The sequence below is a fragment of the Cryptomeria japonica genome, chromosome 6, assembly GCF_030272615.1.
Source record: "Cryptomeria japonica chromosome 6, Sugi_1.0, whole genome shotgun sequence".
NCBI classification, from domain to species: Eukaryota; Viridiplantae; Streptophyta; class Pinopsida; order Cupressales; family Cupressaceae; genus Cryptomeria; species Cryptomeria japonica.
The window spans coordinates 461,634,674-462,211,389 of record NC_081410.1 but is presented as its reverse complement, the minus strand read 5'-3'; the positions used below and the strand labels follow the sequence as shown (position 1 = coordinate 462,211,389).

At 37.9% G+C, this 576,716-nt stretch overlaps 1 protein-coding gene across 6 annotated transcripts; it reads left to right on the top strand.

Annotated features, from left to right (window-relative positions):
• The first annotated feature begins 154,681 nt into the window (after positions 1 to 154,681).
• LOC131050980 (protein SUPPRESSOR OF QUENCHING 1, chloroplastic) lies at positions 154,682 to 536,649 on the top strand. 6 transcript variants are annotated; one of them, XM_057985303.2, is made up of 28 exons: positions 154,683 to 155,194; positions 183,584 to 183,684; positions 183,832 to 183,888; positions 184,054 to 184,148; positions 185,858 to 185,957; positions 193,164 to 193,222; positions 217,333 to 217,451; positions 217,956 to 218,079; positions 228,589 to 228,676; positions 228,868 to 228,946; positions 239,408 to 239,468; positions 239,675 to 239,750; positions 259,123 to 259,233; positions 291,067 to 291,162; positions 330,164 to 330,286; positions 369,517 to 369,714; positions 370,033 to 370,137; positions 384,569 to 384,633; positions 454,700 to 454,793; positions 454,942 to 455,099; positions 481,799 to 481,848; positions 481,943 to 482,064; positions 482,247 to 482,354; positions 492,948 to 493,040; positions 493,899 to 493,935; positions 533,716 to 533,963; positions 535,152 to 535,301; positions 535,424 to 536,649. In XM_057985303.2, the coding sequence occupies exons 1-28, from the start codon at positions 154,816 to 154,818 to the stop codon at positions 535,559 to 535,561; spliced, it is 3,234 nt and encodes a 1,077-aa protein (XP_057841286.2). In that variant the 5' UTR covers positions 154,683 to 154,815; the 3' UTR covers positions 535,562 to 536,649. The 6 variants fall into 6 exon arrangements, 4 of the variants coding, with proteins under 4 accessions (XP_059063417.1, XP_059063418.1, XP_057841286.2 ...); XR_009358236.1 differs by lacking the exons at positions 535,152 to 535,301; positions 535,424 to 536,649 and adding an exon at positions 493,150 to 493,211 and having other exon boundaries at positions 154,682 to 155,194; positions 533,716 to 533,816; XM_059207434.1 differs by lacking the exon at positions 330,164 to 330,286 and having other exon boundaries at positions 154,682 to 155,194.
• The last annotated feature ends 40,067 nt before the right edge of the window (positions 536,650 to 576,716 follow it).

Genomic DNA, 576,716 nt, shown 5'->3' with positions numbered 1-576,716 from the left:
CCACATGACACCAAGATTTATACGTGGAAAACTCGATAAAGGGAAAAACCACGGTGTGAATCCTACCCACGGTTAGATAATACTTCTGCAGTAAGTATGTAAATTACAATTGAGGGGCCTGCACTTGTAGGAAGGCCAACAACCTAGAGCGCACTGCTCATCACAAAAGGAGTCAAACTGACTACATAGAAATCCATACTACAATCCAGAGAAGTGTTGAACTGCAAAAGATAGCATCTCCTATGCCTGAGTACAGTTCTGATTAAGCTCAATACCGCAGGACTAAATCCTCTACATAAACCCAATTCGATCTCCAATGATCAACAAAATCCTCTGCCTGAATGATATTACATTATTTGCACATTACATATCCTCGACCATTAACATTACCATAACCATTCCCATTATTGATCTACAATAAGATCTTACATTATATATACAAACCCTCAACTATAAATAATCAGGTCGGCCACCAGACAATAAACCAATTACATAATTACAAAACATGTTGGCCTTAGACCAAACAAATAATATCCAACACATAAGACATCCCGAAAACATATCAAGAAGTCCAATCCACACCCTTCATTAAACTAGTCCATAACCTAGACCAACTAGGACCCAATATAGGTCCACATGCTACAACAATGATCTCCATCTGCCAAGTCTCTAACATGATCACCAACAGTATCCAATAACCATATCGGAATCTGCACCAACACCACTTATGCAATTCATCAAAGATCTTCATCAAAAGTTCTATCGGTGAAACCCTCACCGGAACCAAAAACTAGGCTTCTAAGCAAACAGGATAGCATCCGATCACCAGACCAAAACCAACTGACTAAATATGAACAAGAGTACCATGAACAAGCCAATTCCACAACCAAATAATACCAGAGCCTACCGGACCATGCCGGATCCAAACCAACTAGAAACTACTCAACCTACTGGGACCAGAGGGGTGTTAGTAAAGCATCCAAATAGCTAGTGTTGGAATCAATGACAAAACATCAATGCAACACAATCAATTATACCAAATGACCAACACAGGACCTATATATATTGCTACACTCATTTAGAGCCACATCAATCTTTGATATCTCATCTGCCAGCTTGGCCTTGTCAGATGAAATCAGGTTGTCACAAGTGACTTTCTGAGCTGCATTATACTACTCAATCAACTGGTGGTTTGATACCTGTTGAAGGGTTTTAAACTCTTTGGAAACATGCTCAGTCAAACCTTTCAGTTTACCGGATGGACTACCAATCTGATCTACCTTATATTTAGGTGCAAGCTGCTACAAAACCGGAATGGTCTACTCAATAACATGTTTGTCTTCAGTCCCTTCCTTCCTTAACTTCTGAGATGCAACATACATCAACTCAAAACTACTCAGCTGCTCAATATTATTTTGTGCAAAATCAACTTGACCAGATGAGTCAAGTGCAAACAATGAATGACTATCCAAAATATTTTGTGAAGATTTAGCCTCAATACTTGCACCGGTGGCTTCGCCGCTTGGTGCAGTAATCTTTTCAACCTTAACCTCTTCAATATATACATTTGGTGTTGGAGGTTCAATATCCTCAACCGGCTTATTTTATGTTTCCACATCAACGACCTCTATATCAGAAATGATCTGCGTCGGTGTATCATGCTTATCCTATACAGTATCAATGTTATCTACCGGTATCTCTATATTAGATACAAGTGGTTCTACTGGATGAATATCCTCAGTTAGTTTTTTATCCAAAACTAGTGTATCCATTCCCAATATACCTTTCCCCTTATCATCTACTAGAATATTTGGAGTGTTAGACATTTGAGAGACTTTTGATGACGTAAAGAATCTTGGTTTATCTACAAAGAATTTTACCCAAGCCTCATGTGTCTCCTTAACTATCTCATTCACTCTACCTACCATGAGACTCACATGTTGGTGTTTGCTTTGGAAAATTGATTTATTAGCAAACTCTAAACACTGTTGCATCTCTTCATCAATTATAGCACCACACACAGTTAACAATTCTTGTATCTTTATATGTCTATCTTCTTCAACCATAAATAACCTTCTAGCATCTAGTTTACTATACAAATCTGTCGGTATCTATTTTTCAATCTCTAAAAGTGCCCTCTTATATATATCTAAGTATAACAAAATTGATTCCTCTATCTCCATTTTCTCCTTATCATACATATGTACATAGTAATGTTGTATATTACTCAAAATTCTATCTTTAGTGATTTGATCAATCAACTCTTCAACTGAAAGAGGAGGAATGACTTCAATACTCTTACCAGATTTGAGAGCAATATCTACATCTGATTTCTTCTTCTTGTCGGGAGTAGAAGTAGACTCCTTAACCGGTTTCCTCTTCTCTGTGGGATTCCTCTCCTCCAAGATTTTCTTTGGTGTTGTCAAAGGGGTAACCTTCACTTTCTACTTCTTTACTTCCTCAGCCTTCTTCCTTGGTATCCTGATAAAAGTTTTAGAAATTTGTGAGGGCACAACATCAATGTTAGAACCGGATGTAACAGGGGCAATATAAGTCTATGGTTTCTTCCTCTTTACTACACCCTTGCCAGTTGTAGCTGCCAGTGGAGCCTATACTATTACCAGAGATGACCCTTCAGCTAGTCCAATAATCTACTTTATCTTAGTGGACATCTTCTACATAGCTTCCCCAACCTTCTTAATTTTTCCTTCCCTTTTCTTCTTACTGAATCCAATTCCTGTACTTTTTCTCTGATACCAATTGTTGGAATCCAAGAATATTGAGAGGGGGGGTGAATCAGTGTTTTGTTGGTATAATCAATTTTAACCTTATTAACAATGCAATTCAGTAACCAGTAAACATGAAAGAATATAAAAGAAAATACAAATGAAGCAACCACAAGAGCATACACCATAACACAAAGATTTATACGTGGAAAATCTCAAAGGGGAAAAACCACGATGGGATTGGGGACCCACAATATCTATCCACTGGCTAGAAGAATAAATATTACAATAGGGGCTTGCACATGCAAGAAGGCCAACAGCCTAGAGCGCACTGCTCATCACAAAAGGAACCTCACTGACTACAAACACCACATATGGCGTTACAAACAAAAATCTAAACTATAAGAGTGCATCTGCTATGTTGAATGAGTTATGGTTAAAGCACAATCTGTACCGGTTTACACTATGTCCTTTCTTGCCGGTATCTTGCTTCACTTCCCAAACCTCTAAACCAAAATCCAAGACCGACTATAGAATATTACATTCGCATTCTATCGATCAAGATCACTCACACAATATCACATCACAATATCCTTATCCATCACCAAAATAACCTAACCAGACTGACTTAAATACCCTTCCCAAACATAAACATAAATGCCTTATGTCAACTTACAAAGATATTACAATTTATTTACATGTCGGCCTAAGCAAAAATAAATTCATTAATCTTCAAGACATCGATGCCTTTAATCGTTGTCGTGTAGACCTACCGTATCAATTTCATGTGTTGGCCTCATATACCGGTTCCTAGAATGTCGGTTTCCCTTTCCTGTCAGTGTCGGTTCCTTGAGTGTCAAATGACTAAATGTTGGTTGCAAAAAAATGAGTACCGGTGAGTAGCGGTTAAGTGACCAACTCAAAATGGTGTGTGTTTCCATCAATGACAACACAACTAAGTCGGATGAGTGTCAATTGCCAACATATGTGTGTGTCTATGTACATATACATATATATATGTATAGATGTGACACTGAAAATTTTCCTAAGTCTTCGATGACACTTTTCACTAACCTTTTTTCATCTAAACTGATTAAACAATTTTAATTATTTAATTAGTACTAATTTTCTTCTTCTAATTTCCTATAATTAAATAATTCTTAATTGTTTAATTATTGTTCTTCTAAACTATTAATTAAATAATCTTCATTATTTAATTAATATTCATCACTATCTCTTTCCAATCAATTAATCTTGATGTTAATTGACTAATCCTAGCTATTCCTCTTCGATTGAATAATTCGCTTCATTATTTAATCCCTTTATTCTAAGCTCATTATTCTTCGATGATTAAATAATTCTTTTAATTATTTAATCCCCTTCTCCAAATTGTTCTAATTAAATAAATTTTTAATTTATTTAATTACCATGTGTGGGAAATAAATAAATTTAATTTATTTATTTATGATCCCACTTAGCTCTTCCACTTTTTAATTTTTATTTCAAATTATCTCTTCTAATTTCTAATTTTTATCTCCCTTATCTCTTCAACCTACTAATTTGGTATTTATGAGAAGATAATTAAAGATTTTATTATTTATTCTTGTAATATTTCCCATTTTCTTTTTTCTATCTTCATCCTTCCTTGAATGACAACTTTGCCATGTGCTCAATCAGGTCTGTCCATCTAACCAAAAATCTTTTCAATCTTAGCCATCCAATCAATCCCAATTTTTCTAGAAATTGAACTCTCATTGCTCATTTTCAACAACCACGCTTCGAGTATCTTTATTTGCCTAAATCATTTTTCTACCATCACATCATCTTGCTTTCAATACACTTGCTTTGTAGGCGAGATCCACAACAATTTGAAGGAGAAAGAAGAACAATAGAGGTCAATGAAGGGAACATCTACATATGGTTTGCATTATTTTGAATGTTTTATCTTCATTCCTTTATTGAGTGTATTAGGATTTCATTTCATTGCAATTTAGGTTTGTGTTTGCCTAATATATTGCTTTGATGCTTATTCTAAATTTCCTAATTATAATAGACACATGCACATACACACATGATAAAACATAGTGAGATCATTATCAAGTTGATAGCCCCTTATCTCATCAATTTGGCCATGCAATTTACCCAAGATATCCCAAGCATCTTTAACTATTGTACACTTCTCAATGTGAAAGATGAGATCCTTTGATACAAACTTCCTTAAAGTTCCAAGAGCTATATGTTGGATATTGTTGCTGCTAGGATATGTTATCATTGATGTCAACATATTCCGGTGTTGTGGATGAGTTGTTTGGTGTTTCGGTGATTGCATTGAGCTTCTATGGATGGTTTATCTATTTGGGATGCTAAAATACTTTATTTCTTATTGGTTTCAGTGATCCAGGAGATTTCTTGATCATATTATTTGATCTGGTTTGTAGTTCAGTCTTTCTGTGTAGTTGTTGGCAGAGTTTGGTATTTTCTTTGGTGATCTCCGATATGGTCATATCTTTGGCTGCGGTTTTGGGAGAATATTTTGGATGTTAATGTGTATCTTCAGTTCAAATGGTTCATGATTTGGTGCTCCAAAATTTATCTTTATAGTCTGAATTGTTGTTGTTGAGTGTTCCTGTGAGTCAGTGTGTTGATCGATGAAGATTTGAATAGGTGGTGTTGGTGCATCTATTGTGGATGGTTCTAACGTGCTTGTTGATGTCTCTTGATTGTATCCTATTTGTCTTGGTGATCCACATTAATTCTTGTGTGTGTTCTTGGTGATTTTGCTAATCCGGTGATATTATTCATGTTATATGGTATTCCTAGTGGTGTAGCATGTTACAGTTGATCTTGGCGAGATTTGTGGTGGTGATGCATGTTTGGAGATTTGATTTAGGTCCATGTTATGTCATTTATATCATTATATTGGTTTGGTGGTTCTCATATGTATCTTGTGATGTAATTTTGTAATTGTGAGATGAGGGTTTAGCCGACCTTGTAGTCAAGGTTGATGATTTGTATAAATAGGTGGTTTAGTCATGTAATTTGGGTATGGGTGTTATGTTTGCATTATCAAAGAGTGGTGTATGTGGTGCTTAAGAAAATTTATCCTTCAGTGTGGTGTATTGAGAAGAGATTGTTGTAGAGAAAATAAGTGTGCTTAACCAAAACTGTCATTAGGCATTAGCAAATTCTATCATTGCAGTTCATTCTTTTTGAATTGTAGTCTAAAATCTTGTTGTAAGGTAGTGAACCTTCCCTAAGGGTTGGAGCCTTCTAGATCATCCTATTTTGAGAAGTGAACTCTAGGTAGTGCATTCCCCATTGTAATATTTTCACATACTACTGCAAAGTATCATCTTATTGTGGGTAGGTTCCCACCATGGTTTTCCCTTAACCGGGTTTTCCACATCAAAATATTGGTGTTATGTGTTGTGGTTTCATTGCTCTTATCTTTATTGTTGTTATTGTTAAGATATGAGATTGTGCTTAAATTGTTTTAATCTAGTGAAAATTGATTCACCCTTCTCTCTCAGTTTTCCTTCTTGGTTGTTGCTAACAATTGCTATCAGAGCTAGATCCTCTAAAAGAAGCTTGACTACCTGAGGAATTCTAGGATGGAAACTTATGTGTTCAAGGAGAGTCCTAGATTTTATAGAAGCAATTATACTGTTTGCAAGGACTAGATGGGAGTTTACTTGAAATTCCTTGGAGAAGAGTATTGGAAGATCACAAAGAATGTTTATAATGTTCCTCAAAATGGACCGGTGAGATCAAGGGTGTTGAAAATAACATAAGAGATAAGGAAGCATTGTTGAGTTCCTTGACTGATTTGGATATGACTAATGTGATGGGTTTGCAAACTGCACATGATATTTGGAAGAAGCTAGAGACTTTGTATGAAGGAGATGTGCAAGTTAAAGTTGCTAAGTTGTAGAGCTTGAAAGGGAAGTATGAAGAATTGAAGATGGAAGAAGATGAAAATATATCAGCCTTTATGGGTAAGGTGAATGATCTTGTCATGAATATCAGATGTGTCTGTGGAACCCTTGAAGAAGATGAGATTATTGCTAAGGTGCTGAGAGTATTGCCTCCTACTTATAAACATAAGTTAGCTACTATTGATGATAACCGGAGTGTGACTATAGTGACTAGAGACATGTTGGTTAGAAAGATTACTACATTTGAGCTAAGTGAATTTGGAGAATCACATGGTAAATTTGAAACTGCATTTAGAGCCTCTATATCTGGGAGGAAGAAGTATGATCTAGGAGAAAGTTCTTGTTGGGTATTAAGATTTGAAAGAGAAAAGAGAGAGATGGAAGAGAAAGAAAGAGAATTGGATGATATTGAAGCCCTTATTGCTCAAAGATTACCTAAAGGAGCTGGTAAGTATGATGGAAAGTTACCTTTGAAATGTTTCTCTTGTAATAAGATAGGACATTTTTCTTCTAGGTGTCCTGAGAGGATGTCTAGATATGATAAGCATGATAAATTTGGAAGGCATGATAGATCTATAAAAAAGATAGATATGAGAAACATGATAAGTATGATAAGCCTATAAGCCCTACCAAAAGAACAAAAATTAGAAAAGATGTTATTATGCTATTGATGAAGGTGTAACAGATGAGGAATCAAAAACTAGGAATTCAAAAGACGAATTTGTATTTCTTGTTATCAAGGAAGATGATCCAAAATCAGTGAATCCTACAAGATGCATTATTAAGGAGAAAGCTTTGGCTGCTAAGATTGAAGAGAAAGATGAATGGGTGATTGACAACGGTTGTTCACATCATATGACAAGCGATAAAAGCAAATTTGTGAGTATGGAAAGGTATGATGGTGGAATAGTGAGATTTGGAGATGACAAATCTTGTGTGATTCATGGTAGAGGTTCTATATCTTTCAATGGTAATCATAACACTGATGAGGTCTTAAATGTTGAAGGTTTGAAGCATAATCTTTTGAGTGTTGGATAGATGGTTGACAAGGGATATGATTTGCAATTCAAGAATGGTAAGTGTAAGATCCGAAATGCCTCTGGTATAGAGATTACATCAAGTACTAAAACTAAAGGTAATATCTTTCACTTGAATGTTGGTGAGAAAATTTGTTTGATTTCTCAGATTGATGAAAGTTGGTTGTGGCATATGATAATGTGTCATGTTAATTTTGAATACATGGTAATGATAAGTTCTACTCAAGTTGTTAGAGATTTGTCTAAGATTGTGAAGCCTACTAATTCGGTATGTAATTAATGTCAGATGGGAAAGCAAACAAAAACTTCATTTAAGAGTGATCTAGTTCATACTGACTTATGTGGTCCTACTAGAGTGAGAAGCATGTAGGGAGAGAGATATTTTATGTTGTTGATTGATGATTATTCAAGGATGATATGGGTAACCTTTCTAAGGGAGAAATTAGAAGCATTGGAGATATTCAAAGCCAGAGTGGACACTAAGATAGGATTGAAGCTGAAATGTCTGAGATCTAATAGAGGGGGATAATTTACATCGAGAAAGTTTGATATATTCTATGAGAGGAATGGAATTAGAAAACAGTTATCTGCTCCTAGAACTCCTCAACAGAATGGAGTTGTTGAAAGGAAGAACAAAACTATCTTAGATGCTACAAGGACTATGTTGATTGAAGGAAATGTTACACAGATCTTTTAGAGAGAAGTTGTTAGCACTGTTGTTTACACATTCAACCAGGTGCATATTAAAGGTGATTACAATAAGACTCCTTATGAGCTATGGTTTGGTCATTTCCTAAAGTTAGACATTTCAGAAATTTTGGAAGTAAATTTTATATCAATTTGAGATGAGGATATAGGAAAGTTTGATGCAAGATGTGATGAAGGAATCTTCTTGGGATATTCTACTAAGAGGAAGGCCTACCGGTGCTACAATAATAGATTGAAGAAGATGGTTGAAAGTGAAAATGTGAAGGTGGATGAGTGTCTTGGAAAGCAGATCAGAGCATGCAGATATGATTTTGATGATGATGTTGTTCCTAATCATGTGCAGATAGAGATCTTGAAGCAGACTGTTCTAGTGGAGACAAGTAATCCGGGAATTGTTGCTGCTGGTGAAGAAATGCAAGAACCTGAAAAATCAGAACAATCATAAAATATTGAGGTATGTTAGATTGAATCATTCGTAAAATGAAATTATTGGTGACAAGAATAAAGGTGTAATGACTAGGAGAAGGATTGTTGCTAAAAAGATCTTTTTTATTTCAAATATTGAACCTAAGGATGTTGCAGAAGCATGTAAGGATGAAAATTGGATAAAAGCAATGGAAGAAGAGTTGAATCAGATTTAAAAGAATAACACGTGGGAGCTTGTTCTGAGTCCTAAAGACAATAATGTGATTGGTACTAAATGGGTGTTCTTGAATAAACTGAATGAAGTCGGTGAAGTTGTCAGAAACAAAGCAAGATTGGTATGTAAAGGATGTTCTCAGCTATGGAAGGTATTGACTATGAAGAAAATTTTGCTCATGTAGCTATAATTGAAGCGGTTAGGTTGTTTCTTCAATATATTGCTTATAAGAATTTTAAGGTATATCAAATGGATGTCAAGTCAACCTTTTTTAATTGTGATTTGGAAGGGGAAGTTTGCATTGAGCAATCAAATGGATTTTCTCTATCTGATGAAGGAGATATGGTATGCAAATTGAAGAAAGCATTGTATGGACTGAAACAAGCCCCTAGAGCCTGGTATGCTAGATTGGATAAGTATTTATTGAAGTTGGGATCCTATAAAGGTACTTCTGATAGTAATTTATATTTCAAAATTGAGAAAGATAACATTTTGATTGTTGAAGTCTTTGTTGATGATATCATTTTTGGTGGTGATGATGATTTGAGTATGAAATTTGCCGATGATATGCAAAAGGAATTTGAGATCTATCTATGATAGGTGAGATGAAATTCTTTTTAGGATTGTAGATTACTCAGACTGGTAAAGGTATTTTCATTTCTCAATCTAAGTATGTGAAACAATTGTTGAAGAAGTTTGGATTAGCTAATTCTAAGCTTGTTGGAACTCCTATGGTGACTGGATGTAAGTTGTCTAAGAATGATGAATCTCAGAAAGTTAACCAGACTTTGTATGGATCTATGGTTGGTGGATTGTTGTACTTAACTCAAACTAGACCAGATATTATACATGTTGTTTGTCTTTGTTCTAGATTTCAAGCAGACCCTAAAGAAACTCATGTCACTATTGTGAAGAGGATTTTCAGATACTTGAAGGGAACTATTGACTATGGCCTATGGTATCCGAAGAATGATGATTTCTTGGTGTGTGCTTACACTGATGTTGATTGGTCCGGTGATGATGATGACCAGAAGAGCACTACCGGTGGAGCATAATTTTTGAAAGAAAGAAGTTGATTTCATGGTCTAGTAAGAAACAAGATGTTGTTTCTTTGTCTATTGTTGAAGTTGAATATATTGATGCTGCTAGTAATTGTACTTAGGTAGTCTAGATGAAGAATATGTTGAAGGATATCAGAGTTATTTATGATGAGCCTACTATTATATATTGTGACAATTAAGTGCTATCAATATTTTAAAGAATCTGGTGTTGCATTCTAAAACAAAGCATGTGTCCATAAAGTATCATTTTTTAAGGGATAAAGTTAGTGATGAGGAAGTCAAATTGGAATATGTATCACAAAGGATCAGATTGCATATATTTTCACTAAGCCTTTGCCTGTGGATATATTTATCTATTTGAGAGACAAGTTATGGGTCTCTACCCCTCCTATTGAGAACTAGATGCATGCAGTTGCATCAATCTGGTGGATTTCAGAGCCTTATCTCTTTGTCCGGGTTGATGAGTTGGTGTTGCTACTTAGCCAGAGTAGTCAATGTGTGGTTCAAATTTTCAATTGTGGGTTTATCCTAAGGGGGGATTGTCCTTCTTAGAAGATGAGTCTTCGGAAAGAGAGCATAATTTGTATTGTCTTTGGCATTGCTATCAAAGGGGGAGAGTGTCATGTGAAAAAATGCTTTATTTTTGGAGCTTTGTGTGCATGATATTAGGGGGAGTTTGTTGAATTCGATTCATTCCTTTGCATTAATTGTTTTTCACATTCATATGTTGCCATCAATTCCAAATGGGGAGATCGTTGGACATTGTTTCTGCTAGGATATGTTGTTGTCATTGATGTCAACATATTTCGGTGTTGCAGATGAGATGTTTGGTGTTCTGGTGATTGCATTGAGCTTCTATGGATGGTTTATCTATTTGGGATGATGGAATACTTTTTTTTCTTATTGGTTCTAGTGATCCAGGAGATTACTTGATCATATTATTTGATCTAGTTTGAAGTTCAATCTTTCTATGCAGTGGTTGGCAGAGTTTGGTATTTTCTCTAGGGAGCTCCAGTATGATCATATCTTTGGTTGTAGTTTTGGGAGAATGTTTTGGATGTTAATGTGTATCTTTAGTTTAGATGGTTCATGATTTCATGCTCTGAAAGCTATATTTCTAGTCCAAATTTCTGCTATTGAGTGTTCATGTGAGTCAGTGTGTTGATCGATGAAGATTTGAATAATTGGTAATGCTACTACTTTTAATTCTCATCCTATCCACCCATAATGCGTACCTCAAGACAGCATGCCACCCTCTTGGATTTTTTTTAATAGTTTTCTAACATCTATTAGACTTTTATTGGTGGATTCTGCTAAACCATTACCTTGAGGATAATAATTTGAAGAAAATTTTAAAATAATGCCTAATTTGAATGTTGAATCAACAAATTTTAAAGACGTGAAAGCAGGGCCATTGACACATACCAGGAAATTTGGGACTCTGAAACGTGTGATGATGTTGTCGTCTAGAAATTTGAATAATCACATCCGTAGTGTCATTCCTTAATGCTATTGCTTCTAACCACCTGGTACAATAATCGGTTAATGTTAAAATATACCTATGTCCTGCTGATGATGGAGGATTTATCATTCTGATGAAATCCATACCCCATTGTGCAAAGGGTCGTGCTTCTGTTATTGATTGTAATGGTTGTGCTGAATATTTTTCTTTATCTACATGGATTTGACAAACATGCCAATGTTGTATGTGATGGTAAACATCCTTCAAAATAGTGGTCCAGTAGTATCATGCCCTTAACACTGTGTGGGTTGTAGCCAGATGTCCTCCATGCCTTGTACTGAATTTGTCATGAAATTCATGAAGGATTTTTTCTGATTCTTCTTTACTTACACATCTTAAGTAGACACCTGCATGGTCTCTACGGAACAAGTTACCATTATTTATCATGTAATTATGTGTTTTGACTTTCAACGCTCTACATTGTGATCTGTTCAAATGGTCCGGGTAGCAGCTTGTGATGAGGAGATGCATAAAATCTTCATACCAATCATCTTTATTTTTGTCATTAAGTACATATTGATGACTTATCAGTTTTGGGTTTGTTTCCGCAATTGCTTGCACTAAATCTTGTCCTCTTACCAAATTCATTGGGACAATGTCTATATCTAATTCTTGTATAACAGTAATCCATTTATCCCATCTCTCTCCTATCTCATTTTGCATTAGAAGGTTTTTTACTAATGCATCAGGCACAATTGCAATGACTTTGCTCCTCAGAATGTAATGCCCAAATTTTTGGATTTCTTTTACTAGCGCAAAGGCATGTTTTTCAATATTGATGTATCTCAACTTTGCATCTTTAAATAGACAACTCATAAATGATATAGGCTTTTCCTCTTTCTCCTCGGTTTTCTATGTTAAAATTGTGGTGTAAGTATGCTCAGAAGCGGATGAGTAGATATAGAAGGGTTTGTTGTAATTAGGGATAGACAATACTGGGGCATCTGTCATAGCTTTCTTTAAATTTTCAAAAGCTTCCCGTGCCTCTTTTGTTCATTCTATTTTAGCCTCTTTTTTCAACATTGTGTTCAATGGTTGTACTATCTTTGCAAAACCTGTAATGAGTTTGCGAACAAAATTGATCTTTTCGAAATCCAACTTTAAATCCTTTTTGCTATTTGGGACTTGTAACTTCATCAATGCACTAACTTTGTCTAGATCTATCAAGATCCAAGCCTCAGAGATTATATGTACTAACAACTTTCCTTTTGTCACCCCAAACATACATTTCTTTCGATTTAAAGATATCTCATATTGTTTGCATTTCTTCAGCACTTTCCACAAATATTGTACATGTGTGGACCTATCTTTTGAAAATAGTCAAATCATCCATGTAAATTATTATGCATTTGCCAACCAAATCTTTGAATGCAATATCCATCACCCTTTGAAATATTTCTCTAGTGTTTATCAACCCAAATGGCATCCTTCTATAAGCGAATGTTCCCCATTTTGTGGTAAACGATTTCTTTAACCTGTCCTGTTTATCAACCATAACTTGGTTATATCCTGAAAATCCATCTAGAAAAGACATCATTTGGGACCCATTAACTATTTGTAGCACTTCATCTAAAGACAGTAGTGGGTAATTGTCTTTCTCTAAAGCCCTGTTTAGGTTTCAAAAATCTACGCATAATCTTATATCTCCATTTTTCTTACCAACTAGAACCGGGTTCACAACCCAAGTTGAATGCCTATCAGGAAATATGATTCTTGCAGACAACAATTTATATACTTCCTTTTGGATTAGGGGCTCTATTAAAGCATTCACTGGTCTTTGTTTCTGTCGAAATGGCTTAGCCTCCGGTTTCAAAGGAATCCTATGAGTGATAATTGATGTGTCATATGTCTTCAAATCTTCATACGTCCAGGTGATGGCATGTATATAGTCTTTCAATGCTTGCATTATGTCATCCCTTTCTTTCTTGGTACAAACCTTTCCTATTAAAATATTACATTCTTTTGATGTATCCAGATTATACAGTTGGCATTTGTCTCCTTCTGTTTAGGCAAGCTTTTCTACTTTAGGACTTGATCTATATCAAATAACCTTTCTAATTCAACTATGCCTTTAGGGATATTATTACACTTCAAAATTTGGGCAATTCTTTTGCTTCATCACTCGGCAGATCAACTTCATCGATCACTTATGCTTCAAAAATACCAGAGTTTGTAATAAATTCCCTGATGTGGTGATCATCTTCAAAGACTTGCAGGTTTTGCATGTTATCAGGTATTGATGGAGTTGGAACCAACTCTACTATAAATTTCTTCAATCTGGAAGACTCTAATGGTTCTTGTTGTCACCAAGATTGCACCCGTTATACAAAAGTTGAATGCTCAGCAATCTTGTGAAACATTGGAATATTTCCAGCCCTATGGGTTGCCTATAGTGGAAATCAACCTCCAAAGCGAGTTGGTTCTCTTGGTGAAAGCTCCTAGAAAAATAACTTGACTAAGAAAAAGGATAGAGAAATCTTGTTGGAAAATTAAAACCTACTGCTAATGGGAGGTGATACACCAATGGGATTGATATTAATTGTTGTCCTAAAAAAGTTATCAGCTTCAAAATAACCTAAAGCCTAATTAACACTCACATGAGATCATCAAACCCATGAATACTTTGTGTGGAGTCTTGGAAGTTTTTGGAATTTTGTTGGAAGGAAATATTTTTCACAACATTCAATATTTTGAAAACAAATAGCACAACACGCAACTTGAGCCTACAATGGAATTTCCTTGTTAATCAAAGCATTCATGAGACACAAATAAAGGATTTTGAAAACAATGTCACAATAATTTCATCTAATCATATATATGACAATGAGTGAGACAAGAAATATGAGAAGAACCTGTTGTATTTTATTCATCAACTGATAAAAATCATACTATGCTTGTATAAGATGAGCTACAACCCTTCTCGCTGCTAAGTAATGCAAGAAAAGAAAGAACTAACTCTAAAAAGAGGAGGAGAGAAATCCTTATAGAAGATAAGCTTCAAAGAGTTGAAGAAGAACTGCTGCTACAAAAGTGGTCTCAGCTTTAACTAGAAGTCCTTCCTCTTTTGTTTGCATCTCCAAACTGCCTAAAATATCTTGCTTGGTCGAATTTGAGTTGAAAGTATGCAAAAGAGGAGGTGGAACTACACTGAACTGGTCGTAGGTGACCTCAAATTGCCCCTTAACTGGTGCATAACCTACATGAGGCCTTAACCTGAGCTTAAACTATTGTAAACTTACCCAAAACTCCTTATTTGATGGGGTAGAACTACTGCATGATTGATTGATGCTTTGAAGACCACACATTTTAACCCACAACTGATTCAAGAATTGAAAGCCAACAAATTTAACTGATTGATGATTTCCAAAGGCATGAGGTCGGATTTTAACTTGAATTATGCACAAAAAGGCTCAAAATTGCTTCTATCATGTTGTTTATGAGTGCAAATCCTCTCCCAATTGATAATTTATCTATCTCAAGACTTGAAATGATGTTGTAATGTCATATGTACTGCTGCAAGCTTTTATTTAAATCTTTACATTCAACATTTTTTATGATTATCAAGATCAGAGACTCTCTTCTAGCAGTATTACACATTTGCCATCCTAAAAAGAAATTGACCTCTGAAAATTTATGCAAAAGATAGTCAGGGTTGACTGTACTTTATCTTAGACTTCTATGTTTAATTTAGTTCTAAGATATTTCCACAATCCATCATATAATTATCAAGAGTGCATTTTTGGATTTGATTATGTGTAAGATTTTTGCATCAACGTTTTGGATCACACTCTGTGACCCATCATCAGGATGAAGAGAGTCAAAACATCCTGATGATGGATCACGAGTGTGATCTGAAATGTTGATGCAAAAATATTACACACAATCAAATCTAGAAATGCACTCTTGATTATTATATGTTTAATCTATCATTGATTTTTGTCATTCATTAGGACTGCTCTAATGGTGCTTTGGGCATTCTTGTGACTATTGCTTCTTTGTATTGATTCTTTGCTCTTGTGTGACAATGTGGCATCTAATGATTTAGATTTACTATGAAGATGTTTAACAACACCATTACCCCAGTCACTTCTACTAATCATTTCACTGTCAATTTCATGGGTTGAGTCTTTTGTTGATGGCTATGTAAACTTGTCAGTGTCCTCTTTGCATTCATTGACTGCTAAATCATTGTGATATGAGACTACGAGGTTATAGTTCTTTATTAAAGATTGTCATTGTATTTTACCTGTGTATTGTGCCTTGGACCTGCTACTACACTCTTCATATCTCTGTCTTTAGGGCTTTCCTGGGTTTACAATCTCTCTTACTATACCATCTCAAGCAATGAACACTATTGTTTTCCTTCGAAGTGTTGTCTTTTGTGACTATGTTTGTGCTTATGGCACTGTCCATTGTCCACTAAGGATTGTATCTCCTCACTATCATCTTTTCGCTACCAATACTCTTGACTGTATTCTCTTTTTAGAGATTGCAAGAATGTCTTCATGGTTGTCTTGATTGTTTATGACTGTCAACACCCCTTTACACTGCTATTGTATTCTTGGAAAACTTTTCTTAAACTTTATGGCATATAGCTTGCATGACAATAGAATGCTCTTTCCTCACTACTTTTGAGCTTATGATGACTGTAAAAGAGTTCTCAAAAACTTGATCTCTCTATACATTTACATGGGTTGCATTATCATTGATTTTCACTGCTATTTATGTGTGTTTTTGTAGCTACTATGTCCTTTGAATGTGGACTGCTTTGTCACTTCTCTTTTGAATCTTATTATCACTATCTTATTTATGGTTTTGAGACCTCATTACTCTTTGACTAGTTGATTGGGACTGGTCATGGATTGAGATCCTTGTTGTAGCTTGTGATCTTCATTTTCATACTTGGTAGTGACAGTCTTAAAATACTATTATACATTTGTATTGTGTTGTTCTCTAAGACTACTTGCTTCTTTTGTGATGCTCTTATTGTCCATTTGGAGAAATTGATTATGTGTTGCATTGATGTTAACACTAGTTATTTTGGCTACTTTACCGGCACCCTCCTAGTCCCAGTAGGTTGTTTGGTTTCTAGTTGGATTGGATCCGGCATGATCTGGTATGCTCCGGTATGTTTAGATTATTAAATTGGCTTATTAATGCTACTCAAATTCATGTTCAGTCAGTTGGTTTTGATCTGGTGATCGGATGCTATCCTGTTTGCTAGAAAGCTTGGTTTGTGGTTCTGGTGAGGGTTTCACCTGCAGAGCTTTGATGAAGATCTTTGATGATATGCATTAGTGGTGTTGGTGTGTCTTCTAGTGGAGATTCAGGATGTTGATGGTGATCGTGTTTGAGACTTGGCAGATTGGGATCATTGCTTTAGCGTGTGTGGACCTAAATTGGGTCTCGGTTTATCTAGGTTATGGATTGGCTTAATGTAACATGTGGATTGGACATCTCGATGTGTTTCTGGGATGTCTTATGGGTTGGATATTATTTGTTTCATCTAAGGACAACATGTTTTGTAATTATGTAATTGTATTATTGTTTGGTGGTTGACCTAATTGTTTATCATCGAGGGTTTGTATATATATGTTGTAAGATCTCATTGTAGATCATGATGAAATGGGAATGGGATATGGATGTAATGAGAGAATAATGTAATAATCATTCAGGTAGAGGATTTGGTCAATCATTGGAGATCGAGTTGGGTTTATGTAAGAGGATTTATTCCTCTGGTATTGAGCTTAAACAGAACTGTACTTAGGCATATGAGATGTTATATTTACAGTTCATTCATTTCTCTGGATTGTAGTCTGGATTTCTATGTAGTCAATGAGACACCTTTTGTGATGAGAAGTGCACTCTAGGTTGTTATCCTTCCTACAAGTGCAGGCCCCTTAATTGAAGTTCACATACTTACTGCAGAAGTATTATCTGATTGTGGGTAGGCTTCCCACCGTGGTTTTTCCCTTTACTGGGTTTTCCACGTATAAATCTTGGTGTCATGTGGATGGTATTTATTCTCTGATTGTTGTTTATGCTTAATTGGTTTATCTGCTATTTTGTTATTTGGTTTATGTGTTCCGGTATTAATCTTTTGGGTTTCGGTATTAAAGTTTTAATTGCTTAAGGTTCTGGTAATCTAGTGATAACTTATTCACACACACCCCTCTGAGTTGTCTTCTGGTTATTTGAATTGTCTAACAACTCTAAGTCTCAAACTTGGGACTTCCTTCTTCAAGATTGTTTTTGTGTCCTTTGTATATGTTTTATTGAGTCTAGCAGCATTATTTGTTTTCAATGATGTTGTTGTCAGTAGGTTTGTAACTCTTCACTTATATGAGTGCACACCAGATGAGACTTTTATCTTATATGTCATTGTTATATCTTTTAGCCTTGGTTATCACCATATTAGTATCTTTTGAGAGGTCTTTTGTGATCTAAATGGCTTCTCTTTCTAAGTTTGTGACTGTGTTTTGATATGGTTGAAGTGGCTCTCTAAATGATGATTGTTATTAATTCCTTTTGTCATTTCTTGGCCACATCATTGTCTCTTTTGACTGTCATTATTCTGCCCTTAGGACTACACCTTGAAAGGAAACTCCAAAATATCTAGGATTATATCCTTGGGTGCCCTTTATCAATGACTGAATATTCTTTCCATTCCATCTACTCTTTGATTGAGAATGATACCTCACTTGTTGTCTATACATTTGTCTCGATGATGAAGTCTCTTCTAGGGTTGTTTGACTGTAATTAAGATAGTCATCTTCTCTTGAAGCTTATGTCATTCTTATCTATTGAAGGTTGTTAGTTTCCTCACACTATTTTGCTAGTGTAATGCCAACCTTACCTTTCTGTAACAATACCCTAAAATCCCTTCTTGTCTTTTCTCAAGAAGTTGCTACTCTTAAGCTTTTCAGACTCTATCATGCATGATGAAATCTTGTTGTCACAACTTCATCTTGGACTGTTGTGAATCTTTTAGGCTCCTTATGTGTTGTTCATTGATTCTTTGTTCTTTGTGACTATGAGAATCTCTCAACAAGCTCTTTCATACTGCCATCTTCTTTCTCTCAGGTTTAGGGTCTTTGTAATCAATTGACAGTATCCCTACTGGTTGCACATATTAATGCCTTGAGGTTGCAATGAACAACCCAATATAGTTCTATTGATGATTATGATAGTCATTCTCTGTCTCAATACTCATAATTCTCATTGTTCTAGGCAGCCTAATCACTCAAGAATTTTTCTCTGAAAAGATAAGATGAACAAACAATGATGCATGCAACATGGATGATAGAAAGATAATGAACAAAAAATTGAATCTAACATTAATAATGGTGATTCAAATTCATGAGAGAAGATAAAATAGATGCAAGAAGGTGTTCAAGTCTAAAAAACCCTACCTCTTCCTTCTAAAAACTCATTATTATCTATTACTTCTAACTTTAACTTGTTCTTCTTCATGGGTGGCTATTTCTCAAGGAAAGAATTATTGTTTCCTTATTGATCTACTTTCCTCATGGTTATTTTCTATTAACAACTAAATAGCCACTATTTTTGCATGAGAAACTTCTATTTTCCAAGCATTACCTGCATGGCTAGGGCTCTTTCACTTGATTGCAATCTACTAACTACAATCTTGAGTTAATTGTTATTGAGTTAAGGCTCAATACCAACAACTTTGAGTAAATTAACTCCCTCCAAAAATTTCAAAATGGATTCAACGCTATCTTTGCTTGATTGATTTAAATCACAATATGAAGAGCATAAACAATAGCATTTAAAAAAAAAAAATCCCTTTAAGAGATTTTCCTTTATTTTAATGTGAGGTGTATACTCCTTGAAATTTTAAATCCTTTCATGAAATAAGAGATTAAAAACAAAAAAAATATCTTTTCTCCCTTTGACAATTTAAACAAAGAACTTTTGAGTGTGACTTAATGGAAAGGTTTAAGCCATTTTTTACTAGAAATTGAAAAATAGGCAACTGTTCCAGTGAACTAACCAACGCTGCTAGAGCTTCTAATCTCTTGTTAAACTTTCTTAGGATATGTTCAAGATTACAAGATTCTAAACTCTTTATTAAATCCGATACTCGATGTTGGTATTTAGCAAGCTTCTTGTATCGACAAACGTATTTTTTTCTTATATGTCTAACCACTAACTCTGAATCTCCCATTACTCTTAGTATCTGGACTCCTTTCTTTATGGCTAGTAATAGACCATGTATCAATGCTTCATATTCTGTGATGTTGTGTGTACATTGAAACTGAAGTCTGTAAACGGCCAAAAATGATTTTCCTCTTAGATTGGTCAATTCCACCCCTATTCCTATGCCTTTCTTAGATTTCGATCCATTAAACTTCAATGTCCAGACTTCTTCTTCTCTTAATGTGGGAGATTTTTCAACTTTGGAATCTACTTTACATCTTCCCATCTCAGGATATTCTCTGCAATTCAGACAAGTTTCCTTTTCTTCCGATTTCTTAATTTCCCTACTAATTTTAGACTTATCCATCTTTAGCGGAATCATTCCTTTTGGTGTCACTTTACTTGCCATTTGTTTATTGTCTAACATAGTCAAACATAATATGCATTGAGTTTCAGGATGTGTCTTATTATGAACCCTACACCAATCGCTCAACACTATTGACTCTAATGATTCTTCATGTTGTAAGAAGGTATGAACTTTCTGAGCAACCATTTCTTCAAACATGTTTAATACATCCTTTTCTTCATCAAAGCATTCACTACCCAATTGAACCAACATTTATGTGTACGGTAGACCTTATATAATGGTTTTCATTTCAAAAGCGCATATTTCATCCATATGTGGCTTTATAGCACAAACTCCAGGTTCTACTTCAAGATGAAGCACCTCATTTTCTTGATTGTAATTAGTGACCATTAATTTTACCCAAGGTTCAAACTCTATTCTAATCTGATTTGGGACTCCCTTCCACAATAACCACATATGAGAGAATTTTGTATGTAAATATTCATTTAGCATTCTCAGCTAATCTCTGCTTAGTAGGATCCCATACTGATCAAGTATATCGACTACCTGAATGTCCATGAAACCTTGTATCCTTGGGTTTGATGCCAATTGCATGTGTATATTTGTCAATTCTCCAGTCACGTTCACTTCTATCCGATCCAACCGAGTTACTTTACAGTTTGACCTTGTTGGAGTTAGACTTAATTCTTGACAAATAGCTAGTGGCATGACGTTTGTGGATGCCCCAAAGTCAATTAAACAATTGTGTAAGTTCTTCCCAAATATCCTTAGGGTTAATAAGAATGGCAAAACCTCTTACTTACCTTTGTATATTTCCACATGTGCTTCATCAGTGGTCATAATTTCCTTTTCCTTGACCTAAGGTTCCTTCTCCCAATGATCATTCTTTTATTTCCATACATGCTCTTCCAATCCTTTAAGGAAAGCATTCTTGATAACAAGGGTTCTCAACAAATTTTTCGACGACAGATTTACTTTCACTTTCTTAATTTCCTCTGCTAGGTAATTTATCAATTGTTTGGCACTTGTATCGTTGCCTTTAACTTCATATTTACCCATTTTAGTGACTCCTGGGGTTTTTTAAAATTTATTTTCCTTGGGAGTGATAGGCAGATTATTTGCTTGAGGATCAGAAGGTGTCTAGTAATTATTCAGTGGTACCGAAGTTGCCAAAGGTTCCCTAGGCTTGCTATAAGTTTTAAATCTCAAGTTATAGGTGTTCCCTTTACGATACTGTTGTGTGGCATAAACTTCTTCAGTTTATGACTCAAAGGAATCTTCCCACTGAAAAGGGAATATATATGATTACACTACCAGAGCAGTGGATCCCCCAAAATTTTCAATATGCTCCACTACTAGATTTTCTTGTATCAGATTTGTTGACTACCTAGGGCTTTCTAAAAGTAAGGCAATATCATAGTTGGCTGGGACAATTTCCCTGCATGCATTTTTCTCACTAAATTCTTTTGAATGTTGTAAGTTCATGACTTTGGATTGGAAGATATCAGTTGCTATCTTGAACTGTGGACAATTTTTTTTGCATGTCATGTTGTATTATGAATTTTGCACCAATCAGTCAAGGCGCATTCTATAAATTAATTCTAGCAGGGCGATTATTTTCCCTAGCTGGAGGATTATCTAAAGGCAAGACTATCCCTCCATTATTTGGTCGATAATTCCAAGTGTTAGACAGATTTGATACTGGGAGTAAACTGAGAGGGGGGGGGGGTGAATCAGTTTACTATCAAAAATCAGAACTATTGCATATCAAAAACCTTTGAACTGAAGCACAAAGAAACCAACACAATGAAGGATAAAACACAAACGCATATTACACACAACACCAATATTTTTGACATGGAAAACCCAGTAAAGGGAAAAACCACGATGGTAAACCCTACCCACAATCAGATAATACTTTTGCAGCAGTATGTAAAATAATTACAATGGGGATTGCACTTGCAATCAAGCCAACCGCCTAGAGCTCACTGCTCATCAAAAAAGAGAAGTCTCGCTACCTTACAAAACATTAGACTACAATTCAGAAAGAATGAATTGTGAAAGTAGCATCTCCTAATGCTTGATACAATTCTAGTTAAGCACAGACGTCTGCCCTACAATACCAAAAACCTTCTGTCAATGATATATCACTTGTTCGCACATAAACCTTCCTCTAATAATGCAAACATAACCATCGATCCCAAAAACCATATTGATCTCAAGATTATATGAATAAGTCACCTATAAATACAGATCATCAACCTTATGATAAGGTTGGCTAAACCCAAAACACAAAAACCCATTATTACAAAAATTACATTGCACAATACCACCGGACCAATATTATGATTTACATTACATATCATGGACCTAATTCAAATATCCAAACAATTATATCTGCCAAAAATTTCGTTAAGACCAAAATCCAACACACTTCACCAAGTGGTAGAAACCCTCAGTGAAGTAACAAAAAGTCTAACTGGATCCAAATAGGACCACCATAACAGCACACCAGCCAATGCAAAGCCACCAAATAGTTAGGACACAATCAAGAAGCACCTTCAGCATGATAGAAACCGTTCCCATAAGCCTAACCAAAATCATCTGACCAAATCATCAAATGTCGCTTACCGGTAAAGCTAACCAGTACTAGGAAATACCAACCAAGAGCATAAGTGATAGAAACTGGAGCAACAAATCATGAACCAACAGAATATGGCAAACATATAACCATCCAGAGTAAGCATCCAAAACCGATTCCAGAGATCTGATCATACCAAATCATAATCACAGCAAAAACCAAGATGATCACCAAGGCTAACCAGGATAGGTCCAACCGAGATAGCAGAACCTTATCCAACTGGGATACAATGTTGACATCAAGGACAACACTCAACTAAATCCAGTGTATTGCCAACAATCTCCCCCTTTGGCATTGATGGCAACACTGAATCTAAAAAACATCCAAGTGCCAAGGAATGCCAACAATCACCAAAAGACCGATCTAAAATATATAACTCCCCCTAAGATTAGTAGTTATTCACATGAACACCTTCTCCCCCTTTTAAATCAATGACAAAGGAAGGATACCAAACCAAAACATAATGAACCAAACAACTAACTAGTCCCCCTGAGTAGTAGCATCATCTCATCAACCCGGATCAGAAAAATGTATTTGATAAGCTCACTGGATTGATGCATCCCTGCATCTCTAAGTTTCTTTCGGAGGGTTGGTAACCCCCAACTCATCTCTAAGATATTAAAAAGTATCTTTAGGAAATGGTTTAGTTAGAATATCTGCAATCTGTTCCTTAGTAGGCACATAAACAAATCTGACTTCCTTTGCTTCAACCTTTTCCTTCAAGAAATTATACCTTATAGAAATGTGTTTTGATTTGGAATGAAATACCAGATTCTTTGACATATCAATAGCAGCAATATTACCACAGTGAATAATAATATGCTCATCATAACTTATCCTTATATCTTTCAACATCTATTTCATCCATAAAATCTGAGTACAATTGGTAGCAGCAGCTACATATTATGCTTCAGCAGTAGACAATGAAGTGCATGATTGTTTCTTGCTAAGCCATGAAACCAAATTCTTTCCAAGAAAGAATGCACCGCCAGTAGTGCTCTTCTGGCCATCCACATCTCATGCCCAATCAGAATCTGTATAGGCACATAATCTTAAGTCATCATTCTTTGGATACCATAACCCAAAGTCTGTTGTACCTGCCAAATATCTGAATATCCTCTTGATAGAAATATAATGAGTTCATCTAGGATCTGACTAAAATCTAGAGGCAATACAAACAACATTCATTATATCAAGTCTAGTCTGAGTTAAGTACAACAAATCACCAATCATTGATTTGTATCTACTTGGATTCACTTTAGGAGATTCATCATCCTTTGACAATTTGCAACCGGTTATCATAGGAGTACCGATAGGTTTGGAATTCTCAAGTCCAAATTTCTTAAGCAATTCCTTCACATACTTAGTTTGACAAATGAAAATACCTTTATCAGTAGCTATCCTTCTTCTAGTCATCACACCTTTGCATTTATCTCCAATGATCTAATCCTCAAAATGATTTAGATTCACATACCTAGGAGTCTTTGAATTTTCTTGATTTTCTGACTCTTTATGTTGTTCCTCTATCATTGTTGAGTTTTTTGATGTTACCGGTGTCACTGGCTCACTGTTCTAAACTGATTCTTGCATTACCAATTTAGGTCTGATAAATTCATCTTCTGGTACACAGCCATATGATCTGATTTATTTACTCCCTTGTTCACCCACCTTAACATGTATGCTCTTCATTATCTTATTAAATATTTTGTTATAACATCTATATGCTTTACTCTTAGTAGAATAACCCAAAAATATTCCTTCATCACTTCTAGGATCAAACTTTCCTATTGCATCATCTCTTCTAATGTAACATTTCCAAAAATTCTGAAATATCTGACAGTAGAAGTATGACCAAACCATAATTCATAAGGAATCTTACTGGTATCACCTTTTATGTGTACTCTGTTAAAAGTGTATACAGCGGTATTGACAACTTCTCTCCAATAGATATCAGACAATTTAGCTTCAGTCATCATAGTCCTTGCCGCATTCAATATGGTTATGTTTTTCCTTTCCACCAATCCATTCTGTTGTGGAGTCCTAGGTGCAGAAAGTTATCTTCTGATTTCATTCCTCTCACAAAAGTTGTTGAATTTACCAGATGTAAACTCCACACCTTGATCTAATCTTAAGCTTTTTATCTTCAATCCTATCTCAGTCTCAACCATAGCTTTAAATATTTTGAATTTCTCAAGAGCTTCATATTTTTCCTTTAAAATGCCACCCACGTCATTCCAGAATAATCATCAATAACATAAAGTATCTATCACCTTGAAAGCTTTTAGTCCTTGCCAGTCTACATAGATCAGTATGAATAACATCAATAATTTTATTAGATTTATCATGTATGCTTCTAAAAGAAGTTCTGACTTGCTTACCCATTTGACATTCTCTACATACCGGATTATGAGGTTTGACAATCTTGGGAAAATCTTTGACAGCTTGTGTTGAACTGATCTTCACTATGTAATCAAAATTTACATGACACATCCTCTTATGTCATAACCAGCTTTCATCAATATGAGCAATCAAGCAAGCCTTCTCACCAGAGTTTAAATGAAAGATGTTTCCTTTGGTCTGAGTTCCAGAAGAAATTTCTAATCTAGATCTATTGATGATCTTACATTTTCCATCCTTAAATTGCAAATGAAATCCTCTATCCACCATCTGACCTACACTTCAAAGATTATGCTTCAAGCCTTCAACATATTAAACATTATTAGTATTGTATGCGGAAAAGCGGGATGATAGAACTCGAAATGTGAAAAACGGAGCTCTATGGAGCCTTGCTCACACACCCACAGGACTTCTTGGTGCAAGCTATGGAGTTATTAAGCATAACTCAGCTTCCCAAGGATGGTTCCATGGTTCTCTATCTTACACGGTCCCTCAAACCAATGTTTTTTCTCTCAAATCACTGAGCAAAGTGGTTTAGGGATGACAAATGCAAGAATGAGGGATGCTTTTGTTGATTTAATATGAGATGCATCCTAAGCTATGCATGATTCTATAAATGCAATAAACTAGTTATAAGATGACAAGGTTAGTAAACAAACTATCCTAGCATACTATATTAGTTAATGATTTAAGCTAATGATAAAGAAAGTACTCTAAAATGCATATTAGATTAATTTCTATTTTAAAAGAGGCTAAATGATGAGCATATCTGAAATGAAAGCTTGGATGTATTTGAGCATAAGTATGATACTACAAACTTGGATCCTCCAAAATGGAGGAATGAGAGCTCTATTTATAGCAAAAATAGGGCAATGGATGGTCAGGATTGAAAGAGTTGATCAAGGATTGAGTTTGAAAGTTGGGAATCCATGTTTGCAATTTGCACCAATAAAATGATGACAAATGTCAACATAGGGTTGGGTTGAGAGAAGGGGTTGGAGACATTAAATGCCTGAGAAGACCTCATGGTCATCTAGAGATAAGGGTTAAGCTTAAATTAGGCTTACCCATTGGATTAAGAGTTAATCCAAGGATAAACTCTTGTGCAAATGATTAAGAAATAATCATGGTCAAAGCATTAAAAGCTTGATGAGGCCCTTGGGTTGGATGAAGGTTAAGTTAGGCAAAAAGTCTCTAACCATGTAAGAGGGTTGAATTAACCATTAATGGTTTGGGAGACTTTGGAAAATTAAGTGGTTGAAGACTTGAAGCCTTTAATGGTTTGCAAAGACTTTAAGGGTTTGAGAAGTGACTTCCCTTTGTTTAGGGATGTGACAAAGTTTAGAAGATGGGTTAGGTTAATTTAGAAGTGATTATAAGGGTCTAGAAGAAATTTAGGAATAGATTTTAGAATGCAAGTGGGAGATGTAGGAAAATGCAAGTGGATGGAGGAATAATAGGATTTAATTGAAATAAAATGAATTTACTTCAATTTGGTTGCAATTTGGGGAAATTAAATAAATTAAATTTATTCAATTTAGGATTACTTATTTAATTAAATTTGAATTTAATTAAAAGTTGATAGAAGGGATTTAATTGAATAAAAATGATTTATTCATTAAATGGTAAAAAGAAGTCTAGTGAATTTAATTTAAATAAATTGAGTAATTTACTTAATTTAAACAGAAGAATGTGGGAAATTTAATTAAATAGAGAAATGAACATAAAATATTCATTTAGGAATATGGTCATTTTTATACGTCTACATTTTGCCCCTCTTTGAAGTGACGTGTGTGCACATGTTATTTCAAACAAAATGATGGTTTATCGTGATTTATGATCAAATGAAATTTTTGCTTTTATGATTTGCAAGTCGTGCCTCAGATTTGATTTGATGCATGATGCCCCCTCGGGAGATGAATCAATATTTTGAAAATTTTGATTTTTATTTGGTGATTCATGTTTGGTGTGTATGATTTTGTCTGTGTGAAATGTTTAAATTGATTCATCTCCCGATAATTTACAGATTTTTAGGGTATAAGGGAGACCACGAGCAAATTACATGCCCAGTTCCCTAACCCTAATTTCATTTTCCTCCTATAAAAGGGGAAAAGGGCTTTGATTTGATTCATTTGTGCATTGTTGACTTTGGAGAAAGAGAATTTGGAGAGAAGGCAAAATGCCTATTCCGTATTCCAAGCATCATTTTGAGCGCGTTCGGAGGTACCGGAGACCTGCCACATATGGACCATCAGTAAGTCAACACTTTTGACCTTTTTTTTATTTTTTATTTTATCATTTTTGGTCATTTTTTTATTTTTGAAATTCAGTTTTAGCTGTTTAGCATGTCAAAGTCTCAATTTAGTGCATACGAAGATTTAGGTAGTGCATGAAGCTTGAATTTTAGGGTTGCATCCGAAACAAAATAGTGTAGCGCATAGAAGGTCTAGGTTAGTGCAGGAAGGGAAAATAGCGCATGTCGAACGTAGGGTAGCATGTCGGGTTAACAAGATAGTGCGTGAGTAAGACCTAGCGCATAGGGGTCACAGGGGTTTGCATGGGTAAGGGGTTTTAGCGCGTAGGGTAGACCTAGAGCATAGGGTCAAATAGGTAGCGTCAACGAGGTATAGGTTAGCGCATAAAAAGGTTTTAGCGCATAGGGTAGGTTGGATAGCGCATTGGGGAAAAAGGATAGCGCGTAGAGGTATTCTAGCGCATAGGGTAAATAGAGTAGCGCGTGGGAAAAACAGCTTAGTGCATGGGTAGATTTTAGCACGTAGACAACCTGTTTTAGCGCATCAGGAAAAATTTTGTGCGATGGGGGGAATTGTGAAATTGTTGTGTTTTGTTGTCATGGGTTTTATTGATTTGTCCAATATGAGTGTTGATATAACTTGTTTTTATTTGCGATATTTCAAGTTATGCATAGATATTAATGTGTTGGTTTGATCAAAGTATGATTTGTTTGCGCACTATGTTTCAAGTTCGATGTGTGAAGCCTGATTTGTGTTACAATCTGATATGGGTTGGAAACTTGAGTTGTTTTACAAGCTGATATAGGTGGGAAACTTAAGTTGTTTTACAAGTTTATGTGATTTGGAGACTTGAGTTGTGTTACAAGTTTTGATATGGTTTTTGATAACTTGAGTTGTTTTACAAGCTGATATGAAAGGATAGGATTTTGAACTTGATGTAGATGAGCAAATTGTTTCATGTTGTTGATGTGAGTTTATCTTTGTTTTGATGTGGAAACTGATATTGGACTTGTTTTGCTAGTTGACAGGAGCAATTAGGCGTGGTGCAGTCGCGTGAACGATTTCCTAGGCCTTGGACTCTGATACCACGGTTGACATAGGTCGACCTGGATATTATTGAGAGATGCGGGTTGACTTCCCTATTGGATATGCCTCAGTTTACTCTGAACCAGGGGCTACTTACAGTGCTTGCAGAGAGGTGGCACAGTGACACGAACACCTTCCACTTTGCCACAGGTGAGATGACAGTCACTCTAGAGGACTGTTATAGGATTCTGCGCATACCAGTAGTAGGTGCACTACTACCATATGAGCAATCGGAGGAGGGTGGCATAGAGGCACTTCGCTGTATTTTTCATGATGAGACAGTATGCGGATATGAGATCCTGTGGTAGGAGTTCCTAGACCTGGATTATGCACCGCTTCCATCAGTACTGGCAGGGTTTATCGGTGGATTCCTTTGTCCTGATCGCAGGTCAAAGGGATTCTTTGTGGGATGGGGGCTAGTGTTAGAGGACATGGTTACACAGGGCCGTAGGTTCGCATGGGGATCGGCTATGCTAGCCCATCTATACAGGGACCTACACGAGGTGGTATACTTAGGTTACGGCAGTTTGTCAGCTGGCGTGACACTCTTACAGGTATGGTGCTGGGAGCACATTCCGGCTGCTAGGCCATTAGCAGACAGAGATAGGCCTATTGGACGTGCCTATGCTTATGGATATAGGGGTCTAGTTGTCCAGCGGAAGCTGGGCAAACTAGAGCATTGGAGGAGAGTTTTGGATGACATCGATACGGTCACATGGCGACCGTATACAGGGTGTGAGGTGTGGGCGAAGGACAGGCTAGAGATGCCCTACATGTTTATGACGAGATACCTGATTGGGAGGACCCCATTTGTTATTGAGAGGTTTGTGGTGACCAGAGTTTTGTGACAGTTTGGTCGACAGCATGGTATACCTCAAGGGGCCTGTTTGTATGCACGGCGGAGGCAGGACATACCAGATTGGGGCCCGACCATTGATAGTGTGATGGCGGTGGAGGAGTTTGTCGGTTTGGCGGGCCAGATATGGGATTATGCCCCAAAGATTTTGGATGCGGGCATGACAGATGAGTTCGCGAGATTGTTCATTGCACGAGCAGTGGCGAGGATTTCAGATCTAGAGGAGATGCGGCCGGCATTTGATGATGATGATGATGAGGGAGATGGAGATGATGAGGATGATGGAGATGGTGGAGGAGGACGACGAGGGAGAGGAGATAGAGGGAGGAGGGGAGATAGAGGGAGGAGAGGAGATAGAGGTTTGGAGAGAGCATTCAGATGGGCGGTGATGGATAGGGGGAGAGGCGGATTGGCTATTGGAGCCGGTGGAGAGGGGAGAATGGGGGAGGTTCTAGCTGCAGTGGGGGACTGACAAGGCGATACGGCTAGCGCAGAGGAGGAGGATGGATGTGCTCCCACCTCGAGCACCGAGGACAGGTAGATTTAGAGGGGATGCCCCTGCATAGGTACCACTACGGGTTCGGATCCCCACTCATGTTGAGGATGCACAGATTCGGACCCTGCAGGTGACTGTGCAGCAGCTGCAGGCACAGGTATTGACATATCAGTGGCAGATTGCACAGTTGACCACTGAGTGAGACACGGAGATAGAGCGGAGGGGGCGAGCAGAGGAGCTTGCAGCGAGCGTGCAGAGAGCAGCGGCGGGTGGTCCAATGAGAGACACCTTGAGAGAGCTATCTTTGAGAGCTCAGGAGGCAGAGTATTACCACCAGCACTATGAGGCTATGGTACCCAGGGATCACCAAGTACAGAGCTTTACACAGTCGAGATCCAGTCGATCTTGAGATACTGGGTCACGGTCCGAGAGCCGAGGTGTGACAGGGCCATCGAGACAAGATCCCCCTGGAGATCTAGGGGTGGGGACATCTGGAGCCAAACCATCTCCATCAGGGGATAGCCATACTTGAGAGATGTGGTCTCTGTTGTATTTTAGATCATTGCATTCTTTGTACTGGACACAGAGATGATAGATTTTGTACATTTTGATCATTTTTTGGAGATATATATATATATACGGCATCATTATCTTTGATCATGTGGTGTGTTATATGGATGCATGTGCTTATGTGCTCTTTTCTTTACTTTATGATGATGTAATGCTTAAATATATGATATAATGTATGATGCAGGATGCATGCTTTGATATGTTTGTGAGATGTATTTAAAAAAATGAGATGTATGATAATGATATGCAATTAATTGTTAAATGATATGCAACTAATCGTAAAATGATATGCAACTAATCGTAAAATGATATGCAACTATATTTTTGGTAGCATCCTCATTCTGTATTTGCCATCCGATATAGCCATATGTTGTTTGCTTTCTTTGTAGGTATCATTGTTGAGCATTGATTTGTTTAGGATATGTTGAAAATTTATACAAGCACAATGGTATAATTGAACCATAATGACCTGAGAAAAATTTACATGATATTTGATTTTGCAAGATAGCACAAGCGTCAAGGTATAATTGAACCAGGACGACCTGAGTGCGGATTGCGTAAACAGACAAGATTAAATCATTTGTATGTGTGAAGTGGAATCAGGCCTTCAGTGATATTCGATGTATCACGTCTCAAGGCAAGTATTCACACAGTACAAGTGATCACCTCCCAGATGGAAGACTAAGAAAATATTTGGAAGTTCCCCATGATCTCTAGCTTTGAAGCATTTAGTGAGAAAAGGAAGAGAATCCAATAATTTAAAAAGTTCAAAATGCAAAAATAGTCAAGATTTGTATACGATAATGCAACATTCAGTTCTTCAGAAAATCATCCATCCTTGGTATTTCTGTGATTTTTTGTTTTGTTTTGCGATGAAGCGTAGTTTTGGTTGTTGGATGCCATGCTTCTGAGTTTTGCTTCTAGTTTTGACATCTTGAATGTTCGCAAGTTTTGACGATTTTAATGCCCCTAGCTGAGTGTGCCTCTTGATGTGAATATGTACAGTGATTTCCAAGCCATGGTGGAATGTGTTAAGAGGATATATATGGATAAACCAGGATAGTGACTATGCTAAGTATGTCCTGAATGGATATATGCTAAGTGTCGGGCGATGGCCGATAGTGTTTTTAAGGATATGGATAAAATGGTATGGAGATAGATAAAGGAGCCATTCTTTCACAAGAGCGCCTGTTTACCAGGTTTTCACCATTTGTTTTTATTGTACTTTGTTTTTTGCTTTTTCTGGATTTTTTTTTTCTTGTTTTGGCTTTTTCCGTGCACTAGGCTACTTAAGTGTAGTACTTCTTTAGATGGATGTTGTTAGTTGGTTCGTCGAGCACATCTCCTTCTGAAGTTATTAGCTGATAGGCACCTGGTCCATAGACTGATATGATGACATAGGGACCCAACCAGTTAGGTTCAAATTTCCCTTTCTTTTCTCGATCTTGCTGATTTCTTGGATTTTCTTTGAGGACTAGGTCACCAACTTTGAAGTTGCGAGGGATGACCTTGTGATTGTAGCTCATGCACATGCATTGTTGATGTGCTTTGAGATGAGTGTAAGCATGCTGACGTCTTTCATCTAATAGTTTGAGTTCTTGCAGTCGGTTAACTCGATACTCTTCATCTGGGATCAAACCTTTCAAAGAGACTCTAAGAGATGGGATTTCTACTTCCAGGGGTAAAATGGCTTCTGATCCATATACCAATGAGTATGGTGTTGCTCCTGTAGGTGTGTGGATGCTGGTTCTGTATGCCCAAAGTGCTGGATTAAGTTGGACGTGCCAATCTTTGGCTGCATCATTCACTGTTTTCTTTAGGATTTTTAGTATTGTCTTGTTAGATGCTTCTGCTTGACCATTTCCCTGTGGGTAGTATGGTGTAGAGAACCGATGTTGGATTTTGAATTTTTCACATAGTTATTCTACATCTTGGTTTTTAAAAGGTCATCCATTATCTATGATGATTGAACTTGGAATACCATATCTACAGATCAGATAATTTAGGATAAAAGAGGCAATTTGTTTCCCAGTCACTGTGGTTATGGGAACTGCTTCTATCCATTTGGTAAAGTATTATGTTGCCGTTATAATGAACTTGTGTCCATTTGAAGATGAAAGATGAATTTTGCCAACTAAGTCTAGTCCCCATTGACAAAAGGGCCAGGATGTTGTAAATGGTTGCAGTTCCTGTGCTGGTGCATGTATCAGATTACCATGGATCTGGCATTCAGGACATTTCTTGGTGAAGTGATATGAGTCTTTCTCCATTGTAGGCCAGTAGTATCCCATCCTTAGAATTTTTTTAGCAAGAGTAGTACCACTTGAATGTGTGCCACAAATACCTTCATGAAGCTCATGTAAAGTGAAATCAGAATCATTACGATCAAGGAAATGAAGAAGAGTACCATCTAGACCTTGATGATACAAAGTATCAGCAGTAAGGGTATAACAGGCAGCTTGCCGAATAAAGTTACATTTTTGGTTATGGGATTGGTCAATGGGTAAGATATTGTTCTTGAGGTAGTCGTATATTGGTCCATATAACGGAGAATCTGAACCAGTTAAGGCATAGATAACATGGGATTCAGAATGGTCATAAGCTGGAGAGAACAGTTGCTCTACCAGGAACTCATAATGACTCTATTGCTCTGGAATTTGTAGTAATAAAGCGACAGTAGCCATTGCATCGACTGCCTTGTTGTTCAACCTGGGTATTTGCTCGAAGGTGATGTGCACAAAATATTGTTTGAAGTCATCCACCATTCACTTGTAGGGTAGTAGCTTGTCATCCTTTGTCTGATAGTCATTGTTGATTTGATTGATGACTAGTTGTGAATCTCCATAGACCATTAACTCTGTGATTTTCCATTCGACGGTCATTTTGATGCCTAAAACCAATGCCTCATATTCAGCCACATTATTTGTGCATGGGAACATAAGCCTATATGATCTTGGTATAGTGTGTCCTTCAGGAGTGATGAATAGAATGCCAGCACCTAAACCATGTTATGTGTAGGATCCATCAAAGTATAGAGTCCATTGATTGGTAGAAAGAGCAAGAACGTCCCTGTCTGGAAATTCAATTTCCATAGTTTGTTTTCCTGGTAGCAGTGCTTCAGCCAGCTGATCTGCAATTGCTTGTCCTTTGATGGCTCACCTTTCTGTGTATTGGATATCGAATTCACTGAGAATCATGACCCATTTAGCCAATCTACCTGTAAGAGTTGCCTTGCTGAGTAGATATTTGAGAGGATCAATTTTTGCTACTAGCTTAATTGTGTGTGCTAGCATATAATGTCGGAACTTCTAAGATGCGAAGACCACTGTTAGGCAAGCCTTTTCAATGAATGTATAGTTGAGTTCATAGCCATTCAATGTCCTACTGATATAGTATATGACTCGTTCTTTTCCTTGTTGATCTTCTTGTGCCAATAGTGCCCCCAGCGATATATATGTTGTTGAGATATATAGGATAAGTGGCTTTCCTATGACTGGTGGTACCAGAACTGGTGGATTCATTAGCTACTGTTTGATTTGATAAAAAGATTCTGCACACTTGGTCTCCCATCTGAATGGTACATTTTTGTGTAGTGAATGGTTAAATGGTAGACTTTTATCTACTAGCTGAGCGATGAATCGCCTGATTGATTGAAGTCATCCTTGTAGATATCTGAGTTGATTGATATTCTTTGGTGGTGGCATTTCTATAATGGCTTGTACCTTTGCCGGATCTACTTCGATACCTTTAGCTGAGACTATGTAGCCTAGTAACTTGCCTGATGTAACCCCGAAGACACACTTCTTAGGGTTGAGCCTGACTTGGAATTTCTCCAATCGATCAAAGATCTTTGTTAAGATGCTGAGATTGTTGTCATTGCTCTTTGATAAGTGGCCCCTACATTCTTAAAGCCAAAAGGCATAACATTCCAACAGTACGTTCCCCAAGGATAGGTGAACGTTGTTTTATCTTGATCTTCCGGGGCTATTTTGATTTGATTATACCTTGAGAAACCGTCCATTAGTGAGAGCATTGCATGTCCTGCTGTGAGGTCTACAATTATGTCAATACTGGGTAGAGGAAAGTCATCTTTTGGACAAGCTTTGTTGACATCTCTGAAGTCAGTGCATATTCTGATACTACCATCTGGTTTTGATACTGGAACGAAGTTGGAAATCCATTCTGCATAGTCAATGGGTCGGATGAATCCGACATCTAATAGTTTCTTTAGTTCAGTTTTGACCATGAATGCCACCTGTGGATTCATCTTTCGTAGCTTTTGCTTGACTGGTTTAACTCTTGAAGAGATGGACAAGTGATGCATGATTAAGTGTGGATCCACTCCGAGCATATCGGCATATGACCAAGCAAAGTTAATTTGTTGTTCTTTACAAAAAATTATGAATGTTGATCTTTCTTCCTCTATCAGAGATTCCGCAAGGTGTATGTTTTTGACTGCTTCTGTGGTACCAATGTTGATTGATTGAGTAGGCTCAATCAATATGGGTGATCGCTCATGAAAGTGCTCAGGAAGAGTGTCAAGTCTCCCATCATTAGGTGCCTTAAAAAGGTTTTCACCCTCAGATGCATCCTTTATTTTTACTTTTTTGTGATCTAGAGCTGCCATTGACTGGTTTTTAGCATCAGATCTTTTATTTGGTATATTTTTGCAACTGAGAGACTTGGCACTCCCTGATTGGCAGATATCATTACTTAGTTCACTGGTAGAGCCTATTTCCGGATTTATGGTACATAGGTAATGGATAATAGACTCATCATCTGGGAAAATGGGTATATCATGGTTTTCAGGTTCATCCCAGTCGATGAGATCAAGAAAAACAAGTGGTAAAGAATTGTTAGGTGGATCAAGTTCTGCTACTGTAAGTGTCAGGATAGGGGTTTCATCATGTTTGTTCTTGGTTTTAAAGAAGTCCAGGATTTCATCGAGGTCTTCGATGGTATTATCTTCTGTATAGACTTGTTCATAATGTTTCTGTTCGCTTTCCTTGGCGTCATAGATATTCTGAGGTCCAAATTCAAGAGGTCTATCTTCTGCGTTATTTTTTTCTTGAGAAAGGGATATGGAATTAGTATTGTCAGTGATATCTGTAGTAGCATTTGAGTAGCTACCCCATTCATATTCATTTGAATCAGTCTCAAAGGCATCATCCCAAATTCTATCAGTGCTGTAAACTGGGATGTTGTATGGTGAAAATAAATCTTTGATAATGGATACTATTTTGATAGTTTTTGTTGATTCTATGTCAGATCCTGCTTCTACTTTCTGTATTTGTTCATAGACTGTGCCTCCCCAGGGAGAAATAATGGTATCCGGAGATGATTTTATTGGTTCTTGAAATAGTGGATTTTGAACATGAGCTACTGCTACAGATATGGCCTTCTTGTGGCTTAGAAGTTTTTCCTGATCTAACTTTTATTCTTGATGTTCCTGTGCCTTGTGGATTGTTTCTGCTGATTCAAAGAGTGCTTCCTGCCAGGATTCTTCTTTGTACTTTTTCTTTACTTTCCATTGAGGTATTGTAGTTATGCGGGGCAGCTTTCTTAATAGGAAAGTGAGCTCACAACCCAATCCTATTTTGTCTCTACTGGGCTGTGAAGGAAGATCTATGGGTTCAGTGACTCCTTCTTTGCATTTCCCAATAGGTCCTTTACTGTCATATCCCATTTGTTGCATGATTAAGTATCTTTTTCCATATAGGTGTGTAGGTAGAACAATGTCCAGAGTAGCTGCTCTATTATCTTCTTCCTCATCTTTGTATAACCAGCTAAGAATATCCTTGTCTTCTGATTCATGTGCTAGAGTGCCCAATTGGATGAAGGTATCATCAAATTTGGTGATGGGCTGAGTGACCAAATGTGTTGATGTAGTAGGCAATCCATGAGATCTGGGTGATGTCGGTAATTTGGCCAAACATAGGGGCTCCAAAGAGTACTCTCCCATGCCTTGGTCTTTGATTTGCATTTTCTGCTTGAAATCTCCAGATAATGAGTTGGGCTTTGCTGTTTGTAGATTTGATGTTGAAGATCGCTGCTTTTCTCTATTATGAGGAACCAAACTACCTTGGGCTACCCCCATTGCGTTGCAATGTTGAAATGGATTGTGATCAGCAGATATGGAGATTTCTTGTCCGTCATAAGGAAATTTGACACACTGGTGATACGTAGAGGGTACTGCTTGCATTTCATGTATCCAGGGTCACCCTAACAAAATATTGTAGGTGAGATCTATGTCTAAGACCTAACACATAGTATCCTTTTGCACTGGTCCCACTTGAATAGGTAACATCATGGTTCCTTTAGAGGACCTTTCCTCATCATCATATGCCTTTATGGTAATCTTCTTGTAGGGATCAATAGACTCTTCTGAGAAGTCTAATGCACGGATAAGTTTTAAAGTACATATATTAAGTCCGGCTCCTCCATCTATTAAGACTCTTTTTACTCGATGTTTGCAAACAATGACTTCGATATGGAGAGGAGTGTTATGCAGATGACTCAAGGAAGTATTGTCATGCTCCGAGAAGGTGAGGTTATGAGGTCCGGTCATATGGGCGACCATGGCTTCAAATCTGTCTGTATCCAAATTTTGAGGTACATTGGTTTCCAATAGCGCTTGTTCCAATATGTCTTTGTGCTTCGGTGATAGTTTCAGCAATTCTAGTATAGATATCTGAGCTGGAGTTTTGCGTAGTTGGTTAACCAAGTCATATTGGTTTTTTGGTGTAGTAGCTGTAGGCGCAGTATGTCCTTTTAAGACATATTTCTAAGTTCGGGTTGTTACATTGACAGATTCATGATCACGCTGATCTCGGATGGTGATGACATTTACTTGATGATCCTCAGCTGATATGTGATTTATGGTGTTGTTGTAGATATGGTTGATAAAAGCTCTGCATGTATCATCCGAGGTTGAAGCTCCATCTTTTTTGTAATTTGGAAGACGATTTTTAAAGGCCCTGTGATCACCATTTGTTTTGAGACCATCTACTGTTAAGTCACCTCGATCAATCATGTCTTGCACAATGTGTTTCAATCTCATGCAATCGTTCGTCCGATGTCCCTTGTTACGATGGAAATCATAATAGTGTGAATCATTCCACCATGGTGGTTTGATTTGGGGTTCATAGTTGCTGATTGTAGGCAAGGAGAGAATTTTGTTTGCCAGAAGTTCTCTAAATGCTGATTCTAGCGATTGCCCCAGTGGTGTGAAGATACGCTTTTGGAAATTGTTCGTGTTGTTGCTTGAATTGTTGTTAGGTCCTAGATTCATGTTTTTGCTTTGAGTATCATTGGTCTTGTTTGTGTTGAGTTGTCCTTGATCGGTGTTTGGTGCATATGTGTTAGCATTTGGATTAGCATTTTTAGGATTTTTCATATTTTGAGGATTCGCGGATAATGCAAGCACTGGTTGCTTAGATTTGGGATCATGTGAGTCATTGTTGCCTTCATTTTTGTTTCGAGTCCAAAATCGAGATTTGTCTAGGCTGTTGTTGTTCTAGTTATTGTAGTTTGATGAGTTTGTTCCTTCCTTGAAAAATTTGAGTGTTCCCTTTTTGACACAGGCTTCCTCTACTTGAATGCCATTTTCAATCAATTTAGCGAAAGACGGTATGCATTGAAGTTTTAGCCTGTAACTCATTTCACCATTCAAATTGTCAATGAAGATTTTCATTTTCTCCTTTTCAGGAATATCTCAAGGATATCTGGATACCATACGTCGCCAGCGTTGAAGGAATATCATGAATGTTTCATTGTTCTTTTGTTTGGTGTTGCAAACATCTAGCATGGTTATGGCATGTTGGATGTTATAGGAGTATTGGGTTATGAATTTGTTAACCAATTCATCAAATGATCTGACAGGTGGTGTAATTTTGGATAACCATTCCATTGTTTTCCCTCCTAGGCTTCTTGGGAATAACCTCATCAGATAGGTGTCATCATGAGCAAACTCAAGACTCATGGTACAGAATTCTCTGACATGATCACGGGGATCACTTTTTCCATCATACTTGTCAAATTTAGGCACATCTGAGTTTGGAGGAAAAGGGATCATGTGCAATCTCCTATCGAAAGGATTAGGACAGATTTCATTTAAAGAGTATTGTACCGTTGTCCCTTGTTGTATGTCCTATATTTTCCTTTGTAACATTTGCATTTGTTGAGTAAGGGCAGCCAAAGGTATATTGTCTTGTTGAGGGAAGAGTTCTTCCCTTGTATTAGTTCTCAGTTGAAAAGGTGTGTTAAATGGTATATTTTGCTCTAGAGTTTCTAGCTCGGGTATACGCATTTCTGGTATACGTTGTTCTGGAATGTGCTGCTCAGGTATGTGTTGTTCAAGGTTATGAGTTTCCTCTTCTCTTTGTTGTTCTTGATATGCATATTGTCGAGATCTGGTTCTAAAGATGTTTGTGTCTAAATCTTTGGGAAGTTTAACGCCTTTACTTGTGAGCATGAGTAAATATTTTTCTTTGTCGTTTTCCATAAGCCTTTCTACAAGCTTTTGGAATGAAGGGTTTTCCTGACATTCCTGAAGAAGCGCTTCAGAAATTTCATTCTCTTCTAGGTGTGGAACTTCAAAAGGATTTGACAACCTTCGATTCATACTAGATTCTGCGTGTGCCTCGCTTTGTTGGTTTCTTTGAGAACGAGTAACAGGCATTTTAGTAGAAACTTTCAGTGACGAAGGGGACTAAATCCTCGTTGATATGTTTCTCGAGGTGGGTGGTTCTGGTCGAGATGTGTTATAACTGATACACTCGTTGGGCAAGAATGTCGGATTGATCTTTCCTCTGCGATTTATGATTTGATTAAAAGCAGACTTTTGACAGTAGGCTCTTGTTTTTAAGGGCTCTTTGTCAAATTCATTGGATTTGTTTTGGATATAACATTTGATGTGATGAAGGAATACCCGATGAGATTTGAAGAGTTGATGATTGATATATAAAAACTTATTTCTCTTGATGAACTCAGTAAAACTAGGTTGTTGTTTCTTCAACGTGATGTTATGATAAAGGTTCTTTCTTCTTAAAATATGGGGATTAGTCATGCATGAGTGATCAATGGTTTCCTTTGATTAGTTTGGATTTAGTTGATCTTGTTTGGAAAATTTCAAGTCTTACTCTAACAAAATGAAGGTTTAGATGCCCCTTCACGACAAAGCGTATCAAATGATATGGATAAAAGCCTCCCGATATGAAGACTTGATTTGACAACTTGAAAATTTTAAACAAGTGTTTTTGAGATAAAATCCGTAAGATGGTAAAGGATTCTGTTGATACTGATGATGAGGTTTCCGGATTATGATAAGATAGATATGTTTTATCATGCGATCAGTTTAGGATTTTTACAACTTTTGTTTTGACACAAATTTAGCTCAAGAAATAGTTTTTAACAGTTTATTTTCGCTACTCCGTCTTTGATGAAAAATGATGCTAATAATAAGAGGCTCCTGAAAAAATTTTAAAATTCCCCACTGTTTTGCCCTCTGTCTATATGATTTTGGTCATGCGCTAAAACAGGGACGAAATGCGCTACCAAAATTACTCCACGCGCTAAAATAATGACCACACGCGCTAGGCTGCCCCAAGACATGCGCTAAAGAGTTGACTACTCAAAAATTTGTTTTCTGCCTTTAAAAAGCTACGCGCTAACCTGAATCTATGACGCGCTAACTTGTGAACCTGATGCACTAATATTTTGCTGCTACGTGCTAAGCTGATACTTCCACGCGCTAGATTGTTTCTCTAATACACTAAATGTTTTAACACTGGTTTGATTTTGGGATAAAATGCTACTGTTTGGAACAGACGCGCTAACTTGATGGTTTGATGTGCTAACAAAAGTACCTCACGCGCTAAGAAGTTGCTCTTATGCACTAAACTGCCCTGATTTTTCCTTTGGTTGGATTTTGTAAATTTTGGATTTTTGTTGTGAATTTTTCAGGTTTGATGGATGATTTTTTGAAGTAGTAAATGCAAGCATGACACAAAAAGTACAACCATTTTGCCTAATCTAAAAAGTGTATGTTCTGCGAGGATGTGTTCAAATCCCCAATGTTTTAACAGGTTTGGATATGAATAATACACTTCAGAAAGACTCTTTATTCAAAGGTCATAAATAACATCATAGCCCACTAGTCTTGATACTCCATCAGCTCAAACAGTCGTGTCACCCCCTAGAGGGTGCCCATTTTTTTGCTTTTTGTCAGAAATTAACTCAAAGTGAATCGCTTCACAGTTGAGTAGTTATCTTAGGAGATATATGGTGAGTAATCTTGGGGGCGGATTCTTCCCCACCCTTGCACTATGATGTTATAAATGTCTGGTTACTGACTCGGTTCAAAGCTTCTATTTCTATGGCTCGTAATCAGGCTTCCTATTCGGTCGTTAGTGATAAACTCTCTCAGAAGGCTTCCCAACCTTTAGAACAAAGGCTTTACGTATCTCAAGGATACTGGGGGAAGGCTAATCGCTGCGCGCAACCGTTGAAAATGACTTTCGTCACTTTTCACTTTTGATTATAATGGGTTGGAATACTTGGCATCAAATTCATTCCCCACTCAGGTCGTTCCCCTCACACCAGCCATAAATGGCTTTAAGAGTTGATTTCAACTCCTCGGGAAGGCAGGCCTGCTAAAGAATGTAAATGTTTTTGAAGGAAAGAAATCTTTTTAAGAAAGGTCTGGCTTTTTGATCACTCAGTTAAGGGGAGAGCATATACCTTCCTCTTTCGATTCAAGGCAATCACAAATTCTTTTTAAACCTTCAATTCAGTGATTTTCTAACCTCTACTGGGAGATGTTGCTCCAAGAAAAGCATGGTGTTAATTTTACTTCCTCGAAGCAATGATTATTTAATCTAAGGAAATAACCGCGTCAACAAAGCAAAAGGTTCTATTTGGTCAACAAATAAAAATCGAATAACTTCCCTCTTTAATTGCAACAAATCTTTTTGAGGTGAGGTTCTTTCTTTTGCAAAATTTCAAAAGTGAATCATTTTATGCACCAAAGAATGGTGAGGTTCTTTTTAAGCCCATTGCAAAAAAAATAAAATTTTGTGTTATTTTTTTTAGAGCCCAAAGTGAGAAATTTTCTCCTAGAAAAGCAAGAAAAGATTTGGATTTATTGTTCGTTTTATTTGCCCAAAATAAAAGTGAGTTCAATTTTATTTAAACAAAAAAAGAAAGAAATTTGAACTTTGGCTAACTTAGAAAAGTTAGTAAAAATTTAAACTACTTTAATTCTAGCCTAAATAGAATGGATTCAAAACTTGTAGTCAACTGTCAATAACCTGCAGAAAACCAGTCAATTTGTTAGCAAAAAGGCAAATTTTGTGGACTTCCACAAGTCTAAATTTTAGTTTTTGTTAGAAATTAGTTTTCTCTTTTCCGTCTGTGATGCGCTACAGAACAAACTGTACGCGCTACAATATAACAGAGATGCGCTAAAAGATGGATATGATGCGCTACACTGTTTTCGGGATGCACTACTCTGTGTACCGAAAGCGCTGCTCTATTTTTCTTCCGTGCCGAGACCTACAGGAAAAATTAGTAATCTTATGCGCTGATAAATGGACTTTACGCGCTAGATGATGGACTCCACACGCTGAACAGTAAACCAAATGCGCTAGGCTGTTAACCGAATGCGCTAAATAGTTAACTTAATGCGCTAATTCATTTTTCCTGCGTGCCTGCAAAAGTGGATATATTTCAAAACCAATTAGATATATGGGGTCGAGCCCCACGGTGGGCACCAGAAATGTATGCGGGAAAAGCGGGATGATAGAACTCGAAATGTGAAAAATGGAGCTCTATGGAGCCTTTCTCACACACCCACAGGACTTCTTGGTGCAAGCTATGGAGTTATTAAGCATAACTCAAATTCCCAAGGATGGTTCCATGGTTCTCTATCTTACATGGTCCCTCAAACCAATGTTTTTGCTCTCAGATCACTGAGCAAAGTGGTTTAGGGATGACAAATGCAAGAACGAGGGATGCTTTTGTTGATTTAATATGAGATGCATCCTAAGCTATGCATGATTCTATAAATGTAATAAACTAGTTATAAGATGAAAAGGTTAGTAAACAAACTATCCTAGCATACTATATTAGTTAATGATTTAAGCTAATGATAAAGAAAGTACTCTAAAATGCATATTAGATTAATTTCTATTTTAAAGAGAGGCTAAATGATGAGCATATCTGAAATGAAAGCTTGGATGTATTTGAGCATAAGTATGATACTACAAACTTGGATCCTCCAAAATGGAGGAATGAGACCTCTATTTATAGCTAAAATAGGGCAATGGATGGTCAGGATCGAAAGAGTTGATCAAGGGTTGAGTTTGAAAGTTGAGAATCCATGTTTGCAATTTGCACCAATAAAATGATGACAAATGTCAACATAGGGTTGGGTTGAGAGAAGGGGTTGGAGACATTAAATGCCTGAGAAGACCTCATGGTCATCTAGAGATAAGGGTTAAGCTTAAGTTAGGCTTACCCATTAGATTAAGAGTTAATCCAAGGATAAACTCTTGTGCAAATGATTAAGAAATAATCATGGTCAAAGCATTAAAAGCTTGATGAGACCCTTGGGTTGGATGAAGGTTAAGTTAGGCAAAAAGTCTCTAACCATGTAAGAGGGTTGAATTAACCATTAATGGTTTGGGAGACTTTGGAAAATTAAGTGGTTGAAGACTTGAAGTCTTTAATGGTTATCAAAGACTTTAAGGGTTTGAGAAGTGACTTCCCTTTGTTTAGGGATGTGACAAAGTTTAGAAGATAGGTTAGGTTAATTTAGAAGTGATTAGAAGGGTCTAAAAGAAATTTAGGAATAGATTTTAGAATGCAAGTGGGAGATGTAGGAAAATGCAACTGGATCGAGGAATAATAGGATTTAATTGAAATAAAATGAATTTACTTCAATTTGGTTGCAATTTGGGGAAATTAAATAAATTAAATTTATTCAATTTAGGATAACTTATTTAATTAAATTTGAATTTAATTAAAAGTGGATAGAAGGGATTTAATTGAATAAAAATGATTTATTCATTAAATGGTAAAAAGAAGTCTAGTGAATTTAATTTAAATAAATTGAGTAATTTACTTAATTTAAATAGAAGAATGTGGGAAATTTAATTAAATAGAGAAATGAACATAAAATATTCATTTAGGAATATGGTCATTTTTATACATCTACAAGTATTAGTCTTACCATCCAATGATATTGTTCCTTTGCCTTTGATCCTAAATGCCTTGTTGTCTCCAAATCTGACTAGTCCACCATCAAATTCTTGCAGTGTTAGAAATTTTCTCTTGTCACCGGTCATGTGATGTGAGCATCCATTGTCTATAACCCTTTCATATTTTTCTTCAATTTGAGAAGCTAAAGCCTTCTCCTCAGTATGATTTTCTTTAATGACAGTTTCCGAATAATCATCCTTGATAGCAATAAAGACCCAATCTTTACCTGAGCTTCCATTGTCGGTTCCACTTGCAGGTTCATCATCATCATCATCAGTAATACCAAAATCATCACCAGCATAATAGCATGATTTATCCTTATTCCTTCTAAATCTAGGTATGTTCTGATATTTCGGATTAGGCTTATAACTCTTCACAAATCTTTCATGATTCCTAGTAGCTCTTTCAGGGAATCTAGAAGAAAAATGACAAATCTTATTGCATGAAAAACATTTAAAAGGGATTTTTCCTTCGTACTTACTTCTAGTTGGTCCTTTAGGAATTCTTCTAGCAATCAGGACTTCTAGGTCTTCAAGTTCTCTTTCTTCTCTCTCAATGTCCTCCAAATCTTTAGCGTACATCTCCTTCCAATCTATCTTTTAATTATCGGTGGCATATGCTTTAAATCCAGTTTCAGTAGTATAACTCTAATCTCCAAGTTCCTCAAGTTCAAAAGCAGTCAATTTCCCGAGTAATGTATCTCTGGTAATAGGGGTACTTGACATTGTTTGGAGTTCATTGATTGTAGTAGCCTTAGTCTTGTAAGTTGGAGGTAGAACTCTCAGAACCTTTGACACAATCTCATCTTCCCTAATTGATCCATCATAGCATTTGATTCCCATAACAATCTCATTTACTCTATCCATGAAAGAATTTATCTTCTCATCTTCTTCCATCTTCAAAGTTTCATACCTTACTCAGAACCCTTCAAGTTTTGCAATCTTAACTGTTGGGTTGACTTCATGAAGAGTTTCAAGATTTGTCCAGATTAGCTTTGCATTTTCCAGCTCTATGACATTCAATAACTTTTCATCAAATAAAGCACTTAACAATGCTTCTTTTTCTCTGACATCATTTTCAGCTCTCTTATGTTCATCAACAAGTGACGGTGTCCTAGAATTAGGATCATGAGGTATATAGCCGTTCTCCACTATCTCCCAAACTTCAACTCCAAGACATCTGAGATGAATCTTCATTTGCTCCTTCCATATTTTGTAATTTGTACCATCAAATTTGGGGCTCTCCTTCTGATAGGGATTGAATGTAGAACAAGATGCACTTTCCATCGGATCTCCTCAAGCGGTTAAGCTTCTATAGAGAGGACCTTACTCTGATACCAATTATTAGAAAGATTTTATACTAGGAGTAAACTAAGAGTGGAGGTGAATCAGTTTACTATCAGAAATTAGAACTATTGCATATCAAAAACCTTTGAACTAGAGCACAAAGAAACTAACACAATGAAGGATAAAACATGAAAGCACATAACACACAACACCAATATTTTTTATGTGGAAAAACCGATAAAGAGAAAAACCATGGTGGGAAACCCTACCCACAATCAAATAAAACTTCTGCAGCAGTATGTGAAATAATTACAATGGAGATTTCACTTGCAATTAGTCCAACCACCTAGAGCTCACTGCTCATCAAAAAAGAGAAGTCTCACTGACTTACAAAACATCAGACTACAATTTGGAAAGAATGAACTGTGAAAGTAGCATTTTCTAATGCTTGATACAGCTCCAGTTAAGCACAGATGTCTGCCCTGCAATACCAAAAACCTTATGTCGAATGATATATCACTTGTTCGCACATAAATCTTCCTCTGATAATGCAGACATAACCATTGATCCCAAAAACCATATCAATCTTAATATTACATGAATAAGTCACCTATAAATATAGATCATCAACCTTATGATAAGGTCGGCTAAACCCTAAACCCAAAAACCCATTATTACAAAAATTACATCACATGATACCACCAGGCCAATATTATGATTTACATTACATAGCATGGGCCTAATTCAAATATCCAAATAATTATATCTGTCAGAAATTTTGTTAAGACCAAAATCCAACATGCTTCACCAAATGGTAGAAACTCTCAGTGAAGTAACAGAAAGCCTAACTAAATCCAAATAGGACCACCATAACAACATGCTAGCTAATGCAAAGCCACCAAATAGTTAGTACATGATCAAGAAGAACCTTCAACATGATAGATACCATTCCCATAAGCCAGACCAAAATCGCCTGACCAAATCATCAAATATCACTTATCAGTAAAGCTAACCGGTACCAGGAAATACCAACTGGGAACATAAGTGATTGCAACCGAAGCAGCAAATCAAGAACCAACAAAATGTGGAAAAAAATATAACCATCCAGAATAAGCATCCAAAACCGATTCCAAAGATCTAATCATACTAGATCAGAATCACAACAAAAACCAAGATGATCACCAAGACTAACCGAGATAGGTCCAACCGGGATAGCATAACCATATCCAACTGGGATACAATGTTGACATCAATGACAACACTTAACCAAATCCAGCATATTGCCAACACCAAGGTCTCGAAGGTCGACTCTGATTATACCTTTCTTGTAAATTGAAATTCCCTTGGTCATAACCTCTATTGTTATAATTTTGACTTCTCAAGTAAGACACTTCCGTATTTAATTTCCTTAACATGTCAGAGATCTCCTTAATTTCTTGTTTATTACTGTGATCTTCCTGGTTTTTTACCTTGGGAGTCTATGAGAAGAAATAACCTCCATTATTTGGGGTCACTTCAGTGATTCCTAGTCCAGGATATATTACTATGGCTTTGTTATTATCTGGAACTGCTTGGTTTGGAAAGGTGTTTAGGGGTTTCCCAACTGGCCTTACCTCATGCATAGGTTTTGGTGTTGTACTTCCTATTGGCACTATCATATTATTATAACCGGGCCCTATGATCGGACCATACCCAACATGTCTCATTTCCTTATTCACGTTTATAGATTCAACATACGTTACTAACATGGTTGCAATTACCAGAATTTTCCTCATTACAAACATCGATGTTAAGGGATTCACAGCTGCATAATATACTGACAATGCAGTTGGTTCCGCTAAAGTGTATGGAGCTTCAAGCTTTGAGTAAGCTTTATGAAATCTATCATTGAAACTACTATTTGGTTCATTTGTCTCTTGATAGATTAAGGCGAACTGATGGTATAACATAGCAGGATCTATAGGAGCCTTAAATCTTGGCAAGAATGTAGCTTCTAGAAAATCCCATGTTGTTATTGAACCGGTAGGTAAATTAATGTACCACACGTGAGCATCTTCACTTAGAGTATATGGAAACAACCTACATACAACATCTTCATGTTGAATTTGGGCTCTCCCAAACATGTCTTTGAAAACCTTAAGATGAACTTCCACATCACCATGAATTTAAAACTTTGGACACAATTTGTCGAGATTTTTGGGTAAATCATGATAAACATTGAACTTGATAGGCGAATTAGCATTAAAATATACCATTGGAGGAGGTGGTGGCAGTGGATGCAATGGTGGTTGCAACTAATCTTGCAATTTTCCTCTATTATTATTTACTAAATTTGGTCCTGCTGAACTAGCCCTAGGCCTTCTATTCCTCCTATCAAGTAATTCTTGAAACTAAACACCTGGATCACATGACCTAGACCTAGTGATTCTTCTTTACTCTAGCTTAAACTACTTAGGTTACTTAAGATCTACTACTTCAGGCCCTCCTTCTAGCGCCAGATTTTGTTGATGTGAGTTTTGAGTTCGCTCAACATTCATAAACTCTTGCTCCCAACCGTAAGTTTATGTTCTTGAAAGGTTTACGGGACCTAGACCTCAAGGCTCGAGACATCTTGTAAGACCATGTGGTTCTTCTCAGCAGCACACATCAACTATTTTTATATGAGGGGATTCTAATTACTTCCTTTAAGATAACCTAGTTTTTGCATTCTCTTGAGGATTATTCCCGTTATAGTTCACAATTGTTGGGATATTTTAAAATAAAGACAAACAAAATGAACTTAAATGCTAAAATGAATTATGATATCCTAATCTACTATATCAATAAATGTCTTTCTGAAATAATAAGTAATGATAGAGAAAAATCTTACAAACAACCAGAAATATTCTCTCGATTATTTATAAAACTGTGCAATTCGCAAATGAAACACTGAATTAAACAAAGCTAGGGATATAACACACCAGAAATTCATGCAGAGTTAAATTTTATTTCGTACAAAACAATGAAGTACAATCACATATCATCATCTATAAGTGCTTCAGACTTTATCATCACTATTACTTGCAAAGAACAAACACTACTGAAATAACTATTTCGTAAGAGAAATAAGAAAAGAGGCTCGAACTTGTCAGAGCTCTCACAAGTCTACAAATCTCAAACTGTTTTGAAAATGAACATTATTATACTCTTATAGCAGATTTCTAGCAAAAGGACAAAATATTGATAGCGTAGCATCAATCCTGCTCCTCATCAACGTTTGACATTTCTTTTGGCTTTGTAGCCTCTAGCTGTTTCTCCCAGTACTGTTGAAGGCTTCTCAAAAATTGGGCCATCTCTTTACTTTTAGATTGTTTTACGGTGGACAAATTGTATTTCTAGACTCGGCATTTTACCTGCACTGATTATGTGTTTTGATCTTTGTCGGAAACATTGTCTTCATATTGCCTTGACCAGCTTTGTATTTGTCTTATGTCTCCTAAGACCTGTTAATTGACATCTTTGCCTAACTTTGATACTCTCCTACTCCATTCATCTTCGAATTATTCTAATATTGTATCTTCACCCATTTCAATTAGTCTTCTACTAGTCCTCCCATTAACATTTCAATGAGTTTGGCATTTTGGTGTTGGACCTCTATCACGTCCCTTTTTTCTTCTTGCAACTTCTCTATTCCTTTACGTAAACTATTTATTTGCCAAGTATTGACTATTGTTTTGATTTTCACTTGAGGAAATTGTTCCACAGTCAATATTTTTTGGTCAATGATTTCCTCCACAGTCATTTCCTTCGCCATCTAGAAATATGTCGTTTCTACTTTAACATGTTCCAACAATTCATCGTGCGCCTCTTGAGTTTTATCAATCCTCCTCATCAATTTTCCCCAACTGGTGTATCTATCTATTGCCACTTTTAGCAAATATTTCGCCTATTTTAGTACCTTCTCGGTCCAGTCATCCATCAATTCGGCCTTTTTTCTTAACATATCTACTGCTTCAGCTTCTTCTTGAGATACCAGTACTGGGTGAACTAGGATTTTTTGTGGAGTTTCTCCCCTTTTGGTAATCCCTTTTATAAATTTTACCAACTGATCTATTTTCATTTTCTTCTCTTTTATCTTTCTTTCATCCATCTGCATCCTCTTTTCCATTAGGGTGACTCCTTCTTTGGTGACTCATTGTTTCTGCAATTGACAGTTTCCCCAATTGAATTGTAGTTATTTGGTATTTTTAATTAGTTGGTTCTTCCTCGCCCTCCCTGAGTACAGGCTCTGTGATATGCAATTCTCATTCTCCTTCGAGATTCACCTAGGTAGTGTATTGGGCTTTGACCACTTTTCTCTTCTTCGTACGGGGTGCACTTGATAGTAAGCTGTTGAAATCCACTGGAATCACCTCTATCGGCCCGCTAGGCCTTTTCTATTGTTTTAACCATTCAGGCATGTTCCCTTCTTCTAAATTTACTATGTTGGCCCTTTTTGAAATGGTTTTCTCTTTTTTTGTCTCTTTGCTCATTTTTGAGCCTTTTGAACCCTGATCTCTCCCTTCTCTTTTATCAGAGTTATCTCTTGTTTCCACCCACGTGGATTCTCCTTCATCTTGTCCCTTTCCTTTTTGGTGTTTTTCCCTACTATCAGGAATGTTTAATGATTTGTTTAGCCCCCAGGCTCCATATTCACCTTCCCTGGTGGGATTTCTTTCTACAAGGATAATCGATCTTCTTGAAGTGAGACTTTGAGATCCTTTGGTTTTTTCTTGGTGTGGGGGTGTCATTGCTTTGAGGTCCGAGGCTTCTTGCACTTCTTTATTACCATCTCTCACTTATTTTTCATTTTCTTGCACTGCCCGCATCTCTGCATTCTCTTCCATTGTCTTTTGTTGATTTTCCTTATGGAGTGATGGATTTTCTTCTACTCTTCTTTGCTCCATGGTAGGAGTATCATCTGCTCTATGTTGTATATCCTTTTCCTTTACTATGTCTTCTTCTGATTCTCCTGAGCCTTCTAAGTTTATCACTTGGTCTATCATGCTTTTTCTAGTCGATGCCTCTGCTCCATGCACTGGCTTTTGCGATGATTTCCCTTATTCCATCTTCTTTTGTAATTCTTCTAAGTTTCCCTTTCGATGTTTTTCCAACACCTGATTCAAGTCATCGTACAATCCTGGATCTTCCTCAGGTCCGACCCCAACTAGCCTAACTATGTCACTAAAGGTGTTGTTGATCGATGGAGGGGATGCAAATAGCTGCACGATGGATTGAGAAACATTTATTTGAATTGCCCGCAACGGCTGTTCTTGGAGTGTTTCTTCCCGCCTCTCAACCCTTTCTCCTTGCGTGAGGGTTTGTACTATTTTACTACCCTGATCTTGTGGCTCCTTCCTTTTTCTTCTGGCCATCATATTCAATTTTTCATTTGTGGTGACTACCTTGACACCTCCTTGTTCTATCTCTTATGGTTCCATGGTACCCAGTTCTATGATTTTAGTCATATCTATACTTTTATGAACCAAAAAATTTGTATTTTCCTCAGTATCCTTTCTTTTCCTCTTCCTCCTTATGGTGAGATTTGTTCCTTTCTATACCATGTCTACTTTATATGCCTCTAGCCATTTCCTCATAGCTTCTAGGAGTGGGTGATTCACTTGGTCCATCGAGACCATTTCTGGTTCATTTGGTGCAAGCTCTACCACTGGTCTTTTCTCTACATTATGTGCCATGTAATCCAGCCTCAAGATTTCTTTGTCATCTTCAGTTATCTCTGCGGGTACTTCAATCCCTATTTTGGCTGGCCCCAACTACTTTATTTGTTCTAATGTTAACCTTTGGTAATACTTTCTCTTTCTAACTTTTATTTCATCTTTTCAATCCATCTAGTAATCTTCTATGTCTGAGATATGTTTGACTCTTCTAGCAATGTACCTTTCTATCCTGTGCAAAGGTTCATAATCCTTCCTTATGTACTAGAAGTATTGCATATTCCTGGCCAATAGGTCTTCCTCTACCTTCTTCACATTTTGCAGTGATTCACATCTGAATTCTCCAATCTTCACAGGGAATCTAAACCATAGTTTTCAATGAGAACTCAGGCAATTATCATGAAATTCCACCATTTGTCTATAGAATTCAGGTAACCATGCCCAAAATGAAGGGTACCTTGGAAATTTGAAGGGCCTTCCTAAAAATCCTTGTGCCCACAAGTATGACAATGTGGGAGATTGTATATACCAACCTCTATAACACTGGATCACTTTTCTTACTTCTTTCAACACCCTTTCACTAGGTCTTCCCTCTAATTCCCTGGCAAGCTTCATGATAAAGTAGTCATTAACTTCTTTATAATATAACACTGATTCTTTCTTTTCCAACTGTGGGAAATATACATATACTGGGTTTTGGCCTAGCTCTGTTCATAGAAGTCCTACAGTGTTCAACCCTTGAATGTTTGCTTTTATTGTGCATGCATATACTATGTACGAAGACATGTAAAAGCTTCCTGATATTTCCTCTATGGTATGGTATATGGAGTCACTAATGAATTGGGCCCAATCCTAAGTTACCTTATTTTGCCTCAAACTTTGGATGTAAGTGAACATCCACTCATGAAATGTACCGTTGATTTCCAATCTGGATATCCTACTGAGATAGGTGATCCCAATGTACACATCTGGGTGCATTTCCTTCCTTAATACCAAAGTGGGCAACTTTGCCAATGTTTTTCCTTGTTTCCTAATGTACCACTCTTCATGTATAGATTTCTCGCACGCTGACCTTGACTCCTAAAATTCCTTCTCTGCTTGTGTTCACCTTCTCTTTATCCATGTTGTTGGGGTGTGAATCCCAAGAAATTATTTTATATCTCTAGGCGTTAGGCCTGCATATACTTTGTGATTGTAAATGACTTGTCTTTTGGCTGCATCATAATGTTGGATTCATTGCTTGACTAAATCATGTGTGTTTGTAGCGACTAGAAACCCTGCTACCTGTATTAGACCGCTTTGCCCTGTAATGTTTATTTCCTCTGTGGCAATTGGTTCTCTCATCCTATCGATGAGGTTAGCGAGGTTGCACTCTCCTAGATGGGTATCCAAATAAAACTTGGTATTGGGTATTATTTGGGGAAATTTCCACTCAAATTCCCTCTTTAGCTCGGCTTTCTTGGTACCCATTACCTTGTTTTCCGTTCTCTCTGCTAACGTTCCCTGTTATTGCTACGAATTTTACATTTTAAGCACTTAAGCAATTTAATCTTGATTTTCCCTTTTAATCTTACTATGCTTTCAACTAACAACCTTTCGTACGAATTCATTGAGCTGGGTTAGGGCACTAACCTGCTTCCCTAATAGAATTTCTAGAAGAGTTTGAGTATACTACTCGTTGGGATGCTCTGGGCTTGCTCATGTATCCATGCATGTATTACCTGTAGCTTATGACATTGCAAATTGTACCGTTGCATAATTTATTCCACTACTATCTCTTTCTATTTAAGAATTAGTCATGTCCTATGCTTAATTCAGTGCATGGTAAGATACTGACATGAAAAAGAACCTAATTGGAGGGAAATTCAAAAAAAAACTATATCTAACAGTCACCCTGGCGCTTTTACATTCTTGGGTCAGAGTACCTCCTTTTGAGGATGTTGACATGTGTTTTCCCTTCGAAATTACTTACGCAATCTCTTTATTATTTCATCATCCACCATGACAAACTCTCTGCAATATTCTTCAACACTACCAATGGCCTTTTACGACATTTTATCCTTTTCTCTAATGACACTTCTATCTACTTCTATTACCTTCTTAGCTTGGCTATACCCTTGTGGGGTGATTGTACTTTTTCTCCTTTGGGGTTAGGATAGCACTTGGCAAACCTTTACTTAATACCCGTGTTGGCAATTGACACTCATCTAGTGATCTTTGATGCTTGATTTATGGTTTAGGGTTGTCATTGATGGCAGCTCTTATTGGAGATTCGATCTGGCGATCGTGACTCATCTTATTTGGAAGCTAGAATTAACCGGTATGTTGTTAATCGGTAAAACAAGGTATTTCAGTAATGCTTTGATCCGAAATGATTTCCGATGATTACGGTGTTTTTTGTGATTGTTTTTGTAATCTCGATGAATGGGATGATCCTTAGGAAGTGTGTGATTATAATATTTTGGTCCGGTGCTATGTTTATGTTCAAGATAAACAAGTAGATAGATAATTGTAGAGGATAGTTAGCTTAAATTTCTCAGGCTTATGATCCTACAGCTAACTTAACCGGTAGTATTGAAGGACAAATTTTGAATATCACTGAGCAGATTAGGAATTTTGAGAAGGAGAAGGAGAGGATGATCAGGTAGATAGGTGAACTCTGGAACCTAATTGGTCCTCGATTGGACACTTTAGTGTATCATAAGATGGACTACATTCAAAACATGTCTTAGGAGACTCCTACTAATATTGCGGCTATAGAATTTCATGCTTATGTTTTGAATGGTTTTGTTTCAATTTTGGAGAAGTTACGAGAAGGATGGAACACATATCTTGGGTTCCTTAAGATGGAATATGTAGATATCCTAAAGCATGTATAGATTTGATCATCTAGTGAATGTGTATATATGTACAGGTAATTTTGATGCACACCCTATCTTTAGCATTGTTGTCGAAGGGGGAGAGATGAGGTGAAAAATGTATAGGTTGATTGTATGTATGGAGTGTACAGTCTGGTGTAATGCAGATTTTTGGATTGTTGATCTAAGGAGGAGCCTTAGAATTCTTTTATTCTTTCATCCGGTGTACAGGTTTCACAGGTTTTAACACTTAGACATTTTTCACAAGTGTTGTTAGTAATGCCAAAGGGGGAGATTGTTGGCAATTGACACTCATCCAGTGATCTTCGATGCTTGATTTATGGTTTAGGGTTTTCATTGATGGCAACTCTTCTTGGAGATTCGATCCAGCGGTCGTGATTCATCTTATCTGGAAGCTAGAGTTAACTAGTGTGTTGTTAACTGGTAAAATAGGGTATTTGGGTAATGTTTTGATCTGGAATGATTTTCGATGAATGTGGTGTTTTTGGTGATTATTTTTTGGATCAAAATGAATGGGGAGATCCTTAAGAAGTGTGTAATTATAATCTTTTGTTCTGGTGCTATGTTTATGTTTGATATTGAATCTGACTTGGAGCTACACGTTACACTTCTTGGAGCCGACTTGAAGGAGATTGATTTTATGTTAAGACCGGATATATAAGATTGAATTGGCAATTGATTTTCGGTGTATTAATGGTGTGGTGATCCATTTTGGTACGATTGAGTGCAGTTTCACATGCTCACTTTTCTTCCAGACAATCTGGTAGCTAACTGAGACAGAAACAAAGCATTTAGCAGAGCGAAGACAGTCAGAGATTCAGTGCTTAACCGAAACGCATTCTTGCATAGTCAAATGCTTCTTGAGAGTTCATTTCATTGTATTTTCTCATTGTAGTCAAATTGTAACTCAGTGAGACTTCCCTAAAGGTTGTAGCCTTATGGGCAATTGTAATTGAGCAGTGAGCTCTAGGCAGTGAGCTTGAATGCAAGTGCATTCCCCATCTATGTAATATTTATATACTCTTGGCCATAGTATATGAATATTGTGGGTTCTAACCCCACCGTGGTTTTTCCCTTTCTGGGTTTCCACATAAAAATTTCAGTGTTGTGGATTTGTGGATTCTTTGTTGCATGTTTATGTTCTTTTCTGTTATGCATTGCTAACCGGTGGATAAAGAATAAGTTTGTGGATTTGATTTCCAGTAGATCACTAATTCACCCCCCCTCTTAGTGATCTTTGATTCTAACAATTGGTATCAGATCCTAGTTCCTCTAAGGAAGCTTAATTGCTTGAGGAAGATCTGGGAGATTGATTCAATGAATTCTGGTTTTCAAAGACAACTCAATGTGGCACTTGAGGATCTTGATGCAACTAGAAATAAGGTTTGTACCTTGAAGAAGAACCTGAATGATGCTAATGAATTCATTAGTGAGCTGAAGGATCAAGCAAGTATCTTAGAGAAAAGAGGAAGGAATTAATGGACAAGTTGAAGGAGAAATAAGATCAGATCATGGAATACTAGGACAAAGTTGATGAGGCTGACAACCTTGAGAGAGAGAATGTTGCTTTGAAGAATGAGATGCAATCCATTGTGATGAGACTAACCAAGGAAATTAAGGACCGGAAGAAGAATGAAGAGAATCTGGCACAATCATTGAAGGTAAGAGTTGATTAATGCTTCAGGCTTACCTATGAGAATGATCAGTTGAAGCTTGAGTTGACACAATCAAGGAATAATGGTCAAGAACTTGAAAGACAGATTGCTACCTTAAGGGATGAACTCACTACTGCCAATGAATACAAAGACAAATTCAAAGCTAGTTCAATAAGGCTTGACGAGATGTTGGAAATTCAAAGACATGGAAAGGACATGTGGGTTCTAGGATTTCAGAAAGGTGAATCCTCCAGATCTGGACAAGATAATGCAAAACCTGATCAGAAGAAGAGAAAGAATCCTCCGATAAGACAACCTAATGCTCATAAATTCAATGGTAGACATTTTACTTGCAATAAATTTGGTCATATGGCTAGTCAGTGCAGAAGTATGATGAATAATGGAGTAAACAACACGAACAATGTTCCTACCTTTACTGGTCAGTGTTATATGTAATAATTTTGGACATAAGTCAAATGTGTGTAGAGTAGTAATGACTAACTTTCAAAACAAGAGATGCTATGCTTGTGGAATGTTTGGACATATCTCTAATAAGTGCAAGGCAAGACCAAATCAGATGGACTTCAGACCTATGAAGAATAATGTTGTTTGCAGAGCATGAAACAAAATTGGTCACATTGCAAAGTACTGCAGATTCAAGAATGCTTTTCCATTTGACAAGAAAAAATAAGATGAAAAGGGAAAGGCAAAAGTAGATGAGTTAAGAGATTAGCTTTTGGCCTTAAGGGGAGGCAAATTGATGCAAATCTTGCAGTACCCCTTGATGAGATATGTAGTCGATGGATTACAGATGGTAGGAATTGAGTTTCATTTGATATCTAGGATTCAGATGGCTGATTCTGACATATGATAATCAAACAAGGCATCTGGTTGAATATTTAAGGTGCATTTATTTCAAAGTGAAATTAGGGTTTGCAAAGTTAAAAGGGCAAATACGAGAATCATTCTTCACTTTGTGAATAGTGTTTTTGAGCTGAAGAACAAGGCGATCAAGGTTTTCAGGTGATCAGAGAGCAAAAGTGATCTAACAATCGATCTAGGGCATCCGTCAATTGGTTGAGGTATTTTTCGAAGAGCATTTTCTGAGTTCGATTTTCTGAAAGTCTGAAATGGCATTTTCTGAAAGTCTGAAATGACACAATTACACAAGGAACCCCCCAAATTCACTCAATTAAAGAACCCCCTCCCCCCAAAAATGATGATTTGGCACTTTATACTTAGTGTGTGTAAAATTGGCCACTTGCAAACAAGGGAAAAGTGGGCTTCTGATTTCAACTTACAACTACATCAAATGGGCTATAAGAGACTCAAACCAATGGCACTTTATACTAAGTGTGTGTACAATGGGCCACTTGCAAACAAGGGCAAAGTGGGCTTTTGATTTCAACTTACAACTGCCTCAAATAGGCTATAAGAGACTCAAATCAATAATTCAAGAGATCTAAACTGAGATCCAAGAAAATTACAAGTGCCAAATAGGCCAAAAAAGATCAAATATTGAAATTATAATTTCTACTCAAAATGGTGAAAATATGATAGCACCACGTGAAATTAGACAAAAAATTATGCACTTCAAAAAATAGCACCTGAAAAGGAGGTCGTATGAGCCCGAACGAAGCATGAGAAGTTGTAGAATCGAGGATTAAACAAGTATAGTTGTGAAAAACTAAAAATTCTAAAAAATTATGTCCACCAAAATCAAAAACTAACCACACCACTACGAAGAGTACAAAAAATTAGCCCAAATAAAACAAATTGCATTGAAAAAGGACTCAAAATGACCAAGATATGAGCCTTCAAAGTTGGACTACAAAATCAAAAAGCTCATTGGAGAAGGGTCAAAAAAAATTTCAAAAAATGTGTTGATGCGGTGCTGATGTCACCATTTCACCAAATTTTATTTGGCAGTCATATGGCTTTCATGGCAACCAAATTTTATTTTGTGGTTGTATGGGCATCATGGCAACCAAATTTTATTTGGCGGTCGTATGGAAGTCATGGCAACCAAATTTTATTTGGCAGTCGTATGGATGTCATGGAAAACCTCACCCCCTATGTGGTCCTACGGATGCTAAATGTTAGTTGTAGGGATGATGACATTGACATGCGATTGGTAGACATGTAGTCTGTATGAATAATGGCATGGAACCATATTGATCGTATGATCAAGATAGCATGGCAGATTGATTGTATATGTTGGATGTGCGTACAAATTTGACGTGTGTTGTCACCAATTTCAAATAGCCTGAAATGTGGGACAACCCCTACAAAATTTGTTCATTTCATAGCCCACATCCTCCAAGGTCAGTTGACTTATCTCGTAAGTCGTGTCAGTTTGCATCTTTGTTTTTGTCATTTTTTTGTTTTCATATTTTTTCCTTAATCTTTTTATTTCATCTTTTGACTACACTTCAGGTTTTAAAACCTGAAATGCAGTGTTTCTTGTGTTTTCTTGCATGTCAGGTTTTAAAACATGAAGTGCAGTTTTGGTTTGCAAAGTAATGCAGGTCGAGAAATCTACCTATGTGCAAGTCGGGTTTTAATACCCGACCTGTAGGTCTACCTATGTGCAAGTTGGGTTTTAAAACCCGACCTACAAGTCTTTCTATTGGCAGGTTGGGAAATTTTTCCCGACTTGCAGATCTTCCCTTGTTGTAGGTCAGGTTTTAAAACCCAACCTGCAGGTCATTTTTTGCACATGTACATGTCGGGTTTTAAAACCTAACCTACAACCTAGTTTTTTCCCAACTACATATCAAGTTTTAAAACCCGACCTACAGCCTTGACCTACCCAAGTGCAGATCGAGTTTTAAAACCCGATCCGTCAATTTTTCTGTCTTTTTGTCTAAGGGTAATTTTGATATTTCAGGCATCATTTTGGATCTTTGAAGATGGCAATCTGATGGTGAATGGCGATTTTCCTGATGAAAATATTGCATATTTTGGTAGATGACTGATCTTTCTCCAAGTAAATCCAAAGGGAAGAAAATGAAGAATAAAGTGTCCTCATTGACACCAAGTAGAATTCATGTAGTTGCATCTTTTCTTATTGCAAATTTCCTTGCAGTTGCATTTATTTTATGCAGTAGTTGTAGTCAAGTGGGACTTTGCAGTTGAATTAGTCAACTGAGCCCACATTTTTCTCAACTCCTTTTCCTATAAAAGGAGGAACCTCATTTGTAAATATGGATCTTTTATTATGCTAAACAAGGCTCTGCCAAATTTTTGCCTCAATAAAGACTTTGAGATTTTGATGTAAAGATTGATTCAAGGAAATAAAGATAGCAATCCGCTAGTTTCCAAACTTTGTGTTGGGTCGAAGATTGTGTTTATGATTGAATTGTTCTAATGTCTAGTTCTCATAATCATTTCCTAAATAGTTGAATCTTATTGGTGATATTGTTTATGTGAGTAAGAGAGCTTTATAATTATGATAAGTAGACTTTGTGCTATTTGTATATTTGGGAAATCTTCTGATAATTTAGTGATTACATAGTAAGATTTGTATTGCTATTAGTTGCTCTTTGTTTTTAGGAAAATTAATCACATCTTGGAGACTTTGAGCTACAAGTTGTGATTATAGTTGTAATTGTGGTGATTAAAGTAAGTTGCACTCACATAAGACTTTGAGCTTACATGATTGTTGAGATATAAAAAATCATTGTAAAGAAGTTCTATTAGTTGTTAGTTTTGTTAGTTGTAAGAAATATCATCAAGTGAAGGGAGATACATTAATTATGAAAAAAGAGAATTACATCCCCTAAGCTTACCTCCAAATTTAATTTCAAAGTTGTTGAAATACCCAAATTCTTCTAGGGAACCTGCCCTTGATGAGAGGAAAGGCTTTGTCTTAACATAGGTATGTGTGAAATACATATTTTGTCATTGGTACGCTGGTGACAAAATATCCACCCAACAACATGGCAGGTACAGATGAATGACATTTTGAGCTGACTGTGCATACGAATCTGACAACCATGCCTACTAACTGTGCAGGCCGGCATCACACTTCATACAATGACTAGATTGTACGAATGAGCCCAAAAGGTGACACATGTTTTTGAGGTGGCACTGATTGTGCATTGCGTGTCAATTATGTGGGAAAATCAAATCTTGCCATGTGTCATTATGGTGTCTGCATGTCATTGTAAAAAACAAGCGATGTGGAGTTGATGCAGGTGAGAGAAATGAATGAAGAGTGGTTGTGTGGTAGCTTGAGAGGTGTGATAAATTTATAAGGCATTGAGGGGGAGGGTGAATCAGTGCAAGCAAAAACCACAAAACAAATCTAATCACCACTTTAAATAACTTAAAGCTTAACAAACATAAAAGAAATATCACCACATAAGCTAACACCCACTATATCATGCTGCACATAACACAAATATTTATACGTGGAAACCCAAAAGGGAAAAACCACGATGGGAGTTAATACCCACAAGATTCACTATTTGTAGAATAGAAATCTTTGACCAGTTAAGGTCATACAAATATGCCCGGTTAGGACTAGACCCTGTTAGAAGTCACGCGGTTAAGGGATTTACCTCAGCCCTGTTAAAATATTTGCCCTATTAGGAGAAACCTCTCAAGAGGTTTAGACTCAAGTTAATGAGCTACCCTGTTAGGGGATTTACAATTTCAGGCTTGTTAGGACCTACCTGGTTAGGGGATTTGACTGCTGCAACTGTTAGGAAAACAATAGTAAAGTGATTTGCATGTAGCACCTCTGTGCTTGATAAGATCTACTTCAGTTTCCGTCAACAACACATCAATACAGAGCTTCTCAATTCACCGCACAATCAAACTCTCAATATTTGCTCACGGTCTCATACATCATCTCATAACTCATCACAATTTTTATAAACATCAACTTAGTCGGCCAACAACCTTGGAACAATTTCTTAGGTTCAATGAATCTACTCAAAATTGCACTACATGCTTTACTTATGTCGGCCACAGATATAACAATTAAAAAATAAAACATAATCGTTACTGGTTTATCGATCTTAGTGACTTTGTTCTATCGGTTAGATGCTCTTCATGATTGACTGCTATGTACAACATAACTCACTCATCCTATTGAATCTGTCATTGCGATGTGAAACATAGCTACCTGATACAATCTCCAAGACTCCTGCAAAACCACATCACCTAACTCTTCATTGACCGCTCATACCAGTTGCTTGAATACAACTCTGTTCATGTTTACCGGTTGAAGTCCTATTTGCAGGTTCACTAATAAATTGTCTCCTCTATCGGTTATTCTTTACCGTTTGGCCTAAAAGACTTAGATGACTATCAAAACATAGTTTCCATCAATGACAACATAAAAGTCATCATTCAACCTATTACATCAAAACATCATCATTAATCCAACAATGTGTTGGTCTAAAAAAAGGCATCATTGGCAACAAGGTTGAGCGAATGGCTAGCTAGAATGCCAGTCGGTGTTGGAGAATGCAAAGCCAGCGGGGTGCCGAAACAATAGAGAGGTCATCGGGAAAGTACGATCGACGTCAAGCAGAGTATGTAGGGGCAGCACATTAGGTGGTGTTGAGGAAGACACAGAGGTGGCATAGTACATCTGGAAAATGGTGTAGGGTGAAGTACGATGAGGGCAGGGGTGAACGTACCCCCCTTACAAATATATATATATATTTTTTTTTTTAAATTATAAAAAAACTTTACAATGAACTTTTCCAACAAAAAAACTCTGAATAATTAGAAATAATAGAATTTTTAGAAAATTCATAGAAAAAATTTTGTTAGTAATTTTTTTTTTACAAAATTGTACTGTACAACCCAATAGGTGAATTTTTTCCTCTAATGCCCCAAAATTGATTTTCACCAAAAATAGGCAAATTTATACTCAAATTCATGGAAATGGCCTCACAGACTCAATGGTGAAGTCAAAATTGGTGTAGGATGCTCCCAAATTATGCTACCCTTCAGATCCAAAAATCAAATGCTCTAAGATCTCTCCAAAAGACTACTCAATGAAGCCCCAATGGCTCTAATACAATGTAAGAATTTGTCAAAAATAACCATGATCAAGAGCTCAATGAATAACACAAACAAGAGAGACAATATATTGATAAGAACAAACTGTATTCTCATCAAGATATAAAATATGATCAACTGGATCAACCATACAATGAAGATGAGCCTTCTTATAAAGGCAAGGCCATATGGATATGTGAGTACAGGAACATGACAGGTGGCCCAATGAGAAACAAGGGTAGGTGAGGGCAGGTAGGAGAAATAGTAAAATATTCCACAAGAGGTGGATCACCCATCAAAAGTGGAATGTAACAACAAGATAAGACCACAAAAGGTGGAATTTCTCTTAAAAGTGAGTTCCCTGTGTGCACACTTTCCTAAGTGTCTCATATGAAAACTACTATGAAATGCATTACCCTAAGTCAATTTAAGTAAAGTGCAATTATGAGACATAATTTACACCATATATATATATAAATAATCTATGAAAACATTAACATTATCAAACAAATAGGAAATAAAATCTTTTAATATTCTAATTAAGTCAATTTTTGGCAAATAAATAAATCATAAGGCAAAAATGCATTTCCACTAAGCTATTTTTTGTAGTTTAATCAATCATGATGGATGATCATCCATTAACCAATCGTAGGACATAATGCACAATTAATCTATGATAAGATATATTACACAACATATTCATGTCAAAAATCAATATTTATGCATGATGAGTGCCTCTATGTGTGTGTATGATTCCATCTTGTTAATCATTGTCACGCGACTAGATCACCTCTACCTCAACCATGTTCTCACCTTCAGCTTATTGATGCACTCATTTAAACTCAATTTATGGTCAATACATTAGTACATAAATACATAATCAAAATTGAAAGCACTTGCAACAAAATATTTCATCATCATTTAAATCTCAATTTCATGTGTTTTCTATGATCACATCTAACTACCATTCACACACACATGCACACATTTATTAATGAATCAACAACATATGGAAATTGTTCCCATGGTCTCATCCAAATCTTAGGTATTCTTAATGTTAGGTTTATGCAAGCAAAATTTAGGATGTGACAAAACGTACATGTCACAAACCCCATTAAGGAAAGGAAATGATTATATATCATAAGATAAAATATTGCGAGTTAATTTATTAATAAAATCCTTGTATAAATCTTAAAGTGAGGTCACTAAGAGAATTTATTATTTCACTCAAATCCTTCACCATGAGAAATTTTTTATCATTGTATTCAAATTATTTTTCTTGACCCTCATGTTATACTTTGTGAGATTTATCTTTGTCCCCATCTGAATTATCATTTTTGTTGCTTGGACAAGATAAATTTTTTAGAGTTATTCAATGAGATCTAGCATATTCATGAGAAAGAGATCTAGTAGAAAAAATATCTTACCATTGTAATCATTTTTTTTTTGTTTCTTAAGGATATATAGCGGTGGATTAGTTTTTTTATTCTTCATAATAGTCTAATTTTTTATTTTTTCCTTGACATTTTGGTATTTCTTCAATAAATGTTTATAGATGGTCATCTTTTGCTTGAGTGATTTAGGTTCAATTCTCATCTACAAATCTAACACATTGGTCTATATCATTAGTATGGCCACTTATATTGTGGAAACCTCTTTGAATGGATATTAAAGTGTTAATTTCTTATTGGACCATTGGAGTAAATAATTCATATAAAGATATAATTAGCATAGTGGAAAGGATTTCCCTTTTTGTTGTGGGATCCAATGTGATTTCTCATTATTCTTTTATTTATTTTTTGGTTGGAGATAAAAAAAACATGCGCTCTACAATTTTGAATTTTATACTTCATTGAGGGCTTGTTGCAATGGTAGTGTCGAAGGGGGGTATTACAAGGTTAATCAAAATGAGTTGCTTATGTGTTGTCATTGATGTCAAGATACTTTGGTTGTGATTAGTGACTACTTGGTATAAGTATTATTGAGTTTTTTGTGCAGTTGTGTTGGGTAGTTTGCTCCGCATATCTTCTATGTTGCATATCTATTCTTACGGTTTGAAAATCTTGATAAACTATGTTTGGAGATGTTATATTCTATATTTGGTGCTCTGGAGTTCTATGATGAGGAAGTTGTGTTTACCAGTATGGTTGATAGTGTTTGACAGTGTTTCCATGTGAAACGTATGCTCCCCATTTCTCTGTGTTATAGTTTTTGGCATTGTTGTTTTGGAGTTAGGATGATAATGTCCTTATTGAGTTGGCACGTGTTCTTGGGATCCAGAAGCATGATTTTTCATGTTTGATGGTGTTTACTATAGGTTTTGTTGACCACGAGTATTTATAGTTTACTTTGTTTCTCTAATGATTATGGACTTTTGTATAACATGTTTGATGATTATTTTGGTCATGATTAAGATGTGTTGTGGTCCACTTTACATTATTCTTTGCCACTGGAATTTTTAAAGCTAACCTAATTTGTATTGTGATCAGTTAAGTTGCTTAGCCAACCTTGGGAAATTTTGCATTTGAGAAGATGATATATAGTGATGGTTGGGTATTATAAATGGAGTATGTGTATGTGTATGTGTATGTTTATGTGTATGTGTATGTGTATGTGTATGTGTATGTGTATGTGTATGTGTATGTGTATGTGTATGTGTATGTGTATGTGTATGTGTATGTGTATGTGTATGTGTATGTGAAATGTAATAAAGTTGCATGAAAGAGGATCTATCTTCCTGATAGTTGACAGTTGGTGTTGAGTTTGTGAAAAGTATTGAGTTGTGTTAGCTACTGGAAGCAGTGAGCCAAAGGTATCTACAGATCTTGTGGTTGTAGAAGTGAATTTATGGTGGATTCTTTCTCTTTTATTCTTCTTCATTTTGATAGTAAACCCTCTGATAGTGAGCCTCTTCTCTCTTTCTCTCGGGTAGTGAGCCCTCTAGCAATGAGTCTTTCTTTGTAAAAAATACCTTAACGAGTGTCACCCTAATAGGTGTTCATATATTGAGAATAGTGTCTTTGTGGTTTTTCCCCTAACAGGGTTTTCCACGTAAAATCCAGTGTCTCATTGTACATGGTGTGTTTGATGTTTGATGTTCATTTCTTTTTGTGGATTATGTGTTAAAGTTAAATTGTTGCAAATCTGATTTGGGAAATAGATTTAAGATTGTATAAAACTGATTCACCCCCCTCTCAATTGTCTCATGTGTTAATATTTTCAACAATAGGTATCAAATCTTTGGTTCCTTGGAGAACAGATTAACCACTTAAGAAGATCTTGGTGGTGCACAAATTGACAATAGCTATGTTTGATGGCTTTGACTATGCTTTCTAGAAAGTGAAGATGCAAGGTTACCTAAATTTATCTTGCTGTGAAGTTTGGAAGTCTATTACAAAGATGTTAAACTGCAGACTGGGGTGAACAGTCCAAATGAGATCAAGGATTTTGAGCGCAATGAAAAGGAAAGGTATTATATCTTTAGTACTATTTCTAAGAAAATATTGATAAATTTGTCTCTTTGGGATCTACTTTTGAAGTTTGGGATAAATTAGAAAAGACTTATGAAGGAGATGATATTGTTAAAGAAGATAAGTTGCAGAATGCTAAGATCAAGTATGAATGCATGTGGATGGAAGAAGAAGACAATATAACTAGTTACCTACAGAAGATAGATAATGTTGTAAATGAGATTAGAGGTCTTGGAGGTGACTTACCAAAAGATGAAGTTGTGAAAAATTTACTCAAAACTCTTACTAAACCTTATAGCTCTAGAGATTCTACAATAGAAGAATCACAAAATAAGAATAAGTAAACTAGATGATACTCGTATGGCCCCTTAATTGCTTTTGAGATGAGAGAATTTGGTACTACTAGTGCAAGAACAGATATAGCATTCAAGTCTATTAGATCAGCGAGAGATGAGGAATCTGATGAAGAGAACTTTGATGAGATTGAGGCAAAATTTGTGAGAAGGATAAAGAAAGGAACCAGAAAGTACAAAGGTGAATTTCCCTTTAAATGTTTCATCTATGGAAAGATTGTTCATTGTGCTTCTAGATGTCCTGACAGAATTGCAAATCAAAAGAATAAGGAATTCGAAGGAAAATTCAATAAGAAATCTTATTATGTTAATATCTCTGGTGATGAATCTAATTATGAAGAAGATAGTAAATTTTTGTTCTTTGTTATAAAGGAAGATTCTTGTTCTACTAACTCTACTAAAGTTGTGATTGAAAAACCTTCGAAAGATACTGCTAAAAAAAGGGTATTGTTTTATGTGGTGTTCATGCTAGAAGAGATAAGGATGAATGGGTTATTGATAATGGATGTTCAATTCATATGACTAGTGATAAGAGTAAGTTTGTAAAACTTGAGAATTTTGATGGAGTTGTTAGATTTGCAAATGATTAGACAGCTAGGATAGTTGGAATTGGTTCAATTATCTTTGATGGGATACATAATACTGACAATGTTTTCTATGTTAAAAACCTAAATCATAACCTTTTGAGTGTTGGTCAAATGTGTGGAAATGGATATAATATTGTTTTTTTCAGGATGATGGATGTGAGATCGGAAAAAGGTCTGAAACTCTAATTGCAGTTGGAAAGAGGACAGATGGAAATGTATATCGATTTGCTGGTGGATACTAATTGATGGCATAGATTATTAAGAGTTGGCTATGGCATCAGAGGATGTGTCACATTAATTTTGATAATTTGGTGAGGATCAGTTCAATTCAAGCTATGAGAGATTTACCGAAGATCACAAAGCCTACTAATATTGTTTGCAAGGAATGTCAAGTTGGAAAACAAACAAGGAGAACCTTCATGTTAAATAATAATCTTCTATTGGACCATTGGATTTAGTGCACACTAATCTTTGTGGACCAACCAAAACTAGAAGTCAACAAGGTGACAAGTATTTCATGCTTTTAATTGATGATTACTCTAGAATGGCTTGGGTTACTTTCTTAAGATAAAAATATGAAGCTCTAGAAAAATTTAAGAAATTCAAGGTCATGGTTAAGAATGAGATGGATAGAAGAATTAAATGTTTGAGATCTAATAGAGGTGGATAATTTACTTCTAGTGAATTCAATAACTTTTGTGAGAATCATGGGATAAGAAGATACTTGTCTACTCCTACCACACCTTAGTGAAATGGTGTAGTTGAAAGAATGAACAAAACACTTCAAGAGACTACTAGAACAATGATGAATGAATAGTTTACCAGATATCTACTAGAAAGAAGCAATAGTCACTACAGTATACACTCTTAACAGAGTATTAATTAGAAGGAATCATGCAAAGGCATCTTATGAACTTTGGTACGAAAGGACTCCATTTGTGAAATATTTTAGAGTATTTGGAAGTAAATGCAATATCAGGAGAGATGAAAAAAAAACAAAGGAAATTTTGACACAAGAGTTGATGAACACCCATGATGCTTAAGATGAAATCAAAACAATCTTGTGAAACATTGGAAGATTTCCAGGCCTATGGATTGCCTATGGTGGAAATCAACCTCCAGAGTGAGTTGGTTCTCTCTGATGAAACCTCCTGCAAAATTGACTTGATGGGAAAAGAGATAGGAAGAATGTTTGAATGGAAACCTATCCTAAGAGGTGATGCACCAAATGATTAAGAAACCTAATCAGTTGCACTAACTCACACACATCTCAACAAAAAGAGCTTTGTCTATCACAATGCAACTAAGCATGTAACACATAAATATTTCAAAGAAAAGGGACTGATTTTAGAATTGGTTTGAAGGAAAAGAAGTCATTATCATAACTTCAAACTCCTAAGACTAGTTGAACACAATCTATAATGTGTATTAACCATGCATCTTCTTCCATTAATGTTGTTAAAAAGAGACAAAATCAAAGGATTCAAAGCATGAATCACAGAAACATTATCAAATCAATTGCTCAACACAACACACGAAGTATCAAGAAGGAAAATTGTTATCTTTTATTCAAAATAAAGAAAGAGTTATTGTTACAACTAAAAATGCTTCCATATGAACTACAATGTCTCATGCCCAGTTGAAAAGCCAAGGCAAAGAGAAAGGAACTAGAATAGAATGATAAGAAAAAAAATGACTTATAGAGAAGAAGTTGCAACCTTGACTAAAAGATAGAACTAAGGCTGAAGTATTGCATTATCCTTCAATTGAAAGTCTTCATTCTTGGAAAAATCATCAACTTTGCATGATTGTAGTATTCTGGTCAAAATTGATGAAGAAGGCATGCAAAAAGGGCTTCATGACTGATGCCAACTCCTAGTTTGTGGGCCCAAAGTGTCTCTAAACTGATACTTGTTAGGATAACCGGTGGACAACTGAGAGGGGGGGTGAATCAGTTGTCAACAGATTATATTAATCAAACCACTTTATAACCTTTAACTAGAGAACATAAACATTGAATACCGGAATAGCAGAAACAAATACCGGTAAGCAATAAAACTTAAGAATGAAACAAAGAATCAACACAATGCAACCATAGCATATAACACCATGATTTGTACGTGGAAAACCTGGTAAAGGGAAAATCAACAATGGGAAGCCTACCCACAGTCAGATGATACTTCTGCAGAAAGTATGTGATACAATAAGGGGCCTGCACATGCAAGAAGGTACACTACCTAGAGCGTACTACTCATTACAAAGGAGTCGCACTGACTACAGAGAGGTTATAACCACCTCAAGATAATTGGACAACAATCTAGAAGAATGAACTACCAGAGATAGCATCTACCATGCCTGATTACAGTCCTGATTAAGCTCAATACCAGAGGCCTTTGACCTCTACTTAAACCCAATTCGATCACCTATGATCAACCAAATCTCCTTCACATATGATATTTCATTCCATGACCATGATCTACAATAAGATCTTACATCAATTTATACAAACCCTAAGGCCTAAACCAATTAGGCCAACCACCTAAAAGATATTACAATAAGATCATTACATACATCCATATTACAATGATATGCCATGTTGGCTTAAGATCAAAACAACATTAACCAATCCATAAATCATCCTAGTAATGTGTAGAGAACACGTTAACATGATATCGGTCCATAACCTAGATAGGTATTGGACCTAATCTAGGTCCACCGTGCCAAAGCAATGTCTCCAATTAGTCGAGCCATGATCAAGGATCATCTTCTGCATCCTAAATTCCATCTAGAAGCCGCATCAACACTACTTATGCAGTCTGTCAAAGATTCTCAGTAAAAGCTTTGTCGGTAAAACCTTAAACCCTTACCGGTAACACAAGATCTTCTACTGGTAACCAAAACATGTATGCCGATAACCAACCATAATAGCTAGTGTTGACATCAATGAAAAAACATCAATGCAACACATAATCAATTCCTCCATATTGCCAACAATACTAACCGATGAGAGGGTTGTAACTGATGTAAAATTGATTGTAATTGTGTTGGCATTGTGTTGTCATTGATGTCAACTGGTATAGGATGTTACCGGTATCACTGACATTGATGCCAACTAGTGAACAAGAGGGTGTTGGCATTAGAGGTTGATGTCAACCAATATAGAAGATGGATCAGTATGGGAAAAGAGTTGATGTGTTGTCAATAAGGACACCCAGGTGACCATATTCATGCAAAAGGAAGAACCGGTGTGTACCGGTATGGTAGAGGTGCAGTAAAGTGACCACTCCACTCAATAAAAGAGTTGTTGATTTGGCATTGCATACAACTAGAATGAAGAGACTACATGATGGACATTGATTGTGTTAAAGTGGTGGAATGTTATTTGGATCATATTAACACCGAAGGTGAAGTTTGTGCAGGCCACCAGATTGCTAGTGTAAGGATAACTTGCAGGACTCCCACCGAGTGAAGAAGCTATCATAGGCTAGGTGATAGGTTGATAGAGTATGTTGCCTTTGTGTGCAGGATGACATATGGAAAACCATCGAGACATATGTCATGTTGAAGATGTATCCTCCCCCCAGTAATGTCACACTTGTACTAGAAAAATGATTCCCTGAGATAGACAGGTGATTGAATGCAGAGACCAGAAGTACAAGTGGAAGATGAGGCAGCCTCCAGAGAATGAGATCAGAAATGCACACTGGATAAGCAAGTGAAAACAAGGTGTGCTACCGGGATAGTGAAGGAAGAATGAGGAGTTGAGATGATGTGTTTTCCATCTTCACAGACCAGTTGAGAGGAGAACCGGTTAGATGAAGAAGGATGCTAGTGAGTCTACAGGAACATACATGGTGATACTGGGATGCAGATGAAGGTTGGTGCATAACAGTTGGAGTTTGATGACTTAGTGTCATCAATGAGTCTCACTGGAAAGAAGGAAAGTATGTTATCCACTGACAGACACATCTACTGGAATCCGCATTGGTGATAGTTGACATGTTATGTCAACCGGTGAAACATCAGAGAAGAGACAAGGAAAATAAGGTTCTCACCTGATAAAGAGGAGTGCTGAAAACTAAAGGTTAAGGAGAGTTGTCAGAGTAGCTATATTTCCTGCAAGTGAACATATTCATAGAGGAGTTTCACTGGCAGAGCAGTGAAGTGCAGACATAAGGGTTTCATCGGTATGAAGGAAAGGATATGTTGTCAATCAGGAGAAGATGTACATGATGTTGCTACAAAATGAAAAAATGTATACACCGACCGGATAGAAAAGGTGATGGCATGAAGGTCAGTTGGTAAAGTATGATATATCGACAAGGTTATTATACCAACGGGTTTGGTGATCCGGTAGATGTGCACCGGTAGTGCATAATAGTCGGTGATCTTGTTTGAACTGACACAGATGACTCAACCAAGGTGGATACCAACAGTGATGCCACGTGGAGGTGAAGTGGAAAACTTGCACAGGTCGGTGTAGAGTGACAATGAGGTAGTTGTGATTGGTCAACATTAAATGTTGATTGTGACAATCATGGAGGACTTATAGAGTGTGCAGCTCAATGAAAGATGAACAACAGAGGAAGATCAGGGATCTATTGGTGCCATGATCGATGCCTGACATCCGACTGCAGATTGACCTCGACAAGGAAATAGCTAGATCATAAATGTGTCGACAGATTTTGAGGCTGAAGAATAGGGTTAGAATTGCTATTTTTAGCAAATATGCATTAGATGATGAAAAATGCGTACAGATGCATTCCTCCAATGTAGGTGATCGATCCAAGGTAGATTGGTGGAAGAAACCCTAACCGACTGAAGTTTGAATTGGTTTTTGGCGAGAAAACCTGTTTATATATACGAAAGCCAAAATCAATGAGGTGTGTTGGTTGAATGATGTTGCATGGGAAGACTATGCTTAACAGAGTGTTGGTATACCTTTGTGAGTAATGAAATTAGTCTAAGTCTACTTGGTGAAGATCTTAAATGTATGAGTATTAGAAGGGGAACCGATAAGAGGGTTTAACTGGTAAGGTCAAGGCTACTAGTGAGAAGGCGATAGAGAGTGAATGCAAGTTGAATGAAGAAACAAAGGAATCCAATCAAGAAAGAAGAAATGATAGAGAACCGGCAGTGACAAATAGTTGTGGACAAGATAGAGGTAAACCAGAAGAGAAGAGGCAGTATGCTGAGTGAAGAAGGAACTAGTAAGCAGTAGCAGTGTGAGGAAGAGAGTAGAGAGTTATAGAGGAGATCCAACAAGATAGTGGCTGAGTTGTTGAAGATTCAGTCTAAGTGAGCAGAGAACTAGTAAGGCAGAGAAGACACCTTACCGGCAGGAAGGATTGTGTTGAGAGGTTACAAGGTTCACTTGTAACTAGATTACTACCTTTGTATTTGAATATAATGTATTATGTTTACTGAGTTGTAGCTCGGTGCAGAGGTTGTAGCTCCTTTGGGTTGGTGCCCATCAACTAGTAGGGGTTGGTTCTCCTTTGGGTTGTAGCCCACAAATCGTCAGGGGTTGTAGCTCCTTGGGTTGGTGCCCTAAATATTGTATTTGACTGTGAGGTTGGATTGGAGAAGTAGACTCCAGCAGTATTTCTTACCAAGGTTTTTCCCATCTTGGGTTTCCCTCGTACATACTAGTGTTATGTGTTGTCCTTTGAGTTTTTTTGCATTTGTGTTAGTCTCCCCACTAACCGGTAAGTGCATTAAGTTAGATTTGATAATCAGTATGCTCACATAGGACAGGTTAAGGAAAAAGTTTGAGAACTAGTGATTCACCCCCCTCTCAGTGGTGCATTGTGTCTAACAAACTTCCCCTAAATCCCCTTTTTCAATGCTTGAAATGAATGTTGAACTTGGAATGCATTCTTCTAACTGCTCCTTGGGCTGATTTCAATGATGAACACTGGTTTTGGCTTTGATTGTATTCTACTAAACAAGTTAATTATTTCCTTGAGGCCTTGAAGCCTTCTTTATAATTGGGGTTGTTATTTTATTGATGGCTTGTGGATCTATATAACCATCCTTTCACCTAAATCTCATGCCCCTTCAAATGTTAAAATTCTTTTACTAATTGTAGCATCTTGACTGTTCTTCATACCATTTGATAGTGGTCCCTTTGCTAGATTAGTCAAATGACTGTTTCAAAAGGCCTGGAACTACTTAAAGACAATGAATAAGGCTCCTTGGTCATTGTAACTTCCTCAGTACTATGACATAGGTTCTGCTATGATCATGACTAGGATGCGAATGTGATAGTTAACCTATAAATGACTTTTGGACTATGTACTATATTGATATGCCACTCATGTTATTGACTGTCCATGCATTGTTTAGTCTTTTACTCACTATCAAGACCACTATCTTCATAACTCCTTTTGGTTTACTCTGGACTAAGATCCTCCTTTGAGCTATGAATTGGTCTTTGGTATTGCTCTTTGATATATCTCTACCTGGTATAATATCTCTATATTGGTTGTCCCTATTCAAATAACATTTTGATCACCCTACTATATTTTATCATCATCTTATGACTTCACTTTGCATTGCTTAGCACATTACTCAGTGACTATATATGCTTTCGTAGACTATCACTATTGTCCTTCAAGACAACATTTATTCACTGCTCTTTATTCAATGTAATTAGCTTTTGGTCTATCGAATCTTTCCATGGGTTGTTTGTGAGCAAAGTGTTTAGGCTTTTGGAGAACCCAATACTTGTCTAGATGGCTAAATTGTCTTCTATTCAGGTCTGAAACTATCTTGATGTCTAAGTATGGTGCTTTTACTATTCTTGTTGCTCTTTGTATGGACAACAAAAGATATCACATGGTTGTGGACTGTCATTCTGAAGTATTCAATGTGATCTTTGTTGTCTTTTTGTATGTGTATGACTGTCATTCTCTGTGATATATCCTCATACTCAACACTCAAGGCAAATGTGTTTCCATTATATTGGTTGCAGAAGGTGTATAGCAAAGTCATTTAGGTTTTGATTTATGATTTTATCATTAAATGATACTACTCGGTATATTGTGAATCCTCTTAACTATCTCAAGACAGTCTCTTAGGTCTGATCAAAATAGTAAACTTTTCCCTTTTCCTTACTATTTATGATTCATTGTAAGGTCTTCTGCCCTAGATTGGTTAATACCTTACACTATATTTAACTTTGAACCCTATTTCTTCATCACCAAAATCTTCATTGCAACAAAATACAAAGCTGGAAGATGAAGGGCAAAACAAAAACCAGCTTCAAGAAGCCCTGCAACTCACAAACAATCATACATACCCCAGAAGCTTGATCAGACATATTTCTCATTTATCCTTTACTTGTAGATTGGGCATGTGGCTTTGCAACTTCATGCTTGGCCCAAATCATGGAGAGATATCTGATTGGGCAGCCTCTTGATATGCCAAAATTTGAACTTTCCCTGCTAGCTTGCTCATGTTCAACTGTCTCCTCCACCAAAATATGATCATGATAACCAGACTACTCCCATCTCAAGGGCATGAACTATCATTGAGGTTGGAAGAGAAAGAGTCAATGATAAGTGAGAACATGTGATCCTTAAAATCATGATCAACCTTCACATGTTCTACCTCAACCTCATAGTTCTGAAAATCAGAGATATCAAAAAATTTATCTTCATCAATCATCTCTAATATGTGTTCTTGTTCACTTTGAACAACAATCTCCTACAAGTCATCCTCTTGACTCTCTAAAATTGGAGAGTCCTTACTTGTTTTCACCTAGACTTGCACTTGACATGGCTACAACATGTCCAAATTTGAACAAAATCCTTCCAAATCATCCCAAAATGAATCTTCTTGCAAATTTTCTTCACTTTTAAAGAAAATTGGATTTATTTAGGCGTTGCGGAAACTCTGTTGAATCTCTACAAATATGGGAATGGGGGAAGAACTGATCTCCCATTGTCCCACGATTCTCATGATTTTCTTCCTCTACTGCAGGCTCCTGCAGGGTGTCCATCATTGGTTTGAGTGAATAAATCTCCTCCTCATCCTCAATGAAGGAGGGAAGGTGATCAGAGATGACCAAGACTTCATCCTCACTACATATTTGTTCTAGCGTGGCAATTTGTGGCTACAATTGATCATCATTATGCTCCTCCTATAGCATCTCAAACTCCTCAATGTCATCTTCATCAGCAGTAGTTCGTCTTATACATATGTGGGGAGGATGGGCTCCATCTACCCTCTAAACAATAAGTCCATCTTTACAAAGGTGGATCTCAATAAGACCAAAACCACTGAGGGGCCTGAAAAATAGGCTTCTGCACATCCATAGTTGGCATTCCCATGAAATTTGGGACATTGAAATTAGAGCTCTCCTGAATAGGAGTGTAAGGGTGGATTTTCTCAAGGACAGGCTCCTCAACAAACCTAGGAGATCTCCCCTGTCTAAAGCTTGGGACTTTTAATTTAGGGGACTTGGGGACATAGGCCTCTACTTGCATACGGTGCAACTCCATGGCCACCAACTGCTTGATTTCTTTCCTTCTAGCAAAAGCAAGTCGCTTTGCAAGGAATTTCTCATGCTGTTGTTGAACTTCAAAATCTTGTTGTTGTTATTGTTTATAGAATACCTCCTCTTGTTATTGCTCCCAGAGTTGTTTTATTTCAATAAGTTGTCTTCTATAATCTTGCATCATGTTTGAAATTTAATCCATAGTGGATTCTACAAAAAGGGTCGCCTCACTCTTTTAAGGTTGATTAAGACACAGAGTAGAGGTGGGTGGGTGGTAAGCATTAGGGAAATTTCCACCTGTCATGGGAGAAAAGGTATTTGGATTAAAACTAGGAACAGCCCTAGTTTGTTCATATTGGTAAGATGGGGAGGGATGATTGGCATTTTTTTAAAATGGGGGTGAATAAAAATTACACCCATGGTATGTATGTTGGCATTTTGATGATGTTTTGATTTTCATTGATGGACACACACTTTCTTTATGTTGGACACACTTTCTTGATGTATGATTTATGCTCAACCGGTAATTGTTCCAACCAGTATTGTGTATAGCCTTTAGACTATTGGTATTTTGTAGAAGATGTTTACTGGTCACAGATTGACTGAAGAGCTCAAGCAGTATGGAGACCTCAAGCGGTTCAAGGATCACAAGCGGTACGAAGGACCCAAGCGGTAGTTAACTTTTGATCTAAACACTATGATCTACCAGTCTTCATTTTTGTCAAACCGGTAATCGGTATATTGTATCAACCGGTATTTCTATAATGTGTGATGAGTTATCATCCACCGACACTTCGGCGGTGATTTTGTGTCATGTTACCAAATGTGTCTAGATGCACTGAACCTAAGAACTTGTCATCTAATCCTATTGGACTGACATGAAATCAGATTCCTTTATAAGGACATCATGTCTAGGGTTTCCATGTGATGTATGATGTATGAGAGATATGTGATAGAAGAGGTTATGTGCGATCATTGTAGAGAAGATTAGGTCTGTGTGAAGAGATAGAGTGTGGAGATATTGAAGACTGAAGTAATGTTGAAATGCATTAACAATGAGCTATCAAGGATCTAATTAAGCAAACTGTGCTATTAGCTAGATCACTCACTTGTTGATTACTCACATCTTCGACAGCCTTTGTTAAATCCTCTAACAAGGTAGTTCACAACTATGGATCTGAAATCCTGTAACAAGGTAGTCTTTAACAGGACTTATCTCCTAACAAAGATCTAGATTCCTAACAGGATCTGTTATGGTGAAGAACATTGTATGACCTTAACCGGTCTGACCTTAATTAGTCTGGTTTCTATTCTGCAGATAGTTACTTGTGAGTTTCTGCTCACCGTGGTTTTTCCCATTTGGGTTTCCATGTCAAATATCTTGTGTTATGGTGATTGTGCTCTTGAGGTTGAATGTTTTGTTTTCTATTTGGTTTGCATTTATCTTAACCAGTTTATTAGTAAATATGTTTTACCGGTTATCTGCTAAACTATTTAAGAGTTTGTTTACACTAGTTTTTGGTATACTAATTTAGTCCCCCCCCCTCTTAGTATTCATCAATGTACCTATCATGAAAGCATTCAAAATAAGGAATTTATATCATACAATTGCTTTGCCAAAACTTGTTGAGGTTTGGTGTTTTCAAGAAGCTGCCTCCAAAGGCTGAGACTGAAGAACGCACCAATTCTTCAGTTGGCTTGAGTTCTAGACTACATTAACTAGTAGATTTATTCTATGTAGAGTCACCAGGTTTGTAGGATGTTGCCTCCAAAGGCTGAGTTTGTTGATAGACACACCAACTATTAGCAAAAGATAATAAAGCTTAAACCAAAGTTGGCTCAATCAGTCCCATCAGGCATGCCAAAAACTATGGTATGGTTGGTGGTTTAAAATGGAATGGTCTGGTCAATGAATCTTCCTTGAAGGTCCCATCAGGTGTGCCAAAAACTGTTGTTAGAAAATTGTGCACCCTTGTTGAAAACTCATGCTCAACAACCTTGTGAAACATGGAAACAACCTCCAAGTGTGGTACCTTGCACTGTTGAGGTTGAATCTCTGAAGAAGGTTGGCTTCCTTTCCAATCCAAATGTAGAGTGTTGGACCAACCCAACACTGGTAAAACTAATCTATGATCTAGTAGGGAAAAAGGGGAGAGAGAAGGGTTTCTTGAAAGAAGGGAAAGAGGTTTGAACCTAGACTAAAATGATCTTCCTACCTATAACTACACAAGACATCAATGAAAATCAAATAAGGATATACATAAATTTCTATTCTAATTAGTTTCCTAAAGCATGAGTGAAGGTTAGAATTCTTATGAAAATCAAAAGGAGTTGCACTTAGCTCACAGATGAAGTTCTAAGAAGAATTAATTGTTGGCAATTTGGAGGAATTGATTATGTGTTGCATTGATGTTTTGTCATTGATGGCAACACCAGTTGTTTTGGTTGTTTACCGGTTTCTGGTTAAACTCGATACCGGAGGCCTTAAACCTCTTCCACAAACCCAATTCGATCACCTATGATCAACCAAAACCTCTGCATATGATTACAACGCTATTCGCATACAAATAATCCTACATCCCATACCATACATTAATCCCATGATCTACAAAGAGTTCTTACATCATATTTATACGAACCCGGGACCTAAACAATTAGGTCACCCACCTAGAAGATAATAAAATAAATTCATAACTTAAACCCACAGTATAATGATCAACCAAGTTGCCATGAGACCTAAACAACATAATCCAATCAATAAATCCAACTGGTAACGCATCGGGACCATCAACCCATACGTTACATAAACTGGTCCATAACCTAGTCGAATAACACCGGACCCAAAATAGGTCACCATAAACCAAATGAAACACCATGAATAACTGGAACACGAACATGATAACCATTGGCATCTAGATAAACTTCTAGAAGTTGTACCAATACCACTTATCGGATTCATCAAAAGATCTTCAACAAAGCACTGTCGGTAAAACCCTTACCGGTAACCAAAAGGCTTACTAGAACATATGATAGCATCCAATTCATCAAATCCTGAACCAACTGAATGTGATATACATCAAAACACATGAATAATCAATCCAAACCAATTCCACAAATAGAAGCATACCAGATCAATATCATAATCCAACCACTCTACTGGAACCAAATGGAAACTGATAAACAACCAAAACAGATGATGGTTATCCCCGAACCTTCTGTGAATCAGAATCCCAACCAGTACAATACCTATGACCATCGGTTAGGTGGTTATCAAGTGGCAACTGGTTGGAGAGCAACCTGTTTGATCTATCATGGTAGCAGTCACACTGCTGCAACATGCAGAAGAAAGAATGGAAGTATAAATAATGGACCATGGAGAGCACCTAGAATGGTATGCTATCATTGCAACAAACTGAGACACACTGCAAGAACTTGCAGACTAAGAAAGAACCTATCAGATAATATACCGATCACTCCAGAAGGGAAGATTGATATTGAAACCATTCAAGTGGGAATGAATAAAACATGGAAAAAGAAACTTGAAGAAGTGTCACAGGATGAACCAGTTTCTGCACCTAGTGTGGAAGTCTCTAAACTAGCAAACTGAGCTTCAAAAAATCTTAGGGGGAACATATCGGTGAAATGTTTCAAACCCCCAGTTTATATCAGTAAAGACCTTAACCGGTATATGTTACCTCTTAATCAGCAGAAGATGTGAAGCGGTAAAAGGCAAAATTAAGGTTTGTGCCCTAACGGTGATACATTTATTATGGTAGGTGAGAAGTTGTTTAAAAGGGATTTTCATCATCATTTTCACTTATCTATTTTCGAGCAAAGAATTTTCAAGAGTAGAGCGACAAAGAGCAATTCATCTAGCGATTCAAAGTGAATTCAAAAATCTTGCAGAGGAATCCAGAGATCTTTTTCAATCTATCAATGAAGAACACTAAGCGGTAATCTAGCAACAGAAGTGGTGTATTATGGGAGACATTTGCAAAACCCTAAATTTTGAATTGTGAAGGTATTTCTTGAATTTCTTTCTTATCATGGCTTCTACATCGCACTCTAGTTCTAGTGCACCTATAGATTCAGCTGAATTTCTTCAAAAGAAAGAAAAATAGAATGCCCTATCTATAATACCTGTCGGAGTTATTGTTGAAGAAGATATTTCAGGGTATATTGACTATAAATTGGAAGACCTAGGATCCCTAGTGATTCATTCCTAGCTAGGTCTATTCTGTGGGGATGATAAGAAGATCAAACCTGAATTTAATATCCTTGAGAAGAAGAAACTACACAATGCGGTATATTTTCTGGAAGAGTTCACAGAAGAACATATCCGCATTATCTTGAGTAGAGTACATGGTGATAAAATGTATCTTGAGAGGATGCATGACATTATAGCAAAAGTAGTTCATGTCGTCACCGGTTTCTGTAACATTGGAGAGGTACCAGCTCTAAGCAAGGTCACCAAGACTGAAATGACTAAGCTCACTGGTTCTGTGAGTGACCAACGGGCGATGACCGTCAACACCATCAAAGATGATCTAGTGAAATATGCTTGCATGGTGATTGGATACCGGATATTCTATGCCAGCAGAATGAATTTTGTCCCTACTACTATGGTGAATGCCGCTTACAGAATGATCAAGGAAGACACTTCATTTGACCTTTGTACCTATCTACAGAAGCAATTGTTGTTGAATCTGAAGTCCATCAAATAGGACAATGCTCTAAGGTTCAGGTTTGGACAACTTCTGGTCAGCTTATTCTTCTATTTTCAAGGTTATTTCCTTGGAATAGGTGATGTGCAATGGTCTACTAACCTACCGGTCTCTAGACAAATTAAGGAAAGTCTACAAGTAGTGGGAACTACACATCTTGAGGTTCTAAATAAATATTTCAATGAATTCAAGCGAAAGATGAGCCAGAGGATAAGGATATCTGCTGATATTGTGAAGAAATATGAAGATGACATCTACTTCACAATAATGATTGATGACTGCATAATGGAAGCAGTGGAACCAAGAAAGAAAGCAGTTGAACCAATGGGGTATGAAGTGATGTATGATATGTTGATCGGGTATGCCTCTACCCTGCTTGCCTCACCATTAGATGCGAAGAAAAAGAGAACTAGTGCCTACTTAGAGAGGGTCACACCGGTTGAAGAACCAAAATAGAAGAAGGACAAAGCAGTGCCATCGGTATCTGCACCAGTTACCTCTGTCAATCCTAAAGTGATCAAGCGGTCACCTGCTAAGAAGAAACCTGAGGTTATTCCAGCTAAAGTTTTTGAGAGGAAGTAGAAAACCAAAACCAGCTCACCAGAGTCAGAGGACACTGAACAGGAAATTCAACCAAAGAAGACAAGGCAATCAAGCAAGAAAGTGAAATCTAGCGGTAATGTTCTTGCAACTTTAGCACCAGTGAATATAGATATTTCCTCTTATAAGCCAATGACACATTGTCAAAGGACTACAAAGAATATTAGGAGAAAAGTGCTTGATGATTTAAAAGAGTAATTTGATGATTTTACTGATAGTGAGAAAGAAGAAGTAGAGTAGGAAGTTATCAAATATTTGTGTGTTAATGACCAGTCACTGTCAGAAATTAGATCGGTTACAACAGATTCTTTGTACAATTCTTTGGATAATAAATGGTGCATTGCCATTGAAAAAGAACGGGAAATAAGGGAGAAAGTTTTTGCACAATACTTTCCCAATGCCTCTAATTCAAAATTATTTGAGATAATGGATAAGAACAAAGGCCTCTTCTTCATGAGAAGGAGAAGACTCAACTACTAGAAGGTAAAGCCTCTGAAGTGGAGAAGGATACTCATTTACATGCAAAAGTTGTTGTCATGTTACACCAAGTATCTGAAGCAAATATGAAGGCTGAACAAGAACCAGATCAATCATCAGGCAAACCGGATGAGGCATTTGACAGTGAAGGTGAAAGAGTGATAGAACAACCTAATGATGTAGATGCATTAGATGTTGAGGATATCACTCCTAACAAAGAACATGCAGAGAAAGAGAAATAGGACAAAGAAAAAGCAAAGAAAGAAAAATGGGATAGAGAAAAAGCAGAGAGAGAGAAACAGGACAAGGAAAAGGCTGATAAAGAGAAAGCAAAGAAAGATCAAGCGGAAAAAGCAAGGCAAGAAGAAATCAAGAGAAAAGAGGAAGAGAAAAAGAAAGAGGAAGAGAAAAGGAAAGAAGAAGAGAAGAGAAAAGAAGAGGAGAAGAGAAAAGAAGAGGAGAAGATGAAAGAAGAGGAGAAGAGAAAAGAAGAGGAGAAGAGAAAAGCAGAGGAGAAAAGGAAAGAAGAGGAGAAGAAGAAAGAAGAAGACAAGAGGAAGGAAGAAGAGAAGAAAAAGCAGGAAGAGGAGAAGAAGAAGGAAGAACTAAAGAATAAACAAGAAGAGGAGAAAAGGAAGAAAGAAGAGGATAAGAAAAGAGTAGAAAAGGAGAAGGAAGCAAAGAAAAACAAACAAGCGGAGACTCCTAAGGCAACCGGTGATCAAACCAAACAGGTTGATATCACCAGTCCTATTGATCTTCAATCTACAGATGAGTATGAGCTTCTTCATAGCATAAAACTTGCACAGGAGAGACTAGAAGCATTGCAGAGGAAGAAGGAACAGGATGTCATTCAAACTGTGATTGACGCCCTTACCAGTCTGATTCCCGGTACTAACCTCCCCAGTACTGATTCTTCCCTGTCCAAACTTAAATTTCTTTGTACCATAGTGGAGGATCAGGTACAATGTTTAGAAGATGTTGTTGAAGCCACTGTAAAGAAGAACCATGAAAAGGCACTCAATGCTGCCTTAGTCAAGAAAATGAATGAGCTACGGAGACAACTACTGAAACAGTAGAATGATATCAGTGTTGCAACAGGTGAAGGTAAATTACTGTTGAGTAAAATATGCCAACCCCATCTATTTTGTGATGATGTGCTTAAACAAAAATCTCAACTCCAATCAGAGCTACGGGCTTATATTAGCAATTTCAAGATGCCATATGATTCATTCACTACATATGGGCAATTGGTTCATCACTATCAGCTTTAGACTGCCAAGATGGAATTGGAGATCAGCAACCAGTCTAAAGATTTGTAGGAGCTACAACTACTCCTATTTCCTAGACTGCGAATTCTTCAGAAATGTTTTCTCAACCTGGAGGCTATCATGGCAACTCAAGAAATGAGTACCATTGATGCAATGGAAGAACTGGTATTTCAGATGCAGACTGAAAGTGAGGTTGCTACCTCATTACTTGAGTCATGGACATTGGCCATGAAAACTTTATGCAGGACTTTAAATATGTTTTTGATAAGTTTCATTCCTTATTGTCATAAACATCTACTCTCTTTTTTATATATGCAAAAAGTGGTTATTCTGCATTACTTTGTCATTGTTGGCAAAGGGGGAGTAGTATACAGTAAAATTTTGGTGAATGTTACCATTTCATGTATACTTTCATGTTACCATTTTGGGAGTAGTGTACATTGTAATTTTTGTAAAAAGGGATAGTGTATATGCTTAGGGGGAGTAATTTTGATTATGACAATTTTTGTTGTAAAAACACTTAGATGTCAAAATTTTCCTAAGTGTTGCCATTAATGTCAAAGGGGGAGATTGTTGGCATTGTGATGATGTTTTGATTGTCATTGATGGACACACACTTTCTTTATGTTGGACACACTTTCTAGATGTATGAGTTATGCTCAACCGGTAATTGTTCCAACCGGTATTGTGTATAGTCTTTAGACTATTGGTATTTTGCAGAAGATGTTTACCGGTCACAGATTGGCTGAAGAGCTCAAGCAGTATGGAGACCTCAAGCGGTTCGAGGATCACAAGCAGTACAAAGGACCCAAGCAGTAGTTAACTTTTGATCGGAACACTATGATCTACCAATCTTCATTTTTGTCAAGCCGATAATCGGTATATTGTATCAACCAGTATTACTCTGTGATGAGTTACCAACCGGTATTTCTATAATGTGTGATAGTTATCATCCACCGACACTTTGGCGGTGATTTTGTGTCATGTTACCAAATGTGTCCAGATGCACTGAACCTAGGAATTTGTAATATAATCCTATTGGACCGACATGAAATCAGATTCCTTTATAAGGACATCATGTCTAGGGTTTGCATGCGATGTATGATGTATGAGAGATATGTGATAGAAGAGGTTATGTGCGATCATTGTAGAGAAGATTAGGTCTGTGTGAAGAGATAAAGTGTGGAGATATTGAAGACTGAAGTAATGCTGAAATGCATTAACAATGAGCTATCAAGGATTTAATTAAGCAGACTGTGCTATTAGCTAGATCACTCACTTGATGATTACTCACATCTTTGACAAGTCTGAAACCCTTAACCGGGTAGGCCCAGCAAAGCCTTTGTTAAATCCTCTAACAAGGTGGTTCACAACTGTGGATCTGAAATCCTCTAACAAGGTATTCTTTAACAGGACTTATCTCCTAACAGAGATCTAGATTCCTAACAGGATCTATTCTGGTGAAGAACATTGTATGATCTTAACCGGTTTGACCTTAACCAGTCTGGTTTCTATTCTGCAGATAGTTACTTGTGAGTTTTTGCTCACCGTGGTTTTTCCCATTTGGGTTTCCACGTCAATTATCTTGTGTTATGGTGATTGTGCTCTTGTGGGTGAATTCTTTATTTGCTATTTGGTTTGCATTTATCTTAACCAGTTTATTAGTAAATCTGTTTTACCGGTTATCTACTAAACTATTTAAGAGTTTGTTTACACTAGTTTTTGGTATACTAATTCACCCCCCCCCTCTTAATATTCATCAATGTACCTATCATGAAAGCAATCAAAATAAGGAATTTATATCATACAATTGCTTTGCCAAAACTTGTTGAGGTTTGGTGTTTTAAAGAAGTTGCCTCAAAAGGCTGAGACTGAAGAACGCACCAATTCTTCAGCTCACTTGAGTTCTGGACTACATTAACTAGTAGATTTGTTCTATATAGAGTCACCAGGTTTGTAGGATGTTACCTCCAAAGGCTGAGTTTGTTGATAGACATGCCAACTATTAGCAAAAGATAATAAAGCTTAAACCAAAGTTGGTTCAATTAGTCCCACCAGGCATGCCAAAAACTATGGTATGGTTGGTGGCTTGAAATGAAATGGTCTGGTCAATGAATCTTCCTTGAAGGTCCCACCAGGTGTGCCAAAAACTGTTTTCATAAAATTGTGCACCCTTATTGAACACTCATGCTCAACAACCTTGTGAAACATAGAAACAACCTCCAAGTGTGGGACCTTGCATTGTTGAGGTTGAATCTTCGAAGAAGGTCGGCTTCCTTTCCAATCCAAATGTAGAGTGTTGGACCAACCCAACACTGGTAAAACTAATCTATGATCTGGTAGGGAAAAGGGGGAGAGAGAAGGATTGCTTGAAAGAAGGGAAAGATGTTTGAACCTAGACTAAAATGATCTTCCTACCTATAACTACACAAGACATCAATGAAAATCAACTAAGGATATGCATAAAGTTTTATTCTAATTAGTTTCCTAAAGCATGAGTGAAGGTTAGAATTCTTATGAAAAGAAAAAGGAGTTGCACTTAGCTCACAGATGAAGTTCTAAGAGGAATTAATTGTTGGAAATTTGGAGGAATTGATTATGTGTTGCATTGATGTTTTGTCATTGATGGCAAAACCGGTTGTTTTGGTTGTTTACCGGTTTCTGATTAAACTCGATATTGGAGGCCTTAACCCTCTTCCACAAACCCAATTCGATCACCTATGATTGACCAAAACCTTTGCATATTATTACAACATTATTCGCATACAAATAATCCTACATCCCATACCATACATTAATCCCATGATCTACAAAGAGATCTTACATCATATTTATACGAACCCGAGACCTAAACAATTAGGTCGCCCACCCAGAAGATAATACAATAAATTCATAACTTAAACCCACAATCTAATGATCAACCAAGTTGCCATGAGACCTAAATAAGATAATCCAACCAGTAATGCATCGGGAGCATCAACCCATATGTTACATAAATCGGTCCATAACCTAGTCGAATAACACTAGACCCAAAATAGGTCGCCATAAACCAAATGAAACACCATGAATAACTGGAACATGAATATGATAACCATCTAGATAAACTTCTATAAGTTGCACCAATACCACTTATCAGACTCATCAAAAGATCTTCAACAAAGAACTGTCGGTAAAACCCTTACCAGTAACCAAAAGGCTTACTAGAACATATGATAGAATCTGGATCATCAAATCCTGAACCAACTGAATGTGATATGCATCAGAACACATGAATAACCAATCCAAACCAATTCCACAAACCGAAGCATACCAGATCAATATCATAATCCAACCACTCTACCAGAACCAAACGGAAACTGGTAGACAACCAAAATATCTGGTGTTGCCATCAATGCAACACATAATCAATTCCTCCAAATTGCCAACAATCTCCCCCTTTGGCATTGATGGCAACACTAGATGTGAAACACATCCAAGTGCTAAGAAATGCCAAACAAGTCTCCCCCAAAGGAAGATAGTCAACAATCTTCCCAAGATGATATGAAGTTCTGAACCAAATAACCAGACATAGACAAAACTCCCCCAATGGGATACAACCAATTTGAAATTTTGTTCCTCCTCCTTGTGCCAACAATCTCCCCCTTATACTGATATCTCTGTTAAGCTCTATTTTTCACATAAATATCTCTCCCCCTTTGACATCAATGCTAGAAATCTGACATAAACATCAAAGAAAATTCATAAATCCTCTAAACCACACAGTTGACTACTCCCCCTGAGTAGTAGCACCAACACATCAATCCGGAATGAATAGAACCTATGTAAATGCATACTAGACTGATTGCAATAAGCATCACTCAAGTCTCTATCGGAGGGGTAGAAACTCCCAATCTATCTCTAAAGTACTCAAATGATTCCTCAAACCAATCTGAATTCATTTGCTTCCACCTACTCCTTCAAAAAAATATACTTGATAGATATGTGTTTTGTCTTAAAATGAAATATCGGATTCTTTGATATATCAATAGCAGCAAAGTTATCAAGGTGAATAACTACCAGTTCATTTCAATCTACCCTTATATCCTTCAACATTTGCTTCATCCATAGAACTTGTGTACAGTTAGTAGCAGCAGCAACATACTCAGCTTCAGCAGTAGATAAAGAACTACATGACTACTTCTTGTTGGCATTTTTTATGTTTATGTTGTGATTGTCATTGATGGACACACACTTGCATTGAGATCCTCTTTATATGTATGAGTTAGAGCACAACTGGTATTTGTTCCAACCAGTATGTTGTATTATAGTCTTTACACTATTGATATTTTGCAGAATGTGTTTCCCGGTCTGAAGCGGCATGTTGACTCCAAGTGGTTTGAGGGATTAAAGCGGCATAACACATTTTTACCAATCTTCATTTTTGTCAAACCGGCAACCGACATTTTGTATGAACCAGTAATACTCTGTGATGAGTTACCAACCGGAATTTTGTGATGAGTTACCATCCACCGATTGTTTGATGGTGCCAACACATTAATGGTGCTTTTTGTGTCATGGTACCAAGTATGTCCAGGTTCATTGAACCTAGGAAATTGTAATGTAATCCTATTAGATCGACATGAAATCAAATTCCTTTATAAGGACATCATGTCTAGGGTTTTAGGTTGTTGATGTGGATATAGTGAAAGTTTATGTTGTTGCTAGGGTTTAAGGTGATTGAGGTGTTGGAGAGAATATGAATGTGTAGAAAACTAAAGTAATGTTGGAGTGCATTAGGAACGAGCTACCAAGGATCTAACCAAGCAGTCTATGCAACTAGCTAGATCAAACACTTGTTGATTACTCACATCTTTGACAAGTCTGTAGCCCTTAACCGGGTAGGCCCAAAAGCCTTTTGTAAATCCTCTAACAAGGTGGTTCACATCTGTGGATCTAAAATCCTCTAGCAAGGTAGTCTTTAATCGAACTTATCTCCTAACAGAGATTGAGATTCCTAACAGGATCTGTTCTGGTAAAGAACATTGTAAGACCTTAACTGGTCTGGTTCCTATTCTGCAGATAATTACTTGTGAGTTTCATCTCACCGTGGTTTTTCCCATTTGGGTTTTCACGTCAAAATCTCTTGTGTTATGGTGTTTGTGCTTCTGTGGGTGAATGCATTATTAGTTATTTGGTCTGCATATTTGTTAACCGGTTTGTCTGCTAAATTGTTTTACCGGTTTACTGTCAGTCTTGCAAAGTGTTTAAGTGCAAAGATTTTTGGCATACCAATTCACCCCCCCGTCTTAGTATCCATCAATTGGTATCAGAGTCAACCTTTCTATAAGTTTAACCACTTGGAAAGAGATATGGGGGAATACACTTTGAGGGAACTTGCCCACCGGCTCACTCAGTCTGAGCAAGCCTATGATGATCTTATGGTTAAATACAAGGCATCTCAAGCAAAAAGAAGAGAACATGTAGAAAAGCTGATGGAGCTATCTGAAAATAGTTGTTCAGATGAAGCAGACATGGAAGCCCTAATTGCTGAAGTAAATAAGTTGAATGAATCAAACTCTAACCTGAGAAAGGAGTTGGAAGGACTAACTATCTGGATGTGTCAAGAGCTTGAGAACCGGAGGAAAGCTGAAGATCTGGTGAAAGAAAGAGATCATGAGATCTCCAAGCTGAAATAAGAGATGAGTGCCCTAAATGCTCAACTCCATGCAAGCAAAGTGGAAAAGGAAGACATGCAAGGAGAATTGAACACTACCATCTTTGAGAATGAAAACCTGTTGGAAACAAATGCTGTTATTTCCAAAGAACTCTTTGAGTCAAAGGAAATACTTGCTAAGTTCAACAACAGTACTGTCAAGCTAGAGCAAAAGCTTGAATCTTGCAAACCGGTCAAGAATACCAATGGACTTGGTTATTTCGGTCATGAGGAAGGTGAGACCTCTGGTACAAATACTGGAACATCAAATAAACAACCGACATCAAAGGATAAAGGTAAGAAAAAGTTTAAACCTATTTGCTTTAACTGTCTTAAAGAAGGACATACTGCAAATGTGTGTAGGAGTAAGGCTTACAACAATTTTCCTTATTTCCTAAATGATAAGCCTAGATCCTATAGATTTGATGGTAACTGTTATGCATGCAACAAGTATGGGCATAGAGCATCTAAATGTAGGTCTGTTATGAATAACACTAGAAGATATCCTTAGAGGACCCAAGGAGTTGGTCCTGAACCTTTTGTGAACCGGAATCACAACCAGTTTAATGCCTTCAATCATCAGCCAAGAAGCGGTGGTTATCAAGCGGAAACCGGATGGAGAGAAAATTGTATGATTTGTCATGGTCATGGTCACACTACTACAACATGCAGAAGGAAGAATGGAAACATGAACAATGGACCTTGGAGATCACCTGGATTGGTCTGCTATCACTGCAACAAACTGAATCACATTGCTAGATTTTGTAGATCAAGAAAGAACATATCTGATGATATACCGGTCACTCCAGAAAGAAACATTGATGTTGACACTGTTCAAGCAAACATGAACAAAATTTGGAAGGAGAAACCAACGGTGCTACAAGAGGAACCAGTTTCTACACCTAGTGTGGAAATCACGGAACCGGCAAACTAAGCTTTAGAAAAGCTTAGGGGGAGCAAACGATGAAATGTTTCGAACCCCCGGTTTACATCGATAAAAGACCTTAACCGGTATGTTATACCTGTCGTTTGGCGGAAGATTGGAAATGGTAAAAAGGCAAATTAGGGTTTACGCCTTAATGGAGGAGCATTAATGATGGTAGGTGAGGAATATGTTTAAAAGCATTTTTCAAATCATTTCTCACTATCAGTTTTCAAGCAAAAAAAAGTTTTTAAAAGAGCAAAGCGACGAAAAGGCGATTTGACCAGAGATTTTGAGAAATTGAGAAATCGCGAAGGACATTCAAATCCAAACTGGAAATGGTCAAGTGGAGAACACAAAGCAGTGATTCTGCAACCGACGAAGTGTGAAGTGAAGGAGAATCAGCAAGCCCTAATTTCACGTGTTTCAGAAGGTATTTCTTGAGTTCTTAAGATTTCTATCATGGCTTCCGCATCTCATACTAGTTCTAGTGCATCTGTCGAGTTTGCAAGTTTTATTCAACGGAAGTCCAAGTATAATGCCCTATCACAAGTTCCGGCTGGTGTGATAGTAGAAGAGGGAATTTCTGACTACATAGATTGCAAGATTGAAGACCTAGGGTCTCTAGCTATCCACAGCCAGTTAGGTTTATTTTGTGGAAAAGATTAGAAGATATTTTGGAGAAGAAAAAGCTCCACAATGTTGTTTACTTCCTAGAGGATTTCATAGAGGATCATATAAGGATCATTCTGAGCAAAGTCCATGGTGATAAGATGTACCTAGAGAGAACACATGATATCACGCCGCAGGCAATTCATGAAGTTACTAGATTCTAAAACACAGGGGAAGTGCCAGCCCTGAGGACGATAAGCAAAACGAAAATGTCCAAGCTCACCGATTCAGTGAGCGACTCACGAGGCATGACAGTAAATTCTATCAAGGATGATCCGGTGAAGTATGCATGCATGGTGATTGGATACTGGACATTCTCAGCCAGCAAAATTAACTATGTATCTGATGCAGTAGTAAATGCCTCTTACCGGATGATAAAGGAGGATGCATCATTTGATCTGTGCACCGGTATGTAGAGACAACTCCTATTGAATCTAAAGTCGATCAAACAGGATAATGCACTTAGGTTCAAGTTTGGACAACTATTGGTTGGGTTGTTCTTCTATTTCCAAGGCTACTTTCCAGGAGTAGGAGATGTCCAATGGTCTGGTGACCAACCGGTGACCAAGCAAATAAAGGAAAGCATTGAAGCAATTGGAACCAGCTACCCTGATGTTCTGAATAAGTATTTTGATGAGTTCAAAAGGAAAATGAGCCAAAGAGTGAGGATATCAGGTGACATCATCAAGAAATATGAAGACGATATCTACTTCACCATCCAAGTAGATAAATGCATAATGGAGGTTGTTGAGCCTAGACAGGAAGAAGTGGAGCCAATGGGCTATGAGGTGATGTACGATATGCTGGAAGGGTATGCCTCTACCCTTATTGCCTCACCGCTTGATCCTAAGGCAAAGAGAACCGACACCTACCTAGAGAGGATAGCACCGGTTGAGGAACCACCAGCAATGAAAGAAAAAGAACCGGCAGTAAAGAAGGCAAAGGCAGTTCCCGCAGCATCAACACCAATTACTACTACAATTCCAAAAGTGACCAAGCGGTCACCAGCCAAGAAGAAACTGGAAGCAGCACCAGCTAAAGTGTTCGAGAGAAAGAGGAAGACAAGGAATACTTCTCCAGACTCAGAAGAAACTATGTCTGAGGAAAAACCAAAGAAAACACATCAAGCAAAGAGGAAGACAAAGAATGAACTGGCATCATCTGCACTGGTAAATATAGATATATCTTCCTATAAACCTTTGACACACTGTCAAAGAACAATAAAGAATGTTAGGAGAAAAGTGCTAAATGACTTAATTGAGTGTTTTGATGACTTTAATGATGATGAAAAGGAAGCGGTTGAAAAGGAAATAATTCAGTATTTATGTGTTAATGACCGGTCGCCCTCAGAGATTAAGTCTCAGACACCGGATTCTTTATATATTTCATTAGACAATAGATGGCGCATTGCCATAGAAAAGGAACAGGAAATTAGGGAGAAAGTTTTTGCACAGTACTTTCTCGACCTGTTAAATTCTGAATTGTTTGATGTTATTGACCAAAATAAAGGACTCTTCTTCACTAGAAGAAGAAGACTCTGGCTGTTAGAAGGTAGAGTTGATGATGTCGAAAAAGACACTCATCTGTATATGAGAACCACTATCCAGACTCACAAAGCGTGTCTAGCCAACCAGCAAGCTAAAAAAGAACTGGTTATATCCAAACTGGATGAAGTATTTGATGATGAAGGAAATCCAGTTGTTGAATCGATCGACACCATTGATGTTGATGCTCTGGACGTTGAGGATGTTACTCAGGAAACACCATCTGAGGCAATAGGATAGAAGCAACGGGCTAAACAGGCTGATAAGCAAGCCGAGGACAGACAGGAAGCAGCAAAGGAAGAGGCAGAGTAGAGGAAAAAGGATGAAGAAGAGAAGCGGAAAAGGGATGAAGAAGAGAAGAAGAAGAAAGATGAAGAGGAGAGAAAGAAGAAGGATGAAGAAGAGAAGAAGAAGAAAGATGAAGTGGAGAAGAAGAAGAAGGATGATGAAGAAGAGAAAAAGAAGCAAGAAGATGAAAAAAAAAAGAAGGAAGAAGAAGATAAGGAACAAGAGAAGAAGAAGGAAGCAGAGAAGAAGAAAGTGGAAGAGGACAAGGCAGGATAAGCAGAGAAGAGCACCCAGATGGAGACTTCGAAGGAAACCCGAAGTCAAGACAAACCAGTTGATCTCTCTAGTCCTATCGATCTCCAGTCTGCAAGTGAAACAGAGCTAATGCAGAGCATCAAGGTAGCTCAAGAGTGCCTTGAAATCATTTGACAGAAGAAGGAGCAAGATGTAATTCAAGCAGTTGTGGATACGCTTACCGGTTTGATACCCGGTACAAATCTTCCCAACATTGATTCATCACTAGCTAAACTCAAGATCCTATGCACAGTAGTGGATGATCAGGTGTAGAGCCTTGAAGAGGCAGCAGAGGCTAATGTCAAGAAGGAGCATCAAAAAGCTCTTAATATAGCTCTGGTGAAGAAGTTGAATGAGCTCCAGACTGAACTGAAGCAAGAACAAAAGGATATAAGGGACACTCTAGATGAGGGGAATCTACTACTCAGCAAGATCTTCCAACCCCATATGTTCTATGATGATATGCTAGCTCAAAAGAAAAAACTTGAAACAGACTTGCTGTCCTACTTGAGCACATTCAAGCCGCCTTATAATTCCTTTACAACTTATGGGAAAACTTTTCACCGATTTCACATCCAGTCAGCAAAAATGGAGCAAGAGATCAGCACTCAATCTAGAGATTTGCAGGAGCTACAACTGGTTCTACTCACACGATTGCAAATTCTTCCAAAGTGCTATCTGAACTTGGATGCCTTAACAGTTACATAGGAGATGAGCACAATTGATGCCATGAAAGAACAGGTCTCCTAGATGCAGACAGAGCAAGAAGTAGCCACCTCCCTACTTGAGTCCTGGTCTTTGTCGATGAAACAATTCTTGCAGGACTTTAAATCTATTTTTGACAAGTATCATTCCTTGTTGTCATAAACTTTTATTATTTTTAATATCAAATAAAAACAGGGTTGATCAACTGTACTTTGTCATTGTTGGCAAAGGGGGAGAAGAATTCTATTTGGAGAAGTATCTGGTAATCAAAATTTTGATTATAAGCTCTGAATATCTCAATGTTTATGCTCTATATGCAAAAGTACTATACATTGTATTGTTAAAGGGATAGTGTATATGCTTAGGGGGAGCAATTTTGCTAATGGCATGATTTTGTTGTAAAACACTTAGATGTCAATAATTTATTTTCCTAAGTGTTGACATCAATGCCAAAGGGGGAGATTGTTGGCATTTTTTATGTTTATGTTGTGATTGTCATTGATGGACACACACTTGCATTGAGATCCTCTTTATATGTATGAGTTAGAGCACAACTGGTATTTGTTCCAACTGGTATGTTGTATTATAGTCTTTAGACTATTGATGTTTTGCAGAATGTGTTTCTCGGTCTGAAGCGACATGTTGACTCCAAGTGGTTTGATTGACCACTTTCGCCCTCCTGGATGGCAGGGAGCATCACCCGCACCATGTGTTTTCTACCCCATACAACCAAACTGCTTCCTCAAAATCCCTTGTGAGATGCGGGGAAGCCTGTAGCTCTCTTTGTTTTCTTACCCTACAAGCTACCATTAGGCACATTGAAATTCCCACGGGCTGGCGGTGAACACTTTCGCTTTCCTTACTTTTTTATCCTATGCACGCTTATCGCACTATCGCGTGAAACTGGAAGGTCAGAATAGAGAACAAAAGTGGAAGTATTTATGTTTGATGTGACAAAGTGATAACAAGGAACTATGCCAATTGGTAGTAGGTAAAAAGGGTTCGGTCTCGTCATGGAGAACGGACCCTCCAACCGGTGGAAACTTAAGTGAGTTGATCAGCCAACCTGATCAACTCAAAAATATAACTTGGAGCTTGAAAAGAGTAATAGGGAAAAATAAAATCCTCTCTTTTGTCGCCAACATAGTGTGCATAACACACAAGTTATGCAAAACAAAAGATTTTCTAGATTGGTTATCTTCAGGGGGGGTTGACACAAAAGGGTCAACATTTTGGTGACTCAGAGGGGATGGAAAGCCTACTTGGCATAAGACCAGAAGCTTGAAGAGTATCCATTGGGAATAGAGTCAAGGCATGAGCAAAATTGGATACTTTCTGCACCTGCCATTTGCAAAATATCAAAAAAAATTGTGCTATGTTGAAAGAGAAGATTGTGCTAGTGAACTTATTATAAACAAAAACAACTGAAAACTAAATGTTGGTATTTTGGTATGGTTTTGTCATTGATGTCAACACCTGCTAAATACACCTACTTTGGAGATCCAGTAACACTCATCGACAATCAGTAAACTATTCAAAACAATCACTGGTATATGGTTAACCGGCAGGATATAATGTTCATCGGTACCTACAATGACATGGAAGACACTTGGTAATGTCGAAGACATCATGTGGACACTTTTCCTTGAAGTAATATCATTGGTATATTCTTATTTGCATATTTGCTTTTACCGGCAAATAGGTCCAGGTTATCTAGGGTTACACCAGTAGGTTTATCTTTTCCAGATCAGCATGGCACGCTATGGAGATGATTTATTATTGTTATAAAAGCATTAAGCCGACATGTTCAATCGGTTATTGCATCAGATATTGTATTATTTGTAAAATGTTTTATTGTAATATCTTGTAGAGCCGACCTACTAAAATTAGTCTTAGGGTATGGTATAAATGTAAGATCTTATTTGTAAGATCAAATGTGGAATGCGAAAAATATTTAAGGAAGGATATATGTGAGATCAAGCAGAGATATACATGAAGATATCATTTGAAGGTGAAGTTAGGTTTTTGTAGAAGCATATCAGCATTACACCGGTACTAAATCCAGCATATGAAGATGCTATTTTGTGCAGTACATTCTCATTAGATTTAACCATCCAACTGTAGTCAATGTGACTCACATTTGTGTTTGAGCAGTGAGCTCTAGGTTGTTGGCCTTTCTGCATGTGCAGACCCCTCTTTGTACACTTACTATCTGCAGTAGTATCATCTGATTGTGGGTAAGGTTTCCCACCGTGGTTTTTCCCCTTACAAGGTTTCCACGTACAAATATTTGTGTCATGTGTTGTGGTTGACTTTGTGCTTATGTTTCATGCATTAATTCTTACCGGTACAACATTTCCTGTTAACACTGTTTACCGGCACAATTAATTGTCTTACCGGTATTAAGCAATAAGTTGGTTAATAAGATTTTGGTTTGAATTTATTAGACAACTGATTCACCCCCCCCCCCTCTCAGTTGTCCCCGGGACCTACAATTGGTATCAGAGCCTAGTCCTCTTTTTTTGCAGAAGTTTAACAACTTGAGGAGATCCAATGTCTACTAATTATTTCAGAAAGGGTAGTCCTAAACTTGATGGAACCAACTATGGAATATGGAAAATCAGAATGGAGACACATCTGAATTGCATTGGTAAAGACATCTGGGAAGTTACTAAGAATGGTTATACTGCTGTTGTAGTTGGTCAGCCTGTTCCTATTACTTTAGCTAAAGATGAAGAAAATGATTGCAAAGCAAGAGAAGCACTTTTGAGCGCATTATCAGATCAACAAATCATGGGATTATCAGATAGATCTACTGCAAAAGCTATTTGGGATCATTTGGAAACACTGAATGAAGGGGATTCCATAGTCAAAATTGCAAAACTTGAAAGCTTTCGAGTCAGGTATGAACATCTGAAAATGGAAGAAGATGAAAGAATTTCTGCTTTTATGGAAAGAGTAAATGAAATTGTTTTAGGTATCAAATGTTGTGGAGGAACCTTGAGTGAAGATGAGATTGTTTCAAAAATCTTAAGAGGTTTACCACCGGCATATAAAATGAAGGTTACTGCTATTAATGAGTTGAGAACAATGTCTAATACATCAGTAACTAGGGATACATTGATTGGAAAACTTTCAGCTTTTGAAATTGAGGAATTTGGTCCTGTTGCTACTATAAAAACTGATTTGGCCTTCAAAGCATCAACATCATCTGCTCCATCTTTTGACAAATCAGACTGGAGAGCCTTTTATGCAAAAGAACTTGAAGAAACCAGGAAGGAGAATGAAGAGCTTGAAGAACTTGAAGCACTATTTGCAAGAAAAATGCCAAAAGGTCCAATTGGAAGTAAGTATGAAGGTAAAGCACCCTTTAAATGTTTCAACTGCAATAAGATTGGTCATATGGCTTCAAGATGCCCTGATAGACATGCTAGACTAAGAGAAGAAGCTAAAAGGACATACAAACCTAATCCTGAATATCAGAGATACAAATTTAAGAAAAATAAAGATAAATCTTGTTACATTGCTGATGAAGGTGTGATTGATGATTCTGATGAGGATCCAGCAGACAACGGATGGGTCTTTGTTGCTATAACAGAAGATCAACCGGTACCTATTGCTCCACCAGTAGAACAAGCCCTAGCAGCTAAAGTTGAATCAAAGGATGAATGGATTATTGACTCGGGATGCTCACATCACATGACTGGAGACAAAGGCAAATTCTTGAACTTTCAATAATACAATGGAGGTTTAGTAAGATTCGGAGATGACAAAGCCTATTCAATCAAAGGTAAGGGTTCAATATCTCTTGATGGTAAACATAACACTGACAATGTTTACTATGTTGAAGGATTAAAACATAATCTTTTAAGTGTTGGTCAATTAGTTGAGAAAGGTTTTCAGTTACAATTTAAAAATGGAAAATGCAAAATCATGAATAGAACTGGTTTGGAAATTGCAACCGGTAATCAGACTAGAGGTAATATCTTTCATTTGAATAACAATGAAAAGGCATGCTTAATTGCACATATAGATGAAAGTTGGCTATGGCATAAAAGACTATGTCATGTAAATTTTGATTGCATGGTAAAAATCAGTACTTCTAAGGCAGTTAGAGATCTACCTAAAATTATGAAACCTCATAATACAATTTGCAAGGAATGTCAATTTGGAAAACAAGTTAGAACTAGTTTCAAAAGTATTCCAGAAAAATCCAATAATGCTCTTGATTTAATTCACACTGATTTATGTGGTCTGGCTAGAACTAAAAGCTTACAAGGTGATAGATATTTTATGCTAATTATTGATGATTATTCTAGAATGTGTTGGGTTACTTTTCTCAGGGAAAAATCAGAAGCACTTGGGAAGTTCAAACTACTCAAAGCAATGGTTGAAAATGAAACCGGTAAGAAAATTAAATGTTTAAGATCAGATCAAGGAGGAGAATTCACATCTAGAGATTTTAATACATTCTATGAAGTAAATGGAATCAAAAGACAGTTATCAGCACCTCGGACACCACAACAGAATGGAGTTGTTGAAAGGAAAAATAGAACTATTTTGGATGCAGCAAGAAGTATGTTATCAGAAGCAAATCTACCACATGTGTACTGGAGAGAGGCAGTAAGCACTGTTGTCTATACATTCAACAAAGTTCACATCAAAGGTGAAACCGGTAAAACCCCTCATGAACTATGGTTTGGTAATACTCCTACTCTTAAGTATTTCAGAATTTTTGGAAGTAAATGTTATATTAGAAGAGATGAGTATATTGGCAAGTTTGATCCTAGAAGTGATGAAGGAATATTTCTTGGTTATTCATCTAAGAGTAAAGCTTATAGATGCTTTAATAAAAGATTACAGAAAATTGTTGAGAGTACAAATGTAAAGATTGATGAACAATTCAGAGGAACTTCAAGGTATATAGACTCTGAACCGGTAACAGAAATTATGACAAATGAACCAACAGTAAATCCACCGGTACAGAATGATGATCCAGTTACTCCAGTATCATCAAAGGATACCATAGTAATTGAAGAACAACAACAGACTAAGACACCCCGGTATGTAAGACTGAATCATTCTGAAGATCAGATAATTGGAAGCAAATTTAAAGGAGTCATGACAAGAGGAAGATTGGCAAATGAAGAAGTATGTCTTATTTCTCAAATTGAACCATTATCTATCAATGAGGCATGTGAAGATAAATTTTGGATTAAAGCTATGGAAGAAGAATTAGGACAAATTGAGAAAAATAATACTTGGACATTAGTTCCCTGGCCTGAAAATAAAAATGTAATTGGAACCAAATGGGTATTTAGAAACAAACTCAATGAAGATGGTAAGGTTGTCAGGAATAAAGCAAGACTAGTGTGTAAGGGATATTCTTAGAATGAAGGAGTTGATTACAATGAAACCTTTGCACCGGTAGCCAGAATTGAGGTAGTTAGATTATTCTTGGCCTTTGCAGCTCACAAGGATTACAAAGTTTATCAAATGGATATTAAATGTGCATTTTTGAATGGAGATCTTGAAGAGGAAGTCTATATTGAACAACCTGATGGATTTTCTTTGACAGATAACAATGATATGGTTTGCAGATTAAGAAAAGCTCTGTATGGACTAAAACAAGCTCCAAGAGCCTGGTATGCAAGATTGGATAAGTATCTTTTAAAAATTGGTTTTAATAAAGGAAATGCATATAGCAATTTATATTACAAAGTAACTAATGATGACATTTTGATTATGGAAGTATTTGTTGATGATATAATCTTTGGAGGAGAAGATGGATTATGCAAAGAATTCTCTCTTAAAATGTAACATGAATTTGAAATGTCTATGATTGGAGAAATAAAATTCTTTTTAGGATTGCAGATTTTACAGACTGATAAAGGCATATTTTTGAGTCAATCTAAGTACTTGAAAGAACTACTCAAGAAATTTGGGATGGATAACTCTAAACCGGTAAGCACACCTATGACTACAAATGACAAATTATCTCAAAGGGATGAATCTACACCTGTTAATCCAACTAGATACAAATCTATGATAGGAGGTTTACTGTATTTGACACAAACCAGACCTGATATTATGAATGCAGTATGTATAGTTTCTAGATTTCAAAGTAATCCCAAGGAAAATCATGAATCAGCAGTAAAAAGGATCTTCCGGTACTTACAAGGCACAACAAATCTTGGATTATGGTATCCTAAAGATGAAAATTTTGATCTATATGCATACACAGATGCAAATTGGGCAGGAGATGTGGATGATAGAAAGAGCACCACTGGAGGGGCATTCTTTCTTGGAAAGAGATTAGTTTCTTGTTTAAGTAAGAAACAGAGTTGTACATCTTTATCAACAGTAGAATCAGAATATGTTGCAGCAGCAACAAACTGTACATAGGTACTTTGGCTCAAGCAAATGTTGAAAGACATAAAGGTAAAATGCAAGGAACCTATTACTATATATTGTGATAACACTGCAGCAATTGATATATCTAAGAATCCAGTATTACATTCTAAAACAAAACATGTTTCTATCAAACTGAATTTTCTAAGGGAAAAAGTTGAAGAAAAGGAAATAAAACTGGTTTATGTGAATACTAAAGAACAGCTTGCAGATATTTTTACAAAACCTTTGCCTAAGGAAACTTTTGAGTATCTCAGAGATCAGCTCGGAGTCTTACCTCCACCGGTAGAGACTTAGATAGTTGATGATTGTCATCAACCGGCAGAATTAAATGGACAAATCTTTTATTCCGGTATTTGATGAGGAAGCTACTTCTCAGGGGGAGTAGTTGGTATATTGAATTAGTTGGTATATTGAATTGGTTGGTATTTTGTATGAACTTAACCTTTTTGTGACTTTGACATTTGATGTCAAAGGGGGAGAGATATATGGAAAAACATTAAGGAAAAATATATGGAAAAATGCATTATCTTTTTGAGGAGAGATTGGTATTATAAATAAATCTTTGTATAAACACATATTACTCCCAGGGGAAGAATTCGTTTTTGTACTTGGCATTTCTATTTTGGCACTTTGATGGTTTTTCCATCTTGTGTTGCCATCAATGCCAAAGGGGGAGATTGTTGGTATTTTGGTATGGTTTTGTCATTGATGTCAACACCTGCTAAATACACCTACTTTGGAGATCCAGTAACACTCACCAGCAATCAGTAAACTATTCAAAACAATCACCGATATATGGTTAACTGGCAAGATATAATGTTCACCGGTACCTGCAATGACATGGAAGACACTTGGTAATGTCGAAGACATCATGTGGACACTTTTCCTTGAAGTAATATCATTGGTATATTCTTATTTGCATATTTGCTTTTACCGGCAAATAGGTCCAGGTTATCTAGGGTTACACCGGCAGGTTTATCTTTTCCAGATCAGCATGGCACGCTATGGAGATGATTTATTATTGTTATAAAAGCATTAAGCTAACATGTTCAATCGATTATTGCATCGGATATTGTATTATTTGTAAAATGTTTTATTGTAATATCTTGTAGAGCTGACCTACTAAAATTGGTCTTAGGGTATGGTATAAATGTAAGATCTTATTTGTAAGATCAAATGTGGAATGCGAAAAAGATTTAAGGAAGGATATATGTGAGATCAAGCAAAGATATACACGAAGACATCATTTGAAGGTGAAGTTAGGTTTTTGTAGAAGCATATCAGCATTACACCGGTACTGAATCCAGCATATGAAGATGCTATTTTGTGCAATACATTCTCATTGGATTTAACCATCCAACTGTAGTCAGTGTGACTCCCATTTGTGTTTGAGCAGTGAGCTCTAGACTGTTGGCCTTTTTGCATGTGCAGACCCCTCTTTGTACACTTACCATCTACAGTAGTATCATCTGATTGTGGGTAAGGTTTCCCACCGTGGTTTTTCCTCTTACAGGGTTTCCACGTACAAATATTTGTGTCATGTGTTGTGGTTGACTTTGTGCTTATGTTTCATGCATTAGTTCTTACCGGTACAACATTTCCTGTTAACACTGTTTATCGGCATAATTAACTGTCTTATCGGTACTAAGCAATAAGTTGGTTAATAAGATTTTGGTTTGAATTTATTAGACAACTGATTCACCCCCCCCCCCCTCTCAGTTGTCCCCGGGACCTACACTAAATACAATGTGCCAAAGCACTTGAAGGAAAGAAACCTACACTATCATACTCTAACCAACCAATCTTAAAGTTTTCAAACAAAACCATTCATAGATTAGTTAAAGTAGCTTCCCTACCTAAACAAGGAGGGATTATTTTCATGGCTTTGAAACAAAATAGATAGTTGGAAGATGAAGGGCAAATCAAAAACCAGTTGCAAGAAGCCCTGCAACTCACAAACAAGCATACATACCCCCAAAAACTTGATTAGACATATTATTGATTTGTCCTTCACTTGTAGCTTGGGCATGTGGCTTTGCAACTTCATGCTTGGCCCCAATCGTGGAGAGATACCTAATTGGGTAGTCTCTTGATATGCCAAAATTTGAACCTTCCATGTTGGCTTGCTCAGGTTCAATTGTCTCCTCCACCAAAATCTGATCATGCTACCCAGATTGCTCCTATCCCAAGGGCATGGACTCATCATTGAGGTTAGAATAGAAAGAGTCAATGATATGCGAGAACATGTGATCATTAAAATCATGATCAACCTTCACATGTTCTACCTCAACCTCATAGTTCTAAAAATCAGAGATACCAAAAATTGTATCTTGATCAATCATCTCTTATCTATGTTCTTGTTCACTTTGAACAACAATCTCCAGTAAGTCATCCTCTTGACTCTCTGAAATTTGAGATTCCTCGCTTGTTTGCACCTAGACTTGCACTTGACATGGCTGCGACATGTCCAAATTTGAACAAAAACTTGTTCTTCATCGGTTGATTTCTCTCAATCAAAAGGGTTTTGTCAAAGGAAGGCAAATTATTCTTGTTTCTTTATTCACTCATTAATATATCCACTCAATAGAATACAAAAACAAACCAAAAATGGTATTGAAGTTGGATATTTCAAAGGCTTATGATAGAGTGTCATGGCCTTTTTTGTTTGTTGTGTTATAAAATATGGTCTCAAAGGATGGATAATAAACTTGATCAAAGCCTATGTTACTACTCCTAAACATTCCATTCTTGTTAATGATGTTCCTAGAGGTTTCTTTACATGTGGGATAAATTTAAGACAAGGTGACCCTCTTTCTCTATATTTATTTATTATTATGACAAAAGTTCTTAGGAGAAACTTTCAAAAGAAGCTCAATTTAAGATATCTTAAGGGAGTAAAAGTTGTTTCTTATTTTCCCCCTCATCACTCAACAATTGGTTGACAATACCATTCATTTTTAGGAGGATTTGGTTGTTAAAGAAAGACACTAAAAAACCTATTCTAGAGGAGTATGCAAAAGCTTCTATATAGTATATAAATTATAATAAAAGTATGTTATTATTTTTCAATACAGACAATAATATCAAGGATAAGATTACAATAATTCTTCAATGTCAATCTAATACTCTCTTGGTTGCTTATTTGGGGCTACCATTGACTACTAAAAGTCCTCAAAATTCCTTTAGGAATAGTATAGTGGAAATATTTTTAAAAAAACTGGCAAGATGGAAATGGAAACCTTTTAGTGAAGCAAGAAAATTGTATCTTCTTAAAGCCTCCCTTCAAAATATTCCAAACTACTACCTATTCATTATTTAAAATTATAGCTTTCATTTTCAATTGGAGTGAACAAATTTAGAGAAAAATCATTTGGATAGGGACAAAAGATCGTACTAGAATGGAACTTGTTAAGTGGGAGCAAGTTTGTAAACCTAAGTTATTTGGTGAACTTGGAGTAAGGAGAATCCAAATGTTTAATAAATCCCTTCTTGCCAAGATTGGGTGGAATTCTCTTGAGGATTCTAAATATTGTATTGTTATTCTCAAAGCTAAATATATGGAAAATTTTGAACAAGGCTACCTTTTATCTAATCATGAACTTCCCTAAGGTTCAGTTATGTGGAACAACATTCTAAGAGTCAAGCATCAAATGGAGAATAGGTAATAGTAAGAGAATTAATTTTTTTAAAGATTCTTGGATGGAAGGCCTCTTGCAATCCGTGAATCAATTTAAGTAGATCAAAGATATTTTAATCAAAATCAATGAAATATTTTCTTTATGGGTATATTCAATGGGAGAGGGAACGCCAAAATTGAAAGATTTTTGGGAATAGCTTTAAAGTGGTTGTGTTCTTCGAGATGGAAGGAAACAAATATATTATAACACAATTCAAATTATAAATAAATAAATCGGAGAAGAAAATTTATGCTCTTCTATGGACTCCACTCCCTCTAGGATGCTTCTTACTAAAATATGCCTATTCTGCGATGGAACCTCATAATTCAATTACCAATTTTAAGTGGAAACTTCTATGGAACCCCCATCTAATTCCAAAATTTAACAATTTTAAGTGGAAAACAACTCATTGCAAGATTCTAACAATTGATACAGTAAAGAGGCTTCCAATTTATGAGCAAATGCAACTTATGAGTTTGAAGAAAGTATTGACAACTTGTTTTTTCATTGTGCTTATTCAAGGGAGGTATGGTCAAAGGTTATTCTCCATCTTTCTTATTCTTGGGTTTTTCCTAAATCTCCAAAAGAGTTTGTGATTGGATGGAATAAAAAAATTCTTTTTTCTCATCATATTATAGAGGATTTATGGAAACAAATCCCTCCATTTATTGCTTGGGGATTATGGAAAGAAAAGAATAACATAATTTTTAGAGATTATAAAAGAAGTAGCAAAGAGCTATTCTTGTCTTAAAAATATAACATAAAAGAAAACATAAATGTGAGAAGCTATGGATATTCTAAAGTTAGTATTCCCAATTGAAGTTATTAATCAAGAAAATATGGGGATATTTCATGATCTAAAATAAATAATTTGGCCTAGTTTTTTTTAGGAGCACCAAATGGATGCTACCTAAAGAAGGGTGGGTTAATTTAAAATTCAATGGTTATTAAAAAGGAAATATAGAAGAGGTGGTTTCAAGAGGAATTATTAATGATAATAAAGGACAATTAGTGGAAGGTTATGCAAAGAGTCTCAGGAGGAATACAAACAATGTTGTTCAAGCAACTACAATCTGGTGGGAATAAAGAGAATACAAAATAGAAGCTTTACTCAAATTGAGGTAGATGGAGACTCAAAATTAATTATAAAAATGTTAAAAGGATAAGTTTCATCCCTACATAAAATAAGGGATATAATGGAAGACAAAGCTTCATTCAATCCAAAATACTTCATGTCTAAATTACAAATTTGAAATTGATCACATTTTAAAAAGGTATAAGCCATGTAGGAAGATGGTTTTGAGGGATAATTGGGATGTCTCATTAATGATGGATGATCAATTTGATTTGATAATAAATAAGGGGAATTCAAAAATTATGGTTTTGAATTATTATGATGGTTGGGAATTCAAAAATGATGCTAGAAAAGTTTTTGATGGTTGAAACACCTAAACAATCCCCGGACGGTTGAAATCACGTGCTACTTCTTAAGTCATTGGTGCGGTCTAGTCTGTATTGATGCCTTCACCTCCAAGTGGTCTACTTTCCCTTTATCTCAAGCTTTGTAAACATCAAACTATCACCCACATAGCACTCAAACCCATAATACACTTCACCTTTCTGCTTCTTGTACACCTATAGATATTTACATGCTGGTAGTGGACCTACAATATGTGAGAGAATGACATTGATAGCAAGTAGATTGATGTTAATGGTGGATGATAAAGTCTAGCATGCTCATGCCTCGATAGAAAATCTTTCAAAAAAAGTGACTAAAGTGAAGACAAACCCTAGTCCAATTCCTAGCCCCATCAAAAAAGAGAAAACACGCATTATGCTTACCCACCTCGTTTCTACTAAAATGGGAAAATTCTACGGTGCCTCTGAGATTTCTCGTCCACGGGCTATGAAATTTTTTTGGGAATACATCAAGGAGAACAACCTTCAAGTCATTATTCTCATTCCACATCCTTTGTTATAGAATTTCTTTTCTTTCTGGATTTTTTTGTTTGTATCTACCATTTTGTGTTTTTATTCTAGGGGGTTTTTGTTTTTTTCTTACCCTTTACTTGTTAAGAGGGAATTCGTTGTTGGAAGTTTTATTTTGTATTTTCTTGGTATTTTTTATTAACTTTGAAAAAACTTATTACAATCTTCTCTTGAGGTATATACAATCCAAGATCTCTCAAATGTGTTTGAACCACAATAATGATTCTGATCATTATTGCCTTTTACTGCCACTAGGTGTGTTCTATTGCAAGGATAGGTCAATTTGATGTGATATTGCAAATTCCCTAGTAGACATGTATGCAAAATATGGAAGCATACAAAAGGCACTTGAACTGTAAGATAAAATGCCTCAAAAAAGATGTGGTCTCATGGAATGCCTTACACTAAACAAGAACGAAGGTGAAGTATTCCTTTTTGCTATCTTAGAGAAGACTGTCAATACTTAATGATACAGGCAACCTCTATTGTTGGAAGTTAAATAAATTTGATTTGTTAGGAAAAGGATCAAACACAATAGACTGAAGAAATTGAGAAACACCTATCTGCACCACTTAGAAAAGAAGGAATGTAATGGACAAAGAAATTGGCAAACAGTTGTGTTACATAGTTAATATATATACTCTTGTAGAACTCAACCTTCAAGTGATAGATATGCCACTTTATTTGGGAAAAATTGTAATTGTTCGGAACATTTGCAATTACAATGACAATAAAATGAAAAAAATAACAAGGGAAGAATCTTAAACATCTGACCAACTTACCCAAAATGAATTGTTTTGATTCACTTCATTATGAAAGAAGTATGGTTATTGTCATCCATAGTAGGGTGGTCTACCAATTAATTTTAACCTCATCAAGAACAAAATAACCTATAAGCAAGTATTGATTCTTTCACATAAGGTTTTGTTGGGTGTTATAAACAACTTGGATTCATAATTTCTAAGTTTGGATCAGCCAATTCAAGAAGTAATTTTTTTTTCCAAAATGCCTCTTTTATAATGGTCCCCTCTTAGACAGGATCTTGGAAGGTGTAATATGATACATTTAAAATATTGTCTCTAAATAAAGTTGAGGAAGCTTGGCTGGTGTGTGTATCAGGCACTCCATATATGTGAGTTGTGAGATTTATGCCTAGGATATGCTCTAGGGCCTATGAACGCGGCTATAAATAGTTATGGGAAAGAGGAACACATAATTTTTAAGATATTGTAGAGTCTTGGGCTAAGTTCCTAGCATGCATCATTTCTATTGGTTCAAAACTTCAAATGATTAATGAAATATTATATACTAAACTGAATTTTTTGAGTTTTATAGTCAAATTTTCCTACTACCATTGTGAATCAAATTGTGCAAGGAATTGTTTGGGTTAATTTCCCTTCATTGGGTGCTTTACTTTTGGATGAATCAACTCATTTTCAATTTTTTGTATTCATTTTATGTATCATTTATGTCACTAGCAGATAGGCTATGTTAGGTGTGTTCTTGGGTGGGGAACACAATGGTTTTGTCTAATGTATGGCACTAGAAACTTTCCCAACATCGGTTTACAATTTGTGATCAATTTTATCAGAAACCAAATTATATCTTACTATCGTCATAACTATTGTACCTCCTTCTAGTCCAAGTGCTAGTTTTATGAACATGTGAATATAGTCACAACAAATGCTAAAAATAATTTGAGAAATAATTTTTTTTTAAAGGCAAAGATAGAAGATATCAAATATCCTTGAAGTCCATGTGAGTACTTAGAGAATGATAACTATGAGAAGTGTATTAATTATTTTATAGTCATTATGGATTTCATGAAAGTAGAGTTAAAAGGTGAGAGAGAAGTGTTAAGGAAAAACAACACTGAGTTTTTTTTAAATCCTAAAAATAATACTTTTTTAGTGACTAGTATTGGAAAAGGCAACGAAGCTCTTCTACATAGAGGTAGAATGGGAGGAACAAGGAAAAAGATGAAGCCATCTTCTTGTGAGGCCCCACAAAAAAATATTGAATTTGAAAATGTCGGTCTTACATCCTTTCTTATCTCCATGATTCAAGGATATAATGATCAGTTAACATCAATTTTTTTAACTCTTGGGATAAGGGGAGGTTTTCAATTAGGAGTTTGCAATTTTAAGTCACAACAAAATTAATTGTCTAGGCTATTAGGTTAAGTTACAAGGATTTGAAAGTTTCTAAAAGAATCAATGTAGACTACAAAAAGTTTGTCAAAAACTTTTTTGATGGAGATGAATAAATAGAGTGATTCCAAAATAGATTCATTGGTGAAAATATGTCAGCTCCTTAGGGATTAGTAAGCCTCCATGTAATGAAGTACTTTACTCTTGAGGGTAGGTTTAAAATTGTTCATCGTTATTATTTTCATTGTTAAATCACATTAGCCATGGAAAAATGATAAATTGTTCTTTCTATCTACTATCTTATTTATATAATTACATTGAGGATGGAGCCTTTCCTCCCCTACATAAGTTTTGATAATGGAAATGTACAAATTTAAACTATCAACTATCCCCCAATCCAATCCTGCTAAAAATAGCTCTATGAAAATTAATCTTATAGAAAATAATAGTCTTGACTAAAGTAAAAAACCCTCCACTATAGGAAAGACCATATAGAGAACAAAAATGATAAAAATGAAGGGGTATTTATTATAAAAGAAAAAACCACCTACCCAACTCTCTCAAAGGAGCTTCAAAAAATTACCCCAAAAAAAATCCTCTTCCAAAAATCCTAATTTTACAAAGAGAAAGATATGGATTTTAAAAACTCAAAATCAAAGATAGAAACCATAGACATTTTAGAAGGGGAAGGATATGTATTAAATAGGAAAAAGGTATAAATATATGAGGATCAAAATATACTAGAGGAAGGAAAAGCAAGGATTGCTAAAGTTATCTTTGTTGCTAAACTCCAAGAACCAAAAGGAAAATAAATAATCAAGAGTAAGGTCGCTAAAATAGATGATCTAGAGGAAGTTGTAGATGACACTAAGGAGGGAAAGGAGGACAAAGAAATAAGAAAGGATTTTGATTGTTGTATTAGAAATGAAGAGCAAGTTGATGAGAAGGATGGGAAATACAAAAAATTAGGATGAAGAAGAATGGGCAAAAAAGGAAGAAATATTATGCTAGCAGAGGACCAAAGGCATGTAGAAAACTAGTGGGATAATGAGAACCAAGAAATATGAATAGGAGAGAACACAAATTATGTAAATACCCTCAAGGCTCAAATGGTAGAATTATAGAATCGTGTGGAAGATCTTGGAAAAATTAAAGACTACTTATCAAAAAATTAAAAAGATGGACTAGGCTCTCATAGAATTAATTATAATAACATATGACATTATGCATAAGAATATCATGGGTACATTCTTATGGATCTAAAAGATAAGGAAACATTTGAAGAAATGAAGCAAAAAAATAAAACTTAGAAAGGTGGAGAAAAGGGCAAGCTGAAAAAAAATAACGATGTATGGGAGAAGCCCTTGGGACCCCTAATCAATAGCTCAAACTTAATTAAATTACTTTTGTGTTTGTAGGGTAGCTATTCTCCTTTCTTGTTTATATTATATATGTAATTTTTTGTTATAATAGCTATGGAATGCATGCTAGTTTTGAAAACTTTATGGTCTATGTGCTTCTAAGCTAGTTCATAATTTGATACTATTATAGGAATTGTGTGTCATTTTGATCTTAGTTGAGACTTGTATTTCTCTTTAGCTTTTTTATAGCTCATTTTTTGTTCTAAACTTGGGATTAGGGTCCTTTCCTTTTTTAATATATCAAAAATAATTTTTCAAAGGTATTGATCTTAGAAGTAGAAAAATCCCAATCATTGATCAAGTAGAGTGTGAATATATTATAAAGGATGATCAAATAAATTCTATGGAGGCACGTGATGTAGGAGAACCCCAAGGTGTAAGAATAATCTTCCATCATAAAAAAATAAAAAATTCTTTTACTTATTTATTTGCTTGTAAGTTGTCATTAATACCAAATGAACATTGAATATCTATCCATATTTCACCATAGTTATATATACCATCTTGTGACTAGGATAATATGTTCCACATTCATCCTACAATAAAATGCTCAATTCCTATAATATTTTGTTCAAAAAAAGTATATAATTTATGTTTTGATCTATCACCTAGACTTGACAAGCTTATTCTTAATTCTATTGTTATGGGCTATTGACAATTTTTGGATGTTGAATCGTAAAGGAACACATATCAAGGTACATTCGACATGGAGTTCTTATGGTGTGAATTGAATCAATAATTATCAACCATTCATCTTCACTTCCAATTTATCTAAATGTTTGGTTGAATACACACTTATAAGGCATTAAACTTAGTTCCATCTGATGGCTAACTAAACTCACTCCTATTAGTATAAGTTAACATATAAACACTATGGTATCAATGAATATTGGAAGATAGTGGTTGTATGGTTCAAAGAGGATTTAATATTATCATATCATTCAATTTTTTTAATTTTCATATTTATAATCAAATTATTGAGGCTTGGTATATCAAAATCCAATTTTAATAGATTATGAACCTATTGTGACTATGAATGAATAAATAATATATGATTGTTGCACTATTCCATTAAGTTTATTTTTTTATTCATTTGTTTAGGTACATGGTTGGGTAATCCTTCATTGGACCTATTGGTATGGAAGTTAAGGTTTATAATTCTAAGAGAGGAATTTTCTAATTTTTAACACATCACAAATTTGAGGTATCTGAAAACTATAACTTGTAGATAAATGACTATGTGTAAGGTAGCTATGAGTTGTTTGTAAGTAGATCATTGAAATTGAGGTAGTTAGCATCATATTTATAAAGGGTAAAATTTGAAACTATAGTGTCATAAATTATAGCCATGTATAATTCAAACCTCATGTTTGTCCTCCTACTTTAAAATGTCCTATCTTCATTCTCCCTAGGCCCATTTTTGGCCCCCTTTTACTCTGGATCTAATTTTACCTATGTGAAAAGCTGAGTGGACCCCATCCCAAGGCTATCCCCTTTCATTTGTTGGTTTCTTGTCCTACTTTTGGAGGACAAGGGTATTTTGGTGCCCCTATCTAGACCAAGACACCATATTGTCCTTGTCCTCCTTAAACAAGGCCCATTTCAAATATGAGCGGGCATTTCCCAGGCTCCCCAATCGATTTTAGTCCTTGTGGCTACACTTGACTATTGGAGGTTGGCCTAGTCGGTAATTTACCTCGAGAACCCTATATAAGGACATCCTATCAATCAATTTTAGACCTATAAGACTCCATCCATAGCATTCACGCATTCAACATCAAGCACTCTCAAGCATTCAAGGCACAATTTCATCCCAACATATCTTTCAAGCATCGTGGAGCAAATTCACATCAATCTTCATGCAAGCATGTGTGTCTAATTAGGTCATCATAGTTCATGTGTTTGTCATGTTATTGCATTCAACATTTGTTATCAAATCTAAGGAGCATTGCATCATTAGTCATTGTATCACTATTGAAAATTCAAGGTATATCTTCCAACATTTACTTCAATATTTGCATGTTTTATTTCAATTCAATTCAAGGTTAATTCCTAAATCAACGTTTAACCCAAGGAAAACTCCTATCCATAACCCTTTTTTATCTCTTTCTATGTGCAGGAAATCAATTCAGGATTTGTCGTCAAATATTCTGATAGAATAGATGACAATGAATAGGTTCAACATTTATAGGAGCAAAAAGTAGAGGACCAAGGTGACCTATCACCCTAGTCACGAGAATTTTGCCTGATCTTCTGATAGTGGATCTTGTGTATCTTCCTAATCCAAAAAAGATCGCACTTGCCTATCTAGAAGTTATAGGACCAAGGTGACCTACCACCTCGGTCCTGATAATTTGGCCTAGATTTTCAACTACAAGTTCTAAATCATTTTCCTTGCTCAAATATTTGCTTGTGGCTTTGTGTGAAGTTTGTAGCATCCTGTTATTATTGTTCTACTCCAATCCTCTATTGTACAAATCTAATTGTAGCATCCTTAAATTGCACCCTTGTACAATTTTGACCGCATTTGGGTCCTTACCTTAGCGTTTGCACCCCTAAGCCTGATTAAGACCTAATTCTGCTCATATCACTCAAGTATGACTACATTTTTTACTTTTACATCAACAAGGCACCTTTTCCTAGCCCTAAATTAGGGTAGGACCAAAATGTCACGCCCTGGTCCTAATTAGGACCAAGGCACCATACTTTGGTCCTCCCTAATTGGGCCCTATTTCAAATCCTTTTTGCTATTTCAAACTTGAGCGAGATTCCTAGCTCCGTGTCAGCTTATGTCAAAAAATTAGCAATTTTTTCAATAGGTGTGTATAAAAGGAGACTTTCCCCTCTCATTTGACATAGAAGGCATAAGTAAGCATACATGACATCAAGAATTCAAGCATTCAAGAAATTGAGCAAGTAACCAATTGTCCTTCAAGCCTTGGAGCAACAACAAAGTCAAGATTCAAGCATTAAAGTGGAAATTTACATCCTATTTTGTCAATGACTTCATGAAACCCTAATCCCATGTGGAGACAAACAAAAATTCACATAGATGTATATCATTTGGTTTTCAGTCATTATTCAACATCTCCCTCAAAAAAGAGAATCTTCAATTACAAAAATTCAATTATCTTTTATCTCTATTTCATGCTTAATTCCAAAACCGAGGTTTGACTTAGGCAAGCCCCTATTCGCAACCTATTTTCCTTTCTTTCTATGTACATGAAACAAGTACAGAGTTACGATCTTCAGAATTAAAATTATTAGCAGAGATGAATCAACAACCCCTTTTGGTGTGTGAAAAGTTAGGTGGACCAAAGTGATGGGCATCCTGAACCTAACATTTTGGAGCTTTTTTAGGGATCAAATCTAAATATGCTTATAATCCTCAGATCTAGGTGTGTGTCTCAGTCCTGCATATTTAGCTCACCGGTTCCATGTTTTTATCTTCATTTTCAACACTTTACCCTAATTTTAGCAATTCAACTCACAAAAGAGGGCAAACAAATACACCCCTCAAATCCAATCAATACTTTAAGTCCTTATAGTTACTGGTTTGTCACTAAATCTATTGGATTCAACCCTCTTTTGAATGTAATTGGCCTCTAAGAAAAAATTAGTTGTTTTCATTCTTCTATGGTTTAAACCCTAATTTTTCACTGTTATACTAATTTTGACTCTAAAAAGGGAAAGCCCTCAAACAATAAATTTAATCAATATCTAAGTCCTTTTCTTAATTGAATTATGGCTAGATCTATTGAATTTACCCCCCTTTTAATGTATGGTTGATTTGGTGAGATTAGTGGTTTTATTATCCTAATTGGTGAAACCCTGACTTCCCCACCATTACATTTTGGTGAACTCGATGTATCTTATACTTCCATCTTCTAATTTTCAGATCTAATTTGGAGTGTTCCATAATTAAATTCATTAAATCTGATTGGTTTGCTATTTTACATGTGATTACACTATTTTTTAGTTACATTTACCAAAATCATGTGTTTGACAATGGTTTCTTTCACTTTACATTACTTTTTTTAATTCATAGTACTCTTACATAAGACATCATTATAATTTCAAAGATATTTCCTACTTGCAAATTATCTCTTAAATCTTTTATCCATGTTTTATGTTGTTTTACGATGATATTTTTAAGAAAATGTATTGCATATGTAGATCACATAAAAGCTTTTGTAGACAATGATAATCCTAGAGATTACATTGAAAGGGATAAACCTCTCCTACGATATCTTATGAGAGTGAGGAAAGAATAAATACTCCTATCAATAATCTCTTTAATGGAGAGCAAGCATTGAATACCGACATGACACCATCTTCTTATCAAACACATACTCTAGAGAAGGGGGACAAGATCAAAATGTTGGTGTATCAATCTTTCTAGATCCTCCTTATTCTATAAGGGCTTATCTTAATCGTCAACATATTTATAGACAAGATGATGTTATGCATTTTATTCATGATCTTTCTCCTCATATAACATTAAGCAAAGATGAAGCCTTAGATGATAAGGATACTTCTTTCCAACCAACCAAAGAGGACATGAATAATGATGATAGAAAGGAGAATTTCCCACAAAAGATATCACTTCCTCATCTAATTATCCCTTTTACCCTTCTATGTGTCCTTACACTACAAAGTTTCAAGAAATTCATAATGAAATCCCTTCTCCTTCAAAATAGAGAACATCCTATAAAGTTGGATATGATATGATTTCAAAACAAGGCTATAGAGGATAAGGACTTGGAAAACATGAACAAGGAATTGAGATCCCTATAGATCCTCCCACACCATTTACTAAATAAAGACTAGGATATCCTAATTCTCAAACATCTATGGAGGATGCTCATAAGGTTCAATGCTTAAATACTATTTTTCAAGACGTAGAAACTATCGGCCATCAAAACATGTTTCTACATCAAGTAATCCTCCTCCATCTTTACTAATTATTTTTCCTAAAGAGAACAATTCTTCTCCTTCCAATAGTAGACCTTGTGGTACATTCAATAGACAAGACTTGGCCACATTGAAAATAAATAAAAATTAGCTACACTTGAACCTTTGGGAGATTGAAGTATGATAAGCATGTGATATTTCTTTTCATAAAATATAATAATAAGAACAAAGAAGGTGTTGAGTATTTTATTTTTCATCATTGTTATTTTCATTCTCTTTGAAATTGCAAAGTTTTAATGAAATTGTTCAAGACCAATATGATTGAGCTCTCATAGCTCTTACAACTAATCTTGCAATGTTTTTCGGTGGAGGTAGTGCCTTAACACTCCATTCACCTCATTATGTTGCTCATTCCCTACGACATTAGTAGTTTAACTTTATTCGGGGCTCTTTGTCATGTGTAGTGATGTATCTTTAATTCTAATCATACTTGGATAGCAACATGATACTTCCTTGTCTCCTCTCTTAAGGGGAAAGGATAATATATTCAACTCTCTCTCCTTTTTGAAGATTGCCTCTCTTTTAAGTTTTAATTTTCATAACTTGATCTCCTTTCTTTCATTGAATTTTCCTTCATGCAAGTACATGTGTGTTCTTTCCTTAGGACCCATTCTTTTCTTGAAGTGGTGCGTCTTTTATATATAATCGAGGTAGTTTAATCCTTCTCTTTATCCCTATGCTTGGAGGGCATTCATTCTATTTTCTATCTCCTATCCTTTCTAAGGATCTACTTTTCCTAGGATGAGCAGTGTTTGCTTATGATATAATGGCATTCCTTGTGTGAAGTTGTGTGTTTTCTTAAGGATTATCTCTTATGAAAGAGGTGTGTATCCTTGAGTACAATCTCTTCTTCACTTGATGATGTATGTCTATTATTAAAAAACTCCTCACTTAGGGCCAAAAGTGTGGTATCATTCATCAAGAGTCCCTTTACCTAGAAATAGGAGGAAGGTGTGAATTCTTGTTCTCCTTCCTTTCTTTTGCTAAATGATTTTTTTTTTTTAAATCTCCTCTTGGAGGTAGGTGTATTTGAGAAAAGATGTCTTCCTCCTCCTCCAAAGGATTCTTTTACAATTGTTGCAAGATATCTCTTTTACAACTATCTTTTCCTTGCTTATAAGACTCATACCTCTTTATCTTGGATTTATTTATATTGTTTCCTAAAGGATATGTCCTTGGTGATGAAGTTATGTATCCTCGTTTCTATCTTCTTTAAGACATCAACTTAATGTTATGTTTACATCTTAAGGGGGGGCATACATCACGCCCTCCTTGTACTATATTTTTGGTTCAAAATGTGGATTGCTTTACTTGGTTGTCCTTTTATATGTCATATAGAAATGTTGCATTCTCAAAACCAAACCTAACTCTTAGATAAGGGACTTGATTCCTAAAACTAGATGTGGTCCTTTTGTATGTATTATATGGGGTTTACATGGTCGAAACTAGACCTAACTCTTAGATGAGATGTTCCTAAAACCAGACATATTGTTTTTCAATTGCATGTCTGATACAGATTGTTGCATACTTCAAACCACGCCTAAAGTCTTAGACAAGTGTAAAGCGGAAAATCGAACCCCAGGTGTTCCCCCACTCCAAGGAGAGAGAAAGGAGGTCACTAGGGTTGATGGTTTTCACTTAGGAGAGACTTTACATTCAAAAGAGGGGTTGAAACCCACGAGATCCAATCCCACACAATGCAAGACTGGATTCTAAATGAGTTTCAAGGGTGGAGACATCAAGGATACCCTCTTTTGTAAAGAATGTAGATAGAAGGATTGAACTAGGAGTGTATGTAAAGTAAGAAAGATTCGCTTGTAGACAGAGATAGGGACACGGGATGAAGCTACGGACCTGAAATTAGCAGTAAAATGTCGAGACGGAGCTATCCTACAAATTTGAGCGAAAGTTGACGGGACGATGGCGCTCGGAGTGCACACGGTCCTCCGAAAAATCCGCGAAATGAAGGGGGATCTGTTCGTCTCTGCACAAGGATTCCAGATCTTCAATTACAGCCGCGTACCTGCAACCTACACACATAAAAGAGAGGACGATTGGGGGGTTAGGGATTAGGGGTTTGCCTTCAGGTCAAACCCCGGTTTTGGAATTAACCAAGAAATGAGAATGTTGTAAATGTAAATGTTTGTAATGTAATCAAGTACTGATACCTTGTTGTAAGAATGTTTGTATTCTTACATGCGAAGGTGTAATGATGTTGTATGTTGTATGTGATCTCCTCTTCAATGGTTGAATCCTTGTCTTGAATGCAACACCTAGCCTTGAATGGAGACATAGAATGCTCAATTGCTTGAAGGAATGCTTGAATGCTTGAATGTTTGAATGTTTGAATGTTTGAATGTTTGCCTAGCGCTTCCGCCTCTTGCACACATATGTTTTCCCTATTTTTTTCTCCTCTTTTTCTAGGAGGGGAAATGTAGTTTATATACTTGTCAATTAGGGTTAGGAGACTGATTTTTCCGACCTTAGGCTGACCTAGGAACATTATTTTCCAAATTGCAAACTTGAAGACCCGATGCCCAACAAGAGACCGGGCCCAAAATAGGGCCAGGGACCAGGGCGCTGGGCGCCATGGTCCCACCTCCCGGGACAGCAGGGTGCAAGGAGGATCAAGCCAAGGTGCAGAAAGATGCAGTTTTTGATGTTGTAAAAAGGTTTCGGGGTCTCCATTCAGGTTCAACGTTGCACCACCATCATGAAGACCCAAATGCAGTCAAAATTGCAAGTGTCACAATTTTAGGATGCTACATTTAGCCCCCACTTTAGCTGGAGTATAAGCGTATGCCCATACTTCCGGTAAAGTACAAGGAAACAACATTGAAAGACTTTCACCACGTCAAGGAGGCAAGATACACCAAGCCCCCAGTGGACTAAGGATCTTACGAATTCAATTGATAAAGTAAAAGGGAAGATCACGAGGGAGAACCATGACTGTCAGTAGTAAGGTTCCCTCACTATGAGTCATGCAAGAAAAATACCAAAAATTTTCAAGGCAAAGCTAAGTTCGCCAAGAAATTTTCAAGTATCTTGAAGAGATATGAACGGAGTGTATGCCCTCTACGTTAAAGCGATCGCACACGCCTCATCAGGGGTGATTGCTTTAAGGTAGTGATACATATAAGAAATGAGAAGGAAAAGGAGCACATTATCACAAGGATTTAGCCCCCAAGTGTGAGATAAACCCAAGGATAATAGACACAAAACACAAAGCACGAGGTGACTTCGCTTTCCTTGGGGTCAGTATGTTGTATGATAATTCATGTATATCATATGTATCTATGCATAATTGTTCTTCATTCCCCAATCAAGGAAGGTCACCTAGAAGAAGGGAACACATATGTCTTTTGAGTCAACATGAGAGAGACCAAAAGAGATCTCAATGTTTTGCATCGTCCTCAAGTAGACAACATTAAGGACAACAAATAGAAGAATGAGAATAACACATAGAAGAAGTAACAAAAGAGATCAAGAGAGGAGGAGAGAGTCTGCTATGCTAATGAACTAGTCTAGCACGTCATCTACCCCCCGATCTTGCTGATCAATATTTCGGGAAGGCAGGAAACACGCTAGAGGAGGAACATCCAACACAGCAGATGGAGCTATCACAAGATCCAAACAAGGGCTATGTTCATGTTCCAAGCCACGTTGTTCTTGTCTAGGAGCTAGGATAAGTGCTTTAGAAAATTCGTTAGATAAATAGTTATCAACATCAACATATTCATATTCACTATCAGAAGAAAGAGAAGTAACATTTTCATCATGAATAACATTTTCATCTATATCATCATCAAGATTTATAAAAATAGGATCTTTAACTCGCACGGGATCAAAACCATCATGCATCTTATGTTTAGGAGATTTTGGCTCAATTTTCGGCTGAGGAGAAAATGGAATAATACTAGCTAAAGGTGTTTTTGGGGATTGCAAAGTTTGGGAAACAGCTGCACAAGCTCTAAGACGACGCTTTCATCGGTGTTCACGCGCAGAACGATTTCGTCTAGTCTTAGTAGGAAGTTGAGGAGATTGAGGAGGAGGAATGTTCTCGTCCTTATCACTTGGGTGTTTAGGTTGTGGTCTCTTAGGTTGGACAATAGGAGAAGAGAAAGGTCTCTTCTCTCTATAAGAGGAAGGAGGAGGAACTGCTCCATATAAAGGAGGAATATCTGGTTTAGGAAGGAGACCAAGTCCATCATGACGAGGAGGTATAGGTCTACCTTTAGAAAGTTTATTAGACATAGACATAGTCACATCCATAGGGATGGGTTGGGAATCTTCTTGAGGAAAGACATTAGTTTTATCTTTCAAAGGAAGAACTTCCTTCTCAAGAACGATGGGAATATCAAGTTTGGGTGTTCTAGGTTCACTTAGAGATAAGATCATATCTTTTTTCCACTTTTGATAAGATTTGAAAAGATGATCACTTCGCGGTGGAAGAGATTGGAATTGTTTAGGCCAAAAATAATCAATAGGAACACTAGAAGTTCTTTCAGCTGGTTTAAAGAGACTATGATTGACAGTAACAACTTCACCATTATGGGGAAATTTCAAGCACTTGTGAATAGGAGAAGCAATAGCTTTCATGGAAGATAGCCAAGGACAGCCTAGCTTCACACGAAATTGTTTGGATGATGGAATAATAGCAAAGCTCACATTAAGGGATTTGTTATGGACCTCAATAGGTAATGTAATAGAACCAATTGCAGGAGAAGAAAATGCATCAAATAATTTCACAACCACATTTGTTTTGTCATAGATCACTTGATTCAATTGCAAAGTAAAAAGAAATTCTTTAGTAATGACATTAACCATACAAGAAGGATCAATAAGCACTCCACGGCAAGGTGTATTTTTGACTTTTGCAACTATATATAAAGGACCATCAGGTGCCCTGATAGTTTCATTGGAATCAAATGTGATGGAAGGTTCTTTAGGGACTTTCTGCTGCTCTACAAAGTTAATCACATTCGAAGTCATAGACACAAGACCATCAGGTGAGAAAGAGGAATCATTAGTCTCAATCACATTAGAGGTATGAGAAGGTAATGGATCAGTAAAAATATTTAGATTTTGGTTAGGAAGAGCTACAGATGTGTTGCCTTTATCATTCACACCTGAAATGGAGATAGTATTATTATCAATCAAATCTTGAATTTTATCCTTTAAAGCAAAACATTTTTCAGTATCATGCCCAAGTTGACGATGAAATTGACAAAAAGATTTGTTATCAAAATAGGGTGAATTAATCTTTGCAGGATCTATTTGCTTCATAGGAGGGAGAGTAAGCACATTTTGTTCCAATAACTTATTCATAATACTATGCAATGATTCATTCAAAGGAGTAAACTTCCTTTCTTTCTTGAAAAACTTAGAAATAGGAGGCACACCTGATGCTGCATTCACATTGTTGTTGGTGATGTTTTCATTGAACTTAATGAACTCTCTGTTCGGTTTAAACTTCCCAAATGGTTGTTGACTACTATCACCCTTATCACTCGGAGCCATAGGATTTGCTTGTTCCATTTGACTCACAGTCAGTTGATAATTGTGAAGAGTTGCGCACAACTGTTGGAAAGAAGTAAACTCAGAAAACAGAAGTTTTTCTCTAATATCTTTTTGTAAATTAGAAATAAAGATTCTTTGAATATCATTGTCAGGTACTGGAAAAGAAATTTGAGCACACAAATGCTTATATCTACCAATGAAATCAGTAACTTTTTGTTTAACACCTTGTTTACAATGCATTAAATCAATCAAAGTAACTTTAGGACCTATATTGTTTTGAAATTGTTGAATAAAAGCATTTGCAAGTTGTTGGAAAGAAGTAATAGAATAAGAAGGCAACGAGCAATACCATTGTAGAGCCTTATCTCTTAATGTTCTAGTAAACAGTTTTGCAAGCAACCTTTGGTCATGAGCAAAATCGGTACATATTGTTTGAAAGTTCTTAACATGTGTTAGAGGATCACCTTTACCATTATAAAGCTCCAACTGCGGGATTTCAACATGTTTAGGGGGGATAGCTCGAACAATGTCAAGAGAAAGTGGGCTCGCAACATCAAATGTGGGCACACTAAACTTAGACTGATTCATAGAGGCAATTTGTTGCTGTAAAGAAGAGACAGTTTGTGCAAGATTGTTAATGGTCGCTTCAGTCGAAGAGTTCATATTAGACATGTTAGATTGTGATGGAGGTATTATGTTATTGAAAGAAGGTAATGATTGAGAGTAAGGTGGCGGGACACTATGATGGTTAGTCATAGGAGATGATTGGGAAAAAGGAACACTACAAGGAGGGATGGAATGGTTAAATGAATTGCCCCCTCGCATCATGTTCATTTGTGGAGATGTAATAGGAACACTCATTGGAGGAATGAATGAAGCAGTCAGATTGAATGAAGGAAGAGGGTTGATTGAAGAAGAAGGATTGCCCCCATGACTAGTGATCATAGGTGGAATGTTTTGTATTGAAGTAGTCATTATGTTTGATGTAAAAGTAGGTATGCTAGCAATAGAAGTTGTCAAAGGAATAGAATGATTAACTTGAGTAGGAGGTTGTGTATAACCTAAAGTTTCGGCACAACTCTTCATAGGCATCACATTCGAATCCACGATGTGTGCAATACTACGTAAAATATCAATTCCATTCTTATCACTTTGAACCATACGTTTTAGACCCTCAATTAATGAAAGAGCTTGACTATCGGGGTATTCTTGAGACATCCATTGCTGAAAATCATCAAATTGGTTATCCAATTTCGAAAGTTGTTCTACAGAAACCTCATGGAGAGCTTCTTCATCATTAAGGGGATTAGAGGAATTACCCGTGTCCTCGTTAAAAAGGCCATTCAAATTAGGTTCCATCTCCTCGGTAATTAAACCTTGAAAAGACTTAATTCTAAGGCTTCGTCTAATGGGAATAGTGTAAGTAGGGCTTATTGTTGTAAAACTCATGCACTAGAGGGAGAAAGAAAATTTTGAATTTTGAAAAAAAAATAAAGTTGGCAAAATTGAACAATGAGATAATGATTATCCAATTTGAACTTTGTGAAAGAAGAGGGAAACACAACTTCCAAGAAAGGTAGGCACAATTGAAAATTAGGGCCAAGGGGGTAGCACTTAATTTTAATTGTTATCTTGAAAATTGAAATCTTGAATTTTGAATTTATTTTCGAATTTAGAGGTAGCAAATTTCAATAAAATCAGCCAATCTCCTAGATTTAAGCTGTTAAATGCAATCATGACAATCTCCCGAAGTTTCAGAAAAAATGTCAGGGACCGTGGTGAACGGAGTGCACACGGTCCTCGCAACTTTTTTCAAAATTTTCAGGGATGAAAGTTATGATGATTTTAAAGCTAATCTGAAAAAATTGAGTGATTTTACGATCTGTAGATAGGCTAAATTAAAGTTACAATCTCAAAATTGAACCCTACCAAGATTGTTGAAAAATGCAAAATTTGAATTTTGAAAAAGAGAGGGAAACTAAAATTTTGAATTTTATGATTTTAGAGGGAATATTAAAAGCAATGCAAGCTTTGAAATTTAAAAGTTGACTCAATTTCATGCAAAATTCAATTTTGAAAGCAGAAATCAAAGTTGTTGCAATTAAACACTTAATTTCAAAAGTCACAAACTGCAAGAATTTTAATAAAGCACTGAAATTTCGAATGAATGCCAACACACTTTTCAGATTTAGGACAGTAAGAAACACAATTTTAACACAAATTTCAATTTTCAACAATTTTTGAATGATTAGAAGCCTTAATCCAAGCAATCACTAGACCAACTTTGACTTTAATTTTGAAAGTGTTAGAATTGATGAAATCAGCCAAGATTCTGGATTCTAGCAGAAAAATACAGTAAGATCTAGCTCTCGAAATTTTAGAAAAAATGTCAGGGACGATGGCGCTTGGGGTGCACACGGTCCTCGCAACTTTCTTCAAAATTTTTAGGGATGAGAGATATTGTGATTTTGTTGCGGAATCCAAAGTTACAACCGATTTGAAGGTGTTTTGATCAGTGAAACCATTGGTCAAAGGTTGAATCAAGAGGGTTTTAAAAATTAGGGTTTCGACACTTAACCACTTAATTTTCAGAATTAAAGCACAAATATGATTTGACAATTTGCAATAGAAGCGTAGATCTGAAACAAGCATTAACAATTAAACATTTCACAAGCTCAATTACTAAAAAGAGAATTTAGGGTTTTTATGCAATTAACCTCTAAAATTTGCAAAAGATCAAACATGGAAATGTAATTAAGGAAGCAAAAAAATTTCAGATCTAACCATGAATAATCAGAATTAGGATGATCACGTCAGGTTCACCAAAATGTAAAGCGGAAAATCGAACCCCAGGTGTTCCCCCACTCCAAGGAGAGAGAAAGGAGGTCACTAGGGTTGACGATTTTCACTTAGGAGAGACTTTACATTCAAAAGAGGGGTTGAAACCCACAAGATCCAATCCCACACAATGCAAGACTAGACTCTAAATGAGTTTCAAGGGTGGAGACATCAAGGATACCCTCTTTTGTAAAGAATGTAGATAGAAGGATTGAACTAGGAGTGTATGTAAAGTAAGAAAGATTCACTTGTAGACAGAGATAGGGACACGAGATGAAGCTATGGACCTGAAATTAGCAGTAAAATGTTGAGATGAAGCTATCCTGCAAATTTGAGTGAAAGTTGATGGGACGATGGTGCCCAGAGTGCACACGATCCTCCGAAAAATCCGCGAAACAAAGGGAGATCTGTTCGTCTCTGCACAAGGATTCCAGATCTTTAATTACAGCCGCGTACCTGCAACCTACACACAGAAAAGAGAGGAGGATTGGGGGGTTAGGGATTAGGGGTTTGCCTTCAGGTCAAACCCCGATTTTGGAATTAACCAAGAAATGAGAATGTTGTAAATGTAAATGTTTGTAATGTAATCAAGTACTGATACCTTGTTGTAAGAATGTTTGTATTCTTACATGCGAAGGTGTAATGATGTTGTATGTTGTATGTGATCTCCTCTTCAATGGTTGAATCCTTGTCTTGAATGCAACACCTAGCCTTGAATGGAGACTTAGAATGCTCAATTGCTTGAAGGAATGCTTGAATGCTTGAATGTTTGAATGTTTGAATGTTTGCCTAGCGCTTCCGCCTCTTGCACACATATGTTTTCCCTATTTTTTTCTCCTCTTTTTCTAGGAGGGGAAATGTAGTTTATATACTTGTCAATTAGGGTTAGCAGACTGATTTTTCTGACCTTAGGCCGACCTAGGAACATTATTTTCCAAATTGCAAACTTGAAGACCCGATGCCCAACAAGAGACCGGGCCCAAAATAGGGCCAGGGACCAGGGCATTGGGTGCCATGGTCCTGAGGGACCAGGGCGCTGGGCGCCATGGTCCCACCTCCCAGGATAGCAGGGTTCAAGGAGGATCAGGCCAAGGTGCAGAAAGATGCAGTTTTTGATGTCGTAAAAAGGTTTCGGGGTCTCCATTCAAGTTCAACATTGCATCGCCATCGTGAAGACCCAAATGCAGTCGAAATTGCAAGTGTCGCAATTTTAGGACGCTACAACAAGATTTTTAGCTCCTAAAACCAAATGGCGACATATGTAGCAAGTGAGAAGACTAGCATAACACATCTTGCTAGACCTTTCATCTCTTCCTTTTTTCCAACTTCTTTAAGGTATATTGACTAGCATAACACAACGTGCTAGACTATTCAACCCTCCTAGTGCAACATTTTCAAGATGAGCAGAACTAGCATAACATAACTTACTAGACTATTCAGACTCTCCTTCTCTACGTGAATGATATAACATAACATAACTTGTTGTCTCATGAGTATTCATGTTCTTGTGGATCACCTAGCATAACATAGATTTTTAGCCTTTGAATTCCATGGTCTCTCTCTCTTTTCTTCTCATGGATCACCTAGCATAACGCAACTTGCTAGCATGTGGCATCCATGTTCCCTCATTTCTTTTATCTGTGAGATCATAGTTTTGCTACTTTTTGGATCATGGTTCATCATTTGATGCATGCTCTTGCACTTTTCATGTGACCACTTGCATTCTTGTAATAACATTCTGAGAACGAGATTAATGGTTGATAAATTTTGACTATTGAGGTCTCTTCAACTACTTGACTTGGAGCTTTTTCTTTTTGGTACTAACTCCTTTAGTTGTGTTTCTTTTGTCTTTTTTCACCTTTATTTGCCTTTTTGTGTCTTTGTCTTGTTTTGTGTGTCCTTTTCTGTGATTGCATGAGTTAAGATCCTAAGATTGGGGGCTTGGTTCCTCAAAATTAGTGATGTTTTGTCTCTTTGTGATCTCACTCCTAGTTGCTCCTCTCTCTCTTCCTCATCTTTCTACTTTATTGCGAGTATTTGCATAGGCTCATACTCCCATTAAAGTGGGGACTAAATGTAGCATCATAAAATATAACCTTGTGCAATTCACACCTCATATTTGTGCTCCTACTTTAGCGTGTCCTATCTTCATCCCCCTAGGCTTGTTTTGGCCCCCTTTTACTCCATATCTGATGTAATTTTTGTGCACAACTGAGTGGACCCCATCCTAGGGATACCCCCCTTCATTTATTGGTTTCTTGTCCTTCTTTTGGAGGATAAGGGCATTGCAGTGCCCCTATCTCGACTAAGATACCATACTAACATGTCCTACTTAGATAGGGCCCATTTCAAATATGGGTAGGCATTTCCCCTCCCCGATGGATTTTGGTCCCCATGGCTACACTTGATCATTGGAGGCTAGCCTAATCAATAATTTACCTAGGGAACTGTTGGCAATTTTTGTGCCAACCTTAGCAGAGCTCAGATCCAAGATTTCAATGTGACTAACATTTCGTGTTAGTCAATATCGATAACATGTTGTGTTATCAGTCTCAGCAGACTTAGTTGCTTCTTCATAGTTTGCAGTCATATAACATGAGGGTTTATATGATGTGTCAATAACACGAGTGTTATTGACCCCTGTACCTCATATGTTATATCAATAGTTCATGTCAATAATTGAGTCATGTTACTGACTGAGTTGTGTCAATAACCAGGTCATGTTATTGACTGCTTTGGCAGGCCCCAACCGGCTAAGTGCTTGGCAAGGTTTTGATCCTGCGGGATAAGAAACAAAGATAAAACAAGGAGGTTTTCCTGTTATCCCACGAAGTGAAGAAGGCAGCAGAGAGGTGTTGCAGGATAAGATTTGTGACAAAGCGAAAGTATTTCTCTTATCCCATGGGGTAAATATGGAAACAAAGTGATATTGCGGGATAAGGAAAGTCAAAAGCGAATGGGGATTTCTCCTTATCCCAAGGGGTTGGACCAATAGATAAATGATTGCCACAGGATAAGCATAAGTAGGGAAGACAAAAGAAAGAACCTTATCATGTGGGAAAAAGGGGACAAGACAAAGCTCATGGGATAAGAGGAAGTGAGGGCCCAAACAAAGAAAACTCGAAAGTCTTATCCCACGAGGTAAACGAAGACACAAAGGAATCTCGTAGGATAAGAGACGGTGGAGAACAAGAGGTTTTTGGGCTTATCTTGCGAGGTTTAGAAGACAGTGAGAGAGGCTCGTGAGATGAGAATTAACCAAGGTAGAAACTTAGAGAGCTTATCCCATGTGGTATAGAGGGTCATTTAGTGGTCAAAGAACAGTGATGAAGCATGGACCCGAGATGCCACGTTAGCCATCCACGTTCTTTGGATCTTCATAAAGCCTGATCCAATAATGATGTTTTAATATTTTGTTGAGCTTTTGAGTGCGCTTACTGTTAGGAATCCCATAGATACTGAGAGGGGGGGTGAATCAGTATCTAACTGGTAATTAGAATTTCTTAACTTAAAACATGCAGAACATATTATAACAGTGTACCAGTATGCAAGAAATAATGTAATAAACAGAATTAAGAACATCCACATGAAAAGCACAACATAACACAAGGATTTAACGAGGAAACCCGGTGTGGGAAAAACCTCGGTGGGATTTGTGACCCACAATATTCACTCACTAGCCAATAAGAGAATATTACTTACAATAGGGGCTTGCACATGCAGGAAGGCCAATTGCCTAGAGCTCACTACTCAATGGGAAGTCTCACTGACTTACAATGTGGATTATACAAATCCAATATCTTGTACTGCTTTACAATAGCATCTATAATGCCAGATCCAGTACCGGTTGCTGCTCTGCTTCTTACATAAACCTTTCAACCTATATTTCGCATAATAGGTCTGCCTTATATTTTTCTTTTTCGCTCTCTCTTACTCTACAAAATGTCTACAATGATCTCTTTTATATATAAGAGTCATTTTACAATTTTCCAAGTCGGCTTACAAAGTTTTTACAATAATAAACAACATGTAATATAACAAAATCCTGTCGGCCTCTGTGTCGGTATAGTTCCTTTGTTTGTGTCGGTGCCGGTGTCCTGAGTGTCGGTGTAGAGTGTGATCTGCTGATGTCGGTGCACTAACTTGTTGGTGTAATGCCTTGCCAGTATAATGCCTTGCGGATGCCATAGGATTGCAAGGTTGCCATTAATGACAAAACCTTCAATCACCTAAAATGTCTCATTGGAGTGTGCATATGCCAACAATCTCCCCCTTTGGCATTGATGGCAACACTCATGAGAAATTTCAAAAATGTATCCAAAAATGTGTGTGCTCCCCCTGAGCATATGATTCCTGTGATGTTGAATTTTCTCATCCCACTACTCCCCCTTTGGCATCAATGACAAAGGGGGAGATTGTTGGCATATGCACACTCCAATGAGACATTGTAGGTGATTGGAGTGTGCATATGCCAACACTTACATGGTGAGATCTTATGTGTCCATCTGCGCATGAGATCTCTTGATCAACGGTTGATTTTTAATTTTCTCGGTGGCTGTTGAAGTTTGAATGCTCTATCAAGGGTGGTTGTTGACCCGATCATCAAGGTCTTCATTTTTCTTGGTCGACGCCCGATTTTAGTGCAACCACCAGATTTCAATGCCATAACTCCAAACATGATGCCTGTTGTCAATTCTAGATGTAGGGTTTTCCTTGATCTACGGGGATTTTCGCTCTTCCAAAGGTAGAGGATGCCTTCAGAGGCCAAATCTAGTACACTATTAGATTTTTCGATCTGATCTTTTCTCCTCTTAGATATTTTGTAACCTAACCTGGGTGGGGTTAGGGTTTTCTCAATCGTAACAATCTAGAGTCATGCCTGAACTTTAAAGGCAAAATTTTGTAATTTTCCAAGGGATCTTCTTCTTGTTTTTCTTATGCAGAATTCTTATGTCTCTCTACATCTGTAAATTTGCCTTTCCCTTTCATCAATAAAATTATCTTTCTTTCCTCTATTCAATTCTTGCAATTTGTGTAAGTGTGTACCTCTTTGTTTGAATTCATTTTCTTTGGTTTTTTGCAATGTAAGTGACTGTGTTGATTCCAATCTTTACTCACACTTAGAAGACTGAGTAGAATAGAATTATGTGCATCCTTAGGTAGTTTTTATTGATGTTTTGTGCAGCTATAGGCAGGTGAGATCATCATTTCAGTCTGGGTGCGAACCCCTTTCCCTTCTTTCATGCAACCCTTCTCTCTCTCCCTTTTCCCTGTCAGATCATAGATTGGATTTTCATGTGTTGGGTTGGTCCAACTCTTTGCATCAGATTGAATAGGAATTTGACCTTCTCCAGAGACTCAGCCTCACATAGCACAAGGTCCCACACTTGAGAGATTGTTTCCATGTTTCACAAGGTTGATGACCAAGGTCTCTTGGGTCATCAAGGGTGAAAACTTGTGTGACAATAGAAACCCTATAAAAGGACATCCTATCAATCCATTTTAGACCTAGAAGATTCCATCCATAACATTCATGCATTCGACATCAAGCATTCTCAAACATTCAAGGAAAAATTTCACCCCACCATGTCCTTCAAGCATCATGGAGAAAAGTCACATAAATCTTCATTCAAGCATGCGTGTTTGATTAGGTCATTTGTGTTCATGTGTTTGTCATGTTATTCCATTCAAGATTCGTGATCACATCTAAAGAGCATTGCATCATCGGTCCTTTTATCAACCATTGCATATATGAGGTATATCTTCTAGCATTTACTTTATTATTTGCATGTCCTATTTCAATTCAATTCAAGGTTAATTCCTAAACTAAGGTTTGACCCAAGGAAAACCCCTATCCACAACCCCTTTTCTCTCTTTTTGTGTGTTATAAATTGATTTAGGAGCTACGTTCAAAGATTTTGACATAATAGACAATGATGAATAGGTTCAACTTTTATAGGAGTGAAAATTGAAGGACCAAGGAAACCTACCACTCTAGTCCCAAGAATTTTGTCCAATATTCTGATGATGGATCTTGTAAATCTTCTTGATCCAGAAAAGATCCCACTTGCATGTCTAGAAGTTATAGGATTAGGGTGACCTACCACCCTGGTCTCCACAATTCGGCTTGGAGTTTTAGGTACAAGTTCTAATTCACTTTCCTTGCTCAAATTTTGCCTATGGCTCTCTATGAAGTCTATAACATCTTGTTATTATTGTTCTACTTTAATCCTCTATTGTACAAATCCAATTTCAATTCTAAAAAGGGGAAAACCCTCAAAACATAAATTTAATCAATATCTCAACCCTTTTCTTAATTGAATTCCCCCCCCCCCCCCCCCCCCGCCTTTTTAATGTATGGTTGATTTGGTGAGATTAGAGGTTTTGTTATCTTAATTGGTGAAACCTTAATTTTCCCACCATTACATAAAAATATAGTAGATAAAGAACTGACATTTGAGGCAACTTAAAAGAAATTGAGTTTGATTTAAATTGAAGATAAAATGAGTCTAAGATTTTGGGTTTCTAATATAACTGAAATATTCATAAAAAAATAAAAATTTAGGATTGATGATGAATGATGTAGTAAGCAGATATGATACATTGCTAAAATACGAACAAAGGTAGCTAATTTTAGACAAGGGAGAAAAGGTATAGATCAAAAGTAAGAAATGTAATATAATAAGAGAAAAATGGTAATGTCGAAAGGTATGAAAAGTTTGTGGCATTATACTAGATAAAATAAAGAATAATGATTGTATAAAGAAGGTAGAAATGGTGTTTTGATTAATTAAAAATAGGTTTTTGAAAGGAACCCGAAACCTTGTTACAAAGCAGGAGAAAGATAAAGCATAAAAGAGGCATAAAACAATAGTGCCTGATCACCCACACATAGAACAATTCCCAGACAAAACAAAAAGTGAACACAAGACAAAGGAAGCAACACTAGACAACCAAAGGAAAGCACAAAGACAACACAAGGACAACTAAATGTTTCTCATAAGTTCTTCAGCATGAACCACCATCTATTTCATATTGATCGCAGAATTTTTCATTTCTTCCAGCTCCTTTTCCTTGATATCAACCTGTTTTCAAGTGTTGGCCCTTGTTCTTTTTTCGTGACCCTTCTTCTCCATCTGATCCTTATCATCCTCCTTGCCTTTAATCTGTTCAAATTTATTAATCAGGATGTTAACATGGTCAACAGTGGCCTTAAGGATCTGGAAGTTTTTCTCGGCAATCATCTTCACAGTAAGCTCCATCCTATCCACTATGTTGACCAGATTGTTCGAGTTAGCATCCAGACCCTTAGCATCTTTGTTCCCTTCCAACTCCTTCACCTTCTTTTCCATTTCCAAAATTTTACTAACCATAGCCTCAATTGCTTCAACCTTGTTGATAGCAACCATTAATTCTTTTACGTTTTCAGAGAGAGGCTTCTCACCCATAGTAGCCTTTTTTATCGCATTGGGTCAGTCTTGAAGTCACTAATCTCTTTCACCATTTTGCTAATGACCTCACAAAAATCCTTGATGCTGTCATTACCAACGTCACCATGACAGTCATTTTGATTTCCCATGTTATTCTCCTAACCCTCATTTTGCATTCTCTATGTGCTTAGGTTCTCCCCATGATCACCATCTAGCATTTCATCTTCCTCCATACCCTTCTTATTATCATTTTTTCAACCTCAGTATCCTCATCAGAAGAAATAATAATCTTCCTTTTCAACTTGTTTATCCCCTTACAGGTCTTCTTGGTCCTTTGGGTTTGCTTACCCATACCCTTTCTCTTCTTGTTTTTTATGAATTTATCATCAAAAGACTCATCCTCGGAGTCCAAAAGGTCAGAATCCATAGTAGTCCCCTTGCTCTTTCCCTTGGTCTTCCCCTTGTTGCTGAAATCCTCAGACTCACCTTCAGTTTCAGAGTAGAGATTGAACCCACTATTCTCACTTTTAGTATCACCATCCCTAATTTTTTTGTCCTTGATGTTGTCATTACCAATTGTGTGGGAGAAAAAGTGACACTAAGCAAACATGCCCTAATCTCACTTTCAACCACACACTTGTGGAATACGAAAGAGCCTAGAGGTATCACACAATTGGCTACTTCTTTTTGTGGAAGAGAGAGCCACGGGCTACCTATTAGGATTTCTATTCCTTTGTTGTAATTGAAAGATAGAATGATGCAAGTTCAATCCCTAACCCCAAAGTGCAAGTATGAACTAATAACAAGATTGCAGAATTGAACTTAAACAATGGAAAGCTGTAAATACAAGGATAAGACAAGAATGCAAATGCGTACCTGGAGTTAAAATCTGACTGAAAATGTTCGGGACGGGGGCGTGGGCGCTACTGTCCTGATTCTGCCCCTGAAACTGCTCCAGAAACTGTTGTTTTGCACTCTGGAAAAAGTTGTCAAAAATGCTGAAAATGTTGTCTGTCAGGAGGACCAGGGCGCCCAGCGCTCCTATCCCAGGGACCAGGGCACCCAGCGCCCCTGTCCTGGCAGGACCAGGGTGCCCCACGCCCCTGTCCTAATCTTTTGCTCTGCAATTTGGTGTGGAGTGCTATCTTGACCTGCTTTTCCCGGATCTGTCACCTGCGGCGTCGTCCGAGTCCCGAAACCTGCACTTATATCTGAAAAGGGTATGGGCGGCTATATAGGGTTTTGCCTTAGTCAAACCCCCGCTTCGGTGATTTCCACCTCCACGAATAGCCAAGTTGTATTGTAAAATGTATTGTGTGTGCAGACCTAGTGTGTGTGCAAGGTCCTTAAATGCAAGAAAGCAAACTAGAGCAACCTAGAAAGTAAACCCTAATTGCTTGTAAATGATAATGTAAATGCTCTAAATCAAGATGCAAAGTGATCTAAAGCATGAATAAAGGATATATTGAAGCTTATGCAAAGACATGAAAACAACATGAAATCATACCCAACCCTTAAGGGAGGAGTACAAGCCAATCTTCAGTCGGTAATCTCCTATTGTTCTTCAATGTCTCCCAAGCCCTAAATGAATGAAATCAATGAATGCTTGATGGATGGATGTTGAATGTTATTGAAGTCTTCAAAGATCTGCTCTTTCGCTGCATAGAAGGTCCTTGAAACCAAAATTTCAGATCCATTCAAATGAAGAAAGAGAGCTCTTATGTATGAAACCCTAGGTCTTAATTTCGACTTTTGGCCGACCTAGAGATTGAATCTCCCACCAATTTCTTGGGGTTAAGCTTTATTTTATGATTGGATCGCGCTCCTAAAATTTCGGGAAAAATGTCCGGGACCATGTGCACGCCGGGCGCCATGGTCCCGACAACTTTTCACCAAATTTTCAGGGCCGTCGGATATGATGATTTTAGAGCGAATCCCGAAGTTACAGGTGATTTCGAGATGTTTTGACCCCCGAAATCAAGCCCCCAAGTTCAAAATAGGACCTAATTAGGGTTTTTGATTAAATGATGTATTGGAAGAATAAAATGAAAGGGGCACACTTGTATGAAAGGGCCCGACTTTATGATGTGGAAGATGATGAAATAGGACCTTAGACCTAATTAATTTGATTAATTAAGTGCTAAAGGGGAAATGCAATGCAAAATGCAAAATGCGCAAAGGCGGGTGCTAAACTAGGTGTGAAATTGTACCACCCTAGCAAGTGCGTACAATTTACGATGCTACACCAATGTCACCATGACAGTCATTTTGATTTCCCATGTTATTCTCCTAACCCTCATTTTGCATTCTCTATGTGCTTAGGTTCTCCCCATGATCACCATCTAGCATTTCATCTTCCTCCATACCCTTCTTATTATCATTTTTTCAACCTCAGTATCCTCATCAGAAGAAATAATAATCTTCCTTTTCAGCTTGTTTATCCCCTTACAGGTCTTCTTGGTCCTTTGGGTTTGCTTACCCATACCCTTTCTCTTCTTGTTTTTTATGAATTTATCATCAAAAGACTCATCCTCGGAGTCCAAAAGGTCAGAATCCATAGTAGTCCCCTTTCTCTTTCCCTTGGTCTTCCCCTTGTTGCTGAAATCCTCAGACTCACCTTCAGTTTCAGAGTAGAGATTGAACCCACTATTCTCACTTTCAGTATCACCATCCCTAATTTTTTTGCCTTTACTAATGGGTTTCTCAATAGTTTTCCCCTTCAACAACTTATAAACTAAAACCAGTAAACCCTAGTGGAGGGCATGGTCTCTATGAGAGTCTTTCTGCACTTCTCTAATAGTATGATCCATAGAGCAAGCAAGATAGTAAGGCAGACTGAACTTGTCACCATGATGAAAGTGATTAAGCAGCACAAAATGATTACCATAAGCCCTTGCAAATCTCCTGTCTAGAGTAATGTAGCTGATGGTGACAAACAACACAAACCTCCATGGCCTGCAAATACGCTTAGGGGAATGGTAGGGATTATCCACCTTCACCAATTTCCTTTTTTCTCCATCAGTGATAGGAAATCTATCTGTAGCCTTGTCAGACACACTTCTATCTCTATAAAATTTAATACCTTCTTTAACCATACCAATAGCTTCAGCAATGACATCTTCGTCCACCTTCTTCATCTGGGTACCAACAAGAACCTTACCGTTCTTCCAATTTTTTATGAAATGCTCAGTGACAATAGGGTCTTTGTCGCAGAGCCTTTCCATAAAGACACTCAAGCCTCCCTCTTGAAGAATCTCCCAGACTTCATTGTTTTTCTTCCAGTCTGAGAAAGAAGCTGGTTCAAACCTCTTTTTATTACCTCCCATATTACCCTTAATTTCACAATTCTTCCTTATCTCAGCTCTGTTATTTTCTTTGTGATCTCTGTGAAGAAACCTAAAATTTTTGTTGTTGTTATGAAGAACCACCCAGAATCTGTGCAAAGTAAATATGATATGACTAATAATAAAACAAGCCTCGCCGTCGTAGTGAACAATCATAGAAAAATGAGGAAATGGCATTAGAAATTGTGATTAGCAAAGACACGTTTCTTCATCTGGATATGGTCTAGTTCAATCAAATATTTTGCCTCACACTTAAGATTTCTCTCACCATAAAGGGCAATGATTTTGTCAGATCAACAAACCAAGTTGGCAGCCCAATCAACACACTTACTGACTTCTCTATATACATGTGTGAATATACACATTTCAAAAGTTTCACTAATTTCCTTCGCAGTTTTGATGGCATTGTGTATAGACCAAGAGGGAGGGAATATAGTATTCAAGCAATTAATTATGTTCAAATAATCGCCTTTAACCCAAACTTTGTTGGCATATGTGCAGAGTATGTTGGCATGATGATATTGTGTTGTCATTGATGTCAATATGTTGAAGAGTGAACCGGTAATATGTTGAAGAGTGAACCGGTATAATGTTGTGAACCGGTATATGTGCAAAAGGTGAAATAGTACATTTGTCCAAGTGAATCGGTATATGGAATGTTTTCTATCAAGGTTTAATATGGTATGACTATCGGTTGGTAGTCCCAGCCTCAGGGTTTCCGGTTGAAGTGTTTCGAGCATGTGTGATTCAACCGATGATATTGTGTGATGATTTAGCATTGTAATGGAGATCATATCATGTTGCCACATCAGCCTCATGCGCATGAAGGGGATTGATCCTATCTACCTCGGGAATGTGCGAAGTCCCTGCAAATAGTGATGAACATGTGATGGGTTATTGCCTCCAAGAAGCAGTGAAGAACGAACGATGGAGAATGTCTTGAGACCTGTTCAAGACCGTTGTATTCAAATGCAAAGTGTTCAATGGTCAAGATTGAACCGACTGAATTGCTCAACCTAAATGTTTAGGGTTCAGGGTTTATGCTACTGACCTATCTGTTTCCTATAAGGTCGATGTTGTGTTTCATGTTGAGGTCGTTGGCAAATGTTGTGTGTGTATCTAAGTGCAGAGATATGTGATTCTTGCCAGACCAAATAAGAGAATTGATACTTGCAAAGTGTGTGTGAAGGAAGGAACTAAAACAGATCTGCATTGGCATTGAGTGCTAGTATCAGATCATTATAATACCTGTTGATCTCTAATCACTTCAACAGTTGGAAAATCCCTTAACAAGGTAGCTTTAACCAACTTGTTGTAAATCCTTTAACAGGGTGACTCAAAGCCATTGAGTTCATAAAATCCTCTAACAAGGTAACCTTTAACAGGGTTTAACCCTTAACTGGGTATTCTAGCCATCCCTTAACCAGGTGATCCCTAACAGGATCGGTTCCTAACAGAACCTGTTGTAACAGTCTTTAACTGGACCAGGCTCCTAACAAAGCAGACTTCTAAAGAGTTCAAAAACAACTTGTGGGCATTCATCCCCACCGTGGTTTTTCCCAGTTGGGTTTCCACGTGAAAAATATGTGTGTCATGTGTGATGCCTCTTTCATGTGATGTTTTGTCATTTCCTGTTTAAGCGGTGAATCATGTTGTTCTAGTAAATTATTGTATCTCTGATGATAGATTATATGTTTATGCATAAGGATAAAGTGGAAATGAGGGAGTAGATTGTATGGAAAGCTAAGTGTTGCTAGTTTATGTCTTTCACAGTCTCATTGTGTTTAACCGGTAGTAATTTGGTTTAGACCGGTATTAGTGTTTGTCTATCAAGTGCACTGTTTGCAGTCAAACCGGTTCAGGAAAAGTTTTTGAGTCTGTACTGATTCACCCCCCCTCTCAGTACCGGTTTGGTACTCACTGTTCATCATTGAGTTATCAAACTTTAGTGCAATTGGAATCCTTAGCAAGAATCAACCCATGATAAGCAGCAATGGCCTCGGTAACATGGTTGGTTTGACTAGCTATAGGAATACATTTAATAGCTTTGCATATTCCCCCTTCATCCCTTAAAACCACACCACACCCTACATTGTCAGGGTTACCCTTGGAAGCACCATCGAAGTTAATTTTCATCCATCCATGAGGGGGGCATTCTCATCTCGCCTCTTCTTTAGGATTAACATGTATGATGTCACTCCCCTTTATTCTCCAATTCTTGAAAATGATGTTATCATCTTGATCTTTGGGGTTTGTTATTCCACCAGTGATGTAGAGGTTCTCCACCATATGTCTTTTGCTTTTCTCAAAAATAATTTGAGCTTTTGAAGCCTTATCTCTGAACACCCTATCATTTCTTTCTTTCCAGATTCCCCAACAAATATGAGGTAAAGAAAATCTCCATAACAAAGTAATTGAATTGTTCTTTGAAGGGTGGAACCAGGAATTAAAAACATCTTGGACAGCTTCAGGGAAGACCCATCTGACATTGAAGTTGTCCAGACATCTAGCCCAAATATCAGCAGAGAAGGGACAATGGATAAACATGTGATTAATGGTTTCCTCATTCTGCATACAAAGATGACAAATACTAGGCAAACAAAAACCTCTAGTTTTGAGATTGTCAGTTGTCAGGATCTTATTTTGAAGGACAGTCCAGAAAAAAAATATTAATTTTGGGAATAAGTCCTTTCACCCAAGCCTTAGCCCAGCAAGGACTCTCCTGACTAGAATATTGCTGAATATAAAGAGAAGAGACAGAAAATTTACCATCAGCAGTAAATTTCCAGATAAGTTAGTCCTCATCATCAACCACCACCATAGAATTCATAATTTTATTCAGATGCTCAAGGGAAGGATCAACAGAGGATAAGTCCTTCCACTGGCCTAAATTCCAGTAGTCAGCCACAATAGTACCAAATTTTTCCTTACACCAATCCTGAAACTTGCCCCAATAAGAATTGTCACTAATGGGAGAGTCTAACAACCAAACGTCTTCCCAGAATTTAATGAAATTACCCTTCCCCACCTTCCATTTCACTCCTTTGACTATTATATCTCTAGTTCTAGTGATATTTTTCTAGATGTTGGAACCAATCCGAATATCTTCAGCCTTGAGAAAACTATGAAGGGTAGGGAGTTGTCTTTTATACTTATTGTCCCATATCAATTTCCATTCCACCTCAATATTATAACCTCTCCATATCTGCTTAGCCATGAGAAACTCATTCATATCTTTGATTCTTCTAAGACCAAGGCCTCCTTTTCTTATAGGTTTGCACACCTTATCCCATGCAATCAAATACATTCTCTTCTTTTCCTCAACCCCAGTCCAAACAAAGGTTCTTTGAATTTTTTCAATAGCTTATGCAAACTTAACAGGGATTCTAAAAAGACTGATAGCATAGAGAGGGATACTCTGAAGAGTAGATGTGAGAAGTTGGACCTTTCCCGCTTGCCTGAGCAAAGAGCCTTTCCATCCAGCTAACTTCTTATGAAATTTATCCACCAGAGTGCCCCATAAGGTATCAGGAGGCACCTGACATAAAGGAAGCCCAAGATAGGTGGCAGGGAGATTCCCAATTTGGCTACCCAAAATGTTACTAATATTTATCTGTCTTCTCACCAGAGTGTTTATGAAATAAAAAAAAACTTTTAGACTAGTTAATCAGTTGACCAGTTGCAGTCCCATATCTGTCCAAATCTTTCTTTAAGCTTCTAGAATCTTTCATAGAAGAATTCCCCATAATAATTGAGTCGTCCACAAATTGTTGATGAGAACAAACTTGGTCAACAGATGAAGGTTTAAGCCCTCTAAACTCTCCCTTCTCAACTAGTTTTCTAATAAATCTGCCCAAGCATTCCGCCATGATTATGAAAAGAACAAGGGAGAGAGGGTCCCCTTGTCTGAGACCCCTGGAGGACTTGAAAAAGGGAGAAGGGGACCCATTAACCAACACAGAAAAAGAAGTAGAGGAAACCAATTGCATTATTAGACTGATGCTTCTAGAACAAAATCCAAAGGCAGAAAGAACAGTCTGCATAAAGCCCCAGTCAACTCTATCATAGGCTTTAGATAAGTCAAGCTTCAGAAAGAAACCTTCTTTTTAAGCCCTAGAAAGAGAATGAATTTTCTCATGGACCATGATTATCGAGTCCAAAATTTGCCTCCCAGAGACAAAACCACTTTGTTGGGGAGATATGATAGAGGGGAGCAAAGTCATAATTCTAGAGGTCAAGAATTTAGAGATAATATTGTACAAATAATTGCAGAGGCTAATAGGTTTAAAAGATCCATGGAGTCAGCTCCCATCTTCTTGGGAATAAGAGCAATGAAATTACCATTCAGTTCTTTCAAAATTCTCCTAGCACCAAAGAATTATTTCACAGCACTGGAAACATCCCTTCCAACAATATGCCAATACATTTGAAAAAAGAACATAGGGAAACCATGGAGTCATATCCCATCTTCTTGGGAATAACAGAAATGAAAGTACCATTCAATTTTTTCAAAATTCTCCTAGCACCAAAGAATTCTTTCACAGTACTGGAAACATCCCTTCCAACAATATGCCAATACATTTGAAAAAAGAAATGGTGTTGAGTATGGTGAAACAACTAATAAAATAAATGGAAACCCTTGAGGTGAAGGGAAAAAATAAGTAGGTTGAAATGAAGAAGAAAACTTCTAATGTATGAATTATGAATAGTTAGGAGATAGATTTGAATATTTGAACATTGATTAGAATTATCAAGATGAAATAAGAGGAGATAGTAGAATTATAAAAATGACACATGAAGGAGAATATGGTGAGTTAGGAAACGGAAATGGAGGTATTCAAGGTTAGTGGAATGATAATTTTGTAGATGAAATAGCATAAAATAACATAGAGTTGTAGTAGAGAATGAAGAATATAGAGCTAAAAATAAAGATGTTGTGAAATAAAGGATATGGAAAGAGAAACCACCAAAGATGCAAAAATGATAGAGAGAAGTATTTCTAAACTTACTAGGAATTTAAGAATACACTTTCTTAATCTAGGTGTAGTGATGGAGTTTGTGATGGGAGAGAATGAGACAAATATTGGTTAGAAGATATTCTATAAAATTGTAGAGGATAAAGTACCAACAAAATGGGAGATACATAAATACCAAGTAGTCCACACTAGAATTACCACAAATAATTATGGAGGATTAGTAAGGACACCTACATGCTTATGAGGTCGACAAATAAATCAAAGATTATATAATTCCCCACCATGTAACCCATAAGATATTAGCCAAGAAAACATGGTTTTTTTTTTTTGAAATAAATATATTAAACACTAATAACACACTAGCACAACTACACATATATGAACAAACACATGATGTCCCATTACAACGTAACATTGCACAACTAGAAGACTTGAATTCACAACACCCTTGAGCCATGGGGGATTGTTGAAAACCTTAATGAACACCAATTAAGAGTTTCAACCTTCATAAGAATAAAACAACAATCTAACCAATCCTAGGTTCACCTATCAAACAACCCCAAGTGATGGCACATAAAGATGCAAAAAATGCCATAACTTTTCAACAACATTATTAATGGATAAGATCTAAAACTCTGCAGACTCTTGAGGTCATGAGAAGCAGCTTCTATATGCAAATATTTCCTATCTGAGGGCCAAAAATACTCATTTCTTAATGTATGAGAGGATTAAAATTCTCCTGGAGGATTACAATACCAAACTAGAAAAATAGCACCCAAGAGTTGGAGTCCTAATCTAAAATTGGTGTCCAAATATGGTACTAGAGTCCTATTTGGGAATTATAGTCCAATCTCAATGTTGTATTCTAATATGAGCATTAGTGTCATGGCTAACAGACAATCTAAATTGTGTATTGGCCTCCAAGACACCCTTAGCATAAAGGGATCAACTAGAAGGATCTAATACTAAAATCACTCTAAATGGTCAAAACTTAGCTTGGGAAGAATAAGGAAAATAGTTTCCCCAAGCACTAGATATTGTTGACACGTGAAAAGAGAAGGTAGGAAAGTGTATTAGGGCTTCACTAATATTCCCACATTATACCCTAAGCTAAAAGATACATGGAATAACAACTATGAAACTTTTTGACTTTTACAATACTTTATGAGAATTTAGAAGGGGCCTAAAAATGGCGTGAAATGACCCAACACTCTAGGAACATGCATCTAAGATTGTGAAAAAGGAATGATGGGTACACAAAACCATTAAAGTTGACTCCAAGATGCATTAGGATCATTTTAAACCCAAAATAAAGATTCCTAGAGTCATTTTACCATTGCAACATTTAAGCATGAAAGTAAATCATAATGCAATTGTGCTAGGCTCCAACACTGAGTCATGTAAACTAATATTGTATTCACTATCATATTTAATTTGATTACAATCTATCTTAGAGAGATGTTTCTCTCAAGTATTATATTGAAATAAAACAATGACTCAAATTTCCCTACATTAAACAACTTGCAATGAAATAAACTAACTAAAGTGTAGAAAGCAATTACATATAGAGAAGAGTCTAATTTTTCTTTTTATCCTCAATCATTTTCTCCACAACATGAAATACATGCCTCCAACCCATGTGGTACCTGTAGGTCCATCTTTCTATGCTAGGATATACTCGCAAGTCCCAATCACACACACACACAAGACACATGGGGAGAAGGTCATACACAAATGCAAGGTATGAAGAATACATGACATCCAAGCATGTAATAAATTCAACATCACATGGAAAGGAATTTTATCTTCTTTTAGGTTCTTCTCAAACTAATCTAGGACTAGATGTTAGAGAGTAAGAAAAGGAGTTTTATCATAGATCTTACAAGTCTAACACTCCACTAGTGGGAATGCCTTCCACAAAGATCCTTAGTCATAGAGGCATTCAAGGCATTAGAGTAGGCATCCATTATCTTAGTTAATTTATTAGATGTGTTTCATTTGTTTTCACTATATTAAAAGACTCCCTATTCATGATATATAATGTGCCACTTTGGTTGGGGGACACATTGGGAGTATCTCCCATTAACCCTCTATAATACCTACATCTTAAATGCATCACATTCTCTAATGAAAGTGGTACAAAAAATAATGCACAATTTCTAATTTCATGACAATATTCACAACATGATTTCAATGCATTTATCTCAATATTTTGCAAGTAGACCCTACATTCCCGCAATTCCAAACATCATAATTCACATAAAGCTTTCAAATTTTTTAATCTTTTAATAATTTAAAAACTATCATTTTTTTCAAATTATAATTAAAATAGCCTGGAATTTCATCAAATTTCCAATTTCAATTAAAAGAAAAAACTAATTATACCCTTTGGTGCCAAAAATTTCCAATGCCTATTCTAAACTATCAAATTTTATTTTCATTAATTTCTTTAAAAGTTGAGCACTATAATATCATTTTGGAGAAAATTCTCAAAAATTATACAAAAATAAATATACATACCAAAATTCATGAAATAGAAGGCGTTAGAAATTTATAACACTCACTCCCCTAATTCTATTCCAACATTTAAAATTGAAAAATATTGAGCAAAGGAGAATAAATCAATGAAATGCATAATTTTTTTTGCCAATCTTTCAAATGAACTCTTTAAACACACTTCACAAATGTGTGAATCCAAGAATAAGCACATTCTCCTTCCAATTCTTATTCTAATCCTTCAAATATCATCTAATCACCTCCCTAATTGCTCCCACACTCATCAAAACAAGAATCTTCCAAAAAGAGGCTTTGTATATTCCCAAATTTTCTCTCCAAAATAGAACTATTAAAAATGAAATGCCTTTTTTTCCTAATTACTCATTTTCCATTTCCAATAATAAAATAATTTATTTTTATACTGGCTCTTTCCCCTACAACTCTTTATGAACCAATTATGTATTTTTCAAGTTTTGATTAATACAAGGGTGTTGCCCCTCTGCAGTTATTAATCTATTAAAATAATAATAATAATAATTTATTTTTTATTTTTCAATGTAATTACATTAAACCCTAAATTCACCGAAATCTAAATAACACAATTTAATCTATCCTCATTTAATATTCAAATTTGAATTGTTGATTTAAATCTATATAAGAAGATTTTTCAATTAAATAATGAGAAACTAGTGTAGACACCAAAAATTGTCGAATGTCTATACGCTGACATTTTACTAATTTTCATTGAAACTAATTAATTAATTCTACTATTTAATTAGACTAATCCTCTTCTTCATTTCCTATAATTATATAATGTTTAATTATGTAACTAAAACTTTCATAGCCTAATCTTCCTAACTAATTATTCCTCTAAGATTAAATAATTATTTTAATTATTTAATCCATTTTCCATATTCTTCGTAATTAAATAAATTTTGAATTTATTTTATTATATTCTCATGTGTGGGTGAAATAAATAATTATTTAATCCATTTTCCATATTCTTCGTAATTAAATAAATTTTGAATTTGTTTTATTATCCTCTCATGTGTGGGTGAAATAAATAATTTTTATTTATTTATTTGCAAACCCCACTTAACTCCCTAACTTTCTAATATTTTTCTCCACTCAACTCTTCCACTTATCCATGTATCACTCCCACTTACTAATTCATCTGTCCACTCAACTCTTTCATCTCCTTTTTTACTTAACTCGCAAAATTCACTTGCCACATATCTTACCTCCCTCTCGACTTAACTCTTCCTCATGACCAATCCTATCCCTCCATCTCCCAAAAAGAAAATCAATCCTATTCATCCATCGATCTTCGAGCATCTATAAATTTTGAAGCAAATTATCTCATTCAAGACAACCACATCATCGATATCTTCTTGCCATCACTTTTTTGAGCTTTTAAATTTGCTTGTGTGTACATAAAATTTGAGATCCCCTTTTTTTATAAGATTAAGAGGAGACAATGGAGATTTTGTGAATGGGATGTCGGTTATTGGTTTGAGTTTGATTTTGTTGCATTTTCAATTTATTTTTCTCTATTGGTTGAGTAGTTTTTTTCTTAGAAATATGATTTTGTGGTTGCTTTAATGTTTCTTTGTAGCTCTCCTTATTTACTACATGACAACTAGAATTTAATCAAATATTGAAACACACATAGGTTACAATTTTCAAAATCATACCACTACAATAGCTAGGTCAACATAGGGTTAAATGCATGGGGAATTATACTCAATTTGAGTATATTAGGAAAGGTGAAATAGGTTATTGCCAATGTGGCATCTCCAAATAAGCACCATTATGGAATAGCTTGGACTTAAAAAATTAGATGGAGATATACCTTATAGTGACCTTATACATGCACACGCAATACCATGTCAAGCATACTTGTGCATATACATAATAACTAAAGTATATACAATTTGTTAATGGGGTATAACATCGTAATCATGAAATAATAATCCAAGAATACATGTGTATAATCAATAGAAAGACAAACAAAATGAGAGGCATTACATCCAAATCTAAAATATGATTAACAAAATGGAAACATGAGAGGTATTACATTCTCCCCCACTAGAAATAGACTTCTTCTTGGAAGCTTACAAAAATATGGGGATAAAGAACTCTCAATTATCACATCCTCCCATGTCACTGAATACTCATCATTTGGGTCTCATTGAACCTTTACTTTCCCTATATCTTGATCCTTGAGGGCCAACCTATAATGCTAGAGAATATGCATGGGCCCCAAAGAAACATGTATGCCCTCCTGATGTAGGGGCAACCTAGAAGAGCCTAGACCAGACCTAATTCTAGAACCATATGGACCTTTTTTTAGTCTTGCAGAACTAATGGGGCATGTTGTGCGATTGACATGGAGTTGAGTGACATCAAAATAGGTTCAGACCCATTCACACCAACATTGAGATCCTCTTCAAGTAATTGATACCTATACACATGTTACACCAACTTTAGGACCTAGGAAGTAGACACGAATCATTTCCACTGATGGGGATTAGTATTTAAACATATATGGAGGCATAGGAGATCATTTGTAGTAGCTATGGAGTAGTTAAAAAATAGTGGATAGGAGAAAATTGATCTAAAAGACTTTTGATTTTTGTTTCTTTGTAATGAGCCCGTGGTGGCCTATGAGAATGCATGTGGGGATAGTGGGCCAAATGTATGGAGAATAAAAACATCTTATTTTTTATCAATAAGCATCCTATCAGTGTTTGCATTCAAAATTATGTTGTATCTTTATGTATATTTGGCTGTAAGGTCGGACAATCCATTTTGAATCCTTTAAACTTGACTACATCACCTCCTAAACCTTGAAGGAGCCCTAAATCAAGAACATGATCCGGGTCCAAAGACCAATCATTTTAAGGATCTCAAAAGGTCCAAAAAAATGTAGTGTAAGATTAGAGTCTTTCCCATAACAGATGGGGCTCTTTCATGGACTTACTCTCAAAAAACAAAATCACCTATTGAGAACTATTGATCCAATCTATGAGCACCAACATACTTCTTTTGATGGTCCTAGGCTATCACCAAGTGCTCCTTAGCCAAACCACTTGTTGCTCCATGTCCTAGAGTATCTCAAGGCCTAAGATAACTCAATCATCTAACCTATCCCAACTCAAAGGTGTATGAAAAAGTTAGCCATACAAGGTGTGAAATGTTTCCATGTTGAGAGAACTATGGTATCTATTACTATAGGAAAATTCCACAAGGTACAAATAGTCCTCTCACCTAGAATGTTGGTCCATGATGTACATGTAAAACATATCCTCAAGAACCTAGTTCTCTCTCTATCTACCATCAATCTCAAAGTGGTATACATAATTAAAATCAATTTGAGCACCTAAAGAATTCTATAAGGATGTACACAACATGGATATTAACAATGGGTATTGAGTATAAATTATCTTGCAAGCTACTCCATGCAAGCACACAATAACTTCCATAAACACGTGTCATGGATGAAACACTATATTATGATCACCTAATAATGAAATATAGAAAATTCATATCCCATTTCGACTTGGGAATGACCTATGGTTGTAAGAGACCTGTTGGATGTTGATGTTTAGCCTTCACCTGCTAACACCTAAGATGTTTAGCCATAAAATGGATAACATCACACCTCACTCCTACCCAATGATTCAATTGGCTAAGGTTAGCATGTATCTTCTTAATGCTTAGATGTGTTTGTAGCATTGTAAATTATCACCAAGCCAATTTACACCTTATGCTTATGCCCCTACTTTAGTGTGTCTTCCCCTTACCTCCTATCTAGGTTCGTTACATGCCTTAACTCCAAAATTAATGCCTCAAACACCTACCAAACGACCCTCTTGAGTTGTTTCCTCCTCCCTGGGCCTTGATATCGGTCCCTGATTGAGGAGGACTAGGGTGCCCACAACACCCTAGTCTTGGACTAGCGCACCCAACGCTCTGGTCCCCCTCTTTGGGGCCCAATTTTCAAGGAGGGAGTGAGACCCATCTCTCTGGCGAGAAATGAAGTTGGTGGGTCAATATGACCATTAGAGGTTGGCCTAATCGGTAGATTGGCCTAGATCCTCATATATAAAGTCATTTTTCAATGTAATCTCATAACTGAGCATTCTAAGTCTTCACATTCAAGAAATTAAGAACTCGAGTATTGAAGCATTCATCATCAAGCATTTCTAGAGGTCTTCAAGGCTACCTATTCTTCATTCATCCATTGTGGAGCAAATTACAACATTCATGTGTGTGTGATTAGGGTTTTGTCATGTTCATGTCATTTCATGCAACATATGTGATTATATTCAAGAAGAAAAGCATCATTATCAATCATTATAGATCTAAGGTATATCCTTCCATTATTTATTTTATTATTTGCAACATTTCATTCAAGGTTAATTCTTAAACCGGGCTTTGACTTAAGAAAACCCCTATTTCCAACCTATTTCCCCTTCTTTCTATGTAGGAAGTAGGTACACAATTTTGATCTTTAGGATAAGCTTTATTTATAGAGACAAATCATTCCCCCATTGGAGTATGAAAAGTGTGGAGGACTAGAGCGACCATCACACTAGTCTCAACTAATCAGAAGCTCCTTTTGGGAACAGGTCCTAATCCTCTTACAATCCTCAGATCCAGATTCGTGGCTCAATCCAATGACTATTGCTCAGTGTTCACGCATTTTTACATCAATTTCAATATAGTTGCCCTAATTTTAGCATCTTCAACAAATCAATTCAACTCAAAGGAAAGAAGAGGGCACATTCAACACTCCTGGAATCATATCAGAATCTAGATCTATTGGATTTAGATCTATCTAATTCCTATCTTAATGGTCCCCAAGTCATAAATTAGTGGTTTACTACATTCAATGGTGGAAACCCTAATTTTCACCATTACAATTGGTGAAACAAACTCCTTACATCTTTATTTATGATTTATGTTCTCAGATATGAGTGTTTATGCATTTCAAATTCAAACTCACATTTACAAGTTTAATTTAAAAAATTTAGAGGATAAATCAACAAAAACCCTAATTTTTAAATTCTGTAATTGAGCTTGTGGGTTGTCTAATTTGGATTAATTGTTTCAGATTTGATTTGGGAACATTTTAAATTTTGCATTCATAGATCTTATTTTAATCAAGTTACATAAATTTAGAGGTTTAATTCACAAAAGCCCTAATTTGTTTTGGTTAATTTGGTTTGTGGGTTGCATAATTTTTCAAAACTATTTTTAGATCTGATCTTTATGATATGTTATTCTATGATCCATATTTATCTTTCAAAATCACAAATCAAATTGCTTAATTAATTGGTTAATCAATCACTTTCACAATTTTTTGTATTATTTAATCACAATTTTCAAAATTGAAATTAAAGTTTTTCCTCCTTTATTCAATTTACGTGTAAATATTGAGTGAACATTACTTTGTTACATGACACATGAGTTTCTTGTTTGATTATAAGTGCATATGGAGTTCCTATCTTATTTTTCTAATTCAATTTCAAGTTACATTAGACATGTTTATGATGTCCCCTTTGATGCATATGATGATAACTTAGTTCTCCCTTTCATTCATAGCTATGATCTACCCTCTCCCAAAATTTATCTCACCAATAAGGGCACATTGTTGCAAGAAGAGAATATGAACACTTATTTCAAAGATCTCCCTCCTAAAGATGGAGCTTTGGAGAATGGTGTTCATCCTTCTCCTAAAATGTAACCCCCACGTAAGGATTATTTGGTGCAAGATGATGATATTGTAGCTACTTTTCCTAGCAATACCATACATTCTCTTCATGATCTCCCCCCCCTGAGATGAAGTATTAATGATTTATGATGGTCCATTTCCTAAAGATTGTCTTACTCGTGATGATAATTTATAGCAAGAGGATGATACCACTTCTCGTCATTATAATGTTTGTAATGCTCTCTCTCCAAAAAATGAAGATCCTAACAAACATCAAATTAATGCCATTCATATTGTTGAGAACCCTAAGATTGTTTTTGATTATCATGCAGTACCTTACACTTATAATAATGAAGTGTTTGATTTGGAAACTACTGAAAACATATGAATTGAAGCATAATATACTTTGTTAGTTCCTAAAATCCTCTCTCCAATTCAAACAAATATACCATATCCTACTAAAGATGTTTCTGAAGAAGAACTCTTGAAGGATGATTGGGGGTCCTTAGATTTCACACCCACTTTTTGTAGAAAATCTAAGATGCCTGAATTTGATACTCAAATTTTTTATCCTAACACATGTTTAGAAATTGATTGGGCCTCTTTAAACTTTAATCCAATTCACTTAAGAGTGAACCCTCTCTTGATCCCAGACATGAGTACAATGGACAAGTTTTTGGATGTGTGCAACAAAGTCTTGAAAGTCATGAGAAATCACACTTTTCTAGTGAAAAGCTAGGTTTCTAACCTCTTCCTTTGTCAATGCCCCCTCCTTCATTATCTAGTGAATCCACATCTTCTCATTCCAATATGATATTACAACAAGAATGTTTTGTTTGATCTTTATCCATGCCAATTTAATCTCTCTTCTTTGGCCTAAAAGATGGAGGAAATGTAGACAACATCTTTTAAAATTCTTCTTTTTGCAAATATCATCAAATTCATTCCCATTCTACTAATGAGTGTCAAGAATTGAAAACAAAAATACAACATTATATTGATTCAGGCATCATAAAAGTAACATCTGATAATGAATGACATATATCTCATAATCATTTCAAATAGCATTCAAGTACCTATTATGTTACTACTCACTATGCAACATTGTTGGCTTACCTATTGGGGGCTCATTGTCATTCATGGTGGTACAATTTTAGGTGCAATCATAATCAATGGGCAACATAATAGTATATTTATTATTGTCTCTATGCTTTGGGGGTAGGAATATTCTCTTTCCTCTTTCTAAGGTTTCACTATTTCCTTTATGGATTGCATTTTTCATAACTTGATATCCTTTCTTGCATGGAATTATCCTCCATACCATACATGTGTGTTCCTTGGTTAGGACCTATTCCTTGTTTGAAATGGTACGTCTCTTATGGACAATGTCTCCTTAGGAAATGTGTGATCCTTCATCCTAATTTGTCCTTGTCCTCTTGCTCAGGGGGCAAGGATGACATTTTCCTTCTCTCTCTCTCCTTTTTAAAGATTGCCTCTTTTTTTGTGTTGCATTTTTCAGAACGTGGTGTTCTTCCTTTCATAGAATTATCCTTAATGTGAGTACATGTGTGTTCCTTGGTAAAGATCTATTCTTTGTTTGAAATGATACATCTCTTATTGATAATCTCTCTTTGGAAGTTGTCTAATGCTTCTCATTTTCCTTACACTTGGGGGCAATTATTTCTCTCTCCTATCCTTTCTAAGGATCTACTTTTCATTTGTTGAGTGGTGTTTTCTTATGATTTGATGTTATTCCTTGTGTGAAGTTGTTGTTTGCTCAAGGATTATCTCTTATGCAAGAGGTGTATGTCCTTGGCTATAACCTCTTCCTCACTTGGAAATGTATATCTATTTTAAACTTACCCCTCACATTGGGTCAAAAGTATGTCATTACTCATCAAGAATATCTTTCACCTAACAATGGAGGGAAGGTATTCATTCTTGTTCTCCTTCCCTTCTTTTGGTAGAAGATGTTATGTTTGTTCAACAAAATCCTCTTGGAGGTAGATGTCTTTGAGGAAAGATCTCTTCTCCTCCAAGGATCCACTTTACACTTGTTGCAATGTATCTCTTTTTCAACTATCTTATCCTTTCTTATAAGAGTATTTCCTCTTTAGCTTGGATTAATGTCATTTTTGCCTAAAGGATATCTCCTTAGTGTTCAAGGTAGGTATCCTTGTTCCTAGCTTCCTTGAGACATCAACATAGGACAATGTTGACATCTTAAGGGGGACAATCCATATCGCCCTCTTTGTATCACATTGTATCATATTTTTGCATGTCTTAAATAGGGTGTTCATTCTTGAAACTAGAGAAAACAAACTCTTATATGAGATGCTTCATGCTCGAAACCAAACACAACATTTGATATATGTCTTAGATGGGGTGCATATTCTCTAAACCAAAGAAAAGAACTCTTACACGGGACGTCCTTGAATGTAAGCATGTATCTATCTTAGACAGGGTTACACATTCTTGAAACTAGAGCAAACAAACTCTTAAATGAGATGGTCCCGAAACTAGAAATTCACCCTTGGCATTTGCACTTGCATTATATGTCTTAAAAAGTTGATGCATGCTCAAAACCAGATGAAACAAAATCTTATATGGGTTGCTATATACTTGAAACCAGACATCACTTGCACACACACACAACGATGAGTGGAACTAGCATAACATAGCTAGACTATTCCTACTCTCCTCCCCAACATGGATCCACCTAGAAAAACACATCTAGAGTGTGTATCCATGTCCTCTTTCATTCCTTTCATGGATCACATAAAAAAAAACATCTAGCATGTATTTGTGATCTCTCTTTCTTTCTTCTCATGAGCTCATAGATTTTCTATTGGTGGTTCATAGATGATGTGTGTTTTTTTCTTTTATGTAATCACTTGTGTTTCTTGAGATGGCATTTTTCAGGAATGATATTAGTTGTTGAGACATTTTGATATTGAGGTCTCTTCGGCTAGTTGATTCGAGGTCTTGTTTTTTGGTATTTAGCTTTTGTGTTGTGTATCTTTTGCCTTTTTGTCTTTGTTTGTCATCGGTTTCCTTTTTGTTTTTGTCTTGTTTGTGTGCCCTTGCATGCGTTTGAGTGAGTTAAGATCCTAAGATTGGGGGCCTTGTTCCTGAAAATTAGTGATGTTTTATACTCCTTGTGATTGTGCTCCTTTGCTCCTCTCCTTCATCTCTCTTTTTGCTTACTTTACCTCGAGTATTTCCATAGGCTCATACTCCCATTAAAGTGTGGGCTAAATGTAGCATCGTAAATTGTCACTGGGCTAATTTACACCTCATACTTGTGCCCCTACTTTAGTGTGTCTCCCCCTCACCTCTTATTTGGGTCCGTTCAGTGCCTTAACTCCAACTTTTATCCCTCAAATACCTAGAAAATGACCCTCTATAGATGTGTCTTGCTCCCTAGGGCTTGATATTGACCCCTGATTAAGGAGGACCAAGGTGCCCACAATGTCCTAGTTCTAGACTAGAGCGCCCAATGCTCTAGTCCCCCTCTTTGGGGCCGAATTTTCAAGGAGGGGTTGAGACCCATCTCTTCGGTGGGAAATGAAGTCGGTGGCTGAATATGACTATTGGAGGCTGACCTAATTGGTAAATTGACCTAGATCCTCATATATAAAGGCATTTGATCAACTTAATTTCATAATTAAGCATTCTAAGTCTTCACAATCAAGATTTCAAGCACTCAAGTATTGGAGCATTCATCATCAAGCATTTCCAGAGGTCTTTGAGGCTGCCTATTCTTCATTCATCCATTGTGGAGAAAATTACAACATTCACATGCAAGCACGTGTGTGTGATTAGGGTTTTGTCATATTCATGTCATTTCATGCAACATATTTGATTAGATTCAAGAATCAAAGCATCATTATCAGCCATTGCAAATATAAGGTATGTCCTTCCATTATTTATTTTAGTATTTGTAACATTTCATTCAAGGTTAATTCCTAAATCAGGCTTTGACTTGGGAAATCCCTATTTCCAACATTTTCCCCTTCTTTTTGTGTGTAGGAAACAAGTATGGAGCTGCGATCTTCAGGATAAGCATTATTTATAGAGACGAATCATTCCCCCATTACAGTGCGAAAAGTGTAGAGGACTAGAGCGACTGACACACCGGTCCGAACAAATCAAGAGCTCTTTTTGGGAATAGGACCAAATCCTCTTACAATCCTCAAATCCAGGTTTGTGGCTCGATCTGACAACTGTAGCTCACTGTTCATGTATTTTTACATCAATTTCAATATATTTGCCCTAATTTTAGCATCTTCAACAAATAAGTTCAATTCAAGGGAAAGAAGAGGGCACATACATCACCCCTGGAATCTTATTAAAATCTAGATTTATCTAAATCCTATATTTCTCTAATGTAATGGTCCCCAAGTCATAAATTACGGGTTTTACTACATTCAATAGTGGAAACCCTAATTTTCACCATTACAATGTGTGAGATATGGACCAACTCTGATACCATGTGAGATTTTGCCAAGATCAAGAGGCAATGGAAAGCACAAATAAGAGAGAACAAAATAGATGATAGGAATAAACTGTATTCTATCAAGATGCAAAATATGATCAACTGGATCATTACAAGATATAGATTGATTGCCCGTGCAAACAATGTAGATGAGCGTGCTTATATAGGCAAGGCTAGGGATATGTGAGCACACAAACATGACATGTGGCTCAATAAGAAACAAGGGTAGGTAGGAAATAGGTGTGGGTAGGTAGGAGAAATAATATAATAGTCCACATGAGGTGGATCACCCACTGAATGTGGAGTGTAACAACAAGATCACACCATAAAAGGTGGAAATTCTCCTACACACACTATCCCAATGTGGCACAAACACCCAAGTGTCTCATACCCAAACTACTATGAAATGCATGTACCTAAGTAAACTTAAGTAAAGTGTAATAATATCCAAGATGAATAATTATTTACACCAACACAATGTCAAATAAGAAGAATGATGTTTCTTAAACAAAATAATTGAACAAAGATCACTAGAAATTGGGACATAGATACATTCAAGATGTCACAATATTCTACAATGACTTGAATCGTTAAGGGATTCGTTGAGATATTAAAACTAGAGATAATGTGGCCCAAATATCTTACCTTATTTTGAAAGAATTTGTGATTTTTCAAGTTTCCATAATAATGATGGTTATGTAGACACTCCAAAATCTAGAGCAAGTGGAAAAAACAAGAATAAATATATCTAAATAGGTATAGAACACCCTATTCATCAAACTCATGAATATTAAGGAAGCATTCAACATTTTAAATGAAAGGTTGCCTGAACTCATAATGTCCATAATGAGTATTAAATATTGTTTGACAAATGTCAACCTCATTAATGTGAAGCTTACGGTACCCTGGCTTGAGGTAAATCTTGGGGAATAGCTTGGATTCACTCATTTGGTCAAATAAATCATCAATCATTGACAAGGGATATCATTTCTTCATTGTCACCTTATTCAACTATCAATAACCAATGTACAAGTGAAGGCATCAGTCCTCTTCTTCACGTTGATGATTGGTGCTCCCTAAGGGAAATAATTAGGATGAATATTTTCCTTCGACAACTCCTCCAAGAAAAAATGAATCTCACAAAGCTCTATTATGTTCATATGATAAGGTTCCCGAGGTATGGGATATACTTTGGTAACCAACTCTATACAAAATTCAATCTTTCTTAGGCAACATACCTAGAATCTTACTCAAAAAAATGTTTACAAGCTCTCTAATTAAAGGGTGATCATCAAGAGATACCTCTCGACATTCACCCTTAGTAAGATCCTAATGGTAGGATACATAGTTCAATAGTAGTGGTGAAGGTTCCCATATCCAACACACAAACATGCACAAGGGATTCTACTAACACTCTAGCATTGGTAGCTAACACAACCTACCAACTATTACTCTACCTCATTGTTAGAGCCAACATCACTCCATAAGGAATAAGGAAATAAAGGAATATTAAATAATAAAATAAAATAAAATGTAAACTTGAATTCCATTTAACATAACTAATGTTTTGACCATGGTTTCTTGATGTTTGGCTTGGCAATCATCTAGTACCACAAACACTCTTGGGACCTACCAACATCCCCTACTATAAGCTTTGAAGTTGCCTACTTGTAACTACTCCCCCTTGTAGGCATTTAAGAATAGTACTTTGCATAGTGACCCTATTGGCCACATGATAAGCACGCTCTTCTACCCTATCCTTATCTTGGGGCTAGTGCTGCTAGTAGCTCTCTTTTCTGAAATTGGGCTAGCTACTTTGCATTGCATATTTATAGTATGGGTGTCTAGGCCATTGCACAATATGGTGCTTATAATGATGGCCACCTAAACCTTGCCCATTATAAAAGGCCTAAAAATTCTTTTTAGTTGTTGTTATTGCTACGAAACTAGTCTAGGGGGTGTTGATAATGTCCTAGGAGACCCTATGGATTGAGGTTGAGAGCCTCACGTACCTAATCTGGATTAGGCCAAACCCCCAATTTGCACTTCAACTTGACCTCTAAACCCTCTATCTAAGTTCTCCTCTAACAATCTTTCCTTATCCATAATGAGCTCCAAACTCTTAAGCTAAAATAACCCAACTCAACTACTAATCCAAGAATTTGGGTCATGCAAAATGTACTACACTAACATGCCCTCATCCCCAATAATGCTCATAGTCTATTTGAGCTCAAAGAAATGATTCTCATACTAGTCAACTATCACACCCAACTAACAAACCTCATGAAACTCATTAGCATGTCTCCACCTATAGTGCTCTAAAAGATAACATGACTAAAAAATCTCCATGAAAGTCTCCCAAGAGATAGAGGCAATATCTAGATGATGATTAAATGCTTCTCTTGGTGTGTCAAGGTGGAAGTAAAGCCTCTCAAGTGCATGATGACATATCGACTCTTTGTATTACTATCATAGGGTGTTTTAGAAAAAAATGTTCCAATATCGACAACCAATTATTTATCTTAGACCCTCCAAAAGAATCATCAAATGTAAGTGGACGAGCTTGATGATATCTTGTGTGCTCTACTAGTATACCATCCACATCCACCACATGACTATTTTCCCATAGGGTGGCTCTTGATCCACCTTTTAATCTATCCTAGACTAACAAGGGATCCTAGAATTCCCATTCCCTCCCCTAGTAGGCTGCTCTCCTACAGACTCTTAAGAATAATCTAAATGTGTTGAGTGGGAAACCTCCTCATGAGGGATTGACCTAGCAATTATCTCATGAAGGAGATTAATAACATAGGACTGCTTAGATAATTCATATGTAGATTCACAATATGTTCCTCTTCCTATTTCTTGACCTAATTTGTATTCTGACAAGTAACACCTAGGAGGCATCCTTCAAATGACAAGTGTTGCATGGGTTAGAACATACATAATATTGTTTAAAATCCAATTTTAAGCATGCTATCATAAGGTTTATCATCATAGAGTAAAATATACAAGTAATAAACACATGCCAAACACATGTCACTCATAAGAAAGCACATAAGATAGGGCTCCCAATGTATGAACATGGTTCATAATACTAGATTGTTGGCATATGTGCAGAATATGTTGACATGATGATATTGTGTTGTCATTGATGTCAATATGCTGAAAGAATGAACCGGTAATATACTCAAGAGAGAACTGGTAATATGCTAAAAGAGAATCGGTAATATGCTAAAAAGTGAACAGGTATATGTGCTAAAGGTGAAGCGGTTTAATATGGTATGACTACCGGTTGGTAGTCTCAGCTGAAAGAGAACCGGTAATATGCTGAAAAGTGAATCGGCATATGTGCTAAAGGTGAAGTGGTTTAATATGGTATGACTACTAGTTGGTAGTCTCAGCTTCAGGGTTTTTGGTTGAAGTGTTTCGAGCCTGTGTGATTCAACCGATGGCATTGTGTGATGAGTTAGCATTGTAATGGAGATCAGATCATGTTGCCACGTCAGCCTCGTGCACGTGAAGGATCTTGCATGAAGGAGATTGATCCTATCTACCTCGGGAATGTGCGAAGTCTCTGCAAACGGTGGAGAACGCGTGATGGGTTATCACCTCCAAGAAGTGGTAAAGAATGATGGAGAATATCTTGAGATCTGTTCAAGACTGTTGTATTCAAATGCAAAGTGTTCAATGGTCAGGATTGAACCGACTAAATCGCTCAGCCTAAATGTTTAGGGTTTAGGGTTTATGTTATTGACCTATCTGTTTCCTATAAGGTCGATGTTGTGTTTCATGTTGAAGTTGTTGGCAAATGTTGTGTGTGTATCTAAGTGCAAAGATACACGATTCTTGCCAGACCAGATAAGAGGGTTGATACTCGCATAGTGTGTATGCAGAAGAAAGGAACTAAAGGGGGTCTGCATTGACATTGAGTGCTATTACCAGATCATTGTAATACCTGTTGATCTCTAATCACTTCAACAGTTGGAAAATCCCTTAATAGGGTAGCTTTAACTAGCTTGCTGTAAATCCTTTAACAGGGTGACTCAAAGCCATTGAGTTCATAAAATCCTCTAACAAGGTAACCCTTAACAGGGTTTAACCCTTAACCGGGTATTCTAGCCATCCCTTAAACGGGTGATCCCTAACAGGATCGGTTCCTAACAGAACCTGTTGTAACAGTCTTTAACCGGACTAGGCTTCAATCAGAGCGGACTTCTAAAGAGTTCAAAAACAGATTGTGGGTATTCATCCCCACCGTGGTTTTTCCTAGTTAGGTTTCCACGTGAAAAATATGTGTGTCATATGTGATGTCTTTTTCATGTGATGCTTTGTTGTTTTCTGTCAAGCGGTGAATCATGTTGATCTAGAAAGTTATTATACTTTTGTTGATAGATTACTTGTCTATGCACAAGGATAATGTGGAAATGAGGGTGTAGGTTGTGTGGTAAGATAAGTGTTTTCAGTTCATATCTTTCACAGTCTCATTGTGCTTAACCGATAGTATTTTGGTTTATGACCAGTGTTAGTGATTGGCAGTCAAGTTCACTGTTTGCGGTCAAACCGGTTCAGGAAAAGTTTTTGTACTTGTATTGATTCACCCCCCCTCTCAGTACCGGTTTGGTACTCACTGTTCATCATTGTGTTATCACAGATGTAATACCCTACAATAGAACCCATGAGATATTATCTAAGAAAACATGGTTTTTTTTTTTAAACAATGAGTAAATACTAAAACATGCTACCACAATTATGCACATGCAAGCAAATTTTGACATCCCATTGCAATGCAATGTTGCACAAATGGAAGACTTGACTCCACAACACCATTGAGCCATGGAGGAATTGTAAGGAAGCTAAGTAGCAGAATAACTTCCTACACTAACCTTGAGAGGAGGGTAATGCAAAAACTTTACGGATCAGTACAACAGTTATAAGAAACTTAACATAAATAAACATAAATAACATTCATACCACAAAACAATGATTTACGTGGGGAAAACCCTTTCAGGAGAAAAAACCCCACACTCCAAAAGTTGCCCAATATATTATTCAGAAATAATATATTGACTTAGGTAAGTCTCTCTACAACAAAACATTTTTCTCTCTTCTTGTGTGTCCAAGTGTATATCTAACAATTGAGAGCTATAAAATTACGTATAATAGACATCGACAAGTAATTTAAAATTTCAAATAGGCAAAAACCTTTGGACTACATTGAATTGCTCTACTGTTTGGCACTTTTTGACTGAGATTCTAGAAAATAAACTTATAGGACCTCCTTATTCACCTTGATTTGATTACATATGTTCGAGGAAAAGGCGTCAAGAGACACCATTTTAGAACTTGCTACATAATGATTTATTTTCATCTAGTTAAGCCCCTAAGTGTTTTGATGTACAACAATGACTAAAACTTGAGTACAATAGTCAATCATCTAGTATGCCCCTAGAAAGTTAATGTAATACCAACACAACACTTTTTATTCTTAGATTTCTAGATGTTCCAAATGAGTTAGATTTATTCATCAAATCCAACATCTTAACATAATTATGCTTTATTTGACCCATAACAATTAACAAGAAAAGGGAACATAAATCCAACTTATAAAATTTAAATTTAAGAGTTCAAGATTTAAATCCATGTACATAAAAATGACTCGATGAATTTTGAAACTAGACTTGGATGCTAAATAGCTAAATGTAGAATCAAATACATTGAAAGCATAAATAATGGCAAACAAAACTAAGATAAGATGATTTGTCAATTTTAATAAGAAAACATACAATTTATACATTAATTTAATAAAAGATAATCTACTTAAAACAAACCGAAAATATAAACTTCTTAAAACAAACCGAAAATATAAACATAAATCATCAAATAAATGGGACGTGGATTGATGAAGGCCAAATATTACTGGATAGCCACATCCTGACATGGCATAACAGCAGCCAATTTTCTGCACCTCAATACGTTTGCCAGAACGAAAAAAAACCGCTCAAAGAACAGGGCAATGGCAGTGGCAGTGGCAGGGCGCTCAGCAATCTTCGGCAACGCAATTCTGAACAAGAACAATTTATTTCACCTAAACAGAAACAATTTATCTCCTGCTCGTTTAAGGGCTTCAAATTTATCAGGAAAAGGGGAAAAAATTAGACTTAAATCCTTTAAACTCTTCCCATGTTCTGCCAAAGACCAGGTTATAGTCGGTGGCGAGTCTGTGAAGGCGTCGGAACAATCGTCAGATGTCGATAAAGTCAGTGCAGTTTTGTTTGACATGGACGGCGTTCTGTGCAACAGCGAGGAGGCATCTCGTCTAGCTGCCGTTGATGTATTTTTAGAAATGGGAGTAGAGGTCACGCAAGAGGATTTCATTCCGTTTATGGGAACAGGTACTTTTCTGTTTTCCCACTTTCAATTTTTTTTAGTTTAAGTTTGTTTGGGAAATGTTGTCTGACATTATTATGGGCCACTCCATTGTCGCGAGGACTTCCAAACAATGTAATTGTTGTAGGCTATTTTTTGCAATTGGTTAGTTTTTCGCAATAACTTAAAACATTAGATTTTCCTAACAAACTTTTCAAAAACTATTTACCAAGTTTTTGGATAACAAAATTTTAAAAAATTATTTACAATTTTTTGAAATTGAATCTCCTAATTAGCAAAATTTCGAATAACAACCAACCAAGTTTTTGTATGAAATGTACATAAAGCTGTTGGATTCACGAAAATGTACATGTAGCAGTGGTAACTTTTTGATTCCGCACGCACTTGAATTTTCATTCCTTTTTTTAACATTCTATGGGTTTGAACCTGGGTTCATGTTCGTAGTAGTTTGGAATGAGCGATCTGAATCCGAATCACAAGTATTCTCCTGTAACATTATATCACAATATATACTACAGTGGATAAGTTTGAACTTGGGTCACGCTTTTATGAATATCCCCAATTACCATTACAACACAATCCCCTGCATCACAACTTGAAAACTGAATTACCTGGAAGTTAATCAAGATTTCTAAACATTGGTTACGCTAATTTTTTTCTGTAATTGTTACAACACAATCTTGCCATGAGTTCTTCAGATATGTCTTGGAGTGATGGGCTGCTATATTGTGGTGCAGGATTTGAAACTGGGTCGGAACTCATGGTAGTTCATAATTATCATTATCTGTAATCCCTTGAATGGAATCTTCAAATTTTGTTAGAAGTCTGGTACTTTTTCTTTTTGTGGATGAGCTACCTTTAGTATGATGTCAAGTATGCTTGGAGCCCATTCTTAATCTTTTTAAACATGGGCAATGATCTTCAATGCCCTTGTTAACTTTAATATATGTTCACCACTCTATGGAATGTACTTCTTCTTACATCAAATCAAAACTGCATCTCCGCTGGAATTATGGTTTACCATATTATGATGGGAAATTTGAATTCGGATCATGCATAATCCATCATTACCATAATTCATGCATTATGCTTCACCATATTATGATGGGAACTGAATTTTTAAATTTAATTTACTTGAAATTATATGTTTTAGTAATTGTTGAAAGGTACTGTAATGTTCCCTATTAAGAGGCTGCCAATTCCTAAAGAGCAACGTACATTACTACTTATTACGCTATGTTAATTACATATTTAAACTATGGTTGCTCATTGTACAACTGATATTGTCCTTATTCAAGCTCTAATCTTAATCCCTTCTAATTCTCAACCCTGGATGGGGATTTACTTTTCTAGGGAGTGATGACACCACCTCCATAATGCAGCCCAGATTTCTGGAACATCAGTCCATTCACCCTTGGGGCTCATAATGCAGCCTAGATTTCAGGATCATCAGTCCATTCACCCTTGGGGCTCATCTATTTTTGGGATATCTCATGTTTGAGGGAGTCACAACTATCCATTTCATGCCCTTTGACCATTCATTAGCTTAATTAAATTTTAATTAATTATATTAATATATAATGTTATTCTTTTATATTTTAATTTTAATTTTATTTTTTTATTTAAATTTTATTATTATTATTTATTATTAAATCCTATTTCAGAGTGGGGACATTACAGATGCATCTTTCTTAATGAATTTCCTCTGAACTGCTTTTAGTTGATGCTTCCCTGCTTCCAGAAACTTAGCTTTAACTAAGATTTTAAATTTTAAACTTAAAAGTAGGGGATTACATTTATAATTTTATCGTAAGAAGTGCATCCTTAAGATTGTTGATATAGGTCATGCTGGAATGCACTCCATCATTGTTACACCTTAGCTTCTCCATGAGCCATCTCCACTTTTATTCTGCGGTTATTGGTCACCTTACTGTGTTTGTTAATTAAAATTGACGTCATACACTCGCAATAATTCCATCATTGTTAAGCTACAATCTCTTTAGGTGAATTTTCAAATTAAATTTTTTAGAAGTAGCGTTTTTCCAAATTTTGAGGATGGCAGGACAGGTTTTGCAAACAGCAATTTTGCCTCCATGTTGGGGATGAAGTGGGTATGGCTATTAAAATAACATATAATAATAGTATTTCAAGTTTTAAAGTACATATAGGTTAAAAATACCTAAAACTAACTTAAACAAACCAAATTTATAAGATAAGTACAATAACAATTCATTGGTTTCATAATATTAAATATTGATCTCTCGGAAATTAAAGTACATAGGTAATATTTAGTAGGTACATGTAATGTCTATGGCAGGACTGTTAGCTGGATTTCACCAAATTTTTTAAATCAACACAAACCCAAGTTCTTTCTGATCACCGAGATTTCATGTGGGCAAGGTGAGGGCATACAGAAACTGGGATGCGGACAATACACAATTAATTTGAAACTCACTAGAGGCAAGCTATCTAGTTGAAAATCAAAGATAAGTATGTACTATGTAGATATGATCAATATCACTGGCAGATTACGAGCAGATATGTTCAATGCCAAATTAGCAGATAACAAATGGATCCGATCAATTGCAAATGGATAGATTACAACAGGTTTGATCAATGCCAAACTGGCAGATAACAAGCAGATTTGGTTCAATGCCAAATTAGCGGATAATGAAAATGCAATTCTTGGTTGCTATCCATCCAATTGTTATTATAATGCAAGTGCAAAAAATTAGTTTATCTGGTATAGGACCTTCCAGATTATTACAAATGATTACCAATACTGAAATTTCTTAAAGAGCAGCAATTTATGGGCCAATATTAAATTACCACATGAACCAATACTGCTGTCGAAACTCGAAAGTAATCAACAATTAAATGAGCAGATATCCTCTGGGAATCAAATATTAATCATCAAGGAAAACACTTACAGTGATGTTTCTTTGAAATGATCAAGTTTGCTTAATTTCCTAGATAAATCTTTAACAAATACCCTTTAAACTGGTATAGATTATTGTAGTAGTGTTATGAAATACTAAAATGTATAAACACTAATCACCAAACACCAAACACTAACAATTTGGAAACAACACACAAATCTGGAAGCACACACAAATATTATTTGTATTTTTGAAATATTCCACACCACACAAACAAACTAAAATCTTCACACCAACAGATTGTTTTTTGAAAGTACAATGCAATATCAGCGCAATGGTAGTCCTTCGATGGAATTACTCCTTCGGAAGGGAGGTTTTTCTTCCTCAACTCCATTTGCCAATAGGGAAATTGTTCTAGGGCAAAGAAATGAACACAAAGGCTCTAATTCAAAACAAAGGGTTTTTAGATAAAATGGCGGAGAGATGTGAGTGAGCTATCCCTCCCTTTTTATAGACTCCCATGGAAACTATAATATATATATATATATAAAATATTTATTTTTCCCTCCCAAAAATCTATTTTAATTTATTTTTGTATCTCTACCCCAAAATAATAAAATATCAGTAAAAGTTACATAAGGATTTATTATGCCCCCATTGAGGCAGCCTAGAAGATAATTAAGTTGTCTTTTACAATGCATGCAAAAAATAATATTGAGACCGACTTAATTATTATTTATTAAAATATTTCCCTAACCCAACTCATTAACCTACGGCAAATTAGAAAATAGGCTAAGGGACCATGACGAACGCATAGGGCCAAAAAGAGGACATGATAATACATTGAGAAATAAGCTCAGAAATGGAAATCTTTATCTAATGGATATGTTGAATATATCTCATAATCATGAGAATTATTAGACTTAGTAGCCTCCCAAAAAATAGGACCCCAATTTTGACTGCACATCGTAGTCCTCATCATTTTGTGTCAGCTCCTCTATGCTATTGAGTTCTTCTTGTATTGTGGTGTCTTGTGATTAATGAGATGCAAGGCACTGTGTACAACAATAAGCTACTCTGCTCTCTTAGAGGTAAATTCCTCTTAACAATGTGATGAGGCTATATTTTGACCATTTGCTCTTAGTAAACCCACAAGAGGATGAGAATAGCAATTGGACACAATGATATTAGAGGCCCATGTAGTGTCTACCAGCTATTTGGTATCTTCTATTCTAAAATGACTTTGTCTATCTATTTGAACTGTGATAGGCATCAAGTTTTGTAAGTCTGATCCACTTTGTTCTATAATTGTTCCTTCTTTAGGGTTGTACATTTATTTGAAGGTCCTCTTGAGGTCCTTCTACTCATTGTCCTCAGTGGGGATAACTCTACTTGAATTTTTCAAGTACCATTTTGGATTAAACAAATATGTTGCCATGTGTAAAAGGGTGTTTAACTTCTCAAGTTTTCCATGAATAATGGGTTGAACATCTTCATGGTAGAACTCTAGGGTGGATTCTCCTCATGAATGTCAGCCTTCATGTGGCCAAACATGCAATTGATGCACTCATGGATCTCCCCAAGTCTAGTATTGTTAGAATCTCCATAATTGATGATTGTGAAAATTGGGGATGTAAAAGATGTGATAAACTTTGTATTTGATGAGAACACATCATTGACCACAACCTCCTTCACCTCCTTCTCCTAATCTATCTTGGCTACCTCCCACCTAGTCTACTCTTGTGTCATGATCATAATAACAAGGGCTTTTGCAACTCAAGGGTCCTCTACAATAGAATGAAGTATGAAGCAATTGAGTAGTGAGTGGCTTGAGAAATTCCTTCTTCAAAAAGGATCAAAACAATGCCAAATAGGTGTGATGGTTGCAAATAAACAAGTGCACATCCCTTGTATCTGCCACAATCTGCTTGAACCATTGGATTTTTTTGATGTCTCTTAGTGAATTGTTCATGGCATGCACACAACAATAGGTCAAATAGATATGCTTGAAGGTGGACTCAACTAATTTGTTTGTTGCTTTGCACACATCTTTCATCAGTAACCACTTGTACTATATCTTGAGAACTCTTCAATCATAACTCCGAGAATCTCGAATTGAAAATCCACATCCTCCTATTTTCTTGAGGAGTCAACTGCCTTAAGAAAATAAGGCCCATTTGTGAACTCTACATCTGTGATAGTGAAACATTGTGGCTTTGTACCAATCTCTTGATTTAATTTACCAAAGCATTCATGTCTTTGTTTTTTAAGTCGTCAATCTAAATGTGTATTTGTATTGTTCAAGAATTGCTTTTAAATTGAACAACACAAGTATGTAGTTGTAGGGATTTCTTATAATTAGTAAGCTTAAAAATATCTTGTTTAGTGCCGATATGCTAAATCACCTTAGAAAGCAAAAAGATAGGTTTATTTAGTTTGTTCAATATTTGTATAGTATACTTTAGAATCTAAATCACCCTAGAATACATTGTAAAGATTGTGCATAGCAAGTTCATAGTGTGCAAAGTAGGTCAGTTTTTTGTTTTACAAGGAGCTTCCCTTTTGATTTGAAGGTAGGCGCCGCTCTACCACACTTATTTCATTTGTGTTTGTAATGACCTTGGTTAGACCTAGGTCGGCCAGGTTATTTTATTTGCATATTTTTTTTATTAAATAAATAAAACGTTAAAAATAAATAAAGTATTAATAAATAACATTATTAAATAATTTGTGTTGGCTATATCATGGCCAACCTTATCTTTCTTTTTATCCGTTAATTTCTTAAGGCCGACCTTGCCTAGGTTGGCAGTTTAGATTGGTATTTAAGTGTATGCATTAGAGAAGGAAGGGTATCAGAGAATTTGATGATTTTTGCATTAAACGTATGTAAAGAAGAGTTGGCCAGACGCAAAACTTGGTCACTCTTCTAGGCAGGACGAAATCCTTGCCTTATTTAGTTATATATTAGCTTTTCATTCTACCAAGCTCTTTCATTGGGTTGGGCTGTGTTTCCAATCCTAAAAGGGGTTCAAGAAAGGCACATCTTGTCTGAGTGTGGTAACATTTGTAACAACCAGACATAGAGGAGCAAATCGACCCCCTAGGAGTTGGATATTGCTATCATACAGATTAGGAGCTAAAGGGAGATTTGGCACCCCTTCTAAGACGCCACTATCGAGTCTATTAGTCTGGAGGCAATCACAGATTACAGCTGTTGGGAGATTCAATAATATAGGATCTAGATTTCTTAATCTCCGATAGTCCTTGATTAGTGCATATTTGTTTTTAGCGTGCCTGATTATTGTTCCTTCAGGAAGTAGATTGTATACATGATTTTATATAAGTCTAAAAATTGTGCATCGATTTTCTGAAGCATATGTTTTGATGGTACTTTAGGATTATATTGTATTTGGAAACTGAATTTGAGCCTGTAAGGTTTAATATCATTTTGTGGATATTGTTGTTAGCCTTGGCATGTTTTCAAGGAACTGTAAGATTTTCATAAGTTGGTATATTTCAGTGGTATCAGAGCCGCCTTTCTGCCAGCCTGTGGATTGATGAGTGAGAGGGATCAAAGGTACAAGCAAAGTGAAAAGAAGAAGGCAATGGGTGATAGGAAAGAGACAAATCCCCAAGATTTCATTAAGGAGATCAGAGTAATTAATACCGGTGTGAGGGATGCCATGAGGGAGATGTTTCAACTTTTAAGAGGAATGAGCCAGCAAGTGCTGATAGGTCCGTTCAAAATGATGCTGAAGGCATCAATTTGGGTGGAGGAAAAGCTTCAGCTGGTGGTGAAAAAGCTTCAGCTAATGGTGGGAGAGCTTCAATTAATACCATGATCTTCAGGGCTAAATTTACTGACAAAGAAACAATTGAAGGTATTGGGGAAGAACAACTTAATCTAGAGGAAGACATGACAAGGCTTCATGAGGCATACTATTTCCTAAGCTCTGTTATCCTTGTAGATTTGACTTTTAGGGACTATTATGAGATGAAGAAAGCAACTGGGCATGGGAGGAAATGATATAAAGAAAGCAAGGCCGGCCAACATCAATTGGGGAATATTACCATCCCAATTTTTGACGGATCTGGAAGCTCATCAGCAAGAGCTTGGTTGCAAAAACTAGATACATATTTCTCATTGAATCTAATGCTTGAAGAAGAGGCTTTCAAATTTTCCACATTGCATCTTGAAGGTGTGGCTCACAAATGGTGGTACCATGGCTTGGTAACCCAAGGGCATAATTCAATCACTACCCTGGAAGACTTCAACCAAAGATTGATGGAGAGGTTCGATAGGAAGGATCCAAAAACTCATTTTAGAGAGTTAACACAGCTGAAGCAAGAGGGTAAGATGGAAGAGGGTAAGATGGAAGATTACTCAACAACATTTCAGAGGCTAGCAGTAATGATTTTTGATGTGTCAAAGACAAGGCTTATAGTCTTCTTTATACAAGGCCTGGCTGAACCCCTCAAAGGGTTAGTTAAAGCATTTAATCCAAGCACCTTACAAGAAGCCATCAATAGGGCTTTGATTTTTGAAGATTCAGTGACTAGAGATAGATGGGGTCTCAAGCAAACAATTCTTATGCTATCAAAGAATCCTCCTTAGAAGAACACGATACCACCTTAGACAAATATGGTAGAGATGTCAAAAAATAAGCTGCGAAGAAAAAGGTTATGTTTCATATGCAACCAGGTCATAGATGCTTGGGGAAGGGACAAATACATTATATCAAGGTCATTTGCGATGAAGACACAGACGAGGAGTCACAGGGAGGTGTGGATTCAAGTCTAAAGTTGCTTGAGGATAAGCAACATCCCAGACAAGCGGGCTGTAATGAACTTGGTTAGATCCAGGTCGGCCAGATTATTTTATTTGCATATTTTTTATTAAATAAATAAAACATTAAAAATAAATAAGCTATTAATAAATAACATTACTAAATAATTTGTGTATTCGACCTTGCCTAGGTTGACAGTTTAGATTGGTATTTAAGTGTATGTGTTGGAGAAGGAAGGACATCAGATGATTTGATAATATTTGCATTAAACGAATGCAGAGAAGAGTTGGCTAGATCCAAATCTGGACACTCTTTCAGGCAGGATAAAATACCTGCCTTATTTGGTTTTATATTAGCTTTTCATTCTGCCAAGCTCCTTCATTGGGTTGTGTTGTGTTTTTTGGCCTAAAAGGGGTTCAAGCAAGGCGCATCTTGTCTGAGTGTGGTAACTTCTGTAGCAAGTGGATATTGAGGAGTGAATTGTTCCCCTGGGAGCTGGATATTGCTATCATATGGATCAAGAGCTGAAGGGAGATTTGGTGCCCCTTCTAAGGTGCCACCGTTGAGTGTATTGGTTTGGAGGCAATCACAGATTACAGTTGTTGGAGATTGAATAACACAGGTTCCAGATTTCTTTATCTCCAACAGTGCTTGATTAGTGTATATTTGTTATTAGCGTATCTGATTATTATTCCTTCAGGAAGCAGACTGTAGAAATGATTCTATAAGTTTAAAAACCGTGCATCAATTTTCTGAAGTATATGTTTTGTAAATGTTGTTCAATTTACAATTCAATATGCAAGATGTATTCTAATTTATATTCTCTATATTTATGTATTATCTATCTCTATTATAAATCTGACTATCTTCTTTGTTTGGCAGGTGAGAGGAGTATTTATCGATTTCAATCTCCTCTTCACAAATATCAATTGATATATATATGCAAGAGGGGAGGACCAAGCAGTGCCTTGACCGGTCATTTCTTATGGACATGACCGATCAAGACTCTACTTGATCGCACCCTTTGATATATACTATCAATCGGTGTTTATTTAATTACCAGCCCGATACTAATCGGGGTCCACGTTACTTAGTGTACATGCCAATTGGTATTCACGATGTATGCCAAATGGTGTTTGCGTGGCATATTAACCGATGTAAATTGGTGTCTAAGTTAACCAACTAACTAGTGGTTATATATGTCAAGCGGTGCATACTTTGCCACCCGATAGCAACTCGATAATCATTATTAGTTTATTGCTGGGAACACATCCGATATAAATCGGGGTACATGTTTAACTCAATAACCATCGGTGATCACCGATATGCCATGCTATAATATGATTATCGATATTGATCGACTGAGTAGATTTGATATATGAATGAGGAATAATTATCAAATGAAATAGCTTGAAGTTTTCTGAATGGTTTATCGATAGGATAAATGATTGAATGAGAGACTTCATTTATCTCTCATTCAATCATTTATCTTACCAAAGCTACCATGCATTAACACTCCCTCTTAGCTAGGTAAGATAAATGAGAGCAGTGTATCAAGCATCACAATTCAAATGATAGTTAGCATTCTTTACACATTCTAACTTTCTAGGAAATCATATCACCTAATCACATGATATGAAGTATCACCTAAACACGTGATACAAAATGTTCATCACATTAATCTTGTGATGATAGGATATCACCTTAGCATGTGATATCAGTATTGCCTAAGCACGCAATACTTAAGGATAATCATATGAGAAAATATTCAATTCTTATCTTTATCCAAGTTGTGGTAGGTACACTAACATCTCATATAAATGTTTTACCACAACACAATCATGGCTCATCCATGACAAACCAGAGATCCAACATGATAACTGGTTTGGACATTATAAGATCGTCACCTTATAATGTCTCCATACAAGTGTTCATTATTTTCAGAGATTGTCACCTCTTAGATATGAACCTAGGGGATAAAATCCAAAATGTCCTATCATGACAAAGAAGTTTACACATTAAACATCTTATTGATATGTAAATACAAATTACAAAGCAAATTACCTTTCTATCATACCTAAACCTTTTCTGAAGTGATCAACCTTCACTCTGGAAAGAGGTTTGGTCAGAATATCTGCCGTTTGATCTCCTGTACAAACATATTCTAATTGAATCACATTTCTGTCTACCATATCTCGCACATATTGGTATGGATCTCAATATGCTTGGATCTGTCATGGAACACTGGATAAACTGAAAGTTTTATGCAACTCTGATTGTCACAATGTATAATAGTGGGTTTCATAGGTTCTCCAAACAACCCCACAAGCAACTTCCTAAGCCATACTGCCTCTCAAGCAGCCATAGAAGCTGCAATGTATTCTGTCTCGGTGGAGCTTTGAGCTACAGAGGACTGCTTCCTGTTGATCCAAGATATCATGGCTGAACCTAGACTGAAGCAACATCCTGAAGTGCTTTTTCTGTCAGTTACACTTCCAGCCCAATCTGAATCTGTAAATCCATGTAGGTCTATATCAACTTTCTCATATTTGAGACCAAGGTTTAGGGTACCTTGTAGGTATCTCATGATGTGCTTTACTGCAACCAGGTGTATCTCCTTAGGTTCACACATGAATTGACTTAAAGCATTAACTGCATAATAGATATCTGGCCTTGTATTCACTAGGTACATCAGGGACCCAATCATCTGTTTGCATTGAGTAGAGTCAGTGGGTTGTGACTCTGCTGCTGCTTCTTTAAGTTTATGTAAATTGGTTTCCATAGGAGAGGTCATGGGCCTATAGTTTAGCATTCCTCTGTAGCTTTGAGCTACAGAGGACTGCTTCCTGCTGATCCAAGATATCATGGCTGAACCTAGACTGAAGCAACATCCTGAAGTGCTTTTTTCGTCAGTTACACTTCCAACCCAATTTGAATCTGTAAATCTATGTAGGTCTATATCAACTTTCTCATATTTGAGACCAAGGTTTAGGGTACCTTGTAGGTATCTCATGATGTGCTTTACTGCAACCAGGTGTATCTCCTTAGGTTCACACATGAACTGACTTAAAGCATTAACTGCATAAGAGATATTTGGCCTTGTATTCACTAGGTACATCAGGGACCCAATCATCTGCCTGTATTGAGTAGAGTCAGTGGGTTGTGACTCTACTGCTGCTTCTTTAAGTTTATGTAAATTGGTTTCCATAGGAGAGGTCATGGGCCTATAGATTAGCATTTCGAATCTCTTCAAAATATCCAAGGTATACTTTCCTTGGTTTAGTATAATGTTGTCAGAATTCTGCCATACTTCCAATCCTAGGAAGTAATGAAGGAGTCCTAAGTCCTTCATATCAAATTCTTTGGATAGATCTTTCTTGCATTGATTTATAAGATGATCATTTCCTATGATTAATAAGTCATCAACATATAAAATCGACATTAGCATATCACCTTTATTTATTTTGTAGTAGAGATTAGGATCTGCATCATTTTTAGAGAAGCCTAGTCCTGAGAGATAGGTGTCAATTCTTTCATACCAGGCCTTGGGAGCCTGTTTAAGCCCATAGAGAGCTTTCTTGAGTCTACACACATGAGACTCTGCATTATAAATTTCAAACCTTAAGGTTGCTCTAGGTAGACTTCTTCTGAGATCTCACCATTTAGAAATGCTGTCTTAACATCCATCTGGTGTACCTTCCACCTCTTAGCTGCTGCAATAGCTAATACTGCTCTTACTAATGTATATCTGGCAACAGGTGCAAAATTTTCTTCATAATCTATGCCTTCCCTTTGTGAGAAACCTCTAGCTACAAATCTAGCCTTGTGTTTTTCAATACTATCGTTTGCAGCATGTTTGATCTTAAAAAGCCAGTTAGATGAAACAACAGATTTCTTAGTTGGCCTAGGAACAATCTCCCAAACATCATTTTTCATAATAGATTGATACTCTTCAGACATGGCATCCTTCCATACTTGATGTTCAAGAGCCTCTGATACATTGTTTGGTTCGGCTTTAGTGAGATCATTCATAAGGGCAACATAGCTAGTGAATTTGTTAGGCCTTTTGCTTTCCCTGAAGGTCCCTGAAGGAGCAACAAACTTCTGAGCTTCTGCTACAGTCTTGGTGGCCCATAGTGGTCTTTTCTTGAGGTTTTCTCTAGGTGGACTTTGAGTTTCACTTATAGTTTCCTCAGGATTCTCCCTCTGAAGCTTAGGAGTAGGATCTCTATCTATGCTAGGGGTGGGGATATAGACTTCAGGGTCTAGAGAGCTATGGGCTCTTTTGAATGCTAAGTCTTCTTCAAAGATCACATCCCTGCTTAGTTCAATATTCTTTTGACCAGGTATATAGATCCTGTAAGCTTTGGAGGTTTCACTATATCCTTCAAAGATTCCCCTTTTTCCAGAAGGCTTTAATTTTAATCTTTTCTCCTTAGGTACATGAATATAGACAGGGCATCCAAATATCCTAAGGTGGTTAATATCAGGTTTTGATTTAGTAAAGACTTCCTCAGGGGTCTTATCTTCAAGATGAGAGTGGGGACATCTGTTTTGAATATATACAACAGTGCTAGTTGCTTCTGCCCAAAGATTGACATTTAGATTCTGATCAAGAATCATAGTTTTGGCAGCTTCAACGATTGTACTATTTTTCCTTTCAGCTATCCCATTTTGTTGAGGGTTATAAGGTATTGTTAACTCCCTCTTAATCCTTGAATTTTTACAAAATTCTTTAAATAATTCTGATGTGTATTCCCCCCCATTATCAGTTCTTAGGGTTTTAATTTTATTTCCTGAGTAGTTCTCTATTAGTGATTTGAATTCTCTAAACCTATTAAGGATCTCTTCTGATTATTTACATTTCAGAAAGTAGATCCAAGTTTTCCTAGAGTAGTCATTAACAAATATTACATAATACAGAAATCCCCCCAATGAAGGTACAGACATAGGTCCACATACATCAGAATGAACTATCTCTAAAATTTTACTTGTTTTCCTAGTACTATTTTGAAAAGCACCCTTAGTATTTTTACCTAGGGCACATCCTGTGCATGCCCCTGAATGATATTGCTTTAACTAAGGTAGACCTGTGACAAGGTCTCCCATTGATGATAAAGCTCTAAAATTTAGGTGGCCTAGTCTTCTATGCTAGACTTCATTAGCATCTGTAGTTTGATGAATTAGGGCTAAGTTGGGCTCTGTGCATAGCTCATACAAGTAGTCTTTGACCAATTGTTTTAGCTTTCTTGATGGATGAGTTCTTTGGCCAAGCCAATATTTTGTTGTCCATGAAGGTTACTCTGTATCCATTGTCCTCCAGTGCTGATATTGAGACTGGAACATATAGTACTCCTCTAAGTTGTAATGATACACCCGACATTAGTTTGATGGTGCAGGTTCCAACTTTTTTGACTGGATGTGTAGAGTCATCTCCGATAGTTACTTCCTCATCATTCTCCTCTTTCATGGAGTTTAGTACTTCTCTGAATCTTGTAATGTGTCTGGATGAGCCATTGTCGATCACCCGGGACTTTACTTTGTTTGATGCTTGGTTTGTGAGTGCTGAATAGAGTACATACTTCTCGAAGTCCTCTTTCCTTTTAGATTTTCCTTTTTTGGCAAATGTGGCTTGCTTAGCTCTTTTTGGACATTTGGCAACATAGTGCCCAAATTTGTCACATCTGTAACACTGAATCTGAGAAAGGTCCTTCTTGAAGGTGTTCTTGCTGTGACGACTTTTTCTCTTTCTGAATTGCTTCTGCTTGCTTTTCTTGTTTGAGTTCGTGTTTAGAACTTGAAGATCTTCATCTATATTCTTCTGTTTGATACCTTTCTTATTTTGCCTTGATTCCTCTTGGAGACAGTCAGCCTTTAGCGTATCGAATTTTGGGAATTCATCCCTTGCACTGATGCCTTGGACGAATGTTTCCCATATGCTAGGCAACCCATCTAGAGCAATGAGGGTTAATTCTTTGCTTTGGATCTCATATCCAAGGGTTGCCAGTTCATCCCTTAGGGTAGATATTCGCATGAAGTAGGCATTGACTGATTCTTCTTTTATCATGGCTATGTGATTTATTTCTCTTTTTAAAGCCAAGGTTCTACTGGCATTAGATATCTCAAAAGCATCTTCAAGTGCTTTGAACATGTTGAAGGCCGTTTCATGTTTCCTTATGATGGGCATAATATTTTTTCTTACCCCATCAACTATGATTTTAATAGCCTTTTCATTTCCTTCTCTCCAAGTTGATTTGTCAGGTTCAGTCTCAGGTTCTGCAGTTTCAGTCTTTACAAATGATTCAACTTTATTTTCTTTTAGAATCATTTGAATTCTGAATTTCCATGCTGAGAAGTCATCACATCCTCCGAGTCTGTCTTCAAATTTGATAGCGCTAGCCATTGAGAGAATTGTGATGTTGAATATATGCTTGATTTGAATTTTTACGTAAAATTGAACAACCTCAGGTTCGATTTAACTATAGCTTTGATACCATGTAAATGTTGTTCAATTTACAATTCAATATGCAAGATGTATTCTAATTTATATTCTCTATATTTATGTATTCTCTATCTTTATTATAAATTTGACTATCTTCTTTGTTTGGCAGGTGAGAGGAGTATTTATCGAATTTAATATCCTCTTCACAAATATCGATTGATATATATATGCAAGAGGGGAGGATCAAGCAGTGCCTTGACCGGTCATGTCTTATGGTCATGACCGATCAAGACACTACTTGATTGCACCCTTTGATATATACTATCAATTGGTGTTTATTTAATTACCAGCCCGATACTAATCGGGGTCCATGTAACTTAATGTACATGCCAATCGGTATTCACGATGTATGCCAAACGGTGTTTGCGTGGCATATTAACTGATGTAAAACGGTGTCTAAGTTAACCGACTAACTAGTGGTTATATATGTCAAGCGGTGCATACTTTGCCACCCGATAGCAACTCGATAATCATTATTAGTTTATTGCTGGGAACACATCCGATATAATCGGGATACATGGTTAACTCGATAACCATCGGTGATCACCGATATGCCATGCTATAATATGATTATCGATATTGATCGACTGAGTAGATTTGATACATGAATGAGGAATAATTATCAAATGAAATAGCTTGAAGTTTTCTGAATGGTTTATCGATAGGATAAATGATTGAATGAGAGACTTCATTTATCTCTCATTCAATCATTTATCTTACCGAAGCTACCATGCATTAACAAAATATATTTTGTTTCTTATACACATAAAGAGAACTTTATATAGTAATGATTCATAAACACTTGAACATGACAATAATTCCATTAAACCTAAGTTACTGAATCAGATATGGTTATGGGAACAAGCATGTTGGTACGATACCTTGGTATGACATGTTTTGGGGGGTAAGGATTGGGTACTTTTTAGGTACATCTGTACAAAAAAAAAAATATAATATGTAAATATTATATATTAATATAGACTATTGTTTTTTTTTGATATGTAGGAAGTGGTTTATGTAGATAAAAAAAATAAGTACATCAATGCATGCCCTTGCCACAAGGGGTACAACAAAAGGACAACACAAAAGTGAGCTATCAACATATCCCACAAAAACAAACTAAAAAGCAGCAATGTTAGATTGCTGAGTTCTCAGAAAGCTCCTTCTCTAAGAAATTTCTAATCTAACCACTTTTTCCCCTTTTATGGCCGATCTGAGCAACATCTGGTGTTTTCCAAAAGAAAATTTATTCCTCTTAACCTCTGTCTATTTTGTCTTTGATGGAGGATGAGCCAATGCATTTGGATCAACTTTTGCTAAGGGATTCTTCACCCCCAAAACTCCTCTCCTTGCTTGCCCAATCAGAACATTGCCCCTAGGGCTAAGACCATCAACCAATGGCAAGTTCAAAGTTACTATAGACAAATCTGAAATCGTAGATTCCTCGCCTCCTGTTGGATTATTCCTAAGATTTGAAGCTGTTGCACCCACTAATATTTGGGAACTGATTGCTATTGAGACATTATTTATTTTGCCCCCACTCAACAAATCTGCCTCATGCTCAGGCATAGTAGCTTGAGGAGAATTTGTGGCCATTGGGATTTGGGAAGCAACAATTGCTGGCAATGTTTGGGTACTCCCAATCTGCACTTCTGCCTTCTGTGTTGAGGAGGCCCTCACTGCTTGGGGAGATTCAAGTTCTTTCCCCTTAACCTTTGAAGGAGTTTCAATCGAGTAATGGTGAGGAAGAGCCTTTGACCACCAAGACTAGTGCTAAGAATTTTTGATGTTTGTGGAGCAATTGTTGGCCATATGTCTAGTTTCTAGTTATCTTCTGCATCGAAAGGGCAAGCCTTCATAATATAGAGGTTGGGTCCAACTGTGATCACCAATCTTGAAGATGATGTTCGTAGGAAGATCCCTGGAGATATCCAAGTCCACAAGGATGCAAGCAAATGTTGTATGGGCGAAGTTGGAAGTGTTTGTATCTATAGCAAAAAAATCTCCCAAAGAGTCACTAATTGCTTCAAAGAAGTCCTTAAACCTGAACTGTAACAGGAGATTTGGGTGATGGACCCATACAGGTTTCACTGAAAAAGATTCAATGAGAGGGTTGAAATCTAGATGCTAGTGTTTGAGAAGCAGCAGATTTTGCCCCCAAAATCATCTTTCATGCAGAATGGCATTCTTGTCCTGTTTACAATCAAACACCATAATGAAAAAGTAAAAACCCATGTGCACAAGGATAAACTTCTACATTGTAATGCCCCCTGCTAGGACGCTGCCAATTCCTGTAACTTAATAATAGTTTTGATCTGATTTGATTGATGATCCAGTCACTGGATGCTTTGATTCCTTTCCTTTATATCTCTCAATGTGAGGGAGAGGTCACACCTCTTCAATATGTATGCCCTTTGGCAAGAGACACACCCTTGATGTTAAGTTCTTTCAAAATTCTGTGATCAAAATAGAAGAGATGGAGATATGATCTGAAAGTTGTATTTTATCTGCTATAGCGTGTTTTAAAGATGCACCACACTTATCAATTTCGGTGTGTGCATCCTCCTCAATGTAAGCATGCTATATAAGTGGATGAGGGGTTACGTAGTGAAGAGATATGTCTTCCCACGTGGGAAGACACATCCCTTCCCTACGTATCTCTCACCACACTATATAAACTAGTCACCGTTTACTTACCCGATCGGAAGGAGTGCGACTTGTTTGAGAATCGCTTTACCACTCGATACCATAAATGGTGTAACCGTTGGTCAAACGCGATAAGTTAACTTTGGTTTTATTTATCATTAGTTAACGTTAGTATATGTAATCAAATTAATATATATATATATATATATATATATATATATATATATATATATATATATATATATATATATATATATATATATATATATATATATATATATATATATATATATATATATATATATATATATATCGGAAGCATGAAATAGTATGACCGATGTTACAAAATTAACACTCCCTCTTAACTAGGGAGGACACATTTCATGTTAGAGAAAACATCACAATTCATCCATTGATTGTGAAGAGAGGAGATATACACCATAGTGATATTCAGAGATATGGTTCAACAATGAACATCAAGTCTCATGATACTCACCATAACTCATAGTTATCAAGTAAGGTATGTGCACTGGCATCAAGTCACATGATGCCTACCATACTGATAATGATTTCATGGCATGTCCACGAATATTATGTTCATAATATTCACCATGAAGATCTCTATCATAATTATGGTTTATTTAATGATATCAACCAACAAATATCTACCATAATGTCTCAGAGATATATATACTATCATGACATGTCCACAGATATCAAGTCACATGATATCCATCAAGATAGTTAAATTGATAATTGTAAAATTGTCACCTTACAATATCAATTTGACACAAGTGTTCATTATTGAAAAGTCGCCACCCTTCAATAATGTTCATAGAAGGCCCATGCAGCCATGGAGTCACACACATGACAAATAAAAGAGTTTACACACTAAACATCTTTAAATATATTAGTATATCAGAATAAATGAGACTCTATCTCAAAATTAAATAACATTTTCAACCATACCAAGTTTATCTCTAAAGTGCTCAATCTTGATCCTGGAGAGAGGCTTGGTAAGAATGTCTGCAATCTAATCACCTGTACTAATATAATTCAGTCGGATCACATTCCTTTCCACCATATCTCGAACATAGTGATAAGGATTCTCAATGTGTTTAGACCTGTCATGAAATACTGGATTCATTGAAAGCTTGATGCAACTCTGATTGTCACAGTAGATGACCATAGGATTTAAGGGCTGACCAAACAGTCCTACAAGCAATTTCCGGAGCCATACAGCTTCTCTTGCTCCCATGGAGGCTGCAATGTATTAAACTTCTGTAGAACTCTGAGCAACTGAAGACTGTTTTCTACATATCCATGAGATCATTCCTGATCCTAAACTGAAGCAACATCCTGATGTGCTTTTCCTGTCAACTATGCTTCCAGCCCAATCAGAATAAGTGAATCCATGTAGGTCAAGTTCTACATGTTTATATTACAAACCAAAACCAATAGTTCCTTGAAGATATCTCAAAATATGCTTTGCAGCAACAAGCTGTATTTCCCTGGGTTCACACATGAACTGACAGTGCATTTACAGCATAACATATATCAGGTCTTGTGTTTACCAAATACATCAAAGATCCAATAATCTGTCTGTAGAGTGTAGGATCTGCAAACTCAGATTCTGCAACTGTTTCCTTTAGCTTGTGCAAATTTGTCTCCATAGGTGTGGTCATGGATCTACAATCCAACATTCTAAATCTCTTGAGTATATCAATGGTGTATTTTCCTTGATTAAGGATTATACCATCTGCCTGCTGCCAAACTTCCAATCCAAGGAAGTAGTGAAGAATTCCTAAATCTTTCATATCAAACTCAGAGGCTAATTCTTTCTTACATCGAGAAATACAATTATCCTCTCCTGTGATTAGTAGATCATCAACATAAAGAATAAGAATTAATAATTCACCATTGATTACCTTGTAGCAGAGATTTGGATCTGCTTCATTCTTGAAAAACCCTAATTCCAAGAGATAGTGATCAATTCTTTCATACTATGCTCTGGGGGCTTGTTTCAGTCCATAAAGAGCTTTCTTTAATCTGCAGACATGTGATTCAGCCTTATGAATCACAAAACCTTTAGGTTGCTCCACATAAACTTCTTCTTCAATCTTACCATTCAGAAAAGCAGTCTTGACATCCATTTGATGGACTTTCCATCCTTTAGATGCTGCAATCGCCAAAACTGCTCAGACAGAAGTGTATCTGGCAACAGGAGCAAATGTCTCTTCATAGTCAATACCTTCTTTCTGTGAGAAACCTCTGGCAACAAACCTTGCTTTGTGCTTCTCAATGCTGCCATCTGCTGCATGTTTGATTTTGAAGAGCCATTTAGAAGATACCATAGATTTGCTTTTAGGCCTAGGCACAATATCCCAGACATCATTTTTTAGAATTGATTGATACTCTTCTGACATAGCATCTTTCCAAACTTGATGCTTGAGTGCATCTCCAACACAAGAAGGTTCTGCATCAATGATCTCACTCATCAAGGCAGTATAACTGGAAAATAGGTTAGGTCTCTTACTTTCTCTGAAGGTCCCCTTTGGAGCAGCATAATTTTCAGCTTCTTGAAGCATCTTTTTAGCCCAAAGTGGTCTCTTCCTAGTTTCGGGATAATTTTCTTCTAAAGGTAAGCCTTGAACTTCATGCTCAACATCTTCAGGGGTCTCCAATTTGAATCTCAGGGGTGGAATCCTCATCCAAGCTTGTAGGAGGATCTTGGTGTTCTAATTCATTAGAGCTTTTGGACCTCCTGAATGCTATGTCTTCCTCAAAGATGACATCTCTTCTTAGTTCAATTTGTCTTTGACCAAGTATGTATATTCTGTAGGCTTTAGAGGTTTCACTGTAGCCAACAAATACTCCTTTCTTTCCAGAAGGTTCTAACTTTACCTCTTTTCTTTGGGGACATGAATATAGACTGGACACCCAAAGATCCGGAAATGACTTATGTCAGGTTTGTTGCCAGTAAAGGCTTTTTCAGGGGTTTTATTGTCAAGAAGAGAATGAGGAGAGCTATTTTGAATGTACACAGCTGTCCTAGATGCTTCAGCCCAAAATGAGGTTTCTATATTCTGGTCAAACAACATAGCCCTAGCAGCGTCTACTATAGTCCTATTCTTTCTTTCAGCTACCCCAGTTTGTTGTGCATTATAAGGTACAGTTAACTCCCTCTTAATCCCAACATTTATACAATAATCTTTAAACATATCAGAAGTGTATTCCCCCCATTGTCTGTTCTTAAGGTTATGATTTTCTTACCTGTCATATTTTCTGCAAGAGCTTTGAATTCCTTAAATTTAGAAAGGATTTCTTCAGATTCTTTGTACCTCAGAAAATATATCTAGGTCTTCCTAGAATAATCATCTACAAATATTACATAATATAAAAATCCCCCTAATGAGGGTACAGACATGGGTCCACATAAATCAGAATGAACTAATTCTAATACATTTTTGGATTTACTGTTGCTAGAATTAAAAGACCCTTTAGTATTCTTTCCCAAGGCACACCCTTTGCAGGCTCCTTCAGATTTTTGACTTAGCTTGGGTAAGCCGATCACCATCTTCTCTATCTTAGGTAGGGCATGGAAATGAAGGTGCCCTAATCTTCTATGCCAAAGTTCATTTGAATCTGGAGTCTCATGAATCAAGGCTAGAGGTGGAGTGGTGCAAAGTCTGTAGAGGCTCCCTTGTCTTACTCCAATGGTGTGGGCTTTCTTGATGGTGGAGTTCTTTGGCCAAGCAAGTACCTTTCCTTCCATAAAGGTTAATCTGTAATCCTTATCTTCAAGTGCAGAAACTGAGACAAGGTTTCTCTTTATACCAGGTACAAATAGAACTCCAGTCAGCTGTAGGGATATGCCTGACTTTAGGTTGATATTGCAGGTTCCTATTCCCATAACTGGATAATTTGAGTCATCACCAATTGTCACTTCTTCATTTGAACTTTCCACAAGTGTATCTAGGTGCTCACGAAATCCAGTGATGTGTCGAGATGCTCCGCTGTCAATCACCCATGTGTTGAAACTGGAGGTGTCTTGACTAGAGAGGGCTGAGTAGAAGACTAGCTTCTCAGAATTACTCCCTTTCTTAATTTCTGCCATTGAAGCTTGTTGTTTGATCCTGTCTGGACACTTCATTGCATAGTGCCCATATTGGTCACATTTGAAACATTGTACTTTAGAAATGTCTCTCTTCTTCTTTGAAGACCTCTTCCCATTTGAGCTATTGTCCCTCTTTCTCTTAAAGTTCTTCTTCTTTCCTTTCTTGTGGGAATTATAGTTTAGAACTTGAATGTCTTCATTACCATTGTTTTGTTTTATTCCCCTTGTGACAAGCCGAGATTCCTCTTGAATGCAATCGGTTTTCAATCTATCAAACTTAGGAAATTTAGAACGAGCACTGATTCCTTGAATGAACGATTCCCTTGAGGTAGGAAGTCCATTTAAGGCCATCATAGCAAGTTCTTTGTTGTTTACTAGATGTCCAATAGTGGATAGTTGATCCCTAAGCTCAGTGATCCTCAAGAAATAGGATGTAACTGTTTCTCCTTTATTCATCTTTATATGGTGTAGTTGAATCTTTAGGGTGAGAACCCTGCTAGTGTTGTTGATTTCATAAATATCAGCTAGTGCTTTGAACATTTGAAAGGCCGTCTCATATTTAGAAATGACTGGTACAATGTGGTCTCTTACTGAATCCACAATTATCTTAAGGGCCTTCTCACTGTCCTTGCTCCACTGAATTTTCTCTGTATCATCAGAGGGTTTAGGAATTTCACTTTTGACATGGGAGTCAATTTTATTTTCTTTCAAAACAAGTATGATCCTGAATTTCCAAGATACAAATTTTGATGCTCCATCTAATCTATCTTCAAACCTAACTCCGGTTGCCATTAGGATTATGGGAATGTGATCTTAGCAAGAGCCTGGTGAAAGTTTATGAGATCGTTACAGAATTTTAATATGATCTTACTTAAGTTCTCTTTGATACCATGTTAAGTTCTTTCAAAATTCTGTGATCAAAATAGAAGAGATGGAGATATGATCTGAAAGTTGTATTTTATTTGCTATAGCGTGTTTTAAAGATGCACCACACTTATCAATTTCGGTGTGTGCATCCTCCTCAATGTAAGCATGTTATATAAGTGGATGAGGGGTTAAGTAGTGAAGAGATATGTCTTCCCATGTGGGAAGACACACCTCTTCCCTACGTACCTCTCACCACAGTATATAAACTAGTCACCATTTACTTACCCGATCAGAAGGAGTGCGACTTGTTTGAGAATTGCTTTACCACCCGATACCATGAACGGTGTAATCGTTGGTCAAACACGATAAGTTAACTTTGGTTTTATTTATCATTAGTTAACGTTAACATATTAGTATATGTAATCAAATTAATATATATATATATATATATATATCAGAAGCATGAAATAGTACGACCGACGTTACAAAATTAACACTTGAAAGAGTGCAACTCTTCATTATTTCTACCCTTTGAAAGGGACACAACCTTTCACAATCAGATCTGCACTTTTGATTCCCAAATTATCCCTCTCTCAAAATGAGGTTCTCTTCTCCCTTTTATATCCCATGTTTGAGGAAGTCACAACTTTTCCTTCCATGTCTTTTGACCATTCATTAGCTTAATTAAATTTTAATTATATCTAATTATATTATTTTATATTTTAATTTTAATTTTATTTTTTATTCTTTTCTATTTTAATATTATTACTATTTATTATTAAATTCTATTCCAAAGTGGGGACATTACAGTCTGCCCCACTCAAGATTGCTTGCCCTCAAGCAACGATCATGGAATGTTCAAAATGATCCCAATATGAAATGGCTTTCAAAACACTCATAGAATAAACATGCTGCTACTTTTTTTGTAAAATACCTAGTTCTTGCCGTAAATCACCATTTTATGTAGAACTACAAATGGAACAAGATGCATACCTGATTGAGATCTTGCAATAGGTTAGGAAACCATTGAAATTTATATAAACCATAATATAAATCTTCTAAAAAGGATATTAAACATAAATTCCTAGGGTCAAGAACATTAACTTAACCATAGCTATATCTAATTCCTTATCGGAACTCAACCATAAGAGTGGGAGTAAGGAGGAACGATAAGGTGTCCAAGGGATCCTCTATCCTAGGCCCAAGAGCGGAGTGAAAGCCAGAGTCCTCTTGGCCTCATGGGACCGGCAGTCAAACTACCATGAGGGTGGTCTACCTAGTGAGGTATCCTATTGCCATTCTCCTTCATCACTTCCATCCTTATACTTCTCTTGTGATTGAAATTCCCTCAATAATCAACCATGATATAGTTTGGAAGGATACAATAGGGTTTCCTGAACGTCCTTCCCTCTAAGTCCAAGAGCTGTGGACTCTGTCTACACCCCCTTGGCCTCATGGGACTATCAGTCAACTACCATGAGGTGGGTTACCTAGAGGAGGACCTCATCACCGTTCTCCCTTCTTGTACTTCCTTATATTACTACCATGGCAGTTCGCCCAATATATGCATCATAGGATATTCTTCATACAAATGATAATATGGATTACATATACATTTCATAACTATGTAATTTTAAGACAAGTTTTCTCTCATCCTTGTTTCACATCACTTCTTAAATGGTTTGCACAATCTCATAGATATCACTTAATGTTAAGAACTTATGATTAGAAGCATGACACACATCTATGACCTCAAATACAATGTTCTTAAATAAATGTCTATAGTAATCATAGACACTCATGAAGCAAACAAACACATCAGATATGAATCAAACAGGGAGCATACACTTGAAAACACGAAGCATACACATGGGTATCTGCAAACACGGAGCATACATGTGAATACACATATTGTTTGATTCTTTTTCCTTAACTAGAATGATTCATTGATTCATCTTTAGATTCTTTATCCTGTAGGATGGCAGGATCATTGCTTTGATACCACTGTAATGTCTCCTACTAGGAGGCTGCCAATTCCTGTAACTTAATAATTGTTCTTATCTGATCTGATCAATGATCCAGTCACTGGATGCTTTGATTCTTTTCCTTTATATCTCTCAATGTGAGGGAGAGGTCACACCTCTTCATCATGTATGCCCTTTGGCAAGAGACACACCCTTTCATCATTAGCACCCTTGAAAGAGTGCAACTCTTCATTATTTCTACCCTTTGAAAGGGACACAACCTTTCACAATCAGATCTGCACTTCTGATTACCAAATTATCCCTCCCTTCTCCCTTTTATATCCCATGTTTGAGGAAGTCACAACTTTCCCTTCCATGTCTTTTGACCATTCATTAACTTAATTAAATTTTAATTATATTATTTTATATTTTAATTTTATTTTTATTCTTTTTATTTTAATATTATTATTATTATTTATTATTAAATTCTATTCCAAAGTGGGGACATTACATACATTAGCTTTGAGCATAAGTTGTGCTGCAAATGTGATCCACTTGTGTAGATTTGATAATTTTGGTTAGAGACGATTGAATTGGCCTATCAACCCATTGGAAATGTAAAATTGGTTTCCTTCAAATGCATCTTTCTTTAACTCATAAAAAATTAAAACAAGAGATGAAGGGACCGTTTTAATGAGGGTTTTCGGGCAGATCTTGATGTTCCCCATTTCCATAGAGGTCAATCCCCTCTTTTTTGGCTGAGCATCCTAGGCCAAGGGTCATGCAACAACGTCCTTGAAGGAGGCACTTTGCGCTGTCTTACTTGTTGCCGCCCCAGAAGAATTAACCTCCGTGCTCATAGGGCATTTGGAGCTGCCAAAACATCCCACGATGTCCCTAGTATGAATTGAAGAAAAGAGCAAAGATTGAGGAGGAGCTTGGAGTTGCCGGTCTGGTCTAAGGCATACTAAGCCCAGTTGTGAAGAGCCATCTCCTAGATGCTCGTCACCATTAGAAACCCCCACGCCTAGGTTGGAGTGGGGAGAAAAGCCTATTATGTTAGAGCGAGGGGAAACGGCCATAGTTCCATGGAGTGTCCTGATGAGGGGATGGGGGGATGTGGGTACAGGTTTCAAGGCAAAATCTGCAATATAACATCTCTGTGAGTGCCCCATGAAAGGCCAACTAGTTTTCACGAAGTTAAAGGTTGCAATCAGTATGTAATGACATGTTCCATATAGCAAGTGACCCGACGATGTCCTCGATAGAGGTGGCGAAAGTGGTGGTGTTGTGGGGGGATGTTTCCCCCAAGTCCCCAAGCCTTGGAAACGTCCCCCTACGAGGGTCATGGTTTTTTTTTTGGGGGGGGGATGCATCCTTGTGGAACACTGGAAACAACACTTGAGCCATGAGAATCCGCAGCAAAAGAAGAGATTACGGCATCATGCGCAGCTACGGGAGCAAATACCATTGTAGATCTCTATATTTGATATAATATCATTATCATTATATTCAATATAGGCTATATTTATTCATATATATAATCATTTTAATTTTTTTAATGCTTAACAATTTGTTATATATTATATTGTATTTAATTTAACTATTTCAATTTAGTCATACAAGTAAAAATTAGAAATAAATTTAAAATTATGTAGCATTACTATATTTCAAAAAATTATATATTTATATATTCATATACATAATTATATTTTAATTTAATAATATAGATAAAGTATATATTTATAATTATATTTAATAAATTAATAACATTAAATATAATATTTACTCGATTTAATAGCTTATAGAAATAATAATATATTCAATATTATAAATAATAGTATTAAACAATAAATTAGGTTTTTAATAAATAATATATTAGTGTTATTTTTTTTAATAAGTAATAATATATTAGGATGGTAGGTGTGTGCTAATATCCTCCCACCCACTCTTGAAAGAGCTTGGGAAAATTTATCCATACATTTGAGATTTCGCTACCCCAATACATAATGAAACTGGATCAATTGGTTTCCGTGATGCAAAGTTCTGCCCAACTCTAGCTCGATTCTTAGCTTGGAGAGATTGATTCGGGTTGGGTGGGAGTTTTTTATAATAAATAATTATATTAAACAAAACCCACCCTAGTCATGTCTATTCTTGTTTGTGTTTCGTTATGCGTTTTTTTCCTTTTGAAAAGTAAAAAAGAAAAAATTGACTGTGGAACTTTATTGGAAATGCCATATGATGGATGAAATTGTGCGAGTAAGAGAAGTGTTTGGTGGAATCATTTTGGCATGAAAAATGCAGTAACTAGAATGCTTTCGCAAATGTTTCAAGGAAGATTTTGATTCTGAGACGTTTTTACCTAGAATTGGCAGAGAAATCGCTGATTTGGCAATGTAGCTTTAAACATTCATAAAATAAAAACAATTGCAGAGAACAAGTTGACCTATCTAATTAGATAATTGTTTATTGAACATAGCCTCTATTACCCTAAAAGTTCCTTATAAGTTGAGTCTCCTAGATGGCTTATCCTAGAAAATCTTTTACACACATGAAACATAAAAATCAATAAAATGGAGGGCCTTAAATATACTTTGTTTCATATATGCATAAAGAGAATATTGGAGAGTAACTATTCTGTCGTGCCGCACCTAGGGTTAATACAAATCGCAGCACTAAAAGTGAACAGCCAAAAAATAAGAAGCCGATGTAGGGTTTAAGTGCAAACAATAAATATTATCGCTAGATAACTATGGGCCGACTCCTTTTTGTATTATAAAAAATACACCATATGCTTGGCTGATCTCCACTAATAGGCGACTTGAAGAATAAACAAAGTCATGTATGTCTTGTCTAAAGAGGCTGACTTCTTTTAGATAATTGCCTCTCTTCTTAGGGCTGACCAAGGAATAACAAACAATAAAATGAAGAGTTGCATCCCTTGGGAGTAGAGTTGTGAATCCATGGGAAGATATACATAGGAGGGCAATTCATTTGATCAGGAGAGGTAGATCAGATGAACAAAAAGCAGAAAATAGGAAATCTCAGTCCATTCTAAAAGCAGAATTCTGAGTATAAACAGCAGATGCATAAATATATTATAAGCAGATTTGGAAAGGGGAGTATATGCAGAAATTGTAAAGGGGCATGACCATTTCTTAAAGGGCAGCAACTTCCCAAAGGTCGTCTCTCTTCATAGAGACATTAAGATATAAAGGTGGAAGACCATGATGGAGGAAAGTATCAAGGAAATCAATTCAATTAGCATCAGTGCTCATAAAGAGCAGATCAGTCCATAAGATATCAGCGATCAGGCACATAGATCAATCAGATCAGAAATTACTATTTATTGCAGGCAATAGCACTCTTGTTCATTTGTGGTATGCATGAGTATATGTTTGTTATGCATGCTTAGTATATGCAATAAGGATAAATGTTATCATATACTTCTATGCTCTTTAATTATTTCTTACTAGATGTTAATAAACTTGTTATGCTTCTTAATTTATACCCATAAGCAATCATATGGGAATGGAAGGAAACATGTTAGGGAGAGATGGTAGACATGGGTTCCCCCGAATTATGTAGGCCACTCCAAGGGATGGAATCATCAAGGTGGATGTTCATGCCACTTGTGGGCCAAGGGGCGAGTTGTCTTGGTTAGGTGCTGCACGCTCTTGGGCTTAATTGGGCTGAACAGTCTTCCTCAATAACCTGGCTTCCCTCAAATTAAGTAGGCCATCCCAAGGGATGGAATCATCATGGTGGATGTTCCTACTGCTTGTGGGCAAAGGGGCGAGTTGTCTTGGTTAGGTGCTGCATGCTCTTCAGCTTAATTGGGCTGAAGAGTAACTGGGCACCCTTTGTGGATTTCCTCTCCAAATCATAAATATGATTAATTATGGGAAATGGAATGATGGTTATTGCATGATTTATCTAAATAGAATAAGATGATTATTGTTATGTATGAGCTTATAATTGTTGATTGGATCTCTAACCCTAAATAGAAATAATTTGTCTTATAAATTATATTTCAAATATTATCTAAACATGGTTGCAGGACCTAAACCACGATTTATGTTGATAAATAAATTGCATTTCTTATTTCAATTGTGATTTTAGGGCAAGATCCAGGATCATCCCAAAAGGGGACATTACACATTCATAAACACCCGAAAATAACATAATTTATAGTAAACGTTCTTTAAATACTTATTCATACATAGCTCTGCTCATGTTCGATAATTACCTGTTGATGTTACCATTGTGTTTCACTTTTTTATCTCTTTTAGTGATTCATTACATTGGTCTTTCATCAGTTCATTGTTTTAGTGATTCATAATCATTTAAAAACATTATTTATAGGACCTTTCTTCACAAAGAAAAAATGAACCAAATACAAAAGTAGACTATTCCAAAACCAATAAAAGATTGAACGACTCATATAGGGGATAACATTGTTTGGTTGCATTTTATTGTGTACAATTGGTAAACTATATTTTCACAAGTCTGTTCAATTAGGCCTTACAATCATAGCCGGTACATTATTTAATGGTTTGATTCTTCTTGAAGTAATTCTAGGAATTGGACATTTTATCATTCCTTTTGTCTTCTCAATGAACTAATCAGGTGAAGCAAATTTTTTGGGAGGAGTTGCTAAATTAAAAGGTGTAAAAAACTTTGATCCTGTGGCAACAAAGCAACGCTTTTACGAGATTTACCTTGCAAATGTAATGTCATCGTTCCCTTGCTATTTGAAAAATCTCGATTTGGTTAAACTAAAATCAAGAAAGGGCAAGGCCTAATGACTGATTTGTGGTTTCTTCTGTTTTCCAATTTTGACTTCATATTGATGTGCCATATTTTATGCATTGTAGTATGCCAAGCCAAACTTGGGTTTAGGATATCCAGGGTCTTTGGAGTTGATTCTGCAGGTATGTTTCCCAAGCTTTGACATACAGGTCTGACCAAAGTATAATTGTTAGCGGGAAGTTAAATTATATGCACATCTCCTTGACTCCAATCTGAAGCTAAAACATTTTGTTTATAGTTTTCTCGTCTTTTCTTTATTATTAAATGGCCTAGGATCATATGTGCAGTGCAAAAAAGAGGGTCTCAAAGTGGCAGTTGCATCAAGTGCAGACCGAAAAAAGGTCAATGCAAACATGGCAGCTGCAGGGTTGCCCCTATCAAAGTAAGTTTATATGAACCTTTTGGTAGAGGTATTAAATCACTGCCTGGAAAATCTTGATTTGAATTTGAAGATCTGCCCTTTAAGTTACAATGGCAGAATATTTTCTAACTGGTGGACATCTGTATGCTGGTTGTTTACATAAGTATTTGCATTTAATCCTAGCTGATATGTTAGTTATTGATTTGCTATTATAGTTTCTTGGAAATATTTTTTTAAAATGATCATTTATCTTTTATCTGTGTGTTGTTAATTTTGGGTAAATTACAAGTGGAGGAAAATCTTTTATAATAGGAGACCAATCATCAAACACCACTACAGAAGGTTCTGGAAAGCCCAAACATAGGAGAAACTGTTAAGGTCATTAGCAAATGTGTAATAAACGATTTCCCAGTTTCACGTGATGAATATCAACACTCCATGCGCTTCATTGTCAAAAGCTCACTTTGTGACTCCATACACTTCATTATCATGCCTCAAGCACTGTCATTTTGTTGTTTTGAGCCTTCCTATCTTGTCAAGTTGTTATCCTCAACTTAATAGTTATGAGACGAAAATTTGAGGTACCCTTAAAAACACGGGTGTAGAGTCATCTATTCTTCTAGTTTCCCTTACATTGTTTTTCCCTTGTTATTTGTTTACTTCCATCTTGTGTCAAATCTCCAAGGGTCAGTGGACACTAGAGAAAGTAGAGTTGCATACACCCTACATACCTTTAAAATGTGCACTATCTTTTTGACACTCCATCTTCCATACTTTTTATTTAACTTCTTGACTCTAATGTGAAGCTAAAATATTTTTTTTAGAGTTTTATAGTCTTTTATTTATTATTGAATGAGCCTAGGATCATACGTGCAGTGCAAAAATGAGGAAAGTGGCAGTTGCATCAAGTGTGGACCAAAAAAAGGTCAATGCAAACCTCCATTAATTTAAGCCCTTTGAATTAGTGACCTAGGCACACTTGCCATGTTTAATGACCTAGGCACACTTTATCAAATTGTTTGCCATTTTTCCTTGAAGACTAAAGCATTCTTCTTATCCTTGAAGACTAAAGCATTCTTCTCATTTATCTTCTTTTCAAAAGATGACTGAAAAAATTTCAAACCTCTTCCCTACTGGCTGTTCTTTCTTCTGTGATCCATCTTTGAACATGCTTATTGTTTATTCCTCTTGGGCTTGAGGCGATACACATTTTTCTCTAGAAATTTTTTAGTAGAAAATACAATGACAGGACAAAATTTTGCAGACTAACTGGAAGGACCATGAGTTTGAATGAATTGGAAGACAAATTTGAGGATTAATTGACAACAAACTGACAAGAAGAGGCATGGACGTTGAGTTTTGTAGGGGTACCAAAAAAGAGTATACTTTTATAATATTATATTAATAATAGGGTCTTGGATTAATATATATAATTTTCGACACTGCCTCAGAATATGAAACCGTAAGCTAAACATTCTGGTCCCTTTGAAGTCCACTTATGCAAATGTCAATTTCACAGTAAACGAACTGCTCAAATCTCTCTAGCTTTTTCAAAGATCACTTGTATTAGTTTTTTCTATAAATTGAATTTTCCATGACAGATTTACTATCTTGTATCAATGTTCCTGTGTTAAAGAGGAATTAAACTATGGATAAAGAATCTTTTTTGCCTTTAAATTATATTTGCTTGAAATTCAGAGTATGAAATTGGTGTCTTGTCTTTTGTGCAGCTTTGATGCTATTATCTCAGCAGATTTATTTGAGAACTTGAAACCTGCTCCAGATATATTCTTAGCTGCAGCCAAAGCATTGGATGTTCCTCCTAATGAGGTATATCATTTGGCTGGTCTAGTTAGATTTTATAAGCATCATTTACCTTTTCAGGTGTATTTTATAATTCATATGATACCAAAACAATTTCATATTTTTAATTGGAGAGGATATACCTGTTAAGTCTAAAACGTTGGTTGTATTCAAGCCTTTTAATATTGTATACTTAATAAATTTAATACCACCAGCTTTAATATCATTGTAATAACCCCTACAGGGCATTAGCTCAAATCCCAATATTTTTTTTGTAATCAATTCAGTTCTACTCTATCCGATCCCCCAATTCCCAGAATGGACAAGGTGACCATATGAAGTAAGAACAAAGATAGAAAAAAGTTAATTGAAAGGTGTTTGTGGCACGCTTACCAACTTATGTTTTAAAACAATCATAGAATCACTCTAAGAAAACTGGCTGATAGTGAGTACAATCAAAGTTGCATCAATGCCAAAATGATGGATTAACTCACTTGATTTCGATTCATGCGGTGAAAGGCAGAGGAAAATAGAAAATTAAAATGGGATCCAGTGGTACTACTGTCTAAGGATCTTTAATAATGAAAAGATGTGAAGGCTGAATACCCTCCTATATCCTTGTTGCTCAGTCCATAGTTGAAAAACTCGAACTTGAATGACTTAGCAAGCACAGAATTTTTAAAAAACTCAGGACTCACTAAAACTTGGGGAAAAACTCGGCAATAACTCGGCAATTTTATCGAATATTTGAAAGTATATTTTTAAAAAAATATTCTTCAAAAACGCACATTTATATAAATTTAATGTCATTAAATCTATTTTTCAATTATATTAGAATATACGTATATTAATAGATTACTATTTAAATCATAACAAATTAATTTTTAATATATTTAAAAATTTTAATAACTATTAAAATTTAATATGTATACTTTATAGTTTATAATCATTTTTATTTTTAATTTTATAAAGTCTGTTATCAATAAATTTAATCTTTTAATAATTATACAATGCTATTGTGACTGGGTATGGACATCAATCTCTGCATAAAGGAAATAATAATGATAAATAAAACGAAGGCCATTCTGAACAAATGCAGGGAATCGTCGGAAATGAAGGAGTCACGCTTGTTATCGTGCCCTGGAGTTGCATCCATCATCATGCCCTGGACTCGTGCCATCGTTGTGCCTTGGAGTTGCACCCAAAAACCCTAACTTAAAATTCTGCATTCTTTCATTTGCAATCCAGACGAGTTTATTGTGTTTGACTCGCGCAATTTCACAATTTTTAGGGCCAAAAGTCGCTGCGATTATTGCTTAATATCGTCTGCGAGTGACTCTCTAGGGCAATTGACCCGTGAGTACTCGTGAGTTTGGTGAGACTCGCGAGTTTTTAAACCACGGTTCAGTCTTCTATACAATCACATTTTTTGAGAGAGCCACTAGTGGCCTTACCATATTCTATAAGGGGGTCATACGGCAGATTGTGATTCATTTTAGGCTGTTCAGAGTGAAGGATATAATATAGACTTTGGCCACTCCTACTTGGAAACCCATCATAGCGTCTCATTGTCTTTATCTAGCCATACATATTGAAGGTATTTGCTGCAGCATTCAGCAGTCAATATTCTCCCTTTGCTAGCTGATCACATTGTAAAAATATTGAAATCAACACACCAAAATTTGGAAATTGAAAACTGGAAATTATAGTTAGTTGAGCACATTGACAATCCTTGTATGGAACTCCATAAAAAGGATAGGAGGGTTTTCGTCCTTGAAACCAATGAATCTAGAGGGTTTTCATCCCGTGAAAACAAAGAACACATGTTCATTTTTTGGAAAGTGGAATTTTTAGTTATCCCCTCAAAATTATAAAAATATATTGAAGTGTCTTTTTTACTTAGTTTTTTGCACCTTGGGTTTAGTAATACTCAGTGTTCCACGGGCGTTGGGGATGGGGGGACCCGTTTCCGGGATGGGGGGACCAAGGGCCTAAGTTTGGGGACGGCGGCGGGGGGGGTGGCGGGGTGGTGGTGCTGATATAGTTATACATATACATATAGTACTTGAAAAACTAGTTTTGAAAAGATGTATGACAGTATTACAGTATAAGAATTACATTTCAAATGAGACTATAGGAAATTTGAAATACTAAATCTAAATACCAAGATTTCTTCAATGCTAATTGTGTTGTAATATGGAGATTGGAGCCTAATCAGACTCGGAGGTTAAATTTTCCCTACTTTTATCGGCGCGGTTTCCCCCTATATTTTTCAACGGGGGTTTGGGGGCAGTGCCCCCAAGTTGGGTCAAGGGGCAGCAGGTGTTATTTTTCTATTGGCCCACGTCCAATTAGGGTTACCCCTTAACCCCCCCCAAAAGTCACATGTTTTTTAAAAACTGCTTTTTTTGGTTAGCTTTGACGTGGGAACGCGGGAGATGCTTGGGTGTCTCCCCGTCCCTCGAGAGACGTCTGGGCATCTCTTGAGAGACAGGGAGACGCCTAGACGTCTCCCAAGGAGACGCCCAGACGTCTCCCAGGAGACGTCTCCACGTCTCCACGTCCCCCTGGGAGATGCAGGGATGCGGAGACGTCTCCGCGTCCCGACTGTGCTTGGGTGGCGGTGGTGGGACGGCGGGGGACGTCGTGTCCCCGTCCCCCCGTCCCTAAGATGTTTCTCACGGGGGGACGCGCCCAAAAAGGGGGGGGACGCGTCCTCGTGGAACACTGGTAATACTTACAATCACTTTAAATACCTTTTTAATAATTAAATATGTCATCTATTAATTTGTAACTCAAAGTCACTTTTTTACAACTTAATCTAATAATTTAATTAATTTGCTTTTTTCCATGACCAATTGCCGACATGAAAAATCGAAAAAAATAGGCTAACGGTCATCAACAAACTTATGCTCAAGTAGTGGACATGCACAAGTTTGGCAAGTCAAGCAATAAAAAAGGTTCATGTTTAACATTGTGTAATATTGATCTTCTATTGTGTGAAATTTCTTTGAACGTTTTGGAGTTTTTTCTGCTTTCAATCTTGTTCTTCGTCAACTATTGTTATAAGTATTGTTTTTCTTGTTTAGATCAACCCAATTGCTGATGTATATCTATTGATCTCTACTTTAATTATTAGAAAGCATTATTTTTTAAATTCGTGTTATAGTTGAGCTTCAAAACAAAAAACCTGTTGATGAGGTGAGTACATTTTGTCACATGTTCTTGCCTCCAAGAATAAAAGAAATGTCTAGATTTCTTCCTATTAAAACACTAAAAAAATAATTTGTGTAGTGTGCATTATCCATAATTTAGTTTAATTGTTTAAGATTTTAGGAATAGTTCAAAATTCAAATCATGGAGTTTCCTTTCTCATTTGAAGAGAGGATTTTCCTCACACACTATTTTGTTTTGTGCTGTCTTGAAAGTGAAAAATTAAAATGCCAAAAGATGGTATACCTTTGTTTTCCCTATATAGGTGCACACTAGATAATGTAATTTTGACCTTGTTATTTGAAATGCCATTTCCCTCATAGAGGTACGCCCTTGACAATGGGATATTAGATTTTAATTCTCCAACTTTACTTTTCCACTTTAGTTGTTCACCTAATCTATCGCCTTGGCAAATTTCATCGACAAAAACTACCATTCTTTTCCGTGACTAATGTCTTTTATAGCTGCCTTCCATGATCCTTTAAAGATACAAAAAATGACAACAAAGGCAACACTCTCACACAAGACAAAGAAAACAAGACAGTTTTGAAATGTTACTTGCCCTTGGGAAAATAACAAAATTGTTAGCTGAAAATAGACATAATACAAAAATCTCATTTAGGTACAATAGGTTCCTAGCTCACTTTCTTCAATAAGTTGTCACTTTTTGGTAGAGGACTTTATGAGGGACCATTAGGGATGCTAGGCTGATTGCCTTCATCCAATCTATGCCATATGTTGGAGGGATTAAGCATCCTTGGCATAGTGTTTTTGATTAAATAAGCAGGGGAAAGGGCCTTGATCCCTCACAGATTAAGACAACAAATAAGACATTAGAGCATCTAACAAAACAACAATTGGCAACACACAACCAGAAGCACTAAAGAAAACAACCCTGCTACAGACCCACCAGACAGTAATAAAAAGCACATATCCAGGGGTATATCCTTCGAGCCGAGCCTATCTTCTAGTATTAAAAATGTATAACCATAATCCATCATAGTATCACTTAAGCTAGGACCTAAAATAGCACTATTAACAGAACTACCATAAAAAAATGCAGAGTCTTAGCAGGCACACAGGCCTTACATTTCAAATTTAAAGGATAATAAAACATAGAGATACTACAACTATCATTCTTAAGCCATAACAGGATTCTAAACCTACGAGAGCTACATAAACCAGTTAGCTTTAACATTGAAATAATCAGCAAAATGGCAAGAAGCCCGGTACCTCATCAAGAACCACAACATCATTTATTGTTGAGGAGCTCCCAATTCCTCGAGAGCCACTGCATTTGGTCCATCCATGCCTCCAGATGTGTCTCTGCATCTAGACGAGCCTCCACCTGTTGTTGCCCTATTCCTTGTTGTTTCTTGGCTTTCCGTTTTAACGTGCTTTGTCTTGAGACAAAACCCATAGCCTCTTTTCTCATTATCCCATCCGTAATAATACAAAGTGAACTTATAGCTCTACCCATATGAGTTTTGTCTTTTACAGAACTCCTCATTTGGTTTCCAGATCCTTCACACGAACCTGCAAGTCAGCAATTTGACCCTTCAAATAGATAATTTTGTCTGCACTCTTCATGGGGGAAGGGTCCTAAGTCCTTAAATCCATAATGTCTTCCCCATAATTGATTGGAGAAGGGGGTCTCTAGTTTGACATTTCAACTTCAACTTCTGATTCATTAGTAACAGCCATATAGTCTTCACTAACATCCTTTAGCTCCTCTTCTTTAGCCGAATAGTCTTCATCTTTGGATTCCTTGAGGAATTATCCTCTTCCGGAGCATACTCCTCATCAGAAACAGGTTTTTCTTCCTTATTAACATTTTTGTCTTTGTTATCCTTCTCAATAAGACAGGCAGAGTATCGTTCTCCTGAGCTTATTTCTTGTTTAATAACTTCCTGCTTAACTTCCTCTTCTTCATCAAATCCCTGCTTATCAAGATTGATAGTTATACTTTTGTTTTTAGGCCCTTTGCTGTCAATTTTCCTGACTTTAGAGGAACTAGGCTTAGGAGCAAGGGCTTTGCGTTTTTCAGGGGTGGTTTTTTAGGAGCACAACCTCCATAGCCTCATTTACCATAAGGTATCCTTGGCATATTGTTGATTTATATACATATAGATAAAATTTAGTGAGATGACATTTGAAGCTTGTTCTTATGGACTTTTTTGGAGGTCAAATTTATCTTGGATGGGTTTGCTAACCCTTTCTTTTAAACTTTATGTTACTTGCATTAGATTTGCCAATTATATAAGTAAGGTCCTACTAAAATAGATATTGTTAACCTGAGGTTCTTTGTTGATCTTAAAGGTTCTTGCAACTATCACATACAACAACTGCCAAAATAAATTTAAAGACCTGGATGGCTTTGGTTCTAACTTCTAACCATTGCAGCATTTGGAATCTTCAATTCAACAACAAAATTATACATCTCTCTAAAGATTGAAACTTTAGGAGTGTAGTGTCTTCTTCCTAAGCCAGTTCAACATGGTGGAGTCGTCAGCCTATTCAATTGATTCCTGTGGGCTAATGATTAGGGTTAGGGAATCTTGGAGGCAACATCGGGTGTGATTTCATATTGTGACAGTTGGATGAGTGTAACACTCTTTTTTGGAGCCTTTTCAGGTTAATTCTTCCACATTTTTTTTAGTAAGTCAGTTATGGGGCACCAAAAGAGTCAGTTGGCATGCTTGCTATTTTTAGTCATGTCGGTGGTTCAGTTTTGATGATCATCTCGACTTTTAATAGAGTTCAAGGATTTTAAATTAAATAACGATAAGGTATAAGTTAATTAAGTTAATTTAAGTTAACTTGAACTGGCTCGAATGCTTCTGGTGCGTAGGCTTGCACCGTGGAATTGAAAATTTCATAATTCGCTAAATTAAAGGTGATTTACTTTAATGGATGGGCCTTTATTTTTTAATGCTACATTGGGAGATTAAAAAGGGAAGTGAATTTTATTAGATAAAAGAAAAAAAAGCATTCCCGAAAAAATGAAAAAAGTGCTTTTTTGAAACAACAATGAAAAGGTAAAAATAAAATATTCTCCAAAAAAATAGTGAAAAAGCAAATAAGTGTTTTTTTTTTGAAAAGTAGCCAAAAAGCCAAAAAAAGAATATAAAAGGAAGATTGGGGCTCTCATTTGGGGATATGTTGAGTTTGGATTTTGATATTGTTTCCGTTTGGAGGACATTGCTTCTTCATCTTTGTTTTGTGAGGATGAAAACCCTTGCAGACAACATTCTTTATGTTGTTGAGAGATACAATCTGGAGAATACTTGGTGATTTCATTCAGAGGTCACAATTGTGCTCATCGGAGAAGATCTACATTTCAGTTTTGGAGAGTTTATTGAATATCTGATTGATAGAGATTGATTTGGAAGGTGATTTGGAGGGTTTTGTTGTTGTTCATTGCTGGTTGTACTTCCTCATGTCAGCTGCACCATTTCAAGAGCTTGGATTTGAGGGTTTAATGGCAGAAGGTTGGTCTTTGAGGGTTTAAATCTGCATTCTTGGTGTTTATTATTTGCTGCTAATCAATTCAACGCCCAACTTTCTGGACATTGTATTTGCTGGTCATTGCTGTAGTAGACCTTTGTTTCATTAAATCAGCAAATGGGTATGTTGGAATTAGATATGTAATATCCTTTTATGATTTGGATTGCTTTTACATTTGATAGATTTTGTAAAATCAGATCAGAAATTAATTCTAGAAATTTCAACTACTTCTATTTCTGAGTTTCTTTAATTTTTTGAGTCGTTCATTTATTATAAAGTATTTTATTATTTGCATTTTATTTGGCAACTCAAATCCATTGCGAAAATACTCAAAACTCAAAAAAAACAAAAAAAACAAACGCAAAATAGGGCTGCTTATTGCAGGGAGTCATGGCTATTTTATTTGAATATTATAACTTATATGGGTTAGCTAATTAGGCGTTTTATACATTGTTGTTTTCTATCGTAAGATGTTATAACTGACTTGTGGTATTTTTCTGTACATGGACATAGTGTGTAGTGATTGAAGATGCTGTGGCAGGAATTCAAGCTGCTAATGCAGCAAAAATGAGGTATGGCAATGAACTGGTTTCCTTGTTTCAGAAGGCTTTTTCTTTGCATTTTTGAATCGTTGAATTGGGTGGCATACATTGAAATAATGGATTTTTTTCTTTCTAAATTTAACATTTTCTTAAGGTCTCATCTATTCCCTATGATAATTGGTACATATTAGATAACATAAACTTATGCCCATAATACTTATTATTTAATTGGATATTGATGTGCAAAATTTTTGGAGTGTTTTCAAGCCAAACCAATCATGACAATGTTCATTTCAAACTCAAAGTATATTAGTGTTTGTGCTGAGTAAGCCATTTGATTAACCCAATAATGTTAAAATGCTAGCGCGATCTTTCCTATAAGGCATGTAGGGCTTATAAAGTTATAAAGGAAAAAAATAGTGTATTATGATTTATCAGTGTCCAAAAATATGTTTTTTGTTTATTTTCTGTGTCTAATTTCCTAGTTTGTATACTGCAAGTTTTCCCTCAAACTTGCATAGTACTTGTGCAATCAAAAGATAAAACTTGCCAAATACTTGGTTTGCAGACTTGGCAAGTAAAAGTAGACAAAACTTGGGATTTAGAAAAACTCATAAGTACTTGGCGACTCACTGAGCAGTTAGAATTATTGTCTTAATATTGTGTTGGGACCCAATCAATGATTTGGGCATTTGGATTGATGAAAAACATCTTCCAGTGGGTATATTCCCTAAGTTACCGGTTCGGGTTCGGATTCAAGTTCGGATTCGGCTACAGATTCGCGGATTCGGCAATTTTTTTCTTTCTTGGGTACGGGTACGGGTTCGTCCGTACATATATTTATGTATATTGTAATTTTATATATACATGCCATATATTATATAGTAGACATCAAAATTATAAATATATATGTTCATAGTTGAAACATACAAATATGAAACATACAATGTAACTTTCCCATACAATGATACATGATTATAAATCATAAATCCATAATTGCCAATGCCAGTAAATATTCTGATATTCATATATCGTAAATGTAATATCATATTCATAATTTGCAAAAAAGATAATATTTGAGTTTCAAGTTTCAACTGATTCAAGTTTCAAAATGTGAAAATGTCATGACACAGTAAAGTATAAAAAAGCATTAAAAAAGCTGTTTTTATTTGTTTTTTTTGTTTTCTGACCCGTGGGCCCTGTTTTTGGGAACCCACGGGCTTGGGTTCACCTGGGTCCGCTTAGGTTTGACCTGGGTCCCACCCGGGTCTTGCCCAGGCGTCTGGGTTCCCTGTGGGTCCTGTGCGACCTGGGTCCCACTCGGGTCCTGCCCAGGCGTCTGGGTTCCTTGTGGGTCCTGTGCGACCTGGGTCCCACTCGGGTCCTGCCCAGGCGTCTGGGTTCCCTGTGGGTCCTACGTGGCAGGACCCACAGGGAACCTAGACGCTTGGGTAGGACCTGAGTAGGACCTAGGTCAAACCAGGCTTGGACTAGGACTGGGCAAGAACCAGGACTCGGTCCTGGACATTTTCTGCAAGAACCGGTATCTGAGTATATTCCTTGTAAATTGTACATGCTGCCACATAAAGCTCAGAAGTCCAATGCAAGCACTGTTTGTTGGTGTTGCTATCATTGCTAGAGGCATTATCCAATTCATTGCTGATTAGTGTAATGTCCCCTTTCGAGGAGTAGTTGGAGGTGACTGATTAGCCTATTTAATTCCCACAGTCTAATTTTGGGACATAAGGGAATAAATTAAATTAATTATTGTAAGTTGTTTGATAAACTAACATTTTATGGGTAGCTTATTTTAATTAATTTAATGAAGTGACTAAAGTAGAAAAATAAAAGAAATATTAAAAGTCACTTTATCAATGTACTTAATGAATTATTTAAAAAGTGAGAATTTGAAAAGTCCTCTGGGAATGTTCTTGGGGGAAATGTAAAAAGGGATTTGGAACCTCATTTGCTTATGCTTGGTTTTATTTTCTCAATTGTGAAGTTTGGAGCAAGAACCGTAGACGAAAAACCTAAGGGAAATGAGTTCTGATGGTGGAAGATCTACCCTAGCTGATTGCAGGTGGAACTACTCTGGTTTGATCCTTGGATTTAGGGACTGTGAAGTCTTGCAAGCAAGACAAATTGTGAAGGCATTCCAAAATATACAAGAAAGATGAAGTGATTGAATGTTAGTAAACTGAATAATGGAATATTTGATTTCTAACTGTCATTGCTATTCCATTTCTAGGCGTTAACAATTAGTGGTTAAGGCATTGGATTCTAATGTGGTTTGGGGTTGATTATCCTCATATCTATTGCCGGGAAAATGCTTATTCCAACTAATATCAATCTTGATGCTGGAGTATAAGGATATTGTCTAGAGAGAAATGTTTGTTTGATTGGGCGTGAGATAAGCTAAGTTTTGGGTGACTGTAGGGGTTTGTGTTTTTATTTTGAGTGACCATTCTCTTGACAGGCTGGGTGTTTCGTACTAGGTAGGTTGTGACCTTTAGTGCATTCATTTCAGTCCTTTTCCCTTAGCTCTAGAGCTTGCAGCAGGGTTGTTGACTTAGGAAAAGCTAAACACTTCACACGAGGGCAGCAATTTGGTGTTGGTAGTCTTTGTTGGTTGGACAAGTTCTTTGATCCGGTTCCTTTCGGGGCAATTGTTTCTCCAAGTCTGCAATACTGTCCTCATTGATTTCTGGTTCATGATACTGATGAAGATCTGCAATGTTAAATACAGGTGAAATACTCAAACTATCCGGTAACTCCACTTCATTTGCATTTCCAGAACTGAACTTTCTCAAAATCTTGCAAGGTCCAAACTTTCTCATCTGCAACTTGTTATAAGTTCCAACAGGGAATCTTTCTTTTCTCAGATACACCATCACTTCATCGCCAACTTCAAATTCCTTATGTCTCCTCTTCTCATATGCTTTCTCCTTATACTTGTTGTTCATGTCCTCCAAATGTTGCTTAACTTGAATATGTAAGTCCTTCATGTGATCTACAAATTCTTCTGCTTCTGAACTTCTCCGGTCTTCACTGCTAATATCTCTTAATTCTGATATACCTCTAGGGTGTGCTCCGGTAACAATCTCAAAATGTGTCCTTTCGGTACTCCTGTTTACTGAATTATTGTAGGCAAACTCTGCTTGTGCAAGAATCAAATCCCAACTTTCGGTTTTGTCTCCAACTAAATGTCTTAACAAATTTCCCAAGCTCCGGTTAACTACTTCTGTTTGTCCATCAGTCTGTGGGTGAAACGTAGAACTAAACTTCAAAACTGTCTTCATCTTCTTCCAAAGCGTTCTTAAAAAATAACCAACAAACTTGGTGTCTCTATCTGAAACTATGCTCTTAGGTAATCCATGGAATCTCACTACTTTCTTGAAAAATAGGTTTGCTACATGTAATGCATCTAATATCTTCTTACAAGGTATGAAATGAGCCATCTTTGAGAATCTATTCACTACCACAAATATAGAATCATTCCCTCTCTGTGTTTTAGGCAATCCAAGTATGAAATGCATGCTTATATCCTCCCAAGGTCTTACCGGTACTGTCAAAGGTTTATACAATCCCATATTCTAGCTACTACCCTTTGCAACTTGACAAACTCTACAACTTTGCACATATTTCCTAACATCCTTATGAATCTGGGGCCAAAAGTAATGCTCACTCACCAATGCTATTGTTTTGTCAACACCGAAGTGTCCGGCTAATCCTCCACTATGGTTCTCCTTTATCAGATTCTCCCTCATAGAACTCTTAGGTATGCACAACTGAACTCCTTTGAATAACATCCCATCCTGAATGAAGTAATCCAACCACTTGCTCCTATCTGCCATAACCGGTTCTCTACATGCTTTCCAAGGTTCTGCAAAATCCGCTCATCATCATACAAGGTCTTCAACTCCTCAAATCCTAATACTGTTACTCTCATCTTTGTCAACAAATTCCTTCTCCTACTCAATGCATCAGCAACTTTGTTAGATTTCCCACTTCTATGCTTCAAAACAAAGGTGTAATTCTGCAAAAATTCTACCCATCTCATATGTCTCCGATTCAACTTACTTTGACTATTCAAATACTGCAAAGCTTGATGATCCGTGTACAACACAAACTCCTTAGGCAACAGGTAATGTCTCCACTTCTTCAAGGCTTGAACTATGGCATAAAATTCTTGATCATACACTGAATATCTCCTCCGGGCATTATTCAATTTCTCACTGAAATAAGCTACTGCTCTCCCTTCCTGACTCAAGACTGCTCCTATTGCTGTTCCACTTGCATCACAATCCACTTGAAATACTTTATTGAAATCCAGTAAAGCTAACACAGGCTGCTCAGTCACTTTCCGCTTCAACACTTCAAAACTTTTATTTGCTCTGGTGGTCCACTTGAATTCCTTCCGATCTCCCCTCATTGTCTCAGTCATAGGGTTACAAACTGAACTGAAATTTCTGATGAACTTCCGATAGAATCTAGCCAATCCATGAAATGATCTTACCTCTCCAATGCTTTCCGGTGTAAGCTATTCAACAATTGCTTTTACTTTCTCAGGGTCCATCTTCAAACCATCCTCATATATCATAAATCCCAAATAGACTAACTCATCTTTCATGAAAGTATACTTCTTAAGATTTATAGGCAACTTTTCTTCTCTCAACCTCTGCAAAACTTGTCTCAAATGCAACAAATGCTCCTCTTTTGTCTTATTGAAAATCAACATTTCATCCAAATATACAATAACAAACTTACCCAATAATTTCTTCAATACCTCATTCATCAGCCTCATGAAAGTACTTGGTGCATTAGTTAACCCAAAAGGCATCACCAACCATTCTTACAGTCCTTCATTTGTCTTGAATGCTGTCTTCCACTCATCTCCTTCTCTAATCTTGATCTGATGATATCCACTCTTCAAGTCTATCTTTGTAAAGTACTTGGCTCCACTCAAACAGTCCATTATGTCATCCATCCTAGGCAAAAGAAATCGGTATTTCACCGTGATCTTGTTTATTGCTCTAGAATTGGTACACATTCTCCATTCCCCATTCTTCTTAGGTGCTAATACTGCTGGTACTGCACAAGGACTTAGACTTTCTCTGATCAAACCTTTCTTCAACAACTCCTGCACTTGTCTATTCATTTTTTCATTCTCTGTCGGTGTCATCTGGTGTGCAGCTTTGTTAGGCAAACTAGCTCCGGGAACCAGGTCCATGCAATGACTGATACTTCTCACAGGTGGTAATCCATCAGGCACATTATCTGAAATGATGTCTTCATATTCTGTCAGCAAATCTTTTATCTCTTCTGGTTGTTCTTCTTCATGCTCCGGATTCTCAATCTTCTTAGGAACGAAGGCAAAACACACATTCTCACGTCACATTCCATCCACCAAACAAATTCTAGCATTCGTACAGACTTTACTCTTCAAAGGCTCCTCCAAGGGCAACAAGGTTTGCTTCATCCCATTGGCCACAATAGTGTATGTATTCTTCCTCCCATCATGTATCGCCTGTCTATCAAATTGCCAAGGTCTACCCAACCAAAGGTGACAAATATCCATAGGCATAATATCACACAAGACTTCATCATGATAATTCCCAATTTTCAATTTCACCAAACATTGCTCACTTACTAACAACTTATTATTATCCTGAATCCATGCTATCTGATAAGGCTTAGGGTGTTTCAATCTTACCAAATTCAACTTATTCACCATCTCTTTCGAAACAAGATTATCTGAACTACCACTATATCAATGACAACTTTACAGCACTTACCGGATACCTTACATCTGGTCTTGAACAAATTCTTCCTCTGCAAGGGCTCTTCATCTCTCCTGGTATGATACAAAGCTCTCTTTACCATCAACAGTTCTCCATCTTTTGGTTTATTAGATGATCCAGTGGGGTTTTCTTCCACCATTGCTGTTCTTCCGGTATTCTCTGTCTTCTTACACTCGAAAGCACGATGTCCTTCTCCTCCACACTTATAGCAAGTTCCTCTAAACACTCTCTTGTCTCTTCTTCTGTCATCTTTTCCAAAATTCTCATTCCGGTAGCCATCTGGTTCTCTCCTTTGGAAGAAATTTCTATTCTTTCCGGTATGAATTACCTTCTTTGCTCACTTCCTTGTCCTTGTTCTGACCCGTACAGGTTCCTCTACCTCCGGTATATCCTCTTCCTCCTTGAAATCTTCCTCTGGAAAACCTTCCACCTCTGCCTCTCTGCCTCTGCTCATGTCTTTTGGTTAGCTTCTCTTCTGCTTTCAGGGCATACTGGTAAGCTTCTTCAACACTCTGTAATTTGATCAAATTGAGTTCATCTTGTATAGACATCCACAATCCATTCAAATATCTTGCAACATGTTCAACTTCATCATCAACATGTCTGGATTTGATATTCAACTTGTAAAATGCCTCGGTGTACTCCTTCACGCTAGATTCCTTTTGTCTCAAATTCTGCAACTTTTGGAACAAATTTACTTGATAATCACCTGGCATAAATTTTGATTTCAACTTAGCAACCATCCGATCCCATGTCTTGATCTTCTCTTTACTTCTTCTCTGTCTATCAACCTGCAAATGCTCCCACCAAAGAGATGCATTACCTTTCAATCGGGTACAGGAATATTTCACCTTCCTTTCTTCTGCAGTGTTTTCAAAATCAAAATATTTCTCCATCTCCTAGATCCAATCCATCAATTCATCTGAATCCAACTTTCCATCATATTCTGGTGGGGTAAAATGAGGTTCAGTATTCGCCCTACTCAAAACTCTCAAAAACCTTTCTTCATCTGGACCAATCGCCGGTGGATTGACTTGTTCTGCCGGGGCTTCTTTTCCTTCATCTTCACTTACATCTTCAATATGTCGGCCTCTTTTCTGGGCTGTCTCAATGGCTTCCAACCGGGCTGCAATTCCTCTCAACATTTCCATCGCAGTAGGGTCCTGTTGATGTGTCTTTTGTACACGACCAGACACAGAATAAAAATACCTTAAGGTACCTTATCCTCTCTTGAATAAAGCTTCCCCGAATGTTGAAGATCTCGCAGAAGGATCAATCGGAGTAGCTCCAAGGTTCTGATTGTAGGTTCTCTACGTGTGGATAAGCTCTTGCGGTATGATGTAATTTTGCAGGAATCACAAGGGGACTTACATTCGATGACCTGAGTGTCTGATTTGCTTTGGATATCACTGGAACGTGGGTCTTTACTGATCCTTGATTTTTAAAAAAGGGAAAAGGATAAGGGTTGGAGAAGGATCTAATTCTAACACTAAGAATGTAGGAGCAATGGATGACCTTTAATGAAACTCTAACTAAGTCTTGCTTTGACATGCTAGGATCATCTCCACAAGGTTAGTTCGATCTTCTAAGGATAGCTTTATGATGTTCAGATCACTGCTACAAACATAGACACCGTCAGGTTGATGCATATCAATGAAGAAGCGATAATTGAAGTTAAGCTTAAGCTAAATGATTCCAGTTGACTACGTGTTGTGACGTTTTCACACATCGCCCCATTGCAAATGGGGACCCATGTTTTTTGCTCGTTTTGTTCGTTTTCGCTTTGCTTTTTCTAGGGTTTTGTTAGTTTGTTAGTTGTCTGGATTTAGGGTCAAGCCTTAGGGTTTTAATTACCGTCTTTTCGGACCAGAATCCAGTCGGTTTTGGGAGCTTTTTGATTTTCCTTTTCTAGAATGCAAATTTTGAATGCAATGAATTTGCCAGAATGGTCTAATTTTCAACTGGAATGTTGATGCAGAGCTTTAATTTGTCTAAGTGTTGAAGATGAAATGTGATTTTTTGTCCAATTGAATATTTTTGACCAAATTTTGACTTTTTTGAATTTTGATCCTAGGCATTTCAAATGATTTGTTTTCGCCTTGTGAAGTGTTAAAATGTGTAAAATCATGTTATTTTGGCCTGTAGGAGCAAAATCGCTCCTGTCCCTCAGTGAAGGACGGGAGCTCGTTTTCAAATATTTTACTATTCCTGCAGGGTCAAGATGAATTACGAATTGGAAGTGATGGAGAACGGCGAGATCTTTCCATTGAATATAAATTGAAGATTTTCATGAGCACAGAAATGCCTCCAGGGGAAAAATCGCTCCTGTCCCTCAGTGAAAGACCGGAGCTACAAATCCAATTTTGCTTTGTCCTTGCAAGATTTTAACGTCTTGACGATGTGAAAAGGTCCAAAGAGGTGCATTTTATCAAATGAATATAACTTGAAGTGCTGTCAGGGGATCACATAGGATAGCAAGTCCGGCTTGAGTGAGGTCCTGATCCTGAAATTTGGCTAAGTCTGGAATGCCCTGATCCTGAATTTGACTAAGTCTGGAAACTGAAAAAACCTCCAAAAACTAGATTTTGCAATATAACTCCTGGAGGTCTGAAACCACTCTCAAACATCCTGAAAGTATATATGGAATATAACTTAAAGGAAATGTCACTTATACTTAAATGTTATATTCCATTAAAATTGACCTGATCGAGAGTGCGAAAAGTCAAATTTCGCTCGTGTCCTTCTCCAAGGGACCAAGGCGAATCGCTCGTGTCCCTCACCAAGGGACCAGAGCGAAAATGCTTAGTTGAGCCATTCCTGACCTTGTTTGGACGAATCGAGACATCAAAGGCATGGTGAAGGATGAAATGAGCATGATAGAGCATCCAGACTTGATCAAAACAATAAAATGCTTAGGATCGCTCCTGTCCCTCAGGAAGGGACCAGAGCGATTTTTGTTATAGATGATTTTCTCGCCAAGTTACGACCGATTCCAAGGCATGGATGAATGGAAGGACGCATTATGAACCCGTTGAATATAAATCTGGAAGCTAGCAAAGTGAAGTGAAGCATACAAAGCCAAGATCGCTCCTGTCCCTCTCCAAGGGACCAGGGCGATATGATGATTATATTGCCGTCCCTCCAAGATCAGGACACTCCAAGGCGAAGAACAAGGTACCAAGGACGTTTCGAAGCATCTCCATCAAGCACAAAGTTACAAGGATCGCCACATTGAGGGATTTGCTCTAAAATATCCTAATTCGCTCCTGTCCCTCAGGAAGGGACCAGAGCGAAATTTCCATAAAGACCAAGATTTTGAAAGTTTAACAAGTATCAAGCCACCAAGAGGAATCAAGGGACGTCATTTCACGCATTGAAGGTAATGGCAAGTTGAAGAACGCAAGGACAAGCTCAAAAACTTGAAGTTCGCTCCTGTCCCTCAGGAAGGGACCAGAGCGATATTGATTATATTGGCCAAGTCTCTCAAAATTTACGTCAAGCCAAGGTTTTGCAAGATGGTAAAAGGTCTAAGGCGTCTTTTGAAGGTGATATACCAAAGTGTTGAACGTTAAAATGCTACCAATTTGCACAAAGAGCCTATATCGCTCCTGTCCTTTGGACAAGGACCAAAGCGATTTTTACTAAAACACTCATGTTCCGTCAAAACCAAGACAAGGCAAAGATAGGCATGGTCAAGGACGTCCTTTGGAAGACAATGAATGAAGAACAAAGATCAAAAGTTTGCAAATTTGAGCCAGGACACTAGGATCGCTCCTGTCCCTCAGGAAGGGACCAGGGCGATATTACATCCAAAGGCACTCATTCACACATGCAAGTCAATCTAACTCAAAGGACCCAGCTAAAATGGCGATTTGGACGTAAGGATGAAGACCTTGGACGTAAAAATTGCAAGAATCATGACCAAATTGATGGATCGCTCCTGTCCCTCAGTCAGGGACCAGGGCGATGAGGTACGTATCTTCTCACTTTTTCATTTTGGCGCTTAAAACACATTTTTTTAAATTTATTTAAATGCTAGAAAAAAATCGATATTTAATTAAAAGCATTTAAATAGCGCATGGTATGTATTTATTAATTATTTTTTGCCTTTGTAAAAAATCAAAATTTATTAATTAAAAATAAAGGCATTTAATAATTAATTATTAATTTAATAAAAATCAAAAGGGAGCGCTTGGGTTTATTTTGTCAAGGTCGGCCTTTATTATTTATTTAAAAATCGTTTTAATTGCTATATTTTGCAAAAAGTCGGCCTAAGGTCAATATGAAGGTGAGCGCCTATAAAGGAAGGTGTTTATTTCATTTTCACATCATCATTTATCATCTCTCATATGCAACTTGGAGAAGGCAAAAGAGGAGCGAATTTCATACAAAGGAAGGGTGAAATTATCATTCAAGAAGAGGAGCGAATTCAATCAAAGGTGGTGCGAAACTACTATCCAAAGGAGAGGCGAACTTGAAGTTTCCATTTGAGCGAAGTTGCCTAGGACGTCAAAGACATATCAAAGATGGCGAAATTGCTAACTTGAAGAGGAAATCACGTCCAAGACTTGAAGGGTGGCGAAGTTGATAAGAGGAACGTTCTTTTGAAGATCACATCAAGACTATCGAATTTCAAATTTTGCCTAGGCGAATTCCTTTATTTTGCATTCTAGAGTTAAGCTCTCAAAGAGGTATGACGATATGGATTTATTGTTTTGATTTTGAACGTTGATCGTCATTTCCTTAATTTTGGATTTTGAAATTTTGTTTTGCCTTAGCTCAGTTGTTTTTAGGAAATGATTAATAAAGGACTTATCATTAAGTTTCCTAAAATTTGCTCTCTATCTATTCATTGCAGAATCATGTTACTAATTTTGAAATGTTGTGTAGGCATCAAATGGAGGTCTCTTCAAGGAAAATCAAGCCGGATCAAGGACGGTCTTCGCCAGGACGATCAAGCCAAGACAAGGGCGACCTCTTCCAATCCAGCGTTCCAAGGCGAGGTACATCATCCTGCACATCAAGGACAAAAGGAGTTAGAACAAGAGTTAATTAAAGATAGCCTCTCAACGACATCAAATTGAATATCTAGCAAGCTTCAAGTGTCAGATGAGGTGGCATCCCAGTCATCACTCCTCCAGTCAGTGAAGTCCACCTCAGCATGTCCAGATTCAATGTACTTAACTCATGGAAGGTGGCACAAACTTCGATGTACCTACCCCGGCTATCCATTGGTCGATTTTTCTAGAAGGGACATGTGTCCAAGCAATACAATTTTATCATTGGTCAAGCATTAAATGTTATGTAATGGTTGTAACAAACCCTAATTAGGGTTTTCATTGTAAAATCTTGGCCATTGATCTTGAATTGATCTAAGCCATCAAATTGTATTGTGGGCACTATATAAGCCCAGGCATTTCATTTGTAAAGGCTAATAATTTTAGATGATTAGAGAGAATTGTAAATAGTTGGAAGAGTTAGAATATAGTTGATAGAATAGCAATTAGAGTAGAATAGGAGGACAAGGCAAGAAATTGTTGCCATTGATTGTAAACAAACTCCATTTTCATTGAAGTAATGGTGAAATATGTCGTTTTCTTGCAATTTGCATGGTTTCTTGTTGAAGTCTTCAATCTTAGATGGTAGATGATTAGATGAATGGAGGAAATGTGATTAATTGATGATGGAATTCGTATATCCATACTACTAGCAGTTTGTTGATTGCAGACTTGCCTTGTGTAGTCAACTGGAATCGTTCAGCTCGAGCTCAATTTCAATTTGTTGCTTCTTCATTGATATGCATCAACTTGGATGGTATCTATGCCTGCGGTGATGATTTGAACATCATAAAGCTTCCTTAGAAGATCGCACTAGCCTTGTGTAGATGTTCCATTGATGTCAAAACAAGACCTAGTTAGAGTTTCATCAAAAATCAAATCATTGCTCCTACATTCTTAGTATTAGGATTAGATCCTCTCTTCGCCCTTATCCTTTTTCCATTTTTTAATCTAAGTTAGTAAGAGCCTGTGTCCAGCAAAGCAGATCGGAAGTTCAATGTAAGTCCCCTTGTGATTCCAGCAAATCACATCATACCACTGGAGCTTGTCCACACGTGGAGACCCCACTAAAAGAACCTTGGAGTCTACCTAACTGATCCTTTACGCGAATCTTCAGCAGTTAGAGACTATTTTCTCAAGAGAGGATAAGATGCCTTTAGGTATTTTATTCTGTGTATGATTGTGTATAAAATACACGTCAACACTACGCAAGGCAAGTTTGCAATCAACAAACCGCTAGTAGTATGGATATACAAATTTCACCATTGATCATACAAATTTCTTCCATTCATCTAATAACATGAAATTAAATTTGAGAAGTATAGAGACCCTGCAAATTGTAGAATCGACACAGAATTCACCATTTCTTCAATGAAGTTTACATGTATTTTGCAACAATCTCCTGGCAACAATCTTTGCCTTCTCTTTCTACTCTACTCTAAAATGCTATCTACTATTGAGCTACTAATTATTGACTATCTCTCTTTTGCTAACTCCTAACTATTCTCTGACTATTAACCTTTACAAATGAAGAGCCAGGGCTTTATATAGGGAGCCCTTTACAAATTGACGACTTTGATTGACTTAGAATCAATGGCTAGGATTAAAGGATAGAAACCCTAATTAGGGTTTGTTATAACAAACTTCCTTAGCCAATGAGAAAATTACATTCCAAGAGTGAGGACCAATAGGAAGTAGGGGTAGGTACACCGAAGTGTGTGCCGTCTTGGATGAGTCAGGTACATTGAATCTGGACATGCTGAGGTGGACCAATCTGGCTGGAGGAATGATGACTGGGATGCCACCTTGTCTGACGTCTGTGTCTTGGTTGATCCTCCTTTGTCCTAATTTGATGAATGATGTCCCTCCTTTACTCCCATGTGCTTGATGAGGCTTCCTTACTGTCAAGTCTTCTTTCTCCTCTGGTAGCTCATATTGCTTTGAAGAGCCTGTAAGGTCCTCCTTTGTCATCATATGGTTCCTTTGTGTAGTAGAGGTCTTGAGGCTAGCTTGCAACTGCTCGAACACTTGAAGTCTTCCAACGCTTTAAAACACCTTGAGTCCTCCTGTATGCATCTGGAACGTCCTTGATGGTGATGGGCTTAGAATAGGTCGTCCTTGTCCTGGCTTGATTTTCCTCCACCTGCAAAACAAACCAAAAGATGATTAAGTACACATGATATATATATCTCACATAGTATTTTCTACCTTAAATCATCAACAAAAAGGCATTAAAATTAAATTCGCTCAAGATCCTCCCCAAGGACAGGCCCTATAAGAATTTCGCTTTGGACCCTTTGGAAGGGTCAGGAGCGAAATTTGCATTTTAGCTCAAATTTCATCATCTCCTTGCCTTGAACTTCTCTTGACCTTTGAATTGCTTTCTCCTGAAGACATCATTGATTTGACCTCCAAAAAGACCAAAAAAGAGGATTTTGCTTTGGACCTTGGCCAAGGACAGGACCTATAAGGAATTTCGCTCTGGACCCTTTGGAAGGGTCAGGAGCGAAATTTGCATTCTAGGACAAAATCTTCACATTTTGTGACCACAACTTGATCAAATGCATGCCTAAGGATGCCTCTAATCTCAATCAACACTAGGTTTGATGCAAAATTGGAGCAAAATAGAGTTTTTAACGATTTCGCTCTGGACCCTTTAGAAGGGTTAGGAGCAAAACTCTTGATTAAGCTCAAATTCCATCATTTCTCTACTCCAAAATGTCTCCCAAGATAGGCACATGCTAGCCTTCTCTCCACCAAGGCTTAGGAATTCATAACTTGACCTTCATCATGAGCAAATTAGGTGGAATTGAGAATTTCGCTCTAGACCCTTTGTTAGGATTCCCAAAGATACTGAGAGGGTGGGGGGGGTGAATCAGTATCTGACCGGTATAAGAATTTACTTGAATTATAACATGAAAAGCACTTAAAACTGTGTGCCGGTAAACCAAAAGTAATGCAGCAAATAAGAACAACAACCACAACATAAGAGACACACTATAACACAATATTTTAATGAGGAAACCCAGTGTGGGAAAAACCTCAGTGGGATTTGTGACCCACAATATTCACTTACTGGCCAATAAAGGAATATTACTGTTTACAATAGGGGCCTGCACATGCAGGAAGGCCATGTGTCTAGAGCTCATTGCTCAATTACAAAAGAAGTCACATTGACTTACAAAATTGGATTATACAAATCCAATGTCTTGTACTGCTTCAGATCAGCATCTACAATGCCAAATTCAGTACCGGTTTAAGCTCTGCAACATACATAAAGCCTTATCCAATATCTACCTTACAATTCGCATATTAGGTCTGCATTAATCCTTCTATCCATTCCTCTACTAAATGATCTACAATGATCTCATACTTATATGAGTCATATTACAATCCGCCAAGTCGGCTTACAAAAGTTTTTACAATTAAATACAAAATACATTTATACAAAATTCCTGTCGGCTAGGGTGTTGGTAATCTTCTTTTTCGGTGCCGGTGAACTGTATGCCGATGTAGAGTCTGCCGGTGCCGGTGCCTGCCGGTATCACATGATTGTAAGGTTGCCATCGATGACAATACCTTCAATCACCTACAATTTCTCATTGGAGTGTGCATTTGCCAACACCCTTTGGAACGGTCAGGAGTGAAATTCAAGATTTGCTTGGTTTTCTTCACCTAGATCTATCCTTCTCACTTTCTATACCTGGACTCTCATCTTTGGATCCCTCTATGCAACACTTTGTTTGACCTCAAAATGGCTTGAAAGGAGAATTTCGCTAAAAACCATGGCCAGGGACAAGATCTATTTAGGATTTCGCCCTAGACCCTTTGGAAGGGTCAGGAGTGAAATCCTTGTTCTAGCTCAAAATCTTGATCATTGGTGGCCACAATCTATTCAAAGGCACGCCTAGGGGTCTTTCCAAGCTCAATCCACCCTAATCCACACTTGGTTTGACACAGAAAAGGAAGGAAAAGAGGGATTTTGGAAATTTCGCTCTAGATCCTTTGGAAGGGTCAGGAGCAGAATTCATGTTCTAGGCTTGACTCTCCATTCCTTCAACTCCAATCCACCTCAAAAGGCAAGAACACATCACGCTACTCCCATCCATGCCATAAAAACCAAGGATTTGACCTTCTCCAAGAAAAAAAAGGTGTTCTTCAAGAATTTCGCTCTGGACCCTTTGGAAGGGTTAGGAGCGAAATTCTAGTTTTAGCTCAATTCCTTCACATTTGATGATCACAAGCAACTCAAAGCCATGCTTAAGGACATCTTCAATCTTGATCCATACTTGGCTTGACACAAAATTGAGAGAAAAAGGTAGATTTTGGGAATTTCGCTCTGGACCCTTTGGAAGGGTCAGGAGCGAAATTCTAGTTCTAGGCTTGACTCTTAACTTCCCCAACTCCAATTCACCTCAAAAGGCAAAGAAATCATTTCACTTCCAAATACGCCCAAGGAACAAGGTTGGTAGTCTAAGCATGGAAGCAAATGAGGCCTATGAAGAATTTCGCTCTGGACCCTTTGGAAGGGTCAGGAGCGAAATTCACAATCTTGGACAAAATCCTCACTTTTCAATGCTTTCAATCACTCCCTAAGGCAAGAACGTATCAATCTACCCCCACCATGTTCAAGGAACAAGGCTTTCAGTGCAAACAAGGAAGAAAAAAGGTGTCTTCTAAGAATTTCGCTCTGGACCCTTTGGAAGGGTCTGGAGCGAAATTCTTTCTTGGGCTCAAGTCCTGGCTTCATTTTCACATTTCTTCACTTCAAACAAGTGTTTTGCCTTTACTCAAGCCTAGGAATGGGTTAGCTCGTAATCTTGGTCAAGGTGGAGTGTCTTATAGAGGAATTCGCTCTGGACCCTTTGGAAGGGTCAGGAGCGAAATTCCTATTCTAGGCTCAATTCACCTTCAAACTGACTTGACTTTGTCTTAGACTTGATCCTAGATCCATTTCCTTCCATAGCCTTGCAAATTTGCTCAACCATTCAATGATTTAGGTGAAGAATTTAGGCCCTTTGTGAAATTTCGCTTTGGACCCTTTGGAAGGGTCAGAAGCGAAATTTGACATTTTAGCCTCTCCGTCAGGATCATATATGGAATATAACATTTAAGTATAAGTGAGATGTCACTTATACTTTAAGTTATATTCCATATATACTGTTAGGATGTTTGAGAGTGGTTTCGGACCTCCAGGAGTTATAATGCAAAATCTAGTTTTTGGAGGATTTTTCAATTTTCCAAACTTAGTCAAATTTCAGGATCAGAATGACATTCCAGACAGCCAAATTTCAGGATCAGGATGACATTCCAGACTTCTCAAGGCGAATTTGCTTTGCCCTTGATGTAAGGGATGGGACCTAGGAGGACATTATGCATTCAACCAAGGTTTGATTTAGCAACTTGAAGTGCGACCAGATAGTACACAAAAAACACCCTAGGAATGATCTAAACTACCCCTAATCACTCAATTGACTTGACCTCTTGAGGAGATCCACTTGACTCAAGCAGAGCCTGCTACCCTAATGAGCCTCCCTGACAACCCTTCAAATGCAAAAGGTCAAAAGACAAGAACCTAAAAGACCTAAAAAGAAAACCCTAGAAAGCTGAAAGTAGGGGTCCCCATTTGCAATGGGGCGATGTGTGAATACATCACAACAGGTCCGCATTCCCACGCGCTCCACCATTCCTATTTCCTCTTCGTGCCATCTTTACACTAGTCCTCCGTAGCTGCAGGTCGGATCCACAGTCCGCCACCCTACAACAAAAATTCTTAGGACAACGCAATCTCTGGAACGAAAGCTTGCTCTGATACCACTTGGTGCAGTCATCGGTTAGGAGGGACCTCAAAAGATCAGTCTAGACCGGTCAGCAAGAGTAAACACAACGGAAACACAAGGACATGATGGAGGCAATGCAAAACAGATTGAATTATATCATGAAAACTGATTACAACCAACATGTAATAACCGAGTTACAGTAACTGGCTCACAGGCCTGCTAAAACATGCTAAAAAATATAGAACAGGTCACAACCGGGACCTCAAACTTAAGATTTCGCTTCTATGTTGTGTCCAACTCCTTCGATACATTCTAATGCTCTATTACAATGATTTATACGATCGAAGGGGATTTGATCGGCCTAGAAAGGGATCAAAACCCAAAGAACAAGACCTAACGTGTAAAACCAACAAGGTCGGCCTCCTACAAAGAAAATCCTCCGAAAAATCCAAAAGACGAAGTGAGAATCAAAGGGAAGGTCGGCCACACGCCAACGAACAACGAAATGCTTAGGGCTCCGCAAGCTACGGAAAGGATCCAGTAGATCACCAATGCAAATAGGTCCAGGCAACCGGTAACAAAAAAGTGTCTCGGAAACCAGTAGCGATAACTTGTTGGAAAATGATCCAAATGCTCCGTGGTTTGGGAATAAAGAAGATGATCAAGTCAAGTCTTCAAGTAAAATCCAACTCCACGAGTTGCGGTGAGCCAAATACAGGAAATACAAAAAGAAATGCTGAAACTGCAAACAGAAAGGAAATATTTTTGGTCGATGCAAGATTGCCATGAACCAGGGATGCTCTTGCATCACTTCTTCACAACAGTTTGTTCTATTCTGGCTAAGAAATCAGCCATGTCATCTTCTTCTGGTTCTTCCACTGCTTGTGTGTTCATTTTTAATCTTTCCCTCAACCATGCAGTAGGCTGCTCAACGCCTTCCGCTAATTGGTCACGTGCAATTCCCCGGAGAGCAAAAATCATCTCTTCTTGGAACTCTTCCTCTTCAATATCTGTGTCATGCTCTGATTCCAGGATTATGGTGCTAGTAGGAGATGGTGGCTGTTCATCTTCTTGATGGATTAATTTTGCATTTTCCTCATGAACTGAAGAAGGAATTTCTATTTCAACCAATGATTCATCAATATTTAATATGTATTTCTCATCCCTTGATGTGGCGGAATGAGATGGTTCTATCCTCTGCCTTTTCTGAACAGGTTCTTCAATTTCAATTGCCTTTCCCTTCCTTTTGGTATTCTCGCTTGGTCTGGCATTTTGTGTTGCTTCTTCATTTGAAGAATATCCTTCTGCTACTCCCATCAGATTATAAGTCAAAGTTATATTTTTCTTATTCAACCTTTGACATTGTTGACCAACCCACCACCTGGTATATTTCATCACTGGTCTCATTAGGATGGTTAAGTCTGCATGATCTGGCTTTGACCACTTGATATGAGGAAGGGGTGCATGCACATCAAAGCTGGGCTGAGTATGTTCTCTGTCATCTTCCAGCTGATCAGGCACAAGGAAAGGTCCGGTCATTCTGATGAAATTTACAGATTGCCTGGAACACATTCTTTTCTGATATCAAATTCATTTTCTGCATTTGCCCAATAGTCTTCTATATCCACTATATGTCTGAATCTTTCTTCCTTTGTTGATCTGATGTTATGGTGAGGATCAAAATTAGCTCTGGATTGGTAGAAGGTAAAAGGGTACCACTGCATCTCTAGCCTAGCACTTTCAGCTACCTGTGCTGAACAAGATTCTTCCATATTTCCAATAAAGAATGGAAATGATACAACTGCCTTTTGCCTTGTTCTTTTAAAACTCTGATATGTCTCCAATTGTCTGAGAACTTCTAGCAGGACCATCCTGTTGGTTGGGTAGATTGGCAATCAGTAAGGACGGCCGATGAAACCTTGTATTCTGATATAGGTGAACTTTGAAAATTGGATAAACCACGATCCATATCTGCTGATCAAACTTTTGGATTCATGAGAAAGTCGGTTGTGAGTGCCTCCTTGCAGCATTCTGGTGACGTACATCAGGAATGCGTCATGGGTTCGGAAACTCTTATCCTTAAGCTGCAGCTGGGGATAACAATCGTATGACTTGAACTCATTCTCACCATTCCCTACTATGCCCTTACAAATCAATCCTGAATCTCTGTAGGTTGCAACCAATAGATAGATTATGTATGAACTCATGTGGAATGCCTTCGTCCTATCCAAGCTGATCAATTGCTCATGAAGATTGTCACTAACTATACGTGACCGGTTGAACAACTTGGTTCCTGCAGTGATCTCGTCCATGAAATAATACATCCATGTTTGGAACAATTGACCCTTAGAGCTGCCCATTATTCGATTCAGTAGCAGGATGAGATCTCCGTATTCTTCTTTGAAGAATGGACGCAACAAATACTTCGGTACTTTTCCTTGAGGTCTCTTCTTCTCCAGCCAAAACTTATTTGCATTCGCAGCACAGAGTTCAGACTGACTATCATAAACCCTCTAAGCTTGCTCCTTAGTCTTATAGGTGGTTTTACTGTGCTTCGGTATGCCAAATGTCTCTTGGATGGACAATTCTGAAAGATTAGCCAGGACTTAGTCTTATAGGTGGTTTTATTGTGCTTTGGTATGCCAAAGGTCTCTTGGATGGACAATTCTGAAAGATTAGCCAGGACTCTTCCATCTGGTGCTATAATTTCTCTCGACTGTGCTTTATAGTGCAAAGCACATTCGACTATCAATTCAGTACATTTCTTGGTTGGTGGAAGTTAAGCTGCCTGGAAAATTCCATTCTGCATCATCTTGCGAGCGATCGGTGTAGGAATGTGTCCATCATATTGATACATCCTTCTCTTGAACTCTTCCATATCAACATGCCTAAGATCTATGTCGGTGATATTCTTCAATTTGGATTTAATTTTAGATTCCTGCTGCACTCCCTTGCTGGCGAACTTCATTGCTATCTGCAAAACACATGAAACTTAATATTATTTCCAGAATTTAATTTTGATTTTTAATTCTCCTTCCTAAAATTGAAAGTGAAGGGTTTGGCCAAGAAATTGATAAAATTAAGACAGAAGGGTGTGGAAATTCAGTCATATTGAGGTTTTGAATCCTCTTTATGACTGAAATTTACCTCTGATTTTGAAAATCTGTCCTAAAATCAAAGAAAGTTTTTGATTTCTTGACCTCTGACACTTAGAAATTTTCACTTCTGGACAATTCTTCAAAACTTTAAGAGAGAACTTCTCTTCAGAGCTCTCCAAAATTTTCAACCTGAATAATGAATTATGAAAGTGAACTGGTTGAAAATATATAGAGTTTAGGGTTCTTAAATTTAGATGTTTTTGATTTGTTTTATTGTTTTGTTTTTTTTTAAAATAATTTTTAATTGTTTTTTTGTTTTTTTTGTTTTAATCTTTCCAAAATGGAAAGTTTTATTTCTTCTCTCAAATTCGATTTTTGAAAATTTCTCCAAGTGTTGAAAATAATAATTTCGAAAATTTTGGAAAATAAAATTATCATCCAACTTGCTGGTTTGATTTCATGTGAAATGTGATCAGAATCTTATCCTCTTGGTATGGCAAATTTGTCCTCAAATTTCAGGTCTCTGGCTAGGTATCTTCACATATTCCATTTATGCCTGGATAATTGGAATAAACTTGCAAGGGTTTGGTCAATTTCTTCATGTCTTACAATTTTGTCTCAGTCTTTGATGTCTTGGTATGCTTCATGGTAATGGAAAGTTTGGATAGTCACATGTCTTTGACAAATTTCTTTTTGGATTGTGCTTGAAGACTTTCCTCTTGGCAAGGCAAAGTTCACATCTTCCTTGGACAATTTTTCTTTTATTTGTGCTTGATTTAGTTGGATAAGACCTTGGACATGTCTCATTCCTTAGCAAATTTTGGATGACTTTATTCGGGTAGACTTTCCACATTTTTGGACAGATTTCGGTTCATGTTTCATTTCTTGAAAACAAACTTGGGAGGCTTGGAATATGCTAAGACATATTGTCTTGCATTGTCTTGGATCTGATCTTGGAAGAACTTTTGGTCAATTATCTTTAGGTGAATCTTCATCCATCATGTTTTGGTGAGCTTGGACAGTCATGTATTTCTTTTATCTTGGACTATTTTTCTTATACTTAGTGAATTTTGGAAGTTGTTGTGCTTGCTGTCCATGGTGAATTTCAAGATGGATCAGACAATTTGTCTTTGGCAAAATTTACTTTGTCTACATGTGATGCTCTATTTGCCCAACCCTAGTTGGATTTGGATCATGAAAAGTTTTCATGCTTGTATGTCTTCTTCTTGATAGAATTTACAAGCTTTGGACAGGTTTGTATTATACTTGGAAGATCATCATGTGTATCAATCGATCTTTCTCTTTCAAGGCGGGTTTAAGAACTTAGAATTTTTAGCAAACCCTTAATCTGTTACCCTCTACCTTACTGATCATGATTGCAGCAGTTGGACAATGTGAATTCAAGTTACTTCCTTCTTGACAGGGTGGAGTTTATTCTTCCTTAGGCAAGTCCACTTTCAATTTGCTGTCTATATGTATCATCTTGCAGATTTGAAAGATTTCTGAGGAGTCCATGTGCAAATTTGAATTCTTTTCTCAAGGTAGATTCAAGGATGATTAGTGGTTGACTCAGAATTTTATCAACAACTTCATTATTTTATCAGCAAACCTTGTTAATGGCGAACTTGAACCTTTTGATTGCCCTCTCCAAACCCTAGGACTTGCCTTATTCCTCCTTTTGGAAATGATCAAGGCATAATTTACACCTTCAAACTGTTATCAATGGCAAATTTTGAGGAGAATATCAAACTTACTCCCTTCAAACCCTTGAATTTGGTTTACTTCTGCAAAGGTAATCTGATAATATGATCAGATTTTTGCATGAATCTGTTAATCTTTATGCCTGAGATCTCCAAACCCATAGACATGCTTGATTTCTCATTCTTATGGCAGATTCTGAAGTTGGATAATCTGATCATGCATTGAATCTACTAGCTTTTCTCAACTTTGGCGAATTTTGACAAAGTTTTGATGCTTCCTTCTTTGCTATACGAACTTCTCCTTGGCAAACAAAGTATTAATGAATGGGCATCATGTATTTATAGCTTCTTAGCGATTTCTAGAAGCTTTGTGTTTTATTCTATCTTTAGGAAATTGAAACCCTTTGCCTTCTTCTAGAGGTTCAAATTTCATTACTTGGCAAATAATGAAGTTTTAAAATGAAATAAAACCTTGTTTTATAATTTTCTTGGAGACTTCTAGAAGCTTTATCTTATCCTCTTGCTTGTCACACAAGGAAATAAATTTAGGAAGTTTTAATGCTTTCTTCTAGCAGTTCAAATTTCTCCTTGGAGGCTTCCATCTAATTTTAGAAAGTTTTGTTTGCTTTAAATCTCCTTCTAGAAGTTCAAATTTTAGGAAGACATGTCACATTGCTTTATTGCTTTCTTTGCCAAGTCATCATCTTTAATCCTTTTGGAATGCCATGTCATCTTTCTTTGCTATGTCATCTTTCTTTGTCATGTCATATTCAATTTCGCCTAAGTGGGCCCTTTATTCTTTCTCCAAACTTTGGCGAACTTTGTCCAAATTTCTTGTGACATGGTCAAACTTGCCTAGGCGAATTTTGAAGGTATGATGGACAAGGCGGACTTTGAAAATTCCTTGACATGTTTGTTTATGACTTGGACGAATCTTTGCCATCTTTATTTCATGCCATAATTTTAAGGCGGACTTCGAAAGTGTTGGACATAATTGCATATACCTAACCATTTTTACGCCTTGGTTTCTTGTTTGCTTAATCTTGAGCAGGGGTTTGTTAACTTTCACCATGAGTTAGTTAACCTTTGGTAGGAGTTTGCCATCCGTCGGACAATTTTTCTTGGACATGAGGTGCACTTCGAAAATTGTCAGACATTTTTGTGTCTGAATAAGCTAACCTTAGGCAGGAGATGAGTAACCCTTGCCATGGGTTAGTTAACCCTTGGTAGGAGTTTAACACTTGTCGGACAATTTTACTTGGACAATTCTCCAATGCCTTGGCAAACATTGATTGTGCTTAAACATCTTCCATACTTTGACATTCTTGTATGATTTGACTGACCATTTGCCATTCCATTTGCCTTAACCTTGAGCCTTGTCGAATTTGTCTGCCATTTTTATTTCTTCAACCTGGGCGAAATTTTTAATGTGTCATTTCACTTGCCTTCTTGGTCAACAGTGTTCATGCCATGTTCATACCTTGCTGGTTCATCTGGACAAAAACCCTAATCTGGATTTCCATTTTTCTTTTTGTACTTGGAGACCTCATTTCTAAAATCTGAGAACATGGGTACTGATATTATAATTGATCTTCTGGAACAAAACCCTAATTAGGGTTTGCATTCTGCTTTTTACCCTTAAAGACATAATTTTCAAAATTTGAGAACATGGGTAGGAATAATTTGGCATGAGGATTGAAACCCTAATCTCGAAAAAAGCAAAAAATTTCAGACCCTTGCTTTTTACACTTAGAAACAAGATTTTCGAATCTGAAGACATGTGTAGGATCAAAATGACCTAAAGAACAAAACCCCAATCTCAGAAAAAAACAAAATTTTTGAAGCCTTGCTTTTTATATTTAGAAGCAAGATTTTCGAATCTGAAGACACGGGCAAGATCAAAATGACGTAAAGAACAAAACCCTAATCTCAAAAAAAACAAAATGTTCGAAGCCCTTTTTTTTATATCTGGAGGCGAGATTTTCAAATTTCGACAAAATGGGTAGTAATAAAATAGTTCAAAGAACAAAACCCAGATGTCACTTTCAAAAAAAGCAGAAAAAGCAAACATTTCTAAAAATAGCAGGTTGATAGAAATGACCCAAAGCAATTGCGATCTTCGTCCTTTAGACCTTCTAAACACTTTGACAACACTCAAATTCAATTCTGAGCATAAATTCTCAGTCTGGCCCGGATGACCTCAAAACTCTTAACTCTTAATTCTCTCAAAATGAAGGTTTATGAAAATGCAAAACTAAGACAACCTAAAAAAATGAAAATAGGGGGTCCCCATCTGCGATGGGGCGATGTGTGAATTAGCTCACAACACCTCCTTTCTTCTTTCTTAATTTTGTAATAAACATGTAATTTTCCTAAAGTTTTAGTTCTGAATTAAACTGATTGTTCCTCATTGAAATTATTGTGACTGGGCTTGTCATGCACAACCATAACATCCTGAAACTTTGCAATTTTTTCAAATCTTTTGTTTTGTAAATTATCCTATGAAATCTGTCTTTCTAATGGAGGTGATGAAATTATTTGATCATAGATGACATTCTATACAGAGATGGACTCTTAAAAATCTTTGCTGTTTGCTACAGTCCCTTTGATATTGCTGTTGTTTTAAGAAATTCACAAGTGCATACCAAATAAATTTTGTTGATTTTCTTGAATCTCTCTTTGATTTAAAATTTAATGAATACAGGTGCATAGCTGTGACAACCACACTTTCAGAGGAGAGGCTGACACAGGCAGGATCTTCACTAGTCAGAAGGGACATAGGCAGCATTTCTCTGAGTGACATTCTCAACAGTAGAAGCCCTGGTGATTAGAGCATAACCAATATGATTTGTAATATTATAATGGTCGCTTTAAGGACACACCTATATCAAGTTATTTTTGTTTGCCCTGACCTGGATATATTAAGTGACAGTTGGCTGTTGGGGCAAAATTTATAAATGTCATGTAAATGTGGACTACTGAATGGTTGTAAATTTGTCAGCCATTTTAGGAATAAATTTCCTATAAGATTCAATGTTCACTTGCTAGTGCTTGTTATTGTTGTAAAGAATCTATTTTCTTGTTGAATTAAAAACTCATGATCATGTATCAGACGCAGACTTTTGGCGTTCTCTGCATACAATATTTTGATTCTAAAACCAAATCTGCAATCTTATCAGTACAGCATTTGGAATTTCATTGCTATCTTCAGAGTTTTTCAATGTTTAATGAGTTCAAGCTGAAGACCTTTATGCGTCCAAGGAGAAACAACTAGAATGAACTTGTTTACATTCTGTCAAGATTTCTGACTTTGGAAAGTTATTGCAGATGAGAAGATTCATGTTGGTAACCAGTGGGAAGTTGAAGAGAAGTCTTCAGCAGAAGGAAGCAGTGTTGTAGATATTCCATATGTAGGATTGTTGTTCAATGGAGAAATATCATTGCCTGGAGGGTAAGATACAACATCAAATTACAACCAGAAAGTGGTAAAAAGAAAATCATTGTCATATGATTGAAGAAATATAATGGGCATGGCCATGTCTTCTCCATGATAATCTCTTTATGGAAATAGAAATGGTACATCTTATTTATTGTGAAAATTTACCACTTTTGTGTATTTGCTAGCAAGCATGTAGCAATTATTGAACCATTTTTTGTATTTGGTGGTCAAAATATCTGTTAGATTTTCTTCTTACGGTTATAAGGTAGAATTAAAGCTTATTGCATTTGTTAGATTTATCTAAAACTAATCTCCTTCATATAAACTTATTGTTTTTTTTCTCCTGAATGCCTTTAAATATGCTTGCTCTAATCTATCCAAATTTGGGGCAAAATCAAGCTGATAGAAGTAGTGGTTATAAATCTGAAGCCATAGTTCTATATATTCATTTGATGCCTCTTAAGTGTTGTTAGTTCCTTTTAGAAGACCAATGATGTTTTATTAGAAAATAATTAATATACATGCAAGTTCACAAAGTCTTAAAATTGAATGAGTACCAGAGAAAACACATTTCAAGAGCTTTCAACTAAGCCAAATCTTGCTTCGTCTCTAAACCTTCCGAGCCTCCTACTTGGCTCTCTCCCCTACATTGAAGGCATTTCATCCAATATTTCAAGGATTCTTCTTAAATAGAGCCTTCATTTTACCTTCACACCCATTTTGAATTTGAGAACTTGTGTACCCTCTCTCAAAGACTTGGGATTCATCCTTCTTGATTAATGTGTCTACAAAGTTGCCTATTAATGTGGCACACTAGGTATATAGGTGAGTTGGGGTGCTTGTTTAGCACTAGAATCAAACAGTATAGTTCCAACATTAGACATGAATGGGTGCTTAAATCAGCCCTAATTGAACACTCCTCACCACTAGACACTAAATCTATTTGGAAAACACCCAAGTTTTGGTCGAAGGAAACAACTACGTCAAGAAAAAACTGAAAGAGACCATAGAAATTAGCAATCAACCCTCTAAACTCAATTATAATGATGGGTGGAGTATAAGTTTTTCTCAGTAGGCCTTGTCGACTAGCCTTAGAAACCACTTCCTCCCCCCTTCTTGACTTCTCCCCTCCACGATTTCTGGCCTTTCCCTTGGAGCTCCTTCCCTTCTCGCTTTGGTTCTTCCTTTAATCCCCCTCTCAACCTCTTTTTGACCACCCTTTGTCCTCCTGTGTGGAGTCTCCCCATCCTCCTTTTCCCTTCATATTGCCCCTGGTTGGGCCCCCACCCATTTCTTCCCCCATGAGCCTTCTCAATCTCCTCCATCCTACTCTCACATTTTCCTAGGTTACCTTGGTCCCTTGTTAGCCCCTTCTCTTTTTTCATCTCTCTTTCTTAGTAGTTGTTCCTTTGGGAATGTGTACTAATTCAATTATTGTTTTCCTTGTGCTTGTGTTTCTTAAGGGGTGGTAGGTACCTAATCTTATTATGTTTACATAATTGGCTTCATTTTTATTTTCTCTCTCCTCCTCCTTTAGTGAACCATGAAGTATGTCTTCCTGATTTTATCTTTTTTCTTTTAGACTAGTTTGTGAAGCAAGGTTATTATTTAGAAGTTTAAGTACCTGTTTTTATTTTGAAAGATTCCCAACCAGTCTGGACTGAAATTATTCTTGCTTTCAAGCTGCTGTAATGATGTTTTATAACTATTTTGCTGATGGTTTTTGATCGTGTTTGTTTTCAATAGCTTGCATAGTGTTTTCCCATAATTAAATGCCAATAAACCAACTCTTGGAAAGCAAAATGCAAGAATACGATTGACTGATTTAAACTTCAGAATTCTGATTTCTTATGACAGCAACATAATAACTTCCAGAATCTAGGAAACTATTCCATCAAGGCATAATGAACATACCAGGAGTCCAACGCCCAGCTAGAAGAGGGAATTTATTGAATAATCTTGAATAAGTGACAATGGGTGAGAGCTCAAAGACGTCCAATGACTCCAAAGGAGTTTGTTTGCATAAACATTAATTACTAAAAACAAATATATTGAAATTGCTAAGGAATGTGCCTGGCTTCCAGGCAAGATTATTGAATTTCCTAAGTTTTCTTCAAAGAATCCTTGATCTAGACCCCGATTGACATCTGTAGCCTGTAGAATGCACCAAACCCCTGTAGGAAAGTGAAGATAATGAAGATTATAACAATTTCCAGCTTCCCTCTGAGTTGTACGGCCCAAATGATGAAGCCAAAGAGCTGCAAGTGGTACGACCAGCAAGGAGGAGGTACAACTGGCCCAAGAAATGGTACGGCTGCCTTTGGGAGTCTCCAAATCCTCCTGAATCTGCAATACAAAGTCTGAATTTGCTGATTAAGTTCTGAATTTGTTGATATAACTCTCAACTAAAAGCACAAACAAGAATCCTTTCTACTTTCTACTTTTAGAAAGTTTGCTTTTTTGCTTTTTCCTATTTTTTTAGGAAGTTTCGTTTTTGACATTTTTGGCCCAATCCCCGGAATGGCTATTTTTAGAAAGTTTTCCCTATTATTTAGGGATGTCTACTTTTTGCTTTTTCGTAATGGGGACCTGGGGTTTGCACTGGTGGCACTGGGATGCATCAAAAGCTATTGAAAATTTTCAAGTTTTGACCCAAAAAGCTAAGTTCCTATATTTTAGGGGGTCATGGCACATTCAAAGGATAATCAGCTCAAAAAATCATTTAAGTCCGGAAATTCGCATATGTCATACTGATTTGGCTTGAAATTTGACTGTTTGAAATTTTGAAAAATCTCCTAAAAACTAGAATTTGCATTATAAGTCCTAGAGGTCTGAAACCACTCTAAAACATCCTGACAATATATATGAAATATAACTTAAAGTATAAGTTGTCTTTCTCTTTCTTATACTTAAATGTTATATTTCATATATAGTCCACCCTACTTGGTGATCTCTTCAAAAGTCCGCCCTTGGAGGTAGTCTCAAAGTCCTCCCTACTTGGTGATCTCTTCAAACTCCGCCTATGCAAGAGGTGGTCACCCAAAACTCCGCCCTATCCAAGCTGATGATGGAGATGCCCACGAAGTCCGCCTTAGAGGTAGTCACTCAAAACTCCGCCCAAGCAAGAAGATGGAGGTGCTTCAAAGAGTCTGCCCTAGGAGGAAGGCATATGAAGTGAACAAGAAAAAGTCCGCCCAAGTTGAAGCCTTCAAAGTCCGCTCTCTTGGTGAAGCCTCCAAAGTCCACCTTCCAAAGTGTGCAAAATGAATAAACTCCACCCTATGGAAAAGACCATGAACTCCAAAAAGTTCGCCCAAGATGCCTAACTCCAAAGTTCTCCTTGAAAGATATGCAAAATGGTTCCTAAGTTGGACAAGTCTGCCTTGTCAAAGTTGGAGGTGTTGGAGAGATGAAAAGTCTGCCCTCCAAGCTGCCTAAGAGAAGAAAGAAAGTCTGCCTTCCATGAGCTAGAATTGAGCTAGAAAGTCTGCCCTACCTAGTAAACACTTCCAAGTGTAGTGTCAAAGAACCTAAAACCTCTGCCCTATGTAAAAGACATCAATAATGGCAACATGAAGATTGGAAGTCAGTAAATGGATCAAGCGAGACCAAGTCAGAGGTTAACATGATGCAATCTGAAGGAGAATTGATGACAGAAATTTAGCTAAATATGAAGTGATAATTGGTGCCAAGTAGAAGTTCCAAAAGTCTGCCCTACACTTGGACATACAAGATGATTTCAAGTGAAGAAAGTCCGCCCAAGGTAAAAGTGCAAGTGTTATGATATCTCCAAAGTCCGCCTTGGTAGTGCTTGCAAACAAGAAAAGTCCGCCCTATGAGATGATGGTTGAGTGGTGTGCAAGCCTCTCAAAAGTCCGCCTAAGGTGATGAAGGAAGATGCCTATCTCTCCAAACTCCGCCTAGAAGATGGTTTCAAAGCAACACTTAAACTTTGCCCTTGGTGATACTTCAAAAATGTCCGCCTTGAGGGAAATGTAATAAAGTGAAGACATGAAGTGCACATAAACATAAGGAAAGTTATAAAAGTCCGACTTTGCCTTGCAACACATGAGAAATAAACTTCATGAAGTCTGCCTAAGTCAAAGATGAAGCCAAAAATACTTGGTAAGTATTAAGGAAAGGAGAATATTCGTTGGTGATGTCATCCAATCTTTAGGAAATTCCAACTGTGGATGGAATTAGAAAGTTTTGAAAGAAGATATCTCAAGATCAAGTTCGAATTTATGGACTAAAATCAATTTAGAAACTTGCAAGAGTAAAGAGGTTCGAACTGAAGGAGATGATTGTACAAATTCATTTAAAATTAGAAACTTCCTCCATGAGCAAGATCGAATTGAAGTCAAGAATGGAAGTGCATTTGCGTGTTTCTAACTTTGAATTTAAGTTTGAATACAAATAAACAATCTGTCCTCTCATTATTGCACAATAAGAGTTCGAATTTTATGAAGAGAGAGCATTTTCAAGCAAGCTTCTTGCAGGTCTGAGGGTTTTTAGGAAGTTTTATTGCAGATTGGAGGTGTTGCAGGGTGATCTCTTGCAGATTGAGCGTAATTTTGAAGGAGTTTTAATTTTTCAACTTCATTCTTATGAAGTATCTGCAGATTTTGAAGTCCAATCATCTAATAGAAGGCAGAACTTTCAAGTTTTCTGAGTTTTGTTCCTTTTATATTGTCATTTCTGTCAAAGGTGAAGTTGAATGGTGGGCAGACTTATCAATTTTCTAATTTTTTCTGAGTGTATTGGAGGTGTCTTTTTCGGGTTTATCCAAAATTTTGATAAGAGGATCATTTTGGATTGAACGTTCTTTCTTTCAAGCATGACCTTTTAAGTATTCGTAACTTGTTTCAAAGCTAAAAGTGTTGAAAAATCGGAAGATCGAAGCATTCTGCCATCTAACCTTTGAAACTTTGCACTAAAAGGTAGATTTCTAACTTAATTTCCCTTGATTTTGCAGTTCGCAGATGGTAGTAGAAGCGGGATCATCATAGAGACCACAGCTGAAGTTCCAAGCCAAACGGAGGATTGAGGACAAGTTCACGGGCAAGGTTCATCCGAGCGTGAAGATAGCCAAAATTTGGCTATGGGAAATGTTTCACAAAGAAAATTCCAATTTCCTCAATTATGATGAAGGCATGGAGAAGTTCGTCTCCAAATTTCAGAGTATCAAGAAGGAGGGCATGATCACAGCAAATTTCTGAACAACTCGATCCTATCATTTCATATTTGCAAGGTGTTATCTAGAGCTTTTACCCTCCTCTCGCGCAACATAAATGAAAGCCACGAAGAAGCAAGCATAGAGTCTCTAACAAAAAAATATTCTAAGAAATTCAGCAATTTTCCTTTCGAGCTTCATGGGCTTGCCAATCATTCCTCTTGAACCAGTACTACAGCCAGACTTGAATTTCAACGACGAGCAAGAAAACATCATCACAGAATTATACAGCTTAGCTTGGAGTGTAAAAATAAATTATCCTGACTAGTGTCGAATGTGCTTTATCCTTTAAGAGGAGGAAGCGATTGCTGATCGCATTGAAGCACAGATTCAAGGAAGAGAGCAACATCCATTGCTACCCCAAGGAGTTGATTCAACTCTCGTACGTGCTCCTGCACCGCCTCAGCAAGATTAGGAGTGACTCACACTACGGTGGCGCCTCGTCATCTTCCGACCAATCAGATTGCTCCAAGTCAACATGCCTAGATTCAATGAACCTGATTTATCCGAAAAGGAAACTAGACGCATACTTTAGTGAGAATGGCAACTGTGCAACATGTAATGTTCTCATTTATTCAAACTGATAGTCTTGGGAAACCCTAATTAGGGTTTATAACTTTCAATCTGGGCCCTTGATCACTGTTTGATCTCGGTCGTTCATTTATTTTCTCAAAACTATATAAGGCTGCCTCCTCTCATTTGGAGAGTGTGAGGTTTTTGACATATTGTTGCGTGAAGGTCATTTTCGAATAATATATTGCATGTGCGCTTTCTCTTAAGGCTTTGTAATCCCTATTGTTTGAATGATTAGCATGGTTTCAATTTCCTCAACACTTTAGTTAAAATTAATCTAGATTTGCTTTCATGTTGTTAAATTGAATGAAGGATTTGATAAGTGTTAATTGACGGTGTATCTCTGCTCATACTTTTGGTGAATGGATGATTTCCATCTCACTGTGCAAAGTTAGTCTGAGCCTATCCTCTGTGCGTGCCACTATTTCAATCATAAGCACAACCCATTGAAGATTGCACCCGCTTTGTGTAGTTGTCCTCAGTGTGGTGAAGCAAAGTGTGGTTTCCCGAGAGCACCGAGTTGATACCGTCTCCGGAGTTTGTAGGATTAGATCAGCCCTCTCAAACCCTATCTCTTTTCTCCTTTTTGAAAGTCTAAATCTCGGAAAATCTAAAAAAGAAAGAGCCTAAAATTGCTAAATCCATCTACGTCCAGCAGTTTAAAAGACATTTTTTAATGTAAGTCCCCCTTGAGATTTTTAGCAAACACTACTCAAGTAGCTATTCCACTAAAATCGCTTGTTCGCACATATAGACCTTGGAATCAGTAGTGATTTTTCAGGAGAGGATAGAATACCTTCAGGTATCTTATTCTAATGTTTGGTAGATGATAAAACAAACACCAACAAGTCCACTGATAGGCTAATCTCACTGCATACTGAAGACTAGCTAGGAGGGGACATTACAATCCGCTGTCCTTGAAATTGCTTGTCCCCAAGCAATCTTAACTTTGGTTGCTACAAAATCTCCTCGCTCTCCCATGTAGCATCCTCCATCGACAAGTCCTTCCACTTAATCAGATATTCCCTAATGACCCGTCTCCGCAACTGTCTCTCTCTAACATCTAAGATGGCCTCAGGTACCAGAATCAACTTCCCCTCATCATCCAGGGGTGGAAAAACTGCAGAAGGAACAACACGATGCCCTAATGCCTTCTTGAGCCTTGACACATGATAGACATTGTGTACCCTGCTATTAGCCGGTAAACCCAACTCATAAGCCACCTCGCCTACCCGCTTGATAATCCTGAAAGGACCATAATATCGTGGCTTGAGTTTCTTTGCACCACTCTTCCTGAGAGTGGACTGACGGTAGGGTTGCAACATCAAATACATCATATCCCCTACCTCAAAGGAATGCCTAACTCTCTTTTGGTCTGCATACTGCTTGAAAAAATGATTGCTCAAATAAACGGATCAACAATATACAAGCATATATATAGAGATTACAAGATGATGTTCTAAATTAAGAACAAGTCATTTAAAGTGAACTACTAAAAAGCTAAATGCGAAATAAAGCTTAAAAGCTGATTAACTAAAAAGAAAAAGCTAAACGCTAAATAAAGTTAACTAAAAAGCTAAATGACCATTAAACAAGGAACTAAATATTGGTACTAAATATAGGTGACTAAAATATAATTAAATATTCTAATACCCTCCCTTAATGGTCATTCTATCTACTAACTACCCTAAAAAAGACACTGCAGGTCTTTTGATCACAAACGAAAAGAACACTTTGCTGCGGTGGAGGCCCTCCCTGGATCTAAAAAGTGTTAATGACCAAGAATACTAGAATCCATCCAACCTGATGTTGGGTAACCAAACTGAAACTTGAAACCATGATTTTGAGGAAAAATCAACAAACCCTCCAAAACTGAAGATCCAAATCATCATTTTTTTTGAGGAAAAAAATGGTTACAAAAACTTGAAACGTTGCGCGATAAAACCCCAAACATCACGCAGTAAAACACTATTCATCATGTGGCAAGACACCAGACATCACATAGCATAACATCAGACATCACATGGTAAAACAACAAACCTCACGCAGCGAAATAGCAAACATCACGTGGTAAAACAACACTCCCTAATTTTTGAGGAAAAAATCAAGCAAAACCCTCCCATGATTTTTTGTTGAGAAAAATCAGAAAACTCATCTGATGACAAAATCAAAAAGCATAGAAGGCTGACTCCTTCTCTTCAGAACGCTTTGCAACATGAGCCTGCACTTGCTCCTGAGACCCTCCCTGGTTGGACTTCTGATCAGCCAACCTCTTTTTGCAGAACTTCTGGATATGCCCAGGTCCACCACAATAGTGACATGTGAATCTTTGCGTGAACCCCTCCTTAGAGTTGTGTTGCCCTTTCTGCTGTGCGAACTCACCTTTGCCCTTGTCCTTGGCAGTAAAAGCTTGTTCCGTCTGATACTGTTACTACCAAACTGCTGCTTCCATCTATCTTGTTGTAGAAGCTTGGTGTAAAGATCAGGAAACTTTTCAATGAAATGCTCTTAAGAGTGGGGAAGACTTTTCAGCATGATCACTACCATATCCTCTTCCACCATGGTTCGACCAATAGCTTCCAACTAGTCACGGATCTCCTTGATCTTCGTAAGATGTGCCTAGATAGATGTCTTGTCATCCATCGTGATAGAAAATAGCATATTCTTCAGAAAGAAAGCTCGGCTCTTGTCGGATGTTTCATGAAGATCTTTCAAGAGATCCCAGATCTCTTTAGCTGTTTTACCTGAAGGCACTTGAGGGAGTTGATCATCTGCACTGGATACCTTGATAAGCATGACAGCCTCTCAACCTTTGTAACAATCATGGCATCTTGTAGCCAGTGTGAGCAGCATGGCTGCACCTATCTACAACATTCTCAATGTACTTAGATTTTGTAGCTTGTTTTCTAGCATTCCTTTGTATTTGGGTTCCTCCATTCCAAAAGGGCATTTCTTTCTCTACTTAGTATCAAATTTCCTTCAGTTTAAGTTGTGGTATTTTATTGTATTTTCATCTTCTATTTTTTATTTTTTAAAGATGGAATACGTATTTCTTGTATCCACTTAAAATGTGTATACTATTAATTTGACTTGCTTGTTTGTTATTCAATATGTTTTTTCTTCAATTATACTCTTTTTCTAAATGTGCACATCAATTTTTTTGTAATTCAATAGATTTATGTGCCAATAATCTGGTAATAAATAAATTGCTGTTCCCATTTATAAATTCTACAAGTAATTAAAATTGAAGTTGCATTTCTTGAGGGTTTATATTTTGTGTGTACCTTGTGTTGTATGGTGTTATGATGCTTGGATCCAGGGTGTTGTGTAATTTTTGATTGACATCTCTTTTGTGTTTGGCATTTTTTCTGGCATGTCCATTACTTAGCAAGGTTTGTGTTGCACACATTATTCACAACTTTTGTTTGAGGCAATTATAGCAGCAAAGTGGTGCCATAATGGGACACATCAATAAAAGAGGTGTAATGAGACTATCCATTAGTCAGTGATAATTAGGGAAATTTGTGTGTGGACTGCCCTTCTCATTTGTTTCCAATTCCAACTCTCCTCATTTCTATGCATTTCATCCCCAGTGATGATTTGACAAGGATTCTTCTCTGATAGATTAATTGGGCATGATGTAATAAAGAATGGGCAGATTGTACATACAACAAAACTACAATTATAAAATGTGTTTCTGTTACAGTTTCCTTTATGTATCTTTAAATAGTTTTTTTGTGTTTGAATATATTATGGGTCCATTTATTTGTTACATTTCCTCTATATCTATCATCTTGTTCTGCATAAGTCAGGAGCATGGGAAACCTTTCCATTCACTCAGTCATCTTTAATGTCAAGGAAATCAACCAATTTATTAAGATCATGAATTTACATAGTTTTCTTACAAATTGTAAGTATTGCAATTATAACAGTTTGCACAAAGAGATGTTGGAGAAAAACAACACATTATATAATTCTTTTTTCTTATCCGTGCTTTCTTAAACCAGTAAGAGGTCTGAGTTGTTTCACCTTGCAGGTCTTCTTTCTGATACAAAGATAAAGTGGCATTGAAAGTTTATTATAAATGAATAGTGACAAACACTAGTATCCGACACCATAAAGGTCCAATGAACAGCTTAAAACAAAGATAAGCTGCACTTTTTAAGATCGCTATGGCTGTCAATATTTTGGAGTTATAATTTTTTTAAAAGATATAATATTCTTAATAAAAGACTATTTTGAATTTAACTTATCTTTCTTTCTTTATTTTTTGTTTTGAAAAATGAAGTATTAAAAAATGCTTATGATAGATGCCTAGGGAATTTGATGTTTGGATACAAGAAGGTTTGCCTCTATAGAATGCAGTTATAGGACAGGCAAATCACATCTTACTTATGCTAAAAGTAGATATATAGAGAAACTAACTTGATTGATTATTTATGTCACCAGCCATCTCAAGCTAAAAGTAGCTGAAATATCTATATTATTGTAAGAATATAGAAATGTTTGAGAAATGCTTAAAATAAGGAAAAGGATAAAATGGTGGAAAATTTCAGCGAAGGTGTGTTGAGCATGATGTACTGGTTATCTCTTTTAGAGTACAAGTACAATAGTTGACAACCCTTCAAAAAGATGATGTGCAATATTAGTAAAAACTTATAAGTTATTGCAGAAAATGAAAACTGTTGAAAAATTGCAGACATAATGCTTTACAGGGTGCAGACTTCTCGGCGTGACCTTTTAAGACTAGGAAGTTTGGGAGTTGCTGTCACTTGTTCATTTGTTGTGGTCACCCATTGGAAGGTAATTTTTGTAGACATGTGACTTAATTTTTAAAAGGAGACATCCTTTGTTGGGATCATAAAAAGTTAGATGTAGAAATGAAGTAAAAACTATATATAAAAAGTGGCTTTGTCTTTGGTAACATAAAGAAGATGAGGAATCAACAAAATTTCTTATAAACAATAATTTTAAAATCTGAAAATTTATTACAGGCAATGTCCTATATCTCCCCCAGGGCAATACTGAATTTATTGGCTGGAAGGGGACAACCACTGCTTGCACAGAATGATGGTAAGGCAGATAATCTTCTGTCAACTCTTTTTAAAATCTTTCTGCAATTCTGGATCTTTTCATCCATGTTTTCTGGTTCATTTGTTTCAAAGGAAAATTAACTTGTTCAACTGTCTGGATAGGAGTCATTGGTTTGAGATATAACATTTCTAGAGACTTGCTCAATTGCAATGGTACAGAGAAAACAAAAAGGTTTTTTAATTATAATACACATAATGATAAGACATTATGTAAATAGATGACTCATCTGAGAAAGGCAATATGTTTGTGTGGAGGAAAATATAACAAGAACTAACTATCCATAGGAAAATCTTGTATCTATAGTTCAGAATGTAACCAGGGTACCTATTAGAATGTCTACTTTGTTTTTCAAATTCTGGGAAGCTAAATTTAAATGCATACACAATGCTAATATTATTGGAGATAGCTGGTTTAACCAGGATCAGTTAGCTTTTCCATATTTTCTCAGTTCAGATATCAAATTTTCAATTATCTCTAGCTTTTCCATCATTAAACATTTATTTCAGAGTAATTGCACATCCAAATGCAGACATATTGTCTTTTTCGTGTTGGCTTTGGTGATCTAAAAGGTAGTAAATATAAATTATAATAATGTTGTAAGGTAGTAGTCTGTTCATAGCTAGGTCGTTGGGGTTTAGCAATCATTTTATATGATTGTGAATGTTAGTTTGACAATCTGCCCGTATGAATAAAGTGCTTTCCTTTTGTTTCTAAATCATGTGTTTATGTGTACTAACATTGTATTTTACCAGGCTTGAATTCCAACAATTAGTATCAGAGCCATGGAAGATGAATTCTCTATGGTTTGCCAAGGGACAGCAGAGAGGAATATTTATGAAGTTAAACCCTTGAAAAGCCTTTGTGGAATTAGTTTGCATTCACACATTGAATGTGATTTCCCTTGCATGATTCCTTCTACGTTTTGCTTGAGGAAGGAGGTTTCCAAGGCTATATGGTACTCAAAATTTCAGTACCCAAACTCTCTTTCTCTGCTGTGACGTGACAATGTTGTTGTAGGTGATTTTTCAGGCATGTTTTCTTTGGCCATGATAGTTAATTGTATAAACTGTAATGCCCCAAGCCAGACACCCAGGACAAAATCTGACTGAGCATCTTTTTTCTGAAACAACAACAATGAAGGTGTGACAACAAGATGTTGCACTTGCACAACAATGTGCACACAAGTGTACTGTGAAATGCAATGACAAAAGGAAACCAACTATGTGAATGACTTCACCATTGCCACAAGTAAAGTGGCATCAATGGAAGACTTACAATTGTGGGACAAAACCACCATGATGAACCTATTAGTAGGGAAAGTACAAACAAACAAGGACCAGGAACTACTCACGATCGTGTTCTCTCACAACACAAGGGGAAGGAGAGGGAATCCTCAAGCTCAAAACCACACCAAGACACTCTAACAACTCAAGTGAACATAGAAAACCCACATAGATGGTTCAACAACTAGGAGCTAACACACCTCTGCTAAATGATTTGATCTATAGGTTTTGGAACAAAGAGTAGGGTGAGGATAATAGCAACCTCCAATCCACTCAACAACCCACTTAAACAACTAAACACAAGGACAACCCTTCACAAGGGGTTGCTTAACTAGGAGTTACAAACCCTCCAACTAGAATAATGACAAATCATTTCCAAGTAATGACATGCTTCCCAATGCAAAGAGGTGCCGTTACTCCCCAAGTTTGACACTTCATAAAATGAAAACATGGGACAACTCACTAGGCCAAGGTGAACAACTTTCATATACAAAGTTTCCCCAAGAAACAACCAAATGACCCAACAAATGATGAAATAAGGAGAATAGGGAACTAGAGGACACTAGCACCTAGAGAGGGCACTAGTGCCTAGGTAGGACATTAGAGCAAGTGCAGATTTGTCAAGGTTTGGTATTGGGGTCCTGTTTTGGTGAGAAAGTCTTAAATAGGTGTTGTAGACTTGACTCTAGTAGTAGTGTCTTGACTAGTGGGCAAACCCAAGCTTAGTTTTGGTCTTGAGGACAAGCACAACTCTCAGGACCTACAAGGAGCCACGATGGAAAATCAACTAAAAAATGATGAAAATGATCAAGGAACTAAAAAGGTCCTAGATACTTGATTTTGCCTTATACTAGTCCATGAAGGATATAACTCCCAAGGGCTAGGGAGACTTGTCGTGACCTAATCACATATCACCCCATTCCAAATGGGGACCCCCCTACATTTTTGGTCCACTTGGTCTTTTGGTTGTGTTTCTTTGGGTCTTTTCTCTTGGATCCCTTCGATTCTTCTCGGTCCCCTAGTATTTTGACAAATCTTGATCAAGTCTGCAAGTGTTTTGAGTGAATGTGACAAAGTATGGAGCTTGTTTTGTCTATTTTAGGGTTTTTACCCTTTAGACAGATTTGAGGTTAGTATCTTAGGTTTTGGAAAATCTGAACGTAGCAATGAAGTCAGAACTCTTCAAGGAAGCTACCAGTGAAATTTGAGCGAATTTTGAGCACTTACTATTTTTAGTTTTACTGCATCTTGGATTGGCCTAATTTTGTGTTGAAACAAACATACTATTTTTAGCAGTGTTTATTTTTAGTAAGTCTATTTTTAGTAAGTGTCACCCTATCCCGGTTTGCCCTAATTTGATGTTTGGAAGAACTTACTATTTTTAGTAAGTCTATTTTTGGCAGGTTTGTCTCAAGCAGTGGACAGGACACTGATGGTAGAGCATTCCTGAAAATCCAAGTCCCAAATCCGAAAAGTTGAAAATGCAGACAGATGATCAGAAAAATGGTTGTCTGGAATCCTTTTCTAAAGTGGAAAAAGCATGAAAAATCTATCCTAAGGTAGGAAAGTGTTCCTTCAAGAAGAAATCTTCCCCAATCCTAAAATAGCATTCAAAGTCTAGATGATGAGCACAAAAACCAAGGCAAAGTGGAAATTTCCAAAAAGCTTCAAAAAATTCCTTCACTATGCCCAAAGAGTGCTCTAGGAAGAGTATGGGCACCAAATTTGTGTTAAGGAGGAATCTCTTAAAATCCTCAAAATCCTTCCCTTGGAAATGTGCTCCAAGCTAGACTTGGGCACCAAATTGAGGTGAAGGAGGAAAACTCAATGTTTCAAAAAATTCCTTCCTTCTTGATGAAATGCGCTTTGGACAAGACATGACCGCCAAAATCGGGTTGAGGAGGAATTTTCTTCCATGCCAAAGATTCCTTCATCCTAGTGAAATTGCGCCTAGGAATGAGGTAGACCTCCGAAATGGAGTTGTGGAGGAATTTCCTCCACAAGCAAAAAGTCCTTCACCTTATGCCATTTGTGCCCAAGACAAAGGTGGAGCACTAGAACAGGGTCAAGGAGGAATTCTTTCCTTCGACCAAAATTCCTACTCCATAGTAGAAATGTGCTCTAGAACAAGGTTGGGCACTAAAATGAGGTCAGGAAGGAATTTTCACATTTTTTCAAAAATCTTTCCCTTCATGAAAATATGCTTAAGGAAGATGAACGTGAAATTTGTCTAAGGCATGAATAAATTCCTTCCTCAGGAGAAGAAATGCAAAGTTCCAAAATTCCTCCCCCAATGCTCAAATTCCTCCCCCAACTCTCATGTTGGATTAATTTCTTCTTCTGGTTCCTTCCTCAATCTATCCTTCAGCCAATTAGGAGCGGAAATTGGTTGATTTTGAATCTCCATTTGTTCATGCTCTTGTGAAACTTCTTCCATTTCGCCAAGGATAGCTTCTACTAAACTATCTTGGTGTGGCTCTTCGGGATGAGAGGAAAGTTCTTGTCTTTGCATCCTTGGCTGAATTGGCCTGTGTGAGGCATTGATGCTGAGAACATCCTGTGCTGTAGCGCTGTAGGGAACATTTCCTTGAGGTAGATTTAATGGATCTTCTTGTGTAAACATTTCTACCTCCTGCATGCTAGAAGAGCTAACTGGCGATTGCATTTCCACCCTTGCTCTATTCTGCGGTGGTTCTTCTTGCTGGGCTTGTTGTTGGGCTTCCTGTTGGACTTCCTTTTTCTTTCTTGTTCTCGGCCTCTTTGGAGCACTCTTTCTTTTGTCAAGCTCAACTCCTTTCTGTCGAACTTCTCCTTCCTCAACTTGCGCCTGTGAAGATCCTTCAGTAGCTTCACTGTGGGAATCCAAATTTCCCATCAACTGATAAGTTAGGTGGACATTTCCTTCTCACAACCTCCTGATATGCTGATGTACCCAATGTTCGGTGAATTTCAGAAACGGTCTGGCCAAAATGACCAGATCATCTATTTTTGATTCCGACCAATCTGGGAGCTGGATGGGTTGATCCTTCACCTTTTCAAATTCAGATTGCACTAAGTCCGAATCCTCCTTCACTTGATCCAGCACCTGCATTGCTTGACCTATCCTAATCGTGTCAAGGGGCAGCCGGGAAAACATTTTCTTTCTGACCTCAAAGTCATCCTTGGCACCTACCCAATAGTCTTCTAGGTGGAACTTGTGCAAAAACTTCACTCCAACAACCTTTTTGATCTTATGATATGGATCGTAGTGAGACCTGGTGGTGTAATATGTCAAGCAATAAAATGCTAATTCTTCTGCTGCCTTCTCAGCAACCGCCAGGTTCGGGCACACTTCCACATAGTCCCCGAGGACAACTGGGAATTTAATAGATAGATTCTTCTTCTTCTTCTGAATTTGATCATATGCCGTCAACTATCTCATGAGCTCTAGCAACATTAGTTTATCAGATGGATATCTCGTTAATTTATAAGGTTGGAAAGCGAATCCCTCTGTCCTGATATATGTAAACTTTGGAAATTGTTGGAACGTGGCCCCAAACTTCTGAACCAATGCTCTAGCCTGTGGTGACACTCTTGTGTGAAGCTCATTCTGCATAAGTTTGGTCAGGTACATGGTGAAAGTGTCATTCGCTAGCTTGAAAGAATCAGTATTGTAGAGGTGCAGTTGAGGATAACATTCATGAACTTTCAGCTGTGCCGGTCCGCAACCTATGACTCCTTTTCGTGACAAACCATTGAAGTCACCCATCCTTGCAAGCATATAAATTACATAGGAGCTCATATAGAAGGATTGGGACTTCTTTTGTTTCAAATATTTCAGCCGTTCATGTACGTAGTGGTTGATTAACCTAGCCCAGTCCACCAACCCATTGGCATTCATGATTTCGCCTATGTAGAAAAAGATCCATGGCTCGAAATTAATGGTAGTAGACACCCCATTATCCTTCTTAACATCATTATTAGGTCCACGTACTCTTGCTTGAATTCGAAAATAGTGAGTGTCTTAGGCATTTTAGAGATGTGCGGTCTAGGCTTCTGCAGCTAATGCTTGTTGATTATATCTACACATCTGTCAAGACCAGCCTCGTACATCGCCTTAGCTCCATTCATGGTCCCGTAGGTCATGGAATGGTGAGAGGGAATTCTGAAGGATTCTCCAATTGTTTCCGGAGTCAAGGTGGCTAATAGCTTGCCACTTGATGTTGAAATTGTCCTCCTCTATGAATTGTAATGTTTTGCACACTCCAGGATCAAATCCGGACACTGGATGGAAGGGGGAATACCAGCTGCTGCTACAATTCCACTTCTGACAATCCTGGCAGCAGTAGGAGATGGACTAAGCCCTGCTGTTCCAAACATCTTGATTTTGAAGGCAACCATGTTGAATGTTCCTAATTTTGTATCTTTGATCTCCTTCCACCTGGACACTATCTTGGAATCTAGAAGGAAGCCCTTCATCTCAGCCTTTATCTGTGCCTGCTTGGTGACGCTTGCCGGCTTGCTTGATTCTGCCATCCTGGGAATAAATCAGCACTTCCAATGAACAAACCTTCTTGAAAAGGATGAAAAAAAATCTCTAAGTCTGACTTTCTTTACTTTCTCTCCAACTCTTCTTTCTTGAAATTCAGACATGAGAAATGAATTGTCCTTTCATGCTTATATAGAGTTTCTCCAACGTGCTGCTAAGTTGAGAGGATTAAAATTTGGCAATTGTATTAATTACGCGTCATACTTTCTTCTCCAAGGCGCCATGCAAATGGGTCCTACCTTCGTAGTTGAGTTCGAAATTGGAAACTTCTTTCATTGCATTGAGTTGTGCGTCATGATTTAGAATATTCCCTCACCAACTTCCATTCTTTGAATTTTGGAAGTTTAACTTGATTTTCGCTCTTATCCGTCCACTTGTCGCCAAAAACCCCAATAGAGAAAATTTTAGGAGGGAGATTTTTTTTGACTTGGAAAGAATTTTCTTGAAGCCTTTTGACCTTTTCACACCTTGGAGGAGTTTTTCAGCATTTTTCCATTATCTCCTATTTTCTAGGAACTTTCCTAAAATTTAGGACTCGTGTCCAGGAGAGAATTCTCTCACGAGTCCAAATTTGCAAAAAAATTGAAATTCGGATGAGATTTGGTGTCTAAAAATGGATTTTTCTAAAAATTTCCTTAGGGGATTTCTTGCTTTTTCATTCCATTCCTAACCTTCAAATTCCCCTTTGTCTTGGAAAATTTCTTGAATTTTTGACTTGGGCGTGGAATTGCTTAAGTCATGGATTTTGGCTTTCTTCACATTTCCCACCCCTTAGTGATTTTGGCGTTGTTCATGACTCTTGGGTGCCATTATGGTATCAAGGAGGAATTTCCTTGTTTTAGCATTTTCCACACCACCTTGGTTCTAGCATCCTTCTACTTCCTTGGGTGCCAAAATGCTCTAGTGAAGGAATTTGTCAATTTTGAAATTTTCTATGCCACCCCCACTTTGGCGCCTTATCAAAGACTGGGGAGCTATTTCCATACTGAAATGGAATTTGCCAAATTTGAAGTTTCCATGGCGTCTCACCTTTAGCGCCCTAACCATTCCTTAGGTGCATTTTGAGCTTGAAGAGGGAATTTGAAGCTTTTTGAAGATTTCCATGAGCACCCAAATTTGGCGCCCTACTCCATCCTTGGGCGCCATTTTCACCTTGTGAAGGAATCCAACATTCTCCAAACTTTCCATGCTGACTTCTATTTGGCGCCCACTTGACTATCCTGGGCACTAGTTCCACATGAGCAAGGAATTCAACATTTTGGAGTCTTTCCATGAGGCAGTGGATCTGGCGCCAAACTTCCTTCCTTGGGCGTTGATTTGACTAGGCCAAGGAATTCTTCATCATTTGGATTTTCCATGATCATCTAGTTTTGGTGCCCACCTGCCTAACTTGGAATTTCATGTTTCCTCTTCTAGACTCAGCCAATTTCGATCACTCCCAAACTAGAATACCATTTTGAGAATTGATGTGAGTTTCCAGACTTGAAGAAATTTGATGCTTCAGGATGCCATTTTAGGAATAGAAGTGGATTCCAGAATCAGAAGATTTTTCTCAATGTTTCCACTTCTGGAATGAATGCTCACACTTGGCCAATTTTGATCAACTTTGCCTGCTTCTGACTTTCTGGATTTAGATGAATCTTCAGGAACATTCAGTCTTCAATGTCTGTCTGCGAGAGTCCTGCCATAACTAGACTTTCCAAAGATAGAAAGTGCTTCAAATGTCTGAGTTAGAGCCTAAATAGGATGCAGAGACTCCTATAAATAGAAACTTTCTAAAAATAGAAATTACTAAAAAATAGTTAGTTTGATTTTCGGTGAAACGAAGACATTCCGGGAGGTAGTGAAATCCCTAAAAATAGGAACTTTCTAAAAATAGAAAGTTGCTCAAAATTTGCTCAAATTTCATTGGGAGGTTCCTCAGAGGGTCCTGATTCCAGTTCTACTTTCAGTTTTTGAAAACCCAAAAGGGAAACCCCTAATATCTAGGACTGAAGGAAAAAACCCTTAGACAGTCAAAACGAGCCCTAGACTTGGCCAAAATTGCTCAAACGAACTGCAGGCTTGATCAAATTGACCCCACTCACTTGCAAACTCAGAGAGACCAACGGGACTACTGCAAAAAAACCCCAAAAACAAAAACCAAAAGACCGAGGGGGCCTAAAAAGTAGGGGGTCCCCATTTTGAATGGGGTTATGTGTGATTAGGTCATAATAGGTCCCTTTGAGTTACCAACACTTCTGATGTACCATTGGGTTTTGTGTAACTTGGAGATGTTGCTTAGGTGAATGTGTACCTTGTTTGTCAAACTTGTTAGGTCTTGTGCTACTAATGAATGGGTTAGGTCCTATCTTGGTGTGTATATAAACGATTTGCCTCTGCCACCTCAAGCATACAGGTTCACATGTATTCTGTCATTATCATGTTGTATATTGAGTGCTATTCCTTAGTGTCTTTCAACACCATCAATGTATTGGTGTTCTTTTCTGTTTCTTGCAGAATTTATTCTTTGATAGTTCATGCAAGTGTGTTAGTAGTCTATTATTCGTGGAGTTCTTCAACCATTGATTTGACAAGAATAAAGAGTATTTTATTGCCTTTAAGGAATGTCTTTGTGGTCCCAGTCGGAACAATCTGCTCTACTGATGAGATAAACAGATAAAAAATGGTGGTTATATATAAGATTCTCACAAAAATGGAACCGAGTTTTTCCACTTTTTGATCTTCAGAGACTAATTATTTTGTGTTTTGTTTGTGTGTTTCTGGTATGTTTTCTGAATGTTGAGTTACAGAGAAATGACTTGAAATGCTAGCCAAACTTTCATCCAAAATATAGAGAACATAACCAGATATGCATCAACAGAACTATAGTTTTCTTAGCATCAGTATTGCAGCAATGAATATGAATAACAAATAATCAATCTGATTTCCTATGATATCAGGTAATAGTTTTTACATTCAAATTCTTCATACGTCAAGTAAGATACTGAGTTTCAGATTAACTGAACACAGCAGTGCACAAAATATCTGACCTTAACAAGATTAAGACAGCAGTTCAGTTTGCACAACAAATTGCCCAACTTGAAGTTATTATTATGTATGCTGTGTCTCCAATCTTCACAAAGGAACACCCTTGCCTTCATGCAAGCCACTGTATGTGCCCAGTAGAGGAGTTTACCTCCTACATGTCTCACTGAAGATGAAGAATCAAATCTGAAGTTTGATTATATCCGTACTGGACGTCCCAGCTCATCCGATGTGCGTTTGAAACTCCACACATATCTGTCTAGGAGGGCAGACAGTCACCGGCAGTCATAGGCAAATATTCACAAGTTCACAGTCCTTAATTGATCCTCAGGTAGGTCTCATGCCAAGAGAGAAGGGAACAACAATCCAGATGATGTATTTTTGCCCAACAAGCTCTTGTGATCTGTACACCACCACAAGGAAAATCGACCAGTTTGAAGGGCTGGTTCCCTTATTCAATTCATGCAACCCTTTCCCAAAATAATTGCTCCATACAAGAATAAAGCGCTTGGGAATATTACTCCATATTACCAAGTTGACCACATTATACCAGCATGCATTCAAATATCGATTCCACGTCCAAGAGCTTATGAATTTAGTCATTAAATTTACTACCATTTACTCAACCAATAGTGCCAAAAACCATTCCTTGCATAAGGTATTGTATCCAGTAATATTATAGATGGCCATGGCATCCAAGTTCAAAATAGTCTTTACAAAATCTTTAAACCCCCAAAAATTTGTCTTCAACAAAGACTTCACAAATTTCTATTGACATCCTTTGTTAAAATCATGTGAGAAATCTGAGTGACCTCTCAAACAACCAGCTAGGGTAGATAGTTTCACTACTGAAACTAGTATCCCCTAGGGTTTTTTGTCGCAGGGTTTCCAGGTCCTTAGGAAGCTCTCCAAATTCAGAAAATGAGATAAAATAACGAAGCATATTGAAAATGAGCTCCACAACATTCTTTTATAGCATTCGAGGAGCATTCTCAAAAACCTTTACAAATTTCTGCTTCAAATAATTCATCAAATTCAGATAATAAAGTGATTTTAATATTTCAATTGAGTTACTTTATGTCACTTTATTAAATTAATTAAATAACATTACCTTAAAATGTACTTTATGGGATAATACTAAATAATTAATTTAAAATTTCACTTACTGCTAACTTTAGCCAATGGGAATAAAATAGGCTAAGTGTTCTCCTGGGCTACTCCTTGGAAGGGTACATTACATTATACAATGTTTGACAACTTCATAAAGCCTTTTTTGACGACATAGCCTCTTATGGCTTTGGGAAAAGATAACAGGTTTTGCTTTTATCTCTTGGGGACTATGTTCTTATAACCATTATTATGTATTATGGTAATTTCTTGAGGATTAATTGGATTTTAGTGGTGAACTTGTGTTTTAATCTCATCGGTTTACTTATCTTCTGTCTTGGATAGTGCTTTAGGTATCTTCATCTTATGCTATATTTGTTAGCTGTATCTCCTACTCACATTGACCCATTTTCATCACTTATACAGATTAATGTAATTTCATTTTATTTCAATTAATGGCAGCAAGTTACTTATTTGTTTTTTGTTAATGTTCAGTGACATCCCCATCTTCACGTATTCAACAGTTCAAGAGCTATATATCAGATATAGAAGCCAGGTACAGATTGACTTTTGGGATTGGATCAAATAAATATGATAACATGTCTGTAGGTGCAAGGTTATTTAAAATAAGAATAGAACATAGGGCATATCATTTTGTGTAGTTGGCATAAAAAAGCTGTGTCAAATTTAGATGTATTACTTTTGAATTTTGATTCTACAACCTTTTGATGATGGTTTAGTAAATGATGTTGTTGATAATAGGGGAAAAGGACAAGAGGTGCCAGAATTTCCACCAAAGCTTAACTGGCTGAATGCTGCCCCTCTTCGACTTCGCCGGGTAATAACTTATCATAGCAAGAATTATTGATATTGTTGTAAGTAGATTGCTATAGATTATGTGTAGTAAATTTTTATTTAGGCATATTACTATTGCATCTGATGGAAATGTTTTTAGGGCTTATAAATGTGTCAATGAATTTGGATGAGACTGACAGTTAAAACCATGGATATAGTGTGTTTGTAATGTTGGTCAAACTAAAGATCGACCCATTTGCAGAACACACCCTTAAGAAAGCACATCAGAAGTTATTGTAGCTCAAACAAGATTCTTCTCCATCATGTGTTGGGAAATAAAATAGAAAACTTAGTTTGCCTTCAAAAGGTTCATTCATGCTAACTAAAAATATAGAATTCAACGTGGATACATTCATGGTCCTGTTAAAGCATGAAGAGAATGAGATTGTATGATACAGTCATAGTCCCACTCAAACATGAAGAGAATGAGATTGTATGATATATTTATAGTCCTGCTCAAGCATAAAGAGATGAGATGTTTTTAATTGTTTATTCAACATTGTTGTGCCTCTGGGGGCATGCATCATTGTGGGATTAAAATTTTTCTGTAGTTACTTTATCTGCAATCAATGCCATGTGGTCAAATGCTACCATCAACTGATCAATTGACCATAGGGCAATGTGGGGATTAAAATATCTTTAAGAAATTTTGTACATTAATTGTATTCATGGTGTATTGGCCCCTGTACAGCTTATGGCTGTTGACTAAATCCATCTCCTTACTTGATTGGACCATATTGTGCCATTTTGTACGAAAGAAAAGGATGACCAAAGGCAGTACAAATGCATTAACCTCATCTTGTGCATAACATATATATGATGACAATTGGTAATCATTGGAAAATCCACATGGTTACTTTCACATAAGTTGCAGCTGAGGAAGGATAAAGAAAGACAAGAGAAGAATCAAAAGGAGCAGATCCAAGATCATCAATTAAAGGAATTGTATCTACCAAATGATGAAGAATCAGAGCCAGAGGTTGAAGCCATTGATATTCTAGGCAATGAAAAGAAGGTAGAACAAGAAGACTTTCAAGATAACTTTTCAAAGGTTTCAAAAGAGTAGCATGCTGAATTTGGAAACGAAGTCAAGGAGGATTTGCATGAATCTTTCTTTATTAATAAATTTCATTTCAAGAATGAGGGCGTTGCTAATAATATTTTGTGGATGTTGACATCATCAATGGAAGGTAAAAACATTAGTTATTTCTTTAATTATATTTCAATGAATTAAATAGATAATAGTAGAGGAGAGTTATTCCATCAACTTGGCTCCATACCATTAATCATGTTTAATCATCATCATAAGAGTTCTATTAATGAAGAAAAGATGAAGGGTGCAAAGTGGAAGGGAAATACTTTCTCTCCGTTGATGTATTATTAGCGGTGGGAGACTTAATTGTTTATGATTGCCGACCAAGGATTATTTATGGCCCAACTTATTTAGGTCGCCACTCTTCTAATTGAAGAGTCATCCTCCTTGAGAAGGAGGACAACTCATGTGAAGGGGCACAATACACATATAAAGGCATAAGGCAACCTCACTCTTGGATATTGAATATATTCACATTCAGATCGCTCTCCTTCAGCAGTTCATTCATCTTTAGCAGTTCGATACTTGTCTCAAGGAAGTCGATATATGATGTTAAGCGGTGCCATTATTATAGTTGTAAATCGGCCTTGTGAGTGGCCTCATAATTGGCTGTGTTGGCCTTATTGTATTCAATTACTTCAATATATATAAGAGATTTTATAGCTGGGTTTTTCTCCCTCATGTTGGAGGGTTTTCCCATGGTACATGTTGTGCAAATTTGATTGAATTATCTTCTATCTGCATTCTCCTAATCTGATCATTAAAAATTAACATGGTATCAAAGCGGGTTCAGAAAATCTGATCAGATTTGTTTAAGCAACATTGCAGGTTGAGAGGATAATAGTGATCCTCACAGTGGCAGCGATTCATATAATATTGATCCATGCGATTGTGATAGGAGCTGTGATGAGTTTATGAAGAATGATTCTGTTTTTAAGATCTGCGACTTGTGTCCAGCCTGATTTCCAATCTCACGTAATCACAATGAATCAGAAGAGTGCGATTATTTGTTTGGGTTACACAAGATTACAAACCAACAACGAATATAGCTTCTTTGAGAGCAAGTCAACCCCTGAGATCTGCTATACAAAGTTCGGTTCTATATTGTTATATTTGCCATTGAACAGCATAGCGAATCACCTTATGAAGGAATCAGTCTGGGCCCAACAATTTGGCAGGTGTATTGATGCGAGTATCAAATTACATCAGATTAACAAAGCTCCACGATTAATCAGTGGCATATTCATTCAAAGGACATTAGATTTCGTCAAAGGAATCACCATTTTTTGAGCTTCCATTGTTGTGAGGCAGTTCGTAGACCTAAGGAGGTGTATGGAATGTGCAAGATCATGCCGCCAAAGTTGTGGAAGCCGCCATTCGCACTAGACATGCAGAAGATGGCCTCTCCAACAAAGATGCAGGTGCTGCATCATCTGAGTCAGCAGCCCTCCAGTTGCAATGCAGACAAAATAGAGACAGAACCCACAGAGCATGGGATAAGGTCCCATATACTCTACTTATTGTGGCTAATATTTCATATGGAGAGATTCGTTTCAGCGAATATAAGATAAGCTTCCTCATGTGGAGGAGATGTTAGTCGGATTGACAAAATAGAGATTGTATAAGTTCATTTGCAGATTGTTATCATTTTGTTATGCAATTCAGAACAGCTTGGTGACAATCAGATTACCTTATCTTCGTAGACTTCAGCTTTGCTGGAAGTATTAAGGTTGAGAAGTTGTTTGTAGTTGATTCCAATTGGTTCATCTTTGTTGATTGACGAAGGGTTGAGACTACGAAGTCATACTTCCCTGCAACGACATCAATCTGCAGGTCAGAGGACATTGTACGCCTAGAGATTTTCCTCTCTTGTCAGCTGGAAAAGGAGTGCATCGATAAACAAAGACCATATTCAAATTTACCTAGCCTTCACTTCAAATCTCAGTGTTGATGTATTCCTAGTCATTGCTAATACTGGGACATGGACCTGTGATCATGCCATGAACCTGTAGAAGGAAGGTTGTGGACTGATCTGAGTGCAAGAGCAGCAAGTTATATTGAGTGCAGTGATTGGTATTTATCAAGATCAATAAAGAGATAAGTATCTCATGTTCATTCATACAATAACATTAGGATAGTGAATCATGGCAGACCAAGGAGCATAAGGATGATAAGAGATTGCATTCAAGGGAGGAAGAGCTTGATGCATCCCGTGAGGGAGTCACGCAAGTTGAAGAATAGAGACACAACTTGCTATCACGGGATTGAGGTGAGACATCTCTCGAAGAGGAAGAACTTATTGTCATTATGATCAGTTTCTTCAAAGAGAAGGAAATAACATTCAGAGGGAGTCTGACAAATCAACAGAGGCAACCTTGGACAAGGAGATCAGGAGGTTGATGAAAGAACTTGAAGATTCAAAGGGAGCCTTATCATCATGAGGATTTGTGTTAATGCATTCTTCTCTGTGAGAGACAAGTTTGAGGTACAAGCCCTTGTTAACGCATTCTTCTCTGTGAGAGAGAAGCTTGAGGTGCAAGCCCTTGTTAATGCATTCTTCTCTGTGAGAGAGAAGTTTGAGGTGAAAGCCCTTGTTCCACCCTCTGAGAGTAGCCATGATGGATCCACCCTTTGGGAGTAGCCATGGTGGATGTCACCTTGAGAGACTCCATGACTCAGCACTTGTGTTTATTCATCCTCTGGGAGTACCATGGTGAACGTCATGATGAGGTGATGACATCACGTTGAGTGACTCCGTGATTAACACTTGTGTACATTTGCATAGCCATACATGGGAGTAGCCATGATGAATGTCATCACGTTGAGAGACTCCATGATGAACTCTCTATACTTGTGTCTTTCCACATGGGAGTAGCCATGATGGACATCATTGATATCACGTTGAGAGACTCCATGATAAACTCTTCTCACTAATGGGTGTAGCCATTGTGAGTGTCATGTTGAGAGACTCCATGACATGCGTATTTGAGAAAATGTCTCCCTAGCTAAAGAGGGAGTGTTGATGTATTATTAGTGGCGGGAGACTTAATTGTTTATGATTGATTATTGATGGCCCGACTTATTTAGGTCGCCACTCTTCTAATTGAAGAGTCGTCCTCCTTGAGAAGGATCCTTGAGAAGGAGGACAACTCATGTGCAGGGGCACAATACACATATAAAGTCATAAGGCAACCTCACCCTCGGACATCGAATATATTCGTATTCAGATCACTCTCCTTCAGCAGTTCATTCATCTTCAGCAGTTCGATACTTGTCTCAAGGAAGTCGATATATGATGTTAAGTGGTGCCATTATTATAGTTGTAGATCGGCCTTGTGAGTGGCCTCATAATTGGCTGTGTGTTGGCCTTATTGTATTCAATTACTTCAATATATATAAGAGATTTTATAGCTGGGTTTTTCTCCCTCATGTTGGAGGGTTTTCCCAGGGTACATGCTATGCAAATTTGATTGAATTATCTTCTATCTGCATTCTCCTAATCTGATCATTAAAAATTAACACTCTCAACTTAAAAATATCTCCTGGATGTTGTGGGATCCTGGTGTTTCAGCTAAATCCAATAGACAGGTTGCAAGTAAAAATCATTTAGTACTAGAAAGAGTTTTATTAACTTTTAATGATGGCACGTGTCAGCAAAACAATGATAAAGTCAAGGAAGAAAGAGGTTTACTTGTTAGGTTTGAGGGTTTCAAGATGAAGGAATGTGCCCTATCCTTGGTACTCGCAAAGGGTGATCCATTGATTGAATTTCATAGTAGCATCATGGATAGACATGCATTTGAAGAAAATGTTTGGAGTTACAAAGATATACATGTTGAGGGTACGTAATGTCCCCTAATTATACTTTGCCAATTATCCAAACAATATCTATGTTACTACCTTAATTAGGAATAATTAACTGCATCTTATAAGAGAACTTCTTAAAAAATCATCCTCTAGTTTCCTACTATTCCGTCCCTATTCCCAGAAGAGGGTTTGGCTGTCTAGGGCGCTTGAAACCAACTCTCAAGTTAGCCTAGATTACTGAACTCAGTCCATTCACCCTTGGGGCATGCAACCCAGATTTCAGGAGGAGTCTTTCACCCTTGGGGCATCCTATCGGATGGAATTACTCCGCCCCTCCCTAGCAGCCCCCATCTCCCTTGGGGATGTGGAGAAATACGTAATTAGTTTGAAGATTAGATGAGTTTTAAGAAATTCTATTTACAAGACTCCATGGACTGACTTTTCAGTCTTATTGTGAGATTTTGCCAAGATCAAGGGCACAATGAAAAGTATTAAAATAGAGACAAAAGAATGATAAGAACAAACTGTATTCTCATCAATATGAAAATGATCAACTGGATTCACCAATACAATGAATATAGGCCTTCTTATATAGGCAAGGCCATATGGATGTACGAGCACACAATCATGACATGTGGCTCAATGAGAAACAAGGGTAGGTAAGAAATACTAGGGGTAGGTAGGAGAAATAATATAATATTCCACAAGAGGTGGATGACCCACCGAATGTGGAGTGTAACAACAAAACAAGACCACAAAAGGTGGAATTTCTCCTACAAGCTCTATCCCTATGTGCACACTTCCCTAAGTGTCTCAAATCCAAACTACGAAGAAATGCATTATCCTAAGTTAACTTAAGTAAAGTGTAATAATATCCATAACGAATATTTATTTACACCAACACCCCCCCTTAAGTGCAACTTAGGGGAATGAAGACTCAAGTCAACAATGCAAGATGGGTCCCGGCTACTAGGCCATGATAGGTACCCATGTACAATATGCAAATGCAAGCAAAACTATGCAATGCAATCTCTCACAAATGGAGAAAAGGAGAAAGCCCAGTGGGAAAAAACTCCCCCCCAAAAGAGAGATGAAAGTACAAAAGACTCTCAAAGAAGAAGGACAAAACTCAAAGAGGAAAAAGTCCCCCCCATAAGAGAGGAAGGAGAAGTCAGCTGACCCCCCCTAATGACACATCCTGCACCCCCAAGAGAGCTCGCAACTGCTGGAACTTACTCTCAGTGAAAGGTTTGGTGAATATGTTAGCAACCTGCTCCGCTATAGGACAATACTGCAAATCAATGACCTGCTCCTGAATGAGCTCTCGGATATAGTGCATATGAATCTCGATGTGTTTGGTCCGCTGGTGCTGGACCGGGTTCTTCGAGATTGCAATAGCACTCTGATTGTCGCAATGTAGAACTGTCGGTTGTGGAGTGGTGAACCCAAACTCTGTGAGAATTTGCTGAAGCCAAATGGTCTCAGTTGCTGCATTAATAGCGCCTCGATACTCAGCCTCAGTCAAAGAAAGAGCAATAGCATGCTGCTTCTTGCTCTGCCAACAAATGGGGCCTGAACCAAGGTGAAAACTGTAACCGGAAGTAGACTTACGATCATCAAGATCGCCAGCCCAATCAGAGTTTGTGTAACCAACCAAGCGAAGTCCTGTGCCTGCTGCATAGTGAATCCCATAGTGATGTGTACCCTGGATGTAGTGAAGGATGCGTTTGGCGGCTTTCCAATGAAGCTCATGTGGTTCCTGGATGAAGCGGGAAACCATGCCAACTGCAAATGAAATATCAGGGCATGTATGGGTCAAGTAGATGAGGCTACCCACAAGTTGACGATATAAAGTGGCATCAACTGGTCGAGAAGAACACTGAGCCTCAAGCTTGACTCCGGAAAGAAAGGGAGTCAGTGCAGGCTTACAATCAGCCATATGAAAGCGTGCAAGTAGATCAAGAGCATACTTGGGCTGCGATAGTGTAATCCCGGAAGGTGACTGTGAAATCTCTATCCCAAGAAAGTAGTGCAAAAGACCCAAGTCAGTCATAGCAAATCTGTCATGCAAAGCAGATTTGACCCTGCTAATGATGGATGCAATACTCCCTGTAATGATCAAGTCATCAACATAGAGCACAAGTATCAAGTGAGAGTCATCCTGTCGCAAAATGTAGACATTCGGATTGGAATGACACCTGGTGAACCCTGCGGAGAGAAGAAAGGAATCCATCTTGGCGTACCAAGCCCTGGGGGCCTGCTTAAGGCCATAGAGAGATTTCCTTAGTCTGCAACCCAAGGAAGTATCCTGGATGAAACCCTGTGGTTGCTCCATATAAATCTCCTCATCAAGATCACCATGAAGAAAAGCACTCTTCACATCCATCTGATGTACAACCCAACCATGAGCTGCAGCAATAGCAAGTGTCAAGCGAATGGAGTTCATCTTGGCTACGGGTGCAAAGGTCTCAGTATAGTCAACACCTGCTACCTGGGAGAAACCTTTCGCAACAAGTCGATCCTTGTACTTACCCACACTACCATCCGTTGCATGCTTGGTCCGATAGATCCACTTACATCGAACCATCTTTTTCCCCTTAGGGAGATGGACTGAATCCCATGTGTTGTTCCTCCATAGCTTGGTCCCACTCAGGAACCCCTGATGCTTCCCGAAATGTCTGTGGATCGGAAGCAGTAGCAATGAATGTATGTGGAAGATCCTGATGTTGTGATCGAGTTCTCCGTGTATCTGAAGGATCCGCAACAAGAGAACCCACAGACGCAAGTGTCTGTTGAGCCCAACAAGGTCTAGGTGGAGGTGGAGAATGAGGCTGCTCAACTGCAAGTGGACCCTGCAGAGGTGTAACCTTGCGAATCGGAGTTGAAGGATTCTCATCATCTGAATCACTAGCATCACGATCCACAATGGAGGAAGGTGGAGGAGGTAGAGAGGCTAAGCTAGGAGAGCTTTCCTCAAAATGAACACTCCTCTCAATGAACACCTCATGTGTCTCAGGATCTATCAATCTATATGCCTTAACACCCTCAGGATATCCAACAAATATGCAAGGTCGACTCTGTGGTTCCAACACCTTGCGTTTCTGCGGAGGTATGCGAGCCCATGCTGGACACCCAAAGACTCTGAAATGTCTCACAATTGGTTTCCTACCAGCCCAAGCCTCGAAAGGGGTAATACCTTGCAAAGCTTTGTGAGGAACCCGATTCTGGATGTGTGTGGCACAACTGATAGCCTCGGCCCAAAAGGCGGGATCAAGAGATTGTGCACAAATCATACAGCTAGCCATTTCTTTGAGAGTTCTATTCTTGCGTTCTGCAACTCCGTTTTGCTGTGGAGTGTATGCGACAGAATGCTAAAGATCAATCCCCTCAAAAGTACAAAAATCCTCAAGTCTTTTGTTCACATATTCCCTTCCATTATTTTGTGTGAAGAATCTTCACCACTTTCCCAGATTGCTTCTCCACACGAGTCTTGAAGTCCTGAAATCTGTCAAATACTTCACTCTTATGAATAAGAAAGTAGACCCAAGTGAAGTGGGAGTAGTCATCAATGAAGGTGAGGACATAGCGGGCCTTGCTAAATGAAGGTGTTGGAGATGGACCTGCTACATCGCTGTGAACAAGTTGAAGAACTTCCAAAGCTCTCCAAGCCTTCCCCTTATCAAACTTCTCTTTGGGATGTGTTGTGACGTTTTCACACATCGCCCCATTGCAAATGGGGACCCATGGTTTTTTGCTCGTTTTGTTCGTTTTCGCTTTGCTTTTTTAGGGTTTTGTTAGTCAGTTAGTTGTCTGGATTTAGGGCCAAGCCTTAGGGTTTTAAATTTTGTCTTTTCAGGCCAAAATCCAGTCATTTTTGAGAGCTTTTGAGGATGCAAATTTTGAATGCAATGAATTCGCCAAAATGGTCTATTTTCAATTGGAATTTTGAATGCAGAGCTTAAATTTGTCTAAGTGTTGAAGATGAAATGTGATTTTTTGTCCAATTGAATATTTTTGACCAAATTTTGACTTTTTTGAATTTTGATCCTAGGCATCTCTAATGATTTGTTTTCGCCTTGTGAAGTGATAAAATGTGTAAAATCATGTTATTTTGGCCTGTAGGAGCAAAATCGCTCCTGTCCCTCAGTGAAGGACGGGAGCTCGTTTTCAAATATCTTACTATTCCTACAGGGTCAAGATGAATTACGAATTGGAAGTGATGGAGAAAGGCAAGATCTTTCCATTGAATATAAATTGAAGATTTTCATGAACACAGAAATGCCTCCAGGGGAAAAATCGCTCCTGTCCCTCACTGGAGGACCAAGGCGATGCGCTCCTGTCCCTCACCAAGGGACCAGAGCAAAATTCTTCATAAGGTACGATCTGGGCAAAGATCAAGCAAATTTTATGTTCGAAGGAATGAAAGGAGGCATTGCGAATCCGTTGAATATAATTTTCGAAGATGACAAAGTGAGATGGAGCCTACAAGAGCAAGATCGCTCCTGTCCCTCTCCAAGGGACCAGGGCGATATGATAAGTATGATGCCGTTCCTCCAAGTTCAGGACCTTCCAAGACAATGAACAAGGAGGCAAAGGACGTTTCAAGGCATTTTCAATCGAACGCAAGCATCAAGGTCGTCACATTGAAGGGATTTGCACTCTAAGACCCAGGATCGCTCCTGTCCCTCAGGAAGGGACCAGAGCGATATTTCCATTAAGGCATCGATTTCAAAAGACAAACAAGTTTCGAGCAACCAAGAGGGTTGAAAGGACATCATTTCACGTAATGAAGATGATTGCAAGTTGGTAAAAACAAGAACAAGCACATAATGATGAACTTCGCTCCTGTCCCTCAGGAAGGGACCAAAGCGATATTGAGTGTATTGATCAATTCAGGCAAAATTACGTTGAGTCAAAGTTTTTTCAAGGTCACACGAGGTTCAAGACATCTTTTTAAAGTGATATTCAAGGGTTTTTAACGTCCAAATGTTATTAATCAAGCTAAGGAGTCTATATCGCTCCTGTCCTTTGGACAAGGACCAAGGCGATTATTGCAAAAACACTCATACTCCTTCAAAGGCAAGTCAAGGCGAGAATGGACAAGCAATGATATTATTCGCCTTACAATGGAAGTTCGAAGGTCAAAGATACAAGATGAACGTGAAGACATGGAGATCGCTCCTGTCCCTCTCCAAGGGACAAGGGCGATGTTAGGCAAAACACATGATATTCTTTGAAAATCACGTTAAGACAAAGACGCACAAGGTTTTAAATGGCATTTGGAAGATGATACAAGGAAAGGATCGTATCAAAATGGAGAATTTCAAGCGAAAACCTTAGGATCGCTCCTGTCCCTCTCCAAGGGACCAGGGCGATAATGGTCATGAGATGCACTTGTTCGCACAAGAAAGAAATTCAAGCTTGAAGGACCCAACAAACATTGCAAAATCAACGTGGAGATGAGGACCTTGGACGTAAAAATTGCAAGAGTCATGACAAAGTTGATGGATCGCTCCTGTCCCTCAGTCAGGGACCAGGGCGATGAGGTACGCATCTTCCCACTTTTTCATTTTTGGGCGCTAAACAAACATTTTTGAATTTATTTAAATGCTAAAATTCGATAAGTTTTGAAAATTCAATTAAATGGCATTTAAATATTGCGCTTAATGTTAATTAATTATTTTGCCTTGTAAAAATCGAATTTGTCAATTTAAATGATAAAGGCATTTAATTAATTATTTATTAATTAATAGAAAATCAAAAGGAGCGCTTGGTATTTTATTGGTTTATAAAAGTCGGCCTTGTTATTTATTAAAAAATCGTTTAATTTGCTTTATTTTCACAAAGTCGGCCTTAAGGTAAGTATGAGGTGAGCGCTATAAAGGGAGGGTGAGAATCTTCATTTTCACATCACCATTTTATCATTCAAATGCGATCAAAGGGAGAAGTGCGAGTGTGTTTGAAGGAGCGAATTTTATTTCAAAGCAAGGTGGTGCGAACTTGAAGTTTCCATTTGAGCGAAGTTGCCTAGGACGTCAAAGACATATCAAAGATGGCGAAATTGCTAACTTGAAGAGGAAATCACGTCCAAGACTTGAAGGGTGGCGAAGTTGATAAGAAGAACGTTCTTTTGAAGATCACATCAAGACTATCGAATTTCAAATTTTGCCTAGGCGAATTCCTTTATTTTGCATTTTAGAGTTAAGCTCTCAAAGAGGTATGACGATATGGATTTATTGTTTTGATTTTGAACGTTGATCGTCATTTCCTTAATTTTGAATTTTGGAATTTTGTTTTGCCTTAGCTCAGTCATTTTTAGGAAATGATTAATAAAGGACTTATCATTAAGTTTCCTAAAATTTGCTCTCTAATTTATATTGCAAAATCATGTTACTAATTTTGAAATGTTGTGTAGGCCTCAAATGGAGATCTCATCAAGGAAAACCAAGCCGGATCAAGGACGGTCTTCGCCAGAACGATCAAGCCAGGACATGGGCGACCCCTTTCAATCCAGTGTTCCAAGGCGAGGTACATCGTCATCCTGCACATCAAGGACAAAAGGAGTTAGGACAAGAGTTAATTAAAGATAGCCTCTCAACGACATCAAATTGAATATCTAGCAAGCTACAAGTGTCAGATGAGGTGGCATCCCAGTCATCACTCCTCCAGTCAGTGTGGTCCACCTCAGCATGTCCAGATTCAATGTACTTAACTCATGGAAGGTGGCACAAACTCCGATGTACCTACCCCGGCTATCCATTGGTCGATTTTTCTAGAAGGGACATGTGTCCAAGCAATACAATTTTATCATTGGTCAAGCATTAAATGTTATGTAATGGTTGTAACAAACCCTAATTAGGGTTTTCATTGTAAAATCTTGGCCATTGATCTTGAATTGATCTAAGCCATCAAATTGTATTGTGGGCACTATATAAGCCCAGGCATTTCATTTGTAAAGGCTAATTAGCAATAAATTAGCAATTGTTAGAGACAGTTTGTAAATAGTTAGAATAGTTAGAGAATAGTTCGAAGCAATTAGAGTCGAATAGGAGGACAAGGCAAGAAATTGTTGCCATTGATTGTAAACAAACTCCATTTTCATTGAAGTAATGGTGAAATATGTCGTTTTTCTTGCAATTTGCATGGTTTCTTGTTGAGTCTTCAATCTTAGATGGTAGATGATTAAATGAATGGAGGGAATGTGATTGATTGATGGTGGAATTCGTACATCCATACTACTAGCAGTTTGTTGATTGCAAACTTGCCTTGTGTAGTCAACTGGAATAGTTCAACTTAAGCTCAATTTCAATTTGTTGCCTCTTCATTGATATGCATCAACTTGGATGGTATCTATGCCTGCGGTGATGATTTGAACATCATAAAGTTCCCTTAGAAGATCGCACTAGTCTTGTGTAGATGTTCCATTGATGTCAAAACAAGACCTAGTTAGAGTTTCATCAAAAGATCAATCATTGCTCCTACATTCTTAGTATTAGGATTAGATCCTCTCTTCGCCCTTATCCTTTTTCCATTTTTTATATCTAAGTTAGTAAGAGCCTGTGTCCAGCAAAGCAGATCGGAAGTTCAATGTAAGTCCCCTTGTGATTCCAGCAAATCACATCATACCACTGGAGCTTGTCCACACGTAGAGACCCTACATCAAAGAACCTTGGAGTCTACCTAACTGATCCTTTATGCGAATCTTCAGCAGTTAGAGACTATTTTCTCAAGAGAGGATAAGATGCCTATTGGTATTTTATTCTGTGTATGATGGTGTACAAAATACACGTCAACAGGATGCTTGCCCATGGAACACCCTGAACATACACCCTCTGAAAAACTGATTCGAGGTAGACCTGTGACCATGTCTTTAGTGCTGAGCTGCTGAAGATAGCGGTAGTTGAGATGACCAAACCGCTCATGCCATAGCTTACTTTCTGAATTTGAATGAGTAAGCAAGGCCCTAAAAGGTGAACTTGGCACAAAGTGGGAGAATGAATAAAGCCTTGAGTTGTCATTGATTTGTCCCACTGCTACCAAGGCATCATCATCAAGTTCCTTTACCACAACTGAATTTGGTGTAAACTCAATCTTTTTCGCATTCCCATAGTGAGTGATTATGTAGATAGAGAGAAGGTTGGTAGACAAGTTAGGAACATAGAGAACATTCTCAAATGTTCCATCATCCATGTCAACTGAACCTTTCCCTTCAACCTCTACTTGTGTATCATCACCTATGTAAATGTGAGGTACCTTAGATGGCTCCAATGAAGAAAACTGCTCCTTTGTAGAACCCATGTGATATGAGGCACCTGAGTCAAGTATCAACTGCTGTGAAGAACTTGTTGTAGCCACAAATGCTTGCCCTTTTCCCTTAGACTGTGAGGAAGAGGAAGGAGATGAATCCTTCTTTGTGTAGGCGGATGGCAAGTTGATGTTGTTTTTCTTAAGAAGATTAGTTAACTCATCAACTTGCTTTGTGTGGCATCGATACTCATAATGACCATACTTATTGCAATATGCACAAGTTGGCTTATCCTTCTTAGGTGGTGTCCCCTTCTTGGAAGAGGATGAAAAATCGCCTTGTGATGGAGAGGATGATTGTCCTTTTACCTGTTGTGGCTATGACTTAGATTGCTTCTTCTTCTTGTTGGAATCTTTGCCTTGACTTCCTTGATTCCCTTGATTAGCCACCAAAGCCTTGGACTTTGAAGACTTGAGAAACCCCATGTTCAACAACTTAGATTGTTCCAATATCAACATTTCTGTGAAAGCATCAAATGAAGGCATAACATAGGAACTTCCCACTGTCAAACGATGATTTTGGAAGCTAGACACAAATGCTGCATATTCTGGTGCAAGCTTGTCCAACAAGTTGAATATCAACTGAGCATCCTTTTTGTCAATTCCACAATCCTTAAGCTTTGCTCTTAGCTCATTTGCTTTGGTGACATAATCTTGGATTGTATCAAAACTCTTGGGATCCAAGTTGGTGAGCTCATTGTCAATCTTATAACCTCTGATTTCATCAACTTGACCATACAATTTCTGAAACATATCCCAAGCATCTTTGATTATAGTACACTTTTCAATATGAAAGATGAGGTCATTTGATACATACTTGCGCAAAGTTCCAAGAGCCATGCAATTCTTAGTGAGCCATTCTAATTGAGCATTAGGATCATCCTTAGGATCAGGTGGTGCTGCTATTGTTCCATCTATGTAATGCGTGAGACCTTTTTCCAATAATTTGCTCCATACTTTAATTTTCCATGATGCATAATTATGTGGAGTTAAAGGTGGAAATTTATGAGGACTCATTGCAACAAAAATGAAAGAGCACAAGGAAAGAGAGGCACAATCACACAAGACACCCCCTCGAATTCACTCAATCAAAGAACCCATACTTAGTGCATGTACAATGGGCCACTTGCAAAAAATGGCAAAGTGGACTTTTGATTTCAATTTTACAACTGTCTCAATAAGGCCAAAAGAGACTCAAACTAATAATGCAAGAGATCTAAACTAAGATCCAAGTAATTTACAAGTACCAAATAGGCCAAATAAGACCAATATCTGAAAGTACAATTTCTACTTAAAATCTCTGAAATCTGATCATAGATTATGAAAGTAGATGAAAAAACATGCACTTTCAAAAAAAACGGCACCTGAAAAGGAGGTCGTATGAGCTCAAACGAGGCCTTTGAAGTTGCAGAATTGAGGATTGGATAGGTACAACCGAGAGAATCTAAAAATTCCGAAAACCCTATGCACCAAAACTAGAAAATAACCTCACCACTGCGAAGAGCACAAAAAATTAGCCCAAATAAAAAAAAATTGCACCCAAAAAGGAGCAAAATTGGGCAAGTTATGGGCCTCCAAAGTTGACCCAAAAATCCAAACTGCTCAACGGAGAGGGGTCTAAAAATTTCCAAAATAAATGCTGACTAGGCGCCGACTGGGCGTTGACTGGGTGCTGACTGTGCGCTGCTGACTGGGCAGAAGCTGACTGGACAGAAGGTACGGATCCCAAAAATAATTTTCAAAATTTTTTATTTTATTTTATTTTTTTTCAAATTTTTTTTTTCAAACTGGAAAATAATTTTCAAATTTCTTTTTTTGTTTTATCCGAAAATTCCGTACCGTACCGCCCGAATTGGGCAGAAAATTTCCTCCACACCCAAAAATCGATTTTCGCCAAAATAGGTCAAATTTATACTCGATTTTTATGGAAACAGCCTCCCGGATGCAATGGTGAGGTTGAAAACGCTCTAAGATGCCTCCAAAAAATGCAGCCCCTCAGATCCGAAAATAGAAGCCTTCCACGATGTCTCCAAAAACCAATCAATGAAGCCCCAATGGCTCTGATACCATGTGAGATTTTGCCAAGATCAAGGGCACAATGAAAAGTATTAAAATAGAGACAAAAGAATGACAAGAACAAACTGTATTCTCATCAATATGAAAATGATCAACTGGATTCACTAATACAATGAATATAGGCCCTCTTATATAGGCAAGGCCATATGGATGTACGAGCACACAATCATGACATGCGGCTCAATGAGAAACAAGGGTAGGTAAGAAATACTAGGGGTAGGTAGGAGAAATAATATAATATTCCACAAGAGGTGGATGACCCACCGAATGTGGAGTGTAACAACAAAACAAGACCACAAAAGGTGGAATTTCTCCTACAAGCTCTATCCCTATGTGCACACTTCCCTAAGTGCCTCAAATCCAAACTACGAAGAAATGCATTATCCTAAGTTAACTTAAGTAAAGTGTAATAATATCCATAATGAATATTTATTTACACCAACACTTATCTCAGAATGTTATAGTTAATTACTGTAGTCACATTTCAAATATTTTAATCCATTGTATTTATTAGATTGGTGAATCTTTAATTCTGTTTATTTGCTGTGCAAAACAGATCTCTAATTTGTTTACATATACATATATTTGCTCAGATTTCCATTGTTCTTCCCAATATTCTTATATATATATATACATATATATATTATTATTATCATTATTATTGCTTTGTTTTCATTATTAATATTATTAATAAGAAAATCTTAACAAAAAATAGAATCGTATTTAATGAAAGTACTGAGTTAAGTTGCTGTTGAATACAATCAGCAACTGAGGAAGGGATACTCACCAATAAGATCGCTCCAGCCTGTCACCCTTTGTGCCCAGTCCTGCGATCTTCTTCTCTTATGTTTTCCCTCTTTCCCCTTGGTTGGAAATTTGCCCATCTTAATATACTCGTCGGTGTTTGAAAAGTCACACCTTCCTTTTTGAATATGGGTGTGACTTCTTTTAGGAAATAACACATCTTAAAAATAGATACTTATGTGCCGTTTCGTGTATGACCATTATTAATATTTCTTTCTCTTTTTATTTTTCTATGTTATTTCTTAATAGAAGGTTTATATATGTTTAATGATAATATTTTAATATCATTTCTTAGTTCATTGTAGATATGGTAATATTATTAATATTGTTAGTTCACATACATTAATGTTAATATTAAGATTAATTAATGTTAATATTAAGATTAATAAATATTAATATTAGTATTGATATGAATACCTAGTGTTATAATCATTTCATATACAATAATAGTAATAATTCATTTATAACCTATTGAATCATTAATACATATATTAAGTGCAAGGGGAAAGAAATGGTAATCATGGTATTATTAATGTAGGGATATTACAGAGTATTCCTACCTCATCAAAGGAGGTTGAGCTCATTGTTGGCAGCCTAAGGTATGCAACTAATGATCAAATTTCATATCCATTGCTTCCTCTTATGTCACCACAAAAATCTATTCATCTTGGAAAGCATGCTAACAAGAGTGATAGAGTAAGGGTTATAACTCTCAGTATAGGGCATGGGGATTCTTTGGTTCAAATTCAATGTTGTTTTCACATATGGGATTGTAATGTCCCCAACTTGGTTCAAGACAGTTTTAACCGTAATTAATTGATTTCCAATATATTTATAACTTAACTAAATCGATTAAGAGACAAACTATCTTAACACGAATCCAACCTAGGATGTTGTATCTTTTCTTTAATCCATCAAGTACTAGCTATCTCACCATACTAAATAATTAATCCTATTTTTGCTTTATAAATCATTTACGCATTAATTAATTTTTAATTAATAAATACTTATTATTATCAATCAATTAATAAATACTTTGTTTTGGTGATTTAATAAATATTTATTAATTTACTAATTAATAATTACTTTTTATTATATTAATATTAACTATAATTATTATATTAATATTTATTATTATCAATATCTATATTTAGGATCCTTATATTATTCCTTATACTGAATTGAATATATATATATAAATAAAGAAATTAATTAAATTATATAATCAATTATTTATGTATCTACTAATTACTTATTATATAAGTTATTAATATACTGCTGCTTAAATCAGGAACAATCACCATATTTAGTGGTTGTAAAGGCAGACAGATCTGACGCACGTCAGATCTAGTCTGCCACTATATGTGTAACTCAGTTTGGCTGTCATCATATTGAAGTCTATACTGATATTACTATTAAATTCTGCATACAGACATTATCAAGCTTCATATATTAGGCATACGTATTAAGCATATCCCTGTGCATACTACCGAGAACAAAAGATGTTACTGCCTGTAGCTTTATAACAGTTCCGATCTCCTTATTACAGCCTTCGGTATTGGTAATATTCCCTATAATTATATTATTACTTATTTTAAAATAGTATTATAATATTTGTTGTACTGCAGACATTTCATAAACAAATTGTAATAATTACAATTTTATTACTATTATTATTTTTATTATTCTTCTAAATTAATTTCATTATTAACTCTGTATAAGAATGCAATCGTCTTATATATTAAGCATCTGTAACCTACTAATAATAGTTCTGATCCGCTTAATAGTCTGAGTATTATTGCAAGCAATTGTGCCGTTTCTGATTGTTGTGTTTGAACGACATACAATAAGGGTGCCATCTCTGATATATGCCCCTTTGGGATTGTGGATACGGTATTTGGGCCTTCGGCCTTCCTAAGAACTCTTCCGCCTGGAATAGAAAACATTATATATCCCCTCCATGCCCTCTGGCAATGACATGATTAATTATATATATTCCATCGGGTGTGACCATTTGAAGATAGAGACATCTTTATTTGCTAAGGTTGTAAACGCACCACTTCATCATACTAACCGATGTTCTTATCTTTATGTTGATCTCCCCTTCCCATATGTAATTGGTTGGCTATATAAATTACGATTAGCCTTCTTGCCAATCGGTGTATGCTGGTAATTAATCACTATTGTAATGTCTCATAATTGCTGATCATAATATTACTATACCTAGTATAGTGTAAATTCCATATAGCTAATATCTTAATAACGCACACCATTGAATCTGAATCCGCACATAACAATGGAGTGCGTATGAAAGTCTGAATCCCTATCACTCTTCCTCTATCCCCTCTCTCTACCACTCTCTATCTCACTCTCTCCTCTCTCCCCCAAGTTCTAGACCTTTCTCTCTACCCCTCTCTCTCTCTCACCCTCAGACCCTAGCAAGTGGTGCTACCCTCAACCTAATTTTGGCGAGCTAGATAAGCCACATCGGACTCTATGTGGCTGCTCTCTTTTTTTGCTTTTTGTCCTCTCCCTAGCTTCTCTATGGATATTATAACAAATGTATAATCAGTTGCAACGAGTTCATGGATATATCTCTGCAATTTCATTATATCACAGCTTCATATAATGTCAACAGTAACAGAATATGATATTGGATCTACAGGAAATATTATAGTGACAACCATAGTACGAGGTGTCAATATGGGTATTTTCTTGAAAATATGTAATGACCCCAAAGCTCTTTTGTAATTTGTACCCGTTCCTATATTTCTTTTGGCTCGATCATACTTCATGGCCGACCACTCTTTGTACAGCTCACAATCTATAATTTATAGTCTTTTGCCTCTTTTTAAAATAGTGTTTGATTTTGAATACCAGTAGTCAATGTAATATTTAACGTTTGACTGTCCTTGAAGTTTTTACAGCTTGTACTGAGGAACTTTTGTCTCTTGGCATTGGCACAACTTAAATACATTCATTCTATTAAACTTAGTTTAAGTTGGAAGCCATAGAGACAGTATTATACTTAAATGAATCTATAGAAACTTTAATCTATTTAAAGAGGATCTGATACTTCATCAAAGCAGGTGCACAAGTTTACCACATTTTTGATTTCAGAATTGAGTCAGTGCTAGAATAATGTGACTAATAGTTTAATTCCAATGTTAGAGTTATGTTTAGTGCACAGTCCAACAATAATGAGATAGTTAAGTGGTTTATAAATATATGTGGGCACATATGTTGATTTCTTTCTCTGTGCTATGGTCAGGATCTGCGAGGCAAGGTGGTTATACTTGATTTTTGGACATACTGTTGCATCAATTGCATGCATGTTTTGCCAGATTTGAAATACATTGAGAAAAAGTACAAAGGAAAACCGGTCAGGATATTGAACTCTTGACATTTTAAAACTTGTCTCCCTTACACTCTTTCATATCATCTTAAATGTGATTTTATTTGAATTATCTCATTTCTACTTGTGTATTTGTACGGGGGCTAATCTGTATCAACTTTGTATATGGTCACATTAATTACTGCACTTACGAGAAATAGAGAATATATAAGGTGAAGTGAGAATTGGACATTTGGTTTTTTCGTGTACATGTGAAGATAGAGGCATGGTTTGTAAGTCCACAAAACATCAATAGTTTATCCAAGACCACAAGCTTACTTATTTTTAATAAAGTATTTCTTTTAATAATTTTGAATAATTACAAGTGGTTTGAAGTCAAAATCAAATGAGCTTCAACAAATCAATGATAAGCTAATGGAGAGATAGTTTGTTTTGGGAATACAACTGAAAATTGTAAGAGCAGCAAAAACATATGATAAAAATAGTATCCTTTCCATCAATATTCTACAAAGCTCTGGAAATCAGTCTCTTGATTAGGGTATCCATCTATACAATGTAAGAATTTGATCAAGTCCTGATCTGTTATTGTAGGTTTTTATTTTCCTTATCCTAGGGAATATTTAGTTTTCCTACACACATTATTAAGCTTGCATAGGTTATATTAGATTGGTTAGTATGAGGACATGTTGCGTTATCCATCAATTACATGTGTCACTCTCACCCACCTTTGGGTGGTTGAGTGTCACCCCCTCTTTGGGATTTATTTGCCACCTCCCATAACCATTTGTTTGTCCTTACCTAAGTAGGTATAACCGTGTAATTTGGTATTTACCAAGTAGGTAAAACTCCCTCCTATTTTAGGCAGTTGGGAGTTATTACTCCTCTTGGAATTATTTACCCCTATTGAAAATTTTGTACACTTGGGGAAATATACAAAATTGTGGTTTCAACCACAGCGTGTGAGAAAAACTCTCCTAATTAAGGGAAGGCTCCCCATCTAACTACAACTTTGAAAATAAAATAGGATGGGACAGCAATCTTTCTTCTTTTAAGAAAGACAATAGCCTTTTCTCTTCACAGAAAAGTGATAGCGATTTGATATAAATAGCAGTAACAACTTTTGAAATGAAATGAGAGAAAGGAAATGAAGTTTCCTGAAAACTCAAAGACTTCCGTCACTTCCTTTGGGACGAGACAGCAATATCAAGCTCAAAGACTTGATTATGTGAAGTCCTATCTACCCTTTTCTATACTAATTCTATCAAGAACAAATTATAACAGCTCAAAGACTGGAATATCTTATTCTTTTCTACTTAAAACAATGGGAAGTAGTATAAGCTCAAAGACTCTCAGCTATTTCTCACAAAATCTGCTTCTAAACTCTCTCAAGAATAAGTGTAAGCACAAAGACTTACAACTTCTCTCAACAAAATATTTATTTTAATCTATATTAACCTCAAATACTTGAAGCACAAAGACTGCAAATCAAATGCGATTAATCTCTTTAAAAAACACTTGCATGAAAGATAATATAGAACAGAAACTCAAGAATGTATCACAAAGACTCAAAGTTTGAGCAATTTCCTTCTATTCCTTTCAATTCTTGAATTTACACATGAAAGCTCAAAGACTTCTTTGCTGTAAATTTAGCAGAGTTTTTGCTTGCTTTCCAAAAGATAAAGATTACAATAGACCTCTCAAGTATTTATAAAGGAGGAGCCTTGAGAAAAAGGTGGGAGGATCCTAACTAACTTGAAAGATTCTCTCAACCACCAATACTTATTCAATAACTAACTAAGACTTATTCCAACTACAGTCTTAACTGAACACAACTTGTAGTTGCTTTACATGTAATTACAAAAGTGCAAGTAATGATTTAACTTGCAATTACAAAGTTATTATTATTTCTTTTACATGTAACTTGTTAAAACAAAATTACAAATGCATAACTAAAACTATTCTATGTGTCTAAAGACACGACTCTAACTGTATCATCCTTTGTCTGTGATGATCTTCATGTCGCTTCAGGATGCTAGAACTTGAAGTATTTTGGATCAGTGAAGGCATCTTGAACCGAAACGAGAATTTGCATCCTTAATTATCTTTGTGTCCTTGGCCAACGAACTTCAACCTTATCTTTTTGCTTGGGGTAGTACTGGATTTTCAAGAGGGAAAGGGTTCTCTTCATGTCATGACTATCTTTGTCTTGAAAGTATTCTATTCTCTCAACCGTGAATTGTTGTTGTATCTCTTCTTTGTATCATCCTTCAATCTTGAAATCTTCTTGCAAAATGAGGCCCATGCCTTAATCCATTGATTTGGTAGATCGTGTGTGCAAACCGAACTGACAAGGGAAGGGACAAATTGATGCAAAAATGGGCTCACAAGTGAATTTCGGGTTTTGGAAGTTGCATTACATGTGTGGGGAAAACAAGAGCATTAACTTGCAATTGTGGAGAACAAACATGCAACTTCATATATGTAATGGGTAACTACAAGTTTGCACTTGTAATTGGACCTTTAGAACTCATTTTCAAGTGTTTTTTGAGTGCATTGGGACCAATTTCGGGTTCTGGATGGCTGACCGCAGGTAGACTTTAAATGGGGAAAATGAATGAAGGTGTGAAATGAGTGGATGATGGAAATTAATATGAGCGAAAATGAAAAGATTTTGGGAAGATCGTCTTCAAGAAAATGGGAAGAACTTTCAACATGTAATCCGGTTCTAAAAATCCGATTTTGAAAGAATGGGTATTTTTCATCTTTGCAACTTGGAATTTCAACTAAAGATGGTTAAATTCTTTTAACCATAAGGGAAGAACAATTATTTTCATCCAACTTGCAATCGGGATTTAAAATCCCGAATACAAGTATCGAGGGAAAATGGTGAAGAACAATGCAATTCACAAATTGCCTTGCAAGGGGAAAATCTCTCTCACAAAACCGATTTTTGGGGCAAAATAATCATATACAAATTCACAACCAGAAAGGAAAAACAAGAAGACAAGAAAACAAGAAAATGAAACAAAGAAAGAAAAGAAATCAAACCTTGCTTCAAACTGAAAATGCCTCTTCAAAAAGATGATCAATCTTTGAAAGAAGGAAGGAGAACTCTTAAAAAGAAATTAACTGCATTCCAAAACCCTTGCCACGTTTTAACAAAATGCCTTGGGCAGCAAAACGTGGCACCAAATGCAAACTTAATGGCATGAGAAGTGATCAATCATCCATCAAACCCCAATGCCTTAGCATAATAAGCAAAAACGCCAAAAGGAGAGATGAAAATGTGGCAACTTGGGAAAGAAAATCGTGGTTTTGGCAAAAAACATTTTTGCTGTTAAAACCCCATAAAACCAGCGATAATGAAATATCTCAAATGAATCTTTTTGCTGTTGCTGCTGTAAATTCTTAATTAAACATACCATATTTTGTAATTTTCCGGTGATCTTATAGAATAGACAAAAGTTGCAGAAAGGGATTGTTTCTTTTTGGGTTTTGATGTTATAAGTAAAGTAATTGATAAATAGCAACAACTGTGAAATAAAACAGTAAACAATGTTCATATGTAAGAACACTTAAGCAATCTGAAAATACTACAAATCATACCACCGGGCAAATAACCTAGTTTTGTATTCAGCAAGAATCCATACATTTATTTGGAGCTGTTCTCAATCTGGATTGATGCCAGATGGAGGAATATTACTGGCAACGAACAAGGAAGACCAAATAAGCTGAATACAACCCTTCAAGCCAACATACAAACAAGGCGTGGTTGCAAAGGAGGCGTGGAAGCTACTACAAATCACGTGCCAGCTGAAATAGACCAGCCGCCCTGTTGAAACCCCCAATATGCATGTTGAATCTTCAGGCCAAGAAGATGCGTCTTCTACCTCTGACAATCTCTGTGCAATCCTGGATAAATCCACTGTCAACTCCTGCTGAGGGCTACGTCCTAGCAAGCTCAGACCTGGGGTTTGCGTCCCTGACCAAAATCACTCTTCCAGAGCAATTCCCAAATTCGCAAGTTTCAAAATGATCAAAGATGCTATGAATTAGGTTTTCATCTCCTTATAACTCCTTTCCCTTTGCAAGTCGAACCCTAAAGAATAATAAATCTTGCGCTTTATAATTAAAGTGACACTTTCCCAATTATGGCATCAAACTATAGAAAAATATCACTTTATTGCGAATAAATAGCTTCAAGCATCCAAAAAGACTCCGGGAGGTGAGAATCATGTAGCAAAGTTCAAGACCTTTCCAACGAGCTATAACACATAGGCATATCAAACCAGCTGAAGCCAAAAACCCCTTATTACTCCGAAATGGCTATATACATAGCCTTATTTTAATTTATTTAATCGCTAACTTAGGAAATATTTAAATATATTAAAATATTTCCATAGATCCAATAATAGCCCAAATTAACCAACCAAACATGAATTTGACTTTGTCACCTGTCTGTGACTGATGCCGGACAAGATGGGCCAACTGGTAGTCCCATCCCTAAAATCTAGGGATACTCCTAAAAACTAGGAAACACACCCAATCTTCTTGAAACTGAAACCATGGTATGGTCCCGTGGAACCTCAAATATGGAAACTGCCACAACCTCCTAAAAAGTAGGGAATCGCCCTAAAAAGTAGGAACCTCTCTCCAAACACCTGTAACTGCTCAGAAGGATCCTGCTCTAGTCCTTGGTCCCCCAAGTGGTCATTCAGTCAACTGCCAGTTCTCCCTAAAAAATAGGAACTGTCGTCTGAAGGTCCAAAATGGCTCACAGAGCCCCTGCAAAGCTCCACGACCCTCAGAATAAGACCCCTAACCATGTCATTGACCTACGGGAACTCGAATGGTAGGTCAACCCTTGCTCATCTCATGTCACCTAGAAAAGGGGACATTACAGATAATGTCTTCCAAATGGCATGAAGAGAGTTGAAAAATGCATGAAAATAGCAAGGAATCCGAAACGCCTTCCTCCTTGAATTTCTCCACAAAAATCGTTGGAAATCTTCAACAAAATCCTCCAATATCGCTAGTTGGGTTTTTTGAAAAAAACAACAAGTTTAAAATTGCATGCAATAAGGAAAATCGGGTTTTTGACAGCAAACAACAAGTTTAAAATGTTACTTTTCTCTCAACAAGGCAAAATTGGGTTTTAAAAATCCAATTGCAAGTTTAAAATTTCACTTTTTCCATCAACAAGGCAAAATCGGGTTTTAAAAATGCAATTACAAGTTTAAAATTCCCCAATTTGCACTTTATGGAGAAAATCGGGTTTTTTGGGCAAAATAGCAAGTTAAAAATGTCACTTTATTTCAATTCTAGGCAAAATCAGGTTTTGGAGAGAGATGTGCAAGTTAGAAATTACTTGTAAAGGGAAAATAAAATTCCTACAACAAGTTTTAATAACTTGCACATATGTAATAGAGGCTTAAAATCCCTATTACAAGCAAAAAACATTAAAGTAGGGGTTTTTCAAAAGAATTACAAGTAAACCTGTAACTTATCCAAAAAATCCCTAGTTTAACTTTAAAAAGCCAAATAGCATCAAGGGGGAAATAAAAAGCAAATTACAAGTTCTTATTTTTAATAAAGTGCACTTGTAATGAGTAAAAAATTTCCGTACAAAGACCAAAACAATGGAAATCATTAAAACTTGCAATTCAAGAGAAATTTCCCACTTGCAGTTAGGGAGAAAAAACCCGAAATTGAAGGAAAAACATAGCAAACAAATCCAAAATGCGACGAAATTCGAAACGTGGTTCAAGGATGGATTGAGGATTAAGCCAGTCCAAGGATTAGTCGAAATTCTGTCTCGGGAAGCATGCCATAGAGTAAAATTTTTCAATTTTTCACAAAAATTTCATGTAATGGTCCTTCATTTTTGAAAACAAAAATGAGGACAACACCTAAGTAGGTATAACCGTGTAATTTGGTATTTACCAAGTAGGTAAAACTCCCCTCCTATTTTAGGCAGTTGGGAGTTATTACTCCTCTTGGAATTATTTACCCCTATATGTAATGTCCCCTTCTCAACAGTAAGCAGGTCAGTGGCCATTAGCCTATTTCGGAGGTCCATAGGCTAACTGGAAGTGGAAAATTAGGGTTTCCTATTTTCTAGGAGGACTTCTCGTAGTTTTCAGGGATGTTCTGGTGGGAGTTTGGCAGAATGAATTGAGATTTCCTTCTGAGTTTTTTGCAAGCTTCGCAGAGGTATGACATGCAATTAGTTAAGGGGAGTTTGCAGAACTTATTATTTTTAGTAAGTTGATGTCAGTTGTCATGATTACTGGGTTTTTCAAGCTTTCTCGAGTTGAGCGAGAGGGTTTGAAGAACAATCTTTTTGGTTAAGTTTCCTAGACTTACTATTTTTAGTAAGTACTATATCTGATAGTTCTATTTTTGGCAAGTTCAGTTGTTCAAGTCAGTTGACTTAGTCTCAGCTCTGTTTGGCAGTAATCAGTATTTGGAAGGGGAAAAGTATTTTTTAATAAAATACTTTAAATATCCTTGGCCTAGGCGTAATTGGTGTTCTGACTTAAGGGGTTCAACATGATATTTTAATAAAAAAATATAACTAAAAAGTGAATGGGGCGATTTTGTGCCTAAGTTATATTATTCCTTCCCCCACTCCACCTCTCCTTCTGGCCCCCTTCCCAGGGTTAGGCGCTCTTGTCTTATGAACCGTTGGTATGACAGTGATTTTAAAACCTTACACCAACTTCTCCGTTTTTCTTTCACCCACCGCCACTCCTCGTTCACATGGCTGAAAACTTCCTACCGTCGCCTGCTCCGCCACAATAAACGCCTCTTCATCTCCTAGTGTGGTAGTGCCCTTCGGACCTCCCTCTTCCGTTCCCCCAAGACCTTCTGGCGTACTCTCTTCCCCCGTCACTCCCCCATCCCCCTCGAGTTGGATCATAACCTGTTGGTCTCCCATATTTCCACGCTCTATGACATTCCCGACCAGCTCCCCATCCTTCCCATCCTTCCCACCCCCCCTTCCACCTGCCATCTCTTCACTTGCACGATCATCAGGGAAGCGGTGAGAGTCATGAACACTAGTAGGACTGCTGACAAGGAAGGATTTCAGGCTGATTTCTTCAAGCATGGTACTATTGTTTTGGGTGCTTATCTCTCCCCTGTTTAATCAAGTGGTCTGCATGGTTTTTTCTTCTTCTTGGTCCCACCACATCATCCATTTGATCCATAAGGCGGGACCTCCAACCGACCCCAACAATTACAGGACCATCATGGTCGGCCACACCTTCTCCAAACTTTATGCCACAGCCTTGAATATTCTACTCTCCAGAGAGCTTGATCATTGTCACAGTCGTGCTAAGGGGCAAGTAGGTTTTAGGCAAGACTACCAGACTGTGGACCACATCTCGACTCTCTAGGCCATCATTGAGCAGTCTTGTCATCGTGCCTCAAAGGTTTACTGCTGCTTTGTGGACTTTCGTAAAGCTTTTGATATTGTTCCGAGGTGGGCCTTCTTTCAAAGGCTGTGCGACATTGGTATTTCTGAGACACTCTTGATCGCTATTATGAGACTTTATGAGAGGGTATTGCGCAGGCTCAAAACTCTTGCTGGGTTTTCCAACTTTATGAGAAGCACCATCGGTGTTATACAGGGCTGCCCCCTGTCCCCTACCTTGTTTGGTATCTACATTGATGAGCTAGAGGATTTCCTTCATGAGCATTTGTTGGAGGGTGATGGGTGCCATTTTCATCAGGTTTTGATCTCTATCCTTCTTTTTGTTTATGACATTGTTCTCTTGGCCCCCTCTCCTAAGTGTCTTCAGAGGTAGCTTGATTGTTTGGCCTCTTTTTGTGACCAGAGACAACTGACGGTTAATCTGGAGAAAACTAAGGTGATGGTCTTTAATAGTCTTAGGACCTCTCATCTTCACTTCTCCTTTGGTGGTTATGAGATCGAGATTGTCTCCTCATATGTCTACCTGGGGGTTAAGTTTTCAGGCCCTCGTTTTAGCATGAGGCTTGCCATTCAGCCGCACATAAACAAGGGGTATGGTTCTTTGGCCCTTCTTGAGAGACAATGCTTCCGCCATCACTTCTAGCACACCTCGTCCAAGATGACTCTTTGGATACTCTCATCCGACCTACTGTCCTTTATGGCTCTGTGGTTTGGGGTCCTTCCCTCTTGGAGTTTGATTGGGTCAGTATCGAGCGGGTCCAGATCCTCGTCCTTCGACGCATCATCAGGTGTAAGCAGTCTACCCCCCATAGTACCATTTTGGTTGAGTTCGGCGCCCGCCCCTTCAGACTTGAGGCCATCTTCGATCTTATCTGGTTACTTCACCGTCTCCGTGGTTTTGCGGAGTCCAGCACTGGACGTCACAGATATCCATACCTCGCCTACTACTCCTCAGAGGCTATCGCATCTTCCGTCCCTTCTGGGAGGGCTCGTTGTTGGTTCACTAGGGCTTCAGCCCTCCTTGGCTCTATCAGGATAGAGATTGATCGTCTCCCCCCCTTCCAGTATTCTCTTGATGCCCCTCTCCATCTCCTCCCTTTTAGACATAAACTGAACAGATTCATTAGGAACGACATTTACAGATAGTACATTCATACTAGTTGGGTCATTCCCCATGGGGGTCTTCGCTCCAAGATGGCATTCTATGTGGAGCACTTTCTTGTGATGCAGGACGAACTCATTGTTCGTCCCTCTTACATTTCACGCCATTGGTCTCATTCCCTCCGGATCCCCCTTGGTTCTTTCAGAGTGGGATCCCATCGGCTCCGGGTTGAGGTTGATCACCAGTTGGACAAGATTGAGAGAGTCTGCCAACTTTGTGACACCGGTGAGATCGAAATGGAGGAGCACTTTATCTTCCGATGTCCTATTTACTATGAGATCAGGGGGAGGTTCTACTGCCTTTTTAGAGAGACTTAGACTCTCTCCACTTTCTTCAGGTTCACTAACCAGAGATGCTTTTCTCTCAACTTACAGGAGACTCTTAGACTCCGAGAGCATTCACTGCAGTGCCCCTCATGTCCTCCATCTTGCTAGGTCATCACCTCCTTCTTCTTCAGGCTTCACCCCCCATGTGGTACCAAAAGGCAATTGGTTACCTCCCCCGGTCACTCCAGATCGGTGAAGCCGCAGAGTGACCATACATCGGTCCCCTTCCTCCAGTCAGACTCAGACCACTCATAGGCATCACCCTGCAGCTTATCCCTTGGTCTTGAGGTTTTTCTCCTATGCTACGGCCACATAGGGTTTGCTTGGTTGGTCTTTGGCCTCGGTGTTGTGGCTGTTTAGTTTTTTGTTTTGTCTCTTTGTTGACGTGTATTTTGTACACAATCATACACAGAATAAAATACCATTAGGCATCTTATCCTCTCTTGAGAAAATAGTCTCTAACTGCTGAAGATCTGCAAAAAGGATCAGTTAGGTGGACTCCAAGGTTCTTTTAGTGGGGTCTCCACGTGTGGACAAGCTTTTTAGTGGTATGATGTGATTTGCTGTTTCCTTCAAGGCTTCTTACGGATTCAACAGTTCGAAGGTTTTACTAATCTAAAAGGAACTTTCAAAAAAAAAGGAAAAAGGACAGGGTTTGAGTAAATCTAATCTAGTCTAATCCTATGAACGACTTAGCATGAATGAGATTCGGCAAGACTCAACCAATTTCAATTTTGCCATAAGATAACAACTCAACTGAAATTAGTGCGATCTTCTAAGGTAATAATGGTGTTCAATGCATCAAAGACCAAGGACACTACTACGAAGGTACATATCCTAGATGCGAAAATGCTTGAAGGTTAAGGACTCAAAACGTTTTCCAGTCGACCACGCAAGGCGTTCCTACAATCAGCAAGAAGCTAGTGGTTTGGATTGCGAATCCTACCAAATATCAAATCTCACACTTAGTCTTTCAAATTAACAAACTACTTTGATTGAGCGTGATTCAAGTACATCCAACAACCATGAAGATAACTCAAGAAACTTGCAACAAAACACCATAACTTCAATATTTTATTGATTTCCAAGTCATCATATACAACAATTGCTTGAACTTCTCTCTTCAAGACTCAATCTTGCTACAAAATAAAAATTGCTTACAACTCTAAATCTCTCAACTCTATTCTCTATTTTTTTCTATTGACTCTTCTATTACAAATGAAATGAAAAATGGGGGTATAAATAGCATCCCCAATTACAATGAAAGGTCCAGATTGAAAGTAAATCAACGGACAAGATCATGACACCTAAACCCTAATTAGGGTTTGTTACAAATGACCTCCTTTTTACTGAACAACATTAAATACATAGCCAAATATTAAATTTGGCACAAAAATCTAGGAGGTATCAGCCAATGAGAAATAAGATGTCATGTCATCTGTAACAACCTTTCATCTAGAATCTTATTCCCTTTCCAATTCTCTTTCTTAGCATATGCAATGAATTTTGTCACAATTCCTTCGATTTCTGTGCTTGGAATCTCGGGAAGATTCTTGATACTCTCTTCTAAGTGGATAACCTGATCAAATGCATCTAGAAGAGCTGTGTCCCAAGTGGGTTCAAGCTCCTTAGTTCTATCAATTAGGAGCATGGTGGCATACATCTGATCATACTGCTCATCTGTAACATCTGCGTCCTTGCGAAAGATGATCTTGATTCTATCTTCAAATTCTTGTAGATCCACATCTGTCTCGACCTCGATCCTTCTGCCAAGAATGGTACGAAGTACCTCAAATACTCTGTCCTGGATCGGATTGATCACCTCCTCAACTTGACCACATCTAATACTGATGTCCTCAAAGAGAACACTCTTTATATGGAGTAAGGTTGACCACTGAAACAAACTGTGAGAATCGCCTTCCAAGATCTTCTCTTGTGCTAAAATTCTTCTGGATGTATGTCTTATAACTTTCAAGACAGGAATGACAACGTCCTTGGTATGGGCAAATGCAGCTACTGTTGCCATCAATCTGTGGATTATCTCAAGAACTTGGATAGCCTGGTGGGTGATCTTCGACATCCTTGTAATAAACTCAATGGCCACCGTGTGAGATCTATCCATCCAATTACATGTACGCTGGACCATATTCCTGAATCTTTCTGCTTCATTGATTGATTGAAGGGGCAATGCCTGCAATGGTGATCTAACTGGATCCTGACGTCCCAAAGGTTCATTGATGTGACTGAAATATGTTCTCCATGCACCGACCTCTTTCTCAAGCTTTCTATTCCTTTCTACTTCTTCTCTAAATTTATCCTTCAATGCCTCAAATGTGTCAGTGGCATCATCTAAAGTCTGCTCTGCTGTAGATGGTCCTAACTCAATAGTCTGTATATGATAGTCCTCTGCTAGGATCTCACCCTCATATTTGTCTGCTGCCGGTGTAGCTATCTGCAGTTTTCTAGATCCAGTCTCATCTCGAATCATCTTGGACATCTTTGTAGCCTTCTTCTTCTCTGTTGTCATATGTGAACGTCCAACAAGGCTCTCTAGATCGATTGCACTGTCCTCGTCCTCAATTACGATCACCTTAGTCAATCTTTCCTTCAACCAATCTGGGATATTTGATCTTGTCTCTTGAACTTGAATTTCTTTGTGTACTACTTCTTCTTGTCTGGGAGGAGATGTTACTTCATTATCATTATCTAAATCATAGTCTTGAAGAGATCCATCGGATGAAACATGCTGCGCCTGTTCTTCCTCTTGTCTGTCATTCTGTACCATCGATTCCATGGATTCTTCCACTCGAACTGTTCTGTCTTCTGGCCTGGAAGAAGTACCTGGTGTTTGATCTTTGTTAGCACCTTGCTTTTTCTTGGAAGGCTCTTTCTTTTCTGATCTTTCCTTTCTCTTTGAACCTCTCGAATGGAGATTGCCCTCACTGGCACATCGAAGGTTACCTTCACCTGAATTCCTAGGATTAGGATTGCCTTCACTAACACTGGCTCCACCTTCGGCTAGCTTTTCTTCCAAAGTAAAAGACATGGCTATGCCTTGTTCTCTCAACTTCTGATGTTGAATGTCTACCCATCTGCGAGTACAAGACAAGACTGGTGCCATCAATTCATCTAAATCCACGGCCTCGGGCTCATTCCAATTCAAACTAATTGTTTTGCTCTCTCTATCATATGAAGATTGGATGTGCCTGCCGTTGTCCTGAGCTTGGTCGGCTACTCTGTAAATCTTACATTTCCTGATGAAATCCAAAGGCAATCTAGAATGTATCTTACGTTTCACTTCGAGATCATCTAGGAGATTCATCATTAAATCTTCAATCTGGTACTCATGTCTAAATCTTCTACCGACTGTCTCCTCTAAATGTCCATGAGGATCAAAACTATTCCTCCAAGCAAAAGATGAAAAAGGATACAAGGCTAACTCCCTCTCTGCATCATCCATGGCTGAGACATTGGGACATACCTCAACTGAATTACCCAAAATAATAGGTACCTGAACTCCATTCTGATGTCTGTGTCTGAATGCCTTCACATATGCTGCCAACTGCCTTGTTACTTCAAGTAATACAATCCTGTCTGTCGGGTATCTCGGCAACATGTATGGAGGTAAAGGACATCCATACACTCTAATGTAAGTGAACTTGGGAAACTGAATGAACCAAGCACCGTACCTCTTGATTAACTCCTGGGCATCCTGAGATAATCTGTTGTGAATCCCTCCTTGCAACGTCCTTGTGATGTTCATCGTGAAAGTATCATTGATTAACTTGTAATTCTTCCCTGGTGGATGATGCAAGTAGGTATAGGATTCACAAACTCTGACCTCGCCGGGTCCTCTTCCAATCACTCCTCTGTGAGGTAGTCCTGCGTACTCAACGCTCCTGATTAAGGCATAGATGACATATGAACTCATGTGGAAGGACTTAGTAGCCCTGAGTCTTCTCAACTGTACGTCTAAGCAATGGCTAATTATCCTAGCCCAATGTATTGTACCCTTTCCTTGAACAATCACCTGGATGAAGTAAAACATCCATTTCTCAAAATAGAAGGCATGAGGTGCTCCTGTAACTCTGTTGAGCATGGTGATCAAATCTCTGTACTCCTCTTGGAAATCGATCCTGTGTGGTGTGTTCGGTACTTTGCTCAGACGGGGACGACTCTTGAGTAGCCAGTTCTTGTTGATTATGCTTAGACAAGCATCTGGATCATCATCGTACACTGATCTGGCTCCTTCAATGCTCTTGTATATCATGTCCCTGTGCTCTGGAAGATGGAAGGCTTCACTTATGGCTTCCTCTGAAAGGTACGCCAAAATGTTTCCCTCATTGGACACAATTGTCCTGGACTGTGGATTGTAATGACGGGCACACTCGATCATCAACTCGTGACACTGAATGGCTGGAGGAAAACCGGCCGCCTTAATGATGCCACTTTCTATTATTCTCCGGGCGACAGGTGATGGCTTGCCGATGTAAGGGACCTCTCGGAACTTCTTCGTGCTAAAGTTCCCCAAGTTTGTATCTCCAATGTTGCTCCACTTGGACACGATCTTGGTCTCCACTTCTTCGGTCTTCTGATCTTCTTTCATGAGAGCCGAGCGACTGGTGGATGCTCCCGCCTTTGGGGTCGCCATACCTACACAACATTTCATTATAAGAAATAGATTTTGCAATAAATAACGCAGATAAGAGAGATAGATTTTAGGAAACCTCATGATAAGTCCCTAGAGTTATCATTTCCTAAAATACAACGATTGAGCTAAGAGATTTAAAAATCAAAATTTGAAATATGACGATGAATGAGTAAAACAATAATAATTAAATCGCCATACCTCGATAGAGAGCTAACTCTAGAATGCAAAAACAAAATTTGTCTAGGCAAAATTGAGGTATAAAGATAATCTTCAATATGATCCCCTCAAATTTGACTTCGCCACCTCTGGAGAGAATGTGATCTTCAATTATCACCTTGGACGTGGTCTCAAATGGATCTTCAAGTTCGCACAAATAAATCTCCAAGTCTTTAGCAAATTCGCCTTAGGCGTGGGCTTGGATGGATCTTCAAATTCGCTCTTGGTGTGGTCTTCGAATTCGCACCACCTTTGATCTTCAACGCAATTCGCACCTCTCACATCACCTTGGGAATGTCTACGCCACCTTTGGTTTGAAGTCGCACCACCTTTGGAATGTCTAAGCGCGCCACCCTTGGTCTTCAATGCAATTCGCACCACCTTTGGAGTGTCTTCGCCACCTTGGATGAATGAAACTCGCACTACATTCGCCTCTTGTCAACTCGCATGAAGGAAGGTAAAATAATGATGTAGAAAATGATAATTCCACCCCCCTTATATAGCGCTTGCATCCTTTTACCCCTTAGGCCGACTTAATAAAAAATAAAATCATTTTTTAAATGATTTGCAATGAAATGACAAGGCCGACCCCCCTTAAATGAGCGCTCAAATCGATTTTTTTTTTTAATTAAATAATTAACTATTAATGCCTTGCGTTTTTTTAATTGCAAATTTCGATTTTAAATAAAGGCAAAAAAAATAATTAATGTCTAACGCCATATTAAATGCCAATAAAAGTGGATTTCTTAATTTTTAAATTGATTTAGCATTTAAAGCAAATTCGAATTGTTTTAATTTGGCGCCAAAATATATGTAAATAGAGGGACGTACCTCATCGCTCTGGTCCCTTGGAGAGGGACAGGAGCGATTCACCATCTTTGGCATGATTCTTGCGTTTTCAACATTCAACCCCTTCATTTCTACGTCCCAAATCGATCATCTGGTGGTCCTTCGAACTTGAATTTCTTCCTCGTGCGAGCAAGTGCATCCTATGACCATTATCGCCCTGGTCCCTTGGAGAGGGACAGGAGCGATCTCCATGTTTTCACATTCACCTTGCATCTTTGACTTTCGAAATATCATTGCTCGTGTCCTTTGCGCTTATTTCCATTGGCTTTCATTATGTGTTTGGATGCATTAAAGGGACCATCGCCCTTGTCCCTTGGAGAGGGACAGGAGCGATCCATTATTTCTCCTTGATCTTGGCGACTTTTAAACTTCGATCCTCTTTGCAATGTCCTCCAAATGTCGTCCTTCGCATTTCCTATCCTCATTTCGCCTTGATCTTTGAAGGAACGTGAGTGTTTTGATAGTATCGCCTTGGTCCTTGTCCAAAGGACAGGAGCGATGGGAGACTTTTACCTTGATTAGCAATGTTTGGACGTTAAAAACTCTTGCAAATTGTCTTCAAACGATGTCCTGGAGCATATGTAACCTTGTGTATCTTTGTCTTTACGTAAATCTCGCATGGATTAATCTAATATATCAATATCGCTCTAGTCCCTTCCTGAGGGACAGGAGCGAAGTTCATCATAACATGCTTGTCCTTGTTTGTACCAACTCGCAATTATCTTCATTGCGTGGAATGATGTCCTTTCGACCCTCTTGGTAACTTGAAACTTGTTTGCCTTTTGAAATTTACGCCATTATGTAAATATCGCTTTGGTCCCTTGGAGAGGGACAGGAGCGATCTAGGTCTTTAGAGTGCAAATCCTTCCATGTGATGACCTTTGCAACGTTGCGCTTGATGGAAATGCCTTGAAATGTCCTCGCCACCTTTCGTCCTGGCTTGGATCGGCCTTGAACCTTGGAGGGACGACCTTGAACTTTGGAGGGACGTATCTTCACCATTGTATCGCCCTGGTCCCTTGGAGAGGGACAGGAGCGATCCTTCCCTTGTGGCTTTCATCTCACTTTGCCATGCGCTAAGTTTATATTCAACGGATTCGTCCTTCTTTACTCGATCCGTCCATGCCTTGACATTGTTTGGAATTTTGCAAAAAAAGGTAATTATATCAAAAATCGCTCTGGTCCCTTCCTGAGGGACAGGAGCGAACTAGGCATTTAGCATTGGTATGGACGTCCCAAAAATCTTCAATTTATATTCAATGCATTCATCTCATGTTATCCTTCGTTTTTGAACGTAAACTTGCCTTGACCCTTGTCTGGATTTTGCAAAATGGAGGAAATCGCTCTGGTCCCTGGGAGAGGGACGAGAGCTACAAGGTACCTCGCCCTGGTCCCTTGGAGAGGGACAGGAGCGATTTAGTCAATATAGGTCATTTTCCTTCATTTTTTGCATCTCAAATTATATTCATTTGGCAAAGTATCTTCCTTCGGACGTCCTCCAATTGCTAAGTCATCAAAATCTTGCACGGACAAGGTGAAATTTGAATTGTAGCTCCGGTCCTTCACTGAGGGACAGGAGCGATTTTCCTCCTGGAGGCATTTCTGTCCTCATGAAAATCTTCAATTTATATTCAATGGAAAGATCTTGTCGTTCTCCATCACTTCAAACGTAAACTTCGTCTGGACTCTGCAAGGACAATGAGATATTTGGAAATGAGCTCCCGTCCTTCACTGAGGGACAGGAGCGATTTTGCTCCTACAGGCCAAAATAACAAGATTTTTCACATTTTAACACTTCACGAGGCGAAAACAAATCAATTCCAATGCCTAGGATCAAAATTCAAAAAAGTCAAAATTTGGTCAAAATATTCAATCAGACAAAAATTCACATTGACGGTCATCATTTAGACAAGTTTAAGCTCTGCATGAACATTCCAATTGAAAATTAGACCATTTTGGCGAATTCATTGCATTTAAAATTTGCATTCTAGAAAAGAAGCTCAAAAAGCTCTCAAAAGTGACTGGATTTTGGCTTGAAAAGGCAATATTTAAAACCCTAAGGCTTAGCCCTAAATCCAGACAACTAACTAACTAACAAAACCCTAAAAACGAAAGCGAAAACGAGCAAAAAACAAACAAAAAGAGGGGGTCCCCATTTGCGATGGGGCGATGTGTGAAATGGTCACAACACTCTTGCAGGCACTGTTTGGTGCCCTTGCTGGCAGTTGCCCTCCTTGTTTGTAACCTCCAATCCCTTTGACCCGTTTGTGGTCACTTGTTGGACATTAATAAATTTATCTTTATCTTTATCTTTATCTAAAGTCATTTTTGAGCGCCCACTTTACACTTTATGTTATAAACTATTGTTTGTCCAAAGTGGCGATTTTGTGGTGAAATTTGCATTGGGCGAACTTTGCCTAGGAGGTGAAATGAAATGAATTGCATTTGGGCGCCATGATAAGGGGTTTGATTTTAAATTTGGTTCGGCAAAAGCTATAAATTGGAGCCTTGGACTGTCATTTTGGCTATCCATGAAATTTGTATAACGAAGTGCTGTCGGAATAGTGCTAGACTTGTGCTTTGAAGTTGCGAGCTTCCTAGCCTGTGTCAGTTTCGTGCTTGAGATATAGCACCTAGCTGTGGAGAGACTATTTCTCATTCAGAGGAATGGATAGATAATATTGAGAATGGATTACATCAGTTGGTTTTCTGATTTCTGTGTGAGTTTGTGTGTTTCCTGGTTGTTGGATGGCGTCATGGTTGAAGAATATTTTTACTCCTAAGTATCCATGTGGGTTCCTGCTGATTCTGGGTATTGGCTTTGATTATTTCTATGCACTGGGCGATGAAATTTGTAAGTTTTCAGCCCCTAGTTTTGAGTCTTCAATTTTTAAATGCAAATCGTACCTTTTCAGCCTAGCTGTAGTTTTTAGGGGGTGCATTGGGATGCATGCTGTTACTCTGGGGTCATGTTGCTGCTATATTCCAGTTTGTACTTGGTCGCTTAATGCATATTGTCAGTCTGGGTATTTTGAGGGAAGATTTGAGTGAGTTAGAAGCATTTTGGTGTGGATTGGTGTTACTGGTTATGCATTTCCAGCCTGCTGTCTTTATATCAGATTTTTCGAAAGTTGGTTTTTGAGTGAGTTCTTGAGAGTGTGAAATGTTTGGGTTGGTAGAGGATGTTTGGAGTTCTTGTTGCAACTCTTAGTTCTTAATCAGCACCTGGTTGGCAAATTCTATATTCATTGTAATGCTGGTTAGTAGTACTAACAACAACATTTTGGCTTTCTGCTGTCCCACTGCATAAGTGGAGGAGGTTGGCCTCGCCGCCTAGTTTGGACAGTGATTCTAATAATTTTGTAACCCATGTTTGCATTGTAAAGTTGATTAATAGTACTAACAGCTATATACCTGTATTGTTGCTCTTGTCCCACTGCTTGCCGCCTTATTATCTATTGTAACACTGTCCTCCCGCCGAATAAGCAGTTGAGTTGATTGTAATTTCATTTCTAGTCTTCCCGCTGCATAAGTGGTCGAGTGATTGTTGTTCTTTTAGTTGTAATCTTCTAATTGTCTGGTTCAACCGCCATACTGCTGTAGAAATTCTTACACCCGTTAGATAAGCGCAAGGGGTTGGCTCGCCGCCCAGTATTATATTTGAGATTTCATTTCCAGCAGTTATTTGAGCTAACGATCCCCTTGGGAAATTAGGGTTGAGGGAAATTAGGGTTTCACCCTCACATACTGGGCTCTCGGTGATCAGAAAGTGAAAGGGTTACTTTCAGCATTTACTTTCTGCGCAAGTTTGATTACTCTAACCTTAACGGGTGAATCTTGCTATGTTAAAAATAAAAAAAATAAAGGGGAATACTACACTATTTTTCTATGTAAACAACACTCACCTCTCCCTTGGCTAGTCCACTTGTTCACTTGTTCGTGAGTGCTAGTTCAGTCCTAAGGAATTGCTGAGTTTGTTTATCTTTGAGTTTCAAAATTCTTGGTCTCCTTCAAACATTTTGATCTTGGGTGGCTTCACAACTAATTCTAACAAGGTATCAGAGCTGGTTATGAGTTGTTGGTTAGCAGTTTTTGAGGAAGTCTAGAACTATTTCATTCTTGAAAGCAAAGTATGCGCTTCTCTTGCATCTAATGATGACTTGGAAAATAAAAATATCTTGATAAAGATTGTGATTTCTTGGTTTCCTTTCTATTACTTTTTTAGTGTAGATATTTTGGGAGCCTCTTCGAGAAAACTTGAGCTCACCATTGAGTTCACAACAGCCAAGAAAGTCATAATCGCCTTTTATTTTGTCCAAATCAGACATCGGAGGTGAAACCTATGAAGGTTTGAAGTAGAGGTTTCATAGCTATATCTAGAGGTTAGCTGTACTTTCTGGACATTTTGAGGCCAAAGGAACCTTGTGATCGTGTCTGAAGGCCCCTAAACCATAATATTGACTATTAAATTGTCAATTTTCAAAAGAGTCAAATTTGAGGCAAACTTTCCTAGTAGGCGAGCGATACAGTACACCTGCACAAGGTACAACATGATCATTTTTCTTTTTAATTTTCTGCATTCAAAAGAAGAAATTCACAAATTTTTTTATATATGAAAAAGTTTCTAAATATTTGTAAAGTTCTAAAATTAAAAGTTGAAAAAATAAATATATGAAAAAAAGTATAATACCAAAGGGTACCGATAGTTTATGTTGCACTTTATTCGACCCCACACCAGCGGGTACCATGCTTGGTATAGGCCGTGCTTTTGATATATGTTGGTTGAAAATTTTGTACACTTAGGGAAATATACAAAATTGTGGTTTCAACCACAACACACGAGTAAAAACTCTTCTAATTAAGGGAAGGCTCCCCCTATCTAGCTACAACTTTGAAAATAAAATATGATGGGACAACAATCTTTCCTTTTTTTTTTCTTTTCGAAAGACAATATCCTTTTCTCTTCACAGAAAAGGATAGCGATTGAATATGAACAACAGAAACTACTTTCAAGTGAAATGAGAGAAAGGAAATGAAGTTTCCTGAAAGTGCAAAGACTTCCGTCACTTCCTTCAGGACGAGACAGCAATATCAAGCTCAAAGATTTGATTATGTGAAGTCCTATCTACCCTTTGCTATACTAAATTTTACAACGAATAAAAGATAACAGCTCAAAGACTGGAATAATCTATTCTTTCAACACAAAGACAAGACCTAATGCAAGCTCAAAGACTTGCTGCTATTTCTTATCAAACAATAATTTTTCCTCAAGAATAGACGCAAGCTCAAAGACTTGCTGCTCCTTCTAGAGATTTTCCTATTTTAATTAATCTTCTCTACTTGTAGCTCAAAGACTTCAAATCAGATTAGACTAAGCTCCTTTTAGAAACACTTTGCATGGAAGAAATAAAAAGATTCAAACTCAAACATGTAGCTCAAAGACTCAAAACTTGAGTAATCCTTCTTTATTATTCTTCAAAAACTTTCAATTCACATACATAAGCTCAAAGACTTCTTGCTGTAAATTTGGCAGAGTTTTTACTTGCTTTCCAAAAAGATAAATATTACAATAGACCCCTCAAGTATTTATAGAAGAGGAGCCTTGAGAAAAAGGTGGGAGGATCATAACTAACTTGAGAGATTCCCTCAACCACCAAGACTTATTCAATAACTAACTAAGACTTCATTAACTAACTAAGACTTATTCCAACTACAGTCCTAATCAGACACAACTTGTAGTTGCCTTACATGTAATTACAAAAGTGCAAGTAATGTGTAACTTGTATTTTACAAAAAATACTTTTACATGTAACTTGTCAAAACAAAATTACAACTAAGGATTACAAAAGAGGGAAAATTCAACTAAGTGTTGAAAAACATTTAAGTTGAATTTTGTGAAGACACATCTTTGAAATTTTTGGATGCTCGTTTGTAGTTCCTCGGGATTTGGTTCATGGGTGTTCTTGGCAACAACCATGGTCTTCACAATAGTGTCATGACACCAGAGGAGCGCAGAATTGTTTTTATCCAGGATAGAGTGGATTTCATGCAGAAAGGCTTGGTGTTTCATCAATGTCTGAATTGAAGCGGCCGTGAATTGTTCGCTCCTCCATTCATTATGAATCTTCATCTGTAAATCAGCGAGAACTTCTTCTTCTGGAATCAGCTCTCCATCCTGACTTACTATGTTGCAAGAGGCCCTTTCACAATGTGAGACAATATCTCGGAAAACTTCACCCCGGAATCTCTTTGCATCACCAATCTCCTCAATGAGGGATTTAAGAACAAGGGCCTTGTTTTCCAGGAGCTCTTCAAATTCCAAGTACATGACCCTGGAAGAGATGATGGCGTGCTCCTGTAGAACACTCAGCTGTTGTTGGGGCATGGAACGCCAGATTGTCAAACTTTCTTCAACACTTTCCAGATTCTTTTTGAAAGTATCAGAAGTCTGATCCAGTTTCTCCTCAATGGCCTCTAACTTAGACATCATCTGAAAAATGTCTTTCATTACCTTGCACATAGATCATGAAGCTGATCAACCCAGTAATCTAGTGCTTGTACCTTTTGAGCAACCCTTTCCACTCCACGAATTGATTTTTGGGAACCAGAAGAACCTATGGAGTTACTCCCTTCAGCAGCAGGTTTTGTAATTTTATGAACGACTGCCATAAGTTGTCGGTTTTCATCTTCTAGCTTGTCTTTCTTTGCTAGAAGCTCATCACACCTTTGCACCAACTAAGCAACATAAAACCGAGCATCATGTTTAATGACCTTATGGGTCTGTTTTCCCAACTCTATCCTTGTAACCTTATAATCGGCAGCTCACATTTCTTCAAGTGGCTTATCTGCAATAGGTTCCACAATTTCAGCTACCTTCATCTTGTTGCTGTCAACAGTTACTCTGGAGATAGTCTTGGCCTTCTTAGCAACTTTGGATCTAGACTGTTTCAGTTGCTGATAGTCGAGGGCATCAGGTGAGATTTCTTGCTTCTTCCTTTTCGGGGTAAAAGAACTAAGCCATGGAGACAAAGTCATCAACTCCCCTCCAGTAGCAGCCGTAGGCAAAGGAGAAGCAGTTTCTGTTTGAATCACCGTGGTCATCCTGGGAGGAACATCTGTTTGGACAGTGACCACGGTTTTCAGTTACCAATTGGCATGAAGATTGCCTCATGAATTCTTCAAAACTAGAAGTGGAAGTATCAATTTCTGATAACTGGATACAAGTAGGAATATCCTCAGGAACTTCCAACACACTCTCTTGTTGAGGATTAGGAGATGGCTCGTATGCTGAAATGGGAATAGCATTTTGAGGAGACTCATCCACAAGCAAATCAGGAGGAGAAAGAGGCGTCTCAATGGAAACTGGAGGAATGATCTCATGAGGCGAGTCTGAAACTGGAGACTTAGGAGCATCATCAGATTGCTGCCCCTCTTGTAGATTATCCAGATCAATCACCTGAACATGGAATTGTAATTTTTCCTTCCCATGAATTGTCGTCTCCTCAGGAGGAAGCACTACTGCACGACTGACTCGCAACTTGATCCTTGTGCCTGAAGATGATGCACCCTCTTTGTTGTCAACCTGAATCTCAGACTTACGTCCAAGAGGCCCCGTAGAATCATCTTCTTTACCAACCTTGATTTTTATGAGTCTAACAACATTACTTTTCAGCCATGTGTTGGTGTTGGCCAAGATAGGCTGAAATCTCTCAAGGATGGATATGCACTCTTTGTGCGACCATTGGATCAAAGGAAGTGGATCTTCCTCAACCCTTCGTGAAATGTATTCAGGATCAAGTATGTGCCCATCATCAATCATCCCTTGTGGGATATCCACTAAGTTCAAATCAACAATTTGCTCAACAGTGAGCCTGCACTAATCCACTTTTAGAACTTCGTCTTCTGTGCGGAGATCTACCCAGATGTCCTCAATGCGATGCACGTGCACAAAAGATTTCTTGATCTTCTCCTTCATACCCCTATAATCAAAATCAGCTCTAGGTTTAAACCTTTTGAGCTTGATTTCCTGCAATTCAGTCTCCATGGCCTTAGCCTTCATAGACGTGACAAGGGAATAGTGGCCAATTTTCAATGGGTTTGTGGTAGAGATCCCCATTCCAACCTTGTGTTTAGCAGACTGAAAAGTGTGGACAGCCATGATTTGTCTTCCCAACTCCATAAAAATGATCTTATCAGTTGGGTATCTGGGAAGCATATATGGTTGACCACCATAGCATCCGATCCTCATATAGGTGAAGGTGGGAAACTGCAGAAACAAACATCCATACTCGCACACCTTATCCCATGCCTCATCTGATACTTTCTTGTTCTTGAGATTTCTATCAAACTGACACATGAAATACTCGAAGAATGCATCTTGGACTTTTCTGAAATGCAGTTTGCTGGGTTTCAATGACAACTGGTATAATACTCCCAAACTGGGATAACTGAAATACCCTTGGTAGAAAGACCTGGAAAGTGTCTAAGTGATGCTGCCAAATATACCAAATATGAATTCATGAAGAAGGTCATAGTGATAGGAACTGCTGCAAGTTGTTTGCACAAGGCATCATTGATGACTTCTCCCCATGAAATGTGATGAGACTGCCGTATGAACATGATGAACTGGTACATCCATGGCTCAAAGACATTGGAATGCTCAAGGCCCATCATTCTGTTGAGAAGAGTTATGGTGTCTCCTATCTCCCATTTGAAATCGTAGCGGTACAACTTTGCCCACCTTGAGAAGGAGGCTCGTGGCTCTTGGATCCACCTATTGATGTGTCGCTTGCAATCTTTTTCCCTCTTCACATAATACTCTGCTGCACTTTCTTTGGAGATTTCCATATAAACAGGTGCATGAGGTATTTTGAAGACCTTCTCGATCGTATCTGCATCAAGACGGATTATAGCTTCGCCATCATCATTTCTGATGGCTCTTGACTCTTTGTCAAAATGATGGGCGCAGGCAAGAACGAACTCAGGTTCTAGGGCAGCCACCGAGAAAGATGATGCCTGGTGGATATGGCTGTCCAACAGCCACTGCTAGTTATTATCCTGTGGATCTTCTACCCTTTTGACGAATTCTGACATGTCAACGTGCTTTATTTCCGTGTCTCTGATGCGATCCAAAGGAGAAGAAACCTGGGAAGGTGCTACCTCATTCTGATACTTGTCATATTTATATTTCATTTTCTTTGGAGCTGGGGATGCCGACAAATCTGACATTGATTGTGAACCTGAAATACTCTGATGAAGACTTAAAAGAGTTAAGGCAACATCATAGTCAGCTGCAAATATCATTCTTCCTTCTCCAAATGGGAAAAACTTTGATTCTTGAACTTCATGATTTTTGTGAGAGGAAGAGGGGAAATATATGGAAATGGGAAAATCTTGACTTTGACCAATTTCGGATCTTGGGGAAATTTTCGCAGGTATACAAGTTGGAAAGAAGATACATGCAATCGGGGTTTTGAAACCCGAATGCAAGTACACTTGTAAATTTTCAAATGGAGAAATGGATGGAAAATGAGATTTTGACTTGCGGAAAATAATGGAAATGAAAAGTACGGATATGGGAAACATAAATGAATAGAAATGGGAAAATCCGGGAATGTCATTTTCATGAAAATGGGAAGAACTCTTCAACATGTAATCTGGTTTTTAAAACCCGAATTTGAAAGGGAGGGGTATTTCACACTTTTCAACCTGAAATTTTAACCAAAAATGGTTAAATTCCTTAACCGTAAGGGAAGAACAAGAATTTCCAGCGAACTTGTAATTGGGATTAAAAATCCCGAATACAAGTAAAGAGGGAATTTTGGGAAGAACAATGCAATTCAAAAATTGCATATCAAGGAGAAGATTTCTCTCATAAAAACCGATTTTTGGGGGAAGAACAACATATTTCAAAAAATGCAACTAAGAAAACAAGAAAATAATAAAATGAAGAAAAGAAAGGAAAGAGAACATACCTTTGTTCAAACTGAAAATGCTTCTCCAAAAATGCAACAATCTTTGGAATGAAGAAGCTAAACCAATAAAAAGAGACCAACCACAATACCAAACCCTTGCCACGTTTTGGAAAAAAACGTTTTATATAAAAAACGTGGCAGCAAATGAGTGTAGTGTGGTTTGGAAAATGCTTGGAACCTCTTTAACCCTCAACGCCTTGGCATGAAAGGCAAAAAGAAACTAGGAGACTGCAACTTCGTGGAGATTTGGTCCACCAAAATGTGGCATTTAAAAAAAACATGGTTGCTGATTTAGTGCGAAAAACCAGTAAAAATAACCTCCATGTGGCGTGAAAAGTGTCCAAGAATGCATGAAAATAGGGTAGAAACCAAAACGCCTCTTCTTCCTAGAAGATCTCCACAAAAATCTGCCTTGAAATCTTCAAAAACCGTTTTTCCTTGCAATTCGGGTTTTTGGGAAAGAAATGCAAGTTCGAATTTACACTTGCATGTGAAAATCGGGTTTTTGGGAGACAAAAACAAGTTTTATTTTCACTTTTTCATTTACTAAGCCAAAATCGGGTTTTTTTAGCCAAATAGCAAGTTTTATTTTTCACTTTTTCACTAACAAAGCAAATTCGGGTTTTTTGGAACAAACTGCAAGTTTAAAAAAATGTCAAAAATGCACTTTATGCATAAAATCGGGTTTTTTGGAGAGAAATGCAAGTTTTATTTACTTGTAAAAGAGAAATAAAATCCCTACAACAAGTTATACTTGCTTGCACATATGTAATGGGGATTTAAAATCCCGCTTACATGTAAAAACCATTAAAGTAGGAGTTTTTAGACCAAACTGCAAGTTTACTTGTAATCTAGCCAAAAAATCCCTATTTTAACTAAACAAGACCAAAAACAATAAAAATGATAAAACAAAGAAAGGGGAAATTTAAAACAAATTACAAGTAACATTTTTAAATAAAAGTGCACATTTAATAAACTGAAAATTCCCCTACAAAGACCAAAACAATGAATATCATTAAAACTTGCAGTTTGAAGAAAATTCTCCACCTACTGTCGGGATTTTAAAACCCGAATTTGAAAGAAAGACATAGCAAACGAACCCAGAATTTGATGAAATTCAAAACGTAGTTCGAGGATTAAGCCAATCCAAGGATTAGTCGAAATTCTGCCTCGGGAAGCATGCCATAGAGTAATTTTTTTTCATTTTTCACAAAAATTTCATGTAGTGGTCCTTCATTTTTGGGAAACAAAAATGAGGACAACAATATAGTTCGTAGACCCCTTGATAGTGTTCTGGGTGTGGCTTGATCCGCTAAACCACTTTTAATATTCCTTTTACAATTTAAAAAATAAAAATCAAATTTGCAGCACTGCCTTCCTTGGTTTGACCGTTTGTGTGCCCTAACCTGCTATATTTAGTGGTTATTCTACCCGTTTGTACAATTTAACCCCCCAAAATTTTTCAATCTTGATTGCCAATGTTATAGAGTTTCTTGCCAAACGGGATTGTATTTGGTATATAAATGTCAATGTGTTTTTGCCAGTTTGAATGAGTTTTCTTTTGCAGGTATTGAAAGACAGAGAATACATTCGATCTTTGATCATTTCAAAATTTATGAGACAGGAAACTCAAGATTGCAAGTAGGAGAAGCATAAAGATTCAAACAACATTTCAAAGTACCTTATTGAAAGCTTCCACAGAATTGGTGCAATTGCAAAGCATTGAAAATTGATGAATCATAAAAAATTTGCACTTTTGATTACAAAATCTCTTGTCAACAGCAGCAGTAGGACAAGATGGAGTATTAATCATGAAGATCTTCCTTTCTAATGCAGCGAAAAAGGAAACATGTCTCTTGGTTTACTGCTGTAGCTTTCTGTGCATGTAGAGGCAATGGAAACAAGGTCCAAACTACCCAAATTGTAGCTAAATGTGCCCAGATATTTTTTGTTACAAATATAAGCTACAGGACAATTCTCAGAACTCAGAAAATTGGATTTATGATCAACTTCCAATCATCAAATGTCTGCTCAAATAGAAAATCACCCTAATGTTACCCAGAACATTCAACCAGAGGCGGCCCAGTATTAATCTTCTGCAGCAATTGAACACAAGGAATATGGTGCCTAATCTTTATATATCTAACATTTCAATAGTTTTCTATAGAAAATAAGTCAGACTCAGGATATATCCAGAACAGAGACATATTGCTGGAAAAAACATGACTTAGCCCCAAAAATTAAAATCTTTTCAAACCCACCAAAAAGTCAGTGAAGAAAGTAGCACCCAGATGCTGGTAGATGAATGAAATAGTGCCCAAAAAAATTGCTTCCCACCTCTGCTCAAATCAAATGATTCGAGCTGTCCATTTTCTGATTTTTCTTGAAAAGTTAAGGTAGAAAAATATGGTTCCTTATCAAAATTCGACCCCTTTAGTATTGCCAAATGCATCTAAGAATCCACTGTAGATTCTATCAAAACACCAAAAATATTTTCATTATTCCCTGAAAATATCAGATCATAACATCAAGAAAGCCTCGCCAAAATTTCTGAAAATTAATGCCCAAATATTGCCTGTGTGAGACAATTAATCCACCATCCTGGGGTAATCTCCCACACCCAAAGATAATGTCCTCTAAGAACAAAATGCTCTCCCAGAGCTCTGCAACTCAAAAACCTGCTAAACTCCTCTTTTCTCATGCACAGGGATGAATGAATAAAAGAATCACCAAGTTTCTTATTCCTCTTTTTTTCCCACTCTTGCCAAAGATAGAAAAATCAATTAATTTCTAAGCTCCCACTACTTCACTTCAATAGAGAGGGAATTATTTTATTTTGACTTGACCCAATTCACCGCTCAACATAGGCTAAAATGACTTTATAAAAATCCTTATGACTCTGAAGATAGCACATGCCCAAAAACATTAGAACTTAGGACAAATTAAAAAATATATCATTAATCACTTATTTGGGCACCACGGTCAAAGTCAAATAATAAAATAATTAAATGCACTAATTTAAAAAATTAAAACATTAGCCTTTATTACACTTTGCATTCAATTAATAAATATCCCAAAGTTTCCCTTATCCATATGCATTAGCCTACGGGGAAAAACAATAGGCTAATGACCCAAATTATTCATGCCTAGAGAGGGGAGATTACACTGTTTACTTAATTTTGGTGATAACTAGTTTTAGCTGGAAACAAACTAAACTTGGTGAAGGTACAAACTGACTAGCAAGTTCCTAAATTTGATAGTTTCTCCAAATTTGACCCCAGTTACACCAAACTTGGCGGTGACACAATGAAGTTTTACATTTTGCTCCTAATCTTTGGAAGGCCATAGCTTGGTCATACGGAGGTGTTATTTAGCACAATTTTTTTATTTGGGGTAAAATCACACTCTTTTCAGTGGTGTGATCATTGTTTGATTAGGTGATCCTGATTTTCCAAAAAATCAGTTTTCTTATCAAATGTAACAGTCCTCATTTTTTGAACTTCAAACTGTTATAACTTTCACATACGACTTCAGATCGAGGTGTTTCTTGTTTTGAAAGTGAACATTTTTCTGAGCACTACACATTAGTGCTATTTTGAAGTTCTCATTTAGAGATATTTTTTTACTTTATATTTGAGTCCATTTTGGACATTGTAAAACTCTTGAAAACAACTCTAGCGTTCTAAATGCACTGATTTACAAAGTGCCAAATCTCTCTTTTTGCTAGGGGGTTCTTCATTGAATGAAAAGAGCGGGTGTCTGTGTGTTTTCCTTCTTCCATTCTCTTACACTGCAACAACAATCTAAAATGGATAGAACAGTTCCTCTACTAACAAGTTCACAACTTACAATTACTTTGACTTGAAAAATGAAATGGAACCTCACTTAAGAAAGTTAAAATTGTATAGAATAACAATGTGTATTGATAAGGAGCCTACAGCTAATGAAGAAAAGCCTAAATGGTTCAACAAATGTGATGAAGCTTTTGGCACCTTATGCATTTCTATATCTCCTGGTTTACACTTTCATATTGTCTACAAAATGACCAAATGAAGTGTGGAATACTTTGAAGTTTGAACACTCTCTTTGGTAACACGATAATTTGAGAGCCCATTCATTGAAGAAGGAGCTCATTTTGGGTTGAGTCCTTGCAATCTTGACAGCATTCAGGATTTCTTTAGTAAGTTAAATGCTATAAGATTGCAGTTGGAGCAATTTAGAATTAAGAAGGATGACTAACGGTTGATTTTAAGTATTCTTCCAAAACTTTGTCCAAATTATGTAGTGTTTGTTTCTATGTTTCATGCAATGAAAAGAGCCTTAGAAAAAGTATTCAGTAAGTCTTCTTTAGGTGAGTTCGCTGCTGATCTCACAAAGGAGCAAGATAAATTGATTCAAATGGGCACTGTTAAATTTTCTAAGTCTCATGCTTTGGCTGCAAAACAAGGAAATAATAAGAAAAACAAGAAACAAAAGGACCAAGGAGATAAAAAGAAAGATTCAGATCAATCTTCATCTACTTCTAAAGTAGACTCTAAATTTTTTTCAAAGAAGAATCATCTAAGAAGGAGAAGCCCACTTGAGTATATTGCAAGAGAACTGGACATGAAGAACATTCTTGTTATAAGAAGAATATTGATGAACTAAAACATCTTCTTGAGAAGAACAAAATCAATTTTCCTTCTGAAGTGGTTGATTTAGCTTCTTCTCCTAGTTCTAAAAATCCAAAATCGTCAGAATTTGATTAAAAAAAAGGTCATACTATTAGGGAAGGTAAATCAAAAGGTAAAGCTCTTTGTGCTTCTATAGGTCTTGGATCAAGGAGATGGCTCCTAGATTTTGGAACTCCTTACCATATGGCTTCCTCACAGTCTATGTTCTCTTATTTTGAGCCCTTTTTTATGTCACCTATTTTGATTTTTAACATCACTTACATGACTGTATTTGGGAAAGGTTTTGTTGATATTGTGGATGGCACTTTCAATGTTCTTTTATGTGTACGTCATTTGTCAAACAATCTTATTTCCAATTATTAGATTACCCATGGTGGACCAAGGAATATTTTGGGCTTTGCACTTGATTTAGGACTTGAGAATATAGAGATAATTGCTATTGGGATGGTTGATCATGCATCTCGGTTATACACCTTTTCAGATTTTGCACCTAATGATGGTTTTGATCCTTTTGCTATTGATTACACTCCTAATGCGAACTTTGATTTTGAGAACTTTGGTTACTTGAACTTGAGGATTCTCACATGTGATCTAGTTCTTGAGCCATGCATTCCATCACCTTCATCTACTTTTTCTTTTGAGGATACTCGTGTTGCTACATTCATGGCTACTTGTGATTGAATGTAGTAGGATAGACATCGTCTTCCAGATATAGCTACTTGGTATGACTTCTTGGCAGACAATGCAGATTTGTTTGTAGAGCCTCATATTTCAGATTTGGAAGACACTATTCTTGACATTCATGTTCTCTTTGATGGAGCTGATACTTTTTCAATTGTTGTGGAGGAACCTTTGGATCCTCTTGTTCTTTTTCCACATGATCATTCATCACAATTTGACAAGAGTGTGGATACTTTTGAGCAGCATTTGGAGGAGGCGTCTTTATCTTCAAAGGACAAACTTGAGTCTTTGGATCATGTTTTACACACATCACTACTAGGTTCTGGATTGTCTTCATCAATCTGGACTAGAATGCCTGATTTGAAAGTGACCACTTTTGGCATTGATATGGAAACAAATGAGCAGTTTTCAAAGACTTCATTAAATAAGTGTTTCTTCTAGAAGCTTCAAAAGACGTTAAATATTCTTCTAGAGAAATCTATTGCACCTTTAAAAGGAGGTGAAGGTGAAATGGCCATTCTTTATTAGCCGACAAAAGTACAAGTAAACTAATCAATTGCTCTAGAAATGATAAATCATATTATGTAGGGCTTAAAAATCGCTGAGACAAGCAACCAGAATGTGCATCTAGAGGAAAAGATTCACTGAGGAAGCTATGCGACCATAATTAATATTATCATTAAAGGAAGATAATAAAACATTAATATTCTATTCATTTAATTAAAGTGTTTCTTACTAAAGGTCAAGCAATTCATTGCAAAAGGGATACAATTAAGAGATATGACTCTTGGGAAATGATTCCTATGAATTAGTGTGACCCTTGAACATAACCATCCAAAAGATATGAAAATGTAGGACGGAGGGAGTCATTGAGAATCATGGAAGATTTTTATTTAATATTGAATCCAATCTAAAATACACAAAATAGGACACATGAGGAATAAATGAAGATAATCAGGGATGGCTGTTTTTATGCACTATTGAACGCAGAATTTAAAGTATTGAATACTCTATCCTCTCTTGAACAAAGACTTCTCAAATGCTAAAGATTAGCAAGAAGGATCACTTGAGACGACTCCAAGATTCCTGATGTCAGGTCTTGACGTGTTGGATAGCTTCAATGGTATGATGTGATTTGCTGTACTTGCGAGGGGACTTATGAAGTTGTTCTTTAGATTCAATTCAAGCTCAATGGAATGACGTTCTTCGAATTATGTTGCAATATCGCTCTCTTCTACTTCTACTGGTCTTTGATAAAAAAAAATGAAAAAGGGAGTAAGGTTTAGGAATGCTATGCTAATGCTAGGAATGCAAGACAATGGACAATTTCAAGTGAGCTCAACTAAGCTTTGCTTTGACATGGTTTAAACATCTCCACAACGTAGTGCAATCTTCTAGGGATAGGTGACATAGTTAAATCTTAGGGAACTTTCCTTGCAAAATCTGAAGAACAGTTCTACTGTATTTGCTGTTTTACTTTGTGTTGGAAAGAGACAAACTAAAATGTCAAATAGTTTTATAAAACATTTCAGATAAATGATTCATGGTGGAGTCCAGGCTGAAATATAAGATATTACCAACCTATGATTTTATTGGCATAAATTCAAATCTGATCAATAGCACAAGCAACAATTCGATGGCTCTTAAATACTATTAAGAATATTTTACTCAACACTTACAAGATTTATAAGGGATTCAAACCCTCTGATTGAAAGGCTGAAAACCTTTCCTTTGAAATTGTGTTATTGATTTCTCTTGTAGTCAGTCTGTTGTTTTCTTCAAGTTGATTCATTAATTCAACTCCTTTGTATAATTTCGTTTGTTTTATACTTCTTGTAGAAATGACAAACTTCAGTGCGTGACTAATAGCTTATATTTGCAACCTGGCAGATTGCTGTTGTGGGGGTACATTCTGCTAAATTTGACAATGAGAAGGATCTAGATGCAATTCGGAATGCTGTGCTGCGGTACGGGATTACTCACCCGGTATGCTTGCTGGATTTCATAAATTCATATTGATTCAACCATTTTTATAAAATAGCTTTTAGATCGGAGAAAATATTAGGATTCTTTTCTTGTGTGTCTAGATGGTTATGCATTCATGTACTAATCTTCTTGTCCTTATCGCTGTTTGTAGTTGTATTTGTAAAAGGAGCAAAATCACCTTCCCGTTTTTATTAGTCTAAACATGACTGGTTTTTTTCTGAAAAATATACATTGTTGAAATAATCTACTATAATAAATTTTTGTCGAAGTTTTCATGTTTCTTATTTATCAATATATACTCTTAAACATCCTATAGTGAGGAATCAGTGAGTTCACTTTGACTAGTTTAAAGTACATAAAAAAACCATTATGACTAACTAAATTTTTTATAATAATCAAAACCATATTTACTATCTGCCATATTGTTTGTTATTTATTGAACTGTGGAAGAATGTCTAGATGGGTGTTTTCATAAAAAGCTCTAATGGCTCTTATTGTTAGGTTTTTGAAGGAATTGTTTTCTTATCTTTTGGAAAACAAAAAAAGAGGACATTGTAAACGACTTTAAAAATAATCTAAAACTGATTCACCTAAGATGATGATAAAAGGTGTCTGAAAAATCAATTACCATCAACGAGTATTTTACTGTCCTTGTTTGGTTTTGATTTCTAAAATCTCATCAAACAGGTAGTCATACAAAAGATGTAAAGTGTGAAAGAGTACATATTTTGGGATAGCTAGATTTCGATGAGTTGGAGGTAGCTGATGAAGATAAGAGTGCCGAATCCTCAGGGCTGGATTGGGCCTGATTGAATAAAAATAATGAAGGTCGGTCTTTGATGTGAAAATGGGAGTATTGTCATTCTTGATTGAAATCATTGTTAAGTTCCAAAATAATAACTGTTGGGTGTTGGCAGGCAATCACTCTTCTTCATATTTCATAAAAATTGAAGCAAAGCTTTCTTTCTGATGGTTGAAATTTTCATTTCCAAGGTGGCAAGAGAGAGCAGTCATGTATTATAAAAGAATTTTTTTTTGAGAATCTTATCAATGCCCTCCAGGGCATTGAATAGGCAAAAGATTTTGGCTAATGTTTAGTCCCTTATCTAATAAGATCAATACTGGCATAAATTGACATAAAACACAATGATACCAGATTGAATAATAGATGCATAGCTTTATTCATATGAAGTTCTTACTTATAAATAGACTAGGATGATCAACCAAGGATCAAACATTTTACTGTGTCTATGAGAATTGGATCTAAAGGCGTCCCAATGGTTGTCGGTTAAGACCAAGTTGTTAGGTACTGCCATTACTAATCATGACAACTTATCAAAGCTAACAAATACTAACAACCCATTACAATTTTATTTTAACTAAATGCGTTAATTATTAGAAACTACATCCTTAAGACCTCTCACCTCCACTTCTTCTTCAAAGGGGTGGAAGTTGAGATCTCTTCCTCGTACACTTATTGTGGGGGTGGGAAAAGCGAGATCGGGTGACTAGGACCTAATCCCACTTTTGCCAACACATTGGGAATACGAAAGAGCCTAGGGAGATAGATCGCTTTGGCTACTTCTTGTGGGAAAGAGAGAGCCAACGATTACCTCTTAGGGTTTTTATTCCTCTTGTTGCAAATGATGAGAAAAACTAGGGTTTGATTGATCAACTAGACTAGGAGATGAAGAATAAAGCATAAATGAACTTGAAATTGAACAAACTTGCAAATCTGAAACTGAGATATTGAAAGCATGAAAGGGGGAAGATTCTGGATGTGTACCTGATGTTGCAAATTGAACAAAACTGACCTGGACCAGGGTGCCACGCCACTGTCCTGTTTCTGCAGACAGGAGGCTGCAACTGAAAGACTGCAAATCTGATGACCTAAAGCTGCAACCTGCTAAAAATCACTGAAAAGCAGAGGGACCAGGGCGCCACGCCACTGTCTCAGGCAGGACTAGGGCGCTACGCCCCTGTCCTTGGCAGATTAGGGCAGATCTGATGATTTTGGGTGGTTCATGTGCCTTTTGCTGAGCTGAAAGTGCCTCCGGGTACCTATTTCTGCACCTGCAACTGAAAAGTTGGGTGGCTATATGGGGTTTTGCCTTAGTCAAACCCCTATGTTGGTGATTTCCACCTCCACAAATAGCTGATAATGTAATGAAAATGTGTGTGCTAGAACCTTGTGTGCATGCAAGATCCTAAAATGAAAGTAAACAATCTAGAGCAACCCTAAAGAGTAAACCCTAATTTCTTGTAATTGACAAAGTAAATTCTCTAAATCAATGATGCAAAGTGATGTAAAGCATGAATGTAAATATGCAAGTTGATGTAAAGAAGCTCATACAAAGACATGAAAATAACATAAAATCATACCAATCCCCAAGGGAGAGATATTGCCACTTGATCTCCTATTATTCTTCAATGTCTTCAAGGCTCCTAATTGATGATGAATGCTTGACAAATGCTTGATGAATGTTGTTGAAGACTCCACATAGGCTTCTCTTTCACTACATAGAAGGCTCCTTATGCTTGCTTTGCTGAAAACTCCTTAGATTAGATAGATCTTAGTTCTTAGTCCCCTTCAAATGAAGAAAGAGAGCTCTTATGTATGAAACCCTAGATCTTAATTTCGACTTAATTCCACCTTTAGGCCGACCTAAGAATTGAATTTCCCGCCAATCTTTTGGGGTTAAGCATTATAATATCATAGAATTGTTCTCCCGAAATTTCGGGAAAAAAGATGAGGACCGTGGCGAGAACGCACATGGTCCGACCAACTTGTCACCAAATTTTCAGGGCCGTTAGATATGATGATATTAGAGTGAATCCCAAAGTTACAGCTGATTTCGAGGTGTTTTGATATGCGAAATCGAGCCTTAAAGGTCAAAATAGGACATAATTAGGGTTTATGATTAAATGATTTATTGGAGGAATAAAATAAAAAGGGGCACACTTAGGGTAAAGGTCCCAATTTTATAATGTATGAAGTGATGGAATATCACTTTAGATTTAATTAAATTAATTAATTAAATGCTTAAAGGGAAATAATAATGCAAGATGCAAACACACTAAGGCAAGTGCTAACCTAAGTGTGAAATTGTACCACCCTAGCAAGGGTGTACAATTTACGACACTACATTTAGCCCCCACTTTAGTGGTCATATGACACTGTGTGCATATGCAAGCTAAAGTAAAGAAAAGTAAACATTCGTGAAAAAAAAGGATATATCCACAAGTTGTCAGATGAAGCACCCAACGGTATCTGCAGTACACAGTTAGGATCCGCACCCTACAAAAACACATGTTAGATAAAACACAAAATCACCTAAATGATTTCTAAGGAAGGTGATGAAAATTCGAGGGTAGCTATATGCCCCCCAGTTTCGGCTTGCTAATTTTAGTGAGTTGAAATAGGGTGTCATGTTTACCACATCAAATTGCGAAAGAAGATTGATGACAAATGCTCACAAGAAGATTTGATACAAGATCAAAAATTAATGGAGAATCATTTGGTAAGAAAGAGAACTAAGCCTCAATTCCAACACAACAAAGAGTGTGAGGATTCGAGAGCTCTCTAACATAAGATGAAATATTTAAAAGGAAACAAATGCTTAGAGAAGGAAGAAGAGACAGAAAGCATGAATACACACTTTGGTGATCCATGAGAAGAGAAAAGGAACCATGGACATCTCGCCCCTTAAACTAGGAGATCCATGGAGAGGACATGGAAAACTAGCCCCCAAAGTCTGTCTGGGTGATCCATGTAAGGGAGGAGAGTGAGAACACCATTAGTTCCACTCAACCTCGTGCATGTGTGTGCAAGTAGAACAAGGATACCTACCTTCAACACCAAGAAGATATCCATCATGCAACAATGTCATAAATCCAAGCAAGAGAGGGAATACTCTTCAAGCAAGGATAAGATAGTTCAAAAGAGATATCTTGCTATATAAGTGTACAGGAGATCCTTGGAGGAGAAGAGATCTTTGTTCAAAAGACATCTACCTTCAAGAGGAGTTGTCTTTGACAAATATAACATCTTCTAGAACGAATGAATGCAAGAGATTTGAAAAGAGAAGAGGATTGAGATGACATCAAAGAGAGATTATGTATAATAAGTCACTCTTCTAAAAGAAGGCAAGAGATCCTCATCAGGGATATGCACGTGCACAAAATAGAAGGGTTTATTATAAAAGATACTACTCAATGAAGAAAAGGAATTGATGAATGATCAACGACTTCCAACACCAAGGAGGAGGTCCCAATTAAGGATATGTACTTAAGATTCCCCTTAGGGATGGTTGTTCCAATATGAGAGAAGGAATTCAAGTATGAATACACATTTACAATCAATAAGAAATCCTTATAGAAGACACTACTTCACAAAGCGGAAATTTTAATCTTAAGAAGGAGAGATGTTTGAAATCACTTTTGCCCCCTATATATATAGGGAGAAGAAATGGGATAGAAATAGGCTATTATGTTGCTTCTAAAAGTATGATTGCACGTCAAATTGTACCATCATAAATGACAATGAGCCCCCAGTAAGTGAGCTACCAATGTCACATAATGATGAGCAACATAATGGCCATTAATGTTATTTAAAGAACATGATAGATTGAATGAGGTATTTGAATATGACATGTTAAATGCTCTACTATAAGTGAGATTAAAAACATGTATAAGATGATGAATGTTAAAAAGTCTTTGGAAAGAGAGAAGTTTATAGGAGAAGAATAGGCCACTAAGTCATACTGTTCTTTCACACAAGCGATCTTAGGAGAGGGATAAGTGTAATTCATTAGAGCCTTATTCCTAGAAGAAGGGATTTTAGAATGAGTAGAAAATAAAGCCTCATAAGGTGGATTAGAAATCTCTTGAGGAGATTCACATAGAGATTTGTTCATCACCAAGATTTCCTTATGAGGGGGACAAGTGTTGAAAGAAGTAGAAGATGATTTAATCAAGGTGAGGTTATCATCACTACTAAATATACCATTCACATTGAGAGATGGTCTTTTAGATGCTTTGGTGGGCTTAGAAGGATTATATCCAAGTCCAAATGAAGCTTCATGTGTATTATGTTCTAAAGGAACTTTAATTCCTTGTTCATTTGCACCACAACCATTGCCATCATAGCCAATCTTAGCTAAAATGTGAAAAATAGGACCATAAAGGGATGCCAAATCAGAGGGAGATTGTGATGCCCCATAGGTCTCAGTGCTATATGAATTAGAGGAAGGATTTGAAGAATCATATGAATTAGATGCAGCCACAAAGTGGTTACTTAGTTGTTTAGACAAAGTAGGTTGCTTTTTACGTTCCTCCTTAGATTTCTCCTTCTCAGTCTTAGATCCGTTACAAGGTACCCTATATTCTCCTATAAAAGTAGGGGTAAAGTCTAGAGATCCCCAATCATCATCTGCGAGCACTTCTTCAGGAGAAAAGATAGCTTTGGGAGGATATTCTGATTGAGTAGAAAAATTAGGAGTACTAGAAGGAACAACATCATCGAAGGGAATGGATGTATTTGAAGTAGGGGGATTAGGAGAAGAATGGGAAGTAGTTGAACAAGAAGATCCAGATTTTACTTGTTCTTGAAATTTGGTATCAGCTAATAAGGTGTATGTCGTATTGTTATAAATGAACTTGACTCGCCTATGCAAATTTGAGGGGACAGCTTGCATGCTATGAATCCGAGGTCTCCCTAATAGAAGGTTGTATGTCAAATTACCAGGCATAATATGAATGGGTGTAGGTAACACAACAGGACCTACCTTAACAGGCAAGGTAATGACACCTAGACATTGTTTAGCAACATTATCAAAGCCTCAAATAGTAAGAGAAGAAGGTTCGATGAGAGCACGATCCACTTTAATCTTATCCAATAAGTCTACACCACAAACATTAAGGCCAGACCCATTGTCCACAAGGGTTCGTCTTATAACACTATCTTGGATAATAACCACAGTCATAAGAGGATCATATTGATTTGGATTTCAGGAGAAGGTAACTCATCTTGTGTGAATACAATTTGAGCTTTGGATTTGTTTGTAGGATCAATCAAAGCGAACATGTTATTAGGTGTTATTGCAGGTGGGACAACTAAGTTTTTCAAAGCATCTTGTAACATCCCATGATAAGAAGGTGAAGTTTGAACGAAATCCTAAATAGAAATCTTAGCAGGAGTGGCCTTAAGTTGTTCAATGAGATCATACTCCTTGCTAAGATTTGATATACGAGGTGCTTGTGGAAGAATAGGTTGAGAGGGAGGAAATGAAGTTGGGATAGCTGGAGGAGGACTAGGTTGCCTATTGTTTCTTGTGTTGTAGATATGAGCAACCGCATGATAACTCTCTCCAGTGATTTTCTTAGCATATTCGTAAGGGCTCTTAGTAGGATAACTTCCTCGCACAGTAATAATAGGTTTCTTAGGAGTGCAAAAAGAATCATTAGCATAACCACCTTGAACCACTAAGATAGGCTTACGTGGGGAATTTTGAGAAGGACAAGCACCTTGAACTGTGAAGAGGGGTTTATTAGGTGTTTCTTTCACATGCGTCAAATTGATTGAAGATGGTTGAGGAATATCAAACGTGTCCTTAGAAGAAGCATGAACAAGATTGTTGGAAGAATTGTTGATAGTCTCTTCTTGCACTAAAATGTTATCACGGATAAGATCAATTTTAGGAAAGAGACTAGGGGTAGGCATTGATGTTTTAGGAGGAAAAGTATTAGTAGGAAAGGTCATATCATCCTCTATCACCAAAGGATCTACATGGGGAATAAACTCTCTAGGAGAAGGATCAACATTACTCTTTAAAGTCTCACCTTTGAGAGGGAGATCTTTGAAAAAGATGTTAACCATCTTGTCTTGAACTAGGGTATCCTTATGAGTAGAACCAAGTTGAAGAGAGGGAGATGCTTTATTATTAGAGGGAGAATGATTGAGATTCATGGAAGGTGAGATGCTATCAAAGGAGTTATCAATCATGATTTTATCCCCTTTGGCTAGGGTTCTCTCATGGGGGAGAGAATAATCAACACCTTCTAGTGGTTCATCCCAAATAGTGAGGTCATTAGGAAAAGTATTAGAAATATCTTGGACAAAGATGTCCTTATTGCTATTACCAATTTTGGGAGAAGGGATAACATTGTTCATCAATTCTTCATCCTCAGGAAGGAGAAAATCACTACATGTATTTAAATCATCCAGTTTCCTCAAAATCTCTTCAATAGGATCTTTAGGGGAAAGAGGAATTGTCAAGATCACTCTTCAAATCTTCATCCTTAGAGCATGGGAGAGTTTTGAAGGGATTGATAACAACTCTTTTAGGCACTAAAATGTTGTTATAAATAAGAGGTGGTTCTCTAAGACATGGAAAAATTGGAAGAAGGGAAGCTGACCCATTATCACATTTACGAAATGAATGCATCATGACAAAAAAATTTCCTCATTCAAATAACAGCATATGCAAAATAGAAGGAAATATTCAATTTTAACCAATGAAAGCACTTTAAATGTTGATTTAGAAAATGAAATTTATAAGTGGAATGAGTTCCAAAACCAGATATGAAATTAACGATATGTTGATGTGTCTTTTGTACATGACCAAACACAGAATAAAATACCTAAAGGTACCTTATCCTCTCTTGAACAAAGTTCCCGACTGTTGAAGATCTCGCCAAAGGATTAGTCTGAGTAACTCCAAGGTTCCTGTATGTAGGATCTCTACGTGTGGATAAGCTCTTTGTAGTACAATGTGATTTTGCTGGAATCACAAGGGGACTTACACTCAATGATTTGAACGTCTGATTTGCTTTAAATATTACTGGAACACAGGATTTCACTAGCCTAGATTTTTGAAAAAATAGGAAAAAAGGATGAGGGCGAGGGAAGGATCTAATTCTGACACTAAGAATGTAGGAGCAATGAATGATCTTTGATGAAATTCTAAGTCTTGTTTTGACATCCCAGGACCATCTCCACAAGGTTAGTGCGATCTTCGGAGGAAAGCTTTATGATGTTCAGATCATCGCTATAGGCATAGACACCATCAGGCTGATGCATATCAGTGAAGGAGCGACAATTGAAGTTAGGCTTAAGCTGAATGATTCCAGTTGACTACACAAGGCAAGTCTGCAATCAACAAATTGCTAGTAGTATGGATATACAAATTTCACCATCAATCAAACACATTTCTTCCACTCATCTAATAACATGAAATCAAATCTGAGAAGTATAGAGACCATGCAAATTGTTGAATCGACCCATAGATTTCACCATTTCTTCAATGAAGTTTACAAGTCTTTTACAACAACATCTTGGCAACAATCTTTGCCTTCTCTTTCTATTCTACTCTAACTGCTATTCTATTTGCTATTAATCATTAGCTATTCTAACCTCTATGAACTAACTATGCACCCACTATCAACTATTGACTCACTATTATCCTTTACAAATGAGGAGCCAGGGCTTATATATTGCCCACAATACAATTCAATGGCTCAGATCAATTTGAGATCAATGGCCGATATTTTACAATGAAAACCCTAATTAGGGTTTGTCACAACAAACTTAATTCTGGCCAATGAAATAATTGCATTATTTGGACACATGTCTTCTCTGGAATATTCGACCAATGGATAACCGAGGTAGGTACATCGAAGTTTGTGTCATCCCCGATGAGTCAGGTACATTGAATTTGGACACACTGAGGTGGACCAATCCAATTGGAAGAGTGATGACTGGGATGCCACCTTGTCTGACACTTGTAACTTGGTAGATGTTCACTTTGATGATGCTGAGAAGATAATTTTAATTAACTCTTCTGAAACTATTTGCTTCTTCAACGGACCCTTGCTTTAACCTCCTTTGTCTTTGATGTGCAGGATGGATGGTGTACCTTTCCTTAAAATGCTAGACTGGAAGAGGTCGTTCTTGATAATGCTGGATTGGAGAAGGTCATCCTTGATGATGCCGGACTGGAGGAGGTCGTCCCTGATCTGGCTTGGTCTTCTTTCATCTGCAAGACAAACCATAAGATGATTAAGGACACATAATATATTTATTCCAACATAGCATTTTATACCTTAAATCATCAACAAGAAGACATCAAAATGAAGTTTGCTCAAGATTCTCCCCAGGGACAGGCCCTATAAGAATTTCGCCCTGGACTCTTTGGAAGGGTCAGGAGCGAATTTTTCATTCCTGGCCAATTTAGACCTCTTTTCAACATTACCTCACAACCAGCTCCTCGCTTGGCCCAAACAAGGTGAAAAATAGGTGTTTCAAAAGATTTCGCCCTGGACCCTCTAGAAGGGTCAGGAGCGAACTTTCTTGGTTAGGCCTCAATTACTCCATTTTTTGACTCCAAAATCCTCCGGAAGGTGAGCATATGCTTGTTTTAGTCCAACAAAGTCTAGGGATCCATCCTTTTAGCATCTCACATGGGCGAATTAGGTGATAATGGGAATTTCGCTCTGGACCCTTTGGAAGGGTCAGGAGCGAAATTCCTTCTTTAGGCTTCATTTTACACTTCCTTTACCTCAATTCACCCTTCAAGGCAAGAATATCTCACTCCAGCCTCAACCATACCATAGGAATCAGTTTTTTAGATTCACTTAAGGGGAAAATGGTTGATTTGGAGAATTTTGCCCTGGACCCTTTGGAAGGGTCAGAAACGAATTTCTCTCTCTGCTAGTTTTCCTTCACTTCAAGTCACCTTGCAAGGCTTGAATAACCTCCCTCTAGTCTTTTCATGCCTTAGGACTCAAAATCTTGTCTTGACATAATGGGGAAATAGTGATTTTGATGAATTTCGCTCTGGACCCTTTGGAAGGGTACTTATCTTTTCACACCCAATTTGACTTTCTTCACTACACTTCATCTGGACTCCCTCACATTGAACCCATCTCCCAACTTGGCAACATTGGTTTGATCTTCACAAGGCCTAAAATGTCAAATTCGCTCAAAAACCTAGCCAGGGACAGGACCTATCTAGAGTTTCTCTTTGGACCCTCTGGAAGGGTCAGGAGCGAAATTCTCATTTTATCTCAAAATTCACACTTTTGATGGTCAAATATCTTTCCAAGGCATTCCAAATAGTTTTTCTCACCCTAGTCCAGGCCTGACTTAGCACAAAATTTGGAGAAAAGGATGGTTTTAGTGTTTTTCGCTCGGGACCCTTTGGAAGGGTCAGGAACGAATTTCTTCCTCTAGCCCAAAATCATCATTTTTGGAGACCAAAATCCATTCAAGGGCAATCTCAAGGGCTTCTATCATCTTTGTCTAGGCTTGGCTTGGTCTAAATGTGAAAGGAATAGGTGGATTTTAGAATTTCGCTCTGGACCCTTTCGAAGGGTCAGGAGCAAAATTCTTGATTTGGCTCAATTCCTTCAATTTCAATGTTTCCTAGCAACTTGAAGTTACTTCTAAAGGCTTCTTCCATCCCAATTCACTTTAGTTTGCAATTGTCTTGCCACAAATTTGGAAAAAAGGTGGTTTTGGTGAAATTTTGCCCTAGACCCTCTGGAAGGTTCAAGAGCGAATTTCTTAATTTAGGCTTAATCCTCCATCATTTCAAGTTGAATTCACCTCAAAAGGCTAGAAAACACTTCTCTCACATCCAACCCAAGTTTGACTTGATTTTGCAAGGGAAAATAGGTGGTTGAAGAATTTTCGCCCTAGACGCTTTGGAAGGGTCAGGAGTGATTTTCATCATTTGGCTCAATTCCTTCAATCTTGATAATCATTGGCAATTTGGAGTCATTCCTAAGGCCTTTTTTAATCATGATCCACACTAGATTCGGCATGAAACCAAGGGAAAAGATAGGTTTTGCACAATTTCGCCCTGGACCCTCTGGAAGGGTCAGGAGTGAATTTCCCTTTCTAGACCAAAATCATCATTCTTTCAATTCCAATCTTCTTTGTGAGGTAAAATCTCCTCTCTCTTCGCCTTAGGAACAAGGTTTTAAGCTCAAGCAAGGTTAAAAATATATGCTTGTAAGGAATTTCGCTCTGGACCCTTTGGAAGGGTCAGGAGCAAAATTTCCTTCCTTGGCTAAGACACTCATTCCTCAACTCTTTCAAACATTCCCAAAGGCCACAACATGCTCATTCTCCCTTTCAACATGCCTTGGACATCAAAATTTGGTCGAACTAGGGAGGAAATGAGGTCTAAGTAGATTTTCGCCCTGGACCCTCTGGAAGGGTCAGGAGCGAAAATCATTTTTTAGGCTTGATTCTTCATTTCTCCAATTCCAAACCACCTCAAGAGGCAAAGACATGCTATCTCACTTCCACCCACGCCATAAAAACCCAAAGACTTGACTTTATCCAAGGAAAAATAGGTGTTTCTAGGAATTTCGCTCTGGACCCTTTGGAAGGGTCAGGAGCGAAATTCACTATTTGGCTCAAAATCCTTCACTTTTGAATGCTTTCAAACATTTGCAATGGCAAAAGATGTCCATCCTTCCTTTCAAGATGCCTTGCAAATCAAAATTTGGTTAAACTAGGGAGGAAATGAGCCTTAGGAGGATTTTCGCTATGGACCCTTTGGAAGGGTCATGAGCAAAAATCTTAGTTTAGGCTTGATCACTCACTTTTCAAACTTCAAACCACCTCAAGAGGCAAAATTAGATCATTTTTCACCTAAGGAACAAGGATTGATGCTAAAATCAAGTAGCAAATGAGGTTTGTAGTGAATTTTGCTCTGGACCCTTTGGAAGGGTGAGGAACGAAATTCTCTTTTAGGCTAAAATCTTGATCTTCCAAAGCATCCCACTCCCTCTCAGGGCCAAAACATACTAATTCCTTCTCCATCATGCCAAAGCTTAGCCAAAATAAGGAAGAAAATAAGAGCTAGAAAGATTTTCGCTCTGGACCCTTTGGAAGGGTCAGGAGCGAAAATCATGTTTTGGGTTTGATCCTTGACTTTTCCAACTCTCATCCTCTTTGGGGGGCAAACATAGATTACTTTCCTTTCATTTCCACTTTGGTCCTAACTCTGGCTAAACGAAAAATGAGTGCTTTCAAGAATTTCGCTCTGGACCCTTTGGAAGGGTCAGTAGCGAAATTCACCCTTTAGGCTAGAATCCTTCTTTCTTTTCACCTTTATTCATCTCCTAAGGCTAGAACATGTCAAAACACCCCTATACATGCCTAAGGAACTATGAACTTGACCTAGACAAGGAAGAAATTGAGGTCCTCAAGGATTTTTGCTCTGGACCCTTTGGAAGGGTTAGGAGCGAAAATCATGTTCTTGGCTAGCTTCTCACTTAGGTTCAGCTCATTCTCCTCCAAATGTGATCAAATCAACTTCCTCCTTTCACTATCTAGATAATATATCACCCAACTTGGCCCAGGCAAGGTCAGACTAGGTTTTAATGCCAAAGGAAGGCAAAAAGGTAAGATTTCGCTTTGGACCCTTTGGAAGGGCCAGGAGCGAAATCCTCTTTTAAGGCTAGCTATCATCATCCCAAGGTCTAAAATCTCCTCTCTAAGGCAAAGTTGCATCAAACCCTCTCAATTATGCCTCGAAAGTCTATAACTTTGGTCATATCCTGGAGCATAAGTGGAGGAAAAATGGATTTCACTCTGGACCCTTTGGAAGGGTTAGGAGCAAAGTTCACTTCTTTGGGCTTAATTCACCTCCTTTTCCACTTGACTCTGCCTTAGTCTTGATCTTTGATTCATTCCTTCCATGTCTTAGCCAAATTTGTTCAACCACTCACTGACTTCCTCGAACTCAAACGGGACACCACCAGCAAAACCAAGCCTAAAGAAGACCTTGAAAGAAACCCTAACTTGGAGCATCCACCGACCCATCCTAGCTCAAGCAGAGCTTGCTATCCAGCGATCCTCCTGACAACACTCATCATGCAAAGGCTAACAGGCAAAACCCTAAAAGACCCAGAAAACAAACCCTAGAAAGCAAAACGCAGGGGTCCCTATTTGCAATGGGGCGATGTGTGAATACGTCACAACATGATCCCAATTAAGCTATGCACAAGTTCAATTTTGAATTGAAAAATTAGGGTTTTAGCAAAATTAACCTCTAAATTTTGAAATTTGCAAGAAATTGAAACTTGTAAGTGTAAATTTGAATTTGAAATAGCAAAAACACTCAGATTTGAGAACATAAATCATAATTAAAGAAGGTTGGATTCACGTCAGGTTCACCAAAATGTGGGCGTGGGAAAAGCGAGATCGGGTGACTAGGACCTAATCCCACGTTTGCCAACACATTGGGATTATGAAAGAGCTTAGGGAGATAGATCACTTTGGCTACTTCTTGTGGGAAAGAGAGAGCCAAGGATTACCTCTTAGGGTTTCTATTCCTCTTGTTTCAAATGATGAGAAAAACTAGGGTTTGATTGATCAAGTAGACTAGGAGATGAAGAATAAAGCATAGATGAACTTGAAATTGAACAAACTTGCAGATCTGAAACTGAGATATTGAAAGCATGAAAGGGGGAGGATTCTGGATGTGTACCTTATGTTGCAAATTGAACAAAATTGACCTGGACCAGGGTGCCACGCCACTGTCTTGTTTCTATAGACAGGAGGCTGCAACTGAAAGACTACAAATCTGATGACCTGAAGCTGCAACCTGCTAAAAATAACTGAAAAGTAGAGGGACCATGGCGCCACGCCCCTGTCCCAAGCAGATTAGGGCAGATCTGATGATTTTGGGTGGTTTCTGTGCCTTTTGCTGAGCTGAAAATGCCTCCGGGAACCTGTTTCTACACCTGCAACTGAAAAGGGAAGGTTTGGGTGGCTATATGGGATTTTGCCTTAGTCAAACCCTTGTGTTGGTGATTTCCACCTCCACAAATATCCGATAATGTACTGAAAATGTGTGTGCTAGAACCTTGTGTGTATGCAAGATCCTAAAATGAAAGTAAACAATCTAGAGCAACCCTAAAGAGTAAACCCTAATTGCTTGTAATTGACAAAGTAAATGCTCTAAATAAATGATTCAAAGTGATGTAAAGCATGAATGTAAATATGCAAGTTGATGTAAAGAAGCTCATACAAAGACATGAAAATAACATGAAATCATACCAATCCCCAAGGGAGAGATGTTGCCATTAGATCTCCTATTATTCTTCAATGTCGTCAAGGCTCCTAATTGATGATGAATGCTTGACAAATGCTTTAGTAGAGCGGGTTCAGGTTCTTCTTCGGTGCATTATTAGATGTAAATAGACTATACCTAATAATATCATTCTTGCGGAGTTTGGGGCTCACCCCTTCAAACTTGGGGCCATCTTTGACCTTATTTGGTTCTTGCACTGCTTGCGGGGTTTTGTTGACACTATAAAGGGGCGCCTCAGATACCCCTATCTCGCTTATTGCTCTTCTGAGGCTATTGCCACCTCGGTGTCCACAGGTCGGGCTTGTGGTTGGTTTGCTGAGGCCTCGACACTTCTTGGCTCTATCGGGATCCAGATTGATCGTCTCCCGCCCTTTCAGTAATCGCTTGATGCTCCTCACCATCTCCTCCCTTCCTAGCAGGAGCTTAATAGGTGTGTTCGTGAGGATGTTTACACGAAGTTCATCCACACCACCTAGGTCAACCCCCATGGTGGTGTCTACCCTAAGATGGCCTTTTATGCTAAGCACTTTTTGGAGCTGAAGGATGGGCTCATTTTGCATCCTTCTTATCTTTCCTACCACTAGGCCCATTCTCTTCGGATACCCCTTGGCTCTTTCAGGGTGGGCTCTCATCGCGTCCACATCGAGACTGATCATCAATTAGTCAGAGAGAGTAGGATTTGTTGGCTTTGTAGTATGGGTGAGGTCAAGACTGAGGAGCACTTCATTTTCCATTGTTCTATTTACGATGAGATTAGAGGTAGATTTTACTGCCTCTTCAGAGAGGCACAATGCCTCTCCGCCTTCTTTAGATACTCTGATACACAGACCAGAGGTGCCTTGCTCTTTACATTCAGGAGGCTGTCCAATTTCGGGATCTCTCCTCTCAGCATCAGCATCATGACACTCTTCAGTCGCATCGGCTCATTTCTTCCTTTCATGAGATTCACTCAGCTCAGGGCCCCAAGGGCCAGCTTGGCCGCCCCCCCTGCCCTCTTTGGTTAGCGATTTCCAAGAGGGGCTCTCTTTAGCAGCAGTTCTCCTCTCCTTCTAGGAAACGCCATAAGGGCTCTGGGCCTCTTGCTGACTCTTCCGGGTGCACTTCTATCTTGAGGTTCTTCTCTGCAGTACAAATTTTGTAGTAGAGGTCGTGCGATTGGGGGGGGGGGATTGTTTGGGTTGTCCCGGCTAGGACTCCCTTCCCCTCTTCCCCTTGCCCCCTCTTTCTTTACTTTTTTTCGATTTCATTGGCTTTGTTTGTTTGTTTGTTTCTATGCTTTTCTTTGGGCACCATTTGGTGTCCTTGTAGTGGGCCAACCCTCTCTTCCAGTTGTTGGCAGTCCCTTGGACCCGCTTTGTGTCTTTTGTGGATATTAATAAATTTATCTTATCTTAGCATTCTCCCAAAAATGAAAAATTGGATTCCTAGTTGACAAGGAACAAAAATAATTAACTTGCTAACATAAGGGCAAGAACATCCCTTGAGATGTTGATGTTTTGATAGATGGAGCTATTTATTTCTCCTTTTCATTTCCATCTGGTCCTAGAAGTGGGATTTGAAGTTGGAAATACTTGATTCATAGACAATAACTGAGTCTTGCTAATGCCTTAGGCTGCAACTACTGTTCTCCTAATTCCAAATATATCAATGAGTTTATACCTTTGTCCTTTGGCCTAGTGATCTTTGTATATATAGCATCATGAGTTGTTTTGCTAACATGACTTACAATCATTATCTCCTCTCCAGCTAAAGTAGTAGATGCAATCTTTGACCTCATCTATTTGTTGCAAGGTTTGTGAAATATCCGCTTTCCTATTGAAGATTGAAAACAAGGAATATTTGTTGTCCAAGTTGTGTGTTATGCTGTTTTGAAGTTTATGTGTTATGCTGATAATGTTTTCAGATTGTAATGATGACCATCACACATGAATATTTCAAGAATAAACAGCTCCTAATTGATCCTTTTGACTGATAATGAACAAAAGATGCATATACAACTATCTCATATGGAAATAAGCCAAACTAGACTCAAAATCAAGAGCTAACAGCAAACTGACATATTGTCAAACACTTGTCACACGTCCTCAGAGTTTAGAGAGCTAATCTAGCCTAAATGAGATGATTCCCTAAACAGTAGGCAAAACCCCTTAAAAACCAAACCCAACTTTGCTAGTGTAACACAACTAGGCGCAAGTTGGTGCCATCTTCAAAGGATTAAACAGATTTTCAGATTACCAAAATATATATATTGAACTTAAACAACAAGCAATCCGATACATGCATTCAGTAATTGAACTAAAGCTTTAAAATTTCAAACTAACCATGCACAAAAATTAACAGTCGGTCAGTCTCTAATGGTATGAACAGGGTTTTTATCAAATACTTCAGAAACCATTTCATGCTAACATGCTTAAGAAAAACAAATAAATTGAAGAAGGGAGAACCATGCACTCACAATTGCTAAGTTTTACTAAAAACCTCCCTATGACGAAATTTGCTGTTCTTGTTCACATTCCATGCTACCACTTCCTATCATCAAACTTCACTTTGCCTTCCTGGGCAGGCACCTCTTAGGCTCACTCACCCTCTCACCAAGACCATGATGCAGAAATCTGACTCAAAAACTGACGAGGACAGGGTGTGTGTGCAAGGCACAACAAATGACAACTTTGCTGGAGAAGTGTTCCCAATCATTTCAAGGATGTTAGTTTGGATCGAACCCAAAACCTCTGGTTAACCACTATAGAGTAAATCAAATGATAGAAGATACTTTTTCAAAATAAAATAATGTTACAAGTCAAATTAAATCGCCTCCCTTGGATTATTTAGTGTGTGCAATGGGGTTCGTTCACAACATTGTTCCATTATGTCAAGCTACCTAAGGAGTCAAAATTCAAAAGCATCTTGGATATAGCCTTGCTGCTAGTGAGCAACCGTAGCCCTGATGAGATTATCACTGTAATCTCATGGAGATTGCTTTGCTTCCAGTAATTTTTCTTTTAGCACCTATAGAGATGCTTGCACTCCCAAAGCCAAGTAGATTGATATTTCCTTCTTTTTTATTTTTGTTCTTTTGGTTTTTCTTTTCTTTTCACATACTTTCATTCTTTGGCTTGTAAGCAATGAAGCTCACACGGGTTTGAGCATTACAATGGCACTAAAGCAAAACTTCAGAATTTTCACTTGACATAATTTCTCTTTGACAAACAACAGATTTAAGCAAAATTTAAAGTGTAAAGTCTACAATGTTCACAATGTTAATGACAAGATTTGACAAGGAACAACATTTCAAAATGAAAAGGTCTTTTAAATGAAGCAATAACGATCTACCCAAAGACTCACATAGATGATTTGAAAGGAGGACACTCCTATAATGCAATCACCGAACCATTAATGAAACTCCACCCAAAAACACTGGTTTGCCAAAGAAGGAAAGCAAATCGGGTTTAAGAAGCACCGACGCAAGTAAAGAAAAATACATTTCACTTTGCTTTTACAAAACGAGCTTCTGATCGGTGCTTCAAAAACCTGATTACAAGTGAGGGAAAATGCACTTTGTTTTGCTAAGAAAGTACATACTTGTAATCGTGTCTTAAACCTCCAATCACAAGTATGTATTATTAAAAAAAAACAAAAAAAAAACAAAAAACAAAAACAAAACTAATTTGTAATCGGGTCTTAGAGATCCGATTACAAGTAAAGTGCATTTTTCTTGTAATGACATTCAAATATCCCTACTTGCAATGAGTGTGCCAAAACCCCAAATTGCTTAAAAAGGAAGGGAAATGAAAAGAAAAACTGACCAAAACTTAAACTAAGATGACAAAAACACCCACTAACAAATAGACACAAACAAATATGAGTTTATAACCTTGTAAAACATGCCTTAGAGATGAGAACTATGAATTTTGAGCAAAAAATTGTAGGGGTTGTCTTAATTTTTGAAAAATAAAAAATTAAGACATGTTATATGTTTCTTTAGCCTCTTGCAAACAAAATTCTATCACATGTAATCATTTTTTTAACATTTACCATTCTTTTGCTTTTTCAAGTTGTATTTACTTTCTCCCAAATTTCAATAGGTTGCAAGTTCTTCAACGGAAGAGAATTGGTGTACATACTCTATCCACTAAGTTAAGTGTAATCGATCGGTTGAAAAAAAAGTTTTTTTTGGTTCATATCCATTCTAACTTGCACCTCCTATCACATAAGGAAGTTGACTACAACCAAGGGGCAATTGAGAAATGGGATATAACCCTTGAGCATGCCAACTTGAATGCATTTGTTGTAGAGCTCTCTAGAGTCACTTTAGATGGTGATGTGGCTGCTACACATGATGTATCTAGTGGTAGTGGTGCTACATTTGGTTGAGGTTTGAATGAAGTTGAACCAAGTGATGACTTAGATCTGGATAAAAATTTCCATTGTATGTACAAATTTGGTATTTACTATTTTAAAATTTTGTAGTGATTTGACACATAAGATTGAGTTATTATTTTTATCTCTATCAAGTATCATAGTATCTAATATCAAATGTTTTTTCAATTCTGTTAGTGTATATTTTTAGTTTCAACTTTCAATTTTTTATAATGCATATTGGATTTAACATAAAAATATGTGTGTGTGTATACATATATGTATGTATGTATATATATGTGTATATATATATATGTGTATATATATATATGTGTATATATATATACATATATCTATATGTCTATATATATATGTATATATACACACATACATATATATTGTAATGTCTCCTACCTGATCTATTTGAATATATTAAAATTGATTGATATTCTTCAATTAGTTATTAACAAGTGCTTATCTATTTTCCTCATTAGATGATTAATATCATTATTAATATAGATATCAGACCCTGCTGCTACTTCAGTTTTAAGGGAGAAGGGTTTATGTATGTTACCAAAGCGCTTAGAGACCAACTACAATAGGTTCCCTCAAAGTTTACAGATCCAAGCCCTTACCTATCTTGGGTCTATACCCTCAAGGCTTATGGGTCGCTGATCACCACCCTATCTTGGGACTTAACCTATTGCTTGGATTTAGACTGCCCCTCTTTGGAACATCTCATCCCCATCTTCTTAAATACTAACAGTAATAACATGATTTAGACTATAAGTACACTAACTTCTAATATATTATGAATATATATGATATTAAGTATGATTGTCATACATATTGCAGTTTATAACAATATTATTACTAGATTCTGCATAACAACTTTATCAGGTTTCATATACTAAGCATACATATTAAGCACATCCCCATGCATACCACCAAGAACACAAATGTTACTGCCTGTAACATGATAACAATTCTGATCTAATCTGATCAATGGCGATGTCACTAGATGCTTTTATTCATTCCCTTTATATCTCTCAATTTCAGGGAGAGGTCGCACCTCTTCATCATGTATGCCCTTTGGCAAGACACATATCTTTTCACCATTAACACCCTTTGAAAGAGTGCAACTCTTCATTATTTCTACCCTTTGAAAGGGACAAAGCCTTTCATAGTCAGATGTGCACTTATTATTTAAATCAGATCTGCACTTCTCATTTTCAAATTATCCCGTCTCAAATGAGGTTCTCTTCTCCCTTTTATGTCTCATTGTTGAGGGAGTCACAACTTTTCCTTTCATGTCTTTTGACTTTTCATTAACTTAATTAATTTTTAGCTAATCATATTTAATTATATTATTTTATATTTAGTTTAATTTTTAATGTTTTAATTTTATTATTATCATTTATTATTAAATTCTATTTCAAAGTGGGGACATTACATATATATATAAATCTATATATACACACACACGTGTGTGTATGTATATATGCACACATACATACAAATATATATATATACACACATACATATATATACACAATACATATATACATACATACATACATACATACATACATATACATATATACATACATACTTGGGGAGAAAAATTGCCATATCGACGTACCTGAACCTCAAACCCATACTCAAATTGCCAACTTATGCCAAGAAGTCCTCTTGGTCTTGTATGCTTCTTGCTCTTTTCTTCATACTCCAAGGGTTGGTTGTATTGTCATAGGCTTGGTTTCCTCTTTGATGCCCTTGTTTCTTTCTCGTTGTTTTCCAAGAAGAAGTCCTTAGATTTCATTTCATCATGAAAAATTCCCACATCCAAAGGAGACTTAGTTGAAACTATTGATTCTTTTATTTCTTCATTGGATTGAACTTGATTAATAGGATTATAACACTTCTTTAGGAAGGGGGATTCGATTGGCAACCTCAACCTACTCTTCCTTAATACACTCTTAGGCATTCATAGTGTTGATGTGTCTGAAGTCAAATTATCAACTCTCTTGGGTCAACATAGAATAGAATGCTGAGTATCCTATCCTCTCTTGAATATGGAAATCCCTAATGCTATTTTAAATGATCAATGGGGACAACGTCAAGGTTCCAAATGTCAGGTCGTGATTGCGGGATAACTCAGCGGTTTGATGTGTTTTGCTGGTAACACAAGGGGGCTTACATTTACAACAAGTTGTCCTGCATCCGATGATGCTCTAGTTCTCGGACTGGGAAAAAAATAACAAAAGGGAAGAGTTTAGGAACTCTAAGTACAATGATAGAAATGGCTGGTGCTGCAGGTAGATAGATTTCCATAAACTAACCCCTGCTTCGCCAAAGATATAGTCACAACTTAATAGGGATAGTCCAAGCTCCAAGGGAATGAAGGACGTTAAGACCGGAGGTACTCATTTAGGCACCCAATTCTGGCGCAGCCTAAGGCAAGTACCTATGGTTGAACTAAGCACAGTTTTCGGTTCAAACTAACCATACACGATGGCCTACAATCAACATGCCCCCAATGGTATGAACCTGAAATGCATCAAATACAACCCACATTTCGCCATTAAAATCACTGAACTCTACTTAACCAGTTGAAGGGAAACATTGCAAACAAAAGAAAACAAAGTTGCAAACACAATACTTCAATGTTCATATATTGATTTCAACTACCATTTACAACAACTTCTTCCAACAGTTATTTTCTACTCCTAATTATGGCTACTTCTAACTTCTAAAAATTCTAACTACATAGAAACTCTAGAATCTAACTACTAAGGTCTAACCCTTTAAAAAAGAGAGGCACTACCTTTTATAGATTTTACAATTTGAATCAAAGGCCAAGATTGACTGCATCGAAGGGCTGCAATCTGCCTTCTAGAAGCTTGGCAGGTGTAGCCCATGCCTAGTAACTTATTATAATTTCCCAACTACCACATTCAACCACTTTCTCAGCTCTCGACAATTATTTGACATCAATTTAGTCAATCAAGTAGCTGAGGAATAACTTACATGTGTCCCCTTGTTTTAATGCATTAATGGGGATCCATAGGTAGTTATTTACATTAAAACAGTTCCGTTTTATAAACTGGTTTTCTGGAATTCTCTGTTGCGCATTTTTGAATTTGCATATTTCTTGTAGCATTTTGACTGGTTTTATTGATGCCCTCCAGAAATTTGGAATGTCATCACCTTGGTCCTGATTTTATGGTGCACTCTTCAATGCTCTGTGATGACCATTTTGATCCTGCGTGTTGCATTTTCATCCTGCGGCCTTGGCGTTCTCCAATTTAAGTTTTCCCTCGACTTTTTCCAGTGGCGTCACCTACAAAAACATGTTCAACCTGAATCAATTGTTGATTTTATGGTAGTGCTCGTTAACCACATGCAAACATCAGATCTGTTGCCTTCCCAACCATAGACAATATGCTCTTATCGTCACCCTCGAGCACATTACACGTCCTTCATGTTATTGAATTCATATCTATTGATGCAATCATGACCTTGCATATATATGAATCAATACCTCCTAATAGACCTCAAGTCGACCATATACTTTTGGTGCCAAGGATAGGGTCAGACCTATATGTTACAAGTTACATATGAGTCTCCCTTAGTTGCAAGTTACATTTAACTTAATCACAAATTACACACAAGTGGTTCGCCCAAATAGGGCCTGCCCCAAATTAGACTCATACAACTGAGATATCCAAATGCCAAAACCGATAGGCCACTTGGCATTTTGTGCACTAGGTCGACCCTAGAAGGGATCCGACCTAGCTATACAATAACACGCCCTCTTAGCTAGGGAGGATTCCTTCTGAATAACCAAGTCACATAGTGAGTACCACCATGGCTACTCCCATGAATAATATGTTTACCATAGCTACTCCCAGAGGGCGAACAAGCACATCATGAAATTTGTTCCATGATACCTGTTATCACAAAAGCTTGCACCCTTGCTGAGCTATCAAATCAGCAACCTTGTAAAACATGGAAACAACCCCGAAGTGTGGGACCTTGCGCAAGGGGGTTGAATCTTCGGAGAAGGCCGACTTCCTTCTCAATCCTAGTGCAGGTGTTGAACCAACTCAACACTTCAAAACTTACTCGTAAGCTTATCCTAACAACTTGCAGAGGTAAAGGGAAGAGAGAAATGCTTAAAATAAAAGTAGGTGATGCACCATGAAGAGATTGTTTCTCTCCCTACCCGAAATGACACAAAGACTCAACTGTAATACCTAGGAGATGCACAAACTTCAATTGTATGAGTGACCCCAATGCATGTATGGAGGTTAGAATTCGTTGAATGTCAAGAGGGGCAAAGGCTTCCCACAAGTCACACTCAAAAATAAATTAACACAACATATGTTAGAGAAGAACCACAAAACATACACCTATGATGAAGGTAAGAAAACATACACAACATACATAAGTTGAAGAAAGGCAAGAATAGCAAGTTTAATTCATTTGAAGGCCAATGGCCAAACTTACAGTTGCATAATGTAGAAAAATACAAGAGAAGTGAAAGAGCATGGAATAGCTCAGGCCAGCAGGGAGAGAACCCTTTACAATGAGGCTTAACAACCTTTATATAGAAAATTGGTTACAAGAGTGATCATGACCCCTGTGTGTGCAGGGAAATTTCAGTCCGGGAGTGCAGGGAAGTGCATGCACTTGACTTCTGTACATGCAAGCAACCTAGCCATACCCTAAAAATACAACCTTGAGAAGGGTGGATTGACTGACCTTCCAAAGTCAGAGCATGCAGACATGACATAAATAACCACAACAAGCATGGGCTTGTACCTCTCTTGATGGAAATCCTGCCAAAATCATTAAATGCACCACTGTGGCTCCACAAATGAAGGTGCACAAGTCACAAAAGTTGTCGGAGCATTCAAACCTTTGAGTGTTGATCACGCCATCCGGAAGTGTTGCCATTCGGAAAGAAGTCCAACGACTTCGGAAATTCGCGCTCCCGAAGTGGGGAAGACAAGGAAAGAACTTCAGAACCTTGGAGTTCCGGGAAGGAGAAAGGAGAGCAGCAAGGAATTGGAAAAAGGGCTAAGGAAGGAACTTCGGAACCTCGGGGTTCCGGAGTTTCGGGAAAGAAGGGAAGCAAAGGAAGAGAACTTCGGAGCCTTGGGGTTCCTTTGTTCCGGAGAAAGAAAGGAAGAAAGGCTAGGAGTTCCGGAGAAGGTAAGGGAAAGGAACTTTGGAACCTTGGGGTTCCGGAGTTTCGGGGAACTGAGGAGGTAAGGAAAAGGCGAGACTTAGCAAAGGAGTTTCAAAACCTCGGGGTTCCAGAGATCCGAGGAAGGGAAGAAGAAGAGAAAGGAACTTTGGAACCTCGGGGTTCCAGAGTTCTGGAGAAAAGAAACAAGAGAAGGCAAAGAGAAGGAACTTCGGAACCTCGGGGTTTCGGAATTCCGCGGAAGGAAGAAAAGGCTAAGGAGGAACTCCCTCCGGGCAAGGCAACATCTCACACTTCATAATTCTTCTGCTTTTCTCCTTGATCAATTGGGGCAGCGTTGGTCCATGGATCGTATCTCTGATCGGTTCTTACTGATGGACCAAGGGTGTCATAAAATGACAACATTTTTGGCGATTTCTGCGGGATGCTTGCCTGCTCAGCATGAAGTTCAGAAGCCTTGAGCATCCATTGGGCACTGAGTCATTGAAAGACCCAAAACATGTGTGCGCTATCACTTGGGGGAAAACTAGAAACTAGAGCGCACACCCTCTTAAGGAGAATGCGGTAGGTGCACAAGCACTTATGATAGCAAAACAACTACTAGTCTAATATTTACATAGTCATCATCACCCTCTTCAGAAGCAGAGCTTGAGATGAATCCCATTCATTGGGATTGGAAGAACTTCGCCATGAAGCCTGGAGAGATGAAATGCATTGGCCTCCTTGCAACTAGTGATGACATATGGACCACTCCAAATAGCATCAAATTTGGAGTGTCCCCCAGCTTTGGCTATGTTTGCATTCCACTTGAGAACTAGATCTCCCTCTTTGAAGACCCTAATAGTCGCCTTTTTGTCAAAAACTTTCTTGACCCGCTCTTGATGAGTCTTAAGTGTATGCATAGCCTGACTTCTAACCTCCTCCAGCTCCATCAGCTCAACTAGCCTTACTGTCGTGGCATCATTCTCTGTTAGATCTAGCTGATGTGCTAGTTCAAGAGAGGGTAACTCCAAGGAACTTGGGAGTCTTGCTTCCTTCCCATATACTAGCATGAAAGGGGAGTTACCGATCGCCCTCTTGGGTGTGATCCTGTCAGCCCATAAGGCTGTCCTCAACTTAGTATGCCATGCCCTCTGATTGTCTTCAATCGTCTTTTTAATTATCCTGATGAGGTTCTTGTTGGAAGATTCAACTAAGCCATTACCCTGAGGGTAATAGTTGGATGACGTCTTCAAGTATACACCATGCCTAACTGCCCAAGAACTAATTTGGGTTCCAACGAATGCCTTGGCATTGTCTGATATGATGGTGGAGGGGACAACGAATCTTGTCACAATTCCATCAAGGAATTCCAACACTGAGGCCTCAGTGGCATCCCTCAATGCGACTGCCTCTGTCCACCTAGTGAAGTAATCTGTTGCGGCCAAGATCCACTTGTGGCCAGCACTAGAAGGTGGATTTATTATGCCAATGAAGTCTAAACCCCATTGTGAGAATGGTTGATCTGCTTGGATTGGGTGAAGAGGTAGGGCAGCTAGTCTTTGTTTTCCAGAGAAGAGAGTACATTTCTTGCAATTCTTCACCCATCTATGTGAGTCACTGTGTAAGGATGGCCTATAATAACCAGCCCTCATTATTTTGATAGCCGTAGTCCTTGCAGAGAAGTGGCCCCCTGATGAGCCATCATGAAATTCCACTAACAATCTGCTGACTTGGTTTTGCTCGATACATCTTAGTAAGACTCCGTTAGAGTCTCTTCGAAAAAGAGTGCCATTCACTAAGACATAGGGAATGGACTGCAACCTGAAATGCCTTTTTTTGGTCCTGTCCGAACCTTGGGGGTATCTACCTTCCATTAAGAAGGTGGTCATGTCACTTACCCAATTGAATTGAGTGTTGTTGCTAGTTGGTTGATCCTCTTGTAACACATGGGCGACCTCTGAAGTGGTTTCAGAAGATGAGACAAGCTGTTCACGTAGGCCCCTGCCTCTTACAAGCTTGGTGATCTTGATGTTGATGTCGTACTCCATGACTTTGGTTATCCACCCAACCCTCTTCTCATTGATGTCCTTATTTAGAAGGAAATCTTTGACACTTGCATGTGGCACTAAGAGGTGGATCCTATTGTTAGACAACATGTGTCCGAACTTTTTAAATGCCCTTACAACAGTGAGGACTTGCTTCTCTACATAGCTATACTTAAGCTCATAGTCCTTTAGCCCCTCACTAAAGAAAGCAATAGGTTGCTCCAAATTATCATCGTTCAGCTGTGTTAGGAGAGTTGAGATGCTGGATTCTCCTCCAAAAATCCCTTTCATAGTTAGGATTGACGAGGGTAGGGGCCTGAGCAATTGCTTGTTTGATCTCTTTGAAACCGGCCCTCCCCTCCTTGGTCCAACTGAAAACCAAGTTTTTCTTCAACATGGAAGTGAGGGGTTTTACCATGGTGGCAAGGTTGGGAATGAACCTCCTCACAAAGTTGATCCTACCAAGGAAACTTTGCAATCCTTTCTTGTGACTGGGGAGTGGAAGAGAAAGAATAGCCTCCACTCGTTCTGGATCAATGGTTAAGTCCTCCTTGGATACAATGTGTCCTAGCAGTCTTCCTTGATCAGTAGCAAATACACACTTGCTAGGGTTCAAGGACACACCATACTCGTTGCATTTCATGAACACTTGCTCAAGCTGACCAAGATGGTCAGCTGCATGCTCTGAATAAACAGTTATGTCGTCAAGGTATATAAGCACAAATTTTGCTAATACACCCTTGAAAGCCATGTCCATTGCTCTTTGAAACGTGGCATCGACATTGGTTAGCCCAAAGGGCATTTTGCAATATGCATAGGTACCCCACTTAGTAGTAAATGCAGTCTTGTATTGGTCTGATTCTTGGACCAAGATTTGATTGTAGCCCAAATACCCATCCAAGAATGAAAATCTTTCTGAGCCACTGACCTTTTGGAGAATATGCTCCATAGAGGGAAAGGGATAGTGATCCTTGAGGGAGGCTCTATTGAGATCCCTAAAGTCTACACATAGTCTTATTTCCCCATTCTTCTTTCTTACAGGGACAAGGTTGGCCACTGAGGAGGAGTTCTTGATAAGGAAGATGATATTGGCTTCTATGAGCTTGGTCGACTCCTTCCTCATTAGTGGTTCAATCTTGGGGTTTATTGGCCTTTGCTTTTGTCTAACTGGCTTTGCATCCGGGTTTAGCTCTATGGTATGCTGGGTTAAGCTAGGGTCAAAACCCTTCAAGTCCTTATAGGTCCAAGTGACTATGTCATCATATTTTTGGCAAAGTTCAACAAAGGCCTCTTGTTCGGTTGAGGAACACACCTTGCCGAAGTTTAGAGACCTACCTTCAGCGACAACAATTGGCTTGTAATACCCCCTCTTTACAGCCAGATTCATCTTCTTCTTCAACTGATCATCCGAGTTGAAAATGCCTTGCGAGGTAACTAGACCTTTAGGCAACTTGTTGGAGTTGAGTTGCATGATTTGATCTCTATACTGGTCTTGTAGCTTAGACTGATTTTTAGCAAAAAATTCTGCTTCATTTTGCAAGAAGTTGACGATCTGCTGATCACTTTCTAACACTTACCAATTTACCTGATTGTCTGGGACAGCAAGCCTCACAACAAGCATGATGTGTTGCTCCTTCTCATTTGCAACATGCGCTGGTATGTCGAATTGAGCACCAACATCTGGAAGCCTATCAACATGCTTGTTCTGACCTCTAGGAATGCTTTGGATATTGAAGGCCTCAAATCCTTCAATCAAATCCCAAACCCTATGTTTGTATGATTTGAGTAGATTGTTTTTTGTTACACTTTGAGCATGGATGTGATTAACAACCAACTCACTATCTCCAAATACCTGCAAAGATCCGATCTTTCTACTTTGTGCAAGTTGGAGACCTTGGATTAAGGCTTCATACTCAGCAACATTGTTGGGGCAACCAAATTGAAGCCTAAAAGAGAAGAAATATTTCTCTTGCTCAGGAGAAACAAGCATCATACCAACACCTGCACCGTTCTTGTTTCTTGAACCATCAAAAAACATGCTCCATAACCCCTCTGAGTCTCTTTGTGCCTTGATGAGGTTAGGGATAGGAGTATCCTCTTCATGGATACAATAAGTGCCAAGCCCAGTCTCTTCAGTCTCAGCTAATGGATCAAACTGAAAAGCATTGGCCCATTCGTCCAACAAGCAATTAGGGACCTCTTGCAAAAGAGTAGCAAGCTCACGGACAATACACTCCTCCCCCTCTTCGTGCAAAGTGCAGTTCATGTTTATAGGGCTGGAGGTGTAGGGCTCAATGTGGTTTTGGGCAATGGGCTCTCTCCTTATGGTAACCTTGGTACCATACCTTGTTCGAAAAAGCATGTGGGACCAATTAGAAGACATGTACCCACCTATCTTGGCAGTGAAGTCTCTAGACAGGTAGATGGCAAAGAAGGCAGGGAGGTCGATGATTGATACGTCTTGCAAGATAGTGCAGGCAGGGCATGCATGCAAGGTTAACTTCAAATTTTTAACAACTCCAACTGTCTTAATAGAAGTGCCATCCAATTGGACCATGTTGGTATCTGTTTTATCATCTACCAAACATTAGGATAGGATACACGAAGGTATTCTATCCTCTCCTGAAAAATCACTACTGATCCAAGGTCTATATGTGTGAACAAGCGACTTTAGTGGAATAGCTTCTTGGGTAGTGTATGCTGAAATTTTCAAGGGGGACTTACGTTTGACAAGTATTCTTGAACTGCTGGACTTAGATGGATTTAGCAATTTAGGCTCTTCTTTTTTTGGGGGGATTTTCTGGGATTTAGACTTTCAAAAGAAAGGGAAAAAGGGATAGGGTTCAGGAAGGCTAATCTAATCCTATGAATTCGGGAGACGGTATCAACTGGGTGCTCTCGAGAAACCAAACCTTGCTTCGCCACACTAGGGACAACTATGCAAGGCCGGTGCAATCTTTAATGGGTTGTGCTTATGATCGAGATGTTGGGATGCACAGGGGGTGGGCTCAGACTAACTTTGCACGGTGAGATGGAAATCATCCATACACCAAAAGTATGAGCGGAGATACACCATCAATTGACACTTATCAAATCCTTCATTCAAATTAACAACAATGAAAGCAAATCTAAGTTAACTTTAACTAAGTGTTGAGGCAATTGAAACCATGCAAATCATTCAAATAATAGAGATTACAAAGCAGCGCACATGCAATATATTATCTGGAAATGACTTTAAGCAACAATACATCAAAAACCTCACACCTTTCAAATGAGAGGAGGCAACCTTACATGGTTTCTTGAAAATCAATGAATGGCCGAGATTGAACAATGATCAAGGGCCAAGATCGATAATCACAAACCCTAATTAGGGTTTCCCCAAAATACTACTTTCGACCAATTACATTTGGGACACTTGTCCTTCTTGCTAAAAATAAATCTTTTATGAAAATAGAATATTGTGATGTGTGCCCTTCTAGAGGTTTGTGGATGGGTCAGGTTCATTGAATCTGGACATGCTAACTTGGAGTGATCTGATTGGCTGGAAAAGATGACGAGACGCCATCCCAACATAAGCCACTTCTAATCTTGCTGAGGCGGTGCAGGAGCAGGTATGGGAGGTGGATTAACTTCTTGTTGTTCCCTCTGATTTTGTGCATCAATACGTGCGGCGATGTCTAACTCCTCATCAAGGATAAAACTCATGTGATACCAATCAGGAGTGTTTCTTCTCACAGACCAGGCCAAGCTATACAGCTCAGTGATAACGTGTTCTTGTTCATTGCTGAAATCCAAGTCAGGCTGAAGCACTGGCTGAGGTTCCCTGCCTGGTTGAGGAGGAATGATGGGCAGGCCCATGTTGAAATTTATCCAACTGCGATATCTATGATGATGATCCCGCCTCTACTTCCTCCTGTGACCTGTAAAACCAAAGGAAAGATAAGTTAGAAAATTTTTGCAAAATTTCGAAAAAAATATCGGGGCCGTGAAATGGCTAAGTGTTTGGAAAATTTTCCATTTTTCACTCTCATACTTAGCCATAAAAATTGAATTTTCACCTCAAGACCCTCAGCCTTGAGGCTGGTTGAAGTCACCATCAAGTGTTAAAACTTTTGAAAATTTTCATACTTAACCAAAAAAATATATATATATTTTTTTTTTCAAAAAAATTTTGAAAAAATATTTCCCAAGTTCTTGAAAATATTCAGAAAGTTTCATTAAATCTGCATTTTGAATTGGATTTTACCTTCGAATGTGCAGAACAGGGCTAGAAATCCTCTCAAAAATATTCAGAAAATTTTACGAAGGTTTTATAATCTTCTCGCGCTTGATTATTTTCCAAAAATCTGCGAAAAATCTGGTCTAAAGCGATTATCCAGCTTCCAAAAAATGTCAAAATCCTTGTCCAGATGTTCTTCGAACTGAACTTTTACCAAGCTTTCCTTAGTAATTTCGAACTCTTTGATGTAATAATGAAGTTAAAATGAAGTATTTGTAAGCAAGGTTAAATTCTCAAGTAGAAACCTTTAAAAAAATACTTATAATTTCATCTCCAGTTCTTTCGGAAAGTTTTTGGTCAGGTTTCCAATTTTGAAAATATCTTCCAAAAGTTTCTATTTTGGTTTATAAGTTCGAAATAGTAATTAATCCTCCAATATTCTTCTCTGGAAACTTTCTATTTTGGTTGAGGTTGGAAGATATGTGACAATCCATGAATTTCCCTATTTAGAAACTTTCCATTTTGACTTTCAAGTTTGAAATCTTTGTTAATCTTCCAATATTCCATTTTGAAAAACTTTCTATTTTGGTCTTCGAATTCGAAATTTTAGATAAGTTTTTTATGACATCATATTGATTGTGTTTGACTTTTCAATGCCTTGGTGAAATTTTTAAATTTTGAATTTCCAATTTTCTTGAATTTTGGCGCACTTTTGGATATTTTCCAAGGTATGGCGGACTTTAGCTAGAGCTCCTCCTTGGCCTCCATTATGGTGAAAATTTGGCTAAGGCATTGGGGCGGACTTTGACCCTTGTTCCCACATGACCTCCATCAAAGTGGGGTGGACTTTAGGCTTAGCTCCACCATGGTCTCTTCAAACATGGCGGACTTGGGAGTGAGCTCCTCCATGGCCTCCTTCATGGCCCCCTTCAACCTTGGCGGACTTGGGCCTTAGCACCCACATGACCTCCTTAGGTGGGGCGGACTTGAGTGTTGACTCCTACATGGTGAAATTTTGGCTAAGGCATGGGGCGGACTTTGAAGGTCTCTCCTCATGGCTCTCCATCAAGGCAAAATTTTGGCTAAGGCATGGGGCAGACATTGAAGGTCCCTCCTCATAGCTCTCTTTACCCTTGGCGGACTTTAAACTTTGCTTCTCATCACTTGGCATGCTTGGGCGGACTTTAGGCTACACCCCTATGCACCCTACACATACATGGCAGACTTTGGAGTGTTGGCCACCATGGCCTCTTCAACCTATGGCGGACTTTGGAGTTGCTCCATGCAAGGCGGACTTTAGGCAACACTCCCACCTTGAGCGGACTTTGGAGACACCTCCTAAGGCGGACTTTAGGCATCTCTCCCACCTTGAGCGGACTTTGGAGACACCTCCTAGGGCGGACTTTAGGCATCCCTCCTCTTGGGCGGACTTTAAGCATCTCTCCCATCTTGGCGGAGTTTTGGTCTACCTCCCAACATGGCGGACTTTTAGACATCTCCAACATGGGCGGACTTCTAGACCTTTGCTCTTCAAGGCGGACTTTTGGAGGCTCTCAAGAGGGTAGACTATATATGAAATATAACATTTAAGTATAAGTGGTATTTCAATATGTCTTTTCTCTTTCTTATACTTTAAGTTATAGGATGTTTGAGAGTGGTTTCAGGTCTCTAGGACTTATAATGCAAAATCTAGTTTTTGGAGGATTCTCCAATTTTCCAGACTTAATCAAATTTCAGGATCAGGATGACATTCCAGACTTAGCCAAATTTCAGGATATTTGAGGATCAGGATGATTTTTCGAGCTGATTATCCTTTGAAGGTGCCATGACCCCCTAAAATATAGGAACTTAGCTTTTTGGGTCAAAACTTGAAAATTTTGGATCGCAGTCGAAGCAGGTCAGTGGTACAAGTGTAAACCCTAGGTTTGCATCTCGAAAAAGCAAAAAGACTAAAATCTAGGGATTTAGCTTTTTTAGGTCAAAACTTGGAATTTTCGAGTTTCAGTCGAAGCTGGTCAATGGTGCAAGTGTAAACCCTAGGTTTGCATCCCGAAAAAGCAAAAAAGCTTAAAATCTAGGGATTTAACTTTTTAGGTCAAAACTTGGAATTTTCGAGTTCCGGTCGAAGTTGGTCAGTGGTACAAGTGTAAACCCTAGGTTTGCATCCTGAAAAAGCAAAAAGCCTAAAATCTAGGGATTTAGCTTTTTTAGGTCAAAACTTGGAATTTTCGAGTTCCGGCCGAAGCTGGTCAGTGGTACAAGTGTAAACCCTAGGTTTGCATCCCAAAAAAGCAAAAAGCAGACATCCCTAAAAAATAGGAAAAACTTTCTAAGAATAGCCATACCGGGGATCGGGCTGAAAATGCCAAAAACGAAACTTCCTAAAAAATAGGAAAAAGCAAAAAAACAAACTTTCTAAAAATAGAAAGTTGTCCAAATTCGTCCAAATCAATTGCGATCTTCGTCCTTTGGCCTTTGTAAGCACTTTGGTGGCGTTCACACTTCGGAATCACATAACTTGCAAAAACTAACTTTCAATCGTCAGGGCCTAAAATGCTCTGAACTGGACAAGGCTTGGTGAAACTATAGCAAAAGGTCATAAGACACTAACAAAACCCTAGAAAGTAGGAAAAGAGAGGGTCCCCATTTGCAAGGGGGTGATGTGTGAAAAAGGTCACAACAAACCACCCCTTTAGTCACAGGTTCATATTCTATGCCAAGAAGATCAGCTACCTTCTTAGGCATGACTGAGCTACTAGCTCCCGAATCTATCATGCAGTTGTGAACCAAGTTATCTCCTATGACTAAGGAGAGATAGAAAGGGGGAGGCTTGCTAATGTTGCTTGAATCTTCTTCCTCCTTGGTTTGCACCAAACTGATGGAGACTGCCTTTTTGTTGAGTGCTGCCTCATCACCTGACTAATCGACGTCCTTCAGTGCCTCCTTAAGCAAATCCCTTTGAGATGGGATGGAAAGGGCCTCCCACATAGTGACGTTGAGGTTGGCCTTCTTCATCTGATAAACTATGTTGAAAGGGACACCAGCTGATTTTAGAGGCCCGTTTGAGACTACAAGGTCTACTTTTGCTCTTTGGACAACTTGGGCCTCTTCCTGCCTCTTGCTCCCTTGCAACGTACTTTGGCTTGTATCATGGACGGCTACATTGGGCGTTGGAGCTTGGACTGATGTTGAAGGTGAGGCAGCCTCCATGGCTCTCTTCTTTGACCTTCTATATTGCAGCATAGACTCACCATTTGTTTGGTTCATACCTGTTGTGACGTTTTCACACATCGCCCCATTGCAAATGGGTACCCATGTTTTTTGCTCGTTTTGTTTGTTTTCGCTTTGCTTTTTTTAGGGTTTTGTTAGTTTGTTAGTTGTCTGGATTTAGGGTCAAGCCTTAGGGTTTTTATTTTTGTCTTTTCAGGCCAAAATCCAGTCGGCTTTGGGAGCTTTTTGAATTTCCTTTTCTAGAATGCAAATTTTGAATGAAATGAATTCGCCAGAATGGTCTATTTTCAATTGGAATTTTGAATGCAGAGCTTAAATTTGTCTAAGTGTTGAAGATGAAATGTGAATTTTTGTCCAATTGAATATTTTTGACCAAATTTTGACATTTTTGATTTTTGATCCTAGGCATCTCTAATGATTTGTTTTCGCCTCGTGAAGTGTTAAAATGTGAAAAATCATGTTATTTTGGCCTGTAGGAGCAAAATCGCTCCTGTCCCTCAGTGAAGGACGGGAGCTCGTTTTCAAATATTTTACTATTCCTGCAGGGTCAAGATGAATTACGAATTGGAAGTGATGGAGAAAGGCGAGATCTTTCCATTGAATATAAATTGAAGATTTTCATGAACACAGAAATGCCTCAGGGGAAAAATCGCTCCTGTCCCTCAGTGAAGGACCGGAGCTACAAATCCAATTTTGCTTTGTCCTTGCAGGATTTTAACGTCTTGACGATGTGAAAAGGTCCAAAGAGGTATATTTTATCAAATGAATATAACTTGAAGTGCTGTCGGGGAGATCAACAGGGTAGCAGGTCCGGCTTGAGTGAAGTCCTGATCCTAAAATTTGGCTAAGTCTGGAATGCCCTGATCCTGAAATTTGACTAAGTCTGGAAACTGAAAAAACCTCCAAAAACTAGATTTTGCAATATAACTCCTGATACTTAAATGTTATATTCCATAAAAGTTATCCTGATAGAGAGTGCGAAAAGTCAAATTTCGCTCCCGTCCTTCACTAAGGATCCAGAGCGAATTTCGCTCCTGTCCCTCACTGGAGGACCAAGGCGATGCGCTCCTGTCCCTCACCAAGGGACCAGAGCGAAATTCTTCATTAGGTACGATCTGGGCAAAGATCAAGCAAATTTTATGTTCGAAGGCAAGAAAGGAGGTCAATCGAACCCGTTGAAGACAAATTGAAGATTATCAAACGTCAACAAAGGACCAAAATGCTTAAGTTCGCTCCTGTCCCTCAGGAAGGGACCAGAGCGATTTTTGTTGTAGATGATTTTCTCGCCAAATTTCAACCGATCTCAAGGCATGAATGAATGAAAGGAGGCATTGCGAATCCGTTGAACATAATTTTCGAAGGTGATGAAGTGAAATGAGGCCCACAAGAGCAAAATCGCTCCTGTCCCTCTCCAAGGGACCAGAGCGATGAGGTACGTCCCCTTTGTTTTCATAGTTTTGGCGCCAAATAAACAATTCAAATTTCCTTAAATGCTAAGTTCGATAAAATTGAAAATCTAATTTAATTAGCATTTAATATGGCGTTGATCTTTTATTAATTATTTTTGCCTTTATTAAAATCGAAATTTGCAAATTAAAAAACGTAAGGCATTAATAATTAATTAATTAATTAATAAAAATCGAATTTGAAGCGCTACAAAGGGAGGTCGGCCTTGTCATTTTAATTTAAAAATCATTTTAAAAAGTGGTTTTATCTCCAAGTCGGCCTATATGGTAATTGTGGTGTGAGCGCTATAAAGGGAGGGTGGTGAAATCTTCATTTTCACATTATCATTCTTCATTCACATGCGATTTGAGAAGTGCGAAGTTGTATTCAAAGGAGCGAATTTCATTCCAAGCAAGGTGGTGCGAATCTTGAAGTTTCTATTGGTGTGAATTGTCAAAGGCATTGAAGATCACGTCAAGGACAACTCAAAAGGTGGCGAAATTGATATTTTGAAGAAAAGATCACGTTGAAGACTATCTATACGTCAATTTTGCCTAGGCAAATTTTTCTCATTTGCATTCTAGAGTTAGCTCTCTCCTGAGGTATGGCGATATTGGTTTTATTGTCTTGATTTTGAATTGTTCATCGTCATTTCCTTAATTTTGAATTTTGAAATTTTGTTTTCCCTTAGCTCAGTTGTTTTTAGGAAATGATTAATAAAGGACTTATCATTAAGTTTCCTAAAAAATTGCTCTCTAATTTATGTTATGTATTGCAAAATCATGTTACTAATTTTGAAATGTTGTGTAGGCATCAAATGGAGGTCTCTTCAAGGAAAATCAAGCCGGATCCAGGACGGTCTTCGCCAGGACGGTCTTCGCCGGGACGGTCTTAGCCAGGACATGGGCGACCTCTTTCAATCCGGCGTTCCAAGGCGAGGTACATCATCTTCCTGCACATCAAGGACACAAGGAGTTAGAACAAAGGGCTCGTTGAAGAAGTAAATAGTTCCAGATGGATTATTTAAAGCAAGCTTCTCAACAACATCAAGTTGAATATCTACCAAGTTACAAGTGTCAAATGAGGTGGTGTCCTAGTCATCACTTCTCCAATCAGTGAAGTCCATCTCAGCATGTCCAGATTCAATGTACTTAACTCATGGAAGGTGGCACAAACTCCGATGTACCTACCCTGGCTATCCATTGGTCAATTTTTCTAAAAGGGACATGTGTCCAAGCAATACAATTTTATCATTGGTCAAACATTAAATGTTATGTAATGGTTGTAACAAACCCTAATTAGGGTTTTTCATTGTTGAATCTTGGCCATTGATCTTGAATTGATCTAAGCCATCAAATTGTATTGTGGGCACTATATAAGCCCAAACATTTCATTTGTAAAGGATGATTAGAGAGAGTTGTAAATAGTTGGAAGAGTTAGAATATAGTTGATAGAATAGCAATTAGAGTAGAATAGGAGGACAAGGCAAGAAATTGTTGCCATTGATTGTAAACAAACTCCATTTTCATTGAAGTAATGGTGAAAAATGTCGTTTTTCTTGCAATTTGCATGGTTTCTTGTTGAGTCTTCAATCTTAGATGGTAGATGATTAAATGAATGGAGGGACTGTGATTGATTGATGGTGGAATTCGTACATCCATACTACTAGCAGTTTGTTGATTGCAAACTTGCCTTGTGTAGTCGACTGGAATCGTTCAGCTTAAGCTCAATTTCAATTTGTCGCCTCTTCATTGATATGCATCAACTTGGATGGTATCTATGCCTGCGGTGATGATTTGAACATCATAAAGCTTCCCTAGAAGATCGCACTAGCCTTGTGTAGATGTTCCATTGATGTCAAAACAAGACCTAGTTAGAGTTTCATCAAAAATCAAGTCATTGCTCCTACATTCTTAGTATTAGGATTAGATCCTCTTTTCGCCCTTATCCTTTTTTCATTTTTTCAAATCTAAGTTAGTAAGAGCCTGTGTCCAGCAAAGCAGATCGGAAGTTCAATCATCACATGTAAGTCCCCTTGTGATCCCAGCAAATCACATCATACCACTGGAGCTTGTCCACACGTGGAGACCCCACTAAAAGAACCTTGGAGTCTACCTAACTGATCCTTTACGCGAATCTTCAGCAGTTAGAGACTATTTTCTCAAGAGAGGATAAGATGCCTATTGGTATTTTATTCTGTGTATGATTGTGTATAAAATACACGTCAACAATACCACAAAACTCTGCCTCCTGCCAATTGACAAAGGTAGAATCTCCTTGCAAGTAAGCTTGAGTGCCAACAGTAGGCTAATTTGGGTCATATTGCTGGCCAGAAGTGGTCGGCTCATCCTGCACCACTAAGGCTTGGACAAACCCTCTATTTTGGCATGCACCTTGGTTGTGTGGCTGATTGCATGGTTGACACCAATCCTGCTCTTGGGCGAGGTTATTTTGCATTGGACCTATCGCTTTTGAGTTGCTTGCAGCTGTGGGGTTGACACTATTCAAAGGCCTGGTGTTGCTCCATTGGTTTTGCCCTTGAAAGGGTGGCCTATTTTGCTGATAGTTCTGATTTTGTGCTTGATAAGGTCTGCTATGCTGGGCTTGTTGCCTCTTTAGTGTCACCAACTCATTGCTAAAATTTTACAATAGAGCCTTGACCTCATGGAGCTCATTCGAGGATGTAGAGGGTGTGGATGATTGTCCTGCGGGCGCCATGGGGATAGGAGCCAAGGTGGGTTGTTGAGTAGGAGCTTCTGAGAAGGGAGGCATTGGAGGCCTTGGAGCCATCTTCCCAGCCCGAATCAAACAATTTTCTGCCCTTATGGCTATGTCATATGCACCTGGTAAAGAGGCTCCACCCATTGATTGTACCATGACAACTATATCGTTGTTGAGAGCTCTAAGATATTACAAGAAGGCATGATTTGGATATGGCTTCACCAGAGTAGGAATTCTATTCCATGTCTTATGGAATCTGAAATTGAAATCTCCCATGAACTCGTGGGGTGCCCTCTTGATCGCAGTCAACTGCTCCACAAGTGATAGGTGATCACTTTTGTCTTTGAAATGGTTGCACAACCTCTCCCCCAATTCATCCCAATTGTGAATGGAGCTAGACGACAACCCTCTATACCACTGCAAAGCTTTGCCTTTCAAAGATGTGGCTAAGAGTCTGATAGAACATCTCTTGAGTGATATTATGAACGGAGCAGATGTTTGCAATGTCTTGAATGTGCTCAATGGGCGGAGTAGCTGTTTCACCAGTGAAGTATGGTACACTCTTTAACGCAGCCACTGGTATATCATTCCATTGAGTCAAAATAAGGGGACTCCCCCCATTGAAGGTAACGAAAACCTGATTTCTTGCCATGTGAAACAATGGTCTATTGATATGAGTGGTGGGAGCCCTTGACAGTAATGGTCTTGTAAATGGAGTGGTAGAATGAGACTTGGGAGATGGAGTGTTTACAACCCTGACTTCCCTAACTGGTGATAGTGTAGGTCTACCTCTCCGCCTTCGAGAGCCTGAAGATGAGAGTTCTTCGAACTGGAAACTACCTCTAAAAGACGCCCTTGTATAAATTCTGGGCATGAAATCCAAAGATGCAACAAGTCATGAGCAAGCAGTGGACGTGTTGAGCAGAGTTTTCGGAATCTCGGGGTTCCAGGGTTTCGGACTTGAGCACTTCGGAACTTGGGGGTTTTGAACCTCCGGAGTAGCGAACTTCGGAACTTGGGGGTTCCGGGGTCCCAGAGTTATGAACTAGTCACGAACAAGAAACTGGACCTGTTGAGCAGAGTCCCTTGGAATGATGCCAATGTTACTCCTTTATTTGATAAGACTAATACTTACATAAATGAACACAAAACACAACAAATACTAGATTAATAGATGTATGGCTTTATTCATATGTATTATGAACTTCGTACAAAGATGTAGACTAAGGATGATCAGCCATGGATCAGACATTTTACCTTGTCTGAGAATTGAATTTAAAGGGGTGGCAATAGTTGTCAGTTAAGACCAAGCTTTTAGGAACTGCTACAACTAATCATGACAATTGTCAAATCTTACAAGTACTAACAACCAATTATAAGTTTATTTTACCTAAACGAGTTAATTATCATTATCTAAATCCAAAAGGTTCTCCTTTGAAATTAAAATTAGAAAAGGTTTATAAGAGGTTTGGTTGAGAACTAGTTTTGAACATGTTGTTGAATTGGCTTGTTTTTGAACATGTTGTTGAATTGGCTTGTTTTTGAACATAAAAAAAACTATGCCTGACACAAATGGTGAAAGAAAAACATATGTTAGATTTATTTAGGCATTACATCTGTTCTTTTTACTCCATGTACTTTCACAAGCCAAAATTTGGTGACTATTTTGGAACAGGTTGTTAATGATGGAGATATGATTTTGTGGCATCAACTAGGAGTGAATTCATGGCCTACTTTTGCCATAGTGAGTCCAAATGGAAAGCTATTAGCACAGCTCGCTGGTGAAGGCCATCGTCAAGTAAGAGATCAATTTCTGTAGCATAAATGATATTTATTTATTTACTGACTTATATGATTACCTGTTTTATTTCACATGGTTTCATGGTGACAGATTTTGTTTTTCTTGTTAGATTAATCTTAATCCATGCTCTTTTTTATCAATCACTAACTTAGATTAATGACCCATTCTTCTTTTTTGATAATGAAATACACACACAGACACACAAAATTGAGCACTTTGTCTCAGTTGAGTTGGCAGAAAGCAATGATAATTGATTACAAAAGCAGATTTCGAACATTTGTTTCCAGTAGAGGAAAGAATAGAGACATATATCAGATAAAGGAAAGAGAATAGTAGAGAATCAATGTTAATGAGTAAAAGCCTGCAGATAGCAGTAGAGAAAGGAGAAACATATGCTTCCCAAAAATCTTATTAGGACCGAAAGATTCTTCCCTCAATGAAAAGGAATAGTGGATGAAGCTTTGTCCCGGTACTGGTGTTTCTCATGAATTCAGTGCAGCTGAGTAAGCATGTGCATCCCTTAAGGGATGGTTTCCTTCTGAAGGTTGAGATGGCAAAATTGATCGAATGACAGTTGTCATCTCCTGGTGATTCCTTGGCCTTTTGTTGAGTTATTTCAGCCAATTTTCTCATGTTTTAATCATCCAATGGTCTCTAGCCTATTGTGGAATTGTTGGTAATTGTGCCTTAGAATGTACTTGCTTTTGAAAATGTATTTCTGCAAAAATACTTGGCTCTCCTTTTGCTAGTTAATGTGAGAGATACTGTTGTAACAAGGTGTTGTGACCTTTTTCACACATAACCCCATTGAAGATGGGGACCTTCTCCTTTCCTGCTTTCTAGGGTTTTTGTTAGTGCCCTGTGGCCTTCCGCTTCAGTACTACTCGGTTCTGTCAAGTTTTGAACGGTTTGAGTCCTAAGGATTGAAAGTTAGTTTGTGCAAGCCAAGTGATAACAGAGTCTAGACATCGTCAAAGTGCCTAGAAAGGCTAAAGGATGAAGAACGCAATTGATTTGAACAAATTCAGACAACTTTCTATTTTTAGAAAGTTTGCTTTTTGCTTTTTCCTATTTTTTAGGAAGTTTTGTTTTTGGCATTTTTAGCCCGATCCTCGGTATGACTATTTTTAGAAAGTTTTCCCTATTTTTTAGGGATGTCTGCTTTTTGTTTTTTCAGAGTGGGGACCTAGGGTTTACACTAGTACCATCGACCTGCATCGATCGCTATCAAAGATTTTCAAGTTTTGATCCAAAAAGCTAAGTTCCTACATTTTAGTGGTCACGACACTTCGGATGGGTTACTTGAGTATGGATTTCAAATATCATTCTAATCTGGCAAAAATTGATGAAGTTATCGAATTTTGAAGTTTTTTTTCAAGTATTTCTCTAAATCTGGCTAATCAATGTTTGATGGTGAATGTAATGTCAGGACCTCTTCAAACTCCGCCCTATGGATGATGATGAAGGTCATGTTCTTCATAAAGTCCGCCCTACTTTTTGATAGCAAAGTGGCGTGGAGGAGAAAAAGTCCGCCCTATGATGTCCTCTAAAGTCCGCCCATGGTGAACTCCAAAAAGTCTGCCCAAGGTACAAAGGCAATGGTCATGTTCTCCAAAAGTCCGCCCTCCAAAGTGCACATGTGAAGAAAAGTCCGCCCAAGCAAAGGTGCCAAACTCAAAGTCTGCCTTGTCTAAGTTTAGATATTTGGAGGAAGAAAAAGTCCGCCCTCCTAAGATCATAGCCAACTCAAGGTTTGCCTTGCAATGAAGGATGAAGTCTTCCAAAGTCCGCCATATGAGAGAGATGAAAAGTCCCCCCAAGCAAAGTGGTGCGTGAGCTCCAAAGTCCGCCCTAGGAGGAAGACATATGAAGTGCATTGGAAGAAAGTGCACCCATGATGGAGACTCACAAAAAGTCCATCCAAGGAGATGGTGAATGGCAAGTGGTCATGAAAAGTCCGCCCTCTAAGTCATTCAAAGTCCGCCCAAGGTGATAAGTCATGAATTGACAAACTCTGCCCTATGGAGAAGGAGCCCAAGAAAGTCTGCTTTGTCAAAGTTAAAAAGTGTTTGGAGGAAGAAAAGTCCGCCCTACTCTTGATCGCCTTAGAGATAAAGTCCTACCAAGTCCGCCATATGCAAGATGCTATAGACTCACAAAGTCCGCCTTGAGGAAGGTTTGATGGTGCAAGGAAGACATAAAAAATCCACCATCCATGGTTCCTAGAAAGTCCTCCCTACAAAGTCCGCCTTAAGACATAAGGAATGGTTCCTAAGTTTGTCCAAGTCCGCCATAACAACGAGAATCAAAACAATAAACTCCACCTTATGAGAAAACATGCTAATTTTGAAAGCAAAGGAATATTCCAAGATGAGGTCAGTGAGATTTCAAGATAGGATTCGAACTAGGAATCAAATTAGAAAGTTTTGAAAAGAGATATTTGCAGATCAAGTTCGAATATGAACTAAAAACTGAAATAGTAACTTGCATTTGTGAAGTGAAATGAAAGGTTCAAACTAGATAATGATGACTATGCAACTTGAAGCTGAATTAGAAACTTTCTTCATAAACGTTTGAGACTGAAATCAAAATGGAAACATATTTTTGGAGAGGATCTGTGTATTTCTAATTATGAAATTCGACTTCATTACAAATAAGACATTCTTTCCTTCATTCTTCACACAAGAGTTCAAACTTTCAAGTGTTGTGAGCAAAAGTTAAGAGACATTTCTGGAGGTTGAAGGGTATTCAAAATTTTTTTCTGCAGATTGAAAGTATTTTGGAGAAGTTAAGAGCATTAAGTATCATCTCCAACCTTATTCTCCCACATCATAAATAGATTTTGGAGATAAACCACCTGATAAGAGGCAGATCTATCGAAGTTTCTGAGTTTTTAAAAGTTCTTTCTATCTTCTTGTCTTTTTCTTCTCATCCTATCGAAGGTGAAGTTAGTTTTGAAGGCAGATTTATTGGATTTTCTGTGTTTTCTAAGTTCGTTGGAAGAGATTTTAGCAGATTTGTCCAAAATTTCAATAAGAAAGATCATGTTGGACTGAATATTTACACTTTCTTTCTTACTTCCCGCCTCTCAAAACAAGTTTGCATGAAATTGATGTTATTGCAAACCTGATTTTTGGATTAAAATCAGAATTTAGAGTATGGAGTTCTATTATTATTTTCGAAATTCCTACATGTATAAGCTCCATTTTAATGACTAAGTATGAAATGAAGTACACAACTTCAACCACTTGGTCATTCAAAACCTCAAATTTTTGAAATTCTGATTTCTAACTCAGGCTTCATGGGTTTTCGCAGATTTTAGTCGTGATGAAGTTTCAGGTAGACAAGGATGCTCCTCTTGAATCAAGGATGAACTTGAAGTGGAAGAATGTCAGTGATACACACCTCAGACATATCAATCTGAGGGAATTTAAAACAAGGATGTTCGGCTTGGACAACCTTGTGCCTACTATGACTGTGCATAAGATGATGAAAAGTGGCATCGTACATGCTGCTGGATTTCTCCCTACTATGCAGTTCACGGAGTTGGTAGTTGAGTGTGCTAGGCACTATAACCCTGACAACAAAGATATTGTAGCACCAGATGGAAGAGTGTTGGCTAATATCAGTGATGAAGCCATAAGGGAGGCATTTAGAATCCCAGAATATCATAATGCTGTATATGTGACCAAGGATGAGGCCAATCAAATGTACCAAGACCACATGGAGGAGTACGAGGCCACCATCAATCATTCATGGCTGGATAAACCAAGAAAGGGGGCCTATAAGCTATCAAAGAAAAACTTGGTGAGCGCATATTTCAAAGAAGACATTGGAGACATGATTGTCCTTTTGAACCGAATAATGGGTAATCCCCAAGGCGCTCCATTTGAGCCTTGGATGTATTACTTCATTAATGAGATAATGAATGGAGTCAAGCTGATTGATTGGGCTCAGATAATAAGCAACAACCTAGACAGCCAGCTGAAAAATTTGGAGGGAGATAAAATCTTCTATATGAGCTTGTATTTGTTCTATTCCCTAGCTATAACTTATAGTTACAAAGGCCTTACCTGTAGAGGAGAGGTGGGAAACAAAAAAAATCAGTTTCCTGTTTACGATTGTTACCCCCAACTGCACATGGAAGAGAAATTACATTTCAAGAAGGTGAATGATGCATATCTGATGCATATCACACGAACACTGCAAGGTGGACTACATCAGAGACTCTCTCAAGAGTCAAAAGACCTCATAAGAAGATTCGGGTATTGGTATATCCAATACCCAAAATGCACCTATATTAGAATTCAGGGATTCTTTGGATTTGCCTACAAACTCCCAATTTATCCCACCAACCGAGTTGTGTTTCTAGAAGTTGTGAGGCAGTTAGAAAGCTTCATGACGGTTCAGAGAGAGAAGCAGAAGAAGGCAGGATCATCTTCTCTTACTATTGGAAGTGGATTGGAAACATGTCCATCAGCACAAGCTGCTGCCACTACTGAAAAGGAGCTGGCATGGTACCCCTTTTATTTATACAAGGCAAGAAGGAACTTTGATCCGTTTTGTAAGATGAAAAGGGTAGAAGGAATTGTGTTTGAATACGGAACTGATCTAGATGATTATTGGGCTAATGCAGCCGATAGTTTCGAAATCAGAAGAAGGTTTTAGTCAAGAATTCCCCTAGGTATGGTAAGAGCAACAAAAGTATTCAGGGTCGCTGATCAAGTAGAAGACAGTCTTGCATTTGAACAACCGGGTTTCGAGAAAGTAAGAAATGAGCCACTTGCCGTGATTGATTGGGCAGACGGGGAGAAATTGGATTTGGTAGACCTTATGAAGACAGTGGTCAAATACTCTAAGTGGTGGACGTCCGAGAAGACAAAGCAGCTAAAGTCCAAAGGTGTTGCCTTGACTTATGATGGGAATGGTTGACTCAATATCTTCCAACCATTGTATCTCTTTAGGCAATGCTCGAAATCCAGAGAGTTTTGGGTCCCAGAAGAGGTAGGAAACTGCTGGAAATTCTGGAAAGGCCAAGGGAAAGAAAATCGTTGGGGAAAGATGTGAATCAAATGAAGGTCATTCGACTTTGAGTGCCGCATTTGCTGTGCCTGACCAGAATACTATTGAGGAACATGAGATGGACATAGAGATGGAGGATAATGAAGCAAGAGTGCCTTCTCCTTTGATTGAAGAGACAATGAGAGAAGTCGTCCAAAATCCAGCCAAGGAACAAGTTGAGCCTCCAGTAGTTTTTCTTGATGGTATAGTTATTGGCCCTGGGGAAATAGATGGTGAATTTGATAAAAATACTGAGGAGCAATCAAGCATTTTTGATTGGTTGAGAGAAAGGATAAGGGCTAAGGTTCCTAATGAGACCCACTCAGAAGAGAATACTACAACATTTTTGGCGAAGGTGAAAGAACCAGTTGTGATTAAACCACCAAAGCCAACAAAAAAATTCTCTTTGATTCAAAGGGATAGTGTAGGGTTCAGAACGGTTCAGATAGCTGTACCTAAAGAAGGTAAAACTCGGGACAATGTTACTCCGGAAGATTATAAGATCACTACAGTAGAGTTGGGTAAGCCTACTCAGGCTCAAGAGGTTCAGTATTTTGATGATTCTTGCAATGCCCTCAAGGCAAGACTAGCCAAGGAGAAGGAGAAAAGATTTAAGGTTGAAGAAGAGAATCAGCAATGGAGAAAATATGTTCTCCATCTAACTAAGCCACTTGATCATGAGATACCAGTTACCCCGCTGCAGCCTCTTCCGTAGGAGTCGATTAAAGATTATGAGGACATGAAGGGCACATTCGGGCAAGTTAAGGAATGGACCCCAGATGCTTCGGCACGGGTTGACATACTTGTGGAAAATTTGGTATCAATGCATGAGTCGGCTTCTTCATTAGTCAACAGAATTCAGGACTTGGCTGCAAATTGGGAGGTTATGGAAGAAATCCAAGATGAAATACTTCCACAATTGAGGATTATCCGAGGTCTATCAAACCGAGACTTGATAGATGCAGGTGTCATCCAGGCTGGGGATAAGTATGATTTTAACACTTGGTTTTGTGCTTTGGTCACCAGGATTGAGGTCCTGAAGAAATCTAAGACTAAGTGTTTTGAGGTTCAAAAGAATGTCAGGGAAATTTTAAGTAAAGTATTTCATGTGGCATCGGAAATTTGGCAAAGGGAGGGCATGTGAGAAAAACACCTACAGGCAGAGAACCTGAGAGCCAGAATTCAGTCGAGCTTTTTCAAAGTCTCGAGGATGATCGATAAAGGGGATCTCTCAAGAATTGCGAGATTTCTCTTCATTGATGACAACTTTCTTGCCCAGGCAATTGAGTGGGAGTGCATCCTCGCCACGTGTACTGATGATGTGGACGTCGTCGACTTCTAGATTAATAACTTGCCAAGTGTCACTATAGAAGAGGTTTGACTCATTGTGTCCAGATACATTGAATCTGCAAAAAGGGAAACTGAACACTCACCTCAGTCACAATACAAGTTGTGCCACATGTCACTCTCTTGTTTGTTTGAACTGATAGAGTTTTGAGAAACCCTAATTAGGGTTTATAACTTTCAATCTGGGCCCTTGATCACTGTTTGATCTCGACCGTTGTTTATGTTCTGAAAAACTATATAAGGCTACCTCCTCTCATTTGGAGAGTGAGGTTTTTGATATATATTCTTGCGTGAAAGTCATTTTTTCAAATAATACATTGCATGTGCGCTTTCTCTTAAGGCTTTGTAATCTCTGTTATTTGAGTGATTAGCATGGTTTCAATTTCCTCAACACATTAGTTAAAAGTTAATTTAGATTTTCTTTCAAAGTTGTTAGAATTGAATGAAGGATTTGATGAGTATTAATTAACGGTGTATCTTTGCTTATACTTTTGGTGAATGGATGATTTCCATTTCACTATGCAAAGTTAGTCTGAGCCTATCCCCTGTGTATGCCAAAACTTTGATCATAAGCACTACCCGTTGAAGATTGCACTTGCTTTGTGTAGTTGTCCTTAGTGTGGCGAAGCAAAGTGTGGTTTCCCGAGAACACCTAGTTAATACTGTCTCCAAAATTCGTAGGTTTAGATCAACTTTCTTAAACCCTATCTCCTTTTTCCCTTTTGAAAGTCTAAATCTCGGAAAATCCAAAAAAAAAGAGAGAGCCTAAAATTGATAAATCCAAGTCCTAAAGCTTGAAAGACATTCGTAAACGTAAGACCCCCTTGAGATTTTCAGAATACACCACCCAAGTAGCTATCCCACTAAAGTCGCTTGTTCGTACATATAGACCTTGGAATCAGCAGTGATTTTTCAGGAGAGGATAAAATACCTTTGGGTATCTTATTCTAATGTTTTGTAGATGATAAAACATACACCAACACAAGGCTATATCAGAACCCTTCTCCATTTTAAAAATCAGACCAGCCAGTGTGTTTTCAATGTTAGCGAGAGAAATCATCAAAGAAGAAGAGTGTTGAAAGGGCTATTTAGGTAGACAAGTGTTGGGTTTTTAGTGGAAAAGGAAATGGCAGTGATGGGTTTCAGCAGAAGGTAGAGTGGTCTCAGTGGGAATGTTAGAGGCAATTTTGTGTGGATTGTATGTGTCCCTTTTGAGTGCTGAGGTCAGATGTGAAAAGATGAGCAGGCTTAATGACTCAACTTTTTTATTTGAAGGTGAGTCAAGGAAGAAGAGGGATATATAGAAATATAGCCTGGTTGATGAACAGGAGAGAGGCTTGCGTGTTACTTGGCTGCAACCCCTTGACCACTAATTCTTTTCTATTGGAGGCCTGGGTCATTCTAACAATATCCTCATTCTTTTGAATAGAGATTGGATTGAGATGAGTATTACTCATGTTGCTATGGATGGACACCTGCTTTTCTTTTCCAGAACTTCTTTTGCAAGTTTGAAGAGGCTTGAATGGTGCAGTAAGATAGGTACATCTGCAGTATCCAATCTCTATTTTTACAGCTTTGTAGAAAATATGTTGAGTTTCTTGTCTAGATTTTCATGGACATTTCTGTGCCCATGTCTAGAGGTCAGAATTAGAACTTATAAGGATTCTGGAGCAATCATAATGTTAAAGGGATGCAAAAAATTCCATATCGTGTTCAAGTAGAAGCTAAATTTTGCTTTTTTGTCAAATGAAGAGTTATAGTTCCATAACTTCACCATGGTCGCAAGTCAAAAGAAGGTATGGACAACTCGTCCACCTTATGCTGCAACTCCTGATTTTGGCTTCTCTCTCTCTCTCCCCAAAGATTGGTATTCATGAAAGTAATCTGCAAACCCTTCACCATCATTATGTTGTTCCTCAGACCAATTTATTGTCCATCCAAAAGTGTGGGCATTAATTGTCTTGATGCTGATCCACTAGGTCCTTTAGTGTTGTGAATTTGTTTTGATTATTTGTTGAGTTACTACCTTCATCGCTGTTACCATTACTGTTTTGATTATTTGTTGAGTTACTACCTTCATCGCTGTTACCATTACTGTTCTGATGAGCCCTATGCATATTCATATTTTCCATCAATTGAGTTAGCAATTGGTTCAAGTGCTGCTGTCCTTTAGCAAGATTATTGAGAATCTTCTGTGTGCTCTTATTCTCACAAGGATCCCTTCTATCTTTGTCTCTCTCAGTCATGATTTCTTCTCACTTGTTCTTTAATTTGGAAATCTCCAATAGGCACTCCTTTTGTTTTTCTTGGAGGAATTAACCATTTTCTCCTCATATAATACCTGTTAGTTCCAGGCTACATAAATCTTCTATATTTTCAAACTCTTAGGCTGGTAGGATTTATGGATCTGATAACATAGTAATTGGCTGAGGTATTTTTCTTTTGTTTTACACAAATGTTTGATGAGATTGTTTTTGTGCTATTCATTGGTAAACAATGCTCCTTTATGCCAGTATGAAAATTTAACATATATATAGTAAAATGTCAATTATATAGAAACATAGAAAGTGATTAACAAATAACACTCATAGACTTTCACACTACTCAATATACTTTCCATAAATGATTAGAATTATGTTCAAACATATACCTTGATTGAAAGTATATTAGATGCTATTGATACTGTTGATGTGGCTAAACTTGGACTTCAACTCCTTCGGTCAACATAGAATAGAATGCTGAGTATCCTATCCTCTCTTGAATAATGAAATCCCTAATGCTGTTTTAGATGATTAAAGGGGACAACCTCAAGGTTCCAAATATCTGGTCTTGACTGCAGGATAACTCAGCGGTTTGATGTGTTTTGTTGATAACAGAAAGGGCTTACGTTTACAACAAGCTGGCCTGCATCTAACGATGCTGCGATTCTCTGACTGCGGAAAATAAAAGCAAAAGGGAAGGGTTTAGGGATCCTAAGTACAATGGTAGAAACAGTTAATGCAGCGGGTAGATAGGTTTTCTTAAACCAATTCTTGTTTCTCCAGACACCCTCACAACTCAACAAGAACAGTGGAAGCTCCAAGGAAATTAAAGTTTTTCAGACTATGAACATTCTTCCAGACACCCAATTCTAGCGCAACGTGAAACAAATACCCACAATTGAACTAAGCATAGTTCTGGGTTCAGACTAACCATAAACAGTGACCTACAATCAGTAGGCCCCCAATGGTATGAACTGGAAACCTCATCAAATACCCCCCACATTTGACCATTAATACCATTAAACTCTATTTAACCAGCTGAAGGGAAACCATGCAAATAGAAGAACACCAAAATAACAAACACCAGACTTCAATGTTCATATATTGATTTCAGCTGTCATTACAAAAATTTCTTACAACAATTCTATTCTATTCCTAATTTGCTAGCTACAACTACTTCTAACTTGTTGGCTGCCTAATTCTACAAGATCTCACTTTCTAACCATTGAAATCTAACCCTTTACAAAAGAGAGGCATTCCCTTTTATAGATTTTACAATTTAAATCGAAGGCCAAGATTGACTGCATCCAAAGGCTGCAATTTGGCTTCTAGAAGTCTGACAACTTTAATCCATGTCTAGTTATTTTCATAACTTCCATCTGCCACTTTCAACCACTTTCTAAGGTATTGGCCACTGTTCTACATCAGTTCGGTCAATCAGGTAGCTGGGAATAATTGACTTGTGTCCCCTTGTTTTTTAATTGCATTAAACGGGGCCCACAAATAGTCCTTTACAATGAAGCAATTCAGTTTTTTATAAATAAACTGATTTTTTGGAATCCTTTGCTGTGTGATTTCTGAGTGTAATCACTAGCCTTAATCTCGAAACAACATTGCTTTGATATTTCTGCATTGTGGTTGTATCCTTCGTCTGGTTGAATTGATGATCACCATGCTTGTGCTTCGCCTTCACTTTCCAGCTTGATTGTGATCGCATCTTCAATTTGAAGTTTGAGTTTTCCCTTGGCTCTTTCTAGCGGCATCGATCTACAAAAGCAAATTTAACTTGAATCAATCACCTTGAAAAATTACTATAATTTTTTGACGAATACTAAATGTTTTCCAAGGCAACGCTGCTTCGTTTAGGCGAACTAGAGGGAAAAATGAAAGGTGTTCACTTTTTAAAACAATTTGAATCCCCTTTTCCTCATTTCACTTTTTGATTTAAAATCTCGCCACTTAAAGGGAAAAGTTAGGCTTTGAGGCAAAATGCGAAAAAGTTCCCTTTTTATGATTTCACTTAACATTTGTCATTTTAAAGGGAAAACTTAGGCAATTAGAGGTGAAATACAAACATCGTTTTTAAACATCTTTGTTATTTGCCTTTTGTCATTTTTCCTCTTGGCGAAATTTCGGCCTTTTGAGACAAAATGCGAAAAAGTTGTCTTTAAATTCCACCAAAAACCTCCCTCTTCTTTTCCTTCAATTCATTACTTAGCTATTAAGGGAAAAAGCTCGACATTACAAGGCAAAATGCAAACTTCACCCTTTGATATTTTGACGCATTCCCCTTCATTCCAATTTGTCATTTTGCCTTGTAAGGGGAATTTTTTGGCGATTTCATCTAGTTGTGTGAAATGATTTTGAAAGGCCTCTCTTTCTTTTGTCTTGTCTTTAGACTTAACTTAAAATCCCCTTCTTAATTTCTCCTTTTGAGACCTAGAGGGGAAAGTTTGGCTTTAAAGGTAGAAATGCAAGGTGTTTCGATTTCCATTAAGGAAATAAAGTCCGAACTTTGACCTCCTAGTAAGTGCATACTTATTTGGCGCTACTTTCGGCTTTAGGAGGCCTAAAAAGACCATGGGCAATGACATACGACTCATAAGAAGAATGCCAAACCTTAGGATTTTGTTTTGATTTTCCAGTGTCGGCATATGCTCGACGATTACAAAGTTGATTTGAACGGGTTTTAGCAGCATTCTCAGAGGTGGTGACTTCATAAAAAAAGTTCGCACTTCTTGTATGCGTCTTAACCTTATGCGATGCCTTCTTGTAATGCCCTGCGATTTTGACTTTTCAGTATTTCGAAATTCCTATAGGGATTTTATCTTTCTCAAGGGGTGACAAAGTGACTTCATTCGGATTTTACCATCCTCTTTGTTTGGATTTTCATCTGTGAATGAAGGGACTTGGAGCACACAAACATTTATTTCCCCTCTCTCATACGTAGGGTAGACTAGACTAGGAAATGTTCAGGGCAGGTGGGGGGTCTCGTCAGGGATGGCGTGTAATGTGCATCGCACAACAAATGGCGACTCGGCTGGGAAATGTTCCTGAACATTTCAAGGATGACGATCCGGATCGAACCCAAAATCTCTGGCTTATACCCCACAAACCAACCCAAATGACAAAAGACAGATCCAAAGTAAAAATGAGGTCGCAAACTGAGTCAAGTCACCAATCTTGGGAATTGAGTGTGTGTGGTGAAGTTCATTCCTGCTTAAAGAAAGTTGAGACATCATTGTTCTATCAAGACACGTTATGTAGGGTGACTCTAACTTCATAAGCAACTTGGATATTGCCTCGTTGCCAGCGAGCGTCTATAGCCTCAGTGAGGTTATTGCCGGTAAGCTCACAGAGATTGCTCTATTTCCGATAAAATTTTTCTTTTTGATTACCGGTAGAGGTGTCTGCACTCCCAAAGCCAAGCATTTTCATATTTCTTTTCTTTTGATTTTTCTGTTTCTCTCTTTTCACTTTCACTTATTTACTTTGGTTGGTAGGGAATGAAGCCTACATAGGATTGAACATTGCAGTGGTTGCTGAAGCAGAGATTCGAATTTTCACTTACAATGACTTCCCTTTGATAAAACAACTAGCTTAATCAATATTAAGCGTTAAATGTGCGATGATTGCAATGTTGGTGATGAGGCGCAGTAAGCAACTAAATTTTTAAAATGACTAAGCTTTAAACCAAATGAGTTGACTACGGGGGCAACCGTTAATTAGGTGCTCTATCAAAGTTGGCATCCAAGAAATGAGACGGAAAACATCCCGACTTCATACACCATAGCAAACACAAACATACCCCGACAAAAACGATAGGGAGGCAACCCCCTCCGAAGGAAAACCTACACTACGGTAGCAAAGCAAACTACTTTGAAGTGGAAAACGGGAGATCTAAAACAAAAACAGGAAAGCAAACTACTCTAAAACAGAAAAAGGAAAACCTAAACTAACTATATACAAGGAGAACCGTTTGTACAAAATGCGGGCTATATGCATGTGTCCCCAACCCAGGATGATTTCTTAGTACGTGCATCAGTAACAGGGTGATGGCATAGTCCTAAGTCTGGTTGGTTTGTCTTTATATTCTGAAAAGAAAATTTTTAGTGAGCCACTCTCGGGTTTACCCAGGTAATTGGGCAGTATCAACAATTGGGGTGGTTCATTGGGTCCATGGTTAATCCATTTACAGGTTGCTTTCCCACAATATTCAAAATCAAACTAAAAATATTCATAATTAACAACAGAAAGGAAAGAAACAACCTGGTGAGTTTCTGAATCGTGCGGGGTGTCGTGCGAAGGAAGAGCTTCAGCAGCTTTAGGAGGCCGCAACTAGTGGTGCAGCATCACACTTGCATCTGGCGTGTGCAAATCCACATGGAATTCCACTGCAGGCTGCATTGGCTGAAAATCAATCTCGAATTCGAGCTCGGGAAAGTGGGGGAGCGCATCCATCGATGCATCTTCAGGTTGCATAAACCATGCAGCCTTATGTGTTTCTGTTAGCATATCCTTATACAAAAAGGACTCTACGATGGATTGGTCTTCAAAAATGGCCCCAACAGGCTCTTGGAATGTATCCTTCATTGGTGGGGCTGCTGCAAAATGCTCTTCAGCATCGGGGTGATCTACGAGGCTGACTTGATCATCCGCTTCATCTTCAACACTTTCCTCCTTAGGCATTGGGACAGAAAAATCATCCACTGTCATAATCTGATTGTTAGACTCTTTCTGGTTAGCAGCTCATAATTCCTCTTTTCCATCATCGAAAAGTGTGGCGTTACAACGATCTTGCATTCTTCGGTATTGATCAGCAGCAAGGTATGCACTCCACACTTTACTTGTGACACATTCCTCCAACGATTCCGACAATCCACTGTGGGCTTTGACTTGATTGACTGCCTCTTTACACAATGAGTAGGTGAGTTCTGAATGAGGGGTGTGATGAATTCTGCACCACCAAGGTGACAACACGCTCTCCAAGCATATTTCTTCATTGAGACTCAACTGGTTCTCAATCAAATTCTTAAATTGTGTAAACTCATTAATGCTGGATGGAGGACTGGAATTTTTTGGTTGTATGAATACCTCAGGTTTGGGGATATCCCAGAAAAATATCTTCCCCTGTAGCACTAGTTCGACACTTGACAGATTTGTCAAGTAGTTCAGCTCATCGTGTTCTGTTGTGTTGTGAATCCTACAAAGCCTAGTGGATGCAACCTGAGATAACCTCCTAGGATACAACTGTGCACTCAATCTCTCATGAAACTGAGATATATCAACCTGAGGACAGTCTTTATGAAGTGGCTGCTCCCACATCTTAACTCAGAATTTTTTTGGGTATTTTCAGATTTTTAGATTTATTTTTTTTGGCATTTTCTGGTTTAACAGGGATCTAGCATATCAACCATTGACCAAGAATCTGCCTCAAAGGACCCTCTATCCAAACTCACTATCTTACGAGGGTCAACTGATAGGCTAATCCTGTTGAGAAGTAATGTCTAACTAGAAGGGGACATTACAGTTTTGGTGCATCTCTTTCACTCTCGGCCACATAAGAATCCTTTACTCGTCCTTTTTTAGCACTTGTCACACTTGTGTTGCCCACAAGATCGTTTCAGCTCTCTTTGTTTGGGGGTTTAGGCTCAGGTCCTTCAATTTTTGGCTCTTGTATAACTAGTAGTTCTTTAATGCAGGGTATATTTTGTCTCATACATTTTTTTCAGTGGATCTCCTTCCCCCTGATCTTCATCAGATGTTGATGGTGTAGATAATTTTTTTGTTTGGTCGATGAGATTTGCGTATGCTTCATGGGGGACTGGTAGATGCCTTGTTGTTTCCTTCCATTCTCCCTTCCTGTATTCTATAATTTTGAGTTATTTTCTCTTCCCAATGATGGCTTTAACTTTTACTTCTAGACGGGCTCGAGCTTTCAATCACAAACCCTTTGGTTCCTTTGACTATGCCCTTCAATCTTCTCCTTTGTTCCCTTTGTTCCTTTATCCTTAGTGACCTTTTCACATTTTCCCGTAGTGATTTGTGACTACTTTGAATCCTCTTCTTGTTCTTATTAAGATATAAGGGAATAAATTCCTTGTAGTGCGTCATTGATTGCTATCACATTCCTCTTCTTCCCTTTGATTCCTTTCCTTATATCGTTGTAGTATTTGTTGTCGATGTTGTTCTTGTTCTTTCTTTACATAGAGGTTTTGTAGAATAACAAAATGTCATGCATTGAGTCTTGGTATTTAGTTCAAAAGATGGTTGACTTTGTCATTTACTTGTAAGTTGTTCCAAATCAATTCATGAGGGATCTGCCTCCTGATGACTTCTCTTTGAACATGCTCTTTGACAGATATGTCCCCTAGGTTTGCAAGATTTTGAATGAGATTGTCTTCTCTTTCTTTGTTTGCTTGTACTAGTTTCTTTGTGGGCTGTTCCATTATATTGTCATTTTTCTTATTCTTCGTATTCTACTAGGATTCTTATAGACAACATCGCCAAATGTTTACTTCTTGGTTCTACTTGATTGAATATCATGGAGTAAACAATATAATGAATGCAGAAACTATAAAGAACTTATAACAACAATTGCTTTCTAAAAATAGTAAGTCCCAAACAAGTTGTTCGAAATCACTATAGAAAGTGTCCATCTCCATTATTCGTCTAAACACATTGGCAACATTGAAATACCCCTTTGATCCTGTTGACACCAACCCAAAAAGCCAACACCAGTTGCACTACAAGAGAACCAGAAAATGGGGACATTACACATTGTCACTGTTGGGCTTGGCCCTATGTGTGAAAAATGAACCGTCTCACTTCTAAGTGACTTTGTTTGCCCTACTAGAAATAACAAAAGAAAAGGGGTTAACCACTTAGTTTAAAACCCTTGCGCCAAGCATATAAACACATGATTAAAAAAAAGAATGCATTAATGGACTGAAGCGATTTTGTCACCCCTCTCAGATAGGACATTGACCTTTCTTTGCAATTTTCGTATGAAATCTGTTGCCCAACACACCAGAGGGCAAAAATATATATATATTAATATCTCTGCAATATTACATTGTTTGTGTCTAAAGAAATTTCTTAGCTTTTGCCTTGATGATTTACTCCACCCCTTCCATGCCTTGACAAAAGTAAAAGGTGCTGCAACCTGCTTTCTCTTTCCTACGTTGCCAAAATGAGAAGAGGCACACATGCCAGAGTTGAAAAGAAATAGAACTCTTAGGGGATAAGTGTAATTTAGTAATATGTTTTTTTTTCGTTTTACCTTTCCCTGTCCTCTCTTATGTGGAGGCTTAATCTTAGAAGGAAGAATTGATCATAAAGATTTTCTTTCTTTTTTAACTAGATATTATAGGGGAGGGTTAAGAAATTTATATATGTTAAAAGTTAATTAAAATTAATCATAGTAATTAGTAATCAAAATAAAAGAGAGGATTGAATTTGAAGTAAATAAATGAAACGTAGTAGAATTAATGTTATATTCTTTTGATATATAATTTGATAAAATATCTTTTAATTTATGTGTTTAATGTGGGAGATTAAATAATACTAAAGTGATATAAAATAATCTTTCAATAAATATTGTGGGAAAATTAGTTATATGTCATTTTGTTTTAGAAAAAAAAATGTATATATTAATTGATTGATAATTGTATTGCTATTAAAGTTAGATAGGATGATTGGGTCATATAAGTACATGCAAATTTATGTGGTAGATAAGTAATTTTTTTATGATTGGGTCATATAAGTACATGCAAATTTATGTGGTAGATAAGTAATTTTTTTATATCAAACCATGCATATCTAGGTATATTTTATGTCATCAAAAAATTTAAGAATCAATATATCTTATTTATAATGTTGATTCATCACAATTATTAGAATCAGTAAGTACTTCGTTATATATGTAGTTAAACTAAATAGGGCTTGAATTAATGGGATAACAAATGGAGTTTGTGATATCTTCTCCTTCAACTTCTATTTACAATTAAAGGAGTTGGAATTGCCATAATCTCTTGATGAAACACATTATATTAATTTGTTCTTGATTGTGCAACTACCTTATAGTGTTGAGTGCTTCTAGAAAAGAAATGTTTTTAAGGGAATTCATATCATTAAGCTTAGTGTATAGCTTTAGCTTCTTTTAAATAATGATTGGGTTAAGGTAGGCTAACACCTTCATGACCTTGGGTCAACATCAAGGAGCTGCACTTTTAGTACATACCATTAGAGGATGGATTTTCCGAGATTACCATTATTTTCAAGAGTGCATTTATTGGTACCATCCTAATCCCATGAGGGTTGCACACATAGGTTGTCGCCTAATTATGGGAGTTATTTGTCCTTACATGACACCCTTGCACTTACTCTCATCCATTTGTCTTATTTACTTTCTTTGCATGTCATCTTATGTTGGAAATGTTGTCATTGATGTCAAGTGCTTAAGAAGACGAGCTCACTAATGTCAACATGTTAAAAGACAAATGTTATCTCTCATGTAAAAGAGTTAAACTTTTAAAGAGTTAAATATTGTTTAAATTAGAGATTTAAACAAAATAAAAGATTAAAGAAAAAGAAATAAGACATGGGTCAATTCATATACCTTGGAGATCCAAGAATTAAACTCAATTTCTTAAGATGGGATAATAAATATAAAGTGTCATTTTCATATGGAGCAATTGTAATGTCCCCACTTTGAAATATAATTTTTAATAATAAATAATAATAATAAAATTAAAATACAAAAGAATAAAAATAAAAATTAAATAAAAATATAATTAAGTATTAATACAGTTATTTAGTACAGATTAATCATCCATTTCTTTCTACCAGCAATATAATATTAATTTAATTAATTAGGCAATATAATATTAATTTGATTAACTAAAAATATTATATTAATGTATTTATCGATTAAGCAATATATTTATCTAAGATTAATTGAATTCATTATTAATAGTATTTTAAAAGGCAACGTATTAGTATTAGTTAGCGAGGCTATGTTAACAATGTTATTTAAGAAACATGATATTGACTAAAGGCTATGAACCTTAGTCAAAAGGCACCGTTTGATATAAGGGGGAGACACATCCCTTCCCACGCAGCCCATCACACAAGCCACACACTTATTTAAAGTTCCAGCAAAGCATTATGAGAAGGGCTGGAGAATAGGAGGAAAAGATTACCACGAGAGGGAAGGAGACACACAAGAGGAAGTTCGATTGCCTTGGGAAGGCATTCGCACGGTCACTAGAGGTAACTCCCTAACCGTAAGGGAGGCAGCAGGTATAAACCATTACACTGAGGGTTCAGAGTATTAAGATAATAACTTCAATTAAATTCACAGTATTACTTTATGCTCACAGCATGATAATGATAACTTAAATCACATTTACAGTATCACTGTATGTTCATAGCATTATAATAATCTACTCTAATCAGATTCACAGAATCATAGCAAATTAATATAAATATAACATGATATGGGACTGAGCATACTCTAAACACTGGGAACAATTAATCAGAATATAGATAGAGATTAATTCTAATTCATTGAAATTTTATTCATAAAGTAATAAATCTCTGCACTCTCAATCTTATTTGAATAAATGGGATTGATCAGATCAGATCAGAACTGTTATTAAGTTATAGAAATTGGCAGTGTCCTAATAGGGGACATTACAGCAATTGCCAAGTGTCAGGACATAGAGCTTGAGAAGTGGATACCACCATTATTGAATACATCATAAATTTTCTCCAATTCGTATGTCTTAGAATTCCAGTTCGTATGTGCGATGGATTGTGCCAAAATTAATTGCCGGAAGATTGTCAAACGGAGGCAGCGTACCTGTTGTGACCTATTTCACACATGGCCCCATTGCAAATGGGGACCCGAGTTGTTTTCTTTTTAGGTTTTTTGTCTTAGCTTTGCAATTTCATAAGTCTTCCTTTTTCAAGAGTTTAGAGTTAAATTTTTGAAGTCATCTGAGCCAAATAGAGAAGTCATGCCCTGATTAGTGTCTAGACACCACCAAAGCACTCAGAAGGCCCGAAGGACAAAGATCGCAATTGCTTTGGGTCAATTCTGAAGCTATTTTTAGGACGAAGATCATGTCCCTAATTTTTAGGAATTCTGTATTTTTGCTTTTTTTTTTGGCACTTTGGGACCAATTTAGGAAGTAGCTTTTTTGGCTTGCTTTTTTTCTTCTTTTTTGAAAGTAGACCTAGGGTTGGGTCCCTCGGGTCATGGCATCAACAATCATGTCTTCAGAATCGAAAAATTATGTTTCTAAGTGTAAAACCCTAGGCTAGGGTTTTGTTCCAGAAGATCAAAAGTTGAACATGGCAAATCAAAACTTGAACATGGCAATAGAAGAAAGGATGGCAGCATGGTAAAAAAAAAAGAATAAAGTCCAATCTGCCCTAAAGGTCGCCTAGCATATGGCCATTGTCAAACAAATTGGAAGTCCAACCAGTAGCATATAAAGACAATGTCCAATCAGCCATGAAGTCTGCCCTAGCACACAGGCAATGGCCAATCAACTGCCAAGTCCACCATGCCTAAGGTGAGGTCAAGTCCGCCTAGGAGGAAAGAAGACAATGTCCGGCATGATCTAAAGTCCGCTCAAGAAGGAATGGTTGATGAACATACAAGTCCGCCCAACACAAGGTTTGGCATGGCGAAATAGTTCCAAAGTGCGCCTAGCACTTGGAAAGGGTGGCAAGACAATCTTCAAGTCCGCCATGCCTAAGGAGATGTCAAGTCTGCCTTTAATTTTTATTTATTTGATAACTTTATAAATAATTAACTTAATACTTTTAATTAAAATAATCAATTAAGCTATCCTTAAGAAATGCCATTAATTGGGACAATTTAATTAATTGAACTTTCAAGTCCGCCATGCCTAAGGAGATGTCAAGTCTGCCTTTAATTTTTATTTATTTGATAACTTTATAAATAATTAAATTAATACTTTTAATTAAAACAATCAATTAAGCTATCCTTAAGAAATGTCATTAATTGGGACAATTTAATTAATTAAACTAATTAATTATTCTGCCTTCAAAAAAAGGGGACATTACATTTACCAAATACTTGGCCAAATTCTTCTACTTTCAGTCTAATTTTTTTTTTTCACAAAAAAAATAGCTTTTGAAAGGCTGAAGGTGAAATTTTAAAGTAAAAGGTCCAAAATTAGAGTTAAAGTCTTCAATTTTCTTCAAAATAATGTTAAATTTTTGTGTTTCGTAGGTTAATGACTACCAAGGGAGTACCTTCAAGGAAAGCTCAGATGAAGTTTGCCAGCAAAGGGTTGCATCCAGAATCAAAAATCAATTCCAAATGGAAAAATGTCACATATACCAACCTGTTGTGACCATTTCACACATCGCCCCATTGCAAATGGGGACCCCCTCTTTTTGCTCGTTTTTCGCTCGCTTTTCGTTTCACTTTTAGGGTTTTGTCATCGCATGGAGTTATGAAGATCTTAAGACATATGACACTGCAATTATCACTCACACAATCCCGTTGAGGCCAGGAAGCAAGCCATTCAGGCAAAGACAAAGACCGGTTAATCCTCTATTGGAACCACTGATATACCAAGAAGTAAAGAAGTTGCTCACAGCCAAGATCATCTTCCCAGTAAGACATTCGACGTGGGTCGCCAACCTAGTGCCTGTTAGAAAGAAAAATGGAGAGATCAGATTGTGTGTTGATTTCAGAAATCTCAACCAAGCATCAGAGAAAGATAATTATCCGCTACCATCATTAGATGAAGTGTTGCAGATTGTCAATGGATCGCAGATGATGTCCTTTCTAGATGGATATTCAGGATACAACCAAGTTCTAGTCGAACCTGAAGATCGACTAAAGACTGCTTTCACCACCAAATGGGGGACGTTTGCTTACAAGAGGATGCCTTTTGGACTTATAAATGCCGGGGCCACATTCCAGAGAGCTATGGATATCGCTTTCAGAGATTTAATTGGTAAATGCATTATTATATATATGGATGACATCACAGTTTTCTCCAGGCAGAGAGAAGATCATGTGGACGACTTGAGAAGAGTCTTCCAAAGGTGTAGAAGATACGGTGTCTCCCTCAATCCAAAGAAATGCATATTTGGAGTCACAGAAGGAAAGCTTTTAGGACATGTCATTTCAGAAAAGGGACTATCCATTGATCCTGAAAGAGTGAAGGCTATATCCACTATCAATTTGCCAGCAAGCAAGAAAGAACTCAAGTCATTTTTCGGCAAGATCAACTTCGTCCGAAAGTTCATCACCGGATTTGCCGAGATCGTCAGACCTTTGAATGAGATGCTGAAGAAGGACGCCAAAATTGAATGGACTCCACAAGCCAAAAGGGCGTTTGAAGAAATAAAGACCGCCATCTCAGAAGCACCAGTATTGATCAGTCCAGATTATCTCAAGCCCTTTTATTTATATTCCTTCGCTTCTGACTACACTTGTGCCGCTATTCTGACCCAGAGAAATGAAGAAAGAGATGAAAATCCAATTGCATTTATGAGCACCCCGCTGAAAGATGCAGAACTTAGATACCCCAATATTGAAAAGCAAGCATACGCATTAGTAAAGGCAGTTAAGAAATTCAGACATTACCTCCTAAGGGCCAAGATTTATGCAATTGTGCCTGATGTAGCAGTCAAGACTCTTCTCATGCAAAACGAATTAGGAGAAAGAAGAGGAAAGTGGGTCGCCATTATCCAAGAATTCGATATTGAAATACAGCCCATGAAACTTGTCCGAGGACAAGCTTTGGCGCAGACATTGGCAATTGATGGACCAGGATTAGTCCAGCAAGTTTATGAATTAGAAGACGTCACACATGATGAATGGTACAAAGATATTGTGACATACTTACTTAATCACAGATGTCCTGCTCGTATGACACCCACACAGAAGAGAGCATTAAGATTAAAGTGTCAACATTACATGCTTCAAGGATCTGTTTTATATCGTAGAAATCATGAAGGAGTGTATTTGAGGTGTGTTGGCAAAGACGAAGCAAAGCAAATAATTGAACATTTCCATTCCAAGTTTGGAACCGGACATGGAGCCAACCTTGCTACAGCTCATCAGATCCTAAGAGCAGGATATTACTGGCCTACGCTTTTCAAAGATACATTTAATCATATCAGGACTTGCCATACATGTCAGGTCGCAGCTTTTAGAGAAAGGAATCCTGCCATGCCACTGAATCCAGTGATTGAGGCGAGACCGTTTGCCAAATGGGGAATGGATTTTATTGGTGTCGTCAACCCCGCATCCTCGGCACAACACAAGTACATCATTACAGCTACAGATTATTGTACCAGATGGTCAGAGGCACAAGCACTTAAAGTTTGCTCTACTGAAGTTGTAATCAAATTTCTGGAGGAAAATTTAATCACAAGGCTTGGATGTCCCTATGCGTTGGTTTGCGACAATGGCTCAGCATTCACATCATTGAGATTCTCAAATTGGGCTTTTGAATATGGAATAGCTCTCAAGTTCTCATCAAATTATTATCCTCAGGGTAATGGGTTAGCAGAATCTACCAACAAGAATTTACTCAGTGTCATTAAGAAATTACTAGAGAGAAGTCCGAGAGAATGGCACACCCAGTTAAGATTCGCCTTATGGGCGGACAGAATCAGAACAAAGAACGCATTAGGCATTTTGCCTTATTTCCTGGTTTATGGCCAAGACCCAGTCTTCCCCATGCAACTCAGGATCCCGACATTAAGATTCATTCAGGAGTATATGGAAGACACTGATGCAGTGCAAGCCCGACTGATGCAATTAATGAACCTGGAAGAAAAAAGAGATCAAGCATTAGAGAACTTTGCGAAACACCAAGGAGTGGTGAAGAGATGGTTTGATCGACAAGCAAGAGTCAAGGCATTCCGAATTTCAGATCTCGTCCTGTATTGGGATAAAGCACACGAGAAAAGAGGGGAACATGATAAGTTTGATAAGCTCTGGAAAGGCCCTTATCAAATTTCAGAGATATTGGGAGAAAATGCATTTAGGTTGCAGACTTTAACTGGAGAAGACATCCCGTTGCCTGTCAATGGGAGGTATCTCAAACATTATTTCCAGTCCTGAAATGCCCAAGGCCTTTCCTTGTACATAGTTAGTTTAGTTTGCTTTCGTTGTTTTCCGTTTGTTTGTTTTTCGTTTCGGTTTGCCTTTTGTTTTCGTTTTTAGTTTAGGTGTTTTGTTTTAGGTTAGTTGTTTTGTTTTGAGGGGTATCCATTTGACATTGGGTGATTTTGTCATGTAACGCTCTGACTTCCCACTAGGTTGTTGGTTGCATTTGGAAAATCATGAGGTCTTTTGGAATTGCAAAGGGAGTTTCTTTTAGTAAAGCTTTGAGTCAGGACGTATTTGCATTGAAGTAGATTAGCTTATTGAACTCACGTATTTTTGTCCTCCAGTTATTATATTTTCACACACTTATAATCTCCGAGTCATTATGGTTTCCAGGCGAAGCTGTGATCAGTGAAAAATCTAAAGTCTAACTTCAGCGCCACCGCAATCCTCAAACCCTAGTGAGTTTCACTACTCACGAGCCAAGGAATTGACGGAACTGAAAAGCAGTATCAAAAGAAAAGATGAAAAAATGAGAAAAATCAAAAGAAAAGATGAGCTAAAAGAAATATCAAATTGGCTAAAGGGAATTTACGAATAACTCCATCGGGGCTATAGACGCATGGCTGGCAATGGAGCAATGTTCGTGAGCTTGCGGCGATAACCTCGTCGGGACTATGGACGTCTGACTGGCAGCGAGGCTCTATCCAGGATGCTTTTGGAGTCGAGACGAACTACGTAGCTTATCACAAGGGAACCTGAAGATCATGATTGTCTTGTTGAGGGGAATTAACACATTTGCACACACATGGGTAACTGCGGACTTGATACTTTGTCTCAATATGATGGTCTCTTCTTGTAAGTGTTTCTTAACTCCTGGTTTTGTTGAGGGAGATTTTCTGAGTTTTCTTCTAGAAAGATTGATTCCCAAATGTTTTTCAACATTTCTCAGTGGTGTCGCCAGATGTTGTGACCATTTCACACATCGCCCCATTGCAAATGGGGACCCCCTCTTTTTGCTCGTTTTTCGCTCGCTTTTCGTTTCGCTTTTAGGGTTTTGTTAGTCAGTCAATTGTCTGGATTTAGGGTCAAGCCTTAGGGTCTTAATTGCCGTCTTTTCAGGCCAGAATCCAGTCAGTTTTGAGAGCTTTTGAGCTTTCTTTTGTAAGAATGCAAATTTTGAATGCAATGATTTCGCCAAAATGGTCTATTTTCAATTGGAATTTTGAGTGCAGAGCTTAAATTTGTCTAAGTGTTGATGATGAAATGTGAATTTTGTCCAATTGAGTAATTTTTGACCAAATTTTGAGTTTTTTGATTTTGATCCCGGGCATGGGGAATGATTTGTTTTCGCCTTGTGAAGAGATTAAATGTGCAAAATCATGATATTTTGGCCTGTAGGAGCAAAATCGCTCCTGTCCCTCAGTGAAGGACCGGAGCTCGTTTTCAAATATCTTACCATCCCTGCAGAGTCAAGATGAATTTCGAATTGCAAGTGGTGAAGAATGGCGTGATCTTTCCGTTGAATATAAATTGAAGAATTTCACGAACACGGAAGTGCCTCCAGGAGTCAAAATCGCTCCTGTCCCTCAATGAAGGACCAGAGCTACAAATCAAATATTGCTTTGTCCTTGCAAGATTTTAACGACTTGACGTCTTGAAGAGATCCAAGGAGATATGTTTTATCAAATGAATATAACTTGAAGTGCCGACATGAAGGAGAGTGGTCCAGAATGCCAAAATCGCTCCCGTCCCTCAGGAAGGGACCAGGGCGAAGTACATGGTAGCTCTCGTCCCTCTCCCAGGGACCAGAGCGATATTCTTCATAGGGCATGTTCTGGACGAAAATCAAGCAAGTTATAAGTTTGAAGGCAAGAAACAGGGTGAAATGAACTCATTGAAGATAAATTGAAGATTACCAAATGTCAACAAAAGACCTAAATGCCTAAGTTCGCTCCTGTCCCTCTCCAAGGGACCAGAGCGATTTTTGTCTAAGACAAATTTCTTGCTAAGTTACAATCAAACCCAAGGCATGGATGAATGGAATGGAATGTTACGAATCCGTTGAAGATAATTTTAGAGGTTAGCAATGTGATGTGGAGCCTACAAGAGCAAGATCGCTCCTGTCCCTCTCCAAGGGACCAGGGCGATATAATGGTTATATTACCGTTCCTCCAAGTTCAGGACACTCCAAGGCGAAGAACAAGGTGGTGAGGACATTTTAAGACATCTCCATCAAGCACAAAGTTACAAAGGTCGCCAAGTTAAAGAATTTGCATCAAGACACCTAATTCGCTCCTGTCCCTCAGGAAGGGACCAGAGCGAAATTTGCATAAAGGCATAGATTTCGAAAGATTAACAAGCATCAAGTGATTAAGGAAGATCAAGGGATCACGTTTTACCCAATGAGGACAATTGCAAGTTGGAGAACGCAAGCATGAACCCAAAGACTTGAAGTTCGCTCCTGTCCCTCAGGAAGGGACCAGAGCGATGTTTATTATATTGGCCAAATCCCTCAAAAATCACGTAAGGTCAAGGTTTTGCAAGGTCGTATGAGGTCCAAGGCATGATTAGAAGGTGATATACAAAGACTTCAAACGTTAAAAGATCCTCAAATTGAACACAGAAGCTATATCGCTCCTGTCCCTCTCCAAGGGACCAGGGCGATTTGCTTGGGATTCTTCATTTTCCTTCAAGTTCATGCCAAGTCAGGGTTTTTCGGGATCACACAAGGTATAAGGTGTCTTTTGAAGATGATATGCAAGAGTTTTGAACGTCAAAGTGTTACCAATTTGTGCAAGGAACTCATATCGCTCCTGTCCTTTGGACAAGGACCAAGGCGATTTCATTAAAACACTCATGATCCTTTAAATGCATGTCAAGGCAAGTGCATGTGAGATCAAGGACGTCCTTCAAGAGGCAATGAACGAAGAATCAAGGTTGAAAGATCACACATTTTGGCTAGAGCCTCCAGATCGCTCCTGTCCCTCTCCAAGGGACAAGGGCGATAATCTTTCTAAAGTCTAAATGCCTTGTAAAAATCAAGTGGAACAAGCATGGAATGAACAAACAATGTTATTATTCGCCCTACAATGAAGATTAGAGATTAAAGATGCCAGGTCAAGGAGAAATTATGAGGATCGCTCCTGTCCCTCTCCAAGGGACCAGGGCGATATTTGCCAAGACACATGTTATCCTTTAAAGATCACGTCAAAATAAAGTTGCACAAGGTTTGAAACGTCTTCTAAAAGGTGATGAAGGAGGAGTTGATCAAAAATGGAGAATTTCAAGTGAAAACATTAAGATCGCTCCTGTCCCTCTCCAAGGGACCAGGGCGATGAGGTATGTATATTTCATTTTCAAATTTTGGCGCCCAAAACAAATATTTTTGAATTTATTTTAAATGCTAGGAAAATCAATAAATTAAAAAATTCAATTAAAAGCATTTAAAATAGCGCATGATATTAATTAATTAATTGTTTTTTTTTGCCTTGTGAGAAAAATCGAAATTTATTAAATAATAATGAAGGCATTTAATAATTAATTATTAAAATAATAAAAAATCAAAAGGAGCGCTTGGTATTTTAGAGGTCGGCCTTTATTATTTATTTAAAAATCATTTAAATTGCCTTATTTTTACACAAGTCGGCCTTGGGGTGAATAAGAGGTAAGCGCTATAAAGGGGAGGTGAAAATCATTATTTTCACATTATCATTTTCATCTCATATGCGATCAAAGGAAGAAGTGCGAATTGATATCCAAGGTGGAGCGAATTTCATTCCAAGCAAGGTGGTGCAAACTTGAGGTTTCCATTTGTGCGAACTTGTCAAATCCATTGGAGATCACGTCAAAAACTTGAAGGGTGGCGAACTTGATAAGAGGAACGTTGCTTTGAAGATCACATCGAGGACATATCAAAAGGTGGTGAAATCGATATTTTAAAGGAGAGATTGCGTTGAAGACTATTTATACGTCAATTTTGCCTAGGCGAATCCTTTTTATTTTGCATTCTAGAGTTAGCTCTCGATTTGAGGTATGGCGATGTTGGTTTTATTGTTTTAATTTTAGATCGTCATAGTTTAATTTTTGAATTTTGAATTCCTAGGTCAATCGTTTTATTTTAGGAAATGATAACTCAAAGACTTATCATGAAGTTTCCTAAAATATTCTCTAATCTATGTTATTTATTGCAATATCTAGTCTCTCATTATGAAATGTTGTGTAGGTATGGCAACCCCAAAGGCGGGAGCATCCACCAGTCGTTCAGCTCTCATGAAAGAGGATCAGAAGACCGAAGAAGTGGAGACCAAGATCGTGTCGAAGTGGAGCAACATTGGAGATACAAACTTAGGCAACTTCAGCACGAAGAAGTTTCGAGAGGTCCCTTACATTGGCAAGCCATCACCTGTTGCCCGGAGAATAATCGAGAGTGGCATCATTAAGGCGGCCGGCTTTCCTCCAGCTATTCAGTGCCACGAGTTGATGATCGAGTGTGCTCGTCACTATGATCCACAGTCCAGAACGATCGTGTCCAAAGAGGGAAACACTTTGGCGTACCTTTCAGAGGAAGCTATAAGTGAAGCTTTCCATCTTCCAGAGCACAGGGACATGATATACAAGAGCATAGAAGGAGCCAGATCAATGTACGAAGATGATCCAGATGCTTGTCTAAGCATTATCAATAAGAATTGGTTACTCAAGAGTCGTCCCCGTCTGAGCAAGGTCCCGAACACACCGCACAGGATTGATTTCCAGGAGGAATACAGAGATTTGATTACCATGCTCAACCGAGTTACAGGAGCCCCTCACGCCTTCTATTTTGAGAAGTGGATGTTTTACTTCATCCAGGTGATTGTTCAGGGAAAAGGTACGATACATTGGGCTAGGATGATTAGCCATTGCTTGGACGTACAGTTGAGGAGACTCAAGGCTACTAAGTCCTTCCACATGAGTTCATATGTCATCTATGCCTTGATCAGGAGTGTTGAGTACGCAGGACTACCTCACAGAGGAGTGATTGGAAGAGGACCCAGCGAGGTCAGAGCTTGTGATTCCTATGCCTACTTGCATCATCCGCCAGGGAGCAACTACAAGCTAGTTAATGATACCTTCACGATGAACATCACAAGGACATTGCAAGGTGGGATTCACAACAGGTTATCTCAAGATGCACAGGAATTAATCAAGAGGTACGGTGCTTGGTTCATTCAGTTTCCCAAGTTCACTTATATTAGAGTGCATGGATGTCCTTTACCTCCATACATGTTGCCGAGATATCCGACAGACAGAATTGTGTTACTTGAAGTAACAAGACAGTTGGCAGCATATGTGAAGGCATTCAGACACAGACATCAGAATGGAGTACCAGTACCTATCATTTTGGGTAATTCAGTTGAGGTATGTCCTAATGTCTTAGCCATGGATAACGCAGAGAAGGAGTTAGCCTTGTATTCTTTTTCATCTTTTGCTTTGAGAGAAAGCTTTGATCCACATGGACATTTAGAGGAGACAGTCGGTAGGAAGTTTAGGCATGAGTACCAAATAGAAGATTTTATGATGAATCTCTTAGATGATCTTGAAGTGAAACGGAAAATGCATTCTAGATTGCCTTTGGATTTCATCAGGAAATGCAGGATTTACAGAGTGGCCGACGAAGCTCAGGACAGTGGCAGACATATCCAGTCTTCCTATGATCGAGAAAGCAAAACAATCAGGTTAGATTGGAATGAGCCCGAGGTCGTGGATTTAGATACTTTGATGGCACCAGTCTTGTCTTGTACTCGCAGATGGGTTGACGTACAGCATCAGAAGTTGAGAGAACAAGGCATAGCTATGACTTTCACTTTGGAAGAGAAACCTGCCGAAGGTGGAGCTAGTGTGAGTGAAGGCAATCCTAATCCTAGAAATTCAGGTGAAGGAAACCTTCGATGTGCCAGTGAGGGCAATCTCCATCCAAGAGGTTCGAAGAGGAAAGAGAGACCTGGAAAGAGGGAATCTTCCAAGAAGAAACAAGAGGCTAACAGAGATAGATCATCCGGTACATCTTCTAGACTAGAGAAGAGGACACTTCAAGTGGAAGAATCCATGGAGTCGATGGTACAGAATGACAGGCAGGAAGGAGGACAGGCACAACATGGTTCACCAGATGGATCTCTCCAAGATTATGAGTTGGATGAAGATAAAGAGGACAATGAAAGGACATCTCCTCCCAGACAAGAAGAAATAGTGCATAAGGAAATTCAAGTTCAAGGGACAAGGTCAGCTATCCCAGATTGGTTGAAGGAAAGATTAACCAGGGTGATTGTAGTTGAGGACGAGGACAATGCAATTGATTTAGAGAGCCTTGTTGGACGTTCACGCGAAGTAACAGAGAAGAGAAAGGCTACCAAGATGTCCAAGATGATTCGAGATGAGACTGGATCCAGGAAATTACAGATAGCTACACCGGCAGTAGACAAATATGAAGGTGAGATCCTACCAGAGGAATATGATATACAGACATTTGAGCTAGGACCATCTACAGCAGAGCAGACTTTAGATGATGCCACCGATTCATTTGAGGCATTGAAAGACAAGCTTAGAGAAGAAATGGAGAAGAACAGAAAGCTTGAGAGAGAGGTCGATGCATGGAGGACATATTTCAGTCACATCAATGAACCTTTGGGACGTCAGGATCCAGCTAGATCACCAGTGCAAGCACTTCCACTTCAATCAATCAATGAGGCAGAAAGATTCAGGAACATGGTCCAACGTACAAGTACTTGGATGGATAAATCTCATACAGTGGCCATAGAATTTGTAACAAGGATGATGAAGATTATTCATCAGGCTATCCAAGTTCTTGAGATAATCCACAATTTGATGATAACGGTAGCTGCATTCGCCCATACCAAGGATGTCGTCATTCCTGTCTTGAAGGTAATTAGACACACATCAAGGAAAGTTTTAGCGCAAGAGAAGATCTTGGATGGAGAATCTCACAGTTTGTTTCAGTGGTCAACCTTGCTCCATATGAAGAGTGTTTTCTTCGAGGACATCAGTGTTAGATGTGGCCAAGTTGAGGAGGTGATCAATCCGATCCAGGACAGAGTATTTGAGGTACTTCGTACCATTCTTGGCAAAAGGATCGAGGTCGAGACAGATGTGGATATGCAGGAATTAGAGGATAGAATCAAGGTCATCTTTTGCAAGGACGCAAATGTTACAGATGAGCAATATGATCAAATGTTTGCCACCATGCTCCTGATTGAAAGAACAAAGGAACTTGAATCTACTTGGGACGCAGCTCTTCTAGATGCATTCGATCAGGTCATCCACTTGGAAGAGAGTATGAAGAATCTTCCCGAGATTCCAATTGCAGAAATTGAAGGAATCATGACAAGATTCATTGCATATGCCAAAAAAGAACATTGGAAAGGGAATAAGGTTCTAGATGAAAGGTTGTTATAGATGACATGGCATCTTATTTGTCATTGGTTTATGTCTCCTAGGTTTTTTTGCCAAATTTAATATTTGGCTATGTATTTAATATTGTTCAGTAAAAAGGAGGCCATTTGTAACAAACCCTAATTAGGGTTTAGGTGTCATGATCTTGACCGTTGATCTACTTTCAATCTGGACCTTTCATTGTAATTGGGGATGCTATTTATACCCCCATTTTTCATTTCATTTGTAAATAGTAATAGTCGATAGTTGATGTAAGAGAGAATAGAGATTAGAGAAATTAGAGTTAGAAGCAATTTTATTTTGTAGCAAGATTGAGTTTTGAAGAGAGGAATTCAAGCAATTGTTGTACATGATGACTTGGGAATCAATAAAATATTGAAGTTATGGTGTTTTGTTGCAACTTTCTTGGTTATCTTCATGGTTGTTTGATTTTACTTGAATCATGCTTAATCAAAGTAGTGTGTTAATTTGAAAGACATAGTGTGAGACTTGATCTTTGGTAGGATTCGTAATCCAAACCACTAGCTTCTTGCTGATTGTAGGAACGCCTTGCATGGTCGACTGGAGAATACTTTGAGTCCCTTAATCTTCAATCATTATTGTATCTTGGATATGTACCTTCGTGGTAGTGTCTTTGATCTTTGATGCATTGAATATCATTTTGTTACCTTAGAAGATCGCATCAATTTCAATAGAGTTGTTATCTTATGGCGAAATTGAAATTGGTTGAATCTTGCCAAGTCTTGTCTACACGAAGTCATTCTTAGGGTTAGATTAGATTAGACCTCTTTCAAACCCTACTCTTTTGTTATTTTTGAAAAGTTTCTTTAGTTTTAGTAAAATCTTGAACTTTCGGAATGCGTAAGACCCCTTGAAGGAAACAGCAAATCACATCATACCGCTGGAAGCTTGTCCACACGTAGAGACCCTACTAACAGAACCTTGGAGTCATCCTAACTGATCCTTTATGCGAATCTTCAGCAGTTAGAGACTATTTTCTCAAGAGAGGATAAGATGCCTATTGGTATTTTATTCTGTGTATGATGGTGTATAAAATACACGTCAACACAACCTCGGGCACGTAGACTTCAAAGATTTCAGAAAGAGATTGTATGGGCTAGATGGATTTTTGCCGACACCTATTACTCGCCGGATGATGAGAAATGGCAGCGTCCAAGCAGATGGATTTCACCAGCTATGGAATGTGCAAAATTTATGGTTGAATGTGCCATGCACTATAATGCTCAAGAAAGAGAAATTGTTGTGCTAGATGGAAGGGTCTTTGCTCATCTTGGGGAGTTAGCCATTTAGGAAGCATTTGGGATTCCGAGCTACAATAGGACTTCATATAGAACCAAGGAGCAAACTAGAAGACTTTATGAAGATTAGCCTGAACTTTGTGCAACAAATGTTAATAAGTCACGGCTAGAGAAAGCGAGGCCCAGTCTCGGGAAGGTGCCAAAGAAATTATTCCGCACCGACTTCAAAGAAGACTATGGCAATCTCATCTAGCTGTTGAACAGAGTAATGGGCAGCCCTTAGGGTTCGCCATTTGAAACGTGGATGTACTACTTCATTGATGAGATCAGCTCAGGAGTTAAAATGTTCAACTGGTCTCGAATAATTAGTGATAATCTAGACGAAGAGCTGAAGAATTTTGAAAGGACGAAGTCCTTTTACATGAGCTCCTAATAGTCTACCTGTTGGCAGGAAACTGGAGATACACTGAACTGATTTGGAGAGGCATGGTAGGCAATGTTGAAAATGAGTTTAAGTCTTATGACTGCTATCCTCAACTGTAGCTAAGCGAGAAGGCCCACCTTAGACGGGTAAATGATGCGTTCCTAATGTATATCACTCGAACATTGCAAGGAGGAACCCATCAAATACTCACTCCAGAAGACAAAAGTTTAATAAGCGAGTATGAATCCTGGTTTATCCAGTTTCCAAGATTCACATACATAAGAGTCCAGGGGTTTACCAAATGTCCTTTATCGGCTTCCGATTTATCCCACCAACAAAATGGTCTTGCTTGAAGTCTTTAGGCAGTTGGAAACATATCAGAGCCTCCAAAGAACCAAGAAAAAGTAGCTATTTCCTTTCCATTATTCATTAGAAATATGTTGGAATCTTGTCCAATAGCTCAGGCAGTTGAAAGTACTAGATTGGAGATGCAGTGGTATTCGTTCACATTCTACCGATCCTGGGCTGATTTTGATCCTCTTAACCACATTGGATCAATGAATGGAGAAAAGTACAAACACAGGGTTGACTTGGAAGATTTGTGGGCAAATGTTGCAGATGAGTTTGAAGTTCGTAAAAGACTTTGGTTCAGACTACCATTAAGCTTGATCAGAACAACCGAGCTCTTCCGAGTGCTTGATCAATTTGAAGACAATGGAGAATACACTCAGCCGCACTTTGATGAAAATTGGCCTCTTTCTCCTGTGAAGTGGTTAGAACCGGAACTCGCTAATTTAACCACCTTGATGAGGCTCGTTGTCAAATAATCACAGTGGTGGGTTGACCAGCAAGTCCAAGGGCTGAAGCGAAGAGGTGTGACTCTCACGTACAACCAGATGCCATGGAATCATACTCTTCCAATGAAGAAAGTCCCAGGCCAACTGAAAGAATCAATTCAAGAAAAAGGAAGGAGGCAGTTGATAACCCTTCAAGGTCAAAAGGGAAGGAAGTCGTGAATGAGGAACTTGCTCAATAGAAGCAAAGGTCAGAGCCACCCCATTCTGCTACATCTAGGAAGTTGGACAGCCTAATGATTGTTGAGAATTAACCACTTGATGAAATAGAACTTCCTTCTCCAATCCATGAGGGAAATGTGATGACAGTTCAGCAGGAGGATGAAGAACGTCCATCTCCTACAGGCACAAAGATATTGGAATCAGATAATGAAATGGATATTCTGGGCGATGAATATCAGGAGGGAATGATTTTCGCTCTTCGAGGAGGTCAGAATATTCCATGTGAAGAGAGTAATTAGGAGGAGGAGGGCATTGAGCAACCTACTATTCCTGATTGGTTGAAGGAAAGATTGAAGATAAAAATACCTATGGAAGTAATCTAGGAAGAAGAAGATCATACAACCGATTTCTTGGCCAGATTACGAGAGGTCGCTGCAAAGCAGCTTGCCAGGAAGTTTTCCACAATCCAGAGAGATTAGATAGATTGTCGTACAGTTCAAATTGTTGTACCTAAAGTGAACAAGTCAAAAGAAGATGTAACTCATCAGGAGTATGAAATTACCACTTTTGACTTGGGACCAACTACAAAGAGTCGAGAGGTGGAAGACTTAGACAATTCAGTTGCTTCCACGAAGACAAGAATAAATAAACAGGTAAGAAAGAATAGAAAATGGAAATTGAGCGTCTAAAGGAATACATTCAACACTTGACCAAGCCACTTAATCAAGGTGATGTAGCAGCTCCTCTACTTTTGAATTCCTTGCAGGAAATGGTTGAAAATTTTGATGAAGAAAAAGTGATAGCAAGAGAAGCTAAAGAGTGGATGGCTAGCAAAAGAGAAGAAGCAACCACATTCATGGATAAATTGATGCTGATATATGGACAAACCTCCTTCTTACTTTCCAGAATTGCAAACGTGGCAGAAGCATGGGCCAACTTCCAAGATATTCAAGATAGAGTTATCCCGTGCCTTAGAGTATTGAAAGGCATGCCTAAACAGGAACTAAATAATGGAAAGGTAATTGCAGCAGAGGCCGCATATGACTTCAACACATGGCATTGCGCATTGGTTGCACATAGTGTAGTCCTGGAGAAGGTAAAGGCTAAAAGTGTTAAGTCCGAGGAGCAGATTAAAGAAATACAAAACAAAATTCTCCTTGTAATTGCTGATTTACTTGAAAAGGAGACCATCCAAGAAAGTGATATGCGGCTGGAAAATCTCAAACTCAGAACTTAGGAGATTTCCTTCACTGTCACAGGACCAGTCCTAAAGCAAGATTTGACCAAGGCATCAGATTTCTTGTCCATCCGAGATACCTTCCAAAAACAGGAGCTGGAATGGGAGATTGCATTCGCCACTTGTGTAGACGACTTGGACGGATGGGAATATAGGGTCAATATGCTGCCGCATGTCACTATGGAAGAGGTTGGATCGATCGTGTCCGGGTTCATTGAACACACTGCTTCTCGCGAGGATAAGGATACGCCCTCCTAGAAGATAGCTCTTCATGCCACTTGTCTTCCATGCACTTGTTATTGATGTTATTTTGGGAAACTCTACTTCGGGTTGTGTTGTCTTAATCCTAGTCGTTCATCTTAGATTGATCTCAGCCTTTCATTCATTTTTCAAAACTCTATATAAAATCTCATTCTCTCATTTCATTGCGTTGTTGAGAGATTTATGAAATTGTTGCTTAGAGCTACTTGAATAATAAAAAGTTCATTTGCAGATTTTAAGTGGTTGCATGATTCCATACTTTCTTCAACAATATAATAGATTTGCTTAGATAAATTTTTCTTTTAAAGTTGTTAGATGAATGAAAGATTTGATAGTTTAGATTGCTGAAACTCTTGCTCATACTTTCTTTGGATGGATGATTTTCATTCAATGTGTAAAGTTAGCCTGAGCTTATGATGTGGATGCTTTAACTTCTACTTTGAGTAAATATTGTTCGATTGATGGTATTATTCATAAGTATGAAAAACTTGAGCATAACCTTAGAAGATTGCACTTGCTTTGCATAGTTGTCCTAGTGTGGTGAAACACAATGTTGTTATTAGTTTCACCTAGTCTTTACCATCTCTTGAGTTCATAGGAGTAGCTTAAAACTTCTGAACCCTCATCCTTTTTATCCCTTTTTTCGAAGTCCAAATCCAAAAATTCAAAAAAAAAGAAAAAAAGAAAAAAAAAGAAAGAGAGCATTCATTGTTATATTCATCTAAGTCCTAATTTGTGAATGATATTTGTTGAGCGTAAGTCCCCCTTGTATTTCAGCATACATAACCAAGGAAGCTATCCCACATAAAGTCACCCGTTCGCACATATAGACCTTGGAGTTGCCGTGTGGTCTTTCTTTGCAATCTTGACACACGTCGTGATTTTGTTCAAGAGAGGATAGAGTATCGTTGGATATTTTATTCTAATGTTCAGTATATGATAAAACGTACACCAACAATACAAATCACATATAGAAAAATAAAATGACTCTTGCAAATAGAAGACCTCGTTATGAGACTATGGACGCTGCTAACAACGAACATTAGAAAGATCTTGAAGCTGATAGACATTGTGATCAAAGAAAGATGATGGGAAATCACATTGTGAAAAGGATGAGCCTACAAAGAGAACAAATTCATATCTTCTAGACTGAAATAGTCAACTACGTGAAAGAAATAATTATAGCAATCAGTGACTAATGTATGACAGCGATAGTAATACATGACTGATCAGCGAACCAAGTCAAAGAGATATTAACAAAGATGCTACAGTATTCAACCATTAAGTTTACAGATAGAAATGAGAAGACTTAAACAATTTCTATTGGCAGTGACTTGAAGAGAATGAGCAGCGAGAGCATCATACAAAGAAAGTAATGAACATTAAAAACAGATGTTACACATTGAAGATACACTAATCTGAGATGTTATGTAGTGCAGATACAGTGATCAGAAACAGCGTTCTTAAGAACAGATGGTACGCATTAAAGATATAGTGATCTGAGCAATTGGAAGACAGCGATCCCTTATACTTCAATAGTTTCATTCGAGACAAATGACATAAGGAATGTGTTCTCATAAATGGTAGAATTATATGGAGATAACGACTTTATATAACAAGTCTTAAATTTGTCTAAACATTAAACATGACTTGTCTACATAATTGACAAGTGATTAGTTTATACAGTAATACGTACATATAAATAGTTAATACTATTTGACTCAGCATATGATTAATAAAGACGTTGATTAGTGAGGAAGAAAGACGTCTCTTATTAATAGAAACAAACAATTTGTTTTGAAGGAAATCGATAATAATTTCCTAAACAATACGATTTAGGAAGGGGTGCGGGTCAATGAAGAGATGCAATTCATGTTTTAAGATAATGAAAAGATAATATGCAGTGCTTTGTATATGAAGAGCTGCGATTAATGTATGAAGATATATATTAATTATGGCACTAGTAATCTATATAAAAGGCTGTGATTTGTTAAAGTGCGACTTGGAGAAGACAAACTAAGGATACGATTAAGAAGTTGTGTCTCCTAATTAAAGCATATTCTCAAATGAGTATGACCTTTCAGATTTAAGGATATATATTGTGATTGCAATTCATTTTGGCATAAGTGTGCAAGAAATATAGAGTGTGTAGGGTGTGTGTGAAGATCAATCATATACAAGAAGATATATGAATATAAATATGCAGATTTGAAAGAGGATAGTATACAAGACAAATTAACTCACAAATGATGAATATATAGAAGAAGATGATAGGATATATAGTGAATTATTTGTGTAATTCTTTTGACTAAATTGTGAACAAAATATTGGCAGATTTGAAGGTAATGTGAGGACTTCATAGAAGATATTGTGGTAGATTTATAAGTAACTTATATAGCAGATTGGTGGAGGAGTTCATAGAAGATTTTTGAAGAAGAAATTATGACAGATTTATGAAGAGATCATAACAGATTTATGAAAGATGACATAGCAGTTTTGTGGAAGAGAGTTATGCTAATTTGTGGATCCATCATCTGTTGTTATAGCAACATTGACAAGATGGAAAATCAGATTTATGTGAAGTGGGTTGGTGCTCAAGAATTCTGAAGTGGGAGTTGGTGCTTCCAGTGGATTGGTGCTCACAAAATTCAGATTTGGGAGTTGGTGCTTTTAGTGGGTTGGTGCTCGCAAAATCAGATTTGGGAGTTGTTGCTTCAAGTGGGTTGGTGCTCACATATGTAGGGGTTGGTGCCTGCAACCATTGTAAAAGAAGAATTGTATAAAAACATTAATTTGCCGTGGTTTTCTCCCATAAGGGTTTCCACGTATATATCTTGTATTCTACTTGTGTTCGATTCCGGAGAGGGAGCCTAAGAAACGGCTACCACATCCAAGGAAGGCAGCAGGTGCGCAAATTACCCAATATGGACATGGGGAGGTAGTGACAATAGATAACAATATTGGGCTCATCGAGTCTGGTAATTGGAATGAGTACAATCTAAATTCCTTAACGGGGATCCATTGGAGAGCAAGTCTGGTGCCAGCAGCTGTGGTAATTCTAGCTCCAATAGCATATATTTAAGTTGTTGCAGTTAAAAAGCTCATAGTTGGACCTTGGGTTGTCATGATCGGTCCACCTACTTGGTGTGCACTGGTCCTCACATCCCTTCTGTCGGCGGCGTGTTCCTATATGAATATGTTAATGAGATAAGTTATATACTTGTGATTGAAGTTGAAAAAGTTTAAATTGGTTATTATACTGATTGACCCCCCCCCCCTCTGAGTATAATTGTATGCTCTTCATCTTATACATATTTTTTGTTACATTGTACCTAAGCATGTATGTGCGTTTCTTAGAATGGTGCATCACCCATTGTAAAAAACAATGATCTATTGTTGTGTATTTTTCCTATTATATTTTATGGTCATTACACTTTGACACTCACTTATCTTTCCCTTATTTGGCTCATATGATGTACTCGAGTCACATTGCAGAAGTAATGTTAACAAGTGTGAATTGTTACATGAGCTTGGGTAGCTCTTTAGTAATTAAGGGATATTAAAGTGAATTTGAAAAAAAAAGTAAGCTCGCATTTCAGGTCCACGTATAAAAATTTGGGCATGAAAGGAGCATCCCTAAGCCATTCCCTGTCTTCGAGACATCCCCGGTGCAGAGACATGGGCAAAAAATCCTAGCTTGCATCCCCATGTACCCTTTGAACTTTTTTCACTCATATTAGTTATTAGTTAGTAGCTAGCTATTGTGTCTAGCTTCGCATGATGATGTGATTTTGTAATCCACAGGTATTCTAGAATCAAATTCAATATCAAACACTTATGTTTTTTAGACTCATTTGATACATTTTGCAATTAAATTTTGGATTAAAATTGTGTTTCTTAAGTTGTTGAGTTTTCATCAAGTCAAGAAATTTGGTCTTGCAAAGTACTCTCTGAGTTCGAGTCTGCAAACAATTCTTACTGCAATGAATTGCTTTTTGAGACCCGAAAGCACGTTATCTATAGCCTATTCTTATGCATTCATACATGTGAGCACTGAACAAAATATATAGATGCAAGTATCTGGAAGGTGGTTATATGAAAAAACATGTCCATACAAGTATGAAATTCTATTGAAATGGGTTGAGACAAAAAATAGTAAAGAGCCTAGATTAATCTCCATGGATGACCAAAGCAGGTCAATGGGACGTGATAATACAATCAATAACAGTAGTATGTTGTAACAAGAAAGGAACTCCAACCCTAAAAGAGACAAAATACTGCTTGTACAAGCAAATAAAAAACAATATTCTAATAAAAAAGCAGCAGATTATAATAATTTAACGGGCTACCTGTATCTGATTAGAAAGCAGGTTATGTTTTCATGATAGTAGCAACTGCAACACCATTTTGGGATCAACTATCTACTAAACTAATGACAACACCTTTTCTGGTATTTCCAAAAGTTGATACCTTATATACACGACATTTTACTTTGACTTCAAAATGTGCTTTTCTTATATATTATAAATTGTAATTCGTTATCTTACTTCAACAGATTTCAAGTTTTGAAGGAAGGATCCTAATAAATGGTTATATTCAAAGATATGTTGGTAACTTGAAATTTTAAAAGATACATTTGCTGGTCAACTCTGAGTTGGGTTCAAACTTTTTAATATTTTGCTTTTCAATTATTATTTTTAACTTAATAGTAATACTGTAATGAAATGAAAAATGGTGACTTTGTGGTTCATATATATGTTATTCTTACACTTTTGACATGTGTTTTTTTACCTTTGTTTTAGGATCTAGATGATCTGGTGGAGGCTGCTCTTCAATTTTATGGTGAAAAGGAACTTCTAGATGACCGTCCAATCCCAGAAGTCTTAGAGAAGGACAAGGATACTCGACTTTTGATGTCACCTCTAAAATTTCCTGGAAAATTGGCAGCAGATATCACTAATAATCGATTGTTTATATCAGACAGCAATAACCATCGCATTGTTCGTTCCTTGCATTCTCTAAATTTGCAGTCATATAAGACTGAAAATATTTTTTTCCTAGCTACATGGATTTTAAAAAACTGTCTATGGAGGAATCTTAAGAAAAGGATTCACTCTTCATGTATCCTAGTTTAGGTGCTTCATTTAAACACATTTTATTTTATCCTACCATGGTTTGCGTAATTCAAAATTCAGTTCAAGACTAAACTGCAAAAGGTAGAGAATAAGACAATGAAATTGTCATTCTAATAAGTTAATGGTTTGTTGGAATGCATATTATAAAGGAAAGATGACATTTTTCTTTAATGGATGCTCAAGGTCGTTACTGATTTGGAGGGGAGTTTTATTATGCAAGTTGGAGGTAATGAAGAAGAGGCTCTAAGGGATGGTACATTTGAATATGCCACTTTCAATCGCCCTCAAGTAAGTTATCAAAGCTTCCTTCCCTTTTTATAAAATTATAAAACTTTTCTATGCACAATCTCTAGGTAAAACTAAAATTGATTTTTAATATGGTAGTACTAAGAAATGCATTTATCATTTTGGTTAGATTTTTTGACAGCTTGCACATGTTTGTACATATATATCATCTTGTTGCCCCTCTACCTATGTTGTAAATCTTTCCAAGTAGAAGCACAAGCACACACAAAGCAAACCACTATGACTCCACAACAAACCAATCACCATGATAAACTAGGAGATTAATTTAGGTGGCGATGAATTGAGTTTTAAAAATTGAACTCTAAAATTAATTAGCTGAAGGAAACCAGGTAAACAGAAGAAAACAAAGACAATAAACACCACATTTCAATGTTAATATATTTGCTTCAGCTGCCATTACAACAATTTCTGCAGCATCTCTATGCTACTACTAAAATTTAACCTTCTACAAAACTCTAACCTATTCTAACTATCTAAAAAATCTAACCCTATACAAAAGAAAGGCCTCTGCCTTTTATTGAATTTGCAAACTGAACCAGATGCCAGGATCAACTGCATCCAATGGCTGCAATCTGCCTTCCAGAAGCATGCCAGCTTTTACCCATGCCTACTCAATTCTCAATTATCCACCCAACCACATTCTCAACTACCTATCACTGTTTGGCATTAATTTCGTCAATCCGGTAGTTGAACATAATTGGTCTGTGTTCCTTTGTTTTAAAATACATTAGGTGGGGCCCACTTACAATAAAACATTTTCAGTTTTCAGAAACTGAACTTCTGGAATGAAATCCAACAGTGTACCCTTCTAAGAATGCACATTCTCGTTGCATTCTGAATGTTCTTTGTCTTCGGTCTTGTTGGTTCAGGTGGTGGCACGCTTCCCCATGCTTTGTCGTTTTGATCTTGCGCTCTGCATCTTTGCTCCTCTGTTTCGCTCGCGATGAAGGCTCCTTGATGTTTCATGCTTTCTCCTGGTTCTTCCTGTTGATGGATAGCTTCGGTCGGATCCTCAAAACCTGACTTTGCCATCAAATGTGTGAAGGGCCCTTGGCCTTGCACATTTAATATTCAACTTTTATACATTTCCGATCTTTTATTTAATGAAACAGTTTGTTAATTATAAACTAATATATGTTCCGCCACCTTAAAAGACATATTCTTTATATTATGACTGATGTCTAATATAAACAAAGAGACGTGATGGTTTACAAGGAGCCGACTATTGGAATAATCGTGTTTCTTGGATGGACACTCAGTTTGGGTATAAGCTTCGATTCATTCCTCACTTTCAAGGCAATAATTGGCGATAGACAATTTCGTCAGATTGGAGCATCATCCTTCAGCAGTTTTGATACAACTCTTCAGCAGTGCGTGTTCAACTCCTTCATATCAATTCCTTGTGCAGCAGTGTGCTCTCATCCTTCAGACGTTGCTGCTCATTACTATATATACCAATGGACATAGGTAATTAATACGCTAGTGCTATTTACTTTATTTATTAATGAATATCATTAATTAATATGTTAAGGTTCATTACTATATATATATCGATGAACATAGATAGATAATATGTACATACTAATGAATACAAGTAATTAATATCTTAATTTACACATTGAGGAATGAATTTATTAATATAGATGTGATGAATGGAATTAATGAAAATCTAGTACATATGTGAATAATGGTAAAGCATATTTTGATATATATATAGCTTAACAAATAAATATTAATGAATAGTCAAGAATATATGTTAAAGTAAAAATGTGGATTATGAAATGGGAAAATAGTACTAAATTGTCAAATGCAATATAAATGTGATTGAATGATGGAGGCCATAGAGGGGAAACTCCCTTAGCCTAATAGAGGAATTATGATAATCCCTGAAAGGTAGTATATATATACTGATGGTCTATATGCATATATGAATGGCTTGGTTGACAAGTTCATCCAAGAAGAGACGGATCTGGCCGGTCCCCTCTAATGGACTTGGGTGATGAGGTACATCACCCAAGGCAAGGAATTGACTTATAGTCTGCCTTGGATGGCTTGGGTGTAAGAAATTACACTCAAGACAGGGATCGAATTAACCTTCGATTTCCTGGATGGCTTGGGTGTAAGAAATTACACTCAAGACTCAAATTAAAACTTGGTTCCTGGATGGCTTGGATGTAATTTCTTACATCCAAGATAGGAATCGAATTCACCTTCGTTTTCCTAGATGGCTTGGAACCAAGAGGGGTTCCAAGAAGGCGAGCCTCATAGCCGCCTAAGGACATACTTTGTATGGCATTCGTATCCTTTTTATAGATAAGAATTGTGATTAGTGTTAATTAAGTAATCTTAAATTAATTTGCAAGTTGATTTTAGAAACAAATTGATGTATATGTTGTATTCTAACAATTTGTTTTGCAGGACAGTGATCCCTAATTAGTAGGGACATTACAGTGTGCAAATCAAAGGGGCACCCAAGGGAGACATAAGTGAATATTTTAATATGTTTTATATTGAACATCTTTTATCCCACATTGCTCAAGTGAGTTGGGTCGACCCTTGGAGAAAGAATAAAAGGAAGCTTTTGTGGCTTCATTCAGCATGTTGAATATGAGAAGAAATTGATGTGTGACTTGCAGATCCGTTCTTGGCATTAGAGGACGTCTATCCTCTCTTGTGACATTCTAGACGTCATTCCCTTGGGGTTTGGCCTTTGGAATCCATTGCTATCAGCTCCATTAACGGGCAGATTGGGTGCATCTCCAGCTACAGGCAGATTTGGTGTTTTGCTCATACCTTCTTCACTTCTTGACCAATGCTTATGCCATTCTGAAGGGATGATTTTATGAAGATATTGGACTGATTGAAGACTAATTAATATTGTAGCAGCACTATTCACGTTACTGTAGCACGGCACTATTCACGCTACTGTAGCGTGGCACTATTCACGTTACCGTAGCACGGCATTATTCATGTTAATGTAGCAACAAGATGGGAAGTCATTGTTGGAACATTATGTCAAAAATGTTAGAGTATTTAGTGAGTTGAAAAATCTGCTATGTATTTGACTTAATTAATTCTGGAAATAATATCATATCAGCAGTAGTTCAATCTTCATGTTGCATATTATTGTAATTTCCTTCTAGTTCATGTTATGTGACTTTAAACCTATGCAAAGATTTAAAAACAAACAAACATTTCATTTCCGAAGCCTAAACATTAAACGGAGAAATAAGGAGTTGGATGCAAACTGTTTGACTAAATTCCTATCAACAGTTGGTTTAGTTTTTGGGCATTCTAGGGTGTCCATTACAATGGAATTGTCCAGGCAGCTAGGTTTCCACCAGCCAAGGAATGTACTGAATTGATAGTCGAATGTGCTTTGCACTATAAAGCACAGTCAAGAGAAATTATTGCTCCAAATGGAAGAGTCCTGGCTAATCTTTTAGAACTATCCATCCAAGAGACCTTTGGCATACTAAAGCACAATAAAACCACCTTTAAGACTAAGGAGCAAGCCCAAAAGGTTTATGATAGTCAATCCGAACTCTGTGCTGTGAATGTGAATACGTTTTGGCTGGAGAAGAAGAGACCTCATGGAAAAGTACTTAAGTATTTCCTACGTCCATTCTTCAAGGAAGAATATGGAGATCTCGTCCTACTGCTAAATCGAATAATGGGCAGCTCTAAAGGTCAATTGTTCCAAACATGGATGTATTACTTCATGGACGAGATCACTACAATACCAAGTTGTTCAACTGGTCATGTAGAATCAGTGACAATCTTCATGAGCAGTTGATCAACTTGGAAAGGACAAAGACATTCCATATGAATTCCTACATAATTTATTTGCTGGCAGCCACCTACAGATATTCAGGTTTAATTTGTAAGGGCATAGTAGGCAGTGGGGAGAATGAGTTCAAGTCATATGATTGTTATCCTCAGTTGCAGCTTAAGGATAAAATTTTTTGAGCCCATGACGCATTCCTGATGTGCATCGCTAGAACGCTGCAAGGAGGTAGTCACAACAGACTTTCTTATGAATCAAAAAGTTTAATTAGCAAGTACAGATCTTGGTTTATCTAGTTTCCAAAGTTCACCTATGTCAGAATCCAAGGTTTCACTGGCCGTCCTTACCGATTGCCAATCTACCCAACCAACATGATAGTCTTGCTAGAAGTTCTCAGACAATTGGAGACATATTAGAGCTTAAAAAGAACAAGGCAAAAGGCAGTTGTATCATTTCCGTTCTTTATTGGAAATATGGAAGAATCTTGTTCGGTACAAGCAGCTGAAAGTGCCAAGATAGAGATGCAGTGGTACCCTTTTACCTTCTACCAATCCAGAGCTAATTTTGACCCTCACCATAACATCAGATCAACGAAGGAAGAAAAATTCAGACATATAGTGGATATAGAAGACTATTTGGCAAATGCAGAAGATGAATTTGATATCAGAAAAAGAATGTGTTCCAGGTTGTCAGTCAGTTTCATCAGGATGATCGGACCTTTCCTTGTGCCCGATCAACTGGAAGATAACAGAGAACATACTCAACCCGACTTTGATGAGCATGTACCCGTCCTCATATCAAGTGGTCAGAGCCAGATCCTGCAGACTTCATCATCCTAATGAGACCAGTTATGAAATATACCAAGTGGTGGGTTGGTCAGCAATGTCAAAGGTTGCATAAGAAAAATGTAACTTTGACCTATAACTTGATGGGAGCAATGGAAGGATATTCTTCGAATGAAGAATCAACTCTAGGTTCCAGACCAAGCGAGAATGCTAAAAGGAAAGGGAAGGCAATTGAAATTGAAGAATCTGTTAAAAAAAGGCAGGGGATAGAACCATCTCATTCCGCCACATCAAGGAATGTGATATACATATTAAATATTGATGAATCATTGGTTGAAATAGAAATTCCTTCTCCGGTCCATAGAGAAAATGCAGAACTAGTCCATCAAGAAGATGATCAGCCACCATCACCTACTAGCACAAAAATCCTAGAATCAGAGTAGGATACAGATATTAAAGTAGAAGAAGGAGAGTTTCAAGAAGGAATGATTTCCGCTCTCCAAGGAATTGCACATGACCAAGAAACAAAAGAGAATCAAGAAGTGGAAGGCGTTGAACAACCTACTGTTTCTGCATGGTTGAGGGAAAGATTAAAAATGAACACAGAAGCAATGGAAGAGCCAGAAGAGGATGACATGGCTGATTTCTTAGCCAAGTTAGAGAAAACTGCTGTGAAGAAGCTGGCTAAGAGATATTCTACCATCCAGAGAGATGAAACAGGCAATCGCACAGTGCAAATAGTAGTGCCTAAAGTAGATAAGGCAAAGGGGGCCATTGGTCCGCATGAGTTTGAAATCACCACTTTTGACTTAGGACCAACTCCAAAGGCCCAAGCAATGGAAGATTTGGAAAATTCAGTCGCATCCATAAAGGCGCAGCTGGATGAAGAAACAAAAAAGAAGCAACAATACAAGAAAGAAGTGGAACGTCTAAGAGATTATATTCGGCATTTGACCACCAAGCCACTCAATCAAGCAAATCCAAAGACTCTCCTACTTTTGGATTCACAGCAGGTGGCCAAAGGTTCTGAGGAAGATGCAGTAACAACCAGAGAAACTAGAGATTGGATAGAGAGTATAAAAGACGAAGCAGCCAAGTTCATAGAAGGGATCACATTGGCATATGATCAAACTTCTTCTTTGCTTTCCAGGATTGAGACTTTGGTAAAAATATGGGCTGGGGGCAAAAATATGGGCTGATTTCCAGGATGTCCAAGATAGAATCATTCCATCCCTTAGAGAGCTGAGAGGAATCTCATCTCAAGAGTTGGTCAATCAAGAGATAATTGAAGCAGGGGCTGCTTATGATTTCCACAGTTGGATCTGGACATTGATTGCACAGAATGGGGTCTTGGAGAAAGTGAAAATTGATGCTAATAAAATAGAGAAGCAGATAAGAGCCATTCGGGATAAGACTTGTCTTATAGTTGCAAAAGTACTTGAGAAAGAAACAATCCGAGAGAGGGATATGCAATTAAAGAATCTGAAGATCAAAATACAGAACATCTGCTTTGCCATCTCAGTACTGGTCTTGAAAAACCACCTGGCTAAAATATCAAATCGTCTTTCCATCAGGGATGCCTTTCAAAAGCAGCAAGTAGACTAGGAAATGACCTTTGCTTTGTGCTCTGATGACTTGGAAGGATTAGAATTCAAAGTCAACCTATTGCCACATGTCTCCATGGATGAGATTGACCAGATTGTGTCCAGGTTCATCGAATATCAGAAGAAAGGGGTGCAATCCTAAAAAATAGCATCTCGTGCCACTTGTCTCCTTTTTAATTGATCTTTGATATTATTTTGGGAAACCCTAATTAGGGTTGTGTTATTTAGATCTTGATCGTTGATCTTAAATCAATCTCGGCCATTTATTTCTCTTTCAAAACTCTATATAAACCCCTCTCATTCTCTCATTTCATTGTTGTGGAGAGTTTTATGAGATTGTTGCACAAAGCTATTTGAGTAATAAAATATTCATTATCAGTATTGTTTTGAAATCTTTTTATTGCTAAATAGTTGCATGGTTACATACTCTCTTCAACAAATAGATTAGATTTTCTTAAGTAATTTGTTTCAAGTTGTTAGATGAATGATAGATTTGATAGTTTAGATAGGTGATCTCGCTCATACTTTTGTTGAATGAATTATTGTCGTTTAACGTGCAAAGTTAGTCTGAGCTTTTATGTGGATGTTTAACTTGTACTTAGAATAATATTGTTCAATTGTTGGTATTATTTGAAAGTGTGAAAATTATAAGCACAACCTTAGAAGATTGCACCCGCTTTGTGTAGTTGTCCAAGCATGGCGAAACATAGTGTTGTTACTAGGTTTCAACTAATCTATAATGTCTCTTGAGTTCATAGGAATAGCCTAGAAATAGTATGGAATCCCTTAACCTTCATCCTTTTTTATCTTTTTTTGAAGTCTTAAATCGAAAATCCAAAAACATAGAGCATAAATTGTTAAATCTGCCTAAGTTCAACCTGTGAGTGATACTAGTTAACAAACGTAAGCCCCCCTTGAGATTTTCAGCACACACTACCCAAGCAGCTATCCCACTAAAGTCGCTCGTTCACACATATAGACCTTAGAGTCGCCTTGTGGTCTTTCTCGCAATCTTGGCACAAGTAGTGATTTTGTTCAAGAGAGGATAGATTATCCTTGTGGTATTTTATTCTAAGTGTTTGGTATATGATAAAACGTACACCAACAACACCGCATGGAACAACTTCAATCCCTATCATAACATCCGAACGGTGAACAAAGAGAGGTTTCCCCACATCATTCATGTGGAGGATCATTGGGCTAATGCAGATGATGATTTCGAGATAAGAGAAAGGACCTACTCCAGATTCTCTCTCAAATTGATTAGACAAACAAAAGTATTGCGTGTGCCGGATCAGCTTGAAGGGGATGAAGATGTGATATTACCACACTACAAAAAAGAAAAGGACAAGCCCCTTCGATAGATTAGTATGCTCTTGAGGTGACTCAATTACAAGTTGTAAATCAAATAGTGCAAGATAACACCAGGAAATGGATATTGTATCAATCAGATAAGTTGAGAGAAAGTGGCATCACTTTGACATATGACCGAATGGACAATGAAGAATCATCATCCTATCAATATGAACAATTAGAGGAATCCGAAGATGAAAATGCAGGAAATGAAGCACACACACAAGGAGAGAGCAATCAACAAGCCATCCTTGAAAGTTCACAAGCCCAAGCAAATAAGAGGAAAAGGATAGATGACAATACAACTCAGCAAAAGAAGCAAAAATCAACAAGGGCTCCATCTACCACTAATACTCCTTTTGAAAGAGAAGCGAATATCTTTGTAGATATGAATGCAGCATTGTAAGGGAAGAACATCTCGTAGGAAGATGAAGGAGTTGTTCATAATATGCAAGATAGGATGAGTGTCAATGAATCTAATGACACCAATCAGCAAGAGGAGAAAGAGGTTAGTTCACCACCTCATGATGAAGAACATATCTATGATCAGCAAATCAATACCAACGAAGAGGTACAAGACATGGATGTTGAGGATCAAAATCAAGGACATCATCAAGACACATTCATGGCTCCTGAAAACAACCAACAACAATCTGATTTAGAAGAGTTAGATGATCAGGCACTTGAATGGCTGAAAGAAAGAATGGAGAAGAAACCGGTGACAGTAATAGATGAAGTTAGAGACTTGGATACTTTGCTTGCAAGAGCAGAGCAGAATGAAGAAAAGAGGCCTAAGAAGTACTCCAGAATTGTAAAAGATGCATTTGGCTCACAGAAGGTGCAGGCAGTTGTTCCCAAATATGATAAGCCTAGGGATCAAATCATTGCAGAAGATTATGACATAAGGGAAATAGACATTGGTCCTATCACTCGCGCTTAGGTTGTTGAAGAGTTTAGAGGATCAGCCTCTAACATGGAAGAGCAATTGGAGATCGAATTTAAAAAGAAGAGGCAATTGAAAGAGGAAAACAAGTTATTAATAGATTACACCCATCGTATGTCTTCCAGACATACGGAAGATGCACCTCCTCCACTTCAAATACTTTCCAAAGAAACAGTTGAAGGGGCATAAGAAACAAGGATAATAGATCAAACCACTAAGACATGGATCGAGAATGCTTTTCAGCAAGCTAGTGCCTTCACTAATGAGTATTTACAAACTTATGATAGAGTCAACACATTCTTGTGCAGAATCCAAAATATTGTGGAGATATGGGATGAATTTCAGTTCATCTTAGACAAGTCACAAGACCATTCCACGTTTATAGGCATTGAAGGAAATTCCCAAAGAAATGTTGATTGATGATGGAGTAATGGATGCAAAAGCAGTTTATGACTTCAACAAATGGTATTGCATTTTGGTGACTAAGAAGGAAACTCTTGATAAGACAAAGGATGATTGCATCAAGATGGAGGAATTGCTCAAAGCAACTCAAGAGCAATTCATCATTTCAAGTAGAGAAATGTTTCTACAAGATATGCTTGATGAAGATGGTTTTAGTGCTCAAGAATTGTATAATCAAGTGAAGTCTATCTTCTTGCCAACCACGGGATTCTCAGACGTTGTTTTGACAGGAGCTTGTTCATTCATGGCCTTCGTGGGAATGTTTTGAAAACAGGAAATGGAATGGCAAAAGGTCTTTGCTACTTGTGCTGATGTATTGGAGGTGATCGAGTTCAAGCTCGATAATTTGCCTAACTTGTCCATGGAGGAGCTCAACGCAGTGATGTTCAGATTCATTGCATTTGCCATCAGAGAGAAGGATCAAGGAAACGAGCTTCTAGAAGAAAGTTTGTTATGAGCTGCATGTGGTGTTTATTTTCTCATTGGTGGAGATTTTCTTGAAGTTTGTGTCAAAACATGCCTTATTTCTATTGGTTGATTATGTAGCTGGTTAGTTGGCCACAACTAACCCTAATTAGGGTTTTGATTTCAACCGTCCATTTCAGGGCAATCTTGGCCCTCTATTTCATTTTGGAGCTCTATATAAGCTACTATTTTTTTCATTTGTAAGGTATGAGAGAAACTTGAACAATTGTTGCTATTTTGTTGTTGGATTAATAAAAACATTAAGTGTGGTGTTTTCTACTTAATCTCTGGAGCATATGCATGGTTATTCATCTTCTCAATCCAAGTTTTAGAATTTTGTTTAAGTATTAGAATTGAATGATAGAATGTTGCGTATGATTTATGGTGGAACACTTAATCAATACCACTAGCTGTTTGTTGATTGCAAATATGCCTTGTGTGGTCAATTGGAATATTTAAATGTGCTTAACTTCAATTTTTATTTAATCTTTGATATGCATCAAATTGATGGTGTCTTTGCTTAATAATAATTTGAAATTCATTTGATCTCCTTAGAAGATTGCATTAGCCTTAGTGGAGTTGTTCTTTTTTTGGCAAAACTAAGACTAGTTGAGTTTCACTAAGGTCATCCTTCATCCTTGCATTCCTAGATATAGTTTTAGCATCCCTCAACCCTCCTCTTTTGCCATTTTTTTGATAAACATCTAGTAGTATTAGTAAGAGAGCTTCCTTGCATATGACTTAAACACCATACCTTGAGCATTCATATCATAAGAATACGTAAGGCCCTTGATGAAACAGCAAACACAACGATCAACTGTGCTTATCCACACGTCGTGATCCGACATAGAAGAACCTTGGAGTAGTCTCTAGTGATCCTTAAGCTAATCTTCAGCATTTGAGAAACTTTGATCAAGAGAGGATAAGATACTTTGAGTATTTTATTCTGTGTTCGCATGTGCCTAAAGACACATCAATAGGACCAGAATGGGAAAAGACTTTTGCAACATGTACAACTGATTTGGCCATCATTGAATACAAGGTAGAGGCTACACTAAGTGCACCAATGGATGAGCTTGAAATTATCATGTCTAGGTTTGTTGAATTTGTTGCCAAATAAAAAGACAATGGGCGCATAATCCTAGAAGATGATTTTTTACAAGTGGATGTGTAGAAGACATTGAAGGAAATATTGCAATCTTTTTTCTTATTTGCTCTTGCTCCTCGCAAATTGTGCAATTGAGGATATCTTATTTTTCATCAGTCAAAAGTTGTAAAAAGGTGGTAGTTAGGGTGGTAGTTATACCTACCCACATTTAGGGTTTTGTTGTTTAATCTTGGCCATTGGTTAGGATCAATTTGGGCCCTTGGTTCGTAACAAGAATTCTATATAAGCCTTGTCTTTTTTATTTGTAAGGGGGATTTTTGTAAAATTGTTGCCGAAATATTGCCAAAATATATATAAATTCATTGAAGCTTGGCGAGAACTTGTGTTGTTTTCAATGTTAGCATGGTTTCCACTTCTCAATATTTAGTTAAAGTTTATTGATTTTAATGGTGAAAGGCAAAGATATTTGATAGATTCCTTGGCTCATACCATTTGTAGTTTGTTGATTGCAAATTACTTTACATGGTTAGTCTAAACATTATTTTGGCAATAGTTCGATTGTGGATGTTCATTTGGATTGTGCCAACATTGGGTATTTGAATGGATGTTTACAATATGAAAATCTTTTACTACCTTTGAAGATTGCAGTCTTTCTATGGCATTGTGAGCTATCTCTAGTCAAGTCGAAAGTGGTTTCATAAGAAATTTGTTTATCTAAAGCATTACCCATTATCATCATTGTCCTTAGGAATAGATTAGATTTCTAGACCTTTTCTCTCTTTTGCATTTTATTTGAAATCATTCTTAGGATAAGTTTGAAAGAGCATCAATCATTATTGCAAAATTTGATGTCATTAAAGGTCTTGAGGCCAAGAATTTGCTAAAGTTTTCTTTAGGAAAGAATTGATAAAATCCTGAACAATTGCGTAAGTCCCTTTGTGAGAACAGAAAATCACATCATTTCACTGAGTTTATCCCTCGCATCGTCAAGACCTGACAATAGGAACCTTAGGGTAACCTTATTGGATCATATCTTAAGCATTTGAGGTTTCCTTATTCAAGAGAGGATATAATACTAAGTGTATTTTATTCTGTGTTGGACAGTGTCACAAAACACCCGTCAACAAGTAGTACTAACAATCTTGTTTCTGAAGCAATGGTGAATAAGTTGCAATTAGAAAGAAGAAGGCACCTGCATCCATATAGGATTGGTAGGTTGCAAGATGACTGTAAAGTTTTGTCAAATGAACAATGTTGGTAAAAATTAAGATAGGAGATTATCATGATGAAATATTTTGTGATATAATGTCTAAGGATGTTGGTCACTTGTTACTGGGAAGAGCATGGCAGTTTGACAGATGTGCAGTACATGATGGGTACACAAACACATATACCTTGACAAAGGATGGACTTTACCACAAGTTGAAGCCTTTGAATGAAGGAGGAAAGGTATGTAATAACACTAGAAATTGTTTGATTAATGGAGTTATACAGTTAGTGAAAGAGGATGAGGATGAAGAAAATGATTCACTAATGCAAGTTGCAGCAGTGTTGATTGCATTTAAGATGGATAGAGCAAAGGTTTCAGCAGAGGAAAAAGAGGTAAAATCTGATTTTTGTGAAAATTTTGTTGAAGCTGATTTACTTGAGACTGATAAGAATGGAATAAAAGAGGATATTGCAGCACTGAATCCTTTGGAAGATGAAGGAACAAATGAGAGTGAGGAAGTAGGTGAGAAAGTGAAAGATGAGTTGTCTGATGATCTCATGTTTGATAAAGAGATTGGTGAAAATGAAGATCTTATGACTGATAATTTGTTGCAAGATGGGAAAGAAAAATCTCATGTTTATTTTAACACTGATTTGAATGAAATGGAGAAAGAGTTTGCAGCTGAAAATTGGCTTTTAGATGGCATGGAGGAAGAGGAACACAATGTTGTAACCAAGATTAATGATGAACAAGCTGTTGCAGAAGTGATAAAGGTAATGTATGAAATTTCTTATTTTCTTGAAGAAGAGGATATCATTTTCCAGAATTTCATAGTGCATAGGGAGTTAGCTTATGCGAAAAGAGGGAGAAAGAGAGGAAGAATGAAAGATGGAAGAGACATCAAATTGTAGAGAAAAGAGGGGAAGAATATTTAGGTAGATAAGGTAGAAAGATGATCTGGGATAAGCATGTAATCTACAAATGTTTGATTTTAACTCATGAAACATTTCAAATTACCTTGGGGGTCTGATGCAAGAGCATCCATGGCAGATAGGCTATCCAACAGCAACCAAAAATATGTTTTATGTTAATTTTCCTTAGTCTATATAAATAAATGTTGTAATTGGATAATTGGGAATAATAAGGCCAAACATTTTGGTCACTTTCTTAAGTTGGAGTCTTGTTGTAATTTGAATTCATTTTGGAGGCATTTTCAAGTCAAAATATTCAAAAATTTATTTTTGGGTGTGGAAACTGGGATTGCAACTTGCATTCACTCAGATTTTTTTCTTAATGCTAAACATTAAAAAATGGGCGTCCAAGAATGAGTGGTTCTATTTTTTCTATTTTAGGGTCCTAGTGAGTTGAGTGGGATGTCATAATTTACTCTCGATTTAGCATGTTTGTGGAGGTGGCTATGACAAGGCATAATGGCATTCAAGGCAACTGGCTAAGTTTATTTTCAGCCTTCTCATCTTTTTGGCATAGCATTTTGGGAGGTTACCAAACCTCAGGATGTGGTAACTAGTGTAGTTATTGGCAACTATGCTTTTCAACATCGAAGTCCCATATTTGGAATTTTTCAAGCTTGGAGTTGGAGAAGCATGAAGAGGTGAAGAAATCAGATTTGAAGATGAATTTTCTGTGGTAGTTCTTGCTTGCAGCTGATACTAGTTTTTGAAATCAGATTTCATGATTAAATGTAAAGCAAATAAGGCTCAATCTTTGTAACCAGATTTGTAGTGTTATTTCAATCAAGTTTCAATAGAAAGTTTGCATACTTATCTATTTCTCTGTGTGAATTTGCCGATTTTTTTTGAGTTTGGGTTGAGAGGGAAAATATCTTGCATCACTATACCATCCTTGAAGGTGTTGATATCTATTGCGATTCAGAATCACAACCTTGTGAGGACCTTTTAAACCTGTTCTACCATTCATATTTGCTGGGTGTGGCATTTAATGCAGTCTTTGACAGGTTTTTTTTTACATCAATCGCTGCCTAATTAGTTTGATTTTCTGAGTTTCCTTGTTCAGAATTAATTCTTTGTGCTGACATTTGCCAATATTTTTGGCTGCATGTTGTAATTTTTGAGTATTGATTATCATTCGGTTGAATATTGAAGAATTTTTGTAGTTTCTAGTTTCATTGTTTTGATAACAGAATTTTGAGTGGTTCTCCACATATATCTTAATGATATTGATATTGTATTTGATTTGGTGTCTGGAAGGCTTTTCCACCAAGACTCATACATCTTCCATAATCTATCATTGCATGCATTGTAATTGTGTGGCTTGCCACTAGTAAAAGAAATTATTTTGATTATTGTCTGCATTCTATTTATTATATGCTCTCATCCCATCCATTATGGGATTTTTGTGGTAAAAAAAGTACTATATTGGATACATTCATATTTAATTTTTTTTCAAGTTTCCAAATATCCAAATTGGAATATTACACAAAATATATGAATCCACATTATACATGTACATATTTGTGTGTATATTGTTCTATTGAGAGATTCTTGTGTATGTGAATGCATGTGTAATTGTTTTTATATATATCATTCATTTATTTTCTAGGAACGAATAATTGTGAGTAGTCATTATATTACTCTTGCTCAGGTATGTTTTTACAATTCTCTAATATAGAAATTTCCAAATGTATTTTAGTGTGAATTGAATTTTTATGTTTGTAGGGCTTAGCATATGATCCCAAGAAAAACACATTGTATGTTGCAGACACAGAAAACCATGCTTTGAGGTATATTTGTATTTTAAATTCTGCTTAATTATTTTTAATAGGAGAAGCAATTCCTTTCTTCTTAAGTTGGTGGTGTAAGACGAATAACTAATACATCATTAATGTTCAAATTGTTGGATCTATTTATCCTTTTCTTTGATAAGTATAACATTCGTGAGCTGTTTTTAATCAAGGCTAGGAGATAAGAATGAAATTTTTCAATATATTTCACAAAAATATTATGCTTTCTAAATTTAGCGTTTAATTTGACCACTTGCATGAGATTTAGTTTTTTATATTTATATGGTACAATTTAAGCATGCAATTGTTAAAATTCTTGTTTACTATTACATGTTTTTTTACCAAAAAAGAAAGTACACATCAAGCATATGAGTCTTAGCACATATGAAGATGATGTTTAGTAGATACTACACCGAATCTTTTATTCTTTATAAACCTTCAAGTTTTAAGCTATTCTTTAAAGTTGCATAAGAAAGCTCCTAGGTCTGCAATAATTATTGAAGTAATATTAATTGAAAATGAAATATTTACTTTTTTATTGGAGTTAGAATCAAAGAAGCATTTACTCTTGAAATATGCTTCCTATTATGCTTCCTAAATAAAGACCTCCAAAGTGTTATAGCCCTAATCCTAGGATGGCAAGAGGAAATTGTCTTTGACCATGTAATTTGTAAGATTATGGATAAAAGTTAGGAATTGGAAAAAGAGTCAACTTATTCCTAACAAAATGGACTCTCAAAGAGCCCAATGAAGATAAGTGACAACCTATCTAATGAAAAGGAGTAACCATTTCAATTCTAATGATGGCAAGACAAGAATATTTGGGAAGCTTGTTAGTGACAATAATATAGGACATGCGACATGAGGAACATTTTTTTGATAAGAAAAAATCCATTATGTGGATTTTGAAATTTTACAAAAATAGAAAGAAATTATGGTAAAAATGTGATTAAAAAAAAAACCAAATAGAGATACTATTCTAAGCTCGAAAATCTTCAACTAGCACAACGTTCAAAATAAGCAATTAAATACATAACTAAGAGTAACTCTACAAGAGGAAGGACCGATGGAGCTGAAACTAGTCGTTGTGGTCGATGGTGAAGTATGGGAAAACATAGATGCCATGTGTTTCATCATCTTCATTCAATTTCTTTGCATTATGAAGCAAAACATTTATTGGTTCTTTTTTTAAATCAACTAAGAGCCCTAGCTAATTGTTTGTGGAGGTTACACAAATTGGGATAGATGTCTTGTGTTTTTTATATGGACAGTTTCAAATTCTTGGTTTTTGAAATGGCCTATTGCCTTTATTGATATGATAAGCAAGTATAGTCAAGCTATCATGAGGATAGAAGAAACATAAGAGTCAATTTAAACTTGAATGAAGAATTGAGAACTATGTTAGATCTCTTACTAGGAATTTAAGAGGCCTTTTATAAGAGTCAAAACTCTTTGAAAGGATACAAAAAAATGTTCAAGGAGAAGACCAATTATTCTAGTTATGGTTACTTGATTTTAAAATTTTGAAGAAAAGCCATGGAATTTGGGAGTGAATGTTGCCATATTGGTGGAAATGAGCTTTTGCAAGGTTGAGAGAAGTTGCAGTATAAAATTAACTTTTAAGAATGTAATGAAGACAAATTTAAGCCTCGATGAGAGGAAAAGGTCCACCATTTTCATGTTTTGACAAATCCTGTAGGAAAAATATCCGAACCATGGTTTGAATAGAAATTAAAAATTTTATATCTAAGATACTCTAAGATAATTTTGAATTGAAAGCTTGGAAAATAGTATGTTTGGGTTTTGCTAGCGTTTTAATGAGCATTGTTGATGTTTTTTTTACGCACATGTGAACATAGAATAAAATACCAAAAAGTATCTTATCCTCTCTTGAACAAAATCTCTCGGATGCTGAAGATTAGCTTAAGGATCATTTGAGACGACTCCAAGGTTCATGAATGTAGGGTCACTACGTCTGGATAAGTTCAGTTGGTTTGATGTGATTATGCTGGAATCACAAGGGGACTTACATTTGAATGCCTGAATGCTTGATTTGCTGGAACTTAGATCATCTGATGTTACAATATGGTGATGCTTTTGATCCTAAACTAACTTGAGTTTGAAAAATGGCAAAAGATGAGGGGTTGAGAGAGTCTATTCTAATCCTAAGAATGTAGGAAGATGGGTGAATGATCGGATGGAATCCTACTGGGCATGGTCTCACCATCAAATAGAACAATTTAACACAAGCTCAGTGCAATCTTCTAAGGACGTTTCAAAGATGTTTGAATCAATACCACCAAACATTGATCACCATTCAAGTTAATGCATAAGCGATGAGTGTAGGACGATTCAAGTTTAAGCTCATGTCACTCCAGTTGACCATGCAAAGCACACTTACAATCAGCAAGAGGCTAGTGGTATGGACTAAACGGATTCCACATTAATACATTCGACAACTTCTTCCATTCAATCTAATCAACATGAAAATAAATTGAGAAGTAGAACCATGAGGCTTGTTGAAATAACAAATTTCACCATAACTTCAATAAAAAGAATATCTCATTTACAAGTCATACCAACAATTCTTCCTTCTCTTAATCTACTCTAATTCTAATTGTTATTCTATTCTCTCCTAACTATTAGCTATTAACTATTAACTATTAGCCTTTACAAATGAAGAGACTAAGCTTTTATAGAGAGCTCATTTACAATGAATGGCTAGGATTGATTCTCGATCAATGGCCAGGATTCTACAATGAAAAACCTAATTAGGGTTTGTTACAACAAACTTTTCCTTAGCCAATAAGAAAATTACATTAAAAAAGTGTGGACCAATAGATATCAGGGGTAGGTGCCTCAGAGTTTGTGCCATCACTGGTGAGCTTGATTCATTGAACTTGAATGCGTTGATTTGGACTTCATTGACTAGAGGAATGGTGAGTGGAATGCCATCTGGGATGCCACTTCACTCTTGCATTTTGTAGACTTGAGTTGATTCATCATGATGAAGGGATGTTGAGAGGTATCTTTTAATACTCAACATTATCTAGCTCACTCAAAGTAGTTGTGATGGGAGTTATTGATGTAGCTGAATCTTTGCTTGCTTGCTTGCTTTTGAGTGATTATATAACTTCTCTTTTGCATTCCCTTGATCTCTTCATGTCGTGAAGGTTGAAATTCCTCCTAGTTGTGAAGTTTCTCCTCTTGCACGGTGGTGTAGGTCTTACAATTTTCCTCCTTGCTTTGCAATCACCATCCTCTCCCATCTGCAAAACAAAACAAACATGATATCAAATGCATAATATAAAACTTTGATAGTTCTTCTAGCTTGATATATCCCTTGATTTTATGTGTTTTGCAGGTTTGATAAGAAGATCTAAAGGAATTCGTCTTCACAAAGGAGCTTCATGAAGTTGATTTTTGCTCTTAGAGAGGAGCTCTTTAAGTGTATTCCATCCTTGGTGCTCATTAAGCTTTCCTCGCCTTAATCTTCTTCATTTTCTTGAACTTCACTCATACCCTTCAAATTGTGAAGTTTGCTCATGTAGGTCAAATCATGAAGTTTACTCTTGCATGTTGAACTTGAAGTTCATTCATATCCCTTGGTTTGTAAAGTGGGAATTTTCCGTTGAAGCCCCCCTATATGAAGCTCGCTTATCTCAAACATGAAGTTAAAATTTGCTCATGAAGCTTGATTCATGAAGTTGATGTTTTCTTATGTGGGCTTGAGCATGAAGATCACTCTAAGTGGTGTGCACTTGAAGCTTGTTTCAATCATCTTGCTTGCTTGTCTTTCTTAATTCATGAAGTTCACTTGTATGAAATTCGTTTCATTTCCTTGTGCATGAAGTTGGTCCAAATCTCACTTTTCATTATCACTTTGACCCCCAAATCACTTTTCTCAAGCATTGAATCAGCTCAAAGCAAAAAAATCTCTCTTGATCTCGTGCACATGAAGTAGTAAACTTCGCTCCAAAACCTCAACTCATGAAGTTCGCTTCAAAACCTAAACTCGTGAAGTAACAATTTCGTTCCTCCTTAGCAATTCATGAAGTGGAGGATTTCGCTCTTCTTTGATCAAACATTAAGTAAAGAATTTCGCTTGAAGCTTGCAGCTGCTGAAGTTATCAACTTCGCTCATAAACTCAAACTCATGAAGCTATCAACTTCGCTTCAAAACACCAATTCATGAAGTAAGAAACTTCGCTCATCTCTTTTGATACATGAAGTATGAATTTTGCTCCTAGTTGCTTGAACCCGAAGTTCACTCCTATCTCCTTGAACATGAAGTTCACTCTCTTTTCTCAGCTACCGAAGTTAGAACTTCGCTCACTCCCTTCAATTCATGAAGTAAGGACTTCGCTCTTCTCCTTCAATGGACGAAGTTGATTTATTTCACCTATTTATATTCAGTTTCACTCTCAAAATCGCTTCATTTTGCTAGATCATGAATTTCGCTCCAAAGTGGTGAAACATGAAGTTGTCAATTTTGCTTCAAAATGCAAACTCGTGCAGAAAGAAACTTCGCTCCATGGTGGTGAAACATGAAGTTCGCTCCTATCTCCCCCAACATGAAGTTCGCTCCTATCTCCTTCAACATGAAGTTTGCTCACCTCTCCTTCAACATGAAGTTCGCTCGAAATCGCTCAAAGGTGAAGTTCGCTCCAAAGTCTTTGAACGTGAAGTTGTTCGACAAGTTAGTCTCTTTGTCAGGATTTATATATAGAATATAACAATTAAGTATAAGTGAAATTTCCTTATATCTTTTCTCTTTATTATACTTTAAGTTACATTCCATATATATTGTAAGGATGTTTGAGAGTGGTTTTGGACTTCCAAGAGTTATAATTCAAAATCTAGTTTTTGGAAAATTCTTCAAATTTCCAAACTTAGTCAAATTTCAGGACACTTAAGGATTAGGATGACATTCCAAACTTTTAAAGCGAGTTTTCTCTAACCTTGATGTAAGGGACGGGACCTAGCAGGACATTATGCATTCAATTAAGGTTTGATTTAGCAACTTGAAGCGTGACCGGATAGTATACAAAAACCTTAGGAATGATCTAAATAACCCCTAATCACTCAACTGACCTGACCTCCTTCACTCCACCTTGAGGAGATCCACCTGGCTTGATGACCTTTGAGAAACTCAATCCCTTCAATGCAAAGGCTAAGACACTAAAACGACCAACAACAAAACTATAAGAGCTAACCTTAGAAAGAAAAAAGTGGGGGTCCCCATTTGCAATGGGGCGATGTGTGAATACCTCACAACAAGTATCTTTTAGTATGACACAAAATGAAATATGTGCAATAGAAATTGTTGTTTAAATTAGAAGGGGAAGCTCCTTGTAAACTAAAACTAACTTAAGTTGCACAATATGTACTTGCAACTTAAAATCTTTACAATGTTTTCTATGGTGATTTAGAGTATGCAATACAAACTAACTAAATAAAACTTAACCTTTTGTTTTCTTAAGCACATGGCATTTCAACACATCAGCACTAAATAAGAGTTTTGTGACATTTTTTGATTGAAAGAAATCCCTACAACTTCACACTTGTGTTGTTTAGTTAAATGTAGAGATTGTACAATGCAAGTACACATAGATTGAATAGGTTAAAAGTAAATCACAAAAACAAATTATGTGTTAAATTAAATGAAAGAATTAGTATAAATCCATGGTGAACACCTTTGAGCCAACCTACAACACATTTTCAAATTTTCCAAAGAAATTTAATCCTCAACGCACATAACGATACATCTTGGAAAAAACATTTATAAGATAGAAATAATAGATTTCATTAAGTGAATATCAAATTCCACGTAACAATAACATTTAGTAAACAACAATTTCAGCAATCTGCAGGCATGAGAATTACCATTTCCCCCTCTAAATACAAGAAGGTATTTATTTAGATTGTTTACAAAGTTGTGCATGAAAACAAATGGAATAAATTAACAATATTTCTATTCTAGCTACAACTACTTGGATGACTAGTTAGCTTGACTACAAATTATCTCATCTACTAAAGTTAAAATCTAATACATTTCACTACCAGCTCAATTGTCTATTGAAATAATTACTATTTATTCTTTAATTCTCATGTCTTGCACATGATGAGATAGATGATCCAACTGTTAGATTTTAGTAATCAGATTTGCAATCGCTTAACATATAGGTGCAGAAGTAGATAATGTACAGTAACAGAAATAAAGCACATAAATAGAGATGCACACAACACAAGACTACCCTGGGATAACCTCCCCCTTGGAGGAAAAACCCAGCAACAACAGATCTTCAGATCTGATTATAATAGACAGAAATTATAGTTACAAGTCTGACCCAGCTAAGGCACAATAGCAGCAGATGACAATAGATAGAAACCGACTTATCTCAGTCCTTCGGATGCAAGGAAATCACAAGACAATGAATTCGCTTTCCTTCGATGATGGTTCACTGTGCTTCTATGATGATATGCTGCGCTGCCCATCAATGATGTTCACTGTCTTCATACAATAGATGCACAGCAGATGGATTTCACCCAGCAGATGTAATTTGCACCATTCAATGACAATTCGCTGTCCTCCTAACTGAGTTTGCAGACCTTCAAGGATAATTTGCACAGCTGGAGATTTCGCACCTAGAGCAGATCTGAATCGCACTTTTGGAGTAGAGGTATTTTGTGAACTTGCTTGAATGGTTTCCTTCCAAAATGAATCTGTATTTATACAAGGTAGAGGGAATGCATATAGGGTCGGCCTAATACATTTTGGCGCCTAAACTCACTTTAATTCACACGCCACATAATGAGGATACGTTAGCCCACACGTTTGGTAAAAAGGTCTATGCGTTTTGAACATTATATGTTAGGAATATAAGGGAAGTAGGGCCCAGCCCTATAATGATCCGAGCAACATTGGAATAGGGCCCAGCCCTATTTGTTTTACATATTAGATTGAGAGAGGGCCCAACCCTATTTAATCCTAATGGATTCGAATGTTGCCTTTGGCAATTCGAATCCATTATAAATATTTTCCAAACTAGTTACAAAACAACACCAACAATAATTGACTCTTGTTGTACTCAATCCAAAACTCGATTGTGATACATGAAACATTGTTGTCAAATTGTCATTTGTGTGTGTTGAATTATTTTTCAAAATTTGAAATTGTCAATTCTTCCTAAGTCGTAGGTTTGCTATGCTGTCAAAGTCCAAAATGATGAATTGTTAAGTGTTTGTAACTTGTTTGTTGATTTTAATTTACCATTGATTTTTAGTTAATAATTTTAATTAAAATTGGTGTTTAAAATATTAATTTTTAGTTAATAATTTATTAATATTTTTATAGTTATTTGTTGGTATATTAAAAAATATTAATTTTTAATAATTGTTTTTACTATTTTTTTTCTTCTGCAAACTGCTACCTAGGGGTAGCTACCTTTCATTACTTCATAAAAAGGATTAGAATCAGCCACAGATTGAGAACAAGACTCTAATAGCCTCTACAACCTCATGTGCTCTCTCAATCTATTCATGTTTAAACAGCTCTTCATTTATAGACATCATATACTCAAAAGTCTCCATATTGTTATCCATAATACCATCCTTCATGGCCTCAATGGTGTCCACCTTGTCTCCACTTTCAAGTACCTCCTTCACATCGAAACCATCTACCACCAATCCTTCTCATGCAACCAGATTCAGGGAATGTAGGGCCTTCATTGTTGACTCCATCATTGCAGGGATCACCATTCTTTGAATCACTTTCTCCATAGCCCCAAAATCTATAGTGGATCGTGCAATATTGTATACGAAGCGCTCCAGGAGATATCCATTGTGCCTATACTCGCCCTCCATCTTCCTCATGCCAATGATATCCTTCAGAGCTTATTCTACATCATCTCCTTCATATATGAAAACCTCTTTGAGTTTATCGACAATCAACTCCTGATCGCATTTGCATTCACAATTTTTTATCACTATATACTGCTCCACCATGTTTCTGTTTTTGTATCTGTAATGTCCCCATTTTTCCAGTGATCACTCAAGAATCTTAGATTTGCCTATTAGCCCTCTCTGCAAGCGAATGATGGGTTAGGAGATGTTTGGTTCACCAAGAGGAGCTATACTTAGCCAATTTTGGAGCTTGGTGGGAAATTATTCAATAAAGTTTATAATAAAAGTTTATAAAGCTTATAAGACCTTATAAGTTACTTTTTTCTATTAATAGAAAAATTTAATAAAAGTAACTTTATTTTATAAAGTTATAACTTTATTTTCCCCCTTGGCTCACTTTCCTAGGCAAGTGTTATAACTTAAAAGGTGGTCAATTTATTCATGTTAAAGAAACCCTCAAGCTGGGCATACTTTTATGAGGGGAGAAGATTCCATGGAATCTTTGGAAGATGCCAAGAGGAATCGAATTAGGGTTGAGGAGGCTAAAAGGCTTTGTATGTACAATTTGGATCATGATATTGTTATTATTTTTGCATAATTGTTTCTATTAGCAGGTCTGCAACGAATTTGCAGAGGTCTGTAAGACAAATTGGAGACGAAACCCTCCATTTCTTGGTAAAAGGACAAAACCCCTCTCACTTTTCATCACATCGATGTGCCTGGAATGCTTGTATTTGGCCAATAAGGGTTGGAATTAGTGGTTTATCAGCAGCAGCAGCATTTTACCAGTCTGGAATTCAGATCTGGGCAGAAATAAAGAAGGTTTAAGCAATTTTAATAAGTTTTGGGGCCAGCCGTACCTTCCCTAGCTGAGCCGTACCATTATTCCTTGCTTGGGAATGCTTAAAAATAATTACAAGGGTTTCAATTCAGATTTATTCCTCAGAATTCATTGTCAGCAGCTCATATAAGGAAGTCAAGGGTTTATTTGGAAGAATTACATCATACTGGAGCTACATAAGCATTTTAGTGGGGAAAATTGGGTCAATTTGGTAATCTCTCCTGGCAAGATTTCAGAATAAGACTCAGATCAGCTACCCATCCATTCAATTGTTATTGATAATTATTTCCTTGTAGAATAAAACACATTGGATCTGTTGGTGCACTTTGGAAGCTCCTGTAGCAGCATTTTTATTCAATAAGATTAATTATAAAGCCTCCAGGCAAGGCGTTGGACCACTGGTAGGCCAAATTTGGCTATTTAGTGTTAAAATTCTTTAATTCCTTCCAATTGTTAGTTGCTGTTAATAAATCAGTTATTCTGAAAATTAGTTTCAATTGATGTCAATTGTTCTTGCTTGCATTTCCAATTTGCATTATTCATTTTATCTCCTATAGCCCCTAAAACACATCAAACTCAAACCTCTTCCATTAAAACTCCGAGTTACAATACGCTGGTCAAAGTTTGATACTGAGACACAACAAATCAGATTGTGCCAATATCTCAGTTGGCATCTTTCAGTATCATTTCAACTTCCTTCTGCTATTTAAAGAATCAGAGCGACCTCCTTAGCCAACTCCCATCAAAAAAACATAATCAAAAAATCAGAAATTAGATCCCAAAGGGAATAAAATCTCTACCCGAATCTTATTGCATCCCGATCAATCTGTCCGACCTGGATATAAAGAGGTCCTATTCCACCATGCACTCCCTGCTGGAGCCTTAAGAATGCCTCTCGGGATTTATTCGAGCATCTAGAATAAGATGAGTTTGCAACCTTGTATAAGCCTTCTGAAATCAGTTGTTGAATGAAGTAATAGGTTCATTCTCTTGTCTTCTACATTCAACAAACTGTCTATGCAACTTCGATGGGGAAATCTGGATACCAAACTTTCCAATGAATGCATCCTTCAATGCTTCCCATGAGGTGATGGATCCTCCAGGTAAATGGATGAAACAATGATACGCCTCTTCTCCCAAGGAATAGGAAAAAAGTCTGCAAGCCACATCTCCATACTCAATCGGTCTATTTCTCAAATGGTCTTCAAACATCTTAATATGATCTTCTGTCGTCCGGCTTGAATCATTAGCATTGTACTTAGAACAAAAATTCTCCGGATTCTTCGGCATCTCATGAATGTCTTCAAAAGAAAGTGGTGACAGGTTGGTGACCAACCAGGTAGCACGTTTTGGAGGTGGACCCTGATTCTGAGCTGTCTCTTGGTCCTCTTCTTGAAACTGTTGGTCTTCCTCTTGTTTTGGATATTGAAATGGAGGATTTTGAAAAATATTACCTCTTCCTTGCAGGTCCTCTTGATTGAACAATCAGTGTCTATCTGCTATGTTAGAGCTAGGTGAAGCCTCTCGCCTTCCAAATCTGGATCTACGAGGAGTTCTCAACTCACAATGTCTTCGTTCTCCAGGAGTTGATCTTAGAATTCTCTGAAGTCTTGTTGGTGTTTGTTTTATCATCTACCAAACATTAGAACAAGATACCTGAAGGTATTCTATCCTCTCTTGAAAAATCACTACCGATTCCAAGGTCTATATGTGCGAACAAGCGACTTTAGTGGGATAGCTACTCGGGTAGTGTTTGCTAAAAGTCTCAAGGGGGACTTACGTTAACAAATGTCTTTTAAACTGCTGGACTTAGACGGATTTAGCAATTTTAGGCTCTTTCCTTTTTAGATTTTCCAGGATTTAGACTTTCAAAAAGGAGAAAAGAGATAGGGTTTGAGAAGGCTGATCTAATCCTACGAACTCCAGAGACGGTATCAATTGGGTTCTCTCGGGAAACCACACTTTGCTTCACCACACTGAGGACAACTACACAAAGTGGGTGCAATCTTCAATGGGTTGTGCTTATGATTGAAATATTGGCATGCACAGAGGATAGGCTCAGACTAACTTTGCACAGTGAAATGGAAATCATCCATTCACCAAAAGTATGAGCGGAGATACACCGTCAATTAACACTTATCAAATCCTTCATTTAATTCTAATTACATGAAAGCAAATCTAAATTAACTTTAACTAAAGTGATGAGGAAAGTGAAACCATGCTAATCATTCAAACAATAGGGATTACAAAGCCTTAAAAGAAAGCGCACATGCAGTATATTATTCGAAAATGACCTTCATGCAACAATATGTCAAAAACCTCACACTCTCCAAATGAGAGGAGGTAGCCTTATATAGTTTTTCAAAAATCAATGAACGACCGAGATCAAACAGTGATCAAGGGCCCAGATTGAAAGTTATAAACCCTAATTAGGGTTTCCCAAGACTCTATCAGTTTGAATGAATGAGAACATTACATGTGGCACAGTTGCCATTCTCACTAAAGTATGCGTCTAGTTTCCTTTTCGGATAAATCAGGTTTATTGAATCTGGGCATGTTGACTTGGAGCAATCTGATTGGTCGGAAGATGACGAGGCGCCACCGCAACGTGAGTCACTCCTAATCTTGCTGAGGCGGTGCAGGAGCAGGTACAAGAGTTGGATCAACTCCTTGGGGTGACAATGGATGTTGCTCTCTTCCTTAACTCTGTGCTTCAATGCGATCAACAATCGCTTCCTCCTCTTTAAGGATAAAGCACATTCGACACCAGTTAGGATAATTTCTTTTTACACTCCAAGCTAAGCTGTATAATTTTGTGATGATGTTTTCTTGCTCGTTGTTGAAATTCAAGTCTGGTTGTAGTACTGGTTTAGGATCTCTTCCTGGTTCAGGAGGAATTATTGGCAGGCCCATGAAGCTCAGAAGGAAAATTGTTGAATTTCTTAGAGTAATTTTATGTTGACGACTCTATGCTTGCTTCTTCATGGCTCCCATTTATGTTGCGCGAGAGGAGGGTGAAAGCTCTAGATAACCCCTTGCAAATATGAAATGATAAGATCAAGTTGTTTAGACATTTGCTGTGATCATGCCCTCTTTCTTGATACCCTGAAATTTGGAGAAGAACTTCTCCATGCCTTCATCATAATTGAGGAAATTGGAATTTTCTTTGGGAAACATTTCCCATACTTAGCTAGATTTTAGCTATCTTCACACTCGGATGAACCTTGCTCGTGAACTTGTCCTCAATCCTCCGTTTGGCTTGGAACTTCAGCTGTGGTCTCTATGATGATCCCGCTTCTACTACCATCTGCGACCTGCAAAACCAAAGGAAATTAAGTTACAAATCTATCTTTTAGTCCAAAGTTTCAAAGGTTAGATGGCAGAATGCTTCGATCTTCCGATTTTTCAACACTTTTAGCTTTGAAACAAGCTGCGAATACTTAGAAGGTCATGCTTGAAGGAAAGAACGTTCAATCCAAAATGATCCTCTTATCAAAATTTTGGATAAACCTGATAAAGACACCTCGAATACACTAAAAAAAAATTAGAAAATTGATAAGTCTGCCCACCAATCAACTTCACCTTTGACGGAAATGAGAATATAGAAGGAACAAAACTCAGAAAACTTGAAAGTTCTGCCTTCTATTAGTTGATTGGATTTCAAAATCTGCATATACTTGATAAGAATGAAGTGGAAAAATTAAAACTCCTTCAAAATTATGCTCAATCTACAAGAGATCGCCCTGCAACACCTCCAATCTGCAATAAAACTTCTTAAAAACCCTCAAACCTACAAGAAGCTTGCTTGAAAATGCTCTTACTCTTCATAAAATTCGAACTCTTATTGTGCAATAATGAGAGGAGAGATTCTTTATTTGTATTCAAACTTAAATTCAAAGTTAGAAACACGCAAATGCACTTCCATTCTTGACTTCAATTCGATCTTACTCATGGAGGAAGTTTCTAATTTTAAATGAATCTGTGCAATCATCTGCTTCAGTTCGAACCTCTTTACTCTTGCAAGTTTCTAGATTGATTTTAGTCCATAAATTCGAACTTGATCTTGAGATATCTTCTTTCAAAACTTTCTAATTCCATCCACAGTTCGAATTTCCTAAAGATTTGGATGACATCACCAAGGAATATTGTCCTTTCCTTAATACTTAGCATGTATTTTTGGCTTCATCTTTGACTTAGGCGGACTTCATGAAGTTTATTTCTCATTGTGTTGCAAGGCAAAGTCGGACTTTTATAACTTTCCTTATGTTTATATGCACTTCATGTCTTAACTTTAGTACATTTCCCTCAAGGCGGACTTTTTTAAGTATCACCAAGGGTAGAGTTTAAGTGTTGCTTTGAAACCATCTTCTAGGCGGACTTTGGAGATATAGGCATCTTCCTTCATCACCTTAGGCAGACTTTTGAGAGGCTTGCACACCACTCAACCATCATCTCATAGGGCGGACTTTTCTTGTTTGCAAGCACTACCAAGGCAGACTTTGGAGATATCATAACACTTGCACTTTTACGTTGGGCGGACTTTCTTCACTTTGAAATCATCTTGTATGTCCAAGTGTAGGGCGGACTTTTGGAACTTCTACTTGGCACCAAGTATCACTTCATATTTAGCTAAATTTCTATCATCAATTCTCCTTCAGATTGCATCATGTAAACCTCTGACTTGGTCTCGCTTGATTTATTTGACTTCCAATCTTCATGTTGCCATTATTGATGTCTTTTACATAGGGCAGAGGTTTTAGGTTCTTTGACACTACACTTGGAAGTGTTTACTAGGTAGGGCGGACTTTCTAGCTCATTTCCAGCTCATGGAAGGCAGACTTTCTTTCTTCTCTTAGGCAGCTTGGAGGGTGGACTTTTCATCTCTCCAACACCTCCAACTTTGACAAGGCAGACTTGTCCAACTTAGGAACCATTTTGCATATCTTTTAAGGAGAACTTTGGAGTTAGGCATCTTGGGCGAACTTTTTGGAGTTCATGGTCTTTTCCATAGGGCGGAGTTTATTCATTTTGCACACTTTGGAAGGTGGACTTTGGAGGCTTCACCAAGAGGGCGGACTTTTTCTTGTTCACTTCATATGCCTTCCTCCTAGGGCAAACTTTTGAAGCACCTCCATCTTCTTGCTTGGGCGGAGTTTTGAGTGACTACCTCCAAGGCAGACTTCGTGGGCATCTCCATCATCAGCTTGGATAGGGCAGAGTTTTGGGTGACCACCTCTTGCATAGGTGGAGTTTGAAGAGATCACCAGGTAGGGCGCACTTTGAGACTACCTCCAAGGGCGGACTTTTGAAGAGATCACTAAGTAGGGCGGACTGTATATGAAATATAACATTTAAGTATAAGTGGTTTCATATACTTTAAGTTATATTTCATATATATTGTCAGGATGTTTGAGAGTGGTTTCAGACCTCTAGGACTTATAATGCAAATTCTAGTTTTTAGGAGATTTTTCAAAATTTCAAAGTTAGTCAAATTTCAGGCTAAATCAGGATGACATATGCGAATTTCCAGACAGATGATTTTTCGAGCTGATTATCCTTTGAATGTGCCATGACCCCCTAAAATTTAGGAACTTAGCTTTTTGGGTCAAAACTTGAAAATTTTCGATAGCTTTCGATGCATGCCAGTGCCACTAGTGCAAACCCCGGGTCCCCATTCTGAAAAAGCAAAAAGAAGACATCCCTAAAAATAGGGAAAACTTTCTAAAAATAGCCATTCCTAGGATTGGGCCAAAAATGCCAAAAACGAAATTTCCTAAAAAATAGGAAAAAGCAAAAAAGAAAACTTTCTAAAAATAGAAAGTTGTTCAAATTCGTTCAAATCAATTGCATTCTTCATCCTTTGGCCTTTCTAGGCACTTTGACGGTATCCGGACTCTGTTATCACTTGGCTTGCAAAAACTGACTTTCAATCTCTTAGACTCAAACCATTCAAAACCTTATAGAATCGAGCAAAACTGAAGCCGAAGGCCACTGGGCACTAACAAAAACCCTAAAAAGCAGGAAAAAAGGGAGGGTCCCCATTTGCAATGGGGCGATGTGTGAAAAAGGTGACAACAAGTCTCTTAGGTGAAAAGGAATTGATACGATCCTGCGTGATCTATCTAGGATCAATCCGGACTTGTTGTAATCTTTGAGCGATTAGATCCCTTTCAATTTGTTCTTCAATTTATGTTTCAATTCTTTCAGCTATCTCTTCTTCTTTGTCTAGCACAAAAGAAACTCCAATGTATTGTGGTGCACTTGTTTTCACTTCCCAAGCAAGGTTGTTCAAACTGGATATAATGTTTATTTCGTTTCCCAGGTTCGGCTGTTCGAACTCAAGTTCGTCTAGATCAAGCTCATTACTTCTATCAGGATCAAGCAGCACCATTGTGACTCATGCTAGACTTGGAAATCTTCAACTGGTTCAATTTCTTCCTTGCTGATTGGTCGACTGGTTCTCACGATCAACTGCTCCAGGAACAATGATAAACATAGGCAAGTTTCTCGACCGTTCTTCTTTATCCATCACCGCTCTCACTCATCTGAATTCAGCTTGACTAGTTTGGTTTCTCCAAGAAAGAGTGTTGAATTGTGAAATGATATCTCTTTGTTCACGTTGAAAAAGTTCTTCTTCAGGCAACACCATTCCGGAATATAATCTTCAAAATTGTTTGCAAAGTCCCTCCTTCTAGCGCCAAAAGATGTTGAGCGCGAAGGAGGGACAAAAGTCCTGGATAACTCCTTGCAAATATGAATTGATATGATCCGCAGTTTAGTTGTTCGCAGCTTGATAATGATCAACCCTCCTTCTAGCGCCAAAAGATGTTGATGTGTGTTTTAGGCACATAACATTAAGAAAAAAAATTACCAAAGCACTTTATCCTCTCTTGAACAAAATCACCTCAGATGCTAAGGGTGAGATCAGCTAAAATGATTCCAAGGTTTATACATGTCAGGTCTTGACGAGTGGGTAACTCAATGGTTGATGTGAATTGTTGTTTTCACTTGGCGACTTACACAAATGTTCGAATTAATTTCATAGATCATGGATAGGGAATGGGTGTCCTGATAACTTAGGATATGGCAATGTAGCTCTGGACTTAAGACTTACTAAAAAAAATGGGCAAAAGGAATAGGGTTCAGGAAACCTATTCTAAGCCTGGGAATGTAGGAAATGATGAACAAATTCAGTGGAATCGAACTAGGCAAGGTCTCACAAACAGGTTTTGACACGAGCTTAGTGCAATCATCTAAGGTATACTTATTGATTTTCAAATTATTACCATCAAACATTGACAACATCCAGGTTGATGCATATCAAGGGATGCACAATAATTGAAGTTAAGCTTGCATAAATTTCTAGTTGACCACACAAGTTGCACTTACCAACGGCAAGGGGCTAGTGGTATGGATTAAGGATTCCACACAAATATACTCAACAAATCTTCCACTCAATCTAACAAACATGAAAACAAATTCTAATCTAATTTGGAGGAATTGAGAACCTTGAATGCAAAAAAACACTTGAAAGGCAAAATCACCATCAAGTCAAACAATGATTTATATCCAAATAGCTGCAACATATACCAATAATTCTACAAAAACTCTCGCTTACAAATGAGAGGCAATGGGGTATATATAGAGCCTCAAAAGAAATGAATGGCTCAGATTAAAACTAAATGAAGGCCCAAGATCATGCCAACAAAACCCTAGAATTGCCCTAATTAGGGTTTACATAAAAAATGGAGTCACCAACATATGGCCCAATAGAAAGATACCTAGTCATCAAATAGGGAATCTTCTAGAAGATTCCTCCCTGCATCTCTATCTCTCCTAGCATACTCCAAGAATCTAGCCAATACAGAATCTAACTCCTCCATGGAAATGCTAGGTAAGGTGTACTGTTGTAAATCAATCACGTCCAACGCATCCAAGCAAGCATCCAAAGTGTTCTCCCAATCTGGCATGAGCTTCTGCGAACCATGAACATGAATCAACAAAGAGACCAAATCATCCATTTGATTCTTCTTCAAAGAGTCCAACAGACAAAAATACATAAGTTTCATCTTGTCTCTTAATTCAACTAAGTGTAAACCACTAGCATCATTGACATGAACCCCCAATAACTCCTCTATTGAGGCAAGGATCTTCAACTGAATATCATGTATTGATCCTTCCATCTCTGCACAACTCAGTTGTGCGCTCTCATAAGCTGATTTCTTCATGGCCAATGAACAATACCAGCCATGGAAATCGTATCTATCTCCATTGTGCACAACATTCTCCCTAACCAATGTGGACTTAGGAACCTTTTTCAAAGCCCTAAGGCATGGAATAGTCTTCTCCTGAATAGGCCTGCATTCTTCCCAAACTCCTCCCAAATACTGGATTTTGAACATGAGCCCCGTTGTCTTGTCAAATGCCTGGACAAACTGAGTAAGGAAATCATCCGCCTGTCTCTTTGTATTCTCAATCCATTTCTCCACCTTCGAGAATGTATCTCTCATTGCCTCATAATGTGAATGTAGTCCACAATCAATTGCAATAGGGGAAATAAGGGTGCGATTCTCACGCCTTACCCATGCAATGTACTCTCTAAGTCTGATATTCTCTTCTTTGTACTTCTCCTTTTCTTCAATCTCTCTATCCAATCTCGCACTAATTGCCCTAAGGTTATCACCAACCTCCTGAAATTCCTACTCTCTTGTAGTACGGCCAAGGTCAACTGAAGTGATGTGGAAATCCATGGGAGTAGCAATGTCTACCGTCACACCTGCAATAAGAACAACCACCTGCGCAATCCGCAGTCCTGTCTCATCTCTAGCTATGTGTGACAAAATCTCAGCTCTCTTAGGCTCTTTCTCCTTATTGCTCCTAGCTAAGTAGTCATCAATGTCACCAATAGGTTGTGCCTCTATCATTTTCTTACTTTTCTCCATACTCTTCATCAGCCAATCAGGAATAGAGGCCATCTCCATACTGTCATCGAGACACATATCTCGATCAAGCTCTCTCAATGCCGAGATAACATCGTCATCATCATCAGGATTATTCCTGGTCCAATCTTATGCATTCTTTCCCAAACTAACCTTATAATGTCCCTACTAGTTAGGGATCACTATCCTGCAAAACAGATTGTTAGAATACAACAAATATACATATATATATAAATAATCTAACTTGCAATTTAACTTTAAAGTACTTAATTAACACTAATCCTAATTCTTATCTAATAAAAATGATACGAATTCCATACGGAGATATGTCCTTAGGCAACTATGAAGCTCGCCTTCTTGGAACCCATCTTGGTTCCAAGCCATCCAGGAAATCGAAGGTGAATTCGATTTCTATCTTGGATGTAATTTCTTACACCCAAGCCATCCAGGAAATCAAAGGTTAATTCGATTCCTGTCTTGGATGTGACTACTTACACCCAAGCCATCCAGGAAATCGAAGGTTAATTCGATTCCTGTCTTAGGTGTAATTTCTTACACCCAAGCCATCCAAGGAAGACCATATGTCAATTCCTTGCCTTGGATGATGCATCTCATCATCCAAGTCTACCAGAGGAGACCGGCCAGATCCGTCTCTTCTTGGATGAACTTTGTCAACCAAGCCATACATATATGCATATAGATATTCAGTATATACTACCTACCAGGGATTATCATAATCCCTCCATTAGGCTAAGGGAGTTTCCTCCCTATAGCCTCCATCATACAATCACATTTATATTACATTTTACAATTTATTACTATTTTCCACTTCATAATCTACATTTACATGTTCCTAACTTAACATGTATTCCATAACGTATATTCAGGAAACATCCATTATCATATATTCACATTTATTTATTAACGTATATTCCTAACTATTCATTAACATCTATTTTCACATATTCATTAACATATATTTTCACATATTCATTAACATATGTTTACACATATTCCTTAATATCTAAAAACCATTCATTAATATATATGTTAAAATATTCATTAACATATCTATTAAATATGCATTAATTTCATTCATTAACATATATATTAAATTATTCATTCATTAATATATATATTAAAATATTACTTACTTATATTCATTAATATATACATTAAAATATTACTTACTTATATTCATTAATATATACATTAAATAAACATTAATTATATTCATTAACGTATATAATAAAATGTTCATTATTTATATTTATTAACATATATAATGAAGTATTCATTCATTACTTACCTGTCGTAACCTGCAGCTGCAGCTTCCAGACCTCTTCCACGCAGCAGACCTCCTTATCCTTTTCCCCCCCTTTTACTAAATAAATTTCTTCCTTGTATAGTCTTCAATTTGTAGTGGAGGGTTATGTCCCTTCTTATGGTTGCAGCCCTCTCAAGAGTGGTGTCTCCTCATACGGTCCTTTGCCCTTTAACAACTTCTTGTTGTTTGGCTGTAATCGTACCCCCTCAATAATTAATGACACATCTACTAATATAAACATAAACCGCTTATGTACCCTTAATCATATCGCTGCATTGTTATCTTATATAGGGATCGCTGTATATTAACTTGATGAAATCGGTCCTTAACAAAAACCTGGGCTTTACTTATTGTTTATGGAGCGTTGTGTATTCTCTAGTGTATGTAACAATGATAGATAAACGTTTCTTTATTATTGCTAACAGTCTAAGCCGATTAATACTCAATTCAATCTTTTGATCTAAAACTCAGAAAATGTATAAGTCTTATAAATAAGACAATTTTCTTAGCATAGTAATATATTTTTGAATGCCTTTATTATGTTGCTTCTTTCTTTCGGGAGTGAGTGTATGCAGATTCCACATGGGTTATCTTTGCTGAGGCCTTTGTCCTTCAACCGATAAATCACTAATTTCATGAAGTGATAGCACGTCATCCATATATTGGCTTTATGGCCCATAGTTAATATAACCTATCATTGTATTCTTGTTTCTAATAATAGTTTAAATCTTTAATTTAAACTAATTCAATCATTCTTCACATCACTTTTGATTCACGCCTTAGCCGAGTATGATCATATTCGTCCTTTGAAATATCGTTACAATTGACGATCCCATCTTAGTTCGGGGACGGGGCATTACACAATTTTCACAAGATAAATCGCTCCTTTAGTTTAGTGCCATTGACTCTAATTAATCCTTAATGTTATTGTGGAGACGTATTAATTTGGATGTCAAACCAATGTTCATTAATCGCTTTTGATTATCTTGGACGCTGTCTATGTTTAGATTCCTTTCATTTTAGTTGTCTTAATAAATATTATATTTATTGTTACATATATAACGATCAAGGAGGGGATATGACAGTCCGCCCTTGTCGAAATTGCTTGTCCTCAAGCAATTGACAATTTTCTCAAATTGAGTTATCTCCCAATATGAATCAAAAACACGGAGCATACACATACAAAACACGAAGCATAGACATGGATAATTTCAAACACGAAGAATACACGTGAATACATGCATTGTCAGATTTTTCTTATTGACTAGAATTATTCAATGATTCATTTTTACCCTACAGGATGGCAGGATTATGGCTCTAATACCACTGTAATGTCCCTACTAGTTAGGGATCACTATCCTGCAAAACAGATTGTTAGAATACAACAAATATACATATATATATAAATAATCTAACTTGCAATTTAACTTTAAAGTACTTAATTAACACTAATCATAATTCTTGTCTAATAAAAAGGATACGAATGCCATACGGAGATATGTCCTTAGGCGGCTGTGAAGCTCGCCTTCTTGGAACCCATCTTGGTTTAAAGCCATCCAAAAAATCGAAGGTGAATTCGATTCCTATCTTGGATGTAATTTCTTACACCCAAGCTATCCAAGAAATGAAAGGTTACTTTGATTCCCGTCTTGGATGTAACTACTTACACCCAAGCTATCCAGGAAATCGAAGGTTAATTCGATTCCTGTCTTGGGTGTAATTTCTTCCACCCAAGCCATCCAAAGAAGACCATATGTCAATTCCTTGCCTTGGATGATGCATCTCATCATCCAAGTCTACCAGAGGGGATTGGCCAGATCCGTCTCTTCTTGGATGAACTTTGTCAACCAAGCCATACATATATGCATATAGATATTCAATATATACTGCCTACCAGGGATTATCATAATCCCTCCATTAGGCTAAGGGAGTTTCCTCCATATAGTCTCCATCATACAATCACATTTATATTACATTTTACAATTTATTACTATTTTTCACTTCATAATCTACATTTACATGTTCCTAACTTAACATGTATTCCATAACGTATATTCAGGAAACATCCATTATCATATATTCACATTTATTTATTAACATATATTCCTAACTATTCATTAATACGTATTCATTAACATATATTTTCACATATTCATTAACATATGTTTACACATATTCCTTAATATCTAAAAACCATTCATTAATATATATATTAAAATATTCATTAACATATCTATTAAATATGTATTAATTACATTCATTAACATATATATTAAATTATTCATTCATTAATATATATATTAAAATATTACTTAAAATATTCATTAACATATATATTAAATATGCATTAATTATATTCTTTAACATATATATTAAATTATTCATTCATTAATATATATATTAAAATATTACTTATATTCATTAATATATACATTAAATAAGCATTAATTATATTCATTAATGTATATAATAAAATATTCATTATTTATATTTATTAACATATATAATGAAGTATTCATTCATTACTTACCTGTCGTAACCTGCAGCTGTAGCTTCCAGACCTCTTCCACGCAACAGACCTCCTTATCCTTTTCCCCCCCTTTTACTAAATAAATGTCTTCCTTGTATAGTCTTCAATTTGTAGTGGAGGGTTATGTCCCTTCTTGTGGTTACAACCCTCTCAAGAGTGGTGTCTCCTCATACGGTCCTTTGCCCTTTAACAACTTCTTGTTGTTTGGCTGTAATCGTACCCCCTCAATAATTAATGACACATCTACTAATATAAACATAAACCGCTTATGTACCCTTAATCATATCGCTGCATTGTTATCTTATATAGGGATCGCTGTATATTAACTTGATGAAATCGGTCCTTAACAAAAACCCGGGCTTTACTTATTGTATATGGAGTGTTGTGTATTCTCTAGTGTATGTATCAATGATAGATAAACGTTTCTTTATTATTGCTGACAGTCTAAGCCGATTAATACTCAATTCAATCTTTTGATCTAAAACTCAGAAAATTGAGAAGTCTTATAAATAAGACAATTTTCTTAGCATAGTAATATATTTTTGAATGCCTTTATTATGTTACTTCTTTCTTTCGGGAGTGAGAGTGTATGCAGATTGCACGTGGGTTATCTTTGCTGAGGCCTTTGTCCTTCAACCGATAAATCACTAATTTCATGAAGTGATAGCGCGTCATCCATATATTGGCTTTATGGCCCATAGTTAATATAACCGATCATTGTATTCTTGTTTCTAATAATAGTTTAAATCTTTAATTTAAACTAATTCAATCATTCTTCACATCACTTTTGATTCACGCCTTAGCCGAGTATGATCATATTCGTCCTTTGAAATATCGTTACCATTGACGATCCCATCTTAGTTCGGGGACGGGGCATTACACAATTTTCACAAGATAAATCTCTCCTTTAGTTTAGTGCCATTGACTCTAATTAATCCTTAATGTTATTGTGGAGACGTAGTAATTTGGATGTCGACCCAATGTTCATTAATCACTTTTGATTATCTTGGACGCTGTCTATGTTCAGATTCCTTCCATTTTAGTTGTCTTAATAAATATTATATTTATTGTTACATATATAACGATCAAGGAGGGGACATGACAAACTTCCAGAAGGATAGTAGGGGATCTCGGCTAATCATCATCTTCATTAGGTGGAGCAAATGTCATTGTGGCATCTAAATCCTGAGTATTCATTGGTAGTATCATCGTGTTGGAACATTGCTCAAACTCCCTATTCTGATCTAGCATTTCAACTTCCTTGATTGATGAGACACTGAGAGGTGGTGAAGGAATGATAGGAGAAGGAATAGTAGTCTTTTGTTTCTTCTTCTTGACCTCCTCAATTTTCTTCCCTCTAGCCTTGACTTCTCCTGGTGTGTTCTTCCTTCTCTTGGGAGCTTGACTCTCCTCATCCGCATGAATCCTGACATCACTGATAGTCCTTTGATCATCATCGGAAGTAGATTCCTCCTGTTTCATCTTTCCATAAGTGAAGGTGACACCCATATCAACTAACTTATTCATCTGAATATCTACCCATGCTCGGGAGAAACTCAAGACCTCTCTCATCAATACATTCAAATCTATTTCTTCTGATTCTGATTAATTAGGCAATACAATCGCCTTCTTCATTTCATTTTCATACTGTGGATGCGTATGATCCCTGTCATCTAACACTTGGTCAAGAATGAGAAAAAGTCCACACTTTCTCCTGAAATCCATTGACATTCTGGACCACATTCGTCTCTTCACTGCCTGGTCGTCCATCAGGTTGGCCCAATAATCTTCTATGTCTACCTTGTGGATGAACTTCTCTCCCCTGATCCTTCTAACCTTCTTATCTGGATCAAATCTTTCTCTTTTCTTGTATGTTGCAAATTGATAGAATGCATGCTCCTCACTTGTTGTGCTAGCTGCTAAGGCGAACTGGCAAACCTCCAACGTTTTCCGAACTGAAATAGGAAATGTCATGCCCGTGTTGTGCTTCTCTTTGTGAATGGAATCAAACTCTAGAAGTTGTCTCGCCACTTCAAACAAGATCACTCTGTTAGAAGGATACCTAGGAAGGCTGTAGGGTTCGGATTGAAATCCATGAATCCTAAGGTATGTGAAAGTGGGAAATTGAATATACCATGATCCATATTTCTCTTTTAGCTCCGTTGCCTCCTTGGACAACCTCCTGTGGACTCCACCTTGCAACATCCGCGTGATGTACATGGGGAATACATCGTTCACTCTCTTATAATCGTCAATTATATACATGTTCAGCTATGGATAGCACTCATAACTCCTGAATTGTCCTTGTCCATTCCTGACTTCATCTCTGCAAATCAATCCTTTGTATGTAACAAATCGTGCAAGCAGGTACACCAAATAGGAAGTCATGGCGAATGACTTGGACCACTCCACATTCCTCAGCTGAAAGTCCAGATTGTCACTTATGATTCTAGACCAATTTATTAATGTTTCTTTTAGACAATCCTGGATGAAATAGAACATCCATCCATCGTATATTGCACCTTGCAACATCCGCATCACTTGATTAAGAAGGAATACTAAATCACTATATTCCTCTTTGAAGTCTGTGCCCATGAGTGTCTTGGGAGCCTTGGAATGATGAGTCCTAGGTTCGATCATCCACTCCTTATTCACCACGGTCTTGCACGCATCCACTTTCTTCTTATATCGGTCTTTATATGCATCTATAGTTATATCTTTCATGTCTGTTACACCTGGAATTCCAAACACCTCAACAATCGCATCCTCAACAAGGTAGGGAATGACGACACCCTTAGGAGTCTTGATCATTCGGGAGTGAGGATCATAACATCGTGCACACTCTAGGATAAGCTCACTGCACTGTATGGACTGTGGAAATCTAGCGGCCTGATAAATGCCACTCTTCATAATGTTCACATAGGCTGAGGAAGGGATCTGGCTTCCAATTCCGAACATACGTTGTCGCATCTGGTTCATGTTCATGAAATGCATGTTCGTGTCTGTAATCTCCTCCCATCTGGATGACATCTTGGATTCTGGATAGAATCCAATCTCAAGTATCTTTTGTTGCTCTCTCCTTTCCTTAAGTCCAGACCTCGACATCGTACCTGTACAAAGCTAGAAGTTAGAACTTAGGAAAATAAATAATATTTTTGACAAAATTCCATATTTCTTAATGATTTAGACTAATTTTGGGTATGGAAGTCAAGAAAATAATCCACTCTTGATAGATTTCAACAATTGAATACAAAATGTGACAAGGTTGGGGTATAAAACCCTCATTAAGTTCATCAAAAATCAATAACTTTCAGACCAAAGTCTGAAAATGCCTCCTTATACTTAGAAATTATGTTCAAATTAGAATGCAAAGGAGTATACCAGATCAACAATGACTAAGGAAAAGGTGTGAAAGGTTGTGTTTTCACACAAAACCAAGTCTGAAGACACCTTCCGAAGTCAACAATGGGTGCCAACAAATCTGAAGACAACGTGCAACGTCACAAATTAATCTCTAAAAAACATGTTGCAATCACCCAAATATGCACAAACTTGATGAAAATCAATTTTGATTATGAAAGCAATCATATCCAAGAATGTAGGTATGGCTGGTAAAAGTTTAATTTTCTGAGGACAAGTCTGAAAATGGATTACTTTAAACTTACCAGCACTTTGGAAAGTGATTAAAATCCCTGAAAATGATTGACAAATGACAAAGGAATGGACTCCAAGCAAAATCGCCAAAGGTGTCAGGTGGCTGAAAATGAAAATCTCAGAGGACAGCAGCCAACAATGAAATTTGCAGACCTGCAACAGCTCTGAATAACTCTGAAAATGGACTGAAAATGACCTCCAATCAGCCTCTAGACAAAGTCGCCTAAGGCACAAATGGACTGAAAACGCAATGTAGGTCTGAAAACGAGTTTTCCAGCCAGCATGAAGGTGCAAGATCTCACCAATGGAGGCAAAACTCAGGTCTGAAACACCAATCAGCAAGATGCCAGCCAAGGCGTCACAAATGGTGAAGGAAAATCGTCAAAGTTGGAGGTGAAAACCTCTCCAAACACAAAATCGCCCTCTCCACCAAAATTGCCAACTTCAAAAAATTTCCCTCTCCAAAATCGTGGCAAATAACATCAATGGCAGCCACCAAGAAAATCGCCTTGCTGGAAATCGAGGAAATAAATGCCAATGAAACTAATCTTCAATCAAGTGTGTCACTTAGACACTTCACCAAAAGTCGCCAGCTGGAGGAAAAATCGCCGTTGCATGAATACACCGGGCAAATATAATGATAAAATAATGCTGGGATCTCCTCCTTTAAACTTGCTTTCACCATCAACTTTCACCACACAAGTGATGTGGGATAAAAAAATCTTGCTCTTATACTTGCTTGGCAAAAATCAATTTGCTTCTAGAAGGTTAAAATCATTAAATGTTCATTGCAAATCATTAATTGTTTGTTTTTTAATTTTAAATAATCATTGCACTTCGTAAAAGAACAATTAAATGAGGCTCAATTATTAAAATATTTCAAAATTTAAATTAAATGGCCAATTGGGGAAAATCGATTTAGGTAGGGATTAAAAAATCCCATTAAAAATCATTAAAAAACGTCAAAATTGTCCCCTTAGGGAAAATCGATCCCAGTAGGGATTCAAATCCCTATTAAAATTCATCAACATGCACAAAATTGGGGTCTAGGGGAAAATCGATCTTAGTCTGGAATGAAAATTCCACTTAAAACTTTGTCATTCAACACAAAAATGCCCCTGGTGGAAAATCGACCCTAGTCTTGACATTCATCCAGACATGAAAATATCAAAATAGCCCTTAGAGGAAAATCGTCTTGGGTCTGGAATGAATATCCACACAAAAATCCTCAAAATCTTGTCACAAAAGGTCTGGTGGAAAATCGATCCAGGTGTGGAGTCATCACAAATGTCATCCGCAACCTTATCCATACTCCCAGTGGAAAAACGAGGGTAGTCAGGACAAAATCCTAACACTTAGTCAAAATTACATCATCCTGGGGAAAATCAATCTTAGTATGGATTCTCAATGGTGGAAAAATGGGGCAAGTCTGGAGTTTAGGGGAAATCCATGTCCAGTCTAGATTCTGAGTGAGGAAAAATCAAGGGTAGTCAGGAATATGAGGGGAAAAGCACCTCTAATGTGGAATTTTGACCTTTAAACCCTTAGAATATAGATTTTCATCCGGAAAATGATGATTTTTCCACTCAAAATCACTAGGAAACTTCAAAACATAATAAAACTCAACTGGACTTAGGCAAATTTGCCAAACTTTTGAGCAAAAATAAGGAAACCTATCGAGATAAAGTGCAAAATCAACTGGATAACTTCCTAGGAGCGAGAAAACAAGTCCAAAAGGTCTTAAAATACCTTAGCACTTTAAAATCACTGACATGGACGTTCAAAAACACGTTAACGCTCAAAAGGTCTACAGTTGGACAAAATTAGGATCATTTAAAATCTCAACTTTACATGCTTGATCCTATAACTTCAAAAAAAACCTAAACGACACTAGGCATGATCAAAATTCTGAGACTCGAGCACGGGAAACTCAAAATTGCCCACTAAGCTACCAAAACCCTAAACTAACAAACGCGAGAAGCAGGAAAAGAGGGGTCCATGTTAGCAATGGGGCGATGTGTGAAAAGGTCACAACACTCCCTTCAAATCAATACTTTCTTAAAATAGCAGGTTGACTAGAAAAAGAAAAAAAGCAATTCCAAAGGTTGGAATTTCTTGTTCACCCAATTGAGCATCTAGAAGTGCAAAAATATTAAAAAAAAATCTAAGAAAGGAAATTTTTTTAGGTGATGCAGGATTGCCCTTACACCACTGGATGCTCTCGCATCAGAATTAATACTCAAAAATTCGTCTTATTAATGGGACTTCATGATTTTTTGTAGGAACTAATGTTTTAGGCAGTGTTCCACGGATGTTGGGGACGGGGAGACGGGGGGATGGGCTGGGGGGACGGGGGGACAAAGGGAAAATGTTTCGGGGACAGGTTTCGGGGACGGGGGACTTGGGCCTGGGAGGGGGAAACGTGTTTCCGTGGAACACTGGTTTTAGGCATTAGACGTCTTCATAAATCAGCAATGGAAAGCAACCATTCAATATTGCATATCAATCATCATACATATGTGAAGACTCGTGAATATGATTCCATTGATTAGTTTCCAGGTTGGTAAGGCTTATGAGAAAATAATGATGAACGAAGACTATAAGATCGATTAAGTAGGAGAAGATAATATCTATAGAATCCATCATCGAGTGTAATGAAGACCAAACATTGGCATTATTACCAATCACGTAATCTGGCAGGATCTGAAAGTAACAATCAACACAATATCGATATCGATGTAGTAACTAACAGCAAAACATATCGAATACCTTTAGAGGATGATGGCAATAAGCCATCCACTAATTGATCCCATGATATCAAAGGAGTTTCCGATTACTTCAGAATTGTGTATCAGATCGACCAAGAAGGACTAATCAAAATCAATGAATATCAATTAAAACAAAGTAATATCAAACAACGATTAAGTCAAAGGCAATGACTTGAATAATTAAGGACAGCAGTTAATATATGCAATTATTCTCAACCATATCATTATGCATATAACAACTTTGGTTATAATGTAAAGCCATGATTAAAGCCAATAAGGGGCAAAGATTAGGAAGAGACAAGGGATGTGTCTCATAAGACACCTCATTCCCATCATATAAGAAGACAATCCCAATCATTCTAAGGGCATTGAAATTTGTTTGTAGTCATATTTCATATTAGAAGCACTCAAAAGAGCCTTACCGACCAACTAAGAGGAGGCATATACTGCCTATTACAAGGTGAAGACGCGGGAGATAAAAATAGAATTAGTAAAGACAGCATCCAAATTGCACGATCGCAAGGAAAAATAATAGAAAGAGCAATCAGAATCCTGATTCTTTAATCAAAACACAGTATCCAATTCGCATATTATAGAGGAACATTTCAGGCACAGCGACTGTATAATTAGACAATCAAAGAGATATTCTTAACAAAGCAATCATAGAAACTTATGCCTACATTGATATATATTACCAGACCTTTAAATGCTGAATCTATATTTGATTTCATAATCAAATTTTCTATCAAAACATTATAGCCATAGTTATCTCACAAAATTGCATAAGTTGGGAAGGATCCTACAAGGGACATTACATAAATCTTGTAATGTATTGATGCTAGTAAGGAATGGTGTTGCCACTGAAATAATCAATGCTAAAATGGAAGAAACCTCACACTTGCAACCTATCCAAAAACTTAAAGAAACCATCAAAATGGATCTTAGTTCGGCTGTTGCTGAAAAGATAATCTCGGCTAAAGATACATCTTGCAGCACTTGGATCGAAATTCTAGAATGGAAATGCAACTTCTTACAACAGAATATTAGATTGCTCAAAGAAGCCAATAAATTGGTCACACAGGTAATACATGAGTTCACAGATACTGGTTGTCAATTGAAAGAAAGGATAATTCTAGTTTTTCTATGACGAATGAATCGAAAGAAGAATTCCAAAACAATATAGATACTCTATCTGACCCAAAGGCTTTTGATGAAGAAAAACATGATAAATTGGCAAGGGTAGAGGCTTCCCTAATCTAGTGCGTGAATCATTACAAAACTTTTATTGTTAAGGCTGAAGCCATTGAAAAAGGGAGTTCCTTATGGGCATTGCAATCAAGGAATGTGATCATACCACGTGACCAAGAAATCCCAAGAATCCTAAGGGCAAGATTATAAGGAGCAGCAGGCAAAGCAACAACCTACACAACCAGGAGGCACAACTACCGAATGAATGAAACTAGCTTCCAATTTTAATGCAACCACTTGTCTATTTCAGTTTCATTTGTTGTGATTTCATAAACTTAATTATGCTTTAAACGATTCTTTTAAAGAATCAGTTTTCTTAAAACACGTGGATAGTTACATTTTAGACTTTTTAAGTATGTTTGAAATGAACATGGATCAGGATCAGCAATTTTTGGGTCCCCCTTATGCTTGGACATATGAGCGTGAATCGATCTGAATTTTGAAAATCAATACATATTGTTGGATTTCTGGATTTTTGTGTCTATGTGCATTGAATTTTGAAAAATAGCGTATGATGTTGTGGATCTAAGAGTTTATACAACTTGGGTGTCTTGTTCTTTGAAACATGATGTTCAGATAAGCTATTCTTCATCTTTTCAAAATTCTAATTATACTTGAATCCACTATTTCTATATTAGTAAATAGTCGTCAATCTTTGAATTGATAATGGTGTTGACGTTTCTTTTATGAGTTTCAATAATTTGTGAGTTATTTCATTTTAATTCCTATTATCACATTTGTTTCATGGTGATGGGCAAATGTCAGAAGCCTTTCCTACTTTTTGGTTAAAAGTATACCAAATTTTTTGTATGTTCAAAAAAGAAATCAAAATTTAATCTTACGAAGGGAGTTGTACCTTTACTTCAAAATTTCAGAGGGAAACCATCTTTAGTTTACCCAACTATTGTTAATGGGTTAAGTCTTACTTCATGGTCAAAGAGTCTTGTTTTAGTAGCATTTAGGAAAAGGCTAATCTATTAACCAACAATAGTTTATGCTAAAAATAGCCTATTTGACATTGATCATGGATATTATTTTGAAAAAATTCTTTCTTTTGAAAATAATTGGTCCTTTGAAGAAACCTTGAAATCTTGGTGACCTCATTTTAAGTTCCTTCCTCAAAACTTTGTACAATCCACTATTTTGTACCTAAATCCTATCAATGATGAACACAACTGTTAATCCTTGGAAAATGGTGAAAGAGCATGAGGAATCTATCATCAACATCCAACAAGAGGTTGTGGAAGTAATCTTCCATGGCAATTTAAGATGAAATCATAACTTTAGCATATGAAGGTGTGCTTGTTGGTCTTTACTTGTTTTTTCATTGTGCTTTTATATCAAACCCCTCCTAGAGACACCTAGGGCACTTGGAGGCACTTTATCTTCTATGTTTACATTGACATCTTGATCTTAGGACCTTCTACGGAACGCTGAATCACTTAAGCACTTTTGGACCTGTTTTTGCAATGACAACTTAACAATAGGAAGTCCATAGGCATGCTCAAAACACTTACATGCACTTTTCAATCTATTTATCATTTGACAAGTTGACAATGGAATTTCATGGATGCACTCAAGACATGGAGGACACCTTTTAGTCTATTTTTGAGTTGACAAATCGGCAATTAGGTCATGAGGGGTCCCCTAAAAAACTTACACCTTTTTATCTAATTGAGTTGACAACTTGACAATTACCTCTCAACAGGTGCCCTTGGACACCTATTTGCACTTTTCACATGTTTAGAACTTGGCAAAGTGACAATCAAGTCATAAGGCACATGCCCATGGTCCTTGGGGCACTTTTGGTCTAAATTCACTTTGACAATTTAACAATAACCTTTCTTCATGGGTACTTTTCAAAGTGTCAAAAAGTGCATTTTTCATTCTAATTCTTCATTGACGTTTGCCTTGTAAAAGTGCGTTTTGTTCTAATGTGATGTTGGTTTTTCCACTACAAGGAAAAAGTGTGTTGTGAATCACTAAAGTGATCTATTTATTCATTAGCGCTGAAAATTGCATGAACTTTATGCTTTAGGAGTGACTTTGCCTTATATCATGTCATTAGACCCTTTTTTGGTGCACCCATGCTTCTTGGAGCCCTTTTTGCATGCTTTGACCTCTCACATGATTTCCTTTTTCTGAGGCTCTCTTTGGATGACTTGATTGCCTTTTCCTAGCCTTAATTTTCCCTTAGTAACCTTTGCTTCATTGAAACATGCCTTGCAAGCTCTATCCATCACTTCTTTTCATTTCCATTGCACTGTTTTTCCTTGTATCTCAGTCGACCTATTCGTCTTATCTAGAGTGCTTGAGAATCTGATGCAGAAGCATCCCCGGTCGATGAGCAATCTTGCATCAACCAAAAATATTTCCTTTCGGTTTTGTTCTTGTTTAGTTCTTTATGCAGTTTTTTGTGTTCTTACCAGTTGGTACCGATAGTTGCTTTCTTTTTGTGGCAGATCTTATTTTCGGTTTCCAGGCTGGTTCATGTGCTTAATTCTAGATTTCCAGTTCTTTTGGGTTCTTTTCTGGTCAGTAATCGCTTTCGGTTGACTGTTTCTAGGTTCCAGGACAATTATTGTGCTTATCGGTTGGTTTTCCTTCATTATCAGCGTGATTCTTGGCGTATGGATCTTTTTCGAGTCTTGTCTAATGTTCTTTGGTGTGTGCCCGACCTTCCCGCTGGTAATCATTTGTAGGGGCAGAGGAAGTAGAATTAAGAATAAGGATCGAGATTCGCATTTCGTGATCCAGTTGATTCTTAGAGTCTCGGATTGGATTGTATCTAGCTGATAGCCTGCATGTAACCGGTTAACTACCAGATGTTCTTTGATGATTATATGATGATAGCCGGATGATTGTCGGAAGTTCTCAAGCAATAATATGATCTGTTTATGTAATCTTGTTATGTTTTCTTGCTCTTTTCCTTGTGTTACTCTTGCTGCATAAGCCGGTTGATTCTCTTTGAGGGTTTTACCGGTTATGGTTGCACCAAGTGGTATCAGAGCTGGTTATGGATTGGCTGGTGGAAGAATTGTTTGACATTGAGGCATTCCTTTAAGTGGACAGATTGCCGATTTGAGGCAGGCTGTGCGTGTGTTCAATAGATCGCCTAAGGGGAGGCAATTGAAACTGGTAGTCAAATCGCCGAGTTGAGGCAGTTTACCAGAGTGGAAGAGGAGATGCTGCCTAGAAGGACAAACCCCCGGAGGGTAGAGCAGATGATGGAAGACTTCAAGAATGAAGTGAGGAATGAAATCCGAAACGCTTTGGCTGGTTTGCGAAGAAACCCTTATTCTGTGGATGAATATGAAGAAGCCGGTGAAGAGCTTGAGGAAGCTAAAGGACCAGAAGATGAAAGAGAGGAAAGATTCATGAGAGTGGTGGTGCAAGCGCGTAAAGTTCATAAAGTTGAAGTTTCCAACTTTTCTGGAATTCTAAACCCGGAGGATCTAATCGATTGGATCAGAGAGCTGGAGGGCTGGAGGACTACTTTGAGTTTCAGGATGTCAAGGACCCACAGAGAGTCCGATTGGCACAAACTAAGTTGAAAGGGCATGCTGCCTTGTGGTGGAAAGAATTGAAGAAAGACAGAGTAGAGAATGGTGAATTGAAGATCACCCGGTGGATGCAGATGGTTGCAAGATTGAAGGCCAAGTTCATATCGGGAGACTATGAATTGGAATTGTTCAAGAAGTTGCAAAACCTAAAACAGAGAAACATGACTGGGAAGGAATATATTGAAGATAGAGAGATGGACAGAGAAAAGGTGGCGAGGTATATAAATGGACTTGCATTTAACATTCAAGATGAGATGAGTATGTTGAGGGTTTCCATAGTTGAAGAAGCTTACCAGTATGCTTTGAAGGTTGAGGAGAAGATGAGAAGAAGACAACTGAATAGAGGGAAGGAGAAATTCGAAGGATAGATGAGCGACAATATGAAGAAACCGGTTGAGGAAGATGAATCAAAACCTAAGTGGATTAAAGAATCAGAACAGAAGACACAGAGGAAAAGTAGTACCAGTACCAGTAGAGAATTTCCTAGCAAATGTTACAAGTGTGGGGAAACCGGACATAGATTCTATGAATGTAAGCAGGGAATGGCAAGAAATTGTGTGGCAAATGAGGAACCGGAAGATGAAGGCACGGTATTTGACTGTGCACCGGAGCAAGGAGAATCCCTTATGTTCAGAAGAAAGGATACCGGATCTACTCAGAGGAAGAGTCTTTTTCGAACTGTGTGTAAATCAGGTGGTAAGTGTTGCAAGGTTATTGTAGATAGTGGAAGTACTGACAATTTGGTCTTTGAGGAGATGGTTGTGAAGCTTGGATTGAAGAGGCTTGAGCGTCCTTGTACTTATGAGGTAAGTTGATTGCAAGATGATCAAAAGATAGAGATAAAGGAGCAGTGTTTGGTGAATTTTAATATTGGACCTTTCAGGGATGAAGTTTTATGTGATGTTATATCTATGAGTGCTTGTCATGTCTTGTTGGGAAAACCTTGGCAATTTGATAGAGGAGCTATTTATGACTGTAGAAGAAACCTAGTCACTATTGAGAAGGATGGGCAGAAGTTCACATTGATTTCTTGAAGGAGAAAGAGAAGGAGGTGAAGAATCCAAGTCCTGAGAAAAGTTGTAGTACTGAGAAACTGGAGGCAGAGGTTATACCAGAAGGTTTGCAAAAAGATTTGATAGAACCGGTTGCAGAGGTTATACCGGAGGGTTTGAAGAAAGATCTGATAGAACTAGTTGCAGAGGTTATACCGGAGGTTGAAATGAGTTTGCAGAAGGATCTGACAGATGAGCCTGATGGACAAATGGAACCGAATGGCAGAGAACTTATGGTGACAAACCAGATGAAGTCTTGTGGCAGAAACAAATCAGAGTTACAGAAGAAAGAGAGCAGTAAACAGAAACATTGTGCGGATTTGAAGCAAAGAAAGAGAAACAAAGAGGGTAAAGGGTTAGAGAAGCCGGTTGAGGCACCAGAGGAGCTAAAGCAAAGGTTGGCAGATAAAGATGTTTGGATCAGAAATGAGCATTGGGTCTTTTTTCCGAATCCTTTTAGATGTTCATGAGTTGCCTCTCATGGAACATCTTTTTCTACTTGGGTTGTCTGATATAGGAGCATCCCCGGTTGATGAGCAATCTTGCATCAACCAAAAATATTTCCTTTCAGTTTTGTTCTTGTTTAGTTCTTTATGCAGTTTTTTGTGTTCTTACCAGTTGGTACTGGTAGTTGCTTTCTTTTCCTGGCAGATCTTATTTTCGGTTTTCAGGCTGGTTCATGTGCTTAATTCCAAATTTCCAGTTCATTTCGGTTCTTTTCCGGTTAGTTATCGCTTTCGGTTGACTGTTTCTAGGTTCTGGGACAGTTCTTGTGCTTACCGGTTGGTTTTTCTTCATTACTGGCACGATTCTTGGCGTATAGATCTATTTCGGATCTTGTTCGATGTTCTTTGGTATGTGGCCAACCTTCCTGTTGAACCACAGCTCATGGTTGTTATTTTTCGGAAAGATTTCTTTAATTCTTAGGGCCGAGCTATTTACACGTTTCATTTTCCTACATTGGTAAATGTAATCTTATGAGGCCGACCCAGATATGTTCCTGTGGGTATAAATATGATGTTATGTAATCATTTGTAGGGGCAGAGGAAGTAGAATTAAGAATAAGGATCGAGATTCGCATTTCGTGATCCGGTTGATTCTTAGAGTCTCGGATTGGATTGTATCTGGTTGATAGCTTGCATGTAACTGGTTAACTACCAGATGTTCTTTGATGATTATATGATGATAGCCGGATGATTGTCGGAAGTTCTAAAACATTAATATGATCTGTTTATGTAATATTGTTATGTTTTCTTGCTGTATAAGCGGGTTGATTCTCCTTGAGGGTTTTACCAGTTATGGTTGCACCAGCATCATCCTTCTTAAGTTCTACATAGGTGTTGGCTAAATTTGTTGATGACAACATTGACAACTACTATGAACAAGGACTTAGATTTGACTCGCAAATGAGAAATGACTAAATTGTGGCTTAAAATATATGGCTCAAGACAAAAAAAAAATCATATATGTATAACAAGTACATGATGGATATATAATGACATTTTTTTACTTGTTCTAGTAATTATAATGGTTAACAAATTATGTTGTTCAATGCATGAAACAAGATTGGATGGACAACTCAATGAGTGATTCTTACAGCTATGCAAGCTACAGGTGTGCAGCAGAAGTTCTTGGAAATAGTTCAACATTTTGCATCATCCATGATCGATCGAAGATCTTGGGAGCCATCACGATGCAGCAATGTTATCAGCTTTCAAGTTAGCATTCATATCTCTTGTTATCACAAAAGCTTGCACCCTTGCTGAGCTATCAACTCAGCAACCTTGTGAAACATGGAAACAACCCCGAAGTGTGGGACCTTGCGCAAGGGGTTGAATCTTCGGAGAAGGCCGGCTTCCTTCTCTATCTAGGTGCAGGTGTTGAACCAACTCAACACTTCAAAGCTAATTCCTAAGCCTACCCTAACAACTTGCAAAGGAAAAGAGAAGAGAGAAATTGCTTGAAAACAAAAGGAGGTGATGCACCAAGAAGAGATAGTTCCTCTCCCTACTGAAATGACACAAGTAATTAACTGAAACACCCTGAAGATGCACAACTTTCAGTTATATGAGTAACCCCAATGCATAGATGAAGGTTAGAATCCACTGAATGCCAAGAGGGGAGAAGGATTCCCACAAGTCACACTCAGAAAACTAGTTAACACATCATATATGAAGAGAAAGAGCCACAACATGCACCTATGATGAAGGTAAGAAAGAATACACAAAATACATAGGTTGAAAGAAGGCAAGAATAGTGTTCTACAATTAATCATAAGGCCAAACGCCAATCTTACAGTTATAGAAATGCAAAGATTACAAGTTTTCAAGAGAAGAGGAGAGCATAAGAAAACTCAAGGCAACAGGGAGAGAACCCCTTACAATGAGGCTTAACAGCCTTATATAGAAAAAATGGGTTACAATGGTGATCATGACCCCTGCATGTCAATCTGGAGGTGCAGGGAAGTGCATGCACTTGACTTGTACATGCAAGCAACCTAGCCATACCCACAAAGAGCAGTCTTGAGAAGGTGGATTGATTGACCTTCCAAAGTCAGGCATGACATAAGTCACCTAGCATGGTCCCGTACTTCCCTTGATGGAAATCCTGCCAAAAACATTAAATGCACGCCTGTGGCTCCACAAAAAAAATGCATAAGTCACCAAAACTGTCGGAGCATTTAAAGCTTTGAGTGTCGATCATGCCATCCGGAACTGTTGCAAGTCGGAAGTAGCTGAAAAACTTCGGAGACTGGGGTCTCCGTAGTTGGGGAACTTCAGAGACCGAGGTCTCCGTAGTTGGGCAAGGAACTTCGGAACCTGGGGCTTCCGGAGTTCCGGGGTAGAAGACTTAGGAACTTGGGGAACTTCAGAGACCGGGGTCTCCATAGTTGGGGAACTTTGGGGACCGTGGTCTCTTTAGTTGGAGAACTTCAGAGGCCGAGGTCTCCGTATTTGGGCAAGGAACTTCGGAACCTGGGGGTTCCGGAGTTTCGGGGTTGAAGACTAAGGAACTTCAGAACCTGGGGGTTCCGTAGTTCCGGGGTAGAAGATTTAGGAACTTGGGGAACTTCGGGGACCGGGGACTCCGTAGTTGGGGAACTTCGGAGGCCGAGGTCTCCGTAGTTGGGCAAGGAACTTCGGAACCTAGGGGTTCGGGAGTTCCGAGGTTGAAGACTAAGGAACTTCGAAACCTGGGGGTTCCGGAGTTCCGGGGTAGAAGACTTAGGAACTTAGGGAACTTCGAAGACCGGGGTCTCCGTAGTTGGGGAACTTCGGGGACCGGGGTCTCTATAGTTGGGCAAGGAACTTCGGAACCTGGGGGTTTCGGAGTTCCAGGGTTGAAGACTGAAGAAAAGCTAAGGGAAGGAAGGGAACTTCGGAGACTTGGAGTTCCGGAGTTACGGAGCAGGAAAGAAAGAAGCTAAGGCAAAGAAACTTTGAACCTCGGGGTTCCGAAGTTTCGAGCTAGAGAAAGAGAGGGCCAAGGAACTTTAGACAAGACAACACTTCAAACCATGATTTCACTGCTTTTCTCCTTGATCAATTGGGCAACGCTGGTCCATGGAACATATCTTCAATCGGTTCTCACTGATGGACCAAGGGTGTCATAAAATGACAACATTTTTGGCGATTTCTGCGGGATGCTTGCCTGCTAAGCATGAAGTCCAGAAGCCTTAAGCATCCATTGGGCACTGAGTCATGGAAGACCCAAACATGTGTGTGCCATCACTTGGAGGAAAACTGAAAACTAGAGCATACAGCCGCTTAAGGAGAATGCGGCATGTGCATAAGCACTTATGAAAGCAAAACAACCTCTAGTCTAATATTTACATAGTCATCAACACCCTCTTTAGAAGCAAGGCTTGAGATGAATCCCATTCACTGGGATTGGAAGAACTTCGCCATCAAGCTTGGAGAGATGAAATGTATTGGCCTCCTTACAACTAGTGATGACATATGGACCACTCCAGATAGCATCAAATTTGGAGTGTCGCCCAGCTTTGGCTCTGTCTGCATGCCACTTGAGAACTAGGTCTCCCTCTTTGAAGATCCTATTAGTAGCCTTTTTGTCAAAAACCTTCTTAACCTGCTCTTGATAAGTCTTAAGTGTATGCATAGCCTGACTTCTAACCTCCTCCAGCTCCATCGGCTCAGCTAGTCTTACTGTCATGGCATCATTCTCTATTAATTCCAGCTGATGTGCTAGCTCAAGAGAGGGTAACTCTAGGGAAGTTGGGAGTCTTGCTTCTTTCCCATATACTAGCATGAAAGGGGAGTTGCCAATCGCCCTCTTGGATGTGATCCTGTCAGCCCATAAGGCTGTCCTCAACTTAGTGTTCCATGCCCTCTGATTGTCTTCTATTGTCCTTTTAATTATCCTGATGAGGTTCTTGTTGGAAGATTCAGCCAAGCCATTACCCTGAGGGTAATAGTTGGATGATGTCTTCAAGTACACACCATGCTTAACTGCCCAAGAACTGATTTGGGTTCCAACAAATGCCCTGGCATTGTCTGATATGATGGTGGAGGGGATACCGAATCTTGTCACAATTTCCTCAAGGAATTCTAATATTGAGGCCTCAGTAGCATCCCTCAATGCAACTGCCTCTGTCCACCTAGTGAAGTAATCTGTTGCGGCCAAGATCCACTTATGGCCAGCACTAGAAGGTCGGTTTATGATGCCAATGAAGTCTAAACCCCATTGGGCGAACAGTTGATCTGCTTGGATGGGATGAAGAGGTAGGGCAGCTAGTCTTTGCTTCCTAGAGAAGAGAGCACATTTCTTGCAATTCCTCACCCATCTATGTCAGTCACTGAATAAGGATGGCCAGTAATAACCAGCCCTCATTATTTTGATAGCCGTAGTCCTTGCAGAGAAGTGGCCCCTTGAAGAGCCATCATGAAATTCCTCTAACAATCTGTTCACTTGGTTTTGCTCGATACATTTTACTAAGACTCCATTGGAGTCTTTTCGAAAAAGAGTGCCATTCACCAAGACATAGGGAATGGACTGCAACCTGAAATATCTTCTTTTGGTCCGGTCTAGACCTTGGGGGTATCTACCTTCCATTAAGAAGGTGGTCATGTCACTTACCCAACTGAATTGAGTGATGTTGTCAGTCGATCGATCCTCTTGTAACACAAGGGCGACCTCTGAAGTAGTCTCAGAAGATGAGACAAGTTGTTCACATAGACCCCTGCCTCTTACAAGCTTAGTGATCTTGATGTTGATGTCATACTCCATGACCTTGGTTATCCACCCAACCCTCTTCTCATTGATATCCTTGTTTAGAAGGAAATCCTTGACACTTGCATGTAGAACTAAGAGCTGGATCCTGTTGTTGTACAACATGTGCCTGAACTTTTTTAATGCCCTTACAACAGTGAGGACTTGCTTCTCTACATAGCTATATCTAAGTTCGTAGTCTTTTAGCCCCTCACTAAAGAAAGCAATAGGTTGCTCCAACTTGTCATCGTTCATCTATGTTAGGATAGTTGAAATGTTGGATTCTCCTCCAAAGGTATAGAGGATAAAATCCTTTTCATAATTAGGATTGACGAGGGTAGGGGCCTGAGCAATTGCTTGTTTGATCTCTTCGAAACCGGCCCTTCCTTCCTTGGTCCAACTGGAAACCAAGTTTTTTTTCAACATGGAAGTGAGGGGTTTTACCATGGTGGCAAGGTTGGGAATGAACCTCCTCACAAAGTTGATCCTACCAAGGAAACTTTGCAATCCTTTCTTGTGACTAGGGAGTGGAAGAGAAAGAATAGCCTCCACTCGCTCTGGATCAATGGTCAAATCCTCTTTGGATATGATGTGTCCTAGCAACCTTCCTCGATCAGTAGCAAATCCAAACTTGCTAGGGTTCAAGGACACACCATACTCCCTGCATTTCATGAACACTTGCTCAAGATGACCAAGATGGTCAGCTGCATGTTTCGAATAAACAATTATGTCATCAAGGTATACAATTACAAACTTTGCTAATACAACCTTGAAGGCCATGTCCATTGCTCTTTGGAACGTGGCACCTGCATTGGTTAGCCCAAAGGGCATTTTACAATAAGCATAGGTGCCCCACATAGTAGTAAATGCAGTCTTGTATTGGTCTGATTCCTGGACCAAGATCTGATTGTAGCCTGAATACCCATCCAAGAATGAAAATCTTTTTGAGCCATTGACGTTTTGGAGAATCTACTCCATAGAGGGAAGGGGATAGTAATCTTTAAGGGAGGCTCTCTTGAGATCCCTAAAGTCTACACATAGTCTGATCTGCCCATTCTTCTTCCTTACAGGGACAAGGTTGGCCACCCAGGAAGAGTGCTTGATAGGGAAGATGATATTGGTTTCTATGAGCTTGGTCAACTCCTTCCTCATTAGTGGCTCAATTTTGGGATTTATTGGCCTTTGCTTTTGTCTTACTGGCTTTGCATCCAAGTTTATTTCTATGGTATGCTGGGCTAAGCTAGGATCAAAACCCTTCAAGTCTTCATAGGTCCAAGCAACTATGTCATCATATTGTTGGCAAAGCTCAACGAAGGCCTCTTGGTCGGTTGAGGAACACACGTTGCCCAAGTTCAAGGACCTACCCTCAGCAACAACGACTGGCTTGTAATCACCCCTCTTTGCAGCCAGGTTCATCTTCTTTTTCAACTGATCATCCGAGTTGAAAATGCCCTCCAAGGTAACTAGACCTTTTGGCAACTTGTTGGAGTTGAGCTGCATGATTTGATCTCCATACTGGTCTTGCAGCTTGGACTGATTTTTAGCAGAAACTCTACTTCATTTTGCAAGAAGTTGAGTATCTACTGATCGCTTTCAAACACTTGCCAATTCACTTGATTGTCCGGGACAGCAGGCCTCACAACAAGTCTGATGTGTTGCTCTTCCTCTCGTGCAACATGCGTTGGTATGTTGAAATGAGCACCAATTGCTGCAAGCCTATCAGCATGCTTGTTCTGACTCCTAGGAATGCTCTGGATATTGAAGGCCTCGAACCCTTCAATCAAGTCCCAAACCCTGTGTTTTTGTATGATTTGAGTAGGTTATTTTTTGCTACACTTTGGGCTCGGATGTGATTAACAACCAACTCACTATCTCCAAATACTTGCAGAGATATGATCTTTCTGCTATGTGCAAGTTGGAGACCTTGGACCAAGGCTTCATACTCAGTGACATTGTTAGTGCAACCAAATTGAAGCCTAAAAGAGAAGAAATATTTCTCCTGCTTAGGAGAAACAAGCATTACCCCGGTGCCTGCACCATTTTTGGTTTTTTAACCATCAAAAAACATGCTCCATAACCCCTGTGAATCTCCTTGTGTCTTGATGAGGTTAGGGATAGGAGTATCCTCTTCATAGATACAATAGGTGCCAAGCCCAGTTTCTTCAGTCTCAACTAATGGATCAAACTGAAAAGCATTGGCCCATTCGTCCAGCAAGCAATCAAGAACCTCTTGCAAGAGAGTAGCAGGCTCACGGACAGCACACTTCTCCCCCTCTTCATGCATAGTGCAATTCATGTTTATAGGGCTAGGGGTGTAGGGCTCAATGTGGTTTTGGGCAATGGGCTCTGCCCTTATGGTGACCTAGGTACCATACCTTGTTTGAAATAACATGTGGGACCAATCAGAAGACAAGTACCCACCTATCTTGGCGGTGAAGTCTCTATAGAGGTAGATGGCAAAGAAGGCAGGGAGGTCGATGATTTATACGTCTTGCAAGACAGTGCAACCAGGGCATGCATGCAAGGTTAACTTCAGATTTTTTACCACCCCTACTGTTTTAATAGAAGTGCCATCTAACTGGACCACCCCTTTGGTCACGGGTTCATATTCTATGCCAAGAAGATCGGCTACCTTCTTAGGCATTACTGAGCTACTAGCTCCTGAATCTATCATGCAGTTGTGAACCAAGTTGTCTCCTATGATTAAGGAGAGATAGAAAGGGGGAGGCTTGCTGATCTTGCTTGAATCTTCTTCCTCCTTGGGCTGCACCAAGCTGGTGGAGGCTGCCTTTTCGCTGACTGCTGCCTCACCACCTGACTGATTGACATCCTTTAATGCCTCTTTAAGCAAATCCCTTTCGGATGGGATTGAAAGGGCCTCCCACATAGTGACGTTGAGGTTGGCCTTCTTCATCTGATCAACTATGTTGAAAGGGATACTAGCTGGTTTTAGAGGCCCCTTTGAGGCTACAAGGTCTACTTTTGCTCTTTGGACGACTTGGACCTCTTCGTGCCTCTTGTTCCCTTGCATGGTACTTTGGCTTGTATCATGGATGGTTACATTGGGTGTTGGAGCTTGGACTGAGGTTGAAGGTGAAGTAGCCTCCATGGCTCTCTTCTTTGACCTCGCATACTGCAGCATGGACTCACCATTTGTGTGGTTCAAACCACATAATTCCACCTCCTGCCAATTGACAAAGGTAGAATCCCCTTGTAAGTGAGCTTGGGGACCAACACTGGGCTGATTAGGGTCATATTGCTGGCCAAAAGTGGTCGGCTCATCTTGCACCACTAAGGTTTGGGCAAACCCTCCATTTTGGCATACACCTTGGTTGTGTGGCTGATTACATGGTTGACACCAATCTTGCTCTTGGGCAAGGTTATTTTGCATTGGAACTATTGCCTTTGAGTTGCTTGCGTTTGTGGGGTTCACACTATTCAAAGGCTTGGTATTGCTCTATTGGTTTTGCCCTTGAAAGGGTGGCTTGTTTTGCTGATAATTTTGATTTTGTGCTTGGTAAGGTCTGTTATACTGAGTTTGTTGTCTTTTTAGTGCCACCAATTCATTGCCAAAGTTTTGTAATAGAGCCTTGACCTCATGGAGCTCATTCGAGGATGTTGATGGCGTGGTGGTTGACTTGCAGGTGCCATGGGAATAGGAGCCAAGGTTGGTTGCTGAGTAGGAGCGTTTGGGAAGAGAGGCATTGGAGGCCTTGGAGCTATCTTCCCAGCCTGGATCAAACAATTTTCTGCTCTTATGGCTATGTCAAATACACCTGGTAGAGAGGCTCCACCCATCGATTGTACCATGACAGCTATATTGCTATTGAGAGCTCTAAGATAATACAAGAAGGCATGATTTGGGGATGGCTTCACCAGAGCAGGAATCCTATTCCATGTCTTATGGAATCTGAAGTTGAAGTCTCATGAATTCGTGGGGTGCCCTCTTGATTGTAGTCAATTGCTCTACAAGTGATAGGTGATCACTTTTGTCTTCAAAATGGTTGCACAATTTCTCCCCCAATTCGTCCCTATTGTGAATGGAGCTAGACGACAAACCTCTATACCACTGCAAGGCTTTGCCTTTCAAAGATGTGGTCAAGAGTCTGACAGCGACATCGTCCTGAGTGATGTTATGGACGGAGCAGATGTTTGCAATGTCTTGGATGTGCTCAATGGGTGTAGTAGCTATTTCACCAGTGAAGTATGGTATACTCTTCAACGCAGCCACTAGTATGTCATTCCATTGAGTCAAAACAAGGGGACTCACCCCATTGAAGGTAACAAAGACTTGATTTCTTGCCATCTGAAACAATGGTCTATTGATATGAGTGGTGGGAGCCCTTGATATAAAAGCTCTTGTAAATGGAGGAGTAGAACGAGACCTGGGAGATGGAGTGTTTACAACCTCGTCACCCCTGACTGGTGATAATGAAGGTCTACCTCTCCTCCTTCTAGAGCCTGCAGATGGAAGCTCTATGAATTGGAAACTGCCCCCAGAAGATGCCCATGTATGAATTCTGGGCATGAAATCTGCAACCGCCCTCGGGAGCTCGGAGGTCTGGAGCTATGGAGTGTGACCACTTTGGCACCTCGAGAGCTCGGATATCCGGGGTGAGGAAGTTTGGGAGTTCGGAACTTCGGGGTCCTGGGATCTAAGCACTTCAGAACCTGGGGGTTTCGGGGTTCTGGAGTAAGATGGCTTTACTGACTTCGAAACCTGGGGGTTCCCGAGTTCCGGAGTACGCAGAGTTACGATGACTTGGAACCTAGGGGGTTCCAGGGTCCCAGAGTTATGAACTTTGTGTGAGCACAAACTGGTCCTTGAGCAGAGTTGCCAAGTGCTTCAAAGATGACTGCCTCTAAAGGCCAAAACACTAAGAATAGCACTAAATCCTTAGCATGTGAATTGAATAAGTCCCACCAAGCGTGCCAAAAACTGTTATCACAAAAGCTTGCACCCTTGCTGAGCTATCAACTCAGCAACCTTGTGAAACATGGAAACAACCCCGAAGTGTGGGACCTTGCGCAAGGGGTTGAATCTTCGGAGAAGGCCGGCTTCCTTCTCTATCTAGGTGCAGGTTTTGAACCAGCTCAACACTTCAAAGCTAATTCCTAAGCCTACCCTAACAACTTGCAAAGGAAAAGAGAAGAGAGAAATTGCTTGAAAACAAAAGGAGGTGATGCACCAAGAAGAGATAGTTCCTCTCCCTACTGAAATGACACAAGTAATTAACTGAAACACCTTGAAGATGCACAACTTTTAGTTATATGAGTAACCCCAATGCATAGATGAAGGTTAGAATCCACTGAATGCCAAGAGGGGAGAAGGATTCCCACAAGTCACACTCAGAAAACCAGTTAAGACGGCATATATGAAGAGAAAGAGCCACAACATGCGCCTATGATGAAGGTAAGAAAGGATACACAACATACATAGGTTGAAAGAAGGCAAGAATAGTGTTCTTCAATTAATCATAAGGCCAAACGCCAATCTTACAGTTATAGAAATGCAAAGATTACAAGTCTTCAAGAGAAGAGGAGAGCATAAGAAAACTCAAGGCAACAGCGAGAGAACCCCTTACAATGAGGCTTAACAGCCTTATATAGAAAAAATGGGTTACAATGGTGATCATGACCCCTGCATGTTAGTCTGGAGGTGTAGGGAAGTGCATGCACTTGACTTGTACATGCAAGCAACCTAGCCATACCCACAAAGACCAATCCGGAGAAGGTGGATTGACTGACCTTCCAAAGTCAGGCATGACATAAGTCACCCAGCATGGCCCCGTACTTCCCTTGATGGAAATCCTGCCAAAAACATTAAATGCACCCCTGTGGCTCCACAAAAAAAATGCATGTCACCAAAACTGTCGGAGCATTTAAAGCTTTGAGTGTCGATCACACCATCCAGAAGTGTTGCAAGTTGGAAGAAGCTGAAAAACTTCAAAGACCGGGGTCTCCGTAGTTGGGGAACTTCAGAGGCCGAGGTCTCCATAGTTGGGCAAGGAACTTCGGAACTTGGGGGTTTCGTAGTTCCGGGGTTGAAGTCTAAGCAACTTCAGAACCTGGGGGTTCCGGAGTTCTGGGGTAGAAGACTTAGGAACTTGGGGAACTTCAGAGACCGGGGTCTCCATAGTTGGGGAACCTCGGGGACCGGGGTCTCCGTAGTTGGGGAACTTCGGGGACCGAGGTCTCCGTAATTGGGCAAGGAACTTCGGAACCTGGGGGTTTCGGAGTTCTGGGGTTGAAGACTAAGAGGTTTCGAAGTTCCGAGGTAGAAGACTTAGGAACTTGGGGAACTTCGGGGACCGAGGTCCCTGTAGTTGGGGAACTTCGGGGACCGGGGTCTCCGTAGTTGGTGAATTTTGGAGGCCGAGGTGTCCGTAGTTGGGGAACCTCGGAGGCCAAGGTCTCCGTAGTTAGGCAAGGAACTTCGGAACCTGGGGGTTCCGGATTTCTGGGGTTGAAGACTAAGGAACTTCCGAACCTGGGGGTTCTGGAGTTCCGAGGTAGTAGACTTAGGAACTTGGGGAACTTCGGGGACCGGGGTTTCCGTAGTTGGGGAACTGCGGGGACTGGGGTCTCTGTAGTTGGGGAACTTCAAAGGCCGAGGTCTCCGTAGTTGGGCAAGGGGTTCCGAAGTTCCAGGGTTGAAGACTAAAGAAAAGCTAAGGGAAGGAAGGGAACTTCGGAGACTTGGAGTTTCGGAGTTCCAGAGCAGGAAAGAAAGAAGCTAAGGCAAAGAAACTCGGAACCTCGGGGTTCCGAAGTTTCGAGCTAGAGAAAGAGAGGGCCAAGGAACTTTCGACAAGACAACACTTCAAACGATGATTTCACTGCTTTTCTCCTTGATCAACTAGGCAGCGCTGGTCCATGGAACATATCTCCGATCGGTTCTCACTGATGGACCAAGGGTGTCATAAAATGACAACATCTCCCTTTGCAGGTGCTGCTGCAAATCTCCAAGTTGCTTGCTGTATTATAGTCCCTAATTGAGCTAGCCTATTCAAATGTTTCTTTATAGAGAGTAACTTTCATCTCTTAGCTCTTAAAATTGACCTTGCCCAATAGTTGAAGCATTTATGAATTCACAAAATGATAATCTCCAATTTCCTGGACAAAATATCCTCTTTAATCTACATTAACAGTTGTATTGGTATAGAAATGACCACCTTTCATAGTTTGCTTTGCAGATTTTGTTTTATTTCTGAACTAGTTATTTTCCAAACTCGTGCTATTGTAAATTTTTAATTATTTCCTTTATATCAAGTTAAATTGATGCATGCCCTTAGTTTCCCTATTGTTAGGGGTAAATAACTTATGTTAGTAGGAATGATAGTTATAATTGTGTTTATGTTGTGTTTATGGTTATGTTGCATCGCTGAGAGGTTCCCGTCGGGTAGTTGAAAGTTGGTGACGGTTGGCAACTTGGCCAACCGTCGGGTCTATATATTGTTTGGATGGAACCTCGGCAGGAGAGATGATGTATGGATATATTCTAGATAATGCAATAAAGATATAACTCTTCCGGTCTAGTTGTTTATCATTATTACTTATGCTGTGATATATGAATGTCTTGTTACATGAATAACTGGTACGTGTGGACAATACTGTGTTATCTGTGAGTCTTGCCAACTTTACATTAAGGACTAAACATTTTGGCGTTGTTGCCTGAACAAACCTAGAGATAACCATGGCGGCAGGGGGATGGAATTAATGGGCTGGCCATTCAACTAGCAATTAATTGTCGTGGACAGCGACATGCACGAAGAGAGTACCGCGGAAGAGGCACGAGAAGATCAGTTGACGACATACTTTGTAGAGTTGTGGGGCGTGTCAATTACACAGTACGTGTAGAGGGAGTCTCAGGAGAGAGCCGTCTTGGAAGGCACGGTACATGGTGAACTCACCGTTAGCACTCCCGTCTTTGACTTGCTCGAAAGTATTCCAAGGTTACTCGCCAGAAATCTGATTGCACTTCAAGACCAAAGGGAGGAAACTGCACGAGAACTCCGTCGGCAACAAGTACTCTGAAGGTAGGAGGAGCGAAGTCGTAGGGAGGAAGGGGAGACGGAGGCTAGTCGACGACGTACCTCTGGCACTTGATGCCCGTACGGCCAAACAAGGACAATCGTACCACTGCCACCGAAGGGGTAGACGAGGGAACTGTATGGAGATCTCTCCGCATAAAAGAACAGGCCGACCAGAGACGACGGCTAAGGCAGGTTGTGGACTCGAAGAGCCCGGAGAAAGGCAGCAGAAGTTGGAGTGTGAGTCGGAGTCATAGTCGGGAGAGACAAAGGCCGTGTATGTGGAAGGAGTTGGCCAAGGTCGCCAGGAACCTGCCACTTCCAGACGTAGTGGAGGAAGATCTCGCCGACCAGGCCCCACACTCAACGTCAAGTGAAGAGGACTCCGGAGCCGAGTCACAGAGCAACATGTCAGAATATTCTGAACAAGGAGAGGAGGCGGTATGGAACCTAAACGAAGAGATCGCCACTATTTTTGAAGCAACATTATCTGGCATCAGGAATTTGTCCTTGTCACAGGGCATCAAAATTGGAGGGTCAGATCTAGAAACCTCGAGAAGGAGGGACTATAGGAGCGAGGGTGACCAAAGCCTTGCGAACAGGGGTCCTACCAAACCAAGAGCGTATGGTACCTCCCAGACACATAATAACTTTCTGGCATATAGTCACCTCCAAGCGCTACATAAAACCCTCCAGGCAAGAACAATGGCACACACCCCGAGGAAACAAAAGCTTCCAAAATTCTTGGGTGACGAGTCGGAGGACCCCGTACAGCATTGTAAGACATGCTTGACCATTTGGGAGTCAAATGGCCAGGATGACTGGGATTACTGGTTGAAGGCATTTCTAGCCACTCTGTGAGGAATAGCCATTGACTGGTATACGAACCTGGATGCCCAGTATAAAACGTCCTGGAACAATCTGAAAAAGGCTTTTGAAGAGGAGTTCAAACTCCTATGGGACAACAATGAAATTGTGGCCGAGATTTACAATACCAAGCAGGGAAAAAGTGAAAGCGTGCAGGCATATAGTAGAAGGTTGAGGGAGCTGCTCAACAAAATGGAGAACCAGTCGGCTGATGGCCTCAAGAAGAGATGGTTTGTTGAAGGATTGGTACCATCCCTCAGACGAAAGATGAAGGTGGTCCCCCCGCCCTCGTATGATGAAGCATACAACCGTGTGATGGAAATTGAAAGTGAAAATATGACATCCCGAGGGAAGCATCGAGTGAGCGATGGTGACAGTACGGATGAAGATAGTGATGGGGAGTCCAAAACCGTGCAAGCACTCCGAAGGGATATGATGAGAGCGATGAAAGAACTAAAGGCTGACAAGAAAGGTGGCAGGGAAGGAAAGGAGCTACAGTGCACCGACTGCAAGACGGAAGGACACACTAAGCGGAGTTGTCCCTGCCAAGCCTTCTATGACATCTGCCAAGTAATGGGATATTCCATTAAGTAATGCCCGTACAACTTGAAAGCACAGAGCACACAAGTGCTCTAGGCCCAACCTGACTAGGTCACACCACCAGCGACACCTCCGAAGCCGGCAGCAAACTTTGACGCCTCTCCTGGAGGATATAGAAACAATCGGCGGGGTAACAACAGGTCAAATAATAACACGCCAAGGAGTAGAATTCAATACGACACGAAGGGACAACCCATGATTCAATGCAGGAAGTGCAATGAATGGGGTCACCTTGCGCGGGAATGTCAAAACGAGGGTGATGCAGGAAGTGTGTTGTGCAAATGGTGCAGTCTAGGGAATCATGAGGACATAGATTGTCCAAAGCAAAAAGGGGTGAATACGCTGAAGGTAGAAGGATCGAGGGAAGGTGTATTGGCAATCACAAGATTGCAAAACAAGAAAGCCATGTATCCTGACCCTTGCACGGAGAAGGAAAGAATCCAAGAAGCCAAGGCTGATATCAAGCAGGCGATGGCAGAAGAGCGGAGGGCCTCGCACCCAACTGCCAGTACACCACTACGGTCAGGACCAGAGAAAACTATCATTAAGCAGATGTTACAGATCACAATACCCGTATGAGTATCCAACCTTCTGCAGACCATGCCATAGTTGAGGATGGCCTTGACGAATGCAGCCGGTGACACCATCGTCGGTCAGGAACATTAGACGATGACAAAACCACATAGTACGACTCCGGTGAAGGAACCTGGTACGGACGCCATGGACCCTATGCTACTCACGGTAAGCATTGGACGAAAACCTGTCATGGTAGAGATGGACATAATGGGACAAAAAATCACAAACACGATTGTGGATGGCGTGTTCGGAGTCAACATACTACCGGAGGAAACGTGGAGAAGCCTTGGCAATCCTACTCTCTGGCCACCAACATTCCATCTCGTCGGTGCATACCAACATGGTATCAAACCTCTCAATACTCTCATGGCACAAAAGGTATTGATTGGGACACAACGATTCCTTCTGGACTTCGTAGTCATCCCACTGGAAAGAAAAGCATACGATGCCCTCCTGGGAAGGGGATGGCTGATCATGGCTAGAGCCAATCATAACCGGAAGAAGAATACATTCTCAATCGAGAGTGAAGGCCATAAGTATGTGATTGACTTGAGGAATCAGTCCATCAGTGAAGAGCTTGCGTCGTTCGACTTCGACTAAGAGGACTCAAATAGATGGGAGTGGGGTTCCGAAGGAGACAGAGGAGGGAAGGAACCCAACGAAGAAGGGGTATTGGAACTTGACGGATGCTCCGAGGATGGAACTAGCTCGTTGGCCGGACTCTTCCATTGGCAAATGGAGGACTACGAGGTCTTCCATCTAGAGTGCCACATGTTGCCAGTATGCGAGATTGGGGAATCGAGTGGCAGTATGGACGAACAGTCATTTCCACCGGAGTACGGCAGGTACCAGGAGGGAATGGCACGAGTGGATGACACGCCAGCCCACCAATTTAAATGAGACAAACCCATCAAGTATGAGGAAAGGGGGGTGAGAAAAGTTAATTTAGGCAAGGATGAGGACCCGTAGGTAATACTCATAGGAGATGACTAGAACCCTGTACTGAAGGCGGCGGCTTTCAGAATATTTCTGGAATGCAAGGACGTCTTTGCTTGGACCCTCAAAGACTTGAAGGCGGTACCGCCGGAACTATGCGTACATCACATAACCCTCGTACCAGGAGACCGTACAGGATGAACAAGAACTACGCAGCCAAAGTAAACGAGGAAATCAACAAAATTTTGGAAGCAGGGATCATATTCAAAGTGGAAACTAGTGACTAGGTTTCTCCAATAGTCATCTCGCTTAAGAAGGAAGCTAATCAGATAAGGATATGTGTGGACTTTAGGTACTTAAACGCAGTAACCATCAAAGATCCATTCTCGATTCCATTCACTGACAGCATCTTGGAGGAAGTAGTTGGGCACGAGATATACACATTCCTAGATGGGTTTTGGGGATACAACCAGATAAGTATTGCGGAAGAAGACAAGATGAAGACCACATTCGTGGTAGACGAAGGGGTGTACGCCTATAATCGCATGCCCTTCTGACTATGTAATGCACCTGCAACGTTCCAGAGAATAATTCTACACATCTTTGACAAAATGTCCGTAGGAAACTTCAGGGCATTCCTGGATAACTGGTTGATTTTTAGTGACCAAGACACCCACTTGAAGGGTCTCGGAGAATGTATGGAGAGGTGTCGAAAAGCTAGACTGGCTTTGAACCCAAGGAAATGCAGGTTTATGGTACCACAAGGGAAGCTTCTAGGCCACATTGTTTGTAAGGAAGGTCTGAAGACAGACCCAGATAAGATAGGAGTGATTGTCAACATGGAGAGCCAAACGAATGTGACAGGGGTGAAATCATTCCTGGGCCATGTCGGGTACTACCGAAGATTCATCAAAGGCTTTGCACAAGTCTCCTGGCCCCTAGATAAGCTGACAAGGAAGGGAGAGCCGCTTGTATGGGGTACGGAGCAGGAAGAAGCCTTCAAGGAATTGAAAGATTGGCTAGTGAGTGCACCAATACTGGTATACCCAGATTGGAATAAGGAGTTTCATGTACACGTCTATGCCTCCAACTTTGCAATTGGTGCTACCCTCACGCAGGTAGGGACACAAGGGCTGGACCATTCCGTTTTCTTCGCCAGCCAACTCTTGTCAAGGGCTGAACAGAGCTACAACACAACAGAGCAGGAGGCACTAGGGATGGTGTACGCCGTACAAAAGTTCTGGCACTACTTGTTGGCTACGTCGTTCACATTTTATATGGACCATCAAGCACAAATGTACTTGGTAAATAAACCAATCATCCAAGGTAGGGTAAGTAGATGGCTACTGCTCCTGCAGGAGTGTACCTTCACCATTATTGTACGAACAGGAAAGTCCCATGTAATAGCCGACCAACTATCATGGATCAGATTAGGGGAACCAGTCGAAGGGGTGAACGAGGACTTTCCAGATGCACACTTATTCCAAATTGCAATACTACCATCTTGGTACGAAAAGATTGGCCGATACCTCTCTACCTCCACATTTCAAAGGGAGATGCCGCCAGGGGAACGGAGGAAGCTGGCACTAAAGAGTAAGACCTTCCAACTAATCAATGGGCTGCTATACAAAATGGGTCCCGACCAAAGCTTGAGGAGATGTGTTATGGAGGAGGAAATTCCCGGTGTGTTGAAGGAAGCACACGACGGGTTAGCAGGCGGACATATGGGACTAGATGCGACTGCTAGGAAAGTACTTTTGGCTGGCCTATGGTGGTCAACTCTACACACCGACGCTCGAGAGTGGGTGATCGGGTGTGATACTTGCCAACGTGCGGGAAAACCACTCAAGAGGGATTTCATGCCCCTCTTTCCTTCGCAGCCGCAGGAGTTATTCGAACGTTGGGGTCTAGACTTTGTGGGACCTTTGAAGCCGAGTAGCATGCATAGGTGCAAATATATTGTAGTAGCTACGGAATACCTCACCAAGTGGGCAGAAGCGAGGGCCTTGTCAGATAACACGGCTCTGAGTATGACACGGTTCTTGTATGAATAGATCGTCACAAGGTACGGGATACCCCTTCAAATCACAAGTGATACGGGAGTGCACTTTGTCAACCAAGTAATTCGTACCATGACCGTAGAATTCAAAATCTTTCACAATCTCTCTAGTCTGTACTACCCCCGAGCTAATGGGTAGGCAGAAGCAACCAACAAGGTGGTGGTGTCAATAATTTACAAATCATGTGGAGTGGAGTAGGAAAACTGGGATGTAATGGACACCCCAGAATGCCCAAAAACTAAACCAACTACTGATAGGAATTTAGTCAAACAGTTTGCATCCAACTCCTTATTTCTCCGTTTAATGTTTAAACCTCTTATGGCTTCGGAAATGAAATGTTTGTTTGTTTTTAAGTCTTTGCATAGATTTGAAATCACATAACATGAACTAGAAGGAAATTACAATAATATGCAACATGAAGATTGAACTACTGCTGATATGATATTATTTTCAGAATTAATAAAATCAAATACATAGCAGATTTTTCAACTCACTACATACTCCAGCATTTTTGACATAATGTTCGAACAATGACTTCCCATCTTGCTGCTACAGTAACATGAATAGTGTTGCACTATAGTAGCATGAATAGTGTCATGCTACAGTAGCGTGAATAGTGTTGCGCTACAGTGCTGCTACAGTATTAATTAGTCTTCAATCAATCCAATATCTTCATAAAATCTCCCTTTCGAATGGCATAAGCATTGGTCAAGAAGTGAAGAAGGTATGAGCAAAACACCAAATCTGCCTGTAGCTGGAGATGCACCCAATCTGCCTGTAAATGGAGCTGATAGCAATGGATTCCAAAGGCCAAACCCCAAGGGAATGATGTCGAGAATGTCACAAGAGACGATAGACGTCCTCTAATGCCAAGAATGGATCTGCAACTCACACATCAATTTCTTCTCATATTCAACATGCTGAATGAAGCCACAAAAGCTTCCTTTTATTCTTTCTCCAAGGGTCGACCCAACTCACTTGAGCAATGTGGGATAAAAGATGTGCAATATAAAACATATTAAAATATTCACTTATGTCTCCCTTGGGTGCCCCTTTGATTTGCACACATCCCCATAAAATAATATTAAAGTAACACTTTAATATTTTACAATTAAATTAAATGTTACTTAATAACACTTAAGGCATTAAAATATATTAGCAATCGGACTCTGAATAGCGCGAGTGATAGCTCGTCGAAAAGCTCTCGCCGAGGGTTATCGAATCTAATCATCAAAACTAGCCTCCATTGTGTCCTGCTGACTTATTTAAAATAGTAAGTATGCCTTAAACTAAGTAAATCAACTTCGTTTTGGCCCAAACTGGAAATGACTAGGCCAAAACACTCCAGGATCCCCTTAAACCCTTCGTTAGCCCTCGGGACCATGTAGAGCTAGGCTAATGCACATACACTTGGTCAAGTGCTAAAGTGGGGACATTACATGGGAGGAAAGGCTACCAGTCGTACTATGGGCTTACTGCACAACATACAAAGTCACTACGGGGCATACCCCATTCTAGCTCATGTATGGGTAGGAGGCAATGGTACCAACCGAGTATACTGTACCTAGCCTGCAGGTGGCGGTGGATAATAGACTTGGCTATGAAGAGAGCTTGAGTGCAAGACTTGGCAGCCTGATAAAACTGGACGAACGGAGAATAATGGCACAATGGGTAACGGAGGTGGTGCAACACCGACGGAAGTGTTGGCATGACCAGCACCTACGGCGGGTCAACTTCCAGCCAAGGCAGTTAGTTTTGAAGTATAACGACCAGAACGAACTTCGATCGGGGAAATTTAAAGTTCGATGGCTCAGACCCTATAAGATCAAAGAGGTCGGGGAAAACGGGGTGGTGAAGCTTTCGACTCTGGACGACAATCCAATCAGGGACCTAGTGAATGGTTCCAAGCTGACAATCTACAAAGAATAGAACAAACCTGTAATTGGGATTAACATGCTCGTATACGCTACCAAAAGGCACTAGACCATTGGCCAAAGCAAGGAAGTCGAAGAAGACCTAGTGGTAAAAGAAGAACCCTACCGGAGAGATGAAGACTGGGCGAAGCCTTTTACGACCATAGAAGAACGACTTGTGCCGAAACGGATGGAAGGTGTGGCGATTCCCAAGATCCACAAGCACCTCACAAATGCGTATTTTGGGGACCCGGCTATGTGGGTGTGGGTCGCAGGACATTGGAAGAAGCGGGCCCCATATGAAGCTCTTCGGGAGGGGTACGTAGCATATGATATTGATGAAGAAGCGGAGGCCCGAAGGAGAGCGAAGAGTGCAAATAAAGAGGAGGAACCGGTAGACCTGGAGGAGGAGCTTGACTTGGAGGTGCATCGGGCAACCCTAGGTCCCTGTTTAAAAATGGTCCTGAAAACATTAAGATCTATTCGTCATCGCCTCCCAGCCAGGCGAAGCAAAAGCCGGACCCAATTCATTGTACCAGGTGATCCCTAGCCCTGCGGAACCACCGGAGGTTGACAGAGAGAAAGCAAAATGGTACCAACAGTACGAGGGTCGCTATATTGACGACCGATATAAGGGGGTGGGACCCGCTCCATTAGTTGACAAGATATGGGACCTGGAGTATGTAGGGACATGTGCATAAGAATGTTATAGGAGACTTCCGCACGTTTGTATGTGGTTGCACGATTCGGAGATAAAAATGAAGACTCATAACGATCCCTCAGGATTGAAGAGGAACAACAGTGGGGATGAGGACACCGACCAGGAACCAAACAAAAAATGGAAAGAAGACTGGACATGTAACAAGGGAAGAGCGAAGAAGAAGCATAGTGTTGACGTGTCTGAAATCGCATTGCTGCAAACTACATACAGCCAACACAGAATAGAATGTACTCGCTGAGTGTCCTATCCTCTCTTGAGATAAGGAAATCCCTAATGCTATTTCTTACATTTGATCAAAGGGGACAACCTCAAGGTTTCGTTTGTCAGGTCTTGACTGCGGGATTACTCAATGGTTTGATGTGTTTTTGCTGGAAACACAAGGGGACTTACGGTGAAATAGGCAATTGTTGGATGAGTTCCCTAGAACTTTAATAGCCTTGTTTATCGAATGGTTTAAGATGGGTTGATACTGTTTTCAGCAGGATTGCAGATTCTCTTGGTAAAAAAAAGGGGAAAAAGGAGAGATAGGGAGAGAGAGGTACAAAAAATCTAAGTCATTTAACTAAGATAGCATATTCAGTAAATAGACAGACACCTCCAAATAACTAGATTAAGCATTACCAGCCATTTAAGCACAATACTTGCATCAATCTAATGCGATCTTCAAGGGAAAATTGAGTTTTCATGCTATTAAATACAACATCAGAACTTTAAAATTCATTCAGTGAGCATTCAATAACCGAACTAAGCATATGAAGGGTTCAGATTAACCATGCAGAAGGAAAGACAATCAGCCATTCCCTAATGGTATGAACATCGAGGATTCTATCAAATGTTTACTTAGAAAATGCTATATAAAGGAAGGAAATATAACTGAAAATTCTAAATTAATGAAGAAGGAGACCATGCACTCACAAGGAAACTTGAAACAGTCTTAACTTTGCATTAAATCCTGTAAATTTCGTCAGAGCTTCAGCAACAATCCATGAGCTTCTTACAAAATGAGGGAAAACCAGTCCCTTAAATAGGCTTCAAAATGGATGAATTCCCAAGATCTAATCTAAACAAATGGCCCAGATTCATCCTATAAAACATGGCTGCCCATACCCATAAATGGGGGGCAAATATCAGCAACTACCCCCAAAGGGAGTAATAACTACCCAAAAAGGTAATTAAAACATATCCAAAATAATTCAAAAAGTGCACATACATAAAGTTTACATTTAGTTGACTTGGAAGTCAAATATGACCCTTTGGCCAAAAAGTGCACTTTTCAAAATCAAAAGGAAAAAAGCACTTTAGGAGAGCACTTTTTCCTTTTCAGCTTCACATCCCTTTTCCAGGAATTCATCCTCGCCGTGCAAATATTCATGCCAAAGGTCCCAACCTGCTGCACGTTCCTCACGAACATACTGCTGAAACCTGATGTACAGTTGGAATAGCAAGCTGAATGGAGGCATAGGAGGATGACGAATTTTATACTGCATACCTTCAAGGTATTGGTCTACGTGCTTCAAACCGTCCTTCCAGCTGGAACGATTACGCTCAAAGCACAACATGACTGAATGGAATTGACCAGCAGAACTCAGGTCCCTAGCGGAATAGGTGATCCTATCCGTCCCTAGTCTTTCCTCCCAGTTCGGCTGCATCACTTCATCAGACAGGTCATTTTGCCATCTTGAGACCATTGTCTTGCCGAGTTCTTGCATGCCTTTCAGAATTGTCTCGCATGCATCGTGTTCTTTATCAATGATTTCTCTTGTGTCATTCTTCATGGTGATAGTCCAGGACCATTCTTTGAAAATGCCGATATCATGGGGGTGCAGGATGTCGAAGAGTGTGGGGATCTGTGCCTGGGTCCAAAAGAGAGCTTTTACGAGGGGAAGAGTTGTGGCAGCCACTTCATGCATTCTAAGGGATTCCCTTTTTACCTCCAATAGTCTGACCAGGATGGTCTCTCAATGGTGGACCATTTCTTTTACTTCTTCGAGGATTCGTTCTCCCCTCTCTTTGATGCTTTGTACCCATTCTCTGACGGCCCTCGCAGTATCCTGTACTCCTTCAAATTCTATTGTGGTCCTTCGTGCCAATGCCATCGAGGGAATGTGGGATTCAGAAGCATTGTGTAATGGTCTCAGGAGTTGATCGATGTATCCCTCAGCCTGCTCAGCACGAGCTCGATACATGTTCTTTTCAGCTGTTATTTCTTCAAGTTGCTTGAGTATGTTCTGCATTGAATCCTTGAATTCCTCCTTTTCTTGTTCCTTAGTGGCTCGTCCGATGGGGACAGTCGTGATGCTGTAATCTACCAGTGTAACCTGATCTGCTGGCTTGTCTACAGGCGGGGTGGCGATGTGAAGAGTACAGTTCCTTTGCTCATCTTTGGTTATGCTGGAATATGCCTTGGGCTTTTTCTTCCCCTTGGCTTTAGCTTGATCTATAAGTGAGAAGATGTCCTCCAAATCGATGGGTGGCTTTGTGGTGGCCTTGGGCTGAGCTCGGGCAATTAACCATTCTTGAGGTACAGTCTGGGTTGATGCTATGGTTAAGTTTGCACTTTGTTCTTTGATGTTTTCCACCGTCTCATCACAAATTTGCAGCTGTTCCATTACCGAAGGAGTGGAGGAGGTGTCAAGTTCTTTGCTCGTAGCAGAGTTCTCTCCCACTTCACTGAACAACTGTCTGGTGCCTTCGTGTGATGGTTGCTCTTCAGTCTTTTCGAGCTCGCGGCTCTCCTCTGCCTTTTGCTCTCCTTCAACGGTAGAGTCATTCTTGGTAGTACCATGGAGCAGCAACTCATGGCGGCTCTGTTGGGTGGGTTCATGCAATTCAATCCCCTGAATGGATGGAATCTCTCCTTCCTCAATTTGTTTACCTGGCTCGACTTGTTCAATGGCTCTTAGCTCAGCATCTAGCATGTCGGGTGCGGGAGGATCATCAACTCCAAATGCATCAATATCACTTTGGGAAGGCGGAGCAAGTATATAATCTAGTTCCACTACATCATCAAACGAACTAGGGTCCTTTGACGATGAAGTGACCTCTGGTCTCCTAATGGGGATCTTTTCCCTTCTTGTTCTTTTAGATGTCCGAGTTCCTCTGCTAGCCTTAGCCTTCTTTCTTTTCTCAGGTTTTTCAATCTCTTCCTTAGGTGCACTGGAAGTTCCCTCATCTTCGGAGGACTGGGAATCAAGACTACCCATTAAGTGGTAAGTGAACTGGACTCCCTCATGAAGTAGTCGCTCAATCTGCTGATGCAACCATTGGTCAGTATATCTTCCTGGGGCTGCCATAACCGCCTCAAAATCAGTGATCGGGTCCTGTGACCAATCGATGCCTTACTGCCTCAAATTCCCTGAATTTGTGAGTTGATCTGGGACCCGGCGGTATTCAAAGAGTCGCATTTGCTGCACATTCAACCTAGAATATTTGCACCTACGGACCTCATAGTCATCAGAGCAGTTATTCCAATAATCTTCAATTGTTTCCTTTGCTCTGTATCGCCTGCCATAGGCCCTCTTTGCCAGATTGTCGTGATCAAAGCATTTCCTTGGAAAATGCTCTTGTAGGCCATAGGAGGCCAGCTCAGCAAAGGATTCCTCCGCTTGGGATGGGCTCTTTACATGGACATCCTGGTTGCCTATAATCATAGGGAATGCGAATCCAGCCTGCTTCATGTCCCTGAGTAAGCTGTCGGCCGGACATGACTGCCTTGCGACCTCCATAAGAACTATCTTGTCGGTTGGGTACCGTGGAAGTCGGAGAGGGGCACCATCAAAGCCAGCTATCCGGATGTAGGAGAACCTTGGGAACTGGATGAACCAGGCACCATATCTTTGTACCAGAATAGTAGCTTGCTCTGAGAGCCTTATGTGTAATCCTCCCTGCATTAGCCTGACCAGGCCCATTGTGAAGGCATCATTGACGCGCTCATATTGACCAACGGCATAGGCCGAACTGTTCTTTTCTCTTTGAGCTATATCCTGATAATGTAGCTGTGGGTAACAATCATATACTTTTACCTGATCGGGTCCATTCCCAATTTCACCTTTCATTATTAAACCTGGCAGTGGTTGGTTCCTGGCGAACATGTAGACCAAATAGGAGGTCATAGTGGAATACTTCTTTGTCTCCAGTTCTATCAGCTGAGTGTGGATGTTGTCACTTATGATCTGGGCCCAGTCAAACTTGGATTTCCCAGCGAAGACCTGTTCTGTGAAGTAAAACATCCATTCTTCAAAGTAGTTGGATTGGGGAAGTCCCATAATCCTGCTGAGCAATGTGACCATGTCCCCATGCTCGTTGTGAAAGTCGCTTCTATGGGTCTTTTTCCCAATCCTAACGCTTGGAGGTCTTCTCTCCTTGTACCACTCTTCATTCATTAGTGTTTTGCACCTGGCGAGATTCATATCGTACGCCCCTTGTGCTTCGTCCATAGTTGTTGCTATAGGGTTGTTTGGGAAGGTGTTGACGTGTATTTTATACACAATCATACACAGAATAAAATACCAATAGGTATCTTATCCTCTCTTGAGAAAATAGTCTCTAACTGCTGAAGATCTGCAAAAAGGATCAGTTAGATGGACTCCAAGGTTCTTCGATGTAGGGTCTCTACGTGTGGACAAGCTCCAGTGGTATGATGTGATTTGCTGGGATCACAAGGGGACTTACATGTGATGATTGAACTTCCGATCTGCTTTGCTGGACACAGGCTCTTACTAACTTAGATTAAAAAAATGGAAAAAGGATAAGGGCGAAGAGAGGATCTAATCCTAACACTAAGAATGTAGGAGCAATGATTTGATTTTTGATGAAACTCTAACTAGGTCTTGTTTTGACATCAATGGAACATCTACACAAGACTAGTGCGATCTTCTAAGGGGAGCTTTATGATGTTCAAATTATCACCGCAGGCATAGATACCATCCAAGTTGATGCATATCAATGAAGAGGCAACAAATTGAAATTGAGCTTAGGCTGAATGATTCCAGTTGACTACGCAAGGCAAGTCTGCAATCAACAAACTGCTAGTAGTATGGATGTACGAATTCCACCATCAATCAATCACATTTCCTCCATTCATCTAATCATCTACCATCTAAGATTGAAGACTCAACAAGAAACCATGCAAATTGCAAGAAAAACGACATATTTCACCATTACTTCAATGAAAATGGAGTTTGTTTACAATCAATGGCAACAATTTCTTGCCTTGTCCTCCTATTCTACTCTAATTGCTATTCTATCAACTATATTCTAACTCTTCCAACTATTTACAACTCTCTCTAATCATCCTTTACAAATGAAATGTTTGGGCTTATATAGTGCCCACAATACAATTTGATGGCTTAGATCAATTCAAGATCAATGGCCAAGATTTTACAATGAAAACCCTAATTAGGGTTTGTTACAACCATTACATAACATTCAATGTTTGACCAATGATAAAATTGTATTGCTTGGACACATGTCCCTTTTAGAAAAATTGACCAATGGATAGCCAGGGTAGGTACATCGGAGTTTGTGCCACCTTCCATGAGTTAAGTACATTGAATCTGGACATGCTGAGATGGACTTCACTGATTGGAGAAGTGATGACTAGGACGCCACCTCATTTGACACTTGTAACTTGGTAGATATTCAACTTGATGTTGTTGAGAAGCTTGCTTTAAGTAATCCATCTGGAACTATTTACTTCTTCAACGAGCCCTTTGTTCTAACTCCTTGTGTCCTTGATGTGCAGGAAGATGATGTACCTCGCCTTGGAACACTGGATTGAAAGAGTTCGCCCTTGTCCTGGCTTGATCGTCCTGGCGAAGACCGTCCTTGATCCGGCTTGATTTTCCTTGAAGAGATCTCCATTTGATGCCTACACAACATTTCAAAATTAGTAACATGATTTTGCAATACATAACATAAATTAGAGAGCAAATTTTAGGAAACTTAATGATAAGTCCTTTATTAATCATTTCCTAAAAAAGACTGAGCTAAGGCAAAACAAAATTCCAAAATTCAAAATTAAGGCAATGACGATCAACGCTCAAAATCAAAACAAAAAATCCATATCGCCATACCTCTTTGAGAGCTAACTCTAGAATGCAAAACAAGGAATTTGCCTAGGCAAAATCAAAATTAGATGGCTTCAACGTGATCTCCTTCTTCAAAATATCAATTTCGCCACCCTCTTGTCCTTGACTTGATCCTGAAGGATAATGAACGTCCTCTTTATTAACTCGCCACCCTTCAAGTCTTGGACGTGATCTCCTCTTCAAGTTAGCAATTTCACTATCTTTGATATGTCCTTGACGTGATCTCCAATGCCTTGGACAAGTTCGCACTTCCTTGGATAGTACTAACGCCTTCCTTTGGATATAAATTCGCACCTCCTTGAACACAACTTCGCACTTCTCCCTTTGTCTTCCTTAAATCGCACTTGAGATGATAAAAATGATAATGTGAAAATAAAAATCTTTCACCTCCCTTATATAAGCGCTTCTCATCATTCACCCTAAGGCCGACTTTTGTGAAATAAAGCAATTTTAAACGATTTTTAATTAAATAATAAAGGCCGACCTCCCTATCTAAGCGCTCCTCTTGATTTTTATTAATTAATAAATAATTAATTAAATGCCTTTATCATTTAAATTGACAAATTCGATTTTTACAAGGCAAAATAATTAATTAACATTAAGCGCAATATTTAAATGCGATTTTTAATAAAATATCGATTTTGTTAGCATTTAAATAAATTAAAAAATGTGTTTTAAGCGCCAAAATGAAAAAGTGAGAGGATACGTACCTCATCGCCCTGGTCCCTGACTGGGGGACAGGAGCGATTTTGCTCTTGTGGGCCTCATTTCACTTCATCACCTTCGAAAATTATATTCAACGGATTCGCAATGCCTCCTTTCATTCATTCATGCCTTGAGATCGGTTGAAATTTGGCGAGAAAATCATCTACAACAAAAATCGCTCTGGTCCCTTCCTGAGGGACAGGAGCGAACTTAAGCATTTTATTGTTTTTGATCAAGTCTGGATGCTCTATCATGCTCATTTCGTCCTTCACCATGCCTTTGATGTCTTGATTCGTCGAAACAAGGTCAGGAATGGCTCAACTAAGCATTTTCGCTCTGGTCCCTTGGTGAGGGACACGAGCGATTCGCCTTGGTCCCTTGGAGAGGGACCGGAGCGCTTTTCGCTCTGGACCCTTGGAGAAGGACACGAGCGAAATTTGACTTTTCGCACTCTCTATCAGGATAATTTTTATGGAATATAACATTTAAGTATAAGAAAGAAGAAACATATATATACTTTCAGGATGTTTGAGAGTGGTTTCAGACCTCCAGGAGTTATATTGCAAAATCTAGTTTTTGGAGGTTTTTTCAGTTTCCAGACTTAGTCAAATTCAGGATCAGGGCATTCCAGACTTAGCCAAATTTCAGGATCAGGACCTCACTCAAGCCGGACTTGCTATCCTATGTGATCCCCTGGGCGACGCTTCAAGTTATATTCATTTGATAAAATGCACCTCTTTGGACCTTTTCACATCGTCAAGACGTTAAAATCTTGCAAGGACAAAGCAAAATTGGATTTGTAGCTCCGGTCCTTCACTGAGGGACAGGAGCGATTTTTCCCCTGGAGGCATTTCTGTGCTCATGAAAATCTTCAATTTATATTCAATGGAAAGATCTCGCCTTTCTCCATCACTTCCAATTCGTAATTCATCTTGACCCTACAGGAATAGTAAAATATTTGAAAACGAGCTCCCGTCCTTCACTGAGGGACAGGAGCGATTTTGCTCCTACAGGCCAAAATAACATGATTTTACACATTTAATCACTTCACAAGGCAAAAACAAATCATTTCCAATGCCTAGGATCAAATATCAAAAAAGTCAAAATTTGGTCAAAAATATTCAATTGGACAAAAATTCACATTTCATCTTCAACACTTAGACAAATTTAAGCTCTGCATCAACATTCCAATTGAAAATTATACCATTCTGGCAAATTCATTACATTCAAAATTTGCATTCTAGAAAAGGAAATTCAAAAGCTCCCAAAACCGACTGGATTCAAACCAAAACCCTAAAAAGCAAAGCGAAAACGAGCAAAAAAACATGGGTCCCCATTTGCAATGGGGCGATGTGTGAAAACGTCACAACAGAAGGGAATGTCAAATGCGTTGCCTATGGCTTCAGGGGTGAAGTTAGCGAGGACCATGTTCTCGAGGAGCAACAATCCAGAACTTGGCTGGTAATGTCGGGCTGCCTCCACTACTAACTCATAGTTCTGCATTGTTGGAGGAAATTCCGCTGCTTGGGCGATGCCACTTTCAATCATCTGTCTAGGCCTGTCGTAGGCATTAGGGGAGAAGACTCGGTTTCTGAAATCTTGGATATCAATATGGCCTAGGTCAGTATCATCGACATTGTCCCAGACACTGAACTTTTGACTCTCTCAGTCCCCCTCTTTGATACTGATACTTCATCCTTTCGACTCGGCGAGGGATATCTGATTTGGATGCTCGCGATGTCTTGGCTGTAGCGGGCGTCTTTGATGATTCTACTGCCGATTTAGGCATTTATCCTGCACAGCCGAACGCGGATTACGAGGCGATATAAAGGAAGTAAAGCGGGTTAGATAAAGGATACACCAACATACCAGGATCAATTCAAAAATCGAATTGAAAGAACAACATGATATTGTTAGCTAAAAACTTGATTGATTTAAACATAAGTATTTATGAAGCTTTTTGATTGCGGATTTACGCTTAGGCATTAATTTCAAACTGGACAAAGTTTGAGAAATTTTCCTAAGTTTGAAAATGCATTTTCTAGCTGATTCTTAGGAGTAAATTCTGATTTTAACCGCTTTGCATGACGCCTTATAAATGGAAAAAGATGCGATTTTGGATTTAATCAGTTTAAATTAATTTTGCACACATCTATCCAATTTATAAATATTTCGAATGATTTCAAGAGAGGTGAAGCAGACTTACCTGGCGAAAATGAATGGCTAGGAAATAGTTTTCTTCTTTCACCCAATCCAAGTTTGATTAGTTTTTGCAAGGCAAAATAGGAGATTTTAGGATTTTCGCCCTTGACCCTTTGGAAGGGTCAGGAGCGAATTTCCTCCTTTGGCCTAAAATCATCACTTTTGGAAGCAAACATCAACTCAAAGGTAGTCTCAAGGGCATTTCTTACCTTAGTCTAGTCTTGTCTTAGCATAAATTTGAAAGGAATAAGTAGGTTTTAGGATTTTCGCTCTAGACCCTTTGGAAGGGTCAGGAGCGAAAATCTTGTTTTAGGGCTATTTTGCCATCCTTTCAACTTCAAGTCTCCTCCAAGGCATAGAACATCTTGTCTCACTCCTCTCCAAGGTATAAAAACTAAAATCTTGTCTTGATTTGCAAGGAAAAGGGGCATCTTAGAAATTTCGCTTTGGACCCTTTGGAAGGGTCAGGAGCGAAATTTTCATTAGGCTTCAAAATTTGCATTCTTGGCAACCAAAATCCACTATAAGACAATCCAAATGCCTTCTCACACCCTTGTCCAAGATTGGTTTTGCTCAAAATTTGGAAAAAAAGATGTTTTTAAGGATTTTTGCTCTGGACCCTTTGGAAGGGTCAGGAGCGAAAATCACCTCTAGGCTCAATTCCTTCATCTTTCATGATCTCTAGCAACTTAAAGTCACTCTTAAGGGCAACTTCCTCTTGATTTTGCCTTATCCCACACTTGACCTAGCAAAAACTTGATAGCAAAAAGAAGTTTTGAGAAAACTCGCTCTGGACCCTTTGGAAGGGTCAAGAACGAAATTTTCATTTTTGACCCAAAATCATCATTTTTAAACTTGAAACTTCTTTGCAAGGTAGGATTTCATCCTTCATTACCCTAGGAATAAGATTTCATGTCCAAGAAAGGTCAAAAGATAGGTTTATAAGGAATTTCGCCCTAGACCTTTTGGAAGGGTCAGGAGCGAAATTTCCTTTCCTGGCTAGAATCCTTCATTTTCACAACTTCTAAACATCCCCAAGGATTCCAACATGTTCATTCTTCTTTTCATCATGTCTTGGACACCAAAACTAGGCCAAATAAGGCAAGAAATGTCTCTTAGAGAGATTTTTGCTCTGGACCCTTTGGAAGGGTCAGGAGCGAAAATCACTTCTTGGGCTAAATCCTTCATTTCTCCCTTTCAAAATGACCTCAAGAGGCAAAAGCAAGTTATTTTTCTTCCATCCATGCCATAACAAATCAAAAACTTGACTTCCTTTATTGCAAAAGTAAGAGATTTTAGGAATTTCGCTTTGGACCCTTTGGAAGGGTCAAGATCGAAATTTCCCTTTTGGTCCAAAATCCTTCATTTTCAATGCTTTCAAACCTTTCAAAGGCAATAAGAATGTCCAAGCTTCCTTCCAAGATACCTTGCAAATCAAAAATTACCCAAACTTAAGAGGAAATGAGCTTCAAGAAGATTTTCGCTCTGGACCCTTTGGAAGGGTCAGGAGCGAAAATCTCATTCCAGGCAAGATTGCTCATTTTTCAAGCTTTAAACCACCTCACAGGGCAAAATTAGATCATTCTCCACATTAGGGACAAGGTTTCTAACCCATTCAAGGCAAGAAACAAGGTTTATGATGAATTTCGCTCTGGACCCTTTGGAAGGGTCAGGAGCGAAATTCTCCTTTAGGTCAAAATCTTGTTCTACAAAAATCCACCAACTCCATCTCAAGGCAAGATCAAATCAATTCACCCTCAAACATGCCCTAGAAAGCAACACTTAGCCAAAGCTGAGAAGAAAAGGTGGTCCACAAGGATTTTCGCTCTAGACCCTTTGGAAGGGTCAGGAGTGAAAATCAAGATTTTAGCTTGATTCTTGACCTTTTGAAAACTAATCCTCCTTGAGAAGGCAAACACAAACCTTTCTTCACGCATCCCCATCAAGATCCTGCCTTTAGCCAAGTAAGAATGAGAGCTTTCAAGAATTTCGCTCTAGACCCTTTGGAAGGGTCAGAAGTGAAAAATTATATTCCTGGCTAGTTCCTCACCTTGGTCCATTTCATTTCCTTCCTCCAAAACTCTGTCAATCATCATCAAGTGCATTCGCTCATTAGTTTCTGAAATAGCCACTCCGATCTCCCTCTAATCACTGACTCTGCTCAATCGACTCAGACCTGGAAGAAAACATGACTCTAACAAGAAAACCATCAAATTAGACCTATCCTGACCTTAGACCTATTCACCCTGCTCTTCAGTCTCACCATCCTGATTCTCCTGAAAGGAAATACTTCATTAAGGCAAACTCAAGGTTCCAGGCAGACAACTAACGACCTCCAAAAACTAGGCCAGACTCAGCTTGGAAGAAACCCCAAAACGATCTTTCAGAGATTAGCCCTAATCTAGCCAGCCCAGGCAACCACTCACTCACTCAAAACCTAGCAAGCAGAGAGAAAAACTAACTAAGGGAAAGCAAAACCCAAAGAAAAAGAAGGGGGTCCCCATTCAGATGGGGCGATGTGTGAAATGGTCACAACAAGACCACATTACATGGCAATTAGGGAACGAGGAGAAAGAAAACTTCTGGATAGACTTGTGGGATGGCTGACCAGTTTTGTCCTTAAGGGGGGAGGTGTCTCAAATCAAACAGGTGACTGAGGCTATCTGGGGCTCAAAAGTAAAGGATTATCTGATTAAAGGGAGATGTAATGGAGTGGATGAATGGAGGTGGAAGGATGTTGATACACTACCACTATCCCCCCAGTAAAAATCTTGGTTTAATGGGATTTTGGATGAGTATGCACCAGTGCTTGGTATGAAAGAAGATGCCATTAAATGGTGTGGATCAAAATCAAGGAACTACTCAGTCAAAATAGGATATAATCTCATTGAAAATGCATAAATTCAATTAGAGTGGTCGTCGAAGCTATGTTGGAGTTCTAAGTGCCTACCTAAGGCAGGGGTTTTTTCATGGCTAGTCCTGAAAAAAGAATTCTAGTGGGAGATAGAATGATGAGGCTGGGTTTTAACAGCCCGTTCCAGTGTTTTATGTATAAAGAAAAAGAAGAATCTTTGGACCACTTGCTGTTACAATGTGATATGGCTCAAGGAGTGTGGAAATTCTTGTTAGGTAAACTGGGGTGGGAAATCCCTCTTCCAGATAAAGTATTTGATCTTTTTAAAAGTTGGTTCATGGAGTACAGGAAATCCACCCTTTCGAGTGTATGGATAGTTTCGCCATCCATTGCGATTTGGGAATTTTGGAAAGAAAGAAATGGGCGAGTGTTTCAAGATAAAGAAGAGTCGCTAGCCAGAATTTGTGTTAGGGTGGAGGGAGCTATTTCGGAAGTTGTTTCTGCTGTGACAGCAAATCATAATTTTGTGAAACATCCGTATGGCTTGATGGATAGCTTTATTCAAGCCAGGTGGCTGTTGACTAAGATCAGACCCGTCCATGGGTCTCAAAGGGTTAATCCTATTGGTAATAACTTGAGAGATGAGGAGATGATTTTGATTAAAACTTGAAAGAGGATGGGTTAAGATCAATTTTGACGAGGCCTCAAGGGGTACTCCGGGCACTTCTGGAGCAGGATGTGTGGCCTGCGATGATGAAGGGAATATTCTTTTTAAAGGAGCATAAAGGTTGCAAGATGAAACCAATAATGAGGTAGAGGTGCAAGAGGCTTTGTTAGCAACTGATTTGGCAACAAATATGAAGATTTCGAAAGTCCATTTTGAGGGAGATTCTCAAGTTGTGGTTAATGCAATCATGAAAGGAGTAACCCCGAGTTGGAGACTAAATAAATTTATCACATTAATCTGTTCAAAATTAAAATCTTTTCAAGATTTTTGCATCTCGCATGTAAGGAGAAGTGGAAATGTCAATGCTGACGGATTGTCTAACGTGGCATGTGATCTTGCTAAGGGAGAAGTGAGGTGGTGGGATGGTAATGACAGTACCATTCAATGGAGTTAAGATGTTTTGCCAATACAGTACCTTGTCATACTTGAAATGTGCGAAATGCATTTCTTTTCTCTTTGTTCGTGCCTAGGTTGGCTTGAGCATAATGGGCAATTAATGCCGAATTGCGGGAGTTGGGAGAGCTCCATTTATTGTGAGAATGGGAATTATTTTGTTTATTCATTGAGGCAGTCGAGCGGATTTGGTGGTAGTTACTGTGGTTTTTGGTGCAAAGTTAGGTGGTTTTTGTGGGGTTGCGATATGGAAGCCAACTTCACACTTAAAACAAATAAACTCATGCCTGATTTTTGGGGGCCGGTTCCTGCAAAACGGCTGCAAAATATGTTCATTCCGAAGGACCCCCTATTCTTGAGGCTTGTTCAATTGGTCCTTGGTAAGGAGGTGGTTGTTATTGGACATAGATACAGAACAAGGGTGGACATCTACGCGTTAATTATGGCGTGGGGGATCAATTTTGGTTCGGCGATAGTGCCAAGAGATTATTTGCTCAACATGGAATCTTGGCTGGAATGGGTGGTCTCGGGATGGGGATTTAACGTTTCGGAGGGCATCCCGGAGGAGTACGTTGAGCTCAAAGACCGACATTTGCAAATTCCCTTTCTAAGACTCCGTGAAGAGGTAAAAGGTAGATTTCGGGATGATGCAAGGAGAGGTTGGGAGGGCCTGACAATATATATTCAAATCATGGAGTTGTAGGAGACTATCAGGCAGGCAAAGGAGGAAGATGGGGTGGTGGAGGAGGTGCAAAGAAGACGACCGATAACTAGGCGCCTTTCGGCAGAAATGGCTAAGCAGTGTTTGTCGCGAGCTAACAGAGCAAACGACGAAGGGAACAGGGTTGGGGGTGGTGCGAGCTCATCGGATGCAGAGGCAGGGAAACGGTGATAAAGATGTTGCAGGACAAGGTACCTCTTGGTGCCATTTCTCTTTTCTGTTTATTTTCTTGAAAATCTGAAGTTACAGTTGAAACAGTTTGAATAGCTTATGCCATTTTTTGTTTGGCAATATGTATATGTCATTCTCGTACTTGTTTTGTGGGGTAGGGTTTGTGCAGATCACTGGTTTATGGATGTATTTTTTTGGGTGGTTTGGAGGTTTTTGTGGGGACTTTTTGGGTGGTTTGAGAGATATGTTGGATGATGTACTGTTTTAATTTTACTCAATAAAACAAAAATATTGCCGATCAAAAAAAAATTATAATCGATTTTAATATTCATTTTCTTCAGCAGAAGCATCAAGGTCAATCACAATCAATTGGATTGCCATTACTACTAGCTGTGCCAAATGTAGAAGCTAGTTCAATTTCATTTTTCAAACATTTGACAAAATGCCAAATCATTAACAACATAAGGAAAGTGATTTCACAAAGCATAAGCAAACAACTGCTACATATGGATAATGTAAATCAAGTGAAATCAATCTTAGTAATGCTGATATAAAGTTTTCTAACCTCGTGTTCATAGGTATAGCTCACAAATGCAACTGAAATGATATTAAATTGCTTGCTTGCTGGCATATTTTGATAAAAAAATGCTGTCACAAAGTTATGAGAGTGAAACTGAGGTTTTAATTTATGAAATTAAGCTTGGGTATGGTCATTGGTACTTCCTGGGTGCTTGGGTTCTTCACATATTAACCCACAAAGAACCCACGCACCCAGGAAGAACCCAAGCCGTATCCAAGGTTGTACTCGAACCGTACCCGAACCCGAATCATACCCGTACCAGGACCCAAGCTTAAACAGAAGAATCCGGTATCTTAGATATCCAATCATTGGGGATAATGGATTTTTTACTTTATGCATGACATCTATTTCTCTTATTCAAGTTTATCAAACTTAATTTATGTCTATAATTTCGTACAAATTTCAAGTTTTTATATAATTATCTCTTTTGCATACTCAAATCTAAAAATGATCATTTCTAATAACACTTGACTTTGGGTATTGAGCCATGACCATGAAGTAATGATACAAGTAGCCTTTAAGGCTAAATGCTTCTAAAAAAGTATGTTTCTTTAGTTGAGTTCTAGTTAAATCCAAGGCATCCATCTAAACATGTCAGCTAACATTTTTTTATATTAAATGGGTAAAATATGTCATAGATAACTGCCCTAAGCCCTAAGAAATTGAGTAGGTTGAAAGCTTCCTTCAGTTTATCTGAAGATCAATACTTGATATGTATGTGATTTGTTAGTACCTTGAACCCTTTTTCTAGACTTAACATACATGCCATTGTCTTTTCTATTCTTTATACATTTCATTCAATAGAAATTCTGGTAGATTAGGTTCATCCTAACTTATGTGCTTCAAATGGCCTTGGCTGCAGGGAAATTAATTTTGTTAGTGAGACTGTTCGTACTCTTGCTGGAAATGGAGTGAAAGGTTCTGACTATAAAGGAGGAAGAAAAGGAATGGCTCAGGCATGTACTCAAAAGTGTAGATATTTTTTAATCAATAATTAAATATATCTTCAGCAATATGTGATTTGATATTTCAAGATAGCATAATCTGTGTTGTAATTGTATACTAAAGTTCTAACCATCATTTTGATATTTAAAATTTTACCAGGTTCTCAACTCTCCTTGGGATGTTTGTGTTGATTCTTCTTCTGGAATTGTCTACATAGCAATGGCTGGGCAGCATCAAATTTGGAAGCATAATATTGTGGATGGAGTAACAAGAGCTTTCAGTGGGGATGGCTATGAACGGAATTTAAATGGTTCAAAGTATGCTGTCTTCTTTTTCCTTTTAAAAAATACTGCATTTCAGAGATAGCTCATACAAATACAAGAGAAATTAGGTTAAACCGCTAAAGGTGCAATCATTTCAAAAGAATATTTTTATTTTTTGTTAAATGGTTCAAATTTGAACAAACTTTTTGTCTAGCTGCACAACATGATTGGGTCTTGTATAACGTATGGACCTATTGATGTGTGTTTTGTGACACCCTACAACACAGAATAAAATACCAAGTATTCTATCCTATCTTGAACAAGGAAACCTCAAATGCTAAATGATATGATCAAATAAGGTAAACCCAAAGTTTACAAATTTTATATCTAGACAATGCAATGGATAGACTCAGTGAACGATGTGATTTGCTGTCTACACAAAGGGGCTTATGCTTAACTGGAATCTGAATACTAAACTGACTTGAACTTCAAATAAAAGACAAAAAGGGATAAGGGTCAAGGAATCTAATCTAAGAACCTAAGGACAGTGATGATCATGGATGGTGCTTTAGATAGACGAATTCCTTATGGAACTACTTTCTACATAACTAGAGATAGCTCACAACATCATAGAAAGAGTGCAGTCTTCTAAGGTAGTGAAAGATTTTCATATTGAAAACATCCATCCAAATACCCAATGCTAGCACAATCCACATGAACAACTACAATCGAACTATTGCCAAATGAGGTACAGACTAACCATACACTGGAACTTGCAATCAACAAACTACAAATGGTATGAACCAAGGAATTCATCACATATCTTCACATTTCTCCATCAAAATCAATGAACTTCAACTAAACATTGAGAAGTAGAAACCATGCAAAATGTTGAAACTTCATACAAAGATCCACCATATCTTCAATGTAAATTATGTATTAATTTCGACATAGTCTTGTCAACAATTTTACTCCTCTCCTACTACTACTCTACTAACTATTAATCTTTACAAATGATCCTCATCTAAAGTCTTGGAATTTCTCATAATTTTCCTTTTCTAATCCACATTTTCCTCATTTTGTGCAAAGGATTCAAATTCACCTCATTTTCCTTTCCTGTCAAGGTCGTGTTGTGCGAATCGCACACCCATCCCCGTCTTGGACAGGGACCCCCAGTTTGTGCCTTTCTGTCCTGATCCTGAAATTTGGCTAAGTCTGGAATTCCCTGATCTTGAAATTTGGCTAACTCTGAAAACTGAGGAAACCTCCAAAAACTAGAATTTGCAATATAACTCCTGGAGGGCCGAAACCACTCTCAAACATCCTGAAAGTATATATGGAATATAACTCTGAAAACTGAGGAAACTTATACTTAAATGTTATATTCCATTAAATGATCCTCCGGGGAGATCTGGGCAAACTTGCCCAAGTGCCCAAGCTCGCACTTCTTGAGGAAACGTTTAAAATCGCCCAAAATGCCCAATTTCGGACCCTGCGGCCAAAATGTGAAAAAGTTCAAAAGTTGCGAAAATGCCCCAGAGGTCCGAAAATCACTTAAGTTGTCCAATTTCGGACCCTGGGCCAAAAAGTGAAAAAGTTGATAAAACTGGCAGGAGGTCCGAAAAAGTGAAATGTTGCAAACGTGCCTTCAGGTCCGAATTTCACTTAAAGCACCAATTTCGGACCCTAGGGCCGAAATTCGAAGTTTCTTCTAAATTTCCAAACGCGTTTTTAGGTTCGAAAAGTGAAAACGCGATTTTGCGAAATATGTTACAAGGTCCGAAAACCACTTAAGCGCCCTCATTTTCGGACCCTCGGAGGTAAATGGAAAGTGCGTCGAGTTTAGGAAACACAAAAAAAAAAACGCGTTTTAGATCCGAAATTTACCAAAAGCGCTTCAAGCCCCGAAAATCGTTTAAAGTGTCCATTTTCGGACCATGGGGCGAAATCGAAAAAGGTATAAAGGTGCGAAATCCTACAAAGCTCCTCCAGATCCGAAGTTTGCCTTGGACACCCATTTTCGGACCCCAGCCCCGAAATTTTAAAACTCAGAAATTTGTAAATCACCTTCAAACTCCGATTTTGTAAACATGTTTGGGTCCGAAGTTCACTTATATTGCAAAAGGTGGTTTAGCTCCGAAAATGAGAATTCGCCAAAAACGTGAAAGCTCTGAAAATTCGCCTCAAGTCCCATTTTCGGACCCTGGGGCGAAATGTTTGAAAATCGCGATTTTGCAAAATATGTCATAAGGTCCGAAATTCGCCTTAAGTCCTCATTTTCGGACCCTGGGGCGAAATGTGAAATATGTGAAAAACGTGAAGAGTTGCAAAGTGGCCCTTAGCTCCGAATTTGCCTTTAAAATTCGCAAAAGTTCAAATGCTCCGAATTTGCAAAGAATGCCAAAGGTCCGAAGGTTTTGCAAATTTCAAAGGTGCCCTCCGTTCTCCGAAAATTACCCTTCAGTTTGCATAAACTCCCCATGTTCCGAAAATATCTCCAGTTCAAAATGTCTAAGTTCTCCAAAATTCACCAGAAAAGCATGAGTTAGAGTTTTAAAATCTGCAGAAGTTCTTCAAACCTCCAGAATCGCGCTATAAGAATCATTCAAACGCCATAAGAAGATTTCAAAACGTCCAAGACTCGAAAGGTAAAAACGCGTAGAAGTAAATCGCCCGAACACCATCAAGACCAAGGATCGGATTTCACAATCGAAGAGGAAGAGAAGCATTTTCAAGATACATCTCACAAAGAGCTTCTCAAGCCAGACGTCGTAATTAAAATTAAAGTTTGTTAAAATTAAATTATTTAATTTTTCAAATTGATTTAATGAAGTGAAATTGGTTGATCGCAGGACGTCATCGAAGAACCAGGCGAAAGACCTCAAGCGCAAACCGAGGAAGGATCGCAATTCAAGGCCAGGCGCTGAAGATTGGAAAAGAAAAGATGCAGGAGCGCAAGAGCAACCAAGCATTGGGAATCGTGTCGTTGAACATAGATGAAGTCCACTGGCGAAATTGAAGGCAAAAGGCAAAAGAACACTCAGTTTATGCATTCTCGAGAAAAGTGCACAGATGGATTTAATTCCAGAAATTCAGTTTTAAAGCTGAAATTGCTTTATTGTAAACTGCCTATGGGTCCCGTGCAAGATATTTTTGTGGATAACTATTCCCAACCAGCAAGAAAATTGGATAGGCCCGAAATAAAGCCAAATAGTGGCAGGTAGTTGAGATAGTTGCTAGTTGGATAACTGAGAATTAATTCGGCATTGGTCAAGGCTATCAGCTTCTGGAAGGCAGATCAGGACCCTTGGATGCAGTCCATCCTGGCCTCTGATTCAAAATTGTAATACCTATAAAAGGCAGAGGCCTTTCTTTTGTGAAGGGTTAGATTGTTAGAGATTGAGAGATTGTTAGAGATTGTTAGAAATTGCTAGATAGTTAGATTTTAGAGTTAGAATAGGTTAGATCTTAGCAGTAGCATAGAGATGCTGAGGTTAGATCTTAGTAGTAGCATAGAGATGCTGCAGGAATTGTTGTAATAGGCAGTTGAGATCAATATATGAACATTGATTTGGTGTTTATTGTCTTGTTTTCATCCTGTTTGCATGGTTTCTTTCAGCATTTTAGATAGATCTTTCTATTTTGGGTGTGCAGGTATTTGATAGATTCGGGCTCATACCACTGAGGATATACTGATTGTGTATCCTTTTGTGTGGTTAACTTGAGCCTTCGATTGTGCTTAGTTCAATTGCAGGTGTCCGTCTGAGCTGCGCCAGAATTGGGTGCTTAGCCGTGCGTCTCCAATCTGAAAATCTTCCAAGTTCCTTTGAAGATTGCACCGTTCCTGCAAGGTTGTGAGCCATTCTGGCCAAGCAGGAATTGGTTATGTGGAATCCGTCTACCCGCATACCCGTGTTGTTAGTTTTAGATCTCCTAACCCTTTCCTTTTGCTCTTTATTGCATAATTCGAGAATCACAGCAGACTAGCTTGTTGCCAGTTAAACGTAAGTCCCCCTTGTGTTTCCAGCATAAACACATCAAGCCACTGAGAGATCCCGCAGTCAAGACCTGACAAAAGAAACCTTGAGGTAGTCTCCTTTGATCAAACTTAGAAAACAGCATTAGAGACTTCCTTATCTCAAGAGAGAGTAGGATAATCAGTCGGCTATTCTATTCTGCGTTGGCCGTATGGAGTTTGTCGCAATGCGATTTCATCCACGTCAACAGGTCGGAAATCTGACCTTGACAAGGAATTTTCCTTGTCTCGATCTTGAATTTTATCATCTCAACTTTCCTTGACAACTCGAAATTTTTTTTTTAACAATCTTCTTCTTGACTTGTCAAGCGAAATTTCCTTAGGATTAAACCCTCTATTCCTCATCTTGAAAATCTCATTCATGGACTTTAGACTTACTAAATTTCCAAACTTGATCTATCTATTTCCAAGGACAAACTTTGCAATCTTACTCAAGTTTGTCATTTGTCCTTTGCACTTTTCAACGTTGCATCTCTAATGTAATGTCCCCATTTTCGTGAGCATCAGAGTTCGAGGGATTTGCCTATTATTTTGACTCTTGTAGGCTAACATGTTTGGATAGAGAGTCTCAATGGCAGTTCCGCTTCTTTAGTTCAGTCTTGGGTTCAATTCTAGGGCCTTTGCAGTCAAGGTGTGGACTTAGTTGAGGGAGTTACTATTTATAGTAAGTCAATCTGGCAGTAGTGTTATCTTTAGTCAGGGCACCTGGACGCATCAAGGTTATTCAGTGTTGACTCCAGCTTCAGGCGGCACATCAAAAGACTGAATATTGAGGGAGATATTAATATTTTAGTGGTTAAGTTATTAAATTGACTTATATGGATATTATAAAGTCATAAAGTGACTTTATTAAAATTAAAAGCCACTTAAATATTATAAAGTGATTTTTATTAAATCACTTAAATGAATTTGGATGCCCAAAAGAAAAATAAACTATGGAGACTAAATTAAATACATTTAAATGTATTTAAATGACTTTGGGTGTACTTTCTTGGGAAACATGCCATTTGGAGTTATTATAAAGTTATATTATTATCTTTATTAAAAAGTGGGCCACTTAAAGAATATAAAGTGAATATCAAAAGGGTCGTCCAAGTGGGGAATTAATTCAAATGTTGTATAAAGTATATTAAATACATTTTAAATGTATTTGACTCCCTTCAAGAGGAAATCACACTTTTTGGAGAATTATGCCTTTTTGGGTTTATAAAGGCAAAGTAAGCAATTCAACCTCTATTATTGATTATTGATTATTTGACATTGCTTGTTATTTTGCTCTATGGAATTCTTTGACAAGGGTTTCAGAGGTTTGGCCATTGGAGAACGAAAATTCTTTATGGATCTGTGATTGTAAGGCTGTGGAAGATCAACTGAATTATTGCAATTGTGAAGGCTACATTCAAGAGTCTTATTGTGCTTCAACAGAGATTCTTTTATCCAGATATTGCAGATTTTTCAATAAGGAAAGGGCAAATCAAGTTAAATGCCCCTTTTAGTAGCATACTTCATTTCAATAAGCAGTCATACAATTTCCATTTATTGGACGTACAATTCAGGCTTGGCACGTGGGGTCCAGGAAAGGGATGTTTTGTCCTGAAGGGCTGAAACGCCTTGCTTGCATTTTGGTTGCACAAATTTCCAACGCCTAGCACATACAGGGTATTCCATCACTTTTCTAGCTTGAAGAAATAATTTCCTGGACTTGTACACCTATTTTGGTCAGTTTCCTAGTTTTGGCTAGCAAACTTCAGAATTCTTTTATGGGCCTTTCCTGTGGGCTGTTATGGTTGTTTCTATCTTTGTGGGCCCTTTTGTTGGCTTTTCCCTTCTTGCCTTCCTAGTTTTGGACATATTGCTTCTTTCTCAGTATCCTTGGTTTTCTCTAGTTTCTCCTATAGAGGTGGCCCTATCTTCTTTACAAGTGGAGATGACTGGTGCTAGAGATGACCTTTCTTGTAACATCCCTTGCCCAAACTGACTGATTTTGGCCCAAGGAATATTGTCAAACACTTTGTATGCTGTCTTTCTCTATTCTGATTTTTGTATTTCAGATTGTTTGATGCACTTTGAAAGTTGCCAAGAAATTTAGGAAGTTCACCAATGATGTTGACAATACCTCTTACAATGAACTAGTATGCGAGTGCAGTTCTTTTTGGTATTTTCAATACATATACATGAAAACTAGATATTGAATGCATACCTACAGCCAACTGACATTTCGACAAACAACTGGCATGCAACTATTATGCTGATCATATATGCTATTAAAAGGACATTTCGTCAAACAAATGGTATGCAACATATATCTTCTTTATTGAATTCATTCCTAAGTACAATGCTGCTATGGATTTGCCAAGACTAATTGGCTTACAAAAAGACTACAGCATTGCCAAATCTGATTTTAAGTTATCACTTACAACAGCAAAATTATATGCCTAAGATTTCAATACTAGCTACTAATAGTTGCAAGAGGAACCTGATAATAGTGATGCTCGATGATGGAGATGAAAGTTGCAATCGGAATCAAGCACAAATACTGTAGCACGGCACTGTTCATACGCACTGTTCATGGGTACTGTTCACGCGCACTGTTCATGCGCACTGTAGCAGCAAGAACAAACTTTAAAAAGAACGATTACTAATGGCTGCCAATGAATCTTCAGGTCTGCACTCAATAGTCCTCAATATTCTTCAAACCCTTGTAGAAAACTTCACCAATTTGCACAAATGAAAGAACTAAGTATTCTTTCCCACAACTGCAATAATTCAGGTGTTATTTCACACCTTCAAAATTGCTATCAATAGGAAGTTTTCGTTTCCTATGATCAAAGAAGAAAATTGCGAAAGCCCTAGGCTCCACAATAAAAATCAATCAAAATACTATTCATCAACTGGATGCCGAGAATGAACTCTTGCCTTTCCTTTTATTCTTTCCTTAAGAGAGCTCAAACACCTTCCTGGCCAATGTGGGATAAAAGATTTACTCCCACATTAAATTATTCACTTAACGCACTTTATTATTATAAAGTTACTTTAGAACTTTATAATAATATTAAAATATTAAATAAATCACTTAAGTCACTTAAACTTTAATATCTCTTGATGTACTTGTCTGATTGCTAAGCCGTCTGAGCCAGGAGTCGACTCTCCCTGTTCTCCATGTGATTGGATGCCTGTCTAAAAATAGAAACCCTGAATAGTGACTTACTATAAATAGTAAGTATGTGGAACTGAGTCTAGAAATAGCTGCAAAGGCCCAATCAAGGTCGACACTGCCAATAAGCTCTGCTCAGGTGTCTTTCTATTAATAGGAACCCTGACTCTCCCAAAATAGTAACTTACTATAAATAGTAAGTGTGCCAATCTGAGTCAAAAAACCTGTGCAAAGGCCAAAACCTGAATCCAGCTGAAGAGTAATGTCTCTAATCACCAAGTAACTGCCACACGAGGCCCTCTATCAATAATTGTTAGCCTACGAGGGTCAAATGATAGGCTAATTCTTACAAACTCTGATGCTCGCAAAATGGGGACATTACAGTCCGCCCTCCCTGAAATTGCTTGTCCCCAAGCAATCTCCACTACAAAGAAACTCCAATCCTCGGGAGGCCCAAAAGGAGAATTGTGAAATGTCCCACACATCCTTAACCGACTCCTGTAGCACCAACATAAACATAGTTGCGCACAATATCCCTGGATCCCAAACCCGGAATGGAAGTCTGCCAAGCCTAATACCCTCTGACTTCCTCTGCGCTACTCTGATCTCAACTTCACCATGCCAGAAGTGGTGAAGCAAACCAATGGGACCCATCCAATACACTGTGCGAAATTTGTCGCCTCCTGGATCCCAAAACAACTGAACCCCACATCCATTCGCCATATAGAGATAAAAATATCTAGAAGCGTCTATAACACAATATCTCTCTACAGCTCTCGATAAACTCCCATGGATGTGATAACTAACCAAACCATCATGCCCACTGACACCATAGTCATCCTGTAACCATGTACCCATAAGAAAACTTTGTGACATAGAAGTAGCAAACCCTGTTGGATACATATCAGCATGATGTATAACTGACAGCTGTCCCTGCAAGTAATCCCCCATAAACTGCTGAGTCGGGCGCTCGCAATTGCTAATCCCATCTTCTGAAGATGATGAATACCCATCCCACAAAGGATGGCATCTCAGAGCCAATCCACACGGATGCATCATCAAGTCCTCTGTGTGTGGATCAAAAGAAAAATGATGAGCACTCCTCACTGTGTAGTCGCGGTAAAATTCTCCAACCTCTGTCAATGGCTCATCACTAACAACACTTGAATCGAGCAGCTGATCCCTTTGATTCTGAAAAACAACAAGCTGGCATCCAAAATCAGCTGCATGGGATGAAGTGACAGATTTGCTTCCAGGAGATGGGAACAAATCAACATGGGAGCCATACTCCCAACTAGATGACACTCTGCAAATGCCCTGTGAGGACGGAGTAGCATTGTGTACTACCACACAACTCTCAAGAGAATCCACCATTGTGACACAAGAGCTACCAGTAAACTGTCCTGCATCAACTGTCACAGTACTGACCTCAGGAGAACTTGATGCAACTAGTGGTTCTCGACTGCTCTCAACCAAGGTACTCATCCCAGCTGAAACTTTTGTACCTATATCTGTGATAGATGTAACCACATCCTCACTACAACCAGTGGATATAAAATCCTCATCAACTGCCTCTGTATATAACTATACTATATCTGCAGTTGGTGGAGACTGTGCCAAACTCAACTCCTCGGTAAGCTTCTCAATCTGTAACTGTGACTCTTGAAGAGCCAACTCGGCACTCTGCAATGAGTCCATAGTCACCTCAAGCTCATGAGTGAGCTCATCGACCTGCTCCTCCTTTCCCTTCAATGCATCATAACAAATGCAATCCCACTCGAGAAGAAAATCCCTGTCCGCAAGTAGTTTTAGGTAATTTTGTTTCATCATTCCAATTGCTTCTCAAAGTGCATGTATCTCTGCAAGGGAAAAACCACTATCATCATGCTCATCTGTCAAAGGAGTACTCCAACCATAGGTAGCCAACATCTGACGAGCAACATCAAAATGCTCAATGGTTGTGGCAATCATATTGTCATTCACTTTTAGTTGCCCAACCAAATGATGAGGATTCTGTAGCTTATGACCCCCATACAAGTTTTCCAGTTCACAATATGCACTATGATATGAGGCTGATTCGTCATCACTCACTACATGATAAGCAGCATCTTGTGTGCTTTCATCCATGCACACCTCAACATCTAAGGTACTGCTGCTTTGTACCTCAAAGGATGGCTCAACTGATAAGGTAGAAGTTGCTGGTATGACAGTATCTTCACACACCTCCACTCTCAAAGTAACTGCATGCCCATCCAAAGCACGATCTTGGGATTCCGTATCAACATATGAATCTTCTAGCTTGTTTTCAAAGGTCTGATTTGGAAAATCAGACTCACCATGACATGAATCCTCCACATACAATGCATCATTAGTACCCAATTTCTAAGTACTTTCATGTGACAATTCAATAGGATCATTTTGCACATGTGAAAAAACTGCTGTCTCATGCTCATGCAAAGTTTCATCATCGCTGTCATGAAAATCAGAAGTAGCCTCTATATTAGAAACTTCTTGAGTCACCTCTTGCAAGGATGATGTAGATAAATCATTACCCAAAGCTGTGCTAGTGTCTTCTTGAATCAAATCAGCATGTCTATCAAATTCATCATATAAATTTCTACATACTTCATAGGAATTTGAAGATACCAAATCATTTTGATGAAGAGTTGTATCATCCTTATGTGTAGATTCTCTATCCATTTCATGTGTAAACAATTCATGAGCTATAGTGTGATATTTCTTCCTTGCAAACTCTATCTTATGGCAAGGACTCGGGTGCAAATCCATGTAACTCATGAAAGGAAGTTCCTTCTTAATTTTTTGAGGAAGAGTGCTATACTCCTTAAACATGCTAATCACTTCTTCTTCTTTGTTTTGTGGTGTTCGACCTTTGCTGGTAGGAAGTCAATTGAATCTTTTAGGCAACCCAAACTTTGAAAGCGTTTGCTCTAAATGCAACAACTCTCGGCTGAGCTTGTATTGTGATTGTTCAAGTTCTTTCAGTGCCTGTTTATCGCTGAACAATGTTGTCATGTAGCCCATTTTCACTACCCAACTAAAAACCAAATCAAAACTGATTTGTACACGGATGATTTTCCCACCAATTGAATGCAACCATCACCCAACAGGTTGGCAGGAAACCGCTCTGATACCACTGTAATATCCCTTGCCCAAACTGACTGATTTTGGCTCAAGGAATATTGTCAAACACTTTGTATTCTGTCTTTCTCTATTCTGATTTTTGTATTTCAGATTGTTTGATACACTTTGAAAGTTGCCAAGAAATTTAGGAAGTTCACCAATGATGTTGACAATACCTCTTACAATGAACTAGTATGCGAGTGCAGTTCTTTTTGGTATTTTCAATACATATACATGAAAACTAGATATGGAATGCATACCTACAGCCAACTGACATTTCGACAAACAATTGGCATGCAACTATTATGCTGATCATATATGCTATTAAAAGGACATTTCGTCAAACAAATGGTATGCAACATATATCTTCTTTATTGAATTCATTCCTAAGTACAATGCTGCTATGGATTTGCCAAGACTAATTGGCTTACAAAAAGACTGCAGCAATGCCAAATCTGATTTTAAGTTATCACTTACAACAGCAAAATTATATGCCTAAGATTTCAATACTAGCTACTAATAGTTGCAAGAGGAACCTGATAATAGTGATGCTCGATGATGGAGATGAAAGTTGCAATCGGAATCAAGCACAAATACTATAGCGTGGCACTGTTCATGCACACTGTTCACGGTACTGTTCACGTGCACTGTTCACGCGCCCTGTTCACGGGTACTGTTCACGTGCACTGTTCATGCGCACTGTAGCAGCAAGAACAAACTTTAAAAAGAACGATTACTAATGGCTGCCAATGAATCTTCAAGTCTGCACTCGATAGTCCTCAATATTCTTCAAACCCTTGTAGAAAACTTCACCAATTTGCACAAATGAAAGAACTGAAGTATTCTTTCCCACAACTGCAATAATTCAGGTGTTATTTCACACCTTCAAAATTGCTATCAATAGGAAGTTTTCGTTTCCTATGATCAAAGAAGAAAATTGCGAAAGCCCTAGGCTCCACAATAAAAATCAATCAAAATACTATTCATCAACTGGATGCCGAGAATGAACTCTTGCCTTTCCTTTTATTCTTTCCTTAAGAGAGCTCAAACACCTTCCTGGCCAATGTGGGATAAAAGATTTATTCCCACATTAAATTACTCACTTAACGCACTTTATTATATTAAAGTGACTTTATTATTATAAAGTTACTTTAGAACTTTATAATAATATTAAAATATTAAATAAATCATTTAAGTCACTTAAACTTTAATATCTCTTGATGTACTTGTCTGATTGCTAAGCCGTCTGAGCCAGGAGTCGACTCTCCCTATTCTCCATGTGATTGGATGCCTGTCTAAAAATAGAAACCCTGAATAGTGACTTACTATAAATAGTAAGTATGTGGAACTGAGTCTAGAAATAGCTGCAAAGGCCCAATCAAGGTCGACACTGCCAATAAGCTCTGCTCAGATGTCTTTCTATTAATAGGAACCCTGACTCTCCCAAAATAGTAACTTACTATAAATAGTAAGTGTGCCAATCTGAGTCAAAAAACCTGTGCAAAGGCCAAAACCTGAATCCAACTGAAGAGTAATGTCTCTAATCACCAAGTAACTGCCACACGAGGCCCTCTATCAATAATTGTTAGCCTACGAGGGTCAAATGATAGGCTAATTCTTACAAACTCTGATGCTCGCAAAATGGGGACATTACATTTCTCCTATTGAGGTGGAGCTAGATGTTGCGGTTGATGTTGGGAGGTGCTGTTGGAAGGCTGATGGTGCTAGATTATTTGGCAATTTGGGAACTGAGGACAGTCCTTTTATTGATTTTAGGTGGAGATCTTGGACGGTATGATGTTCTCAGTTTTCATCATTCTCAAGATTAAGGTTATGGGAGCATTCCCAAAACCCATTGTTAAGGTTGAGAGTGCCTGGAAAACCCCTATGGCTTTGTTTATTTGAGCTTCTTGGTGTTTGGCTTCGGCTTTTTTCTTTTTTCAGTTGGTCCTTAATGATTATTCTATGTTGTGAGGCTGATATTGGGCTGTTGGTTGCCTTTGTTGTATCTTATGGCAGCGTTCTTCCCTGAGTTTCGGATTAGTGAAAATCCGAGGGTTTTTGAGTTTCGGATTTGTGAAAATCTACTTGGCAAAAAGTTTTTATAATTCATAAGGAGCATCCATTCCAACTTTTGTTGCTTTGGGATGAGTTTTGATGGCAATTTTAATATGTCGTCAGTATAGAGCAGGTTTGAGTGATCTCGTAAAAAGTTTGGAATTTCTCAATTCTGGCAACAACCTAATTCCTCATTTTCCTTCAAATGGTCTTAGTTTTATTTTCATGGTGATTTGATGAGTTTTTTATGCAAAAAAAAAAAAATTTAAATCGGGCTCTCGGTGAGCCCAGTTTACAAAGGAGGTCCTGGAAATTGATTTTGTTAGTGCACAAAAACCAAATAACAGTTACCAAAGTAATTAATTAGGCACCTTCACAAATTTTTGTGGCTTTCGAAGTTCATTTGTGCCCATGGAAATTTTTTCAGTATCTCGCCTTCAAGGAAATTTATGGTGCCATGGTTTAAAGTTGAGAATATTTAAATAATTTTAATGTGTAATTTGAGGGGGTGTTTGAATTGTTTAAACTTAATCATATTTGCTCCTTTTATTTCAATGAGCTTCCAAAGTTGAACTTTATCAAAGTTCAATTTAAAATGAAACAACTAAAGGCCATACAGGAACAAAGTGCTACAGTGCACAAGATTTGGGCTCCTCTTTTATGCTTATGCTCATACGCTAAGTTCCTGTTGCTATCTTCCTTCCATTGCAGTGCCTTGTTTTGTGGAAGATTTCCATTATCGTTGCCTGCAATACTGCTTCCCAGTGCTTGGAATGGAGCTTGGTCATGGTTTTTAAGTTTGGGGCATTTTTTAGTGTTTGCAAGCTGAGTATGACGCTATCTTTGTCTTAAAACTTTCTTGGACCTTGTCTTGCACTGGCAATGGTTATAAGGCTGTTTCATGCGTTTTTAAGTGCCCAACAAACTCAAAATGTCCCCCATATTAATAAAAACGACTTAACAGTCAAATCCAACACTTGGGCAGCAGCTCTAATAGTATTTTGAATTGTTTCATGTTGCCAGAGTGTCTGAAAACAAACCAACACTTTTCTAATTATTTGTTGTTAATTTGGACTCCGTTGTAGCTAAATACTAATGTCAATTCTCTATAAGAGATGTCTTTGAGGGTTTTAGAATAACCTGTGGATACTATTGTGGTATTTTGTGTGTTCTAAAGTATGCAGATGGTGATATGGATATGTATCTTTTATATTTGAAAAATGCAAGTCAAAATGGGCATATGCACTGAGAGAGGAGGTTGCAGGTTGATTGTTTGACAAAATGTCGAACTGATTATAGAAAAAATATGAAAGGTTTCCAATTGTAAAATGCTAAATGTATGCAGAGGGTGTGAATGGGATTGAAAGAACTAAATTGCCCAATCAAAAATAGAGGAACGGATTTGATTGCTCAACTTGCCAAAGTAAGATGCCAGTATAAATGAGCTATTTGCAGGTCAAAATGCTCAGTTAATGTGCAAGTTACTAGGAAATTTTGATTTCCAGCAAATGGATTTTTATCTAGAAATGTATTTTTCACTAGCAAAGGTTAAAATTGAGTTAGAAAATCAGTTTTTACACCAAAATTAGAAATATGCACGGGATTGCAAGAAGAGTGGGAAAACTTTCAATTACAAGTAAGGTGGCAAATGAAGAGAAAACAAAGAAGGAAAGTAATCTGAAATGGCATATTTTTTGTGCCAGTTTGTTGCTTATCTGATGGTTCTTTTTGTGCCAGATGTCAGTTGTGAATTCAATCTAGGTTCCCCATTCTCTTTAAAATGTAATTTCTGTTTCATTTTCAGGGGTTCGAATTTCTGAAGTCTACAAGTCAGAACAAAAGCATTGTATAGGGATGTAAGGGGCCTTAATGAGGTGAAGGTCTGTAGCTGTTAGACCTTAGTTCACAGAATTTCTGTGTTTTGAATTGGGTATATACGGATTATATTGTCTATTAACTGACTCCAGGATAGGATGTAGTATTCTTTGGCTTAAATAATCAAGGATTATTGATGCTTTCATGCACATTGACTGCATTGAATTCCTGTTGTGGCTGCTATCTATTCAAGTAATGGTGTAAACGCTTCTATGAAAGTAATGAGAGTATTATGTTTCCTGATGGATCTCAAGAATGGTTGTATGGCAGACTTTAGTGGTCTTGTTGCCATAAGGTGGTAACACTGTATAAGATCTTCAAAACATGTTTAATCTTGTGGCAACACTATATATGCTGCTAGGAGAGCCTTCACTTCATCCTCAAACTCTTGAGACACTTGATACAACATCTCAGCAAGGGATACATGAAAGTTGAACTTGATACTTGAGGTGATTTCTGCCTCCTCTCGCATCCATCTTGCAGTAGCTGTATTTAACATTCCTATCCTCTACACCTATTGTCTCACGTTTCTAAGTAGGGTTTCTAGGCTTGCCACCACCTCTCCTACTTGTGGATGCGATTTCTTTTTTTTATAAAAATAGAAATAAACCTAGCAAAAGGGAAATTACAGAAATAAAATCTATCGAAAGAAAAATTATAGGAAAAAATAAACAAAACCCCAGTAGCCTAGAAGTAAATTTAATAAAAAAAATAGCAACGTAGTATAAACATTTCAAAATAAAGGAACAAAAACAAAAAAAAAAAAAAAAAAATTGGAAATGTCATTATAAACATTTAGAAATGCCTTTGTAACTTACACAACAATGAATTATCTCCTTCACTTTAGCTGAAATATTCACCAGGCCCAAGACTGCCACCTTCCTTGGACTATAGATAATGTAATATATAACTTTAAGTTTTTAACAGCATACAAACTGAAAACACACCTATAAATTGAGTCTTCAAGGAGATTGAAGGTTTTTGTAGACAGGCCTATATCTGCTTATACAAAAGTAATGTTTGAACTTTGACCTTGTTGTTTTGTGACAATGCAACTGCAAACTGAAACTCCCATGCTGCTAAAAGAAATAGTTTCCGAAAGTACCAAAACAATTCAAAATTGAATTCTGAAACGGCAGGTGAGCTTTTGAGAAATACTCACCAATTACTTGGCTGCAAGTTTCTAGGAGAGTTACTTGAAAGCTAGTTCTACTCTTGATTGCTCATGAATTTTGTGAATAATTATCGGGTTTTTCAACTGAGTAGAAGCACATAGATCATGACAAGATGATCTTACAAATTGTGTAATGTCCCCACCTTTTTAGCATCTCAGTGGAATTCTTAGCCTTTACATTCTCTGAAGGCTAAGTGGAGAAATAAGGAGAAATTGATTAAATTAATTTCTTATTAAGTCATTAAATAAAATAAAATAAAAAAGGTGACTTTATATTTAATTAATTTAATTAAAAGTGACTTAAGTGATTTATTTAAATATTTTAATGTTATTATAAAGTTATAAAGTAACTTTATAATAATAAAGTCACTTTAATATTATAATGTGTGAATATGTCTTTAATCCCACATTGGCCAAGAAAGTGTTCGAGCTCTCATAAGAAAGAATAAAAAGGGACTTAAGAGCTCATTTTATATCATCCATCCAGAGAATTGATATTTGTTTGTTATGAACTTGGGAGAAGAAGCCAAGGGTTTCTGATTCAGTTAGCCATTGGAGAGCGACAATTCTTCAGTGTTGCAACCATTTGAGGTGGTGAAATATCCACTGAATTTGGCATTTCAGGAGAGCTTCATTCTGGAGTTCTATTTGGGCTTTAAAAAGAAGGGAAGACATCTAGGGTATGCAGATTTTCGAATATATATCAATTGCAGACCTACAGTTTCATTTGGCAGCCATTAAAAATCAGAATTGAAGCAATCATTTCAAGATACAATTGCTGCTACAGTAGACGCTACAGTAACCGCGCTACAGTAGACGCTACAGTAATCCGTGAATAGTGAAACGCTACAGTGGCGTGAATAGTGACGTGCTACAGTACTAAGAAATCAGGCATTTAATTGGCAAATTATTCGTAGCTACAGTAGGAACGTGTTTAATTGGCAGTCCATTGAAGAGTGGAGACCATCATTTGCAGCAAGCATTTTACATATCAGGTTCTCTAATTTTGCTGTCATAAGTTTTGGAAATTACATGTTATACCTTTGTAACTATTTGGTGTGAGAATAACTAATAAAAACTTCATTATGCTGCTGCCACATAATTTCTAGTTTGCATGCCAAGTGTTTGATGATTTGTCAAGCAGCTGTAGTTGTTATTTTTAGTTACTTATATGCATCAAAATCAATTGGCATGTCATTTCTATGACATTGTTAGTCAATCTTTCATGGTTAGAGGCATTCAAAACATTAATTGCAGTGTACAAGACCCAAACAATACAAACAGAAAACTCATAACAGCAAGTACAGACTTTGCAAGACAAGTGTTTGACAAAATTCCCAAGGGTAGAAATCAATGATTTAAGGGCAAAGTTAGTAAGGGTTCTTACATTGGTATCAGAGCTAAATCCTGCCATCCTGAGGGTTTAGCAATCACATGCAGCCGCCTGAGGTTGGCTCTCACAAATATTACACTCGCAGGCGAGCTTTGTTTGACAGGGAACAAGAATTTGACAGGCAGCCGGGCACCATGGGTGACAGGCAAGGGGGTAGCCCACCCAGAGGCGATAGGAATGAGGAGCAAGAAACAAGGGAATTTTTCAGAGTAATGGCTACAGAACAGCAGCAGATGGCTCAGGCCTTGCAGGCACTCACCACCATGATTGAGCGCATGAACCCACAAGACAGACAGAATCAAGAGCAAGGGGATAACAGGAGTGCAATGGGGTCACCTAGAGCTCATAGGACTCATTCCAGGACAGCAGACAGGCCTACACGTCCTACCTTCATTAGAGATGAGCCTGAGGTAGCACCTACAGGAGAACCAGGAGAGGAGATGTTCGCAGATATCCTCATGGTTGCGAATGACGAATGGGATTTATTAACTCCACAGGTGCGAGAGAGGATGACATTCGAGAGATTTGTTAATCAGAGGAGAGAGCATTACAGGTCACTCAGACAGGATAGGAGGCCTAGAGGTCAAAATAGTGAGCTAAATAGAGTTACAGGCAAGCTTACTATGCCTACATTTGATGGGAGTGGTAAGATGACAGCTCAAGCTTGGATTCATAAGCTTGACACATTTTTGGCACTAAGGCCAATGACAGAGATTGAAGCTATCAAATACGCCACTTTGCATTTGGAGGGAGTAGCACATGATTGGTGGTACCATGGTATGGTAACACTTCAGCATAATCAGGTGACAGAGTACCAGGACTTCGTGGAAAGGTTGGTTGAAAGATTTGACAAGAAAGATCTAGAGGTTTACTTCCGGGACTTAGCACAACTGAAACAAACAGGCAACTTGGAGTATTTCATTGGTGAATTTCAGCGGTTGGCAGTCATGGTGCCAAACATTTCAGAGCGTAGATTGATAGTTCTTTTCATTGAGGGCCTATCTAAACCACTGAGAGGTTGGATAAAGGCATTTGATCCTATTTCTTTACAGGAAGCTATGAAAAAGGCAAGAAGTATGGAACATGCAGTCCCAACAAACAAATTTCAGTCCAAAGGAGCATCTTCTAGTAAGGATAACAAACCATTTTATAAAAAACCAGAGAGGACTGATTTTAAAAATGATTCTAAAGATAAAACTCCAGCACCTTTTGACAGGGAAACATTAAATGATTTGAGGAAGAAAAAATTATGTTTCTACTGTAAAGGACCCTATGATGCAAACCATGATTGTCCTCTTAGACCAAAGGGCAAAGCTAACAGAGTTATGTGGGCATACTATGAGGAATCAGAATCAGATAATTCAGACCAGCAGTCTGATATAGAGGAAATAGATGGTGTAAAAGAGGAAGACAAGGCTGAAAACTTGTCTAAAATGGAGTCCAAGGATGGAGAAGGAGATGGGCAACTTAGGGAAGCTCGTCTCACAAGTATTAGGCAGGAAGGGTCATTCCGGATGAGAGGAGTGCTTGCTGGACAACGAGTCATAACTTTGGTTGATACAGGTGCCACTCATAATTTCATTGATGCTAGGATGGTGGAGAAGCGTGGCATACAAACAGAGGAGTTTGGGGGAATTAGAGTGAGGGTAGCTGATGGCTATGTCCTCAAATGTGATCGTAAGATCACTGGACTCCCATTGAAAGTTAATAATTATGACTTTAAGGCAGATTTCTATGTTGTGCCTATGGGAGATACAGATATAGTCCTTGGGATGAGTTGGTTGCATGATATTGGGGAGTTCACTCTTAACCTCAAGGAGATGGAGATGAGGTTTAAAGTGAATGGGAAGACACATATTCTTAAGGCAATCAGGGACAGTGATCTCAGGATGGTTTCTTTCCGGAGGATGGCTAGATTGATTCGACATGATCAGGTAGAGTGGGCAGCAGAGTGCATGTTGATGCCATCACAGGAGGGACAGCAGAAGATTGAATGTCCTCCTGATATGCAGGAGCTTAGAGTTAAACACTCTAAGGTGTTCAGTGACATTCCACCAGGTAGACCACCAGACAGGGGTATTGAGCACATCATTGAGTTAGAGGAGGGGGCTAAACCCATCATGATTACACCTTACAGGCATCCGAAGAGGTTGAAGGATGAAATTGAGAAAACCGTAAAGGAGTTACTTGCTATGTGCCACATTAGACCAAGTAAGTCTCCTTTCGCTTCTTCGGTGGTCTTAGTGAAGAAGAAGGATGGGACATTGAGGATGTGCATTGATTACAGGGTGCTTAATAGGAAGACAATTAAAAACAGGTACCCCATTCCTAGGATCGATGAGTTGATAGATGAGCTTCATGGAGCTTGCTTCTTCTCGAAGATAGATTTGAGATCAGGTTATCACCAGATTAGAGTTAGAGAGCAGGACATTGAGAAGACAGCCTTTAGATGTCATTGTGGCCATTTTGAGTTTGTAGTTATGCCATTTGGGCTAACTAACGCACCTGCTACTTTTCAGGCAACAATGAATCGGGTTTTCCATCCTCAGTTGAGGAAATTTGTTCTTGTCTTCTTCGATGATATCTTGGTGTACAGTAGATCTTGGGAGGAGCACTTGGTTCACCTTGACACGGTGTTGGATAGATTGGGCAAAGAGTCCTTGTATGCAAAGGAGTCGAAGTGTGATTTGGGCATGACAGAGTTGTTGTACTTGGGTCACATCATCAGTGCAGAGGGCGTACGCATGGATCCTGAAAAGATTCGTGCCATTGTGGAGTGGCCTTCACTAGTGAACCTTACATAGTTGAGGGGCTTTCTGGGATTATGTGGTTTCTACAGGAGGTTTGTGGATGGATATTCTAGGCATGCAGCACCCTTGACAGATTTGATGAGAAAGGGAGCTTTCTTGTGGACTCCTGAGGCACAGGAGTGTTTTGAGAAATTTAAGGAGTTGATGACTTCTTGTCCAGTGTTAGCATTACCAGATTTCAGCAAACCTTTTGAGCTACATTGTGATGCTTCCGGGGAGGGCATTGGAGCGGTGCTTATGCAGGAGAAGCACCCTATTGCTTATGACAGCAGGAAATTGAGAGGGCCAGAGCGGAGCTTCAGCATTTATGATAAGGAGATGTTAGCTATTATGCATGCTTTGGCTAAATTCAGGCAATATTTGGTAGGTAGCAAATTTTCTATCAAAACCGACCATAATAGCCTAAAATACTTTTTGGGGCAGCGAGATCTCAATGATAGGCAGCAGAAGTGGGTGAGCAAGTTACAGTCCTATGACTTTGACATTACATATTTTAAGGGGACACAGAATGTAGTTGCTGATGCCTTATCACGTCGGCCCCATTTGAGCTTATTGACAGACATATCGGAGGATTGGAGACACTTGATCCTTGCAGAGTATGCAAAGGATACTTGGGCAGCTGGATTCATAGATGGGACTATTCAGGACAGCAGATACACCCTTGTGAATGAGCTCATCATTTACAAAGGGCGAATATTTTTGGTTCCAAGATCAGCAGTGAGGAGGATGGTTCTGAAATCTTTTCATGATTCACCTATGGCAGTGTTGACGTGTATTTTGTACACTATCAAACACAGAATAAAATACCTAAAGGTACCTTATCCTCTCTTGAGTAAAGCCTCTGATTGCTGAAGATATCGCGAAAAAGGATCAATCAGGATGACTTCAAGGTTCTTGTATGTAGGGTCTCTACGTGTGGATAAGCTCTATGTGGTATGATGTGATTTGCTGGAATCACAAGGGGACTTACATTTGATGCCTGAACTTCTGATTTGCTTTGAATATTGCTGGAACACAGGATTTTCACTAGCTTAGATTTGAAAAAAGAAAAAAAGATGAGGGCGAGGAAAGGATCTAATCCTAACACTAAGAATGTAAGAGCAATGAATGATCTTTGATGGAATTCTAACTAGGTCTTGTTTTGACATCGCAGGACCATCTCCACAAGGCTAGTGCGATCTTCGAAGGAAAGCTTTATGATGTTCAAATCATCACTGCAAGCATAGACACCATCAGGTTGATGCATATCAATGAAGAGGCGACAATTCAAGTTAAGCTTAGGCTGAACGATTCCAGTTGACTACGCAAGGCAAGTCTGCAATCAACAAACCGCTAGTAGTATGGATATACGAATTTCACCATCAATCAAGCACATTTCTTCCACTCATCTATTAACATGAAATCAAATATAAGAAGTATAAAGACCATGCAAATTGTCGAATCGACCCATGAATTTCACCATTTCTTCAATGAAGTTACAAGTCTTTTACAACAACATCTTGGCAACAATCTTTGCCTTCTCTCTCTACTCTACTCTAATTGCTATTCTATCAACTATATTCTAACTCTTCCAACTATCTTCTAACTCTCTAAAAAAAATCCCTTTACAAAATGAAATGCCAGGGCTTATATAGTGCCCTCAATACAATTCGATGGCTTAGATCAATTCAAGATCAATGGCCAAGATTCAACAATGAAAACCCTAATTAGGGTTTGTTACAACCATTACATAACATTTAATGCTTGACCAATGATAAAATTGTATTGCTTGGACACATGTCCTCTCTAGAAAATTCCACCAATGAATAGCTGGGGTAGGTACATCGGAGTTTGTGCCACCTTCCATGAGTTAGGTACATTGAATCTGGACATGCTGAGGTGGACCAATCCGACTGGAGAAGTGATGACTAGGATGCCACCTCGTCTGACACTTGTAACTTGGTAAATATTCAACTTGATGTTGTTGAGAAGCTAGCTTTAATTAATTCATCTGGAACTGTCTGCTTCTTCAACGAACCCTTGTTCTAACTTCTTGTGTCCTTGATGTGCAGGATGATTGATGTACCTTGCCTTGGAATACTGGATTGGAAGAGGTCGCCCTTATCTTGATGATGCTGGATCGAAGAAGGTCGTCCTTGTCAATGCTAGACTGGAGGAGGTCGCCCTTGTCCTTGCTTGATCGTCCTTGGAGGAGACCGTCCTTGATCTGGCTTGTAGACCCTACGGGCTTTGGAGTCGCCATCTTGATACCTACACAACATTTCAAAATTAGTAATATATCTTGAAATCTAAAAATTAAACTTTAAAAGGAAGATTCAAGATTTTAATTAGGAAATTTCATGATAAATCTTGAGTTATCATTTCCTAATTTAGGATTTTCAAAGCAAAATTTAAATCTTCAAAAATGGTGCCAAGGTGATTACGCCATACCTTCACTTGGGAATTAATTCTAAAAAATGATGCAAAAATAGGAGAATTCGCTAGGCAAAATGTAGATCAAGACTCCCTTTAGCAAAATGCGCCCCCTTTAGTTTGGAAAAGAACTCCATCTTCCACTAGCTTCTTCAAGATCTGGAAATTCGCCTTCAAATACCTTCAAAACATCTGGAATTTATCCTCCAATCTAGCAAGAAATACGCCTCTCCAATAGCCTTCAAGATGAATTTCGCCCTTCTTAGTCTCCACTCCTGGTAGAAATTCGCTCCTCAAATTGCTCTTCCAAATCGCACTTGAAATGATGAGTGAATGATTTGAATAATGAAAACACACCTCAAATATATAGAGCGCTCACCATTTTATTTTCCCATAGGCCGACTTTGAAAATAAGCCAAAAATAAATAAAAATTAAATAAAAGAAGAGGCCGACTTTATAAATAATATTAAAATAATACCCCAAGCGCTCTTTCTTTTTATTTTAAATTAATAATAATTAATTTCAAATGCCTTTACAATTAAAAATTTCGATTTTTTAAAGGCTTAAATTAATTATTAAATACCAACGCACATTTATTAAATGCAAATTTAATTAAAATATTTCAAGGATTTGGCGAATTTGGCATTTAATACAATTTGAAGGATATTGGCGCCTAAGCATGATGAAAATATCACTTTGTTAAGAATCTCGCCTTGGTCCTTGAGTGAAGGACAAGAGCGCCTTAGCCATTTTTATCAAGTCTTGTGGTCTTTGCAACTTCATTCCTCCGTGAAACCTTTTAAACATCATTTTGACCTTGCGTCTTGACTTGGATTCGTCCGAATTTGGAGAGGAAGGTTAGCTAATGTGTTTTTCGCCCTGGTCACTGGGAGAGGGACAGGAGCGATTTTGCATTTATAAGCTCACTTGTGTTTTGCTAGCTTCGAAAATTATCTTCAACGGATCAATTGCGTCTTTCTTCACCCACCTCAAACGTGAAACTTGCCTTCCTTTTGCCAAAAACTTGTCTTGAGGGAAAATCGCTCTGGTCCCTTGGAGAGGGACAGGAGCGCCCTGGCCTTTATGAGCTCATTTATGCCTTGTTAACTTTCAAAACTATCTTCAATGGGTTGATTACGTCCTCCTTCATGCCTTTGATGTCTCAATTTGTCCAAACAAGGTCAGGAATGACTCCACTAAGCTTTTTCGCTCTGGACCCTTGGTGAGGGACATGAGCGATTCGCCTTGGACCCTTGGAGAGGGACAGGAGCGAAATTCGCTCTGGAACCTCAGTGAAGGACAGGAGCGAAATTTGACTTTTCGAACTCTCTATCAGTATAAGTGACATTTCCTTCTATCTTTCTTCTTTCTTATACTTTAAGTTATATTCCATATATACTTTCAGGATGTTTGAGAGTGGTTTCAGACCTCCAGGAGTTATATAGCAAAATCTAGTTTTTTGAGGTTTTTCAGTTTCCAGACTTAGCCAAATTTCAGGATCAGGACTTTCAGACTTAGCCAAATTTTCAGGACATTCCAGACTTAGCCAAATTTCAGGATCAGGACTTTCAGACTTAGCCAAATTTTCAGGACCTGCTATCCTATTGATCTTCCCGACAGCACTCAAAATGCAAAGGCTAACTAACAAAACCCTAAAAGATCAAAAAACAAACCCCAAAAAGCAAAAAAAAGCAAGGGTCCCCATTTGCAATGGGGCGATGTGTGAAATGGTCACAACAGGCAGGACATCCTGGTTTCTACAAGACATACCGGCAGATTAGAGAGCGCTTCACATGGAAAGGGCTCAAAGCAGAGGTACTTCAGTATGTTAGGGAGTGTCCCACCTGCCAACAGAATAAACAAGAACACTCCTATCCAGCCGGTTTACTTCATCCACTTCCGATTCCTGATAGGAAGTGGGAGTGTTTGTCTATGGACTTCATCACAGGACTGCCTAGAGCCCAAGGCAAGGACTGCATATATGTGGTTGTGGATCGCCTTACGAAGTTTGCACACTTTTTTCCAATCACTGCTACATACACTGCTACGCAGGTGGCAGAGTTGTTCTTCAAGGAGATATTCAGATTACATGGCTTACCTCGGAGCATTGTGAGTGACAGGGATAGTAGGTTTATGAGTCACTTTTGGCAGGAGCTATTCAGGTTGTGTGCGACAAAGCTCACTCCGAGTACTAGCTACCACCCTCAGACAGATGGTCAGACGGAGATAGTGAACAAATGGGTGGAGGGATATCTCAGAAATTATATAGCAGGGCAACAAAAGGCATGGGTAAAGTGGATTTATCTCTGTGAGTATTGCTACAATACCACTTATCACATGTCTATTCAGATGTCACCCTTTATGGCCCTGTATGGGTATGAGGCACCCAATTTTATGGATCTGCTTTTGAGTGACAGTAGAGTGCCCAGTGCAGGTGATTTGTTACAGGAGAGTCAAGACATTGTTAAGACTCTCAAGGATAATATAACTAAGGCACAGAATCAGCAGAAGCAGTATGCCGATCAGAAGAGGACTGAGCGGACTTTTGAGGTTGGAGATATGGTGTATCTTATGTTGCAGCCTTACCGTCAATCCACTCTCAAGAAGAGTGGTGCCGAGAAACTTAAGCCACGATACTATGGTCCATTTAGGATTATCAGGAAAGTGGGAGAGGTGGCTTATGAGTTAGATTTACCAGCAGAGAGCAAGGTACACAACGTTTTTCATGTGTCACGCCTCAAGAAGGCGCTAGGACATCATATTGTGCCTTATACAGTACTACCACCCCTGGATGATGAGGGAAAACTTGTTTTGATACCAGAGGCTATCATTGATTTCAGAGAAAGGAACTTGAGGAGACGTACCATCCGGGAATATTTGGTGAAGTGGAAGGATTTGCCAGTAGAGGATGCTACTTGGGAGAATGAGGAGATTTTGCAGCATCCGGAGTTGAAGTTGCTTGAGGACAAGCAATTTCAGGAAGGGCGGATTGTAATGTCCCCACCTTTTTAGCATCTCAGTGGAATTCTTAGCCTTTACATTCTCCGAAGGCTAAGTGGAGAAATAAGAAGAAATTGATTAAATTAATTTCTTATTAAGTCACTAAATAAAATAAAATAAAAAAGGTGACTTTATATTTAATTAATTTAATTAAAAGTGACTTAAGTGATTTATTTAAATATTTTAATGTTATTATAAAGTTATAAAGTAACTTTATAATAATAAAGTCACTTTAATATTATAATGTGTGAATATGTCTTTAATCCCACATTGGCCAAGAAAGTGTTCGAGCTCTCATAAGAAAGAATAAAAAGGGACTTAAGAGCTCATTTTATATCATCCATCCAGAGAATTGATATTTGTTTGTTATGAACTTGGGAGAAGAAGCCAAGGGTTTCTGATTCAGTCAGCCATTGGAGAGCGACAATTCTTCAGTGTTGCAACCATTTGAGGTGGTGAAATATCCACTGAATTTGGCATTTCAGGAGAGCTTCATTCTGGAGTTCTATTTGGGCTTTAAAAAGAAGGGAAGACATCTAGGGTATGCAGATTTTCGAATATATATCAATTGCAGACCTACAATTTCATTTGGCAGCCATTAAAAATCAGAATTGAAGCAATCATTTCAAGATACAATTGCTGCTACAGTAGACGCTACAGTAACCGCGCTACAGTAGACGCTACAGTAATCCGTGAATAGTGAAACGCTACAGTGGCGTGAATAGTGACGTGCTACAGTACTAAGAAATCAGGCATTTAATTGGCAAATTATTCGTAGCTACAGCAGGAACGTGTTTAATTGGCAGTCCATTGAAGAGTGGAGACCATCATTTGCAGCAAGCATTTTACATATCAGGTTCTTTAATTTTGCTGTCATAAGTTTTGGAAATTATATGTTATACCTTTGTAACTATTTGGTGTGAGAATAACTAATAAAAACTTCATTATGCTGCTGCCACATAATTTCTAGTTTGCATGCCAAGTGTTTGATGATTTGTCAAGCAGCTGTAGTTGTTATTTTTAGTTACTTATATGCATCAAAATCAATTGGCATATCATTTCTATGACATTGTTAGTCAATCTTTCATGGTTAGAGGCATTCAAAACATTAATTGCAGTGTACAAGACCCAAACAATACAAACAGAAAACTCATAACAGCAAGTACAGACTTTGCAAGACAAGTGTTTGACAAAATTCCCAAGGGTAGAAATCAATGATTTAAGGGCAAAGTTAGTAAGGGTTCTTACAAATTGACCAGAATTTAAATTGGATTTACACAAAACTGACAATTAGATGACAAATAAAAGAAAGATTAAATTACCCTTTGAGTTTTGTATGGGTGTAATGCAATCTTACCAGAGCACTCCAAGCCCTTTACTGAATAGGCTGAAACTTGTTGGAAGCACTATCGTAGCATAATCTGTATATTTAGGTTGCTCATTATACATTCCATATTTCACCTTCAGATAATGATAACTTTCAATTGTTATTGGCATCCCTGTTTGCATGACACTATGTGCTTGCCATTCTTTCCAGTACAGGTAGAATTACATCAGGTTGAATACAATATGCAGTTTTCATATATACTCAATTTTATAGGAGTTTTATCATTAAATTGAATCTTTTAAGAATTTATTTTTCTCTAATCAACCACTTTGAAAAAACTGAAGTTTAATCTTGGAATGTTTTTTCTTGTAGTTCTACGAGTACATCATTTGCTCAACCATCTGGCATTTCTCTATCTCCTGGTAAATCACTAGTATACTCTGTAAACATTATTAACAATTATTATTTTAAATTTTTATGGATACTGATTACGAAATCATAAATTGATCTTGGTAGACATGCAAGAGCTGTATGTAGCTGACAGTGAAAGCAGTTCAATCAGAGCAGTAAATCTTAAGACAGGAGGGTCAAGATTATTGGCTGGGGGTGATCCACTATTTGCAGATAATCTCTTTCAGGTAATTCGAGACTGAATAAAATTGTAAACATCCAAATCGAAGTATAGAAGCTCAAGAATTCTAGGTGTTGATCTCACAATAATATGCTTAAATTGAATTGCCATGATCTTTTATTGTGAACCTTTAAAATTATTGATATATCAATAACACAATGGTTTCTAATTCTTAGTTTTGTTACACAGTTTGGAGATCGTGATGGTACTGGAACAGAGGCACAGTTTCAGCATCCTTTGGGTGTCCTTTGTGGATCTGATGGACTAGTCTATATTGCAGATTCATATAATCACAAGGTAAAGGAATCAGTGCACTATGATGAAATTCTATTTTGTATAGACAAGTTTTTTTTATGGTCAAGTGAGTGTGAAGGTTATTTTCCCCAGTCCCTTTGGATGAAACCCAATAGTTAGAAATTAAATAGGAGTTGGGTGAATATTCATGACCAATACCAACTTCTTTCATCACCGTTTTTCTCTTTGAAGAGACACATAAATAAACACAAAAAAGACAAGGAAATAAATACTGTTTGTCCATTGATAAAATAGAGTACATTATTTTTCAGTACAAACAAATAAGTATAATCTGTTCTCACTGGGAACTCATTGCTCCTTTCACAGCTTCTGCTATGCATTGGTCCTCTGTTATCTATTTTTGTGGTTTCAAACTCTCAACCTCTGATACGTTATTGATCTGATTATCAAAACCATGCTTTATACCTTTCCATTGACTATCGCTACCCCCTTCATGCATCCCTTTTTCTAGCACTATCATCTTACAATTTATTTTGTGTACATTTGCTATAGTTATTGTTGTGCTTGCACACACACCCCATTTTCCTCAAACAGGGGCCCCCATTTTTCTTTTTTAGTTGCAGTCTGCCCGAGCCGGAATGAGAGGGCCATTTGAAAAAGTTTAAGTTCGCACGATCCGGCCTCTAGGGCCAAAATGCAACAAAAGCTCAGAATCAGCCTCTTGGGCCGAAATGAAACTTAAGGCTCCAAGTATGGTCTTTTAGGCCGAAAATGAAATTAGAAGTCCAAAATCGCACTAGGAGGCCTCTAGGGCCGAAAACGTAAAGACCTTCAAAATCGCACAATAACCATTATTTGCCCGACGAAACTAAGAAGATTATAAATCGCACAAAAGTCTTCATTTGCCCGAAAACTTTTCCAGAGTCCAAATCGCGCATTTTGCTCTAGCATCCCGAATCTGGCAATGAAGGGAGGTATCTGAGATAAAGTCGTTCATTAGCATTGAAGCCCAAAATTGTGAAACCCTAAGTAGGCCGAAATACTAATGAAAGGGAAAACTCAAAAGAGGAGTAAAATTGCGCGGAAAACTCCTTCACAGAATTGTGCATATACCCTCAAATGCCCAACGGAAAACCTGAAAATAACTAAAGTCACGCATTTTTAACCTAATGCTTGAATCACAATGGAGACAAATTGCCCAAAAATGCAAAATGGTGTTCAAAATCGCGTAGAATAGGCTTCATAGCCGAAAATTCCAAACTCGCGAAAAAGTCTCTAAGGCCGAAAGGACTCCAAAAGCTTTCAAATTGGCCTAAATGGCCGAAATGTGAGGGAAGCCTCCAAAACGCACAGAATTGGCTTCATGACCGAAAAGTCCAAGGTTAAAATCGCAAAATGACCCCCCCCCCATTCAGTAGATACGCCAAAGTTCGCACGATAACCTTAAGAAGCCGAAAATCATAGAGTCTAAATCGCCCAAAAGTCTCTAAGGCCGAAAACTACAAGCAAGCTTAAAGAGCTGAAAATGAAGTAAAGAGATTAATGGACCATTTGCAACATTGACCCATATTGCCCGAAAATAAGCAAAACTCGCAAAATAGCTCCACATACCAAAAAAGTCCAAGTTTGCAAAATGGCTCTATGAGCCGAAAAGTTCAATATCTCCCAAATTCGCACAAAATGGTCATTTGGCCTAAAATGAGAAAAAAGCTCACAATCGCGCAATTAGGACTTTTAGGCCAAAAAGAAAAAAGACGAGTTTGCATTCTCACCTTTTAGGCCGAAAAATGTCTAAGGACCCATTTCTATCAAAATAACCTTGGAAGCCAAAATGATAAAAAGAAACACTTTAACTTAAAGCAAAGCCTCTCAGCATCGCCAAAAGGTCCGAATTTGCAAGGTTTAAGAGTCAAAATCTCACATTTTAATCATCTCACCTGAACTTCATCAAAGGCGATATAACTTAAGTGAGGGGAGAAGTCATTTCAAAATCGCACTCTTTCTTGAAAATACCAAAACTCCAAGGGACAAAAATCGCATGGTTAGATCTAAAAGGCTGAATTTTGGGTCAAGTTAAGGGAACTTTTGTCACTAAGTCCCGCATTTTCACTCATGAAGCCGATTTCGCCCGAAGTGATGAAAAGATACATCTCACAAAGAGCTTCTCAAGCCCGAACTCCACAAGACAAAGCCCGACGTTGTTTAAAATTTAATATTTGTCAAATTAATTTAATTAGTTTTTCAAATTGATTAATTCAGGGTTGAAATTGATTGTTCGTAGGAAAACGACAACGACAGGAGCTGAAGTGACAACTTAACACACAATCAAAGCTGGGCGCTGCAAGATGAAGAAGAAGATGTAGGAGCGCGAGATCGGAACCAAGCATTGGGAAGTGTGCCGCTGGACCCCAAGTTGAAGTCCACCACCGAGACTAAAGACCGAAGAACATTCAGAATGTAGCAAGTATGCATCCTCGAGAAATACACAGCTAGATTTAATTTCAGAAATTCAGTTTCTAAAAAAACTGAAATTGTTTCATGTAAAACTGCTTGTGGGCCCCACTTAAGATATTTTGAAACAAAGGGGAAACAGGTCAGTTGTGAACAACTATTCCCAACCACCAGGATGACCGAATTAATGCCAAACAGTTGTAGGCAGTTGAGATAGTGATTGAAGGGATAATTGAGAATTGAGTGGGTATGGGCAGCCTTATTTTGTGGGATAAATTAGGACCCTTGGATGCAGTTGATCCTGGGCATCAATTCAGTATGTAAATTCTTTAAAAGGCAGGAGGCCTTTCTTTTGAAAAAGGTTAGATTTTTGTAGGCAGTTAGGCTATTAGATTTCAGTTAGAATAGGTTAGAGTTTTGTAGAGGTTAAGTTTTAGCAGTAGCATAGAGATGCTACAGAAATTGTTGTAATGGAAGGTGAAGCAAATATATGAACATTGAAATATGGTGTTTATTGTCTTTGTTTTCTTCTGTTTGCATGGTTTCTTTCAGCATTTTAAATAGTCTTTATGTTTTGGGTATGCAGGTATTTGATGGATTCAAGATCATAACATTGAGGATATGTTCTTGTGTATGGTTAGTCTAAGCCTTTAATTGCGTTTAGTTCAATTGTAGGTGCCCGTCTGAGTTGCGCTAGAATTGGGTGCTTAGCCATGCATTTGCAGTCTGAAAATCTTCCAAGTCCCTTTGAAGATTGCACCGTTCCTGCGAGGTTGTGAGCCATTCTGGCCAAGCAAGGATTGGTTATGTTGAATCTATCTACCCACATACCAGCCTTATTAATTTTAGGTTTCCTAAACCCTTCTCTTTTTCTTTTTATTTCCTAGTCCGAGAATTGCAGTAGACCATCTTGTTGCAAAACATAAGTCCCCTTGTGCTCCCAGCAAAACACATCAACTGTTGAGCTATCCTGCAGTCAAGACTTGACAACCGAAACCTTGAGGTTGTCCCCATTGATCAACTAAAAACAGCATTAGGGCTTCCTTATATAATAAAGCATAGGATACTCGGCAAGATCATTCTATTCTGTGTTGGCCGGATAGAGTTGCAGTGATGCGACTTTAGCCATGTCATCAGTTATATTACTGTTGACGTGTATTTTGTACACAATCATACACAGAATAAAATACCTAAAGGTACCTTATCCTCTCTTGAGTAAAGCCTCTGATTGCTGAAGATATCGCGAAAAAGGATCAATCAGGATGACTCCAAGGTTCTTGTATGTAGGGTCTCTACGTGTGGATAAGCTCTTTGTGGTATGATGTGATTTGCTGGAATCACAAGGGGACTTACATTTGATGATTGAACTTCTGATTTGCCTTTGAATATTGCTGGAACACAAGATCTTACTGCCTTAGATTAAAAAAAATGGAAAAAAGATGAGGGCGAAGAGAGGATCTAATCCTAATACTAAGAATGTAGGAGCAATGATTGATCTTTGATGAAACTCTAACTAGGTCTTGTTTTGACATCGCAGGACCATCTCCACAAGGCTAGTGCGATCTTCGAAGGGAAGCTTTATGATGTTCAAATCATCACTGCAGGCATAGACACCATCAGGTTGATGCATATCAATGAAGAAGCGACAATTGAAGTTAAGCTTAAGCTGAATAATTCTAGTTGACTACGCAAGGCAAGTCTGCAATCAACAAACTGCTAGTAGTATGGATATTAGAATTTCACCATCAATCAAGCATATTTCTTCCATTCATCTAATCATCTACCATCTAGGATTGAAGACTCAACAAGAAACCATGCATATTGCAAGAAACCACACACTTCACCATTACTTCAATGAAAATGGAGTTTGTTTACAATTAATGGCAACAATTCCTTGCCTTGTCCTCCTATTCTACTCTAATTGCTATTCTATCAACTAGCTAATCACCTTCTAACTACTCTCTAATGGCTTTCCAACCCCTTCCTAACTGCCTTTACAAAATGAAATGCCAGGGCTTATATAGTGCCCTCAATACAATTCGATGGCTTAGATCAATTCGAGATCAATGGCCAAGATTCAACAATGAAAACCCTAATTAGGGTTTGTTACAACCATTACATAACATTTAATGCTTGACCAATGATAAAATTGTATTGCTTGGACACATGTCCTCTCTGGAAAAATCGACCAATGGATAGCCGGGGTAGGTACACCGGAGTTTGTGCCACCTTCCATGAGTTAGGTACATCGAATCTGGACATGCTGAGGTGGACCACACTGATTGGAGAAGTGATGACTAGGATGCCACCTTGTCTGACACTTGTAACTTGGTAAATATTCAACTTAGTGTTGTTGAGAAGCTAGCTTTAATTAATTCTTCTGGAACTATCTGCTTCTTCAACGAACCCTTTGCTTTGATTACTTGTGTCCTTGATTTGCAGGATGATGATGTACCTCGCCTTGAAATGCTGGATTGGAAGAGGTCGCCCTTGATGACGTTAGTCCAAAGAAGGTCGTCCTTGTCTATGCTAGGCCGGAGGAGGTCGTCCTTGTCCTTGCTTGATCGTCCTTGGAGGAGACCGTCCTTGATCTGGCTTGATTTTACAACTCCGGGATCTCCATTCGATGCCTACACAAAATATTAAAATTAGTAATATATCTTGAAATCTAAAAATTAAACTTTAAAAGGAAGACTCAAGATTTTAATTAGGAAACTCTATGATAAATCTTGAGTTATCATTTCCTAATTTAGGACTTTCAAAGCAAAATTTAAATCTTCAAAAATGGTGCCAAGGTGATTACGCCATACCTCCACTTGGGAATTAATTCTAAAAAATGATGCAAAAATAGGAGAATTCGCTAGGCAAAATGTAGATCAAGACTCCCTTTAGCAAAGTGCGCCCCCTTTAGCTTGGAAAAGAACTCCATCTTCCACTAGCTTCTTCAAGATCTAGAAATTCGCCTTCAAATACCTTCAAAACATCTGGAATTTATCCTCCAATCTAGCAAGAAATACGCCTCTCCAATAGCCTTCAAGATGAATTTCGCCCTTCTTAGTCTCCACTCCTGGTAGAAATTCGCTCCTCAAATTGCTCTTCCAAATCGCACTTGAAATGATGAGTGAATGATTTGAATAATGAAAAACATGCCTCAAATATATAGAGCGCTCACCATTTTATTTCCATGGGCCGACTTGGAAAAATAGGCCAAAAGATAAATAAAAATTAATAAAAGAAGAGGCCGACTTGATAAAAACATTAAATAATACCCCAAGCGCTCCAATTTTATTTTTTTTTTTTTTAAAATAATAATAATTAATTTTAAATGCCTTTATAATTAAAAAATTCAATTTTTTTAGGCTCAAAATTAATTATTAAATACCATGCGCTTTTATTAAATGCCAAAAATATTTCAAGGTTTTATCGAATCTGGCATTTAATGTAATTTGAAGGATATTTGGCGCCCAATCATGAAAAATAATGGCTATTAACAAGATCGCTCTGGTCCCTTGGTGAGGGACAGGAGCGATCTCATTCTAGACCTCACACTTCTTGTTTTTTACGTCCAAGACCTCATTTTTTGACGTCCAAGATGGCATTTTTACTTAGAATTTCGAGTTCAATTTATTCGATCTTTGAAATGAGTGCACTTTAAAGCATTTTCGCCCTGGTCCCTTGGTGAGGGACAGGAGCTATTTTGCAAATCCAATCTTATCCGTCCTTTGTTAGCCTTCCAAATTATATTCAATGGATAAATCATGTTTTCCTTGGTCTCTTCAAATCATAAAATTGTCTTGATCCTGCAAGAACAGTGCAAATTTGAAATTCAAGCTCCGGTCCTTCAGTGAGGGACGGGAGCACTTTTGCAATTACAAGCCAATTCGTCCTTTGCTAGCTTCGAAAATTATCTTCAACGGATCGATTGCGTCTTCCTTCACCCACCTCAAACGTAAAACTTGTTTTTCTCTTGCTCGAATCTTGTCTTGAGGGAAAATCGCTCTGGTCCCTTGGAGAGGGACAGGAGCGCCCTAGCCAGTCACCTTGGTCCCTTGGAGAGGGACAGGGGCGAACTTGTTACTTAGGCCGATTTTCTTCATTGTGGCGTACTTAAGTTATATTCAACGGGCAAAACATACTTCCCTTGACCTCCTCAAATCGCGAAACCACTTAAATCTTGCAAGGATAATGCGAAATTGGAATTCAAGCTCTGGTCCTTCAGTGAGGGACAGGAGCGATTTTTGCTCTCAGGGCCAAATCTTTTTACTTTTCACTTCAAATTTCCTTCGCTGAGGAAAATATCATCTCTTTACACGCCATGAATAAAAGTTCGAGCCCAAACAAGGTCTAAAAATGTGTATATGAATAAAATCGCTCTGGTCCCTTGGTGAGGGACAGGAGCGAATTTACCTTTCTAGACAAATACTCCATCATTTCATCGTCCTTAATCAAGTCTGGATGCTCTATCACGTTCATTTTGTCCTCCATCATGCCTTTGATGTCTCAATTTGTCCAAACAAGGTCAGGAATGACTCCACTAAGCTTTTTCGCTCTGGACCCTTGGTGAGGGACATGAGCGATTCGCCTTGGACACTTGGAGAGGGACAGGAGCGTTTTTCGCTCTGGATCCTCAGTGAAGGTCAGGAGCGAATTTGACTTTTCGAACTCTCTATCAGAACAATTTTAATGGAATATAACATTTCCTTCTATCTTTCTTCTTTCTTATACTTTAAGTTATATTCCATATATACTTTCAGGATGTTTGAGAGTGGTTTCGGACCTCCAGGAGTTATATTGCAAAATCTAGTTTTTGGAGGTTTTTTCAGTTTCCAGACTTAGTCAAATTCAGGATCAGGACATTCCAGACTTAGCCAAAATTTAGGATCAGGACATCACTCAAGCCGAACTTGCTATCTTATTGATCTCCCCGACAGCACTCAAAATGCAAAGGCTAACTAACAAAACCCTAAAAGACCTAGAAAACAAACCCTAAAAAGCAAAAAACATGGGTCCCCATTTGCAATGGGGCGATGTGTGAAAACGTCACAACAATTACCAATGTTAAAGAGCACAAATTTTGCATATGAGCTCCATTATATTCTCAAATTTTATAAATTCCATTTTCTTTCTTATTTTAATGCTGGTCATTATTATCTCTTCTACACTGCTTTTGTATTCACTGTCTCTTATGTGCTGCCCTATTTCTTTTCATTCCATCCATTTACAATCTTAATAGTGAATTTTGGAAACTAAAATAAGCATTCTTGGGCATCTACAAAACTATAACTATAAAAAGTTAAAATATTACATTTAATTACCACATGGAAGAAATAAGCACGTTTTGGCTATGGAGTATTGTGAAATGAAAATGGAAGGCAACAGTTCTATAATTACAAAGATCAATTGCTAAAGATATTTATCCACATGCATTCCAATATAAAAAGAAGAAGAAAATTTATTCCACATGCCAAAATATTTGTGAATTTGTGAGCAAGCTTTGGAATGCAATCCCCATATAACCAAATCAAAAACTTCATCTCTAATGATAACATAGCTTAGTGAGATCTGTTGGGCTTTGTGGCTTCCCATGAATTGTGGTTAGTTTCATTAGGATGCATTTTAAATTTCAAGTTCTTGACCTATATGTTGCATATTGCTGTAATGGTATTTTATTGCATGTTAAATTTAATACCTCCATTGCTCATATTACATTTATGTACGAACACCCCATTGGTAGCTATTTCGAGTTTAGGAAAATTTATGAAGCATTTCACAAACCAAACTCTTTTCTTTTTCACGAAAGGGCTTGTCATGCAAGTCCCCAAGCTGTAGTCTACTGATCTCCTTTTTTTGTACTAATAGCATTTAGTAATGACTATTGTGCCTTGTTAGTCCTCTTTCCCTGCACTCGCTATTGTTATTATTCTCTAAGTTACAAGCCACTGGTTTAGACATAATATATCTCCATGGTTGGATTTTGTTACACATAAATACCTACTCTCTTTTTGTTGTTTGATTGTGTATAGTTTGTATCGAACAATCTCACTGTGATAACAAATTTGAGTCGAGGAAGGTTTATGAAGCATTCCACATACTAAAGGATTTGCCAATCATAAGAAAGATTCATGTGCATTTCTGTAGGAAATTTTGTTAGCGACCACTTCTATGGTGTCAAACAGCACTTAGCAGAACCTATCATATTTTTTGATTCCCCTTACCTTATTCCTCTCATTGTGATAATTCTGAATTGCAAGTTTGATCTACATCTGGTGTATTCCTTTTGCAGGATTTTATCCATGTTAACACCACCTCTAAGTCTAAACATTAGACTTCGGAAAACTGAAAAAGCTAGCTCTTTATCCTTGGCATATTATATTTGTTTCAAATGGTCACTTGGAGAAAAATATCAAAAACTTAAAAATTGAAATGAAGTAATGGGTAAGTGCAGGGAAATGGGGGACCAAAAGGGGGTCTTAAAATGCCATTTTTTTTTTGAAATTAATAAAGACTGATCTTGCATGACAAATGGAAGTTGTTTATTCTCAAAATTTGAAGATGCAACAAAAACAAGAGTCATAATGCTTTGGAACTACTTTCTAAACTACTAATTTTTTTGGAAAATGATGGAGATTGAAGGGTTCGAATAAGGGAGTCACACAAAGTGCTCATATTTTAATCATAAAAATTCATAACTACCATCTGGTGTAGCCCCACTTAAATGTTAACTCTCTTTTAATATTTCAAAAATGTATACAGTAAGCACAAACATTGAGTTTTGTATGGATACATCATACAACATAATTAAAAACTGGAAGTAAGGAAAACACTTCTAGAGTATATTCAGATACATAAATTCTCTCAAATTTATAGGAAACAGTATATGATAAGATTCTTAGGATATCCTGATATAAATACTGCATATTAGTCTGAGTCAAAACTTTGACCAGAACTTGGATGCTGACTTTTATTTGTAATAAAACCACATCTGAATGAAGTTCTTATGAATTTAGTGTTCATGAATTCCTTTATTTTTTGAATATTATTTCTTTTACTAGATCTTTCTGCCTTATATTCTTATTATATGCATGATGTTTTGTAATACAATTTATTGCATGTTTTCCTAAGTTACCAGTTCGGGTTCGGGTTCAGGCTCAGATTTGGATTCGGGCATGCAAACCTAGTTCATGGGTTCGGGCAAAAAAAAATTTGCCGTTTGGGTTCATGGGTCGGGTTCATCAGTATATATATATATATATATATATATATATATTATATACAAAAATTTAAAGAAATATACAAAATTATAAAACTAAATACATTTGATAGTATGATACTTCATTATTGATCAATGCTAAATGCCTATTAATAGTTCAGAATTGTATTGGAAGATGGAACAATGTAAAATGGCAGAAGAAAAATATTTAATAGTATGCTACTTCATCATTGATCAATGTGTGAGGAAAACCCAATCACAGAAGGGGTGCTTTTAGGGACATTTTAGAGTTTTTGGATAGAAAAAAAGGTCAAAAATGTCTGTTTTTGTTCTGTTTTGGTGCTTAGTGCCTTTGGATACGTCTGGGTTTGTACCTGGCGAACCCAAACCCCTAGGTACGTACCCAAGGTGAACCCAGAAAAACCCCCGGGCGAACCCAAACCCAAGCGAACCTGGTTCGGGTGCATGGACCAAAACAAGTGAATCCAGTAACTTAGATGTTTTCTCCTTTTAAAAAATCTAAATTGTCAAATCTCATACTTTCTAAACTTTTTTTGATTATTATCTATTTATCATAATTTTGGCCTACACTTGTTTTCTTCCCACACTTCGCAACCATGGTTCAGATTAACATGAAAAAGGACTTGTAAGTCAAGTTACTTCTCATATATGGAGAATTTGTTTTCAATTCATCTTCAGCATGTATGGCATATAGACAGGGAAAATCTCGGCCAAATTTTAAATTTTGGGTCGTTACATCTTATTGAATCTCTTATTAGAGCATTGGAGCACTATCATGGTGCATATTGAAAATGGAAAGACTGTCCATTTGATTTATATTAGTCCTTTGTCTGTTGTCTGCCAGGCATTTTTCCTAGATTGTTACCACACAAATATCTATGTTAGTGTTATTTTACAAAAAATGTATGTGTACTCACATGTTAATTGATTAATGATAATCTTCATTTTGATAGATCAGAGTCCTGGATACTGTTACCAGAAAAGTAAAGACACTTGCAGGAACCGGGAATGCTGGATTTAAAGATGGGGTTGCGCAATTCGCTCAGGTAAGGCTATTTTAAATGACATCTTGTATCAATAGCTTTCTGCAATGTATAAATAGTAAATATTCCTTTATATGCTGGATATAAAGATGGTGTTGTTCAACTGGTTCAGGTAAACCATAAGGGCATTATTGATTGACAGCTGTATGAATAAATGTTTGCAAGACAGAAATGGTGAATACTCATTGATGAATCTCATTCTTTAATTTTTTACCTAGATGGGAGGTCTTATGATCTAGTCATCTTGTATGCTAGAATATCAAAATATAAATGGGAATTTCAAGTCATCTTGAAAATGCCATAGATAAAAGTCATCTTGGAGTCTTATGATGTAGTCAATATAATTTTTCTTTATTAACTACACAACAATTTTTTCCCTTTATAACAAGTTTATTGATGATATTAATTGTATTTTATAAGTAATCTTGTATGCTAGAATATCAAAATATAAATGGGAATTTCAAGCATATTGCACCTTCCCATCTTTAATGAAGGGTGACTTTTACTATCATTATATGGAAGGGGAACAATGCATTCTTCTGTCCCATTCATGCATTTACTCAAGAGTCTAAGAAATGATGTCTTTCTCCTTTGGAATATTTAATTAGGAAATCTACTATCTCTCTCACAAAAACAAAAAGAAATGTAAACTTAAACATGAATTCTCATGCTTCATGAGTAATGTTGTTTTTATTAGTACTTTGTGTGTTCATAAGCAGTGTTTTTGGAACAATAATTCACATTTACTAAGTACTTGTACATTGGTTCAATCTATTGTTATATGAATATCAAATATTCAATTCCTTGATTTTAGGATGCCTGCTTTATTTTGGTTCTAAGTACATATTTATCTGCATGCAGCTTTCCGAGCCAGCTGGAATTTGCGAAAGGGGGAAAGGTAAAATAATTGTGTTGACTCCTTTTACTTATGTTTGTCAATTTTTTTGAAAATGGGATAGGCTAGAAACTGTTATGAAATTGTCTGATAGAATTAATGTCAAGTAACAAAGTTATAAAATAGATCATAGAAGCAACATGGAACACATGCCCTCAATACATATTTCATGTTAATTACATGTTAACTTTAAATATAGTGTATATTAAGTATGAAGTTATCTTTTGATTAATTTTGAAGAGCTGCACGAACCTATACTATGGAAAGATCTGACTAGTAACTTTTGATTCTTAAGGATGAAATCCTTACCATCAATGAATATATTGTTTGCATATGCTTTATTATGCTTATAACATATGTAGTTTTTCGTTTGATATCTGCTCTACTATGTGTATCATGAATATATCTTGTTGTTAAAGCACACATTCAGACTTAATTCATGTCAACATTAATGAAGTTGACATATCAGCTTGAGAGTGATTTGGGTCAGAATGTGTAAACAATGCCTGATCAATAAGGGTCAGTAAAAATATAAATACAATCTGTAAGTTAATATGAATAGCAGAAACATCTAGGTCAAACCTGTACATCTAGAATCAAACCTGATCAAAACAACACTACAGGATTGAAATAGTCAAAATCACACTCGCGGGATTGAACTGATCTATATTGATTAAAGAGCAAGGGTCACTTTATAGGAAAGCAACACTTGAACCCTTACACAATAATGACACAAAGTCCAACTCTAAAATTAATTAAGTCATTTTTGCATTAATTGATTAAGTAAAATAAAGTAATAGTGAATTTATTTCTAAGCTTATCACTTAAGTAAGACTAGTATGACCATTATATCTTTGCAAATTTATCTCCTTCTAACAACCTTCTTAAATGATCATTCTAGAAAATACACCAAGTTTATCTCTACATTTTACAAATTTATTTGGGCTAAAAACTTGGTGAAATGTATGTACATTCTAGTCTTATTCTAGATTGGACAATATTATACCTTGTTAATTTTTTAGTTTATCTTTCACAAGAGAAGACAAAATGTAATAAGTGTGAGGTAAGCCACTCTTGAAATTGGGAAGGGAAGCTATTTGAGATCTAACTAAACCTAAAACTAAGTTAAATTGGCTTTGGCCTAAAACTATAGCCAAGAACATAGGCCCTTGACTCAAAGAGTACTCATGTTCGTCTATTGCATGAAGGAAATAGGCCCTCTAATAAATCGAGCATCATGTTCATCTATTGCATCAAGGACATAGACCCTCTATGTGGGAGATTAGAGGACAAAAACTACCTAATTTACATCACTTGATAGACAAACATATGCTTGATAAACCAATTCCTTCAAATATATCGAACATCATGTTTGTCTATTGCATCAAGGACATAGGCCCTCTATGTGGGAGATTAGAGGACAAAAACTACCTAGTTTCCATCATTAGATTAGTGGACAAAAACTCTTGATTCAGACTTTGGGTGATCTCAATTTAGAGATTGCATTGGAACTTCATTTTGATAGACAACTAGAATTCATAGTGAATTCATTCTAAGTTAATTCTAAATTATTTCGTTTCTATTTGATGTTATTGATTGCTTGTTTAGTGCCTAGTTGATTAATAAGTAGGATTGGTGGTGTGTGTGGCTACTTGTACAAAGCCAAATTCATGATATTGTGATGTTATTTTAGCTTCTAGTATAGAGTCAAACTCATATGAAATGGGCTGCTTTCAAAGAGAAAATTATTTCTGGCGATTACTTGTATAGAGTTGTGTGAAAATTGTAAATGATATTGTTGTAACTTTGTGATTATGTATAATCCAATATAGCTTTACAAAATAGATTCATTGATGGTGATTTCATTTGTATCAATTGTTTCACTAGCCAAGTTGGGGTTTTTTTGCAATTGCCTTCATGAGGGGTGATTTCCTATTTCAATCATATATTCTAGCCACTCCTTTATGGGCTTGCTCCAACTAGAGTTGAAGGTCGGTTTGAGCATTAATAAAAGGCAATTTTTGATGTGTTGAGGGCCACTCATGCAAGGCCACGTATTGGCTTTATTATTGTACATTTAAATATTCATAGATGTATATATAATCATAATGGAGATTTGACAATTGTATATTCAAGTAATAATTATTGAACAGCTTGTTGACAATATTTGTATTTGAATCTAAATGTAATCCTAACCATAACTCTAATTGGAAGACTTATTTATTCAAATTTATTGAGCTGAATTGAAATTATAAAACATATTACAATGGTATTAGAGCCTTGATCCTGCCAACCTAGGGAATAAAGGCTAATGCAAATAGTCTATCAAGATAGAGGGAGACACGATTTGATAGAGGGAGGCTTAGGAAATGTTTGAAGCATTGATTAATTTTAGTGTGGGCTGGAGAGAAATGTCTCAAATGCTCAAAGACATAATGGCAATGATTGTGCAAGTCATTCAAGGTCCGAAAGCTCTTGGAACTTTGGAACATGTACAAGAGGAGGAATTATATCAGAGGCTAACAAAACTTTTGGATCTTTGTCCAATCCTTTCCAAACCAAGTTCCTTCAAATAAGAGTAGATCCATTGAAGGAAGAGGCAACTAAACCAACAAAAGATTTTTCAGCCCCTAGTGTTGAATACAGAGATCTAGAGATAGAAATTCAGGATGATCTATCATTTGCTACATTTTGTAAGATCAAACTCTAAAATGGTCCTCAAACCAAAACTAGTCCAAATCAAACTCACAAGAATCTGCAGCAATGCTTAAGAAAGGTTCCTATACGTTCATATGATGGGACATAAAAGTGTTCAGCCCATGCATGGATCTAGAAAATCAATACCTTTCTCTAAATCCAATGTATGAAGAAGAATTCATCAAATTTTCTACTCTTCATGTAGAAGGCATATTCCTTGAATGATGGTATCATGGTCTGGTCATGCAAGGGTATGGTCCCATCACCACCTTTAAAGAATTATCAAAGATTGATTTTCCAAGTTTTCTAAGTGTATAAGAAGAGGATCACAGTCCTATTTGTAGGAGTAGTGAAACCACTTAAAGGTTTGGTCAAGGCATTGGAGCCTTCCACTCTACTAGGGGCAATCAAGAACTTGGAGTCTACCTTGCCTTGGAATAAATATTTTTCCAATAAACAAGAAGTTCCAAAAGGGAGAATCGAGCAAACAAAACATTTCACCACCCTCTAAAAGAATGAAGAAAGTCAAGATGAGCTTCAAAGAAAGCAACTTTATTTCCATTCCAAAGAACCTTGGGAACAAAGTCATAGATTCCTTGGAAAGAGCCATGTGCGTTACTTTGAAGTCATTTTTGATGAGGAATCAAAAGAAACTGATTCGGAAAAAGTGATTGAAGAATATGAAGGGAAGAAAAAAGTGGAAAAACTCTTGCAGCTTTGACAAGAACATAGAAGAAATATCCATTTAAGTTTTGTGGAGTGCTATCAAGACATAAGATAACCATCTTGATGAATAGTGGTGCAACCCACAATTTTCTAGATGATGACCTTATGGCAAGAAGGGGCCTAGTTGCTAAAATTTTTTAGTGATTCAATGTGATAGTGGCTAATGGATTTATCACACCATGTGCACAAAGAATTCAACAACTAAGAATGACTCTTGGAGATCATCCGATATGTGAAGAACTTCTATGTGGTTGAACTAGGAGATACTAACATGGTGCTTGGATTACAATCTCTAGAATCTTTGAGGGAGTTCTCATAGAACTACCTATGTATGGAATGGAAATTCAAAAATGAAGGAAAGTAGTTTTCAAGGGAATTTGAAATGGAGCGCCCAAAGTGATTCTTGCTAAAAGAATGAAAAGAACATCCAAAAGAGGACAAGTAGCTTGGCCAACCAGTTGCTTGATCATACCTAGAAGGTCTTCCATTAGAGGGAGGGATGATTACCATATTGATCTACAAGTTGTGTTAGATAGGCATACAAAGTATTACATAACATAACTTTACGACTACCTCCTAACCAAGGATTCGAGTATATCACCGAGCTAGAAACAAGTGCAAAACCTATGATAACCGCTCCTTACCACCACCCTAGGATCAACAACGAAGAAATTGAGAAGGCAATAAGGAATCTTTTGGATATGACCCACATCAAGAATAGTTCTAGCACATTGACTTCTTTAGTTGTACTGGTGAAGAAAAAGGATGGAACTATGTGTATTGATGTAATGGACACCCCGGAATGCCCAAAAACCATACCAACTGCTGCTAAGAATTTTATCAAACAGTTTGCATCCAACTCCTTATTTCTCCGTTTAATGTTTTAAATTCCCTTATGGCTCCGGAAATGAAATGTTGGTTTGTTTTACATGGAATTGAAATCACAGAATATGAACAAGAATGAAACTACAATAATATGCAAACTGGAAATTGAACTACTGCTGATAAGATGTTATTTTCAGATTTTAATAAAATCAAATACATGGCAGATTATCAACTCACTGATTACTCCAACATTATAGACAAAATGCTCCAGCAAATGTTTTCAATCCTGCTGCTACAGTGACTTGAATAGTACCCATGTGAATAGTGACCATGTGAACAGTACCCGCGTGAACAGTGTTGCATGAATAGTGCTCGAGTGAATAGTGTTGTTGCCTGTAGCTGGAAATGTGCCCAATCTGCCTGATAATGAAGCTGATAGCAATGGATTCCAAAGGCCAAACCCCAAAGGAATGACGTCTAGAATGTCACAAGAGAGGATAGACGTCCTCTAATGCCAAAAACAAATCTGCAACTCACACATCAATTTCTTCTCATATCCAACCTGCTGAATGAAGCCACAAAAGCTTCCTTTTATTCTTTTTCCAAGGGTCGACCCAACTCACTTGAGCAATGTGGGATAAAAGATGTGCAATATAAAACATATTAAAATATTCACTTATGTCTCCCTTGGGTGCCCCTTTGATTTGCACACATCCCCATAAAATAAATATTAAAGTAACACTTTAATATTTTACAATTAAATTAAATGTTACTTTAATAACACTTCAGGCATTAAAATATATTAGCAATCGGACTCCGAATGGCGCAAGTGATAGCTCGTCGGAAAGCTCTCGCCGAGGAGTATCGAATTCAATCACCAAAACTAGTCTCCGTTGTGTCCTGCTGACTTACTAAAAATAGTAAGTATGCCTGAAACTAAGTAAATCAACTCCGTTTTGGCCCAAACTGGAAATGACTAGGCCAAAACACTCCAGGATCCCCTTAAACCCTTCGTTAGCCCCCGGGATCATGTAGAGCTAGGCTAACACACATACACTTGGTCAACTGCTAAAGTGGGGACATTACAGTCCGCCCCCCTTGAAATTGCTTGTCCTCAAGCAATCTCAGTCCAGCTTGCTGTATCACCTGCTCATTCTCCCACGTAGCATCTTCCTCTGGAAGGTCTCTCCATCTGACCAAATATTCCTTCACTATCCTGTTTCTGAGTTTCCTCTCACTGGTGTCCAGAATTGCCTCAGGTACTAACACGAGCTTCCCCTCCTCATCCAAAGGGGGTAAATTTGCAGAAGGTACTACACTCTGACCAATGGCTTTCTTAAGCCTAGACACATGAAATACATTGTGCACCCGACTACCCTCTGGAAGCTCAAGCTCATAGGCGACTTCGCCCACTCTGCGAATCACCCTGTAGGGACCATAAAATCTAGGCTTTAGCTTCTTTGCTCCACTCCTCTTGAGCGATGACTGCCTATATGGCTGTAGCCTCAAATACACCATGTCCCCCACCTCGAAACTGCGCTCTACCCTATGTTGGTCATCATACAACTTCTGCTGATTTTGAGCCTGTTGTATATTCTCCTTGAGCACTCTCAGGATATCCTGACTATCCTGCAATAGATCCTTGGCTTTGGGCACTCTGTTGTCCCCCAAAGCCAAATCCATGAAGCTTGGTGCTTCATACCCATACAATGCCATAAATGGAGTCATCCTGATGGTCATGTGATATGTGGTATTGTAACAATACTCCCCAATGTGCAACCACCTGACCCAAGCTCTCTGTTGCGCAGTCACATAGTTCCGTAAATAACCTTCCACCCATTTATTTACTATCTCCGTCTGCCCATCTGTCTGAGGATGGTAGCTTGTACTAGGTGTAAGATCTGTACCTCACAGCCTGAACAACTCCTGCAAAAAGGCGCTCATGAACTTGCTGTCCTTGTCACTAACAATAAATCTCGGTAGCCCATGCAACCTAAAAATCTCTCTGAAGAACAAATCTGCCACCTGAGCTGCTGTGTAAATAGAAGGAATAGCAAAGAAGTGAGCAAACTTCGTCAATCTGTCTACCACCACATAAATGCAATCTCTTCCCTGCACTCGTGGTAAACCAGTGATGAAGTCCATAGAAATGCTTTCCCATTTCCTGTCCGGAATGGGCAAGGGCTGTAGTAGACTTGCAGGAAACGTGTGCTCTCCCTTATTCTGCTGACAAACTACACACTCCCTGACATACCTCTGAACATCATCCTTGAGCCCTCTCCATGAGAACCGCTCTCGGATCTACCTGTAGGTCTTGAAGACCCCTGGATGCCCAGCTGTAGGCGCATCATGAAATGCCCTCAGTATCGCCTCTCTCAACTGTGATGACGGAATCAAATAAACCCTGCCCTGAAATCTGATCAATCCATATATCACCTCATAGCGATCATCCTGTATAGTACCTGAAATCAAACCAGAAGCTCAAGTATCTCCGACATACTCTGCTATAATCTTATCCCTCCAATCTCCTGAAATCTCTGCAAAAGCACAAATGTAAGGTCTTCTGGATAAGGCATCTGCTACTACATTCTTCTTCCCTTTGACAAACTCAATGTCAAAGTCATAAGCCTGCAGTTTAGTGACCCACTTCTGCTGCCTATCATTCAAGTCTTGCTAGCTCATGAAATACATTATGCTGTTGTCTTCCGTCTTGATCACAAACTTCCCTCCAACCAAGTAGGATCGGAATTTGGCCAAGGCATGCATGATGGCCAACATCTCACGATCATAAATAGAATAGCTCCTCTCCACACCTCGGAGCTTCCTACTCTCAAAAGCGATGGGGTGCTTCTCCTGCATCAATACTGCTCCAATCCCATCACCCGATGCATCACAGTGAAGCTCAAAAGGCTTCGTGAAGTCTAGTAGAGCTAGAACTGGACATGAAGACATCACCTGCTTGAAATGCTCAAAACACCTCTGTGCTGCCCTTGTCCACATGAAGGCCCCCTTCTTAGTAAGATCTGTCAAGGGAGCAGCTGTCTGAGAAAACCCCTTAACAAACCTCCTATAAAAACCACATAAACCAAAGAACCCCTTAAGCTGAGTAAGGTTCGTAGGCGTGGGCCAATCAACAATAGCTCTAATCTTTTCAGGATCCACCCGAACTCCCTTTGCACTGATAATATGACCAAGGTACAAAAGCTTTGTCATCTCGAACTCACACTTAGACTCCTTGGCATACAGTGGCTCTCTCTCCAAAATAGATAGCACCTCCTCAAGATGCTGCAAATGCTCCTCCCATGTCTTGCTAAAGACCAAAATATCGTCAAAGAAAGCCAAAACGAATCTCCTCAATTGCCCCCTGAACACCTGGTTCATGCAACTCTGAAAAGTAGCAGGAGCATTGGTTAGCCCAAATGGCATAACCAGAAACTCGAAATGACCATAGTGACACCGAAAAGCTGTCTTCTCAATGTCCTCTGCCCTCATACTGATCTGATGATACCCTGATCTCAAATCTATCTTTGAGAAGAAGCATGCCCCATGTAGCTCATCTATCCTCGGAATGGGGTACCTGTTCTTAATGGTTTTCTTGTTCAAGGCCCTGTAGTCAATGCACATGCGCATTGTTCCATCCTTCTTCTTAACCAAAACAACTGCTGAAGCAAAAGGGCTTTTGCTTGGCCTAATGTGCCCCATCTCCAACAATTCCTTGATGGATTTCTCTATCTCATCCTTGTGTTTCTTTGGATCACGATAGGGCGTGATCATAATGGGCTTAGCCCCCTCTTCTAACTCAGTGACGTGCTCCATCCCCCTATCTGGAGGAACGCCATGTGGAATACTGCCAAATACCTTGGCATGTCTATCAAGGATGTCCTGCATATCAGGCGGATGACTCTTAACCTGTGGCTCTGGTGATGCTGGCATAATCAAGCACTCTACTGCCCACTCAACATCATCATGTCCGAACAACCTCTCCATCCTCCTCAAAGAAACTACCCTACAACTGCCATCTGATAATCCTCTGAGTACCACAGTCCTGCCCTCATGCTGGAACCTCATCTCTACTCTCTCCATGTTGAGAGTAAACTCTCTCAATGATACCATCCAAGTCATGTCCACAACATAGAACTCATCTTAGAGCTCATAACCATCTCCCAATGTGATGCGAAGATTTGTAATCTTTTGCGTGCATAGTAACTTATGACCACTAGCTACCATGACACGGAATCCTGAATGTTCTTTAGTTTGCCACCCTCTCCTAGCCACTAACTGTGAATCTATGAAATTATGTGTGGCCCCAATGTCCAACAAAGCAACCACCTTCTGTCCCTGTATGGTGCCGTGCACCTTAAAAGTAATTGCCTTTTGAACACTTGTCAATCTAGCTAGGGACTTCTCATCCCCTGAACCCTCCTCAGTGGCACTACTCTCACCATCAGACATTGAATGCTGCTCCTCATCCTCTGACTGTGACTCCTCAGCAGAGAAGTACTCCATCTGGTTGGCCTTAGCCTTCAGAGGACACTTGTGAGATAAATCCCACGGTTCCCTACACTGAAAACATAGTTTTTTCTGCCTCAACTCGTTCAGTGTCTCATCGTCTAACCTCTTTGATTCTTTTTTCTGAGGTTGAGAATCCTTATGTAGAGGTTTCTTATCCTTATCCTTCTTGAAGTGTGAATCCTTAGGAGTGAACTTACTGCTAGAAGCGGAAGGTGCAAGATCTCTCGCCTTCCGAATGGCATCCTGTAATGTGAGGGGATCATGTCCCTTCACCCAACCACGAAGAGGCTCTGACAATCCATCCACAAACAGTACAATCAACCTCCTCTTCGAAATGTCCGTAACCAACACTGATAGACTCTGGAAATCTGAGATGTAACTGTAGATATGACCCCACTGTCTCAACTGGGCTAACTCCTTGAAATGGAGTTTTGGATCCTTCATATCAAACCTATCAATCAACCTCTCAATGAACTCTGCGTATGTGTCTATCTGGTTATGGCCCAATGTGACCATACTATGGTGCCACCACTCGTGTGCACTCCCATCTAAGTGCAATGCGGCATACTTAATCGCATCCTCCTCAAGCATGGGATTAAGCTAGAAATAAGTATCTAATTTCTGGACCCATGTCCATGCTGAAGCCTTCCCTATACCATCATAGTATGGAATAGACAACTTTCCCAACTTCTTCCTCATCTCATAATTCTGTTGTCGGTTTCCTCTCATGGGCATATTCTTGAGTCTAACATCCATATATTCCCTGAATGTCATCTCAGCCTGTAACTCAAGGCTAGAGTCCCTCCAATCATCCATAATCATATCTTGAATCTCTTGCTGTGTAGGACCGACATTATTCTGGTCATTCTGTCTCGGAGGAAACTGTGGCATGAGTGGTCTCGTAGTAGAAGAACCTGCTCTAGCATGTGTCCTGGTTCCCCTGTTAACCGATGCATCTCCATTACCTCCATTACCCTGTCCACCTCCCTGGTTAGCATTATTACCCTGATTGGTATTATTACCTTGGTTGCCATTATTACCTTGGTTGCCATTATCACCTCGGTTGGCATTATTGCCTTGATCTGCTCTCGTCAAATGTTGTGTAAATGCTATAGCCATCTACTGCAATGTAGCCTAGAGCTCCCTCTGACCCCTAGCAAGATCACTAAGCATCTCCCTAGTGCTAGGTTCTCCCCTTTCCCCATCTCTGTCACCCATGGCTGGTGCTGAAAAAGGGTCACCCTCCTCTTCAATCTCTGGTGAATTCTGTAGGTTTATGTTTGACCTATTTTTCCTCAAGTAATACTGATGTGCTGGATGCATGAAACCCTCACAGGATGGCAGGAAAAACAAGCTCTGGTACCACTGTAATGGACATCCCGGAATGCCCAAAAACCATACCAACTGCTGCTAGGAATTTTATCAAATAGTTTGCGTCCAACTCCTTATTTCTCCGTTTAATGTTTTAAATTCCCTTATGGCTCCGGAAATGAAATGTTGGTTTGTTTTACATGGAATTGAAATCACAGAATATGAACAAGAATGAAACTACAATAATATGCAAACTGGAAATTGAACTACTGCTGATAAGATGTTATTTTCAGATTTTAATAAAATCAAATACATGGCAGATTATCAACTCACTGATTACTCCAACATTATAGACAAAACGCTCCAGCAAATGTTTTCAATCCTGTTGCTACAATGACTTGAATAGTACCGTGTGAATAGTGACTGTGTGAACAGTACCCGCGTGAACAGTACAGTGTGAACAGTACTGCATGAACAGTACCGCATGAACAGTACCGCATGAACAGTACCGCGTGAACAGTGCCAAAGTGAATAGTGTCACATGAATAGTGCTCGAGTGAATAGTGTTGCTGCCTGTAGCTGGAAATGTGCCCAATTTGCCTGATAATGAAGCTGATAGCAATGGATTCCAAAGGCCAAACCCCAAAGGAATGACGTCTAGAATGTCACAAGAGAGGATAGACATCCTCTAATGTCAAGAACAAATATGCAACTCACACATCAATTTCTTCTCGTATCCAACCTGCTGAATGAAGCCACAAAAGCTTCCTTTTATTCTTTTTCCAAGGGTCGACCCAACTCACTTGAGCAATGTGGGATAAAAGATGTGCAATATAAAACATATTAAAATATTCACTTATGTCTCCCTTGGGTGCCCCTTTGATTTGCACACATCCCCATAAAATAAATATTGAAGTAAAACTTTAATATTTTACAATTAAATTAAATGTTACTTTAATAACACTTCAAGCATTAAAATATATCAGCAATCGGACTCCGAATGGTGCGAGTGATAGCTCGTCGGAAAGCTCTCGCCGAGGAGTATCGAATCCAATCACCAAAACTAGTCTCCATTGTGTCCTGCTGACTTCCTAAAAATAGTAAGTATGCCTGAAACTAAGTAAATCAACTCCGTTTTGGCCCAAACTAGAAATGACTAGGCCAAAACACTCCAAGATCCCCTTAAACCCTTCGTTAGCCCCTGGGACCATGTAGAGCTAGGCTAACGCACATACACTTGGTCAACTGCTAAAGTGGGGACATTACAATTGACTACCAAGCATTGAATAAGAAAAAATCAAGAATAGATATCCTATCCTTGTGATTGATGAATTAATAGATGAGCTACATTGAGCAATATATTGTTGAAAGATTGATCTGTACTTGGGTTACCATTGAATGAATGATTTTACTGATGTCCACGAGACTAATCAGTCTATGGGACCAAGAAAATCACAGCACTAGACCCTTTGAATTCCTTTCCATGTCAGATCTCTTGCTATGAATCTTGACCAGATAGCTAGCAGTTTGGTTGATCTTGTCCTCATCAAATAAATGATACATGTTGTCGGCTTTCCATTGAATTTGGATACAAAATTTTCACAAGACTGCTTTCAAGTGTCACTGTGGACACTTCAAACTTCTACTTGTGTCCTTGACCAATGCTCCAACAATTTTCCAATCATGCATGAACAAAATATTTAGAAAGCAATTGAGAAAAAAAGTTTGGCTTTCTTTGATGACATATGAGCAACACATGAAGCACTTTGATGAACTTTTGGGTGTTCTATAAAAGCACTCTCTTTGCACAATCTAAGTGTGAGTTTGGACTTGTTGGTTGAAAATTTTGTACACCTGGGAAGGCGTGCAAAATTATGGTTTCAGTCACAACATGTGAGTTAAAAACTCTCCTAATTTTAAGGGAAGGCTCCCCCTTTTCTACTATTACAAACTAACTATAACATATAAATACTAATCTGAGTTGGGTGGGACAACATCCTTTTCTCTTTTTTCAGAAAAGACGATATTTTTTTCTCTTTTCAGAAAAGAAACTACAATTAAAATAACAAATACAATAATTTAGGAAATTTCAAGAACAATAAAGCTACTTATATGAAAGGAAGCAAAGTTTCCATGAAAGCGCAAAGTCTTCCGTCACTTACCCGAGACAGGAATATATAAGCAAAGATTAAAGTCCTCACTTGTCTATTGCCCTATCTACCTTCCAAAATGATTAGTATGATAACAATGTACAACTTACAACAACTCAGTCTATTGATATGGTGCACCTCTAGACTGCTATAAATAGGAACAATTACAAGCACAAAGTCTTAGAATCTCTCTCTTTTATGAACACTTAGCTACAATAATTTAATCCTCAATATTTGTAGCACAAAGTCTACAAGAAATTAGATTAAAGTTATTTTCAACAACTTCACTAAAATCTCAAGTATATGCAAAAAAGTATATTACAATGACATAAGAACACAATGAATATATGAATAAAGCCTCAACGCAAAGTCTGAAACTCAAATCTCTTCTTTATATTGCTTGAGAATACAATTTTCAAGTATAAAACACCAAGTCTTTATCACTGTAAATTTCTGCAGAGTTTTCTTGCTTGCTAAAAAGATAAAAAATACATAGTTCACCCTCCAATATATATAGGAGAGGGGCTGAGAGCAAAAAGTAGGAGAAGTCCAACTAACTGAGACTTTTTCCACAACCAACTATAACTAACTATAACTTATTTCAAATTACAATCCTATTGTCTTTCAACTTGTAATTTGTTCACATGTAATTACAAGTTACAAGAATACAAGTAATGAGACTACCTGTAATTACAAGTTTTGATGCTACATATAATTTGTCAAAAGGAAAATACATGAAACAAAAATATGATTTGTGTCAGGAGACACTTCTTGTTCTTCTCTATTCTTGGCTATGTAAGCTTGAAACTTGTTGATTGATTCCTGCAATTCATCAAGATTTGGACCTACTGTATTCCTTGTAACAACAACAGTTTTGATGATGACATCGAAGTATCTCACTGTTGCTACTCTATGCTCTTCAAGAACAGTCTGCATTTTATCAAGGAAAACTTGGCAATTTACAAATTTGTTGATTGAAGCCACTATAAACTGCTTTGATGAAGATTTGACACCAACTCAGAAAGTATCACATTCTCAGGAAGGAACTCTTCACCTTGACTTGCCATCTTACAAGACATTTTCTCAAAATTGGAGATAATATCTCGCTCCACTTTCGTACTCATTTCAAGAGCAGCTTCAATATCTTAAATCAAGTCCTTGACAACTAATGACCTATTGATCATAAGCTCCTCAAGCTCAATATACTTTTCTCTGTTTGGTATCACAGTGTTGTTGCACAGGACTTCCAACTTCACTTGATCCATTTCATGCCAAATTTTCAAATCTATTTCAATAGATTCCAGACTTTGCTTAAAGGCTTCTAAATTATGGTTTAATTTTATCTTTGTTGCCCTTACATCGCCCAATACCAGCAAGGCTTTCTTCACCACTTGAGTACTTCAATCTGCCAGTTGATCTACCCAAGAATCAACAACTTTGGCTTTTTGAGCAGCTTTTTCAACTTGTTTGATGGAATCTTCGGAAGTGGAGGAAGTCAAAGGATCAACCTTTTCTGAAGAATTAGTGATCTTTTGGATCACTGAGATGAGTTGTGAGTTTTCCTCCTTGAGCTTATCCTTCTTCACTAGGAGCTCATCATAACTTTGAACTAATGAGGTTACCGACTCCTGAGCATCATGCATTATCCCAGCATGTGTCTGGTTTCCTAGTTCCACCCTCGTGAACCTATAATCAGAAATTTGCATTTCCCCTTGTGGCTTATCAGTAAGAGGTTTTACCACTTCTGCATACTTCATCTTATTACTATCCACAACCACTCATGAAACTGTATTGGCTTTCTTGGCAAACTTTGGCTTGGATTTCTTAAGCTACTGAAAATCAAACACATCAGGAGAAATCTCCTTCTTTTTTCTCTTTGGAGTGATTGAACTCAACCATGGGGGTAAATCTAATTAGCTTGCCTCAGTAACAGCAACTGCAATTTGTGTAGAAACAGGATCAGCTTGTACTACAGTTGTCATTCTAGGGGAAGCCTCGGTCTGGACAATGACAAGTGTTTGCTCAGATGGAAAATCATGGCCAGCTTCAGTCATGAACCTATCAAAGCTTATAGCAGAGGTATCAATCTCAGGAAGTGACATACTTGATAGAATGGCATATGAAGGATTTGCATCAAAAACATTCTCCAAGTTGTCATGTGGAGCATTCACATATATATCTGTTATTGATGATATTACAATGGTACAAATAGATGCACTTGGCACAACAAGATCAATGTGAACCCTAGAAAAAGAATCCACATCTGTGTCTATTGGAGATATAGGAACATCCAAAGACAATTGGGGAATGGCCATATGAGGAGAATCTTCATTCAAAGTAGTAGGAGATTCTGGAGCATTCTCCAATTGTGGTTCATCCTCAGGGTCAATGACCTAAATTTGAACTTGAGGCTTCTCTTTTCCTTTCAGAGATACCTCTTTTGGAGGAATAACCAAAGCCCTACTGACTCTTAGCTTGATTCTAGTACTGGAGGAAGAAGCACCCTCTTGGACTTGACTCTCACCTCAGACTTATGCCCAACTGGTCCTGTTGAACATCTTCTACCCCAACCTTAATCTTTATGGTTTTAAAATTATTGCTTTTCAGCCAAGCATTGGTGTTGGAAAGGATCAGGTGAAATCTATCAAAGATTGAGGTACATTCCTTCTACAACCATTGGACAGATGGAAGAGGAGCCTCAGCAACCATTTGTTTTGTATACTTTGGATCAAGAGTTTTCCCGTGATCTACCATGCCTTCTGGAATCTTGGTTAGATCCAAATCTACAATTTGCTCCAAGGTAAGCCTATTGTAGTCCATCTTTCTGATGTCTTCCTCTATACGAAGATCAACCCAGATATCCTCAAGGTGAGGAACATGAGTGAAGGCTCTCTTGATTTTATCTTTCATCCCTCGATAATCAAAATATTTTCTCACCTTGAACTTCTTCAACTTGATTTCCTGAAGTTCTGTCTCCATTTCCTTGGCTCTTGCTAAAATTGTCAAGGAATATCGGCCAATCTGCAATGGATTATGTTGAGCTAATTGGGCTGCATGAACTATCATCAACTACCTTGCCAACTCCATGAGAATGATCCTATCAGTAGGATATCTCGAAAGCATATATAGATGACCTTCAAAACATCCAACTCTCATGTAAGTGAAAGTTGGGAACTGAAGGAATAGGCATCCGTATTCATTCACTTTCTTCCAGGCTGCCTCGGACACTCTCTTGCTCTTAAGTGTCTTATCAAACAAACACATGAAGTGACCAAAGAAGGCATCCTGCACCCTCCTATAGTGAATCCTGCTAGGTCTCAAGGTGAGTTATCATGGTATTTCCACACTGGTACCAGCGACCTGTCACCTTTGGTAGAAAGACCTGGAAACTGTCTTAGTGATGCTGCTATGTACACAAGGTAGGAATTCATGTAGAAATTAAGAGTAGTTGGAACTTAAGATAGTTGCTCGCACAGATTATCACTAATCACTTCAACCCAGAAGATGAGACTAAGCTTTTCTCATGACCACAATGTATTTATACATCCAGATCTCAAATACATTAGATTGTTTCAATCCCATTATCTTGCTCAGGAGTGTGATCATGTCACTAATTTCTTCAATGAAATTAGAACGGTACAATTTAGGCCATCTAGAGAAACAAGTCCTAGGAGTCTTAAGCCACTTTAAGTTGATATGCCTTATGCAATCTGATCTTTTCTAGTTGTAATGGTCAAGAGCACCTTTCATGGTAATGTCTGCATATCCTGGGGCAGCAGGTGTAATGGGCACCCTAGAATGCCCAAAAATTAAACCAGCCGCTAATAGGAATTTGGTCAAACAGTTTGCAGCCAACTCCTTACTTCACCGTTTAATGTTTAAACCCCCAATGGCTTCGGAAATGAAATGCTTGTTTGTTTTTATGTCTTTGCATAGATTTGAAATCACATAACATGAACAAGAAGGAAACTACAATAATATGCAAACTGAAGATTGAACTACTGCTGATAAGATGTTATTTTCAGAATCAATAAAATCAAATACATGGTAGATTATCAACTCACTAATTATTCCAGCATTATTGACATAATACTCCAACAATCATTTTCAATCTTGCTGCTACAGTGACATGAATAGTACCCGCATGAATAGTAACCACGTGAATAGTAATCGCGTGAATAGTGTTGCGGCAATATTGATTTATCTTCAATAGGTCCAATATCTTCATACAATCATCTCCTCAAAATGGCACAAGCAACGAACAAATAGGGAAGAAGATATGAACAAACATTAAATCTGCCTGTAGCTGGAAATGCACCCAATCTGCCTAATAATGAAGCTGATAGCAATGGATTCCAAAGGCCAAACCCCAAAGGAATGACGTCTAGAATGTCACAAGAGAGGATAGACGTCCTCTAATGCCAAGAACGGATCTGCAACTCACACATACCAATTCTTCTCACATATTCAACATGCTGAATGAAGCCACAAAAGCTTCCTTTTATTCTTTCTCCAAGGGTCGACCCAACTCACTTAAGCAATGTGGGATAAAACATGTGCAATATAAAACATATTAAAATATTCACTTATGTCTCCCTTGGATGCCCCTTTGATTTGCACACATCCCCATAAAATAAATATTAAAGTAACATTTTAATATTTTACAATTAGATTAAATGTTACTTTAATAACACTTCAAGCATTAAAATATACCAGCAATCGGACTCCGAATAGTGCAACTGATAACTCGTCGGAAAACTCTTGCCAAGGAGTATCGAATCCAATCACCAGAACGAGCCTCCGTTGTGTCCTTTTGACTTACTAAAAATAATAAGTATGCCTGAAACTAAGTAAATCAACTCCGTTTTGGCCTAAACTAGAAATGACTAGGCCAAAACACTCCAGGATCCCTTTAAACCCTTCGGTAGCCCTCGGGACCATGTAGAGCTAGGCTAACGCACATATGCTTGGTCAACTGCTAAAGTGGGGACATTACAGTCCGCCCCCCTTGAAATTGCTTGTCCTCAAGCAATCTCAGTCCAGCCTGCTGTATCACCTGCTCATTCTCCCATGTAGCATCTTCCTCCGGCAGATCTCTCCATCTGACCAAATACTCCTTCACTATCCTGTTTCTGAGTTTCCTCTCTCTGGTATCCAGAATAGCCTCAGGTACTAACACGAGCTTCCCCTCCTCATCCAAAGGGGGTAAATCTGTAGAAGGTACTACACTCTGACCAATAGCTTTCTTAAGCCTAGACACATGAAATACATTGTGTACCCGACTGCCCTCTGGAAGCTCAAGCTCATAGGCGACTTCGCCCACTCTGCGAATCACCCTATAGGGACCATAAAATCTAGGCTTCAGCTTCTCTGCTCCGCTCCTCTTGAGCGATGACTGCCTATATGGCTGTAGCCTCAAGTACACCATATCCCCTACCTCAAAACTGCGTTCTACCCTGTGCTGATCAGCATACAACTTTTGCTGATTCTGAGCCTGTTGTATGTTCTCCTTGAGCGCTCTCAGGATAACCTGACTATCCTGCAATAAGTCTTTGGCTTTGGGCACCCTGCTGTCCCCCAAAACCAAATCCATGAAGCTTGGTGCTTCATAACCATAAAGTGCCATGAAGGGTGTCATCCTGATGGACATATGATATGTAGTATTGTAATAGTACTCTCCCATATGCAACCATCTAACCCAAGCCCTCTGCTGTGTAGTCACATAGTTCCTCAAATATCACTCCACCCATTTATTCACAATCTCTGTCTGCCCATCTGTCTGCGGATGATAACTAGTGCTGGGTGTAAGATCTGTGCCACGCAACCTAAACAACTCTTGCCAAAAAATACTCATAAATTTACTATCTCGATCACTAACAATGAATCTAGGCAGCCCATGTAACCTGAATATCTCTCTGAAGAAAAGATCTGCCACCTGTGCTGCTGTGTAAGTGGACAGAATAGAAAAGAAGTGAGCGAACTTCGTTAAGCGGTCTACCACCACATAGATGCAATCTCTCCCTTGCACTCATGGTAACCTAGTGATAAAGTCCATTGAAATACTTTCCCATTTCCTGTCCGGAATGGGCAAGGGCTGTAGTAAACCTGCAGGGAACGTGTGCTCTCCCTTATTCTGCTGACAAACTACACACCCCCTGACATACCTCTGAACATCATCCTTGAGCCCTCTCCATGAGAACCGTTCTTGGATCTGCCTGTAGGTCTTGAAGACCCCTGGATGCCCAGCTGTAGGCGCATCATGAAATACCCTCAGTATCGCCTCTTTCAACTGTGATGACGGAATCAAATAAACCCTGTCCTGAAATTTGATCAATCCATCTATCACCTCATAGCAATCATCCCGTATAGTACCTGAAATCAAACCTGAAGCCCAAGTATCTCCGACATACTCTGCTATAATCTTATCCCTCCAATCTCCTGTAATCTCTGCAAAAGCACAAATGTGAGGTCTTCTGGATAAGGCATCTGCTACTACATTCTTCTTCCCTTTGACAAACTCAATGTCAAAGTCATAAGCTTGCAATTTAGTGACCCACTTCTGCTGCCTGTCATTCAAGTTTCGCTGGCTCATAAAATACTTTATGCTGTTGTGATCCGTCTTGATCACAAACTTCCCTCCAACCAAGTAGGATCGAAATTTGGCCAAGGCATGCATGATGGCCAACATCTCACGATCATAAATAGAATAGCTCCTCTCCACACCTCGGAGCTTCCTACTCTCAAAAGCAATGGGGTGCTTCTCCTGCATCAATATTGCTCCAATCCCATCACCTGATGCATCACAATGAAGCTCAAAAGGCTTCGTGAAGTCTGGTAGAGCTAGAACTGGACATGAAGACATCACCTGCTTGAAATGCTCAAAACACCTTTGTGCTGCCTCTGTCCACATGAAGGCCCCCTTCTTAGTAAGATCTGTCAAGGGAGCAACAGTCTAAGAAAACCCCTTAACAAACCTCCTATAAAAACCACATAAGCCAAAGAACCCCTTAAGTTGAGTAAGGTTCGTAGGCGTGGGCCAATCAACAATAGCTCTAATCTTTTCAAGGTCCACACGAACTCCCTTTGCACTGATAATATGACCAAGGTACAAAAGCTCTGTCATCCCGAACTCACACTTAGACTCCTTGGCATACAGGGACTCTCTCTCCAAAATAGATAGTACCTCCTCAAGATGCTGCAAATGCTCCCCCCATGATTTGCTAAAGACCAAAATATCACCAAGGAAAATCAAAACGTATCTCCTCAATTGCCCCCTAAACACCTGGTTCATGCAACTCTGAAAAGTAGCAGGAGCATTGGTTAGCCCAAATGGCATAACCAGAAACTCGAAATGACCATAGTGACACCGAAAAGCTATCTTCTCAATGTCCTCTGCCCTCATACTGATCTGATGATACCCTGATCTCAAATCTATCTTTGTGAAAACGCATGCCCCATGTAGCTCATCTATCCTCGGAATGGGGTACCTGTTCTTAATGGTTTTCTTGTTCAAGGCCCTGTAGTCAATGCACCTGCGCATTGTTCCATCCTTCTTCTTAACCAAAACAACTGTTGAAGCAAAAGGGCTTTTGCTTGGCCTAATGTGCCCCATCTCCAACAACTCCTTGATGGCTTTCTCTATCTCATCCTTGTGTTTCTTTGGATGACGATAGGGTGTGATCATAATGGGCTTAGCCCCCTCTTCTAATTCAATGACATGCTCTATTCCCCTATCTGGAGGAACGCCATGTGGAATACTGCTAAATACCTTGGCATGTCTATCAAGGATGTCCTGCATATCAGGTGGATGACTCTTAACTTGTGGTTCTGGTGATGCTGGCATAATCAAGCACTCTGCTACCCACTCAACATCATCATGTCTGAACAACCTCTCCATCCTCCTCAAAGAAACTACCCTACAACTGCCATCTAATAATCCTCTAAGTACCACGGTCCTGCCCTCATGCTGGAACCTCATCTCTACTCTCTCCATGTTGAGAGTAAACACTCTCAACGATGCGATCCAAGTCATCCCTAAGATAACGTCATAATCACCCATGTCCACAACATAGAACTCATCCTGGAGCTCATAACCATCTCCCAATCTGATGCGAAGATTTGTAATCTTCTATGTGCGTAGTAACTTGTGACCACTAGCTACCATGACTCGGAATCCTGAATGTTCTTCAGTTTGCCACCCTCTCCTAGCCACTAACTGTGAATCTATGAAATTATGTGTGGCCCCAGTGTCCAGCAAAGCAACCACCTTCTGTCCCTGTATGGTACCACGCACCTTAAAAGTAATTGCCTTTTGAGCACCTGTCAATCTAGCTAGGGACTTCTCATTCCCTGAACCCTCCTCAGTGGCACTGCTCTCACCATCAGACTCTTACTGCTGCTCCTCATCCTCTGACTGTGACTCCTCAATAGGGAAGTACTCCATCTGGTTGGCCTTAGCCTTCAGAGGACACTTGTGAGATAAATCCCACGGTTCCCTACACTGAAAACATAGTTTTTTCCGCCTCAACTCGTTCAGTGTCTCATTGTCCAACCTCTTTGATTCCTTTTTCTGAGGCTGAGAATCCCTATGTAGAGGTTTATTATCCTTATCCTTCTTGAAGTGTGGATCCTTAGGAGTGAACTTACTCCTAGAAGCAGAAGGTGCAAGATCTCTCGCCTTCAGAATGGCATCCTGCAATGTGAGGGGATCATGTCCCTTCACCCAACCGCGAAGAGGCTCTGACAATCCATTCACAAACAGTACAATCAACCTACTCTCCGAAATGTCTGTAACCAACACTGATAGTCTCTGGAAATCTGAGATGTAACTGTTGATAGGACCCCACTGTCTCAACTGAGCTATGGAGTTCTGGATCGTTCGTATCAAACCTGTCAATCAACCTCTCAGTGAACTCTGCGTATGTGTCTATCTGATTATGGCCCAATGTGACCATACCATGGTGCCACCACTCGTGTGCACTCCCATCCAAGTGCAATGCAGCATACTTAATCGCATCCTCCTCAAGCATGGGATTAAGCTGAAAATAAGTATCTAATTTCTGGACCCATGTCTGTGCTGAACCCTTCCCTGTACCATCATAGTAGGGAATAGACAACTTTCCCAACTTCTTCGTCATCTCATAATTCTGTTGTCGGTTTCCTCTCATGGGCATATTCTTGAGTCTAACATCCATATATTCCCTGAATGTCATCTCAGCCTGTAGCTCAGGGCTAGAGTCCCTCCAATCATCCATAATCATATTTTGAATCTCTTGCTGTGTAGGACTGACATTATTCTGGTCATTCTGTCTCGGAGGAAACTGTGGCATCAGTGGTCTCGTAGTAGAAGAACCTGCTCTAGCATATGTCCTGGTTCCCCTGTTAATCGATGCGTCTCCATTACCTCCATTACCCTGTCCAGCTCCCTGATTAGCATTATTACCCTGATTGGTATTATTACCTTGGTTGCCATTATTACCTCGGTTGGCATTATTGCCTTGATCTGCTCTCGTCAAATGTTGTGTAAATGCTATAGCCATCTGCTGCAATGTAGCCTGGAGCTCCCTCTGACCCCTAGCAAGATCATTGAGCATCTCCCTAGTGCTAGGTTCTCCCCTTTCCCCATCTCTGTCACCCATGGTTGGTGCTGAAAAAGAGTTACCCTCCTCTTCAATCTCTGGTGAATTCTGTAGGTTTGTGTTTGACCTGTTTCTCCTCAAGTAATACTGATGTGCTGGACGCATGAAACCCTCACAGGATGGCAAGAAAAACAAGCTCTGATACCACTATAATGGGCACCCTAGAATGCCCAAAAACTAAACCAGCCGCTAATAGGAATTTGGTCAAACAGTTTGCAGCCAACTCCTTATTTCACCGTTTAACGTTTAAACCCCCTATGGCTTTGGAAATGAAATGCTTGTTTGATTTTATGTCTTTGCATAGATTTGAAATCACATAACATGAACAAGAAGGAAACTACAATAATATGCAAACTGAAGATTGAACTACTGCTGATAAGATGTTATTTTTAGAATCAATAAAATCAAATACATGGTAGATTATCAACTCACTAATTATTCCAGCATTATTGACATAATACTCCAGCAATCATTTTCAATCTTGCTGCTACAGTGACATGAATAGTTCCCACGTGAATAGTACCCACGTGAATAGTGTTGCGGCAATATTAATTTATCTTCAATAGGTCCAATATCTTCATACAATCATCTCCTCAAAATGGCATAAGCAATGGACAAATAGGGAAGAAGGTATGAACAAACATTAAATCTGCCTGTAGCTGGAAATGCACCCAATCTGCCTGATAATGAAGCTGATAGCAATGGATTCCAAAGGCCAAATCCCAGGGGAATGACGTCTAGAATGTCACAAGAGAGGATAGACGTCCTCTAATGCCAAGAACGGATCTGCAACTCACACATACCAATTCTTCTCACATATTCAACATGCTGAATGAAGCCACAAAAGCTTCCTTTTATTCTTTCTCCAAGGGTCGACCCAACTCACTTAAGCAATGTGGGATAAAACATGTGCAATATAAAACATATTAAAATATTCACTTATGTCTCCCTTGGATGCCCCTTTGATTTGCACACATCCCCATAAAATAAATATTAAAGTAACACTTTAATATTTTACAATTAGATTAAATGTTACTTTAATAACACTTCAGGCATTAAAATATACTAGCAATCGGACTCCGAATAGCGCGACTGATAACTCGTCGGAAAGCTCTCTCCAAGGAGTATCGAATCCAATCACCAGAACTAGCCTCTGTTGTGTCCTGTTGACTTACTAAAAATAGTTAGTATGCTTGAAACTAAGTAAATCAACTCCGTTTTGGCCTGAACTGGAAATGACTAGGCCAAAACACTTCAGGATCCCTTTAAACCCTTCGTTAGCCCTCGGGACCATGTAGAGCTAGGCTAACGCACATATGCTTGGTCACTTGCTAAAGTGGGGACATTACAGCAGGAACCTTGAAGATTTTATCAATCGTTTTTGCACCAAATCTGATAATAATATTGCCATCATCATCGTTGATCGTTCTAGATGCCTTGTCAAAATGAGCAACACAAGCAAGGACAAATTTTGGTTCCAAGGCAGCCACTGGGAAAGTAGAAACCAAGTATTCAAGAGCAACTGCATGCTATGACTTGGTGACCCTTCTTCTCTCTCAAGGAACTTGGACATATCTATTGAATCCCTAAACAACTGAGATGGGGGTGAATCAGTTGCAGATTAAACTTTTTAATTCTTTCACACATCTGAAATAACCAACTCATCAACTATTTAATCTAAACAGATATAAACATGAAAGCACACACACATACACAATGAACACCCAGATATGACATGGGAAACCCAAGAAGGAAAAAACCACAGAGAATGTTAGTTCTCAACATATAACACTGGTTAAGGTGATTCTTACAAAGGTGGCTCACTGCCAGAATGCTCACTGCGGGAAGGCTCACTACCGAAAGAGAAAGAAAGAAAAGAAAATCCACCACTATGATACAACTACCACAAACTGAAATATCCCCTCTTGTTGTATGACTGAATATGCAAGGAATATTGTCAAACAATTGGTTGACAACCTGCTGTTCTAATTCTCAATCTGTATAATCTGCGTGTTATGCGGCTTTCTAGACTATTGGATAACTTGCGTGTTATGCTATTTTGACTGTTACAAAGTTTCAGACTTATTTGGAAGCATTAGCCACAAAGTATAATCAAAGTGTGACTTTAAAACAACTACTAAACAACAGCATAAACCTCTAAGATGATTGTGCAACTTGTTTTTGTGTTTTCTAATGCAATTACATGAATTTGATGCAAGAATTATGCATCTACAGTTGACTGGAATTTTAACAAACAATTGGCATGAAACCATAAGACAATGTGCAAGTGATATGCAACCTTATCACTCCTTTATTTATGAGACAATTGGTTCATTACAATGTCTAAACAAGTGCTAAAACACTAGCAACTTAGCAATGAATTTTCAGAATGTCTGAAGACATATGGCAGCCATTGATGTATGCATAGTTTTAAAACTCGTGGACTCGCCACGGACTCACGAGTCCATGGGAGCCACGAGTCGACTCGCCAAGGACTCGCGAGGCGAGTCCATCTAAAAGACTCGCGAGTCTTTTGCAAGGGCTCGCGCGAGTCTTTCAGATGGACTCGCGCGACCCAGAAAAAAAAGTCATGCAAGCTTTAAAATTGAGTTTTTTTTAAATTTTTTTGCCTTCATTTGGCATAACTGAGGGAGTGAAAAATAACACCCGACGCCTTTATAAAATAGTGAAAGTATTTTTGGCCTCACGGGGCGTTGCCCCTCGACCCCGCCCTATATCGCGACAGGGAGCGCGCAAGGGGCGCTGCCCCCAAACCCCCGTCGAAAAATATAGGGGGAAACTATGCCGATGGAAGTAGGGAAAATTTAACCTTCGAGTCTGATTAGGCTCCATATAACAGCATAATTAGCATTGAATAAATCTTGGTATTATACATTTTAGAGTTGAAAGTTAGAAACTATGAGTATGTGACATGTGTAATGTTTCAATTATGGCTCTTATGCTCTCTAAATGCATTAATTTCTTTATGTTTTTTTGTAAAACTACGGTTTTTCTTTTTGCCGAGTCTTTCACGAGTCCGAGTCCGAGTCCAAATTTTTGGTTTGCCGAGTCCAAGGCGAGTCCAAGATTTTCAACCATGGATGTATGCATACAACTGCAAATTACAAGGAAATATTGATGCCAAATGAACCTAGAAAAATCGCCTAAACTTGGGATTGAAGAAGCAAGCAATATCTTGTTGTTTGGAGCCTTCACTGTGCCAAATCGAATAGTTCTTCAAATCGCCCCTGCTGCAGATATAAAGTCTAGTAATAATTAATTACCAGCTCCACAGTCTCCTCTCAACCTCTGAATATGATTGTTGTCCTTCTCCAATCACAGCACTAACACCAAATGCTAAGTTCAATGCTCAAATAAGAAGGTAGGAGAAAAATCATGGGAGAGGAGGGTAAGGTTCGATTTACTTCAGACTGTTCTAACACCTACAACTTCCCAAATTCACCTTCAAAAGGCCTCTAGGATGAATCGCCTATCCTTCCCAATTGATATCAATGCACATATATGACCAATATGGATGAGCTGAAAACACCACAAATCGTCTACCATGAAGATGCACAAAAAAAAACTCACTGAGCACAATGTGAAGGACTGAAATTATCCTCCACTCTCAGCTGCAACCATCCGGAGGATCTCTCACCACCTCAGTTATGCAAATCATAGGGATGTATCGTTCCCAATGATCAAGTCTATAGAAACCCTTGGCTCCACAAGTCTACACAAGAGAAGATGTCAAATAACCGATGATCAACAATGAACCAATCCTCTCTATTTATTCTTTTTCTCCAACCGATTTGTCTCCTTCTAGAAGATTCTCCTCTCATAATATTTTATTATTAATACACAGTATTAATTTAATTGCAATTTGAAATATTATTACATTCTAATTAAAGTGCACGCGTGACATCATACATGTAATCTCCTTATCTCACCATAGAATCATGTAGACATAAAATGCAAAGCCATAAGCTACTACCAAAATGACCCCCTTATCAATTTCCTTGGCCTACGAGGGTCAAATGATAGGCCAACCTCGTGAATGTCCACGAACTAAGGAGAAGGGGACATTACAGAGTGCCCTCTCTAAAATTGCTTGTCCTCAAGCAATCTCAATTCTGGATGTTGCAGAATATTATCTCTTTCCCATGTAGCATCCTCAACTGGAAAATCTCTCCATTTAACCAAATATTCCCGGATGACCTTGTTTCTCAATCTACGCTCCCTTGAATCAATGATGGCCTCGAGAACTAATATCAATTTCCCCTCATCATCAATTGGAGGTAGCACTATGGAAGGAGTAACATGGTGTCCTATCAACTTTTTAAGGCATGACACATGGAAAACATTGTGTACCTTTGCATCTGCCGACAACTCTATCTCATAGGCCACCTCTCCAACTTGCCTGACAGTCCTGAATGGTCCATAATAACACGGATTGAGCTTCTCTGCACCACTCTTCTTAAGGGTGGATTGCGTGTATGGATGCAACATCAAGTACGCCATATCACCTACATCGAATGATCCCTCAACTCTCTTCTGGTCTACATATTGTTTTAGCTAGTTCTGTGCATTTTGTATATTCTCCTTTAGTGATCTCACAATGTCCTGACTCTTCTGAAGAAGGTCCCTGCCACTCAGCACTCTACTGTCACTTAACAACAAGTCCAGAAAGTTGGGCGCATCATACCCATACAAAGCCATGAATGGTGTCATCTGGATGGACATGTGATAAGTAGTATTATAACAATACTCGCATAGATGCAACCACTTCACCCATGCCCGTTGCTGTTCGACTATATAATTCCGAAGGTAACCTTCCACCCACTTGTTTACATTCTCGGTCTGACCATCAATCTATGGGTGGTAGCTTGTACTAGGGGTGAGTTCGGTACCACTAAGTCTGAACAGCTCCTACCAGAAATTACTCATGAATCTGTTGTCCTTGTCGTTGACTATAGTCCGAGGTAACCCATGAAGTCTAAAAACCTCCCGAAAGAAAAGATCTGCAACCTGAATTGTTGAATAAGTAGCTGAGATTGGAAAGAAATGGACAAACTTCATAAGCCGATCAACAACCACATAAATACAATCTTTGTCATGAACTCTGGACAATCCAGTAATGAAGTCCATTGATAAACATTCCCACTTCTTGTCAGGAATGGGAAGTGGCTGGAGAAGTCCTACTGGATAAGTATGTTCTTGCTTGTTCTGTTGACAAACAGGACACTCTCTGACATAATTAAGAACATCGGATTTGAGCCCCTGCCAGGTGAATCTCTCCCTGACCTGCCTATATTTCTTATAATAACCAGGGTGTATTGCCATGGGGGAATCGTACAAGGCCCTCAGAATCCTGTTCTTCATCTTTGATTTTGGTACAAGAAATACCCTCCCTTTGTAACTGATGAGATCATTTACAATGGAGTACCTGTTGTCCTGCACTGTACCGTCCATGATGCTAAAGGCCCACAAGTCCTTAGCATACTCTACTGAAATCAAATGCCTCCAATCCTCCGTAATCTCAACCATAGCACTCAAATGTGGCCTACAAGACAATGCATCAGCAACAATATTATTCTTTCCTTTGACATAGTTGATGTCAAAGTCATATGCTTGCAACTTACTAACCCACTTCTGTTGGCGATCATTCAAATCACGCTACCCAAGGAAATGTTTGAAGCTATTGTGGTTTGTTTTGATGTTGAATTTAGAGCCCACCAAGTACTGGCTGAACTCAGGCCCCTTCAACTTCCTGCTCTCATAGGCAATGGGGTGCTTATCCTGCATGAGGACTACTCCAATTCCCTCACCAGGTGCATTACACTGAAGCTCAAATGGCCTAGTGAAATTTGGTACAGCCAATTCTGGACATGTGGTCATCGATTGTTTGAACTTTCAAAACACTGCTGTGCCTAGTCGGTCCAAACAAAAGCCCCCTTCTTCGTCAAATCTGTCAAAGGTGCTACCTGCTGAGAAAAACCCTTGACGAAGCACCTGTAAAAACCATATAAACCCATGAAAGCTCTGAGCTGCGTAAGATTCTCTAGAGTAGGTCAATCTATAATAGTCCAGACTTTATCCGGATCCATCCACACCCCCTCAACACTAATAATGTGCCCAAGATATAAAAGCTCTATCAAACCCAATCCACACTTAGACTCCTTCGCATACAAGGACTCCCTCTCTAAAATACCCAACAGTGCATCCAAATGTGCTAGGTGTTCCTGCCATGTCCTACTATATACCAAAATATCATCGAAAAATAAAAGGACATATCTCCTCAGTTGATGCTGGAATACCTGATTCATAGTGAACTGAAAGGTAGCCGGCACATTGGTTAAGCCGAAGGGCATAACCAAGAATTCAAAATGTCCACAGTGGCACCAAAAAGCTCTCTTCTCTATATCCTGCTCCCTCACCCGAATCTGATGATATCCTGACATGTTGGTGTACGTTTTATCATCTACCAAACATTAGAATAAGACACCCAAAGGTATTCTATCATCTCCTGAAAAATCACTGTTGATTCCAAGGTCTATATGTGCGAACAAGCGACTTTAGTGGGATAGCTACTTGGGTAGTGTATGCTGAAAATCTCAAGGGGGACTTGTGTTTACAAATGTCTTTCAAGCTTCTGGACTTAGATAAATTTGTCAATTTCAGGCTCTCTCTTTCTTTTTGGATTTTCCGAGATTTAGACTTTCAAAAAGGGGAAAAGGGGATAGGGTTAAGAAAGCTGATCTAAACCTACGAATTCTGGAGACAATATTAACTGGGTGATCTCGGGAAACCACACTTTGCTCCGCCACACTAAAGACAACTACACAAAGCGGGTGCAATCTTCAATGGGTTGTGCTTATGATCGAAGTTTTGGCATACACAGGGGATAGGCTCAGACTAACTTTGCACAATGAAATGGAAATCATCCATTCACCAAAAGTATGAGTAGAGATACATCGTTAATTAATACTTATCAAATCCTTCATTCAACTCTAACAACTTTGAAAGAAAATCTAAATTAACTTCTAACTAATGTGTTGAGGAAATTGAAACCATGCTAATCACTCAAATAACAGAGATTACAAAGCCTTAAGAGAAAGCGCACATGCAATATATTATTTGAAAAAATGACCATGCAACAATATATCAAAAACCTCACACTCTCCAAATGAGAGGAGGTAGCCTTATATAGTTTTCCAGAAAACAATGAACGGCTGAGATCAAATAGTGATCAAGGGCCCGGATTGAAAGATAAAACCCTAATTAGGGTTTCCCAAAACTAACTACCCCTCAACCAATGAGAAAATTACATTTAGGGACACTTGTCCTTGTTGCTAAATATGAACCAACAATGAAAATAGAAGGTTGCTGCATTGTGAAGTGTGCCCTTCTAGAAGCTTTTGGATGAGTCGGGCTCATTGAACCTGGACATGCTGACTTGGAACAATCTGATTGGTTGGAAGATGACGAGGCGCCACCTCAGCGTGTTGGATGTCTTTTCTGAATTCTCCAATTTGTGTTAAGAAATCGCCTAAGTATGGAAATTTGATTCTTCTTGTCACCATCTGATTCTGATCGGGAGCTTTTTTTTTATTTCTTCAGGAGATGAAATCCTTCAAGAAGTTGTTTAGATGAAATTCCTCAAGAAGTCTGAAATTGTTTTCATCAAGTTTAAGGACTTTTTTTTCTTGGTGCCTTGAGATTCTTTCAAGTGCCTTGGATTTGGAGAAGATGTAATGTTCCCAGTTGGGGATTGGATTATTTGGCGTTCAAGTCGTGCAAACAAATGTTAGTATACAAACAATATGAAAGATAATTAAACATATATATTTATTTGTGCAGTTATACAAGAAAGAATGCTATACGTTATTCTACATATTTAACAAATAATGTTAAACTGATTTATTGTTATCTATAAAAAGGATACAATACTTAGTTGGACCTTACCTGGATTGACCCAACCCTCTATTGAGAAATATTTCTCAGTTAGGAGCAACCCAGGATGTCGTCCTCCTAGGGTCTCTATTTGGGATCTCTATTAATGAGTGAAATCATTAATGCTCTCAAAGCTTGGCAGAGATCCCAACCCTGCTCAAGCCTCTCTATCGCTAACATATGCATATGGTTAACCTCTACGATATATATATTGTCTCTAGGAGATTCCCTATGAATCTCTCTCTGGATTCCTCTTGGAATCTTGGCATTCAATTCTGCTCTGAAATGCCTCAATGATCCCTAGCTCTGTAAGTTGCCTCTGAAGCAATCTCCATTTCCTCTGTTTTAATTCTGAGTGTATCTCTACAATCTTATGGTAATTGTTATTTAACATCACTAATATATCACTATTATATTATAATCCTGAGTGTATCTATGTCTCTAGAAATGTCATTACAATTCTGGGTGCATCTCTATTATGCTAATTCTGAATGTATCTCTGCAACTTTGATTCTAAATGCATCTCGTTCACTTGCCGGTGGTGTATCCTGGATATGCTGGGTACGCTCCCCTCCTTCCACGGTTTTGCTTCCAACGTGGCTATGGCTGTTCGTATTCCCCCATATCCCCCCTCCTTCAATGGTTCAAAATCTCTTTATATCTTGATCGAGAATATGATAATAATATGATAGGTTGCGTATCCAAAAGATACATCTATTCATTAAGGCTTCTTTTCGTATGTTAATCGCACCTTTCCATATTGGATTAATGATCCGCCGATATCAACTAACTTAATAATAATGATGACTAATTTCTTATATTCGCTATCTCGATAACTTCCTACATTATTTCTTCTCTTATCATTCTGTGGATATGCTCCTTTAAACAAATGTAATTAATCAAACATCGGTGCTAAGATACCGATTCAAACATTTTTGTATTCGGTCTTCCTTGTTTGACCGTAATATACCAAGTATGGTATCGTTGCCACAGATACTAACAATACCCCTGAGATGTCAACGGACTGCTATTAATTCATAGTAACTATATATTCAAAACTACTCTCTCCTAAAAATCGATAGACTTAATGACTTATCTAATGTTAGTAATATCGTATTTTCAAATAAAGATTATATTTTTCTTGACTGATGTTAATTCTGTTTGCAGGAGTTTTTTTTTCTTTTCGTATGGGTAAGAGCTATTACTATTATTTCAAGTGACATCGCAGCCTTTGATATGATTCTTAATAAACAATTTTTATTAATCATTGTCTCTTAATCGATTAATGATGCTTATCTATCATCTTCTTTGTTATTACTTAACCTATCGATGCTTGATAATAGTTAATCAATTCCTTTCCATTATATTGCTAATCTATAGTGATTATTCTTGTGTCATTTTCGGATCGATAATGGAGATATCATTGAGTATTATCTTTATTATTAGATGCTAAGGTCTTACTTATGATACTTTATACTGGCCACTCTTTAAATATTAGCATTTAATAATCTTACTCGATGTTGTTTACCTTGTGTAACAAGCAAAGGCTTCAATATGATCGTTGCTTTCAGCCAAGTGAGAATTAATTTTATTTTTATATTAATGAATGATTAATACTACTATTAACATCAATAATTAATAAATGATAATTTATTATTATGATGAAGAATCACAAAACTAGTATTAACTACATCACCAGGATGTGGGGTTATGACAACCCTCTCACTTTAGAGGAAAATCGTGAAGTCTCATAAATGAGACGATTTTCCAATATTATTAAATGTTAATTAATAAATGTTTTAATTATCGTATTTATTTAATCACAATAATCCAATGTCCAAAGAGGGGTTATGACAGAAGAATTCCTCTAGGCCTTCGTCATAATAGCTCTTCCCATACTTGACCAAATTTTGGCCATCTTTATGCTTGAACCTTGCTCGTGGATTTGTCTTCAATTCTGAATTTGGCTTGAAACTCCATTTGTGTTTTCTGCGATGATCCCGCCTTCAGCTGCCAATTTATGTTGTGCGTGAGGAGGGTGAAAAGCTTTGGATAACTCCTCACAAATATGAATTGATGTGATCTAAAGTTCATCTTTTCAGACATTCATCGTGTTCAGCCATCATCTAAAACCTACAAAACCAAAAGAAAATGAATTAGAATCCTCATTTTGAGCGTAAACTTTGAAGGTTTGATGGCAAAGTGTGCTCTGATTCAACACTTTCTCAACACTTTTAGCTTTCAACAAGCTGCGAACACTTGAAAATTTTAGAAACCCTTGAAAACTCAATCTGACTTGAAGGTTTGGGAGTGAAATTTGTCTTTGATTACTCTACAAATGAACAACTTAGTCCCAAAATCTGTGAAATGAATGTTGAAATCAGATTCGAATCCTGGAAAATGTGTGAAAATCATACTAAGTCCCTGAAAACTCAATAAATCTGCCTTGAATACCCCTGTAACCTTCAAAATTTCAGGAAATATGTGGATTTGCTCTTCAAAACAGTCAAGAATCTCCTTCAATCTGCGTGTGAACTCGTGAAAAAATGTTGGAGATCTCAGACTTAAACTTAAAATCTCCTACAAAATGACTTCAATCTGCGAAAAATTCTTCAAAATACTCTCAACCTGCACAAAACTTCCCTCAAAATGCCTCTCAACTTGTTCTTGAAATTCGAACTTCATATGATGAAATGAGAGAATGAAAGGCATTTGTATGAAGTTCGAATTTCGTAATTAAGAAACACAAAGGATCTTCAAAATTTGTTTCTAATTCGCTCTTCATTCATCGAACTTGGACATGCAGTCTTGAATCTTTCAAAGGAAGTTTCTAAATTCATTTCAGTTGAACTCAGTCACTTGGGGAAAGTTCTGATTTTGTTTCTAGTCTGAGTTCAATTCCTTGAGAAAGTTTCCATTTTGATTTGAGTTCATGATTCGAACTCAATCTTCAATTTCTTCCAATTTGAAAACTATCTAAAAATGCTTTCCCTTTGTCTTTCCAAATTTTGGAACTTTCTAAAATTAATTCTTTGTTCGAACTTCAATAGCTGGGCGGACTTCATGTGATTCTTTCCTCTTGCCCAGTGGACTTCACCAAAATATTTCCTCACTATTTCTGAGCTTGGGCGGACTTAGTTAAGTTTGTGCAGCACATACATCCCAAGGCGGACTTCATTCATCTTATGTATTTGGTCTTTGTAGGAGGGTGGACTTTATGTGATTCTATGCAACACTCACCATCTCCTTTCACCTTAGGGTGGATTTTCCTTGACTTATTCCTCTTCAACCAAAGGTAGGGCGGACTTTCTCACTTCCTTCTTCATGATAGGGCAGACCTTTTGAAGTTTGTTTCTATTTGCACTTGAGGTAGGGCGGACTTGGAGGGATGTGTACACCATTAACCACCTCCAAGGCGGACTTGACTGATTGCCTAACTTTATACCCTCTCTCTAGGGCAGACTTCCTAGATTTCTGAACTCTTTTCCATAGGGCGAACTTGGTGAGAATTGTGCTCTATCTCCATAGGCAGGGTTCATCCAATTCATGCATCTCACTTCAACCAAGGGCGGACTTCATCATCTTTATGGCTCATTGCTTGAGGGCGGAGTTTGTCATCTTTGAGAACCTTTCATTTGCAACAGGGTGGACTTGGTAGCACTTAGTAACTTCAAGCTGCAAGGTAGGGCGGACTTGGCTTGTTTCATGTACCTCTTTACCTTATACTTGGTGGACTTCCTTAACTTCATGCACCTTCTTCATGGGCGGAGTTCAAGAGATTCATGCACCATCACCTTGCAGACTGGGCAGACTTTATCACTTCCTTCCACCTTCTTCATGGGCGGAATTCAAGATATTCATGCACCGTCACCTTGCAGATTGGGCTATCTTCTTCATGAGCAAGGTTCACCAAACTTATGCATATCATACCCTCTCTTTCTAGGGCGGACTTTGCTCTTCATGTGACCAAGGTAAGGGCGGACTTTGTCATCTTTATGGCACCAACATCAAGGCGGACTTCACTTCATTCAAGGCAAGGCGGATTTCAACCCTTGCTTGCACTTCAACTTTCTTCCTAAGGGGACTTTGTTTGACTTGTGCACTTTGCAACCATTCCCTAGGGCGGACTTGACAAATTTCATGCCCCATTCAATGTGTTCTAGGTGGACTTGGTGAGGGATGTGTGCACCACACACTTCAAGGCAAACTTGAATTGCTTCTCTCCCTCTTCTCCTTGCACATGACGGACTTGGTCAAACATGTTTACTTTGGAGGGCGGACTTTATCACTCATGCTCCAATGCTATCAAGAGTAGGGCGGACTTTGTGAAGCTTGAGGTACCATTGCACTTGCACCTTGGGCCACTTTTTCCATCTCTCCTACATGGAGGACTTTGTGAAGCTCCCTCTCCATCATGGGGCGGACTTTTTTTGGAGTTCTTGACATAACATTCGACACCAAACATGATTAGCCAAACTTAGAGAAATACCTGGAAGACTTCAAAATTTGATAACTTCTTCAATTTTAGCTAGATTAACATGATATTTAAAACCCATACTCAGGTAACCCATCCAAAGTGCCATGACCCTAAAATGTAGGAACTTAGCTTTTTGGGTCAAAACTTGAAAATTTTCAATTGCGATTGATGCAGGCCAGTGGTACTAGTGCAAACCCTAGGTCCCCACTCCGAAAAAAAGCAAAAAGTAGACATCCCTAAAAAATAGGGAAAATTTTCTTAAAATAGCCATCTCCAGTATCGAGCTAAAATGCCAAAAACGAAACTTCCTAAAAATTAGGAAAAAGCAAAAAAGCAAACTTTCCAAAAATAGAAAGTTGTTTGAATTCGTTCAAATCAATTGCGTTCTTCATCCTTTGGCCTTTCTAGGCACTTTGACGATGTCTAGACTCAGTTATCACTTGGCTTGCAAAAACTAACTTTTAATCCTTAAGACTCAAACCGTTCAAAACTTGACAGAACTAAGCAAAACTGAAGCGGAAGGCCACGAGACACTAACAAAAACCCTAGAAAGAAGGAAAAAAGGAGGGCCCCCATTTGCAATGGGGCGATGTGTGAAAAAGCTCACAACTTGACATTAAATCAATCTTTGAGAAAATGCAAGCACCATGTAACTAATCAATCAACTCATCGATGCGTGGAATGGGGTATCAATTATTGATGGTTCTCTTCTTCAAAGCCCGGTAGTCTATGCACATACGAAGAGTACTATCTTTTTTCTTTACCAACACCATTGATGAAGCAAAAGGAGACTTACTTGGACGAATGTGGCCCATGTCCAACAACTCCTTAATTGTTTTCTCAGTTTCATCCTTCAGTTTCTTTGGATGCCTATAAGGTGTAATCATGACGGGTTTGGCACCCTCTGTGAGCTCAATAATATGCTCAATACCCCTATCGGGAGGTCTACCTGGTGGAATAGCACTAAACACCTTGGGGTGTTTAGTCAACAAGTCCTGTATCTTGGGTGGATAATCAACCTTCTATTGCTCCAACTATGTAGGCATTATTCTACATTCTGCTGCCCAATCTAGCTAATCATGGCGAATTAATCTCTCCATCCTTCTGAAGGAAATCATCCACAAGCTTGTGTCTGTTATTGCCTTGAGCACATGTTTCTTCCCATTTGCTTCAAATCGTAACTCCATATGTTTCACATTAAGTGTAAGCTCCTCAATAGCATGAATCCATGTCATGCCAAGCACTACATCTATGTCTCCCATATTGACTACATAAAAATCAGCCTTAAATTCATAGTCGCTCAAGCGCATAGGGAGATCGGTGATCATCCTATTACAGGTGAGTGCATAACATCAGCTACTCTAACACGCACTCCCTCGAACTCCTGTGTCTGAATCCCACACCTTGCTACCAACTTCTCATCAATGAAATTGTGCGTGGCACCTGTATCAAAAAGGGTGATGACCCGCTGCCCTGCTATAACTCCCCTCATCCTGAAAGTGCCCTCACGATGTAAGGAAGTAATGCACGTGGTAGTCCTCTTGCCTTCTAATTCATTTTCTGACACTTCTGAAGCCTTTTTGGACTCCATATCCTCATGGTCAGTTTGCTGGTCTGAAAAAACAGAATTATCATCACGCTCATAAATCCATTCCATTTGCTTGGCCTTGGCCCTAGGCCTCTAGGGACACTCATTCTCAGGTGTGTAGGGTGACTTACACCAAAAACATAACTTTTTCCTCTTCAAATCATTCAAACTCTCTTGATTCTTGCCCATAGGAAATTTATTCTTGAAATCTGATTTTTTTGGTCTCTTATGAGAAAATTTGTTATCTTTGTTGCAAGAAGAGAACTTAGACGGGAACTTGCTTCTAGGTGTTGCAAGCTCCATGCTACATGCCTTTTTCATGGGCTCCAACAAAGTGAGTGGGTCAAATGCCTTAATCCAACCTCTCAAGGGCTCCTACAATCCCTCTACAAATAATATGACCAGCCTCCTCTCTGATATGCTAGGCACCATCTCTACAAGTCTTTGGAATTCACCCATATAAGTCTCCAAATTACCCATCTGTTTCAGTTGCGCCAACTCTCTGAAATACATTTCAGAATCTTTGCGATCAAATCGCTCTATTAGCCTGTCAATGAATTTTGCATAAGTGGTTATGTGATTATGCCCAAGAGTGATCAAACCATGGTACCACCACTCATGAGCAGCACCCTCCAAATGCAGTGTAGCAAATCTAATGGCATCCTCTTCGGGCATCGGTCTCAATGACAGATAGTTATTTTACTTTGGTACCCATCCTCTATTGTACACTTGTCACTCCCATCAAAATATGGCATGGTAATCTTACCAAGAGTTTGTTGATAATCAGTTCGTGCTGGAGCGTGATATTCATTTCTTCTGCCATTTCTCCTGCTCCTTTGATTCATGAACTCATCAAAGGTCCACTGATCTCTCAAATCAGGGGGTAAGGTGGTGTATTCTATATATGCCTGATGTGCTTCATCTGCATAAGGTACAGGGGCAGCAACATGTGCTTGTTCTTCTCGTGGAGTGAAGGTGGGAAAGAGGGGTCTAGAGGCTGATCCTCTAGTGAAGGCATCATGCTGATTGACTGTCTTCTCTCTTCCATCACTGTTGCTACTATTCCCACCACTATTTTCGCCTGAATTGTTCTGATGATTTTTATTCTAAGTGCCAAGTATTTAAAGGGAAGTAAGCAGAGTTTAGCCACTAAAAACTGATCAACAATTTGCTGAAATCAACATTCGATGGATGCAAGCATTTTCAGTTTGCTCATTACTAACCTGTAGTACTGAAACCTACAATAGAAGATTAAACACCACAGGATAGCATGGTTCTTGGCTCTAATACCACTGTAATGACCTTACCAAGAATTTTTAACAGACTTGCAGTTGATTGAGTTTTTACACAATGACATTTCCTGTAAAGTTGTAACTAACAATTAATATCATAGGCATTTCAACAAATAGTTGCCATACATCCATTTCACAATTAAATGGTCACTCAAATATCAAAGAAGAATATTGAATTGTTGATGCCTATATTTCTGATTAAATTATACATATAATTTGAAGGTTGATACCACACAATATGCTGATGTAAAGTCATAATTACATATATAAAAATGAGAATTAACTTCCTGACCTTTATGCTATAGTTGTAAGGCTTTGGATTATGCTGGTCTGAGTACAAACACTTTTGAGAATACAGTTACAACTATAGTTACTATCTGTGCCCTGAGTTTCTGATCAGTATTGGTATGTGTAGATATTTGGCCCTCTATCACACCCGTTACAGTGCAATTGCCAAAGTGGAGGTCTTCACAAACTCTAACTGAAAACTGACTTCTTTTCAAAACCCCGCGATATCACTAAACTCTGCTTACTTCCCTTTAAATACTTGCTAATTTTACTTTAGCTTAAAGGTGGCGACCAGCTTGAAAGTCTCTAAAGAGTCAAAGACTAAGATAAAAGCATCAATTCCCTTTATCCCCTCTTTTTGGCGTTTAAATTAGGGTTTTTTGGGGTTTTGGTTGGAGACGTTGGGAGATGCTCAGAGACTGTGGCAAAGCATCTCCTGTGAGCAGGGACGTCTTCAACCATGTCCTGAGTACTACAGACGCATCTCCCTGCAACCTTGATATTAATCTTTTTAACTTCTTCTTGATAATAATATTTTATTTTTGGTCTCATTATAATCACTTTATAAAAATAAAATATTCAACTTAAAAACACCATTAATTAAATACAAATTATCTAAAAGAATTTAAATTAAATAATTAAATTATTTTCTTTTTAAAATGAAAACATTACATTTTGATCTGCATCTGAACACTTTTTTCATCATTTGTCACTGATCATCACATCAACATGCAAGATGTGTACTAGATTTAGTGGGTAAAAGTTATTCCTTTATTGATTATCATGAATTTCATTGATTGCCAAAGTTGATATGAATTTACTATCATAAATTTGATATAACATTTCAGTTTTTCAGTACATAGAATAGTGTAGCAGATATTGTTTTATAACATATTACATAATATAATTATTATTTTCTCCTATCATCAGAGTAGTAATCTTAACCACTTGGAGGGAGTAATCCAGTAGATTATTATTCTGATCAGTTTTCTAGTAATCCATCTGTAAAATATTATATTTTTTTACCAGGAATGTTTTAATCTGTCGTCAAGACATTTTTCTTAATTTTAAATAGCATATAACCTTTCAAAAATTTCAGATTTTGATACTTGGAAAATCAGATATCAAATTAAATTGTGAAAAATCTCCGCATTTAGTGATTTCTAGAAGCAGCTATTTCTACCTGTTTATGCTGAATTGTAACTTATTTGTAAACCCTAAATATCAAAACACTAATCCAAAATCTACAAACTAATTCAACAAACAATCAATAGAAAAACTACAAATGCAATGCAAATGATATAAAATTAACAAGTATACTTTCGTATGCAAGAGAGGCTTGTCTCTATTGTTCTTGTATCCTCCATGATCTTGTATTGATGATGTTGTTCTCAGATTTGTGTTGCACTTGTACAACAGCTCAAAGAGGAATGGATGTGGTTGTGATGATGTATGCTAGAGAGATTTTAGCATTATGTAAGTATGATAAGGATTGTAGATTGATCTAAATGGAAGGAAGAAACTTCTTTTATAGAAATCTCCAAGAGAATTAAGAGGTGAGATTATGAATAGTCAAGATCACATAGATGAAAAAGAATCAATAGGATTGAAGGTTACATAAAGATGAAGGGAGGAGATAAAAAGGTGAAAGGTAGAAGATAAGGATGACTAGGATTAAGAATGTGTTTGAAATGGAGGGATATGACTACGCGGTGGGTTGACTTTGGAGAAAGCACAAAGTGAATGAAGAGAAAATTGACACTTGTCATATGTCTAGGAATTTAGATTATGATCCATGTGAACAAGTTCGAGGACTAAGATTAAAGAGGGAAAAAAAGGACTAGAAAAATAAAAGATTAAATAAATTAAATATTTAAGAAAAAAGACAAAATTAAATAAATAATGAATATCTATTTAAATAGAAAGAAGAGACTTAGTGAATTAATTGAACAAATTAAAAATATTTATTTAATTAATAGTGAAAGAGGGTAATGAATTAACTAAAGAAATAGAAATATTTAATTAATTAATAGAAGACATTAAAAGTTAATTAATAAAAATTTATTTAATTAAAGGATAATTTACTACCTCAAATAAACTTCATCTGCTTCGTATGCATTCCCTCTTGCCGTATTATGTCTTTATTTTTCTGAGTTTATATTCTTATTTTTAAGAAATAGGCGCATAGCTGCCCATCAAAATTTCTCATGTGTGAAAGATTAAACTTAGTGCACTGATGTTTAAGATATTCACTTACTTTGACAATTCTATAGTCTATGAAAAGGAACTGAAATATGGCTTACAATTTCATTGCTTGCTTTTGCAGGAAAGTTACTTATTGCAGATACAAACAATAACATCATTAGATCCATTGACCTGAGTACAGAAAACCCTGTGGTTCAGACGTTAGAACTTAAAGGAGTCCAAGTTCCTTCAACAATACCAAAATCACCAAAGCGACTACGAAGACGTCCTTCAATGGATGCTCAGATTATTAGGATAAAACCAATTTCTGCTATGAAGGGCAATTTACGCCTGGAGATATCACTTCTCCCAGAATATCATTTTACAAAGGTTATTTTCTTTCTTACCAATTTATTTTTCCAAAAACAATGGAGCATGTTTTTTCTCAATATAGGATATTTCTAAATTTCTTTGAAATAATAACCATAAGGCAGAAAATCTTAATTATTACTGACAGTATGGTACTGTTAATAATGCTTGATTACCCTTTAAAAATGTGCTTTATCGGCGTCCCTGAAACAAACCAGAAATACTTGATTGCAATAAGAAAGGCTTTATGGGATTTAAGATTTATCGGGATATCTATGGATTCTGCAGGTGACTTATGCAATAGCTATTCATAAACAAGCAACAGCCAGTATTTTAATATTAGAACTCCAAATAATCTGTTCTATGAGGTTTAACCTGCCAATTTCCATATGTTGTTTGTCAAACCTGTTGTTTGGGATAATATATTAATATTTATGCTAAAATAGTAGCTATAAAATATTGCATCCTTATCTGGTCTAAACTTGGTCTCTCACAGAAACCTTTGCCCGTTATGAAATGACAAAATTTGATGTCAGATTTTTTACCTGAAATGTTCTGATTCTTTCTACTACTGGTAAAACTGTTAATTATAAACTCTTCAAGTATAAAGAGTAGATAAAGAAAACACAGATTCAGATTTACAAATGACAACTGTACAAAAAACACAACACAACGAATTATGTGATTCACTGTTAATGGCAACATCCATGGAAAAAGCAGGCATGATCTCTCTATTAATTTTGTTGGAGCAGATAAAAATTGTTTTGTCATCTTAAAACAAATGTTTTTAAGTATCCAAACATGTAGAGACAGCAGGAAAGCAAAGAGGCAGGGCAAAAAGGAACGGCTGATGACCGTTGGACTTCACAAACATAACAAAATCATCCACCATGCCTCATTCCTAGGAGGCTTTTTTTGGGGAATTTATATTAGCAATTAAATATTGGAAACTGCCATCCTCTGAACTCATTAAGGCACCAAAAGTGTCAAGCTTATCTTAATCATTGATACAATTCACAGCATAATAAATAAATAAATAGACAGCAGATAACTTTGTCACAATACTTGTCTTTCCATGGTAGCTAGTTTCTTTTCTTTATAAAATCTGAAATTGCTATACACTTTTTCATATGGAGATGAATCTTGATGTTTTCTAGCTTGGTATTGCCATAAATTCTAAGATGTCATCTGAACCGTGATTAATCCCAGGAAGCAAGCAGCAAATTTGAGGCTGGTGTTGAGCCTAGTGATGGAATGCTAGTTGAGCCCATGGATGGTACCCTTGACTCTGAAGGGTTTGCAACGCTGCACTTCACCAGATCTGCAGAGACATCAGCTACAGTTAGAGTTAATTGCAAGGTTTATCTCTGCACATATTCACCCATATTGACAGCCCATCAGAGATTGATAACTTTAATTATCTTCTTCAAAAAAATGCATATTTCTTCAGTGCAATGATCTAACAATGTCGTGGGTTGCAGGTTTATTATTGCAAAGAGGACGAGGTGTGTTTGTATCAGAATCTTGCTTTTGAGGTTCCTTTTATCCCAGACTCAAATTCCACTTCAACTGCAGATATACCGCTATCCCACACTGTGAAACCCAAAAATAGAGTATAATTCGTTTGACTGATTCTAACTATCTGAATAGGGAAATGAAAGAGAATTTCATGCTCAAGAGTAAATTATTGAGAGAAAAAGCAAAAGGCGCATTCTTGATATTGTATGAGGATGCCAAATTCTTCATTTGTTCGGGGAATGAATAAGCATTGCCAATTCACTTCGACGGATCTAATGATGATAAATTCTCACCATTTAGGTCTCCAACGGTATTAATATTGGGTTCTAAAAGTCTTGAAAATATTAGATATTGAGATATTGTGTATCATATAAACAAAATGGCTTCAAACATTCTCTATATTTCAACGAAGGTTTCATCAAATTAATCATTGGTAGCAGATGGTCTGAGTATATATTAAGTAAACAAGATTCATCTACTGCCACCATTAAGCCTGCCGATTCATCGTTTGCCTCCACACACATCCCAAGCATACTTTCTACGCTACATATCTCAGATGTGAATTATTGGAGCTGTTTACAATATTCTTGGATGAAAATATTGTTGGGACATGTGTCATACATTTTGCAAGCTTAATGTTCGATTATTTATTTATTTAGTATCCTTATAGAAAAGATGTCTCATTTTCAGGCAATGTCTATGCAGCACCAGATGCATTTTTTATTGTTTTTATTAATTAATTAAAACTAAAAATTATTCTAATTTTCAATTAATTAATAAACAAGGTCAAGAATGCATCTTGGGTGCTGTATATACAATGGTCCACTTTGAAGTGGTACTAATGTTATGTATATTTTGTAAAAGTGATACATGTAAGAATATCTAATGGCATGTAAGTGTGCAAAATCATCTATCATCTTAAGATTCTATGATGATGTTATGATAGATGTAAGACAGATTATATAATAGACAAATTTTTTACCAACTTATGATGTGTAAGAATGACACATCATAAAACTTATCTTAGAAAAGATAGTCTAAATTAGAGTGTCCAAGTTTGGTGGAGAATATGACGTGTTTTATGATACATGTTGCGCTCTACTTTTAGTATGTTGATACATCATGAATTTGGGCATTAGATTTTGACATAGACATTTAAGCAACACATTTAGCCCATGGTTTTGTTAAACCATTTTATGGTTTGGTGTTTGAGCTTGATTTATGTATTTGGGTTCTTGGATGGAGATGTAGTAGATATATGATTTTGCAAAGGTTATGCTATCAAAATTTCTCCAAAAAAAGTTGGGGTAAGTAATCTATATTCATAATATATTGTAACCACTATATTGCTAGTGCTATTGTAACCACTATATATTGAGGCTCTTTTTGTTTGATTCTATTTTTTTTAAAAAGGTTTTTCCAAGGTAAAGAATTGTGTTATCTCTATTCTGTGTGGTTGTATGTTATTACATGTGTTTAATCTTTTTGAAATTGTAAAATCTTAGTTTGTATTGCATGTCTCTCCTCTAAAGAATAGTGTTAAGATGTTTTATTCTATTTGGCTTCCTTTCAAATCTTTTGAACTTATGAACATAGAAATCTGAGTGGCATATCATAATATCAATAAAATAAATCTAAATCTTCAAATTACACCTTCCTAAGACACCACTTCACATTCAATAAATATAAAGTCTCTCCACATAGTTCATTGAGCTAGGACATTGGACGGATCAAGTTCTTAAATGATTTTTTATACTTGTATATGAAGAGGATCTATGATATATAAACTCTCTCCACAAAGTTCATGAAGCTAACACATAAGAAACGTCGAGCTCTTAAATGATTTTATATATAGTATATATCAAGAGGTGATGCAATTTAAAAAAACTTAAATGTACAAAAATATTATCTCTCAATTTCTTTTAAGTATCATGTTATAGCACAATATAAGCATATGCATAGAGTACAAGAAATGACAAAGGCTGGTCTAAAATATACATGTTGAAAAATCTTAATCAACATCAATAAATAAGATACTTTACAAAATAAAATGTGAGGATTACACAATACTATTTCTAAAAAAACAATATGTGCGGCATGTTTATAACACTAAACTCTAGGCAAGGGACTTAAGTCACACACAAGGTAGACTATGCCTCTTCCTCTATGAACAACAAACTAAGCAACCAATTATGAACACACACATAAAGCAAATCCTACCACTCAATAATGGGCAACCAAAGTTAGAGGAAGATAGTCTTCATTAATTCACACAACAGACCTCAATCCTTAACTCACTATCCCAAACATGTGTAGGTTGGCTCCACGAACAATGTATTAAACACTTACAAAAGGAAACACCACCCTAAGGAGCTTTATAACTCTTCAAAAAAAAAATCCTTGGTTAGCCTCAAGAGCACTCTATTTTAGGCAACATATAGAATTTTAATCTTTGCACCATTTTAGAACCTCTTAGAACACTTGATTCTTGTACTCTAAATGATGCTCCTTGAGCTCATATGTAATGCTCACTCAAAATCCAACCTCACTTTCCAAATTGAGATTCAATAAATTCTTCTCAATTGTTGTAATGTAAAGGACATTTCATCCCATACTTAGAACACATTGCCCAACCTCGTGACTCTACCATGCACACAAGTCTCTCAAACAAGTCATGTCAATTCTCAACTATGATGGACTCCTATTTTTCAACCTACTCATTTTTATGTATTATCATGTTCATTCCAAGTTCTACGAACTTGTCATAGAGTTTGCACATTCTTAGCCATTGATTTCCCAGAGATAATACACCAAATGATCTCTTGAAATTGATCTATGAAACAATGAACTTGCCTCTTCTATTATAGGTTTGGCCACCCAATCTACAATCCATGGCTTTCCCAAGTTCCTATGCATGATATTACAATGGTTGAATACCTAGGTCTAGTGATCTTCCCTTGAAAACATGCCTCTAGGATGGCCTCAAATATTTAATGTTGTACAAATAATTTAATACAACATAGCACCCATTCTATTATTCAAGGCAATTCAACTTCTTTTTATCCTAGCTCGTGACTCCCTCTCATGTCCAAAATATTAATTGGTCTCTAATGCATTGCACCAAGAACCAAGTCATGCCCTTCTTGAATCATTTGGTGAGTCTATCCATAATCTTAGTGCAAATATGTTGTCATTTATATAGATCCAAGGAAACTATTTTTTTTAACATCAAGTCTCAACACACATTAGAACTCATCACAAATTAGTCAAGCACCTCATAAATCAAACTTGTTTACTTTAGAACATGTGATCCCTTACTTTCTCCCCCATTAAAACTAGGTAATACCCTTAGTGCCCACATTTAATTCATCCCCTTCCCAAGAACCAAGTCATTTTTTATCAATACACTTGATCCTTCCCTTTTTTGTTCCTCCTTGAACTCATGATCCTCGCATAAATCCTACTCCCTAAACTCATGACTTCATTGTCTTCCCAAAATCTAATTTGCCAACAATTCCCTCTTTGTGACTCCTACTTATGGCCTTGTTACTTCTTTTCATCTTTTTTTATCCCTGTGGTCTTGTTATCTTTAAAGTCCCACCTTCTAAGACACTACCAACCATGTTGCCAATTCAAGTCGCAAAATAATTGTTCAACTTTTATACATTAGTCATCATCATTTTGTTCTTGTTACATAAAAATACCTCAAATTTCTACTCAAGAATGGATAGTTGATGCAAAAAATGGATTGAGAATTGAGATATCTCCCTTGCATCTTAAAGAAGTTATCCTCAAGAAATTATAGCATGCTCATACCTAGAAGGTTTTCTTCAAGTGTAGAACAATGTATCCATTGTCAAAAGGATCTAGAAATGTGCATGTCTTTTAGTATAAGTGATGAAACCTCCTCTATAAAATGTCATCCATCAAACTAATTAAGGTGATTGACCTTGACCATGGTATCTCTCCAAATTGATCTCATATATATAAAGTTCATGGCATGGGGAAAAATACTTGGGTGATGGTACACAAGGAAAAATGGGTTTGAGCTTGTGATTTATTAGATGTTGATCATGAAAAGCCTCATAATTAGCATGTGTGGTAACCAAAGCATCTCAATCTTAGAATAGTATTTTCTCAAGGTTTTGTTAATGAGATCTAGATGGTGTTTGAATAGATACTATAATTTTTTACAAAGAGTTAATCATTAGAACCAATATTAGAACTCAAATGAGAAAGGCATGCCTAAGGCACTATGATTCTATATGGTAGAATCCACAATAGATTTGAATCTATCAAAAACACCATAATTCATGTCCAAGGATGGGATTTATTCAAATATTGTCATAGGTATAACGCAATAGACCACCCCATCTAAACTATCTAAAAGCTTTATTTCGGAAGATTAGTAGTACCAAATATTTTTGTGAATGTGGAACTAATCAAGGCTATCTATAGCAAGTATGATGAAAAATATAAAACCTTGTATAATCATGCAGGTGTTCCATTAATGGTTTTAAATAGATAATTGATCTATGAGGTTTTCAACCTCAACATAGTTGCAAAAATTAGAATCAGTTTAGATGAACTAAACAAAGAATACATAAGAGATTATTTCACTTATAGGGTCAATTGGTTGCCACACCATAAAATAAGGGGACCTAGATATAAGCTCACATCATTTGTAATAGATGATCTTGAGCCTTTCGGTGTGGATATTTTTTAGGAGAGGAAGTGCTAGAGAAGAATAACATGTGCCAGCTAGATGAAGCATGTGAAGGTTATTTGGGACTAGTAGAGTGTATGATAGGTAATGTATAGAGTGTCCCTACTCTTGGTGTAATGTGTGGGCTTTTGGACTTGGCTTATTACACATTTGTGTTGATGAGGAAGTTAGCACTTTCTAATAAGACAAAATAAAATATATTGAATATATCATATCCTCTCTTGAATAAGGAAATCTCATGTGTTGTAGGACTTGATCAAATGAGATGACCCCAAGGTTTTGAATTTCAAGTCTTGACAACACTTGGATAAACTCAGTGGTAATGTGATTTGTTGGTAATCACAAGGGGATTTACACATCTGAAAAGCTATTTTGCATCTGATATGGCAATCTGATTTATGCTTCACTTATCAAACTAATTAAAATAAAGATCAAAAGGATAGGGTTTAGATAATATAACCTAAATCTATGGACAATCATATAGTAACAACTAATGCTACAAATAGATAGATTCCTCACAAACTGGATCATGTTTAATTAGAGATAAACTCAAAATGCTACAAGAATAGTGCAATCTCCAAAGCAAATGAAAGATTTTCAAATTGTGAAAACATATCTATCTAAGTACCCAATTTTGGCACAACTCAAACAAACATCCACTATTGAACTAATAGAAATAATAGGTTCAGAATAACTATTCACGCAAACTTACAATCTTCAAATCCCCAATGGTATGAACCAAAAATCCATTAAATATCCTTGTATTTCACCATAAAAATTACTAAATTTTAACTAATTTTATGAAAGAAACCATGCAAACACGAGAAGGCAATTGGTAAAACACCATACTTCAATGCTTTATTCATTTGATTCAACTATTGGTACAACAATTCATGTTCAACAACTCCCACTCTACCACAAACTACTTCTAATAATCACAATGAGAGAGGCATTGGCCTTTTATAGATATTACATTTTACATCAACGACCTGGATTTAATCCACTAAATGGCCAAGATTTGCCTTTTGGAAGCCCTAACAACTTTTATTTAATGATTCCAACAACTTTCTAACTAATTCCTAGTTGTTTCCAAGTATTTCCACTACAGGACGAAAGTTGCACGTTTCCCAACACAAAATAACATTTGTCACAATAGAATGAAATTGCTAGCTAGATAAATAACTAACTTTGGATTTTATTGTATTATATTAAATGTATCCAAAACTTGTTATTTTTACAATCAATTAATTCTCTTTTTACATTAAATCATACTATGCTTTATATCCAACTACCATCTCTCTATTTTTGTATATTTCCTATAGCATTTCTCTAGAATTAGTCACTATTTTTTGGAATTTTGAAAATGATACCCTCTAGACTATGATAGTGATCCTTGATACTTCTTCACCAACTTTGTCACATGTTCTTTATTCACTGGAATTTTTACAGATTGCTCTATCAAAGCCAATTCTGTGAGCATGCTACTCTCAATCTTCTTTAGAAAGATATCATCTTTAGAATTTTGATCTTGTGTTTCCTCTTTTTGTCTTCAACATTATGTGACGCTTGGAAATATTATTTGAAAGTCCTCAAATCACTATCCCCTCGAGATGATGCTTCTCCCTTGGCTCTTTTTTGAAAACCACTCTTTATTGTGATCATATCTTTAATCTACGCGCTAGATCCTCCATCTTTTGGCTCCTTTTAATCTACAAGGATAAATAGCTCATTAAGTTCCTTAATAATTTCTAGTAATTCAAACACCTTTCTTATTTTTGTAAGTCTTGTGATACTCAAAATTTCTCCCACACACACATATCCATCTCCTCACATATTTTTTCAATTGGTCTTCTTACTCATTAAAGGATTCATCTTCTCATACTATTGTCTCTCTTTATTATAATTTAATGGATATGCCCCTTTCAGGAACCTTGGCCTACATATAAAGACTCTAAGGAAAAAATTTGTTAGATTCAATGACAATCCCAAAGACATTGAGAGGGGGGGCTGAATCAGTGTCTAACCGGTTAGTTAAATATTTGAACTTATTTATAACTTTGCAACCCAAAACAATGTACCGGTAAACAAGAAATAGTGCAGTAAACAGAAATAACAGAGACAGCATAAATGCACACCATAACACAAGATATTTTAATGAGGAAACTTGGTGTGGGAAAAACCTCGGTGGGGTTTGTAACCGACGATATTTACTCACTGGCCAATATGAATAAATACTACTTACAATAGGGGCCTGCACATGCAAGAAGGCCAACTGCCTGGAGCACTGCTCAAAAGAGTCTCATTGACTACAGTATGGATAGTTAAATCCAATACAATGTACTGCTCAAAATAGCATCTCAAATGCCTGGTTCAGTATCAGTTTAAGCTCAGTCAGATACCTTAACCAAAACCTTCATTGTCCACTATATCACCTCATACAATAATTTCCTATTCATTACATTCAACCATCATACAAAATGACCTATGAGATCTCATACATATATGAGTCTTTACAATATACCAAGTTGGCTTATAAATAATTAATTATAATTACAATATGATTCATATAAGAAAAACTTTATCCCATGTCGGTTTGAGTGTTGGTATACTTCATTTTCGGTGTGATCTGGATGCCGATGAAAGTGCCTGCCGGTGCCGGTGCCTGTCGGTGCATGATGTCTGTGATGCCAGTGCATGTGTATAAACCTATTGCCGATTGGTTGCCAATTGGTTTCCATCAATGACAACATCAACTATTCTCATTAGAGTGTAGAATGCCAAAAATTTCCCCCTTTGGAATTGATGGCAACACTCATGAGAAAAATCCAAAACTGTTATCCAAAAAGAAGTGTGCTCCCCCTGAGAAAGTGATCTCCTTTGTGCATTTCTTTTCTCCATACTATTCCTTATTTTTCTTCATACTACTACTCCCCCTTTGACATCAATGGCAAAGTGTCAAAAAGAATCAAAGAATACAAAATGCTACCGCATCGCCTGTAACCGGTTGGTTACAATTTGAAAAATGTCCGCCAAAATTAGATTAAGGCTCTGCATGAATTTTCTGTTGTCGGAGAGAATGGTCTCAATCTACTGGATCATGTCGGTTAGATAGTGTGTTTGATGCTCCGGTGATCATTCTCCTTAAACTATTGCCTTTGATAGCTCAACCTACTAAGTAATGAGACAATCCAATTTTGGACCAAGTTTACTTTTGAGTTCCCAAGCTTTTGACCTTATCCTTTCTTTCTCTTTCTCAAGTTTCTCTAACTTCTCCTCAAAAACTGCCATTTTCTGCTCAAAAACTGAGATAAGTCCCAAAGAACCTATCAAATTATCTACAATATCATCGATTTCTTTCTATGTCTTCTTGATTTCCTCATCTATATCCTTTGTCAAACAGTGAGGTTTACATGCTTCTCTATACAACTCCTTATACTCCAAAATTGTTGAGTTGAGTACTGGTAATAATGAATCCATATGCTCATTATAGTTTTTGATGGTTTTCTCAAAGAATTCTCCTTTCTCTTTATCTACTCTTTCCTTTATAGTATCCTCATTCACCTTATCTATAGTTATGACATTTTCGGTAATGAATTTGGACAATGTGTCCAATTTACCTAAAGAATCATTAATGTGATCTATCTTACAGGTAGGTGCAATCATTTTCAAGATAGGTATTGTGTTATCAATAGCCTTAAATGCTAAGGCATTGCAATCTGTTATCCTCTTGATAGAATCCAATAGAACCTATATCATGTTAGTAGATCTAAATTCACCTGTAGATGTGCTTGGTTTTGCTGTGGGTTTCCTCTCAACAGATGCTTGCCCAATTACCTTCGCTATTTCCTCCTTATTTTCATTAGCTCCTTCCACTTTACTTACATTTTCTACTGGTTCTATGTCTGTGTTTGTACCTCTACTTTTGATTTTTCAGTCTGTACAAGTACCTCTTCAACTGTCAGTTTCTCTGATTCTGGTTGCTTTGTGTTAGTCACCTTATCCTCTATTGGTTTCTCAGTCTCTGGTTGCTTTGCTTGTGTCAGTATCTCAGTCTTCTAAGAGTCAACAGTGTGTGTCGGTATCTCAAAGACCTTATTGTCCTTAACATCATCTTCCTTAACCTTTGCAGTCTCTTTATCCATAACAATGTTTATATCTTGTGTATCCACATTCATGGTGAAAAGTATTTCAGACTCCGAGTTAGTATCATCATGAGTTACTTCATCAGTTGCCTTTTCTGGTTGATTTTCTGTATGTATCAGTGATGTTGAAGTTAATGGAGGGGTGTCCTGAGCTGGTGGAGGGATGTTATCTGTTACCTTTATAGCAGGTACACCACCAATTTTTCCTTTCCCTTTGTCCTTTCAATACACCTTAGCAAATGATTTGTCTATTTTTTTTCTTTCCTTTTCCTCTTTCTTTTCCCTTTCAACAAAAAAGATATCCCATTTGTCTGCGGTCTCATCAGCAATCTCCTTAACTCTCCCAGCCATTAGGCTTACTTGTTTGTGTCCACTGACAAAAACTGATCTGTTTACTTCAGAGATTAGCTCATCAATTTCCTCTCTAGAGTTTACAGGATGCACTGCCAATAATGCTTCAACTTTTAGCTTTTTATCTAGTTCCATCACTGACACTCTTTTAGCTTCTAGCCTTACATATAAGTCATTCAGTAGATCCTCTACAACTTCAATCAAAACCTTTTTATAGATATCTAAATGCAAAATTATACTAGCCTCTATAGTGTCCTTGTCTGAATCTTTGTAGGAATGATAGTACTTATTCACATTGCAAAGATTTTCATCCTGTGTGATCTCATTTACTAGTTGCTCCAGTGTCTTAGTCTGCTTCTTCTTTGGTGTTAGTTTCTTTTTAGGTTTCCTAACTACCTGTTGCTTCTTCCTCAAAGTTCTAGTCCTTAGGAGAGGGTATTGGTGAGGGTTTTCTCTTCCTCCTTTCATCTCTTTTGAACTCGGTTGCTTTCCCATTGTCAGTATCTGAAAAAGTAACAACCAGTGAAACATGAGCTTCCAATTTCAATCCTTCTAGATCACTGGCGGATATACAACTTATGTTCATCACATTTTCTTTGACCTCCCTGGCCATCTTGGATGTATCTCTGATAAACTTTTCTCTTCTTTTTCTTTGTTTTTGCATTGAAACGATACTCTCAATGGTCTCAGCATTTCCAAAGGTTTCTTCAGTTGGTTCTCTAGGTGCTTCAAGTAATGTTTTTGCATATGTTTCAAGAATGTTTATATCCACTTCATATCCCATTTCAGTAACCCAGATAGTTATAGGGCTAACTGCTTCCATCCATGTCTCATCACGTTTGATTGCTATTGGTGTAAATAAATATTCATTTTGGATATTATTACACTTTACTTAAGTTAACTTAGGGTAATGCCTCTCTTCGTAGTTTGGATTTGAGACACTTAGGGAAGTGTGCACATAGGGATAGAGCTTGTAGGAGAAATTCCACCTTTTGTGGTCTTATTTTGCTGTTACACTCCACATTTGGTGGGTCATCCACCTCTTGTAGAATATTATATTATTTCTCCTACCTACCCTTAGTATTTCTTACCTACCCTTGTTGCTCATTGAGCCACATGTCATAATTGTGTGCTCGTACATCCATATGGCCTTGCCTATATAAGCAGGCCTATATTCATTATATTGGTTAATCCAATTGATCATTTGCATATTGATGAGAATACAGTTTGTTCTTGTCATTCTATTGTCTCTCTTTTATGCTTTTCATTGTGCCCTTGATCTTCGCAAAATCCTACATGGTATCAGAGCCATTGGGGCTTCATTGATTAGTTTTTTTGAGACATTTTGGAGGGTTCTATTTTCGGATTTGGGGATCTTCATTTTTTGGGGGCGTCATACAACGATTTGGACATCACCGTTGAATCTGGGAGGCCATTTCCATGATTTTCGACTATAAAGTCGACCTATTTTGGTGAGAAATTTTTTTCCCCATTTTGGCTATTATCATACGGATTTCAAAAAAAATTTATTATTTTTCGGAAAAAAAAAATTCAAAAAATAAAAAAAAAGCGATCAAAAAAAAAAAAAAATTTGGTTGTTTTGGGGGTCCGCAGACCCCCCCGTACTTCGCAGTACCTGCTGTCGGTTTTCGTTGCAGGGTCGTACCTTTGTTGCAGGTGTTGTCGGAGCCGCCGCCGTCGTCGCCGCGTACCTGCTCCCGCCGCCGCCTCGGCTCCCGGCCCCCTCGTCTCCCAGCGACCTCGGCTCCCAGCCTGGCTCTCCGGCGGCCCCCTCCACCTCGACGACCTCGGCTCCCACCCAGACCTCCTCCCGCCAGCCGGGACCCAACCACCGCTGCAGGCCAGGACCTCTGGCGACCACCCAGTCACCGCCGGCCGCTGCGCCTCCAACTCACCATGCGGAGCCCAGTCAGCTGTCGGGACCCCGCCACGTGGCACACACGTAGTCCGTCCGTACGCACAGTCACAGCGCCACGTCAGCCAACCGTACGCCCAGTCAGCAGTCCGTACGGTACGGATACCCAGTCAGCAGTGAGGTGAAGTTTTCGTGACGGTCATACGGCCATCAAATTTAAGCTCGTGAATTGCTGACATCAGTGCCACATCAATAGCTTTTTGAAACTTTTTGACCCCCTCTCCATTGAGTTTTTTAGTTTTTCAATCCAACTTTGAAAGGCCATATCTTGCTCATTTTTGCTCCTTTTTTGGTGCAATTTTTTTTGAAATGGGCTAAAATTTCGTGATCTTTGCAGTGGTATGGTTATTTTATGATTTTGGTGCACAGTTTTTTCATAATTTTTGAATTCTCTCAGTTGTACCTATCCAATCCTCAATTCTGCAACTTCAAAGGCCTCGTTTGAGCTCATATGACCTCCTTTTCAGGTGCCGTTTTTTTTTAAAGTGCATGTTTTTTCATCTACTTTCATAATCTATGATCAGATTTTAGATATTTTAAGTGAAAATTGTACTTTCAGATATTGGTCTTATTTGGCCTATTAGGTACTTGTAAAGTGCTTGGATCTTAGTTTAGATCTCTTACATTATCAGTTTGAGTCTCTTTTGGCCTTATTGAGGCAGTTGTAAAATTGTAATCAGAAGTCCACTTTGCCATTTTTGCAAGTGGCCCATTGTATACGCACTAAGTATAAAGTGTCAAATCATCACTTTTGGGGGGGGTTCTTTGATTGAGTGAATTTGGGGGGGTGTCTTGTGTGATTGTGCCTCTCTTTGTGCTCTTTCCATTTTTGTTGCAATGAATCCTCATAAATTTCCACCTTTAACTCCACATAATTATGCATCATGGAAAATTAAAGTATGGAGTAAATTAATGGAAAAGGGTCTCACACATTACATAGATGGAACAATAGCAGCACCACCTGATCCTAAGGCTGATCCAAATGCTCAATTAGAATGGTTCACAAAGAATTGCATGGCTCTTGGAACTTTGCGCAAGTATGTATCAGATGACCTCATTTTTCACATTAAGAAGTGTAAAACAATCAAAGAAGCTTGGGATATGTTTCAAAAATTGTATGGTCAAGTTGATGAAATCAGAGGCTATCAGATTGACAATGAGCTCACCAACTTGGATCCCAAGAGTTTTGATACAATCCAAGATTATGTCACCAAAGCAAATGAACTAAGAGCAAAGCTTAAGGATTGTGGAATTGACAAAAAGGATGCTCAGTTGATATTCAACTTGTTGGACAAGCTTGCACCAGAATATGCAGCATTTGTGTCTAGCTTCCAAACTCATCATTTGACAGTGGGGAGTTCCTATGTTATGCCTTCATTTGATGCTTTCATAGAAATGTTGATATTGGAACAATCTAAGTTGTTGAACATGGGGCTTCTCAAGTCTTCAAAGTCCAAGGCTTTGGTGGCAAATCAAGGGAATCAAGGAAGTCAAGGAAAAGATTCCAACAAGAAGAAGAAGCACTCTAAGTCTAAGCCACACCAGGAAAAAGGGAAATCATCCTCTCCATCACAAGGCGATTTTACATCCTCTTCCAAGAAGGGGACACCACCTAAGAAGGATAAACCAACTTGTGCATATTGCAAGAAGTATGGTCATGATGAGCATCGATGCCATGCAAAGCAAGTTGATGAGTTAACTAATCTTCTCAAGAAAAACAACATCAACTTGCCATCTGCCTACACAAAGAAGGATTCATCTCCTTCCTCTTCCTCACAGTCTAAGGGAAAAGGGCAAGCATTTGTGGCTACAACAGGTTCTTCACAGCAATGGATACTTGACTCGGGTGCCTCATATCACATGGGTTCTACAAAGGAGCAGTTTTCTTCATTGGAGCCATCTAAGGTACCTCACATTTACATAGGTGATGATACACAAGTAGAGGTTGAAGGGAAAGGTTCAGTTGACATGGATGATGGAACATTTGAGGATGTTCTCTATGTTCCTAACTTGTCTACCAACCTTCTCTCCATCTACCAAATCACTCACTATGGGAATGGGAAAAAGGTTGAGTTTACACCAGATTCAGTTGTGGTAAAGGAACTTAATGATGATGCCTTGGTAGCAGTGGGACAAGTCAATGACAACTCAAGACTTTATTCTTTCTCTCACTTTGTGCCAAGTTCACCTTCTAGGGCCTTGCTTACTCATTCAAATTCATAAAGTAAGCTATGGCATGAGCGGTTTGGTCACCTCAACTACCGCTATCTTTAGCAGCTAAGCACTAAAGACATGGTCATAGGTCTACCTCGAATCAGTTTTTCAGAGGGTGTATGTTCAGGTTGTTCCATGGGCAAGCATCCCGAAGAGAAGTTTGATAAGGGGAAAGCTTGGAGAGCTTTGGAAGTTCTTCAACTTGTTCACAGCGATGTAGCAGGTCCATTTCCAGCACCTTCATTTAGTAAGGCCCGCTATGTCCTCACCTTCATTGATGACTACTCCCGCTTCACTTGGGTCTACTTTCTTATTCATAAGAGTGAAGTATTTGACAAATTTCAGGACTTCAAGACTCGTGTGGAGAAGCAATCAAGGAAAGTGGTCAAGATTCTTCACACAGATAATGGAAGGGAATATGTGAACAAAAGACTTGAGGATTTTTGTACACTTGAGGGGATTGATCTTCAGCATTCTGTAGCATACACTCCACAGCAGAATGGCATTGTAGAACACAAGAATAGAACTCTCAAAGAAATGGCTAGTTGTATGATACATGCATGGTCTCTTGATCCCACCTTTTGGGCAGAGGCTATCAGTTGTGCCACACACATCCAGAATCGGGTTCCTCACAAAGCTTTGCAAGGTATTACTCATTTTGAAGCTTGGGCTGGTAGGAAACCGATTGTGAGACATTTCAGAGTCTTTGGGTGTCCAGCATGGGCTCGCATACCTCCACAGAAATGCAAGGCATTGGAACCACAGAGTCGACCTTGCATATTTGTTGGATATCTTGAGGGTGTTAAGGCATACAGATTGATGGATCCAGAGACACATGAGGTGTTCATTGAGAGGAGTGTTCACTTTGAGGAAAGCTCTCCTAGCTTAGCCTCTCTACCTCCTCCACCTTCCTCCATTGTGGATAGTGATGTTAGTGATTCAGATGATGAGACTCCTTCAACTCCGACTCGCAGGGTTACACCTCCACAGGGTCCACTTGCAGTTGAAGAGCCTTGTTCTCCACCTCCACCTAGACCTCGTTGGGCTCGACAGACACTTGAGTCGTCGGGTTCTCTTGTTGGGGATCCTTCAGATACACGGAGAACTCGATCACAGCATCAGGATCTACCACGTGCATTCATTGCTATTGCTTCTGATCCACAGACATTTAGGGAAGCATCAGGGGTTCCTAAATTGGACCAAGCTAGGGAGGAAGAGTATAGTTCCTTGATGAGGAACAACACATGGGATTTAGTCCATCTCCCTAAGGGGAGAAAGATGGTTCGATGTAAGTGGATCTATCAAACCAAGTTTGCAACAGATCGTAGTGTGGATAAGTATAAGGCTCAACTTGTTGCGAAAGGTTTCTCTCAGGTTGCAGGTGTTGACTATACTGAGACCTTTGCACCCGTAGCCAAGATGAACTCCATTCGTTTGACACTTGCTATTGCTGCAGCTCATGGTTGGGTTGTACATCAGATGGATATGAAGAGTGCTTTTCTTCATGGTGATCTTGATGAGGAGATTTATATGGAGCAGCCACAGGGTTTCATCCTGGATACTTCCTTGGTTCGCAGACTAAGGAAATCTCTCTATGGCCTTAAGCAGGCCCCCAGGGCTTGCTACGCCAAGATGGATTCCTTTCTTCTCTCTGCAGGGTTCACCAGGTGTCATTCCAATCCGAATGTCTACATTTTGCGACAGGATGACTCTCACTTGATACTTGTGCTCTATGTTGATGACTTGATCATTACAGGGAGTACTTCATCCATCATTAGCAGGGTCAAATCTGCTTTGCATGACAGATTTGCTATGATTGACTTGGATCTTTTGCACTACTTTCTCGGGATAGAGATTTCACAGTCACCTTCCGGGATTACACTATCACAGCCCAAGTATGCTCTTGATCTACTTGCACGCTTTCATATGGCTAATTGTAAGCCTACCCCGACTCCCTTTCTTTCAAGAGTCAAGCTTGAGGCTCAGTGTTCTTCTCCACCAATTGATGCCACTTTGTATTGTCAGCTTGTGGGTAGTCTCATCTACTTGACCCATACACGCCCTGATATTTCATTTGCAGTTGGCATGGTCATTTGCAGTTGGCATGGTTTCCCGCTTCATGCAGGAACCACATGGGCTTCATTGGAAAGTTGCCAAACGCATCCTTCATTACATCCAGGGTACACATCACTATGGGATTCACTATGCAGCAGGCACAGGACTTCGCTTGGTTGGTTACACCGACTCCGATTGGGCTGGCGATCTTGATGATCATAAGTCTACTTCTAGTTACAGTTTTCACCTTGGTTCGGGCCCCATTTGTTGGCAGAGCAAGAAGCAACATGCTATTGCTCTCTCTTCGACTGAGGCTGAGTATCGAGACACTGTTAACGCAGCGACTAAGACCATTTGGCTCCAGCAGATTCTCACAGAGTTTGGTTTCACCACTCCACGACCGACAATTCTACATTGCAACAATCAGAGTGCTATTGCAATCTCGAAGAACCCGGTCCAGCACCAGCGGACCAAACACATCGAGATTCATATGCACTATATCCGAGAGCTCATTCAGGAGCAGGTCATTGATTTGCAGTATTGTCCTACAGCGGAGCAGGTTGCTGACATATTCACCAAACCTTTCACCGAGAGTAAGTTCCAGCAGTTGCGAGCTCTCTTGGGGGTGCGGGATTTGTCATTAGGGGGGGTCAACTGACTTCTCCTTCCTCTCTTATGGGGGGGACTTTTTCCTCTTTGAGGTTTTGTCCTTCTTCTTTGAGAGTCTTTTGTACATTCATCTCTCTTTTGGGGGGGGAGTTTTTTCCCACTGGGTTTTCTCCCTTTCTCTGTTTGTGAGAGATTGCATTGCATAGTTTTGCTTGCATTTGCATATTGTACATGGGTACCTATCATGGCCTAGTAGCCGAGACCCATCTTGCATTGTTGACTTGAGTCTTCATTCCCCTAAGTTGCACTTAAGGGGGGGTGTTGGTGTAAATAAATATTCATTTTGGATATTATTACACTTTACTTAAGTTAACTTAGGGTAATGCATCTCTTCGTAGTTTGGATTTGAGACACTTAGGGAAGTGTGCACATAGGGATAGAGCTTGTAGGAGAAATTCCACCTTTTGTGGTCTTATTTTGTTGTTACACTCAACATTCGATGGGTCATCCACCTCTTGTGGAATATTATATTATTTCTCCTACCTACCCTTAGTATTTCTTACCTACCCTTGTTTCTCATTGAGCCACATGTCATAATTGTGTGCTCGTACATCCATATGGCCTTGCCTATATAAGCAGGCCTATATTCATTGTATTGGTTAATCCAGTTGATCATTTGCATATTGATGAGAATACAGTTTGTTCTTGTCATTCTATTGTCTCTCTTTTATGCTTTTCATTGTGCCCTTGATCTTGGTAAAATCCTACAATTGCAAAGCAAATTTGCTTGTCATACTTGTCTACTATGCTCTGGGGTAACCTTTCTCTAGCTCTCATCTTAGTTTGAAAGTTTTTGAAGTAATCTGTCATGATGTTGTCACTATTAGAGTCCATACTAGTGATAGCTTTCTTGATTTGTTTGCCTATCGGGATGTCATAACCAAAGTCCTTATGGCCAATGTCGAGTATCTCTTTTGTGAAGTAAAGCATTAGACACACAAGAAGGTTGCCAAAATGAAATGTCCCTTTCTTGTCACCCTTAATCTTTTTTGGGTTGTCTATTAATTCGTCTTTAAGCCATTCACAAACATCAATCTTAGCATTGTTCTTTACCATCTCATATGCATTATGAATACATAAGCTGGAAACTAAATTCAAACTGTTAGCATGAGTTACTTTGTATCCAAGTACCATACTCACATATCTCACATTAGGATCAGTAATGTCATTAACCCTAAGAGATCTGTTGTCAGATGTAGCTCCAGTTAACTCCATAACTCTCTTGTTAGGTACCTTCTTAGTTTTGTCAAGCCTACTACCGGTTGAGGGTAAACCAGTAATTGTCTTGATTGCTTTCTTAGAGATTTTAAAAACAGAGTCAAGCCACATGAACTCTCCATGAACTCTACTCAGAACTAGACGGATTACCTCCTTAGGAAATTTAGGTATGTTCAGTATCTCAATGAATCCTAAGTCTTTAAATATCTTATGCTTTGGTTTAATTAAACCTAGTTCATCAGTAATGACACCATTGTACATGTTCTCCAAATCATCGGTTCCTAGATTTTCTATGTTGCAGTGAATGTGGATTCTAGGGTCTTTGGCAAAAGCAACTCCCTTCAGAATTTTTGAAAATGCTCCGATAGAATCATCTTGCTTGGCAATTTCAGGGATGGTTTTAAACACGGGCCTAGGGTGCTTAACGTTTTCTACCACAGTAGGGTTCGCAATAAACTCAGGTGCAGAAGATGAAGATGTCATTTCGAAAGATAAATACCTCGAAATCCTTGAATGCCTGAAAATCACTTTGTTGCTTCGCCTTTAGATTGCCCTTGCTCAATTTCGCGCTCTCTAAATGCTTGAATGTTTGGTGAGTCTAAATGAGGGTTTTCTGGTGTTATATAACCAAAAAGTTCTTCAAAAACCACATTAAATGCTCGTCGGTTAAGTGAAAACTTAACATATCTGTCGGTAAAGAAGAAATGTATCTTCTTCCCATCAACTGAGGGTAGAATGCATGATTTTCAATTTGCTACAATACCCCCTAAGAATTATTCCTTAGTTAGATGAAGAATCTCCTACCGGTAGAGGGTTACTTTGTTCTACCGATGCAGAGATAGATTCATCAACTTTCTAATCTCCTTTCTTAATCCATTGTTTTGAAAATTCTTTCTTTATTTCATTTACCTTTTCTTTTCCCTTCACACTAGATCCTTTATTGTTCGCTGGTATAGTCTTGCTTCCACAAAATTTTGCAATATGTCCAATCTTGTTACATGCATAACAAGTTACATTATTCCTCTGAATAGCTTTTCCATATCCTTGACCAGTTTGTGTTCTACATTGATTAGATAAATACCCAAATCTACCACAAACATAGCATTTCACATTCATTCTGCAATTTTCTGAATTGTGACCAACTTTATTGCATTTGGAACATTGACCGGTGGGTAAGTTTGTATTCTGATTATTTCTAAATCTGCACTGATTTTCTCTATGACCAAATTTGTTGAAGTTGAAACATTTCCCATTAAATTTATAAGCATTAGGTTGTCTTACTGGTTTACTGTGATCTTGATTGTTTGCAGTCTCATAACTTTCTCCATGTTCAAATCCAAGTCCAATTGTATCTCCATCACGTTTTTGTCTTTTCAGCATGTCAACAAGTCTTTCTGAACTTTTCTTGAATTTGTCTATGTGTTCATTTACAGTGATCAACTCATTTTCAAGAATTTCAACTTGTCTCACAAGTTCCTCTTTATCATGTTGCATGTGAATCAGATTTGTCTTTAGCATATCAATTTCATGACAAAGTCTCGGATTTTCATTACATCCATCATTAAGTCTCCTAGTCAAGTCTTCTTCATTCTTCTTTATGTCTTCAAGATCCTTACATAGCCTCATGGTTAAGTCCTGCATTTCACTCCTCATGTTAGAGTTCTCTTTCCTCAACTTGTCTGCAATATCACTAAGAGTTTCCTTTTCATCATCATGTTTATGCATTTTCTCATGAAGTTCTTTCCTCTTATTTTGTGCTATAACTAGGTTCTCCTGAAGTCCTTTAATGAATTCCTTAGCAATCCTCAGATCATCTTCAAGTTTGATATTTTTAAATTTTTCTGCATCAAAATCTTCAAGAGATCCTTCCAACTGTTTTCTTAAATTCTCCATCTGTACTGGTTTCAGAATCTTCCTCAAGCTATTAGGCTTTTGCAAATAGAGGACTAGGCTCTGATACCAATTGTTAGATTCAATGATAGTCCCAAAGACACTGAGATGGGGGCGGGTGAATCAATGTCTAACCAGTTAGTTAAATATTTGAACTTATTTATAACTTTGCAACCCAAAACAATGTGTCGGAAACAAGAAATGGTGCAGTAAATAGAAATAACAGAGACAACATAAATGAACACCATAACACAAGATATTTTAATGAGGAAACCCGGTGTGGGAAAAACCTTGGTGGGATTTGTGACCCACAATATTTACTTACTGGCCAATATGAATAAATACTACTTACAATAGGAGCATGCACATGTAGGAAGATCAATTGTCTGGAGCGCACTGCTCAAAAGAGTCTCACTAACTACAATATGGATAATTAAATCCAATACAATGTATTGCTCAAAATAGCATCTCAAATGTCTAGTTCAGTACCGGTTTAAGCTCAGTCAAATACCTTAACCAAAACCTTCGTTGTCCACTATATCACCTCATACAATAATTTCCTATTCATTACATTCAACCATCATACAAAATGACCTATGAGATCTCATACATATATGATTCTTTACAATATACCAAGTCGGCTTACAAATAATTAATTATAATTACAATATAATTCATATAAGAAAAACTTTATCCCATGTCGGCTTGAGTGTTGGTATACTTCATATCCAATGTGATCTGGATGTAGGTGAAAGTGCATGCCAGTGTCGGTGCCTACTGGTGCATGATGTATGCGATGTCGGTGCATGTGTAGAAACTTGTTGCCAGTTGGTTGCCATCAATGACAACATCAACTATTCTCATTAGATTGTAGAATGCCAACACTTTTGACTTTGGAAAGCTTTGGACACTTGGCATTTGGGAGGGTATTTTGGATTTCATTGTCACAAGATCAGTTCATAAACATCTGCTATCATGATTGCTCACTCTAAAACTTAGATCTTGGAGAGAAAATGGGAAACTAGACTATTGAAACTTCTCTAGAATCTGATCTTTGAAACTCAAACCTGGAAAAATAATTGGGAATACCGAGAAAGAAGCAAACTTGGAGCCAAACTTGGACATAGGAATAGAAGGAGGAAAATTTTGACTTCGGAATGTAATTGAGAAGTTCAATCAAACTCAGACCTTGGATGCTTTTTGGGAATCATTGCAAGTTCAAAGCTAGGAAGCAATTTAGGAGTTTGCAATCTTGGCACTTAACTTATCAAAAAGATTTCTCACAAACTCAAATATTGGAATGCAATTAGGATAACCCCTCTCAAAATCAGGTCTAGGACTGGTGCTAGGATTTTGACTTGAAATGCATACCTTGAAGACAATGTGGAAAGCTCTCAAACTCAACTAAGAATCAAGCTTGGAATACATAATGCATCTTAGAAGCATTGCTCTAAAACTTGTTAAAGGAAGGTATTTGGGAATTCAGATCTTGTTTTTCATTGAGGAATTTATACATTTGAAACTTGGCCAATGGAAGTCTATGATATAAACTCAACACTTGGAAGATGCAATGATAAACTCAGAATTATGAATATGATTTGGATTATAAGAAATTGTCCTTAAAACTTGGTTCTTGGAAGAATTTTAAGAATCTTGGACCAAAACTTAGAGGTAGGAACAATTTTAGGATTAACGTTTATTTACATTTTTAGTTCTACCACCAAGTTTAGAACAAAGGACTCATGTTGAGGTTGAAAACTCAAGGGCATGAATAAATTTAGGATTAAGACCTTATTTCAAAATGTTGTGCAAAGTCTGAGTTTTAAACCAATTATGGCACATGTCTTGCAACTCAGAGGTAGGAAGATTTTTGGGAATAAGGCTTATTCCCACTTGTTATGCAAAGTTTGATTTTGGGAGTGAAATGTACTTTAGTTGGATTTTAAAAGGTCAAGGAGGCTTCAAGTCCAAGTTTAAATAAATTATAGATTCAAGCTCATAAAGTTGTACTCAAAACTCCTCCTTCATGCACTTCATCACCACCATGATTCTCCATTTGAAAGTTCTTGTCCCTTGTTCCATATCATTCACATCCTATCCATTTATAATGTTCACTAAATGTTTGACCTCTTTCTCACAACCCTTTGTTGGAGTACTCATCAAGACTCCTTCAAACACTTCTTAATCCTCGCTAACTCATCCTACCTCAGCTTGAGATTGAGATCCTCGTATTGCACCCATACTTTGATCAGACATATGATGACCACATGGGTGACCTTTGTAGACACCCAAAATTGTCCAATCTAATTAAATAAATATTTTATTTATTTAATTATCTAAACCTAATTCTTCTATTAATTAAATAAATCTTTATTTATTTAATTAATTCATTTATCCTCTTCTAACCTTATTTCTCATTTAAATAAATACATTTATTTATTTAAATTATCCTTTTCCTAAATTAAATAAATATCTTATTTATTTAATTGATCTCACTCCTTCTATTAATTAAATAAATCTTTATTTATTTAATTAATTCATTAACATTTTCTACCCATGACACATGTCATTCATCTCTTAATTCATACACTACCTACCCCTTCCATTATTTTATTATTTCTTTTACCTACCCTCTAATCATAGTTGACCTCCTTTTACACCTCTTAATCTTATCCCTCCATTTCTTATAGTGTCTTCTATATAAGGAGATGCTTCCTTCATTATCAACCCTAATCAATCATTCTAATCAATCTATGCATTCAGCCCCGTTGACTGCTTGACTACACTACGCTTTTGAACATAGACGATCCTACTTGCAACCACATTTCGTTCTTTGTTGAGCTCTTGTGCACATAAAATCTGAGAGCAAATATATCAAGCAAGATCAATGGAGATAGGAAGAATGGAGATCCAAAACCTATTGGACATGTGATGGTATAATCTTTATGATTTCATTTGATTTGCATTGTCTTAGGTAATCTTCATATGTTATGGTGGATCTTTGTTGTTGTTAGGCTAGGGTTTTGTGGTTGAATCTATTTAGTCTTTCAACATTGTTGTTATCCATTTTCACCATAAAAATTTTGGCACGTCCGATGGGACATGGATTTTTGTTAGATCTGTGTTTTTTGCAGATTTTTCTAACCCTATATTGTTGTTTTGTAAAACAATTTGGAGAATAACCTTGTGCAACTAGGGTTTTGGACACAAAATCAAGATCTTGGAGAGATTTGATCATATCTCACAAACGGATAAGAAATTTTGCACCAAATTTTTTTCGCAGGTTGAAGAAAGTATCAAGAGCTCTTAATACAAAATGTAGAATTTTTGGAGCACATTTTCATTTTCAATGATTTTTTTATGATTTTTCATAAAAAATTAATTTTGAGAGAAAATGAGAGAATTTTTCAAATTTTCTTACATTTTTGGAAATAACTCAGAATTATACACAGGATCTATTCTTTGTGATTTTAATTTTGATGCAAAATATTTCCCTCAAAATTGGATCTTTAAAAATTAGGTTTTTTACTTATTTTGATCAGATCTCACAAAAAGCTTCGAATTTTGGCATAAAATTTTTTGCACAGGTTAGGAAAAGTATCAAAAGGATTCAATAAAAATTTTAGATTTTTTGGATCACTTGTTCAATTTATATGAATTTTTTATGATTTTTCATAAAAAAATAATTTTGAGAGAAAATTAGCAAATTTTTCAGATTTTCTTACATTTTTAGAAATCTCTCAGAATTATATACAGGATATTTTCTTTTTGATTTTAAATTTGATGCAAAATAATTCCTCAAAAATCAGATCATTGAAAATTAGGGTTTTGCATTATTTTACTCATATCTCACAAATTGTTTGGATTTGTTGTAGAAATTTTTTTATGAAGGTTTGGAAGACCATCAGGACTCTCCAGTAAAAATTTCAAATTTTTTGGATCGATTTTGCATTTTATATGAATTTTTTATGATTTTTCATAAAAAATTAATTTTTGGAGCAAATTAGCAAATTTTTTGGATTTTCTTACATTTATGGAAATCTCTTGAAATTTTACAGGTGGTCTTTTTTTATGATGAATCATATCTTTGAATTGGTCAACAAAACGCATTGTTGAAGGCCCCTATTTCACAAAGTCTTTTGGATCTAAAATTTACCTAACTTATGTGCTTGCAGGAAGGGGTGATTATTTCAAACAATCCAAACTACAAATAAATCTTTGTTGCAGGTCCTTGGCAATGGTTTTTGGATTTTTATTGTGTGCCTTGTTTTCATAGACTAGCAAACACTTCAATTGGTGCACTAAAATTGAATCATTGTCTTTTGTGTCTTGAGCAATAGGTTCTTTTTGTTTAATCTTTAGAGGGTCTGTCTTCCCGTGTTGTCATTAGGACTACTAGTGAGAAGAGAATGACCCAAGTGGTAGCGAGGAAAACCCACCTCTTCCGAACCACTATAAACAACTATATTCATGGTGAAAACTATGGATAACGTGTGCTGATTAGTTCATACTGACACTATGTCTCCCCATAAACCCGTTTGATCAAATTTATTTGATCAGTTGTAGGGTGTAACCCCTACTGGCTGGGAGCCTTTTGTATTTACAGAGTTGAAAGTGCCGCATGTATGGCCACACGAGCGGATGCCCTTACTAGCACCTTTTTGTTTTAGAAGCCAAAATCCTTCTAGTTGTTGAGGCAAGAGGTCAGACCTCTGGTAGCAGCCCACACATATACGGTTCTTAGTAGAGATAAAAAGTTCACCACGGGGAGTTTTCGTGGGGACTGATGCTTGGCTGACCCGAGAAGTGAGTGCCAAGGGTGGAGCCAGTGAGGTCAAGCATCTAAGTATCCGCTCTGAATAGCGTAGCCTCGAGGGTAAAACCCCATGTGGGATCAACAACTATTGTCTTGGCCAGCCATAAGAATTGTGCTTGACTTATTTTAAACATTCAAACATTCAAGACCAAATAGCAAAACATTGTGTCTTTTGTGTCTTCAAGTGTATGCAAAACAATTTTACATCAAACAACACACTTTTCTTGGAGTCATTGTCAGTCTAAACACTTGCAAACATTGAGTCCTCATCAACATTGTGTGCTCTTGTCACGAAAAAAAGTCAAACATTCAGATTTGGTCACAACCAACAACTTCACAAATTGGAAAAAGTTTACAGTCCATCAAACAAGAGCAATCAATTTCGGAATTCTTGAGCTTCCTAGGTTGTTTCTCCGAGTTTTCATCTAGCATTCAACTTGTCTTTGGGTCTCACAAAATCCATCATTGCTTTACACCTTACATTACATTCACATTTGTCTAAACTTGAGTCAAAAGGTCACTTGCTTGTCCTCACTATACTTTGTCAACACACTACATACAACAACATTTTGCTAAGTGGTCCCTCATCAAGGTCTATCACCTTTGGGTCTCATTTGGTCTTACTTAGAGTCAAGGTCAACTTACCTCATCAAGAGAAACTATCCTCTTTTTGGAAGTCACACCTACTCTACTACATACATACTTGGTCTTACACTTTGGACATTGCAAGTACACCTCAGATTCATTTACATTCCATCCAACTCTTGGTCTTCCATACTTTTTCCATTTTCATCTAATCTCACACATCTCGGTGAATACCTAGTTCATGGTTGAAACCCGTCTTCAAAAATATAGGAGAGAAACTAAAGAGGCTCAAGAGTCTGCAAACATGAGTTCTTATGAGTATAATGATATCTTTTTCAATTCTGATCATACTACATTACTTGACATGGATGCCTATAGAAACATTCCAAATGTTGAGAACATGGACACTACAAACAACAATGATACACACAATGATGATATGGACAACTTTTCAGTACATTCAGCAGATGTGGAAGAATCCATTATGGATCCTCGTTTCAATCGATTGGTTGAGGAAATAATGAGGAGGGATAGACAATACTTCTTACAAATGATGGCACAAAGTGGAGCCAAGATACCTCATGATTTTGACATGTCTCAAATAATGGAAAATCGACCTTTGCAACAACCTCACTCCAACATGGATCAAAGGAGGCCTAATAGTGGAGGCAATAGAAGACCACGTCTTGTGTGTGAATCACCATCATCTTTGTTTCAAAAACCAGAGGTCCCACATACACATGGTCAAGCATATGATACTCACCTTCACAGACCATTATGGAAGTCTTATGCAGAGAAATATGCTCAATCACATATCAATGCTAAGGATCAACCACCAAAGCAATTGGATATTCAAAGGCATGCTCAAAATTTGGACACAAGGAAACCCCGTGTCAAATTTGGGGGCAACACATTAGAACATGACATGCCTGTAGAGTATGGTATACATGGACAAAATAGATATTTCATTCCTCAACATGAATCTATACCAAGTCGTCCATATATGCAACATCACTATAGACCTCCTCCATATGAACATGTGTATGATCAATATCATCCATATATGCAACATGCTTCTCCTCCAATTGGTGCCTCAAGCATGGGGTATGGTCCAAGAAGTCGATCTCCACCTAAGAGCAATTTGGAGCAACAAATCAGGGACTTACAAAAGAAAATGGAGGACATAAATACACCAAAGCCAACATACACAATGAGAGACATATGTCCCTATCCATTTGACAAAAGCATTCCAATGCCTCCATTTCCTACACACTTTGTGATGCCTAAGTTTGATAAGAATAAAGGAAAAGGGGATCCTAAGGCACACATAAGACAGTTTTTCATAGCTTGCATTGAGGTAGCAGCAGAAGAGACATATTTGATGAGATTATTCCCACAAAGCCTAGGTGATCAAGCTATGGAATGGTTCTCCCAACTCCCACCTGGTATTAAGTCATGGGGTGACTTAGCAGAGGCATTTATCCAACATTTCTCCTACAACATAGAGACAGACATATTAGTCACTACTTTGTGCAACACCAAGCAAAAAGATGGAGAGTCTTTTTCATCATTTTTACAAAGATGGAGGAATCTAGCTAGTAGATGCTCTTGTGAAATTCCACAAAAACAAATGGTAGAAATGTTCACCCAAAATGTTAACAAAGACATTGGCTATGATCTAAGGAAAGTTTGTTTGTCCACCTTCAAGGACGTCATTGAAAAAGGCTTAGCAATAGAGAAGGTCCTAATTGAACAAGGAGTTATTAAGATGTTCAAGGAAAACAAAGATGACTTTAAAGGAAAAGACAAGCCAAGATTTTGGAATAAAAACAAGAACACAGTCAATGATGGTGTTGTTGATGCCAATACAATGCGACCCAAATTCCTTTTTTCTAGATCAAATCAGGTGAATACTCAAACAACTTCTAAATCATGAAGGAAGTACACTCCATTGGGGGAACCACTTGAGTCAGTTTTCAAAAAGCTAGTGGCAAACAAGGTAATCACTATTCCAGATTTTCCTCCATATGAGCCAAAGGTCAAACCAAATTGGTGGAATGATGACGAATATTGTGAATTTCATAAGAGCAAGGGTCATAAGACAGGAAATTGTCATCGACTGAAGAACATCATACAAGATCTCATTGATAGGGGTGACATTGAGATTGAAGGGCACTCATCCAATCAAGAACATGAGATGTTTAAGGAACCATTCCCAAGCATGACAAGGGAAAAGCTAAAGCCACAGATGACCAAACCAACTATACCAGAGAAACCTATAACTATGATTCAACTATCAATCACATTTCAATGGACAATTATGTCTCTACCATTATCATCAAGGACAAAAACCCTGAGAATTCTACCCGGAGACCCAAGATTGTCCTAAAAGGTGCTGGATCTTCTTCCGAACCTACCTCTAAATGTCATGTTACAACCCGTCGAGGTAAAATCACTTTGCAAGGTGCTCCAGCCAAGAACATCGCTTCTTCATCAACTAAGCCTGAGTACGACCTTGTAGAACAATTAGGGAAGAAACCCGCGCTCATCTCCATCCTTGAGCTCTTACGCATATCCCCCGCACATAAAGCCATTCTTGACAAAATCTTGAGAGACACCGTCGTTCCTACTGATCTGAACGTGGACCAGTTTCAAGCCATGGTGGGATACCTTTCCATTCCACACTCCCTTACATTCACAGAAGCCGATGATGCCTCCGTAAGTCAGCCATATAATGCACCTTTACACATTGAAGCCTTCATACACAAACATAGAATCAAATGAGTCCTGATAGATGGAGGAGTAGGTTTGAACATTTGTACATTGAGCACTATTAAACAATTGGGATATTCTGATAAAGCTATGAATTCTACAAACAAAATTACCATCAAGGCATATGATGATGAAGAGCGTTCATCCAAAGGCACAGTCACCTTGCCTCTCAGAGTTGGGCCAGTTACGAAGGATGTGGTTTGTCAAGTCCTAGACCTAGATCTCACATACAATATATTACTAGGACATCCTTGGATTCATGAAATGAGGGCAGTACCATCAACATATCATCGATGCATCAAGTTTCCACACAATGGAGTTGAAGTGAGCGTCAAAGCTGACCCAAATCCGTTCATATATTGCAGCAATCTGCGACCTAGATCAGAAATAACAATCCCAGTTAATAGAGAAGCTATTCCTTCATCAACATATGTGGATCTAGAATCATTGAAAGCTTCTACATCAAAACAAACAGAGCTCAAAGAAATGTTCAAGTTTAAAGACCTGGGATGTGGTGAGTATATCTTTCATGTTGATCAACTCCCACTATCTCCTAAGGTATTCAGTCAATAGGAACAATCTACAAGCAACTTCCAATACCAAGGAATTGGGTGTGAACCACCTAGTGTTGTGGCTACTAAGTCTAAATGTAAATCTCCTCCAGTGGTGCAAGCAACTCTTGATATCAATAATCCTAAGAGTGGTTCCAACAAAGAATCTATTGAGTGTATCACCAGCCCTCTCGAGAACTCACATAGCTCTACCTTTTCATCCACTCATTCCATTTCCACTCCAAATCCAGACTTGGATCAACAAGAATTACAAAAGCCCTCACTCATTGAGGATCAAAAATCAAGCTTTGAAAAGAAAAATCTAAAAGTAAATAATAAAGAGAAGTTCTTTAGTCCAAATCAAAATCAAAAGCTATTGCACTCTGAAAAAATTAAAGTCAAAGATAAAAATCCTATGAAAGAAAAAGAGCAAGAGTTGATCTCCCCTAATATCAAAATAACTGGGGGCAAAAGTTCTAAAATTTCAAGTAAAAAAGAACACTTGTTGATCCTAAGTCTCCATCATGCTATCCTACTTTCACTTCTTTTCACAATCATAAGCCTTCATCAATCATCCACTTGTTCCACACATCCTTTACCTTCTGGCGATACATCATGGACCTTTAATGGAGCTTCCTTGAAGGACTTTGTTATCAAGGATGCCCAAACTTCTTTAGGTGACACGCATACGGGCCTGTGTAGTCCACATGCTAGTAATTCTATCTCAGTTCCTTTATCAAGGAAGACAGTCACTCAAGCTACACATCATTCAGTCAAGGAACGATGCAACTACAATAATAAGGTAAAGCCTCGCACATTTGAGGTGGGTGCCTTGGTTCTCAGAGAAAATCCTAAAAATCAGCAAGACAGAGAAAAGAAGGGAAAGTTTAAACCAAACTGCCTTGGTCCTTACATCATCACAGCAGCATATGGATCTAGGGCATATCAGCTCTCAACTACAGAAGGTGAACCTTTGGAGGATCCTATCAACAACATGCACCTTCGCAAGTTCTACACATAGCTCTTTGGAATATCCTAATTCAAAAAATACAAAAAAATCAAAAATTTCAAAAATAAAAAAAATCAAAAATTTCAAAAATACAAAAAAAATCAAAAAATTCAAAAATACAAAAGAAAAAATCATATAACATAAAAAATAGTTACTTGGTGAAAACCTGGCAAACAGGCGCCTTGTGACAACAAAAAAATCAAAAAATAAAAAAAGTAAAGAAATTTTTTTCGTCCAACGGTGAAAACCACTTCGGTGGCGCCCTAGGCAAGTACCATGGTGAAAACTGGGTCACCAACGCCATGCGTAGAGACGTTTCTCCTCCCTCCTTCAGGATTCACTTTCATCCTTGCACTTTGCGCACACTCACAACCTATTCGTTCATAATAAACTTACACATTCCCATCATGGCTTGTTATTGATCTACCCAAGATTGGTTAGCCATTCATAATAAACCTCCCTTTTCACCTCCCTTTCCATCCATAATAAATCAGCTTCTATCTGTGGCTAAGGCAAATCCTACGTCTAGTGATGGGTGTGGAATTGAGAACATCACATGTTTCGAGGAGTACAGTTTCTTCCAGCTTCCTTCAGTCTATCCGCGCACAATCCATAATAAAGCAACATTTGCATCACAGATCCGCAATAAAGTTTCATCTTCTCCACAATAAAGTATCAGTTTCATGGATTCAGTCAATTTCAGATGAGACACAACAACAACAATGGGCTTAATCTTTCAACAGACTCAGACAACATATGGTTTTGTGCTATCTATCCTTTTTGTGAAAGTAAACATCATGACCACAATCAAATAAGACTATACAAGTGACAAGAGACACTAAACTTCAGGACTACAGTGGATGTTGGTGTCGAGTCTTGGTTTTCTTTTGATTTTATCTTTTGGTGACATGTCTTTTAGCTTTTTCAGGATGTCTCTGACTAGAGATTCTATCTCTAGGATGTCTTTGACTAGAAAGGCGAGGATGGGGTATCGTCACCTATTTGTATTTGCTGTCTGTGGATTGTCTCTTAGTAATGCTATGACTTGTCCAAGGATATGAGGACACTGTGAGTCTAGTATGAATTGGGGCATTCTTTGTTTGTGACTGTCTTATCTCCATGCAAACAGGTACAATGACTTTCTGGGTTGAACATATGCCTTGATTGTCATAACCTACTTGCCATAATAAAGCTCAATGATGATAACACACAAGAAGCTCTTTTCATATCTTCTATCTTTCATCCCCCTTTCTTGATTGACTTCCATCGTTCTTCTTGAGTCCATGTAGCCTACTATCACATGACTGAGTATAATGAAACACCAAAAATATTTGCATTTCATGTAGTTGCACCTACATTACCACATATTAAGCATTTCATACATACATATAGATATCACAATTGCACCATATCCTGCACACAACACATGTTAGCACATTTTACATTCTCATCATGTAAATAATCATTTGCATTATCATATTCATCTGCATTTCATACATTCACATTTGCATATGCATAACATATAAAACATAAAAGAACAAAAGAAATATATTGCATTGCATCATATACATATTTGCATCCATATCATAAGCATCACATACAAACATACATCACATAGGTATGCATGCATATAGCTACCGCAAAGATGAATCATCTCATATATATATAAAGTGTCATGATACAATGATGTCAAAATCATATGGCTACAATCACCCGCAGGTGTCTACATCATCATACAAAAATGGTACAATACTGATACATAGGGAGCCCTCTACGACTATGATGAATTCCCTCCCTCAGAGTCGGCTGGCCTCGATGGAGTCTGAGCCCTAGAAGGACCTGCCCCAAGATCATCTCTCCTAGCCCCTGTGTCCTCTGCAGCCACCCCTTGTGTCGCCCTATCCGGACAAAGGAACCCACTGATAACTCCTGCCAACACTGTTGGTAGTGCTAATCCTGTCCATGTCATGGTATCCCATGCCACATGTCCCACCCTCATCTCCAGTCCCGGATCCTAGAACACTCGTCTAAGGGAATCCCTGTCTCCATCTCGATCATAAGGAATCAGCTCCCCATCGATCGGTATCCTCAAAATCCTGTATACATCCTCCAGGGTGACTGTCATCTCACCCATCGGCAAATGAAACGTGCAAGTCTTGGAGTGCCACCTCTCCGCCAGTGCATTCAGCAGTCCCATGTTCGCTCGAAACTCAGGCACATACAGAATATGTCTCAGACCCATAGCCTCAATAGCAGCTTTGTCCTCGAAGGTCAGCTCAGGTCGCAACCTCTGCGTCGATGGGAATCTCTCTCGTGACTCCAACATAGGCAAATACTCCTGCAGTCAAGCAAATCAATCATGTCAGTCATAGTGGCATTCACTGTTCATCACAAAATGCTACTTTTTATCTAAGTGCATATGGTACTCTATCCTAGTGACACTCACTGTTCATCACAAAGTGTTGCTTCTATCCTAGTGACATCACTATTCATCACAAAGTGTTGCTTCTATCCTAGTGGTACTCCCTATTCATCACAAAGTACTACGTGTTTGGCACTCCCTGTTCATCACAAAGTGCTGCTCATATTTTAGTACTCCTTGTTCATCACACAGTACTATATCTTGGTACTCACTGTTCATCACAAAGTGCCTTGATCTATCCTATCCTAGGGCCTCTACTTGAGTGAATCCTCTCGAGAAGTTTCCTAATTGACAACATATGTTCTATCACAGAATTGTCAATCCTAGCCCTATTTATTATCCTAGTCTTCCCTAGAGGACCTGCTTGAGTGTATCCTCTCAGCAGCTTATCTAATCGACAGCGTATGTTCATCACAGAATTGTCGATTTGACCTAGAAGACACAAATTCACATTTTTGGACACAAACGCGTTTTCCTGACATAAACGCGCATTTATTACATTACCTATCATGCATTAATGACACACAATAAATGCATCAAAGTACAAGGAGGTTTTGTGGTACTTACTAGCTCTCCTGCCTCTGCTGGCCTCTGAAATCGGCGAATGCAATCGAATCTGTGAGCCATTGCCATCGCTACTGACTGTTGCTACTCTATCTCGCTCTGCACTCTGATCTCTTGGATGTGTGGATGAAAATGAGGATGTTTTCCCCTCGTGGTCTATCTTATAGACTACCCTAGCCCTAGTCTCCTGTGTCAGTCTTCGTTATCTCGTGACTTTGTCACTTTATCTGGTCAATCCATTCTAGCCTTTCTTTCTTATCGAGAGATTGTCTGTGGTCTTTTCACACATTTTCATCCAATCTCTTGAGGGGGCATATCATTCCCATCTTGGGGCAACTCTGTATCAGTTCATCTTATCTTCTTTGAATCAACGCGACAAGCCACATTGTCTCAAAGAGGGGCAAAATGTAGACACCCAAAATTGTCCAGTCTAATTAAATAAATATTTTATTTATTTAATTATCTAAGCCTAATTCTTCTATTAATTAAATAAATCTTTATTTATTTAATTAATTCATTTATCCTCTTCTAACCTTATTTCTCATTTAAATAAATACATTTATTTATTTAAATTATCCTTTTCCTAAATTAAATAAATATCTTATTTATTTAATTGATCTCACTCCTTCTATTAATTAAATAAATCTTTATTTATTTAATTAATTCATTAACCTTTTCTACCCATTACACATGTCATTCATCTCTTAATTCATACACTATCTACCCCTTTCATTATTTTATTATTTCTTTTACCTACCCTCTAATCATAGCCGACTTCCTTTTACACCTCTCAATCTTATCCCTCCATTTCTTATAGTGTCTTCTATATAAGGAGATGCTTCCTTCATTATCAACCCTAATCAATCATTCTAATCAATCTATGCATTCAGCCCCGTTGACTACTTGACTACAGTACGCTTTTGAACATAGGCGATCCTACTTGCAACCACATTCCGTTCTTTGTTGAGCTCTTGTGCACATAAAATCTGAGAGCAAATATATCAAGCAAGATCAATGGAGATAGGAAGAATGGAGATCCAAACCCTATTGGACATGTGATGGTATAATCTTTGTGATTTCATTTGATTTACATTGTCTTAGGTAATCTTCATATGTTATGGTGGATTTTTGTTGTTGTTAGGCTAGGGTTTTGTGGTTGAATCTATTTAGTCTTTCAACATTGTTGTTATCCATTTTCACCATATACAACCTTAATCTAGGCAATTCAACTCAATTCACCTCCTTTTTCAATCTATAATCCCTACAAGACAAAGTTATGGAAAAATACTATCAAAGAAAGAAAAAACAAAGGGGGGGTTCTCTGTTGGAGATGGGGTGTGTGTGTGCAACACAATAGTTTGGTTAAAGTATCTTCTTATGGATGACTTGTGAATAGTGTACTTATGTTATAGACTAACATGTAAATGTAATTATCATTTTAATTTGCATATATAGTTGATCTAGATTAACTCTTAATGTGTTCTTTAGTGTTCATATTTGAAAGATATGGCTGATGTACAAATGTGTGCATGATGTTGTTTGAGGAGCATCTCAATTATTGTATGTGGTATCATTTGAAGATCATATGCATTGTGTGAGGATGTTTTCAAGTTAGTCAAATCAGGCAAAAGCTAAGTATTTGACCTTGAAGGTACATTTCATAGCTCTTATAATATGATGAGATTGGTGTCTCACATGCAGGGTTGGTGCTTGGACCTTGGATGAGGGGATTAGTGTCTCTTGTAGGTTGGTGCTTGAAAATTTAATTTTGGATTGGTGCCTCTAGTAGGTTAATGCCTACTTCATATTGTAAGTTCTTCATTATATCTTTGTGAGGCTATAATTGTACAATAGATCCAAGTAGCTATTCTCACCATGGTTTTTATCTTATGGGTTTCCACATAGATTTGGTACATTCATTTGTGTGGATGTGTGTTCCTTAATTAGTTGATTCCTAATTAAGGAAATACTAATAAATGCTACTAATGATCAATTGAGTTTAAGATTGGTTATGACACTTGAAGGACTTATTAAAGATAATTAATGTTTAATCAAGTTGAAATTGGCATATACTGAATCACCCCCCCTAAGTGCATTTGTATGCTTAATATTGTATAGAGGCTTACCTTGGTCAAACCCTATGCTGGTTTTCCTACCTCCACAACACGAATGATAATTGATAACAATCTCATGGTCCTACATGAGTAGAGGCCAAATAAATGACAATGATACCTTTGATGTGAAACCTTGGCTTGATTTCCACTTTAAATGATGATGAATTCCTACAAGTGTTACTGAATAACAACATAATAATAGCAATAAGAAATAAAATTTATTGATTGCATATGACAAAGTGGTTGATAATATCCTCAAACTTATTAGCTCAATTGACCTTGATGATTGTTTCTAGATAGCTTTGATCACTAGATTGATTCTCTTAGAGTGTTTGTGCTTCTTAAATGATTAAGGGGGGCACATTTATATGTGGCTTGCACCTTTTCACAAATAACTATTTGGGAGAGAGTGACAAACAAGTTCATGATTGTTAGGAGCTTAAAGACAACATTTAAATATTCAAATTTGGAGCCAAATTGGTAGGACACTAGCATTGGTCACTAGTGTCCAACCCTATTTAGCTACATAAAGGGATAGGCACTAGGGGTGTGACTAATATTGCTAATCTATGCTTGAGATAAGCCCCTTTACAAAATATTAGACACAAACACCAAAAAGGGTACTAAACATAGCATGAAAATATGAGGGGTAATAATTTATGACACTACATTTAGCCCCCACTTTAGCGAGGGTATGAGCTTGTGACCATACACATGGTAAAGTACATAGCATTCAAGGCTAAGAAACTTATCAATCCATGATGTCATTCACATGAAATACACAACATGAATTAGACACATTGAACAATCAAAAATTTTATAGGAAACAAACATAAAGGCATACATACAAGAAATGAAGTGAATAAGGTGCTAGAAAATTATGAAGAATATAATGATAATGCAAGAAAACAAAAATTCCAAGTCAGTGAGGTAAAAAGACCTTGGTATAAAAGGTTATCTCAATACCAAGTGTCATCTTAAGAAAATAAGATGCACAAGGGAACTTAATTAATACATATAACAAACACATACAAGACATCAATAAAAAATATACATAAGAAGATAAACGCGTGCAATAATTCAATAAAGAACATGAAGGAACTCAATTAGGAAAAACACACAAGGGTACATGACTCTAGCATTGGCTTTCTATGTCACTAGGTATCATGCACATTACAAAGCCCCCATGGGTCTAGTAAGTTGTGCAATGCTAGATGACTCTGAATGAAAAATCACATCTATGAATTTTGTTGGAAACAAGAGTTATGTTGGGTGATTCATAGACCACAAATTCCTTAGGTAACATAAACAATAAAAATGGCTACAAGCTATAAATTTGTGTTATGCTAGGTGATCAAGGTGAGGCATATGAATACCACTAGCTAGCAAGTTGAATTATGTTGGGTGATTCATAGGCTACCATGTTCACATTAGAGAGCATAACAACAAAAAAGGTCACAAATAGGAAAGTTGTGTTATGCTAGGTGATTAAGGCGAGTCATATGAATACCTCACTAGAAAGATAAATTATGTTGGGTGATTCGTAGGTCACCGATGCCTCAAGTAGTGTACACAACAACAAAGATTACAAACTATCAATCTACATTATGCTAAGTGATCAAGGTGAATCATATGAATAAAATTGGTCAACAAGTTGCCTTATGTTGTGTGATTCAAAGGATACCAATGCCTTAAGGAGCGTAAAATACAACAACGATCATAAACTAGCAAGCTATGTTATACTAGGTGATCAAGGTGAGTCATATGAATATAAATGTCCAAAAAAGTGCATTATGTTGGGTGATTCATAGACCATCAATGCCTCAAGGAGCATAAACAACAATAATAATCACAAACTAGCAAGCTACATTATGCCAAATGACCAAGGTAAGTCATATGAATACCAATGACCAACAAGCTATGTTATGCTAGGTGATCAACAAACCACCAAAATTGCAAGAGATGGATTGGTCCATTCCTCAAGGGGAATCATGAAAAAAACACCACTATAGAAGGGGTACATGAATGAATCAAAGACAAAGGGGGTTATATACCCCCACTTAAAATATTAACATAATGTTATGTTGATTTTAAAGAAATACACATAGGTCCAAGGCAAATCGTCCTTGCCCCTAGTATATAGCTTAGGACAACCACACTAGAGACTATTATGTTGCTATCTAGATAAATAATGGTGACACATTAGATTGTACCACCATGAATGACAATGATATTCCATAAAGAGCTACAAATGCCACATAGTTAGGAGCAACGTAATAAATAAGGCTTTGACTAATATGAGAAGGAAGAATAATCAAGTAGGATTTTAAAAGCCACAACAATATTTTATCTTAATTAGATAGAGGACAAGTAAAATGAAACAATCCTAGGACATTTTCTTTTGTTTGCTAAGAGGAGGTAGTGGAGAAGGGGGTGTAGATGGAGAAGAAGGTTAAAAACCTACACCATCTTTTAAAAGTGTAGAGTAAGCTCCACAAGGATAAATTAATTCCTTGTTCCATACACCCGAGACCATATCCATTATATTTGTACTTAGAGAGCATTTTAAAACCAACATTATAGTGTGTTTTGAATACCAATGGAGAGGAAGGCATCATAATACTAACCCCACTAAAATGAGATGTATAAACACATTGTGAAGCACAAAAAGTATGAATAGAAGAAAAATAATTTTTCATTTTGCAAGAATGAAGATCCTTGTTATCCTCATTTATTCCCAAAAAAAAATATAACCATGTGTTATAGGGAATTGTATTAAGGAAAATTATATCATCCTCTTACACTAGAATATCCATGTGAGTAGGACATATTTTATGAGAAGGATAAAGCGCTTCATTCACCAATGCTTCATCTCTAGAAGGGAGAGCATGGATATGCGTTACAAGTGGAGTATCATGGAAAAAAATTATGGCATGATCCTCTTGCACCAAAATGTCCTCATGAGTAGGTCCAATTTTAGGAGAGGTACAAGAATCCATATTATTCTCACTACAAGAAGTATCAAAATTACAAAAAAAATTATTTACTAATGACTTAAGACAAGAATAAAATGATGAAAATATATTTGTAAAAGCCATTATCTTTTCACTTAATTAGATTTGTACAACTAAATCAGAAGATAAGCAAGAGTATCCTCCTAGAAGGAAGGAAATGAGCACAAGGCATAAATGATATTTTATGGGAAAGTGAACTAAATATAATGCTTTTGCAACTGTTAAATAAGATACTCAATGAAATCATGTAATTAATTAACTAATCAAATGCAACAAAACAAGTCAAAGCAAATGCAAGTGTAAACTACATCAAATTCACCATAATGATGTTGGTAAAAATGTGATTCTAGACTAACATGTGCATTAACCTAGAATCAATTCCTTTTTCCGAAGGGTAACCATTAGAAGAGGTGTGAATGTGATTGACTATAATCCTCAAGGGAGAGCCAAGCTCCTCTAGATCCACACCATTTTTTGCTATGTGTTTTTACTGATTGGAGACTATAATCCTCAAGGGAGAACCAAGCTCCTCTAGATCCACACCATTTTTTGCTATGTGTTTTTACTGATTGGAGATTGATCAAATATGTGTAATGAACTAGATTAAAGAATAATAATTTGAACAAGATTAACATAATGCATTCAATATATTATAGAAGTGCAAAAGAGAGTGACAAATTGGGAAGTAAAATGAAGAGAAGAGCTTGTGACTAAAATCTCGAGTTGATTGTGTAGGATAAAGCCATTGGGCACTTGTATATAAGGATCGAGGATGCAAATGTTGGGATCATGAACTATTTCAACATGTTTCTTAATTGACACCAATGTATATTGGGCCAAAAATGACATTACATTAGCATTGAGTATTATAGTCTTAGGGTTTTGGGTTGTTCAAAGTCAGGAACTATGTATCACACTCTACTCTGATTGTTGGTTCCATTGTCATAGTCTGAGGCATTAAGATATGTTCCTACACACATGAAAGAGGGGAAAATAATGTGATTTATAGGGGCTTGCCTTATTCAAGCCCTAAGTTGGTGTTCCCACCACCACAACAACAATTATAAGTGATAATAATCATATGCTCCCATAGGAGCAAAGGAAAAATAAATGACAAGGATGCTAAAATGATAATGATACCTTAGATGTAGAGCCCTAGCTTTAGTTCCAAATGAATTTTTGATGAATTCTTGTAAGTGATAGTTACATAACAACATAATAATAATATAAATAATAAGGAACAAAATTATGTCCTTGCATATGACAACATTCTTGATAGTATGCCAAACTTATTAGCTCAATTGATCTTGATGACTATTGATACATAGTCTATAAATATTTATAGATTGATTCTCTTAGAGTATTTGGGAATTTCAAATCATGGATGGAGTCACATTTATATGTGACTTGAACATTTTTGCAAACAACTAGTCGAGAGAGATTGACAACATGGTCATGATTGTTAAGGGCTCAAAGTTGACATTTGAATATTCCAAATTGGAGCCAAATTGGTAGAAAACATGCACTGGGCACTAGCATCCAATCCTATTTGGTTGCACAAAGGGCTAGGAACTAGGTGGTGTGATTAATATTGCCAATCTAGACCAAAGACAAACCTATTTACACAATATTAGACACAACCACCAAAATGGTTGCTAAACATAGTGTAAAATTGTGAGGGGTAACAATTTCCAATGCTACATTAAGTTCATCTTAGGGATTGAGATTAGAGGATATATAACTAACACAAAAAAATTATTTAATTAGAGAAATTATTCAGACTCTACTTTGCAATATTTTAGCATACAAGATTGCAAACTAGTGAGGGTTTTTATTTTTATGATAATAAAGTTATCAATTAAGCAATACCCTTCTACACCAAAAGTAGTTAGGAGCCCCATATATGCTATGATCCACACTAGAATAGACATAAGACTTTATCTAATTTGTGAGAAATCATAGTATGGAGGACTGTTGGATATTGTTGATGCTAGGATATTTTGTTGTCATTGATGTCAACATATTCCTGTGCTTTGGTGCTTTGTTGATTACAGAGAGTTGATCGGGTTGGTTTATCTGTTTGGGATGTTGAATCAACTAGAGATACTTCATTCTTTATTGGTTTAGTGATCTAGAAGTTTACTTAATTATATCATTTGATCCGGATTAAGGTTTGGTTTTTTTGTTCAGTGGTTGGCAGAGTTTGGTATTTGATCTGTTTTGCTCCAATATGATCATATCTTGAGTTGCCGATTTGGGAGAGTGTTTGGGATGTTCGTGTGTATCTTAATTTTAGACGGTTCATGATTTGGTGCTCCACAAGTTATCTTTCTTGTCTAAGTTGATGTTGTTAAGTGTTCTTGAGTGTTAGTGTGTTGATCGATGAAGATTTGAATAAGTGGTATTGGTGCACCTATTGTGGATGGTTCTAATGTGCTTGTTGGTGTTTCCTAATTGTGTCCTATTTTTTTTGGTGGTCCGCATTGATCATTGTGCATGTTATTGAATATCTTATGGCCCGGTGATTTTCTTCATGTTATGCAACATTTTCGGTGGTGTAGCGTGTTACGGTTGATCTTGGCGAGATTTGGGGTGGTGTTGCGTGTTTGAGGATTTGATTTGGGTCCATGTTATGTCATCTATGGAATTGTATTGGTCTAGTGGTTGACTTATGTATCGTGTGATGTAATTTTGTAATTAGGTGTTAAGGGTTTAGCCAACCTTGTAGTCAAGGTTGATGATTTGTATAAATAGGTGTTATATTCATGTAATTTGGGTATGGGTGTCATGTCTGTAGTATCAGAAAGTGGTGTATGTGAGAAAAAGAGACTTCATCTTTCAATGTGGTGTATTGATCAGAGAGTGTTGAAGAGCAGACAAATGAGTTTAACTAGAACTATCATCAGGCATTAGGAGATGCTATTCTTTCAGTTCATCTTAACCGGATTGTAGTTTGAAAGTTATTGTTGTTAGAATAACCGATGGAAAACTGAGACGGGGGGGTGAATCAACTGTTAACAAATTATATTAATAAAACCACTTTATAACCTTTAACCAGAGCACATAAACATTGAATACCAGAATAGCAGAAACAGATATCGGTAAGCAATAAAACTTAAGAATGAAACATAGAATTAACACAATGCAACCATATCACATAACAACATGATTTGTACGTGGAAAATGTGGTAAAGGGAAAAACCACGGTGGGAAGCCTACCCACAGTCAGATGATACTTCTGCAGAAAGTATGTGATACAAAAAGGGGCTTGCACATGTAGGAAGACACATTGCTTAGAGTGTACTGCTCATTACAAAAGAGTCTCACTGACTACAGAGAGGTTATAACCACCTCAATATAATTGGACAACAATCTAAAAGAATGAACTGCCAATGATAGTATCTATTATGCCTGATTACAGTCCCAGTTACGCTCAATACCAGAGGCCTTTGACCTCTTGCACAAACCCAATTCGATCACCTATGATCGACCAAATCTCCTTCGTATATGATATTTCATTCCATGACCATTATCACCACCACCGATATACAATGAGATCTTACATCAATTTATACAAACCCTGAGGCCTAAACCAATTAGGTCAGCCACCTAAAAGATATTACAATAAGATCATTACATACATCCATATTACAATGATATACCATGTCAGATTTAGACCAAAATAACATTAACCAATCCATAAATCATCCCAGTAACATGTAGAGAACATGTAACATGATACCGGTCCATAACCTGGACCCAAATAGATTCACCACACCAAAGCAATGTCTCCAATCAGTCGAGGCATGAACAAAGATCACCTTTTGCATCCTGAATTCCATCTAGAAGCTGCACCAACACCACTTATGCATCCTATCAAAGATTCTCAGTAAAAGCTCTGTCGATAAAACCTTAACCCCTTACCGGTATAGGCTTACTAGAGTGTATGATAGCATTTGATCATCAATTCAATACCAACTGAACAAAACTTACTCCAGAAACATCAAACCAAATATATTGGTAGTATCCAATTGATAGTCCCTTCTGCCGGTAACACTAGTTCTTCTACCGGTAACCAAAATCTGTCTGTCGGTAACCAATCATAACAGTTAGTGTTGACATCAATGACAAAACATCAATGCAACACATAATAAATTCCTTCATATTGCCAACAATCTCCCCCTTTGGCATTGATGGCAACACTATAT

What these genes read in the sequence shown, in the direction of transcription:
- LOC131050980 (XM_057985303.2), top strand. Translation starts at nt 154,816, where the DNA reads ATGGCAGTGGCAGTGGCAGGGCGCTCAGCAATCTTCGGCAACGCAATT. An exon ending in ACAGCAATAACCATCGCATT is followed by an intron (nt 369,715 to 370,032) that starts GTTCGTTCCTTG and finishes TGGATGCTCAAG; the next exon opens with GTCGTTACTGATTTGGAGGG. An exon ending in AATTTGCGAAAGGGGGAAAG is followed by an intron (nt 493,936 to 533,715) that starts GTAAAATAATTG and finishes TTGCTTTTGCAG; the next exon opens with GAAAGTTACTTATTGCAGAT.